General features: G+C 34.4%; 20 protein-coding genes across 38 annotated transcripts; 10 read left to right on the top strand and 10 right to left on the bottom strand.

The window, feature by feature from the left end:
* Window positions 1-268: 268 nt before the first annotated feature.
* LOC149424945 (uncharacterized) lies at window positions 269-10,821 on the bottom strand. Its single transcript, XM_089646944.1, has 5 exons — window positions 10,537-10,821; window positions 9,237-9,798; window positions 6,707-6,834; window positions 1,668-1,809; window positions 269-468 (listed from the first exon to the last, which is right to left on the bottom strand). The coding sequence occupies exons 1-5, from the start codon at window positions 10,819-10,821 to the stop codon at window positions 269-271; spliced, it is 1,317 nt and encodes a 438-aa protein (XP_089503070.1).
* Window positions 10,822-36,068: 25,247 nt separating this feature from the next.
* On the top strand, window positions 36,069-80,456 carry LOC149424946 (uncharacterized). The gene is made up of 3 exons (XM_089650867.1): window positions 36,069-36,097; window positions 66,989-67,186; window positions 79,207-80,456. The coding sequence occupies exons 1-3, from the start codon at window positions 36,086-36,088 to the stop codon at window positions 79,942-79,944; spliced, it is 948 nt and encodes a 315-aa protein (XP_089506993.1). The 5' UTR covers window positions 36,069-36,085; the 3' UTR covers window positions 79,945-80,456.
* Window positions 80,457-85,876: 5,420 nt separating this feature from the next.
* On the bottom strand, window positions 85,877-95,104 carry LOC149424947 (uncharacterized). The gene is made up of 4 exons (XM_089650868.1): window positions 94,816-95,104; window positions 92,299-92,391; window positions 87,882-88,018; window positions 85,877-86,541 (listed from the first exon to the last, which is right to left on the bottom strand). The coding sequence occupies exons 1-4, from the start codon at window positions 94,970-94,972 to the stop codon at window positions 86,224-86,226; spliced, it is 705 nt and encodes a 234-aa protein (XP_089506994.1). The 5' UTR covers window positions 94,973-95,104; the 3' UTR covers window positions 85,877-86,223.
* A 17,042-nt stretch (window positions 95,105-112,146) lies between these two features.
* On the top strand, window positions 112,147-303,130 carry LOC149424948 (cytosolic carboxypeptidase 1-like). Of its 4 annotated transcripts, XR_016304993.1 has the most exons (25): window positions 112,147-112,415; window positions 116,059-116,187; window positions 161,123-161,205; window positions 164,680-164,755; window positions 167,617-167,763; window positions 169,071-169,241; window positions 169,714-169,845; window positions 171,576-171,707; window positions 172,266-172,409; window positions 172,523-172,720; window positions 172,913-173,126; window positions 173,675-173,928; window positions 174,091-174,283; window positions 174,922-175,035; window positions 175,208-175,316; window positions 176,892-177,102; window positions 178,806-178,978; window positions 179,461-179,598; window positions 180,148-180,326; window positions 254,822-254,909; window positions 282,940-283,110; window positions 295,040-295,216; window positions 297,947-298,062; window positions 298,769-298,987; window positions 302,559-303,130. XR_016304993.1 is itself a non-coding variant. In XM_089648199.1 (24 exons), the coding sequence occupies exons 2-24, from the start codon at window positions 116,061-116,063 to the stop codon at window positions 302,629-302,631; spliced, it is 3,420 nt and encodes a 1,139-aa protein (XP_089504325.1). In that variant the 5' UTR covers window positions 112,147-112,415; window positions 116,059-116,060; the 3' UTR covers window positions 302,632-303,130. The 4 variants fall into 4 exon arrangements, 3 of the variants coding, with proteins under 3 accessions (XP_089504325.1, XP_089504349.1, XP_089504339.1); XM_089648199.1 differs by lacking the exon at window positions 298,769-298,987; XM_089648213.1 differs by lacking the exons at window positions 167,617-167,763; window positions 298,769-298,987 and having other exon boundaries at window positions 112,148-112,415.
* On the bottom strand, window positions 180,408-210,089 carry nw (narrow). 2 transcript variants are annotated; one of them, XM_089647973.1, is made up of 6 exons: window positions 209,931-210,089; window positions 193,544-193,649; window positions 189,475-189,551; window positions 183,147-183,378; window positions 182,286-182,444; window positions 180,408-181,618 (listed from the first exon to the last, which is right to left on the bottom strand). In XM_089647973.1, exons 1-6 carry the CDS (start codon window positions 209,983-209,985, stop codon window positions 181,060-181,062), a joined length of 1,188 nt encoding a protein of 395 aa, XP_089504099.1. In that variant the 5' UTR covers window positions 209,986-210,089; the 3' UTR covers window positions 180,408-181,059. The 2 variants fall into 2 exon arrangements, with proteins under 2 accessions (XP_089504099.1, XP_089504105.1); XM_089647979.1 differs by having other exon boundaries at window positions 181,481-181,618; window positions 182,270-182,444.
* A 2,824-nt stretch (window positions 303,131-305,954) lies between the features above and the next one.
* LOC149424950 (ARL14 effector protein-like) lies at window positions 305,955-308,899 on the top strand. The gene is made up of 3 exons (XM_089650870.1): window positions 305,955-306,274; window positions 307,197-307,340; window positions 308,747-308,899. Exons 1-3 carry the CDS (start codon window positions 306,177-306,179, stop codon window positions 308,823-308,825), a joined length of 321 nt encoding a protein of 106 aa, XP_089506996.1. The 5' UTR covers window positions 305,955-306,176; the 3' UTR covers window positions 308,826-308,899.
* A 13,574-nt stretch (window positions 308,900-322,473) lies between these two features.
* hook (hook microtubule tethering protein) lies at window positions 322,474-332,149 on the bottom strand. The gene is made up of 12 exons (XM_089647993.1): window positions 331,964-332,149; window positions 331,723-331,875; window positions 331,241-331,357; window positions 327,933-328,027; window positions 327,713-327,847; window positions 327,160-327,447; window positions 326,825-327,076; window positions 326,560-326,743; window positions 326,338-326,465; window positions 324,508-324,706; window positions 324,057-324,230; window positions 322,474-323,674 (listed from the first exon to the last, which is right to left on the bottom strand). The coding sequence occupies exons 1-12, from the start codon at window positions 332,049-332,051 to the stop codon at window positions 323,391-323,393; spliced, it is 2,097 nt and encodes a 698-aa protein (XP_089504119.1). The 5' UTR covers window positions 332,052-332,149; the 3' UTR covers window positions 322,474-323,390.
* Window positions 332,150-332,362: 213 nt separating this feature from the next.
* pps (protein partner of snf) lies at window positions 332,363-359,351 on the top strand. The gene is made up of 18 exons (XM_089648006.1): window positions 332,363-332,500; window positions 332,974-333,131; window positions 334,505-334,669; window positions 335,351-337,241; window positions 337,690-337,864; window positions 338,420-338,686; window positions 338,788-339,309; window positions 340,826-341,161; window positions 341,865-342,017; window positions 342,234-342,430; window positions 342,977-343,315; window positions 344,744-345,000; window positions 345,559-345,671; window positions 351,667-351,875; window positions 352,580-352,778; window positions 353,420-353,594; window positions 355,888-356,063; window positions 356,760-359,351. Exons 2-18 carry the CDS (start codon window positions 332,999-333,001, stop codon window positions 357,279-357,281), a joined length of 5,829 nt encoding a protein of 1,942 aa, XP_089504132.1. The 5' UTR covers window positions 332,363-332,500; window positions 332,974-332,998; the 3' UTR covers window positions 357,282-359,351.
* On the bottom strand, window positions 347,580-349,005 carry LOC149424953 (uncharacterized). Its single transcript, XM_089646608.1, has 4 exons — window positions 348,642-349,005; window positions 348,376-348,549; window positions 348,065-348,175; window positions 347,580-347,824 (listed from the first exon to the last, which is right to left on the bottom strand). Exons 1-4 carry the CDS (start codon window positions 348,781-348,783, stop codon window positions 347,580-347,582), a joined length of 672 nt encoding a protein of 223 aa, XP_089502734.1. The 5' UTR covers window positions 348,784-349,005.
* A 1,778-nt stretch (window positions 359,352-361,129) lies between the features above and the next one.
* Window positions 361,130-395,691, top strand: AGO1 (protein argonaute-1). Of its 5 annotated transcripts, XM_089648018.1 has the most exons (15): window positions 361,130-361,930; window positions 372,076-372,218; window positions 375,732-375,806; window positions 379,880-380,166; window positions 380,395-380,595; window positions 384,483-384,726; window positions 385,415-385,637; window positions 386,285-386,530; window positions 386,621-386,789; window positions 386,865-387,016; window positions 388,200-388,384; window positions 388,474-388,789; window positions 389,215-389,301; window positions 389,726-390,095; window positions 390,246-395,691. In XM_089648018.1, the coding sequence occupies exons 2-15, from the start codon at window positions 372,080-372,082 to the stop codon at window positions 390,552-390,554; spliced, it is 3,003 nt and encodes a 1,000-aa protein (XP_089504144.1). In that variant the 5' UTR covers window positions 361,130-361,930; window positions 372,076-372,079; the 3' UTR covers window positions 390,555-395,691. The 5 variants fall into 5 exon arrangements, with proteins under 5 accessions (XP_089504144.1, XP_089504160.1, XP_089504153.1 ...); XM_089648034.1 differs by lacking the exon at window positions 389,215-389,301; XM_089648027.1 differs by lacking the exon at window positions 375,732-375,806.
* LOC149424955 (uncharacterized) lies at window positions 369,953-370,690 on the bottom strand. Its single transcript, XM_089648078.1, has one exon. The coding sequence runs from the start codon at window positions 370,688-370,690 to the stop codon at window positions 370,511-370,513; it is 180 nt and encodes a 59-aa protein (XP_089504204.1). The 3' UTR covers window positions 369,953-370,510.
* On the bottom strand, window positions 370,707-372,560 carry mRpL53 (mitochondrial ribosomal protein L53). Its single transcript, XM_089648064.1, has 3 exons — window positions 372,291-372,560; window positions 371,472-371,599; window positions 370,707-370,870 (listed from the first exon to the last, which is right to left on the bottom strand). The coding sequence occupies exons 1-3, from the start codon at window positions 372,434-372,436 to the stop codon at window positions 370,707-370,709; spliced, it is 438 nt and encodes a 145-aa protein (XP_089504190.1). The 5' UTR covers window positions 372,437-372,560.
* A 3,500-nt stretch (window positions 395,692-399,191) lies between the features above and the next one.
* Window positions 399,192-415,736, bottom strand: LOC149424957 (uncharacterized). Of its 2 annotated transcripts, XM_089648091.1 has the most exons (5): window positions 414,878-415,734; window positions 413,206-413,467; window positions 410,246-410,305; window positions 408,059-408,221; window positions 399,192-401,792 (listed from the first exon to the last, which is right to left on the bottom strand). In XM_089648091.1, the coding sequence occupies exons 1-5, from the start codon at window positions 415,356-415,358 to the stop codon at window positions 401,673-401,675; spliced, it is 1,086 nt and encodes a 361-aa protein (XP_089504217.1). In that variant the 5' UTR covers window positions 415,359-415,734; the 3' UTR covers window positions 399,192-401,672. The 2 variants fall into 2 exon arrangements, with proteins under 2 accessions (XP_089504217.1, XP_089504227.1); XM_089648101.1 differs by lacking the exon at window positions 410,246-410,305 and having other exon boundaries at window positions 414,878-415,736.
* Window positions 415,737-426,844: 11,108 nt separating this feature from the next.
* On the top strand, window positions 426,845-430,984 carry Rpn13 (regulatory particle non-ATPase 13). Of its 2 annotated transcripts, none has more exons than XM_089650871.1 (6): window positions 426,845-426,966; window positions 427,104-427,438; window positions 427,667-427,881; window positions 428,842-429,035; window positions 429,471-429,727; window positions 430,587-430,984. In XM_089650871.1, exons 2-6 carry the CDS (start codon window positions 427,109-427,111, stop codon window positions 430,800-430,802), a joined length of 1,212 nt encoding a protein of 403 aa, XP_089506997.1. In that variant the 5' UTR covers window positions 426,845-426,966; window positions 427,104-427,108; the 3' UTR covers window positions 430,803-430,984. The 2 variants fall into 2 exon arrangements, with proteins under 2 accessions (XP_089506997.1, XP_089506998.1); XM_089650872.1 differs by having other exon boundaries at window positions 428,845-429,035.
* A 4,331-nt stretch (window positions 430,985-435,315) lies between these two features.
* shn (zinc finger protein schnurri) lies at window positions 435,316-497,561 on the top strand. 3 transcript variants are annotated; one of them, XM_089648120.1, is made up of 7 exons: window positions 435,316-435,719; window positions 467,236-467,310; window positions 490,665-494,227; window positions 494,342-494,506; window positions 494,815-495,077; window positions 495,495-495,697; window positions 495,787-497,561. In XM_089648120.1, exons 1-7 carry the CDS (start codon window positions 435,677-435,679, stop codon window positions 497,559-497,561), a joined length of 6,087 nt encoding a protein of 2,028 aa, XP_089504246.1. In that variant the 5' UTR covers window positions 435,316-435,676. The 3 variants fall into 3 exon arrangements, with proteins under 3 accessions (XP_089504246.1, XP_089504239.1, XP_089504256.1); XM_089648113.1 differs by lacking the exon at window positions 435,316-435,719 and adding an exon at window positions 456,281-456,494; XM_089648130.1 differs by lacking the exons at window positions 435,316-435,719; window positions 467,236-467,310 and adding an exon at window positions 490,392-490,517.
* Window positions 497,562-498,158: 597 nt separating this feature from the next.
* Polr2K (DNA-directed RNA polymerases I, II, and III subunit Rpb12) lies at window positions 498,159-500,478 on the bottom strand. Its single transcript, XM_089648144.1, has 3 exons — window positions 500,312-500,478; window positions 499,697-499,789; window positions 498,159-498,291 (listed from the first exon to the last, which is right to left on the bottom strand). Exons 1-3 carry the CDS (start codon window positions 500,373-500,375, stop codon window positions 498,269-498,271), a joined length of 180 nt encoding a protein of 59 aa, XP_089504270.1. The 5' UTR covers window positions 500,376-500,478; the 3' UTR covers window positions 498,159-498,268.
* Window positions 500,479-501,192: 714 nt separating this feature from the next.
* On the top strand, window positions 501,193-506,975 carry LOC149424961 (uncharacterized). Its single transcript, XM_089650873.1, has 9 exons — window positions 501,193-502,363; window positions 502,469-502,648; window positions 503,483-503,693; window positions 504,273-504,446; window positions 504,544-504,753; window positions 505,553-505,723; window positions 505,812-506,001; window positions 506,109-506,262; window positions 506,808-506,975. The coding sequence occupies exons 1-9, from the start codon at window positions 501,682-501,684 to the stop codon at window positions 506,921-506,923; spliced, it is 2,088 nt and encodes a 695-aa protein (XP_089506999.1). The 5' UTR covers window positions 501,193-501,681; the 3' UTR covers window positions 506,924-506,975.
* A 10,741-nt stretch (window positions 506,976-517,716) lies between these two features.
* Window positions 517,717-526,429, top strand: LOC149424962 (zinc finger Y-chromosomal protein 1-like). 3 transcript variants are annotated; one of them, XM_089648171.1, is made up of 8 exons: window positions 517,717-517,952; window positions 518,024-518,424; window positions 520,266-520,439; window positions 520,837-521,037; window positions 521,148-521,318; window positions 522,517-522,706; window positions 523,046-523,199; window positions 523,360-526,429. In XM_089648171.1, exons 1-8 carry the CDS (start codon window positions 517,782-517,784, stop codon window positions 523,419-523,421), a joined length of 1,524 nt encoding a protein of 507 aa, XP_089504297.1. In that variant the 5' UTR covers window positions 517,717-517,781; the 3' UTR covers window positions 523,422-526,429. The 3 variants fall into 3 exon arrangements, with proteins under 3 accessions (XP_089504297.1, XP_089504314.1, XP_089504306.1); XM_089648188.1 differs by having other exon boundaries at window positions 518,024-518,176; XM_089648180.1 differs by having other exon boundaries at window positions 517,717-518,424.
* A 9-nt stretch (window positions 526,430-526,438) lies between these two features.
* On the bottom strand, window positions 526,439-533,822 carry LOC149424963 (uncharacterized). Its single transcript, XM_089648158.1, has 9 exons — window positions 533,338-533,822; window positions 532,971-533,232; window positions 532,183-532,390; window positions 531,905-532,078; window positions 531,479-531,685; window positions 530,578-530,748; window positions 530,033-530,222; window positions 529,066-529,219; window positions 526,439-528,639 (listed from the first exon to the last, which is right to left on the bottom strand). Exons 1-9 carry the CDS (start codon window positions 533,470-533,472, stop codon window positions 528,506-528,508), a joined length of 1,635 nt encoding a protein of 544 aa, XP_089504284.1. The 5' UTR covers window positions 533,473-533,822; the 3' UTR covers window positions 526,439-528,505.
* Window positions 533,823-534,380: 558 nt separating this feature from the next.
* Window positions 534,381-543,924, top strand: LOC149424964 (uncharacterized). Of its 5 annotated transcripts, none has more exons than XR_016305656.1 (9): window positions 534,381-534,637; window positions 535,111-535,399; window positions 535,507-535,684; window positions 536,381-536,569; window positions 538,843-539,056; window positions 540,186-540,356; window positions 540,665-540,857; window positions 543,213-543,363; window positions 543,444-543,924. XR_016305656.1 is itself a non-coding variant. In XM_089650874.1 (9 exons), the coding sequence occupies exons 1-9, from the start codon at window positions 534,497-534,499 to the stop codon at window positions 543,539-543,541; spliced, it is 1,620 nt and encodes a 539-aa protein (XP_089507000.1). In that variant the 5' UTR covers window positions 534,381-534,496; the 3' UTR covers window positions 543,542-543,924. The 5 variants fall into 5 exon arrangements, 2 of the variants coding, with proteins under 2 accessions (XP_089507000.1, XP_089507001.1); XM_089650874.1 differs by having other exon boundaries at window positions 538,843-539,052; XM_089650875.1 differs by having other exon boundaries at window positions 538,843-539,052; window positions 543,213-543,342.
* The last annotated feature ends 1,227 nt before the right edge of the window (window positions 543,925-545,151 follow it).

A 545,151-nucleotide genomic window follows, 5' to 3' on the forward strand; every position in this document is an offset into this window, starting at 1 on the left:
AAGACTAATAAGTGAAACAAAGTTATAAAGCATGTTAAAAATATACATACTTCACAGCTTTTGATTAAGTGCAATGCCTATTAAGACAACATTTTTTTTAGATAAAAAAAAATATTTTCGATGTCTCTAAATAAATTCCAAAAATGTGTATCATGAAAACCATTTAAAAATAATTTTACCACCCCTTGAAAAAGAATTTCATCGATAATTCCAACAAAGAATTCAGATGATCCAGATCAGTTGATTGAGCAAAGCACCCCGGATTTTTTTAATCTTCAGCCACGCGAGGCGGGTAGTGACCGGGCTCATGTTCTGGGTTTAGGGGGCTGTACTCCCAGATTAGGTACTCAGGATCGTGCAGGTAGAGCTTCGGAATGAAGGCATCGTCCTGCAGGATGTCGACGCCGATGAATTGCTTGTTTCGCTCGAGCAGGCGCCGGATTTCCAAACAGCCCTCTTCAGAGATTTCTGAAAGCACGACAAAACAAATAACGTCTAAATACATGGCCAGCAATGGGGCACAATTGACAGCCTGGCAGGATAGATAGAGTTTACGGTTGACATCATCTCTCGGCCACTTTCATCTTCCCCTTGCAACTGTAAAACTCCTTCAATCTCGCTGCTAGTTACGTACTATTTGTGCTACACTCTCAATTTATACGCAGATATTTACAAATTTACAGACAAATTGACAATCTCTTATCATCGAGCTAAATTTAGTGGCGCTACTTCATACTAATATCTCGTCAAAACTTGTTCCACTATTAGAATGCGATAAGCGGTGCACGTGGTTTTAGGTCGAGCATTAGGAGAGTTGGAGGTCAAAAAGCGGAACCTATTTTTTTTATTCATGTCTCATCTAAAAATAATACATCAATGTCTCCTACATATTTTGGGTTTTATTTGTAGAATCGCTTATTAAATTTTCTAATCCTACATTAATTCAACGACATTAAATATTACACTATGAAAATTTTCCATTCGTACAAGTAAAAATAAATTAAAATTTCAATTGTAATAGTCTCACCCTTTAGCAAAAAAAGTAGTTAGCAAAAATATAGATGAAAAAAAAGTTTTATAGGGGAGCATCTAGCGAGCCAAATTAACTAAGAAGGAATTAAGAAGAATAATTAAGAAGGAATATAATATAATAACAATATAATATAATAATAGTTCGGTTTTATAGTTACTTTGTAACCTATTTAACTAATTTTTGTTGAATCACTTTTCATGACTTTATATAACTTTTTGTAGGTGTGTTGAACTGTCATTTTGATGAGATACCCGGTCAACGTTTGTAACGCAGGCGTCGCGTCGTGCGTCGTGGTTTCAAATCATTTACTGGCTAACCCTCCATCTTTACACAAGGAACATCTTCCGCTTAGTGTTAACAGAATTATTACACTTTAACAAAAAAATTTCAAAACTGAAAATGTTTTCTTTTCTTTATATAGTTACAACTCAAAGTTGACAATTGACCAAATGAATCATTTCAAAGGTTAAAAAAATAACACAAAAAAAAATACTATTTACCCTCCACCCCATCTACCCCTAATTTACCTCCGCTTCTCTCATAATAAACTTGACTTTAAAAGTTGAAACTATAAATAAGCGATTTATCAATATAAATTACTGCAAAGCATAAAGTATTTATCTGAGGTATTTACCACTATTTCTTGTATCTATTTCCAACAAACGTCTGTTTTTGATAAGAGAATCCATAAATTTAGCCTCCGCCTCCCCTCCGAAGTCATTTGCCGTGATATCCAACTTTACGATGCTTCTATTCAAAGCGAGCATTCCTGAAAACTGAAAATATTTTCCCCAGAATTTTAATAAGATTTATAAGATTTTTTCGAGGTGGGCACACATACTTTACTCAACTGCTGTATAATTCTACTCTCGTAATAAGATTTTTATTTCATTATATTCTACCAGCTGAAGTCCGCGGTGCTGTCTGGGTTTAAATACAGGTTTTTTTTTAAATCAGACGCAGACATTTATTAAATTAATCATAATCATTTTCTTCTTATTTTGAACGTCATGTGTGCAAAATTTCGTCAAGAAGTATCAAAATTCTGATTTAACGGGTGGGAAAAGGAGTTGGGATGGTTTTTCGGAGACAGTTATGGTCCTCATTTTTTGGATTTGATAAATATCATAGTAAAACTTTAGATTTGTGTAATATACACATATCACAAGATGCGACTACTGGTTAGATCCCAAAAATTTAAGCAGAAGTTTTTTTGTTAAATATTCAAAAATAAGTAATTTAAAAAATTTAGCCAAAACAGGACGAGGTGAAATTGTGTAGCCAACGTTTATGTGTTATTTTCGATTAACAGAGAATTTTTATCTGCATTATACTAACCACTGCCTTCGACGAGCCATCTCAAGTTGTTAAGTGTTATACATTTGCATGTAAATAATTTATCCATTATTAATTAAAATTATGGAAACTTTATATTCTAGCCTATTATTGAAGACCATTCAAAATCACCTCAAGGGCGTTGTATAAATATATAGTACAGGGTTTTCCAATAAGAGGTGTTATTTTGATATTCAATCGTAAAAGATCAATGGTTTCGTTGCTTGTGTAGCACGTAGTGCCATCTTGTTGAAAGTAAACTTTGTCCAGATCAATACCATCCAATTCCGGCCATAAAAAATCATTAATCATCTCTCGATAGCGCAACCCATTCACCGTAACTGTTGCTCCAGCCTCATTTTCGAAAAAGTAAGGTCCAATGACTCCGCCGGACCATAAACCGCACCAAACATTCACACGTTGAGGATAAAGAGGCTTTTCAACAATAACTCTTGGGTTTTCCGAGCTCCAGACGCGACAATTTTGCTTGTTGACGAAGCCACCGAGGTGGAAATGGGCCTCATCACTCAAGATGATTTGCATTTGATTCACTCAAGCGAATTTTAATAATTTCAATGCGTTGTTGAAGCGTGTATCGTTCCATTTTTATTAATGGCGTAGTTTCTAATTGTCAAATGTCAAAAAATGACAGCTTTAAAAGTAACATCTACCGAAATAGCGGGCTATTTAAAATAACACTTCTTATTGGAAAACCTGTACATGTCTACAGTGATCTTTCTAATTACTAACAGTCGAATTATTACCAACTTATGGCTAACAGATTGCACCGGTTCGTTAATCACTAAAACTATATATGCCATGCATTTGAATAACGAACGTGATACTGCCTAAACATGTACATATTTTATTGGTAAATATTTATATTTTGTACAGCCAGTAATATACAGGAGCATAGGTACTCACTTAAGATTAACACTGTGTATTGTTTATTAGAGAAACTTAAATACAGTTCGCACTCAAAGAACATAATTGGAACAAATGTAATTTTAAATGCCATTATTAATTAGGGTATTTATTTTAATATTTTGTATTTGTGTTCTTTAATTTTATATTCGGCGGTACAGCAGTACAAGGATTTGATAAGAATTTATCATCCTAAATGTGATTCGTTCCTCGGCGTGAGACAGATTTTTAATAATTTAAATACTACAAGAAAAGTGTGATGAGGATGTATTATAAGCAATAAAATAATGTTACTCTAAGGCAGATATATTTAATTTAAGGGCAACCTAAAAATGTATGTTTTTGGTTTGGATATGAATTCTGTTGGGCTTGTTGTGCACCTTAGTTCCGGGGGCAGCTTATTCCAAGCCTTCGGCCTAGATACTCCGAAATCGCGATCTCCAAACCTAGTATTCGGCTTCAAATACTAAAACGCTGCTGCAGGAATGTTGCGCTACTATGAATGTGCTGTGCTGATAAGAGCCCTTTGCAGTTTAGGTACTTTATATTTTTGTTTCCTCAAAACTATAAAAAAAGGGATTTTTTGAAATTTATTTATTCACGCCTTGAAGGATTTTACATGTATACATGGTTGTAGGTAAGTTGTTCAGGAGTACAATATTACGTGTATTGTACATAACATACATAATAAACTGAGTATGAAAGATATAAGCGGGTACAGTACACCTTATCATAGAGAGTTCTGTTGCACAAAAACGTTCAATAATTGTTTACAATAAAAATGAAATAAAATAAGTACTTAAGGTACTACGAAAGTAGTTACAGAGCAATGTGTTTTTGTTGAAATTTATAAAAATAAAAGTTTTTTGTAAAGCATTTATCACGCCAAATTAGGTGTTTTAACAAAACATAGCAAAATTAATAAAGCGATAAAAGGTGAACATGAAGTAGTATGAAAGATGTATCGAAAGTTGTGCAATGGAGTTTGAAATGTACTATAGTTGTATAATAAAGTAATTGAAATTAAAATTGTGATCAAGCTACGATTTTTGTATACTTATGAAGGGAAATAATTATACCGAGTCAGTGGACATCTTTAATATATCAATTAACTAATACAATAAATTGTTACTGACACAGTTCAGTCGTGTATAATAAAAATGTACTGTAAATTTATAATTTTTACTATACATATGTAAAAGCCCCTAAAACGGGCGTTAATAAATTAATAAATAAATACTAAATACGTTTGAATATATTCACGAAACGATGTAGCCAAATTAACTTCAAATGCTCTGTCTCTAAAACAAAGATCAGGGATCACTTCGATTCCGAAATATATATTTAAATAAATCACCATACAGTTGGTTGCGATTTGAAGAACTGACCATCAGAGGGCGGTGTGCGTGTGTCATGTCGGCGGACGGCCCCAACTCAAGAATAACGACCGGACGTCAAAATCCTCGTGACCTATTCATTTTATATTACTGTCATGATATTAGATTACTTACTTCGGTGTGTTGCCGTCAGCTCAATGATGATGTATGGCAGTAAAAATAAATACACATCAAAGGTTCGCGCGTGTATATTATTATTGTTAAACGATAAATACTATACACCAATAAGCATAAAACCGGTACACCAATTATTTATGAAGGAACAATTTCCGCACAGTATTTTTATCAAATAATAATCATTGTAAATATGAGTGATACCTTATTATATTGCTCACGGTAAAATGAAATTACCACAATATTAGTTTCAGATCTTCAGCGGGTATATATTATTGTATCATTGAGGAGAAAGATAAAACCAATAAATATAAACGAAACGCGAAATAGAACAAGACACTGAAAAATAAAAAAGTTAATGGTCACAACTAGGAATCGAACCCAGGATCTCTGACCTTTAATAGGAAACCCATATGAATAAAAATTGGATATGTTTATCCGAGACACTTTCTAAGTTAAAAACCAATTTCATCGGAACCTTTGTAATCACTTAAAAGATAGCTGCCCAAATTTAGGGAAAAATTGGTCAATAATCTATGATATTGTTAATTCTGAATTGGAATTGAACATGACGTTTAATAAATAGGTCCAAATGGTCAAGTGGTTTAAAGCGCCTGTCCTGGTAAGACAGATCGTGGTTTTTATTCCTAGTTATATATATATATTTTATTTTATCTATTTGTTTTATACTTTCACAGGTGTTGAAAATGATGTGACCTTAGTGGGGTACCCCGTTCTAAGGTCACAGTTGTAACTATTTCATGTTTCTTTTAGATTTATTAGTATTATCTTCTTCTTTAATGATTATTTTTACATTGATGGGTATAACCTTAAAAAAAGTTAAAAGAAAAGGGTTTTCCAAAATAATAACACTGATTTTTTTTTTAATCAATTATCCAATCGATATATAATGAAAACTGAAATATTTGATGTCAAATCAAATCGCTTGTAAAAAACATTAGACGTAATCAGTGAATAGAGAATCCACACTAGAAATGATTTTAATAATTATTTTATGTGAATACTGCACAAGAATCCCAACCGTCTGGAGCCAGTGGGACTGTGGCATCCCCGAATGGGGTATGTTGTGAGGCTGAAGGTAGTGGGTAGGGTAAGTATGAGGAAGACGAAGGTGGGAGATACCTGGCTATTCAGATCCGGTCACCAAACATGGCTAAAGCCATTTCAAGCAACGTTTTAATTCTGAATGGTGGTCTTACACCAGGGCGATACTAAGAGTATCTTCCGCTCTGGAACGTTTCGCAAGTATGCTTATACCATATATTGGAATGGAAACCAATGCTAATTTGTTCTTCTCTATTACACAGACACAATGCTGTACTTACATAAATTTTACGATCATAATAATACTAAAAATAATAATGCTTTCACTGTGTTAATGTTATTTAAGGCGATGCACTACGTCGTGTAATATTTTAAATTGAGCTGCTATCAATAACAAACCTTACGTAGATGGCGATAAGGTTTTAATTCCCGCTTAACACCATCCGCCTGTTTTGATTTATACAAGAAAAAAAACATGGCCAAAAAGTGCCTTTTATTTTATTTTGTGGATGTTCAGGAGTAAATATTTAATTTTTTTTCGATCATTTTATAAAAAACTTAATTTTCCACACTATACAATAAAATCATAACCGAAAATGGGTTCGTAAGTAGGAGATTTTGAACATTAAAGCAATTTTCATAGGCCTTTACATTATTTTTTTCTGGGCTTATAAAAAGACTTATCTAAAAAATACTCGATTATTTCACAGGCCAAGATGTATTCTACTCGCAGTATTTTATTAAAGCATCTGAAACATTTCTAGGCGACCAAATTTTCAAACCAAAAACACATGATTTTGCATTACTACGTATGGCATCGCCTTAAGCAAGTTTTTACCATCAAGGCCGAGTGATCCTTGAACCCGCAGCAAGATACGACAAGTTCGGCTGGTTTTGTTCTGCATCGAATAAGAGCCGCCGATAAGGAATGTGCTCCCTCTTCTGATAAAAAGTTCATTCCTATATCTGAAATAAACAAACTATATATTTATATCCCGTGTTATTCTATTCGAGTATTTCACCATCCTCCCGATAAATATCCATTATAATAAATAAATAAATACTTGCAGGACGCACAAAAATCGGCCAACTTACTATCTCGTCGAATTTAATGTTTCAAAGACCCAATCCAGTCTGATTACGTCTAAAAGGGATCCAAATGATAATCTAGTCTCCTTCAACGGAAGCAATCTTCCGAACAGGCCTTCCATTGATATGCTTGGTGTAACTATAAGTGACCAGCTCAGGTACGGGGGCTCCATCGAAGCCAGAGTAAAGTTGGCCTCTCAGAAGCTGGGCGTACTGTACAGGGCCCGCAGATACTTTAATAGTACACAACTGCTCACCCTGTACAAATCGCAAGTGCGCCCTACTGTCGAATTTGGCAGCCATCTCTGGTCTGGAGCCCCAAAATACCTGAAAAAACCCTTGACTCTGTGCAGAAACGGGCGGTCCGTTTGATAGATTCCCCAATCTTAACAAACGGACTGCAATCTTTAGAGCACAGCCGTCAGGTAGGTATACTGTCCTTGTTCTATCGGTATTACAATGGAAGATGCTCTGAGGAACTAGCGTCATTGATCCCTTCGGCACCGGTGCGTAGTCGGGATACACGCCAAACGCGCGCCCAACATTTGTACACAGTTGACACTTGTCACATGAGAACGGGTCGCTTCTACGATTCGTTCTTAAGTTCAACAGCTCGGCTGTGGAACGAACTGCCGGCCTCTGTGTTTCCTCCCTCCTACAACATGGGACTCTTCAAGACCCATGTTCACTCCTTCCTCTCCACAAAAAGACCCTCCACACAGCATCCCCAAAGATGACATAGGCCCTGAGGGAAATTATTTTCTTCAGGGCTTCCTGTGTGGAGTAAATTAAAAAAAAAAAAATTATTATTATTGTAAAAAGCAATTTTTTATTTTTTTTTATTTGGTTCTTACAATATTTTTTTTACATTTCAAAGTTTTCCAGTAATGTTGGCCTCACTGGGTGGCCTGCCCGTGCTGAGGCCTTCATTTTATAATATGAAAATATAATCTAAATACAATCTACAATATAAGATAAAATAATACATTTAATATATAATCTTGTGTGTTTGTGAGTGATGTGTGTTTATATTGGTTTTGTGTGTTACGTGTAGGTTTTATTTTTATTTTATGCTATGACATTTTGGTAATATTGTCTTTTTTGTTCTTTAATCCATTTTGTAATTGTGTGTGAATTTATTTTTATTTTCCTCAATTTTAATTTCAAGTTTTACACTGTTGAAAGCATTTATAGAATGGTATTGGTAGTGTCTTTGTCCAAAACTTGAATTTGCTGTCGGAGTTTTTATGTTTTCTTTGTACGCTTGTCTAACTGGTCTGTTAGTGTTATTTTGTGTATGTTGAAATTTATTTTTTTTGTCAAAAATGTAATTACTTTGTGGTTTGACATATTTAATAAAATACTAAATAAAAAAATATATATAGTAATAATTTGTATAATATAGTAATAATTTGAGTTAAGCCAAACCAGTCGGTTCTAAAAATTATTAAAAACTCGTGGTTTTAAAACAAAAAGTATTTTATTTTATTTTATTATATAGTTATTTATTGATTTATTCATGTTCTCCATAAAACTGCTAAGCACCAATATATTAGAAGAAGTTTACAAATTTGACGTACATTTAAATATAAAAGGTCACGGGGGAAATTTTACTATTTTGTGACATGCGTCAAAGAATAGTTGCTGAATTTTCTGTAAGCGATGTTTAAAATGTCAATGGCCAATGCAGAATTCGCTTTGTTGATTGGCGCGTTCTGATAGGCAGAAGTCCTCACTTTCGGAGCATAAAAAAGGGCTTAGGATCTTCTACAAGTACACATGTTAGGCACACATAATATAACTTCTTTCAACATAGGTGGTTTAAGTAGAGATCCAGAGATTAAATTTAAAAATACGCCTTTGGCGGACTTCTAAGGTGTTTAAATCGAGCATTCCTCTTAAAAACAAGAATAGATACATTGGCCGATGTGTGAAGCCCCTATTCATAAGTTCGAGTAACGAATAGTAAACATGGACTTTATCAATAAATAAATCTTTAAATCGTAAATCGAAGAAAATACGCTATCTTATAGATAATGCTTATCGAGGGATGGTGAAAAATCATCTATAACAAATATTTCGATTCAATATTTTATTTTTTGGTAAAAAGCAGTCACTTTGTGGTTTGACATATTACCCATTGTATTATGATTAGTTAAATTTTGAAACCTGAAGATGCTTCTACGATGCAAAACCGGTCGGTATTAATAAAATTTACAACTTTTCGTGATTTTTAAACAAAGTATTTTATTTTTATTTAATCAATATTTTATATTTACCAAGAGTGTCAAGAGGCCCAGCTGGACCTTTACTCAATGAATTTGCTAATCCTTCAATTCCTCGATCTCCAAAGCTATTGTTCCTCATCCTAACAACCTTCAGGTTGGTATGTTCCATCAGCAGTCCTCCAACAGCAATCATTCCTTCATCTCCAATATAACAGTTGGAGAAATCAATTTCTTCTATGCTTAGCTTTTCCCCAACGAACCTTAGGAATATCTTAGCGCGAACATCGTCCAACTCGCATTTATTTATGCACAGAACCTTTAAGTCGGGGACTGACCTAAGTCCTTCGCAAATCAAATCGCAATCAGTCAGTGAAAACTTAAATACTCTCCAGTCAAAATTTTCTTTCATTGGTTTGACGCAAAACACCAATCGAATCTTGGTCATGTTTTTCAAATTGCTGAATGGTCTACTGAGTGGTATATGGTCCAGTGGGATATCTAAATCTGGTCTAATGCATTCGTCTCTTATCATCCCATCTTTGCAATTTGGCCATGGGGGACATTTTGTCGGCTGTAATTGCTTTATATTCAACACAGTGATGAACTCACAAAGCTATAAAAAGATAATTATCAGTCAATGAATGTACCCACACACAAAACTTGAACTTTGGATATCTTATAATTCGAAATGTTTTTACCAATTTTGCAAGCTCTTCAGAATGTTCGACATCATATTTCTCCGGTAGTGATTTTTCGAAATATTCTTCTAAGTACAATGTCAGATAATGTTTTTTCCAAAAACCAACATTTGGTCGCTTTATGAAAATCATACCTGGCCATCGTCCTCTGCAGCACCGTTCCCAGTAGATTTCATACTGAAATAGAGGAATAAACAATAACATTGTAAAAATACAAGACGCGTTATATTCGTACTTATCAAACAAAAATGTAGCACTGTTTTTGAAAAACATGATTTTTCAAGGAATATGTGTATACAAATAAAATAACTATATGAACGCCCGTTAAAGTATTTCCATTGGACCTAGTTATTCCAGAGAAGTATCTTCACTCTAATAATTCATCTTAGGGAATAAATCGAATTTAGGAACACATCAACAATCTGGACATTCCGCTTCGCCGGATGTAGACGGTAAAATTTGGCATTAGCTTATTTCGGTCAACTTATTTCCGGCAAGGAATCATCAATCATGATACAACACAATTCAACGACGTTTAAGTTGTGGAGACTTGACAGGATCGTAGAATAGAAAAGGCAGGCACAGTCGAAAAATAATTCCGGTGGATTCTCGCATTTCTCATCACTCAAGTATGAATAAGAAATATAAACTACATCAATCAAAGGGACCGTCAATTTCAAGTCGACATCAATCGGCAAAATTTCCACCAGCGTGTTCACGTCTTGTTGCAGAACTCCAGTCAGCGGTTGAACCACCTCAAACATCGTTGAAAGTTGTTGAAGGCACAAATCTCTGAGCTTCGGTATGATCGCCAGATCCCATTCAAAATTGGCTGCGGGATTCTTCACTATATCTCCTTCATCCATCACTAACAGTTCTTCAGGAGTCGGCTCATAAGCCTGCATGATATCGAGAGGCACAACGTGAGGGACTCTCATGATAAATCTACTTTAAAACGATAAATTTCTTTGTGAACTATTCTGTCAAAATATTGCAATAAAATTTAAAACGATTGAAAGCGGCAAACAAAAATAACAAGCGGTTTGTTTCGAATCAAATTCAAATATTTTATATCTGTCGTAAAATTGTGGGGCAATAATGAAGTTTTTTATACGATTCCACCTTTTTTATTTATGGATGAATTTGGATTTTTATGTTATTTCCACAAATCTTAGGGGATAAAGAAAATCCTTAACAAGATCGATAAAGGTCTCAAATAAGTTATATTCCTTTAAAAATAAATTGTCTAAACGTGGAATTTTTGAAATTTCAATCAAAACGTGAAGCACGACCCGCTTATCAAGGCGTTTCTGAATTACAACTTACCACCAGTTATTATTTAATATCCTTGTTTCTTCTAACAATGGAGGCAATAAAACGATAACTTTGAGTCAGACAGTTTATTGAAGCTTTATTGGTACCTCTCTACTGAAATTATCAAATTGTATGCATCTCGTCGACCTTGTTAGACAAGGAACAATTTAAATAATATTTTAATCGTGTTTTCTACGGTTGTTGCTGATTCTGATAAAAGATAATGTATAATGCCGTTCAGCTTCCTTCAACGTGATTATATACCTCGTTCAGTAATTTCAAAACAAATTAAGAGTCAATACTGACTCACAATACATAAGTTTCACTGATAGAAGAAATATTCACCATTATACTGTGGTATAATCTCGCTGTAATTATCTGCCAATTATACTGGGTATTGCCGATAGGTCCCGACGATTGACTTCGGGGTTTTGTGTCACCGATATTATTTTTAAAATACGGCGTCGTGGGCGAAAGGTTGTGGGCCTACAAAAATCTTCAAAACACTTTGCGAGCAGATAAAACTTTAAATGTTATTTAATTTCAATGTCCCAGAAGGCATTGTATCACAGATGGCAAATCACTGAAACCGTGATAGAAAGAAACCTGAAGCAAGGAAAAACCTTTTCAGGCCATCAAGAAACTGATTTAAAAAATGTAAAAAACACAAACATACCGACAATTTTCGTGTAATTTAGTGTCTTTCAGAATAAATAATGGAATTAAATTATCTTTGAAATGCAATCGGACGGATTTAGAGACTGGAAAAATTGCCCAGCAGCATGGGATAGACTAGAAGGATGCGTGGTACTCGCTCCTTTTTTAAAACTTTTTTTAAATGTCACCGGACAACAAAGTGTTTTAACATCATCATGTTTTACTTCAAAAAAGATTCCTGGCTGGTTAAAGTCTGTCGGATACACCCTGATACATGCTGTATACGATGTCATAGGTATTGATAAGCACATGCGCTTATCAATACCTAGGAATGGGTTTGTGATGTCACAAGGCTTTTTATCCAACTCCGTGGACCTGAAGGATCTGCAGTTTTTGTGGGCCATGAAAGTTATCGGAAATTATCTTGTCAGGACACCTCTTTGGTCTGCAGTTAGAGCCCACACAGGCAAAGATGAAAGAACCCGGGGGTGGTAAATTTACAACATTGTTAGATCCCTTATGGATAATCCATTAAGGCGAAGCTTAGTGCCAAATCACTATTATGATTAATCTTTATAACGAATTGGTGTACATTATAAATGCTTTAGATAAATCGAAGGTTTTCCTATCGTTTCGCTTGAGTAGAATACGAATAAAGAAAATCAATATATATGTGTGAAAGCATAAAGAAAACAACTTTTAAAAAATACAGTATAATAGCCAAGATTATCTGTGACAGTTTCACTTGATTAACTTTTTTGCTTTCTTGTAAATTTATTTACAAAATAAATAAAAACCAGTTTTGTGATTGAAATCGAACGTTTCTGGACTCCGTTTGTCAAGCGATTTTAAATCCTATTTCCTACAATATACGGTATATCAGGAATATACAAATTTTTGGCTTGTAGCTTACTCTCAAGGTTAGACAGCATTTACTACGGGCCAGAGGAAACTTACAGTAGGTACTCATTATACAAACGTAATTCGTGTAATTTATAACGGACCGACGGAAGAATTTGGTGACTATCATTGATTTTGTGTGGAGATTTTCTTGTCACTGCTATATGTATACTGTTTGAGAATTTGACAAAAAGATGTATAATATTATGAATTCAAAAATGGGAATGCTTTTTTCGTACTGTACGATCTCGTCAATTTTAAATCGTGCTAAATGTCCTCAAGTATCTACATCACTAAGACAAAAACATAGCTTTGAATGTCAATTGGGCAAATATTAATTCAGTTAACCTGTATTACATCAAAAACTACCACAGATTACCATGGTACGTATATCAATAGAGAGTGGCCTTTAAAATTAGTCTTTTACCCATGGAAATCGTTCAAAGGCAGATCATTATAATTACAAAGGGGAGTTACCAAGGATTACTCAACATATTTCGTTTTCGAAGAATTCTATTTTCTTAGAATCTCAGAATTAACTCTATTCAAAATTCAGCTTTTCAATAATTTAATGAAAAAGATAATTACGAATTCATATCCGAAAATCGTACCAAAAGCAGATAATATTTCATGCCAAAAATTTAGTATTTCGTTAGCGCTAAAGCAATTATTTTTTAAAAATGTCTATTAAGGTAAGCATTTGATTTCATATATTTTATGTTTTAGTCTTACAAAAGTGTGAAATTCTTTAGAATTCACAGTAATTAAGTAATATTGTAAGAAACATAAAATACATACAACGAAAAACACGTTTGAAGAATACGCTGATGACACCAGATGATAATAATAATATAACGGAATTTTACAACACTTCACTTTTTAATTCTAATTCTTATTAAAAATTATGAATTTTTATATTTATTAGCTATTTTAAAATAAGTGGCACTATTACGACTTCTATGGTGGCACTTTTTCTGCTCCTATTTTACAGACCTGTAATTAATTCTTTGTGTATTACTTTTTTTTCCAACTGTTGTCATTGTTTTAATTAACCTAATACAATAGTTGGTTTATAATGTCTACAAATATTGTTTGACGCAAAATTTTGAGCAAGGTTCCAAAAAATCATTATAAAAACAAATAGTATTAAGTACATTCTGATTCCTACATTCCATAAAGTACGAGTATAAGTATAAGGAATTTGATTTGATTTTAGCTGCGCATGTTAGGACCACACTTCTTGCCGTGATGGATACAAACTCCTGTATTGCGATGGATTTTCTTTTTAAATTTTCATTTCTTGTTTAAGGATTTGTTTTATTTGGTTATGTTTTACGCCCAGCTTGCACTAACATGGATTATAAGAACAGAATATAACTAGTGAGCTATTGAAATTTATACACAAAGTTTTTGAAGCATCACATAAAATTAAACTTAATAAATACGAAACAATATTAGTTAAACATGTAACAGTAACATTACATAAAATAGAAACTAAAACAATAAATCATGAAATTTTTTGTTTGGTGATTTTAAATTTACTTTACAATTAAAACGGGAATGTCCGTACCCTAAGCACTTGTAACAAACATTATTATATTTAGCAATTTCCCATCTTTGCGTTATTGGGACATTTTTAAATTTCTCACATTGCCAAATCTGGTGTTCTCCTTTGCAAACACAGCAGGGTGGTTGAGTGGAGTGGCCCTTGAGGTGATTTTTCACAAAAACGGCGTTCTACAAATTATCCAATTATTATTATTATTATTATTATTACATACAAGACAAATCACTAAAACAACATTAACAACGATACTATAATTTGTAGGATCCAATGCTGGTATAGATTACGCTTAATTAATTAATTCTATAAATGGAGTCAGTAAATATATCAATAGTACCCTTAAACTTGTTGCACAGATCATGTATTCTATTGATTAGTGAGTGTGTCTGATAGTTGATTGTATATGTCTCACAGAAGCATGTAATTTTTTTTATTTTGTTCCTAGTCGGTATTGTGGAATTTAATAGTGGTTAAAGATGTTAATGACTGTATGATACAACCAGGTCTGACATAACAATTCTCCTTTCAGACAGCATTATTAGATGAAATTGAATCATCAAAATATGATTATCTATCCACTTGGAATTCCGAGCTTAACATTTATGTGTTCTATGTTGTTAGAGTGAATTTTATACAAAGGGGAGTAAATGGGTAAATTATATTCCATGTTATGATTATTAAGACTGATGATGTATAATCAGTACAATCAATTAATGACATTGAAGCAAGAATCAAAACGAGAGGCCGTAGGCGTAGAGGCAGAAAATACAACAAAAGGAGGCTAATCTTCCACATTATCAGATTATCAAAATATATCTGCTAAAGTGTCTGCATACAGAAGAGTATGTATGTGTACATCTATGAAAGTGAACGATGTAATAATTGTTTGCCAAAACAGAATTATGTGGCGGTCATCCTCTATGCCTATCCTTTCTATAAAAAGCGAGGTATTCAGATATATAGATAGAATAAGAGATGAAAACAAATTAATTTTATAAAAGAACTTCCTCACGTGTTTTCAGAAACGTTTTAATAGACTATGAGTTGTCATAAGGTTAAAGAAAGAGGGGTTCTTCTTAAATTCACAAATATACGAAATTAATGAACTTAGGAACTTTTTAAATCATTAGTCAAATGGCTTTAAAAAAATTAAACGAATATGATGAAGAATTAAATTATCTTCTCTGCACAATTTGGTACTAATATCAGTAAAATTTTGTTATATGTTTTCAAATTGTTACTAAAGTCGTCTGACCCTCTTAATATGATTCCGTGGAACGTTTTATTTGTGTGTTTTATCCGGTCAATTTGGTGAACAACCATAAAAATTCACATTATTTCTGAAGCCGTCTGATACCATAAAACTTTATTTCTTCTTCATGAGCCAAGCTTTGGATATTAGGTCACTCAAATGTGTCAAGTTTTGTCAACTCTTTGCGGCTTTTCATCTATCCGAAGCCAGCAGTATTTTTTAAGTTTGTTAAATCATCATTTCTACTTATCTTTCCAAAAAAGCAATAGATCAAATCTAGGATCAATTTTTTATAACAGCCCATTTTTGCAGTAACGCTAGGTAAAGCTTGTTTGGAATCAAATGAAGGAACTGAAGAAATCAACTAGATTTTTTTTTGTTATTTGAATGCAGACTATCCAAAGCATTCCAGTATGTAAATGTGTTTAAGGTGATAAAGATCGTTAGGAGTTTCAAATTATTTTGTGGTAAAATAAGTAGGTATCATGTTAACATGCTCAATATTTCAGTCTTTATGTACGAGCGGTACGAACTAACAGATTAGGCACAAATAACATCCACTGCACTATTCCCAAATTATGCACAGCCACGACAAAGGTAAACCTGAAGACTGTAGTTTAAGGCTGGGATGGGTGATGAAGATAAGTTAAGTGGGTTTGAGGAGGGGTCGTGAAGGATTAGCAGGGAAGGAGAAAGCCCGACCGCTGTTTATTATCAAAAGCACAACATGGATTTGGATCAGGGCTATCAAACGAGAATTATCGATAATAATAAATATAACTGTAAAAGTAATAAATTAACTTAAATAGTTTTCTTTAATAAAAAAAACGGCGGTAAAACTTGGGCGATGCCGGATAGTAAAAGAGTCAATTTTTCTATTCAGTTTTTTAAATCGGCGTTTATTGAAAAATTATAACAAATTAAAATATATATTCATTCAACTACAAAACATTTATTCGTACCATAATTAATTTGCTATATAATTTAATAATTGTTCGCTTTACATAAACTACCTCACCGAGTGTAACTTGTTTACCTGACGTAAACCGCCCTGTGTTCCCTTTCAAACCCCTTCTCCAAAGCTTCGGATTTAGTACTAAAATTTAACGTTTATTTTTACATAATATATAGCTAGGTTATTAGTTTAATAAGGTTCTTCCGAAACCAGTCAACAACTTAAATATAACCACTCATTGAAACAAAGCATTTATCGAAATGTATTACATTGCATCATTATTGACAACAACAACAAAACTTAAACATTTTTTTTTACAATTATATATCTATTTTTAAAACTTGATAATAAATTTTTCGACTGAGGAGTGTACCTTCCTTCCCCGGGAGTGGAGTCGACAACTACCTACCTCGCCAAATGCTGATCGGGTAGGTCTTACATTTATTTAATGTTTTAACAGCTGTAATGTAATCCAATTTCTGAAAAATGCGTACATGTCCCAGTGTGTATGCGTGATTACTACCAAAAGTTGATAGAGTGCATTGTCATCGAGTCTATTAGCTGAGTTTCTGCTCGATAGGATCTCGGATAAGGGTTAATTTTCGCTTCCAAGATTTGCATTCACTCATTACCAAAAAACAAAACCGAAATTTAACAAATTAACTAAGGCCCACGAGTCAAGAAGTTCCACATACAAAAATGTTCAGGGTTCAAAATACTAAGTTTTAACTAAAAATAGATTTGGCTAAAAATAGATTTGGCTAAATATGGATTAGACTAAACCACGGCTTTGAGACGAACAAACAGGATATTCCTAATGATAATATTAATCAGTTATTGTTGTATTTTCTCACGTCATTCATTCTCCATACTATATAACATGAATCACGGCTCAATTTCAAAACAGATAATTTCACCGTTCTGAGATTAATCACATAATTCAAATAATCTAATAACGGTTAAAATTATTGATATTGATAGAGGCAAAATACTGAAAATAGATACTAATAATAATACAACTAAGCCCTGCTTAGATTTACTAAATGCAGCATCAGGTGAGAAGGAGGGACTATATACTAAAATATAGACGATATAACTCAGTAGAATTCTGGTAGAACACCTGGCATTAACATCTCTAGGTGAACCCTTCATCACTATGCCAACCATTTGAATAATTACGTAATAGGGTACTTTCACTATTCAACCCTCGAAAAAAATTACGTTGATGAAGGTATTTTAACTTTATTTTTATGCTAAGGAATAAGTTTGCCATATCGATTTAAAATGTACCATTGTTGATTTGCCGCCAAAACGACATATTCGTTTTTATTCGTGAATATGGCAGCGTTGCAGGGCAAGGTTGGTGACTAACCTTCCAGTGGCGTATTCTGCGTCATAATTACGTTGTAGTTGTTATCCTTTAAGAGTGTGCGGTTTTAGAGCGTTTTTGATAACAATGATCACTTTAATTCAATTTAATTAATTAATAAATTACATATTTTTAGTACATTTTTAACGGTATTCGTGGTTTTGAAAATACCCCATTAGCCAAACTATATTGCATTGTGCATATAGTAAATAATATGTCTAACAGAAGTTCAAATAATGTAACATTGTCATCAAATGACCAATTAGCGCCATTTTTTTATATATTTAGAAAGTCCCTGATAAACGCCATTTTATGTCAGTTTCAACTCAGAAAATATTGATCATGAGTTATGCCAATAAAAACGTTATTTAATATCATCTCTTCAGCGGAATCAAAGGGGCTAATAATGTAATATTTTTTTTATTAAAACGGGTATTCAGTGTAGCGTATCTAAAGACATTCCAAAATACATCAAAGCAAAGCTGTTATTTGTGGATTTAAAAGATCAAACAAATAATTCCGATTTTAAAAATATACCTAAATCAGCTGATACCAAATTGGCCAATGGAAAACATCAAAGTAATGGGATTGCAGAAACTTGTTAGAAGGGCTGATGTTTTACATGAACACGTGGTTGAAAACCACGTGACCTCTTTACGGTTTTTTGCTGATAAATGTCATTTTATGATTTCCACGAGATTACGTACAGGATTTTTTCACTTTTCATATTTGTATTGACAGTGTAAACACAATTAGTTTTTTAATCCAATAATATCATCGATTTACGTTTGCGGGCAAAATTGTAATTAAATATTTAAATTACCGAAAGAGCGCCATTCATTCGAACACAGAGAATGGGAAGTAAATTTAATTAGAAGAGCTTTTTTGGGATGGAACCGATAGGCGTATTAGGTGACTTGATTACGTTTATATTATTGCTAGCAAAATAATACTTGTGCATACCCAAAATAAAAATAAAAATCTGTCAGTTATTAAAAATATAAAAGAAATTTTCCTTGATATATCTACTATTGACGACTTTGATAGCAGCGCAGATCATTTTCATTTCAGAAAAATACCTTTTCGATGAAAATTTAGTATCAAGCCAGAAGACTACCATTCAGAGAGATAAAAATGTCAAAATAACTAATATGAACTTCATAAAGTTCCTCTACCCCATGATCTGTCTGCAATTTCCTTCAGACTTTAAACATTCCAGGATAGTGTCCCATAAGATATATTAAATCCGGTAAACGGTATTCTTGTGCTGTAGCCTTCTGTTAAACCTTTCATCTTTCGCTATGCGCAATGTGTTTTATTGCAATGTGTGTTTATAAAGGTGATAAATTGAATACGTAATTTTGATCGCAAAGGCCCGTCTCTTAAATTTAAACCTATGGCACCTGGCCATAGTTCCCACTAACCCGTATTATAGCGCCTCCGGACATTTCCTAGAAGCGTTATTCAAAGTGCTTTGCAATTTTGAACGCATAATTAATAAATAATGCACAGACTTATTGAATTTCGTGATCGTAGAATGACCATCTTTCAAAAGACATTGAAAATATGATATCCAATGCCACAGATTAGTCAATATTTTCTGTACCCGTCTTAGTTACTACTCTCAATTAAAAATTAAAAGATCGTGTTTATTGCTGAACTCAACTCGGTTAAGTTTTCTATAAATAGTCACCAATCGTGTGTTTGTGGCTAAGCAGCTGACATTTAAGGATAAAAAAAATAAAACAAAACTTTTCCACCTAAAAGTGTCTACCTTTATTATTTATTGTCTGATTGACTGATTAAATATCCACTTTCTTGTTATGTTCGATTTTTATGTCTACTTCGGGATAACATCCGACTATTTCCAGAGTCTGTACCTACGCAGTGTATGTGTCTATATTTGCAAGAATATCTGACTATTTCCATTATCTTATTACAGTATATTGCTTGTGTTTCCATTGTTTCATTATGTGCTTATTTTCGCGTATTCCTCTAATGAGTGTGTATGTTTGCTTGGTCATAATTTCTGCTTATTTTCAATGTATTCCTCTATTTGGTAACTGCTTTTTAGAAGTGTTTACAAATAGAGGAATACAATTATCTATTTGAAGTATTTTCGTCTACCTATTGAAAGTAAGCTTCAACATCGACATGTCTTCTATTCAATGTTGCAATACCTGCCTCTTTGCAGTTTCACCCTCAAATCGCTGGGTTAAAATTTACTAGCAGTCTTCAATCTTTTCTTTTTTTTTTAACAAAAATTCATTAATTTTCATAACTTATACTGTTCTTAGTTTTCTGAAAACAAGTTTTCAATCTAATATTTGCCTTCCTTATAGTATGCCCGACCCACAAACCTCCAAACAATTAAACCAGTTTGTTTTTTGGTCTCTTATGTAAAACCTAACCTATGCTAATATTGATAGATAGTAGAATGGTCCATGGATTATTTTACATTCAAGCTACTTGATGACTTCTTTTGATTTGCATTGTGATTCATAAAACATGCGGTCTCATAGGAATTGTTTCATTCCGAGAATTCTTTTGTCAATGATTACTATGCAAGGAACGGACGTAAGAGCCTCTAACATGGATTCAATATTTACTCTGAATGAACTATCTGTTGAAAAGAAAAAATTCGTTGATAGAAAACATGAAGTCTAATCTTTAGGTGGGAACGCTCAGATTTATTCCTTAAAGTGATCGTAATAACCTTCTAGGTAAAAGATCTATTTTCTCACTAGAAGGGAAGATCGACGCGTAGTGTGATGGAATACTACGACAAATAGACAGTACAAAAATAAGGTGACTCGACAGTTGATCACCCTGACAGTTGATCTCCCTGACAGTTGACCCCCCAATGTTTATTTCTGCTGTACGTTGGTGATGTTAGTATGCAGAGAGGATATACGGCCGTATAACAAAGGTCGATGTAATTTATGATTTGCCAACAATAAGTAAATTAATCTACGAAATTTTCAACACTTACAGGCATTTCAGAATCTATCTTTTGACGCATATCACAAACTAGTAGAACTGCCTCATTTTTTTTTAGATGTACGTGTACCTCAAATTTGTAATCTTCTCCTTAATATACTAATGGGTAAATAACTATTTATGGAGAACACGAAGACATAAATAAATATGCACACCGACTTTGTTCAAACGACCGTATATTCTATCTGCATTTGCCTTTGGGAACATTTAGTTATATTTTATGCAAGTATGTTTCTATAGCGAATTTTTCCTAAGCCAATTCCATAGATAAGTATGTTGACTGTTATAAATTTGACGGCCGTATATTATCTCCGCATACTTACTGTATGGAAGCGAACGTAGGTACAGCAGAAATAATTCTTGGGGGATCAATTATTTAAGAGATCAACTGGCAGAGGATCAACTGTCGGAGGGATCAACAATCTGGGGGATCAATTGGCGGGGGATGACTGTCAGGGGGTTAAATGTCATGTAATCAAAAATAGGTATAAAACATCGGTACATAAGAATATTAAAAGGCATATCATATGACTCTATCCATTGTATTTCATATCCTTGCTCGGAGCTCAATACCAACAAAGCCATAATCATCGAAATAAAAAATATGTCTGGTTATGATATATTATTTAGTAAAACACATTCAATATGAATCTATTTGGCCGGAGTTCCTAGGTCATAAAGTAAAAGTAAATGAAAAACAGTCTCTTTTATTTGTGGAAGTGACCTTAAGTTATGACAGGTCATTGATGAAAACATGCGAACACGAGTCATACGCTTCCTTGTTACTGTTACGGTGTAGGAAGTTGAGTATTATAAAACCGGTTTGATGAAATTCTCCATCCAAATATATGATTCAATTTACACTTCGACAAATCATAAATATATTTCGATTATTTTTCAACTAAACTAGAACTTACTACGGTAACTCGACAGTGTTTACTATACAGATAAAGATTTGTTTGGCGAGATTTGTACAAAAGTTAAGTACAATACATTTATTGTTTTATTAAAAAACATCTCTATGAAAAAGTGTGTATTCTTTAAAAAGTGGTAAAATCCATAAATTTTTCTCCAAAAACGGGATAAAACTATCACATCAAATGCATTTTTGAATATCCTCGCATTTTGTGGGATGGATTTGATAAAAAATTATTCTAATAAAGAGATAGAACTAACTAACATTGAAATGTCATTTTTCATATCATAAGTAGAATAAAAGGAAATTTGGACCAAAAAACAAGGAAATTGGTTTACAACACTACTTTGGTATCACTAATTCAGAATAGAGGCATGAGGTCTATATTGTACTGTGACAGATTTACTAAGATAAAAACCATGCAACGCCAACTTAACATTCTAAGTATGTGGCAATGTTTAGTCTAAAATACCCTGCTGTTTATTTGAAAGTAAATAAAATCAAATTAAATTTCTGTGGGGTTTATTTTAATTATTTCTGATGAACGTATTACTAAAATCTCAATTTTTTATAAAGGGATCCCTCGGGAAATAACTAATTCATAGTCTAAAAGCATAAAACCTGGTGCTTACAGCTAATTTTATAGCTGAAAAACGTTTTATAAAATTTTCAAACCGTTTTACACAAAATAGTTTAATGATAAAGTCCTGTTTTTATTAACCTTATATATAAATTAATTACATCCGTAGGGATCCCTCTAGATATATTTGAGATTTTAGTAACACGTTCATAAGAAATAATTAAAACGTGATTAGATTAGAGCCAATTGTACATTCTGTGATCTATATGTGGGAAAATTAGATCACATGTTTTTTGGTTGTCCCTCTCTAAAAAAATTTCCTCTCTTCTATCAAGCCTTTTCTCTTCTCTTATAAGTTTGAACTCGACTCCAATCTTCCATATAATTTTGAAATTCGCCCATTCAAATAAAATAAATATGCAGAGGCAGCTTCATACTTTAAAATTGATTCACTGAGTGTACGGAGGCATCATAAAGATGCACTATTCCTTTACAAAGTAGTTAACAATAATATTCAATGCCCAGAGTTGCTAAATAAGATTCCATTCAATGTACTTGCGCGTTCAACACGCTCTTGTGTCCTGTTCAAGGTTGATCAAAGCAAAACGAACTCTAAGTAGAGTTCTAGCCTGAACAGTAACAGAATTACAATAGCGTATTATCTAAGGTTGATATTTTCAATTGCGAACTTACCAAATTCAAGAGTTCTATAAAAGAATATTTCTGCGATGGTTTGTGAATAATGTTTATGTCTCTATTGTTTATATCTCTATTATGATTAGATTTATATCTACAACCTCTCTCCATGGCTATAAATGTATTGTTTTGTAAATTTTTTGTTTTGTATAATTTTTTTAATTTATATTCCTTTCTCACAAATTTAATTTACTTATTCCATATTATGCTGTCTCAGTAGAGGTAAAGTCACAAGGAGGAAATCCATAATCAGTTTTATTTTACTATTATAATACTTTGATTAAATGTAAACTGTCGATTTCCCGAAAATGAATAAATAAATAAAAAAATATATAAACTCATCTTCCTTCTATCTAAAATTTGAAATGATGGCCTAGAACACCCTTGAAGGGTGAAAGCCAGAAACATTTGAAAATAAAACAACCGCAAGTTGTATAAAGTAATATCAAATTATTTTCAATGCAATGATTTATTACTTACTGTGAATAGTTACGAGAGTTCAGCTCTAAGCACTAAGATATTATTTAACGATAACAAATTTTTAGCAGGTAGAAATGTTCATTTTGACATTGATTGAAGCATAAGTCAAATTAAACATGAATTTAAATGAGAATAGGGTACTCGTTCTGATTTTATCGGCAATATCCAAACCTTTACGACTACGGCGAGTGGCATTGTTAATTCTACAGCGTAACGGTTTAACTTGAGTGATATAATAACGTCTTGGCCTGGCATTACTGGTTGGGCAAATAATATAATAATTGTGATTTGTTTGAAAGGGTTTTAGTATCTTTTGAGCTCTTACCTTTAGTTTAAGTATAGTGTTCGAGACAGATAATAAATGTAAAACCACCGTTTGGTCATAAAAGACAAATTCATTTTAAACATTTATTGTAAACACACCCTTTAGGGTTTGACATTAGAACTTAAATCACAATGTTAAAGCATAAAAATAATATAAGTTTCCAACAATAAAGGTTTAATAAAATGGCAACATCGATATAATTGATCGACGATTGGCACGTAAGAATCTAATCTATCTATGTAGGTAAATAAAGAAATGTGTCCCAGTGGAGCTGAGTCGGTTTGGTTTTTAAACAAATTATAGTTTTATTAAATAAAATAAATAAATAAATGATCCTTAGATTGATGAAATTTGCCACACGTAAATTTCAAAGCAGAGGGAAGTTCAATGTCTAAATGATAATTTTAAAAACCACTCCACCCCTCTATTCCCACCCTTTAAGCAGTTTTAATACTGCTTGAAAAAATTTTGCACAGCGTTTTAGGGTCATATTTGACCGGGCGTCCATATTGTTTTAAGTTTTTTTTATTTTATTCTATCATGCGGAAGTACATAATTTTATTGACGATAAAAAGAAAAATAATAATTCTTTCCAATTTGTTTCAAATATTTATACTGGAATCCATTAATAACATCCTAAAATAGCCAAAATGAATACTTATTATTTTGCGCTGCTATTTTAATAATCGGCTTAACTTTACAAATTATATCATATTTTTATTATCTGAAGGAGTTAAAAGTGAAGATACACTTTTCTGCCAAATTCCCCAAACAAAACGTATTTGTTTTCGAAATATCGAGTTCTCTCAATATTTCTATGATTGGAGTAAAAACTGAAGTAAAAATGTGGTTAGTGTTTTTGACAACATTTTTCACATTTGTTATTAAAATTTATTATTCAGAAATAGAAATTTGTAATTCAAATGCGTGCACCGGAAAGATAATTTAATCTTGTTTCTAAAACAGTATATTTTACGGAAAATTAAAAAATATAGCGTATTTAAAATTCACAGGAAACACTGCAAACTGGACAAATGTAATGAAAGTAAAAACAAGAGGTAAATTAGTGTCTACATCTGCTTTCGGAAATCTTCGCATAAAGTCCAGGGAACTCCTGTGACTTCAGATAGTAAGCATATAATTGTTTTATGTAAATACCGCAAAAGACTCCCAATTGCTTCCAAACGTCAACATGAGAAAAATAAGACTAAAGAAGCTCCCCTTCAGAAAAAAAACTTCTTAATGTACGAAGATATTTGGCGAATCAACAGACGAAATAAAATTAGAAGAAAACTTAAATTACCAAAATATGTGAAAGATTCACTTAAAAAAAAAGGTTTTTGTACCTATTCAAAATACTGTAAGTAAATTACCAAATAAATAAATCCCCAAGTGGAGTACATTGTAAGACTTAACGTATTGTGGAGGGGAAGATGTTGTAGAGAAAGGTGGGGAAACACCCGGCTATTCATATCTGTTCACCAAATTCAGCTAAAGCCATTTCAAGCAACTTTTCAATTCTGAATGTTGGTCTTTACAATTACAATACTTTGAGTAAACTAGTATAATACTATAAAGAGGTATGTTACGTCTAATTTTTAAAAGAAGCGAATGAAAGCATTGAACTTGAAACAAAATAAAATATGCGGCGTCAATAAATTATTCCTTGAGAAGTTGAATCACTTCGGTGTTCAGCGGGTCTTGTCAGCAACAGAAAATATGTTATTTTTAAAGTCACGTCGCTCATAGAGACGTGACTTTCTCACAAATGGATTTTTTTTATCGAATCGTCAGTCCGAAGTTTTTCGATGGGGAGATTGATTCAATTACAGAACATTAAGATTTGTGTTACGTACGCAATAAGACTAACATATTTTAACTATGATTTTTTTAAACTTATGCTACCCGACTTCAGCCGAATCTTAATAAATATTTTTCTTGTTCAATAATTTAATGTGGTCAGAAAAAAAAAGTTACAGTAATTATTATTGGACAGCAATACGTGAATCTTTATGTGAAACTACTTGATGTCTGTTATATCTCTGCTTACTAGCAGATTTCTGTGTGTTGGGAACTCTTCATAAAGTAAAAGGTTCTTTACAATAATTACGTTTATTTACGTTACAATAAATAAAGTCTGGATTTATCTATACTGTTCATTACCCTATGGTTTGTAATTCTCTGTTTCTAGAAGCTTGAAGTCTGACAAGGATACCCCACAGGGTATACAATTGATACACTCTAGCGACATCTGTCGGACTCATGAGTAAGCTTTCTGACTAGTGCCATCTATCGCTTGAATACCCAACTTATTACCATACATCACATTTTATCACAAAACAGCGCTAAATGTTGCAATGTTGACCATAATAATCTTAAAGTTCCATAGCATGGAAATATCAATCAGAGCTGAAAAAATCTATGTCGACCTGCAAATTTCAGAGAGAAAAGCTTTGCAAATTTCACGACGTCGGGCATCAATCACTGTTTGAAAGTTTTTGCTGCTTCAGATTTCAGATTTGCCGCTACTTAGTTAAGTTTTCGCAGAAGTTTAGTAATAATATTGTTGGTTTTAGCCACAAGCTACTTAAGCCTCAAACTGTCACCAAAATTGGGTGATCGATGTATATTTTATGCAAATCTATATCTTCTGTAATGAAATTAGCCATAACAATAAACCAGTAACAAACTATGACGTTATGTTCTCTCTGTATATATTTGGAACACAATACAACGCACACTAAAATTCCTAAATCCCAATAAACGTAATAATACCCGTCCATCGCTTTTAAAGGCTATTCAGTTAAGCTCACAAAAGCTTCGGCATTGAACGTTTTACATTCAAATACATTAATTTCCCGAGTCAACAAATTTCAATTTGTCCATTGTAACGCGTCTATAGCTTCGTACATGAAAATATCATCAATGTAAAAATGCTAGTTTACTTTTCGATCATCTTCAAAAGAAATGCGTAATAATATTATGATTGAAAGTCGAATCCACAAGAATTCTAACGTTATTAAACCATTTTCAAAAACACAAACATATCCCATTTTGTCTGCCTCAATATGACCATGAAGAATTTTTTTTACTCTCGATTAAGCACACTATTACTTAAAAATAACAAAAATGATTGCTCAATAAAGTGAACAAATACGTTGACTTAAGTGATTTATTTTGGGGTACTATGCCATATTGCGCTACCTTCCTTTTTAGCCAACAACGTTTAGGACAGCGTTACAGTATTCATCATTAAGGCAGATGTTTCATCTGTTTCATGAATGAACGAAAAACTTGGAAGCGGAAATTAATCCACTTTACTACATCCGATCCAGCTGAAACTCAGTATATGGAATCATTTTTTTTTCAATTCAATTTTTTTTTCAATTCAATTTGTTTATTCCTTTAAAAACATTACAAAATTACATTTTATTTCGTTTTTAAGTATATTTGTAAAATGGTATTACATAATAGTTAGCGGTGTATAAACTATACCAGCATCAATAGAGCTTGCCTTTTAAAGGCAGCTTCACCGATGCTAAATATGTCGATATCCGAATTAATTCTGTTCAACAGAAAGACTGCTCTCCCCACCGGCATGACCATTGGCAAGTTAGTCCTGCAGGCCGGGAGATAAAACAGTCTATGCTGTCGGTGACGGAGATAACCATCAGGAACATAGAGACTAATACTCTCCATGATAGTCGGATTTACTAACCATCCATTGATGACAATGCATTCTATCATATTTTGGTGGCACCCGCGCACCACACATCTGCCCTGATGATGGACACTCAAATGCTGTCCGAAACATTGGTTAAAGAAGGGGTTTGCGGAACACGGCATAATACTTCAAAAATAAATCACTTTAACACTTTTTGCCGTAAAAATCTTAAATCATATCTAAATATGTTGACGTTCCAAATGTTGATCGATGAATTTAATAATACTTTATTGCTTTTTCAAATCAAAAACTGTATTTGGTTTTAACATTTTCAACGTCAATAACATAATGTTGGTTGACTTCCTTCTTCTTCTGGAGTCTTTGGGGAGGAATAACGCAGATCAACATCCCAAAAATAAAAAGTTTCGTTCAGACACTCCACACGACGCACGTGAGCTATTCCCAACAAGCAAGTAAGTTAATAAATGCTAAACCATGGTGGAAAGTTTTACTTTCACATATTCAATAATTATTTTTATTTTCTACTTAATACAAAGTAAGGTGGTTTATTTAAGGGGCGGAATTTAGGTTGTTGTATGGTTGCTAAATTATGTCTTCATATATGTTCATTTCAACAAAATAAAAAATCTTCATGTTTGTTGACTGTAAGTTGTGTTGATGTTACTTCATAATTTAATGATTTCCTCATCTTCATGTCTGTTAAATGTAAGTTGTGTTGATGTTACTTCATAATTTAATGATTTCCTCATCTTCATGTCTGTTAAATGTGAGTTGGGTTGATGTTACTTCATAATTTAATGATTTCCTCATCTTCATGTCTGTTAAATGTGAGTTGGGTTGATGTTACTTCATAATTTAATGATTTCTTCATCTTCATGTCTGTTAAATGTGAGTTGGGTTGATGTTACTTCATAATTTTAATGATTTCCTCATCTTCATATTAAAATAGCCATATTTTGATGTCGTATTTAAACTTTTTTTATCTCAACGAGATTTTTAATTTCGTTGGAAGGGCATTATATAGTTGTGTGGCATGGATATTATAGTTATAATATCCAAAACCAATTATTTATAAACAAGTTCTGCTGTGTAATTATTATTACACGTGACTATAATTATAAAACTTGTTTATAAATTAACTGTATAATGTTACGCGTATGGTAAATAATTATTAGGCGAGACAGCTGTTTCGCCTTCTGAAGGCATTATCAAACTGTAATAATTGTACAGGTAGTACTTGTTTATAAATAAACTCTCTTTTTAAATGAATAATAATGTTATTGAATTTTATAATAGAAACTTTAAATTAAATTGTGTTCTACAAATTAAACTTGACAACATTAGATAAATTGATGGAAAGGCTCGAATGGATTTTGGCAGTCACAATTTATTTCATACTCTTTATTTTGCCCTTTTGACTTCTTCATTACTTATTTGTCGTACTCTATGATACCGCCTTCTCCGATTTTTTTCGACTACCCAAATGTAGACGTGTCATAGAACTACTAGTTCCAGGCAGTAGTATTTTTCGTAAATATTTTGAAAATGTTAGGTATGATTAACTGTAAATGTATTGGTGTATTTATAATTCGACTGTATGATTCTTCCAATAGAGCTATTATCATAAAGATATTTCAGATAATACCAAGTAACGATGACTGTATAACTCAAACACACTTTTAAAAAGTGGTATAAAGTCATGGAAATAGAAGAAACAAAAACTAGATTAAAATAATTAGGTTTACTAGTTAGGTTTTTTTCAACGTTTTTAATGACTTTCTATCACTTTTTAAAATAGTATGTGTTGAGTTATCGTTAAACCGTAAGTGACATGTCAGTTAACGTAAAATGTCCTGGTTTAAAAATCATTTTTCTCCACCCTAAACATTTTTATGATTGACACTGCAAAATTATCATAAACGTTAGCATAATAATAATGTTTTGACTTTTCTGCAGTCTAGACTTGCAGAAAAGTCAATAGATGTCGCACTTTTAAAATAAAAATAAGATAGGTTTGTCTAAAAGACGTTGTCTTGATTGCATTTAGTTCGGGTTGAATCTTGCGATCATACATAAAGATAGTTGCCAATAAAAAAAATAAAAAAATGAAGACAATTTTGGTAGTTCTTCCCATTAGCTCAGTGGTAGAGCGGTGCCCCGGCAAGACAAGGGTCCTGGGTTCGAGTCCTAGATGTGACCGTATCATTTTCTTATTTTTCTGTTTCAGATTTTAGTTTAGAAATTGCTAATATTGTCTTCGATAATTATATAATAATGTTTGTTTATTTCAGATGAACAGAGCGGTGAGTGCAATACTCTGTCTGTCATGAAGAAGATGGAAGCGAAATATGTATCGAAACCCCAAAAGGATGAGAATTCATCATGAGGATGCTGACTAACGCCTTTTGGCACACAGTGATAATGTATTCTGAGCGTTGGATGTTAACATAGTGTAAAAAATAATTGATTGATTTCTGTCCGCAAACGTAAAATCAAAACTATGACAAATGGATTCGGCAAACATCCGCTCGCGCACAGTGGATTATGTCCGCCCATTATGGTCCCACCAGTCGAGTCTACACTCTACAGTCCACAGAGATCCACACGGAAGTAAACTGTCACTACAGAGTACAGGTACAGACTACAACAGGCTATGCCCACTATAGGACTATCACTTCTTACTTCACCTTGAAACTACAAGAGACACGTAACGCTGCGGTGGACCAAATTATATTATCTGCTCTCATAAAATATACCCAATCGGCTACTCTTGTCAACAGAAATTAATCGTCGTTCATGCTACCGTAGTTTTTCGTGTCAGTATTTTTACTACTGAGTTTAAAAAAATAAGAAACTGTTCAAAAAAACTAATTATCATTTTATTGATTAACGATAAGTTACTACCTACCCATTGTCAGTTCAAGTTTTAATAGCTCTCATTAAAAAAAAAAATTATGAGAATGCTTATATATATTTATTTGAATACCGCACAAGAGTCCCAACTTCTCTCAACCGTCTGGATCCAGTGAGATTATGGCATACCCAATCAGGGTATGTTGTGAGGCTGAAGGTTATGGTGAGGAGAAGGAGATGGGAAAGAGTAAGGTGGGGGCGTACCTGCATATTCAGGTCTGGTAACCACACATGGTTAAAGCCATTTCAAGAAACGTTTCAATTCTGAATGATGGTCTTACACCAAGGCGATACTGAAAGTATCTTTCACTCTGGAACGTGCCGCAATTATTAATGTATTTATTTATTTAGAATTTACGGCACAAGTGCCATTTACATGCAAAGTTTTTATTATATTTTTTTACGTATACATAGTGCAGTATTAAATTTAGATGAGAAAAATTAATGAATTAAATTTAGTTAAAACATAACAAATAAAATAACAGTAAAGAAATAAGCAATAACATAAGCCTGTTATGTAGTGACCTCATTAAAATAAGTGGCGTTAAAATGTGTTATTAGTGCAGCTTTATACTTTACAAGGGGAATATTAAAAGTGTCTGCGATTTTAGCATAAAAGTTCCCAAGTGAGTGCAATCTATTTATAACTGAGTTATATCCTGAGATTGTGGTATAATTGTCACAATAATACATACTAGAGGACCTTGATCTAATGGAAGGTACATGAAATTGAATCAACATTAATATGTCATGGCTTTATATTAAATGAATAATTTGTGAAATAACACAAATTTATCCAATAAAATTAATTTGCCCATGACAGGATTTAATCCCGCGACCTTCGGTTTGCTAGTCGAGAGCTAGTCTATCATACCTCTCGATCGACCACGGAGGCGGTGTAATGTGGTAAAATAAGAAAATATCTCTAAATCGCACCATACCAAGACATATATTTTTTGTTAAAGATATAAGTTTTTGTAATTTTTTAGTTAAATGTAGTTTATCGCATTCAGTACCTGTGCTCTAAGCCTAAGCCATTATTAACATTCAAATGTTTTTGCCGAGACAAACAAAGATTCTGATTTAGAATTAAGATTTAACTTGTTTTTAATGCGTGATAGATCGTAATATGAAAGTAATTAACGCACAAAACTTATCTTATATTTCATCTGAAGAGAATGTGTATTTCGAAGGTAAATTTAATTAAATTAACTTGAGCTAATTTATTGTTATGTTTCTCGCTTAATTGAAATAAGCGATGCTATAAAAATTATCAGCTTGTAATTGCTGGCAAACAATTTGCTTTAGTTAATAGCAAAACTCGCGTTTCGCCTTCAACAAAGTTCATAAGGCGGCAAACTACTTTTACTGTGATAAAGTAATAATATTTATAAGTTCAGAAATATAAGTTCAATGTAATTACAAAACCTTCTTTACCTGCCTATAGTTCTCAAACTCACTTCGGCATGTAATAAATGATTTTTTTTTCCTGTTTAAAATTATTATCATCTATAGCTTCTAGGTTTTGCATTTGGTAATTTTGCATTAGAGCTGTTTGAAGTTTTTTTTCCACATTTTGATTGCTTTGAGAACTAAAGAAATATAACAAATTAATATCATGAAACATCGTAGAAATTGAAGAAAATTCCAGAGATAATATAAATACCGCCGGCGGGAATTGAACCCGCAGACTTCTGATTGCCGGTCAACTGCTCTATCCATTTAGCTACGTCGGTTTATTCCAAACACGCCAAAGTAATTCAATACGTACTACTATTTTTCATTCAACAATCATTGCTTATTAAATTTTTTTATAATATTTATTGCTTCTTTTTATATGTTATCCTTAGTGCTGTGCATAAAATCCTTGTCTTATAAACATAAGTTTATAGTTTTAAAAAAAATATATATATATTATTATTATTATTTTTCTAGAATACGTTTATATGAAACATTCGACAAATTTCGTTCGTAGAAGGCGCATAACGAATAATTTTTGTTCGCTCATGGAAAATAGAGCCCCGTGTTAATTTCGAATTACTCGACATCTTTTTGAAATTTTAGGTTAGGTGAGGTTAGAATAGGTTAATTATCTTTTTAGTCGGAATTTTGTCAATGAAGATATCAACCTTTTTTAACCACGAATACCTTGTAATAGTGATAGTGATCGTGATATAATCATCCGATATGTATTCATAATAATCGAATAATGGAAAATACCTACTCCTTCGCAAACAAATAATTACGCATATTAATACACTGCAATCAGGTACCTTATCATGCAGGGTGATGGTGCAACCCACCTTTGCAGTCTGTACTCATTGTGCTATGACAGTAGATACGTTGGTCAATCCACAGGCAAACATACACTTTGATTAGCAGAGTCCCACATCGCAATAGAAACTGCAGCTTTCTTGATTTACTGCGCCTAACCTATACCATACCTACATACCTGTAGTGTACCTGTGCTAACAGTGTCTTGCCCTGTGACTTACTGAGACTGTGATGCTGGCATCTAGTATCTCTGCATGGGTATACCATGCAGAGATATGTACTCGTTGAATTTATTTATGAATACACGGACTAATATTCCCATCGGTAAATTTAGTACGTATCTAGGGCTCGATTTCCAAGAGGCATTTCTTTGTTTTCGTGATATCGCACAAGTATTCCCAATGCCCGGAGACAGTGGAATTACGGTATCCCTATTTGGGGAATGTGAAGTGAAGAGAAGATGAAGGTTTGGACATAATCATATTACGTAAACATTTGGACAATTTGATTTGGGTAAACATACAGCTTTCAAATGGCGGTCGGTCACTAGGGAGATTCTGACTCTAACTTCCCATCTGGAACCAAGTCCAAATACATTTTTTTAATCAATTAATTTTTTAGCACTCGCACTGGAATAAGATTTTCAAAATGTTATCGTATTTCTATTTTTTTTTCTTACATTTTATATACACGGAGAAAATGATCCTGTTAAAAAAGTGATAACATGCCAATTTCCTAATCAAATATTAGTCATTCGGAATATATCGAAAACACGTGTTGTTTTCCTAGTAAATATCATGACGGAATGCAACAATATCAGTATATTTGTATAAATACGTGTTCCGCCGTCCTCACAAAACATTAGTTTTTAACTTATACTTTTGTTGGGAACTCTGTCAATTCATTCGTTAAAGGCCTACAGTCCCGCTTTTAACAGGAAAATGAATAATTTGTCCAGATTTTAAATAAATTAACAGTGTTTTATATCAATAAGTTTTCTCCTTGTACCCACCTACCATGGAATACATTAAATCCCTTTGTTAGAACTCATTGGCAGTACCTACCATATTGAGTTACAAAATAATTATCTCTCAATAATATATAACAATATTAGTTAAATAAATAAAATAAACATGTGTTTGTACTTGCTAGGTTAGTCTTGTGATACCTAGAAACTAATAGATCAATCAAATGCATCGCAAATAAAACTGTTTAAATTTTCCGTAATTTAAATTTAGGATGCAACAAGTTCTATAAATATTGTAAAGATTCTGTATTGAAAAGTGACGTGTTTGAACGCGACAGCTATGATGTTTTTTTGATGGATTAACATTCAGTGCTACCAATATATTATGCAGAACACGACATTTCGTTGACGGCAATTTAAAGTTATAAATGGACAATCTATTCACTATCGGCGTCGTTTCTTAGGAACATAAAGATGGATATCTCACAATTTCGTAAAACGAGCAGCTTCGTAGTTTGCATATTTCGAGCAATGTACATTATCTTCATCACAAAACAATTTTATGAAGCTAAATTTTACAGTCTAACATGAGTTCACGATAATTCACATTTGTTTAAGTATTTTTTTTAATTTAAAAAACTCATGTATGATGAGATTTACATCGTGTTCCGGCCAAAATATAAACCCTTCCGAACCATTTACGTAAAAAAATATTTTTGACCTACACACGTAAAACCTAATCGATATGAGTTCGTGATTATTACCACGGTATATATTGTGGTTATCTTTGCAAAATAAATTTGTACGTTCATAAAATAGAGAATATTTTTTTGGCTGGCTGAACAAATAAGTTCATAAATTTGTAGGTTACAAGTTTTGCATAATTTTCGAAAAACAATTTGGAAACTTTTTTCTCATACACCAGCGAGACCCGTGTGGCAAGTCGTTTTTCAGAGAAAAATAACAAAAATCCTTTTTATATTTAAACTAGCGCAGATCCGTGAATAAATATGGAATATTATTATTTATTGTAATATTTGTGAAGCCGAAAGTAGTTGAAAAAATATGTATTTGCCTCAGGATACCACATTTATGTCTATTTTTTATGATATAATTAATTTTTGTTAACTAATATTTTTTCTTAGTCGACTAGAATTACTTTTCGAATTAACACCATAAGTAAACTCTCAAACATATAAACAAAAGAAAAACACTTTTCAAATGAAAATTAATAATTAAAAAAAATGTTGGTACCACCCTACTTTGTAGCTTGTCTGAAATGATTTATGTTATTTCAAATTTAGATAATTAAAAGTTCGCTGAACTTGAATAATTTTCGGATTATGCAGGATTACAATTTCAAATCGCGCGTGCACCCCATGGCCGGCCCTATGCCTGCGTAACTGGAGCAGTCTGCTCCGGGCGCCAAATTGCCAAGGCGCCAAGGTGCTGATAATACCCAACACCTAACAGTCCTAACACATCGCCTTTTAGATTATTTTTCAAATCATCAGAATATTATTGGTAACAGTGATCAGTTAACGGTGGGCGCCAAAATTTTATTTGCGCCGGGCGCTGTTTGGCTCAGGGCCGTCCCAGCGTACAACCATGCACCGACAAACCAAATTAGTATGTTTAATGGTATATTATATTTATAAAAAGCTTGACAAAAGACGGACAAACGAATTTTTAAATTTAATGCTTTTTAAAAACAGATGATATAATATATTATTATGAAATAGTTTTTAGAATGAAACTGCCTCCATTATTTATTATTTATTATTATTTATTTATTATTATTACACGCCCTAATGGGCTTTTACACACTACAAAGTTTAATAGTAGAGTATCACAGTTATTGATTCTACAAAATTAAAACAATAAAGGAAACATAATACAACGAAAAAAGAAAAAATATTAAATGTTACAACAAAAGCATATAATAAAATAAGATACATTAGTAAAAATGATAAGAAGTCTCACATAAATAGATATTCAAAATAAAAATAAAAATATATATATTGCGGAAATTATAGATGTCTATTTGTGTCTCATCTATAAAAGAATTGAAATAAACAATATTTATATTGATCATTTTTAAGATGAAATATATTATATATTGGATCAGGTGCATGCGAGTTGAGAACGTATGTAGCTTTCCTTTCAGTACCTTAAGACATTTGAGTCAGTGATTGGAGGTATTTCCTTGCCTTCTCATCGACTGAGAGACAGAAGCCTTGGGCCCCCTCCCACCTGCCCACCACCCCCTCTGCTCAGCCAGAGTTCAGCCACTGGCCCAACTTAGTTAAACCTGCACAGGCCAGTTAGTGCTCAACTCGATACCGCGGAACAAGGATGGCGACTAAGGTAGGACTTTATTATATCATTCAATAACCATCTTAATAATTTACAAATCCATGCATATTGACTGTAAATAACTCAAACACTTTAAGCCACAACTTTTCTGAATATTCTGCTTTTAAAGCCATTCATAGAACAAGTCACTCTAAAGACACAACTGTTATCATTTATTCTAAAGACAATAATAATAATAGAAAATGGTTTATTTTATTAATGACAATGAGGCATTTACATAGGTCTAACTAACTGTGTTTGCTGTAACTTTTTTGAAGTGTTTTTTTATCAGCTTTTATGCTGTTTTATCTGTTTATCTATGGAACTGACTACACGTGATTCCGTCAACACAGCGCGTTGATGTTGTTTTTATGCAAACCTTAAATGGTTTAATTTAATTATATCATTCAATCACATTCCTGGCTTACTAGTCCATATATATCGACTGTAAAAAACCCAAACACTTTAAGCCACAATTTTTTTATGAATATTATAACTTTTAAAGCCTTTCTTAAAACACGTCATTCTTAACGCGTCAACTGTATCATTAAAGGCCCATGTATACATAATAACTACTGCTTTCAGACAATAATAATAATGGGATAAGGTCTATTTTATATTGCGGTGTTTAGTGATCTCTAAGCGTGCTTTACACAGTTCATTGAATACTGTAACTTTTTTTAAATAAATATAGTTTTAAACTTTTTCTGTTTATCTATGAAACTGTCATTAGGTGTAGGTAACATGACTACGAACGATTCTGTCAATACTCGATATTGGTACAACATGTCACTCCTAAGGAAAACTTTACTGTAACATTAATTTTTGGCATATAATATGTACCCAATAAGACTGTTTTCACACACAGATTAAATCATGAAGCTCTCTTTACACAAGTCATTGTATGTGTACTGGATTTTTTTGGAAATAAACGTTGTTTAATATGTTATCTATAAAACTGTCACTATGACAAAAAATGATTCGGTCAACTCTCAAAAAGCGCGTTTTTTTAATTGCGTTTACGCACACCTTAAATGGTTTCATACACGTGAAGTAAGTTAACACTCATCTCACGCAAATATTTATGAAATTGTATTTTTTTTATTAATTATGTTATGTATTTCACTGCACAACCCCTGCATTTGTTGTGAAAAAAATATAATAACTATTTTTTTTTATGATAACAGAAAACAAAACATTTTCACCGCGTTGATTAAATGGTTCAATCGTTTGAGAAGTCGTAATATATTTATATTAAACTTCTCTTTTAACCGATCCATATTGCGATTAATTGAATATTACCAATTTGCAGTTGTTGTATAAACATATAAACCATTCGAATGTATACTATTAGTTACCGTTACAGTGACAGGATATAAAAATCAACGATCTAGTTTAAATACGATAATTCTGCAATAAAGCTGGGATTGTATGTACCAGTAACATGGTTTTGATACAGTTAATTGATCCTTGCAGTTAATTAAACCCGATTCATTATCATGCAATGAATTATGCTGCGTATATTGTGTGCATTTAAAAGCCATTAACGAATGCCTCGGGTATTATTGAACTAGGTCATTTTCAAAGGATTTAAATCTCAATAAAGGGCACAAATGTTAAGTCAACAAAATATAGGATTAAAACATAACAAAAATAGAAGTTAATTATAATATTAATTTGGTCCTTGAGTATATTTTAAGCTTCCCTGAAATGTGTACTTCCTTAATCGTGCTGTTTTAATAGCTTTTACCTTTTCCCCGTTTAAATTTGTACGTAGTATGTTCTTAATTTGCTTTTATTGTTGTGTTTCAAGTGTATTGTGATCTGATAACACATACGTATGTGTTTGAATATTAGGTTATCAAAATTAATTGAGTTGTATAAATGTTATCTACATATAATCAAGCGAATCGTAAATAGTTCATTATTTGCATGTCAAATTTGAACATGTCATATTGTTAAAAAGTTTGTTAAGTTTAATATAGAAAATCATAAATTGTTTTCAACAAACTGCATTTTTCAATGTAATTTTGTTGTTAAGATTGAGTTTTAAGTGAACAAAAATATTTTTATTTAAATCGCATAGATGGACTGTTTCATAAACTAATTTCGTACTTAAATGTACGAATTTTGTTATTAGTTAATTATGTACGAATGTGAATGTGGCAAGGAATGTGTAACAACACTGAGTTATGTGGCGTTTCATCCTCTCGGCTTACCTTTGCGTAAACGGTATGATCCGGTTGGCTAGATTCCACTTGTTTTTTCTTAAATTGTTTAATCTTGCAAAATGGAATCTTCAGTGAATTCCGGTGCGTATCATTAAAATATTAACCTAACATAACGGGTGCAACTTGACTTGCATACTTCCACTTAATATATTAGACCAAATTGGTATCTAAAATAACACGTATCTACTTAATTGCTTGTATGGATTTGAAGAGATTTTTTTAAATTCGTTTACTTCCTCAAAACTTCGGTTGTATAAAATTATAGAGCAAAACCGTGAAAAATCAAGAATATTATAATTGTAGAATTTGTAAATCTTTCGAAAACAACAATCGACAATTTTCTTTATAATACAGGATGTCCGGGTGTAAGTGCATAAGTGCATTTTACATGATGGTATAAGTAAAAAAAAAGGATTTTTTTTAGAAATTCCATTGTTTTTTTACCATACATACATTTACATATTTTCCGAAGCAGAATATTTATTTTTCCAATACAAGTGTTTATTTGAAACTTTATGAAACAAATACAAGGTATTAATAATTAATAAAACAATGTTGGTAACTACTTTATCGCTTGTCTGATGTGATTTGTACTTATCAGTTCCGATTTTCAAAATTAAAAGTTCATTGAACTTGAATAATTTAACGCATTTTGCTAATATGCAATTTCAAATCACACTTTCACCCATGCACCAACAACCTAACTTAGTGGGTTTTATAATTTATTTAAAACTCGCAGATCGAAGACTTATATCCGACTTGATGTTCAAAATTGTAAATTGTAGTATAGAAAACACTGATTTTCTTAACCTCATTGAATTTCATATACCTACGAGAGCTACTTCTTACAAAATCCCGTTTAATTGAAACAATACCATGATTGAGCATTTCAAAGACTTGCTTATACCTAGAAGACACGAAGACAGATACGCAGAAGTGACGGATCTATTTAACTGCCCGGAAAGTAGGTACGTGTGGCTCCGCCATCGTTGCCACTATTAAATTCCGTGTACTGACTAGGAACACAAGACAAAATGTAAAATTTTTCTGCAATATATACACAAACAAATATCAGACACACACACTAACTAATGGGATGCATGATCTTGGCAACGAGTTTGGGAGTACTATTGACATATTTACTCACTCCATTTATAGAATTAATCTATACCACACACTGTTGAATCCTACAAATTATAGTAGCGTTGGTAATGTAGTTTTAGTGTATTTATCTTGTATTTATTGTTGTTCTTCTTTCTACATTATTTTATGTATTTGTTACATGTTTTACTAATATTATTTCATCCTTTAAAAACTTTATGTATAATATTCGATAGCTCACGAGGTGTATTCGGTTCTTATAATCCACGTGAAAGCCCGACAAGGCCTAAAACAAATAAAATATTTTGATGGCCTCCTAAGGGCAAGTCTCTCGACTAGCAATCCGAAGGTCGCAGGATCAAATCCCGGCGTGCGCAAGTAATTATTTATTTGATCTATTTGTGTTATTTCACAATTTAATCATTAAAAATAATATTAAGGGTATTTGCGGCATGCTCCAGAGGAGGAAAATATTATCAGTATCGACCACCATTCAGAATTGAAACGTTGCTTGAAACGCCTTTAGCCGTATTTGATGACCAGATTTGAATAGCTAGGTATTTCCCCACGTTCATCTTCGCCATCTCCTCCCCCTCCCCACTACCTTCAGCCTCATAACGTACCCCAATTGGGGATGCCATAGTACCATTGTCTACAGACGGTCGGGAATTTAATGTAAATACCATAAAAATATTGAAAGGTCATTTTCAAAACCGCAAAAAACAAACTGATATTTATTAACATCAACCTAGCTTTTGCCAACTTCAAAGAACTTGTAGTCCTACACTAGATACTTGACTCTAGTTTACTTTTGCAGTAATAACACTACTCTGCATTGTAAAGCCTAACATAACCTAGTTTCTCTGGCACAGATACCTACATAAGAATGAATTGATACCAATAATAATGAGAATGTTATTTCGCGATGACTGTTCAATGTTCAGCCATCTCCTGTCTCTCTGACAATCAACCCAATGTCGATTGCCGATGGATAGTGACGTTAATGATAAATAATTCGCCGATATAATTGGCGTAAATCGACAGCACGCACAGATGATCTACTTTTCATTTTTTGCATAGAGTATAATAATAATAAATGTAGTTCATTGGATTATATCGTGTAAGTATAAATAGGTATGCCTATATAAAGCAACCTACAAACATTTTCGTGGTACCTACCTACTCTGCAGACAATGATACATTCACGTTTGGAAACTTTGAGCGAAGTTTTTGAATAGTTTTTGCATTAAGGATATTCAGGTGAGTAAATAAATCAATTTTCAAAATATTTTCACACATCTGATATAAATTCAACTCGGCAGACATATTGGACAGTGAATAATAAATCGACAAAAAAAATTGTTATTGGTTTTTGGGGTGATATGCCGTGTTGCGCTAACTCCTTCTTTAGCCAATGTGCCAATCTGCCCTGATGATGGACACTGCAATGCTGTCCGAAACGTTAGCTAAAGAAAGAGTTAGCGCAACACGGCATAACACCTCAAAAACAAATAAAAAAAATACTTTTGGCCGTGAACATCTTATATCATATTCGACAAAAAAATGTGAAATTTCCTTAATTCTGCTGAATTTAATCAAACATTTTAAAACACTGAATTTCTTTTTTGAACAGAAGGTCAATTTTATTTCACTATCTGGGGTCAAAGTATTGAAAGGTTTTACTTAAACTTGCGATATCAGTTTTCTTTAAAATCGATATATTTTAGACTTCTTGCGATTATCTGTCCAGTGGCAGATTTGTAACTGGATAAATCATAACAGTGCCAAAACAGAAATAATATATTGGGTAAGGTTAGGTTTGATATGTTTTTTTATAACTTTTCTACGATGATCTGTTTTGTCGCTGTTTATTCACTGATCACTTTTTTCTCTGTTCTGTTTTATCACTGTTCCCTTTCGTCACTGTTCCCTTCTGTCGTTGTTCTGTTTTATCACTGTTCACTGTTTTGTCGTGGAACAACTGTTAAGAGATCTCCGGGGTTTTCCGTAGTTATTAACATCACTGTTTGTATTCGATTCACAGCTTCCGTCATTGTGTCAGCTGCGATCTCGTTTTTTTCCATTCCGATTTTTCTATTTTTTTCGAGAAATGTCACTTTGTCAACGAAACATTGATGATGTACGAATTTGCATATTCTATTTAAGTTATTCGTGGCAATGTTGTAATGATTGGACTATTAGTGACAGACAGTCAATTTCACATACTTACAACATAGCGAAGGTTGATTCAGAGCATCGTCTTCAAATACCTTACTAAGTTATTTACTTGGAAACGAACAAAAAAAAACTTTATATAGTATCATGATTTACTTACAATTAATTAATGTAGCCAATTTTATAATTACTCACAACTAAAATTGTGAAAGCAGTGTGGAGTTGATTGCTTCAATACCTTATTTAAATGTCCATTAGCCCAAATAAAAAATACTTACCATTTTTTTCAATCTCACTTTACGCCAAACATGTTCTTTCATATGGTGCAAATATTCAAAATTTAAAAAGGTTGATACTTCATCCCGCAATCCCCACCGATCCAATCCAATCCAAATTTGTTTTTAAATTTTAATGTCATTTTACTAATTTTAAATTGATTTAATTTTACAATGATAATCTTATGAAAATATACTTTTTTTTACTGAGTTTTCTTCTTCTTCTTCTTTCGTATGGTGGGGGATCAGAGGGGGGACATCTAGGTCTGTGAGCCATTCTAGGACCTCAGGTGTCGCCATGTGAACCTCATCAATCCCGCTGGGGAACGAGTGTAGCGGGCATTCGTTGACCACATGTTCGGTGGTCTGCACTGCACCACATTCACACATCGCTGATTCTTTAAGGCAACATCTGTGCATCATGTGGGCACATCGGCTATGGGAGCACCTTAACTTATTTATGGCGGACCAGGTTTTGAGAGGCAATTAGAACCCAGGCTGTCTCTCAGTAAAAGATTAACAGATTTTTCCTCATTTATTAAAATAAAAGCTAAAAAATAAAGTTTTCAAAGTAATTTAGTGAAAGAAAGAAAAAACAGTACGACTTATGACAAACAGTACATATACAAAAGTATTTCTTTAAAGAGAGAATTTTAAAGGGTATTTTCACTTCTTTTAGTCTCAAAAAGAAAATTCAAGTTGATTAAGGTATTTTTATGTTGACGAATAAATTTTCTATAACGATTCAAAATTATCAATTTTGGATTTTTTGATTTGCCGCCAAAACAACATGTTCGTTTTGATTCGTGAATTCGGCGGGGTTGACGTCACGCCGAGCGACGTTGGTGACAGCCGTCTTACCAGATATGGGCGGTTTCTATGGCATAATGTTGTAGCCAGTTAGAACCGTTTTCACAATTATAAAAATAAACTTTAAGTCTTCCAGACATTTTTAACGGTATTCCTAGTATTTGAAAATACCCCATTATGCATCAACAACCACAAAGTAGATATTTGAATATCGAAAGCAATCGGTACTAATGTAGATTTTTTTATTGAAATTATCAAGCAAATAAGATAACGATGAAATTATAAATTATAAATGATCAGAATCAGATTTATTGTGGATAGACTGTCCCCTTAATGCGTTGCAGAATAACCGTTTTCAAACGGTAATTAATTTTAAACTAATTGATACCACTCTGAAGGCTTTTAAAAAACATCAGCCATGCAACTAAATATTTATCCGTTTTCTATGCCGCGAGTTGGGAAAGAATGAATTCATAAACATTTGACTGCCATTAATAGCATACTCAATTTTATAACTTTATCTTGCATAAAATTATGCATATTTATTTGCAAAGTAAATTTTAAAAATTATGTATCAAAATTAATATTTCGCTATTTTTTCATTTCTCGCCTGAATGATAGATTACGGTAACAAAATATGGCACGTTTTTGCGAATGAACTTTAATTAATCAACCAATACATTTTTTTTCTTCGTGGTCAAGAAGCAAGGCTCTTGACTAGCAATCCGAAGGTCGCGGGTTCAAATCCCAGCATATGCAAGTAAATTTTATTGATTGATTTATATTATTTCATAATTTATTACTTTTAAATACCATGCAGTATATTTCTGGCACGTTCCAGAGAGGAAGGTACTATCAGCATCATCCTGGTGTAATATCGCCATTTAGAATTGAAACGTGGCTTGAAATGGCTTTGGCCGTGTTTGATGACCATATCTGAATAGCCAAGTACTTCCCTGTCTTTCTCCTCTCCACCTCTCCTCTACCTTCTGCCTCATAACAAACCTCAATTGGGGATGTCATAGTTTCATTGGCTCCAGACGGTTGTGAGCAGTTGGGACTCTTCTTCGGTATTTACCTGACTCTATCGACCCATTGAAATGGATTCATACGTCTGTTACTAGTAGACATACAAATTCCTTTAAAAGACCCTTCACGCAGCATCCCCAAAAATGACATAGGTCTTGAGCGAAATCATTTTTGTAGGGCCTCCTGTTTACAAAAATAACTATTTAACGTCGATAAATTTAACTCTCCGACTATCAAACCTTAGCTTGAAGAAAAATATAAAATTGAGTAAAATAGCAGTTATGACAATTATGTTTTGTGAAAATATCGCATGTGTTTACGCTATATGTGTAAAGTTCAGAGAAATGAATGGAAGGAAGTATCTACATGTATTACGGTTTTTTCCCACATTTTGGAATTTTATATAAAATGCCTACTTAGCATTGTGGTTTGCGTGAGTAAGTAATAGGTTGGTAGGTGTTTTAAATGATATTATTTAGTAGATTCCTACTGTGGGACAAGAATGTGTTTTACTTTGTCAGTGTAGAGTGAGACAGATATAATATTATAGTTGTACAAAACCCCTAATGCCAAATCACTATATTGATTAATATTTATAACAAATTGGTGTACATTATAAAAACTAAAAAATATGCTTTAGATAAATTGAAGGTTTTCCTATCGCTTTGCTTGATTAGAATACAAATAAAAAAATAGATTACTCAATAAAAAATATAAATGTAAACTACTAAAAAAATATTTTTCAATATTTTGAACGCATAAAGGAACTTTTAAGAAATACCGTATTATAGCAAAGATTACCTGTGACAGATTCACTTGATTAACTTTTTTGCTTTCTTATAAAATTATTTACAAAATATATAAAATCAGTTTTTTGCTTGAAATCGAACGTTTCTAGACTCCGTTTGTCAAGCAATTTTAATGCCTATTACTTACGATATAAGGTATACCAAAAACAGACACATTTTTGGCCTGTAGCTTCCTCTTAATCTCACACATATCCCAGCTCATAACTAGATAGCACGCATTTGTTATCTTTGTGCTCGGTTAAACAATAAACTAAAGTAATCACAACTAATATTATCATTATATTAATATTCCCGATACATTATTATAATAGTTACACAGCAATTATATTAACAGTAAGAATAACACTTTCAGTCTAACATCTGAATTAACTAACCGGGATGTGGAAGGACACGATCAATTTCAGATAGTGTGAATTTTATGATTATTTCAAAAAAATGTTTTCATTTGCCGAATAAATGTTTTTGTGTTATGACTTACAACACAAAAAAACAAATTACAATGATATTTTTTTTAAATCAAATTAGTTTCAAAATGAGTTTAAAACTTCCATCGTCATCCATTTATTTTTAAAATTCAGTATTGTATGTAAAACAAACCCTGAACATAAATCTTTTTATTGTTTTGGCTTATTTATTATGATAATTGAAGAGGCATACAAATCGTTTTGCAATGTGTTTGATTTTATTTTTGTATCTGGAAGTAATAAAAGCAAACATCATAATTCATTTAACCTCAGCCTTGTAGAGTCTACTCTCTGCCGAACGGTGTTCGCTCTTCGTGTACATTGTTGTGGTACACTGGAAATGGTTTGACAGTACAAAGATTGTTGAACTGCTGACCCGCGAGTAATGTTCGAGTGGGCACAGCTTGCACGATGGATTGTGGAGCCGAAGAGTACGAAAATGAAAGTAAACGAATCTTTGAATTGTTCAGTTAATTAATTGTCATTGTTTGGTATGTCGATAGCCGAAAGATTTTTTAATAATCTTTTCAAATATGCACCTTGTGACTTTTTCCGCGTATTTTCGTGCAAATGTCGTAAAAAATCAAGTCCAAAAACAACTTCTACAAGTAATGTTTACATATTATCGAAGAGCCAAAAAGCTAGTAGTTCATTGATCACATAAAATTACAGTATATTTTTATTTTAACTCCACACAGGTGGCCCTGAGGAAAAAAACCCTTAGGGCCTATGTCATCTTTGAGGATGCTGTGTAGATTGTCTTTTTAGAGAAATGAAGATGAGGAAAAATGTATGAGTGTTGGGTAGGAATCTGGGGGTCAGTGTGACAGACGTATGAATCCATTCCTCCTACTGCGGTACAAGGTGATGGGTCGAGATGGGAGAGATCAAAAGGTCTCCCTTAACCAGTCTCTCATCCGCCGCCAAGGCCTAGACAAACCTTTCCCCAGGAACCCGAGCACCCCTGCTAAGTCACCAAACGTAGCGAATCACTTTAGGTGACTTACTATTATATAATACGCGACTGGCTATTTGTATGTGCTTGCTTCTAAAAACAATTAAAATGAAGTGTGATAACTTCTATCTTTAACCTTCTATCTGACATCACTCAAGAATCTCACTGCCCTCCCAAAGCCATGGCTATGGCAACTATTTTAAATAAAGTAGAAGGACATGGGGAATCTGGATGAAAAGGGAAAGGCTGAACTTAAATTAACAATATACTTCACGCAATAAGTCGGCTTTTTTACGTGTGACTCCAAGGCACGAAGACTCTGAAGAATACATAGAAACAGATGTAATTCAATTTCTCTCCAACCGTCAGATAATGTCCAATATATGATCTTTTGTTTGTTCTGATTCTTACAATAAAATTCTTTTATTCTAGTCTAGTAGCGTGATAAACTACCAGTTTCTCTATGATCAACGTAACAAACTGATTCTCCTAAGATCTTTCACCGTCAGTACGCGATGAATGTCGTGAGAACCAACTTCCTCCAATCCAAGGCACTGAATGTATGCAGCTGAAGATGATATCACTCCCCGTACCAGCCTTGCAATTGAGATGCTAATAAATTGTTTTCAAAATCGCAGCCAGTTTTAGAAGCGCACAAATCCAGCAATCTCTCTTTCATACCACAATAAATCGCGCTATTTGCCAGCATAAATACTATGACAGATTTCAATTCAATTGATACAAAACGCTCAATGAATGCAATTTCATTTTGTTCTGAAATGGATTTAAAAGATCTTAAAGAATCAGTTTTTGTCAATATCTCTATCTTGACATAGAGATGTTCAAGGGTATTAGTAGCATCCATCTTTTACTAAAATCACAATTTTCTTCTGCAAACCTGTCGTTCAGTATAACTTGTTTTGGTCTTAAGGTCGATTTTCTTGATTAAATAAATCGTTATGATATGAATTTTGTTTCAATTTTCTTTGTTTGTTTGTGATATTAAGTTTGGTAACGACATGAGTTTTATTATTTTCCGTTTATTCGTTTATGTCGAATAAATAAACTGCTAACATGACTCCAGCAGTAGAAGAGAGAGATAGAAAGAGTTCAAAATATATAAGATAATTGTATTTGTTAATCTCGCTCTCTCATCCCAACTCTAAACTAGAATAGATGCTGGTCACAGTCGCATCATGTTAACAAAGCTTTTGTGAACCTACCGTTTAACACAGAAGAAAGAAGAAGTTGTTTAAATTTTTTATTCGTTTATGGTGTATTAAATGTAAATTGTGAAACAAGAATCAATCATTTCGACTTTCTGCCAGTACTCATTGAAAATATATTACAAAGTTATATTTGGGGTCAACGGCAGAAAAAAAGGGTTCTATATCACCATCAATATCATTAATATGAAGTTAGACAAATTATAATATGAATTTAGACAAATTATAATGTGAACTTAGACAAATTATAATTGTTGCCATTAAACTTTTATTTTCGATACATTAACATACTACGGCAGGGTAAAATAAATCAAGTATATTTTACTGATATGCTCGCGACGAAGTTATTTGACATTATTTAAATGCTATTTACGAAAATTATGCAAAAATGTTTTTAGCGTCTATGGTTATCTGTATCATTCCTCGAGATAATTTATCCACGCGACTGAGTTACGTCGTAGTTTTGTTTTGTTAACAGATTTTTTTTAAATTTTAAGTTAGTCTTTATTTCCTATATCGTGAGCGTACTAGGAAAAGTGACCAAGTCCAATTCTCTATTTGTTGGCAAATTAAGATTGAATCTTTTGCATAGATTCAAACTCATAGCAAGCGAGGATATTTTTAATTAAAAATTCTCTTTTGCTTGAATAACACATTACTGACTAGGCCAGTTTTCGCTGTTATTAAAATTCAAGTTTATCAGAAAATTGAAATGATCACTATTTTTCTGAAATAAGTTTTTTTTTTAGTTTTTTGTGAATAATCGCCCTCTTATTATTTGCGGTATGAGCGTGGATCACAGTTTTTCAAAAAATTTTGAATGTTCTTACATGTTCATTTATTTATTGACCGTTACATGTTTCTGCTTATCACGGCCATCTTCAGACTGGTACGATTTGTCCTTTGATTAGGCTATATATAGCCACTTTTTGGGTGGGGGCATCGAGGGGGGTAAACATTTTATTTACATATTGTTAGTTTTACACGTAATGAAAGGTTACATTATGTAAAATCGGGATGAAAGTTACTAATTAATATAATTCAAATCATTATTTACCATCCCTAATATCAATTTAATTACCTAATAATAATTTGCATAAAATATCTATATTCCTAAAATTGAATCCGTTGGTTAGGGTTAAGGCTTTCGACTAACAATCAGGAGATCGTGGGTTCAAATTCCGGCGTGTTTAACTAAATTTTATTCGATTAATTTGTGTTGTTCAACAATTTATTTATTTAACAAATATATAATATGTTTGTGGCATGTTCCAGAATGGAAGATACTTTCAGTATCACCCTGGTATAAGACCGCAATTCAGACTTTAGCCGTGTTTGGTGACTAGATCTAAATATCCAGGTACACATATCCTCCCCTTTCCCACTACCTATAGCCTAACAATATACCCCAATTGGGGTGCCATATTCTCACTGGCTCTAGACGATTGGGAGCAGTTGGACCTGTTGTGCTGTATTCACATAAAAAAATATTTAAATCTGAATCACTAATAATTTTTAAAGTTTACTAACGGTGTTCAATCACTCGAAGGGAAATTATGGTATCTCCCTAAATTATTTGTCATCAAAATAATACAATTATCTATTAATAAAATTGTTTTTTTTGATAGGCAACTATCCTGAGATAAAATTTTGTTTAATCAATATTTCAGCTTCACTAATTCTATTATAAATCAAAATGGTCCTTGATTTTTCACGTTTAGATATAAAATTGAAAATCTTTGGTTTTCTCAATTACTATTGTAAATATTTAATTTAATTATGTACTAAAGTTATCCTGGTGTACTAGAAAAAGTTTCTAAATTCTTGTTTGAAAAGTCATTTAACCTACAAATTTATGAACTTATTTCTTTAAACTGCGAATCTCCTTTCGTCCCCATTACCCTCAGCCTTACAAAATACCCCAATTGGGGATGCCATAGTCTCCCTGGCTCCAAATAAATGGGATCAGTTAAGACTCTTGTGCGGTTATTGTGTCACATTTAAAAAAAAAACACAAAAATAATTGGCATGGAAAGATCAACCTTCAAATTTAAAACAAAATCGACGCTGATTGGCCATTTGATAACAGCGTTAATTGTGAATGTCTGTATAACACCAACCTAATCCAACCTGTGTATATTCAAATAAATTAAATAGTTTTCCACTCTTCCCATGAACTTCGCATTCCAAAACTACGCACATTTCAGTCACGAAGCCAGTGATCTATATCTCTCCCGTTTGTTCCCAAACATGGTTCGCAACAAGACATGCCTTGTTTCCAATATTAGATCCCCTCGGATAAGGGAACAGGCGTGAGATCAAATTACCCCCATTTACGTTTTTCCGATACCTATTCCCATTCATGTTGTTTCTGTGTGAACGGAATTTAATGGCAACCACGGTTAACAGTAGTTTTTGTGTGGCTAGTGAAGAAACATGCAAAGATATTGCACAATATTCCAAGTTTTCCGCAAGATAGATGTGACAGAATTTAAAATTATTTTCAAACTTCTACGGTGACGTGGTAAAAACATATTTACATACCTAGAATTAAACTAGGGTCACCTTGGATAATAAATACGTTTTTTATTCTAAATTTTCTTTATAATGTCTTAATTTTCAATCCTGATTGCACGCCTCAGGGCATATAACAATTTTCCATTACTAGAATGTTGAAATATTTTCAGTAATAATGTACCACATTACTGCAAATATGAACACTTTTTAGAATCGGTATAAAAAATCCAATATTGTTATCTTTCAAATGTGGTCTACCTGACCATCTGAGATCATATGACGTACGTCTTGAATACATCAAGATTAATACACTTAAATTTAGAAGGCAATTGACTGATATTTACATGAAATAATTCTCGGTCGTTTTTATACTACACTGTCTTAGTAATATTGAAATAAATGTTCCCAATCCCCATTGTTTAAGAAGCCATGGCGTGTTTCACCTGAATATATTTTAAAAATAATTCGCCTATTTGAGCTCTCTAACCCAAATATGTCGACTATATAATAAAATAAAGTGTGCTGAAGTAGATATTTTCGCCCATAATTTTTACGGAATCAGAAAAAATGTTCTGCTGTTGCTAAAACATATGTTGCGCTAATTTGTATTACATATTACATGTGTATATATTTATGTATTTTGTTTCTCTTTGTATTATTTGTCATCTGGGTGACCTTATATTTAATTTTATATATTTTTTTTGTCTCTATTTAGATGTATTCAAAATACTGTGTCCTATGTCCGAGAATATTTTTGTAATTGAATGTACCTGTTTGTGTATTATCTGAGAATATCTGTAAATATTCAGCGTAAATAAATAAACACTGTCACCCTATTTAATTTTAAAAACGTCGATGATGTAATTTTTGAAACCATTAAAAACCAAATATCACCTTAATCTAACAAGAGTTCTGATACTTTAAGATATTGTGTTATTTTAGTTTTTTGAGGAAATGGATGTGGTCGATAAGCGTGATTCTGAGTAAACATCGAAAACGCTTGAATTATTCGCAGTCACAGACCCTTAGTACTCGTTTTTATTAAGTTTAATATTTAAAAAAGAATAGGTTCATAATATAAAGCTTGATTGGAAACGATTATTAGATGCCATTTCTTAAGCTCAGTGTGTCTTTAACATTTGCTTTCAGGCAACAATAAATTTATTCATATAACTACATATGGGTATCTTTAAGTGGATAAGAAAATCATTTAAAATATAATATGTAACATGAATCTCAAGACAACCTACCTACAAAGTACACCTTAAAAATCATAGGGGTTTATTGCTCCCCGTGAGTCACGTATCCTCTTTCCCCTATCTCTATATTTTATGTTCGTACCTGAACATTCTGACACGCGATATGCCTGTATTACTAAACAACCACCAATAATAATACCCGGATTGCCTCCCTTGACCTTCCCATTGTAATACCTAATGGCGTATCCCTTTTCCCTATCAGTCTGCCCTTTTTCGACTTGAATGAATCCGCCATTTTATCTTTTTTTAAGCTCGTAACATAATGTAAGGAAATCGGTCTTTGTAATCTATGATGGACGATGATAGGTAGTTGTTAACGATGGTTACTTTTTTCATCCCACAAGTTCAGTTCTTTTCGAAAGATTTTTTTACCTTAGCCTCTGACATGTTAAAGGTCGTCAGCAAAGGAATCAGTCTTCTTATTCCAAATTTATTTTGTTTTTTTAAAACGACCTTTTTGGCAAACGGTTAGCTTCTGTTCTCTGAGCCTAACTGTCTTGGTTTTAAAACACGGTTTAGGCAAAAGAGAAAGGCAAAGAGTTCCAACTTCTCCCTGGTAACCGGATCCAGTAATGGCATCCACAATTGGGGATATGTTATTTGACTGAAGAGTGCAGGGAGGGAAAGAAGATCAGGACGAGGAAGGTGATAAAATACCTGGCTATTCAGATCTATTTAACAAACACGAGTAAAGTCTTTTCAAGCAACGTTTCAAATCTTAATTATGATCTTTCATCAGGGCGATACTGAGAGTATCTACCGCTCTGGGACGTGCTGCAAGTAAACTGTGTATTAATGAGATAAAAAAAAGTATAAATCCATCTACAAAAAATATATTTAAAGAAATTTAGAATCTGGTTTTCCCAAAAAGGTGATATGTAATGTTTGTTTACCAATATAAATGTAATTATTTTCTACAAGGATATAGTCAAAACAGTGAAATATCAAAGCAAGGATATTCGTAACACGAATGACACCATAATAGTATGTAGAGATGAAGTGCGATATGTAGAAGCTGATTCTCACTTGGCCATTTTCCAACATCATAAGATAAACATAATTCAGTAAAATGGGCCTACTGAGAATTACTTCCATAGTATTATTATGTTTACGTCTACAATTTTTCATAAAATTTGTACTGAAAATGCAATTCCGCATAAAATGACTAATCATGGCGATAATAGAATGGGTTATTTTGTAAACCGTTCTTATTGATGCATAAATTAATGATACTTGATTGTAATAGATTAACCTTCGGTTGTAATGTGCGGACACTGTACATTATTGTGTAGTACCAGCCTGACATTACCAGACGGTTGTATTTATTAACAATTGTAATGTGTGGACACTGTACATTATTGTATAGTACCAGCCTGACATTACCAGACGGTTGTATTTATTAACAATTGTAATGTATGGACACTGTACATTATTGTATAGTACCAGCCTGACATTACCAGACAGTTGTATTTATTAACAATTGTAATGTGTGGACACTGTACATTATTGTATAGTACCAGCCTGACATTACCAGACGGTTGTATTTTAAACAATTGTAATGTGTGGACACTGTACATTATTGTATAGTACCAGCCTGACATTACCAGACAGTTGTATTTATTAACAATTGTAATATGTGGACACTGTACATTATTGTATAGTACCAGCCTGACATTACCAGACAGTTGTATTTATTAACAATTGTAATGTGTGGACACTGTACATTATTGTATAGTACCAGCCTGACATTACCAGACAGTTGTATTTATTAACAATTGTAATGTGTGGACACTGTACATTATTGTATAGTACCAGCCTGACATTACCAGACAGTTGTATTTATTAACAATTGTAATGTGCGGACACTGTACATTATTGTTTAGTACCAGCCTGACATTACCAGACGGTTGTATTTATTAAGAATACAAAGCTCTACCAAATAACCTTTAAAAACTATTGGTAATTTATTAAGAATCTTTTCAAAATATAATATTGTAGGCCATTGACGAATGAGTATAATACCAATATTTTGTCACGATGTGACAAAAGTATTCATAAAAATCATTTGAACATTGTTTGAATTTCTTGATATTTATTAATCACAATCATCATCACAATGATAATTCATCACATCTTTAAAAAGTTATATAAAGTCATGGAAAGTGATGAAACAAAAACTTTATTATCTGGGTTAAGTAAGTTAGGTTAGGTTAGGTTAATTTTTTTTTTCATCGCTTCTAATGACTTTATATCACTTTTTAAAAGTGTTTTGAATTGTCACTGTGTTGAGTTATCATGGAACCATTATTAAGACATATTATTGTGCAGGTGGATGAACACGTTCCGATATTATTATGAATTTACTCACACTGTATCAGGAAGCGGCTTGCAGTCTCGTTTTTAAATGATTACCAATAATTTGAAGAATTTAATTTTTAATAGATTAACATTCCTCTCCGTGCACGAATATTTGTATCAGATAGTTTTACTGTGAAGTCATTTTCAAGGGAGGGTATTTAACGGTAGCGTCGAATTATTTAAAATTAATTAGCTTATTATCGGAACTGGTATTTTATAACCCAACAATAGCTCGTGATATAAATGGAAATTCGAGTTGAAAGCATTTACTGTTGACCGGGGAATTCCAGACGGAAACTGTTGAAAAATTTACGACTTGTAGTTCTTTGAAAATTCTGCTACTTCAGACAACAGATTATCTGCTTTTAATGTAAGATTCAGTGGTAGAACCAAATGCATCTAACCATGTTTTGATAGTAAATAAATCTGCCAAGAACCTTCGCAGTGCCAAAATAATATTAGAACTGCATCTTAGTAGAATGAACACTTGAAGGTATATGCAGGCGTAAAGTATTAAAATTCCCACGAAGGATATTGTAATGCTTTGAGGCCTACGGTAATATTGATATTATCTTACGCAATACTGCAGGCTGCAGGGTGTGGAGGTAGTGTTTGGCTTGTGTTCCATGACTGGGCAAAATTCTCACAGCTCGTGAGGGCACAGCTCAAGGGCGATGGAAACCTTAACTCACCAGAAACTCACAGAAACCGTTGAAATAGCACTTTTAACGTGTTTACAATCAATTAGCTCGTTCTTGGAGAGCATGTTTCATAATGATAGCATGAAGGTTTGAGAGTTGTTCGAGCTTCAAACTCTTGAATGTGGGTGTACTTGTAAAATTTTAATTCACCAGGCAACCAGAAACTCACAGATAGCTTTGAAATAACATGTTTACAATCAACTTGTTCGTCCTAGAAGAGTGTTTCTCAAACTGACAACACGAGGGGTTGAGCGTGTTTTGAGCATTAAACTCAAAAGCCGCTCAATTTGGTGAGCGTGCCAAGCAAAAACACACAGGACAACAATTAAAACAGGCAACGTGTTTTCAATCAACTGGTTTGTTCTAGAGATGTGTTATTCAAGCTAAAAAAAGTCTGTAATCCTTTTAAATACGCATTATAGTGCTGATTTTGGTGGAGTCTACGTTGAGATTCATGGTGATTTTAGCCAAACTTGAACATCTCTCAATTTGATTGATGAATATGCAAAACCTTTATTCACCAGGCGACCAGAAGTTCGCACAGACAATGGATGAAGTAGTATAACAGGCAACACCTTTACAATCAAGTGGCTCGTTCTAGAATGGTGTTTCTCGAACTGACAACTTTTCTGTAGTACTCCATAAAAACGAATCACCACGTTGGAACTCAGAGATTGTGAATGTACCAAATTTACATCACTCAACTTGATCATCAAAATGCTTAAGCTGTATTTAGTGAGTTGATCAAAATAGTCAGGTGTTTCTCTTAATCCACCTTCTTTCCTCCTGCCACATTTTTTTATGTAGATCCCAACGTTTCAATAGGTCCGTGCAGTTGGAAAAAAACTCAGTGTTCCCCCACAAGATGACTGCTATGAATATTTTTGTATTCTGTATAACAGACAGCTTCAATTTACTATACTTCCACATATGTTATTGAATTACAGTAATGTTATTTGGACATTGAAGTTAACCTAACTGGTGTATTGTGTTGTAAATATATAAATTTCCTAAGCCTAAAAACATAAAACATGGGACATTTACTGTTACTGTTCAAATGCATTGTGAATTTCGTACCCACAAAATACACGAAAAGTAAACAGCTACATTGCCGTGGTAAGTAAAAACACAGTAATTTCCAAAATTAGTTGAATATTGGAAGTTATTGAGAATCTACCGAATTTCTTTTGTTTTATGTTAAACGTAATTTAAAATTACTCGTTTATCGTATTAAAAAAATATGGTACGGTTTTTGATGTTGTCGCAATTTCACCGCTGTTGGTAAGTTAAAAAACAGTGTTTATTTCTGTAAGTAAAAACACAGTAACTTCGTTGAAAGTACTGCGTTTATACTTTAATATTTACGAACTTGCAATATTTTTAGCAACCATCTTATACACAAGTAGTGTATGTTAGTATAATGTATGAACAATGGGAATCAATACATTTCATAAAACCCCAGGCGTTTATGTCACTGCCATACTTTTCAGAAAGAACAGATTTATAGGATCCAGTAAGAATGCACTTGTGTGTCGAGTCGTGTGCACGAATTTGTCTGCGGAATTGTCGGTGGTCGCATGTCGCATTGTGCTGTGGGAAATGCCCGTAGCCGTTCCGTGTCCTCGCCGGATATTATTGGAAGGTGAAGGCGACTGTCGGACGATGACTTACATAAATAATACTAACAATGCATTCACGAAGCAATAAAAACTCCTTCCCAGTATACACTACTTACTTACATATATTTTTGTCTCTTTTTAAAGCGTTTTTTGTGTATTTTCGTGAATCATTTGGGAACGTTTTAGTTGCTTTTTTTCATTAACTTCACACAGGAGGCCCAGAGGAAAATAATTTCCTTCAGGGCCTATGTAATCTTTGGGAATGCAGTGTGGAGGATCTTTTTGAGGAGAACATGGGTCTTGAAGGGAAGAAATCTAGAGGCTGGCAAATCGTTCCACAACCGAGCTATTCAACTCCAGAACGAGTCATAGGAGCGACCCGTTTTCATTCGACAATTGTCAATCGTGTACATATGTTGTACGTCTTTAGCGTGTTACACAACTATGCTCTGGTGTCAAAAGGATGAATGATGCTAGCTCCTTCGAGAATCTTCCATTGTAATACTGGTAGTACCAGGACAACATACTTACCTGACGCCTGTGCTCTAAGGAATCTGTTTCTGTACAGAGTCAAGAGTTTTTTCTGGTATTTTGGGGCTTCAGACTAGAGGTGGCTGCTAAATTCAACCGTGGGGCGCACTTGCAATTTGTACAGGGTCAGCAGTTGTGTACTATTAAAGTAACTGCGGTCCCCGTACAATGCGCTCAGCTTGTAAGAGGCCAATTTTACTATGTCGATGGAGCCACCGTGCCTAAGCTGGTCACTTAAAATTGCCTTAGTTTTTAGGTTGCGTTAGGTTAGGTTAGTTTTAGAATAGGTTAGCTTAGGTTTAGTAATTTAAACACCCGTCACACGTTGACGGTCTCCGTAGTCGAGGGGGTAAGGCTCTCCAATATCTTCGGCCCCTTTCAGAGTTGAAGATTCTCAGTACCACCCTGGTGGAAGTCGTGTGGAAACGTATGCCTTAGTCTCACTGGCTCCAGACGGTTGGGTGGGACAGTTGGGAATATCTAAAAAGAAAAAGAAATACTTTTTAACATTTTCATCAAATTTTACCGTTCTGCCTAGGTTTGATCATTTTTTATGGCCGTCAAACGGTTGATCCTATAACTCTACTTATAATATATAACCAAACGCTAACAGGCCGAGAATTAGCTAATATCAGTCCATTAGAAATTTCCGAAATGGCATCAACGGTTGATGTGTTCACCATGTCAAACGTGACCGGGACTCAAACAACTTTATCTTTTGATAAGTTCGATTAAGTTTGGTTAGATTAGGTTGGGTATGTATAAATTAGACAAGATTGAGGAGTAAATACATTACGTATCGCCCTTAAATATTTTGAAAACCTTTCCTAAGCTTTTCAAAATAACTCCGAATAATACGTAACTAGAAACCGTTTGCTTCAACGTTAAAATACAACGAATGACTTAATTCTTTAATCTCTTTGGTTTAATTCAAAAGCCACTAGGCATGTATGCTGGGAAACTCAAGTTTTGCTCTCTGACGCAGAGTGTTGCAATTATTATAATTTGCCTTCCATTGGAGAGTTTCTTCTTTTTTACTCTGTAAAAAGTCCGGTGACACAGATCATAACCTTTTGTTTGCCAATCCGCTTAAAGCAAGGAACTATTTCTTATTTGTCAGTGTATTCTACCCAATTATTGTCAGTTCTACGTTCTACTATTTATGTTCTGATTCTCATTGTTCGTGATATTTGTCAATACGTGCTGCCAATACAATGAAAATTGCTTTCCCACAGTATTAAATCGATTTTCATGTGTAGAGTACTGTGTCAAAATATTTCTAGCTATGATATAAACGATCCGAATATTTATGTTAACAGCTAAATGGTTAAATTAATACGTGATGAATTATTCGTGTGCGTACGAGCGTGACATTTTCAAAATTGGATCTGATATATGTATTAAGATTGTTAATATTATTATAAAAAGAGTAGTGCAGAGACGTGAAAGATCACGGATTGATGTATTGCATGTCAGCTAAAAATCGCAGACCATGGAAATTCAGAAAATCTGACTATACTTGTCAAGATTAACCGTAAGAAATTTAAACAAAACATAAACACATTTCAAATATAGAATTAAAATATTTTATTCTAGGTGGGGTACTGTATCGCTTGTTTGAATTCTTGACAAATCAGTTTCACTTTTCACAATGTCAGATAAAACAATTTTCTGTTAAAATTTGATTTCAAAATAAATTCCAAATTCATTCAATCAGAGTTACTATCACAGACAGACCCACAACCGAAATAAGCATCTTCTTAATTTTTTTCAATTAAAGACAAGCAATAAATAAAAATTAAAAGTGTAAGAAGTAAATAATCCCTTGGTATAATATGTTTTACAAGTAGAATATTTTGTCTGCATTTAAAACTAGCGCGTTGTTGTGGCTTATACGTCCAACAAATAACGATTTTTTCTAAAAAAAAAAAAAAAATGGTAAAATTTTTATTTATTTAGATTTTTAGTATTTTTACGGTAACAGTATTATAATGTACTGTTAGGGCACTGCAGATTTATTCTTACTTTTAAATGTATACCTACGTCCTGCCCCACCACCATTCCTATCCCTTTGTCACTGGGAGAAGTAATATTGCCAGTAATTAGTACAATCTCAACCGTTCAACGAGCAAGTTAAGAGAGACAAGTTCAACGCCGCATTATGCGCAAACGGAAGCAATCCATATACGCTGTGGGGTTTTAGTGCATTTGATGGAACAAAAGGTTATCCACTACAAAGTTGGCCGAATTCAAGGTTCTGGAGGCATTTTTCCATCTCTACCAATTCACTTCTTTCCGTTCCTAAAAACCATTTCATACTTCTATCATTTGATTACCGAAATCAAATTTCAGTTTAAAACAGCTATCGAAACATTTACTAAGTTGAGTTGGTTTATAAATATTTTTGTTTTGGTTTATGAGTCGCACAGTTAGTCTACTCGCATTCCTATCACGTTCTCTATTGTAATTAACTTTCATTTGATATATTTTTTAACACACGTCAAACAATAATTTGTCGAACATCGAAATGATTTGCAGTAATTTGTGTTTTTTTATGTGCAGATTGTGAATTACATTTTGTCGTTTCTCAAAGTGACATCTATTAAATTTAGTAGTAATTTAAAAAACTGTAAATAATATAGGATAGTTTTTAGAATGGTCCAAATAAACTTCATTATATCTCGGCGGGGTTAATTAGCTGTTAAATTCAACAGATGACCATTGTCAACATCAACGGCGTTGAAGTTTTTTTATAATTAGCGTCAACGTCCAGAACTAGTGGAAAGGTAGATATGCAGTTGGCGGCGACACCGTGGGACATTAATATTCGCCTCATAAGATCATTGTTTGTAGCTTTAAATTACGTTAAATATCCGTGAAGTATGAGCACGTCTGCCTGCGGTTGGGCAAACTTGTCTGTGTCTCCTTCTCTCCCGCGGCTGCCTTAATATGGAAATAAATTATGACAATACTACACATTAATGCAAAAATCACGTACGCGGGAGGTTTAGTTGGTCTGTACGTCGCGCCCGTAAATACCTGTCAGGTGCTAGACACTACCGGACTCGGTACGAATTCTTTTTCGAAACGAGTTTGGCAATTTATGACATGTGTCTTACAAAGGTTCTGAATTATTTACAAAAATGTTTGTCCACCGCTTGCCCTCCCCTCACAAGTTTGTTGAACAAAGAAAAATATAAGTTTTGTGTAAAAATTAAAAACTAACAATATTCCAGTTGTCCAGAAACCCCACATTCAAAATAGAAACGTTATATGAAATGGATTTTCATAATTTAAGTAAATATAACTCAATAGCCCTGTGTCTCCCGACGTTTTTAAATTCACAACTTTCCCCAAAATGGCAAATTCACATACCCAATGTCTACGCGTCTTGTAAACTTATTTTTGAAGTGTTAATTTGATATTTAATTGTATTACGTAGTATTATTACAATTTGATAAATAGAATCTAAAACTTTGAACCAACTCAACTTAGTAGATGTTTCGATAGCCCTTGTAAACTGCATTCAGGCCGCGAAGTTAATTTGATTTCGGTAACCAAATTATGGAAGGATATTTAGGAACGGAAAGGATGGAGAAGGACAGCTGAGAAGATACCACCAGCACATTGAAATAAGCCTAACTTGTTGTGGATATCCACTTGTTCCCTCATATGCACTAAGAGTAATAATCCATGATAACAATTTTTTTGAACGGTCGGTGTGCACGTGCGATTTGTTTTCTTCATCTATATTACTACAGACACATACCTCTGTCAGTGGTTAGCTAGACAAGGTTTAGAGATAAAAAATTGACATAGTACAGTAAAACCTCTGTAAGCGGAACAACTTCATTATCAGCTGTATCCATTATTGTGCATAACTCTTAGTTCGGAAGCAGAGCGTTTCTGAAGGTAATTGCTGGAATTGGAACCTGTAAACCACGGAAGTTTATCCATATATTTATTTCTAAGAAATCACATCGCTGCTTTTTTTAAAAACAGATTGTATTAATACTATTTTCCAATTTAACTGGGGGTTTTATGTGAGCATTTTATCTGTTGAGAATAACTGCGTCAATTACCTACACTCACTTACGTATTTGCTGATGCAATGTGCAAAGAACCTTTTCTTGTTGGAAATGAGAAATATGAGGAAATAGACATTGAGTGCAGAAGCACACAACATCTTATTGTTTCCTAGAAATGGAAGAACATAATATTATTATGTCGGAATACACAGCTGAGTTATGTTGGGAATCTACTATTTATTACTGACGTAATAAAATGTGCACTTTCGCAATATTTTATTAAATTTATTTAAAAACGTGTAATTGCCATTATGTTGTTTTTTTTAATTGCTTCAAAATAATTAAATAACTTAACGAAACATTATTAAAATAGCAAGATTAAAATGTTATATTTGGCCTTTGTTATAAGTCAACTTCAGTGCAAATCTCTGAAAACCACATTATAATATTCTTTTCTTAGGCTATTGAAAGAAAACAAAATAAATTCTTACGTTTTCTGATGGAAATTTCAGAATTTTTTTTGAACTGCAACACTCTTTTAACTGATATAAAAATGCTTAAATTGTCAAATCGAAGGATTTTCAATGACTTGATATTTCTAGATAAAATTCTAAATGATGCGAGTGGTAGCTCGGAATTGCTTGCATTGATAAGCTTTCGGATTCCACAATGTAATATTAGAAGTCGGGATTTCTTCTGGGACTAACTACCATATATATTCCTCTCTGCCCAAAATACTAAAGTAGAGAAATAATTATAAGAAGAATATCGGCATTTACTATTTACTACAAAACAAATACAAACAGTTGTTACTGAAGTAGTTTAGTTCAAGAACGTGTAAAAAATATTAACTATGTATAAATATTTACTATGTTTATTATAATCTTCAATAACTATTTATAAATAAATAAATAAACTTGCAACCTACCACAATTGTAATATAATGACTGTACAGAGTGTATCAGGCCGAAAGACTTTAACAAGCGCTTCCTGAACATATTCAGAGTAAAAATTAAGATTTCAGTTTGCCGTCCGATAACATTTTTTCATTTAAAAAAGAAAAAATACGTATCTGTCACACGTCGCCACTGGGCACACAGTACAGACGAGACAGGGCGCGTATCACGTGATCCGTTGCAACATGTAACAGTGTGATCAGTGGAGACGTGTGGCAGATTCTAATAAAAAATATTAAAAAATACACCATCAGACAGCCAAATTACTTTTGCATTTTTCAATCCAAAAATGCTCAGAAATTCCTGGAAGCCTTAAGGTCTGAAACAACCCGTTAATTGGAAAATGTAGGTAACCATATTATAATCAAATCAATTTCGTTGGTTAATTGACGTATAGTATACCTGATAGAAAATGCCAGGCATTAAAGCTTAACTAAAATCCGTGAAAAGGTGATTAATCTTTTTTTGTATCGTGTTATGTAGATAAAATAAGTGATTTTTAACAGGTTTTTGAAATATATTTTAGAAATAATTCCATTGATTGTAGCATAGACATATGAATTTAATTCCTATGTCTGTGGATTGTAGTGATTCTATACATTATACCGTGCGGTTTTTAGTAAATAGTTTGGATACATCTTCATAGATACAGAAAATAACCGCTTTCATCCACTTAACACCTTTGTTGGAAATTAATAAAACGAAAACTATTGAAAATGTTCCAATTTCAAACCTTTGAGATACGAGTTTAATTGGTACATATCCTTTTATTTTCAATCATATTAAGCTTTTTACTTTTGTTTCCTTGGACGTTTTTGTAACAGATTCTATAAAAAAATACTATTTTGTAGCAATATTTTGATGAGTTATGCGCTAGTTATGAAGTCTATTGAAAACTTTTCTTCAAATTATTGTATTACGAATCTTTCAAAGTGTTGGTAGAAAGGTATAATATTACCGTTTGATGAAAACAAATACTTTTTTCTTCCACTTTCTTCCACCTATATCTTCAGTTGCACGTTGTAGGTTCGTAACTCTTGATATTGACAACTGAATACAATTGTTCGTGCTGAAAAGTACTGGAACCTTGTGACTTTTCTTTTTGTTTTGACAAATATTATAAAATCACTATGGTAGAATAATACTTATAGGAGCTTTGTGTGTATTTACAAAGTTATTCAAGTAGATCCTCCACGTAGTGTATGCGGCAAGGATCTTCTTGAGAGTTAATCCAGCGATTTATGTGGGGCAACGTTTAGTTCTGATCTGACTTGTCTTTCCCTAAACATTTATACTTGCGTAGTATTTTCCAAGTTTATTGGCCTGGGGAAGAATAATTTTGAAAGTGAATACGTAAAAAAATCGCAATTGGTATAACCAGCCAATAATACCGCAGGCTAAATTGTTGCGTTCCTTTAACATATATTATTTTTATTTATTTTACATCTGATCGTATTTATACTGTCCCTTCGAATTCCATTCGCCCAGCGGCTGTCCAGGGTAGACATGTTCTCATGCTGTTACTCCACAACTGCATTCACCTTTTTGCAGACCTGAAACAACAGGTAGCCCTACAAAAGTAAAAAAAAACTTATATTTTAACGAATAACTTTTTCATGTTATGTATTCATTCGTCTGAAAATTACTAATTTATTTATTGATTACTGAGAAAAACAGTGATTCCAATAACATCTCACAAAATTAACAATTAATAAAATTTTGAATTCAATGAGGTTTGACTGAAAAATGTCCATCTCAAAATAAAGGTGGTTAATAGCGTAGTCATTCTCCACAGAGTCATTTTCATTGGCAGGTTGATACCGCCTCATGGAAATATAAAAAGCCTTTGCTGTCAGCTCTGGAGAAGTTATCGGGAACATGAAATGTAATACATTCCAGAACATCAGGATTGCGAATGTATTAATAAGTGTTACTAACACCATTGCAATTGTTCTCCTTAAGTTTAAACTTAGACGATTTAGTCATATCATTCCAGCGAAAGTCAGAGGGTACAACAGATGATAGTACCCAAATTCTCACATGTGAAGGTATCGCATGAACTTTTTTTGAACGTTTTCTATATCATTTATATGGGGCATATTTAGTATGGGGCATCTTTGGGTCTCCATATTACTAAGCCACTCTAGAATGCTGCTAACCAGAGTTAAGGCGAAGCTTAATGCCAAATCACTATTTTGATTAATCTTTATAAGAATAGATACATTATGAATACAAAAAAATATGCTTTAGATAAATTGAAGGTTTTCCTATCGCTTCGCTTGAGTATAATACAAATAAATATATAAATTACTCAATAAAAAATATAAATGCAAACTACTTAAAAAAATATTTCAATTGAAATGTATGAACGCATAAAGTAAACAACATTTAAAAAATACATTTTTGTAGCTAAGATTATCTGTGACAGTTGCACTCGATTAACTTTTTTGCTTTCTTATAAAATTATTTACAAAATCAATAAAAAACAGTTTTTTGCTTGAAATCGAACGTTTTTAGACTCCGTTTGTCAATCAATTTTGATGCCTATTACCTACGATATAAGGTATACCAAGAATGGTTCCATGATAACTCAACACAGTGACAATTCAACGCACTTTTAAAAAGTAATATAAAGTCATTAGAAACAATGGAAATTTTTTTAAAACCTAACCTAACCTTACCTACTTAACCCAGTTAATAAAGTTTTTGTTTCATCACTTTCCATGACTTTATATAACTTTTTAAAGATGTGATGAATTATCATTGTGCTGATTTATCCGGTCACCACCAAGAATATACACATTTTTGGCTTGTAGCTTCCTCTTAAATAAAGCATTTTTTTATGACTGCCGTATTAAAAAATATTTTGAATTGCACGTGACAAAACGCATGGATGAATATACCGAATCGATATGAGAAGGAAATATTAGGCGCGTGTCAAAAGAGATTCCTAAATCCATCGTTTTTTTTTTTTTTCGATGTCAACTTTTTTTAATTCTCCTTTCGGCCTAACATATTAAAAAGTTCGTTAGTCTTTTCTTTGGAAATCTGAGGCAACGCTGCGCTAGGCCTGGTGCCAGCCGCTGGTCAGTCGTAATTTAATAATGTCTGCCTACTAGGAAAATTAGGGAAAATTGGCTATTATTACGTCTCAGCCTGTGTTTATTGCAGCTGCAGTTGACCGCTTAAATAATACGAACCTTGAAGGATAATAAAATGAACTAACCGCCTTACTTATTACCTTGCAGAAATGCACGAATATTCCACCTGGTTACTTTCAAGAATAATATTAACTTACGTGCTTCGTTAAAGACTCAATCGCCATAGATTATTTTCTATTTGCTGGTGTATGGGTGACGTTATACTACAGATCAGACACAAGAGTCTTAACTGCTCCCAAGCGTCCGGAGCGAGTGTGACTATGGCATCCACTATGGCTCTACTATGTTATATTTGGCCAATGAAGGAAATTTGAACAAACTATATGTTATACAGAATAGAGCTATGAGATGTATACTGGGAAAAGGAAAATACGCAATCATTAATCAAATGAGAGAGCAGCAAAATTGGATTCCAATAAAAAAGAGACTCTTATTTAATATGTTAATTTTTGTGCATAAAGTCATGAACAACCAAATGCCAAAATATTTTAGGGATGAAATCGTTTTTAATAGAAATGTTCATAATTACGAAACCAGAAATATAAATTGAATTAGATTGCCACTTATAAAGAAATCAAAATCACAGAACTGCCTAATGTACAAAGGACTAAAGATTTATGATGAAATGCCCGAAAGTCTGAAGAATGAAGGATGAATGAATGTATTTAAAAATAAATGTTATGTTAACAAAATGAAATATTATCTTGTTTATATTAGTTTATATTCAAATGTTGTATAAAATAAACTAACTCAATAAATAATAAAAAATAAATCCTCAAATGGGGTAAGAAAAGGCTGAAGGTAGTGGGGAGGGGAAGGAGATGGGGAAGAGGAAGGTGAGAGAGTACTTGGCAATTCAGATCTGATCACCAAACACGGGTAAATCCATTTCATGCAACTTATCAATTCTAAATGGTGGGCTTACACCAGGGCGATACTGAGAGTATCTTCCACTCTGGAACGTGCCGCAAGTATACTTAGATACTTACACTATATATTAGAATGGAAACCAATGTTGTGCCGCAAGTATATAATATATTATTTTGAATCAATAAATTGTGACTTAACATAAATCCATCAAATGAAATTTACTTGCGCACGCTGGGATTTGAACCCACGACCTACGGATTGCTAGTCGGAGGTAGTCAAACAAACAACAATATTAAAACAATACTTAAATTCAGAAGTCTGTGTTAATTTTTCGAAGGCTGTCAATGCAACAATGCCTTAAAAAATTATATATCAATAAACAGTAAACCATAAATATTTCATTCCCCTATACCTTACACTGTGGGGACCGCAGCATCCATAGATCATACGGTGCAAATACATATACTCGGTCGGTTTTTCAAAAGAGGGTTACCTCAGAAACATAATAATAATAATATTCGGATGATTTACAAAGCGCCGTTTTTTGATCAAAATCACCTCAAGGGCACTGTACAAGTATATAATACACTTCTACAACGATCTAGTAGCTATATATGGAGATAATATATAGTAACATACTCATCTGGTAGGTCACTTGAGATTAACACTTAATTAACATTGACTAAATGTTTATTAAAGAAATTTAGATACAGGATTTAGGACATAATTGTAAAAATGGATATAATTGGACTTTTTTCTCAGGAATGGTATATTTAATTTAAGGATATGACAGCTTAAAAAGGTATGTTTTTATAAACATCATTATATGATTCCACTTCATAATAACGTCGCCCACAACACAAAACAACAGGCTTATCTCATATTTGTAATTTTTTTAGGAAAGAAAAAACTGTGTTTTTTGCATTGGTGTATTATATTTAGATGAGACATGAAGCGAAAAACTAGGTTCCGCTTTTTGACGTCTAACTGATCTCCAACTCTCCCAACGCTCTAACTAAAGCTACAGATTTCGGTCTACTTCGAACAAGTTAAGACGAGATATTAGTATGCAGTAGCACCTCTAATTATATCTATAATTATATTTTTACCGGATTCTTATACATTTTATTAAATTTTTCGCTATTAGGGTATATACGTAATTATGGCTCTCACCAAAAAAACAATTTATTTATTTATTATATTCTTATTCTTAATTTATAAACGCCCTTTTTAGGGGCTTTAAAATGTAAATATTTATTTTTTAAATAACCCAAAATAGGCAAATGCCCGTATCATCGTGGTAACATAGAACAAATAAGAAGATATAACATATACAACCATACAATGATATGCATATATGTAGTAAAACTAATAATATATAAACAATAATAATACAAAAACAAAATTAATAGGTATTAAAAAAAATAAAATAACAGATTTGGGTGCCTCCGGAGGTGTCATGATTTATAACAGCAGACTCTAAACCATAGTAACAATTACATATTTATACAGTACAAATTTATTATACATAACTGCCTCAGTAACAAGAAAATAAAGATATCCACTTACTCGGTATTGTTATTTCCCTCAATGAGTATTCTGGGCAATGAGGAATACATGCGGAAGTTAGTCCCAAAATTTTTGCACTGAAATAAATCCCGACTTCTAGTATTACGTAGTTGAATTCAAAAGCTTATCAATGCAAGCAATTCAGGACTGTGGTGAATATGGTTATAAATGGTTAATGCGATCGTTTGATTTTTAAATGTTTCGATGATTTCCCATGTCACTGCAGTGACTCTTTTCTAATGATGTATTTCTATTCTAGATGCTGTTGGGTTTGTCTGTAATCCTCTGTGTGGCCAGCGCATGCAGTGCCGGTCTGCTGCGAGTGCCCAAGGTTTATAACGCCATCATCAGCTCGAGCGACAACCTGACCCCGAGCAGAGCCTTCCCGCTCATTCAGCCCGTGGTCCATGAAACGGCCCTTGGATACGGCCCGCTTGGACCTATTGTCTACCATCAGGTAAACAAACCTTCACTGTGATCCACTCTTAATGACATCGAGCAAAAATATATATACATACATCCAAAAATGTATTGTCATGTTTGAAGTTATATTGCCTACTTTTAACATTCATGTAGGTATCGATTTTTTTAACACCTCGGGGCTAGAAAAAATAATATTATCATGTCATCGAATATTCCCGCTTGTCATTCAATTTTAAATAGAATCGCTGTTTTGAAAGTAATCCAAAATGAAATACAGTTTTTAAAAGCAAATGAAAAAAGAATTCAGATTTAATTATTATGCATTTAATCAAAAGCTCTTAAATGACACTTTCTCGGCAGCTTTATTAACCAGTGACCGGGCATTGACAAAATCTTCCTTTTGAACTCTAACTTCTGTATAACTTTCTTGTATTTGTGAAATATTTTCAACTAACTGTACTAATCTATCCACACTTTTCATTGAACTCCCTTTTAAAACGTATTTTCATAAAAAATAATATCCTTTTAATCGAATAATGTTGTCTTCTATTGTGATTATTTTATAATATATAATCGCTTAAAAAAACTGTGTTTTCGCTTTATTCTAAAAAACAGATTTAAAAAATTATTAAAGATTTTGTAAAAATTTATATTTTTTGATTGCGAAACATGACCGGATGAACAGTTAGGCCGTTTTCTGTTTTATAGATTTTTTGTAATTATATGGGAGCTTCTTCAGTAAACTTTTAAACGTAAAGATATAGCTTAGTGTTCTCTCTTTCAAATCTGTTTATGTTATATGTCTGACCATTCTATCAAACTTATTATTAAAAGCGTATGATATCGTTGAAATAAGTGTATGAGCTCACTCATATATGGCACTAGTTTAGTCCATAAGGTAACCCATATATGGCGTTAGCTGTCGAGTATTGTAGAAACTGATGGGATAATAAATTAGGTGGGAACCTCAAGGTCGGGGTACGTACTATCACCGCCTGCTAAGATATCAGAGTCCAATGTCGATCATCACATTAAAAGTTTATTACATTGAAGATGGAGTTTTATTTAAAAAGAGAGTTAGTGAGAAAAACCGCATATACAATACAAATAATAAAAGAAAAAGAAATAGAACAAGTATTATGAGGACATGTCATTTGGTGACAGATATAGCACTACGTGGCCCGAGTGGTTGATCTCTTAAGACCCCGCATCCCGAATTTCGACCGAACTACGACATAGTTATTCAGCGAACGCTTTAAATTTTTGTGCTCTTAACTATCCCGCAGTCAATTGGGGGAGTATCAAAATTACTATCCTCCTTATATTAGCTTAAATACTTGACATATTATTTTAATGTTTTACGTATTCCTGCGTAAATAAATATTATGTATTAACTTACCATTAATAATTGTCTGAATAATTGGGATTTCTATAGTTTAAAACCTTATAAGACAGAAAAATCATGGGGTCGTCGGAAGACCCATTTGGTTACAGAAGTTTTGTTTGGCATCTGGGCCTGTCAAGAGTTAAATTTTTTTTTCTAGGATAATAGCTTATATATTTCGCTTTATTTTTAATATGTCATACTTTACTAAATATTTTCGCTTACACCTATTCAGTATAATCATTTTTTATTATTATTATTGGAGCGCTCCCCCTAACATTTGTTTTTACATATCTATCTCCCTTTCAAACGACCTTTTTCTTTTTATTTATTTTTGGAATAACTTTATTGAGTAAAACCTCAAATTGTAATATTTCATTATTGAAGACAATATTAGCGATTTCTAAACGAAAATCTGAAACAGAAAAATCAGAAAAGTATTCGGTCACATCTAGGACTCGAACCCAGGACTCTTGCCTTGACGGGGCACCGCTCTGATCTTTTTCTTCTTTATATGGAGCCTTAAAAAGAAAGTCCACAATCCAATCACAATTTGGGAGGCAGATTTGGGTACCGCTGCCCCGAGAACCATTTATTGGATAACCCCCAAGTGGTTCACGTTTGGCGACTTAGCAGGGGTTACCGGGTTCATCAGTGAGGGGTGTTCAAGATGCGCCTACACACTAGCTACGTGGCGTGCCGGATCGGGAGAGGTTGGTTTGGGGAGACCCTTTGACCTCTTGAACTGATCTCTCTTAACCCAACGCCTTGCACTGCAGCGGAAAGGATAGATCATACGTCCGTCACTCCTAAATTAACTCCTAGATTCTTACCTAACCCTCATGCATTTTTCCTTCCGGGACTTCCTCTCCTTCCCTTCCGTAAAAAATAAACCCTCCACGCAGCATGCCTAAAGATGACAGATTCACTTGGGGGAAATTATTTTTATCAGTGTGGGGTTAGTGAAAAAAAAATTCCAAGCTTTTTATTTCCATAGTTTTGTGAAAACCGAACTTATACAACCATTACTTGTCGCATAGAACTTTCAACCCTTGGAAATCTGCTAAGTCTAAAGTTATTTTTTTGGTTTGTTCTGCCTATCAGGTTCAATGTGCATATATATCCTACGTGACCCAATCATCTCGGAAGGCTGCCTCTCAAAGGACGAAATTTCGTGCTCATACGATTAACAATTATAATAATAGGGCCCAGCGGTCTCACGTTTTGTCACCGCACAGTAGCGCCATTATTTTAAATAAATATCACCGTCGCATTTCTTAATATGAGAATCGCTACATGCTGTTGTTAAGGCTACGTCATGTAATATTTTAAATTGGGCCGCTATCAATAACAACCCTTACGTAGATGGCGATAAGGTTTAAATTCGCGCTTAACACCATCCGCCTGTTTTGATTTATGCAAGAAAAAAACATGGCCAAAAAGTGCCTTTTATTTTATTTTGTGGATGTTCAGGCATAAATATTTAATTTTTACTCGATCTTTTTCTAAATAACTTAATTTGCCGCATTATACAATAAAATCATAACCGAAAATGGGTTCGTGAGTAGGAGATTTTGAACTTTACATTATTTTTTCTTGGCTTATAAAAAGACTAATATAAAAAATACTCGATCGTTTCCAAGGCCAAGATGTATTCTACTCTCAGTATTTAATTAAAGCATCTGAAACATTTCTAGGAGACCAAATTTTCAAACCAAAAACACATGATTTTGCATTACTACCTATGGCATCGCCTTAAGAAGGGTCTTAAATATAACCTTAGTAAAATGTATTTATTTACTCTGGTAATATCTTCTTAGTTACACCTTTGGTCGTTATTCAAATTGCTTTGTGTATTTTATATCTTTAAAGTGTTGATTTTATGCAATAAAAAACCATATCACTAACTGTCGGATATCGTATCGTATTTACAGATACGTTTAACGCCCACACAGTTTTAAATATCTTGTAATTAATTCAATTGCAGTTAGACCTCCCAACGTGTTAATATATATCAATATATAAACGGTTTATATTTTATTTGAACACCATTTGGTATTTTTTAAATTCGTTAATTTAGTGGAGTGCAAAATTTTAAAAAGTAAAATTTCACTTAGGGGTATTTTATATTTACTTCTGAGTAATGGATTATTGGTATATTTGAGAAAAGATTGCAAGTTACAGGTTACAATTAGGGCGTTATTGGATTTAAATAAGGATTTGGATCTTGTATGTCAACTTTTCATACACTTGTAAAAATATTACGCCTTTAGTGATTTATTTTTGGAGTATTATATTGTTTTACGTTACCTCCTTCCTTAGCCAACTTTTCGGACACCATTATAGTGTCCATCATCAGGGCAGATATGTAATAATTATATTATTTTAATATTTATAATTATCATTTTTTTTTACAGATTTTCGATGTTAGTCTCGCTAGGATAAACCTGTGTCGAGACAGACGTATAACATACATAAATTAGTGTTTTCATATTATTTGATACATATAATATTTCATTACATTAAATTACAATGTGAAAATGATAAAAAAAAATAATAATAAATGATAAATTGGTTGATCAGCATCTAGTACATACTTATAAGGGGATTTTTATAAAATTTTTGATCTTGGATCTGTCTTGGCTGATGATCCAAGACTTGATGTCTGTTTTGTATTTCAAAAAAGATTCGTTCAGTCTAATGGCTAGTGGTTGCAAAATATCTAAAATTTCTCTGGCCAAAAGTTGTTTTAGCGAAAGGGATTTGTAAGAGATTATATCCTTTGGTTATAGTATCACGAGCAGTTTGGACATTTTCAAAAGTAGTTTTGTGTTTGAAGAGGTATGCTAGTATGTTTTTGGCATAAAGTTGTCTAATGTCCATAATACAGATTTTCCTGAAGATTTCATCCGAGTTGCTTGTGATTGGTAGTTTGAGGATAATCTTTATTATAAGTTTCTGAGCTTTAGATTCAATTAGGATCAATGGCGGCAGCGTTTGCTCCTCCCCATGCTTTGATACAATACTATATCAAAGATTGACAAAGTGCATAGTAGATTGTTAATTAATAAATAAAATTATTATTTACATATAACGGCAGACCTATATTATGACACTATCTAGGTTACAAACCAATTTCATTAGTAATTAATTGAAAAAGGTAGCTGCCAAAAATATGGGAAAAATTAATTGCATTATGATATTGCTATTTCTAAATTTAAAAAAATATTTAGTTAATAGGTCTCAATAATCGAGTGGTTTACAACGCCTGTCCCAGTAAGAAAAGAGATCCTGGGTTCGATTGCTAGTTGTCTTTTTATTTGCTGTTTTTTTTATTTCATTTTTCGTTTAGGATTATTAGCATTATCTTTTTCTTTAATGATATGTTACATTGATGGGTATAACCATTTAAAATAATTTAAAAGAAAAAGTTGTTCCTGAAATTATTTAGCTCACTGATACAAATTTCTACTAGCAAAACTGCAATTACTGCATGAATATACGGGAAGATTATTTATATTGTAGACCCATAGTCACGTAAATTGGATGACACTGCTGTACACAGAAAATAAAATACCATTTATGAAAGACAGAAAACATAAATTGTTAGATAGTAAAAAAAAAACGACACGAAACTTTGTCGCTGGAAATTATTTTTTTCAATTCACGAGTAAAATAATATTTGAGCTAGCGTGCAGTTTGTTGGAAAAGGTCCACGGAAATGTGGAATTTTCCCTGGCGACAAAATTACGTACGCCACGCTGCCATACGGTGTTGCCACGCCGCCGTGCTTTTGTGAACGGTGACCCAAAATCATTCGCTGCATTAGTTTCTAGCCGTGGCGTGCATTGTATTGCATTACACTTGGCTCATATTTTTCAATTAATTACTGGACTGCGGGATATTTTCCGACAACCACACTTACAACGAAAACACTGGCTAAGAGGGGATTAAGCTTTAGTTTAACCCAATCCCGTCTAAATTCTCCAATAGAAATATAAACCGTCTAATTTATATAATAAAAATATGGGGAAATACATAAATCACTTATTCAAAACGACTATATAAAATATCACAACTACTTGGACACTACACAACACAAAATAATAAATTATACACAAATTCAGTTAAGACTGACAGTGGTAAAATAAATATAAATATAATAGAAATATATACAATCTCCTTCCCGATAGTCTGAAAATAGAATACACACATTTAACCCTTTCAGAACTGAATTAAAACTGGCAGTTTATTGTTTTTTAACATTGAATAATTGTTTCAATTATAATGGAAAGGACAAAACTGTGTTGAGGTTAATAATTTTATCAAATATGAGTAATCAAAATAATACAAAAACTGTATTAGGCCAGCTAGTAGGTCATATTTGATGTTTGATAACAATTGGAAGTTTTTGAAAAAAAAATTGTTCTGAAATAACGTAAAGTTTTTAAAGGGCGTAAAATACACATTTTTTAACAAGGTTTGAAAGGGTTAAGAAAAAACTGGTTAATCTAAAGATTAAAATTAATGATTAAATTATTAGTCTTGTGGTACGTTATATTAATACATGGACAGTGCAAGCTATGTTATCCAGAGATAAACACTTATTTATATATTGATTTTTTGTAAAATTTGTTATTGGAGGTGTTTGGGATTTTGAAATCTACGCCATGGGCACATACTCTTTTTGTTGCAGTAGATACCTACCTATTATCAACATTTTTTTATTAAATAATAAATGTTGCGAATAACTGACAACGCATTTTTAATTCCAACGAAAAAAAAATGTTTTTCATAACTGGTCAACATTCGCAAAGCATAGTAGGTAAGGTAACAAGCATTATCAAAATTCTTTATTTTATGTAATTAACAATATTTTTATATGATAATAATGACAATAAGTGCATAGGTACTAATAATACTGTAATGCAATCTTTATAGTTTCCCAATGTTAGTTAATACCTCCCTAGTTGAGAAATTGTGGAAACAAAACTTATTTATGGCATATGTTAACTTTCAAAGCAGCAAATCTTTCGAAAGTAAAGTCAATAAGACATTTTCTCATGATTGTTTGTCTGAAGTTTACAGGTCGATGCAAAGTCATTTCCGTAGCGGCTCTTTAAAAAACCCATTAAATTCCAAGATAGTATTCAAGTTATGTAAAAGTTTTTATTTTAAATAATATATTTTATTTAGCCATCAAATTTCACAATTTTATTTCTAGTTTTTTCTTTTATATCTAACTATTCTAAAACTACTACAATAATATTCTATTACCTACGTACCATTATTTGGACTTCACAACATCGAGACATAATGCACGAAAATCTATTAAAGACTTTCAGCTTCCTAGACATTAACGGGGAGTTCAATAAACATTTTAAAACCTTTATAATAAATATAGTTTTGTCTTGCCGATAAATTTGTCTTAGGAAACATAAAATTTTTGCAGCTTCTCGTAGGATAGCCATGAACTGTACTATTTATACTAACACTTTTTTATCAGGTAAAATTTTATTTTTTAACCTATACATAAATACTAGGATGTTATAGAACAAAACTTATTATTAGTTAATACTCAACTACTGTGAAAAAACTAGTTCATAGTGGAATAATAAGGGAACTTAAATAAAACTCACAGAACCAGAATATTTACTTTTAAATTCACGAATTTTTCAAATTCCGTGAAACAACTGACCCTTTTATTTAGTTGTATAGCTTTATAAAACGCCCTTGATACAATATTTCACAAAAACATCAACATAAAATCAGTATAACCTTTTCAATTAATTTCATGTTTCTTTTTGTACAACTTAATCGTGCCGTTAATATTGTTTTAAAAAACAAAGGACTTGAAAATAATCTTTTTTCAATCTGCCAATTTATCATTTGACACATTTTAAGAATGTAGCAGCGCTAAGGGGATTTATTTTTAATTTAATTACATCTAATGTAAGCTAATGAATGTTGCTTTCATATTTTTCCTATTGTGAAAATTGAGTTTTAATTAACATTGCTCCAAACAAAAGACTACAAGTGAAGATTTTAAGTGTTCAATTCCAGCTACAGTGCAAAAATAAACTGGAATTGATTTGAATAAAACTGGAAACCTTTTTCGCTTGAGGTTTCGCAAAGAAAGATGCTGAAAGCATTTAGGACGACACAAAACCATAAAATAAAGTAGGAATCATAACGACGTAAGTGAAGAAGGCGTGTATAAAAATATTCAGCACGCGGCCCGGCTTATTGGAAGGACCTACGGTCGAATTTTCCCTATCAGGCAAAGAAAATTGATCTTTTTATTATAAAATATAACTAAAATCACAGATTTTTGTTGTTTGTTTGTTTTTGGGGTGTTATGCCGTGTTGCGCTAACTCCTTCTTTAAAGAAGGAGTTAGCGCAACACGGCATAACACCCCAAAAACAAACAACAAAAATGCTTTTGGCCCTGAGAATCTAAAAACTTACCAAAATCACAGATGTTTTACTCTGAATACCTCGGGAAGTCATTGGTTCATGGACTAGAAAATAATTATTAATTCTCTAATAGTTGAAAATCGTTTTATCAATTTTATTTTACCTAAAGCATTTTGATGTTATGGTACTATTTTTACTAACCTTAAATATAAATATCTTAAATCCGTCGGTACAGGTTTGAACAAAAGACATTATAGTTATGAATTTGTCGGAATATATTAAAATGTGAGCCTTGAGCAAAACCCCGTTATTAGTGTCTTGTGTCGCCTTAAATACAATATTTTTGTAATATAGGATTCATATTTCCCAGAAGATTTAAACAAATTGGTCGTGTCTGGCATCACCTTGAACACTATTTTATTAATGTCTATTTAATTAACGCCGTATAACTGCTAAATCTTAAACACAACATTATTATTAGCTTCACGAATAAAAACATTATAATGGCTGTTAACCTGTCCCTATTATTAGCTAATAAAGCAATAAAAATAACGAATGTTAGTACTACGCCTCGTGCCACACAACTAGTAGAGGCGTATCACGCAGCGAACTACCTAATGATTATTTCAAATATAATATGAAAAATGTATCGGACAGGGCAAAGCACAAATTAATAATATTTACAGTTATTCATCTCTTTACGATGACCGACAAGACGTATTGATAAGATTCTTTAAAAATACTAAAGCATTTCATTGTTGTAAACAATATAATTTCGGTTGCTAAATTATTTATTTATTTATTTAGAATTAACGGTAGAAGTGCCAATTACAGACATTTTCAATATGAAAGCCTTTTACACAAAGAAGCGAACATTGAGAAACACCAAACATTGCTCTATGAAATAGACATTTTCAATAACATATTTAAACAGTTTAAAAATGTCTTACCATTAATCATATCAATCTGATATTATGAAGAGGCATTTTATTCAAAGAACTTCCTATCCTTCTTTCCTAAAAATACCATCCACACAGCATCCCTAAAGATTACATAGGCCTGAGGTGAATTATTTCCCTCAGGACATCCTATGTGGAGCTAAGGTTACTAGTCATTGACATGTCTTGTGTAAATTAGCTACATCAGTTTTATTTCAAATCGATGTCAGATCTCACTTCTAAGGGTTATCTCTTCAGTGGTCAGAATCAACAAAATATATTATTAAATATTTATAATGTACATTCAAAATATAATTCACTCTAGTAACAATAATTGTAAGAAAGTGTAAATCTTACATGAATAATGTAAGATCACCAATAAAAACATCATAAATATACTATTACAGATGGTGACCGGATAAATCATCAAAATGATAATTCATCACATCTTTAAAGTCATGGAAAGTGATGAAAAAAAACTTTGTTAACTGGGTTAAGTAGGTTAGGTTAGGTTAGGTTTAAAATTTTTTTTCATCGTTTCTAATGACAATGACTTTATATCACTTTTTAAAAGTGTGTTGAATTGTCACTGTGTTGAGTTCAGTGTCTCATCAGCACAAGTCAGAATAATAAATTGTGTTTGGACATACAGGGTATCCGGGGGAAAAGTGCACTAACTTCGGGAGTATGGTGTTAGAAGTAAAAAAGAAAAATAACTTTTTTCGAAATTACAACTTTTTTTGTACAGAAATATTTTTCCATAGAAGAAATTTTATTTTTTCACACAAATAATTCAACTTTTTTACCTAAAAACTACCTTAAAACGTTTAATTTTCTTAAAAGTCATTTCATTTTCACTTGTACTATCGTGTGGATCACCCTTCGAAGTTAGCTTTAGCGTATTTAGCTAATTATTTTTGTTATTGTTATCATATTCGTTATTACTATTTATTGAAATAACCATCTATTTAATTTATTGAGTATCATGCCTGTTTTATCTACTTAAATAAAACAAAGTTATTGAAAGCCGTAAAGAAGACAAAAAAAAACAAAAACAAAAAACCTGTTTTGCAGTGACCTCGTTAAAATACGTACTGCTAAAGTGTTTAATTAATACAGATTTGTACTTCTGTCTTTTGTAATCTATTTATATCACAATTTTAGCCTGAGACCGTGGAATAATTGTCACAATAATACTCGTACACACTAGGGAACCTTGATATATGGTAGGAACATGAAAGTGAATCAACATTAATATATCAGGGCTGTCCAACTGATAATTTACAATTTTATATAAAAATGATAGATCAAAAAAATTTCACTTAACTCGTCTGGTTCAATTTCAACAATTTCAATGAATCTAATAAAATAATCATAATATATTGATTCTAAGTATGAAATAAATACAAAATTTGCGTTGGATTTTTAATGATCTTAGTGTGATTATTAAAGAAATTTGAATCTGTGAATATTTATTTTAATCGTTGGAAATCCTTACTATAAAACCTAAAATTTTCATAGCCCTGTTAGAGATAAAAGTTATATGATAGTCAAAAATCATGCTTAGGTCAAGTATAATAACGGTCGCCGCTGCTACGATAGTGGTGGTACATGGAGAAAAATGATTGTGTTAAAAAAATGATAGCATACCAATTTCCTGTTCAAATATTAGTCATTCAGAACATATGGAGAATACGTGTCCTTTTCTGTTAGGAACAGACAAACAGATTTCTTTTTTGTTGTTTGTTTTTGGGGTGTTATGCCGTGTTGCGCTAACTCCTTCTTTAGCCGACGTTTCGGACAGCGTTGCAGTGTCCATCATCAGGGCAGATCCGGTAGATCCAAAGATGAAAAACAAACAACAAAAATGCTTTTGGCCGTGATAATCTAAAAACTTACCAAACAGATTTCTGTTTTATAGATTAGATATTGTTATATTTGTTCATTATGTATTTTCTCCGTCACTATTAAGTGCCAATGATGAATAATAATTATTGATTAAATTACGTTTCTCGACCGGTCGTGGTAGTTTCAATAATTGATAGTGGTTCTTGTAATAAGAAATAAGTCAAGGTGGAGCAGGTACGAGGTAACCCCAGCGGATATTGTGGGCAGGACAAGCAGTTCCCATGTCTATCTACGTCCATCCATTTCTGCCCATGCCTGCCCATGTCTGTTCAAGTCGGACCATGTCTCCAAGCAGCTCTATATCTGTCAAGTATCGGAGACAAATCACTCTCGGTCCTAATCCTCAACGAGACAAGATTTCAATGTCAAGCGACTCGCGTAGGCACTCTGGAGTTGGACAGGATAAGTAATTACTATTTGCCAATTTACAGACAAATACAACAGAACGTCTTAATTACAAAGTCTACAAGTCTTAACCTGTTTGAAATGGCTTCATTTAGGCACTGAAACCTGAAATTCCGTCGTGGTAGTATTTACCCACAAAGGATGGAGCATAATTATTATTTCACCTCCTGAAAACTAAATTATATTCAACTTATGCAAAAAAAAAAGATTTCTTGAGATAACCGTATTTACAGAACGGAATATGAATATTTCGACATAGGACGGATTGTTTCATAGAATTAAAACAATTCATCATATTTCAAAGTTAAAATTCAAGTTCTGTGAAAATTCTACTCAAGTTCTGTTACTATCCAAGTATTTTAAAACAACCGGTCCATGATGATATAATTACCTACAGAACTTAAATTTTTACTTTGATATTTTGATAAATTTATCAAATTCTGTGAAACCCGTCCTATAAGTTGTTTTTAATATGTAAATAGCTACCAGAGTCTTTAACATGAACATTCGTGTTTTACTTAAAATACTGAATTATTTAAAGTTATATAGATAAAATAGCAATACAACATTTATTTGTTAATAAATCACTAACTAATTAGCTAATCACGTACTAATATTTGTTTTGACAATATCGACAAAAATTGCCATGACAAATAGTTTCAGCAGTGCCTCAAATATAATATAAATATATTTGTAGGTACATAATAAATAAATAATTGGAATAAAATATAAATTCCATAATAAAAATCAAATTAAACCACGTTAATTTCAAATTAAAAACAAAGTTTACGCTGTTACACTTTCATTATCATAGACATATGGTAAATTTATTATATGTGTAATTTATATTATGCAATCGACAGTTTATAATATAAAGTTAGGAACACAACTGCATTCATAAAATAATCTGTCCATTGCTTTTGGGTAAAGATATGAAGATACTTGTAGAGTAATCAGGAAATGTTAGAGAAAATTATGTTGACATTTTTTTTCTGTTTCAGCCTACTTCAATTGGACAAACTCTGGAAGCAGGTGGATATGGACCAAATAGCCAAGAAAAAGACTTCAGACAGGAACCATCGCCGAAAAACATAGAAACACCTAAAGCCGACGTGTCTCCCCCCAACAAAGATGTAAAAGTTGGTGAAGGCTCCCCCGCTAACTCCCCGGCGTCGGAGAATCCATTGAAACTGAATGAACACGGCCTTCCCCCCAGTCTGGTCCCCGTGCAGAAGTACACTCCACCTAAAGTGACATATCAGTTTGATCCTTACAGCCCTTATAATCCGTACTACTCAGACCCTTACGGTGGAGTACTTCTCCCCTACGGCAGCCCTTATGGAAATCCGTATAGCCCTTACTACCAGCCAGCGTTCGCCCCCAATCTGTACAACCCTTACCTGCTTCCCTCCCCGTTCTACAACAACTTCCCCACGAGTGGAGAGCAATCGGGACCGCAGTGGTCCGGGCCGGAACAGCCTTGGGGGGGGCCTCTTCAAGGCATGCCCCAGCTGCCTCCTCTGGGTCCTGAGCCCGCGCCGGCAGATCAAGACCCGAGCCAAGCACAGAATCCTTCTCCTCCGAAGGAACAGACTCAGAGACCAGCAGATCAGCAACAGCCGCCTCCGGAGCTGAACATCAAGAACAACGCCAACAAGAATTCTGCCATTCCAGACGTGCCCCCGCCCCCACTGCCCGTGGGCGGATTAAAATACGACAGTGATAAGAAGTCCAGTTAACGTGTCGTATTTTCACTATCGGTTTTGCAACTGCTGCAAGTATTAAATTGAGATTGTGAAATAGTGATCTGATTATTGGATAAAATCAAATATGGCTGAAGTTATTGGATTACGCAATTATTATTTATCGCTGATAGCTTAGTACCACAAGTTTACATCTTGTTAGCCTCGAGGACTCAAGAATGCAAGTGAAGTCAGTGCATTTAGTCAAATACCTTCATGTACTTCATGTAATCCGCTTGCCTACGCCCTTCTCTCATATAGAAGAACAACTTCTAAATTACTCTTACAAACCAGAATAATTAATTTTATGAACCATTAAAATACCCGCAACATATTTATTAGTTAAGGTATTCAGTAAATAATAATTACATCGACATTAATAAAGAACTATTATTATCCATTTGAAATTGATCTTAAGGTGCCTATTTAAGATAGATTATTCAATGTATTTGTATTATTTCGATTAAATTTCATGCGTGTGATGAAAGAATATTTGTACAAATTATTTATAAAATATACAAAAAAAAAAATTATCATGTTTTTAGTTATCATGTATACATCAATATGGTTTTTCCACAGCTTGCCATAATAAAACATTACCATGCACATTACACAACATTTGGCATTGACAAATTAATTCAAGTTCAATAGCATGAAAGAGTTTACGATTCAAATTACATTTTAGTTTCAAGAGCACGACATGATGAAACATATTCCAATGTTTAATAAAAAACATTATGTTGCAACATGAGCTCGACTTGAAGAATAAAGTGCATGGATAACATGGACTTAAGCCATACATAATTATTACAAAAAATATTTTTTACATTAGACTATTTTTCTTTAGAGGACGTTGCAATTCTGTATGGTGGTCTTACACCAGGGTGATGCTGAGAGTATATTCCACTCTGGAACCTGGACAAGTATATTAAATATTATTTTTTAATTTAATAAATTGTGACATACCACAAATTCATGAAATAAAATGTTCTTGCCCACGCCGGAATTCGAACCTGCGACCTTCGGCTTGCTAGTCGAGAGCCTTACCCCTCGACCACGGAGGCCGTCGATATTTGCATAATTATCAAAAATACTATTTTTTTGTTTTTTAATCTTTATTTAGATGTATGCAACATTCTTTTTTCATACACCTAGTAGGAAAAACACATAATGTACAAAACTTCAACGCAGTTTATGAAATTCACTTAAATTGGTATTAAAGTAAGTACAATATATATTTATACAAATCGTATTTTTTTCCCAGATATCCTACTCTAATTCTGATTCAATGAACTCTAGAAGAACTCTATTTAAGTGGCATTTTTAAAACTGATTGTTGACTGACATATAATCAAAAAATTATATCACGAGTATTATATATGGAATCCTCAATATAAGGTATACATAGATTTAGTAGAAAGTATACAGAATAAATTTTCAAAACATTTACTCAAGAAATACAACAATACTACAAATGATATGTTAACTTTACAAAAAAGACGCACATTGTCAGACCTGTTGTTTCTACATAATCTGCTAAATAATAAAATAGATAGTCCTGAATTGCTATCCGTCATTGGTTTAAATGTTCCAACGAGGCGTACCAGGCACACTACACTATTTCATATTGAAGCCAACAATACCAATGCAGCAAACAATTCAGTTATTACTCGCGCAATCACAACATACACCCATTACGAAAAATTACTACATTTAGACATCTTTCATGATTCCTTTCTAACATACAAAACTAACTTATTAAATTTCTTAGCATGACATATTTCAAAAATATTTTTACATCATTTTTCAAAACTCCTATTTATTAACAGTCAATTACAATTCGTGAACTTATTATAATTCTTGTTTTCAATTCATTTATTATTTATTATTTTTATTATTATCCACACACTTCCTTCCTTTTATAAAATCTCAGGCGAAATTACGTAATGATATTTTATGGACATACGTAATAGGTACTACAACTATGTAATAACTAAAAATATCTAATTATATCTAATTGTACTGTGTATGTCTTAACAAATAAATAAATAAAAAATAAATAAATATTAATTTCATTCTGTATTTGAAATTTTTGTTTAAATTTCTGACAGATTTTGGAATGTTTGTAGGTTAAAATGTAGAAGTTATAATAAGTACCTACATTACATGAAATATCTACTGATGGTGTTCATTCGAAAGGTATATTTCGGACGTCTATCAACGAAAGATAAAATTTGGCAACAAATGATCTTGAGGTGAATACTTTATAAATAATACTTTTAGTTTCACAAAACCTACAATCATAATATCCTTTGATTTCGCGCTACTCTATTACGTAAAAACTGAGAGTTGAAATGCATCCGTCTCGTCTGTTCCAAGTGGCTTCCATAATGTAGTGATCTACGCAAATAGCTTTGAACCTGGTGGTTGCGGGTTCAATTCCTGTAATTCACACGTGCGTCACTCCTGGACACACTGACCCTCTGCAAAGCATTCGATATAGTCTGGTACAAAGGTCTCATTTATAAAATGTTCCTCCTCGGTATCCTTTTCTCAACGACTCAACTCATAGCTAATTTTATTAAAGACCGTAAATCTAGAATCAAACTAGATGGAAGTTTCTCCACCGTGAGATCGCTAAGAGCCGGTGTCCCTGAAGGAAGTCTCGCGGAAACATTTCCACCCATCAGAACTCGTCTAATAATTGCCTTTCCAGGTAGGTACGATGAAAACGTATGTACCAAACATAAGAAACCCAAACAGATCCTTAGTAAAGATAAATCTCCCCATATGTTTCCTTTCAAATAATTCTCAAAATCAAACCTAAATTACATATTTTTCTACCAACCGTTATTATAATTCATTATGAAAGAGAAAGGGGCCTTTTTGAGAAAGGCCGGAGCTCTGAATGCCAATATAATATTTCAAAAGTCAAAAGAACCCCCAGATTCCTACTCACCCCTCATATATGTTTCCTTCCCAAGGCCTCCTGTGTGAAACTAATGTCAAAAATTAATTAAAATGAAAAAGGGAGTAAGAACGAAAATATACCCAAGGTGGATATGGGTAAAGAAAATTTGTCATTGTGTTATTTTACTTACCTACCTTTTACGTAGTTACATACATACTAAAGGGTTTTCCAATAAGAGGTATTATTTTGATATTCAATCGTAAAAGATCAATGGTTTCTTTGCTTGTGTGGCACGTAGCGCCGTCTTGTTGAAAGTAAACGTTGTCCAGATCAATACCATCCAATTCCGGCCATAAAAAAACATTAATCACCGAGGTGGAAATGGGCCTCATCACTCAAGATGATTTTTCGATGGAATTCCGGATCATTTTCACGCATTTCAAGGACCCAATCGAAGCGTGTATCGTTCCATTTTTTAATGGCGTAGTTTTTACTTGTCAAATGTCAAAAAATGACAGCTTCAAAAGTAACATCTACTGAAATAGCGGGCTATTGAAAATAACACCTTTTATTGGAAAACCCTGTATAATATTTCTGATAGGTATTTGTACAAGAATTCAAACCTGTGATTCTTGAGATTATTTGATTATATTTTGGTATCTGGTCGTTTATTTTTGACCTGAAAACATTGGATACCTGCCATCGATATATACCATCGATTATATCCGCCTTTGGGCAGTTAGGGTCGGGGTGGGGTGTTGCGTGGTTACCAGGCTTAATGACCACTGACGAAATGTGAAAGTTTTTTATTTGGATTCTTTTTTATATCTTATAAACCAAATTAAAACCACCGGAAGTCAAAATATCATTTAGGTAAAAGTTTTACTACAAATAAGTAAAGGAATGGCTCGTTTAAAGTTCGTCGGGTACGTCCCTCAGCATCCTGTATAATATTGTTATAGTATCTATCTTTTCTGTCAATTTTCTCCAATTTTTTATCAATAGTGCCTAGTAAAATTTACTACTTTAATATGACAATATTAATAGGTTTTTTTTAATATGAACACCAAACAAATATTTTTCTAGAGTTGTAGTGACATCTATGTTTCGTATTTCAAATAAATTATGGTGGTTTGGTTTGATTGAAATTGAATATAACATGGACCTAAATAGCTCGAATATAATAAGACACAACAGTAGCGGGATAGGTATTCAAGTCATTTCACAAGCAAGCATTGAAACCAACGAGAACTTTTTTCGATAGATGGCAGTAGTTTCGCTATATTCGGTAGCTTTCATGAAAATCGCCTAGTAATGTTTTTTGAATAAAATTTCTCTCGTATATTTTTAGACATAGTTTCTTTTTATTACTAATATTGAAAAATGGTAACTATTTGTGTACAGAATGATACAAAAGCATTAACTTATCCTTGAAATGCATAAATACTATGAGTTTATGCCTTCCTGAACGTAAAATCTAAATTTTATTCACAAAACAGAAAGAAAAATCATAAAATCATTTAGACACCGGTCTTACTAAAAATCGTGGCGAATATTTTATCCAACTAATAAACGACCGCGCATGTGAAAACCTTACTAATTGAAACGTAAAATAGTTCATAGAAATATATATAGGTACGTTGCTTATCCATTCAATGGGGGTTGTTTATCTGTTGTATAAACTTGAAATAATAATAATTTCCCACTAAAATTCATAACTTTTCCAAGCTATTTTAAATATTTTATATTTTTCTTCATTTTGAAGGTGTCGTAAAAATAAAAAATAAATAAGAAACTAAATAAAATTACGTTTCAGTTTTTTGTGATCGAAATATATTTTCATATTTAAAAAGTGCAATATTTTATGAATTTTCTTTTAATTTTTTTTTCATACATAAGCAGAAATCATTTATTTTATTAAGAAACATCACCATCATGGAAGACTTATTAAATTCACACGATAAAAATTATATGTACGAAATAACCTCTCTTTTCAGGCAACATGAAACTACAAACAAACTGTGACATTAATAATGGATTAAAACAGACGAAAAATAACACCTATAATAGCAAATATAATGATTGATACTAATATAATAGGGGATTTGTCATTATAATAGAAATTATTAATAAAAACATTCGGATGGCACATCACACGCACGCGTGAGTCTGCCAAAGGGCTACGTGATCAGATCTCATGCAGCCAGTTAAATTTTTTAATAGTAATAAGTCGAATTATAAATTGTACAGTGTTTAATACAAACACCGTTTAACAGTTGTTAGTATTTTTTTTATTAGCAAGGCATTATCAATTTTGTTTTCTTTGGCAAAAATATTTGTCGTTGAGTGAACGTTTAGGTAAAAATGATCATATTTATCGATAATTTCCACAATTCTTATGATCGTAGTAAAATTATTGAAAATTATGTAGTCTTTACAAACCTATTCTTCTGTTCAATAAACATGTAAAAATTCATTCAAATACTACACAAATGATTAATCCCTTGACACGTTTTTTTCTTTACTCACACTTTTTATATATTTTATTTTGTTATGAAATTAACATTTTTAATTTAGTATTAAACATTTTCTCAACCTACTATAACAAAATTATAATATTACCTATTTACTAAAATTTAGACTTCCCAACAGTGAGAAAAATTGTTAGACTTTTAGCTTCCTTTATATTTAAAGTTTTAGGGAACATTTTTAAACCTTTACGGGAAATAAATATTATTTTGTGTTCCCGATAAATTTGTTTTCGGAAGCCTAAAATCGTCGCCACTTCTCGTAAGATAGCCATTTTGGAAATATTTTGGAAACATTCGATTCTAAATTACAGATGTGAGTAATTCTTCTCCTCAGTTATGATTATTTGTGAAAATAGTCGCCATAACACGTAATGTTTTGAGGTATTCAAAATTTAAAAAAATAAATTATTTCAAGCCCTAAACCACTTGAAATTAAAAATATAACTGAAACGTCGATCCATTAATTAGTATCTACAAGGCCGACTACAGTACAGACCTTGGCGTGTGACGAATTTCCAATTGTCATGTGATCAAGTCAGTGCCTTCGAGCAATGACAGTTTGCAAATGCCGACGATTGTTTTTATTGATACTCGTTGTTACAGCTGATTTGGGTGTTATTTTACCGCAAGCATATTAAATAAACAGAGTTATTAGACTATTTTAAACAGTGAAGTATACTTTGTTACAGCACTGACCAGGCCTGTACTCTAAACCTCGAATATCTATCAATTGTTATATCTCTTTACACCAGTTCAATTGAATTATTACAGTCCAGCAGTCATGAAATTAGAAATGGGAGAAGGTCCATTTCCATCTAGAACTCGATCAATTCATTAATAAAATCCTTTAACACTTCTTCGAACATCTCCTTTCACTGCGACCGTTGTATTATTTGCGTCTGTTGCACTTATTGCACTTGCTGGTTCAGTAGCGTTGGTACGACTGGTGACGCTTATTACATCCGTTGCCTGAAGGTTGTAGCTGCCAAACAACTTGACGGTGAAGTCAAAGCCATTACCGTAGCTTGGTTTGACCCCAACTTCTACGAAGTTACTTCCTACTCCACCGCTCAGGATCTTCGGGCGAACCTCATCAACGCTTTTGCTGATCACGGTGACGCAAGTGATGTTTGGACTTCCAGATATTCCGATCTGAAAAGATGTAAATTAATACTGATTTCTTGATAACATGACTAAATTCGACCATAAATAAATGACCATAAAAGAAATTTAAAAAAAGAACAAAAAATCATCAATACTTAGACTTTTAGGACGAGTTTTTTAGGAGAATTTGAACAATTCATCAAATTTAAACGTTCATTTTCAAGTTCTGTGAAAGTCCTATTCAAGTTCAGTTATTATATCATTATAGGCTAGTTGCTTGACAGAAGTGAACTAAAAACAGAACTTGAAAAGGTCTTTGACAGAGCTTGAAAGTGGATATTGAAATTTGATGAATTGTTCAAGTTCTCCGAAACAACCCGTCCTAAAATGCTGTGGTAGAACTTCAAAACACCACTATAGTCCGGAAGGTAGCGTTGCAAATGAAAAAGTCAGAGTAAGTGGCTGATTTCGGTATCGATTGTTGATCCCGTAGGTACTACTTACTAATCAGAGAATTGACCGTCAGCTGCACAAGTAGCGTTGAGTGTGGGTTTGGGAGGTTGCGAAAGTGATACCAAAATTAAATTTTTAAATTTAACTTTTAATAAATAGTTGACATCATAATGAGTTGAAAAAAATATCGTCAGCTGCTTCGTGGGTGGGAGATTATGCGTTAGATGTTCGCATGCACTTGTTAAATACATTTTTTTTGGATTTTAATACAAATATTAGAGACAAACTGTAAGGAATTATTATTTTTCTTTCTAAAGTCAAAAAAAGAAGTATTTCCGCACGATAGAAAAAAGATAAAAATACTTTTATAAAATATAGACGCCTTTTTTTATATTAACTCCACACAGGAGGCCCTGAAGAAAATAATTTCCCTCAGGGCCTATGTCATCTTTGGGGATGCTGTGTGGAGGGTCTTTTTGTGGAGAGGAAGGAGTGAACATGGGTCTTGAAGAGTCCCATGTTGTAGGAGGGAAGAAACACAGAGGCCGGCAGTTCGTTCCACAGCCGAGCTGTTGAACTTAAGAACGAATCGTAGAAGCGACCCGTTCTCATGTGACAAATGTCAACCCTGGTCATATATAACCCTCAAACGCTGGAGGGGTTTAACAATTTGATAAACTTACGCTAATATTCATCACAAAATACTTTTAACTTTTCGGAATGAATTTGAAAAACTATTAAAATATATATTATTAATTAAGGTAATTTGAATTTACAACTTTACTTATGATATCATTATAAAATATAGAAAACAGAGAAATTCACACGAAACAGAGGTAGGTAAGAATATTTTTATGAAATCAATATAATTTTTTGTGGAAATAAGTGACGTGCTGGTAATAAAACCATACATTATTAATGAATGGTATTCTTACCGTCATAGTAGCTAATACTTGTGACTTTTTATCATTTTCCAGAATAAAGTTTTCAGTGTAGATAAGCGGCCTTCGAGTGATTCCGCAGACTCCTTGAGAAACAACTACCGGTGGTAGATTACTTCTTGGAATATTGCCTGAAATAATTAATACTTACTATTATTATGTTGATAGATTATTTTCAATTAATTTGTCTTGTATAATAAAAATTATATATTCTCCATAATCACTACTTCGCAGGGGCCGCGATTTGATATACCTACAGCATGTAATACAAGATGTACAAGGACGTATATTTTTTCAGCAACGTATCCAGATAAAAATTGTCTCATTGTTGTTTTAAATTAAAAAATTCTACACTAGGCAATATTTTTCATATGTGGTCACATTTAATCTATGAATAACACAGATTTCAAGGAAAAATCAGGTTCCTGTCTATTGGACTGGTGATATTCTATATTTAAAATATTGCATTTGATATTGTGAAATTTCATAAATTTATACTTTTTCCCAAAATAAATTTACAACTTTTGACAGCATGCCAAGTTCTATTGTGATCTTTTTTGGTAATTCTACCACACATGTCACAACAAGATTATAAATAAAATTAAATCACAACAATGTGCCGCGTTTAGTAAGTTTGGATAAAATAATCAAATAATCTTCCCATTCCAATAACTATTAATATTTAACACTATACATATGCACCACAAGTCTCTGACATAATATTTAAAATTAAATCCCTAGATAGTTTCATATCAGTGGAACCGAATAATATCCCAACAGCATTTATCAAATAATGTAACAAAGGGTGTTTCGAAACCATTGACTTTGTGAATTATTAAAGGAATTTTAGTTATTTGATTCAAAGTTTTTAATAAAAGTGATGTTTGTAATAACAGATCAATTTTATTTTTAATCCACTTTACACCATACCTTAACTCTTTGAAAGCCTAATACTGAGCAAACTCTAAATGCAAATAATCCATAATATCACCTTGATGTACTCTTTACAACTTATTTATGAAAATTTTATAACCAATACTTTTAAAGAATCTTACCGGTAGACAAAAAAATTGTTAAAATAATTCCTCTAAATGGAATTCCAAAGGGTTCACACCTTGGACCAATCTTGTTCAAAATATTTTTCTTTTCTAATTATACAAAAAAAATATTTTTGTAATATTCTTCAAGATGATATCAAGAACTGTTGTTAATTTGGTGCAATGAAAGAAAACTTTACTTAAATATCTCATAATGTCAAATAGTCAGATTTTCCCGAATAAATAACCAGTGGTCTTTAATTACAACATTGATAACAATGTTCTGAAGACATTAACATAAATGAAATAATTAGGTATCTCTTTTCTATCAAACCCTTTTATTAACCACACAACGGAAAACCCTAAAAAGTGCGAAAATGACATGTGTTGGGATTTATAACTAGGTTAACTATAATTTTCAATAAAATTAAATCTGAAGCAAAACAAGGGTAATTTTGCGAGTTGCAACTGTTCTAAGTCGCGTAATTTACGCTGCATTCGGTTTCATATAAAAGTCCGGTTTGTGCAATGAACCGAACGTAGTGTAAATAACGCGACCCACAACAGTTGTAATTCACAAAATTACGCTCTATTGGACTTAGCCTTAGTGTTTTAAACTGTTATATTTTGCCTTTGTTAGAAGTCAACTTGATAACAATTTTCCCGTCTAGAACCACTTTACAGTGTTCATGTACAAGCTATCGAAAGAAAACGAAATAAATTCTTACGCTTTCTAAGTTTTAAAATGGGTATTTCAGCAATTTTGTTGAACTCCAACACTTTTTTAAATAATGTGAATAAGCTAAAATTTTTCGACATAAAATTTTTCACTAACTTTTTATTTCTCTATAATATTCTAAATAATGCAATTGATTGTCCAGAATCTCGTGCATTTATAAGTATTCGGATTCCACCATGTTATATACAGGGTGTATCGGCACGTACCCGACAAACTTTAACCAGCTATTCCTTGGCACATTTGGAGTAAAAAATGTTATGGGCACTTTGCTGTCTGGTAACTTTTTTTTTTAATAAAAAATTTATTATTCATATTTTCTCCACATATCACCAATGTTTTATCCTTTGTCAAAGTTTGAAAACCCGTCTGGCAATATTTTGTTCGAGTTTCGTTGAATAATGTACGTACGTACCTACGTTGGCGCGCTTTCACAATCACAACTAAATGGAACGGCACCATTCGTCTCATTTTTAACTATTATTATTTAGTGTGTACGAAAGAGCGAGGACACTTTTTGACACACTTGCTAATAACAGCTGTTGAACACGAGAAACAATGCAAATGACAGTGACAGAGTGTGGATTTTTTATTTATTTTTTGTTTTTAATGGAAAAAAAATGTTACCGGACAGCAAAGTGCCCATAACATTTTTTACTCCAAATGTGCTAAGGAATACCTGGTTAAAGTTTTTCGGGTACTTGCCGATACACCCTGTATACTAGAAGGCGGAATTTATTTCAGTGTAGAAATTCTGGGGCTCACTACCAAATCTATTCCTCTTTGTTCAGAATACTAATGGAGGGAAATAATTATGCCGAGTCAGTTGTTTTTTGTGTGTATTATCAAATTGGAAGGGGGTTCTGATTTTACCACGATGCACCACTGCCTGTGTTTCCCTTTTAACTAAACATGTACGTACATTTGAGTGAATCGAAAGGTAACGTAACGTGATAATAATTATGGTGTTTGTATTATTATGTATGTAATCAAGAGCTGTTGTTACATTGATAGGTACATTCTACCGCGAAAACAATTTCATAATATAATTAAATGCTAATTAATATAATAATATCAGTGGATCTACGATAAACATATAACAAGACCAACAGATGACCGTTGGAATAATTTCAATGTCATTGTATGCAATCCTTGGCTGTGAAAAAGAGTCAGGGGTCCCCCACCGAAGAGATTAACTGAAGATTTAAAGAGGAGGGCCGGCTTCAAATGGGTAAGACCACAAACGCTAAAAAACAAGGTAGATGGGCCATGAACCATTTATGAAACCGCCTGCATAAAAATGTCGCTAACCATTATAGGAAAGTACCTATTACTTCAAATCGCATCTACGCATGCTTTCATGCCATATCTCCCATCGTTTATTTGTTATACTTCTAGCTGTACCCCGCCACGAGTTACTGTGGCTCATTCTGTCTATGAAGATGGAGAAACAATAGAGCGTTTTGCTTTTACGTCCAATAGATGCCACAGTTAAAAAAAAAAAACAAAAATTCATATCACAGGTAACATCTATTCAATATAGGTATATAAAAACACACACATATAAAATTTCAAAGCAATTGGTGAAGAACTTTTGTAGATTTAAGATTTTGAACAAACGAACATTAACATTTTTATTTATATAGACTATCTATGAGTAAGAGCAGCCAAGATTCATTTAAAAAATATATATCGAGAAGCCTGTGTTCAAAACTAGAACATAAAATATCCATACTCCACTTACTTCAAAATATACTCCACTTAATTTGTACAAGAGACAACTATTTACATCAGGGGAGATTCCGCTTCAATCTAAATATGCACAAATTATTACTTTAAATAAACCAAACTAGTAACCTGAAAAACAAAATCCTTAATATTTATTGGGTTCTTAGTTTAGGTTGGTATAATTTAATTTTATTATACATATTAATATTTAATTGTATTTGCATTGATTTTCTACTGTCATACCCGGAGAAAGCTTACTAATATAAAATACTGCTAAACTTATTAAAAATCTAGTCAAACTATTCGTATTCCTGTTTAAAACGGGACTACAGTCCTGTAATGAATCAATTGACAGATTTCCTAACAAACTATTAATAAAACGCAAATGCGTTGAAGTTCAAATACTGTCGCATTTCGTCATTATATTTATCAGGAAAAGTGCAGCAGCATGAACATGTGTTCTAATAATAATTGGACTAATATTTTATTAGAATATCTCACCATCACGTTTTTAACAGGATTTTAATAAATCAGCCATACTCATTTTTCTCCGTGTACGGTAATGAAAACATGGCGTTGGAACACGGGATACATCGCCTAGATGTATTCATTTTAACTACATAAATGGAAACTCTAAATTTTTTTTCCATATCGTAAATAGTTGTTTCTTGTAGTAGTTAAGTAGAAACATTGTATTATTTAAATAATTCATATACATTAAAAGGTAAGCGGAATTCGTAAATTTTTAACAAAATTAATTATGAAGGTGCCACTAAAAGTTCCGTTCCAACCTCTCTTTTCGATGCATGAAATTATTATGATAATGAGGGAGAGGTCAGAACAAATATCAATATAATGCCTTTACCTTGTAGTAAAATCAATAACAAATCTGTAGTACAAGTATTCATACCTTCAGATGTATTTTCTTCTGCTTTCGGGGTGCTATTTTCTGATGTATTGTTGGTAGGAAATTTAAAACCAGATCTGTTTAAATTCGCGATCACTAAAATCAAACGTAAGAGAAACATTAATATAAACACACATAAGCAAAACATCATTGTTTTATGGAAAATTTATTACGGAGGTGGACACCAGAAAGAGTACGAGGAATAATTATACAATTTACAAACAAAAATAATGACTCAAAATTGAATTACAGTCCTACCACCGAAAGTTCATTTTTTTTAATTATAGCCTCTATTTCTGTTTTATACATTGCTAAATTAGCAATGCTTGGCAATGCTATGAGAAAATAACAAATCAAATTAGCAATGATCATTAAATGAGAAATAAGAATTCAAATTAGCAATGCTCATTAAATGAGAAAAGAAGAAATCAAATTAGCAATGCTTATTAAATGAGAAATAAGAAATCAAATTAGCAACGCTCATTAAATACGAAATAAGTTATCAAATTAGCAATGCTTATTAAATGAGAAATAAGAAATCAAATTAGCAACGCTCATTAAATAAGAAATAAGTAATCAAATTAGCAATGCTCATTAAATAAAATGAGATATAATATTAGCAATCCTCATTAAATGCGAAATAAGAAATCAATTTAGCAATGCTCATTAAATGAGAAATAAGAAATCAAATTAGAAATTCTCATTAAATGATAAAATAAGAAATCAAATTAGTAATCCTCATTAAATGAGAAAGAGAGAGAGGTTACAAGTAATCTATTAGCATTTAGAACAGTATTGTAGACAGTTATGAAGAAATAGCACACACAGTTTATTTAAAGATGGACATAACCTGCCGCACTTGGACTAGGCAAACCTGAATTGAGGCAGAACTTTTAACAAATTAATTAATTACGACCTTACTGTATTGAACAGTTGTGTAAACTTTAAAACACGTCTATTAGTGAGGCCCATAGCACATAAATTTAATTAATAAGTAACATATACTTTATCTCCTATATCAGTATTTACGTAATAAGTATTTATATGCTTCGTAGTATTTACATACTGCAAAGTTAATTATGTATTCCTTAATATATTTTGCACAAATTAATGTACGAGTACTATTTTCCACAGTATCCTTACTGGGAACTTTAAAAATGGGGCGTTGTTTTGCATTAACCCCACACAAGCAATCGTTGAAGAACTTTCGTAGATTTAAGATTTTGAACAATCGAACATTTACATTTTTATTTATATACTAGCTGCACCCGCAACACGTTGCTATGTCACCTTTTTTATGCTTTGTTGAGGGTCTTTTTTAATGGAAGCAAAGAGGGAAGTTCTGGGAAGGTAAAGGGTTTGAAGGTTTGGTAGGAATCTAGGGATTAGTGTGTCTAAGAGTGACGGACAGATATATCCCTCTCACTGCGACGTAAGGTAATGGGACGAGAGACCAGTAGGATCAGCCAGTAAGACCAGTAAGACCAGCCTCTCCCGATCTGGCACGCAGCCGGTTGGCAGGCGAAACCTAAACACACCTCACCCGATGAACCCGGGCACCCCTGCTAACCAAAGGTAGTGACCTATGAGGTGACCCATGGCAGAGGTGTCCCTAAAACCCGCGATCACTGAAATTACACATAACATAAACAATCTCGATCTCGAGTATATTATGTTAAAACTGGATGCCATTAGGCATAATATGAACGGCAAATAATTTCACTGTCACTACGAATTCCATTCCAACATATCTATGTTACATGCGTCATTTATGGGAAAGAGGGCGAAGTTATAACACATGATTATTTTGTAAAAATTACATTTCAATCCCTTATGATACCAAGATTCCATCTGAAACAACATTGGTATAATAAAATTTTAAAATCAGTTTTTTCTTTCAAGAATGTGCGGAGGTTGGTGCAATCACACGCGTCCCAAGTGATAAAATAGTAGTCATTCAGAATATATCGAGAAAACTTGTTCATTCCCAATAGATACCATGACGAAATGCTACAATATCAGTATGTCAGTATCAATATCAGTATTTGTATGAACACGTGTTCCGCCGTCCTCACAAAAAATTGATTTTGACTCATTATTATTTGATAGGAATTTTTCAATTCATTGGTTGTAGGCCCGCGTCCCATTTTTAACAGGAGAAGGAATAATTTTTGTCCAAGATTTGTAATAAATTAACAATATTTTATATCAGAAAGTTTTCTTCTTGTAGTATGTATTAATACTATGATGTGATAAACACATTAAATAGGCACAATTGAGACGCTTTTGAGGTGATTTTACACAAAAAAGGAGCCATATAAATTTATCAAATATAATTTATTTTAAAAAAATTAAAAAGGTCGAGTAATAAAAACAAATTTATAAATACAATTAAATAAATTTAAGCGATAATTAATTTTAAAGTAGCTCTTGGTAGATCCCATTATCGCATGCTATTGACGTGTCAGATGAAACCTTCTCACTTTGGCAGGTCGAATTGTCTATTAGAAAAATACATACCTTTAGGTGTAATTTCTGCGGCTTTGAGTGTGCTATTTTTGAACGTTTTATTTGTAGGAACTTTAAAACTTGTGTGTTTTTCAACAGTAACAGGTGTTCCTAAAACCGCGATCACTAAAATCACACACGATACAAACAATATCTTCAGCACTGCCATGATTTTGTGGTTATTTTTATGTATTAATATTATAACATTTTCTGTCTATAACTTCGCTCTCATAATAACGCAACATAACGCCGTGGGTTACTTAAACTGAATACGGTTTCCATATTATGAACGTCCTTGTCATTTACACAACATACTAGAACGAGTTGTTCAGATTAAAGATCTGTAGAGAAACATTTTAATTAATTATTATTATTATAAAAATATTTGCCAATAACAAGAAGGCGACGTTTTTTATTGAAAGTTTAATACATTGTACAAAAAATCCACAGTGGCAAAGTCTGTGCGTGGGTATTTAGCAATTATTTTCACATTCCTTTGAAATTTATTTTATTTAATTTATTATGACTTAACGGTTTCGCATAGTATAAGCTTCTTCAAGGTAAAAAAAAACTTTTTTATTATTTTTTTTTTTATTATTTTTTATATATTCAATAATATTGTTCAATAATAATATTCAATAATATTATTGAATATATAAAAAACAAAAATAATAAAATGGAGTTCTACAAATTAAACTTAATAACAATAAATAACAAAATCAAACAATTACATTTTTAACTTGAAAGACGCTTGTGCTTTTAGAATTATATTTTAAAGTTATAAACAAAGATAATAAATAATGATTATCATTATTTGTTGAAATAAATATTTTTATATACTTATATATTACGTACCCTCGTACGCTTTTTTATAATTGTCATTTTTTTTATTTTAATGCATTGCTTCCCATAAGTATGGTGTATGTATGGTGTTCAATTTAATGTTCTCACGTAAAGTGTGTATGTTGTGATCTTTGACGTTTTTATGAATCCTGCGCTTGTATTTTATTTTATTTATTTAGTGATAATACATTACAAAATAATATAATAATATTGATTGACCGCTGTAATATAGTACCATATTATGAATACGAACCAAAATCATATTTAGAAAATGAATTTAAAAAAATATATTATGATAAAACTATACTAACAGACCAAACGATTAGGCATAATATACCCGATATAGATTTACATGACAAAATTTAAAAAAAACTTTCATCATTGATGTCGCTATTCCAAATTCCTGTAATATTCAAAAATCTGTTTCTGAAAAAATCAGAAAATACACAGATGTGAGATTAAAAGAATTTGGCTCAGATTATAAAAATATTATTTTTTATTTTTTTATTTAATATTTGTATGTTTTTTACAATAAATATACAATTATACATATTATACAGTGCTATCAAGGTAAATAATAATAGCTTTTCCTCACCATAAAGAGACAAGGCTCTTGTGTTTGGTGAGTGAATCCTAGCTCAATTATATGGAATCATGTAAGTAAGTAAATAATATATTTGCAAAACCAAAGGGATAAGTAAGAAATAGGCAAGATTTATCAATAATACAGTTTCAAGATTTGAAGGAAATAATAATAAGAGTAAGATATGGACTTTTATAGTAGTTTTAGGTAATTTTTTAATTTTATTTAAAGACTATAATAATATAGACTATCTATGAGTAAGAGCAGCCAAGATTCATTTAAAAAATATATATCGAGAAGCCTGTGTTCAAAACTAGAACATAAAATATCCATACTCCACTTACTTCAAAATATACTCCACTTAATTTGTACAAGAGACAACTATTTACATCAGGGGAGATTCCGCTTCAATCTAAATATGCACAAATTATTACTTTAAATAAACCAAACTAGTAACCTGAAAAACAAAATCCTTAATATTTATTGGGTTCTTAGTTTAGGTTGGTATAATTTAATTTTATTATACATATTAATATTTAATTGTATTTGCATTGATTTTCTACTGTCATACCCGGAGAAAGCTTACTAATATAAAATACTGCTAAACTTATTAAAAATCTAGTCAAACTATTCGTATTCCTGTTTAAAACGGGACTACAGTCCTGTAATGAATCAATTGACAGATTTCCTAACAAACTATTAATAAAACGCAAATGCGTTGAAGTTCAAATACTGTCGCATTTCGTCATTATATTTATCAGGAAAAGTGCAGCAGCATGAACATGTGTTCTAATAATAATTGGACTAATATTTTATTAGAATATCTCACCATCACGTTTTTAACAGGATTTTAATAAATCAGCCATACTCATTTTTCTCCGTGTACGGTAATGAAAACATGGCGTTGGAACACGGGATACATCGCCTAGATGTATTCATTTTAACTACATAAATGGAAACTCTAAATTTTTTTTCCATATCGTAAATAGTTGTTTCTTGTAGTAGTTAAGTAGAAACATTGTATTATTTAAATAATTCATATACATTAAAAGGTAAGCGGAATTCGTAAATTTTTAACAAAATTAATTATGAAGGTGCCACTAAAAGTTCCGTTCCAACCTCTCTTTTCGATGCATGAAATTATTATGATAATGAGGGAGAGGTCAGAACAAATATCAATATAATGCCTTTACCTTGTAGTAAAATCAATAACAAATCTGTAGTACAAGTATTCATACCTTCAGATGTATTTTCTTCTGCTTTCGGGGTGCTATTTTCTGATGTATTGTTGGTAGGAAATTTAAAACCAGATCTGTTTAAATTCGCGATCACTAAAATCAAACGTAAGAGAAACATTAATATAAACACACATAAGCAAAACATCATTGTTTTATGGAAAATTTATTACGGAGGTGGACACCAGAAAGAGTACGAGGAATAATTATACAATTTACAAACAAAAATAATGACTCAAAATTGAATTACAGTCCTACCACCGAAAGTTCATTTTTTTTAATTATAGCCTCTATTTCTGTTTTATACATTGCTAAATTAGCAATGCTTGGCAATGCTATGAGAAAATAACAAATCAAATTAGCAATGATCATTAAATGAGATATAAGAATTCAAATTAGCAATGCTCATTAAATGAGAAAAGAAGAAATCAAATTAGCAATGCTTATTAAATGAGAAATAAGAAATCAAATTAGCAACGCTCATTAAATACGAAATAAGTTATCAAATTAGCAATGCTTATTAAATGAGAAATAAGAAATCAAATTAGCAACGCTCATTAAATAAGAAATAAGTAATCAAATTAGCAATGCTCATTAAATAAAATGAGATATAATATTAGCAATCCTCATTAAATGCGAAATAAGAAATCAATTTAGCAATGCTCATTAAATGAGAAATAAGAAATCAAATTAGAAATTCTCATTAAATGATAAAATAAGAAATCAAATTAGTAATCCTCATTAAATGAGAAAGAGAGAGAGGTTACAAGTAATCTATTAGCATTTAGAACAGTATTGTAGACAGTTATGAAGAAATAGCACACACAGTTTATTTAAAGATGGACATAACCTGCCGCACTTGGACTAGGCAAACCTGAATTGAGGCAGAACTTTTAACAAATTAATTAATTACGACCTTACTGTATTGAACAGTTGTGTAAACTTTAAAACACGTCTATTAGTGAGGCCCATAGCACATAAATTTAATTAATAAGTAACATATACTTTATCTCCTATATCAGTATTTACGTAATAAGTATTTATATGCTTCGTAGTATTTACATACTGCAAAGTTAATTATGTATTCCTTAATATATTTTGCACAAATTAATGTACGAGTACTATTTTCCACAGTATCCTTACTGGGAACTTTAAAAATGGGGCGTTGTTTTGCATTAACCCCACACAAGCAATCGTTGAAGAACTTTCGTAGATTTAAGATTTTGAACAATCGAACATTTACATTTTTATTTATATACTAGCTGCACCCGCAACACGTTGCTATGTCACCTTTTTTATGCTTTGTTGAGGGTCTTTTTTAATGGAAGCAAAGAGGGAAGTTCTGGGAAGGTAAAGGGTTTGAAGGTTTGGTAGGAATCTAGGGATTAGTGTGTCTAAGAGTGACGGACAGATATATCCCTCTCACTGCGACGTAAGGTAATGGGACGAGAGACCAGTAGGATCAGCCAGTAAGACCAGTAAGACCAGCCTCTCCCGATCTGGCACGCAGCCGGTTGGCAGGCGAAACCTAAACACACCTCACCCGATGAACCCGGGCACCCCTGCTAACCAAAGGTAGTGACCTATGAGGTGACCCATGGCAGAGGTGTCCCTAAAACCCGCGATCACTGAAATTACACATAACATAAACAATCTCGATCTCGAGTATATTATGTTAAAACTGGATGCCATTAGGCATAATATGAACGGCAAATAATTTCACTGTCACTACGAATTCCATTCCAACATATCTATGTTACATGCGTCATTTATGGGAAAGAGGGCGAAGTTATAACACATGATTATTTTGTAAAAATTACATTTCAATCCCTTATGATACCAAGATTCCATCTGAAACAACATTGGTATAATAAAATTTTAAAATCAGTTTTTTCTTTCAAGAATGTGCGGAGGTTGGTGCAATCACACGCGTCCCAAGTGATAAAATAGTAGTCATTCAGAATATATCGAGAAAACTTGTTCATTCCCAATAGATACCATGACGAAATGCTACAATATCAGTATGTCAGTATCAATATCAGTATTTGTATGAACACGTGTTCCGCCGTCCTCACAAAAAATTGATTTTGACTCATTATTATTTGATAGGAATTTTTCAATTCATTGGTTGTAGGCCCGCGTCCCATTTTTAACAGGAGAAGGAATAATTTTTGTCCAAGATTTGTAATAAATTAACAATATTTTATATCAGAAAGTTTTCTTCTTGTAGTATGTATTAATACTATGATGTGATAAACACATTAAATAGGCACAATTGAGACGCTTTTGAGGTGATTTTACACAAAAAAGGAGCCATATAAATTTATCAAATATAATTTATTTTAAAAAAATTAAAAAGGTCGAGTAATAAAAACAAATTTATAAATACAATTAAATAAATTTAAGCGATAATTAATTTTAAAGTAGCTCTTGGTAGATCCCATTATCGCATGCTATTGACGTGTCAGATGAAACCTTCTCACTTTGGCAGGTCGAATTGTCTATTAGAAAAATACATACCTTTAGGTGTAATTTCTGCGGCTTTGAGTGTGCTATTTTTGAACGTTTTATTTGTAGGAACTTTAAAACTTGTGTGTTTTTCAACAGTAACAGGTGTTCCTAAAACCGCGATCACTAAAATCACACACGATACAAACAATATCTTCAGCACTGCCATGATTTTGTGGTTATTTTTATGTATTAATATTATAACATTTTCTGTCTATAACTTCGCTCTCATAATAACGCAACATAACGCCGTGGGTTACTTAAACTGAATACGGTTTCCATATTATGAACGTCCTTGTCATTTACACAACATACTAGAACGAGTTGTTCAGATTAAAGATCTGTAGAGAAACATTTTAATTAATTATTATTATTATAAAAATATTTGCCAATAACAAGAAGGCGACGTTTTTTATTGAAAGTTTAATACATTGTACAAAAAATCCACAGTGGCAAAGTCTGTGCGTGGGTATTTAGCAATTATTTTCACATTCCTTTGAAATTTATTTTATTTAATTTATTATGACTTAACGGTTTCGCATAGTATAAGCTTCTTCAAGGTAAAAAAAAACTTTTTTATTATTTTTTTTTTTATTATTTTTTATATATTCAATAATATTGTTCAATAATAATATTCAATAATATTATTGAATATATAAAAAACAAAAATAATAAAATGGAGTTCTACAAATTAAACTTAATAACAATAAATAACAAAATCAAACAATTACATTTTTAACTTGAAAGACGCTTGTGCTTTTAGAATTATATTTTAAAGTTATAAACAAAGATAATAAATAATGATTATCATTATTTGTTGAAATAAATATTTTTATATACTTATATATTACGTACCCTCGTACGCTTTTTTATAATTGTCATTTTTTTTATTTTAATGCATTGCTTCCCATAAGTATGGTGTATGTATGGTGTTCAATTTAATGTTCTCACGTAAAGTGTGTATGTTGTGATCTTTGACGTTTTTATGAATCCTGCGCTTGTATTTTATTTTATTTATTTAGTGATAATACATTACAAAATAATATAATAATATTGATTGACCGCTGTAATATAGTACCATATTATGAATACGAACCAAAATCATATTTAGAAAATGAATTTAAAAAAATATATTATGATAAAACTATACTAACAGACCAAACGATTAGGCATAATATACCCGATATAGATTTACATGACAAAATTTAAAAAAAACTTTCATCATTGATGTCGCTATTCCAAATTCCTGTAATATTCAAAAATCTGTTTCTGAAAAAATCAGAAAATACACAGATGTGAGATTAAAAGAATTTGGCTCAGATTATAAAAATATTATTTTTTATTTTTTTATTTAATATTTGTATGTTTTTTACAATAAATATACAATTATACATATTATACAGTGCTATCAAGGTAAATAATAATAGCTTTTCCTCACCATAAAGAGACAAGGCTCTTGTGTTTGGTGAGTGAATCCTAGCTCAATTATATGGAATCATGTAAGTAAGTAAATAATATATTTGCAAAACCAAAGGGATAAGTAAGAAATAGGCAAGATTTATCAATAATACAGTTTCAAGATTTGAAGGAAATAATAATAAGAGTAAGATATGGACTTTTATAGTAGTTTTAGGTAATTTTTTAATTTTATTTTAAATTCCTGAATATCTTCAATATTTTTTAGATATAATGGAAGGATGTTAAAATATGTTATACCCAGATAGAGATAGGTATTTTGTGTGTGCTTTGTATTAAGTTTTGGGATTTTGATAGTTTTTTGATATCTTACTGATGAATTGAATTGTAAGTTATTTAACTGTATTTCTTTATAAATTTGTAGAATTGAATATTTTTTATATATATTGTCTATTGTGGGTACATTGAATATTGAAAAGAGAATCTCAGTAGAAAATTTGGATGGTTTTTTCAATATTACTTTGATTATCAATCTTTGAACTATTTTAAGTGGATTTAATATATTGTTATAAGTTCCTCCCCAGCCAATAATACCATATTGTAATATAGATTGTACAATTGCATAGTACACTCTTTTTAGGTTTTCTAGTCTAAGAATATTTCTAAGTCTTATAAATATATAAATACATTTTCTAATTCTTTTGACAAGTTCACAAATTTGTTTTTTCCATTTAAAATGTTGATCTATATATATACCAAGATATTTAATTTCAGAAGTTAGGCTAAGTATAGAACATTCTTGATTGCAATTAGTTCTGTTACATTTAAGTTGATGTATTATAATTTTTAATTCTGGTATTGATTTAAATTTGTTGATAGAGAATGGGATACATTTTGTTTTTTCAGTATTTAATGAGAGGAGGTTTTTATCGAACCAATTTTTCAGTATATTAATATCAGTATTTGCTAAGTTATTAACATTATTCCAATCTGTACCTTCAATTATTATGACAGTGTCATCAGCATAAGATATTATTTTTTCCATTTAATCTTTGATTGAATATGTCATTTACATAAATGATAAACAGTAACGGTCCCAGGACTGTACCTTGAGGTATGCCGAAGTGACTTGTTTTTTGTTGACTAAGAACATCGTTGATTTTTACGACTTGAGGGCGTTTGAAAAGGTAGCTTTTTATCCATTCTATAGCTGTACCACTTAATCCAATGTTTCTTAATTTACTTATAAGTTTGTCGTGTGATATGCTATCAAAAGCTTTTTTAAGATCTATGAAAATTCCAATGCATTTTAATGATTTATCTAATGAATTATGAACAAGACTAGTTAATTTTGCAATTGCATCCTGAGTGCTTCTACCTTCCATAAAACCGAACTGATTTTCATTAATTAATTTATTACATTTTACAAATTGGTTTATCCTTTTTTTAACTATCTTTTCAAAAATTTTTGCTATGTTCGAGATTACTGATATGGGTCGGTAATTGCTAACTTCTTCTGGGTTACCAGATTTAAATATTGGAGTAATGGTAGTTTGTTTGTAGATTGATGGAAACACTCCGCTTTGGAAACTTACATTTATTATGTGTTTTAACGGTTTAGAAATTTGATTTTTAATATTTTTTAAAACATTAACTGTTATTCCATCAAAACCCGGGGCAGAACCTCCTTGCATACCGTTTATAATTGATATTATTTCGTTCTCTGTGGTGACTTGGAATGTTGCTATATTATTGTCAGTATCAATACTACAGTCTGGAAATGTTATATTTGGGTCAGTATGAATGAGATTGGCAAGATTTTCCCCTACATTCGCAAAGAAGGTGTTAAATATGTTTGCAGCTTTTGAGGGATTTTCTTTACAACATGTTTTCATGTTGTCATGAAATATAGTAGCGATGTCGTTATTCTTGTTTTTTTTCTTGTCAATTATTTCATTTATAACTGTCCACACTCTTTTACTATCATTTTCAGCCTGATTCAACTTTTGTTTATAATACTTTTGTTTTGTGTTTTTTATAATATATGAAAGTTTGTTTTTATATGCTTTAAAATGATTTAGTAAATTTTTATTATTTGGTTGTTGAGTAGTTAATTTGTAAAGAGCTTGCTTATGTCGTACAGATACTACTAAACCATGAGTAATCCATGGTTTTATAGGTTTCAAGTTCGACACTTTGGATTTGGTTATTATATTATTATTTGTCGAGTCATTTATGCATTTAGATATTTTTTATTAAAACATTTTACAACATATATTGACATCATTACATTGTAATAATTTATTCCAATTTTCTGATTCTAATTGGTGTTTTAATGTATCCATATTAAGTACTTTTTTTGAGTAATTATTTTGTTTAAATAATGGCAAAGTTGGATTGCTTAATTTATAGTTAAAAATACATGAATAATGATCAGTGATAGATGTATGAATGACAGCTGATTTTATATTTTTGATATCAGGAATATTTGTAAAAATGTGATCTAAGCATGAGGGGCGTTGACCTTTAACATTTCTAGTATAAGAATTTATGCACGATAAATAATTGAGTTCTGCTAACATATTTAGATATGTGTCTTTATCTTTACTAGAATAGTCATTTGCGATATTTAAATTCATATCTCCAACAATAATGGTATTTTTATTTCTAAAATTTAACAAAATATTTTTTAATTCATCTATGAATTGAGGTACTATCGATGTATGCGTGCGATAAATAGCAATAATGTTGTAATATTTATTTACGTCTTTAAATTCTATATTTAATATGTTAACATTACTAACATTAATTATTTCTTTAATATTGAGAACATTATACTGGTTAGAAATAAATAATCCGATACCTGAGTTTTTGTTTATTTTGTTTATTGTCGCATGGTATGTGTAGCCTGGAATAGTGTAATTGATTTCGCCTGCAGAGTGTGTCTCTGTTAAGACAATCAGGCCCGGGAAAAAATTTAATTCTTTTAATGTTATAATTAATTCATCCATATTTCGTTCTAAACTTCTAATATTTATATGAAATAGGGTAAATCCTTTTTCAGTGCAAATTAAGTTAAAATCTTTCATAGATTGACATAAATTTTCTTCAATATACATTTTTTTATCTAATGCGTTACATAAAAAATCATTCATTTTTAAAGTTTTAGATTAGAGTTTAAAGAAATGAAATTTACCGTATTATTCATAGTCGATGCGCTCTCTAGCTAGTTGAAGCATTTTTTGCCGATAGAGACATTTCATGCTATCAACTCTGTGTTCTGTAGAATAATTCATATTAAACCTTTTGTTTTGAACACAGCAATTGTTGCATGTTGGAGGTTGTTCTTTGTTTTCACATTTAGACAGAATGTGCTCCTTTGTGCAGTGAGGGCAAATGGGGGGCTGCGTCCTGGCGAGACATCTTTGCGCTGTGTGGCCGAACTTAAGGCAGTGGTAGCATTGAGTAAGCGGGTTACAGTCTTCTATGTATACTCTTTGGAATTTGATGTTTATTTTGTTTTTTTCTAGTAGCGTTTTTCTTAATTTACCGGTTGTTTCAATAATGTAGTTAGTGGTGTCGTTTTCTTTTCCTTCATTGTATTTGTTTTTTAATTCTTTGATAAGCTTGATGTTGTTTTTGTCTTCCAGGGTTAATCCTTCATTTTGTTGTACAATCCCATCTATTATTTCCTCTTCAGTCAATTGGCATTGCAGTCTTTTCAACATTAAACACGGTTTCTTTTTTTTAATTTCTTCGGCCAATATTTCTTTTCCAATTACCTTATTAATTTCTTCGGTTAACTTTTCTGCATCTTCTTTTTTTTGACATGAAATCAGTAATTTTTGTTCTCCGATTTTTTTTACTCCATTTACTCCAACTTTTATTTTAGTTAAATTAATGTTTTTTTGAATTTTTATTTTTATATCTTCGGCCTTCAAGGTGTTTTTAGATGTAATTATGATGGCGTGCTTCTGTTCTGGGATGTGTGCACTTGTATTCACGAAGTTTTTATTGTCACCTAATACATTTGCATATGTCCTTTTGTTATTATTATGAATTTCTTCTAGTTTCTGTGCGTAGTGATGATTGTTTTTAATATTAGTTTCTTGTAATTCTATAATCTTTTTTTGTAGATTTATTAGTTCATGTTGAATTTTTTCTTCCAGTGATATAATGTTCTGTTCCAGTGTTAATTTTATTTTTGAGTCCTTCACTGAAGTGATCTTGTTTATTAAATCTTTAATGTTTTTAATAATTTCTTGAGTTTCCATATTGGATGGAATGGAGCGCCCAGGTGGGCGAGTTATTAATGTAAACTATATTATTTGATTTACTTGTTACAAAATTACGCGACTGTACTCCTTCGATGCTCCGCATCGAAGGAGTACAGTCGCGTTTACCATTACCATTTGTTATTTCGGCTACTAGTATTATACCTAGCTCTTTCATTAAAAATTTAGGCGTATTAGATCTGTCAAAGAATTTATATATAAAAATGCAAAATCAGTCATTTTAAATACATGGAGGATTTCGAAAGATTTTTTAAAATATTTATACGGAGGGATCAGCAGGAATGATAGGTTCAGTTAGAAGTTCTACCGAGCCGAACCCTCTGATATGAAAATATCTGGAGTCGGTAAATTATTTTCCCAATTTATCTCTGGTGGGTTGACGTGTTGTACTTGTACTGTTTTGTATTTATTATGCTTATATAATGCACTTGCATATTATGGATTGACTAGATGATCATTTGTGGAAAAGTGTGTGGAAGGGTTTAGTTATTCCTGTGAGTTTTCTTTCAAATCAATCATTACCAGGTATTAAGTCAAATAACTTAACATGGCACGCGAAACGTTTCGATTCTGAATGGTATAGTTTTCTGCACTTTGAAATTAGGTACAAATACATTATTATATACTATTCAAATTCAATTATAATTTTTTTTAATGCTAAAGAACGCACTTTTCCTCTATAGTTCTTTAGTTTTTGGTTAACTGAGTATCACGCGGAGTGAGGTACCATTTACTTGGTATGTCTTGATGCGTACCTATCTATATTTTTTTTAATAATATTATCGCAGAAGCTGTGTATATATTATTAAATTGAATGAATACTATTATTTCGTTCGTGTCATATCAACTGATCATTGACCTCTGCGATGATAAATTTTCAACATTTTCAATAATATTTGACTAGCTTTTATCAAAATTAAAGTAGTTACTTTACTAGGTAGTAAGTCTATATTAATATTTTAGATTTTATACCGCCGAAGTTTAAATGGTATAAATGATCGTAATAATCAAAAGATCTTATCATTTGATTGTAAATTACCATTTGATTGTATTATTTGCTTACAATCATGTGCTTATTATTTGCGTACGATCATTTTGCTTTCGATCATTTGAGAGATACGATCGTTTGATTACAATCATTTGATTACGATCATTTTATTTACGATCATTTTACTTATAATTTATAACTTTTATTAAAATTCTACAATTTTTAGAAATGCTTATTACATGGTGTCCGGACACTAGTAGTACAAGCGGAAAACTTGTGAATCTACATCACATTTAGAGTCGATTTTTTCCGAATAACTTTGTTCATTTGAACGTTCGTTTCGATTAATCGATTTGGAAATTGGTGGAGATTGGAATATTTAGGTTTTTTTGTTTATTTGGTTGCTACGGGGTTAACATCTGACGTTTATTGTATTTTTAAATGCGCAATACCCGGCTCCAAATGTTTCCTTACCCCAAAGATAAAAAAGTTTTAAAAAATTTCAATATTCTTACCTAGTTTTTTAATTCTCTTTATTTAGATTCCCCAATTTTCCGCCTGCACCACTATTTTTCGAACATCGTGCAATTGGCGTTTGCTGACCTTATACAACATTGACGGACTGTTTTGGATTTTTTTTTAATATAAACGTTGAGTTATGACATTTTTCCTGACCAAGTCGATTTGTCAGATTCGCAAGTCAATACCTCATATTTTGCTTAAATCGGTGTTGCTATGCTAATAAAAACCAAATATATTTTATTAAATTTCCAGACTTTGTTCACAGGCTGTATATATGTAGGCATTCGTACTAAAGTTTTATTCGGTTTTCAGGCGAAACGTTGTTTATTTTTTGGCAACATTATTATAATTTTATAAATCGCTTTTTTTCGCAATAAAAATATTATTTGTCTTAGATAATTACGCATATGTTGGCAACAATATGCTTATCAATCATGACCTCGCTTAGATTTAAAAACAATGTGAGAAAACCCACAAGTTCTAGATTATGAGTATTTGTTTTTAAAATTGCAGTTGTCTTGTTTTGACAGATGATGTTAATCGTAAACGATGGATATTCCGGTTAAAACTTATACGTGTTTAGCGTACATTCTGTAAATGTGTCAGTTTTCAGGGAAATCTACGCAATATACTTTATTTATTTTAGCCTACTTAGTATACTTTTAGCTTATGTATTTAGTCGATGGAGCCAAACAATGCAATGTACAATTATTAAAAAAACATACAAAATTAAGTATACTACTATGTTCCTTTCCCCTAATTTGTGGCTGGGCTCGCGTTTCGGTTCGCAAATGTATACGTACCATTACATTACAGCTTTTGAAAACAATAAAAACCAATAATTAATGATATTCAGTTAGGGGTATTAAATGTCATGATTAAGATGCATATTCGTACGGTTAAAGTATATATTATGTTTCATAAACTTACTTATTTACACTCTTAAAATACACTTGATCTACTAACGAACATACCTAACAAAATCATTAGATCTTTCAATCAAAAATACATCCAACCAGCAAAAACAAAAGCATTTTATTTACTACGATATAAAACTTTACAACAAATTACCCCTCTCCTACAAAAACAAACAAATGTCAATATATTCAAAGCAAACATAAAAAAATGGATATGGGACACAGGGTAGATAGATTTCATTAGATTAGATTAAATTTAATTTTAATAAAATACTGAAAATGTATAATAGTAGGTAGTAACAGTAGGAAAAAAATTATGAAATACAATTATTAAAAAACCTTTAAAGTTTTTCATTTCTTCTCGTATAACCCCTACCCTCCTCCCACCTCTATGCCTACCTCGCTCTGATGTTCAGTCCCCCTCTAACGTATTCTCTTTCTCTTATTATCCCTAAATCTTTAGTACAGGTTTTAAAAAGTGCAGAGATAATGCGTTAAGTCTTCCTCGGTCGTCCGTGACTTTTTCCACCATTAATTACCACACTTTACTGATAAAAAATATCATTTTAACGACTTTAATTCGACTCTTGTGTACAAAGATAAGTGCGAGGAAGTGACTTAGAATTACCAAAAATAATAATATATACCTAGTAAAACGTGAAAGAGATCATTCCTTTCGGACTCCAACTGGACTCCGAGCTACGTCACGAGCTTGCCAGAAGCGTTTTTTTTTCGAAAAGTACCTGTATGAGCCAACCTTTTTAAATACATTTTCTACGAGCCTTGGTAGGAACCTACAAATTATATAACTACTTGTGACTGATGCATCGATCACAAATATCGTTCGAAATTTTAACCAATAACAAACAAAACTCATCCATTTGACAAGCAAAGGAACAAAAAGTCAAATTCCATTAAAAAGGTATGTTTCCTTAAAATGACATTTGTAAAGGAATGCGAATAATTTGAAAGCTGGCAAACAGAGTGAATCGTCAAAGTGAAAACATAAATTTAGAATGATTTACGTAAGGATTGAAGAATTTATATAAAACTTTGTGCTCGAAGCTTTTTTGTCGCTGCCTTAGCCTTCTGGACAGACTTAGCCAAAGTTTTTTGCAGAACAATATGTCGGACAATTTGGTATAGGCGCTGTCACTCTGGAAAGTATTTTGTAAGAAAATTAAATTATTATTATTTATTTAAATCCAAATAGCACAACATTAACATAAATATAAAGGTTAAAAGAATAAGGTTTCAAAGATAAACTTGTCGAATTAACGCACGCTTAGTACGCAAAAAATGTATAAATAGCACTTGGTTTCAACATAATTACTACAAGAAATAACTATTTATGTCAGGGGAGATGGTAAAAAATGCATTTAAGTTCAGTTTTTTCTCAAACAAAGTTAAACTGTCAGATTATGAAAAAATCAAAATTTTAAAATAACCCAAACTAAACCCTAAAAATCTTTTTGTGCATGAGCGACTTAAAACCCCGACTACACTTGAAAATCATTAGACGGAGATGTTATGAGTATAGAGTATGGAGTATAGGGAGTGTGGAGTGTGGAGTGTGGAGTGTGGAGTGTGGAGTGTGGAGGGTGGAGGGTGGAGGGTGGAGGGTGGAGGGTGGAGGGTGGAGGGTGGAGGGTGGAGGGTGGAGGGTGGAGGGTGGAGGGTGGAGGGTTAAGGGTGGAGGGTGGAGGGTGGGGGGTGGGGGGTGGAGGGTGGAGGGTAGAGTTTAGAGTGTAGAGTGTAGAGTGTAGAGTGTAGAGTGTAGAGTGTAGAGTGTAGAGTGTAGAGTGTAGAGTGTAGAGTGTAGAGTGTAGAGTGTAGAGTGTAGAGTGTAGAGTGTATAGTGTATAGTGTAGAGTGTAGAGTATAGAGTATAGAGTATAGAGTATAGAGTATAGAGTATAGAGTATAGAGTATAGAGTATAGAGTATAGAGTATAGAGTATAGAGTATAGATTATAGAGCATAGAGAGTATAAAGCATACAGTATGAAGGTTAAAGTTTAAGTACAAAAGGTAAGAAAACTAACCATCAATAATGACGTATTAATGAATTTAAAGAATTATTTGTAAACGATGCCAATCTGTTGAAACCATAAATAACCTAAATAATTATCAAATTACAGGTGACTTAAATAACGTAGCTATCTTATCCGTGTGTGTAAAATCGAAAGTCTGTTAGTATAATAATTACTTAAATTCCATCTGAATACCATACAATGAACAGTTATTTTCTTTTTTATTTCAATTACTGAACGACAGATTAATCATCTATTTACGGTACAGGATTTTTTATTATAACATTCCTAACATTTGGGAAATAAGGTTTTTCAAAAATTTGGGAAGATGTGTATAAAAAATATATTTACTGTTTCACAAATTTTATTCACCAATGCTAGAACATCTGTTCAGCCGTGTGGTTTTTTGAACAGTTTGGGGTGACATTATTAATTACTACTTCCTAAATTGTATTTCACAGTGGTATTTACAACGCCTATTTTTCTTTAACTTCGGCACCTCCGCAATAGAGTTATTGACAGTTTAAATTAAATTAATCACAATAAAAATAACATGTTTCAAAACCAATGGTTCAAACCTTTTTCATGATAAACATATGTAAAGTATAAATTAATTAGAAAAGACAAATAAGCACTTAAAAGGACGAGTTGTTTCAATTTAAACAATTCATCAGATTTCAAGTTAAAATTCAAGATCTATGAAGCGTCTATTCAAGTTTTGCTATTGTGGGCTAGTCGGATAAATTTGATCTGAGTATGGCTGATTTATTATTTCAATATATTGGCTATCCGGTGAAAGTTAGGACTGCAGGCCGCTTCCTTATAAACTTTTAATAAATTCGTTATAATATGGGAACACGTCTTCATGCACCTGCATTTTTCTCAGTAATATATAATGACGAAATGCGACAATGTTAGGATTTTTAGGAACTCGTGTTCCTACATCATGGCAATTCATTGGTACCTATTTTACTGAGAGTTTATCAGGAAACCTTTCAATTCATTTTTTGAGGTTTGAGGAATACCGTTTTTAATCGAATGACGAATATTTATGTGTGAAGAGATCTTAACAAATTTGCAATTCTTTTATCAGTAAGTTTTCTCCGTGTAGTTGTTTGCCAGAACTGAAATTTTTTATTTTTTTTTTATTGAATAAATAGTTAATACATATCAACAAACAAGTCCTGCTAAGCTAATTGAATTGGCTTGTCAACAGGTGCTTAAAGTTTAGTTACATATACATTTTTATAAATTATAAAACAACTTGAATAGAACTTTTACAGAAACTAAAAATGTACTTCAAAATTATGAAGAATTTTTCAAATTATTTGAAACAGTTCGTCTTTATATTTTTTTCTGTCTGGAAATGTACCAACAAACAGAAATTAAAATTTCCAGTTCTGTAAAAATTCTATTAATGTTCTGTTTTTTTTTTTAAATTCAGTACTGTGAAGCAACTGGCCCATATAATAACAGAACTTGAATAGAACTTTCACAGAAAATGAAAATTATATTTGAAATATTTTTTTATTGTAATATAAGGAGTATAGATACATAAATATTTTACAATATTACATTTTAGATCATCATTGGTTATGTATATCTTATCAGAAAATAAAATATATTGTTGAACTTAGCAAAACAACCCGTCCTTTGTTTGGGGTAAATTAAATCAATGTTTTTACATGTCATAAAACAACGCACGTGCATCGTGCTTTATATCAACACAGTATTATCGACGCGCGCGTCCAGACCGCATTCTACTTGCATTGTGCATAATCTATCGCCCGCGTCGTTCGGCGTCCCCGACAACTCAAGTCTCTTATACACGGGCAGCTGCCCGGCGCCGCCGCAGTAAGCGTCCGTCGTCCGTCGGCGCTAGAGTAACGCAGACGTCGCGTCGCTTCTCCCCTGAACGCCGAATTATTTGACGTTTCTTAGTAAACAACACACCACCCGCTAGACAACATTCAGTGAACATCATTCTTTAATTTTCAACACAGAAACAATTTCTAACTTTATTTCTTCGATGTTTTAATATTTTACAATGCATTTGCACACGTTACACCGTTTAGTCAACGCCAGAGACATAACATATCGCCGTGTCAGTTTGAATTGAGCAATTTTGTTGGAATAAGTAGAAATTCTGTCCGCAGTTTTGTTTACAAAATCGTAGTCGGTTAAAATAACATCTGACTTGTGTCAATTTATTCATATATTATTGAATTGTTTGACGTTTGTGACAGGACAGCTGTATTGTTACATTGAATTAAGGTTTGTGAATTATGTCAAATACTTTTTTTGTGGAAAACAGTCAATTTACCGGCCTCTTAAATGAAGTGTAGCGTAATGTTGTCAAATCTTATTTTTACACATCAAAGGGCGAAAATTTATGTGATGTGAATATCATTAAACATACTAAATTCGGTTGTGTGTCTGTCCTGCGTAAATCTGGTTCAATGAACTCAAATTTACTATGGCTGTATGTGTCATTTTCAATACCAAAATAGGAATTGGTTATGTGAAGAATTCAGACAAGCAATAAAATACCTACATATTATTTAATATTTTTATCAGAAAAATATTTTCACTGTAATGGTAAAATTGGAACTGATTTGTCAAGAATTCGAACTATTCAGTAATTTTTCACGGGTTTACGCTAGTTTTTCCTAACGAAGTTCTAATCGTTTATTTGATACATTATTGACTGCTTTTTTCTACATTATAGTCCGAGTATTTGTATAGTCTCTTTTCAGTCGACAGAAAGTGATGATGTAGTGCAATTGTTCTCCATTTTTAAGTAAATAAGTACGAAATTGTAATTCCCCATTTCGTCTAAGACTGACAAAATATATCTCTCATTTCATAAACAAGTACTGCTTCTGTATTATATTCTGCTTTACTCAATGTGAACTGTTAGTGCATAACCTCATAACACTAATGGCTACCCCATAAGTATTCAAAACTAAAACAAAAATCTTTAGAGTAAAGACACCTTATTTTTTGGTAATTATTATTTTAGCACAATCAGTAAATCAAAACATAACATAATTCTACATGCCAAGGAATCAAAGAAAAACTTGTTCAAACATCATATTTTATGTCTTGTTTAGTAAATATTGTGGTCGATAAATTTTGAGAGCTTGCATGTTGTTACGATTAACAAGAAATTATGATTTTCTGGACTCATATGTTATAGTGTTTTTTTATGAATACAGTTTGAAGTATTTCCATGAAAGGGTTGGTCATTAATTGAGAGGGTGCGGTCAGACATTATTTTTAGTTGTTAAAATAAATGCGGTAGATGCGCTTGTGTTTTAGGTGTTCGGAGTCTTTTTAAAATAGATTTTATTTGAATAGATACATCTTTACTATTACACAGCATAATTTTCTTACAACCAACACGAGGTTAAGCAGACCCTACAGCATTTTGATTCTAGAAACTAAACGGTAAATTCCCATTTAGAGCACGGTAGATATTAAACACATGGACATTATTCTTAAAGTAGCTATGTAAACGTTCATTCCCAATCATAACATCGTCACCTCTTAAATTCTGTGAAATCATGCATGCTGTTGAAATTTAGTGCAACAATATGTCTGAGAACAAGATGGAATATTTGTATTTAATAAATTTAGACTAGTCAGAATATCACGAGGATATGTGTATGACGATGTATGAATGTGAATATAGCAAGAAGTGTGTGCCAAAACCGAGTTGCCTCTCCTCCAACCCCTGCGGACAAATGTCGTGATAGTTATTTAGTTAAATTTATCGTTGTATATTAGCATCTCGTTCCTTAGTATCGATTCTCCAATCCAGGCCACTCGCAATCTTCATTCCACTCGAATAACGAGTAGGTCAAACCACTCGTTGTTCATCGAAGCCTCGATTCTCGACAAATTATGACTTTTGATCTATATAAATAAAAATGAAAATATTCGTTTGTTCAAAGTCTTAAATCTCCGAAAGTTCTTTGCCGATTGCTTCGAAATTTTCTCTGACACCACGTTGCATTCAAATACGCTTGTGTTTTTATATACCTTTATTATATAGATGTCACCTGTGACAGGAAAAACATACTTAAAAAAAACAGCTCCATGTATTGTATGCAAGAGCAAAACGCGCTATTGTTTCTCTATCTGCACAGACAGACTAAGCCATAGCAACGCGTGTCGGGGAACAGCTAGTTAAAAATAAGAACTTCGACCAATTTATGTATTTTCGACGGCCATTGCGAGCGGCCTGGATTGAAGAATCGATACCCAGAAAGGAACAATGTTTACAAATTCACTACGCCTTTGACAAGGGTGGTATGTGTGACTTGTTTCATATGAGAAATTAGTACTTTGTATATGTATCCAACTCACCGTTGTCCTATTTTCCCCTCGAGTATGCAGAGGTAATGGAGCAACACAGTCCTCTACCCTGGCATAATACAATAACGTGGTTAATTCACTTTCGTACATCTGTTCATGCCATAGAATAAGAAGTAAAATAGAATTGCCTTCTATATAAATTTGAGTGGAAATAAATATGCCACTAACTTAGTAACCTTAGCAATGGTTCTAGACTTTTTTTCCCGCGGTCTATCTTTCTTATGATTGCCTGAAGTTGTACATCGCCATCCCATTTGAATTTCTTAGTGGTGGTGAAGCACAGTTTTGTATGGAAATACTGGCCTAAATTCGGCTAATATTTGGATGACGAAATACGTTCACTTCGCGGGTTATTCTTTATTTTATAGTTTATTTTATTTATTACAAGATAGGTAATACATTACAAAATGATAACAAATTTATAATGTATTATTCCCAGTGAGTTTATAAAACTCTTTTCGTATGTACACATGTACTGTGAAAATTTTTCATTAGAAAAAAAAACGTCGAAAATGTATAATTATTTTCAAATCTTATAGCATGACTCTCAGAGAAGGGATGTAATTATTAAAATCCGGTTTGACGTTACTTACGTGGGTCCACAATTAAAACACGTAACTTCACAAAACTTTTCAGGACATCGCCAAAACTTTGACTTGAGTGTAGTTACAAACAACGGTTTCGAAGGTACTTAATTTTAGAGTAAGAAAGGCTTTGGTTTGAAGTGAGAATTTCTATTTTTTTAAGAATCTCTTCAAATTATTAATTAATTAGGTTAAGAGGGGAATTGCAGGCCGCTTCCTGATAAACTTTTATTAAATTTCTAATATATCGGAACACGTGTTCGTGCAGCTACCTTTGCCTTGATAATACGATTAAATGCAAAAATATTAGGATTTTTTATGAATATGTGTTCTGACATCGTTATAATATAATCGTATTTTACTAAAAGTTTCACATGAAATCTATTAATTCTTTGGTTAAGGGCTTGTTATCCCATTTTCAACCGAATTACCAATAATTTTAAGAGATTCTTAATAAATTAAAAATACCTACTCATCAACATGTTTCAAAATCAAAGGTTTCTTAATTAGGATTATAGGTTTACTTTTCATCTGAATGAAGAAACAAAAAAAAAACATTATTATTTTAAAACTATAAATTAATCATTTTGAATTTTTGAATCAAGTGCTTCAAAAAAAACTTTTTTTTTTCATTTGAGTTTACAGTATAATTTTTCAAAATCAATTGTAAAAAACTAATCTCTTTCAATTTTCGGCCATTTTGTTTTTCAAATTTCAAAGAAATAAATGATTTTCTCCCTAGGGACTGAAGTCAACCGCTCTAACAACCGTGCCAAATCGCATTTGGGTAGGGCCGACATTTATGTCGCATATTAACTGCTGTAATGTCATCCAATTTTAGAAAAATGCGCATATGTCCGCTTGTGTATGGGTGATTGCTACCAAAAAGAGTGCACTATTATCGACAACGAGTCTATCTGCCGAGTGTCAGCTCATTCATCATTCTCTTCCAGTAATGGCAGAGGACACAATAACGGATGGTCAACTGGAGAGGATCCAACTTCTTTCTGGAAAGCCTGGAGAGAATTCGGAACTCATCCGAGCCATCACCGCTAAACTACTGCTGAAAGCGACCAGTCAAGGTAACAATACTCTCTAAATACTTATCCTCGTGAACAACCATTATCTTTCCTCATCTCCAAAGCAGTCTACCAAAGCTCCCCTGCTCTTGTCACGAGATTGATTTGTAGCTTAGTTAAAAATCTTAAGTATTTTAACGAGTTCTATGTTGTTTATCTTCTGCTCATAAAACAACCTTTAATTCTCGAGAAAGATATTAACTCTTCAGACGGCCTCCGTGGTCGAAGGGTAAAGGCTCTCGACTAGCAAGCCGAAGGTCGCGGGTTCAAATCCTGGCGTGCGCAAGTAAATTTTATTTGATTAATTTGTGTTATTTCACAATTTATTAATTAAAAATAATATAAAGTGTATTTGCGGCACGTTCCAGAGTGAAAAATTCTCTCAGTGTCGCCCTGGTGTAAGACCACCATTCAGAATTAACCGTGTTTGGTGACCAAATCTGAATAGCCAGGTACTCCCCCACCCTCTCCACTATTTTCAGCCTCATATTCATTTAAAATATCACTTGTTTAATATTGTCCTGAAAAGAAATGTTTTCCAACATATTTCCCATCAAAATAACAAACAAAAGAAGTAGCCTTAATCATCAAACATCACAGTAATTATGGCATTTTGGTGGGTTATGTTTTGCACACTCCAGTACCTACTCTACGCAACTGTGTGAAAAAATTGTAATAATATTTATTTATTAATTTTCGGGAAGTCGACAGTTTACATTTATTTCAGTTTGTACATAAGTATTATATAGCCAAAATAAAACCAATTATGGATTTCCTCCTTGTGACTTTACCTCTACTGAGACATATAGAGCATAATAAGGAATAAGTAAATTAAATTTGTAAGAAAAAAATATGAATTCAAAAATTTATACAAAACAAAAGATTATGTATAACGAAAAATTACAAAACAAAACATTTACCACTACATTTATAGCCATGTAGAAATAAATCAAATCATAATAGAAATATAAACAATAGAGACATAACATTATTCACAAACCATCAGAGAAATATTATTTTATGTACCTCTTGAATTTGGTAAGTTGGCAATTGAAAATATCCACCTTGGATAATACGCTATTTTAATTATTGCATAGTCTGTTCAGGCAATAATTCTGCTTAGAGTTCGTTTTGCATTGATCCAACCTGAACAGGACAGAAGAGCGTGTTGAACGCGCAGGTACATTGAATTTAAAATTATTTAGCAACTCTGGCCATTGAATATAATTCCTAACTACTTTATACAGGAATAGTGCATCCTTATGATGCCTCCGTACACTCAGTGAATCAATTTAAAAGAATAGGTACCTACTTATAAGGTTGTTACTAAACACTAGTTAATGTTATTATTTAAATGATCTACTTTCGTGAATTGTTTATTTTTGATTATTTTCTTCGACTCCTTGATCAGGGCCGGCCCTGATCCAAACGGCGCCTGGCGCAGGTAAGATTTTGGCTCCCCCTGTCAAAATTAGTTTTCACCAAAAATTTTCAAAAACCTTTTCTCTTTTTTAAAAATAACAACGAACCAAAAATGGGATTAATATTTATATCTAGTTTTCTTTCAAAATAGTTGTCGGTGCTGTGTTCAGTTAGTTCAAATTTGCTTTAAATTTAAGTGTTATTTTGAAATTTGAAGAACGGTGATCGATAGCTCGATGGGTACAACGCGACGCCTCGATTAACAATTGGACGAATCGATTTGATGGCCACGGCGGGTAGCTACTTAGCTATTCACTTTTTTACTGGAGTTTTGCTTTGTGAAAAGGTATGTTCTATAAATTTTAATGTTTATTGCATTTTAGCATAAAATATGACATTTTATGACCACTTAAAAACTAATGGAATTTCAAAAGATTACAAGAATTTAAGTGGAAGATATGGATCAGTGCCCTTGAGGTGATTTTTCACGAAATCAGCGCTATATAAATTAGCCAAATATCATTACTATTATAGCTACTAGTAGTACATTTTACTTACAATATTTTTTTCCTACTTCTCTTGATTCTATATGTATATCTAAAATAATATAATGTACACTCCTCTTCCAACCACAAGCTAATCCTTCTCTGGAAGAGTAGTAGTAAATATTGTCACTGTAAATTGTAAGCCTTATTACTTACATGTACTTTTTCCTTTAATAAATAAAAAAGGGTCAATTGAAATAAGTAGGAACTGATTCGGTAGAGATGAAGACATTAAGCAATCCAAGCGAAATATTTTAAGGTGTTAGAGACAGTTAGTTAAGACCCCTAACAAATGCAATTTTTTTTTCAATATCCTTTTGAGTAAAACCTTAAAGTGTAATATTTATTAATTGAAGATAAAATTGGCGACATACATAAATATAGCAGCCAATAAAAATGTGCGTTAAGAAATTGAAGATAATGTTGGTAGTTCTTAGTTATTATAAAGTTAAATATGATCGAAGGGGATAGGGTCAAATTAGCTCAGTGGTAGAGCAAAGCCCCAGCAAGGTAAGGGTCCTGGGTTCAATCCCTAGATGCAACCGAATTTTTTATGATTTTTCTTTTTCAAATTTCGGTTTTATAATCTCCAATCAAATATTGTCTTCAATTCTTAAAGATGCGATAAACTTTATTCAACTAAATGAGTTTCCATTGAACACATATTAATAATAATTATTATTATTGGATTATTTGTATAGCGCCGTTTCCGTGAGAAAATCACCTCAAGGGTTTAGGTATTTTTTTATTCAACAAATTTTTACGTTTTATAAATTTTAAAATAGGTATTCCAGCAATTATGTTGAACTACAACACTCTGTTGAATTATATGAATATGCTCAAATTGTCAGACAGAAGAATTTTCACTGATTTCGTATTTCTTATATAATATTCTAAATGATTTAGTTGATGTTCCGGTATTGCGAGAATTGATAAGCTTCCGGATTTTACAACGTAATACAAGAAGTCAGGATTTATTTTAGTGCGAAAATTCTGGGTCTATTCATATGTATTCCTCTTTGCCCAGAATACTAATGGAGGGAAATATAAAATCTTGTTAATGCAGCAATTAAGTTATGTACAATAAATAATGTATATTTCTTAATATTCATATGTAAAAGCCCCGAAAAAGGGCGTTAATTAATAAATAAATATAAACTGTTCGATATTATGGATTTTCTTACTGTGAGTTATCAATCAATATAGCTTTCTACAGTATAGATGCACGGAAACAACTTTCTGTGATTTATAAATTAATATAGCTTTCTACAGCATAAATGCTCGCAAACAACTTTCTGTGGATCATAAATCAATATTGCTTTGTACAGCATAAATGCCCGCAAACAACTTTATGTGGGTTATAAATCAATATAGCTTTTTACAGCATAAATGCTCGCAAACAACTTCCCGTGGATTATAAATCAATATAGCTTTCTACAGCATAAATGCTCGCAAACAACTTTCTGTGGATCATAAATCAATATTGCTTTGTACAGCATAAATGCTCGCAAACAACTTTATGTGGGTTATAAATCAATATATCTTTCTACAGCATAAACGCTCGCAAACAACTTTCAGTGGATTATAAATCAATGTAGCTTTCTACAGTATAAATACACTCAAATAACTTTGCAAACAAACTGTTTTCAAACAATTTTATAAACTCGCTGCACATTATCTGCAGAGTGGATATTGTACGGGACGTGTTAGCCTGCACAAGAGAAAACTGTAAAATATAAGCACCGGCACACATTTACCTTTGTCCTGTGTAATGATTCAAATAAAGCACTTGAGGTATTTCATTTGAACCATTACAGAGTTATTTAAAATATCATAAAAATGCAGGGAATATCGACTATTGTAATATGTTTGCCTCAATGAATGCGTCTTGAGAAAGACGATATATTCGAAATTTGTAATTTGCTTTTGAAAAGAACGCCTTTATAAAGGCGGTTGTTTTTATTGCGGATAAAACTCCTTGTATTCGTCCAAGGTCAGTCAGTAACGGCTCTGTGACATCGGGGCCAGTGAGCAGGACCGCACGCTGGAGGGAAGGCTCTCCGGGACTGGCTGGCAGGCGGGCTGGCAGGCGGGCTGGCTCAGTCGGCAACGTTCAGTCCCCTCGATCCAGGGAATATCGACTCTTGTATGTTTGCATAAATGAATGCGTCTTGAGAAAGACGATATATTCGACATTTGTAATTTGCATATTGAAAAGAACGCTTTTATAAAAGCGGTTGGTTTTTATTGCGGGTGCAACTTCTTGTAATATGATATTTTGTCTTATTTTTTGATATTACTAATATATTTTTTTATAACTCCATAACTCTTTATATAAATAAGTTTGCGAGCTGAATACTACTGCGTTATTCTAGGAAGTTTATTAAAAAGAAACTGTGCGAATTTCTGAACGCCGGAACTCACCAATCACGCGTTTTTACGAACATCGGAACAAAAGCAAAATTGATTATACGTAAATATCGCCCAACAAACCATAAAATAATAATTGACAGATTGAAATTGTGTTATCGGTTAACGAATTGTTTTAAAATTCCGATAATGCATTTATTTCCCAAACAACCTTTCTGGATAAGGTTGTTTAAATGGATAGGTACCTACGCTATTATTGAACCCAAGGCAAATTGAAAACTTATTACAAAAGCCTTCGAAAACTTTTATACTGCCGATGTATTCAGTTTTCCACATGTGAAGTTTCTTGCGGAATAAAATAATTCCCTACCATGACAATAAAACATAAATTATCGACAGGCTTGCACGTGATCCGAGGAGTACTTGCGTGTTACATGTTAGCTGAACTTTACTGACACACTCTCTTATTAAAACTATTTTAAGTATATTTGGCATTCGACAATAATGTTAAGAACGTTCATATTATAATGTGCAATGCTTAGAAATTGCGACACTTTTGATGCACACTTTAATGATTTGCTTAATCTTCAATGAAAATGATTTTTCACGTCATGAGCGGTCACATAATCCTTGCTGTATTTTATTAATATGGTATTAAGAGACGTACTTGACTCACTTTGACCACTGATTCCCTTGAAATTTTTGGAGTAAATAATGTCTAAACGAAATTTTGGCCTCCTGTGACATTCTTGCTTTTTGGTGTATGACAGTTAGGGTTGGGGTGGGGGGTTATGAGGTTACTCGGCTTAGTTACCAGTGACGAAAAAAAAAATTGCGTTTATAAAAGGGAAAAAAAATAAAACATTAAAAGTGTCACCGGAGACCAAAATTTCATTTGCATTTTTTACTCCAAATAATGTCAGGATTCACTGGTTAAAGTAAGTCATGTACCTACATCTTTGAACACCCTATATATTTTGAGTCTCAATCCCAAATTTTAAAATGTTTCCCTATCGGAATTTAGAGAGAATCATTTTACAAAAACTTGAAAAACTTCTTAAACAAAGAAATCTGAAGTCCTGAAAATTTATGCATTTTCTAGGCTTTTTTTAAATATTTGCATATCAAAATATTCACGCAATGATTAAATATATTGGACCAAGTTATCATTTCGGATTTTTTTAAATCGTGAATATGAAATTCATTAAAAATGATGAGGTTCGTGATTTTTAAGTTAAAAAAACGAAAATTATTATTTTGAAGTTCGACCAAAAAATCGTATTAATGATTTGAAAAAAAAATGATTTTTAGGTTTTTTTGTATCAAAAATCACGATTTGCGTGATTTCAAAGTTTACTAACAAATCTGTCGCCTTAAGTAATAATATGAATCTTTTAGAAGTCTGAAAGAGGGTCCTGTCGCTGAATTACGGTTGAAACATTTGAAAATACACCTCGCCATGTTTGCGTGACGCGATGTGTCATATTGCTTGATAAAAGTAATATTGCGTGCTAGCTTCTATCCCCTGTCCTAATCCGCAAACTTACTCTAGAACTTTTACAACCAATCTCATTTCCGGCCAAAGTATTTGCTGCCTTGATAGATATTTCATATATACTATTTTGTGCCTATTTTTTATGCTTCCATCAATCAATATATTAATAATATCCTGGTTTTTATTGAAATCTAAAAAAAGAATCACGATTTATGTGACTGCCGTCGAATTGATCTTTTAGATAGTTGGTCTCGAATAATAAAAAAAAATAAGAAGTAATGTGTTAAGCAGAAGACAGGGTTGAATTCTAAAAAGCAAAGAATACACTTTTATTTATTTATCTATTTGTCTTTTTAACCACTCGAGCTATTAGTTTCATATATAAATATATATATATACATTTACAATATTATTTAACTAATACCATTCCTCAACATATTAACATGAAAACATATGAAACTGCTTACTGCGATTTAAAGCCAATGAATCCACCTACATTTCACCGTCTATCCCAAATATTAAGTTCTATAAATTTGGTATATTATGACTAGAGACCGGATTATATGCAACAAAAATAGCCCAAAATATGCATGCAAATATGCAATAAAAATAGCTAAAATATGCACGAAAATCCATAAAAAGGGTCAAAATATGCAACATGAAATAATAAAGGAAGTCGTATTTTTTATTATTTTTTTTTATTTTAGTAAGCTATTAGTTCTTAAGGATAACAATTATATTTTCGAAAATATCAATTATAAAATGTATTTAAAAATAAAATTTAGAATTTACCTTTAAAAACGTATATGACTAAGTATATGACTAAGACTAGGATTACATGGAGATAAATGATGGACTTGCCAAACGTCACAGCGGTGCTGCCAGGGTCTCTTATCTATGTGAGGTGTCAGCGCTTTATTAGCAGCAGATACATACCTGGACGCTGTTGTTGGACACGGTGGACTCTCTTACTGCAGCAGCTGGTCCAGTTCCTTCACCACTTAGGATTCTTGCTGCAGAGTCTCCATCTTCTATCTTCGTAGAACGTCACAGCGGTGCTGCCAAGGTCTGGTATCTGTGAGAGGATAGTGTGTCAGCGCTTTATTAGCAGCAGACACATACCTGGACGGATGACGAACCTCGTGCTGGCACTGTTGGTGGACGCGGTGGACTCTTTCGCTGCAGCAGCTGGACCAGTTTCTTCACCACCTGGGATTCTTGCTGCAGAGTCTCCATCTTCTATTTTCGTGTCACCTGTTCCTTTACTACATTTTACTTAACTTAACTTCACTCTATTTTTGTAATATTTATATTTTCTGTAATATCTGCATCAACTGTAAAGCGCCCCTGAGGTGATATCTCACAAAAGCGGCGCTATACAAATTATCCAATAATAAATAAATAAATACTGTTCTAAATTTTCTGTAGACAAATTGTGTCTTCGATCGCTTAATATATTTTTGTAAGCGGAAAAGGAACGTTCTACGTCTACTGATGTGGCTGGACAGAATTTAAATTTGGGTGCGATTTTTGAACTTATTGTTCCGGGCAAAATTTCACCTGCCCCGTTGATGAAGTTATCAATTTGGCACAAAGGTTCAAACCCTGGGTTATTCAGTATGTTTTCAAATTTTTCTTTGAGTTTACTCGGGAATAGCTTTGGCAACGAGGAATTCATAAGGCGAATTTCCTTCACAACCTGAATAGATGCATTCAACGCCAATCCATGAGTTTCAAGCATTTTTATACTTGCAGGTATATAAGCAAAATGAGTGGTAATTAGATTGTTTTTTTTAATACTGGCGTCGTCAAACGATTCTTTGCACTGGAAAACTGCAAAAGCCTCTGCACTATCGAAGTCATTGATAACACCCTTGATGGCTTCAAAATGTCCATGGTAAAACATCGCAGCTTCGATCCATGTACTCCAACGTGTTATTACTGGCTCAAGAGGTTGTTCTAAGAACGAACAGGGGTTGGAATAGCCGCACTTTAAAGGGCTATTCCACACAGATAAAGTATAAATGAATTATATGGCTTGTGACAGGCGATGCAAAAACACAATACATAACGTTAATTCACAATCAACTTACCGGTGAAATGATGGTGAAATCTGCATAAGCCTCATCTGTCAACACTGGAACGGGATTGTCGTTCGTTATCACTCGTTATTTTAGACTAAATTGCGATAAAAAATACGTATTACGATTATTCCGATAACACAACCGGGGATCGATATTGACAGGACGAACCGTTTTTGTGCAACTGGCTCGGCTCACGGCTATCCGTCGTTTTAGCTGACTTGTGCGAATTTAAACTACACAGTTCAAATTCTGACGATACGATTGGTTAGTACACGGCCTGTCAAAAGCAATTGGCGTTACGGAACAGGAGGTAAATGGATATTTGGCAGTTTTTCTTTGTAGGCCTTTATACGAGCAGGCGCCTTAAAAAACACTTTCTTTGCTGATGAAATCAGGTTATTTACATTCGCAAACGTGGATCTCACTTCTTCGGCGAGTCTGTGAATTCCGTGAGCAAAACACGTCACATGAATCAAATTGGGATAAAATACTTGGAGGGCTTTGCCTGCTTTGATCATATAGGGGGCAGCATCTGAGAGCAACACATACACATTTTCATCCGCAGAAGATTCAGGAAATATTTTTTTTATACCCTCATTCACAAATCTGGCGATCGTAGAATGATTTGCCTTTTCAGGTTCTCTGCAGGCCACCAAATAAGAAGGTGAAGGTTCAAGTTTTAATGCACCAACAATCAAATTTGCAATATAACAGCCGCAAGTGTCGGTGGTTTCGTCAGCTGAAATCCATATGATGTTATCCTTGAGTTCATTGCGTATTTCTTCCAGCACATGTAGATAAATTGATGGAATGTAATTTTTACGTAAAGTAGATTCATCCGGTATATTTTGATTTATGCAATATTTTCTGAGAAAATCCTTCAAGGCAGGATTTGTCAGTTTGTATAGAGGGATATTGCTTGCAAGAAATGCTTCACATAGATCCATGCAAAAGTGATTTTGTTGTTTACCTTTGGAGGTTACTTCACTGTTACTGCTACTTACCACTGTAAAAACTTGTTGTCGTGGGCCCTTCTTCTGCACTCCTGTGATATGAACACTGGTTTTGACATGCTAGTCTATTTGGAACTTTTTTGTGCTAGAAATGTTTTTCTCGCAAACTCGGCAGTATAAAACTTTTCCGTCGTATGTAAATATTCCAGGATATTCAGCTATCCACGTATGTGCACTTTTTTTATACTCTCATACGAATGAATGAATTGTTTTCGGCAATTAGCCGAATTAAGCCGAGTAGGCGCGAGCGCAGGCGAAGATGAGAGAGGTTCCCCCCCGCTCCGGCCGCCGGCCGTAGCGATCAGTAAGATCAGTTATCAGTTCTTCGCTCAGCTTTGCTGGCCGCGCGCCTTGCTATCTGACGTCTATAGTGTCGCTATGTGAGGCATCTGAACGAATTCAAGCGTAAATATGCAAGATCTCAAATTATTTGCTAAAATATGCAACTACCGCTGAAAAGGGTCTAAATATGCATTTGCATATGCAAATATGCAAATGCATATAATCCGGTCTCTAATTATGACAGAAGGCATGTTTAAATTCTTAACCCTTCGGGTCTCGGTAGGAGATTACTAGCCACAAACATCATATTCCATTAGAACCTCTGAATGACAGGGGGTCGTCCATACATTATAAAAGTATTTTAATCTTTTTTTCTATGATGCGTAAAGAGGTGATTTATTCACCATTGGTAAGATAAATATTTTTTTTAAGTTTGTAGGTATCAAATATTTTTACCGAATTACATGAATAAAATATGTCAAAGTGCGTGATTAGTGAATCAGCAGGATTTTTTCATTGACAGTTGAAAGTTAAAAAAATTTTTGGTATAAACTGCATAAAAAGTGAAGTGACAGTTTTCTTACTAATTACCCACACAAAAGAAATGTGTTCTATAATTATTGAATTCTTACAAAATAGTATTTCTTTTAACGAGAACTTCAAAAATAAGAAATATATAACATATTTTAGATACCTTGGAAGCATTCCGAAATTCTGTGAAATTTCACCATGTCGTGGGGACTTGTTGGTAAAATTATATTCAAACCTGAAAGGTTAAAAGGCAAAGATTATACTTTTATTTATTTATCTATTTGGCCTGTTTATTTGACTTATTAGCTGGGTTATTCTGTCAAAAACGCATATTCTTAAAATATTGAATAGTTGTTACCATCATCATAACTTGAATGTTAAAGGCCTTACACACCTCCCTGCAATCGGAGGCAATATCGAGGTAGAGGTGAGGAACACCCTAGATTGCTTCGTTGATCACCGCGTGAGTAGGCAAATTGGCCCTCACTCTGAAATCGGGACCGGCGATCCCACGACATCGGGTCGGCTCGCGTTGAGTCACCTAATGTGTAGTAAAATTCTATTGATTTTAATGTGTTACGTTGCGGCAGGGACAGATGTGTAGAGAAGACGCCAATTTTACCCCCCACCACCACTCTCCATAAATGGCCTCCGATTGCATGGAGGTGTGTAAGGCCTTTTAGATTGATATAATATTTTCATTTTAATAATGGCCTAGAAAGTAAACTATAAGCATACATATTTAGAATCTTTAATCTCTCAATAGTATAAAATAAAGTCGCTATCCGCGTCTGTCTATTTATACGCTTAGTTCTTCGATAGGGTTTTCTTTTTAATTTAGAGAACGTTTATACATAAAATAAAAGCATTATATATTATCACGCTTTATCCATTGATGTATTAAATTTAGATGAGACATGAAGTAAAAAATGGCTTCCGCTTTTTTGCCTCCAACTAAACTCTCCCAACGCTCGAACTAAAACTTCCGAATTCTACGAAAAACTACGCGCACCGCTGATCGAGTTTTAATAGTGGAGCAAGTATCGACTAGATATTAGTAGGCAGTAGCGCCTCTAATTTTACCTCTATGGCTTTATCACAAAATTATTAGAAAAGAATATGAAAATGATTAACAAATAAAGCAATATTTTTTGTTGGAATACTGCAATAGACTTTTGAGCTGGCCCAGTTTGTTAGATACCTTCATAAGTCAAAAATATATTTTTTAAATCCCGTCATTATCGACGATCTTTCAATTGATATTATCGTTATTTTTCTGTCTGCCTGTCATATTTTATATAAGCAGACCTTTTGATTTTATAGAAATCTTTCCAAACTTTAGATAAATTTAAATGTTGAATATTTTGACAACTAATAAATGTCGAATAATCTCTTGCAATTTTGGAACAAAAATAAGTTTTATGGCAAATAAATATTGTTTACAAAAGTTTTAATGATTATTTCACTGTAATATAGAAGTATTTATACATATATGTAGTTTTTTTATGGAAAAACGTAGTAATTATAGTTGATTATAAACGGTGAATCCTGGAGCAATTGAGTTATTATGGACTCTCAGGAAGAAACAAGAGGTAAGATTCGAGAACGCAGATAAGGAACGTTGGAAATTCTATTAATGAGTAACTTAGTGCAGTAGTCGTGAATAAAAAAAATTATTGAAAGAAGCGATGCTTTCAGTCCACCGCGGAGTTATGGTACTAATCCTGATGAGGCATTTGACTTAAGGATGGGAATTAGGCAACTGACTGAACACATTAGAAATTAAATTTATAAGCCGTTTACCAAACCAAATAATGAAGGAGGTATGAATACGATGCAATGCAGTAATAAACATGTACAGGAAATGAACAGAGAAAGGGTGTCAATAGAATGTAACACGTCGAGCAAGTGAAGAAGTCAAGGAGAAAAGAGTTGCCGTCGTTCCAGGAAAAAAGTGCATACAAGAAGTTAAGTAACTTTACTTATTGTGTTGTGTCTCCCTGGTCGAGGGGTGAGGCTCTCGACTAGCAAGCCGGAGGTCGCGGGTTCAAATTCCGGAGTGCGCAAGTAAATTTCATTTGATTAATTAATGTAATTTCACAATTCACTCATTTAAAATAATTTATACTATATTTGCAACAGGACCCACGGTGTAAGATACTCTCCGTGAAAGACCACCATTCAGAATTTAAACGTTGCTTGAAATGGCTTTGGCCGTCTTTGGTGACCATATCTGAACAGCCGGGTATTTCTCCGCCTTCCTCTTCCCCATCTTCTCCCCACTACCTTCAGCCGCATAATGTACCCCGTTTTGGAATGCCATAGTATCACTGGCTCCAGAGGGATGGGAGCAGTTGGGATTCTTATGCGGTTTCACATAAAAAACAAAAATAAATTAAATGTCAACAGTCGGCAGTTATTTCAATTTTACCTATTACAAGTAGGTTCTACAAAACACCTTTAATGAATTCAAAATTTAAAAATATATATGTAATTCTATTTATTTATGTTAATTTATAAGTGAAATTATGTACATATATTATTTCAGTGGAACAGTAATCAAAAGTACAATTTATTTTAAAATTATATATGAAAACCCATGCAGGAGAAAAGCATCATGCTAACCTTAATTGTTAATATTACTGAAATACGTTATTATAGCCTTCTTGTAACTATATTCCATCTAGTTGAAATAAACTAATATAGGTACAAGTGGGTACCTAAATAACTTCGGAATTTATTCGTATCGGCTACCTGTATCCAAATATCTGCAATGCAGGCAATGATTGTGTGGTGCATATTAAGTGATGTTGCGCCTGTACAATATAATGCTGTGGAGATATATCAGCCGAACTGCGATTTTTGGCCATTTGAACGTTTATGTTATTGCTCACGAACGTTCCCTAATAGTCCTTGACTCAAATGGCCAATTCCCCCAAAATTCAAAAGTAACGGGGCGTATTATTCATGTTCATTACTTTCTTCGGCTACATTAAACAAAACTTCGTGTTGAAAGACAACTTCACTGAAAAAAAACTCATCGCGTGATGCTATCACCCACGGGTTTACACTCAAAAATATACTTACAAAATATATAAATGAATAACTTCATGGTTTTGCCAAATAGTAGATACATAATATTCTAGTTGGTGCATGAAACTTTGATTTAGTTTTTAATTGTCTCTGCTTTATGATATAAGTTTTCACAATAATCGTAAAAGCTTACACCGGTGACATTCTGTTGGTTATTTTAATGATAGAACTTTGTGATGAAAATCATAAAAAATACATTTACAAAACGATTTTCTGGAATAATATCGGTTGTGAAAAGGCAAAATGGATTACTAGTATCATGGCAGGTGAATAAGTTATTTATATTTGATTTCTATTTGTAATTGATTTGAATGAGAATGTAACGAAGTTTTAGAAATCTGGATATTCAGAGTTGATAAGTTAACACTATGGTATTCAAATTTATTGGTATTACTATTTAATTGTATTAGTATTTAATGTTATTACTATTTAATGGTATTAATGGTGTTACTTATAAAATAAATTAACTATAATGAGATATTTTAACGTAGTTTTGTAATTGAAACCTAGTATTCCAAACAAAAGGTGTTTAGTTAAAAAAGAAAACTCCCATTTTTTTTTTATAATTCATATTTTTATATCATTTATTTGTTCGCTAGCTATACCTTGTGTGCAGATAGAAATACAACAGCGCCTGTTGCTTTTACGTCCAATAGATGGCGCTGATTTTTTTTTTTTTTTTCAAAAAAACATGATTTTGTGTTTTTTTTTTACCTGTCACGGGTGACATCTATATAATATATGTATAAAAAAAGACACATATTCGAATGCCACGTTGTCTCAAAATTCCAAAGCAATCGGTGTGGACCTTTCTTAGATTTACGATTTTGAACAAACGAACATTTACATAATAAAATAAAATAATTTTTGTTTTAATACCACGGGTTTTTAATAATTTTTAGAACCGACCGGTTTCGCTTTACTCAAGCATCTTCAGGGTACAAATTACGGTCAGTTCTAAAAATTATTAAAAACTCGTGGTTTTAAAACAAAAAGTATTTTATTTTATTAAATATGTCAAACCACAAAGTGATTGCTTTCTACAAGAACATTTACATTTTTATTTATATAGATAGATGAATGTGGTTAGATTTATATTGTTACAATATAAGGTTGACAGGTAAAATATCTACCTCAATAAATCATGATCCGTGTCGAGGAGCAATAAGTAAAAGTATTTGACGAATACTTGAGAAATTCGACTTATTCCCCTCCGCCTTGACAGAATAAACATAAATCATAAATCATAAATCGTCATAAATCATAAATCATACGTGTTTTTTTTCTTAGCTCATTTTTCTTCGCCTTTAAAAATGAATTCTGTAAGCTCAACACCTTCTGCATTGTAGCGACTCTTTATTGGTTTTGAATAAAAAGTCATAAACATTTTGTTATTTTACGAATCAGATGATCCGAAAAGAATACAATACCGAAGATGTGAGGGTTATTAATTCATTTAATTTTATAGGTAAACTCATTTATATTATATATATCGCTAGGTTATTCCCATGGTATTATGTAAGAACCTACTGAAAGTAAAGAATTGAAATAGAGAGGAATGGAAGAAAAAGTCTCAGGAGAATAAATGACGCAAGTCAATAAAGAGGTCGGATACGTCCCAGGACGATACAGCACGATTAATTTAATCAAATACACGAAGAAACCTTTCTGATATAAAATATTATTATTTTACTAAAAATGTGGTAAAATTATTCGTTTTCCTGTTAAAAATGGGATCGGAGGTCTATAACGAATGATTGGAGGACAAATTTCATAAAAAAACTATCAGTAAAGCACGAATATGTTATGGGGAAGTCGAAACACATCATCTTGAAAATTATGATATTTTTGCATCTCGTCCACTATATTTATTCGGACAAGGCCACGTGCGTGAACACGTGTTCAAATATTTGACTAGGAAATGGTCGCGCAGTCACATTTTTAATAAAAAGCTGTACTCATTTTTCAAAATAATATAAGTCAAAACAAAAGTTTCAATAGGTATTTCGTTGTTTGGAAGAACAGATATTTTACTCAAAATAACAGAAATTTATATTTTTTTTTCCTCTAGGTACATTTTATTTTTACATTTTATAATTATCTTTTGAATAGTGTGATCCAGAGTCGCAACTACTCTCAACCGTTTGGAGCCAGTGAGACTATAGCATCCCCTATTAGGGTATGTTGTGAGGCTGAATGTAGCAGGGAAGGGAAAGAGATGGGTAAGAGGGAGGTGGGAAAGTACCTGGCTGTTCCGATCTGGTCACGGCCAAAGCCGTGTTTAGCACAAAATAATCAAATAAAATGTTTTTTCTTACGCCGGGATTTAGGCAAAGAAAAATCGAAAACCAAATAAATGTAGTTAAAAAAATTCAAGGTTATTTTCCCTTGTTTACGTTTCCTCATTTTAATTTGATATTTAAATAGATTTCTTAGTTCAATTATAATCCTCGAAGAGAATTTAATTGGAGTTATTCACATATGAATCGTTCATCTCCTTATCGCGCTCGATTCTGCCAAGATTTGTTGGCAGCTGGCTGGGAGACATATATGGGTCATTGCTATGGCCGCTGTGTGCCGATAGGGATCCACTGGGATGCTGCGAACAGTGGGAACTGTTTTGGATTCCACCGAGTCACGGCCAGCGTCCGACCAGATCAAGGGCGGGATATAATGTAATTGTGTGATGACTGATTGTGAATTGTTTCACTTGTATGAAACGGTTCTCTTTGTCTGAATGTGGTTTTAACTGCTTTTTAAAATCAACCAAATACAACGAATTGCTTATATAATGTAATCATGTCGGTAAGATAGGTATTAAGTGTTTGTTGGTAATAATATACAGCAGTTACCGATTGTTAATTTTGACTGCACGAATATGACGTGGTTCCCTTTGTCAGGACGTCCATTAAGGACGGGTTGTTGCATAGAATTTAAAATTAACATAAAATTTCAATGTTTATTTGCAAGTTCTGTGAATGTCCTATTCAATTTTTATTATTATATCACTATAGGCCAGTTACTTGACAGAACTGAAATAATAACGGATTTCGAAAAGAACTTTCACAGAACTTGAAAATTAACTTCGAAATTTGAACAATTGTTCAAATTCTCAGAAACAACCCTTCCTAAGTAATTTAATTTGTGGGAATTAAATCAATTCATAAAAATGATATGCATAGTATTCATTTTGGGGCTCAGTATAGAGCAGATAAATTGTGGGTTACCTTCAAACTTTCACTTTTACCATAGACATATGAATATTAGTAGACCTGCCCTAAGTGATTAAAAGCGTATTATTCCCCACTCCCCATACCGGTTCCATTGGAGCCGGCTGGGCTCGCGTATGGCTTCCCGTGAATCTTGAGAATGTGACGTCATCATTCTTGTTCGAACTAGCGTCGAGCTATGGTCGAGGCATTTTATGAAATAACACGGCAAAATAGTGGCTTGTGATATGAAAACTTGTAAAAATAGATGTGAAAAAGAGAATAAACCCAATTGTCGTATTACATTCCATATGTAAGCATCATTTTAAGCTTATTCACGTCGTATAATATGAATCAGTTGTAGAAACATATACTATCACATCGAGCCAACATTGGTCGAATGTAGCGATTCTCAAGTTTGCGCATCGTTGTTACTAGGAAGTAAATTATGAACACTTATAAAAGTGTCTTAACTAAATACGTAAACAAAATATTCGACTCTGAAAATAGAAGAAATTTTTTTTTGCCGAATTTGGACTTCGCAAATTTGTTCATAACGTGGCGAGTAATTTGCGCTCCCATGTAAAAATGTCTATTCATTCAAAAGCAGATTTTACTTTTAAGAACTAAATGGTGATATTATAATGCGAGATGCCTATATACTGTCAGATTGATTTATTGACGAATCACAGTCAGCTTTACCCCCTTCGTTCTTCAACAGTTGATTTTACCCCTCACCTTTAATTTCTAGTCTATATATTCATATGTCTGTGACTTTTACCTTCAGATATTTCACAAATTACATGTGGAAATTTCATAATATTTTTTTTTTCACAAATATTTATTTATTTATTTATTGACGCCCTATTGGGCTTTTAAGTACATAAAAATTACAAATTTCATTTTTAACAACAGTATAAAACAAACAATAGAAAATCGAAATAAAATATAATGATTTCTCATACATTATTTACATTTAAAAAGTGGTGGACTAATTTGGCTTTAAATGTATTGAAGTTTAAATTAAATATGTCAGCGACATCACTTAGTTCATTGCCCAACCTATGTATTCTTTCTAACACAGAATTCGTAGCAAAGTTATTGTTGTAGAATAAAATATTCCGTCTAGTATATTTTGGAGGTATATGTAAAGATAGCAAGTTTATAGTGTCAGGGCAGTCTAACCTTGAATGAACAATTTTATATAATAAAAGGAGATCAAATATGTTTCGCCTTTCAGATAATTTCGATAATTTAAGTTTACTGCGTAAATTGACATAATTGATTTCAATAATAGGAATACCAATTTTGAAATTAATAAAACGTAAAAATTTATTTTGAATTTTTTTCAATTTGTAAACAATGAGAGTTGAAATGAGGACACCAAATGGTTGCATTCTATTCAACCTGACTTCTAACCAGAGACGTGTATAGTAATTATAATTATACGTGTATAGGAATTATAAGTATAATTAAAAATATATACTTATATTTCACAAACTCTTGTTATATTTAATAAAAATTTCGATAAATTTCAGAAAAAAATGTTATATTTCATTAAAATATATATATCACAAGCATTTTGTTATATTTCAAAGATTTATGTAGTATTTTATATAGTTTTCTATTTTTCCCAAATATTTTGTTTTATTTCATAAATATTTCACTAAAATTAAGTAAAAAATAAACATAAATTCTAAATTCTTTTAAATTTCAAAGACGTTGTGTTATAAATCAAAAATATTTCGTTGTATTTCACAAATATTTTGTTTTATTCTGCAAATATTTTGTTAATACATATTTAAACAAATGTTTTGCTATATTGTAATTTTGCCCACTAAATTTATTGAAACTGACATGGGAAGGAAACAATTCTGGAGTTACGGCCCTATTTCTCAGGGATACCAGTGCGGTATGTAGCGCTCATTGGAGGGTCTCTCACTTGAGAATGAATCGCAGAATGTCGCAACCAATAGCATCGAGGCGTGACAACTATCAAAATATATAGCGATATATGACGTTGTAAAATATGGCCCTAAAGAAAACCCCTTAATAATAATATGATCAATAATTAATCAATAATATGTTCTTAATTTCTATTCTTCTTCCCAGTGATCTACTGTTTCCCTAACACTACCTCTCATCTACCATTTCTTTATCATAGTTATTTCCCATCTAACACTAATATATTTATTTTATTAAACACTATTCTCTACCAGACCATCCAACTTTACTATTATTTTATATGTATATGTTTCTAAAATTGTGATAATAATTAAACACGACGATGTGAGCTAACTTAAGTTTAAATAACCGTTCCTCTTTGAATCTATTGGTTAACTTTTATTCTGAACTTTCTTTTATATTATAGGCATTTAAATTATATCGTTTATAGAGCTTTTAATTTAAATCTTTCTTTGAAGGGAAAAAAGAATTATTGCTACGTTGCATTGCAGTGATGTTACAGTTCTCTTAGAAATGAAATATTCATTGCTACATTGCATTGCAGTGAAGTTACAGTTTTCTTAGAAATAAAATAATCACTGTTACGTTCCATTGCGGTGAAGTTACAGTTTCTTTAGAGATTAAAGAATTATTTCTGCATTGCTATGCAGTGAAGTTACAGTTTCTTCAGAAATTAAAAAAATATCGCTATGTTGCATTGCAGTGAAGTTGCAGTTTCCTTAGAAATAAAATTTCATCGCTATCGACAAACAAATTCTTTGGAAACTTATAATTTTTTCAGCAATTCAAACTATTTGTTATTTATGATACAATGCTCATTGTTATGTTTCGACCAAAATACTGCCAGTTGTGTTTGAAGAATATTTTTCTCCGTAATTGTTCCGTGACATTGTTCACCTATCATAAATAAAGCAATGTAATTTTGGAACTGCGTAAAATAACATGTTTTTGTTAATTTGTCGAGTAGCGATAAAACACCGTAGCATTAAAGTACCTATTTATTAGCTTTCGCGATATGAGAACATACGGCTCGAATCCAAACATTGCACGGCCGATCAAGCGTGCTAATTTGCTATTTATTCCACCGACCATGGAGATTAGAATACGGGGAACAGCTGTTGAAAAATATTAATTATTTGTTTTCGCCAACCAAATCCATCATCTATTTTTATTAAAAGGAAATCTAGGCTACGCTCGCAGTTGGCAGGAACTAAACTCATTAGATCTGTTTGTCGTCTTCTTTTGTCCCACGTGTACTCAATTTAAAACAGTGTCGGCATGGTCAGAAAATGGTGTTGACATTGATAATACTCGTGAGGGATGGTAATTGTAGTTAACAATAATGGTGTTGGTCACCGGGCACGAGCCCTGATTTACGAGCTGCAAAATTTCAGCCAAATGACTTCGCGTTCCAATCGTGCCCGCTCTTTAATGGACTGAAGGAAACCACATAAAGAACGCGAAAAACTCGACGAGCGATCAACATGACTGCACTGCCAATAAATCAAATGATAAATATTGATCGAAAATTTTCTATATTATACAAGTTGTTGTACTTTTACATTTTATGCTTTTCTTTGAGTAGTTGTACATTTACATTTTATACTTTTCTTCTAGTTTTTGTACTATTACATTTCATACTTTCTTTCAGCTGTTGTACTTTTACATTTTATACTTTTTTTGAGTTGTTGTACTTTTACATTTTAAACTTTTTTTGAGTTGTTGTACTTTTACATTTTATACTTTTACTCTTATTTGTGTGGTGGAACTTTTACATTTGTTATTTTTTATATTTTGTTTGAGTTTTTGTACTTCCACTATTCTTACTTTTGTTGATGCCAACGTTATGCCGTATATATGAAAAAAAAAATAATAATCTTTTTGTGAGATTTGCAGGTTTTTCTTACTGATCAACCAAGGTTAGCAATAAACGTCAGCTTTATTTAATTTTCATTCTCTCAATTTAAGTGCTTACCTACTTAAAGTCGCTAAGATCGTAAAATGAGTGTTTTATTATATATCGCTTAACTCGCTGCGAGATTCTTTGATCATTCGCTTTAAATGAAATCGAAGCCAGTGAACTAAAACAAGACGTTCTAGAACTATCGCTCACTTCCTACTCCACATGTCTTGTCATCTGCAGCTTCCTTTCAGTTGTGCCTTGTGCCCGTAAATCTTTTCACTGGCGTGTCGTGTGTTTTCTCCGAGGTGACGTGAAACTCGTCGGTTTGCTGGCGCCGTGCCATGCTTTCAGATTTTAGGAGATCATTACGTAATGGACCTGTGATCGATTACTTATCTCTATCTCTCATCGACCGATGATAACCGCCAAGGCTGCAATTCAAAATATTTAAAACTTTCAATCGTGACTTTGATGGAGGATGTGTATTCCTTTAGTTGTTGTTCATGTCGCTGATGTCTAGCAATGCAGACTGCAAGTTTCCCTTTAGAATTGGTTATGAAATGGCATATGTATGCTGAAAGTGTGTCGGTTTAAGGGCCAGTTCTCTCAGTAGATTGCGCACGGGCCGTGGACCAGAAATGCAGCGGCCGTGTCGTTGATCTCCCAAAGTGGAATCAGTTGTATTTGTGTTGTTTACGTCTGTCTCTTAAGGCGCGTCTCCTGCGGCAATTTTTTTTTTCAAAATATTCGACAAATAAAATTTTTAAAACATTGGGTAGATCCACAATGTTTTTTGTTTTTGTCTGATGTTTTGAAAACATTTTGTCTCCAGAGACACGATATTAGGTAGACACATTATCTATCTTGCTTTCGGCTGACTGTCTCAAGTAAAATAAATTTTTAAAAATGGTTATAAAATAAATCGCTATTAATATTTTTTTTTTTATATATTTACTCCACACAGGAGGCCCTGAAGAAAATAATTTCCCTCAGGGCCTATGTCATCTTTGGGGATGCTGTGTGGAGGGTCTTTTTGTGGAGAGGAAGGAGTGAACATGGGTCTTGAAGAGTCCCATGTTGTAGGAGGGAGGAAACACAGAGGCCGGCAGTTCGTTCCACAGCCGAGCTGTTGAACTTAAGAACGAATCATAGAAGCGACCCGTTCTCATGTGACAAGTGTCAACTGTGTACAAATGTTGGGCGCGCGTTTGGCGTGTATCCCGACTACGCACCGGTGCCGAAGGGATCAATGACGCTAGTTCCTCAGAGCATCTTCCATTGTAATACCGATAGAACAAGGACAGCATACCTACCTGACGCCTGTGCTCTAAAGATTGCAGTCCGTTTGTTAAGATTGGGGAATCTATCAAACGGACCGCCCGTTTCTGCACAGAGTCAAGGGTTTTTTTCAGGTATTTTGGGGCTCCAGACCAGAGATGGCTGCCAAATTCGACAGTAGGGCGCACTTGCGATTTGTACAGGGTGAGCAGTTGTGTACTATTAAAGTATCTGCGGGCCCTGTACAGTACGCCCAGCTTCTGAGAGGCCAACTTTACTCTAGCTTCGATGGAGCCCCCGTACCTGAGCTGGTCACTTATAGTTACACCAAGCATATCAATGGAAGGCCTGTTCGGAAGATTGCTTCCGTTGAAGGAGACTAGATTATCATTTGGATCCCTTTTAGACGTAATCAGACAGGATTGGGTCTTTGAAACATTAAATTCGACGAGATTATTTTTACCCCAGGAGGAAATACTCTCGAGATAACCGTCCATTCTCTGCTTCAAAGCCCTCCGAGCCGTTGGAGTTTGGGGTTGAGGGGCCATCTGCACCAATTTTACTTGGAAATTGGTGCAGATGGCTGCTTTTACCATGTTACTACCGACATAATTTTACTAAAGCAAACCTTCAGAAAGTTACAATCTTAAAAAGATAAATAGAGAAATTTGATTGAAAGCGTTTTTTCGGCCCGGTTTGTAGAACCCAAGGACAGGTCATTGTATTTTTCATTTTCTCTGTTATGTAAACTTTAATGTTCAACTTCGCGTATTTCAATTTTTGTTTATTTTACAGTTTATCAAACATTTTACAGCCCGTGACATCTGTAAAAATTTCATATAAATGCTATTTATCGTTTATTTCATTAATCCTCGTTAAGTCTTGGTATGTATTTATGGGTTAAGTAAATTAAACTTAAGTTTAAGATATTTGTATGGCTTTATTTTTATTTACGTTTATTCTTTCATATGATATATCTTAAATAATAATAATAATAGGATTAATTGTATAGCGCCGCTTTAGTGGAAAATGACCTTAGTGGTGCTGTACAATATATTCGTATTAAAATGTGTACAAAGATTCCCGAAAAATTCATTATACATAAAGAGTTGCCATCGTTTTTAGGACGGCTTTACCACACCAACGGTGCACAGTGGACCGTCAAGGACAAACCATCTTGACAAAATTATTTTACAGTATATTATTTGGTCATTTATGAAGTTTCATCATTAAAAAGCATTTTAGCTAGTTTTTTTTAAATTTGTAGCGTTATGTATGGTTTTTGAAGGCACTGATATTTCAGTTGTGGTAGAATACATTGTCTGCTTGCATTTTGAATGAGAATTATTATTACTATCTAATGATTTCAAGTTGTAAATTTATCATCTAGATGATTATATCTACATGAATAGGCAGAGATTGATATTGAAAAAAAAAATTAACAACTTTAAAATCTTTCGTTAAAAAAAATTATAAATGAAATGAAAATATATTTGAAGTAACATGCATACGCACTACTTTACTTCATTTGTAACGATATCCAAATAAAATATTCAATATTAATTTATTATTATTGCACTGACAAATAAATAGTACTTAAAAATACAAATACCAATAATAGACTTCCACATTCAACATTTGCACATTATTCGGAAGTACTCAAAACATAAAAGAGCGGGAATAAGAACATTTCTAATTCTTATAAAATAAAATTAACTTTGCAAAACTTGTCTCTGATAAAAGAAAAAAGTTGTTCAGGGGTGCATTCGGGTGCAAGTCGCGGTATTTGAATTATAGTATTAAGATAAATAAAAAAACGCACAAGAGTCCCAACTGCTCCCAGCCGTCTGGAGCCAATGAGACTATGGCGTCCAAATTGGGGTACGTTGTGAAGCTGATGATAGTGGGGAGGGGAAGGAGATGTGAAAGTACACGACCAAAGCCATTTTAAGCAACATTCAATTTCTGAATGGTGGTCTTACGCCAGGGCGATACTAAGAGTATATTCCACTCTGGAACGTACCGCAAGTATACTATATATTATTTTAAACGAGTGATTTGTGAAATAACACTAAATGATCAAATAAAATTTACTTGCGCATGCCGGGATTTAAACTCACGACCTCCAGCTTGTTAGTCGAGAGCCTTACCCCTGGACCACGGATTAAATAAATTAAATAAATTTTGTGATTGCACATTTTATATAAGATTTCGCAAAAACGCAGACTATTGGATTTTAAATGAACATGTTCAATGAAGTTCTCATCGGGTCCTATTTTTCATAATTGTACTAGGTATAGCAAAATTTATTTCACGGATAATAATTGAATAATTTAACACTAAAGATTTAGATCCCCCAGGACCACTTTGCTTATTTGCATACCTATGTTTAAAAAATCTGTATTGGTATTTACTAACTGTATTACCAATGTATCAGTAGCGCATTACTGGTAAGGGATAATCAAAAACGAATGCATTCAACAACGAATGCACGGAAATATTTGATTTTTTAACAAAGGGTTTGCGCAAACCCCTAGAAATCCGCTGAATAACATCACAAGGCAAACGTTGGTATTGACCTGCGAGAACATATATGTACTGATATTTGACATTTGGTTAAAACTATTTTTTCTGATGGTTTACTTATTGGTATCTACTTTGTGAATCGTACATTAAATGTATGTTTATCGATCGTTGACAGGCATCAGACACTTGCAATGTGTTCATAATATGATAAACTTCTGCATTATAGTGTTGGTAAAATATTTTTTTGTTTGGCAAAGATTTTCGATACTACTTGAAAAAAGATTTTCAGAAAACAATGTCGGTACCCTACCTACCTACATATTTTGTTTTTGTAACTGTTTAATATTAAGTCACCTTCCCGCGAAGTTCATTTCGATTATTTAATTTGAATTATGTCTAAGCTATCCAGCTTTCAAGGCGATGCCTCAAGTTTTTGATTTGGAATCGGGCCGCTAGCAATAACACTTCTTATGTAGATGGCGATAAAGTTCAAATTCCCGCTTAAATCTTTGAAGATCATTTCATAAATAACTTAATTTGTCACATTATAAATGAAAACCATAACTGAAAATGGGTTCGTCAGTAGATGATTTTGAACATTAGAGCAGCTTTTATAGGCCCGATATTTTATTGTGTTCTATTGACAGTATTTAATTAAAGCATTCAAAATATCTCAAAGCGATCAAATATTCAAACCAAAACACTTGATTTTGCATTACTTCTTAGTGCTTTGCCTTAACCAGCATATTATACTGTATAAATACTTATGGGCTTTTTATCTTTAACTTTTCATTGATTACTTTCTTAAGTAAATTGGTACTGTTTGTTGAAATGATTAAATAGGTCAACAATAAAATGTACACATGTTTTATTGCAATTTGCGAGTTGTGTACGTGCCTTTTATCTTGGCCAAATCACAATGCCATGCTAATATTTGATAACATTGCAGAATGAATAATTAATCTTTCTTTCAGCTGTTAGATTCAAAAATATCATTTTGTTATGCTAAATATTGCACGACGATTCTAACAATTAAACTGCACTTCAGTGTTCTTGGACAAAGTTTCTCAATTTATGGTTCGCTTACTTATTTGGGGCGAATCGCCACGATCTTTTAGAAATGGGAAGTTTTTAAATGTTTATAAAATATTTTGTTTTCAGAGCAAGAAAGGGAACTGAATATATATATATATTATCTAGGCCAAAGCAGGGGCATGAACACGTGTTCCGATATATTGGGAATTTACTAATACGTGCATCATTACCTGATTTCCGATAATTTGAAGAGATTCTTAATAAATTAGCAATGCTCCTTTTTCCATGATACGTTATGTCAAATTAATAAAATAAAGTATAAAAAATATTTATGATCAATAATAATTTGGTCACGTTCGAAATAAAATGTTGCGTAACCAGCAGATTTATTTGCTAGAATGATCCTACTATATCTCTAAAGTGTATTTGAAGACACTACTATAATATATAGGTACATATAATCCCCTAATTACAAATTCATAACGTTAGAAATAAAAAAACTTTACTAATGAGAAACATGATAAATAATGGCAATCAAAAATCCTCATCTTGTTGTTTTCATTAAATTTTACTAATAATAATAAAATTATTTACGTGCAACGTGGGAGCTTTTCATCATTTTTCTTTTCCGTCCCTCGAATACAAAATTAATCATTTTGGGTGGTAGGCAGATTTCGCAAGTAATTAATTTATATATTCTTTTTTGGAACATCAGCCAAAATCAGATATGCTCTGTTTATTGTGTTTTGACAGTTTTGAATCAATTATTTAGATTTCATGTTCCTTTTCGTTGATTTTATTTATCTAACTTCGTCGGTTTTCTAAAATCCTTTTTTGTTATGATTCTACTTTGCTTATCTTCGGTAAGTTTAATATTCCAAATTTTATCAAGGATACTGCGTTAAAACTTTACAAAATAACCCACAACATGTAAAAACTCATTTAAATAAATACAATGTAAACCATCCTACCTAACATTTCTATAATGAGTTCTTTTGATGAAATTTATTAAGTTCTGTTTAAACGTAAACTTTGGATTCTTATCTCAAAAAGAACCTCGTGAAAAGGCACTGTTTCGTTTAAAATTATGGAAGTTCATTTGAAACTTTTCTATTGAAAAGTCAAGGAAATGAATTTCATCGTGTTTAATTTGATATTTCACGATAGAGTAGGCATGACACGTGGTTTTGTGCATACAGGAAGCTTTGTGTAAATGACTAATGATTTTGTTTATAGGTACGTTAAATGAATAGTTATGTTGCCAGTCTACACGTTTTGTTTGAACTCCTAACAGTTTGTTGGGTGAGACATCACCGATGCTAAATTGTACATTTCCTTATTTTAGAAGCACTTTCATCCTCAGCCGTCAAGTGATAATATTTCCGTATACTCTGGTGGTTTCAGACATCTTAATGAATTTTCTTATTACGTACAGCTGACAGAAACTGAGCTAGAAAACTACAAAAATAATGTGCTAAAAATACATTTAGACGAAATTAAGTCCCCACATGACCCTCATTTACGTGTTTGTTATTGTGGTAGGTAATTGTATATTGTTTTCTCATGTAATGGGTTGAAGGATATTTGTTTTGGGTATTAGCAGGGCATTATGTAACATTCATTAATAGTATATAAAATAAATCTAGCATCACAACAACGTTACGAAAAAATGCAAACTTTCGAATAATAATTTATGTGTTAGAAATTTACTGATTACCTTTAAATTTTAAAAAAGCTTGGCAAGCTTTCAGCGTGGTTTAAAAACACGCAATTTATTCGAAAAACATCGTGTAACTCATTGTTGAGTGAGTTATTTGTGTAAATTAATAAACAATGCATTATTTAATTGACAAATAAAAAATTCAAGATTTATTATTATTATTATTAATTTGTCTGTTTGAAAGACGGTTCTACTACCCGCCTTTGCCATTATTTTGCTCCAATGGATTTCCTCCATTTGGTATTCGTTGCATTTTACATTAAACCAGCTTTTAATGTTTATTATCAAATTTTCGTGACTAACAGCGATAAGTTATAAGTAAAAACATGGACATTAGTGCACGATATTAAGTGAACGACACAACAGAGAAAGCCGGCGATAGAGTAGTTTATAGAGCTGAATAAACAAGATGTTTATCGCGGCCCCGGATTTAAATGAACAATGCTTACATTTTCCCGATTTCGCTTTCCTTCGAGCCAACAGAACAGAAGTGGGATGGAAATGCTAATTTACATTCTAAGTTTTCTTGTAACTTTACGGAATGATGGCAAAAAGCCCATTCGATAGTAGATTGTATACTCCCTCGCTAAAGCTTAACCTGCTGCGGTGATAGCAAACCTTTTCTCTGTGGGTGCAACAAAGTTAATTAATGCCCCTTTTTAAATCTTCGTATAGTTTTTTTTGAACCATCGAACCCATTTAAAGAATTTCGTTTATTTTCTGTAGTTAATGAAATATATATTAATATTTTTTTTATCCACACTTAAATCTTTACCAAAGTTTATTTTCTTTGGTTTTCAATAAACTCTACTAGTTCTCTTATGAGTTTCATCTATATTAAAAGTTTTGATGTATCAGTTTTTCAAACAAGTCAAAAAGGGAGTAAAATAGCACCCAAAAGTCCTTGATGATAAAAAGACACGTTTTGCACTTTCCTCTCAATCCAAACAAGATATCATCAAGTGAATACATGACCACTACGATCTGTTCTTTAACTAATGGTAAAAAATATTGTAACAAAATTTACAATATTTTTTGAATTTTTGAAATTTTCACTAAATTTTACTAATAATATTGCTTTTACACAAATGTGTACTTTATTTGTGTATGTTGTTTTTAACATTTTAAAATGACCTGAATTGAGGTTTTGCTTTGTGTCGCTGCGTGTAACCAAAACTGGCCACGAATTGGAGCACGCGTGTCATAAGTTCGCCACCCCTAGGCTGGTGGAACGGACTCTATTGTTCGGACGAAGCTATCGTGAGGTACAGTAAAATCTGTTTTGGCAGTGCTCGATATCAAACAGCTAAAATAAAAATCTTTTATAACATTTTTAATTGCCGTCGTAATTCTTTCTGGGAAAAGTCGATATGGATATAATATATGTTGGTACCTGACCACTTTAGGCATGATTATTTTTTTTATATTTTGAGTAATATTGTTGTGAAATTTATTTGATAATTGAAGTCATCGCCAAAAACACTACTTCCCCGGTTTGGATTTGACCTCCTCCACAAAAATAATTTGTGATTGTTGAACATACTCACCAATATTATTTTAGTCACCTAGATATCTTATATAATGTAATTTTGTGTATTTATCTTTTTCTCTTAAAATGTAATTAAATGTTATTTTTTTTATATTTTCCTACTAGATGTATGAAAAAATTTGCGTACATCTAAATAAAGATTCAAAAACAAACAAACAAAACAAATGTTTTGCATATAATGTAGCGGGACGGATTTATAGAGATTGGCTGAGGAAGAATTTTTTACATCTCCAGCAGGACTCTCTCGACCCATCGCCTTGTACCGCATTGAGGGGGATGAATTCAAAAATCTTTCACCCCTGGACGCACTGACCCCTATATTCCTACCCACTCCTCATACCTTTTTCCTTCCCAGATTTTGCTCTTCTTCATTTCCTTAACAAAACTCTCCACACAGCATACCCAAAAATGTTTTTTTTACGTTGCTTCAAAGATTGCTGATTTAAATAGAAATTTAAATGAGTTTCTTTTTTGGCCAGAACTGGGATAATACTAAATAGCACGATTCAGTAACAAGCAGTTTTATTGGTTGTAGATTATTTCTACATGGGGAGAAGGTGTAATATAATTTCTCTAAATAACGTTTCATTTTATTTTAACTTCATCCCGTCAGAATAAACAATGTATACTTTTTTGCGTCATTGTCGATTTCTGATAGAGGTACCCCTGACGTATTTTTACTTTGGAACAACGGGTCATGATTTATTTTCAGCCCAAAAGCCAATAAACTCAGTTTTGCTGTCAACCCAAAAATAGCGCAGTAGTTGTTAAGTAGGTATTAATAGAAAAGTTATTAGGCCTTTCACGACCGCACGGAAAAAAATGAGTAATAACTAATTTTTTAAAAAACGGGATTGCAGACCGTTTCCGGATAAACTTTTAGTAAAATTATTTTTTCAAGATTAACTTATGTTTTCAAGAGTTTTTCAAGTTTTTTTTATGCAAAGCACAATTATTAGCCTGAAACACCCATACAAATTGAAAAAAACCTTCCGAGAAAAAATAACAATAATAATTTTGTGCTTTGAATTGCATTGTCCTGTAAACATAGTTTATTTAAAAATATATATTTCCAGGACAAAATATTCCACCATTAAATTAATAATATATATATCGACGCTGCCTAGTAGGAGATTTATTATTTAATAATTATTCCTTTCCTATAATTTTTTTTTTTTTTTTTTTAATAAAATACTAGTATTTTTTTTTATTTGGTGGTTTAAAAATAAGCCGACGTAGTGGCGTAGTGACGATAGTGGCCAATGCACCTGACCGACAATCAGATCTCTGCATTTATTTTTTCTCGGAAGATTTTTTTCAATTTAATCGTGTGTTTCAGGCTAAATGATCTATTATAATAATTTATTTTCCTTTTGGTAAATTCCTAATATGCCATCATTATTTATAATGACAAAATGTGAAAATATTAGGATTTTTATGAATACGTGTTCCGACATCGCGATAAAATATTTGTAGTTTAGTCAAAGTTTATCAGAAAACTTGTTAATTCATTCGTTAATGCCTGCAATCCCATATTTAACTAGATAACGATAATTTTGAAGAGATTCTTAATAAATTTGCAATATTCATTTCAGTCATTCCTAACACAAAGGAAAATGTCCATGTCCGATAATTTTGTTTAAAAAAATCAATCTAATTTTGCACAGTACGATGATTTTTTTGTATATTTGAAGACTTAATTAAAATATAATTAAAAACTATTTCGGTGGTGTGTCTATGTGTAACCCGGGTTCAATGAACTCTAGAACTTTGAACTAGAACTCTGGGATTTGCTTTGGTTTTCAAAATTGGAATTGACTGTGGGAACGATTCAGATAAGCGAAAAAGTGGGTACCAAAATTATTTAATTTTTAATTGATTGATTAATAATTCTATATTTGAATATGCTTGTGTTAAAATTTTTGACAGATGTCAATGTAATAAGTTTACTAACGGTGTGCATTCGAAAATCAAACTTCTTTATAAATACTTTCAGCTTCTCGAAAACCTAAGGTTAAAATATCCCGAGATTTTTCACGGGTCTGCAGTAATCTTAGATATACCGTGATATGTCTTAAAATATTACATAATGCTTGAACCACAATTAAATTGAAATTTTATTTCAAAACTCATCTAAATGTCAGGTTTTCTTTAAATTCCGTGCAATTTATTATGGTTTTAAGAAGTTTCAACATTTTCTTTTGAAAGAATAATTCTGGTAGTAAAAGGGTTAGAAGAGTGTTTTGACGAAAGTTTTGTTTACGTGCGTTTTCTTCTTAGGATCGGAGCGAAAATGTTATTGTTTGCCAAAATAAATAAGAATCATTACCCAGCGACAAATTAGCGTAAATTTTTTCCAAATAATCTCACGAACGACGTGAACGTTTTGATTGTGCTTGCAAAAGTCCTAATAAATTTTACATTTAACGTCCGCCATTCTTATTTTTGAATATTCGTGATATTCAATGGATGACCTATCACTTAAAGGGAAACATGCGTTGGTTTTTAAAAGCCGATATAATTAACTTATTGTATTTCTTAATGGGATTTGAGTTGATAGGATTGGATAAGCAATGATTTTTCCTGCGAAATCGCTAGACAAATTGAAACAACGGATTTTCTACATCTGTATTCCTGTGATTCCGTTTGTATACATTTTCTTCGCTACGTCTTTAACTATATTAAAGCATCGTGAAATATTTAGCGTATAAAATTAAATAAGTACCTATGTACAAGTCAAGGTGATGAATTTTACGCGTGCGAAGTAAAATTTATTTAGTCTTTCCTTTGTTCACTTTTCTTAAAGTACAAAACAACATACGATCTCTGATGGGATCGCCAATGTTCGTCAGTTCGCCATGACACGATCGTCATCTGTCAGAGTACGCGTGACGTCACACGTACCTCGGTTAATAGTAAGGTCGGCATGAAAACGAAAAACCCAATTTAAATATTTTGAAAATTTTCCAAAAAACATTAATGATTTTTACAAGACAGTACCGTTTTTGTTATTGTTACAAGACAGTACCTACCATATTATTGTAGCAATTTTATATCAACGTCCTAATATTACACTTATATGCGACGGATTCAACAGCTAGGAAACAAATACTGCTATGTTGTTGATATATTTAGTACATCAATTTCATTATATAAGCATACCTTATTGAAGTTTTTTTCATCAAGTAGGGGAATATTTCGATAAAGCTATTTAAATAGACAGTATTACAGTATTTTGCACGTTAACAATATTTTGTTGGCTGAAAGAAAAAAATTATTTTGGATTTTTGAAGTGAAACTTCTTTACGCGCGTTATGCATTTTCGAGGACCGGAGTAAAACCGACTCATGACCGTCACGAAAAACCGTGATCATTTCGCTATAGGAGCCTAGCTAATATTATTATATATTATTAGGGAGCTCGAAAACTCAAACATCAAACTACAGGCCTATTTCTGTCCTACCAATTCTATCAAAAATATACGAAAGAGTAATATACGATAGGCTAAACAACTTTCTGAAAAAAAAATCATTTCTATATGCCAAACAATACGGTTTCAGAAAAAAGTCTAACACGCTTTCTGCAACTAATGATCTTATAAATAAACTTAGAGCTAGCATAGATAATAGAAACTATGTCATAGCAATTCTTGTAGACCTTCAAAAAGCCTTTGACACCGTAAGTCATGAAATACTGATTAAAAAAATAGAAAAAACAGGAGTAACTGGTCCAGCTATCAAATTAATTAAATCATATCTATCAAACAGAAAACAATATGTTAGCATAGAAGATAATAACAGTCAGTTAGAGAGTATAAACTATGGAGTTCCGCAAGGATCTATACTGGGGCCCCTCCTATTCCAAATATATATAAATGACATCTGCCAGTTGAAACTACATGGTGAAATATTTCTATACGCAGATGACACTGCAATATTTTACTTCGGAAAAAACTTAGAAACTCTATTAGAACAATCTCAAGAGGATCTTAATATTCTAAACAGTTGGCTAATAAAAAATATATTAACAATAAATATTAATAAAACCGGCTACATGATCCTAAGCTCACCTAAAATAATAATACCGTCGCATAAACCTCTACAAATAGAAGAAAGGGACTTTCTTATTCTAGACAGCGAAAAATACCTTGGCTTACATATTGATAAACATCTGACATTTAAACAACACGTAGAAAAATTAAAAGCAAAAATCATCCCATTAATTGGTGTATTTGGTAGAATTGCCCATCTCCTACCAACGGTGGTAAAGAGGGGCTTATATTTTAGTTTAATCCAGTCCCATCTAAATTATTTAATAGAAATATGGGGAAACACATACATTACATACCTAAATGATTTACAAACAATACAGAACAAAGTTATTAAAAAACTCTTCAATTATAACCCGGACACTCCCACAAAAAAACTGTATCAGGAAATGAAACTTTTGAAAATAAGAAAATTGTACGAATACAACATATGCCTCCTAATCTACAAAATCCAAAATGGACTTATACACACAAACACAACATTTAAACAAACGTCACAAGTACACGAACATTATACTAGGCAACATAACAAATTGTGCACACATGCTGTAAGGACTGAAAGTGGCAAAAGAGGCGTTGGCCACGAGGGTGTACAAATATACAATCTCCTTCCAGATAAACTTAAAACGGAGAGTATAAATGTATTTAAAAAAAAACTTTTTAATCTTAAGTTATTAGAACAATATTAGAATACTATTTATTTAATGTTATATATTTAAGTTAAGAAAGTGAAATGTAAATTTCTTTTAACTTAATAAATAAAAAAAAATAAAAAAAATATACCTAGTTTAGGTCACTCTCCAAACTCAGCTTCACGGTCTAGAGGCAGAGCGCCCGACTCTCGTCGTGAAGAACCGAGGTTCGATCCACGCTTTAACTATTTTTTTTTTTTTGTGATTTTTTTTAATACGAGGAAAAGTTATAAAATGCTCTCGTGCTGCGACTTTATCAGGCATACATATAAAAAAATATCTACATTTTTTTTTTTAATTTTTTAAAAAATTACATAAATTTGTTAATTTTAACCGATAGTCTCCCGAAATGTCTAAATCCATATAGTGAGACTCTAGACCGGCAGGTGTTCACTCGAGTAATTGGCTAGAATTAACGTTCGGTACCTAAATGATATTTTTGTCGAAATATAGCTTACAAATCGAGCCGGTAGAGTCGCTCGGAATTTTGATTATTTATTTTTTATTTTAAATCATTAAAATTACTAATCAAGGCCGATAACGCGACTAATTATTCTCGCAGACGTGCGTGACAAGTTTTTTTAGTGAAAAACACACCCATTATTAATTAATATACGGACAAATATACGGAAATATTTTTAAAAACGACAGATATGACTTCACACTGCCTATATATCTTTTATTCGACCCTATATAAAGCGTTAACGAGACGTTATGTGATATTATTCATTTGCCGTGTTTGAAAACGAAAATATACACGTTAAAAGTCCTTTGAGGAGTACACGTTATACGCGGTTCTCGTCGCGCGAGATACCTCTCCTCGTGGTCTAGAGGCAGAGCGTTCGACACTCGTTATGCAGGACCCGGGTTCGAATCCCATATTTATATAACTTTTAATTTTTTTTTATCACATGCTACTTATAAATATGTCAATATTAGGAATCTAGTTAAACGTTCATTTGTTAACAACACGCCTATAAATAAATTTATGCTTTTTAAAACTACAATGTACAGCATTCTGAATAATAATAATATGAAATGAAAAGAGAGAGAGAAGAATACTAAAAGTTTCACTTCCGTCGTGCGTATGCTTGCCACACGCTGTATTTTTTTTATTTTTATATTTTGTACCTACATACTGTGTGCATCAAATTCAACAATATTTTCATTTATATATGTGTTTTAAAGAGTGTTTTCCTGCACTATTTACTAGTATATTTTTTAAATATTGTTAAATATGTATGTAAAAACTTTAATATGCGTAAAATAAATAAATAGATTTTGAAATAATTTGTAAAATGCAGTTATTTATTTATTTAAACGCCCATAGGGCTTTTACAGATAATAATGTACATTTTTATTTATTTATATATTTATATATTTTTTAATTATACAGATCTTGTGTGCGAGTATACGCAGTGCAACTAGATACAAAACAGTACACTTTCTTATTGCATGCGGCCGGTTTACCCGTGGGGTAGCGGTTTAAGTGCTGTCAGAACCCGCCAACCAATCACAGGGCGTTTGAGTGCGTCCACCATACGAAACTAGAAGAAAAATTCTGCGGAACTTATAAATGCTGCAAGATGCCCGTTGATTCAAACATTGTGGATAATCTTTCTCGGGCCGAAACTATTGGGTGCCTGCCAGGTTCCCGCATTTTCCACAAAATGTTGACATTTTTTACTTCCGACACAACTCTAAATCTCTAATACTCTATCTCTCTAATACGTACCGTCTATCGACAAATTGTAAAAACTATAATAAAACGGAACAAAAAATGTACATTAATTAACGCCGATTTTAGTAAGAATTGAAGTGAATTCAAACGTGGATTTATATTTGATTAAATCTTAAAAGACAAATCAAGAAAAAAATACAATTCAATTATTCTTAAGGTTTTATTTTAATGTAATAATAAATAAATTTATTTACGTAACATATCAAATTACTTATTTGGAATGTTATGAAAGTACATTTCAAAAATTAAATATAATAATTTCGTTTGTCTGTGATCTTACATTAACCCCACACTGGAGGCCATAAGGAAAATAATTTCCCTCAGGGCCTATTTCATCTTTGGGATGAAGTTCTGGGAAGGAAAAATGTATGAGGGGGGGTAGGAATCTAGGGATCAGTATAAATATATTCCTCCCGCTGCGGCGCAAGGCGATGGGTCGAGAGACCAGTTAGAGAGGTCAAAGGATCTCCCACAAACCAGCCTTTCGCGATCTGGCAAGCCACGCGCCCGGTAGGCAGGCGCATCCTTAACACACTCCCCCGATGAACCCGGGAACACTGCTAAATCACCAAACGTAGCGAACCACTTGGGGACCTATGGCAGAGGTGTTGGTTATCCAATAAATGGTTACCGGGGCGACGGTACCCTAACCCGCCTCCCAAATGGAAAAATAATGCTGTACATATACTTGCATAATAAACTCAAATTTGTTTGAAATTTTCATAATTGGAACTGGTGATTGTGCGAAGAAAAGCGATTAATTAGGTACCTACCTACCTATAATCAGAAATATATTTTACCTTTATTTCTTTACTAATAATTTTACTCTTGAAATGTGAACTTTTTTTTCAATATTCGAAAGTTCTGACGTATTTGTAATTTTTTTTTTAATTGATTATATTATGGAAAAATTGATCCTGCAGCAAATATTTTATAAATACTTTCAGCTTCACAAATCCTACAAATATAATATCCCTTATTTTGAAAGGCAATGTGATCTTGAAGCAAATATTTTATAAATACTTTCAGCTTCACAAATCCTACAAATATAATATCCCTTATTTTGAAAGGCAATGTGATCTCGAAGCAAATATTTTATAAATACTTTCAGCTTCTCAAATCCTACAAATATAATATCCCTTATTTTTAAAGGCAATGTGATCTTGAAGCAAATATTTTATAAATACTTTCAGCTTCACAAATCCTACAAATAAAATATTCCTTTTTTTAAAGGCAATGTGATCTTGAAGCAAATATTTTATAAATACCACAGACATAGGAATTAATAGACGAGAAGATAAAGGCGAGGGGTAAAATCAACTGTTGAAGAACGAAGGGAGTGAAGATGACTGTGATTCGTCAATAAATCAATCTGACAGTAAATAGGCATCTCGCATTATAATATCACCATTTACTTCTTAAAAGTAAAATCTGCTTTGAATGAATAGACATTTTTACATGGGAGCGCAAATTACTCGCCACGTTATGAACAAATTTGCGAAGTCCAAATTCGGCAAAGTAAGGCAGCTTCTATATTCAGAGTCGTAGTTAGTTTCAGAGTATTTAGTTAAGACACTTTTATAAATGTTCATAATTTACTTCCCAGCAACCAACCAGCTTTGTGTTTCGCGTCCAGACGTTTCTCGATGTGATAGTAACAACTGATTCATATTATACGATGTGAATATGCTTAAAATAAAATAAAATAATGCTTATATATGGAATGTAATACGACAATTGGGTTTATTCTCTTTTTTCGCATCTATTTTTACCAGTTTTCATAGTACAAGTAAACATTTTGCCGTGTTATTTCGTAAAATGAACCGATGATGCCTCGACCATAGTTCGCACAAGAATGATGACGTCACGTTTTCAAATATCACTTGAGGCCGTACGCGAGCCCAGCCGGCTCAATGGAACCGGTATGGGGAGTGGGGATAATACGCTTTTAATCACTTAGGGCAGGTCTACCTAATATTCATATGTCTATGATAAATACTTACAGCTCGACAAATCCTGTCTGCTCGTGCGCAGGGGGGTATAACTCCGCTTAAAAACGTCAACACAAATTATAGACATGGTAAAAATCTATGTTTGTGACGTAGGCGATGTGTATTTTTTTTGTTTCTCGCTCACTTTACCATAAGACTCGTGCGCCAGAAAGAGAGGGTTAGCAAACGGTGTAATGCGTGTTCTCGCCGCTAGGTAGCCGACTCATGCTTCCCGCCATTTCACTTCCTCTAAAAAACTGTAAGAAAAGTTTGACAGACGCCGTTGTGTCATCATAAAATTGTCAAATATCTGGTTGTGTGAAACAGTTGATTTATGTGTGATAAATAACATTTATGTGCCTACCGATAAAGTCCTTAAAACGTATTGTGTGAAAGGATGTACGGACAGAGACTATTCGACACAAGTTTCCAACCATAACCTCTGAGAGTTCATTTCGAGAATGGTGTTCAGCACGTATCATGACTACATCCTAAAAGGTATTCTATACTGCATCAGCCTATAATAATAATAATATGTTTTGTTAATTCGGATAATCTAATAATTATATTTATTTCAGAGCGTAACATCTCAACCAGCAGCGTACCCGTTGCTGCACAGGGGATGCTAGTAGAAAATGAAGGTACATATCTGTTTTATATTACTTAAAAGGGAATAGTTTTGTTCGTCTAATATGTCAATCTTTACTTCAATTTCTTCAAGAACTATGATATATTTTTTTCCAGAAATGAGTGCAGGACCCAGTCATGTCTTCTCTGCAACCAGCAGCGTTGCTCTTGCTGTACAGGGGATGGCAGAACATAGATGTAAAATATCTTGCATAGGTGACCCATATGATCCCACTAAGAAATTTGCTATCAACGCTCTTGAAATTCATTATGTCGTCGAGTATGTACTGAATTATAATTGCGAAAATTTATATCTTGTGCCTGTTATTGAAGAAACCATTGCCAAATATATATGTTTTGATTGGCTTAATTGTAACGAACATAAATTTTTTTTATTCAATTCATTATCAAAATTACTGTACCATTTATAATCAATGCATGGTGTACCGATGTCAATAGAAAATTAATTGGCAAGGATACAATACCATACAATGGACCTGACTCCATGAAGAAAATGGCAGTACTGCAACATTTAAAATATGCTAAATATAGGAAGAAATGGTTGTCATAACTAATTTATTTTAATAAGTTAAAACCAATAGGACCACAATTTGTTCCTATAAGCGTCTTTTAAATATCGTAGTACTGCCATGCTCCTCATTAAATCAGGTCCATTGTATGGTTGTGGTGTATCCTTGCCAATTCATTTTCTATTGACATCTCTATATGAGTAGTAGAATAATAACGAAAAAATAAATACATATACAAGTCAAATATTGTTATCGTTTGTAATTTTAAGCCAAATATTCTCTGATGCGGAGTTTACATTATTCAGTTTGGCTGTATTAGTCTGCAGCCCATTTTCAGTCACCGACTAGTGTTAATAAAAAAAAAGTCCAATTAGTTTATTTCATATGTCTAGTTTATATATAGTTCTACTTTTTTATTACATACTTGACATCATAATGAATATTCTCTCAACACCTTCTTTAAATTTTACTCTTGTATTTGGTGTTTTTATTTGTTATTATTATACCCTATTTATTTATCAGGTACCAATACCAATATGTATTGTTAAAACAATAACCTATTGTTAAATTTACTTTTCTGTTTACACTGTTACATTCTTTATGTTGTGTACTATTCCTAAGTTAAAAATATCTAAAAGGCATATAAAGTTTTTTAAACTAAAAAGTATTATATACTTACTATTTATATATGAAAGGTATAAATATTTAAGTAATAAGTAGGAGGGAAACAAAAATAATAATAATGTAATTAGACGCTAAAACAGTAGGTTGAATCGTTGACTGCCTTATTGACAATATTTTTTTCAATTGCCGTTGGATGTTGAAAGAAAATAACTATCATTTCCAACAGCTAGTTTTATATTGATACAGTAATTTCACCTTTTAAATGTGTTTTGTGCTTATATTATTGTATTTCATGTTTATATTTAAAAAATAAAATTATTGTACATGTAATTATGAGTTTGCTTTTCAGCTTCCTTCTGATAAAACGCTGTCCTGAGAAAATGAGCTGTAAAGGAAGTTACTTTAAAGGTCATTTCTTTCTTAGGACAGGGCTTTGTCAGATGGGACCTTGTGGTCTTGGGTGACATTTTACTTATGTTTTAGGCTAATGAATTGGGTTTTAGGTAGGTTCCGAAGCAGAATTAAATTGTCTATGGTTGCGCCTTTTTTTTAAATTTCCTCTATCCTTTGTCGATGGTGTGCTGTGACGTCGGCGATGTGTGGTGTATTCAAATTTGCCAGATCTATGGTTAAAACTTGACGAAAGCAAACGTATGGAAAGAGGGCGGAGTTATCAATCTATAGATAGTTGATTTATGCTCGTGCGCAGGATCGGAACTGCTCGTGCGCAGGATCGAATTGCATACGCTGCCGCCGTTTACGAAAACAATATGAATATTACGAAAAAAAGTGATAAATTAATTATTAATGAACTTCTAACGTTTCTTCAAAACAAAATCGATGTCTTAGACGAACTAACCGCGGTTCAAATATGCTCCAATCATTTCTCAGAAGACGAAGTGGAGGCTGCGAAAGACATTCTGTGCAGTGAAACAGTTGAACGCAGGATTATGAGGAAAGGCGAAGGTAGGAAGTCTAAGAATTTATATGATATCATTAAAATACTGAAGGAAACAGAGAATGAAGCTCTACCGACATTTGTCGCTCAGAATCTACACAAACTACCGCCTGTCAATTTCGATCACGTAGATGTCACTTGTCTCCTAAAAGATATCACGGCATTAAAGGGTGAATTAACCACAATTCAGTCACAAATGTCCAAACGAAGCGATCTGGAAGTATTACGCTCTGAAATGGCTCTCCTAAGGAATGAACTGAAAATAAATAAACATAACCGTATTCCAAATCAAAACGAAAACACATCGCCGTCCTTGAACACATTGAAGGTCACCATACCGGTAGCCATAGATAAGAACCGCTCAAACTCACGGTCGCCAACTAATGAAATACATTTGGACAACAATGCGCACTGCAGTAATGTGATAACCCCGCCCGCGCCCCTCACATTAGCTGCCCCACCTGTCATGCACTCTCCTCAATCATGGAATAAAGTAGCGGCGTCTAGCTCTCTCACACAACAGCAACAAGTCATAATTCAGACATCACAGGTACATCAACAGGGTATGGATGAATCAGCCAAAGTTGCACGCACACTATCTCACAAAAATACATTTAAACCAGAGACAACTAATTTTAATACGGATGGTTATAAAACCGTTACAAGAAAACTAAAGAGGTCGAGAAATATTATTGCAACTGGAATAGCGATGGAGAACTCCCTAAAAATAGCCGAGTTAAAAACAACGCTCTATGTGTCGAGGTTCGACAATAGTGTAACTGAGGACAATATTCGAAACTTTATCAATTGTAAAATAAAAGGAAGTAATATCCAAATAGAAAAAATAATACAACGAAATCCCACGCAGTTTGGATCTTTCAAGTTGACTATACCGAATACGGATTTCAAAACCTACATGAACAAAGAATTTTGGCCGACTGGTACTGTTTTCCGAAAATTTATTGAAAAAAAATACAATGGAAATGAACAAAATTAAGATAATCTCAATAAACTGCAAAAGTTTTAAACGAAACGTCAACTTCGTTATAGATATGTGCGATATCTACGATGTAATACTTTTGCAAGAAACGTGGTTATTACAAAACGAAACATCGAATCTATCCAAAATTCATCCGAACTTCCAGGGATGGGGTACCTCTGCTGTAGATTTATCAAACGGACCGCTACGAGGCCGACCCTACGGAGGAGTCGCAGTACTTTGGAGGAACGAGCTGCAAGCTTCAATAATACCGTGTGGAGATGACCGCATCGCTGGTATTCAGATAACCACCAACGGAGGGACGATAAGCATACTGACTGTCTACATGCCGGTATGTCACGCGGACAACCTTACCGACTTCACCAACTACCTTTCCAAAATACATACGATCATTCAAGATAACGAACACTCTGAAACCATTGTTATGGGAGATTTCAACGCTCACCCATCCTCCATATTCGGGAAAGAACTCTCTCATTTCTACACCGAAAATAACTACAATTGTATCGATATTGAAAGACTACCGAATGACACATATACATATATAAGCGATGCACACAATACCACTTCCTGGCTCGATCACTGTATATGCACCAATAATCTTAAGAACAAAATAGATAGTCTAAAAATACATTATGATACCGACTGGTCCGATCACAGGCCGACATCTTGCGTAATCGCTGCTGAAAAATTACCTGCAACTATTTTTAATATTCCACAACAGCCTAATAACATAATATGGAGAAGGAATAATAATAAGAAAATCAGTGAATATACGTCTGTAGCAGAAGCATTACTTAGTGTAATCTATCAAAGACACTCCAAATCCGTTTGTAATTCGGATTCTATATGTGACAGATGTGACCATATACAAAGCATGGAACATATATACACAGACATCGTTGAAGCTCTAAGTAAGGCTGCCAATACCGTATTTCATCGGGAGAACGATCAAAACAAACCAAAAACACATCGTGACATTGCTGGGTGGAATCAACAAGTTAAGGAACACTACGAAAATTCCAGATCGGCGTTGACGGAGTGGATTAAAAATGGGAGACCATTACATGGTCCCATTGCGGATGAAAGAAAACGAAAAAGGAAGGAGTTCAAAATAGCTCTTAAACACTGCCAAAGCTCCTCTGAACAAACAAAAATGGATGATATCGTAAAATCACTTGACACGAAGCAGTTTGCCCAGTTCTGGAAGAAAAGCAACAACCTGATCAAACCAAAAAATCGAATCGCCAGCCAAATTGATGGGTCTACAAACACGGAGGAAATTGCTAATACTTTTAGAAGAACCTTTGCAGATATTTCTGGAAATGAAATACCGTCTGTCCCTGATATTATGGAATTTGATGGACAAAACGTTTACCTCTCTGAAAGCATTATAATGAAGGCCATAACAGGCACTAAGGCTGGTAAGTCTCCGGGACATGATAACTTAAGTATTGAACACATAAAATACGGAGGTAGATACATACCCAAACTACTACACATACTGTTCAACGCAATACTTAAACACAACCATATACCGGGTGCAATGACGAAAACGATTATAACTCCAATCCTGAAATCGGGACAGCCTGACATGACTAACTCCAGCAATTACCGGCCAATATCTTTAGCAACTATAACTGCTAGATTATTTGAAAGGGTAATATTAAATGAGATAAATGATAAACTAATGTCTAAAGATAACCAGATGGGATTTAAATGTAGACTATCCACTAATATGGCAATATATACTGCAAAGCAAATAATAGAATTCTACAAGAAACGAAAAACTACCGTATACGGGTGCTTCTTAGATCTAAGTAAAGCCTTCGACAGGGTCTGTCATAAAACATTATGGGATAAATTGAAAGCTAGGAATATACCTACCTCATTTATAAACATACTATCCCGATGGCACTCCCAGCAAGAAAATGTTGTACGGTGGGCAAGTACATACTCCCAGCCGATATATTTGCGGTCAGGAGTAAGGCAAGGAGGGTGTATGTCCCCCATTCTATTTAATGTATACATGGACGAGTTGTCAAGTCGCCTGGACATCAGAACGGGCTGTCGTGTTAACAGTATATGTATGAATCATATAAGCTACGCGGACGACATGATCCTCCTAGCTCCGTCGATCAAGGGATTAAGATTACTCCTAAACATTTGTGAAGAATATGGAAAACAGCATAATATGATGTACAACCCGAAGAAGACGGAATTGATTGCGTTCCACCACGGAAAAAGTCAAGATACAAGTAATATGCTCCCCGTATACCTTAACGAGGCAAAAATAAATACATGTTCGAACGTGAAATACTTGGGGCACATTATTAATGAAAACCTATCGGATGATGGCGATATCGAACGACAAAGGAGAAGCCTTAGCATAGTTTCTAACATGATTGCCCGCAGATTTTGCAAATGCAGCAATACCGTTAAAAAAATACTGTTCAACGCATTCTGTACTGGCCTGTATACGTGTGAGACATGGTGTTACTACCGAACTTGCTCGATGGAACGACTCCGAATTCAATATAATGACGCCTGTAGAATAATATTTGGATACCGAAGATACAGCAGTGCATCGACAATGTTCACGGAACTAGGACTGAATGGATTTGCCGGCCTGATGAGACACCGGGTCACTGGAGCCAGGATGCGGCTAATGGCCTCCGCCAATACGTTGGTGACCGCAGCCTACCAGCACCAAGCGCCACTCCTGAGTGAGCGCTGGGCCCAAGCGCACTCAAGACCACACCCTGCATAGTTTTCCTTATTTGATAATTTATTATATCTATTGTATAAAAAAAAAATGTATATCTATATGGGACGTGTGGGATTGCACAAACCTCCCCACATCCTGGAATAAAATATTATTATTATTATTATTATTATTATTAAAGGCAATGTGATCTTGAAGCAAATATTTTATAAATACTTTCAGCTTCACAAATCCTACAAATATAATATCCCTTATTTTGAAAGGCAATGTGATCTTGAAGCAAAGATTTTATAAATACTTTCAGCTTCACAAATCCTACAAATATAATATCCCTTATTTTGAAAGGCAATGTGATCTCGAAGCAAATATTTTATAAATACTTTCAGCTTCTCAAATCCTACAAATATAATATCCCTTATTTTTAAAGGCAATGTGATCTTGAAGCAAATATTTTATAAATACTTACAGCTCGACAAATCCTACAAATATAATATCCCTTATTTTGAAAGGCAATGTGATCTCGAAGCAAATATTTTATAAATACTTTCAGCTTCTCAAATCCTACAAATATAATATCCCTTATTTTTAAAGGCAATGTGATCTTGAAGCAAATATTTTATAAATACTTACAGCTTCACAAATCCTACAAATAAAATATTCCTTTTTTTAAAGGCAATGTGATCTTGAAGCAAATATTTTATAAATACTTTCAGCTTCACAAATCCTACAAATATAATATCCCTTATTTTGAAAGGCAATGTGATCTTGAAGCAAATATTTTATAAATACTTTCAGCTTCACAAATCCTACAAATATAACATCCCGATCACAGATCGTTTCATTTTTATCCACTATTTGTTGACAGTCTGTATTTGTAATCTGTCTCATCTCGGGCTGCATGGGAGTTACCCTCCAAATGACTTATTAAAACTCTGGCGAGTGACGGACACCGGGTCCGTTACCTAGTCGCGGCGTTTATAAAAACATGTGTATTTTTTAATAGATGTTTTCCACTTATTACAATATTACACAACGTTGCCGTAGTACGCAAATTGATGTAAAAAAAACTGTCGTACATTTCAGCGGTGATCGGAATAAACACGTGCGCTTTTTAGGTGATTTATTGTTTTCATATATATCAAGAAATTCATTCGACAGCTTTCAGGAAATTACGTTTCTGAAAACAAGATTAATTAGATAATCGGGGGGTTTTGAAAGATTTTGCATAAACGTATTCGTGGTTTTAAGTGATGAAGTGCCTACCTATGATATTTTTTTAACTTATTTGAATCAATTTGTGAATTAATTATGATTATTAAAATTGGAATTAATATGTCAAGAATTCAGACTCCCGTGATTTTTCACTAAGCATACATGACTCATTTTGAAAATGAAGTATTTAATTCATTACCTACTTCAAAAATTGCAAAATTATTTTGTGGTACCATTTTTACTTATAATATGCATGTGGGTCTATGGAATCTTTGGGGTTGCTATGTGGAGGTTATTTTTAAGAAAGGAAGGAGAGGGAGTTCTGGGAAGAACAAGGTACGAGGGGTGTGTAGGAATATGGGGGTCACTGCGGTGCAAGTCAATGTTTCGAGAGAGTCCTGCTGGAGCGGTCGAAATGTCTCCCTCGACCAGTCTCTCCCGATCGGTCCTGCCACGCTGTTGGTGGGCAGACGCATCCGCCGCCAGGACCCGGACACACCTCACCCCATGAACCCGGGCACCCCTGCTAAGGCACCAAATGTAGCGAACCACTTGGGTCCGACCAATGGCAGAGGTGTTGGTTATCCATTAAATGGTTCCCGGGGCGGCGGTACTCCTACCCGCCTCCCAAATTTATGTTCATATTCATGATTCATGACCTTTTATGGATTTCGACCGTTGATGGTTGTATTTTGTAAATGATCCGACTGCCAACCCAATGTCGATTTTTAATTGATCTTAGATAATATACTCACTGTTTTTTTTTCTAGATGGCTGTATAAGGCAATCCACCCTGGAAAAACTATGGAGCAAGAATTCAGCAAACCTTGTCATCATGACTTCACTTTTGGAAGTAAGTATTTTTATAAATCCTGATGAAAAAACATTTGATTATATTTTATAAGAATAAATAGGTTATGTAGTTTGTAGAATAAGGGATAATGGAAACAAATGAGATGGGTCATAAACCATTATTAGAACGAAACAACGTGCACAAAAGTGTCGCTAACATCGTTCATCCAGAATACTATATATACTATACGAACAATCCCAAGCTTCATAGACTTGTAGATCTCAGTTACACAAGAAGACAAAGATCAGAACAAAGGATGATAGTGCCAAAAATGAATACATCGTTTGGACAACGTTTCCCTGTATTTCTTGCTCTTAAAGTGTATAATGGGTTCAAGCAACAATGCAGTAATGTTAAAACAGACCCTCTTCAAAAGCGAATTACCGTATAGCTAATAGAAAGTGACATAACAAAATCGGAAAGCTTCCTGAATGAAATTATTGTATGACTGAAGTGAAATCATTCCGAATTTATCCCTATTATCGTATAAATATTTATAATTTTTGTTTTTGTATTACCATATATGTACAACATTTATTATTGTTTTTATATGTTCTTATTTATGTTACCACCATAAAATAAGGGCATTTGCCTAGTTATAATAATAGTAATAATAAATAAATAAATACTACTAAAAATCTCACCCACGCACGGCGGCGCCCCACCTTTGTTTCTAGCTAAACACCAAACGAAGAACTTTAATTGCTTACCCGCTTTGATAGTTCGTGTAGTTTGATCGTAGCTCGGCGAAAGTTCTGACACATCCATGGCATATCTTCCAGTTTCTTTTATCCATGTTGATGTAAATCGAGAATAGAATAAAATGAACCCAAATCATCTCTATCTCTATTATTAGTCCAGTCAGTGGGGAGTTTTACCTTGCAAAAGGTTAGGTAGTAGCGATTTTGATATATGTTGTTAAGATTGGGACTCTAAGGAAAAAAAAAAGTTTTCGACCTTGGGAGGGTCGAGCTCGACCCGCCATCTTGGATTGAAGGTGCCAAAATTTTTTTTTTTCAAAATAATTGTGAAGTGGTCGTTTTTACAACCAAATTGCTGAAGGTAAACTTAAAGACAACTAAATTACCTACATTTTTTGTAGATGGTATTTTTTTGTAAGTCTAATAGGTAACGAGTTACAGTGGCGGAAATGTGAATATTTTTCTAAAAATGATGAAATTCCCAACTTTGTAATTTTTTCGGGTTATTCATTACATAATTATAATAATTTTGTAAACTCATTTCCACACCACCATGAGGTATAGAACATGGCGCATTTTTTTATTGTGGTATCTCCAGTAGGTCTACTCCACAGATATACCAGCGATGGTAGATTTCGAAATTATGTTACATTACTATGAATTATGTTACTATTTATAAATTATGTTACTATAAATTATGTTACTTAATAACAGTCTTCGTCACCAATGTCATCATCTAACTCATTGCCTGTGATACTGAGATTCTGGGCTTTCATTGACAAAATCTCTTCTTCTTCGTCCTCGACATCGATGTGAACCTCTAGCGAATTTCAGCATGTTTGACCATCACAGCACCCACATACAATAGAACACTTCAATCCAGCTTTCGTGCAGCTACATGCAACGCCGCATCCTTTTTTACAATTGCATGAAATAAATTTTAATAAAGTCTCGGGTGCTGGTTTCTTTGTCATTCTTACTGGAACAAGCCCGTTGGTGTCACGTTTCCAGCCCCAGTTTCTGGATTTTTTTGGATTCCATACCATTTTTGGACTTCATGGTACGTTCTAAATGCATGGTACTGTGCAGCGTCGTTCGTTGGTGGCAAAGAGGCAAGATTTAATTTGCTTTTTGTTGTCGACTTTGCGAAACGTTTGTAGCGGACTTCTTCCAAGGTTTCCTTATCCATGTCACCCCCGTATAAAGCAACAAGAAAGCGTGTTCTTGCAACTGCTATGTCTTCTGGTGTTGCATCATGTTGTTTGAAGATTCCTATCATGGCATTGAGTCTTGTGTCGTTTTGCACAAGCGAACAAAATTTTGTTTTTCCTTGGTTGAAGAAGGACGATGTTGTATCGCAGCCGCTAAATGCCTTAAATGCCATGAAGAAACAGAATATTCTCAGCCGCCTCTTTGTATTACACACTATTCGCGGAACACAGTCTTTCAAAAGTTTTGCCTCTCCCGGGTTTGCGAAGATATATACTACTTTTGGGTGGTGCTAATGCTGTCAGCAGAACTAGGAGATCAATGTCTTCGCCAATAATGAAAACAGTGTCATATGATGAACACAAGGAAATCGCAGTATTGACAATCAACTCATCAGCATCTTCTTCAGCCTGTTTAACTGTAAAATCATCCTGTATAAATTGCTTTGTTAGCATCGAAATCAGACGGACTTTGTTATTTTCATTGGCTAAAAATCGTTCTTGTGAAACTTGAACTGGCATTGTTTCATCGAAAAGAACATCTGCATCCAGGCAACGTCCTGTAACCAGGACTCAATCAGTGTTGCCAAGTCAGCTGTAGACTAGGATCCCACTATAACAAATCAACGTCATCGAGTACACGGATGATGCTATATAAGTATATTGTAACGTAGAAATACGTTAAAATGATATTGTGTAATATGTTCGTACAAAATTTATCAAGAAAACTGGAGTTTTACAATTTTTTGTCAAAATTTTCTTCTTTCAACCGCTGTAACTCGTTACCTATTAGACTTACAAAAAAAAACTTTTTACAAAAAATGTAGGTAATTTAGTTGTCTTTAAGTTTGCTTTCAACAATTTGGTTGTAAAATCAACCACTTCATAATTATTTTGAAAAAAACAAATTTTGGCACCTTCAATCCAAGATGGCGGATCGAGCTCGACCCCCCCAAGGTCGAAAACTTTTTTTTTTCTTTAGAGTCCCAATCTTAACAACATATGTGAAAATCGCTACTACCTAACCTTTTGCAAGGTGGAGCCCTTTTTTATCCCCCACTGACTGGACTATATCTTTAAACAGTATAAAACAATTCGCTATCTGCGTCTGTCTGCTTGTGCGCTAAGTTCTTCTAAACTACCCAACAGATTTCGACTGGGTTTTTTTTCTTTTATATTTTCTCCGGAAGGTTTATATGTGTAATGCGTGAATATTATTGGTATAGAAAGTAGAGAAAATGCGAACAACGGCGGGTGCAGGTAATTTATAACTAAACTATTTTACACAGAGTTTTATATAAATTAGACAGTAATTTTCCTTTATTTAGAAGTCAAGTGTGCAATTTCATCAAGAAATCATCGGCCAAATCTGAATAGCCAGATACATCCCCACCTTCCTCTTCCCATTATCCTTCCCCTCCTCACTACCTTCAGCCTCGCAACATAATTGGGAACAGTTCCTTGTGCGGTATTCACATTAAACATTAATTAAATCTCCACAAAAGAATAATTTATAACGATATCATTACATGAACTAATTTAAAAGTTTTTAATTTGACTTTCAGACAACGCGAGAATTAGCCACCTGTATCAACTTGGCAGCGCTCATCAGGGAAGCGGTTTGCCTCAAGCCAATCAAAAGTAAGCCAACACTATATTATTATTGGATTTATTAATTGCATATCCTGATGCACTTTCTAGACCTCAACACTTCAAACGCCACAGTAATCACTTTCCATTCATGTCTTATATGCTGCACATTTCTCCTTTTTTACTGTAGAAACCATATGTGTACGGAGTGGGCCAAAAGTCAAAATACTACTTTTTTAATAAGCAATTATTCATTATATTTATTTTTATCTCTTGCGTGTTATTCAACATTCAAAAACTTCCAGATCTGTCTGCGTATGTATAAAAAATATTACCTTATAAATGGGATCGTTTTTTTTTATTGTGTAATTTTTTTTAGGTTACAATGCCATGTTCCGCTTCCTCTTTCTTTAGCAAACGTTTCGGACAGCGTTACAGTGTCCATCATCAGGGCAGAAATAATGATGGACGCTTTAACACTGTCGAAACGTTGGCTAAAGAAGTAGGAAGCACAACACGGCATAATAACTCAAAAATTAATCACGACAAAAATCTGGAAAAAAGACCGTGAAAATTTTAAATCATATCTTGTAAGTGATCTCCATTACTTCTTGTTCACAAAATCTTGAGCTTTTCTACAATTACGCTTTAAATGACCACCAAAAAAATATCCATCAAGAGTCTCCATCTTTCGGATTTCTTCACGAATATTTTCTTCAGTTCATAACTTATTTTGAAAAGCAAAAATTCTTATCGTTATGAGCAATTCTTATTTCAACAAGCAAACGCTTTTTTAAACATCCCTAAAAATATATCTAGAGCCGTGAGATCAACTGATGGTAATCCAAGTTGCCCATTCTCTTAAAGCAGGAAACATAAAACATTTCAACATTCCGAGATATCTGTTGCCAGCGACCATTACTGCATTCCCACTGTCATCCAAAATCAGCCAATATCCCTATATTTCTCCTCCATCATTTTTTAAAAATTCATTAATTCTTTGATGTAAATGTAGCATAACAAAAACGAGCTATGCAAGATCAAATTGAAAAAAAAAATTCCGAATTAAAAAATATTCATTATTCTTTTTTGAGAATCTGAAAGAAAAATAAAATACTTAACTAGCATAAATATTTATTCAAGAAAAAAATATTTTTACAAATTCCTACAACATAAAAAAAATTTCGCAGTTATTTTTTTGAGAAACTAAAGAAAAATGAAATATTTACCTAACACAAAAAATTAAGTGCGCATTCATTAAAAAGTTATCAAAAAAATTATTCTGAACGCATGATTTTTTTTCGCAATGTATTATTTACAATAAACACAAAATTATTACACACTAGCTGACGTGTATCCGGTGTTCCTGGGGGCTGTGTTTAGGAAATAGACATATACCATCCCGGACTTTTTTGTAGGCCTTTTAAGATATTGTTCCCCAACTCATCGTGGAAGGAGATTCTGGCGACTACTGGCTACTAGCTGCCATCTTGCGGACTTCCACGCAAGCTCTATGCACTGCCCTCTATGAGTGCATCTGTGAAGCTATTACTTCCCAACAGATATATAATTCGGTAGTCCGAGATGTGCAAAATGGGTACCCAAAACCATTTGAAATGCAAAATGGAAATGGGTCAAAACTTTTCCATTTGAAAATGCAAAATGCAAAATGGTTTTTAGAAAAGCATTTCAAATGCAAAATTCAAAATACCTATTTTCAAAATGCATTGAAAATGCAAAATGGTTTCTTAGGTCAAACAATCAAAATAATTATAGAATTTTTAAACAATTTTGTCATTTAATAATGGACATCAATGTAGAACAAACATATTACATGATGGTAAATCCAAAAACACCACGACTACGGAATAATGTTACCAACGTAAAAACTATTTTCAAAATGCATTGAAAATGCAAAATGGTTTCTTAGGTCAAACAATCAAAATAATTATAGAATTTTTAAACAATTTTGTCATTTAATAATGGACATCAATGTAGAACAAACATATTACATGATGGTAAATCCAAAAACACCACGACTACGGAATAATGTTACCAACGTAAAAACATAGAAACTGCTATCTAACATTTAATATTACAGCGTCATGGCCCCATGTTCAGTATTTGAATCAGTATTTTTTGTAATGGTTTCACTCAATTGCCAGGGCTCCTACCAGGAAGCAACTTGACAAATGTAAATTATCTCTCATAGCGGGGTTGAGGACCGACTGATATTTGGGGCTTATGAAAAAAAGATGAGTGGAGATAGTAGGAAGAATGTTGCAAAAAAGCATTTAAAATGGAAAATGCACTGAGAAAAGCATTTAAAATGCAAAATGGTTTTTAGAAAAGCATTAAAAATGCATTATGGAAAATACCCATTTTGCATTTCCATTTGAAATGGATTTATTTGAAATAAAGCACATCTCTGTCGGTAGTACATAATTTTGATGTATCTCACAAGGTTTAGCCACCAGCAGTTTATTTTATACTACGAGTATTTAGTGATTACACTGTGGTAAATAAAAAAACTTTTTTCTCACCATAAAGAGTGAAGCCTCTTGTGTTTGGTGAGGGATTACTTAGAGTCATAAAAGTATTTAATTCATTAATTAATTTTAGATTAGTTATTTGTAAATTAAGTTTACAAATGATTACATAATTTACAAACTAATACATTCTCTCTTGTTTAATATAACATAATATTCATACATAATGTAAAATCGCCAAGTCGTCGCTTTCTATTAAAAGGTAATATAACTTTTGGCCCACACTGTATCATAACTTATTGATTGCAGTTTGTTCCCAGTTCCTGATTCATAATCTTTTTTATTCCGTTTATTATTTGTTACATTTCCAGTTATCTTTTAATCACACCATATCCCTTCATCCTTTTCACAAATCTGCCGTAGTCCGCAAGTCCGCCCAGAAGAAAGCGAGCCTCACCGACGTCAGCATCGGAAGCAACGATGATAGTCTCCGCAACATTGCCATAAATTCCACCAAGCAATCACACTCTTCCATAGATCTTACATCTAAAGATAGTGTCACTAAAAAGGGTATGTAATTACAAATAGACAAAGAATATATTTAGCAAGTAAACTAATTTGCAAAAGGCTTATACTAACAAATGATTTGTAAGATCCATTGGATTTCATATCACCAACATTCAACAATTATTGTAACAGTTTCATAATGCAAGAATAAAAAAACGTATAATGTTTAATGTTACCCCTTGATTTCCACCAAAAGATGATAGAATGCATTATTAACAACAACGAGTCTAATTGCCAAGTTTTAGCACAATCAAATGTCGGAAAGTGAGTTAATTTCCACATCCAAGATTCCACATCAGTTATACATTCATTCAAAGAAACAGAAGTGAAATTCAAATAATAATAATATTGTTGGTTCGCTGGAAACTTTTCTAACTAGTTGTTCTAATTGGTTGGCATAGTAGAATAATTTAATAAAATTGGTTAATAGTGTTACCAATCCAACTGAATGAGCGCTATGGCATCTTGCTTTAATCTAACAATAATTGACAATATTATTTATTTTTCAGTCGTTTTTTGAAGTAGTGTGAACACTAATATACCAAATAACCCAGTCTTTACTATTTTTTTTATTTATTTGGGAGTTCACTTACCATAAATTCCTTAATCCAAGCTAGAATTTAACATTCTTCTGTACATTGTATACTCTTATTCATATGTTTGCTTCGGTGACTTTCTGCATAATATCCTCAAGGAGTCGAGTTCTTTGATTGTAAAAGTTCACCAAGGTTGTCATTGGGGTTTGAAGATGTTAATTCTACAAAATGGCTCCCGAGGTACATCTGAACATACTTCCGAACAAACTGTGCCAATGGCACTAGAAATTTGTCAATACGTATTAATTTCTTCATCCTCTTTACATTTACATAACCATTACTATTATTGGTTTCACTCCCATCAGTTGCATTTATCTCCTGAGGTGGCAGTATCCTGAAATAGTTCTACTATGTAGTTCCCTCGGTGAGTTTCTATACACATTCAGTTAGTTGCCTGACTCCCTTGAAGTTTAGACCATCTATGGATGCTTTCTCCCATTCCTTCCAGTGCTGGGTTTAATAATTTTTATATCACTCACTTTTCAATAATATGGAGTTTAGTGTAGCAAGCCAACTTGCTTCCTCTGTTACTTTCCTTACTGGCTGATCAGCTTTCTCATTACTCGCAGTGTTTTTATCTCCTAGTACCCAGTTTGGGGTTTTCCTGTTGATGCTAGCTAGTTCTTGTGCAAAATCCTCTGTTCGTAATTTCCATAAGTGCGTTTATGACAATCTGTGACTTTTACTAATATATAAATATACCATATACTACAGGCAACAATACACCCCGTATGCAGGCAGTATCGAACATGGTGAAGCAGAACTCAACATCTGTAGTGATTCGATCCCTCCTCCAAATACATTCTCGAAGGGAGCCAAACAACGCCCATGTTGAAACATTGCTGTATGACACCTTGTGGATTTTAAGTCAGCTAGCCTTAAAAGGTATGTATTATCAAGAAAAAGTGAAATTTTAATGTATAATTTCCACTCAAAAATCCTACCTACCAATCTATTAAACACATACATACTATTTTTTTATATATTTTTTTATATTAATTCCACACAGGAGGCCCTGAAGAAAATAATTTCCCTCAGGGCCTATGTCATCTTTGGGGATGCTGTGTGGAGGGTCTTTTTGTGGAGAGGAAGGAGTGAACATGGGTCTTGAAGAGTCCCAAGTTGTAGGAGGGAGGAAACACAGAGGCCGGCAGTTCGTTCCACAGCCGAGCTGTTGAACCTAAGAACGAATCGTAGAAGCGACCCGTTCTCTTGTGACAAATGTTAAATGTGTACAAAATCCTATCTTCCAATCTATTAACCACTTATTTACTAAATCCTACCTACCAATCTATTAACCAACTACTTACTAAATCAAAGCAATAATTTTAAAAACTTCACATTATTATGCTTACAGATTCTAAATTTGCGCTCAAGCTGCGAACCTACGGTGGAGTGAAAGTACTTCACAATCTTATCCGCATTCATTATACCAACAACAAAGTTGTATTTCCTCTATTGAGTTTGATGAAACAACTGACAAAAAGCAGTAAGTAATAACTAGAGATTATATTAAAATATGTACTATTCAAATGGCGAAATTCGCATGGAAAATATGCACTATCAATCCCAAAATAAGCACTAACAATGCCCAAAATATGCACTAACCAGAGATGTGCAAAATGGGTACCCAAAACCATTTAAAATGCAAAATGGAAATGGGTCAAAACTTTTCCATTTGAAAATGCAAAATGCAAAATGGTTTTTAGAAAAGCATTTCAAATGCAAAATGCAAAATACCTATTTTCAAAATGCATTGAAAATGCAAAATGGTTTCTCAGGTCAAACAAGTAAAATAATTATAGAATTTTTAAACAATTTTGTCATTTAATAATGGACATCAATGTAGAACAAACATTATTCATGATGGTAAATCCAAAAACACCACGACTACAGATTATGAAAACACAAAAAATTTGCGCGGGACTAATGTTAACAACGTAAAAACATAGAAACTATATCTAACATTTAATATTACAGCGTCATGGCCCCATGTTCAGTATTTGAATTAGTATTTTTTGTAATGATATCACTCAATTGCCAGGGCTCCTACCAGGGAGCAACTTGACAAATGGAAATTATCTCTCATAGCGAGGTTGAGGACCGACTGATATTTGGGGCTTATGAAAAAAAGATGAATAGAGATAGTAGGAAGAATGTTGCAAAAAGCATTTAAAATGGAAAATGCATTGAGAAAAGCATTTAAAATGCAAAATGGTTTTTAGAAAAGCATTTAAAATGCAAAATGGAAAATACCCATTTTGCATTTTGCATTTCCATTTGAAATGGATTTAAGTATTTGAAATAAAGCACATCTCTGGCACTAACAATCCCAAAATATGCACCAACAAATCCCAAATGTGCCTTCCAATGCTGAAATATATACATAGATCAGGTTTAGGATAAAAACTGGAAACGGTCTGTTGGAATCGTATCCCAAGAATTTTTTTTTTATTTCATGGGGGAAAAGAAAAATCATAAATATTATCATTCTTATTTAATGATAAACTAATGTTTATAAGACAAGGTTTTTTATGCATAGCACAATGGATAACAAATTATTATAAGCAATGATAAGTCGCTTGAAAATTTCAATTTGTATAGATATTTAGCAATAACAAAGCCTTTCCTACAAAAATAAAGTTTGTCGTTTACAGGTGAAAATATATAATAAACAGTAATTGTTGATTGAAGTACTTTCACATATTGAATTATTTGACGTGTTGGAAATAAGCCGACATAGCTCAGTGCTCTCAGAGCACCTGACCGGACATCGGAAGGCGAGGATTCAATTCAAATTGGCGGCATTTATTTTTACTCTGGAGATATTTTCAATTTGTATGGATATTTCAAGCGACTAATTATTGCTTATAATAATTTGTTACTATCATTCTTTTCCGTTTAGATATAAAAATTTCGACTCCTAAAAAATTTCTAATTTAAACCGCTACAAAGGGCATTAGTGACTGAAAAGGGCTCAAATATGCACTAACCATGAAAAATAGACTCAAATAGGCACTAACGACCAAAAGGTTGAAACATACATTGTACTCTGGTATACAAATATTGAAATATATGTACATAATCCAATACTTAGTAATAACAATGTTGAAAATTCTTATGTCAAACGAGTGCCTCTATACTAAAATTCCGGTGAGGTAAATGTAATTTTAATAAGTTAATTAAAAATGTATTTAAAGTGTCTAATTTTAATTCCAGCATGCACTGTTACAATTCTCGTGCGAGATGATGTTGTGACAACTTATGAAAAAGTTTTAATGTCCCTGGGGCATGCACCGAACATTCGCTTGAGACTATGTCTAGATGGTCTCGACTACCTCAGCAGAAATAGTAAGAACCTATACCATAATAAGTAATCACACTAATCACCTAATACTGGTACCTTTCAGCACCAATAAAAAATCTACAGTTTTATTACGAAGTTGATGAAAATTTTCACACTTGACCTTTAAAACAATGGAAGGTCACTGTCTATATCTGATTATGAAAAACTCTGTGTGAAGCCTGAGCTAAGCCGGGGAGTTCAGCTAGTAAGACCATAGAGATACAGCTGGAGGCGCTACTACATACTAATATCTCGTCGAAACTTGTTCCACTATTAGAAAGCTATAAGCGGTGCACGTAGACCGGAATCGGTAGTTTTAGTTAGAGCGTTGGGAGAGTTGGAAAAACAGAACCAATTCATGTCATAAGTATGACTTAATATTATAACCTTTATAGTTTGTTGTATTGCTACAAAAAAATAGCCTTTTATGTGATAAAATAGTTTCATATTTATTTGATAGATGGCACTAGTGTTTAAATCTCTTCCTAGTGTTTTGTTTTTTCAGAAATTTGGTCACTTTTGTGCATCACTTCCTGACAAATTGTTTTATATTTTGTTTAAAGAGGCTTGCTGTGCACTAATAGTGAAAGCTGGTATTATCATATTATTGCTGCGTGTATTTGAACGATGGGAAAAATATGAGTCGAAGATAAGAATCAAAATATGCACTCGCATTCTACAAACATTGAAACACGTCTGCACCATAAGTATGATTTAATATCTATTTCTTTCTCATTTCATCACATATTTAAATATGTTTAAAAGAATTAGATTATCATGTATTATGTTTGGTTCATAAATGGTATGTTTTGTATTTTAGAGGCGGGACGTCGAATCGTGGCAACTAAGAAGCATATCCAAATCCTTTACAGGTTCTGTATGACCTGTCCCGATGAAGATATATATGATCGTCTGGTTACAAAAGTCAGCTCCGTAATATGTCACAGTTTGAACAATCGGTCCGTGCCAGTTCCCAGTAAGAACCCAGCAACATTTGACTTATCCAACATTATAAGTGGTAAGCATAAAAATTTTTATTATTTTTAACCTTAATTATTCCAACGAATTATTATTTTGTTTGTCGTGTGTTTATATGCGACATTTATGTCAACAACTGAACCGCAAGATGTGTTCATTACCAGTAGACATGCAACAACTTGTTGAACAGTATTGTCTCTGTTTTTTATGTAATTTTTTGTGTTGCAAATAGAATGGCCTCTCATAGAGCCAGATGAAGACTTTGAGTTCTTGGGAAGTAGCTCTGATGACGAAGCTCAAGAGGAAGATGAAATTTTGCTGCAGAAAAGCGACTCTGATGTGGAGAGCACGGAAAACCCTTTGAAGTTATCAGACGATACTTTATCCAGTCTCAATAACAGCTTTCTATTCCAATCTTCCGAGAGAGATATAGAAGATCTTAAAAGGTTTCATACATCATAATTATAATATGCATTAACAGCTTTATAATTTTATTCATTGTTATTTTACACCACGTGATGACAACAAAACTTATAAAGGCTTATCTTTTCAATGATGCTATGTAATATAATACCTAGCATAAATATCAACATCAAAAGTCAAATGGCTACCTACGCATATTGCATTTCGAGATATCAAACTCTTTCTTTGAAATAAAATAAATTTAATCTATGGTAATTTATTTTGTTACATCTATCTTTTTTATTTTTAAATGTTCGAAACCGGTTGGTTCTTATCTACATTCATATCATATTAATAAGTAGGTAACTACTTACATAATCATTTTTTTTTAATTTGTTTAATATTTTCACTAACATTGACAAAATTGCTAAAAAAAATAATTGCACAACATTGAGACATTCTTCTATGGGGTATGTTTCATTATTTCTTTACTTTCTATATTAAGTCCCAAGCAGATATAAACTTATTCACTCTTCTTTACAAAGTCGTCTTTTGGGAGTAGTAAATAACAAAGCATTGTGTAATCTTTCAGATATAACCAATTTTTCAAAGAGTTTTTGACTTTGCAAACGCAACTAAAGCTTACTAAAGGTGGCTCGAAAGAAAATCTACTGGATTCTTCATCAAACCCTCGAACGTTGTCAGATTTCTCCATCAATCAGACAAAGTACTCATTTTCTATGAAGAGTGCGATGGGAAGTTCTACACAGGGCCCATTATTTGACGTGAAGACTCAAATTCACCAGTTTAACCCGGATTTGAAATTGAAAAAGACTGATTCCATAGGTAATTATTTCACTAAACATACCTTGATGTGCTTACTACTTGGTAAAAACCACCAATTCTAGATATGATTTGATCTTGTTGAAAACCACCAACGTTATATATGATTTTATCTTGTGGAAAACCATCAACATCAGTTTTTGTCATATTGTTATGTTGTTGCAGGTAATTTGCAGTGTAATGTGAAAATTCTCGACGATCTAGATTCTTTTGTTTCTGTCGAAGAGGTCTACCTGAATATAGCATCTCGAGTGCGTAGTATTATACCTTTTGTGAAGGTGGCCTATCCTGATCTGCAGGGAGGAGATTCTTTAGGAATTCCTGAGTTTCAACATGACGTGGATAGGTTAACCTACAGGTATTTTTATTTATTTATTTATTTTATTTTTATCTTACGCCACACACAAAAGACTTGAAAGCCAGAATGTCATCCTTTATAAGAATGGGGAATGTTGTCATGTGAATAATGATTTCTCAGGATACAAAGAAATCCAAAGCTCTTACAACTAAAATAAGAATAGATAATATATTAATACTACTAAAATTACAGGATGTTATAATTGTAGGATTAATGAAGTTTGAATTTATAAAATATTTGCCTCAGTATCATTGCCTATCAAAAAAATAATCAGAGATGACCAGAAATTTAACATTCGAATGAACACCGTTAGTAAACTTTAAAAATCATTATTCAAATTTGGGTCTGCCAAGAATATAAACAAAAGAAATTAGCTCACCAATTATAGAATTATTATTATTGATTATTAAAATAAAATAATTTTGTTACCTACTTAATCTCTTCTCTGATTTGATCTAATAATTATCAGCTCCAACAATGCATGCACCAACAACCGAATTTAGTATGTTAATGTTGTTAATTTATCTGAATGATTTAAATCACATATTAGAATGCTTAGCACTCATCTAAACTTACTCGGTCTTCTAAGAAGAATAATTATGAGAACCCAACTATTTTCATTCTCTTATAATTTTCAGAAAGAAAGTTCTGGGCACGATAGAACGTGCCATTAACCCGGAGACCCTCATTAATGAAGTTGCGTACAGTTTAGATAATCTGAGAGCGCAGGAAGTCCCGGTGCTGACGGATAGGTAATTCTATAAACTTATTAATATTTACATCTTCCCTGATGATGGAAAGAAGGAGGAAGCGCAACACGTCACAATAGCCCAAAAATTTATCATAATAATACAAAACAATACATAATAAAGTAACATAATCATTGATAATATGGAAAATTAATGGTTGTATCTTTTTCTACAGGATGTTAACGAACACGGACAGTCAACGGGTATCTTTTAAACCATTCCCATCAAAAAGACTAGAATTTGAATCCCGCTTTGAATCAGGAAACTTAAGGAAGGCCGTGCAGGTATGTGGCAGTGTCGGTTCCTCTTTTCAGTTTGGGAAGGCTGTCTTTGCCATGCCTGTGCCAAAAATCTTCATACAAAAAATTTAAATTTAAAAAAATATATATATTGTTTTCAACTACAACAACATCAATAAGGTCGTATTTTTCAATCCTACTACTCTAGCTCACGTAATGTCTCGAACCGCCCCTGGTATTTGGATATTGTTTGTTTTCTCTTGAAATCCTAAAAATACTGTGTTGGTCGCAGATTTCCATTTGCTCCTAAAGTGTCAGCTACACTACTCGCTTCGACGCTTTGACGAAGTCCTCGACGAAGTTAGCCAAAGTTCGAAGTGCGTGCCCACACACTCGTGCAACTCCGCGAGTAACTCAGTCCAACCAGTCAGTGATTGGTTTATTTATGCCGTGACGCTTCGAGTCCTTTGACTCGGGCGCATTTACCGACAACAATCGGAAGTCGGGCGAAGCGAAGCGAAGTTGCCCGAAGTGAAGCTGCCCGTGTTCGTGCCCACACTATCGTATTCGGTCAACTTCGATCAACTTCGCGAGTAGTGTAGCTGGGCTATAACAATGTATTATAAATACTGTGTTGGTCGCAGATTTCCATTTGCTCCTAACAATGTATAACAAATACTGTGTTGGGCGCATATTTACATTTGCTCCTAACAATGTTTTATAAATAATGTGTTGGGCGGAGATTTCCATTTGCTGCCAACAATGTATTATAAATATTAGGCTAATTAGGTACATACAGATTATTTAAAAGAAAAGTACAGCGTAAAGTGTCGCAGGTAAAAGTTAATATATTTTTTTATATCTATTCATTTACAAATACAAAATTTATATTGGAAACAAGACATAAAAATGTTTATATGATATAAAAAATAAATATTGGGTGGATAAGAACAATCTTTATCCATTGTGCATTATTTATGAAGAAAAATTACACTTATAAATAACTATGAATGTATTTACACATAATATCATGAGCATAAAATGTAAAGTATTGTAGTTGACACAAGCTCACAGCTTTGCAAGTCAGAAGATGAAACAAAATACAATAAATATCCTATGTTACGAAACTATTAACCTGCATACTTGCCATGCAAATAAACTCAATCTCGATCTGCCAACGAACAGTGGTTTACTACAGGTATTTCAATGGAGCCTGCTATAAGGAGCTAGCAGCATGATTTCCTGTTCACCGGTGCACGTGCACAAGCTGGAGGCACACAAGCCAAACGCCCGTTCAGATTTGATGTTGGCTTCATGAGAATGTGTTGTTTCTTCGACTCATTTTGTCAGCTCGTGTGTGGAACAATCTACAGACACCTGTTGTTTCTCCTTCATATAATCCAGGTGTCTTCAAGACCAACTACTCACAATGCTGCCCGACTGGATGGTGATACAGTTCCCTTGCCTTTACACTGTACAAATAAAGGATAGATGTGAAGTGTCACATTGATGTGGTACTTTTTCATTGAATGCTTATATATTATACAATCATTCAATGAAAATATATCGATATGTATTACTATGTAGGTGCACTTAAAAATGAGTTCTGTTATTTTGCAGATAGGTGCACGAGAATATGATCTCATTTTGATGCCGGACGTGAATTCGAAGAAGCGCCATCTCTGGTTTTACTTTGAAGTTAGCAATATGGCCAACAGCGGGGGGGCCTACACATTCAATGTGGTAAACTGTGAGAAACCTGACAGTCAGTTTAACTTTGGGATGAAACCTGTTATGTATTCAGTTAAAGAATCTATTATGGGTAGACCAGGTAACTTCTATAAACTGACATAAAATTCATCTAAAAACTATGCACATATTTCTATTTACTTTAGCACACATGATCGTTAGTTGGGCATGTTACCAAAATGGATTTAATTAACTCAATGAAGTATTAGACAGTGAAAATAAAAAGATTACGGTCACGACTAGGACTCAAACTCAGATCCTCTAGTCTCACCGGGGCCAACACTTTACCAATTGAGCTACTGAGACCTAGGTATCAGGTCCGGATAAGTCTAGGTCTCAGAAGGTTTTTACCTAGGTCTCGGGTCTAGATCACGGACAGCCACCATGGTCGAGGAGTACGGCTCTCGACTGGCAATCTGTAGGTCGTGGGTTCAGATCCTTACGTGCGCAAGTAAATTTTATTTAATTTATTTGTTTTATTTCACAATTATTAATTTAAAACAATATGTTGTATATTTGCGGCATGTTTCAGAGTAAAAGACGCTCTCAGTATCGCCCTGGTGTAAGACCACTGAATTTCAGAATTTCCACATTACTTGAAATGGTTTTACTATGTTTCGTTACCAGATCTGAATAACCATCATCCTCTTTTCTCTCTCCTTCCCCTCCGTATTACCTTCAGCCTCACGACATACTCCAATTGGGGATGCCATAGTCTCATTGGCTCCAGACGGTTGGGGGCCGTTCAAGTATTATGTAAGCACTATAGGGGGGCAGGGGGGTCTTTGCTTTGCTTATTTTTGATGACATGGGGGGGTGGGGGGGTCGAGATAGTGATTACGTCAGCACTGCTCAGCAGTAGTTATTTTTTTTTTACACATTGGCAACCCACACATTGTCTATGTTTGAAGACCGAATACATATTCGGGGATTCCCACAAATAATTGATACGTTTAGGTACTCGCTTAGAAGCGAATGGGGGAATTACCGCGCGCTAATCACTTGTCAAAATTTCTTCCATCAATCTATTGTTTCGTTTCAGTACGATTGACGTGTTGTAAGCAAATCAAAGCAAGTTAATATTTGTGTTACCGTTGATCCTCTTTCGCCAAAGTTGAATTGTTTATAAAACAGAAAAATGCATATAGGTACCAATTTATACGTAAGCATGGGAGGGGGGGGGGGGAAGAGCTTTGCTTACTTTTGGTGACAAGGGGGAAGAGGGGGTAAATAATTGTAATAAATCTGCTTACGTAATACTTGAACGGCCCCTTGGGAGCAGTTGGGACTCGTTGGTATCAATCTAGATCAGTCAAGTCAGACCTAGGTCTCAGTTCTAAATCAGACTAGGTCCGACTAGATCAGACTAGGTCTGAGGTATAGATGGTCAGATTAGATCAAACTAGGTCTCAGGTCTAGATCAGTCAGGTCACAGTAGCTTAATTTGTAGAGTTTTGGATCCCAGTAAGACAAGGATCTTGGTTTTGTGTCCCAGTTGCGACCGTTGTCTTTTTAAATTTCTTTATCTTATTACTGAAGAATTTTTGATCCTAAAAATTGGTTTTTATGTAAAGTGGCGCAGCAGTCACCGGAGCAGTTGGCAAGTCACCGGGGGTCAAGTTATTAAAAATCATTGCCAATGACGTTTAGTATATATGTAATATTTGATCAATAGCATAAAATATTCATTTGTGGTATCTAAAAGTAATCTGTACTTGTTTTCACCATCATATAATTATATTTCCTTGATTTGATTGCATATAATCTTTTTGTCCAATCTTTTAGGGTGGTTAAGAGTCGGCTCTGACATATGTTACTACAGAAACAGTTATCCCTGTCAGAAAAGCAAAATCTTACTAAATTGTTTCCACACCGTGACATTTACTATTGACTTTCCGCATTCCAACGATGTGTGTTACATTGCCTACCATTATCCCTACACTTACACACAGATGATGGTTAGTTATAATTTATATTATTATAATAATTGATGGCATATTACTTCAAAAAACTAAAGAGTTTTAAGTGTAATTACGTGCATCATTTTAACCATTGTTTTCGATGGTTGTTTAATGTTAGAAAATACATCCCCGATCCCGCCAATACAAAATTATTTTACTTTTTAAATCTTAGATGACTGAAAATTTTTAATCAAAAACACTCATTTTGTTGAATGTCTGTCTGTAACTCTGGTTCAATGAACTCTATATCTTGATATTGCTTTGAATTTTTAAAAATTGTAAATGACTGTGTGAAAAATTCAGACAAGCGATAAAATAGGTAACTACCTATATTATAATGTTTCAATGTAAATTTATTGTAATTTTCTTTTTCAAAATTGGAATTATAACGTTCCGTGATTTTTCGTAGGTCTGCCATAATCTTATAATAAATATTACGGTGCCGATCTCTTGTAACATTCAAACATTTTTATTTTCAGACTAAAATATGGATATGGTCCCAAAACCTTCCACGTGGAATTTACTTCAGACTTGACACTCTGTGCAGTACCCTTAACAATAATGAAATACCTTTGGTGACAATAACATCTGAGAATTCCTCTTCAAACCCTATTCATGTATGTTACCATTTTTGTTAATTTCTGAATCCTAATAAATACACCTCTCAAAGAAAACTAGAGGCTAATTTGTCATTCAATGGTTTCTCCAGATCAACTGGATTTGTTTGTCTTTTCAATTATCGAATATTCTTCTTAAAATTTTCCAATAAAAATTGTATTTTAAAACGGAGAATGTTAAATTATTTGTGTGCAAATTGGCGCCATGAACATTTTTCTAATTTGTGTTGAAAAACAAAGTTTAAGGACGGGTTGTTTCGGAGAATTTGAACAATTCATCAAATTTCAACGTTCATTTACGGGTTCTGTGAAAGTCCTATTCAAATTCTGTTATTATATCATTATAGGCTAGTTGCTTGACAGAACTGAAATAAAAACAGAACTTAAAATTATCTTTCACAGAACTTGAAAATTAACTTTGAAATTTGAAGAATTGTTCAAGTTCTCCGAAACAACCCGTCCTTAGTATTCGAAGCTGGATTAATTTTAACACCAAATGGCATTTAAATCTAATTTTCGACTAGTCTATTATACTATATATTGTTTCAGAATAGAGAGATAGTCTTCCTGACAGCGCGAGTCCACCCGGGAGAGAGTAATGCTTCGTGGGTGATGGATGGAGCCCTCGGCAGTTTGCTGAACGAATCCTCTCTGTCCAAAAAACTGCGCTCACATTATGTCTTCAAGATCATCCCAATGCTGAATGTGGAGGGGGTTATCAATGGCTGGTAAGTGATAACACAGCTTTTTATATTCTCTCCAACCATATCACATAGTTCTTAAGCTCACAGGTGGAAATAAGTACAATGTTTAAAAAATATGCATTTAATAATTTCAGAATTATTAGCTCATTAAAGCTTACTTGTATAAACTTTACAATGAACGTGGTATTATCACTAAATATCATACTTCTTCAGGTGTAAAAAGTAAACCTAGGTACAGGTTGTCTTGCACCTGTTTAAAAATATCAACCTCGAACGAGGTTGCAAATACTTGAAGATTGAAAACAAAGCTATGTATCCCCTCTGACACCAAATATGTTAAGATCTTGGCAAGTAATCATTAATATCTAAGTCTATTAATTACTAATTATTCAATGACCGAAATTGCCAAAACCTTGTGCACTTTGCTTTCAACCTCTGGAATGATCATGTTTTAACTTATCGAAGCTGGCGTTATCTTGCAACATCAAACAATCATTTCTTTTTCAAATGATAGGTGAACCAACAATCAACTTTATTATCGATCACTGAGATTTACCTACCATCAAAAGTGCCAACTTACACAAACCTTATTCTGTAATTTCTAGGACAACTCATTTTATATCGGTTGAATTGGTCAAATTACACTTATCCGTATAATTTAATACTATTGAAAGAATTTTTTACGCCACAAATAACGTAAAAACACAGTCTCAATGTGGAACATTAAAGACATTCACAGCTGAATCGAAATCTCACTTTAGTAGGATGGAGCGGCCAGAACCTTGCCAGCGATCTTTTGCATGGTTTCTGATCGGTATGTTGTGATTACATCAGGCTCAATCGTGGAAATGTAGTCGTCTCCGTTGTTGTTAGATGCTGCAGCAGCATATGCATTAGGGTCATCTCCCATTTGTAGGTCTGAGCTGTGGTTGTAAGGTCCAAGAGTGGCGATTCCTTCCTCATCTACTGAATTGTCTGGTTCGTTAGGAAGTTGGGTCGGAGTATCATTGATATCCGTATCCCCATCATAAGTACTGGGTGCCGCAGTTGCCCCCTTTTCACCTTGTCCCTGGTTCTCTTGACGTTCGTGATGGTTGATGCCGGAGTAGTGTCCGTCGATCTGGGGGTTCTTGTGGGCGAGGGCCGAAGCTGCCTTCAAATGGGGAGACTGGAGTCCGTCAAGAGAGCTGGGGCGGAGCTTGCCGAGTAAGTCGTTGAGGGTGAAGTGTGTTGGCAGATGCTCCGAGCGAGGAGGGGCGGGGGACGAGCTGGTCAGAGGTGGGGCAGTCGTTGTAGTCGTCAAAGAAAGTGGCTTCCTGTATGAATAAACAAATTAATGTTATATTGCTCGTTACAAGACTAATAAGATTCTCAGCCTATAGGGATTCAGATAAATAGTTTATGGAACTTGAGAGTGTTGGTTGTGAGTGGTGTTTCTAGAGAGCTGTTAAGTAAATCCAAAAATGTATTGAATTACATTTCATTAAATGGAAATTTTTAGTAGAATTTGAGATTGGAAGGCTTTACGGAAATATTTGGCTGAGAATCTTTTTTCATGCAGTTAACGTGTCACGTGGCAAAATCATGATGAGATACCAAGCAAAGCTTTTTCCTCCCACCCACCAAGTGAATCTGCTGGTAAGATGTACGTTTCAAAATGATTTCAACGCAAAGTTTTGATCAGTTATTAAGTGTGACACGTTGTAACTGTACTGTTCACAATAGCAGTCTGGTGGGTGGATGGTTTCACTGTCATCAGGGCTAGATTCTTTGCCAGAGATTTTACAGAATTCATGACTTCAGTATTGATTCGACCTGCTTGATATCGAGCATATCATAAAGCCACATTGAATGAGAAAGGTTTATTTGCACAACTGTATCGGTGTACATTTGAATTGGAGCAATCAATTGAATCACTCTAGAGAATCTGGCCACTGGTAGTCAAGTTGCTTTGGCTGGGATCTCACCTGGAGCTGGCTTTACCCCTGGGCCGAAGAGACGGGAATGGATCCGTAGTTGTAGTAGTAGCAGCGGGTCTGCTCGCAGATGAAGTCCTTGATGTCCCCGCAGTGTTGGGGCTCCCAGTGGAAGGTGGGCGCCTTGAGGGCCACGCAGCCGTCGCTCAGCACATGCTCCGTACTTCTTCATGTTGCAACAAAACATTACTTATTTTAGAATGTGTGAATGTCTGTCGTTCAATAATGTCTATATTAGATTGCCAGAGAGTTTAATTATAGAAATATTTTTTTATTGTATCTTTCCAAATAGCTTTACATAAGAATATCTCTTTTAGGTTTTATACAAACAAGGTCCCGTTATATTAGTAACGCCAAAGAGAGATGTTTATTTACCTAAAGTTAGCAAAATATGTAGCTATATTTAAATATTTAATATTACTTTACTAGAATCCGTATCAAGAAGTGGACAATATTATGCATTTAATTTATTTATATTATTTGTAAGATCACAGAATTGACAGAATTGTCTTTGTCTTACATTATTTGACGTTGAGAAAATAATTGTTTCAGCAATTCTGTCATCATCTACTAAGTTTAGTGCATAATCTGAAGACTTTTTATCCTTCGCAACTTTACAGAACAGAACAGAACTATAATATTTCCATAATTTACCTTCTTATTATATCTATATATTTTATTACGGTCAACGAAATACGGTAAATATGGGAGATAGCACACTAGCCTGATGTTGGGACGCAATGGGTGAAGTTGGTTAGTCAGAATGTCTGAATGTTTATTTTCATTTATGTTGTCTTCAGATGCTATGATAGTCTTATATCAAAAGAGAAGGACTATGTATTAGAGTATATAAGTAGTCGAATCTTACCCATGCCTAGCGGTGCGTTGGGGCGCTGTGCTGCCCTGGGGCACGTCCAGTGGGTCCATGCTGTGCGAGGCGGCAGCCACAGGGGGCGCGGCCTCCGCTCCGGGAATGTTGAGCTCGCCGGCCCGCTTCATGTAGTTGAAGGTCGCATTGAAGGGCAGCCCCGTGCTCATCCACAGGAACATGTCCGTGCCCAGGTTGTTGCCCGATGTCCAGAAGTCGTACTTGTTGTAGCCTGGAATTAATTATACACCGATATAAAAAAGAGGAAAAAACAGGAGACCTAAAAGCATAGTTGTTGTCAGTGTCATCAAATCGGCAATCAGCGCCATTTTGTTTTTTTGACATTTGCTGTGCACTTCCTCAGATACTCAGATGTTGATGTCTTTCTTATTACTTAAATTTGGACTGTTATGCTTGTTAGCTAATCAAACAACCCAACTTACAATCGGCGGTTATACTTACATAGATAGGTACCGTAATATGGGGAGCGACTTACAATCGGCGGTTATACTTACATAGATAGGTACCGTAATATGGGGAGCGACTTACAGTCGGCGGTTATACTTACATAGATAGGTACCGTAATATGGGGAGCGACTTACAATCGGCGGTTATACTTACATAGATAGGTACCGTAATATGGGGAGCGACTTACAGTCGGCGGTTATACTTACATAGATAGGTACCGTAATATGGGGAGCGACTTACAATCGGCGGTTATACTTACATAGATAGGTACCGTAATATGGGGAGCGACTTACAGTCGGCGGTTATACTTACATAGATAGGTACCGTAATATGGGGAGCGACTTACAATCGGCGGTAATAGGTACTTACATATATAGGTACCGTAATATGGGGGACGACTTTGATCGTCGTGGATATCTACATAGTTCTCGCTACCACTTACCGGCAACGTGGATGCGTTTCGGAAATATATGTCAATTTAGTTGGTTTCTGGTTTTGATGTACTTATAGTTGTAATATCCTTGAATAAAAAATGGTAAATCGAAGTCGCTCCTCTCGGAAAGTAAACTTTGATCACCATTTTGTTTTTACTCCCCAAACAATTATTTTACATTATGTATCGATAGTTCTGTTTAAACATGTGCAATAAATATGACAGCAAATTTCAGACACAAATGATTCTATAAAAAAATATTTACTTTTAAATGTTGAAAATTTAAACTGTCACACTATTCTACTATATTTATCTATGCATCTAAAAACTCTATGTAGGTATGTAAGTCATATTTTACATGTTGTAATTACCTAAGTTATGATTGTTACCGTGAAAGTTCTAAAAATAAATTCATTTTTTTGTAATAACTTTTCTTTTAGGTAATAACTTTGGAGGTTATACCGTCAACTCAATATCATTGAAGAAAAAGATAATACTAATTAATCTAAACAAAAAATAACACAGAAAAATAAAAGATAACAGTCTCAACTGGGAATCGAACCCAAGATCTCTGTTTTACCGGGACAACGTCTCTAATTAATCGGCCATTGGATATTAGATCGACAAAATGACGTAAAATAATTAGGCCCCAATGGCCGAGTGGTTAGAGACTTGATTCCCAGTTGAAACCGTTACCTTTGTATATTTTTATATGTCTTGTTCTGTTTCATGTTTCGTTTAGATTTATTATTATTATATTCTTCTTCAATCACAATAAATTATTTAAGAGTTTTAATTCCGCTAAATAATGGTACACTTTGAATAAATAATACCAATTAGCATCGCCATACGCGCCGTTAAAAATGCACAAAGGAAACGAGAAATTATCGGAAAATACTTAATTACCGGTATTTGCAAGAGAGAGACACTTGAAATGTATTCACGGTTATTACCATAACGATTTGTGTTGTAACGTGGGAAAGCAATACAAAGGGTTACGGTGAATGCTGAAGGCAGTTACAGCGAAGGCATTTCAGACAGCCTTATCTTAGATCATCAGATCTATCACGGCTTGGGTATGAATTAGGAATCCACGGAGGACAAGTTCATTCCCGTAAAATCTAAATCACGTTACGGGTAAATCAAACAGAAGGTCGTTGGATCGTCATAATTGATTTCGATCATAATGCTTTTGACACGCAGCAATCACATTGGAAATGCAAAACCGTTACAGCACTGTACAACATTAGAATAATTGTTAAAAATCAATATGTAGGTAATTAATATTGTTGATTAACAGTTATTGATTGTTTTTTTGTACGGTTCATTCGGTGAATCACTCCAAATTATTATAAGTAAGAACAAGAATCGTTGCCGGTCAAATAGTACCTAATCACAAATTCTCTATAAAAGCTGCTCGTATTTCAGCGCTGTTATTATTTTTATTTTATAGTAAACTATGTTCTTTTAGGTGGGTCGGTATTACCTGATTTGAACCATTTTTTTGAGGAACTGATTTATTGAATTTATATAAATAAAATCTTAGGACGGGTTAGTTCACAGAATTTGAATAATTCATCTCATTTCGAAGTTCTTTTCGAGATCTGTTATTATTTCAGTTTTGTGAAACAGCTGACCAATAATGATAATAATGAATGAACAGCTGACCAATAATGACAATAATGATTCAGAACTTGAATAGAACCTTCACAGATAGTGAACATCAACTTTGATGAATTGTTCAAATTCTGTGATGTTTCTGCCCTTGAAATGATTGTTCTTGAAACGCCTGCCCGGCCAGCATAGTGTCACTAACTCTAGCGAATGCAAGGGGGTATTGTTATGGCGGTTTCGTGGATTGCATAACGAAGTCGTGAGAACATGACTCTGTTGCGAACACGCATGCATTCACCATTTGCCCACAGCACTGAACGGGAAATCTCACCAATAAATCTCCCGTCATAATAATAATGTAATATGGCTTATGATGGCACGGGCCCGAACCCAGGGAGACAGAAGCCGTGTGAGATGTGTGCGGTGCACACGGGCGGCCGAATCTAGTAGCGGCTTATTGAATTTACCTCATCACGTCACCACACCTCTCTTCACGACTAATGAATTCGTTATCGTCATTTCAAATATAATCTACAAGTGAGTACGCATTTAAAAGCGCTTGTCAAATCTTATTTTGTGTTTGTTGACTGTGAAAACCACAAAATATTCCTACTTCCCGAAGCCAGTAGGACTATGGCATCCCCAATTTAATAATTTTGGGAGGCTGAAGTAAATTACGCTAAGTGGTAATGGAGAAAGAGGAAGGATTGGTGCCTGGCTACTACAGGGTTTTCCAATAAGAGGTGTTATTTTGATATTCAATCGTAAAAGATCAATGGTTTCGTTGCTTGTGTGGTACGTAGCGCCGTCTTGTTGAAAGCAAACGTTGTCCAGATTAATACTATCCAATTCCGGCCATAAAAAATCATTCATCATCTCTCGATAGCGCAATCCATTCACCGTAACTGTTGCTCCAGCCTAATTTTCGAAAAAGTAAGGTTTAATGACTCCGCCGGACCATAAACCGCCCCAAACAGTCACACGTTGAGGAAAGAGAGGCTTTTCAATAATAACTCTTGGGTTTTCCGAGCCCCAGATGCGACAATTTTGCTTGTTGACAAAGCCACCGAGGTGGAAATGGGCCTCATCACTCAAGATGATTTGCATTTGATTCACTCAATTTTTAATAATTTCAATGCGTTGTTGAAGCGTGTATCGTTCCATTTTTATTAATGGCGTAGTTTTTACTTATCAAATGTCAAAAAATGACAGCTTCAAAAGTAACATCTACCGAAATAGCGGGCTATTCAAAATAACACCTCTTATTGGAAAACCCTGTACTTTAGAAATACGATATCGGAGTCGTAGGCCTGGAAACTATATATGACAAATATACGAATTACAATTGAGAATATCAGAGAATGTAAGGGACGCTCTAAGAATTTGTTGTTCAAATTTTATCCAAATTCACAATAATAATGTTATTACTCTCATAATAATATTAGTATCAACTCCTTTCACTTGAACACATTAAGCCTGCAAGACGTTTCACACGGTTGCAATGTGTCCGATGCCATATTTCTACATATTAATATAATATTTATCACTGAGGCCCGCGCGTTTTTTGTACAGCAGCGGCCCTGGGCCCCCGCTTTGTGTTGTGTCTGCACCGGTCGTTAGTATGCTGGGGCAATATGCCCGACCGTTTACAGACGGGGTCTGTTAGTGGGAGTGAAATCACTTATGGTATTACGGGATATGCACGGAAATACATGGGCCATCACTGGACTCATCTCCACGCTCACAACATGGGATCATTTATCTAGAGTCACTCATATCATAGCAGATTACCTTCGGTACGAAATCGTCCGAATGAATTATTACAACGGTAATCGAATCTTAAAGTTCGGCCAAATGTTAATATTTCTTTCTAAAGAATTTTACAATCTGAATGTTAACAAATCAATTAAAATTGATTAGTAATTGAAATAGGTTACTATTATGAGCATTGTGTAGCTGAAAAAATATGCGTGGACTAAAAAATTCCAGACAAAAGTCTGAAATTTTCATGACGACATTGTTTTTAGAAAATATCTCCTTTTCGGTGGACAAAAGTTCTTGTGACTTGTAAGATAGTGTATTCACGGGAAATTTATTTAGAAATTCGTCTAGGGTGTCACCACATTTCACTCTAGAAGTAGAAGAGAAGAGCAGGAACCCGTCCTGACACCGCGTCCAATCTCATAGGAATTGCCGTACCGTAATAATGATTGGCAAATAATAACGCTCTTCCTCGCGTATTATCGCATAATAACAACATGCATGCAGCGTGGATGCTCCGTGTACATACACAGCGTGTAATAATAGTACCTATCTTATAACATGAAAGGCTTGGTGTACAAGTAGTCATAGTCAGTAGGTAGGTGCCTACTCTCTCGTTGAGATGTTATAATGAAATAATTGTATTCCGCGGTGAATGTCCGATGTCCGATGACCGCGTGTGTAGAGGTTAAACTTTACCCATAACTTTATCTATAATATGTAAGATATCCAGTGAATGTCTATGGTAATCTTTTTTTTAGATACAAAATGCGCATGGACCTAAAAAGCCCTGGACGGAGCTATTCGAGAATAATTTGAAGCCGGGTGGTGAGGGGGAAGATGTATGGAAATGCCGAAACCTACTTAAATTTATAATGACGTTTCCCATTACTTGTCTCATCAAATACGCAAAAAATCATAAGCTGATATAACTGCAACTAACATGACAAAAATAAAATAATAATAACAATTATTTTACAAGCAATAATTATTCGCCTGAAACACTCATCCACTGTAAGTTCTAGTATTTCACCTAAAAATGTAGACAATTTGTCTCGACGCCATCTAGTGAGAGAGTTAGCACTTACAATGCCTTTCTCATATAAAATAAAGTTGGTTGTTTTCAGGGGAAAAAATGAAACAAGCAATAATTGTTGAATGAAACACTAGTATATATTGAATTATTTCGCGGATAAGAGATAAGCCGCCATAGCTCAGTGGTCAGAGCTGTCGACCGGAAATCGTAGGGACACGGGTTCGAGTCCCGTTGGCGTCATGTATCTTTTATCAGGAGATTTTTCAATGTGGATGAGTGTTTCAGGCGAATAATTATTGCTTGTAAAATAATTGTTACCCTTTGTGCTATGCATAAATAATCTTGTCTTAAACATTAGTTTACCAAAAAAAAATAATAATAAAATTATAATAGTTTATTATGAACCACCCTGCATACAAATCAGTTAAAAATTAGTCATACAAGATGGCTGCCAAGCAATTTCCACTCACGCTAGATTTGGCATTCATACAAAATCGCTCTATCCAGGGCTTTTTAGGTCCATGCATAATGCGTAATAATTACAAGAAATGAGTCTTCGAACATATTGGTTGAATGTTCAGTTTGCATTGATTCAATACCCACTATTACATATATCACTATCTCTACCATAACCATAGTATCATAACTTGAAAAAATCAGAACCTGGGACGGTTTAAAATTTTAATTTTCAAATTGACTCGATTAGGTGGATCTACTCATACTTTCATTATATTTTACTGTGCAATAAGAAGTTCGACATAACATAAAACTAATAATTCTTATTTTTTTATTAAAGATTGCAAGGGATCATAGAAAACATTTAAATTTACTCATTACTTATAATTTGATGACGCTGTTTATTTATTTGGTAATTCTTTTCTAGTCAAAATGTTATGTATATCCATTTGTCAATAAATTATTGTTGCGCTCTCAAGAGGTGTGATCACACCCCCGGTGCGGCTCTGTTCATTTGCACGATTGTACATTTTATTGAGAATTTTTGCTTTAAAACTTACCAGCATTTGTGAGATATGTTGTGATGGAATCAGCCTTCTCTTTGGTCTCAAATGACGCCAACTGGAGTCCCAACGATCTGGAAAATACATTTCACATTCGAATTAAATCGTAATAAATATAATATTGCTTTATATGCAGAAGCCTAATTTACAAAAGGAGTATTTGTTGCGAAGATTATCAATTAATAACTTAAGCGAAAACATAACAAACATTAGTAAATAAGGAAAATATATCTAAACATGTTACGGTATAAATTTCACGTGCATATGTGTATTTAAAATGTTTCAAATCCAAACGCAACAAGTCAAGGTTTGATGATTTTGTACGAATTTGTAAACCTGTTTTATTTCAACCACATAATTGGACAAATAAATTTATACAACATATTCGTAAACAATTTAAGCAAATACGTAGATGTACGCGTTTAATTAATGTGATGTATGGGTATTCAAGCGATAGATGGCACTAGTCATAAAGCTTACTCCAGAGTCCGACAGATGTCGCTAGAGTGTAGCAATTGCCTGTGGGGTATCCTTGTCAAACTTCAAGCTTCTAAAAACAGAGAAATACCAACCCTCGGGTAATGAACAGTGTAGATAAATCCAGACTTAATTTATTGTAACGTAAATAAACGTAATTATTTTGAAGAACCTTTTACTTTATCAAGAGTTCCCAACACACAGAAATCTGCTAGTAAGCAGAGATATAACAATTAATATATTACAAGAAAAAAAAACATAAATTGAAGAAGATAATACTACTAAATATGTATTAACGAAACATGACACAGAACAAGATACAGAAAAATAAAAATTTTACGGTCTTAACTGGGAATCGAATCCAAGATCTCTGTCTTACCGGGACAATGACTTTAACCACTCGACCATTGTAACCTAATTATTGTACGTCATTTTTGTCGATCTCGTATTTAAAATTCAAAATTTACAATATCACCTTGCAACTATTTTTTGAGGTACAATAATCAGGTCGCAATGGTCAAGTTCGTTAAAGACGTTGTCCCGGTAAGACAAGAGTTCTTGGGTTCGATTCCTAGTTGATACCTTCATTTGTTTTCTTTTTTCCGTGTCTTGTTCTGTTTCATGTTTCGTTTAGATTTATTAGTATTATCTTCTTCTTCAATGATATATTAAATTGAAGGGTATAATCAATGATTAAAAGTTTTTTTTAAGTTGTTCCAATAAAAACATAAATTATTATTTGTGGTTTTTCTTCATAATGAATACAAATGTGCATATTGAAACTGTACTACAAAATGTTTACAAAATCTTTATGTATTTTTGTTTGTATGGCTTTTGGGTTCCACGTCTAACTGAATATTCGCTGCTCGTTCTTACACCAAAAACCATGAATCAACGGTTATGAATTAGCAATTTTGTGCCACACTTTCAGGTTACTCATTGGTAACCTGCTGCTAAATTTGTTAAAAGTCGGACGGTTGACACTTCCAATTGAATATCTATTGATAGCTGATTGAAATATTAATTAATTCCCGCTGCAAAGCAATGGCTATGAACCAAGAGTGCAAACTAACGGTCTAACAGTAAAGTATACGGTTTGATTTTTTTTATTTATTTTATATAACTCGATGTCTTTTCATGGCCACGACTGAAGCTAAATGCAGCTGATGAAGCAAGATCATTATTTATTTGCTATGATTATCTACCGTTAACGGAAAGCCAATAATAGGCCTTTGTAGAGTTTTAATATCGTACAGATTTTTTTTATAGTAGCGTCTATTAAATACTACTAGTGCTTGCTTATAGTAATCTGTAATTGGAATTTGCTTTTGTATTTCCTCTTGTTTAATGTGTAAGTGTTCGTTTTTATTCTCCGAGTTTCAACACTGTTTTATTTTTACAAAATCCATAAGACGTCGTGATATACAGGGTTTTCCAATAAAAGTGTTATTTTGATATACAATCGTAAAAGATCAATGGTTTCGTTGCTTGTGTGGCACGTAGCGCCTTCTTGTTGAAAGTAAACGTTGTCCAGATCAATACCATCCAATTCCGGCCATAAAAAATCATTAATCATCTCTCGATAGCGCAATCCATTTACCGTAACTGTTGCTCCGCCGGACCATAAACCGCACCAAACAGTCAAACGTTGAGGATAGAGAGGCTTTTCAACAATAACTCTTGGGTTTTCCGAGCCCCAGATGCGAAAATTTTGCTTGTTGACGAAGCCACCGAGGTGGAAATGGGCCTCATCACTCAAGATGATTTGCATTTGATTCACTCAAGTGAATTTTAATAATTTCAATGCGTTGTTGAAGCGTGTATCATTTTTATTAATGGCGTAGTTTCAACTTGTCAAATTTTAAAAAATGACAGCTTCAAAAGTAACATCTACCGAAATAGCGAGCTATTCAAAATAACACATCTTATTGGAAAACCTGTAGTAAGCGCCCCTGAGGTGATAACTCACAAAAGCGGCGCTATAAAAATTGTCCAATATTATTATTATTTATTATTATTATTATTATAGATATGGCATGAGTAATTATTAGCTATATTTACAGTTATACGAATTTTTCAACTATCGATATCTCCAGTATTTTCTGTTATGTTGTCCCGAATGCGTTTATATACCATTCATCCTATTGTCCTAAAAATATGATAGTTTGTTCTTATTAGTGCCAGGAGTGTTTAGAGAGTTTGAACGATAGGGGACGCTCGAGACTTGTACGCCGCATACCCAATTTCTACAGATTTATAACAAGTTTCTTTAAGTTTTTAAGGTCCAAAAAGATAAATTTATATTTTTTTAAGATAATATCTATACATTTGTTATGCCGAAATGTTTTTTATATGAAAATTCCTCGATAGAAAAAAATCGCAAAGTAAGCTCCGAAAATTATTTAAAACGGGTTTTGTTCTGTTATTTAAAATATTATAGGCATGAAAAAATTCACAGTGTATCTTTAAACGCAACTAAATCATTTTTCGAGAGATTTTCGCTTTATTATTATCGTTTTTTTTTTAATATTAGCGTACTCCTTCTAACATTCGTATTTACATATCTCCCTTTCAAACCATCTTTGAAAGCTTACTACGGGGCCTTAATGCATTATCTCTGCATTGGAATGAGATACGAAGTGGATTTCAATTCGACATAATAGTTTATTAATGGTAATTATGAGGATTTCGTGAAAATACACGAAGTAAACAGTAAAATAAGTCGGTAGAAATCAAATAATTATTTGTGGTTTAAATGAAAGATGAAAGAGATATAAAGAGAATGCGTGACTTGGAAGTGAAAGGTTGAAAAATTCGAGGGCGCCCGAGGTGGCATGATCAAATGAAACACATACTAATTACAATAAAACAATATTTGTTCCACCCTCGAAATGCACTCAGTTGTCAGGAATTCACACACTCAAAACTATACTATACCTACTGTACACGTCAGCTAGTAAAAATATTCTATAGTATTGCCGAGTACACATCAGCTAGTAAAACTATACTATAGCATTGCCGAATACACGTCAGCTAGTAAAACTATACTATAGCATTGCCAAATACACGTCAGCTAGTAAAACTATACTATAGCATTGCCAAATACACGTCAGCTAGTAAAACTATACTATAGCATTGCCGAGTACACGTCAGCTAGTAAAACTATACTATAGCATTGCCGAGTACACGTCAGCTAGTAAAACTATACTATAGCATTGCCGAATACACGTCAGCTAGTAAAACTATACTATAGCATTGCCGAATACACGTCAGCTAGTAAAACTATAGTATAGCATTGCCGAATACACGTCAGCTAGTAAAACTATACTATAGCATTGCCGAGTACACGTCAGCTAGTAAAACTATACTATAACATTGCCGAATACACGTCAGCTAGTAAAACTATACTATAGCATTGCCAAATACACGTCAGCTAGAGATACGATATAAGTAATTATTATTAGCTTAGTTATTCCCAGTTAAATTATCGACAAACTATCGACAGCTCGTGATGAAAATAAACGATAATTTTCAATTACCTATCGTTAAAGATTGAGAATATGAATGAAAATTTCTTTTTTAATATTACCTGCAATATTGGTAGGCCAGGAAGTAGTTGAGTTCGGGACTGTACGGGTTCATCCTGGATACGAAGTATTGCACTCCATCAAGCTGGATAGTTGTTATCCTTTGTCCTGTAAAAATGGAAATGTCGTTTTATTAAAGTAAAAAAATACGTAATTAATTTTGATTAACACAACTAACGGGAAAGGTCACCTGGAATTGTAAAATTTTGTAATTTACAAAACAAATGCCGCATAATAATAATTCGCCAATTAACCGTGCTCTTCCTACATTTAATAATATTTGTGTAAACTCTTTTTTCGGAAAAAAATATTCAATGCGTATACGTATACACAAGCACTAAAACATACACCTATACACTACACACGTAACCGGGTAATTTCCAAATATTCATACCGTATACATATAAGACATCTTGAGATATTTAATATCTGTAATTTTCTTTTTGAAAGAAAGACAAACATTCCCGGGTAACGAATAACCTGACAATATTTGAAAATCTCCTACTACCACCGCAGTAAGTGGAAAATGTTGCTTGTGTTGTGATGGAAAACTTAGCCAACCGAGGAATTGAACACACTACACCTGGCTGGGACTCAAACGTGATGCCAACTCAACCACTGACCGGTCATTATTATTTCATCAATGTACCGTTTGTTTCTATAATATAAAATAGACTAATTAAATGTAGGTAGAGGTTACCAGCTTATATTATCAGGTGGGTGTATGTATTCTTGTAAATTCACACGCTTATTTTAACAAATCCCGTTTACGTATTTTAATTGGTAAATATATCATTCTGAAGATGTGAATTCGAGATTGCATAAAACATATTTAATACCCGCTTGGATCTTTGGGCGGAACCGTAATCTCATCGGGCGCGCGAATTTCTCACACTTCAAAATTCAAGTTCAATAACATCTTTATAATAATCGTAATTTTCCCCAGGCGGATTCAGGTCAGGTCATTAAAGTAATCACATCAATGTTGTTCTCAATTGAGATGAAAACATGCAACCCGTACGTATTCATAGTCTATTCCGGAGGTTTCCAACTTTTTGGACCCATTCTCTTTTTTAAAGTATATTCTTACTACTACCATAATACGGGCATGTGCCTAGTGTATGTACCATGTACAAAAACTCACATTAAACGGAGAGAAATCGATTTTCGCCCTCACGATAAATTAACAGGCCTTATTAATAAAACATTAATTTCAGAATGTTTTATCTATTTGCCTTGATAATAGATCATGAGGATACAAATAATGTTCGTTGTAATGCAAAAATAATAGGATTTTCATGAACACGTGTTACACAAATTCCTAATTTTCTAAAAGTTTATCAGGAAGCCTCTTAATTCATTCGTGAGGCCTGCAACTCGTTTTTATCGGAAGATATTTGAAGAGATTCTTAATAAATTAGTAGTTGCCATTTTTCTCCCTATATGAATAAGCAAAAAAATACTATTTCTATAGTTTAAACTGTTGTATTTAAAATTTTACCCTATTAAACGGAATTACTTAACAATATCAGTCATAGAGCGTACAAAGAAAGTACAGCATTCCAAAATTTTGCAATACCCAAGGAAAAATCAATAAATGCTTTAAAAACCTCTAATTTGCAAAAAAGCGCCGAATTATCTACTGTGAATTAAGTAAATGCACAAAGCATGCCTATCGCCCAAAACATACTAAAATCCACCCCCGAAGCACTTTTACTAAGATCAAGACCACCTATAGATTCATCATAAATCAGGTTGGGAATGACTGGTCTATTCGAAAGAAGAAGAAAAAACGAAATTCGAAACTACCTACAGGGGTGTTGGAAGGACTAAGCTCTATATTGCAAAAAACTATATTTTTCCTTATTTTGTAATAACGCTTTAGCAATTTTTTTAAGGTCAAAGCGTCACGTCGAAATTATACTTAATTGAAAGACACCTACCATATTGCAATTTTGACTGATGACAGAAAAATGATAATTGTTAAATTAATGTGTCCTTGGTTTTCTCCATCTGCATAAATTCATGCAATTGTCATGGCACCATTACCGCGACCCACAATATGATTAATAGAAATTACAGATGTAATATTTCTTTCTAAACACATGAATTAAACATAATTAGCAGTAGAATTTAATAAACTGCAAAAGTGCCGGATGAGCTCCGAAGGTTGGGTTTTTAAATAACCTCATGAATTAAAAGTATGTACCTAACTGGCAATAGAATTTATAGCTAATGCAACTTTACCGGATGATCTCCCGAGATTGTAGATGTTGCATCCTGTCCGCGAACCCCGGTTGGGAGTATCTAGATAGAATCTTGTTTTTCCCCCCATCTCTTATTTTGAATTTTAAATTTCGTTTTATTCCATTTTCACGACCGTGCCATCGGCTATTAAAAGAGTCGGTGATTACAGACTGTTTCATTATTTACTATTTTGAATCGTTCACAAGTTAAGATACGAATGCGAAGTAACACGATTTTTATCGGATATAAAAAGGTAATCATGACATAAATAATTGATGGCTACATCGGTAGCTCGCCTCTGATTGTAACTGCAGAATATGCTCTGCCCAGTGCCCAGTGCCCAGTGTCCAGAGGTCGTTGTTCGAAGACAACCGAGAACGCTGGCGCAATCAGTTATGGATTTGCCATCTACGTCTACAAAGCGAACTATTAAATCTCAATGAGGAGCAAGAGAAGCGTTTTCAGTTCTCACGGATCTGCTATAGGTACTATTGATTTTAAAAGCCTTCGTTCACAATTGGTATTCTTCTGGCATTTCTTAATCACATTAGTAATGTGTTTTTTTTAAGAGTCCCTTGTTATACGATGAAGGTATATATAGCGTGGTTCAAGAGCGCCATAATTCGCCACACGACGTGTTTAGTTGATGCTCTTGTCAGATTGATATCAATTTTAATGTGGGAATAGTGCACCGCGGGGCAAATGTGAACCCAGGGCAATCTGACCCCGGCGCGAAGCGTGAGGTCGTTCGGGGTCAACCCGGCCGGGGAACAAATGTGTTTATACCATTTCTGTGCCGATCTGGTATGAATCTGGCTGGAACGCTGAGGTAAACACGTTTCTGATGCCGATATATCAGTATTAGGTTTTGTTAAGGCCTCAGGTTTAATATAGAAAGCGATTAGAACGAAGCACACGATTGGAATAAATCGTCTTCCAGAAGGTACTCAAGTACAGCCAGTAGCTATTACGTTACCATTTCTTATGGCTTGTTGGTATCGCTAAAGAAGCCACTTTGTTGTTCGTATTTGTGCTTTGAAAACTCTCCAACGAACAATTGCTGTACATTTGTATTTATAATTTTGATTCCTTGCGATTCCTTACGATATATCCATGACGTTATTTTTTCCACCACATTAATACAATTGACTTCTTCGTTCTGCTATTGACATGCAGTGTACTGGTTCTTATTAAACTCACAGCATCACAGGCAAAATCATTGCATTATTAAAAAATATGAGTTTGTTTTTACATACATTATACATACTAAGCTTTGATGATTTTCGAGTGTTGAAACCTAAGCTGTGTAATAAAAGGCGTATGTATATCGGGAATATAATTATATTACACTACAACTACAAACCATTCCAAGAGGGTAGAATCAAGAGGGCTCTAAATAATTTTGATGATTTTTTACACCATTAGTACTAACTGTATTATCCAGGCATTAGCATGTTTTGTGTTAGACAAAATAAAGGCAATAATTCTACCGGTACCTTACTACCAGCATGCGTTATTGCAACAGATAAGGATGTACATAACCAGTTTTTGTTAATGTTATGTTTTCTACATTTGATGTTATTTCGTGGGGCCAAAAAGATTTTCTACCGTTATAAATATTAATTACTCCAAGAATATTTTAATAATCATTGTTACCATATTTAATTCTTCAGAGCTACTAAAATAAAATAATTTTAATAGCGAAATGTGTTTTTTATTTCGCAATAAACCTGAGAATTTCAGTGGCTACTCGGCAAAAAAGCCTCGAACTTGAACATTCGGCCGTTTGACCGGTATTATAAATGTAATAATTTGCGCTAAAACTAGTTTTGTAACATTACCCGTTACAATTCATTCACTCCTGAGGCTTGTAAATAATTAGAACTGTTATAGGCCAATTTAAAAACGGTTGATTGAATTAATGGGTATCGGTCACACTATAGTTTATTGACTCTTGGATTTATTGAACGTCACCTTTTTACAATGTTTAAAAAGTGTATTCGTTATGTTTTTGCAGAGCATTCAGTAAATAATGTATGACCACGATAACTCTATAATAATGATTATTGTATTCTCCGTATTTTCCTCCTGCGGCCATCGCTTCGCCTCGATCTGGCGGTAAAAAAGTGGAATGCGAATCATTGCAGTAATTTATCAATTTAAGTGTAAAATTTAATATTATTCGTCTTGGTGTATTGAATAAACTGGTAATGCTGATAATCCCCTTTAGGATTGCTGACCGTACTACCATTTTAAAATCGCGGAATTACACGTCTATGTTATATACTAGCTGAAGCCCCCGCATTCCGAATTTCTACCGATTTATAACATGTTTCTCTTTAAACATTTATATATATTTTTTAAATAATATCTTTACAATTTTAAAGCCGAAAGGGTCATTTTATAAAATTCCCTCAACAGAAAAACATCGCATAGTAAGCTCCGAAAATTATTAAAAACACGTTTTGTTCTGTTATTTAATATGTTATAGGCATGAAAAAAATCACACTGTATCATTAAATGCAACTTAAGCATTTGTCGAAAGATTTTTGGTCTACTTCAAACGAGTCGTCTTTTATTAAATATATCAACCATTTTCGTTTAATTATTATCGTTTTTAATATTAGCGCGCTCTAACATTCATATTTACAAATTTCCCTCAAAGCATCTTTGTTCGCTTACTACGGAGCCAAGCGGTGGAAAAAGGGATAAGGTGGTTTTGCAAAATCCTCTTGTTTTGAAAGGTTAGTTTTCAAAATTTAATTAATCTCGAAATAGAATAACTGTAGATTTGTATAAAAAACAAACACACAGATACTATTACTTATTTATAGTAAATGATTTTCCAATTAGAGGTGTTATTTTGAATAGCTCTCTATTTCGGTAGATGTTACTTTTAAAGTTGTCATTTTTTGACATTTGACAAGTAGAAACTACGTTATTAATAAAAATGGAACGATACACGCTTCAACAACGCACTGAAATTATTAAAATTCACTTGAGTGAATCAAATGCAAATCATCTTGAGTAATGAGGCCCATTTCCACCTCGGTGGCTTCGTCAACAAGCAAAATTGTCTCATCTGAGGCTCGGAAAACCCAAAAGTTATTGTTGAAAAGCCTCTCTTTCCTCAACGTGAGACTTTTTGGTGCGGTTTATGGTCCGCCGGAGTCATTGGACCTTACTTTTTCGAAAATGAGGCTGGAGCAACAATTACGGTGAATGGATTGCGCTATCGAGAGATGATTAATGATTTTTTTATGGCTGGACTTGGATGGTATTGATCTGGACAGCGTTTACTTTCAACAAAACGGCGCTACGTGCCACACATGTAACGAAACCATTGATCTTTTACGGGAAAAATATAAAAATAACACCTCTTATTGGAAAACCCTGTATTATACTAATGTAAATAATTCAGGAACTGTCAAATACCTAATACGTTTTTTTAAATTCATTATAACCTGAAATCTGAACTAATCTGAATCTACTGAAGGAAGCAGCAAAAACTATAGATAGTAAGCTCTGGCATAGTGAAATGAGCACAGCTTTCTTTATTTTCTTAGTCAACGAAACTATCTTCGCTCGCTACTCAGTTTCATGGAACTTTGAAATTTAGAACATTGTTCAATAAAACATAATTATTGAAAGCATATTTCATTTATAAAATATATGTTTAAATACACTGCATTATCTGAGAAGCACCATTCGTTGTTTTTCTTTATTGAAATCAACGCCAGCTCGTGATTTATCTTTTTTCCATTGAAAAACTTGTATCTTCTTTCATTACTAATTTACGTTGTCTAGATAAAATCAGATATCGTCTCGTAGTCGTGATTTATCGATTCGTTGACCTCAGGAATGTATTTTCCCAATCAGGAATTGAATGCTTTTTTGGTTCGGCGATTAACGGCAGTTTCGGTGCAAAGTAATTTAGTTGCTTACTTTTCTTAATGTGAATTCATTCCTTTATAAAAATCATATTTTTTGTCACCTAGAGCGATTCGAAAATCTCATAATCCTTTTTAAGTTTATTCATATGATTTTATCATTAATTGTCTCAATATTTATCTCAAACATGGTTTTCTATGCGTTTTTAAATCTTATTCCTGTTAAATAAAGTTTCACAAGATAATTATAAATAACTATGACAAGACGCTTGTTTAATTATCTATTAATTTTTTAATACTTAAAAAAGTTGAAATCTTTAAAGGCCTTTATTTTAATACTTTCTGTCGTGTACCCGGCTTTGCTCAGGTCTAAGAATTTTTTGAGTAAATTAAAAAAATATATATAATTCTACAATTTAAAGTCTATCCAGCATTAGCAATGTAAGCGCCCGAAAATATAATGTGCGTGTTTTATATATGTAAGCCTTCAGGAAAAAATGTTCTAAATGGTAGTGAAAAATGATTTAAAAAATATATTTATAAGATTTATAAAATTTATTTTGATTTAAAAAAAATATTATTCAGTTTGGTTGTGAATTTTGGTCTCGAAGTTTAATGAAGAAGGCCATGCAGCCGTTCCTAAATCTAAATATGTAGATATATATCGCCACAACAGAGCTTTAAAAACCTCGTACAATTTCTCAACAGTTTTAGTACTGATAAAATATAGCCCCCGGTGTGTCATGACGTCCTGTGCCCGTCACTTCCCCTTCCGATGGCCATTTCAGTAGCGGAGATACGTGACAAGATATTCAATCACGACCGTACCCGAGCTTCTGCCCGATGCACGGCCACTACGGGCACGTGCGCAACTCCAATTCAAATGAAATACTAAACACCTTCTTGCACTCGGTCGTGAATACATAAGAACGTGTTATAAAGTAATGTCTGGCGCCCTGTGCATTAATTCGACAGAGAATCCACGAAGCTTCGATTCGAGCTATACAAAATCTCAACCGGTGTATATTGTAGTTTATGTGCGTATAGAGTAATTCCCTCAATCCCTTGTTGCGTCAGTTGATTTCTTGATCAACCACAAGCCTGATGATCCAAGTCCCTGAAAGCCTCCAAGTCCCCTGTATCTCCCATGCTTCCTCGCTTCCACTAAATTCGCTTGGAGTTATTTGGACTCAATTATTGACGGCGTGACTCATGCCTGTATGAATACCAGTACTTACTATTCCAGCTTAGTATTCCACGACAGTGGATCATATCGGGTGTTTGTTTATCCTTTCGGATTTTCTTCGGGCGTGTATGGAATGCACGAACACCTCGATTCACATCGTTGTACAATTTATTGTTTCAACCGAGAACACCATCTCTCCGTCCATTATTGTTTACGATTTATGACTCATGGCAATGATCTTATTACAGGATACAGAATACATATTCTCCCCTGGTACAAGACACATTTACAGTAATCATTGCAATTCACAACACATTCAAATTTGAAGTTCATACTTAATTGAGAAACATGAACTTCAGACTAACAGTATTTTTAGTGTTGTTCATCTCAAGGAATATATTCACCTGACAGATAATAGAATCCTCTTCACGCCCGGTCTAATTGACAGTAAATAGTCAACACAATAGCGTTGGATAGATACCTACTACGGGGTAACGTAGTTACCTATCTACTCGTACTTAACAATGAAATATGTCAGGCAATTGATGTCGCTTCTATCTCTAGTGATATGTCCTTGTCTAGTTTGTAGTATGACTCTATTTATCCACAACCCACCAAATAATAAATAGTTCAACTTGTTCAACCATTCAAAGGACTTTAGATGGTAAACATGAATAAATGTACCAAAAATAAAAACAAATTCTATACGTCTTTTAAACGGAATTCAATATTGACTAAAAAATTAAGAAAAAAATTGAGCGTTCAAATATAAACCCAGACGAAAACATATCTAAGAATGCATAAACGCGCTAAGTCGTATTATAAATATTTGTGTTTGCATCGGACTATATGCATTTGACCACGACAAATGTTTGCCTGTTTGACGAAGGGAAGACAGCATCTGCTTGCATTAACGAAAACTTTTTAAAATATAAGACAAAAAATTCCAATTATCCCGGGAACCGTTTTTTACGTTTTCGCAACAAAGCATCTTTTCTCACCGTTAACAATTCCCTTGAACTAATGGCCCGCAACAGACCGGCCGCGGCTTAATTGCATATCTCCCGTTCGTTTCCCAATGTCAAAGAAGTCACTCGCGTAGGGCGTTTTGGTAAAAACAAGAAAGAACGAGGTGAATATGCACGTTTTTTTATCAGCAGACCATCTTCTTAACTTTAAAACACTCAGACGTCTCAGGATCCCAAACAAAGCAAAAACGGGAAACTGAGTTAAGTTCGCTTAGCGTTTGTTCCCTACCGCCATTTAGAACAAATCAAAATGATTCAGTCACTTCTTGCAGTTGTTTATTTTTGTCTCGCATATTTGCACGAGACCCTTTTTATTGTTTGCACAATAGGACACGTCAGTCGAAATGCCTCTACGAATCCTTCTGATATTGGATCTCATCTGCTACGTGGCCCTAAAACCAACATATCAAAGGTTAATTATTTTAGTTCGTTGTAACATCTGTATTAGATTCATTCATTTCATTCGTACCAATGTATTTAGAATCAGATAAGAATCTTGCTGCACCCTTTGTTATGTCATTGCTCTCTGACTTTTGTACTTAAGAGTACAAGTCGTTGTGCATGCACAATGCCGTCTGATCTTGTGACTTTTGATGCCGCTGAAAAGATAAAATCGATTGTCTATAATAACCTATCGCTGATTTTCAATGGCGTATCCTATGTACACAAACCAAGCTTAAATGCCTGCCAGGTTCCCTATAAGGATCGCCTGAATAGCTGGAAGAGATATATTAGCGTGATTATTCTTATTCGACCGTATAGTTAACCTTGTCCCTTCAAAACACAAAGGAGGACAAGACTTTACCTTTCAGAGCGGCAACATTGAAAACATTAGTGATTTTTTTACTCACCGAAAGAGATATTGTATGCAACTCTCGATGAAAATAAGAAAAACAGATCCTCTAATCTGACTGGTACTGGTGTCTCTACCAATTGAGCTGTTGAGACGTTATTAAATTCGGTCATTTTTTTGATCTCGTACTTCAATTTAAAATTTAAGAATTATTAACATTATTCCCGATTAATTAACTCCCCGTTTATGTTTATTTTCTGTGTCTTTTATTTAATTTTAGAGTTGTTGATATTATAGTTTTCAATGATTAAATATTACAATGATATTTATAATCTTCAATAAGTTATACCTAATGGACTTTTATAATGCCTTTTTTATAGATAGGTTATAAAATTATATTGACATACATGGCATAAAATAGGCACATAACACCTTTACCCACCCGAAACAGGTGTTTAAAAAATGTTAGTAACATTTCCACTAATAATAATGATTGGATTATTTGTATAGCGCCGTTTTCGTGAGAAAATCACCTCAAGGGCGCGTATCTTAAATAATAAATATCTGTTTAAAACATCAAAGTCCGTCACCATTTTAAGCTACATTATATGTGGAGGGCCCTCGTATCCTCTATTCCGGGGTTGTTTCCATTTAGTGGCTAAATTTGCAAAGGTTACTCAGAATTCGTCCGGATTGCAATTACTAGAGGTCCGGGTTCACGTCCCTGTGGAAACCGATATTTTACTTGGTTCATTTTTTTAAATATTTTTACTTGTGTTTTGTGATCATGCGTGATTGCGATTATTTTATTGTAATTGTAAAAGTTTTGAAATAGTGGCATTTTTAAAACTATTTACCGAATAATAAATGTATACCTTTAGTCTATCTGTCACGTTATTTGTATTGTATAATACCTAGGTTAAATAACTTTTTATCTTACGTTATATCACCTGGGAAAACATCGGTAGGAAATAACAAAGGGCATTACTCAGCGGTTGGAAACCAGTATTCTCATGGTATTTCACTCGGGATTGTATGTGTAGTTAGGTCATTCCGCTGGAGTCGGTTAATGCAGAGGCTAAAAATAGCCGTCGGGATCGGCTACTAGCGGACACAGCCTCCAGAAGAAACCTTTAGCTTCACTTATACATCACACATAGAGAGAACATTCTTCGCCTCATAACTTAGCGTACATATACCCTTAGGTGCATAAAGCTATAAGGCTATGATGCATCCTTTATGCAATAACTCGTTATTAGGGTTCTGTAGGCAAAGGACTTTGAATCCTAGTGTGTTATGTCATTTAACTGTTTATAAAATGATTATTTTTGTTCGAACCTTCATATCAAGGATTTAATTCCAGGTTTCAGACATTAAATGCATCTTTGTAATTTCTAATAAAGTGTTGGCTTGACTTGGCTTGCAATTGTTCATAATTGAAGTAACCCATGAAACGCAAGCTCGTAAATTGAAGTGAATCACAAAAAAATCTTCTGTTGTTTTTTGTCTCGCGTGAAAAATTTTAATGATTGCAAATTTATGTAATCGTCTTTAAAGTGTGCTTAAACAATGGGACTATGTGGGCAGGTACGTACTGCCAAATTTGTCCATCACTCTTTTAGTGTTAATTTTTTCCTGCTTTTATCGTTCAGAATTGTTCAACGAACCTTGTGTTATGCGGGTAATAATGCTATGTATTTAAATTATTGAAAATAAGTTAATGTGGTAAAATCTAAATGGGTGCCGTTAAAAACTTACTCTTGAACGGTGAGCTTTTGTATGGTAAAATGTGCATGTGCTTTTCTGTTCGGAATCTCTATTGCAACTATCCAGCCCGGAATTCATTAATTAAACTTTTCTTTAACAAGATTGGATGCCATATTTTGATCAATCGTTATAAAAAAACATGATTTTATAAAACAGCGCTGAGACTCGATCGTAGCTGCGAAGTAAAGCTAATGTAAGAATAAAGATGAAATATAAAACAGAAATGCATAACTGAAATGACTCCGGTATTTGCATCTTGTTCAAAGAACAAGCTTTTGTCCTGAGTCCAGACCACCCGACAGAGAGGCACGAAACATGGCCAGAGCTTTCGCATGCATCTAATAAGTCCACAGTCCACGATAAGCTCTCGGAACACTTGCATGCAGATGCAGTACCCAGAAACATGCATTTGCATAAACCGATCGGACAATGGGCGACTCTATTCCTTCCTTATCGATGACTCTTATTTTGCATGTTCTCCTGTTAGACGATAGTTGGCTCGCGATGATGCCGGCCGCCGGGAGGGCACCATTGTATTATGCCCTGTCCTCGCCGTGCCCGCTGTGTGCCCACGGCTGGAATTAACATTCCCTCCTTGTGCCCAGACAGATTAATAGACAACCTCTTCATCCATTGTTGACTTGTGGCAATGATGAAACTGACGCGCGGCACGGTGTGATAAGGACGTTCTGTGTGAGCGCCATTCTAAGTCGTAGGTTTAATGGAAGGGACATTATCGAACGTGACTCCGATTATCAGATTCGCCGATTTATATGGTGGTCTTCTGCTAGTATTATGTTGCTCGCTTGTAGTTTTTGCCCGTCTAAATCAAATGGAAGACATGCGTGAAACGTGAGGTGGATTTGACTGGACTTACGTGGAACTGCATACTTTAAAGCTTTTTGTAAAATGAAAAACCCCGAAGCGCTGTAAAAACCTGTTTCAAGTTTAGATATGAATTACTCTAGCGAGACATACAAATTAATTAAACTTAAACAACGCATTTTTTTTAATAAAATAGTTTTATTTTATGAGTTTTTATTTAGGTGGCCATTGTCTATTTTCTGCTTTCCATACAGCGTGTATTTTAATACAATTATCGAATATCAATCAATCATCCGAGCCGATAAACCTCCCACAGCAACAGATCTCTCTATGTATCTCTGATATGTTTTTCCAATCTGATATTTTAGGGTCAAGATAGTCCAAGGCACCTGTCAGTTGGATTGTCTGTCTAATAGGCACGACAGTATTGCATTGCGTTATTAATGTTCTAGTAAAGAATAAAGGATTCGGACGTGATGCCCCTGGGGCGAACCTCGCTTCAGAGTGTAAGAAGATGAAGGCACAAAGTAATAAAATATTTGTTTATCAGACGATTCTCAGATCTGTTAAGTTCTATGGCGCTATTATACATCGTGCCGACATCTGTGAACAATTCGCGGATCATCTTCTCGAGGAATTGAATAACATCTTCACAGCAGTGTAGTTACGCAATCGGCGAGTATCGAACACCCCATGAAATCTCGTACTTCCCCGCTGTGTTTAGGCAGTTGACTAATTTATATTTCCGGCCTTATGTATGTATCTGATTCTGTTCTGAACACTTTTTACTTGAATCACGTCATCAAGTGATGTGCCGGACTGTACCAGTATTGTTTATTTTTATATGGCAATTATGAACTACAATTAACGAATACAATTTTTAGGAGATGTGTTCCGTGATGAAGACACGCCACATTGAAAAAATTTTCTTGGTTCTTAAGTCGATATGCGTGAATAATATTTTACATAGGTACATTGCATTGAAAAAAAAAACATAAGTGCATGTCCAATGTTCGAAACAATTAAGATTAAGATGCACCAAGTTCTATGCTTAGTGATGACAACAAAGACTGTCGTGTTGGTAACATAATGTATCATTTGATGATTTTTTGTTATCACGCAATTTGCACGTCATTTTGTTGAATCTCCTTTCTAAATGATTCTTACCGTGACTAAATTCATCCACGATAATTTAATTATGTATACCTATCGTTCAATTACTTTCTTCTCACTTCGTGTTGCAAATGAAAGCAAAATTATTACTACATCTTAGTACCTAAGTAACTCTCTAAGCATGGCGTGTTTCTTAGTTTTTACTGACGATCTTTCCAATATTGAACACACAGAAATTTTCAATATCTCGTAATTATAAACTCCTTTGAAGTTATAGAATTTAAATCTTGCGTTTTTATAAATGAATTGTTATTTATTTAAATAATTTATAATGACATAAACCAAACGTATTTTAAGCCGTTGATTTCTAGAAAATAAAATAAATAATAAATTAGATTGATAAGAATATTTGCTATGTTAAAAATACCTGAGAGATTTAATTTAGATCATCATGCAAAGCTCACATACACAATCAAATATACGTAAATTGGTTATGAAGTAGACATAAAATGTCTTATATTTGCTTTTAAATTTAAAGCGTCATTTTGAAAATTTTAACTTTATTTATTTATTTATTTATTTACTTATTTAAAGATAAATACAAAAGAAAGTACAAATTACATATTAGGAAGCTGCCTGTCCAACTAGGAAATATTTCCTTAACTTATTGTGTAAAGAATAATTCAGAAAGCGATGAAGTAGGTAGGTAATTACTTATAATATATTATTTTAACAGAAAAAGAATCCAATGCAGCAGATACTTTGTGATGTGACATTAAAATTTGGAAGAAAACAATAACATAGTAAAGTTCACTTAATGTCAGTGGTATTTACTAAGTTGTTAATTTATTAAAAGTAAAAAAAGCTCTGTTAAGCTCTCTAAAAGAAAAAGCACCCGAAGAAAAATGATTTCGTTGAAATTAAGGATTCTTCATCTTTAATAATAAAAATAATAATAATTGGATGACTTGTATAGTGCGGTTTTGTGCAAAATCACCTCAAGGGCGCTGTACAAACTTATAATATATTTCTACAGTGATCTATGATATTACTTAACTATTTATGGAGATAATATACAGTACAATACTTACCTGGTAGGTCACTTGAGATTAACACTTAATTAATATTATCTAATTGTTTATTAGCAAAATTTAGATACAGGATTTAGGACATAATTGTAAATTTGAATATAACTGGACTTCTCTTAGGAATGGTATATTTAATTTAAGGGTACGACAGCTTAAAAAGGTAAGTTTTTTGTTTAGACGTGTATATATCTCGTCACGCGAACAAAAATTCCACGTGTTGGTTGATAGGAGGTAGATTCATTTATATTTTGGCAGCATTCGTTTAAAAATATCTCCAATATAAAGGATGTCTGATTATAATAATAAACAGGCGGTGATTTGTATTCGGCGCGCGACGATAGCGTGGGTGCCCCATCCGGGCGCGGAAGGAAGATGTTGAAGCGCCATAAGCGATGCAGGGGACATCGCTTCTCACGCCGGATGACGGTGCGTAACACCTCCTCGCTACCTCTGCAGCCCTACTCCTGGTCGCTACTCCTGGACGCTACTCCTGGACGGTGGAAGGCGGTCGCGGTGCATTTTAACTTTGCGTGTCATTGAAAATTCCATGACAGTTCTGTGACCAGTAAACGTAAGAGTATAAGATTTGTAAATAGGTATTTAAATACCTACCTACTTAATTACTAAACACGACGATTTCACAATTGAAAAAAGTATCTCTACTGATCCATTACCGACCGCCCGACGCGTGCGTGAGCGTCAGCTGATTCTATTTTTCATAATAACATACATACTTCTTTTTTTGCAAAATATTTATTTTTGTTAATTTTACCGTCTCACCCGACAATATTCTAAGTTTATAATCTATTTTATGTATTTACCCCAGAATAGCTACTCTAAATAAATAAAATAATTATAATTTTATATTCAGATAAAAAAAATGTCATCATGCCTATCGGTTACTGCGGCGCACGACATGTTAAAACGGCCACCATCTTGAAACCGGAACCGAAACATAACAAACCAATTTACAGACAGGTGAAATACCAAATGGTTGAGTTAAAAATAGGACATCGGTACGCTCAGTCAAATATATCATATAAAACATTGGATGCGGAAATTGACCCACTTCCCGACATCCGATCGAGCTGAAACCCGGCAGATATACTCGTTTACGATGGCAATGTATTCTTAACTTTGGTGGCAATCACGCACTCACACGCGAACACATACGCATCACTCTGAAATTGGATGACATTACAGTATTTAATCTACGAAATAAATCTCGGTCCATCCCGATCGGCATTTGGCGAGGTTTGTAGAGTTATCGACTCCAGTTACTGGGTAGGAAGATTCCATCCTCAGTCAAACCAAAATATATATGTACATAATATATATTTACATATTTTTTAAGTTGTAAAATTTCTTTTTTAAGTTCACAGCAGTTAAGAGCTAATCCCTGGGGAAGAAGGTTCAATCCTCAGCCAAAATATTGTAGTAAAGGTTTCTTTCTTTATTCCGGAAACGCGAATAACTTAACAGTTTCTGTAAACTGCAAGCCTCTGCTTCACCTGTCTGTATTTTATTTTTGATATGATAAAAGCGATTTTGAAAATTTATGTATTATAAGATAGACAAAGATATTAACCGTTTAACTATCGCACTTTCAAAATACTTGCAGATCTTAATTTATTTTTCAGCCAACAGCAGTCTAACAAGAGTCTAACTATTTTCAATGTACTTAATTCTTAAAATATGTTTTACCACCTAAGTGCATCGTTATAAACATTAAATGTGTGAAGAGAATGAATCTAAATATATCGCATTTCCAAGTGCAAGTATTGTGACGTACTACGTGACGTACTCGTGCCCGTGCGAGTAAAAAGAAAATCACACAAAGTTATTTGGAGAAGATATTACCGAGGAATCTTTTCAAGTGCCATTCACCTCGTTACATTTTAGGCAATCATATATACCACTTGTACACGCTCGTGCACAATGAGGGACGGTATGCAGCGGGTATTCATCTAGCCTCTATCCTCTATACAGTCACTTGAATAAACACTTTTTTTAAATTACAACCGTTAGGCATTGTTTGGAAAGAAATTTCAAATAAGTCGCCCATTGCATTTTGTGCTTATTGACTTTCAAAAGTTTGGTGTCAATTTCGTAACATTTGTAAACAATTATTTCGGCAGCTGAATAAATTAGGTTTCATGTCAGCACACTTGTTGGAATCTACACTAGTGTTTAGCTGCATTTTGCATCGCATCGCATTGCACAAGTACTAGGTATGACTTGAACAATTAAATACCGGGTCGGGATAAAGAAGATAGGTAATCCAGGTATGTGTGTATGTTGTGCGCAAACCGTCGAGCGGGCGCAATTAGCCCTAGTTGAGGTTATCGCTCCGTGAGATAATAGTGACTATAATGACGGGGAAGCAGGTGGATAGTGGATGGTAAAGGGTACAGTGTATGTGAACTAGTTTAGGACAGGACGTTGGACTAACCTGAGACAGCGGCGGCCAGTGCAAGCACCACACACGACAGCAGGGCGGCTCTCATCTTGTAACTTGCGAGGAGTAAACAGCGAAGACAAACTCTTTGAAGAGGTTGAGATTGATTCAAATGTACCGGCGACGTTCGTTCGTGTAGCGCGCGCGGCGTTTGTCAGAGTACACGCGGCCTGGCACATGCGCGGACCCTTTTATACCCTCTCCCGAACCTCCCGCGGGTACCGCCCCCCACCTCCCTCCTCCCGCCTCACGTGGCGCCCTCCAGAACTAAGCAGATATCTCAAAATGCACCTCGATTGGAATATGTACCATCTCATAGCTCATAGCTCAATCTATCATAGAATCTTACATGCCAAATCTTCATTAGCGCTGAAATAACATTACAAGATACCCATGCGGGTTATTTATTTGGGCTATTACCAATTTTCTTCGGAATATTAACAATGTTGTTTGTAAGCATCGTTTTCAAGTTTTTTGCAATTCTCTTTAACACACTGCTATACAACCTAGCTTTTTATTGTACTGGGAAGCAATTTCGTTATAAGAAATATAATTGCAAAAAACATTTGAAACAAACTGGACATTGAAATAAATACCGATTGTAATTGATTCAAATACCTTAGTGTACCCTCTGAAATAATGTATTTGCTAAGCAAGGAAAAGTTTTGGGAATTTGAGAAATAACATTCTGGAATTTGAAGAAATGACAGGAAAAAAAACAACCATATCTAAATAGGCTTACCTTTAAAATTAGTTTATACCATATTAAGTAGGTAAAGTCATATTATTACAAATCTTTAGCTTTTAGTGTTTAGTTTACGATTCACATTTAATTAAGAGAAGATAGATGATTTTCTTATAAATCTAAAATATTTAACAAAGAATATTGTCTGTGGTATTGTAGTTTTATTTTTTTACAAATCTTCAATTTCATTCCGAAGGTTGATAAAAATTTGCACACTTAATTTTCAAAACAGTAGGAAGGTGACTGCTTACATGAGATTTCAAAAATCCACCCCCATCCCGTTTTCCTATCCTTAAAGGTGGAAACACATTACTAAAACCCGACGCGACCCGATGAAACGCGATGCGTGTTGAGTCGAATCAAATGTATTGTTTTCTTATGACCAGAATCACACTATGAACATCCGACATGGCGTCGCGTCGGATGTTCATAGTGTGATTCTGGTCATAAGAAAACAATACATTTGATTCGACTCAACACGCATCGCGTTTCATCGGGTCGCGTCGGGTTTTAATAATGTGTTTCCACCTTAAATCAGAATGTTGATACTTTTGATGAAAATTTTTTGATGAAAACTCTGTGTAAAGCCCGGGTATTTCAGCTAGTCATTGATAAGGCTGAAACTCAACTACAAACTCAATCCTTAAGATAATTCATATATTCAATTACTTGGGCAGAGAGGATAGACCGCCACGCAACTCTGTCTCGGCAAACACTTCTTGCTTCATTCATATTATATTATTCTGTTATTCTTCCTAGGGCGTCCCTGACTTCTACAATTATCTTCCGCGCCGTATATTTACTTTACACTCCTTTCTTCATTCTATCCTCCCTACATGTCCCTTTCTTAATCTTAACTGATATGCTTACATCAATCAGCCTTGCATACTTTCAGAATCTCCACATTTTAAAGACGGTCATACAATGTTTTAACACACATACGCCTTAGAGATCTCTTTTCTACAGCATTCAGTTTACATATATTCTTCGTTTGTCATATTCATGATATTATTATATAATTCCATAATTTCTATTTTTATTTCTATCAAAAAATACTCCTTGAAAGCCGTTTAACCATTTACATCAAGACAACCATAATATATTGAGTTAAATGAAAAGTGCAAGTTAATATTATACACGGTGTCCGGAAACTCATAGTGCAAGTGGAAAGCAGGTGAATCATCAACTTTTATCGATATGAGTACCTATTTTTTTTTTTACTTTTTCCATTTCTCGACAACCTTTTGGAGTCTGGTCCTGCGCATCCAAGCAGCTTATATTAACCCAATAAGGACCGATTTCTTTTCAAATTTTACCCAAAAATTCAAATTTCGGATTCGATTTACTTGTAAACCAAAGTTCAAATTAAAAAATGAGCTATAAGTATCTCGAAATTGTCTCCAAATTTGATGTTTATTTACAGAATTTCTCTTGCCTTAAGTATTTCTCTATATGTCATAAAATAAATTATTTCTCCTATAGGCATAATAAATTGACTCTCTTCGTATACGGCTGTAAAATGAATATTTTCACAAACCATAAGTTCCGCCGACGTGACGTAAATTTCTGCATGATGTCTATTATCTAAGTTTCAGAAAATACTTACTCCTTGCGAGAAAAAAAGTTTCTTTGCCAGCCTGTTTGTTCCCTGCCTATTGCCTATTCCTGGAAAGGCGCCAGATACAAAGAGAGGATCCGGAGATTAATCATCGGCAGTCGTTGTGGCAGAGAGCGCCGATACCACCGCGCAAGATGAAAAACGGGAGGAGGCAGGGGAAGGAGGCATGTATGCAAAACATTCTGCATTGTGACCAAGCTAGCCTACCAAGCGTACCAACCAGCCAGGCAACCAACCTCTCCCTTCGTTAGGGAGGCGATTCCGAAACTAATCTCACTTCGATAGGTTCAGATCTACAACAGACTTAGATAGTTTAGGAGACAAACGACCTATGTGGAAGATCGAAGAACAAATTAGTCTATGGGTACATTCAAACATAAGTTACTTTAAATTATTATAAGCAATAATTAGTCGCCTGTAGTGTCAATACAAATTGAAAATATCTCCCGAGTAAAAATAAATGCCGCCGACAGGAATTGAACTGGTGCCTTCTGATGTCTGGCCAGACGCTCTGAACCACCGAGCCACGTCGGCTTATTTCCAACCCGCCAAATAATTCAATATCTACTATTACTTCAATCAACAATTACTGCGTCTTATATTTTATAATTTTTGTTTTTACTCGGGAGATATTTTAATTTTTTTGTTTTATATTACAGGCGACTAATTATTGTTTATAATAATTTAATATCCTTTGTGTTCTGCATAAAAACCTTATTTATATACCTAGTTTATCATTTAAAAATAATTTAAGTTTCTTTAGCTTCTCGTTATACCTGCACATTGTTCAGAAACAAGTTGTTATCACAAACAATCGAAGGTTTTTGGTTTCACAAGCCTTACTGCTTTTCGTGGGTTATGCCTTAATACTATAAAGATAAGTTTTAGTGTCCTTAATGTAATAGAAATAAGTTGTACTAAATATTCAAAAAATATTTTTTTTATAATTAAATAAAATCATACAAAAAAAACTCAGTGCGGTTTATTTGCTTTTATTCTCATTAAAATTGGCAATATATTTTAATAATAATAAAATTATTGCTTTATTATAAAAAATATGAAAGTTTGTGTACTTTCAAATTCACTTCCTTCAATAAAAATCAATACCGATGTTTGTTTCACGTCTGCCAGTCGTCCCATGACAGCCATTTTTAAATTTATTTTTAACGGTTAAAAGCCATTTGGAGCTGTTTATACGCTTCGAGGCATTTTAAAAGACACTAAACAGCTGATGATAACCCCCTAGCGAATGATTTGTTAAAAACTTGATTCGAAAACAAAATATCCAATCAAAAAAGTTATACCACAAAATCGGCTACCAGTTTACCGTTTGTACTTCGAATTTCCGGACACCATAGAATTTTTTTTCACTATATACCTAACCCCAGAGAGGGGCGACCATTAAGGATCAAACCTATTGCTGGATACGGCTTTCAATGGTTCAAACCAGAATTATTTAACATTTTTAACTTTTTTTAAATAACGTGAGTACGGAAATATTGCCAACCGTCTGGAACCAGTGAGACTATGGCATCCCAATTGGGGTATCTTGTGAGGCCGAAGGTAGTGAGGAGAGGAAGGAGATGAGGGACAGAAAGGTGGAAAAATACCTGTCTATTCAGACGAGGTCAACATCTCGACAAGCCATTTCAAGCAATCTTTCAATTCTGAATGTTGGTCTTTCATCAAGGTATATGATAGTATCTTCCACTCTGGAACATGGCACAATTAGGCATATATTATTTTTAATGAATTAATTATAAAATAACACAAATTAATTAAATAAAATTGACTTTGCCCACGCCGAGATTTGAACCCGCGACCTTCAGATTGCTAGTTGAGGGCCTTACCCTCATTATGAATGTCAAATATCGATCAGAAGTAATTTTCTTTTTTATCTTCTTATTGAATGCACATCTTTTATGAGACATTAACCCCTTTTGAATAATCAGGTACTTCGCAACCTTCCCATACTCATCTCCTTCTCAAATTAGAGATTCCATAGTTCCACTGCCTCTGGGACATAATTGAACTAAAACTTATTGTTTTAGTAAAAGAACCCTTTCATTCTAACATGGAGAAACGAAATTGATTAAATTTACAGTATTTCTATAGCTATTTCCCACGAAATATTCGTTTCATAAAAGAGTCTGGTTTTTCCGCTGAACAAATATAATTTATTTTTTAATTTTTTGCTGTTTGTTTTTGGGGTGTTATGCCGTGTTGCGCTAACTCCTTCTTTAGCCGACGTTTCGGACAGCGTTGCAGTGTCCATCATCAGGGCAGATCCGGTAGATCCGAAGATACCGGATCTGCCCTGATGATGGACACTGCAACGCTGTCCGAAACGTCGGCTAAAGAAGGAGTTAGCGCAACACGGCATAACACCCCAAAAACAAACAACAAAAATGCTTTTGGCCGTGAGAATCTAAAAACTTACCTATTTTTTAATTATTTTAATATTATCCAATTTTTAATATTATCAGAAATTCCGTTCATAATCTCGAATGTAATGAATTTCTGTATTATGGTGGTTGTTTTAGAACCAAAAATTTGAAAATAGGTTATTAACACTGTCTTTTTTACTCTAAAAAAATATGATAATGAAAACCTTTTTATTTTATTTTTATGTTGACGGATAAATTTAAAATGTGTTTTTTGATTTGCCGCCGAAACGACATTTGGTTCGTGAATATAGCTTTGTTGATGTCACACCGGCAAACTGCGGTAATAGCCTTCTTACCAGCTAATAGCGTTTTCTACGTCATAATGACGTTGTAGCCAGTTTATCAGTTACGTGAAATTAAAAAAAAACTTTTATTAGTCATGCTGTAAGTATGCAAGACATTATTAGAAATATAATTAATAATATTCCTTTTATTCCTCTATGAATCACCTCCCTGGCGCCTGACACCGCATCCCGGGAACTCGGGAAGACCTGGCGGCAACCAAACGTGACACGGCTGACGTAAAAATAATTGAACGCTCCTTACAATTGCTTCAATCCCCGCTATCCCGGGATGCCGTGGGTGTATCATAGGAATTGTCTATTATTTATCGACTGTCATTTGTTGCCAAGTTGCAGATTTGCATGGGGGTAACTCCATTCAAACACTGGGAATTCAATGAGTGAAGAGTGAAGCAACGGCCTTTAGAAAATGCGACCTCAGACCGAGGTGGATACGGACGTTCAGACAATGGACATCGCTTTGTCTTTTACTGCGATGGCGTTTTAACTCGTGGAAAACTATATTATTGATTATATTATACTGACGGAGATAAAATTTGGTGTTATTGTTCCACTATTGGAACTTATTATTATTATTTATGGATTTAGTTACTATGCAATTAGGTTATGGCTGGCATAATTTTAAGAAATCAGCGGAAAACAAAACTATTAGCGCATCCTCAAATTTATCTGGACACAAAATAAAGGTGACTAATATAGAGGGTTTCATCAAATAGTAACATTTTTAGAAAATAATATTATATCCTGGGTTTAATAAACAAATTGCAATACGAAAGGGCATCAGTAGTAGAAGAAAAACGAGCTTGTCATTTTTATGTAGTGTGAAACAAAATTAGTACTGAATTATTAAATTTTATGTTTTATCAAATATTTTTATCTGATTAAAGCCATGCGGCGTATGAATGAATTTATTATGTAAAATTGATTACAGAATAAATAAAATTTAACATATTTAGCACCTGTACTACAGTGGCTTGAAGGAAATTCTTCAAATATGATGAAGGGGCGTGCCCTGCCACTGTGCGACGGCCTGGACGAGAGTGTTTTCCGATTTGTCGACGCTGCCTCAACCGGCTACTCTCGGCGCATCAAAGCAGCAACCCATGCTCCCTTCACCCTCTGCGAACATGTGCGAGGCGCTGCATCGCCAGAACATGACTATTTTATTTTAATAAACACTTCCTGTGATATCTGTCTTAAACATAATTAAATAAATATATAATAAGAACAATAAAATCGAATTTAAAAATAATTAACTAACTAAAAACCAAACGGAAACATCTAGAACACTGTAGTGGTTAAACAAGACAAGACAAAAGCAAAACAGGTTACAAAAGAGTTTTTTATCAAGAAAACCATCTTTGGTCACATAATTCAAGACCTACAACGATGGAATCGTCCAAGCTCCTATTCAAAGAAAATGATTCAGGGAGAAGAGCAAAATGAATACCGAAAAGGATAGCTTTTTGATGGGTTTAGAATCCACTCAAAAAATGAAGTACAAATTCGAAACGGACCGCGAGGAAAAACATTCAAGTAGCCCAATTCCCAACGCCAGGAAAGATGTATGTATCTATTCAAGTAAACCAATTCTTAACTACATAAAGTTTATATTGATAAAGGAGAAGCCACAATGATGTTGTTAATGATTTGCAACCACCATGGAATTTTTAACTCTGCGTACGTACGAGTAATACTTGATTATTGATTGTGAAAAATTATTTTATTACACAACTTCCACGAGAACTTGCGCTCTTAAACGTATTATAATCATGCATCTATACAAGCATGCTCATAAGGCATTCCATTAATAACGAAATTACCACCTCTCTAATTAAATAACGCGTAAATGCGCATGAAATAGCAATACAAAATGTTTTATCATTTGTATGAAATTTTAAATTTCTTAGGCTAAAATACAGTTAAGATCTTTGATAATGCTAATTATATGAAATGAACATTGCTCATTTAATGCAACGTCATTTTGGAATGAAATAGCATTTACGCAGTTGTTACCTTTGCAGTGGGGTACCACTGTGAATAAAGGCTTGCATTTAATTAATCTTTATTTAATAAAGTTTGATCATTTTCAGCTGAGTCATCCTATCTTATAATGTAAGTAGTTTCAAGTCTACTATATTTAGGAGTTTAAAAGATTCCGAAAAATAAATCTTTGCACTTCTCTTAAATATGATGTGTTCACTGAGAAAAATGAGTATTGCTAATTTATTAAGAATCTCTTCAAATTATTGGTAATTCGGTTAAAAACGGAATTGCAGGCTGTTTCTTGATAAACTCTTAGTAAATTCCTAATATATCGGAACACGTGTTCATGCACGTGCATTTTTCCTTGACAATATATAATGACAAAATGCGAAATTATTAGGATTTTCATGAACACGTGTTCCGACATCGAGATGATATATATATATTCGTATTTTGCTCAAATTTTATCAGGAAACTGTTAATTCATTCGTCAAGGGCCTGCAATCCCGTTTTTAAGCACACCCAACAATAATAATTGTAGACGTTACCATCCGGAATAAGAACGTGTCGTTTTTACTCAATCTTTAAAAAATCTCCCATGTGGCTCATGGCCTATGTCGTATTTGGGAATGGTGTGGCGTTGAGATGCCCGGCTATTGAAGAGTGGGAAACACAAAACTGGAAAATCATTCTACAACAGTGCTGTTGATATATATACCAAGCCCATATCGAAAGAATAGAAAGAATTAAAAAAAAATTTTAAACACATAAATTATAAACTAAACTTACACTTCTCAAATTATATCGAATCCATTAAATTTCATAATTTTAACTCCCTCCAAACACGACGTCTAATTTTTGATCAAATCCTATTATTTAAAATCCTAAATAATGATCTGGACTCACCAGAACTTACCAATTTAATAAATTTTCATATTCCGTCTAGATCAACCCGACAATCTGATTTATTTTTTCTACCCTCGTGTAGAACAAACATTCGAAAAAATTCCCCGATTCCTCGCATATGTGCACAATATAATAAAAAATTTTACAGCATTGACATTTTTGGTAATAACCTAAAGAAATATCGATATGAAGTAATGCGTACGATCGATTATTAATATGAGAGTATGGAATGTATCGGCAGCATCTCCTATCCTCTTCCTATTTTCCTCTTCCTCTTCCCTTCCTTTAACACCAAATTAATTTTAAGAAACTAAAACTACATTTCTAATGCACTTTAACATAAGAAACTTATGTGGCTTGACTACAATTAACTTGTATATTTATATCTATCACTGCATATTATATTATATAAAAGCTTTTTGTTTCTTACAAAATAAATAAATATATTACAAACACATATTTGAACAGCACTGTTGTAAAATGATTTTACATTTTTTGTTTTTCCTCCCTCATACAAATCTGGTATCTTCAAGAGTAGTTCACACAGTATCCCCAAATATGACATAGGCCATGAGCCATTAGGGAGATTTTTTAAATAATTAATTAAAAATTTGAGCGGCACACCACCCCACAAAATCCTCCATAGAAATTAAGTAACAAGAAACCTGTGGATCAACAGTGGAATATAGATATAGATAGTATTTATAGCAGATAACAAAAGAAAAAGTACAATACAGTCCAATTAATTTCACGTTTTATACTCCCATCTTTATCCGCTTGATTAAATCACTTCATACGTCATCAACCGCATCTTTTAAATCAGTGTTTCCCAACCCAGGCAATACCTATAACCTAGCAACGAGCGATTTTTTAACACTTCAAGCAGGAGGCCCTGAGGAAGAAATTTGCCCTCGGGGCCAGTGTCATCTTTGAAGATGCAGTGGAGAGAGTCTTTTAAATTAAAGGATCGAGGAAGTTCCTGCTTCCAAGGCGATGGGTCGAAAGAGTCCGGCTGGAGAGGTCAAATGGTCTCCCTTAACCGGCCTCTCCCGATCCAGCCCGCCACGCAGTGATGGTAGTATATGCTTCCACTGCCTATATCTGATCAAACCTGACCCCGTGAACCCGAACACCCCTGCCAAGTCACCAAACGTAGCTTTATTAATTTGTGTCGCTTGTGGGGCGATCAAGAGTTAAAAAGTGCTTTAGTGGGCAATTATATAATTTTGAGCGATAGGCGCACTTATTTTATTATAAACAATGCAGATAGTTCAGCGATTTCTTGCCGCGATACAAGTTTGATTCCATTTAAAGGTTTCCCTTTCATATGTTTCCAAAAGATTCCGTGAGAGCCAAACTTCTTTGAAATATTACTTTCCGAAAGATAAGAATCGACAGCATATATTGATTTGTCCCTGTCCTATTTTTCTATAGTAAAATGTAGCACTTTCTTTGTCTATTTTGTTACTTTGAGAGGGGGCGTTGAAAAAAATTATTCTTGAAAAATTGGCTCAAAAGGTTGGAAAACTCTCTTTTAAATAATAAGCGTACTATAAATCTGTTTACAGTTAAGAATGATACTGATATTGCAATAAATAATAAATTAGTGCGAAAAATACGTTCATAACTCTGGGATTTGGATGGTCGTTAGTTACAATAATCCGTATACATCAGGTTTGGGATATTATTTTTTACCTGCTGTTGTGAAAATCGATTTTGTTTTATTTTTGGGTTAGTTTAGTTACAATTTATTCATTATTTAACCGCCAAAATTAAATCAATTTGCTGTATAATCTCATCATCTCCATTCACACCTAATATATACGATTTTAAAAAAAAGACTAAAAAGTGGAAAATCCGTTTGTATCATCAAATAATGTCCATTCAGAAATAGGCCTTAACGAATGAATTATTAGGTTTCGTGATAAACTTTTAGTAAATTACTTATATATTATAACGATATCGGAACACTTATTCTTGAAAAACCGAAAATTGTGGTGATATTTATATTATTTATCAAGGCAAATGCACGTGCACTTGATAATATATCACGATATTCAGTTTTTCATGAAGAACAAGGTGATAATATACTCGTAATTTACTAAAAGTTAATTTAATATACTCTTAATTTACTAAAAGTTTATTTAATATACTCTTAAGTTTATCAGGAAACCTGATCATTCAATCGTTAAGGATTGCCCATAATTTGAAGAGATTCTTAGGACGGGTTGTTTCGGAGAATTTGAACAATTCTTCAAATTTTAAAGTTAATTTTCAGGTTCTGTGAAAGATTTTTTCAAGTTCTGTTTTTATTTGAGTTCTGTCAAGCAACTACCCTATGCTGATATAATAACAGAACTTAAATAGGACTTTCACAGAACCCGGAAATCAACATTGAAATTTGATGAATTGTTCAAATCCTCCGAAACAACCCGTTCTTAATATAAGCAATAGTTTCTCATTTTTCTCCGTGTTGCCAAAAAGAGAACGAGCGAAAATTCAAACTACCGTTGTTTTACATCCGTAGATTTATTGGGGTTCCAAATTAAAATCTACACCAGCGACGTCACCGAATGCACGTTTAATTGTGTCAACTGTACGTGCTGTGTCATAGATTCTTTTAATATTGTTAATAAACACCTAAAGTGTAAAGAATTTCCGATGTTTGCGCCTACTTTACCAGTTATGTAATAGTGCATACATCTACCTGCTATCGAAACAGAGTGCACTATTCATGTACGAAGCCACCTTATTCGTTTGTTTTTACCTACACTCTTTTTTACACCTTTTGGAGAAATTAAGTTGGAACTTCTTTTAGTATTACTTATTTACTCTTTTACACGCCAATGAAGTTTTTAAATGAGTACAAATGGTTACATTTTTTTTTACCCAAGTGTTATTAATTATAATTGTCTTTTTTATATCGTTTACACTTTGATAAAAATTAAAAAAATATATATTTAATAATTTAAACATTTTAAGAAACAATATTTTGACATTTAAGATTTGTTTAGGTGTGTTTGAAGCATTTTCGAGAATTTGTTATTTTAAAAATGTCGATATTATTTGTATACTCGTTTGCTAAAGTATATAGGCGCGGAATTGGCCAGTTTGCTACATAATTTTTTTATGAACAGTGACAATTAAATAGGTTCCTATGCCTACTATGTTGATTAGGTACTCTTATATTTACTAGTCTCAGGAAAGCGCAACAGTCAAGCTTCAAATTAACTATTTAAAAAAGAAGCATTAGTTATTAATCGATCCTCAAGATTTGTTTTTAGAGAATATTAAATAAATATATAAAGTACTCAATATAAAATCCCTTTACATCAAACACTTATCATCCTACTACAAATTCAATCATACGAAAAAAAACATTTTTGAATCAACCTATAACACAAGCAGTGTTGCCAAGTTAGCATATTATATGCAAAATTTGGCATAATTACTCCATGTTTAGCATAACTATTATGCTTTTAGCATATAGCATATTTATTTGGCTTATTTTTACAGAAACATGAAAAAAATAAAAAACAATTTTTTAACTAACAAAAATGATATCGATTGAAATACTGGTGTCTCAATGGAGAAACATAGTTCACATTAAATGGGAATCCTTGACTTCCACTGTACAGTTTTGGAATGAAGTCATGCAATATAAAGATTCAGCTAATAATAACCCCTTCGGTGATTTATGTCAGTTTGCAATGTCTATTTTAACATTGCCCCATTCAAATGCGGACATTGAACGTGTATTTATCCAAATGAGTCTGGTCAAAACAAAACTCCGAAATCGTTTGGCGGTGAGAACCCTGAATGCCATTTTGTACGTGAGATTTGGCCTAAAGAGAGCAGGAAAGTGCTGTTATTCTTACACTGTTCCTGACGAAGTACTACGCTGCATTGGGACCAAAGAAAGTTACGACTCCGTCTCTCAGCCTTCCACATCAGCTGCTGTTAATGAAGAAGAAGAAGATGAAGATATTGATATTTTATTTCACTGATTTTATTTCTAAGTTAAATTTATGTTAGCTTTTTTTGGCATTTTTTAAATTTGCTGGCATATTTTTCCCATCACTCTATTTCTCAACAAATACTAAGTTAAATTTATGTTGGCTTTTTTTGGCATTTTTTAAAGGAATTTAGCATATTTCTGGCATATTTTTCCCATCACTCTAGCATATTTTGAAGTAGTTGAGTTGGCAACACTGAACACAAGATATTCTAACCAATCCAACTATACTATTCCAGCAACAAGAACCTCAATGGCGCAGTCACAATTTCATTTTCTTGCTCCTAAAATCTTCAACAATTTACCAATAGAAATAAAGTCAATTGCCAAATACGACAGTTTCAGGAAGGCGCTGGGGATTTCTTGATGAGTGAGTGAGATAGTGTCGGTAACCTACTTCTCGTACTCAGATAGAGGTGTATATATTGTTTACTTGTGTGAGGAATAAGATACATGTATGTAAGTATATGTATGTTGTGTATATGTATATGGATATAAGCATGTATGTATGTATATATATACTTGCGTGTGCATGTGTATGTATGTATGTACATATGTGTACTACTTTATATATTTGTGTTTATTTTATAGAAATCTTTGGCAATTTTTGCGAGTTATTGAAAACATTTTTTTACCAATTTTCAAAATTTTTTTATAATGCTACCAAAATATGTTTACACTAGACTTAAGTTTATACTAACCATTCCTCCATTTGGCACCATGATACAGGCAGCTGCCTAGTATGGTGCTCTAATGTATCTTCTCTAAATAAATGTATTAATCATGTAACATGTACTTATAAATAAATAAATATTACTAAATTCTATGCGAGGCTAATTTAAAAATAAGCATTGTTATCGTTTTGTATTTTTATACGTTTTTAAATAGAGACTGTCCCTATAATGTAGAATTTATTCTTGTCAATTCAACCATCAGAAGTTTTCTACGTAAATTATTACAGAATAAAGTAACATTATAGTTTTATTCTGCACCTCCCATTAATTATTTAAAGTAGTTTTACGTGGAGGCATACACACAATGCCTTGGGTCCACTTAAAAACTAGATGCATACATTTTAATAATAATAACAGGTCCAGCCATAGCTCCGTGACGTCGTCATAGTTGTACCATAATCCACAGTTACCTGACGACCATTCGTGTTGTTTATTTCAGCTACGTTATTAATTGTTTAATCCGGATTATTGACCCAAACATCATGTCTGTTCTACTTACACCACCTCAAGCCAGGCCAGGACACTAAATCAAGTCGGCCTCTTATTATAATAGATTCTCCTATGTAATTATGTAATGAGCCATTTTAAACTCATTTAAAAAAAAATTTAACTAAATAATATTATTTTTACGGATATGATGTGAGTACGTAACATTCTATAATTTAATAATACAAATTTCTTAAATGTTCAGTTCAGTGTATATATTATGTATACCTAATCAATTTATGCCGCCGTTCTTACAATAGTTGGTAATGTAATGGTCAGCATAATTGCCTTCTAACGCGCTCACCTTGCCTCGCTTTCCAACTCTGGAGTCCTGGAGAAAGGACTTGCGAATTAGGTACTACATAACCAACAATAATTTATTCAAGTCACAACTGGGCGATACGAGAGTATATAACAGAGGTCCCCAAGTTTTTTGTCCCGTAGACCACGATTTTTTTCTGTTCGGGTAGTACCTGCTTTTCTAATATTGATTTTTCAGACCAAAATTTCCCTAGATTTCAGAATGGGTTTGTGTGTATGAGGTATTCTCGATTGCTCAGTACTGGATTCCCCACAATATTTTCGAATCCACTAAACCCCCACGCAATATATTCAAATCCGTACGGGTAGTGGGGGTGGCTAGAGAATTTTAAAAAGACACTAATTCTCCAATTCCCCACAATATTTTCATATCCACGCAGGGGGTGGCTAGAGACTTTCGAAAAACAGACATTTCCCAAACTCCCCACAATATTTTCGGGAGGGAGGTTACTACGAAATTTGGAAATAAATAATTCCCCCTAATTTTTTTTTTCTTTGACAAAATTTTCGCCCAAAAATTTGAATGTGCCCAGATTTTAAATAGTTTTTTTTTTTGATTTCCCGGAATTAGACCTCTTCGTTAACATTTCAGAATTTCCATAGATATCATATCACCATTGTACTTAGAACACTATTAAAAAAGTGACATTCCCCAAAATAAGACCGATAGCTTTCGAACTCCAGTCCCAAAACAACTTTCTGATTGTTTAGAATCCAGCTTCTTCCCTTATTTACGTATTTTATTTTACATTTCAATTTTATTTTATACGTAATCTCGTTAAAAATAACGGCTAGTAAACGTGAGTTTACTAATATTATTGATTATACAACGATAATTACAAATATATATTTTTTATGGGAATACGACACAAGAGTTCTAACTACTCCCAAACGCCTAGAGCCAGCGGAACTATGGCGTCCCCAATAATTGGGGTATATTATTTATTTATTTATTTATCAACGCCCTACTGGGCTTTTACATAAAGATCACACAAAGACAACATAAATTCAAAACCACAATTAAACACAAATAATAAATCATAAAAAACAGTAAACTTAAATGAAGTTATTATCACAATTTACTTTAAAAGAAACTCTTTCAATTTATATACCTGTAATACAAAACAAAAATAAATTATAAAAGATTTTATGCATATTTAAATAAGCATATTATGATTACCTTCTTCGTTATTTACATGATCCAAAAATTGCTGAAGTGATTTGGATTTGTACGGGTCTAGAATTAGAACAAAATATCAGTGACATCCATAAACTCGTTGCCCAGCCTATGTACCCTCTCGATAACTGAATTGAATACAAAATTATTGTTGTAAAATAAAATATATGAGACTGGACGTAGCGCGGAGGTGAAGGAGATGTTCAGATCTGGTCACCAAATACGGTTTAAGGCAAGGCTGCCCAACCCCAGGCCCGCGGGCCACAATGTGGCCCGCGAACGAATTATAAGTGGCCCGCGTGAACCATTTTCAAAAAACCCGCCAATTTGAAAAAGTGTCGCGGGCCCGCGGTAAAACAAAAATTGCAGCTTGCGCGCGGTCACCAGTGTTGCCAACGAAGGCGATTTTTATCGCTATTTAGGCTACTCGGAACGAGAATCAGCGACGAAAAAATCCAACCTGTTGAACTTACTTTTTAAACAAAAATACACCGGTTTTTGATATAATATTTTTTGCGTCCGAAATGGAATCTTGTAGCCACCCCCCCTCCCCATGGAATTCGAAAAACTGTTGTGGGGAATCACATATGATGTTTTTGGGTGCGCGGAATTTTTTTTCAGCGAAGTTGCGTAACAACCCCCCCCCCCCCATGGATTTCAAATATTTTGTGGGGAGCACTCATTTTGAATTTTTTTTATAGAAAAAAAGGGGAATTATGTTTTATAGAAATTCTCTAACAACCCCTCCCCCCACATGGAAATAGGAACCGTCAGGTATTCAGTGGCCCGCCAGTGATTCAAAATCGTCAATTTGGCCCAACTGTTAAAAAGGTTGGGCAGCCTTGGTTTAAGGCATTTCATGCTATGTTTCGATTCTCGTGGTCTTTCACCTGGGCGATACTGAAAATATAATATAACACCTTGAAATTAATATAAACCTTTATCTGGGACGAAATTTTGACGGAATAATAAAAGTAATGTATTTGACATATCTTTGAAGGAAACTTTAATATCCAAATTTTCACTGGTCGTTATTGAAGGTTTTCGAAATGCATATCCATCAAAGGCATCGTAATAACAGTATTTACTGTTCCATCACTACTATATGATTGATTTAAATTCACTTAACTTCTAATTCTATGAAAATTACATCACTCCTGCAGAAAATAAATCTTAGGTAGAATTTACGTCCAAATTGCATTGTAACGCGCTGTTTCAATTATTCAACAACCTAAAGTCCATAATGCTATCAATGGAAGAAGATCTGTACTTCCATTGCTGAAGTCTAACGGTTAATAACGATTCATTGTAAGTAATTCAATTGTAATTACGATTAACTTTGAGTTGGTAATGAGATGGCGGGTTATGAACTCGGATCCATATTACTGTAATTACTTATAACTTCTTCATCTGACAGCCGTTACTTCAAACATTTCTTTCGTTTCTTTGAATGATTATAATTTACGAATCACTTGTGTGAATATGATATTATTTAATTTATTATTATTTTAACTTCTGTTTAAATGATAGCAGTAATTTGATCTACAACAGCTGAAAGATGCTTTCGTAAGCCATTTTCAAAAAACATATTGTTTCACAGGGTGACCGGATAAATCATCACAATGATAATTCATCACATCTTTAAAAAAGTTATATAAAGTTATGGAAAGTGATGAAACAAAAACTTTATTAACTGGGTTAAGTAGGTGAGGTTAGGTTAGGTTAGGTTAGGTTAAAAAAAAAACATTTTTTTCATCGTTTCTAATGGCTTTATATCACTTTTTAAAAGTGTGTTGAATTGTCTCTGTGTTAAGTTATCATGGAACCGTTTCACAGGTAGCAATCATTTTGTAGATAGACATGATTGTAATTTTTAAATTTAAAAAATACTGTGTTTTTATTAAAAACTAGCTAACGTGAACCCAGCGGTGCTCGAGGTTATGAATGGTTGGAGTAAAGTTTTGAAGTTTTGAATTCTATTGTACCTTTTAAAGAAAAATTAATAGCATTCCACGTTGCATACTCAATCCAGTGCAGAGATAAAGCGTTGAATCTTCCACCGACGCGCGACGTCCCATATACCATTTACACCATTGGCTGTGTACAACATTGTTACTATCAAAAAACATTATATCGATTTTAATCTGTATATCATTCCAGCGCAGAGATAATGTTTTCCTCGGGGGTCCCCGACTTATTCTACCATTCAAATCTCTAAACACTCCTCACACTAATGAGAACAACATTTGAAATTTTCAGTGAAATTGTTCAACTAGTTTTTGAGTTTGTAGGGGACAAACAAAGAAAAAATCATTTTTATATATACAGCTATTGATAAAAATTGAGTTTTGGGTGTTCTAGAGTGCTAATATTATCTACAAACTTTCTTTTTTTTTTTCGAAAATCACCTTTTTTTTTCGAAAATTCGATTTTTTGTATGAATATTTTCAGGAAATCCGTACGGCCAATCTGAAATTTCCTGAAAATCTTCATACAAAAAACTATTTTTCGAAAAAAATAAAATATAATTTTCTGCTACAAGAACATCAATAATTTCAACTTTTGTAATATTAGCACTCTAGATCACCCAAAAGTCACGAGCCGCACTATGGCAGATATGGCAGATGGAACAGCTAATATAATTTTAAAGAGAACACGTTTGAATGCACCATAATTAGATTAGAAGACCCGCTCACAGTCCCTCAAAGCTCAAATGGTGGTAAGAAGTCGGGAACGCTCCAGAATTACACGAAACAATTAATCCAAGCCTCCGTGGTCCAGGAGTAAGGCTGTCGACTAGCAATTCGAAGTTCGCGAGTTCAAATCCCGGCGTGCGCAAGTAAATTTTGTTTGTGTCATTTCACAATTTATTAGTTAAAAATAATATGTTGTATTTGCGGCACGTTCCAGAATGGAAGATACTCTCAGTATCGCCATGGTATAAGACCACCATTCAGAATTGAAACATTGCTTGAAACGGCTTTACCCATGTTGGGATTAACAGATCAGAATAGATAATAAATCAGGTACTTCCTCTTCCCCATCTCCTTCCCCTCCCTACTACCTTTAGCCTGACAACATACCCCAACTGGGGTATGTTGTCACCATTTTCTCACTGGCTGGGAGCAGTTGGGACTCTTGTGCGGTATTCACATAAGTTATTTCATGGTTCAAAAACTTTGTGTATAATATTCTGTTCTTAAAATCCATATAAAATTCCGACTGGACTAAAAACAAAATAAAATAATTAAATCAAGTTTTCGATCAATTCAAGGTTTTATACGAGCATGACAAAATTGAATTACGTTTTATCCTCTCTGCGGAGATATAGCATGATTACTTCATTTGACTGCAGTAGAATTAGAAATTTTACTTTGAACTCAAATAAGGCGGTATAAACTATTATGTCAGCTATTAATAATTACTTCATTTAGTTATTTAAATTATAATATAAAAAATATTCCGTTATCTAATTACTTTTATTGAATAACCAGCAGTTACCTGAGCTAAATAATTTGATTATTGTTGTCGGATGACATAATCTTGGTCGTTTTTCGTTTACGATTTCCTATTGGTAAACATTAATAGAGCTTTTAACATAAATTAAATGTTTGCATAAAACGTCCAGCCATTCCGGTTATAACGGTCCCGTATCAAGTTTGCATATTTCCATCATTGCAACTTGAAACCACCAATAAATCAACCACATTTTTTATGCATAGAAAGATAAAAATTTTATTCATTTATGTTTTATAAACAATACTTCTTTACAAAGTATGAAAAAAATTGAAATTGAACCGTTTGCGCAGAATTTTTAATTAATTATTTACGAGCCAGTTAAGAATTATTATTGTACTGGCGCAGAACCTTGAAAAATCACGGGATATTATAATTTTTGTTAATGTAAAGAACACGTCCAGAACAAGGACAACTGCTGCAAAATTATTTAGAAAATATGTTCACGAAAATTTACTTATTTGTTGGTAGGTACTTTAACGCTTGCCTAAATTCTTCACACAATCAGTTCCAATTTTGAAAATGACACTTAAATTCAAAGAAATTGGATTTCATTAAACCCAATTTACGCAGGACACGCTGGCAATCGAAATTAGTATATTTTATGATTGATGAAGATCACCAAATTGAAGATTTCCTCACAACGTAGATTCTGCATAAAGAATGCATCCGGACGAACCAAGCAGAATTTAACCGCATTTTTTTTAAATATAAACTAAATCAATATTTTTCTTCCACAAGCTAACGAATCACGTGGTATGCGTCCCATCTCGTTCCAGCAACACCGCCCAGATGAGACGGAGCCCATACCTTGTAATCCAGTAGCGACGAGTGGTAGAAAAATATTTATTTGTTTTTCTTTTTTTAAACGTCATCGGACATCAAAATGACGTCTACATGTTTTACTCTAAATAAACATAGAATTTTTGTTGAAATATATACATACACATAATATTTTATCAAGGTTGCATGTAAATAATATCCCATAAACACTAACTTTAGTATTTACTTAATATTATAATATTTAAAAATTGTTACTAATTTTTTTTATTTATACTTTCTTTTTATTTTATTTTTTCACTCTTATATTGTTTACAAAAAACAGTTTTTTATCTTTATATTAACGAGTACTCATTTCCTAAACACAAGGACCAGCTTATATTAGGAAATGATTGCACCAAACTGTAAACTACAAAATCTACACCATATAAAATTATTTTAGAAAAAAATACTACCTAATAAAAAATAAATTGCTTTTTAAAGTCTGCCGGGTATCTACAATCTTAGCACTCTAACTTTTTTATGATATTCACGATTTTATTGGTATAACATTTTTGTTGTTGTTTATATCTTATAAATTAAGTGGTTTATTTTTTATATACAGAATATGTAAACATCTATCTAACGAATCGGTGGCATTGATTTGCTTTAGGATTCCGCTACGCAATACTGGCAGAAATTCTTGGACTAACTACCATATGTATTCCTCATTGCCCAGAATACTTACTTTAATTAGGCAGTTTAATTATAATAAATACTGCATCTTTTTACTATTCATATGCAAATTCCCTAGAAAGTGCTTGATATAATAGATAAATTAATAACTCACGACACTGTAAGTTTAGATATTGGTGCTGTAGGTATGGGAACCTAGCTTTGTGAGGTTGCACGTATTGAAATGCTTAATTAAAGTATATTTACAATACTCGTATACCTCTCCTAAGATTCACAACATATGCTTGTATATTAGTGTTATATTAATAAGATTTGGAATTTGGTTAAAATAATATATACAGAATGCAGTTAGATTTTGACCGTTTTATATGTTTGCGATTATACCCATTGTTTTCAAAACATTTCGCACTTCTTTACGGTTATGTAAATGGTGAATTTCCGCTTGTGATTATTACAGGACTGGCTCTGCTAATTGGAAATTATTTAATTTACCACTGCATTCATTAAAACGGATCTAATTTATTCAATCCGCGGTGAAATTCAGGTTGTATCTCAAGAATTTTTAATAACAAGATAATTAATAATATCCTGCTTGTCTTTAGCAATCTTAAGCAGGTCAAAAGTTTGGCTATAAAAGCTCGTGGAGCAAAAAACAATTTTTTCCCGTTTTTTTTATCTGTAAGTACGACTTGTATTTTTTTCTTATTTTTATAATAGTGTTGCTTAGATAAATCTACAATCCTATCTTAGTAATAACCTAATAAGTAAATAAATTTTAATTATTCGCTGTCTTCCTAGAGAACTGGAATCGCATTTAGTTAGTGAAAAAGTCATTCATTCTTAGGTTAAAAACAATTCCTAATCCTTACTTAGTAGAAACGAAATTGCCCCTTGTTAACTATAAAGTCATTCATTTTAAGGTTAAGGTTAATTCCTTATCTTTAAATAGAACAAGAATCGCCCACTAGTTAATGATAATGTCGTTCATTTTAAGGTTATGAACAATTCCTTACCCTTAAGTTGAACCAGAATCGCCCCTCTGGACAGACCACGTGACTAATGTAATTAATCAGGGAGCAATATTACAATAAGTATCATAAAAAACATATTTTCATGGATTACTAAATCTGCAACCACTATCAGGACAAAAAGCCATTATCAATTCATTTAAGTGTCTCCAGAAATAGTTTTTTACTAACCCTTCAAAATGAAGCACGACTATAATTAAACGTTGAAAAATCTAAAAAAATATATTCATTCGATGGATAGATCTTCTTGTTGAAGAGAACTATTACTACAAACTTTTTATTCTAATTAAATAGTCCGCCGCGTTTTATTTACCAGTAATACGACCCCACGTAACCTGCTAAAGCAATTAAAAGCTGTATACTTTCAATGTTACTACGCTGCAAATTTGCGGAAGATTTATTGGTACTTTGTGGCGATTTACCAGTGAAGTAGACCATGATTTATTGGTTTTTTCATAGCCATAATAAGTATTAGCTACATTGTTCACAGGTTGGTATAGTGTACCAAAAAATTATACTATTCAAAATATAAATCAGATGTCAGCACCTGCGGTTTACGTCTGTCATAACTTGTCTCTTTGGACATCCCTTCAGTTTCAGCTGTTACAAATATATCCACTTTTTTTCCTCTTGTGGCGGTATTTTTTACGCTATAAGATTCACGAAGAACAAAAATGAGATAAGATATAATTGACTGTGATTCTCCTTGCGCAATCGCATAGTCCGTTGACTCATATGTCACTCGGTTTTGTGCAAGGGAGTCATGTATTTTTATTTACTCAAGCTTTATCCCTTATAATATAGCAGCTAAATTATCTATGTATCTTTTTACATAATATGTAATGTATAAAGAAAAGTATCTGTGGGTTTATGTTTTATTAAAATCTATTTTTTGGGAAATCAACAGTTACAATATGGTTGGTTTATACATTTTCTGTTGACGCAACTATTAATCTTCCTTCAACATTGTCCTTGCATTTTTCCTATCCTATTTTTACCTACCTATCATTATCTGATTATACCCACGTGTTTGTGTGACATTTTACAATAATAAAAGTGACTGTCAAACCAGTTTTATGGATGGACCCTGTTTGATGAACATCTATTGTTATCAGTGCTGTTATTAATATCGACTCAGGGTAGAAGGCCTATGCAGTGAACATATTCGGTTCCCTCAGTGTGTTTCGTATCCAACCTGGATGTTATGGAAGCATATATATATATGTCATTACATAATATATCATTTCTTTTATACATTTTCAATAGTGTTTTTTATATTATTTGTTATTGCAATGGAAGATATATACATTAGAAAGAATTTTATTAAAACTTTAACACAGTCTTCTTAAGGCAAGCATTTTCGTTTGAATTAGTTTTAAATTGTTTTTCATTACTACGTTTAATTGTTTTACATTTTACGAGCTTATGTGACATGTAAGTACTTTCAAATCAATTTTGTTAAATATATCCGCAAAGTCATAAATTTTGATTCCTATTTTATATAGCAACATCGCATCTAAATAATGTCTACGTACACTCAATGCATCAATTTTGAAAAATACAGTTGCATTCAGATAATAATTAAATCGATTGTGCGATTTGTAAAAAATGTATTTAGTGATTTTTTTCTGAATTGATTTAATTTTGTTTATATGTATATCATGAAATGGAGACGTTGTTGACGCAAACTCTAGATGGCTTCTTATGCAGGGTATAGTTAATGGATAATGAGAATGTTTGTGAATTCTTTTGTATTTCTTATTACGAAACCGAGCATTTAAGCTGTTTTGTTTGTGATTTGATTAATATGACTTTTATATTGTAACTTACTATAGAGAATCATACCTAGATCGCTTATATTGGAACTGGTTACAATTTTATTTTCATTAACAGTAGTTGTACCCCGCCATGCGTTGCTGTGGTTCAGTCTGTCTGTGCAAATAGATAAACAATAGCGCGTATTGCTTTTAGGAGATTTTATGATTTTAAAAGGAACATTATTTTTTTATTTATACACATATATTGATGTACAATTTTTTTGTCATTTCTTGTAAAAAAATCATTTAATTTATTTTGAGTTTGTACAGTTTGGCATCATCGGCAAATAATTCTACTTGGGAGTGTTTTACGACATTGATATAAAAAATAAAAATAATAACAAACCTAGATGAGACCCTTGTTGGATGCCAGAGGAGAAAATCAAATTTAAATCCCATTATTGCTACCGCTTGTGATCTATTAAGTATATATGAAGTTATCCAATGATACAAGTTAGCACATATACCAATAGACTAAAGTTTTTTATTAATATTTTTTGATTGATTTTATTGAGTGCTTTCGAGAAATCAGGAGTATACAGAGCGTCTACCTGAGTGCAGTTGTCCATGTGATTAACAATAAAATTGGTAAATAAACATTATTGCTTTCTATACTTCGGCCCTTTATGAAACTATGCTGTTTTTCTTATTATAATATGATTCAGTTGTGAACTTCACCATTGGCAGACTATTTTTTCCTATAATTTACTGAAAATCGATAATTTAAAAACGGGTCGATAGTTTTTAACATTACTTTTATCGGCTTTTTTATGGGTTGGAGTTACATAGGCTTTTCCGTATATCTAGTATAATATCTTCGTGCATTGATTTATTATACATAATACAGAGAGGTTTAGCTTCAGCGCAATTTACAATTAAGTATGATGGAATATCATCACATCCCGGGCTCGTGTTTACGTCAAGTGCCTTTATTTCTAGCAATACAATTTATTTTGTAAATTTAATTGAAGTGACGTGTATGTGTTGTTTCGTGTATCTGGTATTTCTGATGCTGGCAAATTGTTTTCAGGGATATATATAGATTGGAAATATTTCACGAACAAGTTAAAGATATCTTGGCCATTTTTGGCTTGTTTACCTTCAAGGTGCATTATACTAGGAAATGACCATCTGCTTTTTATAGGTTATTTATTTTATAGTTTTGGGTTAATATGCATGTTTTTTTCAGTATTATGAAAATAGTTAATAGAGAGATTTCGAGATGAAATTTTGCACACTTAAAAAATAACAATAGAATTAGTGTCTTCAACCTCAACGCCGGGGACTTCATCTAGTACGAAAATAAACTTAAGGCAGTGTAATTAATTTATTTGTGAATGAAATTGAATTAACAGTTCCGAACATTAAAAAAATAAATACCTACCTGCCGGGAGAATATTCACATCATTAATGAATTTTTTAAACCTATTTGAATGCAATATTAAAAATTAGAGAACAAATTCTTAGAGAACATTCACATCATCAATGAATTTTCTAAACCTATTTGAATGCAATATAACTACCTTCTTAGAGAACATTCATATAGTCAATGAATTTTCTAAACCTATTTGAATCCTTTATAAATGTTATCCTTTTTCTGTTTTATTCATATTTTCTTTTATTATTTTACTTATTCCTGTAGCTGCGTACTTGGTGATTTTTTACAAAAACCACGATACGCAAACTAACCAATTATTACTATTAAACATCTGCATATCAATTTGTCCATGGTGGTTTTATTTTAAATAAATATGGCCTCATGATATTGTAGTACGCATTTTAAATCATAGATTGTTACAGAAAATAATATATTATTCAAATAAAATAGTGATTCAAACTGGATTCCTATCCCATCTGCCGCCAGAGGCATTGTCAGTGTCCGGGCATTTATGTGGGGAGGTTTTGGTTGTTCCTCTGTGGGCCGGCGCGGCGGACGTACGCGTACGGGTCGTGCAATCCCTTGATCCTGCAATTCTGCGATCTCGCCATCCTTATGTTCCGCCGGCCGCGGCCTCTACCGGCTAATGACTGCTCTTACCTTACCTACAATGAGACTGGCCATAACTCATTGTTCGCACTCGGCACTCAGTCTCTTCTTCGAGGAGGAATGTCGAAATCTCATGGTCCCACGACCTCCCGCCCCCTCCCGACTCCGTGTCACGGCTAATCCGCAGTCGGCGAGACGCTGGACCACGGAAATTAATCCTAAATAAACTAATCAAAAGGGTGCTTAATCACCAAAAACCCTTGGCAAATCATTTTTCTGGAGAATTTTATCGTAGACATTTAAGAAAAGGGAAAAGAAAATTTAGCCCAACCTCGTGAATACTAAAGTAATACAAAAAAACTGGAAGTTGCTACTTAGTGCCCAAAACCTGAATTGTGAAGTTTCTTCGTTGAAGGCTTAGAGAAACCTTTGTGTACAACATGTGCAGAGTAATATCAATGCTGTAAGTAAAAAAAGTGAGGCAATAATATGAAGTTGAAATAGTTTTTGGCAAATGGTATAAACTTTTTGTTCGAGTAGTACAAGTTTCTTTGTCAGTTAACATTGACCGTGAATGCAGCATCTTCAAGACGCACAGTCAATTCTGTTTGGCCTCCGCTTATGCAATGTGTACACATATAAATTACACACTCGGATAACACTTTCCCTCGACGGTCACGTCCATTGTTCCAGACTGTGCTGTAGGTCGGTCTATCGTCCGCGTCTGCAGTCCGCGGGGTCCCTCCTTTTGCGGTGACATTTTAAGAGTGTAGAAACTAGAGACTAGAGACTACAGAATACCAGCTACTCTACAGGCCTACAGGGTCTCAGCCCCTTCTTTTCAGATAGCAGATCTCTGTGAAATAATTCATCCGTACAATGCCTTCAATGGCCCTTTATAAATACTGCGTGTTATTACGCCGGCGCGGCGCATCTACTTGATGTTTTCGCGCTCCTGAACCATTATTGAGCTCGGCTTTCTATTTTTGTCCGACAATAGATCCAGTTTAATGTTGCCTCGCGCTTCTCTGAATTCTGCAAATTCCGTTTGAGTATTTGCATTAACTGGCGTACCTATCTTGTTATTATTTATTTTTACTCTCCGCAATTTCTGCCCGAGGTAATTTGCAAGTCAAGTATTATTATTTTACATCTCGGATGGTGTGTTCTTATTCTTTTAATCTTATTTGTAAAAAAATAAAGCTTTGTTGTACAGACCTTTTCACTGGGCATAAAATTGAAAGTGGAGAATATCTGTAATCTGTGTAAGCTGTTGAATCGAACTCGATCTCGCCTCGATCCCTGCAATCCTTTAATATTTAATTTCTTAAGAATCTTGTAGCTATGTCGTGTTTGTTTCGCGTAGTGGAAGCACATAGATATTTTTATGTAACTACTTTCAATAATACCGCATTTTACTATCCATTAGTCTGACATAACAATCCTTCATCGACGAAACAGCGTTGTCATTATTAACAATATTGTTTATGATGTAAGAAGTACTTTTCACAAACGGTTTTAGGGTAACACTTTTCTACATTGGAGATCGGAGTCGCGATCCCTATAAAGTTTGTTATTCCCAGTGTCCCGAGAATTGAGGAGTTACGTATGCCTTGGCGTTTATGGAGGTCATCAGACCCTCAAGGCGGTCCAATCAACTCATCTGCAGGTGGCAGGAATCAGGAGCTAGGAGCTGAGTTCCTTCGTGCTAGTACCGAGACAAAACTGGCTAAATATTATTTTGCAGCTCTCTTGCGATCGGTATTGTTTTGCTCTTAACCTTTCCATACCCAGGATGGAAATTAACCTACGTTACCTAGCTTCCGAATCACTGAACATAAGGTAATAGAAACTATCGACGAACTACGACCATACTTAACACATCCATTCTCAAAAAATATTATAAAATCATTAATAATAAATATACTATTAAATCGGCGAAGCCAAATATATTAGAAGAACGAGATGTGCTATGAGCAGTTCATACTGTGTGGAATTGTTTTGCCGAGTGTCGCCGGTTTTGTTCACCAATACTACTGCAAACCTTCGCTTACCCTAAAGTATCCGCACTAATACATAGAACAGATTTCTGTACGTACACGTCCCGATACCGTTCAAAGTACCCTAATTAGGTAGTACTTCGGCTACGGTCCGGCGGCCAGCATAGCATATCTCGTTCTTCTAATATCTTTGGGCGAAGCCAATGAAAATTTGAGGTCGTTGTGCGTAGATGTAATAAGTAGTATGGTTGAAAGACGTTGGCGACATTTTTGGGCGCGCTTTTTCATACTAATAGTTAATTTGATTAATTAAATAATTTTATCAATTCTTCATTATATGGGTAATGCATACGTGTCATTTTGGGATAGGAATAACTTTTTAACCTGATAACGGGAAGGTTAAAGCGGAATGGCTGCATATATGTTCATGTGAAGTTGAAATTATAGTATTATCTGTGTGGGTGTTGGTGAGGGTGAGTATGTGTGTGTGTGTGTGTGTGTGTGTTTGTATATATATAAATATATATGTATGTATGTGTGTGCTCACGAAGCGCCAGCGGTCCTGCGCCGAAGGTAAATCAACCCTCGGAACGTCTAAGTTCTCCGCAACATATTACATAAGAGGCTAGTAGGTAAAAGTCGTGAAGGATACTTCTGCCTTCGTGCAGCGGGCAGCCTCCTTGGGTACTCCTTGCATGCCTTTACCTTTGGCTGCTGGCTTCCATCCTAGTATAACTCCTAGCCTGTCTAGCCGCTGTCATCTGATCTTCGAATTTGTCCACGCTTTAGGTCTGTACGAAAAGATAAATTTTCACTTCTTTGACATATTTTTTGGTAAAAAGTAGTAGTCTATGCTATGAATCTGAAATTAGCAAATATATTTCCCATTGAACCCGTAATAAATCCGTAAAATGCTTTTTATTGATGATTTAATCTCATTAAAAGTACATCAAAGGTAGACTGATTATGGTGTCATCCTTACCCTATACAAAGGATCAAAACAACAAAAAATGCTTCCATTCGCAGGTGTGTAATATCGACAAGCTCTCAGAAGCCCAAGCGAATTTTCCATAGAAGTTGTACAATCTCTGTTCGCGTACTCTATTACCATCGAAAACATTAAATTGTATACACCCTTTTAGACCTTGAAGGGATAATGTGCTTACATCCATATCGTCATTGTTTATGGCCGTAAAATAATATAACATTTTGTTCACGCGCCGCGGCGGCAGCTGGGAGATAAATAAATCGTAGAAGCTCCGAGCACGGAATGCTTCGATGTCTGAATCATAATCATAAGGCCTGTTCAGTGTTCATCATTATGCATTCAATTTCCTTCGAAGGATAGCGCTCCGGGAATCCATTTAGATCTTACGTAACCCCTGCCCCAGGCCAGCCGGAGTGGCAGTGCCCAGTGGCCAGGGACTCGATTCTCCAATCCAGGCCGCTCGCAATCGCTGTCGAAACTACATACATTGGTCAACTTTCTTATTCTCAAGTCTCGTCAAAGGTACGTCATTAGAAGCCAAACGTCAAAAGGCATTCCACTCGGACAACGAATGGGTTGAACCAGTCCACACCGACTTCTCTTCGACGACTCTCAAAATCTAGTTTATTGTAACCGAACCTAAGATCGTCTCTGACGCTGTCTTCGAAGGACAAGCATCGTATATTTTTACAAAGTTGCCGAGTTGGCGATGTTGGCTGTAATACATAATGCAGAGCAATCTCAAGCGACTGCTCTCAGACTAACAAGAAAGTTCCGCCAGATGCTCGATTATTTGGCTAATTTGACAGACGATGACTTCGGCAGGAATTTCAGGTTTAACAAAGCCTTAGTATATCAGCTTGTAGTCACTGTGTCTCCGTCCATTCCGTTCTTCAGCTCTAGATATCGATTAAGGTGAGTACAAAAATGAGGAGGTGACGTTTTGTTTTGACATTTCAAACTATCACCATGGAAACATCAAAAACATCAGAAACATAGGCAATATTCACGATGCCAAAATAATCATCTCTTCAACCCTTCGATATTCAATAATACGTATGAATGAAACATTCGACGAAGTTCAGCAAGACGATGAGAAATTTTTCGTTCGTAGATGGCGCACAACAAATAACTCTTGATCACTATCGGAGAATCGAGCCACAGGGCTCGCCCTATGCTGGAACGGTTAGCTTTGCTCTTGGTCATACTATAATAATTAATATTCGCATTAATATTCCTTTAAGGGATACCTATCCAAAGGGGTTCGGGATGCTTCCACGTATTTCGTCGATCCTAAAAGCTCGCTCGTGTTATAGAGTAGATAATAACAGGTCTCGTTATTTATTCAATATTTTTAAGGCATTCTTCTTTTGGGCCTGGCCTGATATACCCAGTGAAGGTTGGCTGTTGGCTGTCGTAATATGGATATTTTTTAACGCCTCATTATCGTATTACGATGCTTGACAGGTAAGCAAGGAAGTTCTTAGTGTGAGAAACATAATATTTAGTATTTTCGTAGAAAGCAATCACTTTGTGGTTTAACATTTTAATGAAATAAAACAATATTTTTTGTTTAAAACCACGAATTTTTATTAATTTTAAGACCGACCGGTTTCGCTTCACTCGAGCATCGTCAAGGTACAAAATTAAACTATTCAATAATACAAAATGTGTCATTATATATACATACAGAGGTAGAGAGAAAGTAAAACCAAAATGAAACAATATATTAAAAGAAAACGATTAGTGTATATAAATATTATAATAATAGAGAATAGGCATTAATAATTGTAAGGTGATTAAGGGACACTGGGAATTGTACAGTTTACAGGGAATATTCCCAGTATTGGGCTTTTTGACAAATCTAATTGATTATTCAGAATTAGACTTTTGGTTTTAGTGGCTTTCTTTATTTCTAGTGCTTCTAGGTTATTCAATTTGTTACTATGGTCTTTTTTATTGAGAATCTTAGCACCGGTGCTTTAATTGAAGGTATGATCTTTTTCAATAAGATGATTGGCAAACTCTGAAAAGCCATTGCTATTCAGGCATCTAAGATGTTCTTCAATCCTAATGTTGACATTGTGCGTTGTCTTCCCGATATAAAACGCTGGACAATTATTACAATTTAATTTATAAATTCCTGCATGACTAAGTTTGTCATCTTTATCTTTAGAATTGACTAAAATTTACCTAAATTGTTGTTGGTATAAAACGCCGGTTTGACTTAAAGACATAAAGAAATAGAAACACTAGAAATAAAGAAAGCCATTAAAACCAAAAGTTTAATTCTGAATAATCAATTAGATTTGTCAAAAAGCCTAATACTGGGAATATTCCCTGTAAACTGTAAAATTCCCAGTATCCCTTAATCACCTTACAATTATTAATGCCTATTCTCTATTATTATAATATTTATATACACTAATCGTTTTCTTTTAATATATTGTTGTTTCATTTTGGTTTTACTTTCTCTCTCCCTCTGTATGTATATATAATGACACATTTTGTATTATTGATTAGTTTAATTTTGTACCCTGACGATGCTCGAGTGAAGCGAAACCGGTCGGTCTTAAAATTAATAAAAATTCGTGGTTTTAAACAAAAAATATTTTTTTTATTTCATTATACTATTTAGTCGTTACAGGATATTAGAGATTCTCACGCAAATTTTGATTCTAGAATATATAACACTATATACTCGTACTTGCTAGCGGATTGTATCGTCTGTTACAAATTACAACAAAGGGACACCGGAAGACCTACTGGGTTATTCACCAAAGGATATCATGTCATCCGAAGTATCACGATTAAAATGAGAATGTAAAGTCATATTACGCCATAACGTGATGCAGCGAATCGACGTAATCATGCTGGCTGTCCCGGTCATTGCCATTTATCTGAGCTGACATTGATCTTGCCTTCTTGCGCTAGCTTAGCTTGTTGAAACTTTACCAAGGTTTCCAAAGAATAAAGTTGGAATTTTATATTAACGATAAATTACTATTTCCAGCAATTAACAATTGAGTGCACGCTTTAAACATACAATTCATTATTGATGCTAAAACAAAATATGTTTTTATTATCTGTTGGTTGTTATATTTGTATTGAGATAATCTGTCTCTGCTTTATAATAACGCTGTTACATAAACTATTTTTTGAATACTTAAACTGCCTTGAGTTGCTCTTTACCTCAGAATAACCCTATTGCAATAAACTGGAGAGATTTAAGCGAATTTAATGTAAAATAATATCATGTATAATGCTCCTAATAGAACCAACAATGTATTGCCGACAACAGATTCAACGCGATAATTGCTTCGTTACTCTTATTATGGTCCTTTGTGTTTTAATTTGGCAATTTATCTTTTTAGCGGCGCGATGAGCCGGGCTACGCAATTATCCCACCAACATAAAAATGTAATAATAGACAATACTGCCGGTATGTTGGGGTTTAATTCCTCTCCCATGGCGGAGGATTTGATCGCATCGCGGGCTGACTTTAGTACTGGCACCTTGTACGTAGTAAGAGACTCTAGGTAGAGCACTGAACACAGTAGAGATAGAGTGAGTAGTTCCGAGCTCTGTGCTCTCCTGAGGACTGTGAGCAGCCGGCGCCGGGGCTCGTGATGCTCAAGCGTGTCAATGAACCATTTTAACTGTAAAGCTGAGGAACGAACGGAGATGGCGACTTATCTGAATATCGTGAGATTCTGGCGAGATGAGCGGGACTATTTGGCACTTTGACTACATTTTCCGAATGATCCAGTCTTCCCTGAACCGTTACGATGAACTTGATATACTTACCCTTGCCTCTTGACTCGTCATTGTTTTCAACCACTCTCCCATATTCACTATCCGGCCTGTCCGCTGCCGCTTCCTATTCGCCCACGGCTTATGCTTTGTCTGATTAATTATCACTGCTTTCACAACAATGAAAACTTGGTGAGTTGCTCAATGCTCATATTGCATCACCGTCACATATATTTTTTTACGTAATAGCTAACCTAATCTCTTACCTATAGTAAAAATAAAACAAACGTGACTCTTTGGATCGTACATTTTTTACAAAATCTGTATTGTTGTGTTACGTAATAGCCCAAAAAAAGTCAGGCCAAAAATGACCGAAATAATTTTACAATTTTTAAACTCTCTTTTACTTTTTGCTAAACTTACAAATATAAAGTTTGTATTAGTTAACCTGTAAACATGTCAATTACGAGGTGCCAAAATAAGGAATACTTATTAATTATTTTTGATTGACGAGGATGAAATCGCGTCTCGATAATAATATTATTTTCCCATTTGCAAAACTCTGCAAAAAGTTCGCTACAAAAAATCGTCGGTCCCTTCTGCTGATTGTATTTTGCTGGGGATATATTGACCTTGAAATAATAAGCGCCTTTTGTTGTTCTTTTTTTCCTCATCCCGTCAAACATTTCTCAGAAGAAGAAGCCTTAAACAGATTTATAAGGCTGTAAAATTGTTTAGCACCGCTCGCGCTCCGCTCGGGGCTCCTACGACTCATGGCAAACGCGGTTTCATGCATTGATTTGCTTGGACATAGCACGCCAAAAGCTTTATTCACCTAAAATACACTAAAGTCAGATGAGATGGGTCCTACGGACCCCCGCCGACTTTGATTAAACCATCAAAAAATGCAACTATAGACGCGTTGTACAGATCCCAAAAGTGGCAATCGAAAGAGACGGTAATTGTAGTACTTTCGATTTAGTGGTTATACTAAACTCACTAAACGCGTCGCGTGAGGTCGTGTGCTATCTATAACCAAATTGCGTAAATTAGTGGCACAATGGCTGAGTGGTTTGTCTCTGATGAGAAGGTGTTTCCGTTCCATGGCAATCACTAGTTAAGTAAAGTTCACACACCCATATTATTTGAATGTCTATCCTTGTCGTACATGAACATCGTTTAAAATGAGAATTTACAGGAAACGTTAGCCTTTTTTTGTAACTTGCCACATTTTCTGTCAATTTTGTGAGACAATAACGGGCCTAGATGTATTATAATGCCATTGGCAACCACCAAATAACTTAGATTTATTGTGATTTTTTCCACCGGTCTTGCGTGATATATATCTCACTTGGTTCAAATGGTTTTCAGGTCCGTTGCAAAAACCCTTTTACATTTACTCGTATATAAATATCGAGGTATTGGGTCAATAAGCAATTAAAGTCAATATTTTAATTTGTTTTAGAAATATTCACCTTCTAACTCAAATACAAGTTGTTTCCCCCAAATATCGATTTCACATTAAAAATCATTTCCAAAGTTCGCTTTTTTCAAAGCCCGCCAAAACGATCGAAATCTGGTGAGGTATACATGACGTCATACGTACCTCAGTTTTGTTAATGTTTAGCATAATTTAAAAATAAACTATAACAAAAATGAATTCTTTTGGAATAATTTGTGTACCGCAACGGTGAACCGTGTGTTCCGAATTCACGCGGCCGCCGACCCATGAGGTAGCTGTGTAAGTTCTGTCAGAACCCGCCAACCAATCATAGGGCATTTACTACTCTTACTGTTCTAATATTTTTTATATAAATCACTAATATCACTTTTACACCTATTGGCACATGTTGTGCCGTGTCCTTTTAAATAAATAATACAACTTATAAAATATTCAGATTCAGCGTGTGTTGATCTATATGAGTATATGGTTTTAAATCGATAATATTTTTCACTCATGTTCCTTACTGTGCATTCCCCTGAAGAATAATACTTTAGGACTTGTGTTGGCTGAGTCAGTTGGCTTTTTTCGCCGGTCAAGTCTGTCTCAAGGTCGGTGTCTATTGTAAAACCATTCACGTGCCATCTTTAATGTACGTACATCCCCTGTCACTGTCACTGTCGCCGATCGGAAGCTTTGATACTTCACATCCACAATCATTAAATACCTGATTCATACACGCATCATTTCACAACATTGAACAAAACCTGCGTAAACTGGTAGAATAATTATTCTTTGATTGGAAACCGATTAAAATGTTTATTCATGCACTATATGTATGTGCGAACCATCATTATCCACTTCTTTGACTTCAGTATTACTTTATATATGTAAAAATGTATACAATGTGTATCAATCGGTTCCATGATAACTCAATACAGTGACAAATCAACACACTTTTAAAAAGTGCTATAAAGTCATTAGAAACGATGAAAAAAAAATTAAACCTAACCTACTTAACCCAGTTAATAAAGTTTTTGTTTCATCACTTTCCATGACTTTGTTTATTTTTTTGAAGATGTGATGAATTATCCGGTCACCGTATCAATCACATGTTCTTTGAAAGCGGTTATACTACTTGAAATGAAAAAAATAATATATTTTTTGGTTTAACTATTATATTTATTTGAACTGAAGACCGGTTTCAAAACAATCCTTCCTAAGTCAAGACAAATTCTAAAAAAGAAGTTGGTGGTGTACTGGTCAGAGTAGTTGATCGGAGATCGATTCTCGGCCGTGGCAACCTTTTTTGAATACATTTATTTTTTTGAATGATTTATTCCCTGAATTGTTAACGTGACTCCGCTAGTTCATTCTAATTGTGGTAAGCCATAATGTATTTTCTCCGTACGGAATTAATGAATCTAAGGCACGATGTTTGTAAAATGGGAATTTATAGAATGGGAAAATGTGTTAAATTAAATTAAATATATCTTATGATGAGGATCTCCAATATGTGGTTTTAGTAAATAATACAGGGTTTTCCAATAAGAGGTGTTATTTTGAATAGCCCGCTATTTCGGTAGATTTTACTTTTGAAGCTGTCATTTTTTGACATTTGACAAGGATTGTCACGCCATTGATAAAAATGGAGCGATATACGCTTTAACAACGCATTGAAATTATTAAAATTCACTTGAGTGAATCAAATGCAAATCATCTTGAGTGATGAGCCCATTTCCACCTCGGTGGCTTCGTCAACAAGCAAAATTGTCGCATCTGGGGCTCGGAAAACCCAAGAGTTATTGTTGAAAAGCCTCTTAATCTTTAAGGTGTGACTGTTTGGTGCGGTTTATGGTCCGGCGGAGTCATTGGACCTTACTTTTTTGAAAATGAGGCTGGAGCAACAGTTACGGTGAATGGATTGCGCTATCGAGAGATGATTAATGATTTTTTATGGCCGGAATTGGATAGTATTGATCTGGACAGCGTTTACTTTCAACAAGACGGCGCTACGTGCCACACAAGCAACGAAACCATTGATCTTTTACGATTGAATATCAAAATAACACCTCTTATTGGAAAACCCGTATTACTAATAAAGACGTTTCAGTTTGATTCTCTCAACGACGTATTAGTGGTGGTAACCGACGTTTTGATCGTAAGCAAAAACATCGTAAAAGATCGTATGTAAAAATATCGTTATTATCATTTGATCGTAAGCTCATTTAATCATAAATGATTGTAAATTACCTTTAATTATTTGATCGTAAACTGTGAATTATCTCATAAAATAAATGATTACACGTAAATTGTGTGCAACACGTAAAACTGTGCAAAACAAGGCTTGCGCAAAGACATGCTTATTTTATTACACCAAAAATTTATAATGCACTCTATACCAATACAGAAATCAAATGTGAAAATATATCATCCTACAGGAAACATAAAAATGTAATAAAGTCTTGGATAAATACCATAGATATTAATATTTACCTGCTGTAACATCTGATCTTAATCTCTATTAACTTTTAACAAATCCTTATTAACTTTTATTTTTCATATTTAATCCCGTAAATACAGTAAATAATGATTTTACTATAAATATTCTCATTCTTTTCTTTTCAATTTTCTACAAAGATAAAATATGTATTTTTAGAGTAATTTTAACTGAACTGCCTTAAAGAAACACAAGTATACCCACGAACTGGCGATGCCTATGTGGGATTTTTTTGCTATCATACATTTATGCATATTATTATTTTTTATGTATATGCTGTTTATGAACTCGTGTGTGTGTACGTGTATTGTGTGTGTATGTTATGTATGGTGTGTAATACACTATATATGTATACATATGTGCATGTGTACATATACTTTTCTGTAATTCGCATTGTTTCTTTCTTTTTTTAATATGTATGTAAAAAACATAATTTGTATTTTAAAACCATGTATGTAACAAAAAAATAAAAAAAATTATATAAAATCTTTTTACTTTAACATGACTCGCACACGATTATTTGCGTACAGTCATTTGCTTTTTATTTGCCTACGAAAAGTTTGTTTACGATTGTTTTATATTTTACCATTAGTGGTAATATTATACTTTAATTATGACTAATATCTATTTAATAGCCCATCTAAATTCAGAAGTAATCAACATATAAATAGGCACAATAAGTACCCTCTACTATATGTTCTCGTAGTAGCTCCAATTTGTAGGTACCTGTATTATGAGTCATACAACTAGAGTTGAGACCACCAACGCGTGCTTGGGATTGTGTGTTTTGGTGCATTTGTATAAACTGATGTATAAACAGCGATGTCCTTGCGAAAAGTCACCGAGAAACAGCCTTCTCTTGTTTACTCTTACTTATTTTAGCTAAAAAGTGTATTCTTATGTATTTGTATTTTGAATCAAAATATTTTTAACATTTTTCTAGAACATTCCATTTGTGACGGTAATTAATGAAATTAACCCACTTCTCGACATCCGATCGAGCTGTAACTCTGCAGATAGATTTGTTGTCGACGACATTGTATTCTATCAAATGGTGGCAATCACTTATACATACGGACGAATATGTATTTTTCTAAAATTCGATGACAGTTAATATACGAAATAAATGTCAGTCCTATCCGATCGGCATTTGGCGAGATTGGTAGAGTTGTCGACTTCATATCCTAGGTAGGAAGGTTCAAACTTCAGTCAAACAATTTTCATAGTCTTAAAAGACATTTTAAAATATATATTATGGTAATGTACAAATGGTTTAATGTACATATTATGGAAAGAAAATATTTTATTTTGGCTTTTTTGACGGGTTGTTTTTTTTTACTTTTCAAAAGTGTTATTATTTTTATGTATTACTTCAAACCGAGAAGACTTTTACTTTCATGGCAATGATTTTTTTTTTCGCCCTATTTTCTTATCTGAAATCGAATAACAAGTTTGAAACATTCTGTATGCAAGCTACGCATTTGTTTGAGTACCTACTATGTTCGGCCCAATCTGGTTGCGATAAATAATATTGGCATATGTTAAGGCGAAGCTTAATGCACTTAATAAGCCTAAATCACTATTTTTATTAATCTTTATAACGAATTGGTGAACATTATGAATACCAAAAATATGCCTTAGATAAATTGAAGGTTTTCCTATTGTTTCGCTTGATAAGAATACAAATAAAAAATAAATTACTCAATAAAAAATATAAATGTAAACTACTAAAAACAATTTTTTCAATAGAAATATATGAAGCTAAGATTATCTGTGACAGTTTCACTTGATTAACTTTTTTGCTTTCTTATAAAATTATTTACAAAATAAATAAAAACCAGTTTTGTGCTTGAAATCGAACGTATCTAGACTCCGTTTGTCAAGCGATTGTAATGCCTATTACCTACAATATAAGGTACACCAAGAATATACATATTTTTGGCTTGCAGCTTATTAATAATTCATTCGCCCCTTCGCCCGTGCAACCAATATGCACTTAAGGGCTGGAATTCCGAATTTCTACCGATTTATAACATATTTTCCTTGAATACTATAAGTTTCAGAGTTCTTAAAAAAATGTTATTTTTCAAGACAATATCTAAAGATTTGTAGGACCGAAACGTTAATTACATAAAATTCCCTAGATAGAAAAAAATTGCAAAGTATGCTCCAAGAAATATTATTTACACGTTTTTTTCTGTTATATTATTTGTTATAAGTATAAGAAAATTCACATTTCTTCTTTAAATACTACTTAAGGTATTTGTAAAGAAATTTTTGCTCTTTTGTAAATAAGTCGTGTTTAATTAAATATTTTCACAACTGTCGCTTACACCTATTGCTTTTAAATCATATTAATTACAGCGCGCTCGCTCCCACTTGAATATTTACCTATCTCTAGCGCATGTGCATTATTTCATTGATAAAAATAATCACGTCGGGAGATCTTCGGAAGTTGTGTATATTCTGATTATTACACCGAAACGGTGGCTATGGAAAATTATATCTAAGTACTAGGTGTGTGTGTGTGTGTGTGTTTCTTGCCTCCGAGGGAACTCGAACCGGACGAAAGCTTCCTGCAATATAGTAATATCTACCTGCCGAGTAACCGAATTAACCTGTTAGTATGGCATGTTATATGGCGGCTTGTGATGATCTTGTAATGACTGTAAATACATATTTACTTTCAATTATGTTTGATCGTTTTGGGTGAAAGTGAAAGTGGTTCTATGATTACTCAACGCAATGACAATTCAATACAACTTTGAAGGGTTATATAAAGACATTAAAGTGATGAAAAATACTAACCTATAAACCTAACATACGTAACCTATTTAACCTAGTTTTTGTTTCATCACTTTTCATATCTTTAAATCACTTTTTGAAGGTAACCCATAAACCTAACCCAGTCTCCTCTGAAGAGATAATACCAAATACCCTGTAATATTAATAGTGCGTCGAACTAAAATATTTCCAATATGAACAACTTTGGCCACTAGAGGCGCTAGTGTAGCATATTGACGTTGACATTCCTTTCAATGGCGAATGGTGGCAAATTGAATTTATTTAGTACTTAGTATTGATTTTTTTTAAAAGCATGCACAAAAGTTCCCAAAAAGTAGATTATTTGTGTGCAGTTTACGGATGTGATAATTACAAACAACGAAAACACATCGTTTTACAGGATGCCAAAAGTCGTTGACAGATTAGTTGGTTAAATATAGCACGAGTTAAATCCTAGCAAATAAAATGTTCATGATTACATGAAAATTGGATTATACCACGAAAAGACCAACTATACATTTCTTAAGATTGATTCAGAAAAGGTGTTAGTTCGGTGCAGCATTCTGTTAATGTTGAAATTATAAATCATCGTCAATGTAGATGTTCAAAACATATTTCTGTAAAATATGTTTTGAATTATTAAATTTATCTTGTATATCGGTTTATAATACATAGCCGCTTTATTATTTTTTATGTATGAACAAAATAAAACAGTAAGTTCAGATAAAGGTTACCTTATTTTTATTGATTTTTATATTTCTATAATTTATTAGGATAAAATAAAGAGTAAATTTTACGTAAAATCCATTAAAATGTATAAAGAAAACCAACTCACGCTGCTAGGAATCGCTAGTGTAGCATGTCGCCATCAGAATGTATAGGAAATGCCAGAAGTTGGAGGTATTATTAATATTATAGGGTATTCGATAACGCACAGGGACTCGAACCGGACGAAGGCTTCCTGCAATATAGAACCTAATAATATAATATCTACCTGCCGAGTAACCGAACAAGCCCATTAGTATGGCGATATTGTAGATATAAATGGGATGAATAATGAGTATGAGTCTGATCATGGGAAAGGATGCTGCACCGCCATGGAGAAGTTGACGATTTTTTAATAGCTAATTATGTGATTTTTTTACGGATATCCTTAATTTAACTTTTTTCCCGTAAATTGTCTTATCTGTATTGCTAAAATTGTGTTTACATTAAACATGCTTCTTCTCTTCCTGTTGACATTTCGTTGCATTGTATATTTTGATATCATATATTTTTATGTATTCTTATATAGTATAATTATGAGATTTTGAGGTCTTGTACAATAAATAATTCTTAATTAATATTCTTGCACAGGTAATATTATTATTATTATATTCTGGCTTATAAATATGATCAGCCTAACTAAAAAAAATACTTGACAACAGTTAAACGGTGTTTTTGTTACACATTGTACAAAGACCATACAATTACTATTTCGAATTAGTACTAGTAAAAAATTTCTCGCAACATTGCATTTTAGCAAACTGGCCCATGCGCAGACTATCGCATTTTCATGGCTTTATGAGTAATTGGACAGTTTTGATTTGTGGTTTGAGATATATGTATGTTTCAAATCATGTATTTGTTCGTAATTTGGATTGTAATGACTAATGCACTATTGATGAGAATAATTCAATATCATTTGCGTTTTTTTTGTTTTCAGTTTTAATCAATTGATAACGTCATTTTGTAAATTTTGTTTCATGATATCGGAAAAAGGTAGATTATTTTAGTTTATAGTTTTAATTAACTGTTACCGCCTGAATTTTATAAGAATTTAACGAGTGTGGTATTTTTTTTAATAACATAAATGCCTTATTCGAATGTTTGTAAATAAAAATTCTAAAAATCTTCTTTTATGTTGTGCCAAAACGAATCCATTATTATAATTTTTAATTGTATAAACGACATAAAAAGTTAAGTGACAATTTTCTTGCAAATTTGTTAAATGAAAGGATTTTTTTTAAATATTGATTTCTCTGAAATTTTGCGACGTTTTGATTAAAAATGTTTATGGTAAGCTTTTTTTACCTTTTTTGTTTTTAAAATGGAAATATTGCACTTTTTAATAAAAACATATGTTTCAAATACAAAATGTAAAAGATAATTTTATCTACTTTCAAAAATGATATTTTTTTCACGACATTTTCAAAATGAAGAAATATATAGAACATTTAAAATACCTTGGAAGAAGAATTCATGAAAAATTATTATTATTTCAAGTTTGTACAACAGAAAAACAACCCGCGTTATATAAACAGTATCCCCGCATTTTTTAGTAAGACTGTACATATATAATGAATACATACATGCCTAATAAATATTATAGCTAACCGATGATAATATTTTTACCCCCTTACTAATAAACTTGTTTTAAATACTACACAACTGATTAACAACTATGTACTTGTGTCGTAAACGCTTGTGTATCGGCGGTTGTGGAAAATTTAAAACACGTTTATTAGTAAGGGGTTTATTATGTAGACTGACGTGTACTTACATAGGGAGTTAAAGGATGTACTTGATTTACTTTAACCACCGATTTTTTACATTATTTTGAGTAAATTAAATTTTGCAATCCGGTGACTTTTTGATTATTGTTTTTCAAAAGCATACAAAAAAAAATCTTCCACGTGTTGTCACTAGTCACTTAGCCTAATAGCCGCCGAACCCCCCACTCCGGCCCTTACTGTCCAATACCTATGTATGATTTAAGTTTAAAAAAAAAAACAACAACAACAAAAAACAACATAAAAATGTCACCAGAGACCAAGATTTTATTTACACATTTCACTCCAAATAATGTCAATATCACTGGAAAAAGTAAGCCAAGTTCGTCCCTTAGCATCCTGTAAAACATTGAAGGGCAGTTCAATGGGGCCGTAAACACTATTAATTATGCATCTAAAAGAGTAATAAAATGAGCAGTTTATTTCGCTTTTCTTACAGCTTGCAAAGATAGCACAGTAATGGATACCGCACAACTTTATGGCGTCTGTATGGACTGTACGTCCATAGCTTTCATTATTGTGTTGTTTTATTATTATAAAATCTTCTACGTGTATATTTGTATCCACTTCTTACTGTGATGTTTTTTTTTTACCCATCACTAACATATCACAATATTGCTCCTCCTATTTAAGGATTAGTTCAGTGCGGAAGTTTTCGGAGAGGGTATATACGAATAACAGTACTATTGAGAGCGCGCTATATTTTCGTGACCTAACCTATTTCAGCGTATCGCTTGCCATATATTCCTATTGGTAGTGTATGGCGATTGATGTACTAAAATAGACCAAGCCATGATGTCTATGGCGTAATGTGTCGCCTACCTAAACATCATGCCCACTACACAACTCTCTTCTAAAACAATACTCCTTTAAATTCATAAAAAACAAGAAATAACAACTAACATATTAATATTAACCATATTAGAAACACTAAATCACAGGGTCAAAAACATATCCTACAAGCAACTACAAATACAAAATTTGGGAAAAAAACTTCCTATACTATGGTATTAATCTCCAGAACAAAATCTCACTCTCATCCCAATCCCATTCTCTTCAAAACTCGCAAAAATATTATAATATATAAATATAAACTTAAAAGATAGATACAAAACATAAAAAGATCAGAAATAGATAATATATTGACACCAAATACAGACTGAAACCGAAACCACTAACTGTACTAAAAACACCATGATTTGTAATTATTTCAGAAAAAACACTAAATGATATATTTTTAATTACTTCATATTATCCATCCACAACATTTATTAATAGGTAAATGAGATCCTCGGCACGAGAAATCACAATGAGAATATCACTATCTCTATTTGTTACAAAAAATAATAAAATAAAACATCTGATAGTATTATTACGCCAGCGTCTGGACGATCTAGGCCCTCTGATTGGTCGAATTAAAATTGTCTGTTTCGGGTAAATTCAGCTAACTTGAAAAACTTGAAAACACGATTTCATACTAAAATAGGATCGCCTCATAATAATACGAGATTTCTTCAAAAGCATCGTTTCTGTTCATATAATTTTTGGATAATATCGAAGAAAATATGTTTTAGAAAGTTCATAATCCATTGGATTAATTACATTACAATGAAAATTATCCACAGTTACGTGATTATGTTTGACGTTTATAAAAAATCACGCGTTCCTTATTCAATATGGCGGATACGCACGACTATAGATGGCCGACAGAGCGCGCCTCTTGCGGTTTAAAAACGAACCAAATGAATGGCGCGAATATTTAAATATGCAGCTCACAATATTTGACTACTTACGATTAACAAGCATCTAATAAGAAGATTTCTTCTGGAAGCTTATCACTTTGTAATGGCATTTTTCATTATTATTTATATTTTTTTTGCTTATTAATTATATCTGATTTTATATTGACATGTTTTCTAATTTGTAAAATTTCAAAATTATTTATTTGCGATGCTTTATATCCTGAGTGAAGTATTTTAAGACCTGAATTTTTATCGAAAGTGTGATCATTATTCAAAAGATGATTTAGAGCCCTGCGATATTCTTTAGTTCTGACTTCAAAGTTTCTATTTTTTTTTTTTTTACTTTATATATTTTCATTTCTTTACACATATTATACATATTAATAGATAGTATAAAATAACATAATATATAATACCAAATAGTTTACAAAAGAAATGAAAACCCACTAAGGCACTGACTGCCTGAGTGTGGGTAATATAAAACGATTACTATATTTCAAGTACCTAAAGTATAATATACATTAGTAGAAAAAGTTTTTTTTTGTTTATAGTTATTATAAAAAGTAAAGAGAAAAACATTATGCACAATAATTTATAAAGTTTCAGCAAGTGAGTTGTAGAAAGGATAAATAAATTTATAGTAAAAGCGTTTCAATATCTGCGTCAATCAGCCATAATTTTACCTCTTTAATATATTCTATCTTTTTATTTATCATTTGAGTTTGTAGTGGTAGAAGGTTAAATGTACGAGGACCAATGAAACTGCTATGCGTCTGCATTAATTTAGTATTGGTTTGGGGGGTGTATTGGTTCTACCTTTGTAAAAGAAATTACAATCATCCCAATTGAGTTTTTAAACTCCTGATTTTTTTGTTTGAATTTTGCTATCTTTATTATTAAGAATATATTTCTTCATTGTTATTAGTGTAAAACGCCAGTTGAATAGTACCAGAATTGTTTTTATATATAATTTTAGAAGTATCGTTATCCACAAGCAGAATTCTACGCCATTGTTTATTTCTATCTTTAGGAAGACCGTTTGAAGAGAATATGTTTAATTATTTTTATTTAGTATTTCAACTATCAATTTATTAGAATAACCGTTATTAAATTCTATTTGTCTTATGAATATATTGTTTTATGGTTATATTCTATTTGTTTTTTTCAGGTCTTAAAATACTTCACTATAAATAATATTGAAATTTTAGAAATGAGGAAACATGTTAATATAAAAGCAGATATAATTAACAAATATTTTTTTATAAACTCTCTTTTAAATATTTTCCCACTTAATTGGTCTTTCCCGTCTAACGATATTGTAATTCCTAATTATTAAAAACCCAGCCTACTCTTACCCCTCCCCCCTCCTTCCACTTCTTCTTTCCCTATTGCAATCTATATTTAATTTTTGACTTCGGTGTATACAAAATAAAACGTAAAAATTATATTTATTTATTTATTGGACAATTTGCATAGCGCCGCTTTTGTGAGATATCACCTCAGGGGCGCTATATTGTAATAATCTACCTTTATATGTAGATTTTTACTCTCCTGATGAAGCTGTATATATAATCTAACTTTAAACTTTATTAGATACAGTAAAAGTTGTAGGTAAAGAATTACCAAATGATTACCCTCCTTTTATTCATAAACACGGGTACAATTAATCAATATGTAATAATCTATTATTTAAGTCAACTTTGTTATAACTATCTTTAATTGTGAAAAACTAAACGATATTGATTGAACTTATAGACATTGACGGTTGTAACACATATTTAAGCACTGCAAGTCTCCTATGAGCTAATTATATTAGGTACGATAACAGTTAATATCAGTTGTAGACATGTAGTCAATAATAGTGTTTCATTTGAAATAATCCATCACAAATACGTAAAATTTCATTTATTCAAACAACTGTCATTCTTATTATGCGTAAATTTAGCATGTTATTATTAATTAACTCCTTCCTGTTCCGTGTTTTAACAATATATACTCACCCTCTCTCTGTGAATGTCCTAATATCTATCTATTAAATGTAACTGTTGTTAATATCACTTAAAATGGGCGAAGCCCAACCAAGAACCGCCCGCAGGGCCTAGCAGAAAAAAACCCGCGGAGCGGGTTTTTAACTGCTAGTTTATTATTATTATGTATCTAGTTGTTTAGGCCTCGTTACTAAACATGACTAAAGTTATAACAAAGTGTGTTTATTTCATCCATTGAAATATAAATCATTTTTAATTGAAATTCCTATTCAAGTTATTATATCATTATAGGCTAGTTGCTTGACAGAACTGAAATAATAACAGAACATGAAAATTAACTTTTTGAAATTTGAAGAATTCTTATTAGTTCTTCTTCTCCGAAATAACCCGTCTTAATAGTTGCACCTTAAAAATCGTGTTCTATTCTTGAGGCAATAGCCGACCGAACGGTGCTTTAAAAAGCAACCGGGATTGACTGAGGAGTCCTGGCCGTGGCAAATTCTCAAATGAAATATGATTTACCATAGCAATCGGCGGATAGAAGTATCCGGGGCGCATGAGGTATGGGGCGGTGTTTAATGGCTCGCTTGTTTACAGTTACCGCTGCGGCCTGACTAATGAGGATCTGAACAGGCGCTGGAGCAAGCCGAGTCCTGTTCTCCACCCTGGCATCTTCCACACAAAGGTATGAGACGATAATATAGATAGATTCATCGTGTTCTGATTGATTATGTAATAATCGCCAAGCACAGTTTTTCAGTTGCCACATTATTTTAATTTTTTTTAATTTATTTATTTAACGCCCAGAGGGCTTTTACATGGTTGGTAGTATAATTTTAATTTGACAAATACTTTCAAACATAAAAAATAAGAATAAAATTACATTTGATAAAAGCTATGCAACAAGTCATACAAACACAAGAAACAAAAACAGAAAATTACAGCTATTTGTTGGTTTACATGATGTGTTTAGGAGTATTGTTGAAATAAATGTTTTAAATGATCCACAAAACTTGCCAAGTTGGTATTGAATATGTCAAGCTCACCCAAGTAATGATTTCCCATGGTGTGAAGTCGTTGTATCGGAGAGTGGGCAATGTAGTTACGCTTATGTGTGCTGCTGTAGAATATTGTATTTTGTCGTGTTGTTACTGTGGATGTATGTATGTTTATAAGTTGCAGGAGTTCACAACAGTCGAATTTAGAGTTAAGTATTTTGAATAAGAACGTTAAATCGTTTATTTTACGTCTATCTTCTAATGTATGTATTTTTAGAGTATTTAATAAGAAATTGTATTTTAAGTCTTCGACAGGGATATTTAATTTAAAATTTATAAAACGTAGAATTTTTTTTTGTATTCGCTCAATGTTGTTAATGTGAATTTTATAAGATGGAGACCAAACTACTGAGTTATATTCAATTAGACTTCTTACTAGAGATACGTATAATAGTTTAATGGCTTGTAAAGAATTAAAGTTTTTAGTTGTTCTTAATACGAAGCCTAGTGTTTTCATACCTTTGTTCACAATTTGATGGATATGATTGGTGAAACTTAGTTTTTCGTCCAAAATAATTCCAAGATCTCTCATTTCCGTGACTCTTTCTAAAGCTATGTTATTGATGGAATATTCGAATAAAACAGGATTTTTGTTTCTGAAGAAAGTCAAGGTTTTGCACTTTACTACATTTAAAAATAAATTATTTTGAACGCACCAATCTCTAAACTTACTAATATTTGACTGTAGTATATGGCAATGATTTATATCAGTTATTTTCTTGTATAGTTTGACGTCATCTGCAAAGAGCAATACCTCGACATCGTTGAAGCAATTGGTTATATCATTGATGAAAATGAGGAACAAAACCGGGCCAAGGTGACTACCTTGCGGTAGGCCACTGGTAGCCCGGAAAGCTTTCGACATCCAAGATTTTATTTTAACGAACAGTTTACAATTTGACAAATAGCTACTAAACCATTTTAGCATGTTATCCCTTATTCCTAGAGCAAATAGTTTTTGGATTAGTAGTTTATGGGATACTTTGTCGAATGCCTTCGAAAAGTCTGTATATATACAGTCGACTTGTTTATTTTCTGCAAATGATTGTATAATGAAGTTTTGAAATACCGTTAAGTTAGTTGCGGTGGATCTTCCTTTGATAAAACCGTGCTGTTTTTGATTAATTAATTTTATTCATTTGGGATAGATTTCATCAAGGACCAATGATTCAAAAAGCTTTGGCAGTACTGACTGTATACAAATGGGGCGATAATTAGCTATGTCAGTATCGTCTCTTTTTTTGTAGATCGGTGTAATGAAGCTAGTTTTCCAGCGGTCTGGAAAATGTCCAAGGGACAAGAGACGGTTAAATAGTAATGTAAGTGGTTTAGATAATGTATTAGAGCATGTTTTGAGGAATATTGGTGGAATGTTGTCTGGGCCAGCGGATTTGTCAGTGTCTAAGGAAAGTAATTTTTGTTCGCAACACTTTTGTGTGATTTGGCAGTTTGTTAAGTTTGTGGTCATATTAAATTTGTATTCGGGTATTTTATCATCTGGAGTGTCTTCATCATATACATTTTTGAAGAAGTCCGAAAAAAGGTTTACAATATCCTGTGTATTGTTTGCACTGATTCCATTCATTTGCATTATTGGCGGGTAGTCTGTGTCTTCATTGTTCATTTTTTTTAAGAAATTTCCAAAGGTTTTTGGATTTAAAGACAGTGTCCTCGACAGAGGTTATGTACATTTTGTAACATTGTTTGGAAAGATCTTTACATTTTTTCCTAATTTCGCTAAAGATTATATAATCATTTATGGATTTACTTTGTTTGAATTTTTTGTGTTGACTCTTTTTTTGCTGAAGAGAGGCTGTAAGCTCTGATGAAAACCAAACCGGGTAGGTATAGCTTCTTGGTGTGTAAAAAGGTACATAGGATTCAATAGTATTAGAAAAATATAAATAAAGTTTATCTAACGATTCATCAACGCTTTCATCGGATAAAAAAGACCAGTCTGTATTTGAGAAATGGGAGTTAATTGAGTCGAAGTCGGCTCGTTTAAAGTTTAGGACGCTTTGTGAAGGTTTCCTTTCATTATCACATGTCATATTTAATTTAATGTATAGGGGAGGATGATGATTATCTATAGGTAGAAGTGGATCATTTGAGAGTTCAACAGACATTTTAGGATAGTTAGATAAAGCTAAGTCTAATAAGCGATTGTTACTGTTATATATAAAATTATGTTGATGAAAGTTTGGAAAGTTTACCATGTCCAAAATTTCACGTGCACGATCGTTTTCACTTTCGTTCATGATGAGACCACAGTTATTTGCTTTCCATATTAAGTTTGGTAAGTTATAATCCCCAAGAATAACAATTTTCGAGTGAGGATATTTTGATGAAATTGTTTCGATGTCTTGACAGTGGTTTCTATATGACTGAGGGTCAGAAAGTGGTGGTAGATAGGCCGTTCCAAATATAATTTTCTCGAGAGGAGTCGTTATTTGCACAAAAATATGTTCGATGTTATTGTGTTTCGTGGTTAATTTTCTTGCTGACAACTTCTGTTTTATTGCAATTAAAACTCCTCCACCTCTTGACTTGGAACTTGATCTGACGTTTCTGTCACAACGAAATACTTTGTAGTTAGTAAGACCGAGTTCAGTCGATTTGATTTCCGAGTTTAGCCAGGTTTCCGTAAGTATGATGATGTCATGATGATGAGAAGGTAGAGCTGCTTGTAGGTCATCGAGTTTTGATCGCAGTCCGCGGATGTTTTGATAATAGATTTTTATGGTTCTGGTTCGGTTAGGTGGGATTTCTTGAATATTTTTGTAACTTCCTAGTTTTTTGGTCGATTCGGCACGATTTGGGGGGTGGAGTTAATGTATTTTATGGTGACATCTTCACCATTTTCTTTCCTTTTTTCCAGCTGAACCCTCAGATCGCTCAGAAATTTTTGTTGCGCCGGTGTTGAGTCGGGGTAAATTCTGACATTGTTCTTGAGAAGACTTCGTTTGCTTAGAATATTTCTGGATTGTGTTGAATTTTGTAGTTCTATTTCTATTGGTCTCGGCTTGTCATTTAATAATTTTCCAACCCTATAAAATTTAGAAATATTTTCATTTGCTGAATTGTCGATTACATCGATTATACTGGTGACAGCTGCCTGGTCATCCGAGATCCTGCCAGCTTCTGTCGCTTTAATGCTTTCGGGCACATTGCAAATAATAATATTTTTAGATCGCACTTGTTGTTCATTCATTTCCGAAATTGCCTCGCAAATGTTAAAGTTGTTTTGCGAAAGATTTGCTCTAATATCCTTGTATGCGCAGTTCACCTTCTAAATTAGCAGTTTTGGATGCTACAGCTGAAGACATGGTACTTATGGCACTTAAAATTTCACATGCAATTGGGGAAATTTTAGAGATTAGATCCTTGTTAAATTTGTTGGCCGGATCAAAAAGTACTTTATTTGAGGCATTGACAGCTATTTCTGCTTTGGAGATGAAATTTTGCACATCCATTGTGAAACGTTTAAAAATTCACTATTCACTGCTTATCACTGTTGGGAGTCGATGATTTATTTTTGCTTTTGTTGACACAGTACACAAGTTCTTCCAATGCTAAATACTGCTATGTTAGTAAATAAGTGCTGCTTGTTAATATTCAATAATATTTATGTGTAATAATTCACAATTATGAAAACATTTATTTTTTATTTTTTATTCTTCATACTATTTCTATTTTGAAAACTCTTTTTTGAAGAGTTTTCCTCCAACTAACCCTTATTACCCTCACCCAACCCTCAGGGGACCCTCGGGTTACCCTAGGGTTACCCTCAGGTTATCCTCGGCTACCCTCAGGTTACCCTCGGGATAACCTCAGGTTACGATCTGGTTACCCTCAGCTTACCCTCATATTACCCTCGAGTTAACCTAAGGGTACCTTCGGGTTACACTCAGGTTACCTTCGGGCTATCCTTAAGTTACCCACAGGTAATCCTCGGGCTATCCTCAGATTACCCTCGGATTACCCTCAGTTTACGATCAGATTACCTTCAGATTACCCTAAGGTTACCCTCGGGCCATCCACAGGTTACCCCCATAGTTAACTTCAGGGTACCTTCGGGTTACACTCAGATTACCCTTGTTTAACCTTAAGTTAATCTCAGGATATGATCAGGTTACCCTTAGGTCTCCCTCTGATTACCTTCAGATAACCTTCCGGTTAAACTTTGTCTACACTCAGCTTAGCAGCCGGTTATCCTCAGGTTACCTTCAGGCTACCCTCCGGTTTACATCAGTTTACCCTCAGGTTACTCTCAAATGGACGGCACCGCCACGGCCCTAAGGTTTACCTCAAGTTACTCTCAGCTTACCCTCAGGTTTCCTCCAGGTTACCCTCAGGTTACCCTCCATTCATCGAAAGACCCAAGTTGTATGAAGTGAGCACTAAAGCCGGGAAGTCGTTCCACAGCCGAGCAGAACAAAATCGATTCCTATAAACGTGACAAGTCGTAAAACGATTCCTATAAACGTGACAAGTCGTAAAACGATTCCTATCAATATGTACTTAGTTATTCTTCTATTCACTATGTTTCGTCTTGAAAGTCGAACGCCGATTTTCAAATTTATTTATACTTTTGGAGGAGACCGAGAAGTAGATAAGTTATGTTTCGTAAGTTCATAAGTCATTGAAAACCAATGATTTCGGCGAACTTTTCTAAGCTTCAGCGCACATTTTTTGCAGATTTTCACTATCCATCATTTCACTTTCTTTACGAGGTAATAGGTAATTATATAGCTGTCTACGTCTTTCTCAGTAAAATTTGTAATGTTTGTTTATTTTTTTTATTTTTTATTAACCAATATACTGTTACATTAGAGCTTATTAACGTAACTTATAGTTATAAGTTGTTACATTAGCATTCCAGCCAAGTAATATGCTATATATGAGTGAGTACACAAGCTGAGCTTGTACTCCAATCTTCAGGGTGTGGATTTATATATAGTCAATTTCCCAAATGAAACAAGTCTCTTGATATGAGTTTTTATTGTACAGGTAATACAGGTAATACAGGTTATCAAACAGATCTACAAAAGGTACATAGCTCTTTAAGGCCTGACTTGTTTCTAGCAATCTATTGACTCTAAGGGCTCTGATTGACAAAGGTATAATATTAGCTCACGTGTACTTTACGGTGGATGCGGTGAGACGGTCAGCAGGTGCCATAGGCAGGGGCCTAGGCAGGGTGCAGGACGGAAGCCGAAGGACTGCCACCGGGGCACGCCACGCTGGACGACAAAGGACGCCAGAGCGGCGGCTGGAGGCGCAGAGACGATGGAGCAGGGCGGGGGCACTGGTTGGAGGGCCAAGGGGCTCCACACAAACAGGCTGGAGCGGCAGACGCCCAGGACTGAGGCAGGGGTCTATGAGTTCACTGTTCTCAGCCTGGCGTGGACGGTAGGAAGGGCGGCCGGCATCAACAGGCGAGGAAGAGCTGGAGCACGGGTCGGTTCGCCAAGGGGTTCTTCACGACCCGGCTGTGGTGAGCAGAGGTGTCTGGGCCGTAGACAGCATGTGGCCCGGACGGAGGAGACATGACCCAATTATATAATGTTACGTGCTGGTGGGCCTCAGGCAGAGGGAGACATGACACAGCTCTACAATGTAATGGTGCTGGTGATTCGGGGGATCCCTTTGAAGTGGAGAACTGGTACTCGAGAGGCGACACGCAAGGTGAAACAATTCCGCCGGTCCATTTTTACGGCGTCACAGATTTGAGCGGCAAAAGTTAACTCGGAACCAACACAGCATGTTGCAATCCGCGCGCTTCCCAGGGAACTGAGGCGTGGGTAGCTGGCCGCGAGTACTTGACCTGCTTTGGTCGCTCGCGGGGGGGGCTTGTCCCACTCTTTGGCGCGTGCCCCATGCCCTTATAAGGACACGTTTTGCATCTTAGCCATATGATTGGTTGTAGGTACTTATAGGCCTACGTGACCAATATCAGGTCGGAGACATCGCGGATGTACGTGTATGTATTGGTGTTCACCCGATTGTAGACATGCCGAGATGCGTATATACTAGTGTGTTTACACGCTCTGGGTGTATGATCGAATTCCGGCAACGCGAGAGCATATACTTAACTTTGCAGTTAGCTCTTGCAAGCTTTGTGCAAACATAACACTACCCTCCTTGTCGATGAAACAAGATCCCAGGCAACGTGGCTGAAGCAGGGCAACGTCCTCTTGTTTGCCGTACGAGAGGTACAAAGCTACCTCATTTCACAAAGATTTAAACACTCCCTAACGAGCCAAAACAAAAATTTAACTACCTGAGAGCCAAGTTGAACAATCCTAACAAGTACACTGAACAAGGGTTGCCAAACCTCTTTCAAAAATAATTGCAGAAATGATCTCCAAGGCGCGATACAAAACACGCTATGATTTACATACACAACTTTTTTCCAAACAAAAGAAAACACATGGCCTTCTTCCCAAACAGAAAAGAATACATACGATTTTTCCAAACAGAAAAGACTACACATCACCTTCTTTCCAAACAAAAAGAATACACCTGGCTTCCTTTTTTTTTTCTTAAAAAAAAAAGACAATACCAAAACAACAAATGTAGCATACAACGTGGTATTACCGAATGGATGTACACAATTTACCACCAGGCCTACACTTTCCATCAAACCACAAAAGAAGAACAATTAACAATGTTCACAATTGTACAATGTTATACAAAATGATATTCTGGTTAGAGAATATTATACGCTTATGCGATTGACCAAAATCAACCCATATTTCGCGTTTTTTACAATAAAATTCTTAAACTAGACATGGTTTTTTTTATATACACAATATTCCTGTTATGGAATGTGTACGCTGATTATATCATGCGATTGATCGAAATCAACCCATTTTTGCGTCTTTAACAATGAAATTCTTGACACTATACAACACAAGTATCAATACACATGTTATGTTATTTCTTATTATCCATTGATAATTTTGAAAAACGGAAAACAACAAAAATTCTACTCAAGATTTTAACAATATATTCTCATTTAGTCATGGTTTGTCTGGTTGCTAATAATTCTTAGGCATATAGACCAATCCTCTCGTATCGCATATTGATTATACAGGTCAACGCTACCAAGACCTACCATGTAATTAATTATAAGGCTAATATTATCCTATGACATTTAACGATTTATTTCCTATAAACCGTACAGCGCTGTACCAGGTGTTAACAAGAAACACCAGCACGTCGTAACGAAAACGTTCGACAAAATTTTCAGAACACTCATAAAGTGTTCTCACCAAATGACCAGACAAAACCCAAAATGACCTTAAGTGCAATTATTAACCCAATTCATTGGTTAAGATTCAATAATGTCCCAAAATGACATAAATATGCAACCACCATTTGTCCTTAATGACCAACAATTTTAGATTTCCAAATCTAAGACATAATTACGTTATCTTTACAAAAACTATTTCTTCTTACCGGGTATATATTATAATTCATCTTCCTATGAGAACATACACACCGCACTTGACATGGCGTAACACATATTACAATTACACAATTTTATTTCGTCTCAACTTTATGAAGGACTTTACACGCTGGTTTTTTTTATTGATACCGAGGCAATCAAATACGTGTTTACAATTAAAAAAAATTTACACCATAATTGACATGGCATAACATATAATACAAAAACACAATTTTATTTTGTCTCAACTTTATGAAGGACTTTACACGCTGGTTTTTTACCATATTGATACCGAGGCAATCAATTACGTGTTTACAAGAAATTACAATACACAACCCATAACTAATTAATAATTAGTTAGGGAACAATTACACAATTTTAATTTACAAACATATTACATACCACTCAACAACTACTGTGTGTGATAATTCAATTTCTGTTATATAAGACTTATTCGAGTCTTTTTAATTTAAAAATCGAGAACTACATAATCCGATTTCTAGAGATTGACTTCCTTAAAAATAACGACACGTATTCACTGCGCAAGAAGGAGAAAAGAAAAAAAATTCCAGAAAAAAAAACAAATAATTGGTATGTAACCAATTAAATACAAAAACATTTGACATAATTTTCTATATAAGAGAATGTCTGAACAAAAACCACATACGGGGTTTCTCATTTGAACTATACAATTTATAACACAAGATATTTGAGTTATATTTACAAAATGGGTTCCTAATCTACCACTGATAACTTTAAGTGATGAAGAACGAAATCATCACTTCAAAAGTACAGGACATTTCTTACGCCGTTTCCTGTCAACGAAAAGAAGATTATATATACAAATATAACCTTAATTTGTACTAAAAATTGGTATATATTCTTAGTACAATAATTCCACGAAATATAAATTAAGTTTATTTTTCGGTCCCGGGCAGGATATTGAATGCTTAAGGCGGTTTTTTCCTTACTATAATAAAAAAAATTCCACTAAAACTTAAGGTTCTTGAATTTAACCCTCAATCAATGTAACGTGTCGTGTTTCGTAACGAAATATATACAAAAATGTATATTTTTAAATATAATTTTATATAACTTATGTAGTTATCTCATAACTACAACTTATATCTTCTATATCACATAAAAGTGTCTGAGTTTTGATTTATTGTTATTATTACTTTAAAACGAGTTATAGTTATGGAAGAGATAGGTGAAAAGAGAGAGAGAAAAAAAAAAAAAAAATTATATTGTATTTCTATAAGATGTCTGCTAGCTAGTCAGAATCTCACAGAAACATAATAAAATAAACAGAGTGGCTACTATGTCAGCCAAAATAAATGTACTCAAAGATTCATGACGTCTTTGAGTTATAAACATTGAATGACACATAGCCCCTTGTTTATTCAAATAATATTATTAAAAATGCACGAAATATGTATTATAGTTTACATAATATATCGCATTAAACTGGGTGCGAGAATGAAATATACGTATCAACATGAAAGCGGCGACCTTTGACGAATTCATATTTATTATTATTATGCGTAAATATTGTCTGTTGCGACGCGGGAATGGATCCTTTGTCGGTATTTTAATAGTCGTGAATTATTAAGATATATCAAGTTACTGCTCGTAGCGTGTTTTATTTTTGACCAAACATTTATTTTCTGTGTAATATTTTTCTGTTGCGAGTTTTTATTCTGATCAATGATTTTATTTTCTGTAATATAACAACAAATTCAGCCCGATTAGTGACACGTATTAAGTGACATTGTTACCTAGTTTTATTATGTCTTTAATGTGAAACCTTCCTACAGTTTTTCCGTTTAAATCTTCTAGCTGGTACACCGTGCTAGAGATTTTTTGTTTCACCCGATTTTCTACAAAACGAGGCGCTAGTTTATTTGAGAAATACGTCCCAGCTTTCGATTGTGCAAAGTTACGTCTCCATACGATGTCACCAATTCCGTGAGAAGCCAACTTGTGTCTTGTATTGTACCGAGCGGCACTCTGTTTATATGCTTCCGCCATAGAATCACTCACTTTGTCATAAATAGCTATTAGTTCTTGTAATTTTTCCGCGTATTCTGCTACTGTATCTGGTTGTTCGTCATTTCGACTACCAGACGAGATACGCCAATGTGAAGTTCCGTGTACTGTCTTCTCGAACCCGTGCATAAGAAAAAATGGGGTGAAACCAGTCGTAAGATTGACAGTATTGTTTATCGCCGCTTGAACCGTTTTGACGTGTTTTGACCACTGACGGTGATCATTGCCTACTAGAATAGCCAATGTAGTACCGATTGTTTGGTTATAGCGTTCCACTACATTATTCATAGGCGTATAGAATGTGTTGTAATAAATATCTGGGACGCCGTACTGAGATAAGAAGGCTTTAAAGGTGTTTGATATGAACTGTCGACCGTTGTCCATTATCAGTGTTCTAGGGACAGAGATTGGTAAGAAAATATTATATTCTAAAACTTCTATTATGGCTTTAGCCGTAGCATGGCGTAGTGGGAATAACCAACAGTATTTAGTGAAAACGTCTACCACACTTAGAATGTGAAAGTTACCGTCATAACCCTTCGGGTATGGACCTATCAAATCTATGCTTAAACTCTGCATTGGTCGGTCGACGTTCTTGGGATGCGACATGTACCCTAAAGCTGGTTTCGTTGAATGTTTATAAGCCTTACAAGTATTACAACGAGACACTAACTTCTTCACATCATTATACATACCGGGCCAAAAATTTCTTAATGATAATTTTTTAAAGGTTTTAAACACGCCTGGATGTATTGACGTGGAAGAATCATGACAATCCGATATTATAGCTTGCCGGTCTTCTACAGGGGACACTAATTTCCATTCGTAATCTTCTTGTAAAGAAAAATCAGCTTTGCAATGTTTAAACAACTTATTTTCTTGTATCAGGAAGTTAGGACAATTTTGTGGGGTATCAACGCATTTTTTATAAAGTTCTGTGTACCATTTGTCTTTAGTATTAGGCGCGCTTAATAATGAGTCTAGCTGAGTAATTTCTATACGTGAAAGTGCGTCCGGTACTATATGCAGAGAACCTTTACGGTGAATAATATTAAAATCGAATTGAGACAAACGAGTTGCCCATCTGGCAAGTCTTCCTGAAGGATTTTCTAGTGACATCAACCACCTTAAACTCGAGTGGTCTGTGACTACTGTGAACTTCGACCCTTCGACGTATGAACGAAAGTTGTACACGGCGTCAAGAATGGCTAATAATTCGCGCTCTGTGGTGCTATAATTTTTTTCCGCTTTTGATAATACTCTCGAGTAATATGCTACAGGGTGTTCTGCGTCTTCGAACTGTTGAGAGAGACATGCTCCGATTGCAAAATTTGAGCTATCGCATTGTATTATAAAAGGTAATTTAAAATCAGGACAACTTAATACCGGTGCCGAGATCAATGCATTCTTCAAAGTGGTAAATGACTTTTCTACTTCATCATTCCATGTATAATTAGGTAGGTTCTTCTTACCCCCAGTTATATGAGTTAAAGGTGCGGCAATGTTTGAAAAATTGTCAATAAAACGTCTGTAATAACTACATAAACCTAAGAATGATTTCACCTGTTTTGTATTCTGAGGACGGGGAAAATTCTTAATAGTTTCAATTTTCGCCGGGTCTGTGCGGAGACCTTCCCTGTCTATAACAAAACCTAAGTATTTTAGTCTTGATTTACAAAATTCAGATTTCTCTATATTTAATGTTAATCCCGCATTCTTAAGTATACCACATACTTTTTTAAGAAGTTCAATGTGTTCTTCAAAAGTTTGCGAAATAATAATTAAGTCATCTAAATATGCAAAAAGGTTTGGTTCAAATTCTGGACCGAAAAGAGTGTCTACCAGACGTTGTAACTCACTTGGAGCATTTCGTAAACCAAAAGGAAGTCTTACAAACATAAATGTACCTCTACCTGGTACTACAAAACTGGTTTTTTCGCGTGACGACATGTGTAATGGAATCTGCCAGAAGGCTTTAAGTAAGTCTAGCGATGTTATGAAATTTGCATGACGAAGATTGTCCAAAATACGATGCACATTTGCAAGTGGGTAAACCTGGGCTTTGGTAGCCATATTAAGTCGTCTACTATCAAGGCAAAACCTTGCAGTTCCATCCTTCTTGGGTACCAGTATCACTGGATTTGACCAAGGAGATTTACTTTTTACGATCACGCCTAATTCTAACATTTTGTCAACTTCGTTTTCTAGCTGCTTCAACCTCACAGGAGATAAGGGGTAATAGCGTTGTTTAATTGGTAAACCTTCGGTTTCAATAACATGTTCGATTAAATTCGTTTTACCCAAACCGCGTTTAGCAAAAGATATGGATTGAAATTCCCCCATTACATCACTAAGTGATTTCATTTGTTCCGGTGTAAGATCGTTTTTAGATTTTACAACATTAACCTCTGAGATAGAAGTGTACGAAATATTTTGTTCCGACGTGAATAAATTCGGAGCAATGTTAAATTTCTTCCAGAAATCGATACCTAAAATGATTTTTTGACCCAGTGAGGGAATTATTACGAACTCTATAGTTTGTGATATACCATTATAAGTTATTGGAAGTGATATTTTTCCCAACACTTCCTGTCTCTTGTTATCTGCCGTTGTAATTAACAAGTTGCAGGGTGACAACGTATAAGAAGAGAAATGTTTGTGTAAATCGCCTCCAATACAAGACAAAGATGCTCCCGAATCTAATAAACCTGATAACATTCGATTTTTGACATAAAATGTTACATGCGGGCGACCATCACCGCTGCAAGTTACATTCCAAGCTTCTAGGGAATCAGTATACGAAAATAATTTTACATAATTTAGCCAGTCATTCCATTCTTTTTTCCTAGTGTTTAAAGATGGCTTTGAATTAGAATGACCGTCTACCAGTTTTTTTGATTCCTATTACATTGAAACGGGGGTGGTTTTGACAAATCCGGCATAACATTTGCTCTGTTGTCATCCGGCTTTTTCCATCGCGGGCTACGGCGCGGGACACTACTATTGCTAACTGCATTACAATATTTTGCAAAATGGCCATTTTGATTGCATCTGAAACAAGCACGGTTAGCTAAGTCAGTCGACCTTTGTGTAATCATTGCTAACTGAGAGTTTTTATTCTGGCCAAACAATCTATTTTTGTTACGTAGTTGAGAATTATCATGATGAGTTTCATCCATGAGCTCACAACTTTTAACTAAATCGTTACAAGAGCTAGGTGCATTGTACGAGAAAAGTTTATTATATTTGTGTAATAAACCATTTTTAACTGTTAAAGCCAAGTCTTCCTCGGACAATGGAGATGTTAATTTATTATTCAAAGACGACATTAAATTTACATATTGTCTAACAGATACATTATATAACTGTTTGTAATGGTGTAATTTAGATTTAATTCTGGAATCACCTTCGAGAATTTTAGAGCCCGAGGCAGTATCGGTCTCAACATAACTCGAGACGGAATTGAATTTAATCTTGTCCATCTCGTCACATAACGACTGCAATTCCGTAACATTAGAGATTTCACGACCGATTTTTAATTGCGCATATACCGGCAGGAGACCTTTTGTGATTAATGATAGAAGTTCCGATTCCGGAAGAGGTATATTTAGTTTAGAATTTATCGCTAATGCCTCCAGAATGTAGTCTGACGCCCTCTCATGAACTTTCTGACTTAAATTAAATAACTTCGACTTCTCAGTTATTTGGAATGACGGGTTTTCAAATCTTTTTAAAAAAGCTATCTTAATTTCTTCCCATTTCAGGTTAGTCTTAAAAATTTTCCTGTAAAATAATAAAGCGGAACCGGTCAGCAAGTCAATGAACCCTCTAGCTAGGTCTTCCCAATCCACGCCTCTGGCATATTGTAACTCAGTAACTCTATCCAAAAAAACACGAACGTCCGTATTGCCATCAAAGGAAATTTTCCAATTATTTAAATTAACGATTTTCTTTTCGACGTATCTTAAATTGGTTCTATCAACGTTATGGTGCACCACAATCGGGTTTATCACATCGTGGGAACCGGAACTGCTTGTTTTAGGTGTCGTACTAACTTCTGGCGAACTTAAGGAAATAATTGGAGTTTCTGTGTTCAAATTAAGAGATGCATTATATGCCACACATTGTTCTCTTAGAGATGACACGGCTCTTTTTGGAACAATCCCTCTTTCTATTAACCATTTTTTAATTGATGACGCCGTCGCTTTTTCAAAATTTAAAATTCTACCAATATTGTGAGGATCCATGGTTTAATAATGGGAACGACCGGTAAAGTCTATGGATCTTAATTTAAAAACAACCAATACGATATTTATTAAAGAATGTGAATTAAAATAACTGAATTTAATCCTATCGCAAATTGACACTTGGAAGTTCTTTATAGTATTTGAATTATTTCAACTTATTATAATGAAACAGATAAGCAAAGCTTAACCTGACAAAAAGAATCATTTCTATATGAAACAATTAAATTGCATTTCAAAATTGAAATAACACCTCTATCTCTTGGAAACAACCACATTTAATGTTTATTACGCCGTAATTTCTCGTTGGTTTATTGCGTATTTAGAAATTGGAACTGCGCATTACGACTACCGACGGCACCTATATACTGCGTACGTGTACCGGGCGACGGAACAAACACTCCCGGATCAGAAATGAATTATAACACACAGCTGTGGATAAAAACATTAATACACAAGAATATTACAGTAACACATAACAAGAAAAGACACATTCCATCGGGTAATTGACTATCCAGGTTGGGCGTCCAGTGTTACATTAGAGCTTATTAACGTAACTTATAGTTATAAGTTGTTACATTAGCATTCCAGCCAAGTAATATGCTATATATGAGTGAGTACACAAGCTGAGCTTGTACTCCAATCTTCAGGGTGTGGATTTATATATAGTCAATTTCCCAAATGAAACAAGTCTCTTGATATGAGTTTTTATTGTACAGGTAATACAGGTAATACAGGTTATCAAACAGATCTACAAAAGGTACATAGCTCTTTAAGGCCTGACTTGTTTCTAGCAATCTATTGACTCTAAGGGCTCTGATTGACAAAGGTATAATATTAGCTCACGTGTACTTTACGGTGGATGCGGTGAGACGGTCAGCAGGTGCCATAGGCAGGGGCCTAGGCAGGGTGCAGGACGGAAGCCGAAGGACTGCCACCGGGGCACGCCACGCTGGACGACAAAGGACGCCAGAGCGGCGGCTGGAGGCGCAGAGACGATGGAGCAGGGCGGGGGCACTGGTTGGAGGGCCAAGGGGCTCCACACAAACAGGCTGGAGCGGCAGACGCCCAGGACTGAGGCAGGGGTCTATGAGTTCACTGTTCTCAGCCTGGCGTGGACGGTAGGAAGGGCGGCCGGCATCAACAGGCGAGGAAGAGCTGGAGCACGGGTCGGTTCGCCAAGGGGTTCTTCACGACCCGGCTGTGGTGAGCAGAGGTGTCTGGGCCGTAGACAGCATGTGGCCCGGACGGAGGAGACATGACCCAATTATATAATGTTACGTGCTGGTGGGCCTCAGGCAGAGGGAGACATGACACAGCTCTACAATGTAATGGTGCTGGTGATTCGGGGGATCCCTTTGAAGTGGAGAACTGGTACTCGAGAGGCGACACGCAAGGTGAAACAATTCCGCCGGTCCATTTTTACGGCGTCACAGATTTGAGCGGCAAAAGTTAACTCGGAACCAACACAGCATGTTGCAATCCGCGCGCTTCCCAGGGAACTGAGGCGTGGGTAGCTGGCCGCGAGTACTTGACCTGCTTTGGTCGCTCGCGGGGGGGGCTTGTCCCACTCTTTGGCGCGTGCCCCATGCCCTTATAAGGACACGTTTTGCATCTTAGCCATATGATTGGTTGTAGGTACTTATAGGCCTACGTGACCAATATCAGGTCGGAGACATCGCGGATGTACGTGTATGTATTGGTGTTCACCCGATTGTAGACATGCCGAGATGCGTATATACTAGTGTGTTTACACGCTCTGGGTGTATGATCGAATTCCGGCAACGCGAGAGCATATACTTAACTTTGCAGTTAGCTCTTGCAAGCTTTGTGCAAACATAACAATACATATAATACGTAATTAAACAATATATATAATATTAGTGGTAACAATACCTCCCTAATTGAGAAATTCTCGTGTTTAGGGAGGGAGCACTATCAAATTGACAGTACTATACATACTTATTAGTTGTTACAATTTGGATGCATGAAGGACTACTTTTTTATATATAATAAAAATATAAGTTGGAATTTGTTTTGTACATAATGGAAATATAGGTTGGCACATCGTAACACATACTTAAAAATTATTTTAAAGTAAAATGTTTTTTGAGTTTATGTTTAAAAATTTCATAATTCCTCTCGGATTGTATTTCTATAGGGAGTTCGTTAAAGCATTTTATTGCTGAGTATGTGTAATGATGTTGGGCTGTTGTAGTATTAAGTTTAGGGATTATTATTTGTCCTAAGGTTCTCGGTCTGGTGCTAAATGACTTTATTATTAGTTTCTCTTTATGGATTTGTAGTAATGCGTTTTTTTGATAAATTTTATTTATTGGTAATACTTTGAATTCATCGAATAATTTTTGGGTTGAATAGTCTAATTGTTTCTTTAGAATTATTTTGATGAGTCTTCTATGTACTATTTCAAGTGGGGTTAAGTTGGTTTTATACGCTCCTCCCCATCCTATTATTCCGTATTTGCAGAACTGATTGGGCTAATGCATAGTAAACCTTTAGTAGCAAAGATTTATGTAATATATTTCTTAGTTTGAGGAATACGTAATAAAGTTTACGTATTCTATTTACAGTTTGCGCAATATGTTCAGTCCATTTAATATGTTGGTCTATAATTATGCCTAAATATTTAATATTACTTTTTTTGAGATTTTTGAGCATTTAAGTGAATTGCAGTTGTCAGTATAATTATTACAAGAGTTATGGATAATTATATTGGAATTTATTGTTGGGTGCATTTTGTCTGATAATGTGAAAGTCATGAAATAGGTTTTGTCAGAGTTTAAGGAGAGGTAGTTGTCATCCAACCATTGTTTTAAGTTGCTTATTTCTACGTTCGCAGTTTGATAGGCTTCTTCCCAAGTTTTTTTTTCTATGATTAAAACTGTGTCGTCGACGAAAGATATGATTTTTCCATTTTTTGGTACTGTAAGCATTTCATTCACGTAAATGATAAACAATATTGGGCCTAGAACTGTCCCTTGAGGAATTCCAAATTCAGAATAGGTTGGTTCACTCAATATATTGTTAATTTTTACGTGTTGGTGTCTTTTATGAAGATAATTTTTAAACCATTCTTTAACTGTTCCTTGAATAAATTATTGTATCCTGCCATCAACCGCCTATCTTATCCTATCCTATTTATTGCGGATAAAGATAATTCGACCATTGAAATACTTTTTTATTTATTTTCGCCCTTAAGGCGATGCCGGTAAGGTATAAATTCCCGCCTAAATCATCATCATCTCCAAAAATTGTGTTTTATTTTATTTTGTGATATTCATGCACAAATATTTAAATGTTTTACGATAATTTTCTAAAGTACTTAATTTGCCACGTTATGCAATAAAAGTGTAATTAAGAGATTTCGAACTTTAAAGTAGTTTGTATAAACCTGATAAAAAAATATCTCGGATTATAAAAAAACTCTGAAAACATTCTAGATTATTTCAAAGGACAAAAGTGGTGACCGTTTCTGAAACTAAATCGTTTAGGGTGATATTTACATAAATGATATAGGTAGGTACTACAGTGAGTGCCGATTTACCAAAATTTACTTAGAATGTAGCTGATCGTCTACATCAGCAATGAAGGGTTAAATTTTATTGGTTATTGATGACACTGTAATATTTATTTAATTAAGACGGTAAAATAATTTATTTGTTTGTAACAACTTTGAAACCTGATGTTATATATTCAAATCGGTAGTTACCTGGTAACACTGAAGACATAAACTGATAAAAGTACATTATAGCTGGTCCATTATGAAGGAAGTGAGTTATAATTTATCTTGTTTCAGGGGAAATGAATCAAACATTTTCAAGCAAGTATAGAAATTCTTTCTTATAATCGGAATCAGGAGTCAAAAGATCTCTTAAATGATGATACGGTAAACGGAAGTATACAATTTTGATTCCGTGTTGGAGTTATCGCAATAATACGGTAGATATTGATTGTAAATAAATAAATGGATATGGAAATAAATCTGGGTGCAGACGTAATACTTACTCTCTGAATTCAACTTTTTTTTATTCTTCATTACAAGCACCCGCTAAACTGCCAAAGCAGTCACAATATTAATATAAATCACACATAAAAATAGAAGCCAAAATATAGAAAATGGAAAAAGAAGAATAACATAAATCGAATCCATTATTTCAGGACTGCATTATTATTGCGTACGGCGCTCTTGCACTCAATCTTGTTAGCAATTTGTCGCTGGTAAAAGCTAACACAAGTTACCGGTACTTACCTGTACTAACAAGCGATTACCTCCACACGCCTTGCGAGGTGTAAGAAATATAAATTATTTGATAATGATGTCATTTTTCAACCCGGATGTTCCTTCACACCGAATGATGCGCGATGGGGGATTGGAATAGATAATTCTGATTGAAGTCGTTGTAAATCAGATACTTCAAAATGAGGATAATTGGGGCGGTACCCGCCATTTTATTGGGTTTTTTATGGCATGTCTAAAATGTTATTATTGTTATATGATTATTCATTACTTTCAGACAAGCGTGTTAAATTTCTGTTTTTCTGATAGTCAAAAATGATTCTTCTCAGAAACTGATATTATTTGAGTTCCTACTGTCTATTATTATTCATTAATATTATGAACTTTGTGGACACATGAAGTCAGTGCCTACCTAGATATACACGGTGTCCGGAAACTAGTAGAGAAACTGGAGAATCTAAAACACACAGAAAAACGCCCGCCTAACATATGTACACGGTGGACATTTGTCATATGAGAACGGGTCGCTTCTACGACTCGTTCTTGAGTTCAACAGCTCGACTGTGGAACGATTTGCCGGCTCCTGTGTTTCCTACCTTGTACAACATGTGCCTCTTCAAGACCCTTCACACAGCATCCCCGGAGATGACACAGGCCTTGAGGCTTTTTTTTCTTAAGGGCCGCCTGTTTTGGATTTTTGTTTTTTAAAAGTTATCTAAGTTTTTTCTATTTTTACTAATATTATTTCCTCAAATAAAAGATTTAAAAAAATTTCACGACGAATTTTTTTTGACGTGTTTTAAAAGATATTAAATTTTCAACATCGAACTCGATTTACTCGAAAGCAAAATCTCCAAAAAGCAAAATCTCAAAAAGTTATACCACAAAATTGACTCCAAATGTGATGAAGATACACGAGCTTCCCGCTTTAATGCGAGTTTCCGGACACCGTGTAAATAGGTTGATAGTTCTTTTTTATTATATGGTAGGTTACTACATCGACATATTATCTCAAAAATAATTACAAATTTACTTGAAAGGTTACCATTCTTTAAAATTTTCCTGTGAATTCTCCCCATTTTGATCCTGTGAACTCTGGGTCCTAGAGTTAAGGAGCTTACTGCTCTACCACGTAGGTCACCTTTGTTTTTTTTTAATTCAGCAGAAAATGCATTCGCGTAGTATTAAGAAAATCTTGAATTTTAAAGCTTCCATTAAATGAATTAATTTCATTAAGTCCTTCATCATGTTCTGTAATAATAATTACTAGCTGCACGTAGAAAAATTCGTATCGCTAATTTATTGAAAATCTCTTCAAACTCTTAAGTCAATATGTTTCCAGATGAACTTTCAGTAAAATACTAATATAATATAACATCACGATGTCGGAACACGTGTTCATAAAAATCCTAATATTGTCGCTTTTCATCATTATATATTAACAAGGCAAATGCAGGTGCATGAACACATGTTTCAATATATTAGGAATTTACTTAAATTTTTCAAGGAAACGGTCTACGATCACATTTTTAACCGGATTACCAATAATTTGAAGAGATTTTTAATTAATTAGTAGTACCTACTCATTTTCTAGGTGTAATTTTTGCACCGTTTTGTTTCTCATAAATATCCATAGAATGTGAATTTTTTTTAAATTCAATTCGGTCCTCAAATTGTGATATCATGTATCCATTCATTCAAATCATTTCCTTGTCTGTGCGTCCTGCGTAGCCAGTGTGTTAAATTCCTCGGCTGGCTAAGTCCTCCATCACAACACAAGCAAAATTTTCAGCTTACTGTGGTGGTAGTAGGAGATTTTCAAATATTGTCAGGTTATTCGTAACCCGGGAATATTTGTCTTTCCTTTAAAAAAAAACAAAAAAATAGACACTGTTCGTCTGAAGCATTCTGACAAGCGATGAAGTTGGTACCTACCTATTGTTAATGTTTTAACAGAAAATTATTTTAATTTTGTAATGTTCGCTAACTTCGCTAATTCTTTACTAAAAACGGATAAAATAGAAAAATTCATCAAAGCTCTCGCAATTGATTTTATGTGTATATTTTTGTGCTACAAGTTAATATCTCCGTAAGGCAATGGTTTAAAATAGAAGAGACAACACAGATGTAAGTAAGTACCCATTTATAATTCTGTATAATCATGTTATCTCATTCATACGCGAATGTCATTTTCATACCTTTAGACACACGTTCCTTACAATTTCTCATAAAGATAAATGCATGCAAAATATTATGAGAATTCAAATTTAATAAAAGCGTTATAAATCGAATGTCTAAAAGCGGTGTTATTCCAACCTACGTGATATAATAACATGTAATCAGGATTTATCATGACCCGCTTGCACATGCGTAAATTAATTCTAAATTACAGTGCAGCTTGCGGAATTCTGACACCACCGTGCTATCTTCTTATCGCGCTGTCTGGAATAAGAACTCTGGATATATTTAGTTTAATTTGTTGAAACTCGTTAGTTAATCACCCGCTTGTATGATCAATCCGTCGAGTTATATCAATTCGCGCTGGTTCAGTGTATTTATCTTTCAGATATTCAATTTATACGTCAATGCGTCTTAGTTCCTTGCGAACACAACCATCTCACCATTGGCATTCCACGTAGATTACAAAGTATGAAGGATATGTTGTGTTATATCTCTGCTTACTATGCAGATTTCCGTGTGTTGGGAACTCTTGATAAAGTAAAAGTTTCTTTACAATAATTGCGTGTATTTACGTTACAATAAATAAGTCTGGATTTAGCTACACTGTTCATTACCCGAGGGTTGGTAATTCTCTGTTTCTAGAAGCTTGAAGTCTGACAAGGATACCCCACAGGCAATTGCTACACTCTAGCGGCATCTGTCCGACTATGGAGTAAGCTTTCTGACTAGTGCCGTCTATCGCTTGAATACCCAACTTATTACCGTACATCACATGTTGTGATGTTTTATAGGGATGCTGTATCGCCGAACATCTAGTTTTGAGATAAATTACTTTAAAATTTATTGACAATTTGTTACTTTCCTCGCAAATTAAGAATAGTAAAAACTTCAAATTTTATGAAAGATAGATTAACCCTTCATTAAATATGTTGAAAAAAAAAACAAATATATCATGTATTTTGAAATTCATGATAAATTTTATTTCTTTCTAAAGAAAATTATATTTTGTAACATTTCAAAATAAATTCTTAATCTCATACCTTTCACCAAATTTTAAATTGTTACTACTATTTTAGTTTGCGTGGAAAATTACAAAATGTAAAAAAAGTCATTTATCTCAAAATTTGCTTAGTAGAGATACAGTATATTGACACATCACGCGACGCGCACGTGCCACGGATAGCTGCCGATATGTGAGGCAAATACGGCAACGGCGTGGTATTGCCAAAAGAGTTTATTTGCGGGGTTGTCCTGGCAGATATTTGTATTTTAAGATGTTATACTCTGTCGTTAAAGAAGTGTTTTTTTTTGCAGTAGCAGCATTGTTCCATTGTCAATTCCTTGGGATGTAATCACAATAAATAAATAAAAGTAAGTTCATACGATGTAACTCGACTGATGGAGTGCTGTAAAGCCAAAATTCTGTATCTATAGATACGGTATATTGCCATAACACGGGCGTATCCGTCTTACCTATTAGATTTTTATTTTGGAAATACATCTTTATAACTGATACTCCGAACGTGTAATAGTTCTAACTACCTGAAGTACGACTTCCAAAGCAATACGGTTATGTTTTAAAATGTCTATTTGTTTAGGACATGTAATTTCGCAATATGGATTTTATGGTAGGCACTAATCCTTTTAGCGATCAAAGTTATTTTATTCATCTTACATAAGCCTATTTAAAAAACATTTAAAAAATTCAACAAATTCAAATAATTATGAGGAGGCCCTAATGTCATATTATGTCATGTCATATTTTGGGATGCTGTGTAGAGGGTCTTTTTAAGAAGAGGAAGTTCTGGTAAGGTAAAAGTTGCGATGGGTGGTTAGGAATCTATGGATCAGTGTGTCCAGGAGTGACGGACATATGAATATATCCCTCCCACTGCGGAGCAAGGCGATGGGTGGAGAGATCAGTTGAAGAGGACAAAGGGTCTCCCTATACTAATCTCTCCCGATCTGGCACGCCACGCAGCTGGTGGGCAGGCGCATCCTGAACACACCTCACCTACGAACCCGGGCACTCCTGCTAAATCACCAAACTTAGCTAACTAAGTTTCAAGGTATGCTGGATGGTATGTAAGTCACTTAACGGAATGGCTCCGGCTTACTTATCAGAATTGTGTATTCCAGAAGATTCCAATTCCCGACAGTCAACCCTTAGGTCAGCAACGTCATCAGCTATCGGAAGGTTGAAGGAACCAAAGCGCACACCAGATACTAAGTTCGGTGAGCGTGCTTTCGCCGTGTCAAGACCTAAAGCCTGGAATGGACTGCCGCATGATTTGAGAATGATCGCAGACTCGACAGAATTTAGGTCTAAACTTAAAACGCACCTTTTCAGACAGTCGTATCCATAATTTCAGAAACCTCCACTTTCACAGTCGACGGCAATTTAAATTAACAAAATGTAAAAAAAAAATAAAAAAAAATACTAAAAATAAAATAAAAAAAATAACAATTAAAAATATATAAATAAAAATGATAATAACTAACAATTTGTAGGCTTTTTGAGACAGTTAAATTAAAATAAAAACTATAGCAGACTTAAGGTCATACGATGACCAGTGTTTTTTGATATAGTGTCCTCTGCGTGCAGTTTTATCTTCTATAAGCATAAACTTTTTAATATAAGTGTGTTTGTCGGAAGTGACTTGCCAGGTTAGTATGTTTTGGTATCTTTTCTAAATAACAAATGTAGATCCTAGGAAATAAATTGTACAGCGCCCTTGAGGTGATTTTTCACAAAAACGGCGCTCTACAAATTATCCAATTATTATTATTATTATTACTTGAGGTGACCTATGACAGAGCTGTTGGTTATCCAATAATTGGTACCCGTGGAGGCGGTACCAAACCCGCCTAATAAATATTAAAAATCTTGTCAAATTATTTGTTTTTCTCTAAAAAAACGGGTCTGCAAACCTTTGATGAATGAATTGACAGAATAATAAAATAAGACATCTGCCCTGATGATGGACACTGCAATGCTGTCCGAAACGTTGGCTAAAGAAGGAGTTAGCGCAACACGGCATAATACCCCAAAAACAAATAACAAAAATACTTTTGGCCGTGAAAATCTTAAATCATATTTGAATTGACAGAGTTTCTAAAATGGTATCAGTTAAAAACAAATGTTCTATGAGTACGGCGGAACACGTGTTCATGCTAATATTGATTTTGATATATTGATACTGTCGCATTCCGTCATGACATTTATTAGGATTGACATTTTTTGACGGCCGGCATAGTCCAGTGGTAACGCATAGGACTGCCATTCCGAAGGTCGCGGGTTCGAACCCGGCGTGCGCAAATAAATTTTATTTGATTAATTTGTGTTATTTCACAATTAATTAATTAAAATAATATATAGTATATTTGCGGCAATACCGGCCCTTAGCCATTCAGCTACTGTGGCTATTTCAACCGTAATTTATATACGAGCACATGTCTCTGAGATAAGGTAATGTAATTTCATATTTTCGCTGCATCCAGCATCTAGTCTGAACACGTAATAATATCTCGTCATTCGTATGGCCGCGAGCCCAAGCTGGAATTGCTGACCAGATTATCCTGCCTACTGATTGAGTGCCATTCACATCTGCTCGGGCAGATAGTCTGTTGGCCTTGCAGCGAGCAGCATCGCCATCTAGCGTATAATCTCCAACAAATGCAGCAGGAGGAAAGACCCATTTTCCTCCATGATGCATTCAGTCATTGCGTTTATATGGTGCTCGGCGTTTATCTGTAAATACAGCGGGGACTTTGTACAATTTCTTTGCCGCCGTGACTTATCGATCGTAAATTTTCTACTTTCATTATATTATGTAATACCTCCAAAGACATAAAATTTTCACTGCCTGAAAACGTTTCTTTCATAATATGTTATTTCTCGCATCTATTTGAGAAAATCAACCCGATGCCGATTGGCACATAGCGTGGAGTAAATCACAGAATAATGGTAGAAGAATTCGGCGACAGCTGACTAAGACATTGGTCAATCTAGTGAATCAAATTGGGCCTTGTCAAGATTCAGAATAGTCTGAATAACAGAAGAGTACTTATGAGACGATTTGAGATGATGATGAGAATGAAGCAAGAAGTGTGTGCCAAAACTGAGTTGTTTGACGGTCCATCCTCTCTATAAAGGAATGTTGGAACAGTTTTTTTTATTTAAATATTTTTAAGCCATATACAGGAAATCTTACAACAGAAAATTCCAGGTGATGAAGACAACTAATGCTTTTCTTTTCTTTGTTTAGCTTTAAATATATTAATTTTTAATACGAAAAACAGGGCCGTCAACTCCAATCTATATATTATAAATATCTGAAGATTTTGGATTCTCTAGGACGAAATTGGGCAAAACAGTTTTTTTAAAACCCCAGGAACAAAAATGTGTGTTGGCCAGTTTAATAGACTAGGTTTATAGTAATGCACAAGAGAATGAATAATGTCTTCCACACTTTGTGTTCACCTAAGTTGTGGAGTGTGCACATTGGATTTCAGTAATCCTGACTTAAAAATATCCACAGAGCAATATGTAGGTATTACCAAGAACCAGTGGAGGCAAAGTACGACATATAGTTCTTCTTCGTGAAATTAAATATATTTTTTTAAATTTATATTCCTACTTGACTCTTTCTGTTAACGAAGTATCACATGCTTCCTTTAAAAATTTTAGCTTACCTGATTTTATAAGTTTTTGTTAAAACCTGGATCCGTTATCTTAAAAAAGGGTAAAAGTCTCATCACACAAAATAATTTGAACCGAAATGTTGTGATCGTGAGATAATTGCTTCTTATTTAAACCCATGGGAGTTTCCCATGAAAGGTACAAAAATAAACGCACTTAACTCATCACTGAATAACTGTAGGCGTTGAGATTATGCGGAAATAAAAATAGACAACGGGAAAAAAATAGTTGTGCGCATATTACGACGCTAAGTAGATACGCACATTGATGGAAATAAGCAGGAAACTGCGGAGACACTCCTTCTTCCTGGTGCGTTGTCCATCGGCGCCATCAGGCAACAACTAACCACAACTATCAACAAAACTTGCAGCAACTAGCAACTAGATCAAGGATCCAGGCACCTGATAGCAACGGGTCAACCTTGCCTGCATTCTAGGCCTAAGCTGAATCAATGTTCATCCATCCCGCAACTAGACGGCTTTATTTTACAGTGTAATCTTGCTTGTGTTACGTGGCCAGGGTTTTATTTACGGGTGATGTTATTAACTGAACAGAACGTAGCCGGCTTTGCCTGACACTCGCCTAATGAACGTGAACTTGCAGATATAAGTTTAGTATACAATATACTTACAACATAGGTCTAGATTGCGATGAATCAACTCGGCTCGGAAATGACTGTGGACTTTATTGTTAATGCTTTGTTCTTGTTGTTGTTGCTCAACAACGCACGTAATGGGTGTTATTACATAAACTAAGTGTGGTACATATATTCTGAAGATCGATTTTAACACATTGCAACGGTAGTGTTTTTTTTTAAATTTAATATCTTCACTTTAAAACAGGAAACCTGAACTTTTTTCTCATTAAAAACCTTCTAACAGTGAGAACTTTCGTCATGAAATTTGCGTAATTCTTCTGAATTTCTAGATCAACGCAATTACTTTCAGTTCACAAAGCTGTTACGAGTTTGGCCAATAGAGCTTTAAAATATTTAATTTTCAAAAAAGTTTAAGCCCTTATATTGTTGGTCCCATTGTTCCAATAAAAATAAAAAAAGTTGAAACTTGGGCGAAGCCGGTTAGAGTAGAACTACGAGTATTATATAAAAATTATAAAATTAACACATCGCAATAATAACTTTAGTGCCTTTTCAGATCTGCTCTGGCTATGAGAAATGAAATTATTTTCCATTTTGTTTCTTTTCCCGTCTAGACGTAATTCTATTACAGTGCCAGTAAACGTTGTGCTCGAAATTTTTGAAAACTAATTTCCGTTTCAAATCATCTGTACATGAAAATAACCTTGAGCGAATTCCTACGAAGGAGGCATTGTTTGCTACCATTTATTACCATAGACCGCGCGCTCGTTCATAGAGCTAATAAAAACTTCGATGTTTTTTTAATTTATTTTTTATGCTAACTTTCTATACTGCAGGATTATTATCATTTAGCTAGCGGCTCCGCGCAGGCTATTTCTTAGGCCTATTTTAGTGAGTTTATTTTCTTTGCCAAGCGCTGCTTGTAAGCACTTGGATTGCTATCCCATTTGGTTGGAGTCTCACTTGGTTAGAGCTAAACATATCTGATCATAACTGGAATATATTTTCTTTAAGACGTTTTATTTCATATCTCTATCTTTGTACCAAGACTGTATAATATAATGTGCCACGAAACATGTATAATTCTCACGCAACACAACTTATATAGTTTAGCTTTTTAAATAGCGAAACTTTTAAATATTACAATCTAAAAATATATTAAAGAATTATTATATTTTTTTTATTAAAAGTAAACATTTGTTTACATTACAAGGTCTTATGCAAAGTACAAAGGATAACAAATTATTACAAGCAATCATTCCGGCGGCTTTAATTTTTTTTCGGAAGATTTTTTCAATTTATATTTGTGTTTCAGGCTAATAATTATTATTGCTTAAAATTATTTTACAATAACACCGCCATTACCGGTAAATCAGCCAGTGAGACCTGCAATATTATATTTATTTACATTTAACTTTGGATTTCGGCAATTATGTGTCTAACTTTTTCCACAATTTCTAGCTTCATTTATGGATGTAGTGTATTGTTACGTTTTCACAGGAAATTATGATGTCCGAAAATTAATGAATGTGTTTTTTTGATATACCTAAATGGTTTCTTCGTTATGTGATTTTTAACAACACTGTCACTGAGCAATAAATGTTTATAATAATAATAAAACGAAATACCCTATCATATTTCTGTGCTCCTGGTATTTTGTTCTTATTGGAGATTCACTTTTTGAAATCTCTTAGCAAACGCTTCCTATTTTGAACATGGCACATGGAGAAAAATTAGTATTGCTAATTTATTAAAAATCTCTTCAAATCATTGGTAATCGTATTAAAAACAGGATTGCAGGGCGTTTCCTGATAAACACGTGATATGCCTTGATAATACACAGTGATGAAATGAGGCAATATTATGATTTTTCTGAATACGTGTTCCGACATCGTGATATCGAAGTTTCACAAAAATTTTATTAGGAAACCTATCAATTCTTTCGTTAAGGTCCTGTAATCTCGTTTTTAACCAAAAAATATTATTATTATTCATAATATATTAATGAATAATCAATATTTTTTAACAGTATTTTTTCTCTGTGGCACTTCATGGTTAAATTCAGCTCAAATCCGAGTTCTAGAGTTTACTGAACCAGAGTTACAGATAGAGAGACGGAATCACAACCGAAATCAGTATTTTGAATAATGTATGTTTTGTACGTGTTCCCAGGGCTTGCTGGAGTACATGAACCACGGGCTGCGGAAGCCTGCCACCGTGTACTGTGACTTCCACGGACACTCGCGCAAAAAGAACGTGTTCTTCTACGGCTGTTCCAACAAGGAGAGCTGGTGCAAGACGGACAGGGACAAGGCTTCTGACGAAGAAAAATACAAGTTCATGGTGAGTCATCAACGTAGATGTGCCTTTTTTTCTGTTACCTTTGTGTATCGTTTGTGAGAAAGAGTAAGCACTAACTACGGAGCTCTTAGTGGCAGGACCATACCATATTCCATGGCAAAACAGAACACTGAAAAAAAATGCAATTTGACCAATTATTTAAGCTTGTTCTGTTTTATCTGGTCACCATTTTTTACCTTTGGTGAGTTTTTGATTTTTCCGACACCCAAAAGTTCTAACTGCCCGGAGTCTACAACTATACAATTCTCAATTGAAAAAAATTGTGACGCTAAAAGATGCGGGGTAGGGTAAGGTTGGGTTTGTAAGTTCCTCGTCAATCATTTCTGGTTACTAAAGGAAGTTCAAGCGATATTAAGTAACTTTTAGCCTTCGAATGTGAATGAACAATCAATGATATAATTACGGTTATTTTTGCGTGAAATGTTAGTTATTACAGCGTTACATTTTTTGCCTGTAATGAACTTAATTTGTGTAGAATTTAAGGGTCATTTTTTTTTAAATTGGTACTGTTCGTTTAAGCAAGCGATAGCGTAGATATATGCCAACCTATGATAAGAAAATTATTTAATTTTTTTCTATGCTTGTAAATGTTTCCCAGAATTCATGTTTTTTAATGTTTACTAACGGCGTTTATTCGAAAAGTTAATATTTGATCGTTTCTCTAATTTTTCCAAAAAATATTCCTTATAATTATTCTATAAATAAAATTTGACAACATTTGTTTTACTGTCTAATATTTTATAAATACTTCCGCTTCACAAATCCTACGAAGTAAACTTAACCCCTTAGGCAATTCGGAAGATATTCTTCAAAGACAACGAATACATACAGAATATTTTTGTGAGATACATATCCCAGCCTGACACGGTCTCATAAAATGTATGCTCTCTCACTTTGTATTACAGTGAGAATTTGATTTAAATAACTTAAGAAAGAGATAATACCGTGATTTCAGTTTGCATTAAAAAATACCTTCCTGGAAAAATAAAAATTTTCCATTTTGAAAATATTGTTATGTGAAAGGAAAAAAAATTAAAAGTTTTATAATATCTGTGGCACTTTGAATATATTTTTAGTATCGTATAAAATAGTAATTACAGTAAACTCGACAAAAACGGTAACCAATTTTAAAACCTTTATTTTGTTTTCGTTCAAAATTTTATATTTGTAATTACATACTTCTATTTGTAATACTAAAATTTTAATATTTCTAATTACAACCGTCTATTTGCAGTACTAAAATTTTAATATTTCTAATTACATACATCTATTTGTAATTACATTCGTCTAATTTGAATTCTAAAATTATAAAATTTCTAATTACATATGTCTATTTGTAATTATATCTATATGTCTAATTTAATAACGAATAATTTAATATTTCTAATTACATACGTATACTTTTAATTACTTATGTCTAATTTTAATTGTACTCTTATACGTCTATTTGCAATACTAAAATCTGAATAAATAATAAATAATAACAATACTAAAGTCTTTCATTTGCTTTCAAATAAGTATTTTATTTTGAAATCGAATTTATCTGAAATCGAACGTAATGTGAAGCTTTAGGGGTTAAATATATTAACTTAAATAAAATATAGTGCCTGATGTTTCCTGTAATACGCAGCAATATAAGTGAGACAGGTTTCACGGTGACAGCCGGCGCTTCTCGGGTGACAAATGTTTCTAATGATGATAACCAAGAACACATCAAGCTTCCACATTTTGCATTTGTCTATTCACGTATTCAGCGTTGTCATCTGATTGGTATGACATTCACCTTTGTGTTTCCTGTGTGTAGAAACTTAGCATGGATAGAGCCTTCTAGCTTTTGATGAGATAGCCTTCGCACCTATCCACAACTACTGTGAAAAATGTATCAACGCACGAGCATTACTGAAACCCGGATTTTCTTCTAGTGATTATTAGAATCACAAAACTTATTCGTTTGCTCTGTTTAATTCTTCGTAAATTAAATATTAATGATTATTATTATTTGTGGCTGTCGTAAATTATTTGTGGAAGGGATATTATTAGATATCTTTACTGTCGTAAGGTACCACTTCCATAGGCTGACCAATCAAATGTAATTTTAAAGGCAACAAAACTCCTGGCAACGAATGTGTTAAGTTTTTCTGCTCATACAGAGTTGTTTTTTTTCACACAGGACTCGCTGAAGAAAATTATTTCTCTATATTATGTAATCTTTGAGATTGCTGTGTGGAGGGTCTTTTCAAGGAAAGGTAGGGGAGGTAGTTCAGGGAAGGAGAAAGGTATAAGTGGTGGGTAGGAAGCTGGGAGTCAGTGTGTTCAAGAGTAACGGGCGTATGAATCCATCTCTCCCACTGTGGTGCAAAGCGATGGGTCGAGAAAGTTCTTCTGGAGAGGTCAAATGGTCTCCATCAACCAGCCTTTCACGATCCGGCCCGCCACGCAGTAAGTGGGCAGACGCATCCGCCGCCAAGTCCTAGAAAACCTCACCCCATTGTAGCAGTATATCCTTTCTTCTTACCCCTGCAATTAACCATCGTGATTTTTACTCAGTTCAATGATTTTCATTTGTTATTTTCGAAACTTATTTGCGAAATTTATGGTATTGGATAGCTTTATTTGCTTAAGTTAATGGGTAATGTCGAAGTGTTTGCATGCATATTTCATACATACGTGCGTTGGTATTGTTTTCTTTTGTTAAGCCTTTATCTTCGCTATGTTGATTCTCTGCACAACGCGCCGTACTAAATATTGCAAAAAACCGTCTCGGCAAAAGCATGTTTACTGTTTAACCGCACGCTAACAATATTTTCATAGTAACACAAAATAATCTCGGAACGCCTTAAGGGGAGAATCTTCCAACAGAAACCTTTCACATTTTTCAATTCATCTATTTCAAATCCACTTTTGTTTTCGGTTCCCGATCAAGCAGAAACTCAACAGAGACTCGTCATCGATGACAATGCATTCTATTAGCTTTTGGTGGCAATCACGCATGCACACGCGGACATATACCTACGCATTTCTCTGAAATTCGATGTCATTACAGCAGTTAATATACGCAATAAATGTTGTTTTATTCAATTGTGATTTGGTTCGGTAGGTAGAGTTGTCGACTCCAGCTCCTGGGTAGGAAGGTTCAATCCTCAGTCAAACCAAAAAAAAAGAATAAATAAATAATTTTTTTGAATATTTAAAAATAGACGTTTTATTGTATTGTAGCAAAATGGTAAAGTTTTGTACTGTAGTAAAAAAACATATTTTAACGGCTTGTTTTTTTTTCGTTTTTAACACCGTACAAAGAGTTCAAAGTGGGAATATAACATCTCTAAATTTTGGGGAAGTTGTAAGCGGTGAAGGAGATTAGAAATAGAAACAACAACAAAAACTAAAAAAAAATAAATAAAAAAAAACCACGTAAAAGATACCTTTATGTTCTAATCTTTATCATTATGTGTATATATGTAGGTATCTACCTAGTACTTTTAAATTAGAATGCTACCCAAGCAGCAGTTAATCTTATCTTTAATTGGATATTTTATTTTATTCCATTTCTTCTCTTTGTTATTCATATTTATACAAAATATGTTAGTAGGCTAAGGCACCAATTAATAGTACATATACCTATTATTTTATTATTATTTTAATACTATACTTATCAAACAACTTATCAAAATGTTAGTACTCATCCTAACAACACAGGTGAACTCCTAGCGTGGAGGACAATATACTATACCATTGTTTAACAAATATATTAAAGCATAAATAAAAATAAAATAAAATTTGACTGTCCTAAAACGGGAATCCTCCTAGTTGGGCAGTCAACATATTTCTTAAATAATGTACATAAATGTATCATCTTTTACTAAATAAATATAAAAAAAAATAACTATTAAGAAATACCTGGCTATGGTATTAGCATGGTTAAGAATTTTGAAGAAACGATTCATTTCTAAACAGTTCTTTCCTTTCTCAATACTTTCAAGCAATATTTTTGTATCGTTTTCGGTTTAGTAAAAAAATACTATTGAAAATTTGTCTAAACAAAACGTGTGTTCTTCGTGACAAAGATTTTGTTTTAGTAATCTCAAGTTAATTTACAATGTTTTAACTGAACGGTTAATTTTTATGCCTTTTAGAAGAAAAATATTATTTTTTTTTTTCATTTATAGAAAACTATCTGAAGCCCCCGGCGTTATCCGGAATTTACGAAAAGTTTTTGAAAATCAGATGTAGACAGTAACTTTCATCTAATTTTGTCAAGGATATGAAATTCTGCTTCCAGTTTTGGAAAAAGAGGATTAGGGACGGTTTACCAAATTCTCGTGTAAACAGTGACCTTCCTCTTGTTTTGAAGGTAACGTGTCAAAAATTTCATCAATCTCGGAATAAAACCGTAGAATTGTGTGAAAAACAACCCAATCGGGACACAACTTTTTTTATGTAAATTAATTTTACTTATGTGATTGATTTCTACTGAAATTTTAATATAAATTTACATGTAGATGAGTGATTTTTAAATGTCTATTTTTTTGTCTTGTCGCTGTTTACAAATGTGATTCAAAATATAATGGATATTAAATTCCATTGGCATTATATAAATTGTAATTAATGATTTCCCTAACTATCTATGAAATTGAATTCTCTAGGTCTAGGATAACTTGAAACCTGTAAATTTGACTGTCCTAAAACGTAAATCCTTCCTAGTTGGACAGTCAAAAGCATAAAATGAAATCAATATTATAAAAAAAATTAACTCTCCAAAAAATTTAATTATATTAAATATCGGAACACGAGTTCATAAAAATTATATTAATCAGGATAAGGACACCTAAATGAACACGTGTTCCGATATATTCTGAATAGACTTTTTTTATTAAGAAATGGATTGCAATCAGCCATACTCATTTTTCTCTGTGCACTTTATGCCTGTGTTATGAGAGCGCTCTGTTTTATATATTGTTTCTATTGGCGCCCGTACTCGAGTCGGTGCGGCACGGGAGCGGTATTGCGTGCTTCCGTTATCTGCATTCCTACTGCACCCACTTTATGTAGATTCCATTTCGATCCGTAGTGTAGCGGGTTGAATTGCACAATTTGGATCGTTAATTTTAATCAGCACTTAAAACAATCATGATTTAGTACCAATCACTTAGATACACGATGATATAACAACCTAAGAAAGGGCGTTTTACGCGAAGAGTGCCCCCTTAAGGTGCACGCTTGAAATGGTATTGTCTCATTACCCGGTCGCCTATCTCACCAGCTGCTGGTAGTAAGTACTACAGGGATGGGCCAGTCATGTAGCCAGCCATTGGACCAGCTATAGGGCCAGGCTGGGTTGGGTTTATGGCTCACTCCTCAACATTGCCGATCCTGCGCACGATACGCCTCTGTATTGTGTAAAGTGACCATATAATGTCCTGCCTGGGATCTTTATATTTATGTCTATTCAGAATTCACCGGCCCTGCTACAGGGGCGGATTTGGAATCAAATTAGGCCCCGAGCATTTTTGAAAACAACACGTCTAATATTCTCTATCTTTCGGATGGTTCAGGGAATTTTATATGCAGCACAGGCGAAAATTTTTAGCTACTGAGAACCTGATAACCTATTTTGTCTCTCGGGATGCTGTGCAGGCAATTTTTCGGAGAGGGTGGTGTGTTATACTCGGCTTAGAAGTTAGAGTCCCATGTTATAAGAGGTAGAAATACATTCTTAATCCAGTGCGAAGGAGTTAAGTATTCATATATTGAACTGTGACCGTGACACCGGGGCTGAAGCTGATCGTATCAATGGCACTTTATTCCAAGTGTGCCTTTATTTCATCAAAATACTGATATAATGTTTAAACATTCACTTGTTGTAACGAAATACCTGCCATTTGGGTTGTAACGATTTTAATTGATTGGGAGAGGATGTTAAGTCGATCACCCGTTTTTTTGCAGATTGTAGAATTTTTTCAAGTCCCTATATAGCTGCCAAACTGAGTGATGTAGAGCACTCTTGAGATTTCACTTACTTTTTATCCCGATTTTGAGCTGATGACTTACAGTTCTAGCAAAAACGATTATTCTCGAACATACACGAAGAAAATTAGTTTTGCTGACTGTACTAATAAAATATTAGTACATTCAGAACATATAATCCTAATAAATATAATGACGAAATGTCCTCGGTCAATATTGGCCCACCGCAAAATGGCCTCGCCCAGTATTGGCCCACCGCAAAATGAACTAATGCCTACTCAGTTCACCACTGTTACATTCTGTAATAGTTAATGCATACCTTTATTAATCCTCTGATGCTCAGTACTGTTGTAGATTGTATAATGTGGCCACAAACTAAACTACATACTTTGTACGGCAACTAAAACGGGGTGCTAAATTTACTAGAGAAAATCTACTGAAGTAATAATACCTGAATAAAATAATTACTCCTTCAAAGACCGGTGGAATGTTGAGGCTTGTATATTGTAACTATCAAATGGTCGTAATATGTATGACAAAGCATTTGAGGTTATAGAGAAAAGCTCTTTCCAATCTTCATGGGTCATAAATGATTTATATGTCGTACCTATTCAGTAGCCGTCGACTTAAATGTTACCGGTGTCCTGCGCGTGGTGAAGCGATCGTATTCCGTTTGACGAATCCAATTACGCTGGCTTTGTCCCGCTGCAGAAAGTCTCTCATTTTATTCCTCGTTTTATTTCCTTGCTCGATCGGGGAGATACTCGCCGATAGCCCCGTGTTCCGGGCGCGTGTGCCTCGAACGAGTTCTTCCTAAACATTATCCTCACTGCGTCTATAAATAATGCGCTACCTTCAAATAACATTTTGTAATATTCAATCATTGAAGACAACATTAGCGACTCTCAAACGAAAATTTGAAACAGAAATCAGAAAAGGATTTGGTCGCATCTAGTGAATTGAACCCAGGATCACAACCTTGCCAGATTTGGTATTCCAAAAATAAAAAAAATATTCATCCTAGACTTGTAGAAGAGTCAATAGATGTCACACATTAAAATAATAAATGTTTTTAATATCTAAGACACTATCTAGATTACATTAGTTCGGGAATAATCTTGCTTTGCTACATAAAAATATGCGTTGAAAATGAACATGATGTTGGTAGTTCTTAGTCATAGTATGATATAGTTAAACATGCCCGAAGGGAATAGGGTCGAATTAGCTCAGTGGTAGAGCAAAGCCCCGGTAAGGCTGAGGTCCTGGTTTCAATTCCTAGATTCAACCGAATCTCTTCCTAATTTTTCTGTTTCAAATTTTTGTTTGAGAGTTGCTAATACTGTCTTCAATGATTAAAAATATTATTTTTAAACAGTATGTGCAGAATTCTACTTATATATTTAACCGTTGGAACGCATGAAAAGTAGCGTAAAGACGACACGTGACTCTCAACGGTGGTTTTGCTCGAGGCTCACATTTTAATTAATTCAGACGAATTCGTAACACTAATATATATTTTAGTGCGATCCCTACGAATGTAAGTTATTTATATTTACGATTAATAAAAACAGTACCTTACCATTAAAATATTTGATGTAAAACGGTTTGAACATTTTATAAAACGTTTTTCAACTATAAAATTAGCGGTGAGGACCAGATTTTTCTAGACGATTAATTACTTCCCGAGGGATCCCTCTTGAAACATCAGAAACATAAGAAAATTAAAATAAACCCCACGGAAAAATCAATTTTCTAGGCCTGCTAGGGCAAATTCGACCAAAAGTCCATTCATTACGCCGGGCCGCACTCCAAACATTGTTTTTACACGACTTCATCACTTATGACATTATGATTCCCACTTTATTTTAGAGATTTTCAGGGGAAAATTCAACCGTAGCTCTCTCTCTCCAATACACATGGCCGAACGTCGAATATATTTGCGCATAGCTTCTTCACTTACGTCGTTTAGATTCCGACGTTACTTTAGGGTATTGTCTCGTCTTAAGGGGTCATGAGTCCCCGCTACGCAAGATGCTAATGCGCTATGGGGCGGCCGCCATCGCGCGGTTCTCTCACCCGCGCATTTCTTTGTGCTTTTTTGGTTTATTTTTGCTCGCGCCGTGTCTGTTGGCCGCGGCTTTTAATGGGAGGATCGTAAAGTGTTGTTCCTTTATTTATATTAAAAGGGACTCGCAAATAGGAAAGGACTGGGGTCAATAAGTCCCGGGACAGGCGGCTAGTCTATTTTTAGTACCAGCGTGCCTTTGTCGTTATTGCGTGTTCGTAGTTCATAGTGTCGTGATATCAATGGCATGTTCTGACTACATTAGACTCTTTAATAATTATCTAAGGCAATTATTTCTCTTCGTTTTTAGCAAGTGGTGTGTGAAGTTTTTACGAGAAGTAATTTCCATATTGGGTTTCCAAAGAAATCATTTTCTGGATTAATCAGTTATTTAAGAAAACCTAATTGATATAAATTATATTTAAAAAAAAATTGTCGTAGCCTGACACGAACAATACATATATATTTTTTTTAAATATGGTACCTCTATGGGTAGGTGCCTAGGTACTCAATATCAGTCCTGTGAAAGACCGTCAGAACTCAAATTACCTACCTTTTCCATTGGCAAAACGTTACTAAATGGCTTATTGACCTGAAAAGAAAGCAGTCCGATAACCTGTTCAAAAACATAACTTAATATGAAGTACAATTTAAGAACCCACTGAACAATAAACAAAATTAAATAATTATTTTTATTAAAATAAGGCACGTTACAAGTTACAATAATACCACAATATTTTGATTCCCACCACATAATAATTAATTCCTTATAACAGGCAATATATGTCTAGTTAGGAATTAGCCTGCAGACCTATAAACTAGCCGACGTAGGTACTACCTGGCGTTGCTGGGGCTTATCCTTGGGAGATAAACATATACCATCGCGGACTTTTCTGTAGGCCTTTTTAAGATATACCATTCTATTGTACATTATTTTTATGTATCTCATTAAGTTTAGCCAGCGTTAGCAGAAAACATTTTTTCCACTTGATTACAAAACATCGACTTTTCTATAATTTCTATAAATAAAATATGCTTGCAGTGAAAACCCTATCGAAATCCGTTGCGTAGTTTGAAAGAACTACGCGCTCAGACAGACGTGGATAAGGATTTTGTTTAATACTATTTAAAGATAAAGATTAATTAAGTATTATATTTGCTTACTATACAAAAATGTAATGTCGATAAAATAATGAATACAATAAATGACTTTAGCTCTGTTTAGTGACCAGATATGAACCGGATTCTTCTTACCATTTTCTTTCCTTAACCCAGTCCTCTCGAGATTACCGTCCCCCTCTCAAAGGATCACATAAGCAATCGCTCAAGCATCTTTTAGCACGAGAGTATAAACAGCGATTACATGATAAGACTACAGACCATATAAAATGAATTTTTTATATTACATATTTACAGAAATAATAGACAGTTCAATAAATTTGAACAAATTGATTCCTGGAGAATACCTGATAATTTAACATTATTTCATTACTTTTTATGATTTTATATCACTTTTTAAATGTGTTGAATTGTCACTTTGATGAATTCAAATTAGTTCCGATCACCCTTCAAAGCACAATAGTCCAAGTGAAATTCTTACGGTGTTAAATAAATTAGAACAAATTCCTGAAAGGATATGACCCTTCATCAAATTCTAAAGAAATTTAATATTTTTTTTTATTTTTAACTTGTTTAAACACTTAAACGAGATAATTGTCTTTTTAAAATATATCTACAAAAATTTTACTTTTGTTTTTGTTAATGAATGAATGCAAATCATGGAAGTGGAAATTAACCCACTTCCCGACATCTGATCAAAATGAAACTTGGCACAGTCGGCAGATATGTAGAATCGCTGTCAATGGCAATTCATTCTATGAACTTTAATCAATCACGTAGGGGGAGGTCCTCTAGTACCGTCACCTTAAGGATTATTTGTAATGAAATAAAAATCCTTTCGCTTATGTGCAAAATACCTAGTGAAATGTGTAAAGGAACTCTTTTACTATAAATAGAAATAATAAAATATCGATATATTTAGAAACAGTCAACTTTATTAATAAAATTGTAAGAACATGAAAAAACGACATTTAAAAAATTGGCCTCCAGTACCGGCCAGCTAAAAATTCAATATTTATCCAAGGTAATAATCGCTAAACATAAAAAATAATAGCAAAAAAATGAAACATTAAATTTATCCAAGACAATAATCGCAAATATATATAGCTGATGTCTCTGAAACGTTGGCGCAGGCCTCGTGTATCCAGATCTTACAATTTCCGCATTGAATCCAGTCTTCGTCATGAGACTCTAGACACAATGGGCAGACTGTATCTTCTTGAGTTGGTGTATTGGGAGACTGTTGACAATTTTTTTGTTTTTTGTACTATTTTTGGCAACATCTTTTCCTGAAAGCAAACGCTTGCCTCGCTTAACTGATTCAGCACACATTTTATCTGCCTTTTTCTGTTCCAGCATATTCATTTACTCAGCACCTTTTCCACGGCTTTTCGCAAATTGTTAGGATCCCAGGTCCCCTTTTTCTTCTTCGTCTGACTAATATCTTCCTGGTCTGGCATCTTTGTGTACCTCAAAGTAAAATTAATCACACAAACATTAATTTAAATAGTGGCCAGTACTGGAGGACAATTTTGTGGCCGGTACTGCAGGAAACGGAGTAAAATATTATTTCGACATAGCGTGACACTGTGCGAATAAAGATTTATTTTAAATGTATTTTATAAAAGCTATATAAACACTCAATACATACCAAGTTTGACTTCTTTAGAAGTCGTCCTCAAAACTATAGAAATAACACACCGAACTTTAATCGTGCGGCGAACGTCCGCTCCTCCCAACAGATATCTTAACACTGACTGACTGACACGAAGCTAGTTGAAACTTGTCGCCGCCGAGCGGGGCATCTTCATGGGATACCATACTGCGTGTATTGCATGAACTGTCTCAGAGCCATCTGTTGTAGAATCTCGGAAATTGTAACTGGCTGGTACTAGAGGCCGGCCGGTACTGTAGGACCTCCCCCTATACAGTATACACACTCGCACTAAGGTAATCACGCATTTAGATGTCATTACAGCAGTTAATATAAAAAATAAATGCCGATCCTACCCAATCGGGTTTTGGTGCAGTTGTTAGCGCGGTTGGCTATAGTCCTTGGGGAGTAAGGATAAATATTCAAACCAAAAAAAATTATATTGGTTACTAGCCGACCAATTGACCCAGAAAACGGAGTGTTGATTTTTTAAAAGTAAATATTATCAATTTTCCTTTTTATAAGATATTAAATGAAAATAAAACTATACTGAAGAAAAACGCACTTTTAGCATTTTTTTTAAATTCTACATAAAAGTTTTGTCATTTTTCCAGTCCAGACCAATGTGTTAGATTCGGAAGACAAAAATAACCCCTTTTTTAATCTATTATATTTCGTTCTAAAATCGGTTTTACCATGAAAATTTTTAGATCCATTTTATTACATTTCTAGATTTTTTGACCGAATTAAATAGGCGTGAATTTCACTTACATACCAATATTACACTGCCAGAATTACACATGGACCAAACTACACATGAAGAGAATTACGCTTACTTAAACTTCCCCTACTGTAATTATACGTAACGTTAAAAAACCTAACCCACCCAACTTCTGTTTTTTTTTTAATAAAAATTTTATTTGTCACACACACTCAAAAAATCTGTTTTTTATAGGTTTAAATTTTAGTGTTTAAATAAAACAAATAATAAAATGTAATGTATATAAAACAAATTTAGGTTAGGTTACGTTTTTATTTGTGAATTTCGTCATACCACCGTTTACAGAGTGTATTTTTGATAATATTATATTTTTTATTGTGTCTGGTAGGACCTGCCGGTGCTGATGCACAGGTTCTGCAGCAGCTTTTCGCTGGACAGCTGCAGTTTCCGGGTGGAGCGGGAGAGGGAGGCCACCGCGCGCGTCACAGTCTGGCGACAGCTGCGCATCCCCCGCTCTTACACCCTGGAGGCCACCTTCTGCGGCTTCGACCAGGGACCCTTCAAGGTCACTCTACTTGCTTTACTACTAAACTTATGTCGATTAGGTATGCAAGCCAGTCTAGGGCCTCGGGCATCGTCGCTATGTGGACCTAATCAATCCAGCCAGGGAATGAACAGAGCAATCAACGGGCGTTCGGTCGCCACATGTGTGGTGGCCTGCGCAGCACCGCATTCACACATTGCCTACTCTTTAATGCCTATGCGTCATGTAGGCACAACGGCTGTGGGAGCACCTTATTCTATTGATGGAGGACCAGAGTTTGCGTGGTAGTGAGATCCCAGGCTGTCTCTCAGTGGGATCGTGCCCGAGATGGGCATTTCTCTTGTCTGCCAAATAAGTTCCAAGTTCCTCAAGTTTCCACCTATCTTCTGGAGTGTTAGTTCTGCAGGCTGAGAGACATCATCGTGCAAAAGCTATTGTGTTGTTTTTTTGGCGCCAACCAACCCTGATGTTCGTAAGTTAGGCATGGAACTGTAAGAGGAAGAACGAAAGTAGACTGATTGATGTAGAACTAAGACCCCTGAGGCGTTTGTGTGGTAAAAACATGTGTGTTAAAACCATGCGTGGCCGTGTTAAAAATGTGGTGATTCGAAAATAATGCAAGGCTGATGTAAGTGTAATGAGTAAGATTAAGAATTGATTGCTTATAAGTTTTTGGCTTAGGTATAGAGCAGATGAACGAAGAAAGGTGTGAAGAATATTTGACGCGAATGTGAATGGTAGGAGAATTCGGGGACAATCAATCATTTTTTTAAAGCAACATCGCGTTCATTGGTCAAAGGTAAGTGTATTTTAAAATTATTGATCGTTGACCTGGTGTGGAGTGGATGCAGTCTGTTAACCATAATTTCTTACATTATATTATCTGTGTATATTCGTACAGCGCCCTTCGGTTGAGTTTTCACTAAAGCGGCGCTGTAATAATAATATTTGGATCATTTGTATTATTGTAAGATATTATATATAATATCTAATATGAAAACTGATCACCAAGTACAGAACGCGACTAGTCACGGGCGAAAACGCTCTTGCTATGGCAGCACCGGACTTCTGGCAAGGTCTCATTTCCAAGCGATGAAATCTTTTACTGATCTCATAGATGTCTAAATGTTTAACTTATTTTTAATTTCTTTTCCGATTTTATGTCCGGGTTAAATCTTCCCCATAGGAAAAACTAAACCCTTCCACGCACTTTTCCACAAATGATCATCTAGTCAATCAACATTGTGCACGTGCATTATATAAGCAAAATAAATACAAAACAATACAAGAACAACACGTCAAATCACCAGAGATCAAATGGGAAAATAATTCATCGACTCCAGATATTTTCATATCAGAGGGTTCGGCTCGGCAGAACTCCTAACAGGGCCTATAAATCCTACTGATCCCTCAACATAAATATTTAAAAAATCTTTCGTTATCCTACATGTATTTAAAATGACTGATTTTGCATTTTTATATATAAATTTTTTGATAGATCTAATACGCCTAAATTTTTAATGAGAGAGCTAGGTATAATGCCAGTAGCCGAAATAACGAATGGTAATATTTTTATAGTCTGAGAATGCCAAATTCTTTTTATCTCATTTCCTAAATCTGTGTATTTTCTTATTTTTTCATTAACAGATTTTTTAATATTACAGGAATTTGGAATAGCGACATCAATGATATAAGTTATTTTTTTAATTTTGTCATGTCTATATCGGGTCTATTATGACTAATCGTTCGGTCTGTTAGTATAGTTTTATCATAATATATTTTATAAAATTCGTTTTCTAAAAATGAATTTGGTTCGTATGGAATTATATGGAATTCGTGGAATTGCACCACCCTCACTGAGATCTGGGATAAACAAGAACAAATGAATTTATTAAGTGTATCAAATGCCCCGGGTCGAGTCGGGATATGTCAAGAGTCAAGAATAACAGAGTGGTATTTATGAGACGATGTATGAATGTGAATGAAGCAAGGAGTGTGTGCCAAGACCTAGTTGTTTGGCGGTCCATCCTCTCTGCCTGCTCCTTCGGGGAATCGGCGTCATGCTAAGTTAGTTATTGGTTTTAATTAAAACCCCTCAGCCTTTGGCAAATCTGTGGCTCCGACGTAAACTACCGCATGTCCACATTATTCAGGTATTTCGACTTTTTGGTGTATTCCGAATCGGAATATTTATTTTGCACATTATACATTATCAATGGAAAAGGGAATAACCGTTTGTATTATCACGTGTTCGCTTTCAGTTTGGGGGCATTAAATTATTTCTGCTTTTCTGTAACATTTCGCAAATGCAATAGCTTACATTTGAGCCCTTGAAATCTTGCAGTTAGTGGCGGTTAGTTTTTAATAGAACCTATTTTAGCAATAATTCGTATGTGGTTTGGCTAAAAACTATCAGTCAATTGTTTTTAATATAACCCCTTGACCAGTTTTGCTGGTTCGACTTGAAATTTAAAAAACCTTTCTACTCTTGCTAATCTTAATTATGAGAAAAACCGTACACGTTTTCATTTACAAAACGTATGATATAATAATATTATGTTCAGCATATGAACGAGATGAAATGCAAATACCTTAATGTTTCATCTCGCTCAAACTGATCAAAATAAACGATGTTTTAATTGCACGAGAGTATTTATGCACAAAACGTGCTTTGCCCATCAGTCTCGTGAATAGATTTATTTAATTGGGTATTTAACGCTTTGCAATTTCTTGTGAAACAATAATTGACAGGGCTTGCAAGTAAACACCCAGCACCTGCAGAAGGTGGGACATGACTTGTGCGCCTCTCTAGACGCTCTCACCGAAGACATTCCGGCAGACCTTCGGCTCCTCATCGAACAGGGCGGGTTAGTTACCTAACATATTACCTTTCACCTATTCTAACATATTACTTTTTCTCATTCTAACATATTATTTTTTACCTATTTTAACATATTACATTTTACCTATTCTAAACATATATCTAGTCAAGTGACCACTCTCTCATCTCTAGTACCTTGTTAAGATTTCACCTACTGTGTTTTCTATTTGTCTGTATTCTCCTGTTTAGAAGCAGATTGTACTTTAGTTATCTACCTTTAGGACTTCTTTGATGACACTAAAAATTCTAGTACTTTACCTACTGTGCTTTCTATTTGTTTGTATTCTCCCATTTTATACATTTGCCTAAGCGGGCTGTGTTATTATAGGAATTGATTATGTTAACAAGTGTTAGATTACAACCTCCGGTGCTTTATTTAATTACTGTTTAGTCATTAGAATCTAGGTAGTTTTCATAATACCTAGTGCCTTGTCTAATGTGCTTTATATGTGTCTGTATTATCACATTTTAGACATTTGCCTAAGCGGGCTTTGCTAATGTACGAATTCATAGATGATGTTAACAAGAGTGTTAGAGTACAACCTCTGGTGCTTTCTTTCAGTAGTGTTTAGTCCCTAGAATCTAGGCAGATTTGCATAATATCTAGTACCTTGTCTAATAAATGTGCTTTCTATTTGTCTGTATTCTCCAATTTTAGAAGTTTGCTTAAGCAGGTTGTGCTTTAATTATAGGACCTCTCTGATGACGCTAACAAGGGTTAGATTCCAACCTCCGGTGCTTTACTTCGTTAAGAACGCATGATAGGCCATCCTGCTGCAAAAGAGAACATTTAACACTAAATTACCTTTCGGAGAATCCGTGCCTTTTTGTATTTTCATCCTTCTGTTTAGTACAAAATTTAATAATCACTTAAAGGCAAATGTTCCCGCTCTAACTTACACCGACTTGTAGTATGTATCTTTATATTTTATGACTATAGGTATTGCGATAATACTACTACTAGTACTACTGCAGATTGAGACTAACACAATACAAGGCAAGACATTAATTATGTACAGAGCAAGAACAGTTTTTTAGTGTGAGTTTGCTTTCTGACATTCCTTAAATGGAAACACATTCAATCACAAATTGTGTTTTGGTGCTGTTATTGTGTACATGTTTTTTTTGTGTTAACTCTAAACTTTTCAGAACACTAGACACTCAACAAACTAGGTATCTACATCACACTTCCAAACGCTGATACCCAAAACACTTGTAATTAATATATTTTTTTAAATGTACAACTCTTCTCTACTTCTAAAAAATATAAAAAACATTGAGAAAAATCAGTATTGCTAATTAATCAAGAATCTCTTGTAATTATTCGGTTAAATTCCTTAACGAATGAATTAACAGGTTTCGTGATAAACTTTTTGTAAATTACGAATATATTATACGATGTCAGAACACAGTGAATATTTGAATATTTTCGCATTTCGTTATGATGTATTATTCCGACATCGGAACACGTTTACCGATAATTTGTAGAGATTCATGAATTAGCAATATTCATTTTTCTACGAGTAGAATCATTGATTTTCATCCCTTTCCCAAATATTATTAAAATGTATTTTATCCTAAATTCTTAAATTTTTCATTTTTGGGTGAAACAGGACCAGTCTAAAATAATAGGAAAAAAGTTGTAACTGACATTAATTGCAGTATGGCAAATTAATTCCCACCACGAATCAACAGTTTAATAACTCGTCGTCTTGTTATATTATGAATGATCGTTGATTTGATCTGCGTTCGTGATAACTATACAACACACCTACGCCATAGTATAAAATTCAAACAAACCATGGTGAGATGTTTTGTTAACTGGATGATAGTGTATTTCATCACTTCTAAAAATAAGAGTGGGAGATTCACCCGTCGGATATCTCCAGTCATCCAACTCGGCCAGCGGCTGTCTGGCTTACGTAGTACATACGAATAGGCATATTTTTCTAGATTTATATCCCATTGTGGGTGTTTCAGTCTCCGATTAATATTCCGCGGGGAGTCCGGCTTCCGGCGGGGTTTGTCAATCAACTGACTCTTCTCAGAAACCACTGCCAACACCCAACTCCTCCAACAAACACCTCGCAGCTGTAACCCCGGGTTTCCGGTCTCAACAACGCTTTATTAGCATTGTTTATTATAATTACATTTTATTCCAGAGAGACCCGTATTTATTTGCCATAACACCTTGCTGATCCTTTTATGGATAAATGTTTGACCCAGTAAAATCTCTTCGTCACGATGCTGCCAATATCGAAAAACCTTCTAGCGAATAAATTATGCATTTCAGTTTTACAATTTTGGTTGAATGGCGACATTATGCCCATTCTAATTTTCTAATTTTTGTTTAAAATGAGAACCAATATCGTCAATGTCAATCAAAAAAACGCAACAAGAAAGCTTAAAATACAGAGTTATTTTCTTCCATGACTGGCAGAACCATTGTGACCTCTCATAAGAATCTAGCAAGAAACCCGTTTTTTCTGATAAGAACTAATCATGACGCGTCTTAGAAAACCGTTTTTATGAAGGACGCTTTTATGAAAATCACTATATTCTACTAAACTTCTCCGATTTGATCAGATGGCTAAATTACATGTACCAATAGAATCATAGTGAGCTTTTGTTATGACGGATGTTTCACAAAATTTGAACAATTCATCAAAGTTAAAATTCCAATTTCTGTGGGTGCCAGTTTTCTCGGAGTTCTTGGATAGTAACACAACTTAAATAGGACTTTGACAGAACTTGATTAATTTTTAAATTTGATGAATTGTTTAAATTCTGTGAAACAACCCGTCAACCCGGTAGAGTCTCTTAAGAAATTTATTTCATTTTCATATTTCAAATTGGTTTCAAAACAAGTGCCATGTTGAGTTCTTTTATAGAGTGATAGACTCTTACCAGAAAGCACCCTGATTCCACCTAAGCCACGAAAGAATGATGTAAATACTACCTACACACTTACAATAGACACATGGATGCACAGTTTGTCAATAATTCATGTGTGGCATACAATGCACAATGCACATACCTAATGACTAATCACCTGACACTGCAACCTAAACGGAGTGTTTAAAAATGTGTTCATAAAGCTACTGCTAGAGATTGCAAGAATGTTACTTGGTTCTCGTACAGATTCAGTGTGTGGTTTGGTTTCGGATTTCCAAATAAAGTTTGCAAGTACCTTCTAGATCGTGTTTATTTTTATAAAATATTAATGTTTCTATACATATATCTTTAGGCGCTGGTATTATTTTTTAACACAAAGCGAATATTTGTGATGAGCATAATGCAGTATATTCATTTATTAGATTGTTACGCGTCGGTTCATCGTTGGAATAATTAAGTCGGCCCTACGCCCAGTTTTTCACTATTCCGACATAACGCGCCGCCTAACATTTACATAGGTTAAACATTACACTATGTCACTCGTACGCAATAAAATTCGATGACATCGTCTTGCAAAGTTTTAGTGCAAACATATTGTTTATAAAACATCAGAAATACCCTTTCAATTATCATTATGAAGGCTGTTGTTTAAATGTTTGACCTGCCCTTAATAGTTTTCAGAATTCATCTTTATTCCTTCGTGTAATCCCTTCTTTTAGCCCCCTCCTTGATATAATTTTCCACCAATTGCGTAATTTCATAAAACCCACGAACATAATTGAACGTGCTTTATATTATTTTTAGTCTAGCGATGAGTCGTTCACGTGTGAAGGGCTTCTTGCAGTCACGCAACTCTACTTCACAGTTCATTCCTTGGAGAAATACTTCACTCCGACTCTTGCGAGTTAATGTTTCATATTTTCTACGTGTTCTAATAAATTAGCCTTTATTCATATTATTCGTGTAGAAGTCATAATTGAAAAGTAATATTTTTTCACAATCTTTAACTGTGGTCACCGAAATCATGCCATAACTTTTAACAGCACATCTTACAAGTTCATCATCTTATTTACAGGAAACATAATACTTGTAATACATGAATGCCATGTTTAATGTACGGGTGTTAAGAGACGTACTTGGCTTAATTTAATAAGTGAGTCCTGATATTATTTGGAGTAAAAAATGAAAATGAAATTTTGGTCTCCGGCGACTGTTATGTTGTTTTTTTTAATTCTTCCACAAGTCGTCACCGGCAATTCAGCCGATTAACCGTCAAATCCCTCGTATCATCCCTAGATACCCAATTCCTACCGATATTATATGTTTTTTTTTTTAAAAAAACAAAAACAAAAAACCTCAAAAAAATATCACCGTAGACCAAAATTTAATTTACATTTTTTACTCCAAATAATGTCAGGAATCAGTGTTTAAAGTAAGTCAAGAACGTTCCTTTACTCTGTATTGTATATAATATGTGATAATATTATAATCACTGTTTCATTTCGATGTATATTGTTGTGTATTTGAACTAAACCGTGTGGATAAGTTTATTATTTCAATGTTTTAATAAACCTGCTTGTCGTTTAGGGGCAAATACGAGTCCAGCGAGGGGTCGAGTGGAGAGAGCCCCCTGTCGGATTCAGAGGAGGACTTTGTTTAAACAGGTCCTTCAAACAAACCTGTCAGGGCAGATCCTTCAAAACTAAACCCGTTCTTCTAGGACATCGACTAAAACAGTATTAATATTGTACATAGAAAATTCTGTCAATTAGACATTCGTAGTGAACTAATATTTTAATGCATAATAATTTAGGAATTTATCATGTTGCTAAAGCCTCTAGAAAAAAAAGTTTTGGAAAGAATATATAACCAATAAAAAATAAATAAACCTGTTTCTAAATTGCGCTTCTCATTGAACTTTATATTCCAAATGATTATAAATTGCTTAAATAAATTTCTATTAAATCACTAGATCTGGGTTCTCATCAACTTTTAAAACTACCTAACAATTAATAAAATATACATTTAATAATAATATTGATGTCCCTTTAATGTTGATGCTCCGTGATCCCTGTCCTTCCATAATGAAATTGATGAATTCCATACTTATGTTATATTACGTGTTGTGAATGAATGTAATTGTCTATTTAATAATTTATTTTATTTTTGAGTATTTTCTTGTGATGAAATTGACTTTTTTCAATAAAGATGTGTTCACTTTATGCAATGTTTCATTTTAAACTGTACCTATCTTTAAGGATATATTACAACACAAGAGTAGGTGTGTTTCTTTCAAATAAGTTTAAAACCGATCGATATATTTGTCTATGCAGTCGGGGGAGTCACTTTGTGTATTGGAAAAAGTTCTCCTTTATTTGGCATCCAGCACAGATAACTTTTTAGATCTTAAATTCTATTATTACCACTGAATTGTAGCTGTATTTATAATACCTTCCTTTATTATCTGAATATTGTAATAAATTTTCTTCACCCCGGACATCTGTGTAAAATTGTTGCTTTCTTATCTTCATTGTACAATACAGTTCCAGACATGTGAAAGTTTACTCGTTTCACCAATAGGTGGCGGTATCATCTCGTCCGTTAAGCTGGCTCTACATTCGCGCGCGAAGTCGCGCCGTGAATTCACGCCGTGAATATACGCCGCGATCCGCGCGTGAACTGTGTCCATCCACACTCGCAAAGCTTCAGTCTTGTTCGCCGCAAACCCTTTGTCGCGGGCCAAAAACCCGACAAAAATCGGGGAATGGCGCGAAGCGCGAATGCGAAGATTGCGAAGGCGTGAACAAGATCCACACTCGTGTTTCGCGGCCATCGCGGCCGTTCGCGCCGCGAGTGTAGAGCGCGCTTTAGATTTGGTATATTATATTGATATTTTATTATTATTTGAAAGAATATAATGGTACAGATACAATCTCTAGAATACATAGATTCTCATAAAAATATGTTAACATAGGTAGGTACCTATTTAAGATCACAGCCTCAGTGGTAGGTACCTACTTAAGCCTGTATCAGACGAGGCTATTTTGTCGCTGCTACGTTACCGAGGCGAGCCATCGCTACTTTTTTTGTAGTCGCTAGTAGAGAGCCATAGCCTTACATAGCTACTAAAACTACGAGTAGGAAGTAGCGAGTGAAATGCCCTAATGACCTGATAAATGCCCTATCGAAAAATACATTAAACAACCAACTGATTCGAAAAAAATAACTTGAGAAAGCGACCAGCGATTTGAGATGTCTGACGAAGCGACAGTGGCGCTGTGTTGGAGCGAATAGGTCACGTGACCGGCAATGGAACATGTTCTAATTGAGTCTCCGCACACAAGGACGGCCAAAGGAAATTATGGCGCCAAAAATAGGTAAAAGAATTATCTTCAAACTAATTATAAATAAATTCCCTAAAACTAATATTAAAGGGTATTTGTTATAAATACCTATACAACGTTCTCTATAATCCAACCGAAAACGTCGTATGTGAGCCAGAAAATGGATTATAAGGTGAAACGAATTGGGATAAACTACATTGAGAGAGATGACGTTAGAAGATGCCGAAGGCTATCGCAACTATTTGCGAATTTCGAAAGAACAATTTGATGTTCTTCCGATAACGGTGTCCTGTCCTAAAATAGCACACCGATGCGCGTGGCTGTCCTGGCAAAACCCAAATTATCCCAAGATACCTGGCAACGGGGGATTCTTTTTCAAGTCTTGCTAATATGTACAGAGTTCCAAAAAATACGATATCATTTTTTATAAAAGGTTTGTTGCAATAGTTGATGCCCTAAAATTGGTTATGAAGGTAAAAAAAGATTTTTTTATTATTATTTTTAGACGTGCTATTTAATAATAATAACTACTAAGTGACAGTAACATATAAAATTATTAATTGAAGACACGATCACGGGTTTCCTATTTTTGTAACTTCTTTCTTCTGATCCCAAAGACAGGGATGGCTTTGGTATAGATCCATAAATTTAAACATCATATTATGATCCGACCACTTAAGGCGATGCACTACGTCGTGTAATATTTTGAATCGAGCCGCCGCCGTCAATAACACTCCTTACGTAGATGGTGATAAGGCTTAAATTCCCGCTTAACACCATCCAGCTGTTTTGATTTAGACAAGAAAAAAACATGGCAAAAAAGTTCCTTTTATTTTATTTTGTGGATGTTCAGGCATAAATATTTAAATTTTATCCGATAATTTTATAAATAAGTTAATTCGCCACATTACATATTAAAATCATAACCGAAAATGGGTTCGTAAGTAGGAAATATCGAACTTTAAAGCAGTTTTCACAGGCCTTATAAATCATTTTTTCTGGGCTTATAAAAAGTCTTATGTAAAAAATACTCGATTATTTCAAAGGCCAAGATGTATTATACTCGCGGTATTTATTTAAAGCATCTGAAACATTTCTAGGCGACCAAATGTTCAAACCAAAAACACATGATTTTGCATTACTACGTAGTTCATCGCCTTAATACATGTTTTCATTGAAGTAGTTGCCATGATGGTACTACTCATGACCACTCATGACACTCAGCTGAGGCAAAAAAATACATGATGACGTCAGTTGACGTGATAAAATATGACGTAGAAAATAGGAACACGTTTAATACGCACTTTTATTAAAAAACACTTCGTGGTGGTTAGATAATAAGTATGTATTTAAGTTTTCAGAATATGAACCAATAATCATAAAATAGTTTTTTGGTTCTTAGTTTGGGTTTAGTTAAAAAATAAATAAATGAAAAAACTAGCTTAAGAACTATTTTAAAATTACAGTAAATTTAAGAAAAGACATTAAATTATTCAGGTTTTTAACCAAATTATTACTAAAATCCATTGTTTCCTTGCGGAAACTGAAAATATTCGAGGAAGGTACGTACTTACTTAATATTGGGTAAAATACAACCGCAATTTTTCAAGTACTAGTAACACTCAATGTATCTGTCATTTTTGTCGTTATTGTCATTGTTGTCTTTCGTTGTCATTTTACAATCTACGAATGTGAGTTGCTTATTTATGCTAATAATTGTCTATCGGTATATCGTGAGTGGTTTATTTATGGGTATATCTATGCAATCTACGTTATATCCATTATAGTTTTTATTTATAATATACAATTGAAAGTAATAACGACACCTGTTTGCCAATAATTTATACCCTCAAATATTATTATGCCGAACCTCAAAGCGCTAAATAATAAATTTTTGGACGACTTTGACCCAGAAACTTCAGCCAGAGAAAAGCGCAAGACTTCTAGAAAGTTTTACAGGTTTGTTATTGTTTTTTGTTGTTGTCAGGAACATCCTCAGCGATACTTTTCCATGCATGCATTACTCTACAATCGACGGTAATTATTTACCTACGACTACCGTTTGAGAAAATATTCCGTACATGTTAGGTTAGGTTGGATTAGGTAGAATTAAATCACAAACCAGTCTATACAAACCTAGCGTAGCCCACAAACTACTTGAAAACTGGGATATAACTCTAAAGGGGACGCGAGCAGGCGTTATTAAAGGGGCAATTTTTTGTAGTAGTAAAAACGGTAGTCGTAGGTAAATATTTACCCAATCGACAAATAACTTTAAAACCGCTTTTGTTAGCGTGCCTTTCTGGACTAGAAAAACCTAAAAAAATCATTAATCTTTGTGGAATTATCTTCTACCATTCTTAACCTAATAATAATAATAATAATACTTGGATGACTTGTATAGCGCCGTTTTTGTGCAAAAACACCTGAAGGGCGCTAACCATCACGCCGTTTCTCTGAAAGGGAATCCAGAGAGGATGGACCGCCAAACTTGTATTTGCACACACTCCTTGCTTCAATCACATTCATACATCGTCTCTTGCACACTTTTCTGTTGTTCTGACTCTTGACATGGCCTTACTCACTTGATTATGCCGTCACTTCCTCAGGCATCCCTGACTTCTACCATAAACATTCACGTCATAAATTCTCCTTGCACTTTTTTCTTCATTTTATCTGCTCCACATTTTGTAAATTAAAATTCATCAATAATCTTAGAGTTGTTATATTATAATATAATAATTATGTTCAAAATAGCAACTGATATAGTTTCATATTGTGTATTATTTCTAATCAAAAAATTTCCTTGTAATTAAATCACCTGCACTCTTCTAGTATCTGGAATATTATATTCTGTTACACATTACTTTTGAAATTTCAGTGGTAAGACACAGAACCTGTATGACGATCGCGGGCGTCTTTCTGCCACGGGCGAGGATGTGTGCGACTGCCTGGACAATACGTGTCCGGGATGTCACTTCCCGTGTCCCAAGTGCCGCTCTAACAAGTGTGGACACGAGTGCCGGTGAGTTTCCTTACTATTGTTTTCAGTAGTGAAAGTCGGGTTGTTTCACAGAAATTGTATAATTCTTCAAATTTTATGTTCTGTTATTATTTCAGTTCTGTGAAGCAACTGGCTCATAATGATATAATAACAAAACTTAATAGAACTTTCACAGAAGCTGAAAATTAATGTTGTGAATTGTTCAGATTCTGTGAAACAACCTGTCCTTAGACTTAATGAATAAAACCGTTATTATTAAAGTAATGAACACTTTTATTATCACCCTTAACCCGGCGTGAATGAGATAAGAAATTGTTACACCAGCTATGAGGTGGGTAGGATATAACCGAAACTTTGATGCTGACTTTTTGATACTATAAAAATAAAAAATATATACACAATTAAGTTTTTTTTAACTTGGGATAAATAATAGTATCCATTCAACAAGATGAGCAAATAAAATACTATCTTTAAGTGTCTATATTTTCTTTGAAAATGTACAAGTTTTGGTAGTTATTTTACATTTTTCATATAAAATTCTAACAAAATTACAACTTCTTTGGTTAATCGACTTAACTAAAGTTTCTTCAAATTATAAAAATGGAAATAAAAAATATATTAAAGAATAATAATAATATACTATAAATAACTATATCTATAAAAAATATGACACAGACTACGAGGTCGGGTATGACGTACCCCAGCCACCTTTGTGCACATGTATCTCTCGCTGACGCCGGCGCAACACTAAACTCAACACTGCACCTCCCTCCCACTTATTAACATTAAAAAACTTCCCGGGTATGACATACCCGACCTCACTCATGCCGGGATAAATAGACATTTAAAATTATAACCACAAAACACCCATTATCTCATCTATGAATCTCAAAACTGCCAATTTGTTAGTTAGTGACTTTTCCACGGTGACAATAAATTTTTTAGAAAGCTTAGTCCAAACTCCAAGAGGCGTGCAACGAATGAGCTAGAGAAGCGCGGACAGGCGTCATGCAATAGTTAAATATTGATAAACGGCCAGAATATATTATTATGGTCACAATTCCTGATTTCATGCACTTTCGAATGCAAAAAAAATTATCATTGATTGCAAACTCCCTCGAATGCCAGGAGTGCTGTGTGAACAAGGTTATTATGTTGCAATATAAAGTATTTATTATAGAATTTTTTTAAATAATAATGTTAATTAGAAATAAAATTAATGGCTTTAATCCTGGGGGGAGGAAGTCATAATAGCTCTGAATTTACCAGGTTCCTCGTAATATTTTTTAGCATTTTAATGTTTTTGTTGATAGAAATGAAATGCATAATAGGGAAACCGATTTTGCTTTACACATTTAAATAAACTTTAATCTACTTATTTAAAAAAAAAAAATTTTTCAATTAAATGTATTTTGTTTTCTTTTCAGAATCAACCGTAAATGGATGTATGATAAAATAGAGATTGAAGGAAATGATTTCCACGTCAAAAATAAGAATAAGCCGTAGAAGAATCAATTGTTTTAAGGAATTAGAGATCTAGCATTATGAATATGTAATTGTTGTTTTTTTGGAATAAAATAAAATAAAAAAAATTGATTTTTACTTTGTTTTATTAGATTAAAAATGCCTTTTTAGGTACGAGGGTGGGTCAATAAGTCCTTGGAAAGGCCGACAGGTGGCGCGACTAGTACTGTAAGCGGTTTGTTTTCATGCAGCGGCACTACCGATTCAGTATGCTGCGAAGTTTCAAGCAGATTGGTCGGGTTGTTGTGTGTTTCTCGTACATTTAAAAAAAAAAAATTTGCTTGTTTACAAAAATGGAGTATAGAGCTGTTATTAAACATTTTAATATAAAAGGGTTAACAGCAAAGGAAATAAAAAATGAGTTGGATTTAGTTCACGGCACATCTGCTCCTTCACTTGCAACTATTTATAACTGGTTAAATGAATTTAAACGTGGTCGTACATCAACAAAGGATGAACCACGCTCAGGACGTCCTGTAGAGGTGACTACACCAGAAATGATCAATAAAATCCACGATATGGTGTTAAGTGACCGAAGATTAAAGTTGAGTGAGATAATTGAGGTTACAGGGATCTCAAAAGGTAGCGTCATTTCTATTTTGCATGAAAAAAATTTCTGCAAGATGGGTGCCGCGTTTGCTCACAGTCGACAATAAACGCAATAGGGTGGTGGCCTCTAAAGCCCTGTTGTCGCTCATGCAACGCAATCCGGATGAATTTTTTCGTCGCTTTGTGACTGTAGATGAAACATGGATACACCACTATACTCCCGAGACGAAAGAACAGTCAAAGCAGTGGATTGCGAAAGGCGAACCATGTCCAAAGAAGGCGAAAACCGTAAAATCAGCTGGTAAGGTTATGGCTACTGTATTTTGGGATGCACGTGGAATTATTTTCGTTGACTATTTGGAAAAGGGAAAAACAATAACAGGGGATTATTATGCATCTTTATTGGACCAGCTAAAAAACAAAATTGAAGAAAAACGGCCTCATTTAAACAGGAAAAAAATCCTCTTTCATCAGGACAATGCCCGTGTTCACACATGTTTACGATCAATGGCTAAAATTGAAGAATCGAAGTTCGAATTGGTCGACCACCCACCGTATTCGCCAGATTTAGCCCCCAGTGACTTTTTCCTTTTCCCAAACTTAAAAAAAATGGCTAAGTGGACAACGTTTTTTTTCAAATGAAGAAGTCATCGATCGGACAAATGCTTATTTTGAGGACCTTCCGAAAACTTATTTTTCTGACGGTTTAAAAAAAATTGAGAAACGTCTAACCAAGTGTATTGAGCTCCAAGGAGATTATGTTGAGAAATAAAAAAAAAAATACAAAAATACAAACTGTTTTAATGCTTTTTTCTAAGGACTTATTGACCCACCCTCGTACAAACTGAAAAGAAGTAACTGCAAGGTAATTTAAATTGTCAGGCCAACTGTCCAGAGTCAGTGGAACTATGTCCCCAATTGGAGATGGTTTGAGGCTGAAGTGAGTGGGGAGCAAAGATATTAGAAGAACGAGATGTGCTATGAGCAGTTCATACTGTGTGGAATTGTTTTGCCCAGTGTCGCCGGTTTTGTTCACCAATACTACTGCACACCTTCGCTTACGCTAAGGTATCCGCACTAATACATAGAACAGATTTCTGTGCGTACACGTCCCGATAGTATTCAAAGTACCCTAATTAGGTAGTACTCCGCCTACGGTCCGGCGGCCAACATAGCATATCTCGTTCTTCTAATATCTTTGGTGGGGAGGGAAAAGAGATGTGAGAGGAGCTGGATTCATATTTTTATGGCACTACCTGTGTAAGATTGTCGGCTATGTGAACCATTGCTATCTATCGGACACAATGTAAAATCTGCGAAATTTGAGCTTTACAAATTTGTTTCCTTTTTACGCCTTCTTTCGTATTACAACTCATCGTTAATTTTGTTTTAAAAACCAATGTTTATGAAGGTACCTAGTTACGAGTACCTACACCTCTGCACGGGGTATATTTATGATAGTGATGCACAACTTTTTCAGCAGAGGGGCAGCTTTGCCTATTTTTCAAACAGGCCGCATCCTACAAGCGGAATTTTTTTTGTTTTCGTTGAAGGGGAGGGGGATGACAGCGAAATTCAAAATTTAAGGCTTCTGTTGATTTTTTGAATTTCGTGTTATGCAAACCAGTTCTTCAAATTTGATTCCATTTAGGAAATGCAGCGTAAATTAACCAAAATTCTATAAAAATGTTCTCAGCCAGGGTTTTCATGAATTACCGCAAGCATTTAGATTTTCCTGTATAGCCAAGTGGGCCGTATGATATTTACATGCAGGCCACACGAACGGGGCCGCGGGTTGTGCAGCACTGGTTTGTGACAAGTAAAATTTTACAGCATAAAACCAAAACAATTACGCAAGCTAGTTATTTATGACAAGTGCGATTTTACAGTACGCACAAGGTAGTGATAATCAGAGATGTGCTTTATTTCAAATAAATCCATTTCAAATGGAAATGCAAAATGGGTATTTTGCATTTTAAATGCTTTTCTCAATGCATTTTCCATTTTAAATGCTTTTTTGCAACATTCTTCCTACTATCTCCACTCATCTTTTTTTCATAAGCGCCAAATATCAGTCGGTCCTCAACCTCGCTATGAGAGATAATTTACATTTGTCAATTGAGTGATACCATTACAAAAAATACTGATTCAAATACTGAACATGGCCATGACACTGTAATATTAAATGTTAGATAGCAGTTTCTATGTTTTTACGTTGGCAACATTAGTCCCGCGCAAATTTTTTGTGGTTTCATAATCTGTAGTTGTGGTGTTTTTGGATTTACCCTGTTACGTAATACAGTCTCCCTATTAAATTAAATAAGGCGTAGTTACCCCAACTTCCCCTCACAGCTAGTTGCGGCGTATTCAACACACGCGGCCAGATGGTCAAAATACGTGATCGGCACGGACCACCCAGGCTGCTAGAGTCAACACGGGCCGGCCCTAAGCGCGCTTCGCCAGTGCAGAACCGACCTTGGTCTAAACAACACTGTCGCTCGCGAAGGCGAAAAACTACTCGCGAACATGACTTGCATAATTACGCGATAACAAACGCGATCTCGTTCCAGTTTTCTAACTAGATGCATTTCGCTATCAATTACCAATCATGATTATTATCTCGGCTCAAACTAAACTCAATGGAGTCCCGTTCCCGTGTAAAATCTCGAGTGCATATCACCACATCAACAGTACCGCTGCTTTTGAGCGCGGGAAACCTGAGTCAACATGATGTACCGCATCTCAAGGCGAATCGTAAGCTTTCAACCTATCCCCTTTCTTGTGTTCAATTCTTGTAACTTCATGTAGAATCCACGCTTCATCCGGTCGTCGTCAATTTAGAGGAGAGAGTAGAAAGATCTATGTCACCCCTGTATTTCTCGAGATGATTAATATACCTTGTGCCTTTCTACCCATTGTATTATTATTGTGTGTTAACCTTTTCCAACCTCCTAACCGATGGACGAGCTAATGATTAAAGGAACTGCCTACCCCTGATAGTACACGAGTCTCATCTGCCTACCTTTTTACTGAGCTTAGCCAACTAATTACCTGGTTCGATTCCGGTTTAACCAACACTTAGCAACCCTCATGTAATATGTTTGTTCTACATTGATGTCCATTATTAACCCTCCGTCGGGAGCAGCCGGCCTCAGAGGCCAACAAAAGACATTTTTTCCCTCTCCAATTCTCAAAGGCGGCCCCCCGCCCCTTCCCTCATTTTACTCGCCTAACTTTAGGAACTTTACATGGCGCCCGTCTTCAGTCAGTCGTCGGTCTTTACGCAGCTCACTTACACCTTACACTCAGCTTCACAGGCCGCCTGCGCCCGATTGCATCACAATTTTGAAGGTGACCTTTTTCAGGATATTTTTATTTTTATTTTTTATTATTATTATTTTTTTTTTTTTTTTTTTTTTTTTTTTAATAAATTTAATTTAGATTAAATTTGATAATATTATTATTAAGTTCTGCAAGTGTTTTAGTTTTTTATTATTGTGACAGCTGTTTCGGCAATAATAAACATACCTTTGAAATATTTAGAAAACCAACTTTTACAGATACAACAATAAATTCAAATTCAAATCATCCTTGGTCTCATAAATTATCAGCGTACCATTCAATGGTACATAGACTCATTAACATTCCCTTAGACAATAAAGCTTATGTAAAAGAAAAGGAAACGATAAAAACGATCGCGATTAATAACGGCTATGAGGCAAATAACATTGAAAAAATAATAAAAAATAAGAAATATAAAAATAAAATCAATTTAATATATCCGGTAAATAACAAAAATATAGAAAAATTTGCATGTCTCGAATTCCTCGGCCCAATATCTGAAAAAATTGCAAAAGAAATTAAAAAATGTGGTTTAAATATAGCTTTTCGAACAAACAATAATTTAGGAACAAGCCTTAAAAACTCTAAAAGTAAAATCCCTATACTCAATAACATTGGCATATATGAATTAAAATGTGACCACGCCGATTGTAACGCCACTTACATCGGACAAACGGGGAGGGCATTCTCAACTAGATTCCAAGAACATATACGATGTTATAATAATAAAAACACATCCTCAAAATTCGCAGAACATCTCTTGGTGAATAATCATACCCCACTTAACAACAAGGGTCCTAAACCATTGCATATAGAAAAAAAGGGCATTAGATTAAATTTACTTGAACAATTAGAAATCAATAAACGAACGAATGACCCAAATTTAACACTAATTAATAAAGTACGGAAAATAATTTACTCACCACTTCTTAGTATTTTCACAAAACCCAAGCAGTATAATGCACCCAAATAATTCATAGCAATAAAGTCATTAGTAAATAATTAAGAACCTATTACCATTTACTGAGGGGAAAACATAGATTGGTTTAACCAACAATAGATCATGTCATCGGTGTAACCAGTAATAAATCAATGTATGCACCTTCAAAATTTACATTTGAAATAGTATAAAAATAGTATATAAACGTCGTCTCAATGTGGACTAACCACAGTTTGAAAATGGCCTTGTAAGCCGAAACAGCTGTCACAATAATAAAAAACTAAAACACTTGCAGAACTTAATAATAATATTATCAAATTTAATCTAAATTAAATTTATAAAAAAATTAAATGGAGTTCTACGAATTAAACACAAAAACAATAAATAAAATATATTTTTATTTGCTGTTTTTTTTATTTTTATTTAAGTACATAAAACAGGCATGGTGCCCAAGAATCAGTTGTTCATTATACTCAATTATGCCTGTTCTGTATGAAGTTTATCAGTATCTTGAGAAATAAGTTCTGTATTGGACCCTGACCTTTCAGGCAGAGTGCGCCCGATTGAATTATAATTTCAGTTTTAGGCAATTTATATACATATGTTTCTGCCGAAATTTCTAGAAAAGATGATCTCTCTCAACGCAATGATGCTGATGATATAGTGACGTTTCTTCTCGATGATGATGCTTCTGAAGATCCAGCTTTTGTTGAAGATTTAGGCGATGAGAGCGACATCGGACAACTAGCTCGGCGAAGTCTGAATACAAGTGGAAAGCCGATTCAGTTGCAAACTCGCTTCCAATAAAACACATCCCCTACAACACCTCAAAAAAGGCAAAAGTGTGGAATATGCGTGTTTGAATCAGGATTTAGGAGGATGACGAATTACGAATGTTTAGGTTGTCATCAACTGATCTGTTTACTCCACGTAAACGCGCTGTGCCAAACTTGTTTTTCGGCTGCTGATTTGGGAATCTCATCGTCCATATCTGGCTACGGCTGCAGTCATTAGAGACTACCACCTACCTTACCTTTAAATTTTTATTACTCTAAAACTTTTATTACTTTTATGGAGCTCGGTTTGACCAATTATTTTGATCACTGTTATTGGAAAATTGTTTATTTTAGTTTATGGTTGGTCAGTGGCGGTTTTCTCTAAAGTGCGTTTGTGCGGCGAACCCCCATTAAAAAGATGAGAAAATAAAACAAACTTGTTTTATAATAATATAAGCACATTATAGATAGCACGCATAGACATAGCATTAAAATTTCGCCTTCAAAACCCGCGCCACCGAAAAATACGATACATATTCCAAGTTTGTGCGAGTTGAAATCCGCGCCAAACTCTTCATACAAAAGAATTTTAGCCGGTACAGACCCTATGACGGTGACATATACAAAATTTGGTCTTTCTTTGCAAAATTAAGGCAAATTGTGTGCGTCGAACACGCGTTGTGATATCACGTGACCTCCGAACATTGACGAATGTAACCGAAGAAACCCGAGCACTTCGCGGACTGACTGGCCGACGTTTGACCTTTGAACCATGGGGAAGTAAGTGTTATTTTTTATGTAATTGTAAAAAGCATTCACTTTGTGGCTCATCATAATTTATAATAAAAACACATAAATTTGTTTTTGACCACGATAGTTTTATTTTCACTCTACCGGTTTCGGAAGATCCCTTCCTTCGTCAGGAGAATATTTAAAACTAATCTACTAACTATCGTGGTCAAAAACAAATTTATGTGTTTTTGTTATTTTTTATGTTATATTATGGTATTTAACTTTGTAGTCATTTTTGTACATATTTTTGTTTTCTTGTTTCTGCATTTCTCCAACCGTTTGCTTATGGCATTTGTAAATCTACTACCTATTGAAGTAGACCGATTTTATTTCTGTTTTCGTATTATTTTTTAGATAAGTCGTTATATTCCTTAATTATATTTGCGAAAGTTTCGGCAAACGCCCCATTGTCGTCGCTAGTTATGCAATTTTGTGTTTTGTCTTCTCCAGTTCAGTTCCCCATCTCCACTATCTCCAGTATTCTTTCGGATTTCAAATTGAAAGCGTTTGCGTATATATTTATTTATGCGTTTGCGTTTATTGATTGTCGCGAATATTTTGTCATAATTTTTTTATACAATGGCGGAATACAGTGTTGTCTATATAAAAAAATAACGCCAATACTTATGAAAAAAGGTTGGAAATTAAAAATAAAGGGCCTCCGCGTCCTGACCTCTCATTAAATCAGGTTTGTGCCGCGAAAACCGAGAAATTCACTCGAGTTTTTAAACGTGAGTGGTACGCGAGGTGTACTTGGTTATGTGGTTGCGAGGAAACCAATCGGTTATTTTGCTTCCCCTATTTAGTTTTTGGAGGCGACCCATCGTGGTGTAAAATTGGAGTAAACGATCTTTCCTTTATTAATAATTATAAATATAATTTAATTCCTTTAAAACTTTTCTCATTATCTAATAATTGTGTCTAGTGTAAAGTGATTTAAAAACAATAATATGTAGGTACCCCTCCCACTAACTTTATTTAAGTTGTGTGACTGCTGCCGTATTCGACTATTTGACGAAGGACAACAGTAAGTAAATTTTAATTAGATATGTTTATCTTCTCTTGAATTACTGAACCCCCTGTTAAAAAGACCACGAACCGCCACTGTGGTTGGTAATGTTTAATAAACTGGTTATTTTGTGTTATATTTGGTTTAATTCCTTTCTATAGATCCTAGTAAAGACTACCCGACAAGTATTTTATATTAGAATTAATATAGTGGAAGGTGGGGGCTAAAAATATATTGATGGCCTCTCAGGCCAAGTGCGCCCGATTTCGGTTCGCCCATAGGTGTGTCTGACGGAGGGTTAAATGACAAAATTGTTTAAAAATTCTATAATTATTTTAATTGTTTGATCTGAGAAACCATTTTGCATTTTCAATGCATTTTGAAAATAGGTATTTTGCATTTTGCATTTGAAATGCTTTTCTAAAAACCATTTTGCATTTTGCATTTTCAAATGGAAAAATTTTGACCCATTTCCATTTTGCATTTCAAATGGTTTTGGGTACCCATTTTGCACATCTCTGGTGATAATAAGGTAGACAACTTAGTGATATTTTTCTTGGAAACCTTGAACCAGGTGATGATAGTTATAATGCGTCGATTGTTTTGAAGAGGAAATTGAGAAATATGAAAGCGAAATCTTTAAAACAAACATTGATAATAAATTTGAGTAATGGAAGTGTATTTTTCTAATTATAAATTTTCTCACTCGTATTTTGAAAACATGCTGTACTTTTGCTATTAGAGGGAAATATACAGAAATTATGAAATACGTCCCTGGGAATGACTTCCATGTAGATTTGAATGGAATTTTTTGATTCTAGCCCATTTAGCATTTGTTTTATGTGAATACTGCACAAGAGTCTCAACTGCTTCTATCCGTCTGGAGCCAGTGAGACTATGGCATCCCCAATTGGGGTATGTTGTGAGGCTGAAGGTAGTGGGGAGAGTAAGGAGATGGGAAAGTACTTGTCTATTAGAATGTAAGGAGATGGAAAGAGGAGTACCTGGCTAATCAGATCTGGTCACCAAACATGGCTAAAGCCATTTCAAGCAACGTTTCAATTCTGAATGGGGTGTTACACCAGGGCGATGATAGTATCTTCCACTCTGGAGTACGCGCTCTGTATCTCTTTCACTTGCTCCACAATGTATATCTTAATGATGATGAAACACAGTGCTGTATTTAAAATATAACCTCTCAGTTGTTATTTTTTTTGTTTTTACATTAGCTCCACACAGGAGACCCTGAGCAAAAAATAATCCCTCAGGGCCTATGTCATATTTGGGGATGCTGTTCGGTGGGTATTTTTAGGGAAAGGAATGAGAGAAAGTTCTGGTAAGTACGACGAGTGGGTAGGAATCCGGGGTTCACAATGAAAGGCGATGGGTCGAGAGAGAGGTCTAAAGGTCTCCCTCAACTGGTCTCTCCTGATCTGACCCTCCATGCAGTAGGTCGCCAAGACCTAGACACACCTCGCCCCATGAACCCGGGCACCCCTACTAAGTCACCAAACGTATCAAACCACTTGGGGTAACCTATGGCGGGTATGTTGGTCAATAAACAATTCGACCTTCTGACAGAATATGCCAGAGGCCTGAGGAGTTAAGGCCCGATTCGCCAGACTTTTAGATCATCAAACACGTCCACGTTGCATTTCTTGAGTTCTTTATTCTATGGCGGCAACCAATAATGACAAAGTGGCTATGCTAAAATATAAAGTTCTTTATTCATATTAAATTCAAAATACAATATTCTTTACATAGTTGGTTATTTATAAGTAACATCAAACTAAATATTGCACATTTTAGGATGTGTTGTTTCACTGAATTTGAACAATTCGTCAAATTTCAAAGTTAATATTCAAATTCTGTTACTATCCAAGTACTGTGAATCAACCGGCTCATAATGAAATAATAACAGAATGTAAATGGAACTTTCACAAAACTTGAATTATAACTTCAAATTCTGTGAAACAACCCTTCCTTAGTGAACCAAGCAAGTGCTACCTTTTTTTCCGTGATTCAAAATAATATTACGTAAGTATGTATTTGTTTTTACATTTTGTTTTACAAACTTAAACAGGAATTTATTAAATTCAATACACACTGAAAAAATTATTATTCTGCATATTTGATAGCTGATTTAGTTAGTGGTATCAAAAGTAGTTTTATGAACCAATATTCATAATGTTGTATTTTCTCTCAAATTATAACGAAATGTTAGTTAAATTTAATAACAAAGTAAATGTTAAAATTGACAGTGTAAGCTTTTATTTTTTAGATTTTAAATTATGTAAGTTGAACCTATGTTGTTAAATACTAAATAATACATTGACCCAAGACAAGGGACATTATTTAGGAACTATGTATTATATTCTGATAATTTATATAAATATATAGTGCTATTATTTTATAATATTTTAGCGGCTGGTTTTTGAAGGATCCCTTATTTTTATCACTATTCTTACAAATACTTATGGTGGAAATATTTTTTTTACTTTTTAGTTAATAACTAAGGTAAAAGAATGGCGAAGGTATTGTACACAAAACTTGAGATAGAGCTGTTGCATGGTTTAAAAATCTGGCAACAGTGTAATACGTGCATTCAAACAGATATGTTGAGAAACCTTATCAACTGAATTATAACATTTGCCAGTAAAGTAACACGTTACAACTAACTACGAGAATGAGTACGAGACGAACGTTCGCCACTAGCACCGCATTACCCACTAGATTTTTTCACAAATATCTTTAACCCTTTCGGACCTTGTGTACATTTGAAAATATATAGATTTCAGAATTTTTTCCTCGCTATCTAGAGTATTCCAAAGCTAATAAAAATTGACAGATTTCGTTTTCCAATTGCTGGTGTAACTGACTTTGCACTCTATCTTTTTTGTTGGATTTCAGCTACTGGTTCAGGCGGTAGCCATTTTTATATTTTGAAATGTAATTTTTGTGCGTAATCTCAACCAATTTTTTTTAAATGTAGGTTTCGAAGGTATTATTATTACATATAAACAACGCTGAATTTTTACGTTGTTTATTAAAATTTTATAAAATGTTATATTTTTGGTAAACAGTGTACAATTTGTCATTTTATGTGAAACACGCCCTCTGAGACCTAAAATTTTCTTTGAAATAAAAGTAACAATAACTTCTATACCTAAGGAAAAAAAAATTAGCACTAAAAAGTTAAAAATAATTCCACTAATAATTGTTATCATGCATCAAATATGTTCTAACACTGCAAGTTTTAATTCAGGTCTGAAAGGGTTAATTGTAGCAAAACAAGATATAACAATAAAAAATGGAGTGGTGTCAAACCAAGCAATTTAAACGAGCGTTTGTGGTAACCTAACAAAGGGTTATAATGTAACAAACTCGCATGATAAGTTACAAGTCTGAATCAGCGTAATAAAAGAAAATAATATGATATTGACAGTTTTAGTAAACGAAAATTCATATATGTACTATATTATTATGTACGTGTATTAATGTTGGTGTGTTCAATATTATTGGTCTTTCACATGAAGACATGGTCTGCAATTTGTTTAATTGCATTGTTGCCAGGTCTCAACAGCTGCTTCACTCTTGTAAGTATACAATACCATGACCAAAACGATGAAAAGTATGTAAGTGGGTAAGGATGTTTGAGGGTAATGGTGAGATATATTAACCTTTTTTTCCGCTGACCGCATCATAATATGATGTATACAAATAATCCGTGTCTACAGCGCTTTTTTGTTTGTTTTTTTCTAAAAAAATGTATGTCAAATAATGTCACGCACAGCGTTTTTCTATGTAAAACAGGAGTGCGATAAGTTTAAAAAAAAAAAATTCAATTCTTAACGATAGAAAGAGACACTTTGCTCGGTTCTGACGAACGTTACTCACAAGTGCTCAGTTATTCTTAATAAAACATCACTTTTACAATAAAAGCACTCCACACAGCAGTCAACCTATAATATAAATAAATCATAATATCTGCTTACTTCAATATATTAGTCAACCTAAATCGTACCAAACTCAAAAATAAATCACATTTTTACAATAATTTATAGTCCGAGAATGTTTTGTGGTAAAATTAAAAACACCATGCCAATTTTACAATGGATCTGCAAAATGCACATTATGAAATAGACAAAACAATGTTTATTTTAGCGATTAATAAAATACATGTCTTCTTCCTTTGCTTATTATATTTAGTTTACATTTTAGAAGACTATTGTCAAAAAAGACACATTTTTGGTATCACGATCCTTCCTTTTTTTATATTATGTGATGTCAAACAACACAAAATAAAGAAAATAATATTATGTACACAATTAACTTCAAAGGATATTACCAACATTATGTTGACTATACACAGGATGAGACAAATAGAACACTACTACAAAATGACAGGATTCAATACATTATACATACCTAATATTGTTTTTAAAAATACATAATAATATATCAAATAAAGGTAACACCTATAAAATTATAAATTTTCAACAATGTCTAAATCAGTGGTTCGGAGATAACTTTGGATTTATCGAATATATTTTATATTTACGAATCCAATAAATCTGGTGGTTTTATCCTTTGTTTGAATAAATTAAAAGTTTACAAAACGATCACAATAATAAATCAAGACAGAAACATAAAACACAGAACTAAACTAATTTTGTTCTCAATTTGGATAGTATAAAAATATTTCTGATATATATTATTATGAAATCAAAAAATTAGGCATAAATCTGAGTCTTCTACCCACAAAACGTTTGTGAATGCACACGTGTTGTGGGTGGTTAGTAACTCTGGATTAGTTAGTTACGTACATTTTTTTTTTGCTTCGTGGCCGATGGAAAACTAAAAGATAATACGAGAAGGGAGTTTGTCCTTAAAAAAATCCTGACATTAAACAAATTTGTTTTTAGGAATGAAATCGGTGGGATGGAACGTGCGGGAGTTACTTACGTAGGATACTTTCAAGTAATAAGTCTCCCAGCCTTGTGGATCATAACTAAGAGCTTTACAACTTTGCAAGTTTTTTGGACAATTCTCAATGATTTATTATGATTTTTATGAAATATATACGCCTTTTCTTAAAGAATATTGGCCGCCCTCTTATGTAGAAACATCCGGCCCTTATAACTTCAGAACTGGAAGGTTTACTATACTCCATGTGCCGTAATGATATTTTTCAAATGCTAAAATATGAAGGGAAGGTATTTTAAGCAAAAATCATAAAATTTACCTGTACAGAATATTTTAGATAGATTGAAGATTAAATGCAATTAATGATTAATTTTAATCTAAATAAACTATAATGTGAATTGTATTTAATGGTTTTGAATGAGAATAACATTATGGAATATGTTAATTATCCAATTTAATTTATCTAATCACCATTCTGTTCCTAAACATAATTTAGATTACATAATCAATTATTGAGCTCAGAAGACTGGAAGAGTTTTTTTTAATACAAAAATGTTGATACCGTCCACCATTTTTAAATATCAACATTTACGAGGGCAAACCAAGAAGAGGAAAAATCATTATTATAAATGTCAATTTATAAGCTTAATCTTATATGTATCTTCTTACATAAATTAACAGTTATTCAAAAGGTAAAAAGCATTTAAACCATGAATATGAATGCTATAATATAATTTGGATACAGGATGGGAAAATCATTTCTTTTCCATCACATGTTTGAAAACGCCAAAAATAATTATGACGGGTTGTTACACGGAATTTGAACAATTCATCAAATTACAAAGTTAATACATATTCAAGTTTTGTTATTATCAAAGTATTGTGAAACAACCGGCCATAATGAAATAATATCAAAACTTTCACAGAACTTAAATTTTAACTTCGAAATTAGATAAATATAATTCTGTGAAACAACCCATTCTTAGAGTGAAAGAATGTAGTTGTACTTTAAAAAAGTGTGTTATTATTAAATTATTATTTTTCTTATTATTTATCCATGATATTAAAATATAAACCTAATAAAATAATGATTACGTAATTTGTTTGGGAAGCTGAAATGATGTTAGGGTAATAATAATAATTTATTTGACAGCAGAGACATTCTTAGGCAGCAAAGAAATCATCACATTGTTGGAAAGCTGAATTGATATTCTCGCGTAGAAACAGTATATGTAGTTATAAATTTCATTAAAAAAAACAACTTTTTAGTGACAAATAAGTGGTGTTTTGGTGATCAATAAGACGGTTAACTCTTTGCACGCGGCCGTATCAACTGTTGTTACGGCAAAAAGTCTATACTCACACGCGGCTGTATCAACAGTTGATACGGAAACTTTGACGGCCGATATTCCAGCGCTCTTACGTCATTAATGTATTTCTTGCTCACTTGGACATTCGTAGAACTATCACGATGCGGACATCTACAAGAATTTCTCAAAAATAAAATTGTATTTCATAAAAAAAGATCTATAATCAAGTGCGGCTCTTCGCGCCTTTTAGTCCTTTAGTTTACATTTTTGTCAACGGATGGCGTTAGTACTAGTATGTCATTCACAACTTTTCATAACTAAAAATGATAAGTGATCATGGTGTCCCACTTGTGTCTATCAACGCAGTGCCCTAAGTACACACACGCTGAGAATGGTTTATTTATGACGTCGAGTGAATGGCGGGACCACATTCAAAAGATACGGTACGTCTTTGTGTGAAATTTTATGTTTTTGTTTTTATAAACATCTAAGAGTGTTGACACACGAGGATTTGTTTTCATATTGTGGAGAATAATCTTTTCTGTCTATATAGTCCAATAAATCATGCCAGAATGCTAAAATTTGACATTTAATTGCGTGCATAGGTATTTGAAAATATGTACCGCGTACGGATATAGATAAAACGGAAAAAATTAACGCGTTCAAAAGGTTAAGCAAGTTTTTAAAGAAATTACAAGAACTGACCAACTCCATACATTCACATCAATACGATCTAGCTAAATGATGAGTTAATTAAAACTGAGGATGAAAACAGGCTACATGTCATTAAAAAGTTTTTTCTTTTTGCTTTCATACCCATATTATGGAACCTGGTAAAAAAAAAAGATTCTCAGATAGAAAAGAAATCGCGCGCTTGATCAAAAAGCCGAGATTTCCTCAGATTTACTTTGTTCTGAAGGAGTGTAGGGGTTTGCGGGGTGCGGCCTGACGCTGCCTGGCGAGGAAGCTCTGCCCGGCGCTGAGGAGGGCGAAGCGCTGGTCCACGGCATCCCGATGGCACGCCACCCCCAGCTTGAAGAAGGCAGACGTGATAAGCTTCTCCTCCCCCTCCTTCATGGTGTCCTGCGAGGGTTGGAGGGGGCGCACTGTACCCACATTGATGCCGCCACCAGCCTTCTCGCTCAGCCGACTGTTTAGCAGGGTCATGTCGGTGAGAGACTGCTGCCCTGGAATCACATGTCTTACATTGCAGTATATTTCCAAGTATAAGAGGTATGCCCATATGAAGACATCAAATCGTTGTCAACCATATTAGTAATTAATTCAAAACTATATTCGATTGTAGATGGATATTTCGATTGTGCCTATCACTAAAACGATACGGCCTATCTGCAACGTTGCAGGAATGAACTTATTTAAAATTTATTCAAATATTTAAAAAATCATGTTTGATCCTGGAAAGTTGCAAGTTTACAGAGGAGTAGGAAATGGCAAAATGTAATAATGAGGAATAGTGATATGTAATTGTGTATTTTAGTTCTAACTTGCAATCATTATCATAATTACACTTGTGCTTTAAAGTAGAATAACTTATAGTTAATTACATACCTGTAGTCCTAGGGTCCAGTGTTTTAATGACTTCTTTAGCTTTGTCTATACATTTTCTATATCTTTCTTCAGTTGCCAACAACTCTGTGTCTTTTTGATTAACATTTTCTTGCAGACCTTTGGATTTTTGTTTCTCTAATTGCAGGGCCGCCAAAAGTTCTTCAATTTGCAAAGCTGAAATAGAAAATCAATTATAACAATTTTATTATTAATCATTGCCTAGCCTTAATTTGGGCCAGTCTAACACAATGACTTCACTACACAATCAGATACATCATACAATTCATAGCTCAATTAGATAAACAATGATAAATCATTATCAAATTCCATGTTTTGTTCATATGATAATAATACTGGTTAAAAAAACAATTAATCACTTTCGAAAAATATAGAAATATATAATAAAAATATCATTAAGCATTCCTTAAATTTAGAGTTAAGTTAGACCCACTTTTTCTTTGGTTTTCTTCCACAGTCTGCAGAATCTTCATTTCCATCTGCACCTGTTGTCCCTTCTGGTTTCCGTCTCCCGCTGCCGCCGCACTCTTGACTTCCTCCAGGGAAGCTTCCATCTGCATTATCTTCTGATTAGCTTCTCTGTTGATAGTTCTTTGCTTCTCCAACCGCTGGGCATAGTCTTCTAAAAGGGCCTACAGTAAAACATGGATTATTTAGTGTGCCTTTGGTGTGGTGAATGCTGCAAGATTTAATCCGATGAGCGCTTTTAATATTTCCACGGCAACAGCACAAAAAAGGATAAAACATTAATTATTTTTTGGACACTCATACATATATAATAATACACCCTTAGCACTGGGGGTATAAATTTTTTGTTTATTATGATGGACGCATAACTATGTATGGGTTAACACATTGTCGTCGGGACACGGCATTTGCCGTTTTTCGCAGACTGTCGGTCAACTGCGGGACATGGCAAATGCCGTTTTTGTTGAATGTCGGTTTTTGGCGGGAAACTGCATTATATGGGTTTGTTATCAGCGTGAAATAAAACACCTTGAAGGGTAATTTGCTACCTGGGTGCTAGGCGACACTCTGTCGACGTTATTTGAGGTGCTTTGTCCGGATTGGCTAGTGTGCCACTTGTAAAGGCGTCGCCAGAAATCTACAGTTTTTATGCGATCTCAATCTCAAGTTTAGTTTGAGTCATTTCACATATTGGACTATTTTTCATACCGCTCGCACTGTTTTGTTTACTGTTTAGTATTTTATTATTTGAATATATTATCATTGTATAGGACTTTATCCCTACAGAAATGTCTTTACAAGCCAATGATACATGCACTTATGGTGTGTGATGGATTATCAACATATGAAGTGTACTGATTCCTTGAAAGAATAAATACTATCATTCATAAGTGGAATAGGCTCTTCAATTAGACAAGGCAACTGCAAAAGACTCTTTTTTGACAAGAAGCAATTAAACTTATGAGTTATTGAGTGTTCGCCTTCGGCCTTAGGCGACACTGTTCAATATTTACGCGATCAGATTTCACACATCCAGCGATTGTAAAATTGCGGGCATGGCAAATATATATTATTATTTATTATATAACTATATGATATAAATAAACATGTTATCTTTTACATGGAATTTTCAAATATTGGATGCTATTTACTGAATTAATATCAGATTTTTATATTCAGCTTTGAAATGTGGTGAAATTATGATGTAATCAAAGCAATCATAATTTATTTTTAATGCTCAAATGTCATATATGATTTCTTTGAAAATTTCAATCGAAAATATTAATTGGTTTAGAAATTGTATCAATTTTAAGAAAGCGATATATTTTTGCGCTAATCGCGAAAAACACCTGCTATAGGCTAGAGTCTATTGTTTGAAGCGCCCGACTACAATGTGTTAATATATAAAAACACCCGCTATAGGCTAGAGTCTATTGTTTGAAGCGCCCGACTACAATGTGTTAATATATAAAAACACCCGCTATAGGCTAGAGTCTATTGTTTGAAGCGCCCGACTACAATGTGTTAATATATAAAAACACCCGCTATAGGCTAGAGTCTATTGTTTGAAGCGCCCGACTACAATGTGTTAATATATAAAAACACCCGCTATAGGCTAGAGTCTATTGTTTGAAGCGCCCGACTACAATGTGTTAATATATAAAAACACCCGCTATAGGCTAGAGTCTATTGTTTGAAGCGCCCGACTACAATGTGTTAATATATAAAAACACCCGCTATAGGCTAGAGTCTATTGTTTGAAGCGCCCGGCTACAATGTGTTAAATAATAATTACCTGAACTGAAGCCTGATCTCCTTGTGACCCTTGATTTTGTCTTAGCAACTTATTTTCGTGCTCTAGTCTTATAAGACGCTCCTTCACATCTGTTGGCATCATCTCTCGGGAAACACTGTCATGGTTTCCTGCAAATGATTTTTAACATTTATAATAATGTAGTTTGAATATAATAAAAATGTTTATCAAGTTTGCAAGAATAATAGTTAATTTGATAATTACCACTGGTTTGAAGATTTGAACATCTAAGTTCTTCGCAAGCCTCTTTCAGTGTGTCTCTTTCCTGAAGTAAATTGTCTTTCTCCCTTTGCAGAGAGAGTAATTTGGTACCAATTTTTTTATTTTCAATCTCCAACTTATCGGCTTTAGCTATTTCTGAGTCCCACTTTTCGTGTAAATCTGTCACCTATGAAGCATTATTTACAAATTTAGATAAAAATAAAATAATAGTGTTTATTTAGTAGAATTAAAATAAATTAATGTTCACCTGTTTTTTGTATATTTCCAATTGACTTTTGAGCACGGTAAGTTTTTTAGAATCCTCTTCGTGTTCGATGCTTCTCTGAACATACTCGACATTCTTTTCTTCGAGTAACTTAACTTGGCGTTTAAGGTCCACAAATTCTTCCATTCTTTTCTTGTAAGATTCAATAGTTGCTTCGTAATTGGACACTCGGTCGGCGGATTCCCGAAGAGCATCAACCTCGTCCTTTAGCTGAGCTGCCTCCGAAGCTGTGACCTATGTATACAAGTTAAACCAGTGATTAGTGATTAGGAGGGTTACATTAAGATTAGACGATTGCTAACAAAACTTCAACTTACTTGGAGATCTTCCAAACGAGCATGTAACATGACCAGTTCCTTTTCTTGAATAGTGGTTTTAGCCTTGTAGTCGTCTCTGGTGGTTTCAGCCTTGAATAGTTCGTCCTTCAGAAGATCCACTTGCCTCCTCATGTCGTTGTAACGTACCGTACCGGAGAGAGCGGGCCCGATGGATTCACCGCAGTCATCGACCAGCTCCGAGATGTTGCCCGTGCCCTCTTGCAACTTGCTATGCAGCTTTTGGTTTTCGCCCAACAGAGTCATCTTTTCCTCCGTCAAGACTTTAACCTACATTATATATTTATTTAATAAATAACAAGTTATAGAATTTACAAATATGAGCACATATATTAAAATCCAACTCATGAAGGGGTAGAAGATGGAAAGGTCTTCCCACCGTAGAAAGGACCTCCGATCTGAACTTCAGCTCTTTCATTTCCTGCTTGTGCCACCCTCTATGTTTCTTTCCATACCGTGCAAGTAAAGTAGAAGAACCAAACTAAGGAGTCTCATAAATTAGCAACTATGAAGCCGAGTATATGAAGTTTATAACCTGTATGTCCAGTTCGTGACATCGCTGGGCGAGGGCATCTCTAGCTTCCAGATCAGATTGGAAACGAGCCACGTTTCCTCCCATCTCGAAGCTCAGACTCGATCTGTTGCGGTTGTGGATGCAGCTTTCTAATTCCTACAAAGCAAATTATTATTGTATTGTCTCTTAGTTTCGTGATATGGAACGAGTGGTTTAACTGTACGTGTTTTCCATTCCTTACCTGGATAGCCTGCATGATGGATCTCTGACAAGAAACTTCCATCTCCATTATTCTTGTGATATATTCCTGCTTTTGTTCGCAGTTCACTGCACAACCTAGATACATAAAAAAACGCATGAATATTATAAACATACTTTAAATCTTAAAAATTCAGTACTCTCACTAATCCGCCACACCAAAAACCAGGCAAGTATCCAATTAGTGAAAGCGGCGGATTATAGTGCATACATACAAAATATGCTAAAAATTAAAACAAACACCTCTTTCGTAAAAGTTAAGGTGTCATGTTTAGGCTTGCAAAAAGACTCCATTTTGTAAACTTATTTAAGCAAAAAATGTGGCAGGACGAAATTAACAGAAACACATTGCCAAGACAGAGGGCTAACCAAACATCCTAAAATAACAATAATTAACAGAAACACATTGCCAAGACAGAGAGCTAACCAAACATCCTAAAATAACAATAATTAACAGAAACACATTGCCAAGACAGAGGGCTAACCAAACATCCTAAAATAACAATAATTAACAGAAACACATTGCCAAGACAGAGGGCTAACCAAACATCCTAAAATAACAATAATTAACCTTGGTGACTGGTAAAATGGTCAGTATGAGCAAACTTGACAACGTTATAGTATAGGAGTAAGATAACAAGTCGGTGTACCAAGTTTGGCACTTGATTGTAGGGACGCCTCGGGCTACTGGATATTCGACATACGAATAGCGGCAAATCATAGAGCTTGATTTTGGACTTTCAACTAGTAAAAACAACGACTGATGAACGGCGGCACATAGTTGAAGATTAATCGAGCAGCGATTGAGAAAGTACCGTATTGCTTAATTACAATTTGGGAAGCGGGTATGGGTACCGCCGACATTTATTGTATAACCAACACCCCTGCCATAGGTCACTCGAAGTGGTTCACTACGTTTGGTGACTTAGCAGGGGTGCCCAGGTTCATGGGGTGTGGTTTATGCGGGTCTTGACGGCGAATGCGTCTATCCACCAACTGCGTGGCAGGCCGAATCGGGAGAGACTGGTTGAGGGAAACCTTTTGACCTCTCCAGCAGGACTCTCTCGGAACATAGCCTTTCACCGCAGCGGGAGGGATGGATTCATACATCCGTCACTCCTGGACTCACTAACCTTCAGATTTCTACCACCCCTCGTACCTTTTTCCTTCCCAGAACTTGCCATCCATCCATCACACAGCATCGCCAAATATGACATAGGCCGTGAGGGGAATTATTTTCCTCAGGGCCGATCCCCTTCATCTCAGTACAAATTTTGCAGTAATGTAATAATTATTAATCTATTTATATAAATGAGAGGGTGTGCCCTGTGGCGGGCGGGCGTGAGACCGCGTGGTAGACACGTGGGCGGGCGGTATGCATTTGATTTGTATGCAAATCTAGTTTTATTCCGAGATTGATGAAATTTTGTACACTTGACCTTCAAAACAAGGGGAAGGTCACTGTTGACATTCAAATTTAGAAAAACTATGCAAAAAGCATGGGCAACGCTGGGCACTTCAGCTAATATTTTAAGAAATTTCACTATTTGTTGAAGAAGTTTTTAATTTTTTAAATTGGATTCTGTATATGTATTTATTTAGTTGTATCATTAACACCTTTTTTACATAATATAACTTGTAGTATATGAGCGTGTAACACAGCACAGGATAGTAAATAGAAGTTAAGAACATGTGTAAATAACATAGCAAAATGAGATCATGTTTAAGTAATACAATATTGGGAGGTCAAAAATATAAACATATCTTAAGTTATAAATATATTTATATAAACATATAAATATATTTATAACTTAAGATAAACATGAGATATGTACACAAAAACCGCTTATGAGTAGGTACTGATAAAGACAATACATGTTATCACTATTCTTCGGTAGTACATACATAAAAATATTATTTGAGATAGTTTTAAAGATATTTAAAATACACATAACATAATATTCAAAATGGATACATAATAAATATAATTTCCTTACATGTATATTAAATATTATCCATCAGACCATCTAACTGGAGACTTGGGAACAAGTAATTAAACAAGATACATAATTCATCTGTTTCGCGACTCATAATATTAAAACAGACGTATGAAGAGAATGCAAGTGTTGATTTGTTATGCTTTATTACAATGTTAATATTATGCGGAAGCGAGAAAAGTAATGTGCAATAACTTTCTTTTGATATTTCATCCCAAGTTGCCTGAAGGCAGTCAAATTCAGCCAATGTGATATTATCATTGAACCACTTTCTGTTCACTTCTCCTAAACTCCATTGAAAGCATTCTGTGATAAGTTTTAGGGACGCAATGAATTAATTTTGAAATATTACTTCTTTTTAATTTTTCTAATTATAATACAATTATTCCCAAATTACTCATATTACTGATTAAAAACTCCAACTACCATCATATTTTAAGTGGAAAATGTTGCTTATGCAATGATGAAGGACTTGGCTAAGAGATAAATTGAACCCACAACGCCTGGGTGGGAACCAGATGCATTTGTCCACTCAGCCACCAACCGGTCAAAATTGATTCATATATGTCACGAAATTGAATTACTTTATTTGATTTATGCAATCAAAATACTACACTTATGAATAATAGAGATTATTTCAATAAACAAATAAAATTGCATTTCCTAGGTAAATAATAGGATAGTGTATTTTTAATAACATTTCTGGGTGATTTTATTATACAGGGTGTCCAAGGGTAATGTGTTCTAACTTTGGGAAGTAATTCCAATGAAATTTAAAAAATAAACAACTTCTTTAAACATTCCATTGATTTTTGTTTACATATGTAAACATAATATCTGATGGAGATATTAAGTTAAAATCAAATTTAAGTTCGGGGTTTATGTCGCTCATGCACAAAATAGGTATTTAGGGTTTAGTTTGGGTTATTCTAATAATTTTTGCATAGTTCCTAACCTTCAAACACAACTTTGATTGAAAAAAAGCGAACTTTAATGCATCTTTTACCATCTCCCACCACATAAATAGTTATTTCTTGTAGTAATTAAGTTGAAACCAAGTGCTATTTATAAATATTTTGCCTATTAAGCGTGCAGCAGAATTTGACAAGTTTATCAAATATTTTTGCACAAAATTTTTTTTTCCCATACCAACTTTTTTTGTCTGAAAACTACCAAACAATGTAAATTCTTAAAAAGTTATTTATCTTTTACTTGTACTATCATGTAGAATCACCTACCTAAGTTAGTTTACTTTACACCGGACACCTTGTATAAAGAATACATATTTCTTTACCTAGGATCAGCTGCAATAGACGTCCCAACTCATTGAGATCACCTTTTTCCGCAATCCTGACGACATCTGGTTTTGGAAATTCTATTAAACTTACGTTTAATACATCCTGGTAGTAATCTGAAAATGAATTAATATCAAAGATTGTATTTTTGAAGAAGGGATAATCAATTCTGACTAACTTTCTCTGTTATAAAATCTGGGTAATAATCAAGGCCAAAGAAGATGTAGACAAAACAACAAATTAACTATAAAATATCAGTTCCCATCTCGTAAACATAAGCTGTTGAAATAACACAAGAATTATTACGAAGCAATTAATTTATTGAATAAATTGCATAATATTAAAAGAAGGAATGTACCTACTGCTTTAGATATGCATTCACTAAATAAGAACAGTATCGGAATGTGTAATATGGCGGTAAGAGGGTTATCTAAATGTGCAATGAGGAGCACTGCTCAAGCATGAATGAAAGTTGAATTACCTATGATGCGTTCTACTATTTTCTTAAGGTTGCTGACTTTGAGTCGCCAGTTACTCCCAACATCTGTCTTGATTTTAGAATTCCAATTGGTGGTAAAAAAATCTGGCGCGATCTGCGTCAGGGCTTCTGCCATCAACACTCCATCGAAGATTTCTACAAAACAATAGTTGAGATACATAAATAATTATAAACGACACAAAAGATAACATTCCGATTGAAAACATTCACTATCACTTTTTACCATTTGTAGTGTTGTACGCAGTCCCAAGATTCAGGGTCCTGAGCCATTCTACCAAATTATCACACAAAGCTGAGTGATTAATTTCCATAATATTATCGAGAAGATGGCGATTCTGAAATCTACATAAATATTAATTTATTACTAAATCAATTGACTAATTTGCCAACAACCACAAATGACAGCCATCAAAATATCCATAGAACATGACGAAAATGTCATGGTTGTCAGAATAGATAGATAAGGCTGTGCATGTAATCGGTATATTTCTTCATTTAAATATTGGGATAGATAATGCTTGACAAAATGTGGATGAACCATTTCACATTATATCCTTTTAAGTTGGTCATGCTGATTCCGCCATTTTCTATTTTACTCTATTATTGTTTGCGTAATCTATGATCTCGCTCTAGCGTGTTTTTTTCAGGCGGATAAGTCCATTAAATAGCCGAAATACCACTGCGTTTGAGGCAGAATTACAAATATATACGCAAATGCATGAACGCAATCATTTGAATCATTTTCACCCAGCAAATGCAGGTATGTCGGCCGTTAAACGGCGTTTTTATTCTCGTTTTACTACTTCACGCATTTCAAAATGGCGGCACATCATAAGAATTATTGAGGAAATTCGCTATCGCCCTAAAATAAGTGACTTTATTTAATTAAAACATTATTTCGTTGAAATGTACTATTTACTTACACTTATAGAGTTTTTGCAATCACCATTATTATGTTACCATTAAATTTGACATAACATTATACCTTATTTCCGCGCTTTTTTTAAATAGTCTGCATAATCTTACGCATCGATAAAAAAATACAGCTTCCAGTTAACCCTAATTTTAAATGCAATGTAAATGCTCGCTGTGCCCCTTAATGCCCGGTATACTTCTTGACAGTGAAAGTGTATTACTCGTGGGCTGTAAAGAAATGTTTCCACAACAGATTTGACAGTTATAGGAAGTAACTTCTAACTGAAAATAATAATAATAAATTTGTTTTATTTTCAGGTTTTGGTCTCCACTGGGTATAACAATGTCTAACACAGTAATCACCAATTACTCTGACATAAGTGGGAACATTTCCAAACCTGGTAAACAATTGGTAGTTCTCGTGAATAAGGATGGTACAGTCTCCTTTGAAAAAAGTGTATTCCAATCATTGCTTGGTAAGTTAAAAACATCTATTATTTAACAGTTTCGTAGGGATATCGGTAAATATCATAAATATAAAATAGAATTACTGGATGGGTTAATAAGCACAAATTATTTTGAAAACGCTTTGTATCTGTTTAACAACAATGAGAAACAACCATTTCAGTCACCGGAAATAATCAGTTTTAATAATTTCCGGGTACAGAAATAGTTGTTTCTCGTTGCTATTAAACTGATGCAAAGAGTTTTAAAAACAATTTGTGCGTATTAATCGTGTCCATTAATTCTGGATACTTACCATGATGTCTAAGTAAAATGGTGTGGGACAGGTTCGTGTTTTACCAATCATTAATTTCTTGCCTTCATGTGTGTTAATAATTAGATAAAGTCATACTTGTAAGCGCCCTTGAAGTGATTTTTCCGAAAAACGGTATTATACAAATTATCCAATTATTATATCTCACTCTGAAGAATATGATTTCTGAAGCAAAGGTCATTGCGTTTGACCTCATTAAAAATTTATTGATGCTTTTGTATTTTGCCATCAAACACAAACGGCTCATTACTAATGACCATGTAAACAACTCTTTCATGGTCACATTAAATATTGTCCTTGATAGAGTTGTTTTTCACTATCACTATAGAGTTGTTTTATATTTTGTATCTCGGATAATATTTGAATAAAAAAATCATTCATTTTCTATTATTCAACAAAATAAAAAGATTTTATGTATGGTTTCTTGTTTAATTTGTATAATGTCATTATTTTTTGTAAATTTTAATGTACAATGTACAATTTGATTAATGCCTTTGTAGTGTCAATTGTTCAACTGGCACTAAAAATACCATAAAACATATTAGGTAAAATAGTTGTATTGATTTGGATTCAGATAACTGCCAAACAATAAATTTGTATAATAAAGTCAATCAACAATAAAAGTAACCAGTGGCCACCTATTCACTGCCATAGTCTATGAAAATGTAATTTAAATAGCCAGGGAGAGCCAAACCTTGCTTTTCCCCATCTCCTTCCCCTCCCCATTTCCATCAGGCCCAACTTCACTTAATAGAGTATTTTCACTTTTATGTTTATTCTCGAAAAAATTTCGATAATAATGTAGTCGAATAAATCCTCTATGATTTAAAATGTGCCATTTTCGATTAGCCATCAAAATGACATGTTCGTTTTTATTTGTGTCTATGGCGGCATTGACGTCGAGCCGAGCAATGTCGTTGCCAGCTATTTTACCAGCCAGTGGCGTTTTCTACGTCATAATGTAGCCAGTCGGAACCGTTTCCTCTTCCACACATTTTGAACAGTATTCATAGATTTTGAAAATACCCCATTCAGGAAGTCATACGTGTAATTATTATTTAACTGTTTCAGATGAAAAAGGCGGGGAGAACACATCGGTCAGTTTGGTGCACATCAATGAAGATGGCAAGCCGGCCGATGCCAGCGACGACAGCTCAGATGATGAGAATGTTCCCCACGTGAACTTGACGGTTAACGCTTTCTACGATCCCGAAACATGCGATGCATTCGAGAAAGGTAACTTTTGACGCCATCACCACACTATCCAATTGACCATTTGAAAACAGCCCTGAATGATTTGTGTGGAATGATTTGCTCTTATTTCTCTCTTACATCTCCAAAGTTTGAAAATGAAGATCAGTACTGTATTCTTTAGATTCTTTAGTAAGTAATGCTACGTTTCTTTTAACGCTTGGCTACGTTGCTACTTTGGCGACAGAGTTCCCTGAGTTTATATGGAAGCAACAGCAGACGTACACCAAGCAGACGTACACCAAGCTTTAAATAAAAGCTTGGATACGTGTCTATGCAGCAGTGCTTCAGTGGACAGTAGGCCTTAGTAAAAATGTTCTAGCAATTAACCCTTTTTTTTTTAAATGATAATTTCACGTGTGCATAATATTTATAAAGTTGTGATTCCAGATTTTGCTTACTCGGGGGCTAGGATCTTATTGCTAAACCACTGCTCCTTGTAAATCGTTTAGTTTAGACAGTTAAAACATTTGACAAATGCATTCTTTATTTGTTTTCTAACTGAGTGTCCACATTATCGAACGATAGTAGCAAATTTGAAGTACATATATATCTGATTCATTTAAAACTTTTTGATGCTTACTTGATGTTTGTACTTTTCTGTTAACTTACTATTTATTATATGTAATATAATATGAGATTCTTACATTATGTTCCAATTTCCAGGTACCCTAGATGAGTCATATATTTTGGACTCCAGGGACTATTTCATGATTGGTTTCCAAAATGATCACTGCTACACTCCTCACACCTCCCCGGATAACTGTCGGGAACTCATCAAGGAACACAAAGCAGAAATACCTTCCTCTAAGAAAATTACCATCATAGAAAATAAAATCATACCCAAGGATAAGAAATTCATCAATCTCAACACTGCCGATGCCCAAATAATACTAAGAAGGACGGATATTCTGAAGAAGATGGTGGACTCCCAAAAGGGCAACCATAATCTGCTCAATTTAAACAACAAAACAGTCGTCAGCGTTTTGGGGCCTGAGCATGCTGATAAGCTCAAGCAGGAAGTTAAAATAAAGAGCATAATTGAAAAGACGTCGGAAAGCTCCAGTGAAAGTTTGCACGATGACCGGGACTCTGATTCCGACTATCACAGTCGCTCTAGGAAAACACCGCTAAAACCCAATAAACCAAAAACCATTAATAAAACTGTCAAAAACCTATTGACTAAAAAAATTGAAACAAAAAGAAATATTCCTCAAATTCATCATAATGAAGTCCCTCCGCAGTATAAGCACGCTAAAACCTACAAAGTTAAAAGTTTCTCTAAAACAAACAATATCCGCCATATTGTGACCAAGAAGTTAAAGAAAACTATTTCCCCTAAGAATGATGCCAATAGAGCCACTCACCCATACAGCGACGGAAAGGTTCTGGCTGAAGGAGAAGTGAAAGAACCGCAAAAACCTGAACTACCAAAGCTTGTCAAGATTGTTCCTAAAAAAGAAAAGAAACCACCAGCGCACATGACCGCTTTGTTAAATGATATGACCTCTCTGTTCTCCACCCCTGATATAATCCGTAGAATCTCTACAGATGCCAAACAGTCTCCCAAGGCCCCCGACACCCCTACCAATATTGTCATTAAAAAGTCAAACAAAGATTTCTTCGCTGCTTCTCCGGCTATTTCCGCCACACCTGATAAAATTAGTGATTTCTCAAAAAATAAAATGATGAAGTCGGAAACCAAAACTTATTCAAATAAGACAATCAATAAAAACTTAAGAGACATTAATCAACATCTAGCCAACAAATCTAGCGTAGATTCTAGCGACATGGGCCCACTGGGGGATGCCAACTTGGCACATCTCTATCAAGAGAAACATTTAGGAATATTACCTTCTAACATGGGTGACCTAGGCTCTATGACAGGGAAACACGAACCTCTCGGCACCAACAACATACTGATGGATCCCACGTCCCTCAGCAGTTCCCACCTTGGTGCCCCCCTGTCTCCGAGCCTGGACCTCCTGGGGGGCATTCATCCGGAAGAAGAAGAGGGGCTCACGGAAGATCTCTTGATGCACGTTGCTCAGCTGGTGGAGAGCTCTGAAAACTTGCAGGAGGTGATCGATAAACAAGTTTTGGGAAAAGTCAACCAAGTATCCCCCAAAGAAATGCACTTGGTCAACTTACTAAGCCAAAACCTTCCCAAAATGGAGAATCTTAATCATAGCATGATGCATCTTGCAGAAAAGCAAACTGTTTCTACCCCACCGCCAAAGCCAATTCAAATAGTAAGAAGTAACGGGCGGGTTATCACATTGCCTCCCATCGAGGCGCCAGCCACACGCTCCTCCAAAAGAAAAAGCTTACTCAATGCGGTGGTGGATTCCATTCCTGTAGCCGTTCCTCCCCCGGTTGTCAAAGTCCCAACTCCCGCAGTGCAGTCCCCCGTGCCCAAGGCACCCACTCCAAGCAACAAGAAGGTTATCCACAAGGCCCCGGAACAGCCCACTATCCCTCCCAAGAAACCTGATGGTGATGATGATGAAAATGCCGAATCTGACGAAAGCTGGAATTCAGAGGATGATCCAGACAGGTGTGTATTCTAATGACACTAATTTATTCACTATTTTGGTCCGAAATTGGCACCAATTTCAATAATGAATACATGTTTTTAAGATTTATCAGACTGTACGTAAATGTCGGAATTGGACTAGCTGTTATTTTAGTTATCTTATTTGATCAGGCGAATTTCAGATTTTAAAAAAATCTGTATCCCTGACGTACTTATGGAAATTAATTTATTTCTCTAGCAAATGAAATTATAGGTGGCCTTAATTTATTTCAAATTAAAAATAACAAATGGATGATATAATATAATTCTAAATGCTTTTAAAATAATGAATTAGTTCTAGAATCACACTAGACACTAGCTTGTAGTTTGTAATGACTCCCTTATTGAATGAATAAGATACACTAGTATTTGGTAATTACCCATCTGCATCTATTACTTTGAATTAAGTGTATTGGTTACTCCCTGTCAGGCTATGGTGCATTTGCAAGCAGCCTCACAACAACCGCTTCATGATCTGCTGCGACCTGTGCGAGGACTGGTTCCACGGCAAGTGTGTCAACATCACCAAGGTCATGGGGCAGGAGATGGAAGAAAAGGGGGTGGAATGGCGCTGCCCCAACTGTTTAAAAAAGAAATCTATGAAGGTGTGTATTGTATACAAAACCGATACAATCCTTTTTACCGTTATGATTTATATTTGTGTTTTAATAAAATTGTTTTTGAAACTAATTCGTTTTTTTACTGTCCATCAATACCTCTCTTGGAAAATACAAATATTTTAATAAGGTTTCATGGATGCTTATTTATTCTCTGAATGTTTTATTTTATTTTTTGTTCCAAAAGTAAAATTGAAATATAATAATAAAAAAATTATTATCTTCTTGTAACGAGTTGAGATAATGATATCCTCACTGGGATCTCCCATGCTGAGGATTTCGTTTGGAACTGATATTAAAGGCATTTAATCAATATCGCCTTATGATTAGATCCACATTTGAGTATGCATACAAGAATAAAGTCAGATAATAATAAGATTCTGCGTACATTATTTTTTCCTATAAATTTATAAAATTGAGACGAGGATTAATAGAATAGCACTTGCATTAAGGCAATTGTCCTGTACGACGTACATATAAATATACTGAAATAAAAATGACAAGATAACATTGTACTAAGGTTTGTTTTTCTTTCCACTCCAGCCGAATTCACCACGAATGTCAACAGACAATAAATTTGAAGCTACGGACAATGAAACATATTTACATTTACCGAGCATGGCTAATAAGCAGGCAGGCAACAACTGCATAGTGTGTAAGAAGGCTGCCAGGGCTAGCAGTATCTACTGCAGCGACGCCTGCATCTTAAAGCACGCACAGGAATCTTTCAATGTTACCAACCAGCCCCCCGCACTTAAAGCCCACCCTGTTAAAAACTTGCCTTTAAAAAACAATCCCGATACAACAAGGGTTAGTTAAACTTTAAGTTATTTTACTTTCAACATTTTATTTTTATTTATACCTAAAATTAATTTTTTGACATCTGCTTATAATTATTTGTCACATTTCAGGTAATTGTGTATGAAAGAGAAACAGGAAGATGTCTTGCAGGCCCGAGTGCTCCCACCGCTGCCAATCTAAAAGTGTGGCTGCAGGATAATCCCACTTTTGAAGTTGTTCAACCTGGAACCATGAACAGACCGTCCATAAACATAAACAAAGAACGCACTAAAATAAACACTCAAAAGGTGCAGTCCGTTTTAAAGGTCAATCAGGACAAGCAAATCATATTGATGCAACCGCCCAAAGGGAACCCGGCCAATAGAAACCAAGCTCAGACCAACAAACCTTTGACCCCTAAGACGCCTACCCTCAAAGTTGTCCCTGCAAAGCCCATTACCCCCAAAACGCTCACACTGAAGATCACTTCTCCTAAGGAGCAGGTCACACCCAAACCAACTACGCCCAAACCAAGTACCCCCAAACCAACTACCCCTAAACCACCCACCCCCAAACTGCAGATTCCAAAGCAGCTAACTGTAAAGCCTGGACTTAAATCTCCCCCGACACCCAAAACTCCAACACCGCAAAAGGTAATCATTTCATCATTGTCTTCACTATTTATGATTTAAGGACGGATTGTTTCGCAGAATTTGAACAATTCATAAAATTTCAAAGTTGATTTTCAAGTTCTGTGAAGGTTCTATTCAAGTTCTGTTATTATATCATTACTGGCCAGTTGTTTCAAAAAACTGAAATGATGAAAGAATTTGAATAGAACTTCACAGAACTTGAAAATCAACTTTGAAATTTGATGAATTGTTCAAATTCTGTGAAACAACCCATCCTGAGTTTGCTTCCAAACTCCATTTTAAAGAAGCTTGACCAATTTTCTTTTACTTATAATTCTGTTGCATAAATATTGTTGGCCTATATAAATATGGTCCCTTTGAATACATTTACTCAGACTTATCTTGAAACCTTTTATTTTCCCTCCATAATTCATCTGTCAAAATATAATTTTTTCCAAGGCTAGCTTTACACTCGTAAGTAAAATTTTAGGCTTACATAAGTTTTTGAGAAATACTTACAAGTGCATTTACATATTACAACTTATGGTAATTAATGCTCACGTAAGTTGTTTAGAAATTTAACTTATGTAAGTGCTCACAGCAACTGACACTTGTAAGTTTATTTATGATAAGATGTCCTCCCGTACAACGAGCTGGAGCTGTCATAATTTACACAATTTTGTCAAAAAAGGTGAAATGGCTCAAATAAAGTGTTGGTTTAGAAGTTGGCTTTAGAGAAAAAATTCTCCAGGCGCTTTCGTCCCGTTAACAGCAGAATTAAGAACAGGGAACCAATAACAGTTCTTTAAATCTATCAAGCACAAGCAACTTTCAATATGACAGCAAGCGACTTTGAATATGTCGTATTAGAAACATTGAAGTTAAAAAGAATATAAACGCTAATCAAAACAAGGATACTCATTTTCAAAAGCTTTTTAACCACCTGTAAGATAAAATGATATCTCTTCGATTTTTAGCATCAGATAATTTTCTTTCTGTTTACATTCGTTTTCATAGTAATTATGTGTATTTTGTGTAATGTTATTTTTTATCAGGAGAAAATTACGTGTCCTTCTTTAAGTGGTCGATCTCCGATTATAGTTTATAATATAACGGTTTTTCAAGAAAAAAAATTTCTATAAAATCCTGCCATCTAATTTTTTGCATCAACGCTTTTAGTTGTCATTGCGAAATTACGGCAAGCATTTCAACTAATTTCATAATCTATGATGAGAAGGCTGTAAGTTCGCACAGACACGATTAGATCTTTTAAAAACTCACCCCGCTAACGAGATCTGTAAGTTGCTATAAATTAAGATAGGTAACATACAATGTTGTTTACATTGGTAATTTTACCGTAAGCTACTTACGCAAGTCACTTACGAGTGTAAGCGGCCGCCTAAAATTTCTTTCAAAATTGATTTTAACATGGAGAATACATAATACCAATACGAATGAAGTCACAAAGTTAACTCTTACCTTAAGTTTAATATAACATTTGAATAAATGAATATTTATGATGAATTATCTTCCATAGCAACCTTCGCTGAAATCTCCCACCACCCCTACTTATCATAAGCGAGAGGAAGGTAGACCAAGACTGAACAGCATAGAACCTATAAGAGAAAACGTGAGGAAAACTCTCCAAGAACAACTTAGCCTGAGAATGTCTGAAAGCAAAGATGTGAAATTCACTTCGAGTGAGATACACAAATTTGCCGTAGACACTGAACTTGAGCTGCACGATCTCTTCAGGGACGTTGGCATCAAATACAAGGCTAAATACCGTTCGCTAATGTTTAATCTGAAAGACAGGAAAAACCTTTCTCTTTGGGAGAAGATCTGTAACCATTCTATCACCCCCAAACAATTGGTAAGTTATCATACTAATTATTTAAATTACTATCGCAGATCTGTTAAAATCACAGGATATTATAATTGTAGGATTTGTGAAGCTGAAACTATGTTTGTATTTATAAAATATATGCCTCAGGATCAGATTGCCTTTTAAAACACGGGATTTACAATTGTATTATTTGCAGAAGCTGAGAGTATTTATACAATATTTTCCCACGCACTATCTCACACTTCTCGTCTTTGCTTCGATCTTTCAAAAACCAATGTGTATTGCCAATTTTCTTTTTAACGTAATTATATTTTTTTGTCGACAAATTAGGGAGATGTCAGAAATTTACCTTTTGGGTGAACACTTATAAAAATCGTCTGTCAAAAATTTAAACAAAGGCAATATACTTTTCAAATATAGAAACATTGATTAATTTCCCGATTTAGGAAAGGTACCTACTTCATCGCTTGTCTTCACACAATCTTCAGTTCCAATTTTGAAAATTTCCCAGTAAATTTAGAAGGAATATTCATATCACGGACAACCGAAATTGGTATATTTTATTATTTAACTTTTCAAAACCAATTGTTATATAAAAGTCAATGATAGATTGTTCAAAAAATTATTCTTCCACAGATTCATAATTGGTTTTAAAATTGTCAGATAGTAGTCCAAAATTATTGTTAAATGTCCAAAATAGAAAGTAAATGATTGTGTTGTTTGTTTCTAGGTCCGTTTATCAGCTGAGGAGTTGGCTAGCCAGGAGTTGGCTCAGTGGCGAGACCAGGAAGTGAAGCACCAGCTAGAACTTATCAAGAAATCAGAACTGGATCTTCTCTCTTGCAGTAAGACATATGTTCTCAAGACACACAAGGGAGAAGAGGTAACTTTTCTTTAACAGTAGCCTTGTTTGGTGACTAGATCTGAATATTCAGGTATTTGCCCACCTTCCTCTTTCCCACCTCCTTCCCTCCCCACTCCTTTCAGCCCCATAACATATATGAATTGGGGATGCCATAGTCTCACTAGTAAAATGAATTGTATTTATGCTGCAGTGCTTATGCAAATATGTCTTTAACAACTAACTCCTTTATTTTAGGTAATCGAGAGTAGAACCACTGACACAACGGAATTGGACCCGAACGTGGCTCTGGAAGACATAGTGACGGCCCTGAACCACGTGCCCGGGGAGGATGACAACTCGGACGAGAAGGACAAGGACAGCCGCTCCCCCTCGCCCCTCCACCACCGCCACCATATGCACCCCTCACACCTCTCGCACCACAAACATTCCAAGTAAGCATCATGTATCTCTGTTCCATATACAATCAATTCTGAAGATATCCACTATCTACCATATGAAATTAATTCAGTTTACCTCATTCTCTGTGGCTGTTAATTTATCACATTTCGTAAAGTGGTATTTGTAGAAATTTGTAACGTATTGCATCCAAAACTTGTGATGGTTTTTCTGGAAACAGATAATTCTGCAAACTAAAACTAGTATCCAACACAGCGGACGAGGTTTATTTTTATTTATTTAAGGAGAAAACACAGAAACAGACAGTAATTAAAAGATAATTTTGTAAAACAATAACTTGAGAATTCGCCTGTATCCTAACTATTTCTCACAGATTGACTGGTAGATAACAATTTTAAATATTTTTTTACATGTAAATAAGGAAAAAGTATACAAGAAAATTATTTTGTAAATAGATAATGCTCAGTGTCAAATAAAAGTGTACAAATATTTTTTATACAAGTTTGGTTGAGGTTGGTTTGAATATAGTAATGATAAATTCTATGTAATTCGCACTACTGATACACTATTTTTTTTTCCAGGCACAAGAGCAGATCTCATAGTAAATCCTCAAAAAGTTCAAGTAAAAAGGATCATTCCTCTGAGAGGAGCAAGGTATCTTCTGACAAGCACGAGTCTTCGAGGGACAGCAAGTCCAGCAGCAACCGCAGTCGCCACAAGAGCTCGAGGGACATGGGGAAGAGCCGCGGAAGCAGTAAGCACCGCGAGCGCTCGCGAAAGTCGTCCCACTCTTCAAAGTCGAAGGGAGACCACAAAACTAGTCCCGATATAAAGCAGCGGAAACGGTCTCACTCGAGAGACGCTTCAAAAGAACCGGAGAAACGGCGCTCATCTTCCTCCTCCAAAGATGCGCTTAAAAGGTAAGGCGATCCGTTACTAAACGTTTCTCTGCAGAGCAGGCAGAGAGGATACACAACCACATAACTCTGTCTCGGCACGCACTCCTTGCTCTACATACTCATTCCTCTGTTATTCTGGCTCTTGACATGACTATCTATTATTACAGTAAAACCCCGATAATTCGAAAAAAACGCGTAATTCGAAATTTTCGACAAAAAAATATTTTATTTTATTCGAAATTCGTAATTCGAAATTTATTTTTGTCCACGCACGAAAATTTGTTCATGTAATTCGAAAAAATTCAATTTTTACGAAAATAAATCATAAAATTTCGTAAATCTGAATCTAAAAGTCAGCCGTGGGGCGGTAAAACGGCAAAAAATTTATTTTTTTGTGGTTATGCATTGTCCCAATTAGTATTATTATTTTGTAAATCTGAATCGATTTACACTGGAATGTTATATTTTTTCCAATTTATTTCGAATATCCGAGTTTGAAGGGCCGACAAAACGTTTTATGCGGAAATAGTTTTACGAATGTAGTTTTATGAATTTACACCAAATATCTCAGGTGTCGGCCGTGACGAAACTCGGCCGCGAAGTTTCAATTTACCTGTAAATAAAGATTTAAAAAAAAATTTACGAATTCATTTTGAATATCGGAAGAGCCGGTCGCGACTGATCTGGCCGCGAAATTTCAATTTACCCGGGAAATAAAGGGCCGGCGGCGACTGTAATCCGCCCCGAAAATAAAGGAATAATTCGTATTAATATGAATTTACTTCTAAGATATTTACCCGGATTTGAAAGGGCGACCGAGAAACTCGATTTTTGGCATCTTTTTTTATTCCTAAAATGTCGAAATTTAATTTTTGATGTCCTGTGGATTTCGAATTAACGAGGTTCCACTGTATACAACTAATCATATAACTCAAACTTATAAGGATACTCTAGAGAAGGCTGCTTTTTGAAGTTTTGACAATGCAATAAAGTTCTTTCATTAATTTACTTTAAACTTTTTGATTATTTAATCATTTATATATGTAGCACCGTTTTCATGGGAAAATCACCTCAGCACCCTTAAGGTGATTTTCCACCAAAACGCTGCCATATAAACCAGCCAAATATTATTGAATATTAAGGGCGCTTGTTAGAATTAATGTTTGAAAGTACACAAATTGTTGAAAATCTAATAACATTTGCATTATATTATGTTTCTTGATTTCATCCATTGCATTATTTTTTTATTTATCTTAAAATATATATTTTTTTAAATACGTATTTGAACTGATGATATCAAATTTCTATTCATTTTAAAATAATATCAGGGGGCCTCAGCGCGGGTAAAGCATCCAGTAGTGAGACCCACATTTCAAATAATGTTTTAAAATATGTAATGTTAGGTGTCAATGAAAAAATAAAAATATGTCCTCTTTTATTCTTTTCCAGGTCATTATCTAAAGAAAGTGATAACAAACATAGTACAAAAAAGAGTAGGATAGATGAAACCAAAGATGATCTTTCACTGAATATAATTGACCCAATCACTTCTATCACTCCAATTGATGACAAATCAAAGCCTGCGGAACCCGACGCCATATCCAAGGAACTTTTGAATGATGGAGATATTTTAATGCCTCAAGATAGCACCAATATTGACAGCCCTCCAACTCCTGGCACTCCAGACATACTTGATAATCAACTAGGTAAGCTTTACTTTCTGACATTAGTGGCCGAGTGGTCCAAAGCATCAGGTTCTCACCGTAACATTGAACTATACAAGTAGAGGCGCTATTGCGTACTAATAACGCATTGAAACATGCTCAACTATTGGAACGCGATAATCGGTGCGGGTAGATTTAATTTTTTAGTTTCCAGTACGTTTGATGTTAGAGCGTTGGAGATCAAATCGGACTAATTGGATTACAAAAGGGGAACCTATACTTTGCGCTTCGTGTCTCATTTAAATCAAATGGTCAACCATTGCCATTTTTGTTTTTTGACATTTGAAATGTCCCTGTCCCTGATTCTAGATCTGTTACAGCTTTCTATCAAATTGCGATCATCAGAAATCTCTACTGCAACATTGTTATGCTTGTCAGCTGATCACAATTATTGTTCATAAGCTTAAATGGACCAAGAATTGGCGTTTAAGGCGAGTCCTTTCAAATATCACAAAACTAATTGATCACGGGCCAAACAAACAAAACTTAATCCAGGATTGGTAACAATAAAGTTGGAATGTATAAATTTATGCATTTTAGGAGCCGACAGTGACCAGGAGCCCAGCAGTACCGTGGATTCAACCCTCTCCTCATTGTGGTCTGGATCCGTTAGCATGATAGATGTGGCCAAATTCAATGTCACTGCATTTGAGGTATGTTATATTATAATGACACTCTTGGTTTATTAATTACGCAATACAATGAATATGGATATTACTGATACTAGCTTATACAGGTTGTCCGGGGGCAAAGTGCACTAACTTCGGTAGGTGCCAAAATTCCAACTTTTTTCCCATAAAAAAAGACATACCTACTAAAAACCCTTAGTGTGAGGTACAAACTTACCCGATAAATTCGCTGTGAGCTTGCCAAGAATGAGGTGGCAACGTTGTGATCAGCCCGTATCCATTGAAACCACATGTAAACGATAACATTAGGTGGTGAGTTCGACGTTTACAATTATGCTACAATTCATATGTTTTAAACCAAATTCAAAAAGAGAACTGTACTAAAATTAAGACAATATAGTTACACTTTTACATTCAAATTATTTACTATTAATCACTTAGGGCGGCTTGCACCATAAGTTAAATTTGATTTAAATATAATTTTAAACACATTATTTGATTTAAGTCGACTTGGCGTCTTGCACCACAAAATTTAAGTCGTGCGTTTAAGTTATGCGTTTAAAGAACTGTCAAAGTTAAATACCCAAAATGGGCTGTTTAACCGAGTTAAACGCGTTTAGCCCTACTCATAAAGCAGTACTGTCAAAAATTGTTTAGGTTATCCCTTAGATTTCTGATTGTGGTTAAAATCTATATAATTTTAATTTGTATTCACAATGAACATTTGGGATTTGTATTCTGACGATGATGAAGAAATTGTAGATTTTATAAGTAGACCGTTTATAGTCAGAGAAGTGAACACAAGAACAAATTTATTTGAAACACTCAGTGCCAAGAAGTTTCAAAGAAGATTTCGTCTCAGTAAAGAAACGACATCATTATTAGTGCGAGAGATTGAACCTCATTTAAAATTCAACACCAATAAAAACAATGCTGTGACTCCTATGAATCAGGTATTATGCACATTAAGATTTTATGCAACAGGGAGTCAAATAATTACTTGTGGCGATGTGATTGGAGTTGACGAGTCCACAGCTTGTCGTATAGTGCACCGTGTTACCCATGCCATCGCTTCTTTGTATAAAAAATATATCAAAATGCCTAATAATTCTCAGGAGCAGCAGAGAATTGCATCAGAATTTTACAGGGTAGCGAAATTTCCTCGAGTGTGTGGCGCCATTGATGGCACACACGTGCGCTTATTGTCTCCTGGCGGAGCTATGGCAGAGATTTATAGGAATAGAAAAGGGTACTTCTCTATTAATACGCAGTGTGTAGCTGCAGCTGATCTACAATTCCTTGATGTTGTGGCGCGGTGGCATGGGTCAGCCCATGATTCTAACATATGGGACAATTCTGCCCTGAAAAGAAATTTTCTTCAGAGAAAATTTGACAATAAAGTATTGTTAGGTGACAGTGGTTATGCTCAAACCAATTATATGATGACACCCCTTACAGAAGGTACTATACAAACGAGAGGACAAGCATTGTACCAAGAGTCACAAATAAAGACAAGAAATGTTGTTGAAAGAGCTTTTGGAATATGGAAAAGGAGATTTCCAATATTATCTAGGGGGATAAGCCTAAAACTATGTAGAGTACCAGGCATTATTGTGGCTACAGCTGTACTTCATAACATAGCCATTCAACAAAAAGATAATGCCCCAGAAGAGGATCCTGAATACCCAGTGCTTGAAGAAGATAGGATTGCTGAACCTTCAACATCAGCACAACAACATCAGCGAGGTGCTCGTAACTTGGAGCGAACACTCCTTATCGAGGAGTACTTTGCAAGGTTGTAAACTTCTCATCATACCTACAGCATGCTTATAATACTTAAAAACAATATAAAATGTAAAAGAAATAAAAAAACAAAATTACTCGGATAATTGTTTCATTTTTAATTCCAACAAAAGAAATAAAAAAACAAAATTACTCGGATAATTGTTTTATTTTTAATTCCAACAACAGAAGCTCTTTTTGTCTCACTTCATCATTATGTCTATTGGCTTTAACTTTTTCTTCTAATTCTAGAAGATTCATTTTTTTTTTGTGCTCAATTTCTATTTCAAGCGATTCTTTTTGTAGCTGAACCAACTCCAGCTTCGCCTCAGAAAGGTCTGTGAAACTTTCTTTGACATTTTTCTTCATCTTCTTCGGACTTCCTTCAGTCTTATCTGGAAATAAAAGAGTATATAATTAAGATTTTAGTGCTATCTCACACAAGAAAGCGGTATCACTATTCTGCAGAGGCCGAGGGAGTAGGAAATTCTACGAAACAACCCGTCCATTTCTTTTTACTCACTTTTAACAAAAAACTATACATTAGTGCACTACCAAAAATGGATATTTTTATTTGTCCGGAATAAATTTTTTTATTTATTAACAGATTGTCAGGGACCCGCTTTTATAATTACCATTGCAAATGAGGGCAGATGATTTTTTCTTCTTCAATATTTCGGTCCTATTAAGAAGTGGCCTCAATTCACCACATCTTTTTGGCGTGTCTTGGTGTATGTCCAATATGCCTGCAAATATTGAATACTGTAAATATAAGATTGAACACCATCAGATATTAAAAATATGAGTGCGTTAGTGCGTCACTTGCAAGAAGTGACTTCTGTACTTTTTTCTCTTTCTGATGACCTCAATTTCTTCTTCCACTGCTACCAATACAAATGATAATAATATATATTTAAACATTCATCACAAATTATAATATAATTACCAAAGTTATTTTCAATTGGCATAATCCTGTCTTTGTCGGGAATGCTTTCTTGATATTGCTGCATTAAGGCAGCATCGCCATCATAAACGGTGTACAAACCATCCACTTGGGGTTCAATTAATTTTTTTAATTGATCTAATGGATCATTTTCGTCAGAAGGAGGGGGACCACCACCTGAAATAATGCATATATATATTAATTACCATATATTTAGTTTCAAATAAACTACCTAAACTACGATATAAACTAACATGGATTGTACTAACCTGTACCCATAATTACTTTTTTATGTGCAACATCTTTCTTCTTAACTTCTTTTACTAACTCTTCAAATTGTTTTTTACATAGTTCCGCTGGCTGGTCAGTGTATTCTGACACCGCATCCCAGTCTCTTCCATTTTCTCCCATGGCATCGATAAAATTTTGTTTTTGGCTTGAATCTAAAACGTAAAATCGACACGATTATATTATTATGTATGCTATCACAGACAGAAACGAATATTGAACCATTTATCAGCCTTTAACTCTGTCGGGAATCAAACCCAGATCCGCTTTGTATGGCACACGATGTAACCATTGCAATTTAGCAATGTATTTCAAAAATTCAAAGGGACCATGGCCGTCTTGATAGTACTAACCTGCTAAGACCATTTTCGCATCTGAATGTTGTTTTTTTATTTTACTTTTCATGTTTCGGTAGCAGCTTATAAGGTTTTCTGTAGATCTATGAATATTATTGTTAGCGTTAAATGTATCTGTAATTTTCGCCCAAATTTCCTGCTTCACAACTGTTTTTACTGCATCCGTTTTCTTGCTTTCAACAATATGATTGTGTGACTCCATTACTTTTAAAAACAAAAATTGTTCTTCCTTCGAAAAATTAGGAGCTCTAGCACGGGACTTTATTTTTTGGGCACTCATTTTATGAATTTAAATAAACGCACACACTACGCAACCACAACAATCACAAAATATTTTGACACTTCAAGTAAAATAAAACATCGTAGCTGTTTTATCGACGCGTTAATGGCGGAAACCACGCGGTAACTGTTTTACCGACGCGTTAAACACGTTTAACTAAAATTGCCACCGAACTGCGTGGTGCAGGACACAACTAAACGCATTTAAGTTAAATGTATTTAGGGTCTTAAATACGTTTAGTTAAATACAATTTAAGATAAAATTTGCGATAGTTGGTGCAAGTCGCCCTTAACTAATGTCTTTGCTTTTATCTAATTAATGAATTTTCAAAATGTCCACTTTCCATTTGTATTTACATCATGTAACCCGTAAACCTAATAAATGTCTGTCCATTCTTTGTGGGTGAACCCAGACATTGTCACGGTAATTAAAACTACGGACAAATAAACACAATTTTAAAAGTAAGTCTTTGGAGGAAACACGCACGGAATATAGATGTTCTTTCAAGTAAGCCAAGTAAAATACAGACTACTTTAACAATTTTTGATTAAACAAGTTTTTAAAATTAAACATTGCTAGATACATTAAATTATCAGATCCTTTGCGAATAATATAAAAGTTATTGACACGAAGTGTGGCAATTAAATAGATCGACGGAACGGCAGCGTTTGGGCGAGGGACGGTAGATTTCGCAATAGCTCAAAATAATAATGTCAGACCCACACGGCAGACCACTTTTACATTTTTACCTGAAAGGTACCCCTAAAAGTTGGAATTTCGAAAAAGTCATTTATTTTTTTTACTTGTACTATCACCTAGAATCACCTAATATAGTGCAACTACATATTAGTGTTCCCTCGTTCGTTAATATTTCTTAATTTTTATGTATGTATGCAAATATTATTACATATGTACTACGCATCCTCCCACTTTTTATGTGTACATACTTCTGTTTTCTACACTCTGCACATGCCTGATGATGGACTTTGCGAGGCTATTGGAAAGCTGGCTCAAACAGGAGGAAGCTCAACAAAATCAACACCCTATAGCTAAATATGTACATTTTATAGAATTTTCTAATCAATTGATTATTTTTGCATTGGATCGGGTAGTCATTGCACTCAATCCTCTCCCAGCTGAGTACTCCATCAATGCACAAATTATTTTTTCCCGTAACACTGACAGAAGCAAGAGAATTTCAAATTAATTTTGTCAGATTATTCGTAAACCTAGGAATTTTACTCTCTTGAAATATTGCTAGAAGCAGAAAAAAAAATTGAGAAGTTTTGTATTATTCCCTCCCAGGTACTACTCCTAGGTAAATGAAGCACTATCCTTCAATAGGGTACGGCACTAAAGGCAAAGGATCATTTGTTTTTTAATGTGTTTTTCCTTATAGCATTTTGCTACCACTTATTTAAGTGGTAGCAAAATACAATACATATATAGATGCGTTGTAGAACTCTCCAAGTGGCAAGCAAAGGAAACGTTATTTGTCGTGCTTTTGATTTTGTAGTTTTATTACTAAACTGTCACGCCTCACGATCGTGTGCTACCTATACTAAATTGCATAAAAAGTGCCAAAATGCCCTCCAAGTGTGATGAGAAGGTGTTTGCATTACACAGTGTAAAAGTCAAGAGATAACATTTCATTTGAACAAAACTATGTAGAATGTAATATTATTTTTAAATTATTAAAAAAAAAAAATTATATTGCATGATATATATTCATAATTAAATTCATTTGTAGCTTTGATGTAATATTAATTTTCTTATAATTAAATTATACATAATATGTAAATGTAATCCTCAGCACGGGAGATCCCAGTGAGGATATCATTATATCTATTTGTTACACAAAAACAAAGATAATAAAACACTTATTATTATTATAATATTCAATGCAACTTTTTAATTCGAAAACACCGCCCGGTCATATACGCACATGTTCTTTGAATGTCTATCTTTGTCATACATGAACAACTTTTAAATTTAGAATTTTGTGATATAATGACATGTCTAGATGTATATTATATATAAGGTCATTGATTTTGCTATTTTAGAACAGGCTCTGTCTAGTGAGGCAGGTAAATAAGTAAGTAAGTAAAAAGTAAGATACTAAATGCCCGGGTTGCTAACAAAGATATTATTAAATAATAAAGGAATATTATCTACCAATAAAATTCATATTTTGTTTACATCGATGCCTGGAATCCATTATGAGAGTTGCTCTTTCGCCCTATTTTTTACTCTGCGTGTGTTTATTCCCTACATTTGCCCTTTTTTACAGCTTGCAACACTTTCTCTCTCTAGTGGCAACACTGTAGTGATGTGACAATGGAATGAAATAACAATTTTTTTGTGATTCAGGTTTCAGGCCACTGCGATTACATCACCAAGGACCTGGAATCTGAGCTGGAAATAGTGGGACGGATATCTCCTGAGATAGTCTGGGAATACATCAACAAAATGAAAAAGCAGGGAAATAAGGACATCATGGTCATCAAACTAATGCCACCTAATGAGGAAGAGAAAATTCAATACAATGTTTTCTTTAGCTATTTGAATTCTAGAAACAGGTAACTAATATTATATAAATAAGTGAAATTAGCTAATATTATTATTTACACATGTATTCATGTACTACATCTAATGCCGTGGATGCATCTGAGTGACATAGATCTCTCAATGAGTGATGAAAGCAGATGATGCGGCGACCACCTTGAAGCAAGCTTCATTAATTTCGTGTTAACTTGTGTAATATGGCAGATTGAGTATTGCACCATCCATCCAGTCCTGTTGGAATTAAAACTTAAATAAAAATAAATGAATATGCAGTATAAACTGTATATTCAAACCCACTACAATCTGAACCACCAAATGAAGGTTGGAAAACACGAGACCTTGATTGGGGATTTTAAAAGTTCCAATGTGAGAACAGTTTGTTTTTAAAGGTTAGTTCGTCATAATTTCATGAATTGTGTACTGACTCCTGCAAAACAAATACATACTATTTACATCTATAGTTTTTTTTTTTTTTTATGTGAAACCTCACAAGAGCGTCCCTGCCTCGTATAGAGCACCATGTTGATTGAAGTGGAAAACTTTATCAAAAATCAACTCCTAAATTAAACTGCATTTGTAGACATTTTGAAACATCGCAATAACAGTTTGGTTTTAAAAATAAAAAAGAAACACATTCCTCTATTAAAATCAAGTAAATTAAAAAAATGTAAAGTATTTTAAATGTCAAATTTGATAATGTATTTTTATTTTTTATCAGATTGGGAGTGGTTCGAGCCCACGGGGGCATCAAGGACTTCTACATTCTGCCCCTGACCTCGCACGCCCCCCTGCCCTCAGTACTTCTGCCCCTCAACGGGCCCGGCTTTGAGGACAACAGGCCTCAGTTGCTGCTTGGTATCATTGTGGGACAGAAGAAGAAACGTTCTGCCGGCCACCTTTCTTCCATTCCAACAAAGGTACGGTAAAACCCACTAATTAAATTCCCACAAATACCTTTTTTTTCAGTCCTTTGAAAATGTTTCTTTTTTTAAATTGCCTAATTTATCCAAGATTAATATCCCATTTGTTTATGTATATGTTGAATTCAAAATAATAATCACTTTTATTGTCTAGATACAACCAACATGTTTCGGATATTGTCTAGATACAACCAACATGCTTTGTATATACTACATACTTAAAACTTTAAACCCTGATGAGGTGAGCTTTGCTCACAACAATAAAAGTGTTTAAAACTAAGTGATTATTATTTTTAATTAAAATGATGCCACTAAAGAGGTATGCTGTTTGAAGAGGTACATAATAAGTTTTGTAACTCCAAGTTTGTCCCACAAACTATTTAAATAAAAACTCCAGGGTCAACAAGACACTTGGGACTTTATTGTGATAGATAACAATGAGCTCTGATAGCTTCTTTAGCAGGCAGTAGGAATTATTATGGGCCGTGAGGTTGCAATAGTATTTGTTATAATCTCAATCTCTGCATTATCGACAGCTATGTGTCATCTACAGGTGACTCTTAAACTTCTATCTGGTGCCATCTATGAGTAACCTCTTAAACTACTGGAATATCACGATATGTTTGTTTGTTTTCCAGATTGCCAAGCTGAAAGAGACAGCCGAGCGCTCTTATACCCCTCCTCCCACCTCCTCATACACCCCGCCCAGCAGCCCCCGGCGCACCTCCACCTCGGCCCTGTCCTCCATGCCGCTGCCTGCTTTCCATCCCACTCTCTCTTCCACTGTTAAAAGCAAGATTGCCGCCTCCTTGGGTAAGTCATTCAAGTTACAGACATTTTTTTAAATATACTTGGCCCATGGACCAATCAGGGAAAGGGGACAAACCAAGTTGCGTGGGAGGCGGCGTGACCGTCTCCCTTTCTGTGATTTGTCAATAAATTAATCTGTTTGCCTGTACAAAGCACCTCACATTGTAATATAACCATTATAATATAAAATTAGTATGCGAAAATAAAATCTGCTTACGAATTACTAGTCCTTTTTACAATGGCGTGCAAATTTCTGGCTGCGTAAAAAACTTCTACAAATCCCAAATCGGGTGAATAAAAGTTCGGGCTTGTTTCCAAAACTGAATATTTTATTACAATCTGTTATAATTTACCAACCTCACTCATTTTTAGCGTCGCTACGCCAGGCGGTTTGTTTAAAAACTAATATTCAGATCCTGTGTAGACAGTCCCACAATGTAATGCCCCGCAAACCTTTGTCTTACTTTAGCTCACTTTACTTTTCTGCGCAGGGTCTGGTTATTTCAATGTGCGCCTTTCGGCAGTCAATATACAATGTCGTTGTTTCTTCAAAGCATTCTCGAACCCTCCTGGTGCCAAAAAAGGTCACATGGTTTGCCATGATACCCAAGTTACATGTTGGGGCAAGTCTGTGATTTGACCGCTCACTCTTTTTTTTTTAAAGATATCTTACTACTCAAAATTTTTCTTTATACGGTAGGTATACCAGCTACTCCATAGAGTTTAATGTAAAAATATGAGGAAAAATTATGATATTTTTAGAAAATTAGAAAAATATATTTTTTGGTGAGGCAGTAAATAAAAAGATGTAGTTATGTTAAGAAATATATATTTATTATCATATAAAATTGTTAACAAAAGATAAATTTGCATAATTTTTTAACGTGTGGTATTTTAGAAAGCAGTCGCCCAAATGCATATGTGGCTTGTTAGGACACGTGTCACAGTACTTACTTGTTTACCGTCTGCCACCTTTTTCTTCCCTTTTCGAGCAGACCACACAGTTTTCATTGAGCCTGGTCTCTGATGGAGTGGAAGTAGATGGTCTACTTCGAGGCTTTTTGTATTCACCCACTAATTGATCTCCTAAAATTCTGATAAATTTCAAATGGCTCAATGGTTTTTCATTGTTATTTTTTTTATAAATTTATATAGAATGTACGAGTTAATGGAACATATCTCCATCCCTCAAAAAAAAAGTTTACTCCACCATTTCAGCGATTTTCTCAATATGACGATGCATACTGATCAGCACGATCAACCCCACCCATGGATTGAGTATAATCGATGATAACATTCGGTTTATCCTTAATTACTATCTATCGAAGTTTCATCGGTAAAGTCACTTTGCACTTGGAAAACAAACTTGTCTTCACTACCACTGAATTCAAATTCTCCTCCGTATTTATTGTGCAGTAAAAATTATTTATATATATTGTTATAAATGAAAAACAGAGCAAAAATCACAACCTATCGCCAGTGGTTACTGTATACAACTGAATAGAACACGTGTATACCTGTAAAAGGACCCTTTTATTTTTTAAACAATTAAATGTATACCTATTGTTTACGTTGCCGCTGCTGCGCCATCGGAGTTGTTACAATGTTTTCTATTATGCGACAACGGAGTACAAAAGGTTAACCAATTAGTGATAAGATTACCATTGTACATTTTTTCACAAATTGAGATTTGAATGCCACCTTTGAAAAATTATAAAATACAAATTACTACGAAAACCTCGTATCTGTAAAATAATAATAAGTTAACAAAATCGAATCAAGTATAATGTAAAAATTATATTAATTAATTAACCCATCCCATCCAGAGTTATTTTGACTTCTACTGAATTGATTTTTGTGCAAAATTGTCCTGAATTTTATTTATGTAGTAAAAATGCCACAATTTTTTTTGTATATTTGTTTAAATTTTTTGTGTTATATCGACATTGAATCACTCTAGGTACTTAAAAACATACGTAAAAATAAACATTTACAAGAGTTCAATAAATAAATAGTCTCGATTTATTTAGGTGTATAAATTATTCACCACCACCCAGAGGAACGGCCTTAAAAGATAGGCGCCATTAATTGTGCCCATTCTTAGGGAATAGGTTAAATAATAAAATTGAAAAAATTTATTAATTTGATAAAAATATTAATGTTTGGCAGCCGGTGAAACGATTATATCCCTACTTATGCACCTCTGCCCACAGTTGAAGCAGGAAGAGGGAGAAATGTTCCCTGGCACTGTTTACAATATTGAAATATGATATTCAACTTCACCCTTTATTTCCAGCAAGTGCAGATGACGAGCCCTACAGCCCGGGCGGCAGTGACAGCGTATCGCGGTCTCCCCCGCCCCCACCCGTTGGATCTACCGACTTGCAGAGGAAGATGGAGGAACTAAACAGGAAGATCGAGGAGCAGAAGAAGCAGATTGAAAATATGACTGCCAATTCTAACGAGTCTTTGGTAAGAATTTTAACTTTGCCGTATTCCATCACCACTGACGATTTGTTAAACCTTAGCCTGTCGTCCCATGAATTGGTAAAGGTAAGAAAAGGGTAAAAAATCGACATAAACCGCAGAAAAGTCCCACAATGGCTGCGATGAAGACTGTAGCAAACTTTTCTGCGCAGGGTCTTACACCACTCGGTTTATGTCGATTTCTTACCGGACCGTAGGACAGCAGGGCTTACTTGTTCCAAAATGATTATATTTTCTGTAAATTAAGCTCATCTTTTATTATCTTCAGTTTATCACTCGTACACAATCTCATCAAAGTTATGTACTTTCATCAAATGGATACGTTTAGGTATTGAAACATTTCAATTGTATTCTGATATGTTGGTGCATTAAATTGGTAAACTGTCTACTTACCTTCAAATAAAAGTTTTATTTGTCTTGAAGATTCCCTTTAAAAGTTTTTAAATTGTGACAAGACGAGTACAAAATTAAAATTAGAGATTTGACCATGAAAGAATTTCTTATTTTTTTCTACACAGCTTAAACCTAAAAATATTTAACCTTAAATACGTTTGAATGTATGTAATTACATGCATAAATATTTACCTGTAAACCTCATTATTTATTTATTTTTTATAAGAATTGTCAATATGTATACACATTAGCCATCTTTGTAATAATTGAAATTGAATTATTTTCCAGGATGAACCTTATTCCCCATCCAGGCCAATGTCCCCAGAGGCACCTCTAACCTCCATAAACGACATATCCCTGCCATCCAATCTTCAAGAAATACTGGCGAGCATCAACAAGATAACCAAACCACCAGGTACAGAGGACACATTGCAGGAATCCTACGTCCCCACTGCCATCAGCATCAACATGAGTTCTACCACCACCACGTACTACCAAGCCAGACCCACCAGCGATGTGGATATGAGAGTACCTGGTTCCTTGTCCTTCACACTGCCTCCACCGGGAACAACGGGTTATATTCCCGACTCCAAACCCAAGAGCCCTAGTAAGCTGGCCTCCCTCAGTGAAGCGGAACTTCTCAGTATGGTGCCTGATAATGAGGTGTTCCCCCCGCTTCCCTCCCTCCCTGTTGCGCCCCCACCCTTGCCCGGGACGGACATGTCAGTCCCCCCACCTCCCTACATGAAGCATCCTTCCATAGATATGGACCAGCCCCCCCCGCCTGGACTTGAAGGTGATGAAAACTAATAAATTAATGTCTCCATAATCAAAATTACTAATGCACGAATTTTTTTATTTTTCGACATGATTCTTTTAATTTGAAATGTTGGACTGCAATATATTTATATAACAAACGTTTTTTTTTTGTTATTTACTTTGTTTATTTTCATTTATATAACATTCCCGTGTGAATCTTCTGTTACCGTGTGTATAATAACACTGGCCAATGAAAAAATTTTACTTTTGCCTCTGTGGAAATAAGATCGGATCATTGTATTTATTTGGAACATTGAATCCAAAAATTATATATATCGGATTTTTCGTGTTTGCTCTATTTTTGGTTGTATAATGTCCACTCAAGCGATTTTTGGCATATTACGGCTAGATTGCGAAAATGTTTTGAGCGATCGCTTGCCATAATGTGTCAAATTTATAGAACCTAAAAATATTGTGGATTCGTTGGCTTTATACCACAGTAAGCAGTTTCATGTTTCCATATTAATATTTTGAGGAATGGTATTAATTAAATAATAAGGTAAATTAATATATATGATACCAATCGCTCTAGTGGATATAATTGGCGTGTTAATGGTATTATGGAAAGAAATCAATTTGTTCTTACTGAATGACATAATAATCACCCGACTCTCCTCATTCATCCGCCCTTGCGTTGTGTGAGCGAGACAGTGACTTAACTTGCCCTCCTATGTGGCTGGGGGAGAAAAAATCATTCTGCTTAAAAGTAATTCATGCTTCGTATTTCTGGAAAAATTTCCTGGATTAAGGAAAGAATAAAATATTAAAACACAGAATTTAGCGGTCTTGAAGGCATCTCCTGTGGCAAAATGTTTTCAAAACATCCAACAAAAATAAAAACATTGGGGCGGGGCCGTAATGTTTTTATTTTTTATTATTTTAAGTTGTGGCCTCGACCCAATGTTTTTGTTGGAAATTCTGAAAACATTTTGTTGCTGGAGACCTGACTTGAGATAGAGGGAATGGCCCATAGACATCCAAATTGATTTACTACTCCATCAGAGAAAGGAGAAAAAACGAGGAGCGCGGAGAGGGCATACCGTCTCCCTTTCTGTAATTTATCAATAAATGAAATTGACGACTCGCATTGTAATAATTCTTCCACATGGATACACAAGTATCCGATACTCGACGATTCACGTATCTTGGCGAATAACGCCATCTGCGTGGACTTTAGTACGCAGACACACATTGCCGATATCTGCCGGGCGATTGTTGGTGATTTCATAATTATACTTGGCTTATTTTTGTGAAATATCTATCACCTTATGGGACATGTAAAATTAAATTAAATCAGCAATCGGTATCGGGAATAGGTCAAACTTTTTCGTTACTTACGTATCAAAATTTACTTGGCCGGTGATAATTTTTTATACTACATTAAAAAAAATTCTTTGATGTTAAGTTAGATATGGTTCTTATTCAGTGCATTTATATCACATAATGTTTAGTCCCTCACTACATTAAGTGCGTGCTCTTCTTTATCTGAAAATGTTGGAAATTTGTATATAATATAAAGGAGGACTATACGTTTGACCCTGTAGCGGGGAATTATAGAAGTAAATAAGATATAACTTACTTTGAATTAATCAAAACCCTGTACAGATGGCAGTTTGTCCAAAATTACTTTATAACAGGAACAAACAGCCAAACTTGCTGTAAACTAGTAATAGTAATAGGTCATGTCACGCATATTGAATTGTAAGTTATATGCATTATAAGAGTTGTATAATTGTTTTCATAAAACATTTACTAATATTTGCATTGTAAATAGCTTGTATAATAGGGTGTAAGTTAGTGATTCTTTATATTAAGATTTTTGCAAAAGATATTATGAATATTTAGGCTTAATGTGATTAAAACTAAATTTAAGTGTCACATATATAGTTATAAAAATTATCATGTAATAAAATTATTGATTTAAACACAGTGTTATTTTCTTCTTCGGCTTCTGATGTCTTTTATCGGAGGTTGGTTATCTTAACCCTTCAGAAAAACTCAGTGGAACTGCACTTGTACCAGTCATGTAAGGTTTAAAAGCCATGAGTTGTGGTGTCTTCCATCAATCTTTCCCTGGACCACATTGGACGTGTTGTTCAACAAAGTTCAAATTCAAGTTAAGTGAATGTTCTATTATTATTTTATCATGGGCCGGTTTTTTCACAGTACTTGGATAATAACAGAGCTTGAATATTAAATTTGATGAATTATTCGGAGTAATTTTTTAAATTCTATTATTATAACACTAGCTGACGTGTACCCAGCGTTGTTTGGAGTTATCCTCAGGAGATAGACATACACCATCGCAGACTTTTCTGTAGGCCTTTTTAAGATATATGATTCTGTAGTACATTACTTGGATGTATATCATAAGGTTTAGCCAGCGTTAGCAATGTAAGTACCCGAAAATATTTTTTTTAACCTCATAACAAAACACTTTTTTCTACTTTCTATAAGTATAATATGCAAGTATTATATATATATAAATAAATCTTCCAGAAGAAATATCCTAAATGATAGTAAAAACTCTATCAAAATCCGTCACATAGTTTAGAAAATAATAACAGATCTTGAAAATTAACTTTGAAGTTTTAGGGATTGTTCAAACAACTGGCCAATGCAAGAATGAAACTTTTTGTTTTCTTATTATACACAAATAACACACAAATTTGTTTAACTTTTAATACAGATTTTTGGACCTGTAGAGATGCTGGTTTATTTATGATAAAGCTCCTTTGGCATTGAATAAATCGCTGGAAAACTAAGCTGTAACGTACTCCCTTTTATGTGAATTTGCAAGAACTAACGTTAGACCAGAGAACACCAAAAAGCAGTTTATTTTAAAATCAATATTATATCGCGGAGTAATTAATACAACTAGGCAACTCCGAATCAGCATTTTCAAGTTACACACAAAAACCATACTTTTATTTCCTCGCCCATGTCAGTCACAAACACATAATAATGCGTGTCTATAATAAACATGTGCGCCACAAACACAATGTGTTAGGTGTTGGTTGATTTATGCAGACATTGAGGTTATTTTACACAAAAATGGCACTTTATAAATTATCCAATTATTATTATTGACATTTATGCTGATTTTGTAATTCTCGAGTTTTAGTGACTACCCCTCGACATATAAATTAAAGGTTTTAAAATGAACCAAACCTTAATTAAGACCTAGATTTAAAAATCATTTTCGGAGGTGGGTATGGGTACCGCCGCCCTGGAAACCATTTATTGGATAACCAACACCCCTGCCATAGGTCACCCCAAGTGGTTCACTACGTTTGGTGACTTAGCAGGGGTGCCCAGGTTCATGGCGTGAGGTTTGTCTAGGTCTTGGCGGCGGATGTGTGGCAGGTCGGATTGGGAGAGACTGGTTGAGGGAGACCTTTTGACCTCTCCAGACTGGACAGTGAGAGGGATGGATTCATACGTCCGTCACTCCTGGACACATTGACCCCCCAGATTCCTTCCCAGAACTTTCTCTCTTTCCTTTCCCTATAAAGACCCTCCATACAACATCTCCAAAGATAACAGGTCCTAAGGGATTTTTTTTCCTCAGGGCCTCCCCTGTGTGGAGCTAATGTTAAAAAAATATCCTGAACTTATTACAAGTAGTTGTTCGACTTCAAAAGGGTTAAATATTAACGAAAGGAATTTAATTAAATTTTATTTAGTTACAGTTAAAAAAAAAAAAACAATAATTATTGTGTGGATCTCCTAAATGTTTAATCGTTTGTATTATATTTTTTGTGATCCATGATTATTGGAGAAATATCTAAGAATTTAGAGTATATTGGAGGTACCTACGTACATTATTGACACCCAAATCAGCACCGGCCGGAAAAAAAACCGGCTGCAGTCTGCCAGCGCGCTTAGCGTAAATATGTTATGGCTAAAAAAAAATTTATTTCTAGTAATTAAAAAATAATAGTAGTTAAAAAAATTCTAGTAATTAAAAAAATACTTTCTAGTTAGTAGTAGATACCACGATCGAGCATGTTGGAAGAGAAATAAATAAACAAACATGGCCGTGAAAACCGGCGATTATTACCCTGTTTGCGCATGTCAGGGTGCCAAAGTACCTCAAATAATCGAACTAAAATTATGGGCGCGTAATTCAAAGTTCGATAATTGCATATATTTTAATATAAAAGATCTCAAATTATACACAAAACTTGTATTTATGAACAATTTATGAAAAGTGTACGATTATAATGAACGTTGTATTAAATCGCAGTAAAGGGTTATTCGAATTTATTGTTTCTCTTGATAATATTTTTGATAAACTACGGACCGCCTGCGAAATCCCGCTACTCGCAATCTAGTTCCTAGTGTTACGAAGATTATTTATTTAACATTAGTCAGTTATGTTTTATTATGATGCAGGAAATCATTGTGGTTTAGCAACTCAATGATAATAATATTTCTTGAAATGTCGTGATTTATAGCGTATCCCGACGCGACGGCGCAACTGCATCAAATAGGTACCGGATAAAGGATATCTGTGCGCAGTTAGTGTTTACAAGGTCATGTTTATGAATACACGGGAGTCGCTTTTTGTGTCATCTTGGAATTATATATCAACAAAAGGACGCCATCAGTTTTCTTGCGGATTTATACAACTAATGGTAAGATAACCAACAATAATGCCTAATAGATTTCACTTATAATTCACGATTGACAACTTTCGGCCTTTATATGCCGGAAAGTATGGTCGCCTAAAAAAATAAGTCGGAATGGAAAATACTAGTCCATATATTATTAAAAAAAAACTTGTCGTTATAATAGTTTTATTAACGCCCATTCAACGTGACACTATTATGGTAATGTATTGACAAATTATTATGTACAGTTTGCCGGTATTGCGTTTCTAGTTTCTAAACTTTACCTTCGCACAAAGGAAAATATTCCCGTTGTTTTGGATTATATTATTATACTATTTCCATTATTATAACAAACGTGGATAGTTTCTAAGTAGTTGAATGTTGATTACCTAATCTTCGCGTGACTGTAACGTAAACATGGAAGCATTCCTGACCTATTTTACTTTATTTTCGCAGTGATAATAGGATATTGCGAATGCATTCATACTTCATACCGATTCGAGGCTGGAGCAAGACATCCATAGTAAATGTCAAGCTGGAAAGAGATAGAACAATAATAAGTGCACCTTCCTCCCACAACCGGCGCGACACGCCATGCGCAGATCGCCGAGTGGGTAATTTAGGCGTAGGTATCATCTGCGTCACAATAATATACCTATCCTATTATACCCTCAATTAATTATTATAAATGCTACGTTGGTGGTGACTATCGATTATAAGCGAAATGGTACCTGCCTGATGGTCGTTACAAAGTACACTTTCTTCATATTTACTTACATGTAATTATTTACGTGGTATAATACACACCTATTAATAATAACGAAACATGCAAAAAATACACGCGATGTACTACACGTAGGCACGTCGCAGTCACAAAACGTAATGCTACGTATACACACGCGAGCCGAACTGCCGAGCTAAACCTCAACTAATAGGAAAGAATCGAAGCAAACGCAAATGGCGCGAATCGCCGCTTGCAGTTGCTTCGTTCCTCAAGGTTCGCAAATGTAAAATACGTACCATAACACTGAATCCCATTCACGAATCATCGGTGATTTACTCGATCTTTTTGACCAGCGAAATATTTCGATTCATTGTCATGGACAAATCGATTCTGTCAAAAATCACTCGAAATCACAGTCCGAGACAATTGTTTTGAAACGTCATCGAACAACGAATTGATTCTGTCAAAAACCATTCGAAACCTAAGTCCGACACAATCGTTTCGAAACGTCACTGAACAGGGAATCGGTTACAAAGCAGTCACTTCATTGGTCCGAATTAATCGATATCAAAGCAGTCACGTCATTGGTCAGAATTCATTCGAAAACCTAAATCGATTCCCAATTCCGAGAAACGTCAAAAAATATCTCGGATTGCTTGACAAACGAGATAGTATGCCCGTGGGTACGTTGTGTTACGTACTACCTAATATGATATGCATTTGGATTTCTAAATTATTCTTTGCTAATCGTCATATTTTGGAATGTTAGGTTATTAGCTGTCTATTTAGAATATTATCTACCAACTGAAGAAGCTACGAGTATGTGAACAATTAATTCATATTTTAGGTTGGGATTTACTCCGCCCGTACATTGTAGTAAAAATCAGTAAAAATCGCATTCTGACTTATAATAAAAAAATTATATTTTTTATGGCGCCGTTTTTGTGAAAAATCACCTCGAGGGCGCTCAATGAATTATGTAAGGTTGAATGTATTTATACTAATCATCTAAATATTATTATTATCCTGATTTCTTATAGAATTTGGAGGAGTTTTCAACATAGTCCGATGCGCTCCTTTTCTTTTTCGTAGAAAATCACTGGTGACAAATTTATTTTGTTTTACTTTGTGTGAATGAGCCGTGACTGCTTTTTTATCCATTGAGGGGGAGAATTAAGATGAATAATAATAAATTTAAATGAAATAATATATTGATTATGTATAATATTTATGAGCATTAATTACTCATTTAATTGAAGAAAAAATTCGGTGACATTTTTTTAAGGATATCAAGAACATTTATGTTTTGGATTATTTTCCATAAACTATCATGGAACTATTATTACACTCGTACAGATAGGCCCAACTACAAAATCGAATTTAAGTGCTTTTCTTGCAAATTTTATACATATACACGGTGTCCGGAAACTCGTAGTACAAGCGGGAAACTGGAGAATCTACACCACATGGGGAACCCAAAAAAACATAAAGTTTTTTGATTTGAGCATTTTCAAAAAAAAAAAAAAAACAAAAAAAATATTTTTCGGCTATTTTAGGGTTAAAGTTTTTTCTGGTGTTTAGGGTTGAATAACAGATGTTTTAACCCTGCAGAGCAGAAATATTTTATGATTACACCGGGTTAAATGAAGGGTGATTTCAAAATAATGCTTCAAATCCGAGTTTCTTCATTTGTTTTACTTTCAAATAGTTTTAATTAGTTGGGTACTTTGATCTTCAGTAATAATTTATAAGAATTTGATAAAAAAAAAAAAAAAAATCAACTTCAAACTCGATTTACTCGATAACGAAAGCTCAAATAAAAAAAAATATTTACCACAAAATCGACTCCAAATGTGATGTAGATTCACCAGTTTCCCGCTTGTACTACGAGTTTCCGGACACCCTGTATTTAATTTTAAATATGATTTTGTGTGTTATATATATTCTTCTAAGGCGGGGGTGGATAATCCGTGTCTTTTAACTTAAAAAACAACTTTTTTTGTAATACAAACCTTCTTAGTTTTTTTTTTCATGTTCCTCTCAATTGCGCGAAATGCCACTTGCGGTTGCTTCGTTCCATTCTCATAATTGGAGGCTCAGCTAGCAAATGTATAGGCAGCATAAAATGATTAGTTTGCCACTTTTGGAAGGGCGTGACAGATCATGCTATACGTTCAAAGCGTTTTATGTAACTCCATATTGCTCGCCATACAATCCCATACAGAACTGTCACACCTAAAAATATGATGTGTTATAAGTGTGGTCGTGGCGACGACATGCGCCGTGATCGGCTAGCCAGGCTGTATTTGAAAATTACGTTTATGGCAGGAGAGGGGGTCAGAACAATTTACGGAGCGCCGTAATTACACTGCTGTCATCTGACAAAGTGACAGATCCAATACAAAGAAATGATATTCCGCGGCAGTTCCCCAATTGATCTGGCCCTCTCATGGAGAAGATTATAGCGTAGTGTGTCACCCCAGCAAATAATGCGTATATGCCACGCCCAAAGACAGCATCATAGTGGGAAAGGGCGGATGAATTTCTGTATCATTCTGTATGTGCCGAAATGAAATAAAATGAACGTACACTCGAGTGAACATTCACCCGAGTGAACCGTCTGACTCCCGCTTTAGTCAACCAGTGTGAGTGGTATATCTATGCAGCCAGTGCTTGAAGTAAAGTGAGGTTGTTTTTGCTCATGTGCAGTCAGGTGGTTTTTTAGTTCTTATATTATTGAAAATGGCTCCTACTACGTCGAAACGTGCCGTTTGGTCGTCTGGAAAGAGAAGCAGAGCTGTTACGCTTTGTGACGAAGGCTACACATACGAAGAAGTTGTTAAAATATTGGATAGAGGAGCTACTAAGTCTGGTCTGGTTGTCGAGAAAGGTTTGCCAACGCTACAAGGAAACCAAAAACTACAATAACTGTCCCAAAATCCGACCGAAAGCCGAAGGTAACGCCACAAGATGAAAGAATAATTTGGCGATTTGCCCTGCAGGACCGCCTTCAAACATCCAGACATTCACAAAGTCCTTAAAGCTGACTATATACATGTACGAGGCGTATCCAGAAAGTAAGTGTACTGAATTTTTGTAGGTTACAAATCTTTTTGTTGAAACAAAAAAATTACATGGTTACCGTAGTACCTACATATGTAAGCTATTTTTCGACATAGTCGCCATTCCTCTCAATGCAGGTGGTGAAGCGGGGGATCAACTTTTTGATGCCTTCCTCGAAGTAGTTTCCCGCCAACACCTTCGTCCACTTTTCCACCTCCTCCTTTACCTCCTCGTCCGTTAAAAACCTTTTTCCACCCATGTACAGCTTCAGGGAGGTAAAGAGATAATAATCTGAAGGTGCTAGGTTAAGGGAATGCGCGGGGTGGTTCAGGATATCACATTTAAACGAAGCAAGCAGTTCCTTCGTGGCGTTGGCCGTGTGTGGTCTGGCATTGTCGTGCAGCAGGCTGACTCCCTTTGTCAGCATACCTCTCCTCTTGTTATGAATCGCCTTCCGCAATTTTTTTAGGGTCTCACAGTATCTTGCAGAGTTGATGGTCTCCACTTGAGGCAGATATTCAATCAAAATTATGCCTTGACAGTCCCAAAACACGGATGCCACGATTTTCTTGGCTGAAATTGTGGTTTTGAACTTTTTGGTGGAGGGTGAAGAGGTGAGAACCGTTTTTAAACTCGCGATACCACTTGTACAATTCATAGCTTTATCACCATATGCAGTTTTAACCTCATTATAAACCTCAAACGGAGGTTTTTCCTTCCAAACGAGATAACGGATGACGCCGCGTATTTCGCATTTGGCGGGAGATTGGATTGACATTTTTAACGAAACGTGTTGTCGCGTTGACGCTTCTCAAAGTACTGACCTTGAACAGGTCTCGTTGCGGAGGGGAAGAGTCAGGCTACACGTAAGTGTAGCCAACATATCGAAAATAAAATTCATTCGGTCGTGAGAGCCTCAGTACACTTACTTTCTGGATATGCCTCGTATACTACTGAGAGAACAGTTGGGAAGAAATTATGCAAGAATGTTTTATGAGCAAGAATACCTCGAAAAAAGCCTTACCTTAATATGAAACGGCCAAAAACGACTGAAATGGGCTGCAACACATAAAGAATGGATCTCAGAAGACTGGGGTAATGGTGAAATGGAGTGATGAGACCAAAATTTCAATTTTTGGGACTGATGGAAGCCGATTTGTTCGTCGTCGTCAAGGTGAAGACATGCTACCCGAATGCACCACTGCGACAATGAAACATCTGTGATTTTAATGGTGTGGGCTTGCATGACAAGAGCTGGTGTTGGACGACTGGGAGTGGTAGAAAGTACAATTACGGCTAAAATGATTTGTTCGAGGGTGACCGTGGTAGAGACATATTCCAGCAGGATAGAGCCCCATGCCACACAGCCAAAACGAGCATGAAATGTTTACAGGACCACCATATTGATGTTCTGCCTTGGCCAGGGAACAATCCGTATCCGAATCCTATTAAAAATCTCTGATCAAAGCTGAAAACACTGGTTTCTCGTCGGAAGCCCAGCAATAAAAGAGAATTAATTGAAGCTATCATTCGAGTTCCATGTCATCACACCTGAAGATTTGTGACGTTTGGTGGACTCCATGCCTTGAAGGATTGAGCAAGTTATTAAACTAAAAGGATTTCCAACAAAATAATAAAGTTTGATTTAATTTTAAATATTTTGCAAAATTTTTGTAATTAATAAATAATTTGTATTTTACCATGTTGTTATTTTATATAGCATTTTTAAAAATAAAAATATATTAATAAATACAAAGTATAACAGTACAACATGATTTGAAAAAGGATGAATGAATATCGAATACAAGCAATTTATAAACAGTGTCCACACTTAATCCACTAGTGTATATGCTACAAAGTTTTAATTAAAGTTGGGGACTTGCGCAATGCACAAGGATTCACTCTTGAATTAAAACCAGTTGTGTTCAGAATGTAAACATAAAATTACAGTTGTGAATACTGTAACACCATAACACGGGCATGTGCCTAGCTTGGTGGTTTTAACACACCTAAAAACTGTAAAACCAATAAAAACACTGAAGAAAAAAAAAAAACAAAAATCCAACTGCAGACGCATTTCGAAGGAAACCATTCTCGTGTTTCAGGTGCAACTATTAAATTCTAGTTGCAGACTATGTGCTACAAAAATCGAAGGAAACCATTTTCGTTTTCTGGGTGTAGTTTTAATTAAATTTGGTAACTTGCACGAAGATTAACTCTTAAGTTAAAACCAGTTTTGTGTTCAGAATGTAACGATAAAATTGCAGTTGAAGATTCATCTGCAGACGCATTTCTAAGGAAACAGTTCACATTTCAGCATGGTGTTTAAATTTTAGTTTCATACCATGTGCTGCAAAATTCCAAAGAAATTCATTTACTTGTTCCACGTGAAAAGATTGTTTAATCTCGTGGACTCTTATGCAGAATTACTCTTAAGTTTTAACTAGTCGTGGTTTTTAACGCAAGTAAAATTCGATTTACGGACTGATCTGTAGTGCAACCCAAGGGAAACCATTCTCGTGTTCCAAGTGCAGTTATAAATTTCTAATAGTAGACTCATTTTGTGGACATGACATTTGGTCATGATTTTCCTTTTTTGTATTTTCATCAGGTGTGATACACTAAAACAAGCAAGACACTATTTCAACAGCTTACCAAATTAAACTGGCGATGGGTGCGCATTTTAGGGCGTTTTTATGTAGAATAATACTGATAATGGTGACTCGCTTGAAGCTTGTCTGATTATATTAATTTTTACCTCAAATTGTGGATAAATATTTTGTAAACTAAATATCTATGGATAATAATAAGGAAGTTGAGTCCATTTTTTTTATTTTTTTTTATCAATGTTCGCATTCAAACTTAAATACTGGTATTTTTTTTTTTTTTTTTAAAGTTTGTTTTCATAGTTAAATTAATTCTCAAAGTTTAAATTTTATTAAGCCCGCCAAAACGAGCGGAATCCGAGCGGTAACAGGCGGGGTGTAGTGTGACGTCATTAGAACTGTGAAAACCACGTCGCTTAAGCATTATGTATGGAAAAAAAATTAATTCTTCAACAAGGAATTCCAGTAATTTTTTTACCAATGTTAACCGTCTATTATAATTGATGTTATTAAAAAAAAAAGAAAATTGATTAAGATTTCATAGTTAAATTAATATTTTAAGTTAGAATATTTGCTTTTCACGCCCGATACGGTACTTGTACGGTATCGCCGTCGCTACTTGTTGACGTTCCCCGCGCGAATTCAGGACCACCGCGCAGAAAAGTAAAGACCAAAAGTAAAATAACGGTTTACAGCCCAGTTCACTGTGAGACTTTTCTGAGCGGCCGGCGGCCTGAAGTGTATCACATGCTTTGTGACATGTATAATAATAAAAACATCTAAGTTATGCAATAAACAACATTTTATTATAAAGCACTATACGAATATGTATCTTTAGAAATCCATTTCATATAATAATAATAACAAATACGTACATATATTTGACAAACCCAAATAAACCTTTGGCCTATACACCTCTCTCATCTAAATCGACCATCTCTCATGTAATAGAAAGAGATGCACCATAGGTGTTCCGTTGTACGTACAAGTCACGACACATGTGACGACAGAATTCTTTCGACCAATCGTGGAGCGTATACAGTATATTGCTATTGAATGCTTTTTCAAGAACGTTTAACTAATTGTAAGAATAATAATATAGAAATATATTTATATATTTAGAATCGATATTTTTTGATCTACATGAACATATTTTTTATAAGTCAAAATATTTTTCACTCAACTTCCTTATTGGCTGAGGTTGATTTAACTCGACCGTTTTACATTGTCTGCCTGTTAATTTGTTTGTACATTCCGTTTCAGGATGGTAGTTTGGTTCAGCAAAGATTTTTTTTCAAATCTGAAATGATTATTAATTGAGTTAGTATTTTAAAAATATTATGGTTCCTACCTGCCTGAAGAAAGTTTAAAAAATAATCGTCATCTTATCTAAATAAATAAACTTAAATAGCTGGGTAAGAACCTACTTTCAAATCTTATGATTTCCGAGGAACTTTTGGTTTAGAAAATTAGAAACATACTTTTTTGGATTACTACACAGTTATTTTTATAAAAACTGACCCCAAAGAGGTCCACATGTTAAATTTCATTCACTATCCTAATCATTCCTTTGCATAGTTTTTTAACTTAGGCAACCCACAAAATTTCATTGTTTATAGGTACATATATTACCTCCAAATAAAACAAGGAAAGTAGAGATTTAAAAATATATTTGCCAAATAAACCATATTAGTTAGTACGATACTATATAAACAATATATATATTTTAGAATTCATCATAAGTAAGGCTTTACAGAAACGTAGTTATCTTTCAATATAATTCTGCATATACACATACAAAAATATGCACAGCGCCAAACGCCACTTCCAGTTCCTTCCCCATAATTTGTGGCTCGGCTAGCGCTTTTTTCGTATGTGTTTACATAGCATTACATCCAAATAGACACAAAAATGTTATGTTACTTCATCTCTTATCAAAACATTCTTTTTAAAACTCATTTTATCATGGCAACAAAAGAGATTATAAACAGAAATACATATTATATTTTTGGCATAAATATTATTTTAAAAAAATCGTAGGTACTACAGCGAAGGCTATTAATCTATCTATACAACATCTATACACGGTCAAAATATAATGCAATGAAAGAAACAAAATACATCATACAAACCAAAGGGACTAGGAACAAACAAAAGATACTTCTGTTTCATCATATCGTGACACAAACAATCAAGTAAAAGCCCAAAAATCTACTCCACTGGTTTTATTTTGATGAATCTTGACAAAACCGCCACAACGACGATGGTTGTCACAACGAAGCATCCCACGAAAACATAGAAGGTATCTTCTGTGAAGACATCGGTGAAGGCCGGGATCTGGTCGTAGAGTGAGTCGATCACCTGCAAATTACCTTTCTTGTTCCGAGTCATACTGGTGTTCGTTATGTTAACGCTTTCCGCCGGCTTTTTTCTTTTCTGATTTTGTGGCCAACACGGATACTTTTTGTTCTTTCGGTGCCAGTGGGGTTATGTGCTTGTTAATGACTTGTAATATTTCCAGGACAGTTAAATTCGAACTCTTCACGGTAACTTTGTTTGTACCCGCTAGTTCTGAAAAATAAAAATTATTATTAATCAAAGATATTAGAAGAACGAGATATGCTATGTTGGCCGCCGGACCGTAGCCGGAGTACTACCTAATTAGGGTACTTTGAACGGTATCGGGACGTGTACGCACAGAAATCTGTTCTATGTATTAGTGCGGATACCTTAGCGCAAGCGAAGGTGTGCAGTAGTATTGGTGAACAAAACCGGCGACACTCGGCAAAACAATTCCACTCAGTACGAACTGCACATAGCACATCTCGTTCTTCTAATATCTTTGTTATTAATAGACGATCATTATTATAATTAGAAGCAATAGGTTTTGTAATTTTAATGAAAAAAATTGGATGGCTACCCAAATTAAGGTACGTGATTTTTATGAATAATAAATTTAACGATTTAAAAAAAATATATTATAAAACCTACAAATACGGGATAAACAGTGAGATGTGGGTGGATTCATTGGCTTTAAACTGCAGTTCATGTTTTCGTATTAATATTTGGAGGTATATATTAATTAAATTGAATGGCGGAATCGAAAATCGAACAGCGGAAATCTCGAATCGCTCGGGAGGCTAACAAAAAAAAATAATTTGGGCAAAGTTACCTGCTACTTCAGGTATTAGTTTGAAAGTAACAGATGGATCCTGTCGGTCACAAACAACATCAGTCCTTATGGAGCAATTCGGTGATTGCAGAGCTATTTTAGGTGATGAAATGTAGTAGAGGAAGTTTCTGAAACAAAACAAAGTTGCTATTGTTCATGTTGATCACTGGTAAACTAAATACCGTTTTATTTTTTACAAATTGTATCCAATATGGTGTGATAGGTACTTCAGCCCATCTCAAGTCTAATGCATTTTTTAAATAATGGCCTTGATTTTATATTGACTGCACGCTTCGTGTTTTATTATTACAGTGTGTTAGAGCCGTTTAATACCCGACACCACGTTAGGGCGACAGCCAATATTGTGCATATATTTGTAAATGAGGCAGGCCCACACCATGATTCTAGCCCCCTGATTGGGTATATTGGACAATAATAAAGTTTAATGAAAATGCTCTAAAAGGGGTGGAAGGCGATAGAATTAATCATTTTTACAATAATAATTGATCTGCCGATGAAAGTAGTGTTATTTGTCCCTAAAAACGCCCTCGTCACAATATTAGACGTTTATTTTTATATTGATGTTGAAAAAATTTATTGACAGGAAGATGTCCACTGAAATAGAACTCCCCCCTGCGGGTCCGGGACCCCTGATACAATTGTCACTGCCAAGTATCGCTTCGTTGGGGTTGAATGCTGCAGTCAGCATCTTGGGGAAAGCGTATGGTTGCGGACAATGCAGCAATGGTAAGCAAATCAATCACAAATTTTCTCGACTGAAATCGAATTAGGTACTTCAGCGCTGTCATCGTAACCTACCTCGTAGAAGCGACTTGTTCGTGGAATGGGTCGAATTTCACCGTTATCCTCTGGACACCTCGGAGGTTTACGGATTTCAAATGTTTTGAAATTGCGGAAGCTACTCCGATTCCGAGATTTTTCGAGCCGCTAAAAGGTATAGACATTATCAGATATTTTCGCGCATGTGAATTTTAGAATTAGTTTCTAGTGTTGCCAGTTCGTGTATTTGATTACACATTTATCTCTAAATGTTCCCATTCACGAAAACATTTATTACCTTTATTGCAATGTTATTGATAAAATGAGGTATTTATTTCAAATAAATTTGGTTATTCTTTTTTCGCATGGGTGTGTATATATTATTACTGATAGTGCAGAGTATCGTTGCGATATTTTTCTATATAACTAGATTGGTTTGTCATTTATAACCAATTATCATTAAATATTATATTTATTGTACTGATTTGTTATAATCATTGGTTAAAATATTTCGATCATCTCAATGGTTCATAAAAATAGTCTTACGAAGCAAACTGTTTTTGCCACGAAGATAGCTATTCCACCGTCGGAGCGGTTTTAAATAATATAGCATATATTATTTAAGTGATATTGAATTATTAACCCCAGCTAATAAAATAGTATGGCTCTAAATATGTTGCGCACAATATTTTTCCATTAAATCAATCTATGCTACTAGTCCAGATGCACAAGAGCAACTTTAGTTACGGTGACGATTGGAGACAAAATCCTAATAAAATGACGATATATTTCATATGTTGGTATGCTGTTCGTAACATTTTTGATAAATTATTTGTCGGTTTAAAATTGACAAGTCAAAAGTGATACGAGCCTTCTTGTTTTTCATTTCAACTGGGATCAAGTACTTTTGTTTTTGCCGACATCTGGCAACATCGCGATGACGTTGCATATGGCGTCCGAGAAATGGCGTGTGTGTTTTCTTGTCTGTTTTCCGACGTTTATGTTTAAAGTTGATTTTCATAAGTGCCTCTTTATTTAATTGTTAAATTTTACACTTAAAATGTATCCTGTAGGGCAACGTAAGTATATTATACTTATTAATGTACTTTAATGTGTTATAATTTTCAATAATATGTTTGGCAATATACGACAAAATAGGTAGTACATGCTTGCAACGCCCTTTGTTTGAAACACTAGCTATATTATTAGGCAATCATAGGCTTTTCTTGGATTTAAATAAGTTTAGCAGTTATTAACATCACTTCGATCTGTTTTTAATTATATGAATTGAGTTTTGAGCTTACTGGGGGGTGTAAAACATGAACTTATTCCGCGAAAATTTGCAATCAAATTAATGCTATTATTATTTTTAAGGTTATCAATAGGCAGTAGAAGTCAGTAACCTACATTATTTAGATATTGTATTTGGTGATACTATCGATTCGCTAACTACCTCCGAATATGTTAAATGGTGATTTAATTATATTTACATTCTTTCATTAACATTTTTCTTTCGATTTTCACCAAAATTTCATATTTATCGCGTGAACATTTTTACAGCCGTTGTGTCTCAATTTTTTGTGATCAATATTGATCACTTGGTTGTAATAACCAACCTTTTGATATCCCCTATTATCCGATTGTAGTGATTGTTTATAACGTTAAATAAAATCATTTTTTATTTTCAATCAAAGGTTATTGTAATGTTTACGAAATGGCCATCTTGCGATTTTTTCCTCCAAAATAATAATCATGTTTAGGTGCTTTGGGAAAGTAACCTTTTTGTAAAATTAATCTGTCCTACAAATTATTAAATACATATTATTCAGACAGCCCGCATGTTCACAAAGTTGTCGTTTTGCATTTGTAGACATAACCTGGATTGAAAGTTGATTTATAATGTGCATGATTTACAACCTCAAATAATTGGAATCAGTTGTTTTAACCATTTTATTGTAATAAAATATTATAATTTCATTGTTTATTTTTACATGGTAAGATTTAGTATGATTAATCTAAAAATTCTTTAATTATTGTGAAGTATTTGATTTTTGCAACGTGTTGGAAACCATTCATTACCAATCTTAGGCTGCTCCCTCGTGGGCCGATAAGGAATCCACATAAATCCAGTGCAGTAAAAATGCGTGTAATGTTGCGCGTTGTCTATGTACATGAACTCGCACACGGATCTGCAGATGTCGGGAAACCATTCATTACCAATCTTAGGCTGCTCCCTCTTGGGCCGATAAGAAACCCACATAAACCCGGTGCAGTAAAAATGTGTCTAATGTTGCGCATTGTCTTTGTACATGAACTTGCACACGGGTCAGATGTCAGTATAATATGTCAATTTGTAGTTACTAATAAGATTCTTACACACCGGTTCAATGTTGAGCCTGGTTTAAGACCATTTTAACCAAACAAACGCCATGGTTAAAAGTCTTCACTGTTCTGAACATACCGCGTTTATAAGTAAGGGGGCGTAAATAGAACTACATGTATGCATATTGCATTCTTTCAGCACTCGGCTTATGTTGATTCTTACTGGCCTATGAGGGAGCCGCCTAACTTTAATCTTAGGTCATGTAATTTTAGTTTTATTTATTTCAACGTTTAATGAAGGAACAGATGTGTTCCCCAATGCAGTAACTTTTTATATATAATGTCTTAAGAAATATTTATGATCAATGGAGTTCATATTATTTAAATATTGAAGACAATATTAGTGATTTCTAAACGAAAAATCTGAAACAGAAAAATCGGAAAAGGATACGGTCACATCTAGGACTCGAATCCAGGACCCTTGTCTTTCCGGGACACTGCTCTACCAACTGAGCTAATGGGACCCTATCCCCCTCGGTCACTTTTAACTGTATCATACTTCGAATAAGAACTACCAACATTGTTTGTGTCCCGGAAAGACAAGGGTCCTGGGTTCGAGTCCTAGATGTGACCGTATCCTTTTCTGATTTTTCTGTTTCAGATTTTTCGTTTAGAAATCACTAATATTGTCTTCAATATTTAAATATTACAATTTGAGGTTTTACTCAATAAAGTTATTCCGAAAAATAAATATTCATATTATTTTACTGTATCTTATTGAATAGTGACAATGGCCTTAAATTTAACGAGGTTTAGACTTTTGTAGTTAATCAATTACATTTTTTAATATATAACGAGTGCTAAGAATGTGGGCACAATTATTACAAAATGGCAATGAAGCTTATTGTATCTAAATGGTTAAAGATAATCATTACAGAATCGCTCAAGTAAAATCACATTGAAGGTGTTGTCACTAAAAATCATTTAGTTTTAGAACAATGTGTGCGCAAGTAGAAAATTAGTGCGTGTTTTTAGTGGCCATATGTAGTTTACCGCCAGTAGCATGCTTCAGCGTAGTGTGTGCGAGTGTGTGGGTGCAACTATAAGCGGTGGTGGTGACCTGTGAGTGTTGCCCTCTCACCTTGTGTGTTGTTATAGAGTCTTCCTGGACCTCGTCACCGCCGCGCCCCCCGAGCCCCTCTCAACCTCAGACGAGCTTCGAACAACTCTCACGTAATAAACACTATTATTTTATTCAATGTGGCTCCGATTATGTTGTCCAGTGCGTGGTTCACGTGGTAAGGTGATACTCATTCGCCATCTAAAGGTAAATTGTGTGGTGTCCAGTCCGGTTGTGTTATTTGTGAGTGTTTTTTGTTTTTTTTACAACATTTCCATGTATTATTGTGAATGTATTTTTTTATGAAATGTCTTTATCATTCTTTTATATTTCATAAAAAATTAGACACGTTAAAGAAAAAAATTGTTCCTCCATCTTTTTCGCAACACTAATATTACTACGCAACACTAATACTAATTAATATTACTACGCAACACTAATACTAATCTTAGGCATTGGGCTATATTAATAGCGCCCTTGAGGTAAATATTCAGAAAAATTGTGCTATTCAAATCATCCAATTATATCATACAAGTTCATGTATTTTCATATTGAAAGGGAAATAAAATATTGCAACTTTAATGAATTTACATTGTCGGGTTAAATGAGACATCTGATTGTCTCTGTGGCTGCCTGAGACTTCTTTAAACAGATAAATAAAACAAATTCAAAACAGATAATAGCAATCTTGTCCATAAAAGCCCTGTTGAAATCTGAATATGTTGGAAAAGCATTTAGAATTCAAGCAATTGCTTGAAAATATTCAGTAATGTAAAGCCAAAAGACATAAATAAATGATTATTCTTAGAATAAATACCTTGTTGAAATTTCTGTAATATATTATCTTGAACTTGAAAGACACGAGGCTGTGTCATTTAAATACAAGATGGAGATATAATTTTCACTTGTTTATATATCTTACAAATACTTATCAGTTTTACGTTTACCCTATCACTAGAGATGGCAAAATTTAGCATTAATTTTCAGATTTTTTAGCATTAAAAATTGGAAATTTAGCGTTTTATAGCATTTTGAGGCATAATTTAGCGTTTTGTAGCAAAATAGAAAAAAATATATTTCCTGAATGTTTTTAGCGCGTATTTTAAGTATTTTTGGTAAAATATATGTTTAACCTTTATTTGCAAGTATTTCCATGTGAAAGATTATAAATAATTAATTTTAATATTAAATTAATAAGGAAGGAAACTCTAGGTACGGGTCGAACACAAACACAACAAATGCAGATTGCGATTAACATCAATAGGCGTCATTTATTTTGCACAATTTGTGTAATGTCAAAAAGCAATTTTAGCCTACAGTACAAAAATATTAAATATTTACAAATAAAATTGTAACAAAATTATAAAAAATCGTAATGTAAATTTCGATTTTTTGAAATTCTCACATATTATTTTAATACCCGGTATTTTCGGGAAATTCGCGCCTATTTCGCTAAATAGAATACTTTAGCTGAAATACGGCCAAAATCACATTTTTCGCGTTAATTCGCGAAATAGAAATCACTGGAAACACTTTCAAATGCCTTGAAACGCAAAGAAAACTTATAAATGCCCTATTTTCGAAACATAAATATTTTTTCGCGTTTTTAGTTAAAACGAAATTTTGCCATCTCTACCTATCACTAATTAATGTTAGATATCTTCTATAAATATAAATAAATAAAATAAATCTCCAAAAGTTCTTCACCCATTTGCTTCGAAATTTTGACACAACGTTGATCTTCTATAAATATAAATAAATAAAATAAATCTCCAAAAGTTCTTCACCCATTTGCTTCGAAATTTTGACACAACGTTGCATGTGTTTTTATATACCTATATTATATATATATATATCACCTGTGACAGGTAAGAACTTGCTGTTTGTTGAAAAACAGCGCCATCTGTGGGACATAAAATCAACATGCACTATTGTTTCTCTATCTACACAGAGCCACAGCTATGCATGGCGGGATACAGTTAGTAAAGAAATGATTACGGACTTTGTTCTTCCTAAACTAATTCCGTCTCACTCATAATAGATAATACAGAGGGATAAGAACAGGTTAGTAGAAAACGTTACTCATAATCACGTGCATACGTACTGCGTATCAGAGGAATCAATCAATTCTAAAGTAACCTTTTATAATTGACGCCCTTAAAATTGTTAAACCTCTTAGTCGAGAAGACATGCAAATGATCTATACCTCCAGCCCTGAAGTGTACAACTTGTCAAAAAGGGGTGCCTGTGAAGGCTCTATTTGTTCATTATTACCTATTTAAATTAAAGATTATAACTGGCATTAGGGTGAAATTTAAAAAAAATACCAAAATAGCTATTTATTTTTTTTATTAGTGTCTATTTAATAAGGTTTGATGAGAGTTACATTATACAAAAATCTATAATATTTATTTATATGTTTCTTTAATCCGTGACTTACAATAGTTAAAAAAATATCAACAGTTTGGTGTTGATAATAGAACTATTTTATAAATGGAAGAACTTGGATAAAGGTAAAAGTGAAAATCGTTTTATATTGTGATTCATGTTTTTGTGTGTTTCCATGTTCTCGAACTGGATAGGTTTTATGCCCTTTATTCATGGTGTCCTGTTGCACGAAATACAATATAATCCAGCTAATTGCTTTCTTGATATGTCTTTGACTGCGCTTTTTCGCATCACAGAAATAAAGCTTCCGATGCATAGATCAACAATTTATTGTAATATGCATCTAGCAATAAGTTTTTTAAAATTTTTATTACAATACATACCATGATTTTTTTTTCATTCTGTTAACACTGTTTTTTAGGTAAACTAATACGCTCTCGCACTAATCCGCCACCCCGAAAACCGAGCAAGTGTCCAATTAGTGAAAGCGGTGAATTACAGTGCGTACATACAATAATTTTAAAAAAAATGTAAAACAAAAAACACTGTTATCGATCTTTTGTAAAATTTTCAAATTTTGGTTTAAAGTTAGGGTTTTATTATAGTGATATATTTTGGGAGTATTATGCTGTGGTGCGCTATCCCCTTCTTTTCAACCTAACGCTTCAGACAGCAATACAGTGTCCATCATCAGGAAAGAGTTATGATACAATAATAATACTGTAACTCTCCCTGTTTTATTTGTTTGGTTTATTAATTGTACGTAATGTAATTTGTAGATTTTTGTCTGTAACTTAACTGAGTTTTTGCAACTGGATAGTTCTCACATAAGTGAGAACATCTGTAAAAACCCACTATAAATAAATAAATAATTATATGTACTATAATGCTGTCCTAAACGTTACTAAAGAAGGAGGTAGCGGAATACGGCAAAATATCACAAAATAAATCTATAAATCCCTATTTGTCCGTGAAAAACATCTCAACTTATATCTTGGGGTGATATGTTTATGCTTGCGAGAAGACTCTTACCACCAAATAATGCTCGCTGCAGACTACTGAATTTGACATATTTATGAATAGCGATGAATTATAGAGCTTGATATTGTGAATTTAATTAGTAAAAATAACGGTGGATTAAAGTAGTTGTCGGATAATGGAGCGGCGGATTATTGAGAAAGTTCTGTACTCAGATTTATTCCCAACAACTTGGCAATATGTATTTATTCTGTAAATCGAACTGTCATCAGAATAAACAATTTTACTTTGACGTAAGCAGTTAATCAGCATTTATTTTTACTACTAACAAAAGAATATTATTGATTGGTATGTATACACTGTGTTACATTTCTTGTACAATACTGATGATGTCATTTCTCAGAAGAAACAAATACAAATGTGCATCTAAGCAACTTTTAACAAATCCATATACTGCATGAGAGCACTACTCGACTAGTCAAAATTATATTTCTCCACTCTTGGAACGTGTCAAAATGTGGAAAATAGATCAAGTGTCTGTCTTCTTCATAGGTCGATACATTCGACACCTGCGTATGTATTTAGGTTTTCTCATACTGCAAGCGTAAATAATCTAAAACAGTGTTCTTAACGAGCTGTCTAACAATGGGTTGATAACATTCAATTGTATTGGGTTATAGTCGCAATTCTTTCAGTCCCTGCTAAATATAATCAAGTTGAACTGTGATGTGATGAAACCAATATTATAATCATTTCCTTATCCTGACAATGTGCATGTTTGATTTGGGTACCATAATTGAATAATTATTTTAATGTGTAGCTCCACCGGCGAGCGGCAGCGTCGGATCCAATGCCAGCGGTGTCACGGGCGTGTCAGGCGGCAGCGGGAGCGCAGGGGGTGGTGGAGGAGGAGGCGGGGGCTCCCTGGGGCTGGTCACCCCTGCAGCGCCCCCGGACTTGCCCGTGTTCTCGTGCCCCCGCCGCCCCAACCTGGGGAGGGAGGGCCGCCCCATAGGCCTACGCGCCAATCACTTCCAGATCTCCATGCCGAGGGGCTTTGTTCACCACTATGATATTAATATTCAACCAGACAAGTGCCCGAGGAAGGTTAGTACATCTAATCAATTATTTTAACTCCCCGATATTTAAGGGTGCCATGCAATAGGTTTTCTATTCTAAATTCATTGCTATTATCTCAGGAACAGGGCTTCAAAATGTATATTTTTAATTTGATTCCTCGTAATATGGATACTCCCACATTTTCATCCGGGTATGTCAGTTTCAGTCTCACAATATTCATAACTTATAAATTTAAAATGCTCTTTATCTTTTCAGGTTAACAGAGAAATTATCGAGACTATGGTTCACGCTTACAGCAAAATTTTTGGAGCTCTGAAGCCCGTGTTTGACGGGAGAAACAATTTATACACACGTGACCCGCTGCCCATTGGCAACGACCGAGTAGAGCTGGAGGTCACACTACCCGGAGAAGGCAAGGACCGTGTCTTCAGAGTCACCATCAAGTGGGTTGCACAGGTAGGAACATTCAATTTATACACACGTGACCCGCTGCCCATTGGCAACGACCGAGTAGAGCTGGAGGTCACACTGCCCAGAGAAGGCAAGGACCGTGTCTTCAGAGTCACCATCAAGTGGGTTGCACAGGTAGGAACATTCAATTTATACACACGTGACCCGCTGCCCATTGGCAACGACCGAGTAGAGCTGGAGGTCACACTGCCCGGAGAAGGCAAGGACCGTGTCTTCAGAGTCACCATCAAGTGGGTTGCACAGGTAGGAACATTCAAATCACCGTTTGAAACCCGGAACATTGTTCTACTGCTGGCTGAACATGGAAAGGAAATAGAACCCATATTCCACACTAGAGAATGAAGCATATTTTTGAAGTAAAACTCCGCCCTCTACTATCTGTTCTCATGGTAATACGGTAAGTAGGCACAGGGCCACATTGGGGATTTATGTTAACACATTTCTGGCGAGTATTTTTTGCGCTGGCGCTACGCTGTCCTAGGGCAATAATAAAGTTCCTGCGTGAATTTCTTTAATTTGTTCTAAATCGCTATAATTAAAATATTTTAATAAGAATTTCTACTTAGTAACTCAGCATACCCAAGCTATAAAAGTACAGTAGAACCTCGTTAATTCGAAATCCAGCGGACATCAAAAATCAAATTTCGAATTAACGAATTCCCACGTAATTCGAAATTTTATGTAAAAAAAAAAAAAAAAATACGCCGAAAATCGATTTTCTCGGACGCCTCTTCAAATCCGGGTGGTATTTTAGTTGTAAATTCGTATTAATACCAATTATTTCTTTATTTTCGCGGTCGATTACCGTAGCGGCCGGCCTTGTAAATTCAGATATTCGCAATAAATTCGTAAAAATGCTATATATTTACGCGTAAATCGAGATTTTGCTGCCGATTTCGGTCGCGGCCTACCCTTTGAATTGAGATATTCGTAAAAATACGATATATTTCCGCGTAAATCGAGATTTCGCGGTAATTTTCCGTCGCAGCCGGCCCTTTATTTCAAATATCTGAATTTGAATTCGTAAAAATACGATATATTTCCGCGTAAAACGAGGATTCGCGGCCGTATTCCGTCGCGGCCGGCTCTTCTAATTCAGATATTCGAAATAAATTCGTAAAAATATGATATATTTCCACGTAAATCGAATTTTGTCGGCAGTTTTTCGTCGCGGCCGGCCTTTTAAGTTCAGATATTTGAAGTAAATTCGTAAAAATATGTCATATTTCGGCATGGATCGAAATTTTTCGGCCGATTCGTCGCGCCATATTTTTTCAACGCGGATATTCGAAGTAAAGTTATTTACGCGTAAATCGAATTACGCGGTCGAGTTTCGTCGCGGCCGACCCTTTAAATGCAGATATTTGGCGTAAACTCGTAAAACTACGACATATATCCGCGAAAAATATATCGGATATTCGAAATAAATTTGAAAAAATACGACAGTAAATCGATTCAGATTTACAAAATAATAATACTAATTAGGACGATGTATAATCACGTAAAAATACATTTTTTGGCGTTTTACCGCCACGGCTGACTTTTAGATTCAGATTTACGAAATATTTTGATTTATTTTCGCAAAAATCAAATTTTTTCGAATTACACGAACAAATTTTCGTGCGCGGACAAAAATAAATTTCGAATTACGAATTAACGAATTTCGAATTACGAATTAACGAATTTCGAATTAAAAAAAATTTTGTATGAAAAAATTTTTCAGCGGAAATTTTTTTTGCGAAAATTTCGAATTACGCGTTTTTTCGAATTATCGGGGTTCGAATTAACGGGGTTCTACTGTACTATTAACCTTGTAATATGTTTATTACGGTCTGCCTATAGGTATTTGCACATACCTGCTTTCTTTAAATACGCCCAACATCTCTCGCTCGCTTGCACATAGGAGTTTAGTGGGGCGGAACAGAGAAAAAGATTCGAATCGGGTTTCATGGTCATAAAAACCCTCATTCCAGGAATTGAATTATTACAATTACAAATGATATACTATCCTTTTTTGAAATACCGATGTAAACAAAAGGCACAAAAATAAATATAAAACGAAGACTTATTACGATTCGATAATTACAAACATATAGTTGGAACCTTTACAAAGAGATTGGTATATATATTTTTTTTTAATAACTTAATGAGTAAAATCTCAAATCGTAATATTTAATTATTGAAGACAATATTAGCAACTCCTAAACGAAAATTAGAAACAGAAAAATCAATAATACATACGGTCACGTCTAGGATTCGAACCCAGGACCCTTGCCTTGCCGGGGCACCGCTCTACCAACTGAGCTAATGGGACCCTATCTCCTTCGGTCATATTTGACTGTATCGTACTTCGAATAAGAACTACCAACATTGTCTTCATTTTTTCTCACCGCACATTTTATTATCTTTATGTATGGTCACACGATTCAACCCGAACTAAATGTAATCTAGACAGCGTCTTTTAGATAAATAAATTTTAATTTGCGACATCTATTGACTTTTTCTGCAAGTCTAGGGTGAATATTTTATTGTTTGGAATAACTGAATGAGTAAAACCTCAAATCGCAATATTTAATTATTGAAGACAATATTACCGATTCTTAATGAAAATTTTAAACAGAAAAATCAGAAAAAGATACAGTCGGTTCAGTACAATATATATAAAAATTTAAAAGCTAATTTTAACTTATTCGACTCTGGGCACCTTCAATTAAATACAGGTAAACTTAAAAAGAGATTAACATTGTATTAAAGCTGCTTCGCATACTTTCCATACGGATTGCCATTCCCGAGGTTCTTACTTCCATTTGACAGAAGTTTCCATTACAGTAATCAGACAGCCAACAAATGACATAATAACCTTAATTAGGATACTGCAGTTCTCCTGCTGGACCATACTTAAAAAAAAAACAATTGTAAAAATAGTCTACCTTTTATTATCCACAGTCATAAAATTAAAAATGGGAAAGGCTGATGATGGAACAGCCAGTGATGGGTGTAAAGCTAGCAAGAACCCTCTTGCAACATGCTCATCAATTGCCCTTCAAATGTTCGCTAGTTTAAATTGACAAAAGTCAAACCTATCTAAATGTATATACATACTTACAACAATGAAATGGGTGTAAAGCTAGCAAGAACCCTCTTGAAACATGCTCATCAATTGCCCTCCAAATGTTCGCTAGTTTACATTGACAAAAGTCAAACCTATCTAATTGTATATACTTACAACCATGAACCAATCCCATAAAAGAAAGAATGTTCTTACCTTGCCACTAGAAGCGGAGAAGTTAACCATGCACATTTTAATCAAGTGATGCTTTGATACTATCGAGTTGATTGTTATTTCTTTGAAGGAATGTATGTGACTCTTAACTATACCAAACTTGTGTACAAGGAAGGTGAGAATCGTATTTCAAGTAACTAATGTCCACATCAAAGGTAATGCGACAGTTGCAAGAATAATACTAATGAATCGTTCATATTCAACACGCTTTAAATTCCATTATCAAAATACACATTACAACCCATGCACGGGGATGCAAGTTATGAAGGACCTTTCGACAGATAATAATAATAATGTTTGAATCATTTCTATAGCGCAGTTTTCGTGAGTAAATCTCCTTAAGTGCGCTTAACAACAATTTATACATTTAACCTATACCCTATCACTTCTTATAACTAAGATTAATAGCTAGTGATTTTAAAGGATACATGTTTTCATTGCCACAATAAAGCCATATGAATATGATTTAAAACTAGAGATTTGTGAGTAATATACTTGTTTACATTTATAAAAACATATTGTTATGATTACTGCCCATGCTGTCAGTTGAGAGAGTATATATGTATTGAACCATTGTTGTTGTGTGCAGGTGTCTCTGTTTGCTCTGGAAGAGGCCCTAGAAGGACGCACACGCCAGATCCCGTACGACGCCATCCTGGCCCTAGACGTGGTGATGCGCCACCTGCCCTCCATGACCTACACGCCTGTGGGCCGCAGTTTCTTCTCCTCCCCCGACGGTTACTACCACCCGCTGGGGGGCGGCCGCGAGGTCTGGTTTGGTTTCCACCAGTCCGTCAGACCCAGCCAGTGGAAGATGATGCTGAACATTGACGGTGAGATTATTATGTAATGAGCAAGCTGCATTCTGCTGATGCACTCATATCTGATTTCAAAATTAATTTAACAGTAATTGAGTTGTTTTAAATTTAAAATAAGTTAATCCTTTCTTCTCTCCAAATAAGAATCCAATTGAGGTTTATATTAGTAGAATCGATGACATGTTGTAGAAGTTTGTTCCATGCATCCACTACTCTACTTGCAAGGAAGTGTTTCCTATGTCTTAATACGAAAGGTGTTTTATTAATTCGTTACTTACATACGAGCTCTCCTTGAGACTATTATAGATATAACATGTGATTTTATATACATATAAGGAAGAGTGACTAATTCATTCACATCTCCATGAACCGCACACTATTCCACTGGCCTCTCATCGAACCACGACATATGCTAAGCTACGTTCCTACTCTTCCCGTTCACAATATCAATTTTCAAGTTTATCTGAAGGTAAATTTTACCTGTCTATCTGAACATGGACTCTCTCCGCTCTGAATTGTTGAGAGAACCTTTGAAATCATCCACAAATTCCATATGCATATTCCGAGAAGGTGCCCACTAACTGTTGTTTTTCTGTGTTTTGATTTCACTTCTAATAGTTTATAAACGTACCCCCCATTCATATACCTTCTTTTCCATATTAATTCAGTATCAACTAATAATGGCTGTATTTTCTTGTTTCAGTTTCCGCCACCGCATTTTACAAAGCTCAACCTGTGATTGATTTTATGTGTGAAGTTCTGGATATACGAGATATCAATGAGCAGAGAAAGCCACTCACAGATTCTCAAAGAGTCAAATTTACCAAAGAAATCAAAGGACTAAAAATAGAAATTACACATTGCGGCACAATGAAACGAAAATACAGAGTGTGTAATGTTACAAGGAGACCAGCGCAAATGCAATCGTAAGTATTCCATGTACACACAACTTTATAAAATGTAATAAATCAATCACCATTTGAACGGAGTAGCAAATATATACTCTCAATAACGGTCTGGTGAAAGTCACACCATTCAAAATGGAAACGCTTCTTAAAGATCTATTCACATCTACCAGCACGTAGTGTACCATTAGTTTCATCCATTATCTATGAAGACGTTCCCATCATAGTGTAGCAGCCATCACTGACAGTAGAATATTTTGTCGGTACCGCCGCATATCTGTCAGTTCAGTACAAAATGGCGCCGCATTCACAGCTGATTTGCAACACTGCGATTTAAATTAGTTTAAAATAGAATTAACTTTAATTTGAAATGGAAGAAATATAAATATAAAGGGTTGACTGTCGGGTTCGCCCACATAATCATTTGCACCGTCTCATAATCAGCTGTTGATCCACCTCAATTGTACTCATTGTCCCCATTATGCCATTTTTCCAATCACGGTATATTGTTCCCTTGGAATGACAAAGTTTTTCAGCCATTTTGAGGTTTCAAAGTTTGAATCCTGAATATTTACACTTGAAATTGGACTAATTTAAGTTTTATGAATACGCTACGTGTCTGTGAATATGAATACACCTTTAATCGATGGCATTATTTTAAAATGTAGTTTCCCCCTGCAACTGGAGAACGGGCAGACAGTGGAGTGCACGGTGGCTAAATATTTCCTGGACAAGTACAAGATGAAGCTGCGCTACCCGCACCTGCCCTGCCTGCAAGTGGGCCAGGAGCACAAGCACACCTACCTGCCCCTGGAGGTGTGCAACATCGTGCCCGGCCAGCGCTGCATCAAGAAGCTCACGGACATGCAGACCTCCACCATGATCAAGGCCACGGCTCGCAGTGCTCCCGATAGGTAACCATCCAACCTGCCTACACTTAATCTATTTGCAACTCAAAATTTAGGATACAATGGCTATATTGCAATATCATTGTTTCATTACAGGGAGCGTGAAATTAATAATCTCGTGAGAAGGGCTGACTTCAACAACGATTCTTACGTCCAAGAGTTTGGGCTCACCATCAGCAACAGCATGATGGAAGTGCGTGGCAGAGTTCTGCCTCCACCCAAACTGCAGTACGGAGGTCGGATTTCATCATCGCTTGGCGGACAAGTAAGCCTTTATCAGCCAGTTTCACTCGACCTTTCATTTTGCTTTTGCTATGTTAACCTTTCCCTTGTTGTGTAGATGGTGGCATGTTCGCAGAGCAAGCAGCAAGCCATGCCCAACCAGGGCGTGTGGGACATGCGCGGCAAACAGTTCTTTATGGGCGTGGAGATACGCGTGTGGGCCATTGCCTGTTTCGCCCCGCAGCGCACTGTCAGGGAGGACGCACTCAAGTTAGTACATACAGTACACCCACTCAAAGCGTGTTTATTATATGAACACCAATGAGATGCCAACTCAAATTCGATTGACATAAATGTTTTTAAAGTCTTGGTAATATATATTACAGTAGAACCCCGTTAATTCGAATCCCGATGATTCGAAAAAATGCGTAATTCAAAATTTTCACCAAAAAATATCCACAGAAAAAATTTTCTTACAAAATGGTTTTTAATTTGAAATTCGTAATTCGAAATTTATTTTTGTCCGCTCACGAAAATTTGTATGTGTGATTCGAAAAAAATTTTGCGTATATAAATCATAAAATTTCGTAAATCTGAATATAAAAGACAGCCGTGGCGGTAAACGCTGAAAAATGTATTTTTACGTGGTTATACATCGTCCTAATTAGTATTATTATTTGTAAATCTGAATCATTTACACTGGTATGTCGTATTTACTATTACAAGTTTGAAGGGCCGAGAAAATACGTTTTACGCGGAAGTATGTCGTAGTTTTATGAATTTACACCAAATATCTGAATTTAAAGGGTTGGCCGTGAAAATATATTGTATTTTTACAAATTTATTTTAAATATCTGAATTTTAACGGCCAGCCGTGACGGAAATCGTCTGCGAAATCTCGATTTACGTCGGAAATATATCATATTTTTACGAATTTACATTCAGATATTCGAAATAAAGGGCCGGCCGCGAAAGCTCGATTTACGCGGTAATATATCATATCTTTACGAATATCTTAATTTAAATGGTAGGCTGTGACCGAAATCAGCTTTACGCGTAAATATATCGCACATTTACAAATTTATTTCGAATATCTGAATTTAAAAGGCCGGCTGCGACGGTATTCGGCCGCGAACATAAATGAATAATTCGTATTAATACGAATTTACTCCCAAGATATACCCGGAATTGAAGGGGCGACCGAGAAACTCGATTTTCGGTGTCTTTTTTTAAATTTTCTTCATTCATAAAATTTCGAATTATGTTGGAATTCGTTAATTTGATTTTTGATGTCCCGTGGATTTCGAATTAATGAGGTTCTACTGTAATATGATTAATTTTACGGCACTCTTACGTAATGTTTTTATATTTTAATTATGATATGAGCAATATTTAGGTAATGAAATTATTGTTATTGTTCAATAATTTAATTGGTTTATCTTTTGTTTTGCAGAAATTTCACACAACAGCTACAAAAGATTTCCAACGATGCCGGCATGCCAATAATCGGACAGCCGTGCTTCTGTAAATATGCCACCGGCCCAGATCAGGTGGAGCCGATGTTTAAATATCTTAAGTCCACTTTTGTAGCCCTGCAGCTGGTCGTGGTTGTGTTGCCAGGCAAAACCCCAGTATATGGTGAGTGTTATTGTTAAATAATATAGAAGTTGTAAATATTTATTAGGTGAATTGAATAGAATTAAATAGAAATACTTTCTGTTTTACAGCCGAAGTGAAACGAGTGGGCGACACTGTATTGGGAATGGCAACGCAGTGCGTTCAAGCAAAGAACGTCAACAAGACATCACCACAGACCCTAAGCAACCTTTGCTTGAAGATTAATGTTAAGTTGGGAGGAATCAACTCTATTTTAGTTCCATCGTTGCGTCCCAAAGTGTTCAATGAGCCCGTTATATTCCTGGGAGCTGATGTAACCCATCCTCCCGCGGGAGATAACAAGAAACCGTCCATCGCGGCGGTGGTGGGCTCCATGGATGCCCATCCCTCCCGATATGCCGCCACAGTGAGAGTTCAGCAACACAGGTAACAGCCTCCATTCTCATTCTGATGTATTCCTTAACTTTCTCGCAATATACCAGACAGAGTGCATTGCCACTATTCTTTGTGTTCTTTTAAGTTTGTTTGATTAAATCAAAGGCACTTTGGGAGAAAAACTCTGGACCCGATGAATAAAGCAGTTTTAACCCGGGTGCCTATTTTGCATTACAAAAGTGTCCTTAATCATTTATGAGTGTCTTTGTGAAGTTAAAACTTTGTATCATTTTCTAATCCTAAAATGTATATTATGTTTGTTGCCCATTCAAATATTTTAGAAGTAAGCGATCCTCCGGGGTTGTTTGTTTGTTTGTCTGTCTGTCTGTTGGACTGAAATGGGTGGTAAATAGACTGATGTAATGAAATGTACTGTGTTAAGGATAAATTGATAGAAACAATGTGTTGGTATTCAGGGGCCAGCAGTTCCTGCGGAACGCCACACTTTCCGATCCTGACACACCACCCTCGCCTCCCCGCGAGACTTCACTCTTCTGGCACAGGCACGTGTGCATTCCTTCTACTCTTATTCCTTCAGGGTGCTCTCTCCCCTCCCTCCCGCCCCTCCCGCCACTCCCCTCCGCACAATCCTCACTCCAATTCTCCTGTTTTGTTTTATTTTATTTTGGTTTCTCCATTTCGTCCCTCTCACATTTTATACTCAAGACACTCAGTGGGCTATTTAATAATAATTATAATTAGATACTCTTATATCTCTTCATATCTACCCTCAAACTAGAAAATAATAAGTTCCTTCATACCAGAAATGTTTTCTTCACTTTTAATTTTCCTAAGTTGCAAACCTTTATTTTGTTTGAGAAAAGATTATCATTTGGATTCTTTAAATGAAATAATAATAGTTCATAGTTAGTTGCAGATTTGCGCGTGTTCAAACACTAATTTGACTATCATATTGTATGTTTTCAGGCAAGAAATTATCCAGGAAATGAGTAGTATGGTGCGCGAGCTCCTGATCATGTTCTATAAGAGCACGGGCGGCTACAAGCCTCACCGCATCATCATGTACAGAGACGGGGTGTCGGAGGGACAGTTTATCCATGTCCTGCAGCACGAGCTGACGGCCGTGAGGGAGGCTTGCATCAAGCTGGAGGCAGATTACAAGCCTGGCATCACCTTCATTGTCGTACAGAAACGCCATCACACTCGACTGTTCTGTGCCGACAAGAAGGAACAGTCCGGAAAGTCGGGTAACATCCCCGCCGGAACCACTGTAGATGTTGGCATCACACATCCCACTGAATTCGATTTCTACCTATGCAGTCATCAGGGTATTCAGGTGTGTTTATTTATCAATTCCTTCCTTCCTTATAGCATTAAGTCAAATGTGTATACAAACTATTATGTGATGGATATACTCTTTCTTAAAAGACTAGTTTCATTTGCAAAAGATCTGTATTGATATTAATATATTGATTAAATATGACAGGGAACAAGTCGGCCCTCTCATTATCACGTGCTCTGGGACGACAACCACTTTGACTCGGACGAGCTGCAGTGCCTCACGTACCAGCTGTGCCATACGTACGTGCGCTGCACTCGCTCTGTCAGCATCCCCGCCCCCGCCTACTACGCCCACCTGGTTGCCTTCCGGGCGCGCTACCACCTGGTGGAGAAAGAGCACGACTCGGGCGAGGGCAGCCACCAGTCGGGCTGCTCCGAGGACCGTACGCCCGGCGCCATGGCACGCGCCATCACGGTGCACAATGAGACCAAGAAGGTTATGTACTTCGCTTAATCTGCCAAAAACACCAGGTAACTACCAAATCTGCTACAAGAGGGATATTCACAGCTCGGGACTCCTGACCCTAAACTTGTATAGAATAGGACATCCTAGTGTATAAGATAGTTTAAGAGCGCTTATTGTCAACAGTGTCGTGTGACATTATCTCAAATATCACTTTCTTTTCATAATACCTTAGTAACTCATCCTTGCAGACCGGCTTTTAGTTTTAGACCTATACACTATTTTGATGAACCGAAGTATATTTCTGAAATATATTCGACATTCTTTCTCCCAGGGTAAAATCTTGATATATAGTATGAGTAAAATAATACATATTGTTAGGTTTGCTGCATTATCAAATTAGTTGAGGCTGGCATATCTTTTGCCAGGTATTTTATCTGTTCAACAAAATGAAATTCTAGAAGCTTTTATGATTTTAGAATTCAGATCTCTTAGCCAAAATGACATGACAACCTCACATTGTGTGAATCTGATCTCTTCATCCATAGGTTCCGACAATCATCCCAATATATTCCCTCTTGTTAAATGTTTCTATCTGAGGAATACATTGTATTATTAAACTCACTTTGCAGAAAATCTTCAAACACAATACTGAGACTTGAATTATTTTAATTGTTTGTTTCTATTTTTATAAACTTTATGGGTTTAGAACTCATGTAATTACACAACGTTCATAGTGTTAATAATATCACTAATTAGCCATTATCAGAACATCCTTAAGAAGATCATCAATAAATATAAATATATTATTTTCTACTGTAATAGGTACGGAGTAAAAAATGCCCACAACTCAACATTTGAATGAAGTATTTATAGATAATTTTTGTGGATTAATACTGTGAAGTGTTTTTATTCTAATGTCTAATAGGAAAACATTTATCTTTATACATAATAATACGAATGTATGTTTTGAATAATGAAAAGAGAAACAAGTTCTGGAATGAAAATCTGTTTTGTCCATCAGCATTTCTCGTTTGTCCTCTTTTTTGTTCACTAAAACCTTTGTTGTTGTTTCTGAAATGTGATTGTTTTGGTAACCTCAAAAGGCTGAACATAATTTAGCAGCTACCAACGCTAATAGGAACCAGTGCTATGTGGGACTGCCTTTTAATTAATTATTAGTTGATAGAATGAATAGATCTTAGTGCAACCGATCCTTCAGTCAACACTTAATGGTAACTTGTCCTCGATAAATGTACACAAGCTTAAATGGTGATATCTGAAGTAACAATTGTGGTCAGCTTCCCGCTCGTACTTGTTTATTTCCAAGGTAGACTCCTTTAAAGTACAAAAAATACAGCACTCAAGAAAACTTTTTTTTAATAATTATTGTTCTTAACATAAGGCAAAATATTACAATGAATTTGTCATTTCTAATACAGAAATGACAAGGTTTAGTAATAAATGCCAATGTTTAAAAAAAATTACTAATGTTATTTCTTTGAGTTAATGCAACACTGAATCTTTTTCTTTCTTAATGGTGAACTTTTGTAGCACTTATCCAAATTTCCTAAAAATCTTACCACAGAAACTGGTAGCGATGGAATATGGGTTAATCTGTACAGTGGGTAATCTGTGTAGCTACCATAATAAAAATACTGGTGTACAGATTTTGTTCATATATTGTAGTCTGTTGAATGTAAGTATTTTGGGCTTTACAATGTGTTTGATAACTGTGAAATCTTAAGACATGAAGCTTGTTGAATTTTTTAATCGTCCTTTATATCTTAAGCAATGTTGTTATTGCATTTTTTATAATTTTGAAAGTTCCGCGCCCCAGTTGAATGTGTTTTAATAGTTTGTTGTGGTGACAGAAATGCAGTGATAGTGATGAGTACAGCGTGTGGGGTGTTGTGTAACACATGTAATATGTATTAAGGATTGGAGCTGAGCCTGCTCTGTGTTCAACTGTCAGAATTGGAAGGGAACAGTAGTTAGTGGCCTGTTTGACTGTTTGGTTGGCACTAATCCCTCCGTTGTGAATAAATGGTGATAGGATATTTGGCAAGCATGCCAAGACACGAGAGCTGCGTGATGTAATCCTTTATCCTATGTGTAGAGCGCAAGTCTCTGTTAAATAATATATCTAATTTATGAATAATTGACCAAGAGCAAGAGGTGTGCCGGGAATTAAGTATAAGAAAGAAGTTAGGAAGATGCCAATTATAAATACGTTTGTATATTTCTCATTGCCACAAAGATCTAAATGTATGGGAATTAGTTTTAAGTTAAAATTCAAAATATTATTAATGAACAATTATACAAGGGAAAATAATTATGCTCTTAAGCATTTTAATTAGAATAAGTTAGGAAAAGTGTTTTTAATTAATTTTTATATTTTTCACAAAAATTAATTTGCCATAGCTCATTTCCAAAGCATTTTCACAAGTATTTTATTTGATAAGTTTTTTTGTCTTGTCGATTCTTTTTTCGTTGGTGTTATTATCATGTTAAGGAAAAATAAATCTGGATACACTCATTCTTTTCCAATCACTCTATTATCTGTTTTCATAAATACTACATAAATGCTAAACTGAAATACTGAAAATGTTCCACGGGGCTCTCATACTGTGTTTTTACTTACCACGGCAGAATATACCGAGGAACAGGAACCAATTTTACATAAATCATATATTTTTTATGTATATTTTATTTTCAATATTGATCACTATTTATTTCTATTTAATCAGTAATTTGCAGCTTTAACCTAAGTTTTTCAACTTTTGGCATAATCATTTTGATTACATTACTGATTTACCTTAGGTTCTTAAAGAAATTACATATTTAAATAGGTGTAATAATTTAAGCTATCGATAATTTGTTTATGACCAGTGTCATCTTTTGATGTGACGGGAACATATTTTGGTTTATTATCACAAAACATACAATATGTGCCCTTCTATAGCTGATAAAGTACAATGATATCCATATCATAAAGAAAAACATTTGTGAAAATACTAATTTGAATTGCAAAAATAATAATTTAGGATTGAATATTTTTTGTAGAAAAAAAGATGTAGGTATTGTATTATGTTAAAAAACAATGTGAGGCACGCAATAAAATAAACAAGGTGGATTAAAGAAAATAAATTTACACACACCTGCATAATTTCCATGTAATAATGTGCTATAAGCATGTGTTAGTAGTGTAACCAACTAATCATTTCGGCAGTCAATAAAAGTTTGAGAAATGTCATATTTTGCATTTAAAACCCACTGTTTTGCATTGTATTCATATTTTACTCGAGATGTCTAAAAATATATAAATGGGCTATGATATTTTATCTTATTATCTATAATTCATACAGTAGAATGCTGATTATCCAGATGGAAGTCCCGAATTCCCCATGTGCCTGGTGTTAAATTTATACACTGACAATGACTTGAGGAACGGCAGCACAGCCATTTTGCATACAAAACTTAAATTTGGATTTTGAGAACAAAATATCTAACCAAACTGAATATTTATTTGGGTTTTAATTTATGATACATGACCATTCAGAAATGCAATTTTTCATTATTTTAGAATCATCTTCGGGATTTTTTGTGAGTAAATTGTAATAATTAAAAAATAAACTATAGGAACTACTAAGTTCTATCCAGGTTCTGTTATCATTTCAGTTTTGTGAAGCAACTAGCCTAGCCCATAGTGATATAATAACATAACTTGAAAATTAACTTTGAAATTTGATGAATTAATCAGCTGACCATTCTGATGAGGAACTGTTAGGACGGGTTGTTTCGGAGAATCTGAACAATTCATCAAATTTCAACGTTCATTTTCAAGTTCTGTGAAAGACTTATTCAAGTTCTGTTTTTATATCATTGTAGGCTAGTTGCTTGACAAAACTGAAATAAAAACAGAACTTGAAAAAGTCTTTCACAGAACTTGAAAATGAACGTTGAAATTTGATGAATTGTTCAGATTCTCCGAAACAACCCGTCCTTAGAATTGTTCCTCATCAGAATGCCTGGAATCTGCGAATAAAAGAACAAGAAAAAGACTGGGTCAGAATTAGAGGGTTTGCAGACTTAAAATAGTATTGCACAAAAAAGATTAATAAATGATTCCTTTTTGATATACATATTTACATTTTACATAATACCGACCAGTCTGGCTCGATTCAAATAATCTGCATTTCACTGTAGCCTTCATCATCAATCTATTGTGTTGTGTGTTTTAAGACAATGTTATTTTGAAGATTGCTTGGGACTCGCATGGGTACTGCTATAGCATTGTTGAGATGTGATACAGCCGCAAGTATAATGAGTATTGATTTAATCCAACCATTTAACAAATATGTATTTGTGGCATCTAAAAAAAAACCTCTGAAACCATAAAACTGTTATTTTTCCTGCAACTTTTCATATCTTTCTTCAGTGCTATCAATATTATATTTTTATTATTGTATATTTTGGAAATGTATGTAACAAATTTGTAAGTCTTTTTAAACCTGCAAATGTTTATGGGGATATTATGTGTAGTTTAAACTGGTTCACTTTTGCAATTATTATTATTGTTAACTAATTAGTGTGATTTCAATATCTTAGAAACTGGAAGTTCATTCTCTTATGTACCATAATGTAGATTTAAACAATGTGATCTGTCTCTTTCGCGGGCAAGTCAAATATAATTTATCCTTTCTGTTCAGTTTGCAATACAGATTTTCCATTGTTATTCGGGGAGTATTATGTTTATTTAGTTGTTTTGTCAATATTCCTTTGCAACCTATTGACGATTTAAAGATTTGATTGAATCGGACCCAGATTTATTTATATAATCCTAAAGTATTAGTATGAAGTCTTCGTGCAGGGTAAGAAGTAACACACATTATTTGGTATGCAGTCAGCATTGTGCCTCTTAATACATTACTTGTGTATTGACAGAAAGCTCTCATTAATTGCAATATTAAAAGTTGATTATTTGTGAAATTCTTTTTTTTATGTATCAATAATATTATTATGCAACTTGTTGTTTTCCTCTATTGGTAGGAAAATATTAAGAAAAAAAATTGATTGATTGTTAGATAATATCTGTGTGATTTTGTTCTGATTGTATAATTTATATTGCCTAGTAATTCACTTGTGTTTTCTAAGCACTTTAACGGTGTAATAAATTTAATTATCGAACCTGATATTTACTTTTTTATTTTTCAACTTAACCAAAAACGCTACAGACGACATGGCGCGTTATTTTCCTGCATCAGCTACGATTTGCTGGATATACTATTCATCTTCAGCCACATCAAGTAGAAGTAATTATTATTTTTTTAATGATAACTAATGTGTCGACACCATCTAGTGGGAAATTCAGCACTAACAAAGCATTTCCTACAAAAATAAATTTGATTGTTTACAGGTGAAAAAAATGTAATGAGCAGTAATTGAAGTACTTGTACATATTGAATTATTTGGCGGGTTGGAAATAAGCCGACGTAGCTCAGTGGTCCTGAGCACCTGACCGATCATCAGAAGGTGCGGGTTCAATTCCTGTCGGTGGCATTTATTTTTATTGGGAGATTATTTCAATTTGTATGGCGAGTAATCTCAATGCTTATAAGGGTCATTCCGCCGTTTCGTTCAAATCGCATGTTCTTGCAAAAAAGTCATATGAAAAATAATGTTTTTCAAGAAAGTTTTATTGGAAAATGTAGTTATTTAAAAAAGGAAAAAGTAGTATTTACCGGATTAGGCATTTGTCACTTAATAACTTTATGGTATACAAAAAACATGCTAAAATCTCATTACCTTCCCCGTGTAAATGAGGGACCGGTAAATTGATCAATAAATAAGAACATTTTACACTAGTAAAATCACTACATTCATTAATCGACCTGAATGTACAACTAATTTTGCATATTTATTGGTGTTTAATTTATTTTTAAAGTTACTGTATCATAGAAAGAATTGAGATTTTGTTTTTGTCCAGAAAAAATCGCTGTCGTCTTCCGCCAAAGCGGTAATTAAAATTGTGACCGTGTTTGTCACTGTTCGTCAGCTGTACCCCACCCCGCGCCTCCGTTACTAATCAATGTACCGCTATATCTGGACGGGGGAGGACGTGCGTCGCTGAATAAAGAAATATCTGCGATCTCCGTGCTCGAAAACGACTTTGTCACCGACCAGGCATCATTACCTTCCAGCATTTTTTAAAGTAAGTACATATTTTAAAAATTCGAAACATGAACCTATAAACTATAATTAGTCGGACTATTTTTTATTGAAACATAAAGATTTGTAATGTCATTATTAAGCGAGTTATTAAGGAAAGATTGTCAAAACCTCATTACCCTCCGTCTCATTACCTTCCGTATCGTAAAATTTTTTGCCGGATGGTAATTTAGAGGTGTGGAGGGTAATGATAAATTTGTAAGGGTTATTTTTACGTGCATCTGGGACCATGTTTGGGGGTTCATAAAAGTTAATATTATCAATAAAAGCAGTTTCTTGCGTTCTAGCGTCGGACAATTTCAGTTTTGGTGAAATACATATTTTCGTTTTATCTATTTACTGATATGGAAAAACAATCTGTTAAAATTTACCCTGCGAATTTTTATTTGAAAATCGATTTTTTTATTCAATGATATAATTACGGAGAATTTAATAACAGCACAAACATTAACTACAATGAGTGGACAATAGAAAAACAAACCTACAGGGGAAAGGATGGAATCCAGAAAATGAAAACCATAACAACTAAAAAGAAGCTCGAGGACAACCCTCGTAAAATAATCGAAAAGTTAGATGCCACCATGGATGTTTTCTTAAAACACACACGAAACATCGTAATGCAGTACTCCGCTATCAGAGAATTGAAAGATAATCTGACAGACACGGAGGTTCTCATACATGATGATTTTAGCGAGAACTATTGGTTGAAATACCATGAAGAAATTCAGTCCTTTCATTTTGGTGGCAGCCGAGGACAAGTCTCTATTCATACAGGAGTACTTTACTATGTAGACAGCCAGACGGGTAGATATCACAGTTGACATGAATATTGAAAACTTAAGCCTACAAATTGACTCGCCTACTATTTTCAATAATATTGATGACAATATGCTATTGAGCGAATTCGACGGCTCCATGTTTTTGGACGATACTATTGCTTCAACGCCAGAGCCTGCTAAAACTATAGAAAAGAAATGTAAAGTGAAAATACTCTCAAACGTCCCGTTCGACTATCAGCATTATTCCCTTTATAAAAATAGTACGCAAGAATTCAATCCTTTCGATCAATGTGAGTTCGAGAAGTTCATCCGATCCCTAAGAGTAGAATATCCTGATTTCGATGAATCAAAACAGCAGTCCCCCAAAACTGTGGAACTCCCACACATGGACATTGACGAGGAAACCAACAAAGAGGATAAGGAGGCGCCATTCAAATACTACTTAGATGACTGGATAATGGTTCAATATAAAATAACTAACACGACACATCATTTCATTGGGAAAATTATTGGAAAACATGAGTACACACTAGAGTACAAAGTAATTTTTTTGAAAAAAGCTCAAGGGAATTCCAAAAAATTTGTCTGGCCAACAATTAGTGACGACGATTTCATTTTGGAATCACAAATTCTTCAGCGCTTGCAAGATCCAGATGAGAATGAAAGAGGACAATTCACTTTCAAAAATTTGCCGAACTTTGATTTGAAATAGTTTTCCAGCAAAAACTTTCACAAGAATGATCTCAAGTTCCTTAAATATTATGTTCCTATTTAGATGTAAGACCTTTATCTTGTACTTATTAGTTACATATGTTGTGTTTGTTTTAAGTATCTCTGATTTTATTTTAAACTGCATTTCAATTGACTTCTGATTTTTTCTTATTTTTAATTATTATTTTTATTATTTCTATTTTTCAAATATTACAATGTTTGCTTAGGAATGTGAAAATTTTGTATTTCTTGTGTACAAACCTACTTATAAAACGTAATTATAAAGAATTTGACTATTCCTTATAATTTCTGGGTAAGTAGTATAATAGGAAAATTTTAGTTGTGTTGGGTTTGATGTTCCAGCTGCCTTTTCTTAATTTGTATTTTGATATTTTTTTCCATTATTTTTTAACAATTCATACAGATATTGCAAAAGCATAAGTAAGCAGAACTGATTACGTATGAAAAAATGTATTTCTTGTCTCCAATGTTCAAAAGTCTGAATAAAGCATTTAGTTTTTCACTATAATAGGTTTTTCTTCTTTTTCCTAATCCGCTCACCACGTCAAATGATACTTAGCATGATTTGAAATCTATTTTATTATTCAATTTCTATTCAAATTTCATTATTCACAGACATTTTAAGAACCTTAAACATGTTCACTACCATCTATTAATATTTCATTACCAAACTTCATTACCATCCAAATGTTTAAATTACCATCCAACAGTTTTTCATTACCATCCACACCTTCATTACCTTCCATCAATTTTCTTCGAATCCAAGTGTCGCACAAAGGTGCCCTTTTCACTTTTATACATCTGATAGGTACGGGAACCCATTTCTATAAAAATATATAGTAAAAAGGCAAAAAAAAAAAAATCCGCGGAAACAGGCAAATTTGAACGAAACGGCGGAATGACCCATAAATAATTTGTGTTGAAGTAAAAACAAGGTTTGTAGGTGATATAATGATTTATTAGCAGATGGTTTGAGACCACTGCAGGCTTGTTGTTTGCACATTAATTATAAAATTTCAACAATCATTAATAATATAAACTTATAATTTTTTTTTGTGGGTTAGAACAGTTTTTATATCTTACGTAAAAAACAGATTTTAATTACAATGGAATTTATTTTTAATAATGAGAAATATAATAATGCATGTTTATCAACTTTTGAAAATCGTTTGTGTCTGGACTCTATTATTTATTATAAGAGAGTACACCAAGGATTATTTCAGATTCAAGTTTCTTACATTATATTAAGTTTTCCAGGTTTTCAGTAACTTTATGATACTGATTTCTGGCTTCTTCGGTATGCACAAACCTAGTAAAACAATAACAAAAAGCCATTCTAATTTGCTAATGTAATTGTAATCATTAGATATGTTATACTTAATTTCGTCAAGTATAAAAATATTGGGCAAGGTCATTCCTAAAATTCCAATAATAAGAACCATATTATGTTTACTCTTTCTTTTATCGAGTTTTAAATATTTAAGTTGTAAACTATATGAAGGAATAGCACAGTAATCCTCCAAAGAATTCGATTTATTAATGATTATCGCTAAAATATTATACATTTTAAATATATATTATAAGCCCATTGCATTAAAATAATTGAAGCGCGACAGCGCATGAATATAAAAAAGCAAAGATAAGAATAAGCAAAAAAAAAAAAAAAAAAACACCTTTTAGGAATGTAGCATGTTTGCACATTGGAGGACTACCGCGATTTATCTTAAAAGATTAGGAAATAAAGAAAACAAGAATGCCTTTAAAAGATATATTAAACATCTAATTATTCTGGTATGTAAAATAAATAACAGAACATAATTATTAATTAGTGCACCACTGGAACCATAATGAAATAAGTTTCATGAACATCACATACCAGCATTCATCGCAAGTATACATTTTGTGCCAGCAGCAAATGTGTTTGAGATGATAATATCAAAACTACTGGTGTGGTGCCACAATTTTAACAAGTCTTAAATTTTGCATCCCAGCTAATGTGGATAGCGTAATAAATAAAGGAAAGAACAGTCAACACTGACAAGTCCGTAGGTCTGATAATGATATGAAATTTTACATTGAGAATCTTCATGCAGTTTTTTAAACTTCATAAAATTTACAAAAGACAAACTCACATAAAATTAAGAAAGTTTCCCATCACATCCTAGTCTAGTCCAGATTCCATGACAAGAATGGCAAATGACGGCTTGCATTCTGTAATAATGCAGAGTGTATTTTCAGCCAGTTTTAGGGGGTTTTGGAATATTCAGTTCTGGTTTGGGGTCCTAAAGAGACCACTAAAGTGTGCCCAAGAAAATTTCACATCTAACAAAATAAAGTAAAATGTTAATTCATTAAAATTTTTAAATATATTCTATTTGCCTTTTGATGTTATACAGTACTCTCTCAGATATTCCCTGGTAGTCAAATTCAGTCTAGACTCGGAACACCAAGCTAAGACAGGTTGAGTTATCGTATTCTGACACTCAGTTGCGTACTGTACGTCTAACATGCTGGAGCTGACCATTTTTACCAGTCACTAGGCTTCATCATTAATTGTTGTTTTAGGACATTTCTATTAGTCCTCTGTGTATTCTAGCAACAACTGTTGCATGCGATTATGTTCATTTCATTCTTTCACGTTTTTGGTTTGAATGACTTTTCAAAATGCAGTTTATTCACAAGCGTAAACATAACACCTTAACAAATTTCTTTTACGCAATACATGTTTTAACATCTACCACTTTCACTTATTGGATACTTGCCTGGTTTTGGGACGGCAGATTACCGAGAGAGTACTGTGAGAGTACTAAGAAGAATGCTGTCGTAAAAACAAGGTGCTAACAGCACCTCAACTAGTGAGACATGAGATGTCTCTCTAAAGCAACTTATGTAACACACCTTTCCCATACATTTATAATTTTTTTTTTAAGTTTAATTTATTTAACAATTTATATTTAGTGGACAGCAGAGTCAATAGAGGCAGAATCATATCAAGTACAGTAGAATCATTTTAAAGAGATTCTTGCTTGCGTAGTGGTGTATTGTATCGTAAGACTACTTGAGGGGTATGAAGAGACTGAGGGCGGAAGTTTCAAACTAATTTGAACCACTATCAGTGTACACAAAGACATTCAAACGTGAGCTCTTCAAAATGATTTGACTGTAGCTAATTATTGTTTCCCAAATCAAGCCCAGGCAATAAGGACAAAAAATGTAAATAATTCAATCGCTTCTTACATTATGTACACGGGCTAAAATAGTTGGTGTAAACACTGGCTTATGTTAATTAACATTTTACAATATTAATAATTCAAGCAAAAATATGTTATTTTTTATATTGATATTCTCTCGTAAAAATACATATTCTTAACAGCTTAAAAGTGAAAATCTTTGAAGCTCGTATGTGTAAGTCTCGTTTGTGATAGTTTTACTGTAGCAGCTTGTCTTCGGGAATGATGGGCGACTGGGCCGGCGTGGGGCGGTTGGATTCCCTCAAGCCTCCCTCGTCGAAGCTGTGCATAGAATTGGATCGAGATGCTACTTTTCCCTGAAAGAAAACAGAACTTGTGAGATTTCTATATTCATTTGATCAAGGAATAAATCACACTCGTGTAATAGTGGAACTCTCTTGGTTTTTCAAGAGACTAAAAGGTCTTAGGTTCCCAAACAGTTGATCCCAATAATTACGATTGAGAACTTTGAAAGTACAAGGTAACGAAAAAATCCTCACTCAATTTCCTAAGGCAGTAACTTCTGTAAATAAAAAGTTTTTTTTTTTTTTTTTTTTTTTTTAAAGAAAGACAAACATTCCCGGGTTACGAATAACCCAACAATGTTTGAAAATCTCCTACTACCACCACAGAAAGCCGAAAATGTTGCTTGTGTTGTGATGGAGGACTTAGCCAGCCGAGGAATCGAACACGCGACGCTCGGGTGAGACCCAAGCGCTATGCCCACTCAACCACTGACCGGTCATATACGTATTATTATAATACAATTATTCCTCGTTCTTGAGGAGTATATCGATACATGGTTTGCTTCTTATTCTTAACTTCACAAAAGTGATGATGACACAAGACGTCATTTGCAAAAATGAGAGCATCTTCTGTTTATGTTATGACTTGTACCACCTTGTACATACTATTTTTAATTTACAGCCTTGGATGAAAAATTACATCCTGGTCGTAGGACAAATTGGTTTTGCTGGATTATTAAATATTGCTGTTAATATTTTAAAGAACTAAACAAATATTACAGAAAATATTCTTGTAAGATTCTTTTGTTAGAAGTCTATCCCAGTGAAAAACTTTAAAAAAGTTGGGAATCCAACAGGGATTTATTTATGGTGAGATTCATCAGTCAAACATTACCTAAACTTCTGACACATAAAATAAACAAAGCGCATTTATTACAAGCTCTTAGCGTAGGGAGTGTGGCGAACCCATCGCTCAGGGAGTGGAAACACGACCTGCAATAGCCATCCCAAGCTAAGGTGTGAGATACCGTGCTCAGGGCTGAATGACACTGGGGAACAGTGCCACGAACGGTTCCTCCTAGACACAAGGTCGCATCTCGGAGTATACAGACCTTACCCCAGCATTCGGGGCTCTGCTGGGGTGGACCTTTTATTTCCCTAGATACTCGTGGGACCAAATATGGACTGTAAAAACAAAAACCAAAACAACACTGACGAGGGACCTTTAAGGAACCTAGGGGGAGTGGAAGGAGGAGTTGAGGCCGCCTCGGTGGACTCATCCCTCTTGGGGCCTTTGAGGAACCAAGAGGAAGTGGAGAGGAGAGATGGGACCACCCTGGTGGACTCTTCCCTTGAGGGGCCCTCTGGGAACCATAAAGAAGGACCTCCGACGGACGCAACACGGCGGGATCCCCCAGGGGATCCAGACGTGGAAATGCAGGGACCATCAGGGGACCTGGAAAATAACTTCTTTAAGAACCCCCGACTCCAACTGGGGCCCTCGGGGAACCAGCGGAGAGGGGGGGACTTAAAGAAGAGACTCACTCCAACAACCACCGCTGAGGAAGACAAGGTAAAGTCCCTGTCAGACGATGTGAAAAAAATTCACATCAGTGGGAAGAAACTCAGTGGGGCTGCGAGGAGAAAACTCAAAAGAGAGAAGCAGGGGCGGCAGGAAGGAAACCGGGAACAACCAGGGACTGTAAAAGTCCGCTGGGGACAACCAGGGACCTCGAAGGCCGGAACCAGGCAAGGCAAACCAGGGACAGACCGGAAGCTAATGGGGACCGCAGAAGGTAACCGGGAGCAACCTGGAACGCCCGGGGAAAAGAAGGCTGGGAAGAGGAGAAGAACCTCACCAGAACCTAAACCCTTGGGGCTTTCACCGGGAAATTCCAGGAAAAAGCCCCGAGGAATTCTCACCTCTGCTACCTATGCGGAAGCCGCTGGAAATAAAATTCGAGTGGCTGTAGTACATAGGAACAGAGAGGAAGAATTTACAAAAGAGCAGGAGGCCCTCGTGAGTGAGGCGGCCGCGGATCTGATTTTGAGCATCCCAAAGGGGCAGTTCAAACCCAGATTCGACGAATGCTTCACTCAGAGGGGCGTCCTGAAAATGACCTGCTCCGACAAGGAGTCAGAGACATGGCTGAGGGAGATGGTGCCGACCATACGGAAATGGCAGAAAGGAATGGGTTGCAGGAACTGCCAAAGTACGTAAAGGTTATGGCAGTAATCCCCGAAAATGGAGCAGTAAGCACCGAGAGGTTGCTACAACTGCTGGAGAACCAGACTCCCCGGCTACACACAAAAAAATGGATCGTCCACGACTCGATCAGGGATAAGAACATGTATCGCCTGATCATGAGTGTGGACGAGGAAAGTGTGAAGGTGCTGAGGGAGATGGGGATGACGGCGCATGTCGGGATAAGGAAGGCCACTTTCACGGTGCGCTCTCCTAACACCGAGGAGCGTAAATAGGAGGAATGACTTAAGGATTAGGCAGTAATGGCTAAAAACTTACAGTTCATTCAAATAAACTTGCACCGCAGTCCGGCAGCGACTGCAGTGCTTAGCAGTAGAGTCACTCGGGACAGTGTGGACGTCGCGCTGATCCAAGAACCCTGGACTTATAGGGGGAAGGTCAGAGGACTAAACATGAACCAAGGTCTAATCTATTATAACGAGTCGGGGGACAGACCCAGGGCCTGTATTCTCATCAGAGGGATACCTGGCACACTGCTACCCGAACACTGCAGTAGGGACTTAGTGGCTGTGAAGCTACAGGTCACGCTGGACCAAAGAAGCAGGGAAGTAGTTGTGGCATCAGCATACATGCCCTATGACTCTGTGGAACCACCACCCTCAAGGGAAATAACGAGACTCGTCCAAGACTGCAGGGAGAAGGGTAGGGAACTGATACTCGGAGCAGATGCTAACTCGCACCACACTGTGTGGGGGAGTACGGACATCAACAAACGAGGACAGGACCTCCTGGAATACCTGATGACAGTGAACCTTGAGATTCTTAATAGAGGTAGGGAACCCACCTTCGTTATAAGTAACAGACAGGAGGTGATAGACCTGACCCTAGGAACATTAAGAGTCTCAGGATGGAGAGTATCGGACGAACCATCCCTGTCGGACCACCGACACATAGAATTTAAACTAGAGGGAGAAACAAGCAAAACGGGGACCGATACATATAGGAACCCAAAAGCAACTGACTGGACTAGATACTCGGAGGAACTAAATATAGGAACTAAATATAAGATTCCCAGCTAAATACGGCTGCCCCGAAGAAATTGAGGACGCAGTAGAAGTACTGAGGGACTCAATGATAAGGGCATACGAAAATAGCTGCCCTCTGAAGACAAGTACCAGGGACAAAACACCGTGGTGGAGCAGAAGACTGCAGGAGCTACGGAAAATAGTAAGGCAAGCTTTCAACAAGGCCAAAAAGTCAGGAAACTGGGATGCCCACAAGCAATACCAGAAAGAGTACAAGGTGGCAATCCAGAAAGCCAAAACATGCTCCTGGGAGAAATACTGTGGGGAGGTGGAAACCATCCCACAGACTGCAAGAATCCAAAAAATTCTTGCAAAAGACCCAGGGGCAGCAAAAGGCCCATTCAAAAAAGCTGATGGAGGATATACCAACAGTTGGGAGGAGGAGTTGGAGGTACTGCTGGGGAAACATTTTCCCGGCTACAAAAAGTTAGAAGCAGATGATACCGGTCCACCACCAGCCCGAGTTACACGGGAAGGTAAGGACTGGGACACTGCGGCTAAAATAGTTACTCCCTCCAGAGTTAAATGGGCAATCAGAGGGTTTGACCCTTTTAAAAGCGCAGGAGAGGATGGAATCTTTCCGGCACTTCTACAGAGGGGCCTAGATACAATCCTACTTCCGGTGACGAAGATCCTGAGGGCATGCTGTGCCCTCGGATACATCCCCATACCATGGCGGAAGACAAGGGTAGTGTTCATACCCAAACCGGGGAGAGCTGACTACGACCAACCAGGTGCATTCCGCCCAATTAGCCTCACCTCATTTCTTCTGAAGACAATGGAGAGGCTAATGGACAGGCACATAAGGGACGGGGCACTGAAAGAGAAGCCCCTCCACGAGTTACAGTTTGTTTACCAAGCAGGTAAGTCAGTCGACGCGGCACTGCACAGGTTGGTGTACAAACTGGAGCAGGCACAAGCGACTGGGGAACTGGCGGTAGGGCTATTCCTGGATATAGAGGGAGCATTTAACTGCACCACTATTAAATCCATTGATGAAGCGGCAGAAAGACATGGACTCGACAAAACCACCAGAAGGTGGCTGAGGAACATGCTCTCAGGCCGGATACTTACGGTGACAAGGGGTGAGGTAAGCATCAAAGTGCTGGTGACACGAGGGTGTCCACAGGGAGGGGTCTTATCACCCTTGCTGTGGAGCCTGGTGGTGGACAACCTCATCCGGAAACTCAACAACAGGGGCCTATATACGCAAGGGTATGCGGATGACATTGCAACCATAATAAGGTGTTGGGATGCAGACACAACCCGAGGCCTTATACAGTCAACACTGGCAACAGTGGAAGAATGGTGTGAAGAAACAGGACTGTCAGTCAACCCAGACAAGACAGAACTAGTAATCTTTACGCGTAAAAGGAAACTAGAAGGATGGAGCAATCCAACCTTCTATGGAAAGGAATTAGAACCCTCTGACACGGTTAAGTACCTCGGAGTCATCATAGATGCCAAACTGAGCTGGAAAAACCAGGTGGAAACTGTAGGCAGAAAGGCCTGTGCTCTGATGTGGGCAACTAGGCGAATCTGCGGCAGAACGTGGGGTCTCAAACCTAAAATGATGCAATGGCTTTACACAGCCGTTGTAAAACCAAGGATCATGCACGCAGCCCTGGTCTGGTGGAGGAGAACAACACTGAAAACAGTGATGGTCACACTCAATCACATACAGGGACTTGCATGCAGAAGCATCACAGGAGCCATGAGAACCACTCCAATACTAGCCATGGGAGTGCTGCTGAACCTACCCCCACTAAACATAGAAATAGAGGGGGCGGCGATGGCGGCAGCCTACAGGTTACATTGCAATGGCCAATGGAGAGGAGAGTTGCCCAGAAACAGTCACACGGAGATAGGAATAAGACTGAGGGCAATTAGTCCGACGGCTGGGATGAAGCAGGACGGCAAACAAGCCGAATACTTCTTCGGACAGCTGTTTAAAGTGACGTACCCCACAAGGGAGGAATGGGACACGGTCCCAGGTCCAAACTCCAAACAGGAACTAATCTGGTTCACAGACGGGTCCAAGATGGAGGAAGGAACAGGGGCCGGGGTCTGTCTACAGGGATCTAAGAGGGAACTCAGTATACCTCTAGGAATGCACTGCACTGTGTTTCAAGCTGAGATGAAAGCCATCTTAGTCTGCGCACAGGAGAATATGAGTATCGGGTACAGAAATAAGAACATAAACATATGTTCTGATAGCCAGGCGGCCTTAATGGCACTGGAAAGTAACCGATGCAACTCCAGACTGGTGATGGAATGCAGGACTATCCTAATAGAACTGGCGACCATCAATAAAGTAACCCTGCTCTGGGTACCAGGACATAAAGGTATTGAGGGCAACGAGCGGGCTGACGAACTAGCAAGGAAAGGGGCGAAAGCACCACTTGTGGGATCTGAACCGGCCGTAGGAGTAGCAGCTTGCCACACCAAACTACATATCAAGAGGTGGGTCAAATCCCAACACTGGAAGGAATGGAAGAAGGCACCCGGAATGAGGCAATCTAAAGTACTCATAAACGGACCGGACCCTAACCGAACCAGGCAACTACTCGATATGGACAGAAACTCACTGAGGGAACTGGTAGGACTATTAACGGGACACTGCCATCTCAGGAGACACATGCAACTGTTGGGAGTGGAAAACACCAACATCTGTAGGAAATGTGAAGAGGAGGAAGAGACTCCAATTCACCTATGGTGCCAATGCCCCGCTCTGCTGGGAATAAGGCTCAGATACCTGGGAAGACACAGTGTGGAACCAGAAGACATCGCCACATATCCAATGACAGCCCTGGTGAACTTCATAAAAGGGACCGGGTTACTGGCAAGGGAATGAGGTAAAATGGGAGATAGTACAATGGGCCTATGGCCTAAGTGCTCGCGGGGAACGTAAGTAAACCGCCTCCGACTATAAAAAAAAAAAAAAAAAAAAAATATTACAAGCTCTGAATGGAAACTCTGTTATGATGGAAAAACTTAACTTTTAACTAAATGTTAATTATTATATAATATAATGTAACTGTTCCTACCTTGACATTTTCATAAGCACTGCCCATCCTCTCTTCAATGGAACGAAAAGATTCAGAATTTCTCATTTGTCCTAGTTTTGAAGAGATTCCTCCGGTTAATCCTCCTATGATTGAGGTAGTTTTTTCAGCTGTTGATTTAATAACCGATTCGGTCTTTTGGTACCTAAAACACAAACAAATATTTTTGATTTACCAAATAGCAATAAATACAAATTGAAAAATAGAATAAATTGGTTAGTATGTTATGGCAAATGAAATTAGAAAATGGTACCCAATATCCACCACCTTTGTATGCCTCAATTGAATTCAGACATTATTCATGTATAATTCTTCATGCGTTGTGAATTGAATAGTATCTACCAGCTTCTATAACTTTTATCAACTCAAGTAATAGCATATTTAAAAAAACCACCTTGAGCGATACAAATTTCCTCTTTTAGATTCGGCCGCACTCATTCCAAAAATCATACCTCCAAATATTAACACGGAAACATATAAACTTCTTACTGTTGCATTTTAAAGCCAATGAAGCACCACCGTTTACCTCGTATCTCTAAATAGTATAAAACAAAGTGGCTATCCGCATCTGTTTGTGCGCTTAGTTCTTCTAAACTATGCAACGGATTTTGATAGGGTTTTCTCTAACATTCAGAGAATTCCTTCCGGAAGGTTTATATATATGTATTCGTATTTTTTATGAAATAAAATAGAAAACATGCTATTTTTTTTTATGAATTACCTATGTAATACAATAAAACAATGCATCATTCGATAAAATAGGTACAATAAAAAAATTGTAGAAGCAACACATAATACAAACATACATAAAATAAATTTACTAAAAAAATAATATGGTTAATAATGAATTATAAATAATACACAAAACAAACATCACAAAAAAGGCAGAATATCAAGAAAATTGTGAAAAAAGTGAGCGCTTGTGAAAACAATAACAAAAAAATATGGAAGAATAGTGAACGTAATATTGATATACATTTTCCCAAACAAAAATTATATTTGTAAACTATATTTACAAATATTATAATACGGTAGATGAAAACACCGAAAATATTGATGTATTATTGCGAAAACAGTTTGCTCCCATTAAATTACTAACCTGAAGTTTTAGTTAGGTTTTTCTTCTATACATTCAATAATATTATTATTCAATTTATAAAAAAACTGTTTGTTTATAAAGCTGTCACGCGTAATAATAAATACACGGCAGTACTTGCTTATGAACACACTTTGTCCGGGAAGGGTAGTTCTACCTTTTACGCCGGTCCTGCTTGAATGGCGGAAAAGGCATTGCTTATACCAATCTCTTTGTGCGCGTCCCAAATATATGTATATGTATTTAAAAATGTGAACCAAGTGTTCCCATATCTTTAAATCCTCGTCTTTTGTATGGAAGAATATTTTATCAAAAGTAAACTATATTTAAACCCGTAGAACGGGTAATACATCCTTCCACTTATTGCAACGGAAAAACCAAATTTTTCATTTTTTTTTGTAATGATTTGAGTAAAAAAAAAAATAATAATTTGTAACGTAATAAAAAATATTTATATTTTAACATCACTAAATGGCCCAATACTGACTTCAACTTCAGATTATGGAGTCGTATTACAAAAGTAGGCTTAATTTCAGACAACAATTTTATAGTTGGGGTGTGGTAAGTACTATGTAAAAAATTTCATTTCAATATAATATGTATTATTTTCAAAGAAATAGCTATTTAAAAACTAAATCCATTCTCTTGAATGGGACCCTTGTTTTCGCCAGAATAAAGTGTGTTAATAAACTGTTTTTTTGGTTTATAAATTGAATAATAATTATGGAATATATTTAAGTAAAACTTTAAATTGAAGTTAAATTGTACAAAATAAACTCGATAACAATAAATTAACTATGTTGATGCTTTTTGGCAAGCATTTGTTTCATATACATTTAATAAAATGACATTATGTGAATTTTGTCAATGAATATGCCACATTTTACTGTGATTTGTATTTGTATTCTATGTGGTTTGCTGTACGATACGAAGCTAGAGAATTTCAACTTTAACAGCTTTTATTTAAGTTCCGGAGGTTATTAGTGGTTTGCGCTATCTGGTGATCTTTAATTTGTTGTCGTTAAATGGTTGAATGAAATGAAAGAACATTCTCTAAATGGGATTTTACTTACACCGGTGCATCGGTCACGGCCTTATGAATTTGTCCAACACAATTTTCCACATTATGATAACTGTAGTCAGCAAAGTAATCCATCGCCCCAAAATAATAATAAAACAATAATATAAAGCCACAGGATAAAAGAAAACAAGCTATGAAACAAACATATTATGCAATCACTTCTATAAAGACGACAATGTTCAAGTAATTTTCAAACTCTTTTCAGCAATCTCCGTCAAGGAAAGGAGTGACGTCAATAGAACACGCCAACATACAATTCAAAAGGGAATGTCAATTGTTCAAAGAAACCATAAAGAGTACAGCAAAACTCTTTCAAACAATAATGCTTGCATTGTGACTTTGAGCAACAATGAAACACGGGACTTTCAGATATTTCGTCCACTCCAGACATTCTACTTCTCTAACAGACTCTGACCTTTTATATCTTTTTCAAAAAAATTATTACACATTATTTAAAAAATTTGAGTACTTAGGATGAGTTGTTTCATAAAATTTTAACAATTCATCTAATTTCAAAGATAATTTTCAAGTTGTGTTTTATTTCAGTTCTGTGGAACAACTGGCCCATATATCTATATAAATAAAAATGTTTGCTTATTCAAAATCTTAAATATCCGAAAGTTCTTCTCCGATTGCTTTGAAATTTTGACACAACGTTGCATTTGAATACTTGTGTGTTTTCATATACTTATATTTTACAGATGTCACCTGTGACAGGTAAAAACATGTTTTTTTTTTAACCTATCACAGGTAAAAACGTGCTTTTTTTAAAATCAGCGCCATCTGTTGGACGTAAAGCAAGCAACATGTTTTAGTCTGTCATTGTTTCTCTATCTGCACAGACAGACTGAGCCACAGCAACACATGGGGGGTACAGCTAGTAATTAATTAATAGCAGAACTTTAAAATTTGACTTGAAATTTGATGAATTATTCAAATTCTTGAAATCCTTAGATAATGTGCTATATCTGGCCTCGACTACTTGTTACTGAGAATGCTTCCTATAAAAATTATAAATGAAAAGACTTCAGATACACTTTTGACTGGTCGCCTAGCGACAGACATAGGATTTAGATTGACAAATTTCCTCTGACAGCTATTAATTTATTTATTATACATTGGACGGAGTGACAAAAATGTCCGGAACAGATATTATACACTTTTGTTTCAATGGACAGTGGAGAGGTCTGTTCAGCACTGAAGAGACATGGTACTTCATAAATTTGCTGACCGAGCTGGTAAATAGGTTAATTATTTCCAAGGATGCTCGAGGTTAAAATGTATTTGGTAAAAGTGAAAGGCATGTTAGATTTAACTATTATTAAGCATATTTTTAGTATGCAAATATTTCTTTGAGCAGTACAAGTAAGTTTATTAATAATAATTTATGTTAAGTTATTTAATGTGCACTGTTATCACAATAAGAATAAATAAATTATAAGTAATAAGTGAGAACAAAAAAAATTGTAAAGGCTATTGAAATTGTACCAAATAAACTTGATAACAATAAATAAATTAACTATGCTGATGCTTTTTGGCAAGCATTTGTTTCATATACATTCAATAAAATTACATAATGTGAATTTCGTCAATGAATATGCCCCATTTTACTGTGTTTTGTATTTTTATTCTATGTGGTTTGCTGTACGATACGAAGCTAGAGAATTTTAACTCTAACAGCTTAAACTTTAAAAAAATTTAAAAGGCTCCGCTGTAAACTCTTTCTTGTGAATATAAAGCATCTAATTCTGCGTATAAACAGGAGAAAAAATGCACAAGCCGTACCATGAATTATGAGAAAGGAACAATGCAACGGCAAAAGGCAAATTTCTTGCCGTTTTTTCCCATAATTCTTAGATCAACACGCGCATTTTTCTCCTGTTTATATGCAGCCTAATAGAGAAGCTGATACCAACGGGACTGTAGATGGCAGAACCTTATATTCCAGAGCTTAGTAAAATTTCACACATCAATAACATTACAATTCAATAACAGAACAAAAAAAATCTACCCAATTAATTTTTTAGACCTCTTACTGACATACACAATTACGCTTACAATATTTTTAACAAGAACGATGTTTTAAGACAAATTAAAAGTTAACATTACCCCCTTACTAATAAACGTGATTAAAATTTTACACAACGGATAAACAAGCATTTACTATACATTAATAATTGTTTTATCAGTTGTGTAAAATTTAAAACATGTTTATTAGCACAGTTTTGATTGACAGTCCACAAAATGTAACGGAAGTATCCATTTTTATTAGAAATCTCCCCATTTTCCAATACTCATTGTACTGATTTTTTTTTACTCAATATTCTGTGGAATGTCCTGTGTAAAACCAGATTAAGTTTATGATAGAAATCCAAATTGATAGACTTGCCCTAACATGAAATCTGGGTATTATTTCGACGAGCTGGAGGCAAACTACATGACCATATTTTTAAAACCAGGAGGGTTCGAGAATGCTTTGAATAAACTACAACCGCCTGGCGTAGCGACACTAAAAAAGAGTGAGGTGGGTAAATTATAACACATTCGTAAAAGTGTCCAACTAAATAGTGTAACAAAATATGCAATTTTGGAAACAAGCCCAAACTTTTATTTACCCGATTTGGGATTTGTAGTAAATTTTTTACGTAGCCAGCAATTTGAGCACAATTGTAAAAAGGACTAATAATTCATAAGCAGATTTTATTTTCGAGGTCTGAATAGTGATATTACAATGTGAGTTGCCCGTGTACTGCCAGATTCATTTATTGACAAATCCCAGAAATAGATGGTCACGCTTCCTCCCGCGCTCCGCGTAACTTGGTTTGTTCCCCTTTCCCCGATTGGCTGGTCTATCAATATGAAGGTTTATGGTATGTATGTATATTTAAAGACAAACTGAAACATTTATTAATAAGAGTAGAAGTAGGTGCAATAAGGAGATAAGATACATACACTTGACTTTCCTTGACATTCTTGATGCCCTGGTTCACATCGTCGGTGATCTCCTTCCACACGGAGATACCCAGCTTCCTCTTGAGCTCAGAGCTGAGGCGCACCTTGCTGGCTAGCACCACCCGCAGCGTGGCGATCTCGTCCTCCACGCGCGCCAGCTCCTGGCTCCACTCCGCCTTCTGCGTCTCCACCTCCTCGGGCGTCAGGCCCACTAGCTCAGGCACCGCCTCCGTGCTCGGGGACACGTGGGAGCCATCGTCGGCTGCAACAAAATATTACTCATTAGCACAAACTCCCAGGGTTTTCTCTACATCGGAAGACGTGAGCTTCACTAAACTGTATCCGATGCAGTCACAGTGGCAAATGGGGCTTTAATGATTGTGTGAATACGTTTCTCAGAAGAATGTATGCTCCACCAGTTTCCTGGAGACATTTGTGCTGAACCACAAGTAATGGTAAATATACAGAAAAGCTGAACACGGTTAACACTAAATTATGTTTTTTTACGCCAAATTTAAAAAAAAATAAATTATTAAACACAAACTAAGAACCTGTTTCAGGTTTGGGTTAAATAAGAGAAGGAAAACTAATCTTAAAACTTTCACATCAATAACAATGGTGTCAAGTGAGCAACCGATATTAAACCTGAAACAGGTTCTTAGTTTGTGTTTAATTATTAAACACAAACTAAGGACCTGTTTCAGGTTTGGGTTAAATAAGAGAAGGAAAAACTAATCTTAAAACTTTCACATCAATAACAATGGTGTCAAGTGAACAACCGATTTTAAAATAAATAACTATAAAAAAGCATTAATATCCATTTCCGTTTACTGAAAAGTTGTTTCTCATTGTTATCTAACTGAAACAAGGTGTTTTAAAGTTAAAATATGTCTATTAACTGTGTCCCACTTTTCTGTGGCATACAGGGAGGGTGCCAGGGGGTAAAGTGCACAAACTTCGGGATGTGATTCTACATGAAGGTAGAAGTAAAAAAGATGAAAAACTTTTTCAAATTCCATTGATTTTTTAAACCACAAAAAATATTTTTCTGTACAAAAAATTCATCTTTTTACTTGAACTTTTTACTACTTTAAAACGTTGGAATTTCGAAAAAAGTTATTATTTTTTTACTTCTATCACCATGCATCACCTCACAAGTTTGTGCACTTTACCCCCGAACACTGTATTTATTTACAATTTCCGATGCTGTCCACTGACGGAATAACCTCAGCATCTCATGACCTGAACCAACTCTCCCTTCATCATACGAAAAAGATGTTTTTTGATTAAACTTTTTTAAATATAATTATTCTTCTTATTCTAATATCCACTTTTTTCAAATTAAGTAGTAAGGGGTTATATTTTTCCAAAAATGGCGTGTAAAGGGGAAACTAATAGTGTTGTTCTCAACTGGAACAATTCCTTTGAACAACACGTCATGTTAAATTAGAGATAATGGATAACTGATGTATTTAACCTTTCAATAAGCAAATTTAATCCGTTAATTAAAAACACATTATCAAGTTTTAATCCGTTTCTAAACAAATAAAAATAATCTATAAATTTAACCCATTATGAATAAATAGAAATTTCGAATGCGTAATATTTTCATTAGTAAAAAGTTTTTACTGATGAAAATATTAATAATTTTTACTAAAAACAATATCAACACCTCCATTCCCGAGGCCGAGAAACTTTTTGTAATTGTTTTGGCTGGAAATCTTCACGAGGTACGGCTTGGACAGGTCCTGGAAGTGAACTCTGACATCCCTCATTTTCTTTTTAAAAATGCGAAGTCTTCTCTTCCGGTTGTCCATGATGAATTCCGTCTCAATGCACAACATGGAATCCTCGATGGTGTCTATGTCCAGGGGGAGATCCCTCTCCATGTCCAGAGAGTTGAGAGCCGCCCAACACTCTTCTTCCCCACCCCCGTCCTCATCCTCGGGAGGGTCCAGGCTGGGAGTAGCGCCAGACTCTAGTTGGATGAAATAAGGATCTTCCATGTACTCCAAACTCTGAGGTTCCTCATTTTCCGTCAGCGAATACATAGTGTTGTCATCTTCGTCCGGTGCCGCCATCCTGAAAGAGTATTTTTCCTGACCAAAAGTTTCTGTTTCGGGTTCCATTTTCGAGTCGGTTTCGTCTGGCATTTCGCTATGATTTTAATACAAGAAGCGAGCGGCGGCTGTCATCTCGCGGTGGCAATCTGTCGTCTCGGTCCGCCAGCTGCCAGCGCGTATTGGACGGGTCAGTGTCGCCAGTCGCGAGTCGCCACAGAAGAGAGTACGCGGAACACACGGCGGATTAACTTCCCGGTGGTATGCACACGGTGTGCTGTCGATGCTCCATGCGCTAGAGGAGGCAAGACAGGTACGCAGATCTGGAGGAAGTGGAAATATAGTAAAGGTGCCACGTCCGCGAGGCGCAAGGCTAGGCGCTAGGCTACCACTGCCGCTGGCCGCTGACTGCAGCCGCCGCCGCCGCCGTTCTTTCTCTTCACGGTGTAACGGTGCTTGTATCACGCTGTTCTTCATTTTCGGAAAGTATATCGTTAGTCATCGCTGGGATATGTACTATGTACCAACTGTACCAACTGTACCTACTCGACGTCGGGCTACATAAATCAGCTCGCCGTGATGGATGTGCCCCGAGGCCCGTTTAGCACACTGGTCAATGGTCACTGCCTAACGTATTAACACGCAAAAATATTACAAACAATTCAACTTTTTTTTTGAATAAACAAAACTCCTAATTAGGAGTTTTGTAAATAGGGATACAATATATTATATTGCCAACAGCGTAGGTTCTAACCCATAACACTTGAAATAATATTTACAAACAATATTATCACGAATGATTTGAGTCTTGTCAACATTTCCAATCATAATAAAGTCAAATAGAGCGTTTAATATCAATGGGCGCCAATAAAATTGTGATAAATTGATAAATTATCTTCGCGATATTCTGTTCGCAATATCGGTAACTTTACATTTGGTAACACCACTTCCCCAGTATCAAGGCGGGTCTCCGGCGACAATATTATCACAAACAACCAAATGTTTGTAAAATGAAACATTGGGGCAGGGCCACAATGTTTTGTTTTCGTGTCCGATGGAAAACAAAATCGCTGTGGCCCCAATGTTTTTGTCCGGTGTTTCGAAAACATTTGGTCGCTGGAGACGCGACATATACTCGTAATATTATTGTAATTAATTCAGGGGTCTACATAACTATTGTGGAGATTCCCACGTAGGTACATAAGTAAAAGTGTAAAGAGATGTTATTGTAATAATTATCGCCTGTTAAGATGATTACAATATAATTTTTTTTAATTTCCATTTGATAAATTCAACATTAAAAACATCGTTTTTATGATCCATTTATATTATCTGGTATTTCAAAATATTATTGATAAAACGCTACCTACTGTGTTTTCATTCCAAACTAAATCACTAACATTGTTATTATTACATACTACTATTACGTGGTATTTACCTAATATACATAATTAATAAATCCCATGGTCATGGGTCATGATTTTGATTTCACCAGATGAGATGAGGGGGGGATAGCGTGTTGTGATCGAGATCGTTCCGAACAAACCACATAATAGTGATAAACAGTTACTGTAACGTCCGTAACTCACATTAATTTTTAACGGAAAATACAAAAATTGTGGATGTAACTTTAATTAAAGTACCTATAATAATATTATCAAGAGCGGAAGAGTACTACTACCTACTCGTAAAATTAACCATAATACCTAATTGGAACAAACAAGTTTGTTTTCCACCAACGAAACAAAAAAATATATAGTGTTTGTGAGTCATAAGCTTTAGTATGACGTAATTCTTTAGCGAAGTTCTGTTTCAACTCGACCACTTTGTATTTCGTCTGTCTGTAAATTTGTTTCCGAGTTCCGGGTCCGGTCAAACCTGTCAATATGGTAGCCGTTTTTGATATTATATTTTTATCCCGTCAGAGCAATCGAAACAGTAAACACTACGCGATGTCTACAACTGTTCGCAGTTGTAGTTTATTCTACGATATTTCGTGATTAGGTAGGTACCTATTTCAAAACCTTGCGAAAAATAGGGTTGCATTCTGAGAAATCGTAAATTTCTCAGTAAAAGAATAAACAGTCCCTATAGTCCGTAGTGATGTTATCTATTGCGGAAATGTTAGCACAGTTCACATGAAATATTCAATAATAATAAACGATGAATAATAATTCTTTCTACACGATTATGTGACTGTGACTAGAATAAAATATGTATGATGTTTTTGGTGTCATTTACTTTCGAGGCGCCTCCACGTCTCACCTTTCGGGGTGTTGGGGACTTAGAGTAATATTACTCTAAGGTTGGGGATCTAAAAGTGACAATTCTAATTTACGTTTATATAATATACATGTACCTGGTGTTGCTGGAGGTTATCCTCAGGAGATAGACATAAACCATCACGGACTTTACTGTAGGCACAGACATAGGAATTAATAGACGAGAAGATAAAGGCGAGGGGTAAAATCAACTGTTGAAGAACGAAGGGAGTGAAGATGACTGTGATTCGTCAATAAATCAATCTGACAGTAAATAGGCATCTCGCATTATAATATCACCATTTACTTCTTAAAAGTAAAATCTGCTTTGAATGAATAGACATTTTTACATGGGAGCGCAAATTACTCGCCACGTTATGAACAAATTTGCGAAGTCCAAATTCGGCAAAGTAAGGCAGCTTCTATATTCAGAGTCGTAGTTAGTTTCAGAGTATTTAGTTAAGACACTTTTGTAAATGTTCATAATTTACTTCCCAGCAACCAACCAGCTTTGTGTTTCGCGTCCAGACGTTTCTCGATGTGATAGTAACAACTGATTCATATTATACGATGTGAATATGCTTAAAATAAAATAAAATAATGCTTATATATGGAATGTAATACGACAATTGGGTTTATTCTCTTTTTTCGCATCTATTTTTACCAGTTTTCATAGTACAAGTAAACATTTTGCCGTGTTATTTCGTAAAATGAACCGATGATACCTCGACCATAGTTCGCACAAGAATGATGACGTCACGTTTTCAAATATCACTTGAGGCCGTACGCGAGCCCAGCCGGCTCAATGGAACCGGTATGGGGAGTGGGGATAATACGCTTTTAATCACTTAGGGCAGGTCTACTAATATTCATATGTCTATGACTGTAGGCCTTTTTAAGATATACAATTCCGTAGTACATTATTTTGATGTATCTCACAAGGTTTAGCCAGCGTTCAATGTGGTGCCCGAAAATATATTTTTACGACTAGGTTATAAAACATCGACTTTTCTCTACTTTCTATAAATATAATACGCATGTATTATATTTGTAAGCCTTCCGGAAGAAAATCTCTAAATGATAGTGAAAACCCTATCAAAATCCGTTCCGTAGTTTAGAAGAACTAAGCGCACACAAAGACAGACGCGGATAGCGACTTTATTTTATACTATTTAGAGATTACAGATGCGATTTTTCCTAGAAATCAGACTACATAAATAAAATCCAAAACAAAACGGTTTAAAATTGCTGTTTATTGTATAAAGCGATTTTTAGAAAAAAATCACACTTCGAATCATCATAACAACAGAAAAGAGAAAATAATGAAATATAAACCACAATAATTATTACGTTCCACGAGCAGCGGCCATTTTCATTAAAAACGTGATTTGTTTATCAAAATAATTATATTTAAACATAAAACGTAATATAATTTTACAGAAAATTTGCTAGAATATAATACCTATCTCTGTAGATTTCCGCTGACTTCATTTACGAGGAAAAAAACGCGCTAAAAAAACATCAATTCTCGTATCTCTCCTATTGCAATGACAATCAGTTCTGCTTTCTCCTTATTTATTTTGAGGTTTTCCGAAAATTGTGTAGTTTTATCTGTTAGTAGGTAGTAGCCATGCAACTGAACGAAGCTGAACCGGAGACGTAGAGAAATTTATCTGATTATCAAATAAAAATGACCAGTAAATTTACCGATTGCATTCGCTTTCATATCACATTATTAATATGTTTTAGATAAGATACGTAATTTACGAATCGTTTTAATTAGATACAATTCATTTGGATACACCAAGGATAATAGTGACTAATAATAAATAATGATTATGCTAATTCAATTATAACAAATAAATCTTTCAAAATCCATGGGAATGAATTAATTAAATAATATAATTTAGGTTGTGATGTGATACTTACGCAACATTAATAAATAATTCTTACTTTTTTCAGTACACATAACGAATTTATTTCGCCGTTCTTAAAATTAAATTAAAAATAGTTGATGGTGTAATAAAATTGATCAGCATAGTTGCCTTCCAACTAGTTGATCGGGGTTCGATTCTTTCACATTTTACTTTTAGTTGCCTTCCAACTAGTTGATCGGGGTTCGATTCTTTCACATTTTACTTTTAGTTGCCTTCCAACTAGTTGATCGGGGTTCGATTCTTTCACATTTTACTTTTAGTTGCCTTCCAACTAGTTGATCGGGGTTAGATTTTTTCACGTTTTACTTTTAGTTGCCTTTCAACCAGTTGATAGGTTCGATTCTTTTACGTTTTACTTTTAGTTGCCTTCCAACCAGTTGATCAGGGTGCGATTCTTATACGTTTTACTTTTAGTTACCTTCCAACCAGTTTATCAGGGTGCGATTCTTATACGTTTTACTTTTAGTTGCCTTCCAACCAGGGTGCGATTCTTATACGTTTTACTTTTAGTTGCCTTCCAACCAGTTTATCAGGGTGCGATTCTTATACGTTTTACTTTTAGTTGCCTTCCAACCAGTTTATCAGGGTGTGATTCTTATACGTTTTACTTTTAGTTGCCTTCCAACCAGTTGATCAGGGTGCGATTCTTATACGTTTTACTTTTAGTTGCCTTCCAACCAGTTTATCAGGGTGCGATTCTTATACGTTTTACTTTTAGTTGCCTTCCAAACAGTTGATCGGGGTTCGATTCTTTTATGTTTTACTTTTATTTAAAATGTACTTTTATGATTTTTTTGTATTTTATATTACGTGTTTTACACGGGTCTGCGATAATCATAAAAAACATCTTCTTTGTAAAAAATATTAGTCACTCGTTCTAAATTCAAAAACACAGAGAATTGGGCACTCATCGTCACGTAAAAAAAGGAAATTATTTTCCCTAAAATAATTACCTTCCAGGATTTGGTGGGAAATTCACATAATTATTTTCCATTGTTTACCTTGCACTGTTGTGTAGTACGGCGCGTGTAGCCAGGGCCGGCCCTGAGCCAAACGGTGCCTGGCGCGAGTGTAATTTTGGCGCCCCTTGTAAAAACTAGTAGAAGCCTTGGTAGGTGATTACTGTTATCAATGATATTAGGATTGTATTTTTAAAAGAAAAATTATTTCAAGAGCGATGTGTAAGGACTGTTAGTTGTTAAGACCACGTAGTGAGGGTTCAAAGGTGGTTTGAAAGGGAGATATGTAAATACGAATGTTAGAGGGAGCGCGCTAATATTAAAAAAAAACGATAATAATTAAGCGAAAATATGTAATAACACACGACTCGTTTAAAATTGACCAAAAATCTCTTGACATGTGCTTTAGTTGCATTTAAAGATACACTGGTAATTTTTCATGCCTATAACATATCGGAGCTTACGTTGCTTTTTATTTATATCAAGGGAATGTCATAATTAACGTTTCGGCTTAACAAATGTATAGATATTATCATCAAAATAGCGTCTATTTTTTGGAACTTAAAACATAAAAGAGTTAAAGAGAAACTTGTTATAAATCGGTAGAAATATGGAATGCGGGGGCTAATTATTGGAAGCAGATGGGGCTTTGGGAGTAGTTGGGACTCTTGTGTGGTATTCACATAAAAAAGCGCCTTAGCAGTTCGGCGCCCGGAGCGGACTGCTCCAATTGTGCCTGCGTAGGGCCGGTCCACAGTGGGCTGAAAATCGCCTTTCATAGACATAGAGACTTGAATTTTCAAGGGTATTTTTTTGGCTAGAAATAGATTCTGCTGATCATTACTATGCTATAAAATGTCGTACGAAGCAATTGCGTGTACAAATGAAGGAGTTATCATTTTTTTAAGAAAAATTTGTATGGCGCTGACATTAAAAATGAGGCTATCTCTGGAATCATAAGGTTGGCCGTTCTATCCTTACACACAGATAATACTACTGTTTATTTGTATTTTTTTGACATACTTCATATTGTGGCGCAAGGTGCGATTTTTTTTTTTAAATCCTAAATTGGAAAAAAAAACTTTTTTTTTTGATGATTCATTTTAATGCTTAAATGCTTTTAGGCTTGCAGTGTAAATAAAATATTTTAAACTAGACAAAGCATACTAATATGAAAAGCATTTAAGCATTAAAATGAATCTTCAACATAAAAAAGTTTTTTTTTCAACTTTGAGGATTTAAAAAAAAAAAAAATCACAAGTTTCGCCACAATACGAAGTATGTCAAAAAATACAAATAAATAGTAGTATATTTTTGTGTAAGGATATAATGGTCAACCTTATGATTCCAGAGATAGCCTCATTTTTAATGTCAGCGCCATACAAATTTTTCTTAAAAAAATGATAACTCCTTCATTTGTACACGCAATTGCTTCGTACGACATTTTATAGCATAGTAATGATCAGCAGAATCTATTTCTAGCCAAAAAAAATACCCTTGAAAATTCAAGTCTCTATGTCTATGAAAGGCGATTTTCAGCCCACTGTGCGGCCCTGCGGGTAGCAAAGGCGACAAAATAACAGTTGCATCGTTGCATAACAAATTAAGACTAAAATTACGAATGGCAAACAACAATTATTGTGTTGATGAAATGAGATAATCATACATTCTAAAATTCCGGTGACTGAAATGTTTTCTTTGCAGTTTCAAAGTCGAACGAATGTTTGGTGTGATAACTGAATGAGTTAGGTTTGAAATTGGGACAAACCTGACCGGTGAACAAAACGGTAGACTCTTCTTGAGTGGAATTTTCAACATAAATAATTATGTAGCCACATTTAGACGGGATTAAATAATAGTGCCCCCGCTAATGTCGCGGCAACAGTGGCGAGTGACGACCAAGGACCAATACGCGCAGTCAACGAGTGGAAAAAACTTTACTTACAATCCGAATAGCCTCTCTTATACTATTCAATTTATACATATGGAAAATGCTATTTTTTTGTATTATTTCAAGTGTTATTATACATAATTTTTAGGGACGTACTTGACTTAATTTAACTATTCGGCAGCCAAGTGGGGGAGCAGGTAGTACCCAAAATTACTATCCTCCTTATATTAGCTTAAATACTCGTACTTGACATATCATTTTAGTATTTCTGGGCAAATACAAGTCACCATTAATAATTGAATGAATAATTGGGATTTCTATAGTTTAAAAGCCCATAAGACAGAAAAATGCATGGGGTCGTCGGAAGAACCACTTGGTTACAGACGTTTTGTTTGGCATCTTGGCCTGTCAAGAGTTAACCAGTGATTTCTGACATTATTTGGAGGGAAAATTTTGGTCTGTGGCGACTTTTAACATTTTTTTTTAATTCTTCACAAGTCGTCACTAGTCAATCAGCCTAGAAAGAAACCACCCAACCCCTCACTAGATGTCCAATACATACAGATTTTCTATATTAATTGAAAAAAAACACAAAAACTACACCGGAGAACAAAATTTCATTTTCGTTTTTTACTCCAAATAATGCCAGGATTCACTGGTTAAATAAAGTAAGTCAAGTACGTCCCCTAACATCCTGTATAGCAATCGAGCAATGCCGATGAGTTATTACTATTAGAACTCATATACCCATAAGATGACAGCAATGTTTTTTTTTTAATTTTATTTAATCGAATTTTTAAATTATTTATTTATTATTAAAAGTATACCAAACTAGGCAAATGCCCTTATTATGGTAGTAACATAATGCAAATAAGAATTAAATAATAATAGTAATACAATTACATAGTAGAAACAAACAAATGCCCTAGAATATATAACTATTCTACAGTATTTATATACCTACCCTAGAATATATAACTATTCTAAGGTATTTAAATGCCCTAGAATATATAACTATTCTACAGTATTTAATTGGGTATTACCCCAGAATCTATAACTATTCTACAGTATTTGTTCGAACTAAAAATAATATAACAAAATAATTATTATTCGGTGTCTCCATTATTTGGGCAGCTGTACATTTATTGGTAATAATTGCTATTTAATTTAATTGGAAAATCGTTTTTTAACAGTGGGTTATTATTATTATTATTTATTTATTGTTAGTAATTAGTGGTTACTATAAATTTATCGATTCAGTGTTTATTTTATGCATTTCCTCGCCACGTGTATAGTTTCAAGAAAGATGAAATTGTTCTCAGAATTATTGAACATTAAAAATAAAACAAATGACCAACGGTCCAAACTCGAATCAGATATTTAAAAAATAGGTAGACTTCAATTAACAAGATAAGATATACCTATACCTTATATATACCTTATAATCAAAAGATATGACATGTCTCGATGTATTTATTCTGACATTTAGTGATTCATATTAAAAAAATATATCCCCCATAATCTCAAAAATCACCAAAAATCTATAGGTCTAATAAATAAATCCCTGGTGATAACCACGTCCAGGTTCCCCTTACCAAAGAAATGTTTTGCCGCCCTGTTTATAAATAATATCAATTATAATGTTGTGTTGTATGCAATTAAACATTCCACACAATTTTGAAATATCTGCTTACATTAAGGCGATGCCATACGTAGTAATTCAAAATCATGTGTTTTTGGTTTGAAAATTTGGTCGCCTAGAAATGTTTCAGATGCTTTAATTAAATACTGCGAGTAGAATACATCTTGGCCTTTAAAATAATCGAGTATTTTTTAGATAAGTCTTTTTATAAGCCCAGAAAAAAATAATTTAAAGGCCTATGAAAACTGCTTTAAAGTTCAAAATCTCCTACTTACGAACTCATTTTCGGTTATGATTTTATTGTATAATGTGGCAAATTAAGTTATTTATAAAATGATCTAAAAAAATATATTTATGCCTGAACATCCACAAAATAAAATAAAAGGCACTTTTTGGCCATGTTTTTTTCTTGCATAAATCAAAACAGGTGTTAAGCGGGAATTTAAACCTTATCGTTATCTACGTAAGGGTTGTTATTGATAGCGGCTCAATTTAAAATATTACACAACGTAGTGCATCGCCTTAACTTATAATATATTTTTTATTTTTTTATTTCTTGCTAGAGCAATCTCGATGAGTTACAAAACTCATTGTAGGACGAGAGTACCTATAATATAAGTCAATAAATAATATGAGTCTTCACAATGCAATGTGATCGATTTGGAAATGATATCACCAACAAAAATATTATAAACAACAAATCATCAGATTAAAAATTCCGTAATGCAAAGATGGCACACCTAACAGAAATTGACAATACGATTTTAGACTCGTGCAACAGAAACGTACATCGGTTGTCAAAAATGAAAAGACAGTAGCGATATGGTAGCCATACTAGCGACTAGCGAACAAGAGTGAAATTATTTAAAAAAAAAAAAAAAAACAAACAAACAACTCACGCTTAACACGAAAAAGTATAAATAGCACTTGGTTTCAACTTAATTACTATAACAAATAATTATTTATGTCAATGGATATGGTAAAAGATGCATTAAAGTTCTTTTTTTTTCTCTAAATCAAGTTTGAAGGTTAGGAAATACAGATAGATTATTAAAAAATAACCCATACTAACACCCTAAAAACCTATTTTGTGCAAGTTTACTAAAACCCCCGACTTAAATAGTCGTCTTCATTATACATTTAAGTTGAAATAAAGTGTTGTTTTTTTAAAGAGCCTTTGCATTCAGCGGAATTCCACAAATTTACCACAATTTTATTTCGTTAAAATTCTAAGAATCCATATTTTATATAAAAGATTATTTTAGAATTACGAATCCATTTTTTACCATTATTTATATAACTGCCAGTGCGAAGTAAGATGGTCGTATTATAAATTAAAATATACCAGCAACATGTAAAGTTGTCAAGCATGAAGAGGTACTTATAACCATTGAATAGCTTATAAACTTATAATGAACGCCCTTAGCACTCCATGATCAAAGTCAGACAAATTAGACGACTAGACATGAATCATGATGAAAGGGAAAAATGTGTTAAATTCACAGAAGATAACAACAGGTAAATGTCACTTCAAATATTTTCATTCCAGTTAGAATATTTATGTAATAGAATAACGACAATTTTTAGTGGTAAAATTTCAGTCAACAATCAATATTATTACGTCGAACCGGCTTGAACTCGATGCACAGTGTAGTTAGTAATCGCATTATTTTAAAGGGATTTCAAATTTGACTTACCGTCACCAGCAGGCCACGTTGGGGAACTCATGTCTTTAGATTATTTCGGGAGAGAGTGATATATGGTTCACAACCACTTGATGCAATAATTGTGCAAAAGTGTATAGCGATTGCCAATTACAGCAAATTACAAAATGGATTTCAACTCGGAACGAAATTGCAAAAATACACAAATGTGACGTGTAGAAGCATAGACAAAAGTGGGAACCGTGGGAACAAAGTGGGGTGGGAAGTGTAGTGGAAAGTTGGAAGGTGACTCACAATAGGGTTGTGAAAATAATTATAATCGAGACTTTCATTTCAAAGATTATTTCAAATTGAAACAATATTTTTCCAAAAAAAACATTAAAAACATCTTTTTTTTTTGTAAGAACCAAAACTTCTGGCGTCGTCGTTTGTAGTCAAATTCGATAGAGTTCGATGAATCGGATAGAGTAATAATTATATTTTTAGTTTTCACCTGACACGCAACTATTTTTCTTGAAGTGGTCGTACTTTGCAAGCTTTCGTCATGTTATTGTTTAAAAATATTTACCGCATCATGCTTGTGGAAATGAAATATTGTGGTTTTTCCATTTATTTATCATTAACATTCAACTATAAAATAGTTTTCCTAAAAAATTATCAGATAAAGGTATTACGATAGAATCCTCTATCTATTAAGAAAAAACATCTTGTAATAAAGCAAGTAATTAAAAATTCTTAATTTTATAACATTTTCCTCTTGTATAAAAGTGGGGACCCATCATTTGGATGAAGATGAGGCATGGTCAAATTGCCAAACGAAGTAATAGGCGAGTTCAAAGTACCTCCTAGAGTTTTACGCAATTTATTGATAATATTTTCACCATTAGAACGAACCGACAGTATTTTTCGCAAAAGCCCTGGCTTATTGATTTTAAATATTATATTTGGTGATATCTCTCAAAAGTTAGTTTACGTATGCCGTGGACAAAAAAGGGATAGGATAAGGGATCAGTTTTGACAACGTGTTGTGGGTGGGGCTTGACTGAAGAAACCTACAAAGTTAAAAGAAATATATTGTACAAATAGAAATATGTTTAAAAATGCATAAACAGAAAACACTTTGCTAATTTACACTATACCTTAGGAAATAATATTATGTAACTAATACAAAATTACTTAGGTACTTCTTAATTTTGTAGGTAGGTACCTATAAAGTAAGGAAAATATTTTTTTGACAGTGCGTCAGTCCGCCATGAACTTGTAGTTTTCACTTTACTATTATCATTGTTTGTGGTTAAGCTATATCTCTAATTTTTTTAAACTTTCAAGTAAGCTTAGTGAACTCAGGTAAGAATATTGTATTTTGAAAACAAGATTAATAATTGCATCTGACGTATTAAAAGACTCCGTCAAAAACTCATGTCATCGTTTTTGACCCATTCGCCGAAAGCAACTGACAAGTAGTGTTTTTGACATATTTCCAGAAATCATGCCTTCTGGAGCCTTATTTGGAAGCAGTAGTGCCCTGGGTGGCGGATCTGGGGGATCCAAACATCTGGTGGAATTCAGAGCAGGTAGAATGAACCTGAAAGATCGTATGATGCACCCTGATAATCGCAAAGGTTTCCTCTACGTTTATCAAAGTGACGACTCACTAATGCATTTTTGCTGGAAAGATCGTACTTCTGGGGCTATCGAAGATGACCTTATAATATTCCCCGATGATTGTGAATTCATGAGGGTGTCTCAGTGCACAACGGGACGAGTATTTGTACTTAAATTCAAATCTTCTTCAAGAAAACTATTCTTCTGGATGCAGGTGATTATCAAATACTTATATAAATATAATAGTTTAGGTTTGTTCAGTAACCACATCTGCATTTTCAAAATCTTCTCAACTTTCCCTTTCACATTCCCCTACCCCATTTTCTTCTGCCTCACAACATTATCCAATGTTGGGAATGCTTTCATCCCTCTTGCTCCGTGCACTCCTGTACTAATAGTTTTGTAACCATTTGCGCAATATATCTTATTTGGGATGTTTTAGGAACCTAAAACTGATAAGGACGACGAATGGTGTCGCCGCATCAATGAAGTCCTCAACAATCCCCCGGCGGTGGGAAGTGGCCGAGGAGGGAGTGGAGGTGCCCCGGACGGAGAATTGCAGAATATACTTAATAATATGTCCCAGCAACAATTGATGCAACTTTTCGGAGGAGTAGGTCAAATTGGAGGACTTTCATCATTATTAGGAACCATGAGGTATACTTTATTTCCCTATAGTTGACTTTATATTTTTATAATATCATCAATAAAACCATTCTTCTGTAAAAGTTGTGAATCATATTTGAAATCGGGCAAAATACTTTCAGAATTTATAAAAATAAAAATAAATATTTTCGAAGGACCGTGGAACACATTTAGATTGTTGCAGAAAAGAATCCTGTGAAATAAAGTATACAAGCGTTTGAGAAGTGTTCATTGGCAGAAAAATACAATATTATGTAATAAAATTATTATAATCTTTCAATTTCAATTAATATACTGGACAATTTGTATAGCGCCGTTGCTTTGGTTGAGTAAAAACCATGTTTCTTGTATATTCCATTTTGTGTTTTCAATAAAAGATACTGCATTGTCACTATCACTTGACTGATAATAATGTGGCCACATACAAAAATTATTGCCATTGCAAAATCTCTAAATAGTATAAAATGAAGTAGCTATCCGCGTTTGTGCTATGCGATGGATTTTGATAGGGTTTTCACTATAATTTAGAGAATTTCTTCCGGAAGGTTTATATATGCTTATTGTATTTGTAGAAAGTAGAGATAAGTCGATGTTAATCCTAGAATTCATTTCCTCAAAATTTTTTCTCCAAATCATTCACAACCCCGAGAAACGCCGGGTACACCTCAGCTAGTTATTTATAAATTTAAATTGAGTAGGAGCAATTATAATATTTATTGCATTTATCTCACTGTAAACTATCTCTGGGTGGATTTATTTATTCTGGGTACTTGCTTACCTTTTCACACGATTCCTGAAGCAATCCTTGACCTCAGGCATCGCCCCCGTGGAACTCATTAATTTTGCCTCGGAATGCTTGAAGTATGCATTCATTGACTATGTGCTCGGTCCACACCACACCCTAATCACACATTAACTCCTGTATCTATGTCTTTTGAATTATGATTGATTATTAGCATACAAAACTTCTAGCAGGTCCTCCACTGGCCAAAGCTCCCGCTCCAGCAGCTCCACCCCCACGGCCAGTCGTCCCCCGTCGGAAGCCCCCCGCGCCCCCGCCCGGCCTCCCCGCCAGGCGCCCCAGGAGCCCCTCGCCCCCCTCACACCCAGCACCCCCAGCACCACACAGGCATCCTCTGCATCCGGCCAGCCTCCTACCACTAGAGGTAATATATTAATGTACCAAAGACAGCTCTTTTTGATCTCTTTCATATCTTATGAGCTATTCCATAGTGCTATACAACATTCTCAAAATACAGATTTCCCATAATCTATAAAATTAATTTAATAGTTTATGGTATGTTTGCTAATAATTTGTAAAGGTTTGTGTAGTCAACTTTATGTAATTTTTCTAGTGATTGCTGTTTATGTTTTGCAATGAGAATGGGTTAGTTTGGTTTGTAACCCCATTTAAATTCATATCTAGCACAACAGCAAAAATTTTTTTCAATCACACTGGAATTAATGAATTATGTTCATTATCAATCCATGTATTCATAAGAATGTTAATTATTCTTAGAAAGTGTAACAAGTCAACTACTGAAAAACCATCTTTGGAACATATCATTCACCAATTTAAATAACCTGTTATTTCCTTTCAGCTGGCCAAGCAATCCACCTTTCCGATCTTCAGAAGTACTTGTCCACCTTAACGGCTCCCCCAGAAGAAGGGGGTCCGTCAGCCGGTTCCGCCGGGGGTGCTGAGAATGTGGATCTAGCCTCCGTGATCTCCGGCGTAGACGTGATTGCCACCGCGAAGCCCCACGCGGCGGACCTCAGGGAGCACCTGCCCCAGCCTGCGCCGGATCAGCAACAAGATGATATTGAGACTACACTGCTGTCGCCACAGTTCTCTCAGGTGACTAATAATGTGAAATTAAAATGGTCTGTGAAGAAGATGCATGCAATAATAAGCTGATTCGAACACCGTGTATGACAAGCATGTACATATTTGGATTGGGGTGAAGTGAGAGTTGCTTGTCCGAAAAAAACATTTTGTCAATTTCCTGTGAAAAGAGTCAAATAAGCCCTTTTGTATATCCTTTTTGATCCCACTTTAAGTTGGTGTTTCATATTTTTACTGCTTCTGATATTACACAAGCTTTGTTAAAATATTTTTAAATGCCAGTCTCACCGAATAAATGATTTTGTAGTGTTTCACAGCAGGCTAAAGATGAAAAAAATATGGACATTCTTTTACAGTAATTTATATTCAACATGTATGCAATGCTTCCAGATGCTAATGAATCTTCGAGTGTTCTCTGTTGTCGTATTGCGGGGTAATTGCTACAACAAGGTAATTCCAAAATCAGCAATTTCGAGTTACACACAAAACCATAACATTATTTCCTCACCCATGTATGCCACTGCTATGTATGGACTGACAGAGTGGAAGGCAGGAGAAGCAGAGAAAGGTCACTAATGTGCTCGAGTGACCAAGTGTCACTGGCGTCTGGTATTTCGTTTTCTGCAGCTCTCCATGCGGCGCAGAACCGCGAAGAGCGGTCCACCCAGCAATGAGGAACCGACTTAGGAAGAAAAAGTATGCCACAAACACGTAATATGTTGTATGCATTGGCGAGGAAATAAAGTTATGGTTTTGTGTGTAACTAAAAAAGTTGATTGGGAGTTACCTAGTTGTAGTAATTACCCTGCGATACAGCACTGCAAAATATCTAGTAGCACCCGTTTGCTAATAAGTTTATTTTGTCTTCCAGGCAATGTCATTATTCTCCAATGCCATTTCTTCGGGCCAGCTGGGTCCGATCATCTCCCAGTTTGGTTTGGGGAGTGAAGCCGTGGCGGCCGCACAGAAGGGAGACATGAAGGCCTTCATCAAGGCGTTAGAAAACGAAGAGAAGAAAACTCAAACGCAAGATAAGTCAAAACCAAAAGAAAGAGATGATGATGAGGACAGTATGGCTTTGGATTAGAGGTATCTCTATTGATGATGTACATCACATAATAAATACAACAACATATATTTATTCGCATGTTTTTGCCAATAGATATCAATATGTACCACCTTATATGCTTTTTATTTTTAATTTTGTGTTATGATAAAATGTCTAGTAAAAAAATGTTATTCAAATAAATCTTTTCACTAAATACACAACTTGGCAATTATTTAAAATAAATTATTCCACTTTTATTTTATTTATATTAAATCTCCTTACGCAGGTAAAATATTGGTAAAACAAGGTTAGCTCATCAATGGGGTAGAGCCGTGATTGGTTAGAAAGTCGTGATGTAGCTAGAAGTCCATTTTCCACTGGGAGACTTGAATTTACTGCAATACAACTGGAGTCAAGCCACTCTGAATGCATGTGCAATGATTTATTTATAGTACGTTGGTAATATTATACTAATTATTAAATTAAAATTGTTTGGAATAAGGGAAAAATCTCAGGAATATTTGCATTTTTACTTGTGTATTGATGATGTAGAATCGAGGTTATTAGCACCTTGTACATACTGCCTTTGAAGATATTCAAATTGAAAGTCTCATTTAGCAACTATCATGACAAGGGTATCGATATGACAGTGAAAGTGTTGAGAATAATTGTATTCATACAAAGAGTCGCACACGGTGGTAGATACTCTCACCATTGCCTTGGTGAAAGTCATGAAAGACCACTATTCGGAATCGAAGCATTGCTTGAAATAGCTTTAGCCGTATTTGGTGACTCTTCCCAATTTCCCTCCCCTCCCCATACCGAAATAGCCCAGGCTCTTCATCGCAGCTAAACGGAATAATACATTTTATTTGTAATGCAACATAATTATATCAAAATAAGCCAAATTTCAACAAATATTTTTTTAACTACAACTCCACACAGGAGGCCCCGAGGAAAAAAAAATTCCTCAGGGCCTGTCATCTTTGGGGATGCTGTGCAGAAGATCTTTTTGAGAAGACGAGGTTATGAATGTGGGTTTTGAAGAGACTCATATTGTAGGAGGGAGGAAACATGATAATCTTTCTGCAATCCGTTTGTTAAGACGGGAATCTATCAAACGGACCGCCCGTTTCTGCACTGAGTTATTCGATTTTTTAAGTGTTTTGGGGCTCTAGACCTGAGGTGGCTGTCAAATTCAACAGTGGTTTAAACTATGTACAAACCTGCATAAGTGGTCTTGGGGTCGCGAATGGTTTGGAGTAATTTAGTGTACCTAAAAACTGGTTTTATGGTGGAAATAGATATTATTATTGTTAAGAATTGAAAAAGTATTTTTTAATTCTTACACTTGATCGCGCCATGCCTATCTCGGGCTTCCTGGATGTCTTTAATCATTAACTTCCATGTCCATGTCGTACACAAGCTGTAACTGTTCAAGGGTTTTGCTCTAGTTTCGTGCCCGTAACCTCAGGAGTACCCCAGGGATCTCACCCTGGCCCCCTTTTATTTAATATTTTTATGAATGACGTTAGCAAAATTATCCGTAATTCTCAGCTATACTTATATGCTGATGACAAAAAGATAGTCAAAATCATAAAGTCTGAGATGGATTGCATAGAACTCCAGCATGACCTTGACTCTCTGGTGAATGAATATTGTTTAAAAAATCACCTTCTTTTGAATGCAGACAAATGCAGCGTCATATCTTACTCTCGAAAGAAACACACAATATTATATCCCTACAAAATTAAAAACAAACTCTTAAACAGGGTAAATGTGATTACAGATCTTGGAGTCCTAATGGACAGTAAGCTTCTTTTTCAATCTCATATCGAGCATATCACGTCGAAAGCTTTGAAAATGCTGGTATTTATACTTAGAGTATGTTCAGTTTTCAAAAATCCACAAACATTTAAGATTCTCTACATATCTTACGTCAGAAGCCACCTAGAGTATGCATCAACAGTGTGGAACCCTCATAGTTCTACATATAAATCAAACATAGAAAGAGTTCAGAAAAAGTTTTTGAAATATGTGTCTTATCGCATGCGAAATGATGAAAACAATGTGTCCATGAACCTTAAAACTCTTGATCAACGCCGAGATATCAGAGACCTAGTAATGCTATATAAGATAATCCACTATTTTATTGATAGCCCATACCTTTTACAAAATATTCATTTCAGATGTCCATTAAGAGTAACTCGATCTCCGGACACATTTTATATTCCTAAGAGCAATACTAATTATCTTGAAAATGTATTTATAAGAAGAAGCTGTAGCACCTTTAATAGATTATGCCCAAATATCGATGTGTTCAGTACGTGCCTCGCAGGATTCATAGCATTCCTAAGAGAGTAGCGTTCAATCGTTGCGGGAAACTTAGAAGTGTTAGTGTGTGTATTGTTTTTGTATGGGTTGAATCTGTAGTCTTTTTTATTTTTATTTTTTTGGAGATTTTCCTTTTCTACTAGTTAGTATTTATATTGTATTGTATTATTTATATTCATATGATTTTCTACCTATATTTAAAATGAATCTTCTGTGGAAACTTTACTGGTTTATGCAACTTGGTAAAAATGATTTGTATTAAAATATATTTGTATAACTGTTTGTTTCCCAAATAAAATAAAATAAAGTACATTCTCCTTACACCCCTTACTTCGTTCATTATTTTGTGCCATATTTTACCATACATAAGTATTTGTTTCATTTGATCGCGCCACATCTTCCTCAGGAGTCCCCGACTTTTTCTACCTTTCGGCTACAGTACACCATATTTTTACTATTAAAAAAATTTACATTAGATCGACATTAATTCAATCACTCCAGTGCAGAGATAAAGCGTTGAGTCTTTCATGGGCGTCACCGACTTTTTATACCATTCACTACTGTATACCACATTGTTATCTACTGTTAAAAAAGATAACATTGTATTGTCTTTAATTTGACTATGTATATCATTCTAGTGTGGAGATAAAGCGTTAAGTCTTCCTCGGGCGTCCCCGAATTTTTATATTGTTCACTACCATATACTATTATGTACTGTTAAAATCAATCGACTTGAATTCGACTCATATGTACAAACATATGTGAGGAAATTAACTTAGATTTACCAAAAAATAATATTATATACATAGTGAAAAGTAAAAGAGATTGTTCCTTTCGGACTCCAAATGGATTTTAAGCTATGTTGCGAGCGGCCCAATGCATTTTTTTCCGAAAAGCGCCTTTACGAGCCAAAGTTATTAAATACATTTTCTATGAACTTTGGGTTTTGGTGTGTTTTCTATAAGGATCTTCCGATATATCCGATATTCGACAATTCAAGTAGCTTGGTGATTACCGCCATATATCCGCACAGAGGTTCGTACACACGCACACATTCTACACTAAAATATGGCGCTGGTCAGTCCTGTGGTAGCCGCCTACTAATGGGTAATAATGTGCTTATAATGGGCTTGGTCCTGGGGTGTGAGTTCGCTGTTTCGATCAGGTAACCAAGGGCTAGAGATATCGGGGTCCGAGGAAGTCCAGAATCAAACAAGATCAAGGGTAGAAACAGGCAGAAACCAGTCGGGCAGGGTGTGGAATCGAGAAGAGAGCACTTGGCGAGAGATGTAACGAGAGTGGAGAGTGTGTCTGACGGACTCTCCGAGATTGGAGTGTGACTGCGAGTGGAGTCCGAGACTGAGTAGTTTGTAAAGGGCTGCGCATCTGTATATATTGAGTGTGAAAGCGTGACCCTGTTTCGTTGTGTGCCAATGTTTCGCGTGTCTGATCGTTATCCACGATCGCATAAGCCCATGATACAATTATTCATTAAATGCTCCTCTTCACGATTCTCGCTCGACACTACTTTCTTCCCGCTTGTTTATTAAAATAAGGAAAAAAGATACAAAAATATGTATAGCAAATAAGGAGTAAAGTTATTGTTTTTGACTTCTACTGTTTATACTAGCATAATAGAAATATTTAATTATCACTTCAAATTTATCATAACCAAATAATATTAGCAATGGTCATACTTAATCGGAAATGTATCGAATATATTGCTTGAACCCTCAGACCACCATTTTGTTAATTCGCATTCGCTGCACTGGGAAATCGAGTAATATGTTTAAATTATTACATATGAAAAAAAAAAGTTTTAAAAGATTATTTACCAAAATCGAATAGTTGGAATGCATTTTTATATTATTGGATTCGAAATTTCGAAATTTTAGAATGATAGCCAACCTCCGATATGAGATGGCACCAGCAGTTAAAGAAGATTTTTGAAATCGAGATTGTTCGTTTATTCTTAATAATTGATCATTTTATGCCTGTCCCATAGACTAAATACGGTCTGTCCTCATATTTTTAATTTTTTTCAAATTATTAATATTCGAATTTCGCGCAATTATCATTTTTAAAAGGTGCCTACTTTACCATTTGCAAGAACGAGAACTTTTAGTTACTGGCAGCACCAAATAACTGAGTTCCGAAGGAGAACGAAGATGCACGATCACGATCGTTTTACGTTGTACTGTACTACGGAATGGAGGGGATCAGGGGAATGAGGTGGGGAGCGAGGACCTTTGTGTGATTGTTGTGTCCGTGCGTTAATATCATTTCACATCGTATCAAATGTAACCCGCACGCGCGTTTATAAGTGTATTTTTTGTTTATCATACAAATTTTTAGGCAACAGTGCTTTTGTGATGAGTATCTTTACATGTTGATTTATCAAATCTGTTGACATAATAATATAACAATGTCACTGTGTAGTGAGGAGAATGGAGTAGTTGTGTGTACGTACTTATCACTATTTCGCAAGATGTATGAATAACGGATTGAGGGTATCCCTCTTGGCGACAGAGAGGTACGGTAACAAGTGCACTGTGCGGGAAAGGGAGAGATAGCTGGACATGGCTCGCAGAAAAGGAATTTCCTCCAATACAAATAAATCCAGTAAGTGTTTTACCTGCAATATGCAAACATATTACCTATGTTAGTGTGTTGATTAATATTATAAGTTTTTATCTGATTTTGTTTCCTTATTGTAATCATTTAGATTGGCTAGCCATATACCTGTTTTCGTACCTTAAAGCAGGTGTTTTTGGTGAACGGACCTCTTACTTTCAGGTAGGTATTTATCTCGTTAGGTCATAATAAAATACCACCCATTCAGAGGGTACCGATGATTATATTATGCACATAATATGTATAATGTTATATTATCTAAGTATGTAGTTTTGTATGCTTCGTTTCGGTTTTACCATGCGAAAAACCACCGATTTTTTCAATATTCCTGCTCAGTTTCAAATAACTTCAATAGGTATGTAATTTGTAATAAAAATATTGTAACTACTTGTAAAATGATAAATTGTAGAACAATTAGATAAATTCGTTTTAAACTATGGAAATGAATGTAAAATAGATTTCATTCGTAATAATATTTAGTCGAATTTTAATGCAAAGGTACTTCCAGCTACTAATCGAAAATTGATAAAAGAAAGTGTAATCCCAATTAGCTGATTATGAAAGTAGCGAAGTCGTAACGAAAAATAATTCAAATGCACCCAACAAAGCGCAGAGCACCCTGCATCACAACGGCAACACGTAAAATCACTCCATTAAATCATTTATGTACCGAATGTTAAATTGATCAACAGCGTCTGTACTCTGTAACTTTATATCAGATAGAAAAAATAATGATTACCATGGCAGGGGGGTATTGGGTGGGTGGGAGGAAGGGGTGTTGGATTGACACTGCGAGGTGGGTGGAGGGAGGGGACAGAGAAGATGGCCGGGGAGGGGGTATCAGTAAACTTTGCCCAACATACCTCGTGCGTCATCCCGATTCAAGAAAGTTAACCCGCTGTTCGCCGCCGCGCGAATTACGTCACCAAAAGTGTTCAGCGAATTTAGTCCGTCTCTCCCGTCCTTGCCTTTTTTGCTGTTTACATTTTTTAACGAGAAAGTCGGATTATTATGTATATGTAGATTATTTAATTTCATGTTATTTTGCACTTCGTCGCGTCAAAACATCCATTTTGGTGACAACCTTTTCGTTTGAGTCTATTACAAATAATAATGTGTTTGCTTTTCTGTAATGGGAATATTATAATGTGGTTCGTTCGCCGTGGATACAGAGAATCACATAATAACAGGGCCTTCCTCGAAGTATCATTGCAGTCCCTGTAATTTAACCCTTGCCAATCTGCTGCTCGACTTTGTGGTATTCAAAAGCCAATTGATCAATCCGTTGTCCTGTACCCTTACTCTTTGGTTAAGCCAACCATAAAACCATAAAAAGGTTTGATAAGCTAGGAAAAGGTTACCCCTTTGTCGGGAAAAGTAAATAGATAATGGAGTTATAATGTTCGCATCTCATTAATAGTTTTTTTTCTTTTGGTTATAATAACAGTTTTATTTTAACTCGACTAATTGAAAATATTATACTTCTTGCACTAAATAATCGATAAACCAAAACGTTTCACGCGTAAAAGAGTTAGTTTTTTTGCTGTATTTATAAAGAAGTTTCATTGATGCGAAAAAGATTGTGCCAATGAATGCCCTGTTTTGGATAAACGCTTTCGGGGAATTGTTTTGCGACCTACTAAAAATTTTCCACCTGGTAAATAGTAAAAGCTTGTCAAAATCTAATGGACCAGATGAACCCGGTACGATCGATCCTTGTGCAAGATATGAACCGTTTCTGGAACATGCCAATAACATTTTCAGACTCAAAACGAACAACTTTGTAGATACTTTTGGTATTTCCCTGGTGAAAGACCACCATTAAGAACGGAATGTTGATTGAAATGGCTTTAGCCTTGTTTGGTTACCGGCTCTGAATATCGAGGCACTTCCCACATTCCTCTCCCCCTCCCTTCCTTTCCCCTTACTCTTAGCTTCACAACATACTCCAATTGTGGGTGCCGTGGTCTCACTGTCTACGGTTAGCAGCTAATAGTTGGGATTTTTGTGTGGTGTTCACATAAAATACAATAAATTTGATATAGGTACCTGAGGTTTTTTGGGCACTGTCAACTTCATCCTAATTGGTCGTGAATCACATCCTGGGTAGATGAAGTACACAGAGTTACGATTTTCAAAAAACTGGTCAACGCTATATAAAGCAATTATTCACAAATTTAGATGCGATTGAACGTACTTTCCAAACAAGTGATCGCAGGGGTCCAAGAGAGCTGGTGAGATTTGAAAAGAAAGGTACTTTTAGTGGTAGTAGAAAAAAAGAAAGGCAGTGGTGATCTCGTACAGATTTTGGTAGTTATTATTGTTTTACACAAACAAAACTCGAGTAGGTATTTTCAATATTACACCATTGTGTGTTTGTCTGGTTTAACGCCTATGTTTCTTTTCGTCTACGTACATAATATTTGCACAAGTTTTGTAACGATTTTAAATGCACCTTAAAAAGTGTAGTTGTTCTAATTATTATTTATTAACTGTGATAAACGACTATCGGCTAGGTTAAACCTTTGCGAGTTACCGTCCAACATCACAAACTCTTGATGAAAGAGCCACCTGTCGACAACAATATAATTATACTCTGAACTGATGAAATATACATTTTTTAATCTACCTAGGTACCTAGGTACATAAATAAACACAAATTCTGATCAAATTGTTTTCTTTTTGTTTCTCAACGTTATCGCATCTGCGTATTGTTTAACGTTTCGCTGTAAAAACCGGAACATTATTTGACGTAGAAAAATGTATACCATTATATTTTTTATTCTTTCGACCCTGTCGGCGATAACTTAATTATACATATTATTTGCGGCGCCATTTTACATGTTGTGTAAGATTGTTTTAATTTGCGAAACTCACTGATAACACAGTGCATGATATTATTATCTAATCATACGAGTTAAAGCCAAGTACCTACCGTCATTATTTAAAACTTTATCTACAATAATTTGCTCGGACTACAACCTCGTCCGCCAACTTTCACGATACGTGAAGATGAATAGGTAGTTGTTGAAATATATTCACTATTTGTCTATTGATTGCATAATTACCCAACTCTTACGTATCGTTGTGACCAAAGATATTAGAGTTCTTCTAATATCTTTGGTTGTGACTGTTAAGGGGGGAGGGGGGTTCATTCTATTCGCAGTTTCCAATAATAATCCCTTTCCGTTAACATGTCTTCTAAGGTCAGACTCTCTTAACTTTTATATTTTTATTTCTTCTCCTATCTCGCGATTCCATTTGCTTATTGTTTTATTTTGCCAATATTTAACATTTATTAATTGATGAGTCATTCATTACTGATATGAGAAATCTACGCACGTCATTCGTTTTAGCCGTTTTACATAATATTATGTCTTCTCGCAATTATGTTATTATGTGTCATTATTTCTTATCACAAGTTGGAAATAAACCAGAATCTTATTATTTATTTTGTAGCTAGCGATGAAATGTAATATAAAAACGTACTATAAATAATACGTAACCCATAATAAATAATTTCGTCGATGATGGTCACTGTAATGCTGCTCGAAACGTTGGCTAAAGACGAAGGTAGGAAGACGAACTATAAGATGCAATACATATTTGTAACAAGTAATAATTAACATCGCCTAAGTACATTAATTCGGCGTTCTTAACGATTTCTATGTTCCAAGTATGGCTTACATGAAAATAATGTAGAATTTAGATTAGCTTTTTTAAGACAAATGTTTCAAAAAATAAAAATGAACAACCTGCCCGCTGACAGAAAACAAGCAACCTACGCCCGTATTCTCCGAATCTGATTATGTTTACAGATTTTGTTTGTCTCTGGGATACCTCGTCAAACTTGAAAACGTTCTCTTTTCGAATATGTAATTCCTCCTGGCGACACAGTGTCGCGCCGTCCTCTCGGCTCTCGGCTCCCGCCCAGCCGAGTCGACTGCACCGTCCGCGTCCGTTGGGCGCTCAAGAGCTCGGGCCAGGTCGGCCAGGCGTCAGGCCACACCGGGCGGAGTTATTTCGGCTGATGCTGCGGCCTGCGACACGACAAGGCTGCTCGCGGTGCGGGGCGGGTGAAGGGGGGCGAGCTGGGGAATCCTTCTGGCGCCAGACCGCCGCCCGGTGTCTGAGTGCTCTGTCTCCCTCCCGCCCGCAACCGACTCCACCTCGCTCTGTCCCGTTCGCACCGGCCTACGGATTCGCGCGGCCAAATGCCAGACGAAACGGCTGGCGAGACCGACCCATTAATAGCGAGCGCCGAGCGGCATGTCTCCGTGCGCGCCGTTTGCCAAGGCTGGAAATAACCTTTTTGCTAAATTCTTTCTTCTCTTGTGATAATTCTATCACGCCTGGACTGTGCTACGAGATCAGAATTGAGCCGACAAAGCACGGGGTATGCGGTTAGTAAAATAATACCAACGAGTAACAAAGAACTGATCATTATCACTTTTAAGTTTTAGATAGACGATTTTGAAGGGTTCATTTTGAGTATGCACAGAGCTGCAAATATGATTAGCGCGGCGGGGATTGGCCTTATTGCCGTATCGAAGCGCAATATTCCGGGTCGTATTCTAGAGTGGAATGAATGAGCGAAGGATATTATTTGTTTATCGATTCCGTCTTGATAATACGAAGTTAATGAAATCATCATAATTGAGTAGGGGTCAACATCATAAAACCCTGTGCATACAATAATAATATCAAATCTTTGTAAACAATTTCTAAACCCGAATAAATTGAACTGCACAGGAAATAATGCCCCTTGCGTAATTTTATTTGGGTCAAACGTTAACTGTCGTTTAACGACTGAGTATGTACTTAGTTAAAACAAACCAACAGGCATTATTAACATAATAATTATTTTATTTAATCTGTGTGGAGTTTTCTAATGAACGCACTCCGAACAGATTATCTAAGTAAAGGATGAAATATCACTATAATTATTACTAGGATGCCATAAACCCATTGGTTGGGTAAATTTAGGCCTTTTATAAGGTGATTACGATTACACATTAACAAAAACCTTGGTCCTCTAAATTCAGTTTAGGTAGGTTCAACATACCTATCATAACCTATTTTAATGTGTAGGTACCTACATACTCGCAGTAAGTTATTTCAATGATAAACATTTGAAACTCACGACCCCGTTTGCAATTCTCAAAACCTCGTGTGAAGGAATATTAATAATTAATAATAAAAATATTAGGATTGTTTGTACAGTGTCGTTTTTGTGAAAAATCACCACAAGGGCGCTGTACAAATATATAATATATTTCTACAATGATCTAACCTATTACCAACCATAGACTAGACAAACTACTATCAACAGATTGCATCCATCGGTTCGTCGATCACTAATACAATACAATGCATTTGATCTACGAACGTGATGCTGCTAATGGACATATAGGGTGAATGTCCCAAAGGTCAGCCTCTTAAGATTTTTACTTGATTTATTACACTTTAAAAAGTAGTAAATAGCGTTTAAGTTTCTAACAATTACACCTTATTATAGTTCAAAGAACAGACTATTCACTTATCATTATTGGAAATGTATTTGTTTCAATGAAAATGATTTAAAGGCCTTTCAAAAATTAAATGCCAAAATCACCCAAAGTCAGCCACCATGTGCCTATCTCCAGCCTTTCGAGTTCCTAAAGTCAGCCTAGTCGACGGCTGAGGGTTTTAAATTATTACATATGACGTGAAATTAAAAAAATAGGTATTCAATAATAGCAATTTTATTTATATCTACATAGTAAGCAGACAAATATGGCAAGTAAATTGTTTAGAAGCAACTTCCGCATAAGGTATACCCCGTTTTTGGGTACACTTGAGGTGATACCATCTTGGACAGATGTCACAACCAACAGTTTTCAGATCATCGTCTTCTACATCACTGATTAATTCTTCTTCACATCCAGTGCATGAAATTTTAGATTTTTTCAGATCATCATCTACTACAGCACTGTGTAATTCTTCTTCACATCCAGTGCTTGAAATTTTAGATTGAGTAGATGTTACATTTAATTTCTTATTGGTTTCTCCAGTCTTTCGTCCTAGGTTCTTGTATTTGTCAGTGTTTGCTTTTCGTTTCATTTGTTCTTCCCTTCTTTTCGTTCGTTCTTCTATTTTTGTAGCCTGTTCTTCTTTTCTTTTTTTTTTATTGCTTCTTGCCTTTCAATCCTCTTTTTTACTAGTGCCTGTTTTATATCTTCTTTTTTGGCAATGTAATTCTTCCAAGCATCAGACGAAATTGTCATCGGCATCGGTTCTCCTGGTTTCAATTTTCTTTTTCCAAGACAAGACTGAATTATAATTTTCCGAATTCCCTTGCCATTCTCTAATAGTTTTTCGCCATTCGACTTTAAGAGGCCGGAAAACGCTGACGTCAGCTGGTTGCATCAAGTGAGTCGTGTTTGGGGGTAATGAATAGAGAATTATTTGATTATCATTGCAGAATTTGCTCAGCTCAAGAGTAAGGTGGAATTTATGACTATAACTTTTCCAGTTTTAGGGCAAACACTAAAACTGGTTTCATCGCCATTAAGTATTCTTCTCGGGTCTTCCAAAAGATCTATAGCATTGATGTCACTTAAATACTTTTTGAGATCATTAAACCATTTGCGTATGTACTCTTCAGTAACAACCGCTCTACCCTTACTTATACCTTCCGGGACACGCTCATTCAAGATTGGATGTCTCTTAATAAATAGGTCGTACCATTTTCTTCCCGGTCTATCATTTGTGAAGGGGTTTGGGCGTTTGTCATCCTTCATAATTTTTTGAACTGTGTTTAAAAGATCATCCTTCTTTCTTGAAAATCCACATTTGGCCAATTCGGATAACCATTGCACAAAGACTCTTCTTCCTCTTTAGTTAATGTGGTATCTCTACCCATATTTGTTTTATCAGGAACTCTGCCGTGGAGACGATCTTGTAGAGTTCCCCTGGGAACTCCATATTTTCTGCTGGCTTCTCTGATGCTAATTTGATCTCCCCTTATTGCTCGGAGAGCATCTTCAATTTTGCTTCGGTCGTATTGTAGAAGGGGTTTTTTATATCCCTTTGGTTTGACGATCTTCTCTTTCGGCATGTTGAATTTCGTTTTTATGAATACCTACCTAGAATTCAAATACAACATTAAATCATTCACCATGCCATAAAGTGTATTAGCACGTTGATGGCTGACATTTGGATCATTAAGTTCCTAAAGTCAGCCACGTCTACCCCAAAACAAAATGAGGCGGCTGACCTTTGGTGTTTTTATTTTAATGCATTTATTTGTGTATGTAAGACCACATTGTAAATATAGAGAACACTACTGCACACTTAGATTCCATATTTGAAATAACCTACACATGGCCTAAGGACAGCCCCCCCGGCTGACTTTAGGATGCTCTAACAAAATTTGTTCCTAAAGTCAACCACCACAACATTGCAAAAATCAAACATCATAAACATAATTTGAATGCTTGAAAACAAGGCAAAATAATCACAGAAACATAAAATAACACTTAACTCAACAATATTAGTAAAATTCAGGGTTTTTAAACTTACTTTGAAACCGTGGTCAACTGCAAATTTATTATGGCGCGCGGGAGAATGTCTGACAGGTCTTCACTTGTTTGAAAGCAACGGTCGAATATAGGGACAGAAAATAAGTTAGAGCCGCCATTTTGAAACCATGTTTGGTTCATTAGTTACTAGTGCGTGAACATTCTCATAGATGGTGATAGAGTGCACATTTTTCTTATTATTTCACGAAATTATGAAAGAGGCTGACAATAGGCACAGGCTGACTATAGGAGCGTTCACCCTATGTATTACAATTTATTTACATTCTGTACGGGCAGATAATATACATACTGGACCATACTTACCTGGAAGGTCACTTCAGTAATAATAATAATAATAACATAACATTTATATAGCGCAGTTTTGTGTTGTTTCACTTCAAGTGCGCTTAACTATAATAAACTTAAAATAAAATTTCGTATTGTGTTCCTTTAAAAAAAATTAATTACATAATATGAAATAAAGAATAAACGGTTTACACAAAAGCAGAGAATAAAATTTAACAATAACAGTGCTATTTTAGTAGAGGACAACAATAAAAGACAGTGACAGTGCACGAAAAAAACTTTAAAATTAAAATATTATATAAAACAGGAAAACATTAAAATATTATATAATAGGTGTGCATTAAACATAAAAGTACAATAAGGAGGAAACCGAAACCAAACAATTACCGGGAAACTTCAAAACCTGGCTTTTTATAGTATATTAAAAAAGAAGCTTAGATTCATGAGAATATAAATGATTTTAAATTATTAAATATGATTTTTTGAACAATTTTGTTTTTAAAACCCGTTTAAATTCAGCCAAATTTTGTATATTGGTAAGGGCTGGGGGAAGTTTATTCCAAATGAGTGGGCCAGCTACACGAAAAGAGCGATCATAGTAAACAGCTCGATTTGACCGAGAAAGTTCGATTAAACGATTGGTAACATCTATATCTGCTGACCTCAGAGTAAGCTGTCTATCGCTTAGGTTTTGTCGGACACATAATTCCGATATATAGGCTGGCGCCATTCCCTGCAATGCTTTGAAGGTCATTAAGCAGATCTTGAACTCTATTCTTTCAGGGCATCGAAGCCAATGAAGACGATCCCTTAGAAGCGGGGTTATACGACAATGCTTAGATTCACCAAAAATCATTCTCGCCGCAGCATTGAAAACGGACTGGATTCTGTTGAATTGTTTTTTAGGTAGGCCAGCATATGCACTATTACAATAGTCCATACGTGAGACAACGAACGAATTTATGAGTGATTTTGCTCCATCAAAGGGAAGGCATCTCCTAATTGATTTTATCTGCCTTAGATGGAAAAAGCCAGCACTTACAGTTTTTGAAATTTGCGATTCAAGAGAAAGACAATTGTCTAAAGTGAAACCTAGAAATTTTATTTCCGTAGAAGGGATTATATTTGTATTCTGAATACGGATTGGACTGGAGTCGATGAGGGCTTGTCTTCCAGGAGAAGCTATCCAAATAAATTCCGTCTTTGTCGGATTAAGTTTGAGTTTATTAACAGACATCCAACTTGAAACCGTGTCAATGAAACTAACCACCTCGTTTTTAAGGACGTCTTTTTCATCCGGGGAGCAAAACTTGAAAATCAAACGATCATCCGCGTAGCCTTGTGATTCAAAGCCAGCTGAGTGAATGAGTCGTTCGAGACGATTAGTATATAGAATGAAGAGAATGGGACCCAGTACAGAACCCTGGGGAACTCCAAATTCGATGGGAGTTTCAGGTGATGTATATTTATTGAAAGTTACTGAAGCTACTGGTCCAGACAGGTACGATGACATCCTTTGGAGTACATCACCTCGAACGCCAAATTCGGTTTCAAGCACATTTAATAAAATACTATGATCTACAGTGTCAAATGCCGCACTCATATCAAGAACAGATACCAAACCCAACTTACCTGCTTCCATCCCGATGATCAAATCTGAAATTACCCGCAAAAGGACAGTTTCCGTTGAATGAAACTGTCGATAAGCAGATTGATTTTTGGCCAATAGACCGGCCGAGTTCAAGTACCCCACCAATTGTTTGGCAACGATTTTCTCAAGCAGTTTTGACAGAAATGGTAGGTTAGATATTGGCCTGTAATTATCCGTATTGTCTGTATCAAGATTTTGTTTTTTTAGAATCGGAGTTATAATTGATTTTTTGAGTGTTCCCGGTACAAGTGAATTTACTAGTGACTTCTGGATAATTGCGGTAATTATAGGCGTTATATCCGGAAGACATTTCTTTAAGAGCCAGGTAGGTATGGGGTCTTGTGTGCATTGTTTATTAGGACAAGACATCACAGCACGCGTGACATCTTCTTCCGTTACAGCTGCGAAAGTAGTGAAGTCACCAGAGAGCGGACTTGGTGCTGCGACAGAAGGCGATCCTACTACACTGAGGGCCCGAATGTTTTCAACCTTATTTCTGAAGTGTGTTGCGAGGCTGTTTGCTTCAAGGGAGGAATCAACCTTGATGTTGCTCTCTCCAGACAGAGTCTTTATGTTTTGCCAGAGCTTTCGAGGGTCCTTTTCTGACTCAATTTGGTCACACCAAAAGTTTGATTTTTTCTTCGTCACTTCTTCCTTATACACTTTTTGCTTTGCAATCCAAAGCTGCCGATTGCTGAGAGTTGGGTTCCGTCTGTAAGCCCTCTCCAATTTACGCATTTCCCTTTTCCTTTGAAGACATTCTACATCGAACCATTTACTGCAATTTCTAATGCGGCAGATCTTTTCTGTGAAAGGAGCATTTTTATCAATTAATGCCAGTAGCGTAGAATTATAGAGAGTAACTAACTCTTCTACCTGCATTTCGCAATACTTTTCCTTATCACAGAGAGGCGAGGTTCAGATTATCGATTAGCACTTATTCTTATCACAATCCCCTGAATCATTTGTGAAAATGCATTATCATTATAATATTGTGTGTTGACGACTATCGCACAGTGTGTAGTGGATAATAACAATACTTACTAATACGACGAGCATATGTTGCTGTTTCCACTGTATACAACACACGTTAAGAAACAGGGGATGGCTGTTCAGTGTTATATGGTATGTATACATTTGCGAACAGAAACGCTAGCTGAGCCACGAAATACGGGAAAGGAACTAATCAACTGCAAGCGGCGTTTCGCACCATTTGCGGTTGTTTCGTTTCTTTCCCATAAGTTGAGGTTCAGATCGGCGGTTCAGCTCGCGTATGTAAAGGTAGCATTGGAATACAACTTGGGAGTATTGTTATACAACATAATGCAGTGTTGTTTGTGTCGTTAGCCAGTAGCTAGGTTTCTGTTGACTATCTATTCACGTAGCAACAACAAGTAACGAGTCTTCGCCTTGCCTTGCTTTACTGTTCGCCGCGACCATTTAGCACACGTAGGTAGTAGGTACCTTCTCGTATGTACCAGGACAAGTGGCTACCTAAGAGCGTGATACGTTTGTTATTTGCCACGATCCATGTCCATAGTAACCAAGTAGCTAATAGCTAATAGCTCTTACTAAACTTATACCCAGCTAGGTATAGTATAGCATATAGCCTAGTGGATAGTTACGATGACAGAAGTGCTACTTCCGCCTGTAGAATTCCCAGTTTTTTCCGTCGATTTGCGCGAACTTGTCATGACACAATAATTTATAGACGCTCAATTATAATGCAATCACTATTTTATCAATTATCTTCACTACGCATCGGCTAGGAATGTGCCGATATTAAGCCAATGCGCACTGACCCAAGATCCAAATGTGTCACCATGACTCATTTTATCAGAGCTACTTTATTATTTTACCAAATCTTTCTTGGTTATCTCTCTCTGCTGTAATATACAGGGTGTATGGGCACGTACCCGACAAACTTTAACCAGCTTTTCCTTAGCACATTTGGAGTAAAAAATGTTATGGGCACTTTGCTGTCCGGTAACATTTTTTTTCAATTAAAAACAAAAAATTATAAAAAAATCCACACTCCGTCACTGTCATTGGCATTGTTTCTTGTGTTCAACAGCTGTTATTAGCAAGTGTGTCAAAAAGCGTCTTCGTTCTTTCATACACACTAAATAATAATAGTTAAAAATGAGACGAATGGTGCCATGCCATTTCGTTGTGATTGTAAAAGCGCGCCAATGTAGGTACGTACGTAAATTATTCAACGAAACTGGAATAAAATATTGCCAGATGGGTTTTCAAACTGTGACAAAGGATAAAACAGTGGTGACATGTGGTGAAAATATGAATGGTAAATTTTTTATTTAAAAAAAAATGTTACCGGACAGCAAAGTGCCCATAACATTTTTTCCTCCAAATGTGCTAAGGAATAGCTGGTTAAAGTTTGTCGGGTACGTGCCGATACACCCTGTATAATGATTAAAAACGTACGATGGCCTCTTCATTCTCAAAATAAATTACACTTGTATTCCCTTCATAGGATAATAATAATAATGTAATAATAATTGAATGATTTGTATAGCGCCGTTTTTGTGCAAAATCACCTCAAGGGCGCTGTACAAATACATAAAACATTTCTACAATGATCTATGTTATTACTAACTATATACATATATGGAGATAATATACATTACAATCTGTTTGGGTTCCACAATTTTAAATAGTCTTTGAAAATTTCTAAATAATTATAAACCAGTAGGTAAAAATTACCAACACTATCGCAGGAAAATGAGAATAATTAATGAGCACTAACTTACTTCGATAAGTTTTATCTTGTTGTTATTACACAAATAACGAATGATACATGTGATATAAATTTTTAAAAAAGCAAGATATTTCAATAGATAACGCGATATGAGCAATTTTGGTTTTTTTGGGATTCCTTCATTAGCTCGTCTTATGAACTGGTAAAGTACCTAATAATACCCAGTAATTGTGCGAATCGGTAATTCTGAAACTATTAATTACTCTGCTACAACTCCCCAGCAAACTTAGCTAATGATCGCAGATCAAAGAGCTGAAAGTTATTGAATCCAGTAGATAGGTACCTTCGAGCAACCTTACCTTTTACCTTGATTAAAATTTAACTTAGTTGGTTTGTATTTGCTCCTCCATTACGGAAACCGCCTTCCCTACATTTTGTGCGTATAACAATATTACATATCCCAAATCAACATCAGACCTGGATTAGAATTATTACATTACAATTTGAAACCGTAAAATTCCCAGTATCGATCAGGCTCCCAGTCCCGGTAAATTAATTCCAGTTTCCAGGAATGGACGACTTTGAAACACAGATACATGTAGTATTAGCAAGGCCGTAGTATGGCAGCCTTCTGGGAATAATCCCTAGGCTATTGTTAGTCCCGACGCGCGTGCCTTCATTTCGCCCTTCCCGGAAAAGGGACTATTGTAGAGACTTCCCTAGATTCTAGCTTCTAAGGTTTTAACAGCTAGCTAGTCGATCTAAAGTTCAAAACAACTAAAGAATAGAGGTACCTACACTAAACCTTTCAATATTAAATTCACTCAATCCTCTTCAGGATTTTTCTAGGGTCGGTTTATATTATGTTTTATGCCCGTGGATACAATAAGGCCGTACATAAATAAATGCGAACGTATTGCTTAGCCACCCACATCTTAATTTCAGTCAAGGCTTTTCTTTGTTTCAACGAGTATAGGAACTCTCTAAAACCTTAAAGGTTGTATATTTGTTCATTATTATTCAAAAAGGTTGGCCGTCAGTTAAAAGTTCAAACCCTCGTTTCGTAAAGTAGGTACCCACTGTGCCCAGTGCATAGTGCCCAGTGCCTACCTACTCGCGAAGTGAACTTATTATTTATATTACAGGTAGTGGACTTCGACCTATAATAGAAGGCATATATTTACTATTGTGTTTCGAATAATAGATTCCTAATAATTATACTTTCATTGTATTTACCAAAGTATCTGCGCATTATACACGTTTTCGTGCTTCAATGATAGTTCCCATGATTTAGGGGTTGTTATATAAGTTATCTATACTGAAAGAATAGACAACTTATATAACTTGTATACAGAAACTTATATACTGAATCGCATTTTACAATCTATCTGGATGACACTTGACACCGAGGGATGCCCCAGGACTTAGAGTAGAGACAACAGCAGACGTATGACGGAAACGATAAACAATGCTGCAAACGATAATAATGTTTCTTTCTCCCTTAGGCTGGAGTATAATGCTAAAGGTGTCCATAGTTTAAACGCAGAGGGCACAGGTATAGGTATCCCTCCGATGTCGAGCGCATTGTTTGCCACAATAATACAGTCTGTCGAGCAGCCGAATTCACCTGGCCGCGGTAACAGGTGGGCGAACAAAGGAAGGAACCGTTTCTGCGACACAACTTTTTACAGGTGCTCCCACGGACCAGCTCTTGCTGCGGATGACTTCAATCCCCTCGGACGTATTCAACAATATTGATGCGTGTGGGCTGTTCTGTTATTAACACAAGTTATTAGCCAATAGTTATAATCGTGCACCAGTCATTCTAATAAATAGTTACCCTCTTATTGGTCCCATGGTAATTCTGATAAATTCAGCATAATATACCACAGCGTTGATAACATCTCATTTTTGATTTTATGAGTAGGTACGAAGTTTTGTAATAAAAATTTCGATTGATAAGATATGATTGATAACTTAATCTTTTCCACGAAATTGATATGAAATCAATAATACGTGTTACTATTACACGAACCCTCCGAGTCTACACTTGCCGATGACATCGGAGTATAGGACACAGTCTTCCTTTTTGTATTTTTTATTGCGCTGGTAATCGATCCGTATAAATATTTGTTTAAATATTTACATTTATTTCAGTGTTGTCCCCGATGCTTGCTTTTTGGATGCATACCAAGTGTTGGGAAAATCCCGTTTATAAAAGCTTGCAATTATTGTATCTAAATACAGCGTACGTGAGTAAATAACATTTCCAGAACGCAAACTGTGCTAAAATAGCTCCCGATGCGTGGGGGAGAAATGTTCTGCCAGTATCTCGTGACGTCCGAGAACATTGTTGTAGGCACCGACCAACCAACCAATCTATCTACCTAACACAACACTTCAAGCTCCTTCATACTTCCAAATGTACCGAATTCCCCAATCCAAATTAACTCGAGAGCTTTTATTATTCTACGCAATCCACCAATTATCCCACTTTGACTTCTGGACTTATCTCCCAAACGAAAATCCTATTTTTGGATCCTGACAAATGAAACACCCACCCTACGTTTGTGTTCATTATATTTTCAAATTTAGATGTCCCAATCGCTTTCAAATAACAAGTATTGGAAACTAAACGTTGTTATAAAACTTTATATTTATAAATAATATTTTTTTGTTTATGACGTACGGGGTTCCTATACCATTCACGTATTAAACCCTTTTTTGGGTTTGGGTACCGCCGCCCCGGGAACCATTTATTGGATAACCAACAACTTATTTTTTATTTTTATATGTTCTTTATTCAGTAAGGTTTATACATTACAGTAAACGGGTAAATTTTTGGCCACCACACTAGGCACATGCCCGTGTTGTAGTGGTCAATTCTGCCATAAGAGGTGTTATTTTGATATTCAATCGTAAAAGATCAATGGTTTCGTTGCTTGTGTGGCACGTAGCGCAGTCTTGTTGAAATTAAACGTTGTCCAGATCAATACCATCCAATTCCGGCCATAAAATATCATTAATCATCTCGATAGCGCAATCCATTCACCGTAACTGTTGCTCCAGCCTCATTTTCAAAAAAGAAAGGTCCAATGACTTCGCTGGACCATAAACCGCACCAAACAGTCACACGTTGAGGATAGATAGGCTTTTCAACAATAATTCTTCGGTTTTTCGAGCCCCAGATGCGACAATTTTGCTTGTTGACGAAGCCACCGAGGTGGAAATGGGCCTCATCACTCAAGATGATTTGCATTTGATTCACTCAAGTGAATTTTAATAATTTCAATGCGTTGTTGAAGCATATATTGTTCCATTTTTATTAATGACGTAGTTTCTACTTGTCAAATGTCAAAAATGACAGCTTCAAAAGTAACATCTACCGAAATAGCGCGCTATTCAAAATAACACCTCTTATTGGAAAACCCTATACATAAATACATGTAAATTATATTTATAGAAAGTAGAGAAAAGTCGATGTTTTGTAATCAAGTCGTAAAAAAATATTTTCTTATATGCGCTTACATTGGCCAAACCTTATAAGATACATCAAAATAATGTACTACGGAATTGTATATCTTGAACAGGCCTACAGAAAAGTCTGTAATGGTATATGTCTATCTCCTAAGGATAACCTCGTGTAGACGTCAGCTAATGCTGAAATAAAGTACGCAACATAACTTAATTTGTTTCACAATATTTTATTCGGTGTGATGATATCGAAAGGTTGTTGACTTCTAATGACTCGTATCATTTAGATAACAACAGGTTCAACTTATCAATGTTCTTTCATTGTCTTATTTTAAAATTTATTATTTAAGCTTTCAACACTTATCCGAGTTAAGGCGATGCACTACGTCGTGAAATATTTTAAATTGAGCCGCTATCAATAACAACCCTTGCGTAGATGGCGATAAGTTTTAAATTCCCGCTTAACACCATCCGCCTGTTTTGATTTGTGCAAGAAAAAAACATGGCCAAAAAGGGCCTTTTATTTTATTTTGTGGATGTTCAGGCATAAATATTTAATATTTTTTCGATCATTTTATAGATAACTTAATTTGCCACATTATTAAAATCGTAACCGAAAATGGGTTCGTAAGTAGGAGATTTTTAACTTAAAAGCAGTTTTCATAGGCCTTTACATTATTTTTTTCTGGGCTTATATAAAGACTTATCTAAAAAATACTCGATTATTTCAAAGGCCAAGATATATTCTACTCGCAGTATTTAATTAAAGCATCTGAATCATTTCTAGGCGACCAAATTTACAAACCCAAAAACACATGATTTTGCATTACTTCGTATGGCATCGCCTCAATCTGTTTGCATAACAATAAAATTATTTCCCTTGGAAGTTTCTCATGACCATTGCCAAGGATTCAACATTGTTTATCGTGTAATCTTTATAAATAAACTGCTATTACATTATGCCGCCCCGACACGAGGCTTTGCGACTGAACTATTCAAAGCAGACGTCTATCAAAAGGCATAACCAGGTGCGTGTGGAAAATGTTTGATGACATGTTGAATTATCAAATCAAAGTTGCGGTACATTTTTAAATGTAGGCTGCACTTTGTTTAGGTCAGACAAATCTAAAACAAATACTAATTTTAATTACATATTAAAGCGATAAATATTTGATTTGTGTTCTGCTTCAAGGTCGGGGATTAAATTCCAACGCTGAGTAAGAATTATAGATAATAATAATATGTATGTATATTTTCTTGTTAGGGTGGGCCGTCAAAAGAATATCGTTTTTTTTTGTTTCGAATTTGAATACATAAAAATTGGGAATTCGAATAATGATAACGTAAAAAAAATTCTATGCTTCTAACCAGATGCCACACAATTTTTAGATTTGTTTCTCTACTCATTCCCCAAATTCAATAATATTATTCACGAAGACAATCTAGATTAATACAATATATAATACACGGAGAAAAATGATCCTGTTAAAAAAGTGATAACATGTCAATTTTCTGATAAAACATGAATTATTCAGAATATATGGAATGCGACAATATCAGTATGTCAATTTCAATATTTGTATGAACACGTATTCTACCGTCCTCACAATACATTCGCTTTTGACTGATACATTGTTTGGAACTCTGTCAATTCATTCGTTAAATGCCTGCAATCCCGTTTTTAACGGGAAAACGAATAACTTTAGTAATACTGTATATCTATAACTTATAAATTAGCAGTACGTTTTCTCTGTGTATAATGCTATACAGGTAACAGCTGGCAATTAGAGAACCGTAGAAAATAATGTGGAAAAGCTATTGTTTGTCGAAAGCTGCAACTTGTGTAAAAAGTGTTAATAATAAACAGTTTCTTTGCAAAATCAATCTAAATTTTTATATTATGTTCACGCCTCGACAGAACTTCAACAACACTATTGAATCGCAAAAAATAAAAATGAAGTAGGTATCTAAATTGTCGGATGCGAAGTTTGAGATCTTGAGAAGACAGACGATCTCAAGAAAAAATCCTTCACACATTGACTGCCCGCCCTAACTTACGTGTCTCTATTTGTCTCATAACAATTTGAAAGGAATGATATGATTCATAACACTGTTGACTTTTTGTATTAGTTAGTAGCTATGTATTCCGATGACGGAGACAAAGAGACAATAATAATTGCGCACGTTCTCTTGTTGCACATTCATCGTTTGTTTTGTCTTATCATAATACAAACCGATTATTTTCCATTGTCTGCTGCGTCTCTACTAAAATCACACTTTAGAAACTAAAATCTTTGACGTTACACGTCTGTGAACGTGAATAGTGTGAACTGTACGTACACAGTAGGTACACACCGAGTACAGCAACGACTTGACACAATTTGGCTAACTTTGCGTAAGGAGATGCACGAAAGTTGAAATACTAGGCCATGCAATGAGTCCGAATATTCAGCTTCAAACTACATTATGTTTATCTGATTTTACAAATTAAACTATCGAATATATTATCTCATCACGTGAGATCACTTTTATTTTGAAACTCTAACTAATATCTTGCTAAGTAGCTTATAATAATTAAAGATTGTTTATTAGTTTGTTAATTATAATAACTAATAAATAATATGACAGTCTTGACATTTCGTTTTAACACCAATTAGTAATACAACTTGACTGTGCATTAATTTCCGGCATCTAATTTTCCTCCCTTCTGCAACGTGGGACTTTTCAGGTGGCCGGTTCAATAAGTTCTCTCTTCACACAGCATCCCCGAAGACGACACAGGATTCGAGGGACAAGGATTTCCTGTATCGTAAAACGTAAAAATTAAAAATCGCGACTCTAATGTAAAATCTTCGTGTTTATTTGGACTTTCTTTTTTGCATTTTTTTCAATATTATGGTACCTACCTGCCTGAAAAAAGAATTTTCATTGAGTTAGTGACGTTCTGTGAACAAATCTCTATAAAATAAAGTCGCTATCCGCGTCTGTCTGTTTAGTTGCTTAGTTCTTCTAAACCACGCAACGGATTTTGATAAGGTTTTCATCTTCATTTATAAAATTTCTTCCGGAAGGTTTGTGCATATAATATTTATAGAAAGTAGAGAAAAGTCAGCTAGTGTATAATAATTCCTTATTTGAAATATTTTAAATGTTACATTAAATATATCATATATAATTAAGTAGGGAGGTATTTAAGTACCTACTCACAAATCTTATGATTTCTGAGGAAATGTTTGCTTAGATTTATTAAATAAGAGAAAATTAGAAATATTCTTTAATGGACTCGAGTTCTTCTGTTCACAGAACTACTAGTAATTAATCCTATTGTAAGACTAGTAATTATTATTACTAGGGTTACCCTCTCCCTAAGAAACAAGAACCTGTGAATAATAACTTTATCGTATTTATATCACAAAGGAGAATAACAATTCATTCGTAGAATTTGAACAATTCATTAAATTTCAAAGTTAATTTCTGTTCTGTGAAAGTTTTGTCATTACTTCAGTTTTGGGAAACAACTGTTCAATAATGATATAATAACAGAACTTGAAAAAAGTTCCAAAATTAACATTGAATTTTAATGAATCCTTCAAATTCTATGAAACAAGCCGTCTTAAAATTTCGCTCGCACAGTTTTCCTTCAAATATGCTTACGAAGAAACACTATACTTTGTTGGGAAGCTACAACCTGACCTGGTAGTTGGCAATTTATTAATTAACTAATTAGGGCTCCCCGATTCATTTACGAGTACACATACATATTTATTTACCAGATGATGACGTCTACTACAGAATATTTCGACTTCATTCGCGCCAATAGTTCCGAGTTGCGATTGCTTACATTTTTTTGTCATCACACTTGGTGATAATTATTTTTCCCAACAATTTGAGCGGATTTCTAAGAATCGATAGCGTCATTATTATAGAAGCTCACTGCACACTCGAACTCGAGATTATTATAATGATAGTGTTGAAAACATTAATATCCATACTGGTTTGTTTGTACGTCTGGCGAGTAAATACCTACAGAGTACTATATAGGTAGAGCGGTGGTGACGTAGGTAGAAGCAACAGGCCTTACGAGAATCGTGCAGAAGTCAGTCACAGTATGTTTTGCTCCGTTTCCACGAACGGGCTGTAGAATGTGACGTAACCTCCCACTCCCTGGACTTACTTACCTGTGCGGTGTCCCAATCCCAACTCCCAACAACCGACTTCTCCGTGTTCGCTGCTGCTTAGCGCCTGTTCGCCGCGCCTTACTTTTACTCTAGCAAATTCTTCAGCACTCAATAATATCGGGTGGGAATTATTAACCAGGGCAATGACCTATCATTTAAACCAATCCGCTCCAGTAATAGTACCTGCCTAATCGAGCCTGTGTGAACAGCAAATTGGCCGCACATTATTTTGTCTCCTCGTTTTCCCCTTTTTTCCGCAGCGGGTTGGTAGGTTGTCTGCCGAGATTTGACCTTTTCGCCTCGTTCGAGTGTCTCGTTTATTTTAATACGTTGCCTTCGAACCAATATAATTTTAGCCGGAAGACTCCTATTTACCGCGACACAAGGTGTATTTCGAGAGGTGAAGCCTCAAAATAATGTTATTCGCGGCAGTTCCGGAATTTGCACCGCGACACTCGAACAGAAGAATCCTCTCCACACCAGCACGCAGCATAACCAGACAGTAGAGTATGATACTTTCCGAGTGTTGGCAATGTTTTGCTTGTCGCATTGTTAGGTTAGTGTAATGTTGGCGCCCGGGCCTTGGGGAAAGCTTGCTAGTGCGGTGCGGTGCGATGCGGTGCGGTGCGGTACGGTGACGTGTTGTCGGTGTTTTGCGCGGGAGATGTCTGTCTGTATGTGTGTGGTTGGGTGTTGTGTTGTGTTGGCTCGGTTGACCGCTGTGAGGCGTGCGGACTGGTGATGCGGCGAGGGAGGAAGGGGGGACGGGTTCCCCGGCGGAGCGCGGATCGCAGGTGACGCCTGACGCCCGAGACGGCGCGATGGACGCGGATGGTGACCACGCAGCCACTAATAATAATAATGCTATTTTTGGTGATGCTCAATTATTATTTTGTTGTGGTTTGGTATGCATCAAATACAAAAACAGAAAATGTGAAGTTTTGTAGAACTGAAGTTAATCGCACACCTCCGCGGCAGAGAGAAAAGCTTCTCGGTTCAGGGCCCAGGTCATAGGTTCAAAACCCCGCCGAGGAAAATACAAAAAAAAATTGTGCGTTTATTTTGCTAATTTCTTTGGATTTGTTTTTGACCAGACCTGACTAACCATGCAATTCCTCACAACGTTACCTAATTAGGTGATACTTTATTACTATTAAAGTTCCCCTGGCTCCGGAAAGTTGGGATCCAATAGTCCAAAAGTCGCATGAAATGAAAGATACTGAACTTACCCTTTGTCCTACAAAAGAAAGGCTCTCGGGAAAATTATCTTAAAAACAGCTATTTATATCCAAGTCGTAATAATATGTTATTTGTATATTACATTATTTCTGCATTATGCCTCTCCCCCTTCTAACATCCTATTTTTCCTCATGCACAAGGCGTATTATAACATCAAGATAAGTTACATCGGAGCTCTTGGCGGCAGGACCATATTAGTCTTCCCGGTAGATCCATGATGGCATATTAATAATCAAAATGACGAACGCAAATAATCGCCACTGGGTTCACCGGATGGCGCACGCCAATCGATCATAGAACCGTGAGGTCATCACAAGACGATCCTTTCCACTGACGGCATTATTAATAGAATACTAATTCTTAATCCGGATGCAGAATCGAATAGATATCTACATTTAAAAAGCGTGTTTTCATCCGGCTATGTTGGTTTCCGGAGATTCCCGAACACAGACACAGATCTGAGATCCAACGCGACGGAATCCACCCACTGACGAGTCAAATGACGTCACGCGGTCAAACTAATTAACTATGTGGCAACTGGCAACACCTCGTATGTACACAATCTCTGCGTCTATTACGCTTTATTACTTCTTACCTTGAAAAATAATTTACTTAATGGTATTGTCATTTTATTATTTAATATACCTACCTATTCGATATTCGTGTTCCGCCCATTTAAAGAATCATGAATCATGATATACATCTGAAAATGTTAAATCTTACAGGAACACAATCCTATTACGAAGTAATTTTTTCGTGGTTATGTCATAAATTATGCGAAATAAACTATAACGTCAAAGTTTCATGTAAAGATACAGATTTGCAGATAAAGTGAGTACGGTATGAAGGAAGTTCGTCGTGTTTAATACCTAGGACGTTATTTTTTACTGCTCTTCAGGTGATATTTCAAGAAAATGGCGTTACCTGTCTCTGCGATTTCACTAGAAAAATAGCCTGCCACTTATGTTCGAGAAGCAGAATTCAAATAGAAGTAAAAAATCACCGGTTATCTTTTTGTAGCCATGACAGATGCGGAAAATTGACGCTATGGCAAAAATTGTGACCATTTTAGTGACTCTTATTGGGGAGAAAAAGACTGCACTAATGGCTTCGATTTCACGCATCGTTGGATTTTCACAATCTTCAATTGGTGTTTCAAGATGACTTATTCAGTGGTGGATTCGCAGTATTTATAAATGAAAAGGCTTCTTACTCGGCGAATCTTTATGCAAGGGGTTAAGATTTGGTGCGAAATTTTTAATGATTTTTATTAAAATATCGAATTTTTGCCCATTCAAATCAAAGCGTTGTATTGGCTATTAGTTGACCATTTTATTTGCATTAATTAAGTCTACGTTGCTAGTTAAGGATCAGCGAGTTCAATCAATGAAATAATAATAAAATTGAATCACAAATGAGAAGACGATTTGCGTCATGAGAATAACGTCATCGGGGCTATTAAAAATTATGTTTGTTAGACGAATCATTGATAAAGCCAGCGCTAAAGAGAATTGCATTAGACATTAGAGAATTTATTATTATTTTATGGTATTGCTGCTGTGATCTCCGTTCTAACCTCTCATTCTGTTACATAGATTGTTTATGAACAAGAGGGAGAGGTTATAACGGAGGTATCAGCGGTAGACCTTTACCTAATGTCTGGTAATAATAATATGCATGACATGGAATTAATCACGCTTATTCCATGTATTGTTTTTATTGTATTTCTCGGTGTTTTTCCTAGGCCCAAATGACGTATGCCGGGACATACGTACATAAATTAAGCTTTTCTTTCGTAACAATCAAAACACACGCTTAATGGCGTGTTTTAGATTTAGATCAACAACAATCACGGAACAATATATTATGTATTATATTATTAAAATCGGGCAATCGTCATAATTTAAGAATAAATTAACTGAGAATCCACACCCGTTTGTGTTGAATCCAGATATATAGAATCCAGTTGTGTGGGATGCTCGTGTGTACATCTTTGGTGTGTTTTATTTGACCAAATAAAATAATGTATGACATCATTTACCAGGTAGGCAAAACTGCTCTTTGTATGGGTGCTGGAATTCCGCGGGTACGCGTGCACTGGAGGTTGTTGATTTTATTTTAATTTTGTTCCACATCATGTTCTTGAAAGATTATTTGATTTGTTCATCTATGTATTTTTTTATTAATAAAACTTTTGTACATAACAATAATTGTTTTGCAATGCGTTATTTCGTATCTTATGTTTTATACTGCTCTTCCATGAGTGTACATTTGGTAAAAATATATTATAGCACAATCATAGTAAAATAGTTCTGATAATATTGATTATTTTTTTAATATATTATGTGAATGACGCTGCATGTAGTAATTAAGTCAGGGATGCCCAAGGAAAACATGGAACGGTAAAGGGAATCAAATTGCAAGAGTCAAGAGTTCATATAAAAGAAGAGTATAAAACTATTTTTTTAATGTTATTAGGAGTGTGTGCCAAAAGTTGTATGGTATCGCATTATTTTATATCTGGAATATTGTGTAATTGTTCCTGCTACAAACATAGCCTTTTGTTCCTGCTACAAACTATTTTATGATGATGACCATATTATAAACCACTTAATCCGATTTTGTCATGAATATTTCGATGTGGAAACATTTCTGTTAGTGACCTAAAGACTTTATTTTTTTAATGCTAATCTAATGTTTATAAGACAAGGTTTTTATGCACAGCAAAAGATATTACAGGCGACTAATTATTGCTTATAATAATTTATTAACATAAAGACTTGTTTATGGAATATTAATTTGCGAAAATGGTTTCCTTATTCTCTTAATAATATATCCAATTTTGTCTCTTTTAAATTTTGCATTTGGTCTGCACATCGCTGGCGACTGGGTAAGAAGTATAATAATAATATTATAAATGGTCGCTTGGTTTTATTAGGAGATAGTCCAGTAATAGGTACATCTACCGTGAAATGAACGCGTAGGCACGTCGTAATAACTTGTTCATCGTCTGACACCGTTAGCCCCGGGCAACACTCTGCCCACAGACACTCTACTGACTCTACCAGCCAACACCGATACCGTCTAAAGCCCGTATCAACACACCCGGTTCTCCTCTACTGCTTATTGTACTTACGTAGACCAATCTGGTGATCTTGATGACTGCACTACTTGTAAGTTAGCCCGAAATCTAATAATAAACGTCCAATATGTTGTTCGATGATTAATTCCACTAAAAATATAAGGTTTAAAAAATGAATGTATCTTAAGGCGATGCCATACGTAGTAATGTAAAATTATGTGTTTTTGGTTTGAAAATTTGGTCGCCTAGAAATGTTTCAGATGCTTTAATTAAATACTGCGAGTAGAATACATCTTAACCTTTGAAATAATCGAGTATTTTTTAGATAAAGTCTTTTTAAAAGCCCAGAAAAAAATTATGTATAAGTCCTATGAAAACTGCTTTAAAGTTCAAAATCTCCTACTTACGAACCCATTTTCCGTTATGATTTTATTGTATAGTGTGGCAAATAAAGTTATCTATAAAATGATCGAAAAAAAATTAAATATTTATGCCTGAACATTCACAAAATAAAATAAAAGACACTTTTTGGCCATGTTTTTTTCTTGCATAAATCAAAACAGGCGGATTGTGTTAAGAGGGAATTTAAACCTTATCACCATCTACGTAAGGGTTGTTATTGATGCAGCTCAATTTAAAATATTTCACGACGTAGTGCATCGCCTTAAGTTTCATTGTACACATGTGGTTTTTTTTGTACGTATAATTAATAAATCGATTTTGAAAAATTATTTTAAAAAAAACAGATCTGATCATTACGGCTCGAATTTAATCTGACGTCATAATAACCGCCCTAGGCGCCACCGCGCACGTGATTGACATATTGTCGTATAATGCAAAATCTCGTGGCTCCGTGCCTCTTAACTCAAAACATTGGGGTAAATTGGAAGGTGAATAATTCAAAAATAGACTGGTATTCCTGGTTTACAAATACATTATTATTGACATAAATCCCAGCGCGCGGTGAACAAAGTTCCTAGAAATCTTAGTAAAGGATTCCTCGATTCCTAATGATTCTCCGAATATGCACGGCCTTCGCTCTCTTGGTTGTTATGAGGTGTAATTTAGATTACTTCCACGGCGTTGTGTACAATGTGTACCCTTAATAGGAGATTATTATTCATCGTTTCGGATTATTAATATTCCATAAGTTATCTTGTTACATCTGAACGTATTACTTGACTCATTGCTGTTCGTTAATGAGTTGATTAATTAAAATGATACTGTCGTACCTGACTGGCACTTGGGCATTGGGCATTCGGGCAAATGGCATGCTTGTTGCGCCTGTCTGGGATAACTGTTTGACATTTCACTGGTAGCCCCCTCCGAATTCTATTTCGGGAGATGCGCGCACATCTCTAATGGTTTAAATAAATTGTCAGTTTCCTTTGAATATTTGAATTACCTTAATGGTTTTGTTACTACCCGGTTTCGTCTGATTTTTAATACATTTTTTTTCAAAATATTTGTAAGTACTTTATTAAATAAAAATACATTAAAAATAATACGGCGCCTTGTCTTATTGACAGCTGTATTGATGTGTAAAAGTTCCTTAGCGCATGTTGAAAAAGTCTTTGAGAGCTAAAAATAGTTAATAATATTATAATATTTGACCTAAAAATTGCGAATTAAAAAAGGAGTGCAAATTTAATGACGCCACAGTTCATCTTTCGAAAGTTTTTGGATGTGTAATGGATTGTGTAGTTAAGTTTTGATAAAATTTAAGGTATAAATAATTCTATTAGTATGGTCTTAAGATTCCTTTTTGAATTGTATCCAGGTTATGTTTATAATTCCGTATTCAATTCGAGAATGACATAAAGCGTAGTTATTGCTAGTTGCCAGCGGATTCGTGGAGTTCCCTACTCCCAACCAACAAATCAATCGCCCTTCACATTATTATCTATTCTCAGAATTAGTCAATTCATTCAGATAAACTTATCTCAAAATATACTCATTTTAACAATAGGTACGAAGTATGAACTACTTTATGTCTTATAATAATCTCTTGTTAGGTTTACATGATTGATTCGAAAATGCATAGGTACATAATAATATTTAATATTATCTAGTCGTACTTAATATAGATAAGCGCGTATATAAAGAGAACTGAATCAATCGGTGAAATATGTAATTCTTATCTAGCATGTTTACGAGCATAGTTTATAATGCAGCATTTAAATTCACGCAGAGGTATTGCATGTATCATATTATTGTATATTAAATAACGGAAATCTCTCACGAGGGCTTATAAATGTTGGGATTTATAAGTAAGTTAACTAGAAATTTCAACAATATTAAGTGCATTAAAATGTTATATTTTGCCTTTGTTAAAAGTCACATTGAGTAAAATTCTCCCATCTAGAACCCATATTATAAAATTCATGTACAAGATATTGAAAGAATAAATAAAAAATACGTTTCCTGCAAATTTGGTAAACTATAACAATCTTTTAAATTATATGAAAATGCTTAAATTGTCAGACAGATTTTCACTGACTTTCGGATTCCAATAGGTAATACTAGAAGTGGGGTTTTATTTCAGTGCGGAAATTCTCTTACTAACTACCATATGTATTCCCCTCCGTCCAGAACACTAATGGAGGGAAATCATTATACCAAGTCGGTGGACATTTTCAATTTATCACTAAACAAATACAAAATGTTTTTACTCAAGCAGTTTATAATTTACTACGTACAATTAATTAAATTACTATTCATGTGAAAAAAAAAACAGAAAGGGTTAGTAAATAAATAAACAAAAAAAAACACCTCTTGATTCTGTGCAGAAACGGGCAATCCTTTCGATAGATATACCCCTAACAAGACGAATGTATTTCCGACTTTAGAACATGGTCGTCAGTCGTCAGGTGGGAATGTTGTACTTGTTATAAAGAAATTTCAGTGGAAGGAACTCCGAAAACTAGATTAATTGAACCCTTGGGTGTCCGAGAAAAACTCTAAACGCGTGTCCAATATTTGCAGATGGTTCACATTATTTTATTTGTCACTTGAGAACGTGTAGTTCTCTACTTTATTACGTTTTTTTATTCGGCTGTGAGATTATTTGTTGCTTCTACATTTCATACTTGGGTTTCTTCAAGACACATGTAGGTACGCCTTCTTTTCGCAAAAATGACCCTCCACGCAGCATCCTCAGAGAGACATTTCTTGTGTGGAATTAACATAAACAAAACAAAAAATAAACATTAATTATAATTATTTGTATGATTAATTCAAGTTATGATTTGATTTCACGATAACGACCATAGAGCTGTACAATTAGAGGCGCTATTGCGTACTAATATCTCGTCGAAACGTGTACCACTATTAGAACACGAAAAGCGGTGCGCGTAGACCGGATTCGATAGTTTTAGTTAGAGCGTTGGAGGTAAATTGGAGGTTAAAAAGTGGAACCTATTTTTCGCTCCATGTCTCATCTAAATATAATGCATCAATGATACTCCACATTTTCCACCAATTTGCCGTGGACTTGGAGGATTTGATTCTTGAGATAATTTCATACAATATGCTTCAGTTTTACTTATATACATTCCGTGGGGGGCACCCAGCAAACACCCACTCGTAGTCCACACTTCCACGCCAATCTCATTTCGCCAACGTAATAAGTCCCAACTACCGGCCACCATCTCACTCTTCTCAGCAAGACTATATTTCTTATTTCTTGCTTCGTACTAATAAATAAGACGCGAAATTTATTGCTATGATTTATTATATTTACTCTAGTTACTGCGTAATGGTTACAGTACATATTAGCATCTCTCGCACGAAAAGCTGAATACATAATGCGAAATAATAATGCATCAAAATTATCACTGTTTCTTTAGAAAGCTGGTGCGACAAGCACGCGAATCGCTCCTTGCAATATTCTAACGTATTATGTAAAATAATTGTATTATATATTCATAATGCCAAAACCGCAAAAGACAATATTATTTTGCTAGGAATGCAGTGAGTAGCGTATTCTGCGAGCAATCTAAGTACATAATAAATTACATTATCTATCAATTATCTCTCTATATTTACAGGGTTTTCTAATAAGAGGTGTTATTTTGATATTCAATCGTAAAACATCAATGGTTTCGTTGCTTGTGTGGCACGTAGCGCCGTCTTGTTGAAAGTAAACGTTGTCCAGATCAATACCATCCAATTCCGGCCATAAAACATCATTAATCATCTCTCGATAGCGCAATCCATTCACCGTAACTATTGTTCCAGCCTCATTTTCGAAAAAGTAAGGTCCAATGACTCCGCCGGACCATAAACCGCACCAAACAGTCACACGTTGAGGATAGAGAGGCTTTTCAAAAATAACTCTTGGGTTTTCCGAGCCCCAGATGCGACAATTTTGCTTGTTGACGAAGCCACCGAGGTGGAAATGGGCCTCATCACTCAAGATGATTTGCATTTGATTCACTCAAGTAAATTTTAATAATTTCAATGCGTTGTTGAAGCGTGTCCATTTTTATTAATAGCGTAGTTTCTACTTGTCAAATGTCAAAAAATGACAGCTTCAAAAGTAACATCTACCGAAATATCGGGCTATTCAAAATAACACCTCTTATTGGAAAACCCTGTATATAAAGAATATTGTCTGCGGAGGGCGGCATGGCTTTGACATATATAAATCTACAGTTCAGAGATTGATGAAATTTCGCACACCTTGAACTTCGAAACAAGAGGAAGGTCACTGTCTACATAAGATTTTGAAACCATCCCCAAACCCTTTTCCTACCCCTTGGAGTAGAATAAAGTCGGGTAATGCTGGAAATCTTTGTGGCATCACAGAATTAGCATTTATTTTTCTGGTTGGAATTGGAATCAACGCAAATATTTTAGCTAAAATCACTTGCTTTGAAATTTCAATGAATTATGACAATAAATATTCAATTTGGGAGGAGGGTGTGGGTACCGCCGCTCCGGGAACCATGTATCGGACAACCACCACCACTGCCATAGGTCACCCCAAGTGGTTCGCTACGTTTGGTGACTTGACGGGGTGAGGTTTGTCTAGGTCTTGTGGTCTAGTGGCGGGTCGGATCGGGAGAGACTGGTTGAGGGAGAACTTTTGAACTCTCCAGCCGGACTCTCTCAACCCATTGCCTGGCACCGCAGTAGGACGGATGGATTCATACGTCACTCCTGGACACATTGATCCTCAGATTCCCACCCACCCCTCCGAAAACCAAATATGTGCACCTTTATCAATACATTGATAAGGAAATACAACAAAAAGTGAGGTGATAAAGAAATTCGAGCGAAGCCGCATTATAAAGCTGGTGATATAATGATATCGATTATTTATCGATGGTGCAGCTTTTAACATGCACAGCATTTAGAAACACAGCCTTCTCATCTTGTCTATTCTCGACATAAGATCGCTATGCAAATTTGAGTTCGATAGTGGAGAACACCGATCAAGATCTCGCTTGATCGAGAAGCAGCGCGATCGCAAATCGCAAGCGGGGAAGTAGTGCCAGATGAGGTCATCATAATCACAAGTGCGCAATGCGAGATGAGGTGGTTGCCGTTCGTTACCGGTGACGGTGACGGTCTGAGGATATCTGAGTCACGGATCCTCTCACCGCGTGCCCCTGGACCCGGACTTGCCGCGGAGACTCGGATTCACTTTTTTATTTTCATTTATTCACCTTTACTCTTTTACGTTTGCTTCCAAGTAGGTTGCGTCATGGGCGAACAATAAACCGCAGAATCGAGCAGGTATTTCAGCGATTAATGTTTGTATTATGCAGTTTACTACTGATTTCGATGTTGTTTTGTTTCTATGTCCTTCAGAGGTAGCGTAAATACTTGCATACTGTCAACTGAATTATCACTGCATGTAAGTGTGATCTTTTCCATTTCAGTCTGAATAAGAGTTAATTTATTAAATTACTAATGTAAACAAAATTAAATTAAATTTCTCATCTTCAGTTCATTATCTTTCATTTTGATAAAAATCATCCAGCTTGTTATCAAAATGAAAGATAATAGTACGCGGTGGACTCTTTCGCTGCAGCAGCTGGACCAGTTTCTTCACCACCTGGGATTCTTGCTGCAGAGTCTCCATCTTCTATTTTCGTGTCACCTGTTCCTTTACTACATTTTACTTAACTTAACTTCACTCTATTTTTGTAATATTTATATTTTCTGTAATACCTGCATCAACTGTAAAGCGCCCCTGAGGTGATATCTCACAAAAGCGGCGCTATACAAATTATCCAATAATAAATAAATAAATAAATAAATACCTACAGATAACTTTGTATATCTTTAGTTTTATTTTACACCGATAATAATAATTATGTTCATATTTTTAATACGCCCTGATGAGACGTGAGTCAGCAAAACTCAGTCGGCATCAAAAATATTTATAAATAATGTATAAATAAGTTATTTTGTTTTATTTTATTTATAAGTAGTGTCTAACCACAAATTGTACAATTTAAACGGAAATTTCACTATAACCAATTGAAATTATCAAGACAGAAGATGCTACAACGATGACGTCACTACAATTTGCCCTCTTAGGGTATTTTATTTAGTCATTGCTTCTTGGCTTCTCCAAATAATAAAAATAATTTGTAAAATACATAAAACATTATTTGGTAATGTAAGCCTCTCTGCAATAATAATTTCGGTGGTGTTTCTCTGTCTATGGGTCTATGTGTAACTCGGGTTCAATGTTCTCTAGAACAGGAATTTGTGTTTAGTTTAAAAATTGGAATTGATTGTGGGAACGATTCTGATACGCGATAAAGTATTTAGCACCAACATTATTTTATTTTACTTAATTAGTAAATTAAAATTTACACGAATGAAATGTGTATTTCTTTTGTTTAAATTTTTGACAGATGTCGTAATTTTGTTAATTCTAAAGGTCTGATCGTCTTTTGAAAGGCAACGATCCTGAAGCAAATTTTTTTATACATACTTTCAGTTTCACAAATCCTACAATAATTATAATATTCTGTGGTGTTCACGGATCTGCGCTAGTAGTGAATAATATCCGAAACCATTTGAGATTCCAATCATCCGAACGCTTACAAGTTGCCCGAAGGCTTTCTTTCCCCATTTGCGTTAATTTGGGACACGCAATACAACATCCTAACGCGAGATGTTGAGCATTCTGTGTTCATCCCTTGCGGATGAGACATGTGAGACGTGTGAGACGTGTGATGCCAAGTAATGTAAACAGTGAGAGAGTGGAGTCAGGAGTCAGTAAGAGTGTCACATAAGGTTGTCTGACGGAAGTTTCCTCGCTTGTTTCAGGGGGCGGACTGGCGTTGGCACTAGGGGCGCAGCAGACGCCGGTGAGGGACGTCGGGACGCTACCCGCATCCAACGGTAAGTTTATCAAACGTTATCACACTTTATAATTACCAATACCATATATCTATGAAAATGTTAAATGTTACCAATAATATATATCTATGAAAATAATAATAGTAAATACGTTTTTTAGATTTTGCAGTACTAACTACACTATATAGATGTACCAGTGGTGGTCCGTGACTTTTCAGTGAGCTAGAATGGAAAGATTGAAAAAATATAACATTATTATTTTTTGAAACATCAATAATGCCGTATTTTTATCTTACTTCTCTAGCTCACAGAAAAGTCACGGACCGCCAGAGATAGTATCTTCTTCTTCTTCTTCTTCCTAGCACTATCCCAACTCATTGCCTAGGTAGGCTGTTGGGGTCGGCTCTTCTCGTTCTCAGGTTATAGCTTCTTCGGTTCTGAGTGTCGCTTTCATCTAGGCCGTTTCTTTGTAGGATTTTGGAGCATTGGGTCATCCAGGAGTTCTTTGGTCTACCTCTGGATGACTGTCTTTGAAGCTCTATAGACATTGCCTGCTTCACTGTGTGGTCTGGTGGTCTCCGTCTTATGTGCCCATACCATCTTAACTGTCGTTCCTCTAGCTTACTGTTTATGTCAGTGACACCCAGGCTACCACGAATGCGTGAGCTTTTAATTTTATCTTTTAATGATACTCCTGCCGTCCATCTAAGCATTCGCATTTCTGCTGATTCGAGTTGCCTAGAGTAGGAGTTGTACATAGTCCAGCATTCGGAGCCATACATTATCGCGGGTCTAACAATAGTCTGGTATGTCTTCCCTTTAAGTTGCCAGAGATAGTATACTTACCGGTATTGTTTTATAGTAATTTTGGGTACACAAAATTGATTATTTTTTACTACGGATACACGGGACTACGTTAATTGACAAATTTTATGTTAAAAAGAGACTTTGCACAAGACAGTTAGATAACGATGAGAAAGTATGTCAGAAATCGAAAATTGAAAATAATGCACTAGTTATTCCTTAAAATTAAAATTTATTGGTTGTTCACTAGGTGGCCATTGTTATTGATGTGTAAGTTTTATTACTCTTATTTAACCAAACTATGAACCTAAGAAACTAAAATGTGTTTTTAGTTTGAATTCAATTTTAAAAAAATCAATCCGTAAAAAATGATAAAAAATTATTTTATAATATATCAATAAATAATATTTTGAAATAAACAAAAAAAAAATTGACTGAGGATTGAACCTTCCTACCAAGGAAATAGAATGGAGAACTTTACCAACCGAACCATTGGATAAGACATTTATTGCGTATATTAACAGTGTTTATATATTTTTAAAGTTTTTATTAATATTTATTGCTTTAAGTATATAAAAAAATACTAAATTATATAGAATTTTATTATAGCTATGATTCAATCGATTTTCCTCGTGATACGGACAAAATATTGAGTATACTCAGTTCATTAGAGCTTATTCGATTTCTTCCTTTTCACGCAGCTATGAGAAAGCCACTATATAAACAACAAAAAACGAAATTCCTTTGAATTCAAATGTGTCATTTTATAATTTTCCTTACTTACGCAATGTACACGCGTAGTGACTCCATAATCTGTAATTAATTTATCCGCCTTTATGCATGTTGTTAACATTACGAATTTTCCAACGTTAATTTATTGATGTTGATGATAAGCCTAGATAATAATAACAATGTCCAATAAGTTCAGACCAGTCCATTTGTCAATTGACCTTCTTACTTAAATACCGGCACATAATATTAAATATGTATATTTATTTCTTTAAATTAGTTTTCTAGGCTCGCCAAAACGCTCCGAATCTGTGATGTATCGAGTGTGACATCTTGGCGAATGAATTTTGTCATTTGATTGATACACTTGTTACTGGATTTTGTATGCCAAAGTCGAGATTTTTTTATGTGAATACTGAACAAGGGTCCCAATTGCATGAAACCGTCTGGAACCAGTGAGACTATGGCATCCCCAATTGGGGTATGTTGTGAGGCTGTAGGTATTGGGGAGGGGAAGAGATGGGAAGATCAAGATGGGGAAATACCTGGCTATCACATAACACTTTATCGACATTTCAAAGCTCTGTGATGATAAGAGCTGAAAATGGTTGCGTTGTCACAAATCTCATGCGAATAGTATAGCTTGTTTGATCTAAATATTATCTAAATAACAATGGAAAGAGTGAGATAGATTATAATAAATTGTTATTATTAATTACGAAAATATGAACTTTTCTGACTAGCGCGAGTAGGTACTTACATAGAGATCAATAGATAAGTAATTATTCCAATCCTTTTATAAATTCTTGTCACTCGATTGCATATTATGGCCATATCCCACTTCCTGTTGTTTCCTTATTTTCAATGTGGTTTTCATACATCTGATGAAATGAATGGATATTTTATAATAATGTAACTACACCAAAAGGCGTAGAATGCCACATGTGTGCCTTTGCCCTCGTAAAAAATGGATTAATGTAATATTATTAAATTTATTTATGAATAACCGTTGACTTCGCAGACGTTGAATGGTTGTGAATAACGTTCCTCTGCGGTGTAAATAATGATACAGGAGGCATTTGATTTTTCTTTATCTCTCACCACTTCCTCGTTACTTCAAATGAAAAATAAATAAAAAAGTTCTTGTTCGTAATGATAACAAATGCTGTTATAAACGTATCAATATACAATACACTCATCGTATTGGAAATTTTAATTTATCAGTGTGATCACTTAATAAATACAAAAGATGGGGCAGTTCAGCTATGTACAAGTTTTACTGTTCATATTTAAATATTAATTAGAAAAAATAAATAATATACATATTGAAGCTATTGTTTCCATAATGTACATGGTTTCCGGAAACTAGTTGTACAAACGGGAAACTGATAAATCTATAATTATTTATTGTATGCGCAAATAATATACAGCATTAAAATATTTTTTAACTATCGATCAACCGATAAATACGATAAAAAATTACGTCTGTTCCAGATGGAAGGAAGTAGCCTTGTAATAACAAAATAACTTGCGATTGACAATGCTGACAATAGTTGCGCTGACCTACCGATTCCAGACAAATAAAGCTATTCAAATTTCATGACGTCGGAGCTCACAGTTGGAGTTTATTCTTCTCCTGCACAATTTACACAATCTATACATGCTTTATAGTAAACACGGAATAAATTAATTAAATACCGATTATTGGATTATTGTACCCATTCTAATTCTCTGGAAGAAGTATCAGTTATAGGTACATCAAACAAATTTAAGACAAATTCTCTGGAAGAGAATCATTTATATATCAAACAAAGTTAAGATAAATTCTCTGGAAGAGTATCATTTATACATCAGACTTCTCTGGAAGAGTATTGAATATACAAAACAAAGAAATCTAAGACTCTGGTGGTCGAAAGAACCATAATAATTTCCCATTTCCGTACGTTAGTAGTCAAGGTTTATGCAAATGGAGGAATGCCGATATTGTCCTATTTAACATTATTGAGTTTGTAAATTTGATTTTAACATTGAATGAAGAAAGGAATTACCCAAATAAATAATTCACGATGGCTACGAAATTTTATGGAATTAATTAAAATTGTTTTTTTTTTAAATTTCGCACTTTGTCCTTAGATACGTACTTGATTTTGGAAGTTTGCTGGTTCGATTCCCACCGCAGCGCAAGTACCTATATAAGCGAGGATTTCGTGTATCTCCTGTATATGCTATGAAACTTTAATGTAGGTATATTATTTATTAAACTGTTACCTATGGTGCGTTACATATATTTAATTACGTAAAGAGTGAAGAGTAATTAATACTCATTTATAAATTCTCAATTTGTTATTTAAGTAGTGTTTTCACGTTCATTAAGGCGACACAAGACTCTAATAACGGGGGTTGTAAACATGTAAACAGTTTGAAAATTTTATAAAAGGTTTTTCAACCATAAAATTAGCCGTAAGCACCAGATTTTATTTTTCTAGACGATTAATTAATAACTTTCTAAGGGATCCCTCTAGAAACATTTGAGATTTTAGTAATAAGTTCATCTAAAATAAATCAAATAAACCCCACGGAAAGACCGATTTTCAAGGCCTGCTAGAGCAAAGTCGACCGTAGGTCCGTCCAATACGCCGAGCCGCCCGCCGAATAATGTTTTTACAAGACTTAATCACTTACGTCGTTAAGATTTCCACTTTATTTTAGAGATTTTACATTCTAACATCACGTTCATCAATCAAATACATTGTACATATCGCTCTGTATTAGTGATCGACAAACCGGTGGATGCCATCTGTTAGCCATACATTGATGATAGTTTGACTATTCTTTGCACAGCGCCCTTGAGGAGATTTTGCACGAAAACGGCGCTATACAAATCATCCAAATATTATTATTTTATAGGGCAAATTAACCGCAGGTCTATACAGCAGGGCCGCGTGTCGCATGTGTCGCATGTTTTTGTGCGTGGCTGCTTCACTTAAGACTGGCTATATTTTAAAGTCTCATCTCCTCTTAAATATTTAACATACGCTAGAGCAGACCCGTGAAAAGTCACGGTATAGTCTGAATTCGCGGCGAATCAGTTCCAATTTTGAAAATTATGACTAAAATAACTTTTTGTTGGAAATATTAAATTATAGGTATGTAGGCTCATGATTATCGATTTGTCAATTAACGATTAAAATCAGTTTCAATTTTGAAAATGACAGGCAAATCCGAGTTCTAGAGTTCATACCACCAGAGTTACAGACAGACACACAACCAAAATTAATATTTTGTTGATAATATTATAGTATACCTATGTATGTTATAATAATTATTGTACATTTGAAAAGTATTTTTAAAAATTATCTTCTTAAATAAAGATCTAGCTCTAACTGAAAGAGAACATATAGGTATAGGTACCTACATATCATTTTGTTTTATAAAACCGTGCATTACACTGCTGTAAATATTAATAATTTGTTACAGATAACCTATCTTTTCAATGCGCCGCGCGCGCCGTGATGTCGACTTTTCCCAGCCGATGTTATTCAACTAGGGTTGCCATCCGTCCGGGTTTCCCCGGATTTGTCCTAGTTTAGAAGGCGTCCGGGGAGCGTCCGGGCGGGGTTTCATTTGTAGTCCGGGTTTAAAATTTTAAAGTCTTGGGCCGCCCGCCGCACACGGACTGTGGATATTTTATGTTTTAAAAAATTAATAATGTAACTTACATTCCAGTAAGTCTAAACTTGAAAAAATTGTCAGTTTTGTTGCTTAAGATTTAAGAAGACTGAATTTAGTTCATATTATATTAAGAGGTATTTTGTTGTGTAAATGGCTGCTGATACAAATTTAAAGATAATAATTATTATTCAGTTTAAAGAGTTACCTCAAAAATTGTAAGACTGAATACTAAAATGGTCCCAGTATTTTTAAAATTTTTGTAAACTTTTAATTGAATTTTGTTAAGTTTAATACTTTAATAAGGTTTAGTTTTCATAACAGAGTATATTAATAATTTATGTTTTATTTTAAGGCTAGCTTTAGACTTGTAAGTTTTTTCGTAAATTTACGACTTCTAGCCAATGGGCATATTGGATTTTCAAAATGCAATATGCCCATTGGCTAGAAGTCGTAAATTTACGAAAAAGCTTACAAGTCTAAAGCTAGCCTAAGAATGAAAAAAATTCTAACTGATTATGAAAACAATGTGTAACAAACTGTAATAAGATTTTGTTTTGTTGGGTACATTTAAAATGATGATAAAAGATGACACAATTTAATTTTAAGGTCTGAAAATAAATAAAAAGTTGATATATGACATTTTAAATTGTTTTTATTACACTGACTGTGTTTAAAAAAACCTGTTGACATGTCCGGGTTATGGGCTCTAAAATCCGGGGTTTTCACGCCTCTTGTCCTGGTTGCCAAATTTTAGAGATGGCAACCCTATATTCAACCAGTTACTTAAATTTAGTGCAATAAACCAGCGTTTTATTACATTTTTATTTACTTCCATCGTGGTACCGATTTATTATCTTTTTTTATATCACCGAGGTATGAGTGTATGTATGTAACTCACACGAGGCGGATATGTGGGCATTCTCGCCAAAGTTTGTCCATTTTTTTATTCTTTTTTATGCTTTCCATTCCGTTACCTGTTTTAACGTTTTATTTCTAACTTTCCACCAATATCACATTTTTAGAATTCCGATTGTTTTTTCAGTTGAGAAATTATGGGACTAATTACCATATGTATTTATGTCCAGGATAGATAGGGTTATAATGTGGATTGTTCAGTGAACATTTTTAATTTCTATAATAATGTCATATTTATCATTAAAGAAAAAGATAATACCAATAAATCTAAACGAAACATGAAACAGAACAAGAACAAGAACAAGAAAGATCTCATATTTCAAATATTATCTTCAATAACAATATTATCTTCAAATATTTTTTTTCACGTTGGTTGATGTGTTGTCCCGGTAAGACAGATCCTGGGATCGATTCCCAGTTAGGAACATAGTTTGGTTTAGATATTTTAGTATTGTATTATTCAATGAGTTACAAAATATTGTTTTTAACAAATAAAGAAAACTGTGCAATAGCAAGCCCTTAAAAAGGGCGTGAAAATTAAATAAACGTGGTCACTGGATGGAACTGACAGATTCTATATCATAAATGTTGAACGTGATTTTTTTCAATGTTGATCGAAATTTACATAAAAACTGAATATTATATAAATATTTTGCTATTTAAGAATACACCAAATCAATCTTACACACCTAAAATTAAGTACTTACGAATTAAGACTTTTGTTTAATTTAATGTAGAAATGGGACATTGTAAAAAGACACAAACTACCCTTTGATCTAAAAAATTGATTAAAAATATATAAAGGTTCGACAGTTGTATTCAACTGACTAAATAAATTAAACTAATAAATTTTCATATTAAAAATATATAATTTTCCAATATTCCATTATAAGTAACGATGAAAAATCCAATCAAAATCGTGGGACAACAAAAACGCAATGTACAAAATTTGGCGAAAATGCCCATCTAGCATAACAACAAGTATTCAATTTTCATAACACGTGGGTACAAGGTTTTAACCAAATAATTAAAAGTGACGAGGCAAACGAGGTAATGACCAATTATAAATGTGTACCTGCGGTTATATATTGCATAAGTGCTATAAATACAAACCGGTAAATTCCTGAGTTAAGTTTTCACCGATGGCGCCTTGTCTCCTTTCAATTGTTATTCACGACTTAAGAAATTAAGAACAGAAAGAATTTGTCATAAATGAACGTTTTTCACGAGAGCCTATTTTTCTAAATTAAAATAGGAAAAATTTGTAAATTCCACAGCGAAGCCAAATTCATGAAATGCAACAAAGACTAAATTGTTTACACAAATAACAATGACTTTTCTGAAACACCTGTATTGGGACAAAGCTCATATTGATCAAGTTTGGAGTATGCACTGTAATCTACAAGCAAGCCTTTAACATAATCCAAATATCAATTTTGATTTCATCGACTCATTTTCTTTCGTATGACTAAACGATAGTTCGTAGTCGATTAAAATCGATTGCTGTCTATTAAACAGTATGACGGTTTCTGATGTGCTGTTACTGTGGTTATTTACCGAGAAAAAATAATATTTCAACTATGTACTATCAAAATGTTTCGTTAAATCCCATCACTATTATTCAATGAAATTAAATAAAAAAAATATATTATGCGTGTGATTCACTATCTATGATGAAAAATAATTCTAAATTATGTTGGCGGAACAGCATCGGTTCTTACAATTTCTAAAGAATATTATCATCATATTAAATGGCGCGTAATCTTTTACATTAATTAGTGTAACTAGATCTACGTTGCGAATGTCCTTGCAGTGGCCATATACGCCATTACGCGGGATTCGATAAAATATTATCTTTTACAAGATATTCTCCTCATTAGCTAACTATCAATTAAAAAGCCAAGCGTAGCTGTTAAACACTCATATTTACACATTAACATTTATTTTATCATCACATTAACTACTGCTTATTTAGGATAGGATTTCACATGAGTTTTCAGTACTAATAATAATAGTGGTGCTTACAAACTACCTACCGTATTTACCCATGCTAACTGAAGCCACCGCTTCTAAAGGATCGGCCTTTTAAAAGTCATAGGTCGAAACCTTCCCACGTGTTTTCTTAAAAACGTATGGAGACGGCCATGTTATAATATAGGGGTATTTAAACAAAGTTATTATAGTAAATTAATATGGTATACTATACAACAGGGATGGCCAACAGGTCGACCGCGGTCTACCGGTCGACCGCGAAGCTGATTTAGGTAGCCCGCGAGATTAAAATCAAGTGAATACGAAAATATGACAAAATAACATTATTTTGAGATGTATTCTATACTATACTATACTGAATAAGGTACCTACTCACACGCTTCGGTCGCATCGCAACAACGCAATGGCAGTATCGTTGCGTGCATGTGCGTGAGTCAAGCAACTAAATGCGGCTCGCCTCGCTACGCGCGTTTCCATTAAAAGATTCCATGCCTAAGTAAGGTAGCTTTATATTTGACGTCGTTCGTTTTTCGGTTCTACCTATCTTTCCAAATCAACATTTTCAACGATGAATGCTATACAAACCAAACATCGTTCCCGCATAACAGATGCCCACTTAACTTCGTGTTTGCGAATCGCAGTTACTTCGTATACTCCCCAATATGATAAGCTTGTAGAGAATATGCAGTGTCAAACATCCACCCTAAAACGTAAAGCTGAATGAATTTTTTTTATATGTTATATTGCATTAATAAATTCTTACAAATTTATCACAAAAAAAAATTATTTTGTCACTTTTAAACTCTACCTTGCAGTCGACCGCGAGAAATATTTTTTAACGCATGTAGACCGAACAGGTCAAAAGTTTGGCCACCCCTGCTATACAACAATAAAAAAATGGGTATATCTGAGAAAAGCTTTGATTGTTTCCAATAATGATTCAATACTGTTGTCATGACTATTTCGACCCAATCATATACAAGGTGTTAAGAGACCTGCTTGACTTACTTTAACCAGTGATTCCTGACATTATTTTTAGTAAAAAATGTTAATGAAATTTTGGAAACTGATTTTTGATGCTTTTTTTTTTTTTAAAACCCTAAAAAACTTCCACGTGTCGTCACTTGTCACTTAGCCCAGTAACCGACCAATCCCTCACCCCGATCCTAAATGCCCAATACCTACTGTTTCTTTATGTTTTAATTTGAACAAAAGAAACACCAAAAATGCGCAAGGTAATTATAAACCCGTGCATGATTGAAGGATGAGCCCCTTGAATTGATCACGAGTTTAGAAAGAGAATTAGCGTAGCAAACCCGTGCGTATTTCAAGGCAGTACTGTATTCTATTGAACCAAAACCTCCTAGATTCCAAGGCTGGGACACTCATTCAAAGCAGCCTCCTAACTTGAATGAGATTTAAAAAAAAATGTTTAATTTTTTTTTTCAATTTATTCTTATTTTATAAAACATCTTAAAATGTTTCAGTTAATTTAAAAAATAAATAAAAATACATTTTTGGAGGTTCCCATACAAGTTAGTAGGCTGATTTGATTCAGTGTCCCGGCCTTATGATCTAGGAGGTTTTGATTGAACGTGAAAAAGCAAATCCCCTCCCCCCTGGGGATCCGCGGCTGTCTCCCAAGGGCGCCGCGTTATATTTTAATTGTATTGCAATTACATAGTTGAATCCTCTCATTTTCATTTAGTTTAACACCTAACTGTTATTGACATTAAAGTTTTGGACTATACCAAAATATTAAAGTTTTGCATCTTCACTATTATATTATAGATATGTAATAAATTTATTATTACACCTCGCCTGTGTGCCTCGTTTTTTCTTTCTCTTACCATTATTATTACATTATAATATTTTATAATGTTATACATTTAATTTTAATCTGTAATAGCGCTACTGTCAAACATAAACGCGAGAATGGATTTATATTTTCCCTTTCTTAATCCGTCCCATAAATCCGTTACCTTTAAATCGGCCTTATATTAATTCCTGATCTCCACATTATTAACACTGCATCGATCTGATTTCTACACCGTTCAAACTCAAACTACTGCCAGTTTCATGTCTCATTGTCATCATAAATCAAAGTTGGTATCAGCACTCCATTGTGGACCGCTAGCTTCTCTTCGTTGACCATGTTTTATTAGCGCCTTTTTTCCTTCGATATAAATACGATGATATTGAATATAGGTAGTTATGTGGGTTATACTCGGTGCCCTGCGATAAAAGTATCGCGCTGATACGTTATCTTTCAGTCGCCTGATTTATTTACGTCACCCGTGTTTATACTGTTTATTGTTATAGTGTAGGTACACAAGTCCACCACTAAACAAAACTGACTAAGCAAGCAGCGCGATGGTATTTACTTAGGTTGTGAGTACACATTCAGTCTATTGTACAGGTGCATAGAAGATAGCCAATGCAATAGTGTACGTAGAAATAAGTACTTACACGTAAATATTTTTATATATAGATAAAAAAAAACTTTTTTTGTTTTTTTTTTTTGTTGACAATATCTATACAGTTATTAGTCGGGCTAGTTTTGTAATGCCATGTTTACATCCGCGAGTCGAACTGCCGAACTGAACCTCAACTTATGGGAAAGGAACGAAGCAACCACATATGAAGCGAAACGCTGCTTGTAGTTGCTTCGTTTTTTTTCCGTAATTCGTGGCTCCGTTCGCTTTTCGGTTCGCAAATGTGTACTTACCCTAAGGTGCTCTCCAACCTGGCATATTGTAGGGTAGACTGTAATGTGTAATGCTTAAATAAGTTCATTTTATAAATCTTCGTTGTCAGCTACAGAGTGGTTATAAAGTAAGTAGAAATCACCCAGCCTGGCTGCACATTAATATTAAAATCCATGTCAAACTATATTTGCGCTGAGACCTGCGCCAGGAATTGAACCAGTAACCGTCTTTAACCGTGTTTAAATTATTATTTACCACCAATATATAATTTCAATATATTGAACGTTTTACCTATCTAACTGAGGTATCATTATCTTCAACAGGCGACCTGATAAATCATCACAATGATAATTCATCACATCTTTAAAAAGTCATGGAAAATGACGAAATAAAAACTTTATTAACTGGGTTAAGTAGGTTAGGTTAGGTTAGAAAAATAAATTTTTTCGTCGTTTCTAATGATTTTATATCACTTTTTAAAAGTGTGTTGAATTGTCACTGTGTTGAATTATCATGGAACCCTTCAACAGATAGCATAAATTCAAGATCAATACATCTGTTTGTACGACCGACTAAAAACCCTCGAGCGGTGTGTTCTGTGCATTATGTTTTTTTTCTGTGTGGTGTTTCTAGGCAATTTTATTCAGCATACAACGTCATTTCCATCGTGAGCTATGTAGCTTTGAAATTGAACGGGAAGTCGTATTGATTTTTTTAAGATTAGTGAAATATGATTCACTTGTTTACATATGAAAAGTGATGAAACAAAAACTAGGTTAAATAGGTTACGTAAGTAACCTAGTTTTTGTTTTTTTTTTAACTTTTAATGACTCTATATCACTTTTAAAGGTGTGTTTAATTGTCATTTTGATGAAATATTATGGAACCGTTTATCTTTTATCCTACACTTGGGCAGTTTGTATTGATTCCAACAATACTATCTGTCGTTCAAGAATTTGAATAATGGTAAAGGTCGTATTTTCAGTGACCCGCGCGTCCGATGGGTGTATATGGAATAGTGTTATGCAAAATTGCCTTTTTGTTGGTATCCGTGGCGATACGAATAATTTACACAATTTAAGAAAGTTGATATTGTTATCGTTTTTAAGCGATTATTCGTAAAATGTTGAATACCTATGCATTATTTATGTATAATATAAAAGACCCATTGCCGTATTTAGGATCTATAGACCCCTCGTCGGAATTCATTATAAATTTGTATGATGTGCTCAAATAATGAATTGAGGCGTTGGGGTGTCTAGAAAATTTCCACAGATTCACAGATAACAAAATGTGAAAAGTCAAAAAGTTTAATACATCATCTATACCTATTATCGGGATAGTCTGATAGATAATTCTAGACAAAAAAGTTCTAATTTTGAAATTGGCTATAAACAATTTTCTGTTAAAAATATTAAAGTTAGGTACCTACCTAATTTATCGCTTGACTGCATTCTTCAAATAATGAGTTCCAATTTTGAAAATGACACGTAAATTCAAATCAATTTTGAACTCATTGAACCACAGGAATAATTACAAGCAAGAATAACTAACACATGTTATGTGATTATGTTTCGAAATTATAAAACTATGTGTGAAGGATGTCAAAAATTATAACTAAAAATTCAATCAAACGTGTGTGTATTTTTATGTACATTCGATATGGCGCCATAATAATAATTAAACAATGTGAAATAACTAATTTATTTATTTGTTCAATAGTTGCAAAATTACTTTGTGGGGTCATTTTAATTATATGATAATGAAATAACACCACTTTTAACTAATAATATTATACATGTTTCAAAGCTGTGAAACATGTCATTATATATATACTAGCTGACGTGCACCCTATCAAAGTCCGTTACATAATTTAGAAGAACTAAGCGCAAACAGACAGACGCGGATAGTGATTTTGTTTTATACTATTTAGAGATGTAGTTATTTTATAATTTAATGTTGTGAATAATTTATTAGCTTGGTTGATTAAATTTTTACGCGGGACGTTCGTTTCGCCTTTCTTGTTTTGTAATGTAATGTCTATGATAATGTATTATTTGTCATTCTGAAAGCCTCCGTAGCATAATGTTCTTGTATTGGACATTGGAAGGACACGTGTTTTTCCGCAGCGTATTGTTTTTCATTATATGGGTGCTGCATATCTGATAGTGTTGTGTTTTATTATTGTTAGATATACTATTTTGAAATATGACATCGATTTTGTCTTCTGTGTTTGTGGATTTGTGATTCTACAGCAGAAAAGATAATTTATTCCCAATCGTCACGTGGTCTATAAAGGGAGCTTTGTCAATTTCTAAAGTTTTATAAAGATTCCAGACTTTGTGTACATTATCAAATTCTGTTAATAACCCCGAAAACATAATAAAAGGCTCTAGACCATGTGACGTGCGGCCAAAATACGGCGGTGCGTGGCGTCGTCCCCTTCTTGCTTTTCCGTGGGGGGTTTAGTTAGTTTGGTGGCAGGAGTCCCGTGCGGTATGAGGGGAACGGGGGGGGAGGAGAACCAGTTGGCGCCGCCATAGCTAGGTCTTCCATTGAGTACACTGGCGCGCAACAAGTGCCCCCCTCGCCCCTTCCCACACCCCACGACCTCAGCCCGACATTGCTCGCCACTCTGGCACCAGACATTTCTTCATCCTCTTTGAGGGGTTTTGCGCGCCACGGAACTTACTTCGCAGCTGCTCTGAAATTGCTAATGATCTGCTCTCTCTCTCTCTCCTGTCCACGTATCCTAGCAGACGCAGGTCACTTGCTTGGATAAAAAAATAATAAATTATTGTTTTGCGTTTACTTTTTCTTTTGCACGTGAAGAATCAGATAAGTAGATAAACTTTTATGATATTGTGAAAGAAAAAAAAAATAGCACAGAGGGTCGATACTAGTACCTAACTAGTTGCTTTAGATGCATTTTCATCGGATATGTTCGCCCGTCAGTGGGCCATTTTAGCCCCTTTTCCCCTACTTATCGACGAACAAACTAGCGAGCAGAGTAGTAGAATACGACGTGCTGTCACTAGGTTGTCCTTCATGCACTAGTAAAGTATGTCCACTGGACCTAGTTCAGTGAAACCACGCGCTAATCAGCTATTTTAATTAATCTAAGATTTTCATGCCTATTTTTCCCACTCCATATTTTTGTGTTGTTACGGTGTGCAGGGGCAAAATATAACAGCGGTATTGGCATTTGACGTGTATTATGCCTGGATCTCGAAGGAATCTCTCGACTTGTGATGATTGATGATGCTTACTTAGTAGGTAACCTAGCGTGACTACTGACTAAACCAACCTACTCCCAGTAGTATACACTTTGCATGTCATCGTAAATAACTACTAGTTCCGTCGCTGTTGTAACCTTACTTGCAATGCGCAAATGTACGAACGTTGTGTTCACCGCGATCTCTGTTTTACTTCAATATCAGTTGACATCAAATATAATTAAATAATTTATTGTAAATAAGCAAGTTTTCGCAGTCATGGTAATCCTGATATTCGAAAGCTCGACCCTTCGGCTTCTCACCGATACGACATTGTAAAATACAAGTTGCGTTCATTCTTGACGTTCTTCATTCATCCTTGAAATGAGGTTTTCGAAATCCATAACATCGATGTGTACCATAAATAAAGTATCGAGTACCGAGATTGCAGAATGCTGGTTAAAGTACTCGCGCGACGTCCGCTATATTGAAGGTAGCGAAGGTAGGCGCTGAAGCAGCAAGCAAGTTAGTAAAGGTAGCCACTCCATCTACCACCGGCACACTGTGTAACTGGTTCCACGGTCCGTATTGTATTGCCACTACAACGGGTATACATATAACCTTAAGCTATATACGCACGCTCGTTCATGCTCGATGGTTTTACCCTCAATTCAAACATGTCTCAACCAACGTTCCCTCAAAATTTTCATAGTGTGTGCGGTTAATTAATTAATTTATTGGACAATTTGTATAGCGCCGCTTTTGTGAGATATCACCTCAGGGGCGCTTTACAGTTGATGCAGGTATTACGAAAGTGAAGTAAAGTTAAGTAAAATGAAGAACAGGAACAGGTGACACGAAGATAGAAGATGGAGACTCTGCAGGTTCATCAACTTATCTGTATAACATAACCTAAACACGAGTTATTCTCAATTAGGTAGGTATTAATTAGCCGCTTGGTACATATGATATATACTTACTCTTATGCAGATCATTTGAAATAACATACTGTCGTAAACCGTTGGTAATATACTTTGTAATTTTCTTAACATTAAACCCTCTGTCTGCTGTACACTTACTGATATTCTTACTTACTTATATCAATATGTATTATTTGTTACTTCTCTGTTAATAAAAAAATTTAAAAAAAACATATTAAAGGAAGAAAGAGGCTAGTGCGCAAATACGCACATTCGTTCATGCGTAGATAAAATTAAGTAATCAAGTAAATGATATAATAAATTACATTAAAAAATATGTAGTTTATAAAAAAAAACTATTTATCCGATAAAATGTTCCTTCTTATTGGAGTCCAATAGGTTGATAGTTGGTGACACATTTATACTAGTTAACAAGCTATAGCTACTATTATATAATACATTTATTTATTTATTCAGGCTTGTGTCGATTCCTTATTGGCCCATAAGGGAGAGGGGAAGGCTAACAAACTAAAGACTGACGATATTTAAAAAAAAAATGTATCGCCTCGGAAGCATATTGTGCATTGCTTCTCAGGTAGGTACTTAACAATGAAACAGTCAAATAGAGATAGTACAAGTACCGCTGTTTATAATTCTACTATACAAGAAAAACAAATAACACGAAGACCTTCAAACAATGGATGGATGATTCATAATAAGTGTTAGTTCAAAATACGCAACATATGCGAACTCTATCATAAAATAAAATATCGGTGTGTTCTTCTCGCTCGATGCTTTTTTTCGATATATAGCGAACGGCTCGATCCGAAAAAGATTGACAGAAATTTAAGTTTTGACTGAGCGTCTTGGTGTCTTGTGTCGAGCCTCACGCGTGTGGACGCAACGAGCCAAACCGTCGAGCATGAATATACGTGTGTATTTAGTTTTAGCTCGTCGAGGAAGCAGTAACGACATACGACTCAATGTATTCGTTCTTGGACTGTTTTTTTCTCCCGCCGAGAAGTACCTACCTCATTTCAACTCTTCTTTCCCGTCAATCCTGTCTTTTATTTTTCTGCTTCGTTACTTGTCGCGTCCACTGAATGACTGATAATGATGGTCCCGGATCGATTATTGGAATGGCTAAGAACTCGTACGCCGTGAATGTTAATAAAAAGTTGTTGTAGAGCGTTGCCGCCTTTTTCTCGGTAGGTACAACATTAATTTAATGCTGTATCATTGTCGTACTACTCGAGCCAATCATAAATACCTTCTCAAGTATTGCGAGCACACCAGCACAGGCCACAGACCAAAGAAAGGACTTTGCTATGTGATTGCGCGCCTCTGATGCATATGGCGATATTTCTTTTATCTTACGATAAACCTTGTTTGATTTTGCGAAACAGCGTATCGGCGCATGATGTTATTGATTGATTATGATTACATTCAGTTTGGTATTTGGTTTCATTTGTTTGGTACTTACCTAGTATTTAGGTAGCACCACCAACGGCAAGCAGAAAATACCTACGTGAATGTTTGCGAGTTAGTTACGTTTGTAATATTGCCTCTATCAACCCACGCAATACATTGACTAATACTTGCCAAGTGTGCTTTTGTCATTTATCTTTGCAAATAAAATTTAAAAAAAAATTAGGGTGGATGACAAATAATTGAAATAATATATACCTACGGGGCGTGTCCTTGAAAAATTGAAGTGGTGAAGGAAAATATCGAACAGGTGGTATTGTATGTATGGCCGTGTTTGCTTTAATTTATTTATTTATTATTTGTTTTAGAATAAAAGTATGCCAATAATTACGTTTCCACATTTCATGGCGCGCATTCGGGTGGGCACTGTGGGCAGGTGAATCACTGAAACAATAATAATAATACAGTACACGGGACTATTTTCAAAAGAAAACTAAAGGGAAGAGTATCAATCTGAAAGTAAACATTTTTAATGTTGATCCGAGATTGTTGATGGCTAGTGCTTGAAAAAGGATTTAAACTTTTTAATCCATTAAAATAAATCATTATTTTGTACCTCTTTGGATAAATTCGCGATTGCGCCGTTACAATAATTATTTGATCGCTCTATTGTTACAAATGTCTGGCATCGAGAATACGTATTGTTATGTTAACAGGTGTACGGCCATCAAGTAACATGAAAACATTTGTTTAATATTATAATTTTCAGTGCCTGCACAGATAAACTAGTGAATCATATTCGAATTTTATAATTTATACCTGCAGCATATTAAATTATATCAATTGGATTCGTTAAATCATGAAATAGTTCATGGTCCTTTAATATATTCCAATAAAGTATTACAATATGGAATATTATATGTATATTAGTATAGTAACGGTTTCAACGTCTCATGATGGGATACCGTGTACCAGTAAATTATAAGTCAGTGGGGAAGCAGCAATCTATGTAGGTAAAACCACAATATCTATAACACGTTTAATTGAATCATCGCTGCTGACGTTTGTTCGCTAAGTGCATTATCACCTCAAATCGCGGCACTCCCTACCTTACCTGCTCCACTGATGTATCGGCGCGGCGCCCGTTGGGCCGGCGAGTGTTGTGATCGTGTGGCGGTGGAGGGGGGGCGGTGGGGGGCGGGGCGGGGCAGTGGCACTTCTCGGAAAACATGACTCGTTCTAGGAAATGAAAGCCCCGCTGGGCGCCCCCCTCGCTCCGCCATCTCTGCGCGCTCCGACTAGCGGTGCGCGAATTCAAACTTACCTAAATTAATTCACGTAATACTGCTTCGTCTACTTTTATTACGTCCCCAGCCCAATGGCTAGACGCACACACATAAGCGGATTGGTTGACTTATTCTTAGTGCATCGTAACATTGGACAACGAGGGGTTTGCTCAGAAAGTACGTACTAATACGTATTAATATATGTTAGTAATATCCCGCCTGGCCGTAAAATCAAATGATTTTTTATTGCACTTAACATTAAAAAAATATGAGTTGTAGTAAAAAATTTAATCGAAATTTTTACTCCGGTAACATTTATTTTTATTCACTATTAATTTTTTTTAACCACCTACGCGGCTAAGAAACCCCCCAACCCCTCACGTCGACCCTAGCTGTCCAATGCCTTCTGATTTTCTATGTTTTTAGTTGAAAAAAAATGTCACCGGAGACCTAAATTTCATTTACATTGTTTACTCCAAATAATGTCAGTAATCACTGGTTAAAGTAAGTCAAGTACGACCCTTAAAACCCTGTATATTTATATTTTACATCATATTATATGTACTTAAGAGCATTATTGGTCATTTATACCTTTTCAGAAAATAGAAGCTCTTGATGATAAGGGAGCCACGATTCAAAACGTTTATTAGATCTTTAAAACAACTCAAATGCAAAACCATTATATTTACCAAGCCTTAAAAAACTACAATAATCTCCCTTCCGAATTGCGCTGTATTACGAACCAACAAGAACAAATAAATAAAACCAAACTTTTTTTCCAAAAAAACTTATAGTGAAAAAAATAAAGATATATTATTATATATAGTTTACACATAACATAATATTATAACATAGAATCTAAGTAAGAATCTAGGTCCCCTATCAAGCACAAGAGCTCCTCTTTTCTGATAAGGTATACATGACCAATTTTATGAACCTAAATATTATATTTTGCAAAATATGTATGTATTAATGTAACCCATATGATCTATACTAAAATAATAATAAAAAATAAAAAATTAGATTATTACACGTCCGTTCAACGTTGGTGTGGTAAAGCCATGAACCTGGTATAAAACTGTTTTAACCAAACAAAGGCCATGATTTTTCACTGTTCTGACCTTAATTTTTTTCACCGCGTTTTTTAGTAAGTCTAAAAATGTTTAATTTATTTTTACAAAGTGCAAACATCTAAATTAATTCACTTAATATTATTTCGTCTACTTTCATTACGTCTCCAGTCCAAGACACGAACATATAAACACATATTGAATTGTTATTATTACATCGTAACATTGAACAGTGAGGAGTTTGCTCAGAAAGGATGCACCGTGTACCATCCTTTCATTATAGACCTAACAGTTAGCAGCGGTGCGCGAATTTTATCGACACACCGAAATACATTATCTCACATAATGCCATTTCGTCTAATTTCATCACGTCTTCAGTCCAATGGGTAGACAATATGCATGCACTACATTCATGCACTACATTCATGCCACTTACACGGATATTTAAATCAGTTGACTGGTTCTTATTGCATCGGAACATTCGACAATGAGTAATTTGCTCAGAGAGGCTTACCTAAATTTAGCGTTTTTGTTAAAAACCGTGAATTAAATATATACCTACCTAAATTATTTCACTACTTTCTATTTCTAACCCCAGCCCAACAAGTATATGAACACACTTACTCAAATGATTGAATTACTTTTTCTTATTGCATCGTAACATTGGACAATGCGGGATTTGCTCAAAAAGGCTGTACTTACCTATAAATTATAACATGTTTCTTATAAAAAGCTCCAACGGGTAGACTAATTAAGTATATCCGCTCTTATTTACGAATGTTCGCTGCAACGTTCACCTGTTTGCTTTTTTATCCGCGAGGGACGCAACAACATTAATCTCTAAATAGTATAAAACAAAGTCGCTATCCGCGTTTGTCTGTTTGTGCGCTTAGTTCTTCTAAACTACGCAACTAATTTTGATAGGGTTTTAACCATCATTTAGAGATTTTCTTCCGGAAGGCTTACAAATATAATACATGCATATTATATTTATAGAAAGTAGAGAAAAGTCGATGTTTTATAACCTAGTCGTAAAAATATATTTTCGGGCACCACATTGAACGCTGGCCTTTTGAGATACATCACAATGAAATTGAATATGTTAAAAAGGCCTACAGAAAAGTCCTTTATGGCGTATGTCTATCTCCTAAGGATAACCCCCAGCAACGCCGGGTATACATACTGCAATAAACATTGTGATTAATACATGGAAGAAAGAAACAGATAATAAAAAAATCACCATTGCAACATTCTTAGATTTTAAAAGAGCATTTGAAACGATAGAAAGGAAAAAAACTTTTGGAAAAATTAGAAGATATAGGTCTTTCTGAAGTAGCTCTAAATCTTTTCAAAGAATATCTCCATGAAAGAAAACAGGTAACAAAAGTGGAAAGCTCAGAATCAGAACCGATAGAAAACAACCTCGGTGTTCCACAAGGGTCGGTATTAGGTCCAATTCTATTCATTATTTACATTAATGATATAATTAAAAAATAATAATAAATAAATAATGTAAAAAAACTTTATATTGATAAAAAAAAAAAAATTAAAACCATAAAACATTGCAAAATTAGATTATTTGCAGACGATACATTAATCTATATTTCATGTGAAGAGTACATAGATGCAATCAATAAATTAAATGAAGACCTACAAAATATAGCGAAATGGCTGAAATTAAACAAATTAAAATTGAATGTCAACAAAACAAAATATATGGAAATAGGCAACAAAACGCATAACACCGAGTTAAAATTGACAATTAATGGCGAAAAAATTGAAAAAGTAAATGAAATTAAGTACCTGGGTGTGATACTAGATTCAAAACTAACTTTCGCAGCAAATTTTGAATAGGTATGTGCTAAAGAAGGTATCTAAAAAAGTCAATTTTCTTAGAAGATTAAGAAATAAACTAAATGGAAACACTACAGAGCTGATTTATAAAACTATAGTTGCTCCACATTTAGATTATTGCTCTACTATGTTGTATTTGGCCAATGAAGGAAACTTGAACAAGCTAGATGTTATACAGAATAGAGCTATGAGATGTATACTAGGAAAAGGAAAATACGCAAGCATAGATCAAATGAGAGAACAGCTAAATTGGATTTCTATAAAAAAGAGACTATTATTTAATGTGTTAATTTTTGTACATAAAATCATGAACAACCAAATGCCAAAATATTTTAAGGATGAAATTGTTTTTAATAGAGATGTTCATAATTACGAAACCAGAAATGTAAATAGGATTAGATTGCCACATATGAAAAAAACAAAATCACAGAACTGCCTAATGTACAAAGGACTAAAAATGTATGATGAAATGCCTGAAAGTCTGAAGAATGAAGGAAGAATGAATGTATTTAAAAATAAATGTTATATTTATTGTAAAAATATGTAAAATTACAAAATGAAATATGATCTTGTTTATATTAGTTTATATTCAAATGTATAAACTAACTCAATAAATAATAAAAAAAAATACGTCAGCTAGTATTGTTTATTTTTTGGCTGTCGGTTGGCGCTCGATGTATTGTTTTTGCACTTGTGCGATGATGGTTGGCGCTCGCTGATAGATGTTGTCGACCTCTGATCTATGGTATTGTTTCCAAGTACCTAATAATATTATTCTGTATTGTGTCTCTAAACAATCATATTTTAGTCATCTGATCGTGTTAGATAGTAGTTACCGTACAGTAGTAGTTAGTCGTTAGACACGCTGTAAGTAAGTATTACGATAATGTAAAGATATTTGTATCATGTGATGTGTTTGTTTTTGAAATTGATATCAAGTTTCTTATTGAGATTTTGGCAATCTTGCAAATTATTCGGTGATATTTATCTCAATTAGTTTCGCGTGTTTAAGATAGTCATGCCAATTGTTATAGATAATATATCAGAAGCTACTTATACGCATACGTCATATAAAGGTCTGACTAGAATTTAACCGATGTGTGTACCTACATTCTAATGAGTTCTTGAATGTAAAGCCAACAACACTTTTTGCAGTGTCATAAAGCAGCGCAGGTATAGCTTTAATTTTTAGTGTCCTTTTTATTTATACCTTTATCAGTTTACTGCTATATCATGATATTGTATATTATCTGCCTGTACAAAATATAAATAAATAAGAATAGTAACATATGTAGTACATTCTAGCATAACGTTCATCAATCAAATGCATTGTTAATATAGCTTTGTGTTAGTGATCGACTAACCGGTGGATGCAATCGGTTAGACATAAATTGATAATAGTTAGTAATAAAATAGATCATTATGGAAATGTATTATATATTTGTACAGCGCCTTTGAGGTGATTTTGCACAAAAACCGGCGCTATACAAATCATCCAAATATTATTTTTTTTATCATGCTTTCATTTTTTGTATAATTTTCGATAGCCCACTTAGGTATATTCTGTTTTTAAAATCCACGTGTAAGTCCGACTGGGCGTAAAACCAATAGTAGGTACCTATACGCCTAAAAAGACTTTTTACATAAAAGTGATACATGTTGGTTGCAATGTACATAGGAGAATATCTGTATTATATAGGAAATTATAACAGTATTTAGATGTAATCCATTATAAAGTGACTACAAAATAGATCTATGAATACACAAATATAACACTGTGATTACAAGTCTAATGAGAATACAATGAAAATAATAATAATACAAATAAATATGAACCAATATTAGTAAAACGTAACAGTAACATAAAATAAAATAGAAACTAGAATAATATTAAATATAAGACAAATCACCAAAACTAGGATTCAATGGTTGTCAAGTGTGTCGTTAAATGGTCTCACTAAATATATCAATAACACCCCCAAACTTGTTGTGTATATATTACAGAGGAATGTTATATTTTGTCTTGTGTTCCTAGTCGGTACGTGAAATTTTATAGTGGCGACGATGGCAGAGCTGTCAATTAAGTTATTAATGAATCTGTGTAATACAACCAGGTCTGACATAATTTTTTTATTGCCATTCATCTTCTTTCACCCTCTGTATTATGTTGTTTTGATAAAGTATGTGGTGGCTTCCTATCAGGCCATCAGATAAGAGACAGAACATGCAGATATGTACATTACAAATGTAGCAAATCGGCAGCGGCGATGACACAAGAAGCGAGGCGAGCAAAGCAAAGCAACAGTCTGTTGGCGATGTTCCGATGTTCGGGAAAACGGCACGATATTCCCTGAATTGATAAGTTAATGCGCGCCGCCCGCGCCCACGTCACCACTATTATTATACGACCGTAATATACAACACACAGTATCAATACCTATTATATATAATATTGTACAAAATACAGACTCAGTCGGGTCTCCCGCCGCCCGCCGCCCGCCTCTGTCGCCTCCATCTGGTGTGTGAGTGTTAGTGAGTGTGTATGGTGCCTACCGCCTTCTGCCAGTGTTTTCTTTTACCAGCTTCACTGCTCGCTCAGAGTTACAAATTGGTGCTCGTCATACGTAGTCGCGTTGCGCGCCGTTTCCTTTAAAACGTTTGTTTTTATTTTTTATCTTATTTTTAATTCTTTATCTGATAATTTTTTTTGCTCTTTGAACTTGTGGAAATAAATACATTGTAGCATCTGGATATCAAAGTTAATTGTGTAAAAATTCTTAATTATTATTTTTTTTCTTTTCAGAAAACATGAAGCCCAATCCAAGTTCCGTGCTCCTGGAAAAGCCGAGGGAAGAATTCCACAGTTTGAACAACAATGACAGCAGATATTTACACAAGAAGTTCAAGAAGATGGCCACTGTGGTGCAGCCAGTCATCCTCCAAGTGGATGCTGATCTCGGTAGAACGTTCATCCAGAATGCTTCCAACCATCAAAGTACATCTCATCTATCTTCCTTGCAAGAAGCTCCTTCGGGCAGGAGACCCGCCGAAGTGGACAGCCTCTACCAATATCCTCCAACTGTGTTTGTGGCAAATACTACTAAATTAAGCATCTCACGGAATGACTCCCAAAACAATGTACAAATTAATATTAGGGACTTTAGTGATAAACAAAGTGCAGCCAGGGATGGAAAAGCTGACTGCTTCAATCATGAGGTGGCGGTCAGCAACTCCAACTCGATGGAGAGCAAAATGTTGGGAACGGGAGAGTTCCAGGAGTCGTGCGACATCAGTATGAAAGACGCGTCGAGCGGGGCTGGAAACGGCCGCCACGTGTGTCCCTACTGCAAGTTGAGTTGTGCCAAACCGTCAGTTCTGCAGAAACATATCCGTGCTCATACCAATGAGCGTCCTTATCCTTGTGTTCCTTGCGGCTTTGCTTTTAAGACTAAATCCAACCTCTACAAACACCATCGATCAAGATCTCACGCATTACGACTCCAAGGGTCTGAAGATACGCCTAGCATAGAGGAGGACTGGTCTCTGGGCTCTGAAACTGATATAGCCAATGGGAACCATACACCCAGATTGGATTCCGCCTCCTGGACTTCAGACAAGCCCGCTGTTGGTGATGGTTCAGGATTAAATGAAAACTGTTTTTCCGAAACATCGGCTCCCGAATGTGTGTCCCCCCCGAGCAACGCCGGATCGCAGACTGATTCAAGACCAAAAACAATATACAAGCCAAAATTTCATAAAGCTACTTTTTATCAAGAAGATGAGGAAACGCCTAGGAGTGCTTTGGCAGCAAGCACAGAATTATTAAATAGACATATCTCAAAAATTATATCAGATAATGAAGCCATAGTTGATACCTTAGATTCTCCTTTACATAGAAAGTATATTAACAGTATTAGTCAAAAAACGATTTCTAACGAAGTTGCCGCAAATTCTATAGAATCTTTGAAAAGTGATAATCAACCGCTTAATCTTACAAAGAACTCTGAAAGTGTGGAGGCCGCTCATAGGAAAAGATGTTACTCAGAAAGTTTTGCTCAGCCAGATGTATTATCTTCTAAGGCAAACCAACATCCCTTAAATCCAGAGGGCTCCATCATCAAGGATCTCTTGCTCAAAGCTCGAGCTCAAGCAACGGGTCTGATGCCTGTGACCAGTGAAACATATGACGCTTCCGAAACCTTGTACATATGCCCATTATGCCAGATTCCATACAGGAGTGCTGACAATTTGGAAATCCATAGACTTTATTATTGCAAAGGTCAATCATTCAAGCTGAAACCTGAGCACAGTTATATGAGAAGCAATTCCATTCATGTGACTTTACCAGAAACCTACAACCCTAATACACTAGCCAAGCTCGCCAGTTCCACACTGAAGACTCCGACAAGAAGCTTACACAAACCAGAAAACCTTGTTATATTCAAAACAGATAGCAACGAGATATCTGCACCCCTGCCTTCACCGGGCCCACTGCTCGGAAATACTCGTCTCATTGATACTCAAAGAAACTCTGATATTCCTAGATCATCTTTCTTCTTAACAGATAATATTAAATCCAACAATTTCAGAAGGAGAGAAGAATCCAGCTCTGCTGAGAGTTTATGTTCGGTATCGAAAAGTGAAGAAAGCTTAGAAAGATCAGATTTGTATAGTCCGCCTGCTAAAATTCGTTGTACAGAAACTCCAACAACGTTGAGATCTCTCGAAGAATTATCTTTGTCACCGATGCGTCAAAATTCGACATCGTTGCAGATGTTTGGAGGAGAGGTGAAAATAGTGGATAATACAGGAGGGTCTACTACCATGAGAATAGAGCCATCAACATCCCAACAATCTCCAACCATGATATCTCAAAGTAAAGCATCTCCAAAACCACAAGGACCAGAAACTAGCAGCATCGTTGTGAGATCCGGCTTGCACTCCGGTGGAACTATTGTTCACAATCCTCCCACCCCTAAAGAACCTCTTCCTTCGCCACATCCTCAAACACCTAGAATGTTGGTATCCATTGCTCCGAATATTTCTACTCCTAACTTGAGTGTAGCCGGTATTCCAGCTCCTAATATGTCTAAATTCCAGTTTCCTCCTATCGGTCCCATCTCGGGATACAATCCTCTAACATTACCCCCTCTCAGTCCCGCTGCCTCTCCTAGTGGAGCCTCCACCATACTCCACGGTGGAAAGCTTATTCCATACGTCCCGGGCATGCCGGGCCCCAATTCTCTCTACGTACCTTCTCAGAAGATGTCCTTCAGCATGGCCAAGTCCATCCAAGCTCTAAATAGTGGCCAAGAACTTTCTCCCAGAAGCGAAAATAGTTTTAATGAAAAATCAAAAATGAGCAAGTACTCGAGCTCGGAATCAGAATTCAATTTAAAATTAATGCCGTCACCGAAATATAAAACCTCTAATAATAATGTACCGCATAGTCCCAGTTCTGACGGTAAAGATTTACCCTGGAAACCAATCAGTTCAACGGGACTAACTAGTGCTATATCTAAATTGTCCATACCAACAATTAAAATTATTTGTGAAGCTTCCTCTCCCACAAATATGAAATACACAAAGACTGAAGAACCTGTATTTCCAAAAGTAAATTCCACACAAAATAAAATTGATGAATTACTAAGAAGAAATACAGAAATATTGCAGAAAAGTTCACCGGGTTTTTGTGAATCACCGAGAGACAATAAGGATTTATTAATAAACAACATTTCAAAGCCTGTTGCCTTCGGTCAAATAATTGGTAAAACTAAACCGAAGGATGTATACAATTTAGAACTGAATCAAAAAGAAAACTTTGTAAAATTGATTGAGAAAGATAAGAAAACTCCCGTCAAAGCTGAAACAAGTAAACAGTTTAATTTTGAAAATTTAATTTCCAAATGTGAAATATTAAACAAGTCTCTGGATGTGTGCGTTTCGGATGGAATTAAGCTCGGTGGTGGGAGGTCATTGAAGGCAGACGACATGTCTACGTGCACAAAGACATCGGAGAGATCTGAAACATCTTATTTTAAGAAAAGTGAAACTGCTGCTGTGGGAGGTTCAAGAATACCAAGTGAGAGACCCAAATTCTTGAGACCTTCTTCCTTACCATTGAAACCTGGTACATTCACTCCTAAGAGGCACCATGGTATTACTCCAAATGCCAACACTTTGCCTCTGATATCACCAGAAACTCCTCGCCCTGCCAAAGCCTATGGGCAGCTGTACTTGAATGGACATGCCTACACATATCTAGGACTGAAGTGCTCCACCAAAGTATATTACTGCACGCTGAACAGGCCTCAACCCACCTATGTCCAAAATCAACATTCTCTCTCAATGTACAGCAATTGGCAGGTGAGATATCCATAAAACACCTGTCTTATTAGTTAATAGTAAAAGTTCAATCCATGGCTTTCAGAACTCTTGAGGTGACATTTCACATAAATACTAATAACAATTTATTTTTAGGTGTGTTCAGAATCAACGCCGAATCCTTTAGGCCTCGCACCCGGGAAGGCTATGTCTTTCTACGACTCTCGCCACCGCCCGCAGACTACCAGTGTCGCCAATATCAAACAAGATCATTTGATGACTCATTCTTCCCAATGGAGTGTCACAGTAGCCAAACAACTGGTAACAGCTTTAGATTGTTTTACAAATCAGTACGCAGTTTGTACTTAGACAGGCTAAAAATACATTGTTATTCAAGATTTACAATGTACAGATTCAGATTTTTAATCACAGAGCTTAATTTAGTACATTTTTGGAATTATAAGAGGAAAAATAAACATTTCTTTTATCAAAGCAGCATCATTTAATATAGCTCTTTGAGTATTTAATAGATCTTATAGCTCTTAGAATATTTAATAGATTTAATTGCAGAAATAATATTAACTTGGCATAATCATTGCTTGAATGTATTGCTATAAATCATTTTTCAGGAACCTACCAACTCTGAAACAGATGGCACTGACGAAGCAAAAACAATAAATGGTGACATGACTGTAATTAGTAACAAGACTGTCAAAAGTCTTAAAGGCGGCTTTGAAAGCAACGAGGAGTATACTTATGTACGGGGACGAGGACGGGGGCGCTACGTTTGCTCCGAGTGTGGAATCCGCTGCAAGAAACCATCCATGCTCAAAAAACACATCAGGACTCACACCGATGTGAGACCGTTCACATGCAAACATTGTGCTTTCAGGTATGCTTTAAGAAAACACTTATAGTAGAATAGAATGTTGTGTGAAGCATGAAGATTGTAGTATACTGTAATGTTTGTTTATTTCTGAATAACAAAACATCACTAATGGGATTGCATACAGTTATAAAATCAATATGGTATGAATCCAATGATATAATCACCAAAGGTCAATTCTATATTTAGCAGGAGTTTCCAGATTCAAACTATCTTAAAAAACTTCAATTTATGCAAGAAAAACGAAGTGATATATTATTACATAATATTATTATTGTCAAAGAGGTGAATTTAATTTTTTTTTATTTATTACCCGTTATCACTTTCTTTTTTTTCCGTTACTGTGCCGTATCTGCACAACAGATCAGCTTTCACAAAATCTTCCTGCTTGATATTTAATAATGAATTATTTTGTACTTATAGTTTCAAGACAAAAGGGAATCTAACTAAACACATGAAGAGTAAGGCCCATTACAAGAAATGTGTGGAGCTGGGCATCAGTCCCCTGGAGGACGCAGAGGGGAGCGAGGCAGGAGACGGTGGAGATGGTTCCCAGGGGATGGGAGAAACAGACGAGGATTCTGATTCAGAGGATGATGGAAACGAAGGAGAAACTGAATCCAGTGGTGAGTGAAATCACTTCATATTAACATATGCATAAAGTTTTAGTAATTGATTGTATGCTTATATTATATATCATCTTCTTCTTTATCAGATACTGATTCATGGAAGTCCCGCCTGGAGCACGAGGCCGCCCACTGCCTGCTTTCGCTGTGGGGAGGACAGCCGGCCCCCGGGCTCTTGTCCACAGCCCGCCCCACTACCTACCCCTATACCCCTAACCACAGCCACAGTCAAACACCTTCATCTCCACCAGAGCACACTACAACGGCAGAATCTCCTCTTCCATCCAATCTATCAGTCATCCGAAGGCAGACTTCTATTCAAGCAACGCCTTTCAAAGTGGAAAAGCCTCCTAGAAATGGCAGACAAACTAACCAACTGTGGCATCCCATAGATTTGAGTGAACCGATGGATCTCAGTAAAAGCGATACAAAGGAACCCGAGAGAATGGATTGGAGTCCCCGGTATCCCGCTGCCGATATCCTAACTCCTGTAGGAGAGCGAGACTTGTTAGCATCGCTGGTTCAAAGCTCAGCCAAAACTCCGCAGCGCAATAATGAATGGAGAGATGATGATGAACCCATGCTGCAGGCTTACCTAACAGAGAAAGCTTTACAGGACTCAAAAATGAAACAAAGCCAATATACAATTACACAGACCCGACAGGTTGAAGTCAATAGTGTCAAAAGTGATGTTAAAACTATAATGCCGAAAGATAATTCTAGCCAGGGCCTGATCTCAAAAACAAATCTTGTTAAAGAAAGTAGCCCAATCATAATCAATACACCCTCTCAAGTTTCACCAAATAATAACTCGGGTGTGCAAATTTTAGTTCAAGTTGCGACAGCCCCAAGACCTACAAGCCCTTCAAATCCAGTTTCTGAGATTTCCACTAGTACGGAAAATGCTAAATTTGTAGCTTCCGAATATTTAAAAGTAGTGAGTGGTAAAACGAATGACATCCCTGAAACCCAAATGAATAAAGCTATTTCTGAAAACAGATCAGAAAAGAGCAATGGGGAAATCGGTTCAGTGATTGTGAGCACAGATGAAGTCAATGCAAATGAAAAGGATTCCGAAGTGGCAAAGATTTCTTCAGACCATATTGGTGTAGCTAGAAAAGTTGTGGTGGAAGCAGGAGGTGTAGGATTCAAATTGACCAATCCATCAGAGTGTTCGTCAGTGGCCGCTTTCGCTAAAGGTCATCTGACAGAAGATGGAAGATCAGTTTGTGTTGTGTGCAATAAAACATTCTCCAAGCCATCGCAACTACGTCTGCATATCAACATTCATTATATGGAACGGCCATTCCGCTGTAGTGCGTGTGCAGTTAGTTTTCGGACTCGTGGACATTTACAAAAGCATGAACGATCTGGTTCACATCACAATAAAGTATCCATGACTTCCACATTTGGGGCAGCAACGACTACCAACCCCAGGCCCTTTAAGTGTTCCGATTGTAAAATAGCATTTAGAATCCACGGCCATTTAGCTAAACACCTTAGGAGTAAGATGCACGTCATGAGACTGGAGTGTTTGGGGAAGCTGCCTTTTGGCACGTTTGCGGAGATCGAGAGGGCTGGGGTCAGCTTAACGGATATTGATACGACGGATTGTGACAATTCTTTAGCCAGTTTGCAAATTCTGGCTCAGAAACTTCACGAGAAAGACCCCACCAAGCTGGAGAAATGGGACCCGGTGACTATGGCCCCTCCGCTGCTCCCTCCCGGCGCCGACTCCTCAGATGAAGATGAACCGTCTAGTCCGCAATCCGTGCACGTCTCCATGGACTGTGAAAGTAAAACTGTTAATGATAGTGATAGTACTGATGAAACAAATGTTAAATATAGTGCCACAGATACTTAGTGCCAAAATTAAGTTAAGTAGTCTTATAGAATGTGCAATCATGTCACTGAACAAAAGATACCAAATTGTACCTAATGGCTAAGTAGCCTGTTTGGCTACCACATTCATTCTGGTCTTTTCTCAAGGTGGACATATTATTTATGTTTAAATGTGTACAAACCATACTTTTGTTGATATCTATAAATTGTAAGTTATATTATTTGTATAATAAATATATAATGTTTGTTGTAAGGCTAAGGTGTTTGTTGCCAAAAGCGGTGATGTGCAAGCGATGCTTCCATAATGCTTCCAGGCTACCGCGGGGCAAGTGTTACGGTCACTGGTATATCGCACCCATGAAATATCACGCTAACATATTCAGAATAGCATAGTTGTTATATGATGTTCTTCTTATTTGAATGATACCATTGAAAGTGTATTTTTTATAAGCATATTCTTTGACAAGTAATGCTGATGCAGTGAATATTGGCATATCAGATTTCCAATGATTAGTTTGAACGGTGACATTTACAACCTTAAAGTGTGCGAGTCTTCCATATCACGTAGATAACTTGAAATAATAAATGTTTTGTTTTATAAGACATGAAAAGTCGCAGGTTTTACTTATACTTATTTATTGGTTAAATGTATTCATATTTTATAAGATTACAAAATAAAAGACTAATTTGATAAAATGATTTTTTTTTCTTCTTTCTGGAACGTCCTGATTATCTGGCATCAAACACAACCACTGTAATTCTGTGTTAAGGAAACAATTATTATAAAGTGTTTTGCATGCAAGCATGGTTAACAAATAATATAGAATAACAAAATTAGCTAAGTGTTCAATGTTGACATATCATGACCTTTTTTATGTTTGCAAAATATTTAATTTTACGTCCCAACTGCTCCCGATACGGTATCCCCAATCGGGGTATGTTGTGAGGGCCCAGGGGAAGGAGATGATGATAGGGAAGATGGCTAGTCACCAGGGTGATACTGAGAGTTCCTACCACGGAGTATATTTTAAATTAATGGCATTTTTGGTATTCTAACAATCATTTTCCTTTGTAAGAACAGAATTAAATTAAGTGAGGTTAATTTATCACAGCACATGCTGTTTCTTCAGCTGAAGGCAAAGGATATAGAATGCTTCAAACTTTTACTTTTTAAGAGTTATGCTTATGTGCTCAAACACTTTGCCACTATTACCAATCAAAACTTTGCGGCGGCTAAGTTAACATAACAAAAATTTGCTGAAATTCAAACATAACCGAAGCAAATAAACGTTTGTTGTTTTGATTGGTAATATACAGGAAAAGATTAAACAGAATTAAGACCCGTTTATAATAGGAATAAGCAGTAAGAATAGGCCGTAAAGCCCTAATTTATAGAAATTGGTCTGCGACATTCTTGTATATTTCTTGAATTGATCGATGTCTACTGCCACCATGTCTTTAAACAAATTATGGAAATATCCTGTTTTCTTCCTTTTATGATTAATTGGACGCACACTCCAACGTCGTTTTTTCCTAATTTTGTCAACTGTGCATCTCCTATTGCAGTGTGTGCAAGCCCAAGAATTGACAAAAACATTCCACATGCAACAATTTCTGATGAATCCATCGTTTCAATATTTATTTATATAAAACAATATGACTTTTATAAGATGGAGGAAGAATATACTCTCGGTTGACATAGACAAGTGACAGCAGCATAGCAGTCACTTCTAAGGGCGTATTCTATTCTATTCCTATTCCAATTATAAATGAAAATCTAAAATATTACGGATTTTACAGCCTATTCTTACCGCTTATTCCTTTTATAAATGGGCCTTTAGGACTTATAATGCCTCCATTCGTCAAATTCATTGATCTGATAAACAAATAAAACGGCATAACCGTGTTTAATTGTTGTATATTTACTAGAATTTAGTTAACTTATAGTATAAGTAAAGATGTTTGTCTCATATCTATCATGTGTTCAAGTATAAAACAGTTGATAGAATTGCGCAGATAGCCAAAGTAATGATTTAAGAAAACAAAATTTTATAACGACAAACACATTGAGTACCAGCCATTCTTTCATAAAACTTACTGCCAGACTTGTAGATGTGAAGCTAACAATAACCATAATTTAAATATTGTAAAGGATACGTCGCTTTGTTCTCTTCTTGTACATGATTCTGTAGCCACATTCTCTGCAACGGATTGGGTCTCTGGGTTTTATTTCATTTTCTCTGTGACACTCTGAAACAAGCAACAATAGTTCAAATCTAAACTAAAAATTCCAGTAAATATTTACCTAACCGCCGCACTTTTAATAAATTACACTTAGTTTCAAATTAATTATTACAAGAAACAACTGATTATGTGTGGAGAGATGGTAAAAGATATATTAAAATTCCATTTTAAACAAAGTTCAAAATATGATTTAAGATTTTCACGGCCATTAAAGTATTTTTGTTATTTGTTTTTGGGGTGTTATGCCGTGTTGCGCTAACTCCTTCTTTAGCCAACGTTTCGGACAGCATTGTAGTGTCCATCATCAGGGCAGATGTGTTATTACCTTAAGTAATTTCATCGACATGCAGTTTAGACTGGGTCTGGAGCTGAAGTGAAGAAACCTAACTAAAATTCAACATTCACAATAAGAAAGACATGACACGTTTAGCACCGTAATATGTATTCAGTATTATTAATTATCATCATCACTCAAATGACTTAAGAAAAGTAAGTGACCAACTGTTATTTACAATGAAATATTTTTACCTCCACACACGTATACCATTGGCGTCTTCATCGCTACCGGTTCTTTACCACCAGGTTCAGACATTTTTAAACAAAATTATTAGTTGTATTGAGAAGACGACTATCACTATTTTCAATTTAAAACGACAGATATGCCAAAAATGTGCCAAACGAAACGAACTCACAATGTCACAATAGACAACAAAAAAACCATAAACAAACCGAGGTTATTTTTAACATAGACAATCGCAATATTCACTAGAGATCAGAGTCAGAGACAACAGGGTGACAACCATGAACCTAAAAGGGCCTTTTAGGTTCATACGGACAACCAAACTCATACAAGATGCGTACAACAAGCACAAAAATAACGAAAGTATCACTACGTAATGTAGCTATTTTATTGAAATATTTTAAAGTGTGTATACCCACCCATTCTAATGAGCATATTTATATAAATATAACAGATTCATATTTTAACGTACTTAACTTTAATTACTACCTTACGATTACGATTAACGAATATATTAATATCAATAAATTCTATTGCATCAATTGAATAATAGTAAGATGGCGAGATTATGGATGGTTTCAAAATATTAATCTAGTATTCCAGAATTTCCAGAAAGCTAGGAACAAGGAGGCCAAGGAGGTAACTGCTTAATTAACCGGGAAGATTTTTCAATGGAGTTTCGAAAAATATTGTTGTTTTTCAATCAAGAACTTTGAAATGGTATAACATAATTTATTTGGATATATTTTATAGAAAACTTTGTGAGTTATTGAAAACATTTTTTTACCAATTTTTCAATTTTTTTTTTATAATTCTACCAAAATATGTTTACACAGACAAATTCAAACTTCAAACTAACCATTCATAACCATTCCTCCATTGTTCACCATGAAACAGGCAGCTGCCTAGTATGGTGTTCTAATGTATCTTCTCTAAATAAATTTATTAATCATGTAACATGTACTTATAAATAAATAAATAAATAATACGACACCATAAATAAATCACTCACTAATGCGGACGACACTAATTTTGTTCACAAATCTGTGGAAACGACAAAACAACAAAATATCTACCATTACCAACATTATCAACCGCTGTCAGCTGTCATCAGAGTCATCAAGTGTCATCGTTTGTTAGAAAATCGAAATTAGTTATCACATTTTGATTTTACATTAAATTTATGCATTGGGATGCAACATTATCATCAATAAATATTTAGTTACACATCTAATCAAATCACAACTTTCGTGTAAATTTATTTTATCGTGTGACTATTTTGAACATGTTTGAGGGGATATATTATTGTCCAGTGTTATTTTGTTGGTGTAGTTTACGTTTATTATAATAGTATTACAAATCTGTTAAATAGTTTACTATGTTGAAAAGAAAAAGGGTAGTTCTTTCTATTGAACAAAAACTTGAAATTGTACAAAAATCCGAAAACGGCACTAACGTTAAGACGTTAGTGAAAGAGTACAATGTTGGTGATTCGACTGTTCGAGACATAATAAAGAACGGTCCCAAATTTATAGAATTTTCGGACGTTAAAGAGGGTGGGAAAAGTTATATGTCAAGTCGAAAAACAATGAAAACATCCACATATGATGATTTGGATAAGGCAATGCTTACGTGGTATAGCCAACAGAAAGCTCGAGGGAGCGCAGTGTCAGACGCCGTGAGTGTGGCGAAGGCCAAGTATTTCTTCGATACTTTGAAGTTAAAGGGTGACTTTAATGCATCCTCCGGCTGGTTGAGGAGATTCAAACACCGCCATGGCATCGATCAGATGCCTATAAAAGATGAAAAATCAACCTTTACTGATTCCGCCGCAGATGAATGTAGTGATCAATTCGACCTATCACTAGGAACTGAAGATTTGACACCGGGCATAGTAAAGCTCGCTGTGGATACTATCAAAAGTGAGAATCTTAGCGATAATGAGTTTATCGCTGAATACCGGATGCCGAAAGAGTTCATTGCACAATTTCAGATGATATTTAAACTTAAAGAATATGTCCCAAAGGCCGGAATCCCCGCTATTGTATATTTAAGAGATGGTATGCTATTTAAAATTGAAAATTATTTAAAAAAAAAAAAATTATTGTACATATTTGATTTTCAGTGAAATTTTAGGTAACTCACAATATTTACTTATATTTTAGGTAAGAAATACGCCGGCATAGAATTGGTAAATGTTTCAGAGCCCGTGAATGAGGTGTTTGAATACAAACTAGATATTTTGGGCGACCATATCAAGTCTGAAAACTGCCATGTTTTGTCTAATAAATCAACAGATGATAAATACTTCTGCGATGATGATGGTGATTTTTATTTATCTGATGGTAAGCTATATTTTCAACAAAGTGCAAAGATAACATTCAATGTTAAAATTTTACGACAAATCATAGGTTTCCGCTGAAGATTATTAGCATGCATATACATATGTTATGGTCAGTGGCGGTTCATGGTAATTTTCAATGGGGGTTCAATCAAATTTTAGAAAGAAATAAATTAATATAAATCTCTGTTCCTCTGCTAAAAATATTTTGACTCTATTAGCAAATGTATCAAATATTTGTAAAAATATAGAAAAAATAAATAAAAACCCCAACAGTATTTTTTTATTAAACAATGCAAAAAAATGTTTTGTGCATTCAATAATAATTTCTTATTCGCAGCATTTTGCTTTCACCCGAGGCGCACACAATTCGAAAGTGACATCTGGAAAATTTTATAAAAGCTCAGATGCCTCTTGCTCAATGTATGGTAAATACTAGTGTTAGGTACTCCGTAACAAATTCAAATATTTTTATATTAGATATTATTTTATACATATGGGGCCGGCCTCGTGCAGGGGCAATTGGAGCAGTCTGCTCCAGGCGCCGACTTGCCAAGGAGCTAAGTCGCTGATAATACCTAACACCTGACACAGCCCCCTTGAGGTTTTTAATGGCGCCAGTCTCCGTTTGGCTTAGGGCCTACCCTGGGTACATACCTCTCACTGTACGAGACAGAATAATTGTTGGTATGAAATATTCCATAGGTACATTCTGAATTCTGCTCCTATGAATGGAAATGTAGTAATATTATAAATCTTGTTTATCTTTGCTACTGTTTGGAAATTCACCTTAAATAAAGGCGCCACTGGTAATGGTAATATTTAACTTTGTCTCTAGATTCTTCTAACGGAACAACACGACCAGGGGACACCATCAAGCTTCAAAGATTATTCAAAATTTTACCCAAGAAGAAAAAAAAGATTAAAGGAAGGATTCATTCTAAAACAAAAGATGAAAATAGTAAAAAAGTACCAAAGTTGAAAATAAAATGCAACTCTTCAAAAAAGAAATACGATCGTAGTTTAAAAATTAATAATTCGTTTATTGAGTAAGTAAATTATTAATTTCTCCTTTATTCCAGTTAAATAATAATCCAGTTTTATATCATAGACTCATGGGATTGTAGGTAGCTAGATCTAATCTAGTTCTGTTTTTATTGTAAAACTAGCTGACGTGCACCCGGCGTTGCTCGGGGACTTGTATAGATGGTTTATATGGATGTTATAGATGGTTTCTGATGAAGTTTTGATGTTGCGAGACCTTTTAAAGATATACAATTCCGTAGTACGTTATTTTGATGTATCTCATAAGGTTTATCAGCGTTACCAATGCAAGCGCCTGAAATTGTTTTTTATCACTTGATTACAAAACATCTATATTTCTCTACTTTTTATAAATATAATACGCCTGTATTATATTTATAAACCTTCCAGAAGAAATTCTCTAAATGATAGTGAAAACCCTATCAAAATCCGTTGCGTAGTTTAGAAGAACTAAGTGCACAATTAGACAGACGCGGATAGCAACTTTAGAGATTATGTACTTTCAATTTACTTGCACACATTAGTCAAATATCTTGATAATAAAATATTAGAGATATTATGCCAATGGTATTTTCTTCTTAAAGGTTTAATTGCCATCTGTGTTCTGAAGAGTTCAATATTTGGGAGACTTTAGAGAGACACACCCAGGAGATTCACTCAACTAAACCCAAGATATCTTGCTTATGCGATAAGTTCTTAAGATCAAAGAAAACGGTCTATTCCCATATCCTTAAACACGATAAAACTATAGTGCGACAGTAAGTACACACATATTACAGCAATTTTTATTATCAGATTTTTAAATAATAATTTTATTTGAAGTAATCTAGTAATAATGTAATCATTTTATTTTAGTAAATGTGAGTTTTGCAAAACAAAGTTTGTAAGTGAAAAAAATTACAAACAACATATACTATCTTTTCATACGTCGGATAAGAATAATCCAAGTCTGTGCGATAAATGTGATATGAGCTTTGAAAATTTATATTTATTAAAGTTACATTCAAAGCAACATCATTTACAAGAAGAGAAGACAATATTTTCCTGCGACATCTGCGGTGATAAGTAAGATATATTATGTAATATACAAGTGTTCGGGGCTAAGGTGCACTAGCGGAGGTGATTTTACACAATAGTACAAGTGCAGTAACTGCGGGAGGTGATTTTGCATGATAGAACAAGTAAAAAAGCTTAATAATTTTTTTTCAAGATTACAATGTTTAAAAGGAGTTTTCAGTTAAAAATGTTCAATTGTTTGTACAGAAAAACAAATCTTCTATGGAAAAATATTTTTGTATAGGAAAAAAACAATAGAATTTTAAAGAAAGTTATTTTTCTTTTTTACTTGCACTTACTGTCATTTAGAATCGCCTATCGAAGTTAGTGCACTTTACTTGTACTATCATGTAGAATCACCTCCCAAAGTTATTACACTTTACTTGTACTACCATGTATAATCACCTCTCAAAATTAGTGCACTTTACCTGTACTATCATGTCGAATCACTTCCTGAAGTTAGTGCACTTTACTTAAACTATCATGTAGAAGTTACTATACTTTACTTGTACTATCGTGTAGAATTATTTCCTGAAGTTCGTACACTTTACTTAAACTATCATGATGAATCACCTCCCGAAGTTACTATACTTTACTTGTACTATCATGTAGAATTACTTCCTGAAGTTAGTACACTTTACTTGTACTATCATGTGGAATCAATCACCTGCCAAAAGTTACTGCATTTTACTTATCGCCTAGAATCACCATCCAAAGTTAGTGCACTTTATTGATTATAAAATTCGATTGTTAATGATTTGTTCGATCTTAATGATTATACAAATATTTTAAATTATACAAATTTCAGGTTCTCTGCAAAGGGTTCGGTTCAAAGACACATCAAAATTGTCCATGAGAAAGAAAAGAACCAAATATGCCATGTTTGTGGAAAATCTTACCATGACAAAGGAGATCTAGTTGACCACTTGACCAAACACACCAACATTAGGGCTTTCCAGTGTCCGCACTGTCCAAAAAAGTAACCTTTTTTATCCATTAACAAGCTGAAGTTTGCTATATACAATGGATTATAATGAAATACTTGGTACATTAATTTTTTTTTCCAGTTATAAAACTAGATCATCATACAAGAAGCATTTTGACAGTCATAACGGTATTAAGCACAAGTGTGACAAGTGCCCCGCTGAGTTTAACCTGCGGAGCACCCTCCGCCAGCACAAGTACGTCCACGATGATGTGTGCCGATTTGTTTGCAGTGTATGCGATAAAGGTTTTAAATGGCGAAGATCTTTTAAGGTAGGTTTCATTATATAATGTTCTCAAGCAATAGTTAAACCTTTGCCCTGAATAATTGAATAATGGTGTTTCTAGCAACTAAGAAAAGAAGTAATGTTGCGTTTCAGACTCACATGAATACCCACACTGGTGACAAACCATTTTCGTGTCCTTGGTGTCCAAAAAAATTTGCCGATGGTCCAAACTGCAGAATCCATAAAAAAAGAAATCACCCCATGGAATTGGCAGAGTATGAAGCTCAACATGGAATAACTAGTAGAAGTAAACAAATTTATAGTTCTTATTGTGTCATTTATTGAAATCCCAAATTTTAAAAATCAAACCGTAAAAAAGTTTTTAATACTATAATACATCTATTTTTATTAATAGATGTTTTTAAAAATATGCACTTTTTTGTCTTGAATGAGGATTGAACCTTCCTCCCCAGGGACTGGCTCTTAACTGCTGTGAACTTTTAAAATGTCTTTTAAAATAAAATTTTAAAAAAATAATTTGTTTTTTGGACTGACTAATATGAGTGAACTGCGCTATCACTTAAGCCAAATACTAATTTAATGGTACCGAGACTAATTTTGTATAAATGTTGATAGAATGCATTGCCATTTATAACAAATCCATCTGCCAAGTTTCAGCTTGATCGAATTTCAAGAAGTGGGTTATTTTCGACTTCCAAGATTCCACTTCATTAATTCATTCAAGAAATCAAAATTGATGTTCAAATAGATGCATTTAAAATTACCTGTATACTATAATTTAATACATTTTGTTACCAATGATTTATAAAGAATTAATTCTGTTATTTGCAGAAGGCATTGAAATCATCAATATGCCAGAGCCTAAGAGGGAGAATGGAGAACACCTGGAAACAAATTATATGAAAATGAACAAAAGATGTACAGCAATTGTACAGCCTATCCATTAAGCTACGTACTTGTTAGCTCTTTTTTTTTAAATTATTTTTAAGTTCACTTCAATAAAGTAATAAAATGTATGTATTATTATTTCAGATATTTACCCCTTATTCCTCTTCTGTCCCCTGATTGAATTATGGGAAGGATAAAGTCTGTTCATTTTTATTATAGCTGATATATGATAAAATATAACTTTTACGTGACGTATGACCTGCAAAAACATTTTATACACAGGGTTCCTAATCGGTTGATCATGACACAAAATTTGTCTGAGCCAATTACAATTGGAAACTTTGAAAATAATACTTAGTAATAATGTATTCCACATTTCCATGTGTCGATGGTTTAGAGCTAAAATATTGTATCTTCATTAAACATAATATTAAATAAACTGAGTTTGAAGGTTTGCAAATGTAGAAACATTAGGTTTTGTGATAGAAAAATAAGTTTTTAGTTCCATATTATAGTATCTGAATCTTACTAAATACAATATTTTGGCATGGACTTTCATTTAGCATAAAGATACATGTTATTATTAAGGTGATACAATATCTTTACTCTTAAAAACATTATCTGGTGGATTTGCAATATATTTTAATATGTTTATCTTTGGGATGGTAGGATTCGGAGATACAATATTTGAACCCATAAAAGATAGGCTATTTAAAAAAAATTATTAATACATTAGAATATTTCATTTATAAAATATGATATGGTAATTTGTGCCTCACCGGTTGTTTTATTTTGCATATTTGGTACGTTTCAGTACTAAACTCATTGTCTACGAAATTGGAGATACAATGTGTTAACTCTAAGGGCCCGTTCCCACTTCCCGTTTTGAAAACGGACCATATTCTACGAAAAAAAATAATTGTCGATTCAACAAAAACATGTTATTTGCTCATTCTTCAGTAATGGTGCGAAATGAACGACGATGAAGCTCTTGTTGTCATGTGGTACTTATTAAAAAGAAGGAAAAAAGTGAAAAGAAAATTTTGGGTACACCCAATCATAGCCGAAGTGTTAATTGGTGAGTTGAGAAGTGATGAACTAAAGTTCTTTAATTATTTTAGAATAATAATGATTGGATTATTTATATAGCGCCGTTTTCACCATGAAAAATCACCTCAAGGGCGCTTAATGGCTTAAGAGAATGTCTATCACTTCCTTTAACCATCTACTGGAATGAGTTTCAGAGAGCTTAACATATCAAAATACAAAATTGAGAAAGTGCATTTGTCCTGAAGAAAGGCTATCGATATGTTAAAGTAAGAAAACAATTACAACTCAAATATTTTTTATTATGTGTTTATTTAACTAATACGCTCTTCCGTGCATCTCATTAAAGCTTTAAAATTTTAAAAAAGTAAACTTAAAAAAATAAAAATAAAAATTTTGATGTACAAAAGTTGTGTACACCAAGTGTTTTGTTTTTATTTAGTTAAAGATAAAATATTACCATACTCTTTCTTCGACCAGTGGTATTAAATTTTCGGGATTTATTTCCTTATCCATTATTGTAGTTTTGATTTATGTACTTAACAAAATAACCAAATACAAGCACACAGCGTGCCTGCTTCCTTGCGACAGGGAGCGGGCGGGGAGGGGTCGGGGTTTGGCGGGGACTCTGCCGGAACGACTGGACGACAAGTGTGAACAGCTCCATACAACACTATGAGCGAGCGTGTTCCGACACGATTTGAAAACGGACGCGCTGCGTAGGCGAGCCATCCGACAAAAAATGTCGGATCCGTTTTCAAATCGTGTCGGACAAGTGTGAACAGCTCCATACATCCACTACAGCCACTAGGGCATCCGTTTTTAAAACGGGACCCGCCTCCGATTTGAAAACGGAAGTGGGAACGGGCCCTAAGCCATCGATGTACGTATACCTTTATTATTACGAAAATATTAAATTATGTATTTGGTTTTTGTAGATATTTTGTGTTTGAAAATGAAGAACGAAGAAACGAAAAAAAAAAACAAAACTTCTAATAAGATTCGTATTTGATATTAATCACAGCGATAAAAAGGTTGGGAACCCTTTTTTTAAGGAGGGGGGCATATTTTCTGTCTACAGACTTCTCCCCGAGACCAGCTATGGAGATGGTCGGAGCAGTGATGCCATACCTACTGAAATTTCGGTAAATCTACCGATTTCGGCAAAAATCAACAGAAATATTCTAAATTTTTTTTAAATCTACCGAATGCAGTTAATATCTACAGAAAATGCATCAATGTTTTTGAATTCTGGACAATTTTTCTCTAAAATTCTTTTCGATTAGCTCTAGCTAAGCACGGATTTGAAAAATGTGGGGAATTATTCTTTTAAAAATATTGTGGGGAATTAATCGTCTCTCCCGAAATCTAACACCTATAAATATTTTGATGACCTACTGATTTTTGTCTCTAATCTGCTGATATTTTTCACTCAAATCTACCGATTTTCATTATCGCGGTATGACATCACTGGGTGTAGAGTCAAAAGCGAGTAGATGCGAGTGTTTTTGCCAAACACATAATTTTATTAAAGTTATTTAATGTAAAAGTCTAGAACATCTATTTCTTTACCTTATTGTGAAGATTAAACCGCGATTTGTTTATTTGTGATTAAACCCATCAATGTAATATATCATTGAAGAAAAAGTATTATCTTCTTCAACGATAAAAGTAGTATATTCACTCAAAAACATAATACTGTGAAATGTACGAAAAAAGGTGAGCGTATGTGCTACGTGATATTTTGTTCTATCCAAATTATGGGCTTGGAAGTAATTTTCGACTAAAGTAAACGAGAAAAGTAAAGTCACTACGGTTTGCCGAGCAGTCATTGTGGAATTTTCTACGCAGGGTCGCCGGTTTTTGTGGATTTCGTACCGTTACCAAGCCAGTGGGACGACGGACGGGCTAAGCAGCATAGACGACGTAATAATATACAGGATGCCCACCGGTGCCCAGTAACATGTTAATTTTGTGTGTAATTTTCCTCTCTTTCCAAGCGTATTATGTCCAGAAATGGGCATTACCGCATTAGTTTAAAATTTCAACTAAACTAGAGGTGAGGCGTATTTATCGTACCCAGTAAAAGTACCGGGTATTTTCATGCGATACTTTGTACTTGTGACAAATCTCCGAAATACCTGGTTCCAAAATACTCACGAGTATATTATACTTTTTTTTTTATTTTTTTTTTTTTTATTTAAAGAAAGCAAGACAAAAATATATATTACAGTAAATAATAAAATAAAATACAGAAAAAAAAACAGAAAAGTTCCTATAAACTACTTTTCAGTAGTTTGTCGATGGCAACTTTTCACATAAAAAATATTAAAAAAAGATAAAACTTATTTTAATAAATGACAACAGTGATAACAATAAAAAATAACAATTTGTTTTAAAAATATAAAAACATTTGACTAAACACTGGGACTAAATATTTTTAATAGGTACTTATACCAGATACAAAAATTACTGTGGGGAATCACATATGTATTTTTTTTGTGGGGAATTACGTTTCACAGAAATTCTCTAACAACCCCCCCCTCCCCATGGAATTCGAGGTAGAATTTATGTGAATTAGTTGAGCAATTACTTATTCTTAACCAATTTTCAGGTCGGTATTAAATACTTAAGTATTTTGTCACCCGTATTTTTTTGTACCTGTACTCATACTCATTGTACCCAGTAACGAAAAGTACTCACAGGACCCACCTCTAAACTAAAGAATTTTTTATTTTTTTATGTTTCTTTATTCATTGAATAGTTTGTTACATGCATTGAGGATTTTTCGACCACCATGCTAGGCACATGCCCGTGTTATGGTGGTCGATTTTCTATACATTAGCATAAAGAATGTGAGAGAATATAAAATAACATATTATTAACCTTCCAGCGGGCACGCTGTCGTAAAATTTACGACAAATGCCCCTTATCGCTTCCCTCACTCTTGCGACTTAGTTGTAAGCATCAAGCTTCGAGCTATGCTAGAGTCAAATCAAATGTCAAACATTTACCGCAAAATATAAATGCTTTTCTCAAAGTGAATTACGGTAGGGCAGTTGAACCGATAATAGAAGAATAAAACAGAAGCTTTCCAAAATGCGGTGTTTGTCGGTTATGTGCACTGGATAAGAAAAGATCCTCAGCATCAATGAAGTGTTACCGTTGCCAGTCCTTTACATGCAAGAACCATTCTTCAGTTGAGGTGGTTTGTAACAATTGTAAGGATGAGAATATTGATTCTGACTAAATAGGTCGATAAAATATTTTATTTTGAAATATTAACATGTTTAGAGTGTTGCTTCATTTTTTTTAAGAAAGTCAAATATATATTTTTAAAGTACTGCCTATTATGATTTTTCATATCCTTAAAGAAATTTCCTAACGTTTGTATAAAGAAAACACCACTTACATGGAGAAAACTTGATGACGTAAAATTTACGACAAGCGCCCGCTCAAGGGAAATTTCTCAACGCGCCCGCTGGAAGGTTAAAGAATATTTAAGAACATAAAATAACGTAAATGACTATATAGTAATATAAGGAAGTATGGAAGAATACAGTAGAATATAAAAATAGTATGAAAGTATAGAACATAAATAACGTTTGTTATAATAGCATAATATTTTTAGTTGTTGTAAGTAAAGTGTTTACATTTTTAGATACATAATACAGTAGTATATTGAGGAAATCTGTAATTGGTTTCTCAGTTAGGTAAATTATGCATGTATTAATGAACCACATTGTAAACTGTTGATTTCCCTAAAGTAAAATAGATACATAAAAAAGAATATAAAAAGTATGTAGTTATAAAATATATAAAATCAAACATAGTACTATAGAGTAAGCAAATAAGAAAGGATTATTTTTATTATGGAAATCTATATGTGCGTGATTACATTGGTAGGTACATTATTTTGCAGCAATTTTGAACAAATAAATCGAAGTTAGAATTCATGTTTCAAGTCCGGCAAATTGCACTGAACACTGGAGTCAATATTATTATTGTTACGGTGGTTTACTCAGCTGGTAGCTAAGGTAGCCCAGTAGGTACATGGAACTTGTATGCCGTACAGTGGTGCCAAACAGTTTTAAGTAATTTATGTAAAAAGTTTTTAAACTTTCGGCTATTAATATTATAGTAATTATATATAGTTCCTTACAAACAAAAACTTTTATTGGTGGTATAACCTACGTTCTTTAAAGAAATACCTCAAAGAAATTCTTTAAAGAAATTTCGACCCTTTCCGGATATCCATTTTTGGACACCGGTTGCAAAGTGAGTAAGTGTACTGGATCTTTTGGTGTCGTTATTTAGTGCATTGTATATTTTTGGTGCGATGTATGTGTATCGTCTTTGTGAGAAAGTGATTTTTGTTATGGGGATTGTGCATTTTCCATGCGTTGAGTAGCGTGTATGTATATCTTTTTGCATAGAATTTATCAAACCATTTTTCCAGATATGGATGAGAACTATCTTAATATATGGTTGGCGAATGTCCAGGACTGCTAGTTTATTGAAGAGTGGCTCTGATGGGTAAGAACGGGAACATTTGAAGATGATCCTTAACAAAAGTTTTTGAACCGTCACTAGAGGGTAGAGAATGGATGCAGCACAACCTCCCCATCCTATAATGCCGTACCTAGCTATAGATTGGAATAGAGCAAAATAAACACTTTTGAGTGTTTTTATATCAAGGATTGATCGAAGAGAATAAAAAATATAGCATAACTTACGGAGTCTTTTTTTTATGGAGTTGATTTGGGCCTCCCAGCGTAAATGGTTATCTATAATGACACCTAGGTATTTTATTTCAGTTGACGGTTTAATAATTGGGCATGAACAGCTTGTAGTAAGAGATAGTGGGGGAGTGTCTAGATTTTGTGGGCAAGTGTGAATAATTAGTTTTGGAAGGTTTTCTGAGAGAGTTAATTTTCGGATTGAAAAATGTATACATTGTGTTTTTTTAATATTTAGGGTGAGGAGGTTGGAGTCTAGCCATTTTTTAATTTTGTTCAGTCCAGAATTTGCCTTCTCAATTGTTGTTCTCCACATTTTACTCGTAAATATGATAACCGTGTCATCAGCGAAAGATATTATATTACCTTCAATATCCAAATTCAACAAGGAGTTCATATATATGAGAAATAAGAGCGGGCCTAGAACACTTCCTTGGGGTACGCCGTAGGAGATGGGTAAACATTTACTCCTGTATTCTTGATCGGAGTGGATGACGGTGGTTTGTGATCTCTGCATGAGGTAGTTTTTAAACCATTTCAGGGCAGTACCTTCTATCCCAATCTGTTGCAGTTTTTTTAGAAGAATGTGGTGTCGAAGGCTTTTGACAAATCTAGAAAGACAGCAAGAGGTTTATTGCCTTTATCGAGGTTATCTGATATCATTTTGGTAAAGGTTGCAATTGCTTCAGCAGTACTACAATCTTTGCGAAAACCGTATTGGCTTTAGGAAAGGATTTTATTGTCCTCAAGGAATTTTGAGTCTTATTTTTACTACTTTTTCAATGATTTTGGATATAGTGCTCAATAGCGATATAGGCATAAATGATATAGGCCTGTAACTATTTAGGGAAGATCTGTCACCTGATTTGAAAATAGGGATGATAGAGGCATGTTTAAGTGATTTTGGGAATATACCGGATTGGAGGCTTAAGTTAATAACATGTTTGAGAGGGCTGGCAATAAGGGTTTTTAAATGTTTAGTGAGTTTAGTAGACATTTTATCTATTCCTGTTGAGTGACTATTTTTTAATGTTGAGATGATTTCTGTAATTTCCAATTCTGTGGTAGGTTTGAAAATAAATTGAGTATAACTGAGATGAGCCAGGGTTATTTCGTTTGCAAGGTCATGTTCCGAAACATTATTTCTAGTAGAATATTATTGAAAAGGTTAGATCCGACTGAGGTGAAAAATTCATTAAAATGGTCTGCGATTTTTACGGAATCATTACGTGTATTTGTTAATGATCGGCTTTCAATTTTAATCTTATTGATGGGTGTAGTCGTTTGTCTAGTGTGGGATATGTCCTTAACACATTGTTTGCGGGAGACGCTTAAAAGCGTCTTTTGCGTACTGTTGGTAGAGAGCTGGAGACGCTTAAAAGCGTTTTTCGTATTTGTACACTATTGGTAAAGCGCGGGAGACGCCAAAATGCGTTGTAGGTACACTTAGAGTAACAATATATTACGAGTAACCGCGAGTAACGTATGATGTTGGTTACTCTGTGAAGTAAAAAATATGCGTCAGCTCTCGTGACACGTGTACTAGGTACCTGGCAATTCGTGGAATTGGGTCGGGTAGCCGGCCGACTGTGGTCATAAAACATGCACTTGAAATAAAATAACTGTGAGATAAATGTTTCGTTTTTTTTTAATCTTTATATTTCTTCAGTGTCAAAGCGATATTGTTTCGTTCAAGACGTTCTATATTTTCTTTTCTGTCTACATTCCGCTTTAAAAATTTCGTACAAAGTTTTTGTGTGCTGTGCTCGAAAATTTATTTGTTACATAATAAAGGGATATTTTTACATAAAAAAATACCCTATAAAATGGACTACGGTAATGATAATCGATTACAATAAATATATGAAAAGCATTGACCTAGCAGACCAATATCTTTCGTATTATTCTATTTTACGAAAAACCACTAAATGGACAAAAAGGCTAGCGATGTATATAATAAATTGTGCATTATTCAACTCATTTGTTGTGTACAACTCCGTAAAAGAAAGGAAAATAAAATATAAACAATTTTTTAAGGAAATATCAGAGCACTGGGTGGCTGATCAGATTTCGTCAGATAATAGTCAAGACCCGGAACCAACACCATCAACATCTGGTATCCGAAAAAAATCTTAAAAATCTGATACTCCAGGAAGACTATCGATAGATATGAGAAAACATATATTGGAAAAGATTGAAGGCCCTGGTAAAAATAAGAATCTGCGAAAGCGATGTCGTGTGTGCCGGTACATGTGTAAATTCTATGATGTACCTTTACATGAAGGGAATTGTTTCCAACGATTTCATACTTTCAAACAATATTAGTGTTTAGTGGTGTGTATTTAAAAAAATATATACACTTTGTTGAATGTTCATAAAATGACTAAATAGACAATACGACAAAAGTGCAGTTTTTTCAATTTTTTTTAATTTAAACTTATATATCGTAATTGTTTCTTCAAAAATATAAAAATTTGTGACCAGATCATAATAAAAAATTTCGAATAAGGTAAAATACTGAAAATTTTATTTAAATTTGATCAATAGTTCAGAAGTTATAGCTATTTTACATGAAACGGAATTTTGCGCGCGAACATGATAAAAATTGCCCGCCTTACGGCGTAGATTGATTAAAAAACCCCCCGCAAACATTGTGTTAATAATACTTCATATTTTTTTCTTGTCATTTTAGGCGTTTTTGATTTGTTTTTTATAGTAATCTTCTCTGGCCTTTGATGTAATTTTTTTGCAAACATTTCTGTATTTCTTGCAAAATATGTAATAATATAATCAAATTAAAGTAATGTTTTTAAAAAAAGCCCCGTAAAGCTACTAGTATATGTTGGGCCAATGTTGGCTTCAAGGTTTGAACGCTGTTGGCAGGTTGGCGCCAAGATCCTTTAATGTGTGTACTAAAAATCGATAATAATTGGGTTTGCACGCCAACGTTGGCGGCCAATGCGTGCAATGGACAATATACGCCAAGTGATCCTTTCCACGTTGCGCCTAGTAGTTGCAAATTACACTTGAACGTTGCGTGCGTTTAATCCGATTATTGTTGGTTTTCGTGCACGCATCAAAGGATCTTGGTGCCAACAGCATTCACACTTTGGTCCCATCTTCAGTTCGCAAAACGCGTTCAGCGGAGACAGTAGTGTTTTTATTTATTTCATTTTATTTATTTAGGAAAACCAACAGATTTGTTTACATCTTTAAATAATAAACTTTTATACAATACAAATAAAATCTAATGACAGGTTTTCACGTTAAAATAAAATTATAATAAAGAACTAAGAGTCCAATACCCAAGGGCTAAAAATATTTACAAAATTTTAATATTAAATAAAATAAAAATAACATAGGATAAAAGAACACAAATGAATTACAATATATCAAATTTATCCAAACTGACAAATAATCACTAATATATGTAGATACCTACAACTAAACTGAACAAATGTTTATAAAATGGACAGGGTTCATATCAACAACATGATAACTTGCAGTATGTTTTAATAATTATTTAATAATAGCTGAGGTAATTTTTTTAAATGTTCCTAAACTACTTGAAAATATGTCAATATCATAAAGACTCTTATTATATAAGTTACACGCTCTGAATATAAAATCGTTTTGACTGAGATTAGTAGAACATTTTTTAAATGAAAAAGTGATTTGTCTCTAGTTCTAAAGCTTGGGACTCTAAAATTAATCTCAGACAAAAGGGGCGAACAATCAATAAGGCCATTGATAATTTTATGGAGATATATTATATCTGCGTAGTCTCTTTTAGTTTTTAATAGCTTCCGTCCATAATATTCCATCGAACTGTTAATGTCATGGTTACCAATATTCATCGTAAAATTTAAATGATTGAAAATTTTTTTGATGGCTTCAATGCCATACGGGAGAAGCAAATTCAAGATGACTGCGAACATAAGAAAAATACAATATTTTAAGTGTTTGAATATTATTGATTTCTTTTCCAATACGGAATAAGAATCCTAACATTCTAAGGGCTTTCTTCACAATCATATCAACATGCGCCTCAACATGAATTTGTGTAAGTACTGGGCTGGCTATGTGAAAGTTATGTTCTAATTTTATTTTGTTTCTAGTGAAGGTAATAACATAAGATTTTGAGGTTTTTTTGCTATTTGTTTTTGGGGTGTTATGCCGTGTTGCGCTAACTCCTTCTTTAGCCAACGTTTCGGACAGCATTGCAGTGTCCATCATCAGGGCAGATGTGTTATTAATAACACATCTGCCCTGATGATGGACACTGCAATGCTGTCCGAAACGTTGGCTAAAGAAGGAGTTAGCGCAACACGGCATAACACCCCAAAAACAAATAACAAAAATACTTTTGGCCGTGAAAATCTTAAATCATATTAGATTTTGAGGTGTTCATGTTGAGATGATCGATAATACAATAGTCATCAAGTCTATATAGATCTCCTTGTAATTTATAGTAGTAATAAAATAATTAATATGAAGGAATGTTTTCATATGGTTGGCAAAGAGTAGAATATTTGCATAATTAAAGCATTTTATATTATATTATTCCTTGGGGCATACCTGAAGGTATATTTACAATCTCAGATATGAAGCCATTAATAGTTACTCCTTGAGTGCGCCCATTAAATAAGAGACCAACCATTGATACAAATTGACTGTTCTAAAACGGGAAACCTTCCTAGTTGGACAGTCTTTGAAAAGCTTCCTTGCATAAAATGTAATGAATATTATAAAAATAAATCCCCGTGAATTACGACGAATAATTTAAAACGTGCCATTTTCGATTTACAGCACAAACGACATGATGGTTTTTATTCGTTAATTGGCCAAGGGCATTGGTCCCCACGTTGGCCCAGTGCATTGGGCCAACGTGTACTAGGAGCACATCGGTACTTGGAGAATTATAATAAATCATAATTCGATTATTTAGATCGTGATTGCATATTTTGATTATTAAAATGTATCGATTCAGCTCTTGGCCCATCACTAGACCAATCATATTGCCTTTCAATAAATCTATGGAATATTCTCGACAGCCGGATAAAAACAATATCACACAATATCCGATAATACGTCAAATGTCACAAACTTGTGTTATGAATATAATTAAATTATGTACAATACGTCTGTGATGGCAATGCAGAATATGCCTTCAAAAGATAGGCGATGTTTAGAAAGTCCGTGTCGGTTGTGTGCTGATTTATGCAATCGAGATATAGATCAAATATTCTCTAATGACCATAAATGTTTGGTGGATTTAATCGAGAAATATTTGTCAATAAAGGTGAGAGTTTAACCCGACTGATACTGTATACTGCGAAAAATGATTATTTAATATGTGTATCTATATTTTAGATTGCTATGGACGACACCTTGCCAATTCAAGTTTGTGAGCCATGCAGAATGAAAGTTATTTCTTTTGATGAATATGCACTCAAATGTTCCACCACACAGATAATATTAACATCTCAAGAAAATGCCGACATCGTCAATGCATTATTGGATAAGGTGAAAATAGAATGTATTCCAGATATCAAAGATGAAATAGAATGTATTCCAGATATCAAAGATGAATCTTCTTTGGAATCTGATGATGATCCCATTGAGAACTACAGAATGAAATGCAATTTGAGAGTAAAAAAGAAACGCGGTGAATCAATATCTCACAAAAAGAAAAATAAAACTGAACTCAATGAAAAAATTAATACCCTAACAAAGCAAAAACGTTGTTCTGTTATAAATAAATCTTTTGTGAAGTAAGTTATGTACATCCGTACTTTAAAAATTGGGTAAATATATAGAAAAGTGGGATACGGTTAATACACACATTTTAATTTTTAAAACTTTGCATCTAAAAAATATGTTTTTATGCTGTAACATGCTCCCTATACGTAGGGTAAATTACCAATTAACCCAGAATGAATTATGAAGCACAGAATTTAAAAAAATAACATGTAAGCTGCAGCGATCCTACTTGGCATTGATAAATCGCAAAATGCATAATGAAATTAAATAAAAAATTGAAGAAAAAGGCATAAAATTCCTGAAAAATTTAAAGTTATAAAAAGGAAACCTCTGTAGAGCATGAAAACAAATAGTTTTTTGTTTCTAATAATTTTTACAATTGTTGAAAAGAATGTGACCTTACTGGGGTACCCCGTTCTAAGGTCACATTCTATTTGGTTATTTGTGTGAATTATAAATCTGGTCAAGTTTTTGTAGAATATTAATTTTTCTTTTAAGTAAGGTTTTGTAAGCATATCACAATATTTACAAGAGGTAAATTATAAAGTGAAATAATAGAAGAAAAACGTAACATTATACAAGAAAATATATAGTGGAGAAAGATAACATAATGTTAATCTTTGTTAGGTTACAACATTTTATCTATATTCTTCCTTCCCGTATCCATAATACATATCTTAATACTTCTTTCGAAGTTGGTTATTTTTTTAATGTTTTTTTTATTTGCAAGAGGTGGGATATTAAATGGTTTTATAGAGAAATACTGCAAATTTCTTTTGCCTAAAAGTAATTTTAGTTGTAGGTTGGTGAAATTTATGTTGTAATGAGGATCTTGTGAATCCACTCGAGTTTGTGTGTACAAAGTTATCCTGGTTTTTAAATTCATAAATATAATATTATGAAATATGGATAAGTACAAACTGTTGAAAATAGTCGTTAGAAATGCAACCTAATTTGAATATACTACAATATGCATAATTTAAATTCTTGGTTGCTAGAAATGAACCTAATTTTAATATCTTACTACAATATGTATTAAGGAAAACATTAAATATAAGTATTAGAAACAAAACTCACTGAATACCTATTGTAAAATAAGAGAGATTTCTTAAAAATTAAACTGAAAACTAGTCAGTTTTGTAACGAACATAAAAAAATAGCAACTAAATAAATATATTTATATACAAAAAAATCAGTGAAAGTTTTAAATTTAGTTTGTTCAACCCAAACTATGATAGAATAGGTTCTTATCTTGGGTTTAGTTAAAAAAATTAAGAAAAAGTTCGACTACGAAACCTATTTCAGTATTAACCGTGCCCCGCTTTCTGCATATTTGCCAAAAATTATCTAGGTATACTTTGTTATTTTTTACATTAACCCCTCTCTGGGCCGATGTCATCTTTTGGGATACTGTGTGGAGGGTCTTTTTTAAGGAAGGAAGTAGAGGAAAGTAGGTAAGGTTGGGTAGGAATCTAGGGATCACTGTGTCTAGGAGTGACGGACATATGAACATATCTCCCACTGCGGCACAAGGCGATGGGTCGAGAGACCAGTTGGAGAAGTCAAAGGGTCTCCCTAAACCAGCCTCTTTGGTTATCCAATAAATGGTTCCCGGGCCGGAGGTATCCAAACCCGCCTCCGAAATTAAAAATAACTTCAACATAATATTAAAATACTATAAAACATGAAGGTCCATACAGACGTTTGCAGGTTTACTTGTGACTTCTTCAATAACAGATTTCTTAGAATCAAACTGATTGCCCAGTTTTGTGTAAAATACAATATTGTACAAAAAACAACTGAATAAACATATTTAAAAAATAAAAATAACTTTCCACAATATTTTTTACAGTTTTGACTGTCATCTGTGCAGTGAAGAATTTTTGCAATGGAACACTCTGGAGAAACATACAAAGCTAAAACATAAAGTAAAACCCAAGGTTTTGTGTTTGTGTGGTAAATACCTTAGTTGTAACAAGACTTTGTATAACCACATAAAAGTACACAACAGTAGTTCCTTCCACAAGTAAGTCAATTTCTGATATAAATAAACCATTTTTAAAACTTCTCTTAGCCCAGAGTTGGTAAAAGGCTGTTTTGCCGGTAGTTTTTCAGTTTCCGGAAATTGAAAATAATGCATTTTAATAGTTATTTCGTCCAAATTAAAATCGACTTTTCACTTGGTGGCCATCGTTATTGATGTGAAAGTTAGTTTTGTTCTTCTCTTATTTCTAAAAAAATATGTCAAATTATCCGGCGTTTTAAACAAAATAGGTATTAAAGTGCATTATTTTCATTTACTGAAAAGGTTGTTTCTCGTTGTTGTCTAACTGATACAAAGTGTTTTTAAAATAAAATGTGCCAAACAATGTCCCACTTTTCTGTATATTTTACCGGTGGCTAAATTATCGCTTTTTTTTCAGATGTACCCAGTGCAAAAATTCTTTCTTAACGGAAGAAAATTTAGAGAAACATATTCTGTCAGCGCATTCAAACATAACTGAACATAAATGTAACCAGTGTCAAAAGACTTTTACTAAAGCATTTATATTGAGAAAACATGCCAAGACTCACGTGCCTAAAGATATGAGGTATAAATTAATGTGCGACATCTGTGGAGCAAAGTACGTATAATAATAATTTTTTGTCTTTTAAAATATTTGTTTTGGAGCGAACCTTCACTCCTCATTTAATGATTTTTCTGTGAATGTAATCATAAACCATTCATACATAGATTTGGATCTAAATATGCTGTGCGAATCCATATCTCAACTATTCACAATAAAGAAAGACCCTTTGTTTGTGATATTTGCGGTCATACATCGGCCACAAAAGGAAATATGAAAACTCACAGATTTCTCCACGGCAGTGAAAGACCGCATCATTGTCCGCATTGTCCCAAAACGTAAGTAGACCAAAATATATAAGGATAAATTTAAAATTATTTGTAAACTGCTCATTCATAGATGGAGCTAATTATTTTAGGAAATAAAATCTTTTTTGCAAGTTACGCTTCAAAATATTAACACATTGTAGTCGGGCGCTTCAAACAATAGAATCTAGCCTATAGCGGGTGTTTTTCGCGATTAGCGCATAAATATATCGCTTTCCTAAAATTGACACAATTTCTAAACCAAATAATATTTTCAATTGAAATTTTCAAAGAAATCATATATGACATTTGATCATCAACAATAAATTATAATTGCTTTGATTACATCATAATTTCACCACATTTAAAAGCTGAATATAAAAACCTGATATTAATTCAGTAAATAGCATTCAATATTCAATATTTGAAAATTCCAAGTAAAAGATAACATGTTTATTCATATCATATAGTTATATAATAAATAATAATATATATTTGCCATGCCCGCAATTTTACAATCGCTGGATGTGTGAAATCTGATCGCGTAAATTGAACAGTGTCGTCTAAGGTCGAAGGCGCACACTCAATAACTCATATGTTTAATTGCTTCTTGTCAAAAAAGAGTCTTTTGCGGTTGTCTCGCCTAAATGAAGAGCCCATTCCACTTATGAATCATAGTATTTCACGCTGATAACAAACCGTATAATGTCGTTTCCCGCCAAAAACCGACAGTTGACAAAAACGGCATTTGCCGTGTCCCGCAGTTGACCGACAGTCCGCGAAAAACGGCAAAGGCCGTGTCCCGACGACAATGTGTTAAGATGAATTATTTGTTTTCTCCTGTACATGCGATATATGAATATGAAAAAATAGTTTTGTCCGTATATTATTTCAAGAAAGGTATACAAATACAGTATTGTATCGGTGATTCAATCCAATATTGTATTTGTACGCCTTTCTTGAAGTAATTGAGTTTGTATATGAAAAAAAAAACATTTATTCATATTGCGTGTGTACGGGCGCAAACAAATAATTCATCTTAATATAATGTCCATGAAATTATGAATTCCTTACAGTAGTAAAAGTCAAGTTGTACGTTGATAGGATTTTGATTTGCCATCTTCATACATCCCTATGAAGTTCTGCAGACTCTGTTTAATTTTATAAAAAAATCATGGATCGAACTTCCATATCTTTTCAGCATTGTAAAAGTGCACTATATTTATTTTAGGTTTAAACAAAATAAGCAACTGAAGTTGCACATTGATGTCCACAATGGAGTAACTTATCAGTGTTCGAAGTGTCCTTCATCGTTCTCATCAGCCAAAACTCTACGTGAACACATGAATGTCCATACAGATGTTTGCAGGTTTACCTGTGGCTTCTGCAATAAAGGATTTAAATGGAGACGGTCAATTGAGGTACCTATGTTTCTTATTTAATGTTACCTATGAGTATATAATATATTCTCAAGAATTAAGATGGCTGTCGTTTGACCGTTTTTGCATCATTTTTAGTAATACCATTGCAATGTTTTAGCTGATAATTCATAATTATCCCAAAAGTAAATATTAATTTTAAAAACTATAATTTGTTCCTCTGTAAGATAGCTGAAATGATGGGTGCTGTGCATTTCCCATTTGAGACTGAACTCACTATAAACAATCCTTTTTTTAAAACCACTATATGGTGAAAAGTGTAGTGAAGTACAGGTGAAATGCCGGTGAAGTTCTTCATGTTAATAATTTGCTATTTTACAGTCTCACTTAAATCTTCACACTGGAAAGACTCCATTTTCTTGTCCTTGGTGCCCCAAAACCTTTGCAGACAGGTCCAATTGCAGGATTCACAAAAGAAGAATGCATCCCGCTGAGGTTGCTGAAAGTGAAGCTACCACAGGAAAAAGAACCAGAAGTATGTTTTATTTTTATGATTATGTATACTGTAAGTTAATGGGTTATAAGTCATTTCAAAATTCTACTTAATTATTCCAATTTATATATTATCTACCCACTATTTCAGGTGTGCTCTAGCGTTTATAATATGTATTGTATGTCTGTTTTTATTATTTCAGAAAACATTAAGATTATTGTTCCTGCTGAAGATTCGTCCATTCAAATGCTAACTATAATATGAAACCATAAATAAACCACTCACTAGATCGATATCTTCGGGCTTTTTGTATGAAACAAATTGGTCCTCTATTTAACCATTGATATGCCAATATTATAGAGAGTACAATTCTCATCAATTCGGAGCCTATTTTAGGACTTATTAGCCTAAAATATTTTTTAAATAGAAATGTTTGAAATGTCAAAATATTACCTCACGACAGGAAGCGTTGGCAACGTGTAATTTTATAATGAACCACTCCGCCTTTTGGTTCCGATTGAGAAATGAGAGTCACAAACTGACAAACATCTCGCTAATATTGGATAAACAATATATTCAAATCTGTCAAAACTACACGACAACGGCGTAGTTCGAGATCAATATATCAAACAACACTCACTAAGTGGAACATTTATGGTTGGTACACTACCTTTCAGTGAGTGCTGGCTGAGTGTCAGAGTTTTTCATTGGTGGAATAGTTAGGCAACAATATGACGTCACAATATTCACGGTTCCAATTTTCGATTGAAGTTATACCCCCCTGTCTGAAACCTTCTTAACTGTAAATTTTTATTGCTATTGGCAATGTTAAATACTTTCTTTTCGTGGGATTTTGTACCTTAAGAATTTCTCCTAGCATACTAAAATATATTTTATTCGCCTGGCATGGAAATGATATATCCTAATATTTTTCTGTCCTGTCGTTTTGACTTGCCAACATATTTATTTTACTTCTTCAAAGACTTAACAAACTTATTTTGAGGCACCATTTTAATAATAAAAAAACACATTGTTTTAACCATTTTTTTTTGTTTAAATCAGGCATGGACAACCTTTCCTAGGTTTGGGGCCAAATTATCATTCTGTCTCAGAGTCAAGGGCCGGACCAAATTATTAAACATAATGAAGTAATATTAAATTCAATAAAACACATTGCTACTTATATATTTTTTTATTTATATAATGAACGACATAATATTAATATTATATACTGATTACAAAATTTAGTGTGAAGATTGGCCATGTACTCGAATTATGAGACTATCAATATTGGCGTTGCTATTAATTTATAATTAATTATTGCTTAATAGAATTTTCGAGATTTTCATCTGTTATCCTCGTTCGAATTTTTGATTAAGTGTGTTTCATCCTCGAAATAAACTGTTCACACGCTGCCTAAAACACTAATGATTTTTCTTGCAAAGGCGCGTAAATTTGTAAATCTGGAATGTTGTGGAATGCTCTCGAATGTTCTGGACTGTTCTAGAAATTTCTAGAGGGCGAAACTTCCAGCCCTTCACCTTCAAAAGCACGCCCTTCAGGTAAAAACGGAAACCTTCTTCATGGATGGGGGCTAGAGGGCACCACACCATATAACTAACTCCCTTGATCGTACCGGGACTCGTTTCCGAGTTTTAGCGGCACGCACATTGTACACTTACTTTTGTAATATATATTGATTAATAAATATAGTATTTTTAAATCTTGCTATGCATCCAGTATCTTGTGGCATTTGCAGGGTAAGAGGGGACTGCGGGCCAGTGTTCCTCGATTCAAAAACTTTATTGAAACTTTCGATTCTGTTGGTGTGCTCAAATACATTCAAATGTGTCCTCTTTAAAATGATTTGCCTGTACCTATATAATATATCGTCGCATTAATTCATAGAATACGTAACTCCCAAATGTAAAATTTTACTGGAGGCACAAAAAACCTGAAAAAAAAAGTGAAAAAAAATGAAAGACGGCTTATTCTTTTTATTTATGTTTCGAACATATAATATATTTGGAAATTTATTTTCAATCATTAAACTTTTGTAAGTTAAGGCTTTCTATTTCAAATCAGAGTTAGGAAGTTTACGTAAAAACCGAGAATGGAGATACGCATTTTACAAAAGATACATACTTTTCTGCGAACAGTTTTATGAACAACCTAGCGGAAAATTTGGGTGATAGGAATTTTACATTTACAAAATAAAACACAACAATGTATGTGTATGTCGAGGCAGTCTATTTAGATGCATTTTAATGATTTTAATGATGCGGAAGGTTATCGTTAAAGGAGTGGTAATCCTTTTCTAACGTCTGTTTTAAGTCTTGTAAATGCTGGTACTTTTCCTTCCTTAAGGGATTAAATCTGACTCTCAAGTGAAATCTTCAAACTCTGGAGATCATTACAGATTCGGAGACGGTTTTGTGCTGGGTGAGATCTACCCTGACCGGGAGTAGTCGTGTCAGAGATGATCGTTAAGTGACGCTTGGAGTTGATGAAGGAGATTGTAGAAGAATTTGATCTGACATTGTCGATCACCCTTGTTGTCCTGTAGAAATAAAACTGATGTACTTACTAGGGTTTGCAAGACCCGGGCAAAGAGTAGCCATGACAGGAAACGTTGTGAAAGAGACTCCTCAGAGTGTGAAGATAGGTGGGAGAGACTTGAAAGTGGAACTGGTGAGCAAACATGTGCTTTAAGCGTAGAAACTCTTCATGCTCAGCATCACTTTGGAGTAAAGTGAACGCTTCATCTTGCCCGGCTGGTCGATCCCGAGGCGAGAAGAAAGGACGTCGATAGATGCTTGCGTTCCTGCGTACAATGCAGGACAATTGACCCTCCACCATCATCCCATGAAGCGGGTAATCTTAATGTTGTGACAACCTGGAGTCACTTGGCAGTTGATGTTACTCATTTCGGTAGGAAATGTTTACTCACATTTGATTGCGGTCCAAGTAGATTTGCCGTGTGGCGGGAAATCGAGTCAGATAATGCAGCTTCGATTATCAGACATTTGGAAGAAGTGTTTCGGGAAAGAGGCCCGCCCAAAGTAGTTCTCATGGACAATGGTAATGCATTTTGTTCCTACAGTGTTACAGATAAGTGTAAGAGATGGAATGTTCGTCAAAGATTTTGCGCGGCATACCGACCAGCTGGAAACGGTATAGTTGAACGACATCATCAAACAATAAAGAGAACTGCAGCCAGAAGTGGAAGCGATCCCCTGCAAGCAGTGTTTCAGTACAATCTTTGGCTGCAAAAAGTCAGGATGATCGAGGTATTGCGCTGTCTAGTATAGTTCACACTTCACACTCGTGGAGACACCCTTCTGCGCAAGTGAATATAGAAGAGGAAGTATTGACTGAGCTCTAAGTGGGCGATCTTCTTGTGGTTAAACCAGTAGATGGGAGATGCACATCGTGCATGGAAGGGTGACAGGACTTACTTCAGTCAACAACATCGAAGTAGATGGCATACCAAGACATGTGCTTGACCCGCGGAAGATGCCTGACAGAGAACGGACTGTGTCTGAGGAGAGACGAGATGAAATTGCCGCACGTTCCACCGTAAATATTTTGAGTTTGTTTGAAGAGGACAGTGAAGAACCGGATCCGGATATGCATCAGGAGGAGATCCACTTGCAAAGAGATGGTGACCTTGAAGAAGAGATAATCACAGAACAAGGACCTATTAGGTATTTACGAAACCGCAGAGGCACATAAAACAAGAGAGCTACGGCAGAGCGTCGCACGGTGCAGAAGACGTCGGTTTAGACTACAGATACAAAACACTATTCGTGACTTCACAATTAAAATTAAGGTTATAAAATGTTCAAAATTGATTAATCAACTTATCTCAGTTAATTTCACGGTAAAACTATTACACCATAAATAAATTTCCTCAGTCAAAAACACAACAAGCGTGCACGGCTCACCGGCCAATACTGAATTAAGGAGTTACGAAGTATTCGCGAGTAAAAATGGCACCATAATTTTACGCAGTTTTCTAATTTGTGTTTATCTAAAAGGTTAATTTTTTTTTAAATTTTCGAGTTTTACTAGTCGATGCGGGTCTAATTTTAACACCAGATGGCATTAAAAACGTATTTTCGAAAAATTTGGAGTTACGCAGTCTACGAATTAATGCGACGATATATTATGTTCTGCTCTTATAATATAAATATTTATATTACCTATTTAATTAAATTTTTATAGATTTTATACGGGCGGGGGTATATTGTTGTATAGTTTTCAAAATATATTTGACCATGTTTAGCAAATAATGTTGAGTTGTTAGCATTCTATTTATCATATACTGCAAAGGAAAAACGGGACTGTGGTTTATTAGGTTTGTCTATGAGCAGAGTTTCACACAATAACACATTTCTGGTAATGCACCAACATTTAACCCTTAGCACTCGAGTGCCGCCATAGGGGTGGCATGCATGGTTTACCGTATTACTTGAGTGCCGCTGCTATGGCAGCAAGAAAATAAAGTCTTATTTCTCAATATTTTTAATATATTAGTTTTTTTACTTTTCAATATAATTTAACCAGAATCATATTACTACATTTAAATAGTAATAAGTTAAGGAATTCGATTTTGCCAAAACAAATAAAAATTTTAAAGAAAAAGTTTATATATTTCAATTTACCGGTTACCACTTTAAACGGTTTGAGTTGGCGGTATGTAGATACCAAAAAACTTTCGAGTGCGAAGGGTCAAACATATTTTTTAGATTAGATAATCTGAAATTGTTGAGATGAAGGAAAAGTTTGGATTGCATGTTTGCGTAATGGTTATGTATTTATGTTAAGTAGGTATAATCTTATAATAATACAAACATTACATTATCTTTACAAACAAAGAAATATTTTTGTGGGAGACTTTTTCTAAACAAGAGCGAAATAATATTGTCTGTCCTACCCAAAGATATTAGAAGAACGAGATATGCTATGTTGGCCGCCGGACCGTAGCCGGAGTACTACCTAATTAGGGTACTTTGAACGGTATCGGGACGTGTACGCACAGAAATCTGTTCTATGTATTAGTGCGGATACCTTAGCGCAAGCGAAGGTGTGCAGTAGTATTGGTGAACAAAACCGGCGACACTCGGCAAAACAATTCCACTCAGTACGAACTGCGCATAGCACATCTCGTTCTTCTAATATCTTTGGTCCTACCTAATGAATAATCAAAAGTATATTTTGTGAACAAGATGCATATAATGTTTTAGACGTAAATAATAATTTGTTATAATTTAAAAAAAAATATATATATATTTATGAATTCGTTATTGTCATTTCCTTTTTTGTATCTTCTGAGTAAAATTGGTTCACTCTGAATCAGCGCCCGATTTGACAGGATTTAAATTGTCAATTTTTGGAAACACCTGAGGTTGGATGACATCATCGAACTGAATACTTCGAGGGGCAATTTCTTCATTATTTCCAATTCGTTTTATTTTTCCTGAAAAATAAACAAATATTATTATTATTTAAACATAACATTATTATTATTTGTATTTCGAGATCACATTATTATTATATTTTTTTTTAAAAAGAAAGACAAACATTCCCGGGTTACGAATAACCTGACAATATTTAAAAAATCTTCTACTACCACCACAGTAAGCGGAACATGTTGCTTGTGTTGTGATGGAGGACTTAGCCAGTCAGAACACACTACGCCGGAGTGGTACCCAAACGCGATGTCCACTCAACCATCGACCAGTAGAACTATATACATATCTCATCAAATGTTGAAGTATGTGTGCTTATGAGGATATGATTACTTGAATATCACTACTGTGGATATGTATTATAAGAAGACCTTTGTAAGAAAGCAGCAGACTGCCCAGTCAAGATAACAGGGAATATAAGTGCACAAACTTACGAATGTTATTTATTCCATTTTTAGCTTCATGCTCCGCCAGTTCCACAGGATGCTTTCTCCTTTTGTGAATTCGGCAATTCGAACCGTCTGCAAATGTTTTGGGACACCACGGACAAGAAAATGGCGTTTTGCCTGTGTGATTATTTAAATGGGACTGAAATAAAATTCATTTTACATATTATAAAACATTATAAACACCGTAATGCGGTTATTACACAATTTTTTTATTTTGATGAAAATGTATCATGTTTAAAGAATTAGTTTTTTGATATCTCTAAACCAGTTCCATGATAACTCAACACAATGACAATTCAACACATTTTTAAAAAAGTGATATAAAGTCATTCAAAGTGATATAAAGAAACTAACTATCTATTACAGTGTGTTAAATTGTCATTTTTATGAGTTATCCGGTCACCCTCCAAAACTGATGATGTTATGAACTTGGGTAAAAGGTATGCAATGGTGTTTCGTGACGTCACACGTGACACGATTTAGTACAATTGATAATACGAATGACAGTGCTGCAGTACCGCCGTGCATGTGCCGTGATGTCACACACTTTTTGGCCAGCCGTAAATATCAATATTTTGTCGGCTTATATGTTCGGTATTTTCCAAAAAGTTTAAAATTTCTGTTCTCAGCATGCTCTAATTAATATGATGCATTTGTAAAAAACCTGAAATTTCATTGTAGGGGACAACCTCATACTGCGAGGGGGTGATATTCATAATCTAATTTTAAAAGGGTGTTGGGTAGGTTTGTGGAGAAAGATAAAACAGGTTTCTTGGGAATTGCTAGTTATCAACAATATTTCTCTGTGATTGATGTTGATAGAGTTGCGTAATACAGAGATATGTCCATAACTCCCGGGTGAAATATGTCCATAGACATTTGCCCAACAAATAAACTATATTATATTTCCCAACCCCACCCCATACTTTAAAAAAAATAATTCCAACGTTACCTCAAAGGACCTCCTCCATTTAAACCCTTTATTGCAGAAGCCACAAACAAATCTGCAAGTGTCTATATGAAGGTGCATATGCTCACGCAGGGTTTTTTCATACGAAAATTGAGATGGACATTTGGTACATTTATATATTACACCGTCGTGGACATCTGTATGTCGCTTCAGAGCCTTGGTTGTCTTGTAGCTACAACAAAATATGCACTTATGTAGAATGCCATAAAATAAACAATACATCAAAATAATAAAACCCTCAAGGATGTTGTATTAAGTGTTATCAGCGTCTGGGCTCCTTGACTTCATGGCAAATCGGTGCCCGAAGCAGACTGCTCCAATTGCACAGGGCCAGCCCTACATTGACAGTAGATCTTTTACAAATAATCTAGTTACCATACCAAAAATCACAACACCAAGCCTTTTACTTTTACATAGCACAGACATACCGTACAGTTAAGTATTGAGCAAGTAAATAGTTTTTAGAAGTACCAAATGGTAGTTTTGACTGGTCTGTAATAATGGGTTTATGCTTATTTAATACTCACGTCAAGGGGCAGTGGGGGCAAGTAAACGGTCTCTCTCCGCTGTGGAAGAATCTGTGGGCTTTTAAAGTTCCTTTTGATGTGAATGCTCTTCCACAGATATCACAGACGTAAGGTTTTTCTTTATAGTGGACGGCTTTGATATGAACTTGCACAGCATTCTTTGATGCAAACCTATAACGAAAAAAATATGTTTTAAGTGGAAATAATAAATTAATACCTATTAACCAGCGCATTGTCGATGGGTCTCAGGAGAACATGCAACCATTTTAATATTATCCTTGTTAGAATAACTTGCGATGCGATTTGACCTTAACCTTTCCGGAAGTATGGACGCGAATGAACGACGGTACACACTTTCGCCAAAGGAGTATGGACGACAGGGGTCGCATATTCATATTCGATGCATATTCTGTAAATATGCATCGTATTGCCATCTATGGGCATATTCCTGTGACTTTACACCAATTTTAAACATTTTACATCATTATCGACAGAGATATCGGCTGTTATTTATTTTGCATACTATGATAAAATTTAATCAAAAAAATATATATCTTTATTTATGTAAAAAAAACTCACTCCCCAGAGCACAGCCAGAATTACGTAACTTACTCCCGGAAAGGTTAATGCTTCGAAAAATGTATGAAAAACAAAATCAGCATTGATAGGCTAATAAAACTTTAGGTTCCACTTTTGATTTTTATGAAGGCTCTCTGAAGACTGAAAAAATATTTTTCTATTGTATGCTCTGGCCTTCAAAATGAATAATGAAAGTTGAAAAGCTGTACACACTCGCCGAGACAGCGAGTGTGTACAGAGGGTATGACAGCTTTTCATGGAGAACTTTCGCTTTGGGCCTCTCGCGATCTCGGCGAGTGTGTACAGCAGGAATTATACTTACATTGCTCCACAAATTTCGCAGGAATTTATGTACCTCACTTCTTTAGGGATGTGTTTTTTTTCATGGATATTCAACAGAAATTTCTTATCAAAAACTTGGTCGCACTGTTGGCATTTATGTTCAGTGACAGTATTGTTGGTATGTTCTGCCAGGTGGTGCTTTTTCAAATTTTTCTCTTCAAAAAAAGATTTATCGCATATTGTGCAACTGAAAATAAGCAAAGATTCATTTTTATGTGAGTACCGCATAAGAGTCCCAACTACTTCCAACCACCTGTAGCCAGTGAGACTCAATTGGGGTATGTTGTGAGGTAGTGGGTAGGGGAAGAATGTGGGGAAGTACCTGGCTATTCAGACTTGGTCAAAAGTTACAAATTACGTAATTTCAACTATAATAAATAATCCATTAATAATTAAAAAAACTTACTTGTGGATGATGTTAGTGTCATGTTTCTTTATGTGTTTGTAAACAGTTTGTTTACATGTGAGGTATTTATCACATAAACACAAAATCTTTGGTTTAACTTTATGAATTTGTTTTGTATGTTTTTCTAAGGCAAACCATTGCAAAAACTCTTCATTGCACATGTGGCAAACGAAACTGAAATTAAAAAAAATCATCTTGAAGCTTAGAGAATTGCGTTTAAGAATTATTATTGTCAACCCAAACCCAGAAAGGAACTTAATTTATAAAACTCAACTTACTTGATGAAAGAACGATTTATAGCCGATATTCTCTTTCCTTTTATTGGTACATCAATGATCTCATCAGGTTCAAGTTTTATTTCACTTAAACCAATGTCAGAAAACACGGGTTTTACTGTTTTGTTTTCCCCTCTCAGAGAATATTTCTTTGATTTTATCTTTTTGTCCTTAGTTTTAAGGGTTTTTCTTTTGGATTTTCTTTTAGAACCTAAAAACAAATCAAATTGGTTCATTTATTTATTACTAGCTGAATTCCAGAGTTTTTCGGAATTTTAAATGCAACTCAATTAACCTTGTAATGTGTTTATTACGGTCCGCCTATCAGTATTTGCTCATACCTGCTTTCTTTAAATACTCCCGACATCTGTCGCTCGCTTGCACATAGGAGTCGAGTGAGCGGAACAGAGTTAGAGATTCGAATCGGGTTTCATGGTCATAAAAACACTCATTCCAGGAATTGAATTATTACAATAAAAAATAATATTTTGTTGAAATACCGATGTAAACGAAAGGCACTAAGATAAATATAAAAAGAAGACTTGCATTACGATTCGATAATTATGTACATATAGTTGGGACCTTTACAAAGAGATTGGTATATAATATTTATATAAAAACATTGAATAATTCCGTCTCTCTGCCATTGAAATGAGGCCGGCGCAAAAGGTAGAACTACCCTTCCCAGTGTTAAGCATCAATCGACCGAACAGGTAGAACTACCTTTCCCGGCTGAAGTGTGTTAATAATATTATATCAGACATAAAAAAATATTCAACTAAGTTTCTTACTTTTGGGAGTAGTGTAAGGTTCATCGCTGTAATTATCAACTTCATTTTCAGATTTGATAGAATAATCGTCCACAATTTCATGTTTAATATCTGTGTTGCACTCTGCTACCGAATCCAATAACATAGATATTTTCGTTTCTTGAGATATGGACGTTAAAGCTATCTGTGTAGTGGAACATTTGAGGGCATATTCATTGAAAGACGTCACTTTAAGTCTACATGACTCACAAACTTGGACCGGCAGGGTGTCATCCATTACAATCTAAATTTAACATAAAAATAATAATGGTTAATATTCTTTTTGAAGTGACATCTATGTCTTGTAGTAAATAGTATAATTTAATAGATTGTAATCATGGGTACTCACAATGATTGATAAATATTTTTCAATTAAATCCACCAAAAACATATTGTCACTGGAGAATATATGATCTTTACCACCATTGCATAAATCAGCACACAGACGACAAGAGTTTTCTAAACAGACGTTTTTTTGAGACATTTAGAAAATATTTTGAAATCCCTTTTGACCCAGGTAAAAATTTGCAGTTCAGAAAGAAAAAATAAATTGTGCCCTGATAAAATTCATAAAGCACGAATAGCTTGAAAAATATTAATTTTCATATTAAGATATACATATAATATATTATTTGTCTTTTTTAAATCAAGTGAACTAAACTGACAAGTAGTCTTAGTTTTGATTTTTGTTCCTTCTATTTGACAATCTGACACTTCTGACAGCAGTATTAGCATTATCTATGGCTGGCTTAAAATTAGTGACGTTCATAATCGGTACATTTTGAATCGAAAAAATTATAAAGGTAGGCACACACTGAATTTAACATTTTTAAGAAATAGTCCGATTAGAAATAGTAAAATTGAAACCCACTATTTGACCATTTTTCTTTTCAAAGTGGGGGTCGCGAGTTGATCAATAAATAAACTTAGAAAAATATCTTTTAAAACTTTACTAAACAAGCAAACCGTGGTTATAATTTTACAGAAGTATGTCACTAACAGATTTAAAAATTGTTACCCAAAAAGTAATTCGATGGGTGTGCTGATTTTTCTTTTACTAATTTACCGAACCTTGCTTTGTGTTCGAATACACAAGAGTATGATATTTTTTTCTAATTTTAGTTTGTTTCTATATTTCGTTTTTATCACAACTAGGAAGAAAATATGGGCTGTCATAGATTTATTAGGCATGTTTTTTTAAAACTAAATAATAAATATCCCAAAAAACCATGCAAACGTGGTAGAAATGGGCTTTTTAGGCTCATGCTAGAAACCATGCATCTGGCGGCACTGTTATGGCATATTAAAATATTTTCACCGTAGACGGCGTAGACCACCATAGACTATAGATAGAAATTACAGGATGAGTGGTTTATTTATGATTACATGATCTGTCACAATCTGTCATTCCGAATTATTAATCAAACTTGTAATGATATAATTTGTTATTATATTTTCTGATGCGTATTTGCAGCTTTAGAATCGTATAATAATATTAAAGGAAACAAATGTCTTCAATAAATAGTTGCAGTTTGACAAGACTATGCCGTCTGTGTGCCGACTTTTGCAATCAAGATACAGACCATGATATTTTCTCAGATGCTAATAAATGTTTGGTGAATTTTATCGAAAAATATTTGTCAATAAAAGTAAGTATCATTGAACAATCATTCTCATATATAATATGTTGATTGATTTAAATATTAGCCAACGCCTTCCAGTTTCTTTTAAATTTGTACATTCACGTCCAGCAATGGTAACGAAACTGGGTACTGTCGTTCACCTGTCGGCAGTTCGTATCAAAAAATTCTTATGCTGTGATCATTATATTGCATGTAGTATCAAATAAGCGTTAATTTTTGTATTAAAAACTTCCCAGCGTAAACTAGTGTTTCGAGAGAGGTCAGCTTGAAGTTATAGTTCAGTTTGTCTTTTCACTCCTTCATGTGTTTTATTTTCATACCTGCCTTATTTATAATTTATAGTTTTTGCATCAATAAGAAACAATGTGCCAACAGAAAACTAAAATATTGACCAGTCCCATGAAAATTGGTATAATTAAGTTATTCATTTATATAATTTTGTTGTTTACGATCTCTAATCACACTTTGGTTTTATTTAGGTCACTGTAGACGACATTTTGCCAGTTCAAATTTGCGAGGATTGTAGAATGAAAATGGTATCCTTTGATGAATATGCAATAAAATGTACTGAGACACAGAATAAATTGTCAGACTTATTTCGAAACAGTACAGAAAATCATAACATTGATCCATTTTTGGAAACAGTACAAATAGACTGCAAAATAGAAAATATTAAATGCGAATTTATGGTCCAAAGTGAAATTGAAAATATCAAATCTGAAGATTACTCTGATAGTCTCAGTGATGATGCTGCACCTATTTGCAAAAGTAAGAAATCTTATTAATGGTACTTAATTGGTTTAATGTGCTACTGCTAATGTTCAATTTATTTTACTAACCTAATGTGAAGCTGAAAAGAAAATTTTACATTTTAGGCATCGTTAGTAATAATAGAAAAGTACGTAATAAAATTAAGAATGCAAGTGAGAGAGAGCAGACCATTCAATTGGTGTCTCCCAATTCAAACACTAACTTGGCTAATTTCATAGAATTTGATAAAAGTTTTGACAAACCAACCAAAAAAGCGCGGAGCTCGAATTGTACATTCATCAAGTAAGTTCATTAAATTATTAAATATTTTTATTTATTATACCTTGGTTAGTCTGTCGTAAGAGATTGGACGGCTAGAGTGTGCGTTATTATTTTTTATTGCAGTGAAGAGCAAAATCTTATACCTATATAAATATATGTTATATATAAATAGAGTCTACATTCATTGCAAAATCAGTGTGAAATAAAGTTCTTTTGCGGGAAGTAGGAAGGGGGGTGTGGCGGCCGTCGATGTCACCCGAATCCTTCTGATTGCGAATAAACCTAACGAACGAGTTGAACCGGCGGCGGCGCTCAAATGCTCCCCGAGTTTTTAACATAAATTAGGCAATTTACACAACTACCGATTATGGTAGAACCCTACGTACCGATGAAAGGTTATACCATTGCTTTCCCTATATTTTTTTAATACGACTTGTACAATATCTCAGCGTGCATGTCATCATTTTGATGTTATCGCCGGAGACCTGTGCCCGGCAAGCGCTTGCAACCGATTGATGCCTTTGATTTCTCACATCGGACAATGATCCGATATATGTGGCCCATACATCGAACGCCAAAGCTGGCTCTATTTATATACCTCAATTCGCCTATCAAAATTGTTCAACATAACTGTAATAAATGCTATTGGTGGGATGAATAATGAGTATGTCTTTCAGTATTTAAATTATATTTTTGTGTTTATTTTCTTCCTTTCAGTTTAAGTTGTCATATCTGCAATGAAGAATTTTCGATTTGGGAAAAACTACAGAACCATACAAAGGAGATGCATCAAGTGAAACCAAAGGTTTTGTGTGTATGCAACCAGTACCTTGGCAATAAACAAAAATTTTACCAACACATCAAAATGCACGACAGTAAATCACCGGACAGGAAATTTGCTCACAGGTAGATTGATAAGTAGTAGGAACTGTCATTTTAAACTGAAATACAAAATAATTTTGGTAAAATTTTATCTACCATTATTAAAATGCATACTTTTTAACCTGTTGAAGGCCAGAGCAGAAACACAGAAAAATATTAGTGAAACCAAATGTTTTACTAGCTCAAGCGATGCTGATTTTGTTCTTCATACATTTTTCAAAGCATTTTATTTTAATAATGATCATATTAGAATGCTCGTATGTTCTCCAGAGACCCATCTGCGTCCCACTGGTTAAAACAACACTTTGATTCCACTTAATTATAATAAAAAACAACTATTTCAGTTGTGGGTGTTGGAAAATAGTGCAATTTAATAGCTGTTGTTAAAATCAATATTAATATTTTACGTCTTTAGTATGGCTAAAGTATTAATTTTCTATGTTGATAGAACAACTGTAACCTGTAATTAATACAGTCGAACTTGGTTATAAAGATCACGGCAATAGCGAGTTCACGTCTAAAATGAGCAATTAAAAACCATATTTTAGTTCAGGCTTATCTTCATATAATTGTTGACTGTTATAACGAGATTTCCCTGATATACCGAGCAAATAATTTGGTCAACACAATTTCTGAATACATGAATGGGTCGCTGGGTCTGAAAAGTAGTTGGAAATTATTCAAGAATTATTCTCAAAGTAAGTAGTAACAAACAAAGGGGCGGGAATATCCTACCCCGTTAGGGACGGATTCATATTTCTTATAGCACTACCTGTGTAAAATTGTCGGCTATGTAAATCAATTGCCATCCATCGGGCACAATGTAAAAATGAAATCTGCGAAATTTGAGTTTCAAAAATTTATTTCCTTTTTACATCTTCTTTAGTATTACAACTCATCGTCAATTTTGTTTTAAAAACCAATAGATATGTTTATGAAGTGGCCTAGTTACGAGTACCTACATCTCTGCACGGGGTAAATTTATGCCAGTGATGCACAACTTTTTGAGCACATGGGCCGCTTTACCTATTTTTCAAACAGGTTGCGACTAAGTTTCTTAACTCGCATTAAGGTTTCTTTTGAATTTTGTGTTATACAAACCGGTTCTTCAAATTTGGTTCCATTTAGAAAATGTAGCGTAAATTAACTAAAACTCTAAAAAATGTTCTCAGCTAGGGCTTTCAAGAATTACCCCAAACATTTAGATTTTTCTCTAAAGCCAAGTGGGCTGTATGAAATTGACATGCGGGCCGCAAGAATGGGGCCGCGGGTTGTGCATCACTGGTTTATGACAAATAAATTTTTACATCCGAAAACCAAAACAATCCCGCATTTATGATAAGTGCGATTTTAGTGATAATAAGATAGAAAATTTAGTGATATTTTTCTTAGAAGCCTTGAACCAGGTGATGATAGTTATAATGCGTTGATTGTTTTGAAGAGGAAATTGAGAAACATGAAAGCAAAATCTTAAAAAAATTTGAGTAATACAAGTGTATTTTTCAAATTTATTTTGTTAATGTAATACCTTCTCGTATTTTGAAAATATACTGCATATTTGCGAATATATTGATAGTCGAGGCATTTAGGTAGGTACATACGACTTTTAAAAAACCGATTTGGATGTAACGATTAACGGCTATAAGGAGAAAATTTAGTTGGTCCCCTCGTTATAACCAAGTTTGACTGCAATAAAATAGGTTTTTAGGTTATTTAATTTATTATTTTATAATTTAAGTTTATTTTGTGTGGTAGCCGTAAAAAAAATTTAACCTTTATTTTTTAAGAATGGCATAGTTACTTAATAAGTAGATTGAATGCTGTTGAAATGAGATCTCTGAGGCGTATGTGTGGTAAAACCATGTTTGATCGTGTGAGGAATGTGGAGATCCGCAAAGAGTGCAAGGCTGATGTAAGCGTAATGAGTAAGATTAAGAAAGGGACGCTTAGATGGTTTGGGCATGTAGAGCGAATGAGCGAAGATAGGAGTGTAAGGAGGATATATGATGCAAATGCGAATGGTAGCAGAAGTCGGGGACGCCCGAGGAAGACATGGCACGATCAAGTGAATCAGATACTAGAGTCGGGCCATGTCAAGAGTCAGAATAATAGAAGAGTATGTATGAGACGATGTATGAATGTGAATGAGGCAAGAAGTGTGTGCCAAGACCGAGTTGTTTGGCGGTCCGTCCTCTCTGCCTACCCCTGCGGGGAAACGGCGTGATGGTTAGTTAGTTAGTTAGTTAGCATAGTTACTTACTTTTTTTGTACAACATACAATCTGTATTTCATTTCAGGTGCACCAAATGTGATTGCTCTTTTAACACACCAAAAAATTTGGAGAAACACAATTTATTGTTACATCCAAATAGTATTACAACGCCTGAATTCAAATGTGAACATTGCGAGAAAACTTTTACTCAGATTCATTTGTTGAAAAGTCACGAAGTAAAACATTTACCTGCCGAAGTAAAGAAGATTCACCCGTGCCAACTTTGCGAATTAAAGTATGTAAGATTACCATTCAATTATTTAATTATTGTTAATATTGTTGATCTTGCAAAAACTGATTATGGAAAAATATAATACATACTGATTTAACTTTAATTGTACCTAAACTTTTACCAATTTATAGTTTTTATTATTATTTTAGATTTTTGCATAGACATTTATATTGATAGACCAGTCAATAAACTGAAGGTTGTTGAAATACTTTATTCCTATTAGTTGTTTTGCATTAGTTTGGTATTCAATTTTGGTATTTTGATGTTGTATTGATATCTTTTTGATAGGTGGGTTTCAAAGTTTTTGATGATATTATCTTTGTAAATTCGGATAATTGCATTTTTCTTGAAGATATCCTCTACTCGAGGCACCTGAAATCAGAGAATATCGTTTCTTTAATATTAATTTAATGATTAGCTTCTGGAACACTTTATTACAATATTGTTGTGTGACCCCCCCATTCAATGATTGGTTGGGAGGTGATATTTTTATTAGTAAGGTTGTATGTCACTATACCACCGTTTAGCTTGCTCTCGCTGACCACTTGTAGTCACCAGGGTTAATTATTAATAAATTGTCATTTTGGACTGTTTTTTGTTTGAATAAATTTACCAAATGGAGTATTCTCGCAAGTGTAAAATTGACATCTTAACTTTAACCTGTTGAAGGTCGGAGCATAAAATAGAAAAATATTTTTTAAGCCTTCAGAGAGGCGCCATTCATAAAATTTAAAACTGGAATCTAAAGTTTTATTAGCCTAAGCGATGCAGATTTTGTTGCCGTACATTTTTCGAAGCATTAAGGCTCGCATGTTCTCCAGACACCCATCGGCATTCCACTGGTCCAAAAATGATTATTTTATGAAAGATCGATAGTGGTGTTCGTTTTTCAAATTTGCTTTAGTTTTTAGATCATTTTGTGTGTATGCACTATAATCCGCCGCTTTCACTAATTGGACACTTGCTGCGTTTTTTGGGTTGCGGATTAGTGAGAGAGTATGAAAAATCCCTATTGAGCGTTAATAAAATAAAGTAAATTAATTACCATTTTTTCAATAATTGCGAATTCACTTTGTAGCATTGTTTTAAATAAAATTTCATGTAATTAAATTATCATTTCATAATATTTTTTCCAGGTTTATAACAAAACAGGCCGTAGTGGCTCATGTCAAAGGTGTACACCATAAAGAGAGGCCCTTTATCTGCGATATTTGTGGAATAACTTCAGCTTCAAAATATAATTTACTCTTTCACAAAGTGACTCATACCAATGAGAAACCGTTTGCTTGCCAACTTTGTCCCAAAACGTGAGTGGTCAAATTGACTATATAATCAAACTTTCAAGTTTGTAAGCAACAATAGTGTCTCATATAGAGCACACGTTAATGAATTCATTTCTTAATTAATTCAATTAGGAAAATGATATTTATTACATATTGTGATGTTAATAATTATTCAATAAGATTACGTAATATTCAATGAATAAAAGGTTGCTTTGTGACTGAGACTCCAACTTAATTTATTTTTTATTAATTTTTGTACTCTTTTTTCCTCGAGCTATGAATGAATTTATATTTCATTGGAGTTATCAGAATTATTTGTATTTTTATTGTAGGTTTAAATTGAATGCAACCCTGAAAAAACACATAAACATTCACTATGGTAAATTAAACTTTAAATGCTCAAAGTGCCCATCAATGTTTAATGCCCATAGCTCCCTAAAAGAGCACATGCATGTTCATGTAGACACTTGCAGATTTGTTTGCGGTTTCTGCAATAAAGGGTTTAAATGGAGAAGGTCATTTCAGGTGAGAATTAATTTAATGGATAACTGGCTGTACACTCACCGCCTTACTTATTATAAATGTGGAGTAAATTTTATACACTTGATAAACAACATATACTTTATTAACAGCTATAAAATATTTCATGGAAAGATATATAGACATTGTTTATACAGCTAAAGAAGGTTGTTTATCTGTTGTATAAACTTTAAATTTCGGAATATTTCCAAGGTTTTTTAAATGTGTTATGTATATACTTCTTCGTTTTGAGGATGTAACAAATACCATTTTAAAAAGTATATAATATAACCTTTTAAATTATTGTATTTGGAGCATACTTTAATATTGATAAATTGGAATATTATAATTTCATAGATAAAAATAGTTGAAAACAAAAAAAAAATTACACATATTTTGTAATTTGAAAAAATGGCATTTTGGATTGGTTGATTGCGCAATACAAGCATTGATGTCTTTTAATTTTATTGATATTCACTTGTGTAAGACATTTATGTCATTAAAAAACATCATGGAATTCTTATAAAATTCAAGCGGAAACATTAATCAAAAAAATAAAATGTCAGAAATAACCTAACTTTTTAAGATGAGAATATCATGTGTCAGTCTGCACAAATTGCGATGTTGCCAGGTCTTTCGCAAACCAGTAGAAGACATTTTTTATTCGTAAGAACTCAAATCTGTGCTGGTAAACCAGTTGGGAAGGTTTTTTTTTATTATTAAGGCCGCTATTGTTTAGTAAGTGTTTTACTTATTTTCACACATTTTTCAAGGCACCTAAAATATGTAATCAATCCTTTTTCCTTTTATTTTAGATTTCAGGTTGTTTTATGTCATTACAAATGGTGTCCGGAAACTAGTGGTACTTTTGGAAAACAGGTGAATCTACATCACATTTGAAGTCGATTTTATAGTGTAACTTGTTTTATTAGAGCTTTAATTTTCGAGTAAATTAATTCCGAAGTTAGAATTTTTTAGATCAAATTTGAAGAAAAATCGATCACTATGGAGTTAATATCAGCTGCCCGGCTCCAACAGTTTTTATCCTCTTAGACATAATAAAAAATAACTTTATTATTACCTACTATTATATCTGTCTGGCAAAGGACTTGCATAGGTAAAATAAAGGTGTGATACCAGTTCGTTCTTGATTCGAAGTAGTAGATTCCGGTTCTTCACAGCAACTGTCCCAGTTTATATTTTATCCAAAAAATAATGCTGTAGTCCATTGCAAAATAGCATCGCGCTGCTGGTCTCCAAAAGGGTCCCTCTTAACCAATCAGGATCGGCAGATGTCATACGATTCAATCAATCGAATAGCCAATGCTCCATACGCAAAAGCTGATGCTCACAAAATTGGCGAATATGTTCGTCGAACCTCAGCCAAGAGGAATGCCCGCTGCTCTGGGCTGGTGATCAAAGAATGCCACTGCTTCCAATGCAAATCACCGATTTTAGCTCCCTCAGGTTTGGCAACTCTCCAAGTCAAAATTCCAGGGCTGTCAATTTGACCAATAGCAAAATGACAATGTGTAGGTACTTAAAGGTCCCACACGCCAAGACCATAGATGCGATGTAAGTAAAGTGATGCACACACCTTGTTACAAATCTTATATGTAACAAATGCTCAAATTGTTTTTATTTATGGTTTCTCTATGTGATGTGGATTCACCGGTTTCCCGCTTGTATCACTAATTTCCGTACACCGTATATTTGTATGTTTAAATGGTTTACATCCCTAAACATGAGAAGTTCTCAATTACAGAGGTATTAATTAAGATATAGGAACCTTGTCTATTTTTTTATTTTTTTTTTATTTTTTTTTATTGGTTTTCAAGCTACAATCCCGTTAAACTTCAATAAAGCAGTTTGTCAACAGGATGTTAATGATCAATTACATACATACAAAAATAATATTATTAGTATAACTATACAATTAACACACCTAAATTAATATAAACTATCTCTATTTAGTAACCATTGTTTCAGCATATATCTCTATCTATTTGTGGAATCGCAATTTTTTATATTAATGGGTAACATATTAAGCATTTTTGGCACGTTAAATTCTAGGGTTCGCCGTCCGTATTTATTATTATATTTTGGAACAAGCATTCCTTCATTCTTTGTAAACCTTGTATTATATTCATGTTCCACTTTCCTTTTATAATCAGACTCAGATATATGTTGAATCAATATTTTGTACCATAATAAGGCCTGCACCGGTAATATTGTTAAATTCCGATACAACAATGATATGTTTCGTCTCTGTGAAAAAATATGTTTTTGAGCTAATAACTTAACCATAGAATTTTGTACTGATTGCAGGTGGTTTATTGCATAAAATAATTTTTATTTCAGTCTCATTTAAATAATCACACTGGTGAAACACCATTTGCTTGTCCGTGGTGTCCCAAAACATTTGCTGACGGATCAAACTGCAGAATTCACAAAAAAAGAAAGCATCCTAAAGAGCTAGCAGAACACGACAGTAAGAATATAACCAATAATTGTAAGTTTCTTTAATTTCCCACAAGTTTATATTATTGGGCTTGTTTTTCATTCATTATTCAAATATTTTTTTTCTTCCAGACAAAGCAGTAAAACGAATAGCTTCAAATGAAAAGCCTGTCATTCGATGTATTCAGTTTGATGATAATGTGAAACCTCAGGTATTTTTGAAAAATTGATAAATGAATCCCACTAAATCAGACATTGATGCAGAATTCAATTTATATTCATTTAATGGAGCACAACTCAACCATTATACTCTGTGAGGCTCTCATTGGCTAGTAAAAGATGCCAGGAGGTTTTTGAAAATTTTAGTATTTTTTGGTACTTTTGGTCGAACATCACAAGCCGCATTGATTGGTGCTTTCAAATTTTGAAATTGACCAATGAAACATCCCTTGTACCTGAGCAAGGTAGAGCATATATAGTTTTTTCTCCCTCTTCAACATTATTGCAAATGGTTTTTCGACAGTATTGGACTTACACCGACGAAAGGAATTATCATTGTACATACATTCGAGAATTTGGAAAAACGTTGGTAATCGATATTCAAAAATATTTATTATCATTAGAATTTTTATTATTTCTGCAAAGAAAAAATGTTTAGTAAATGTCTTGTGTCGAATTAAAACTAGCTGAATTCTAACCTTAGTTTTTCATTTTTCCTTCCTTTCTCTCACTGCATTTCCCCCACAATGTTTTCAAATGCTGAAAGTTTCATTGTTCAATTATTGTTGGGAAGGAATAGTCCAATATTCAGCACCAGAAAAGTACATAATATTTTTTCCAGGTTTATAACAAAACAGGCCGTAGTGGCTCATGTCAAAGGTGTACACCATAAAGAGAGGCCCTTTTTCTGCGATATTTGTGGAATAACTTCAGCTTCAAAATATAATTTACTCTTTCACAAAGTGACTCATACCAATGAGAAACCGTTTGCTTGCCAACTTTGTCCCAAAACGTGAGTGGTCAAATTGACTATATAATCAAACTTTCAAGTTTGTAAGCAACAATAGTGTCTCATATAGAGCACACGTTAATGAATTCATTTCTTAATTAATTCAATTAGTAAAATGATATTTATTACATATTGTGATAAATACTTCCTTTCTCTCACTGCATTTCCCCCACAATGTTTTCAAATGCTGAAAGTTTCATTGTTCAATTATTGTTGGGAAGGAATAGTCCAATATTCAGCACCAGAAAAGTACATAATATGCATATAATTTATGAAAAACGTTGATGTGAAAAATAATCATCTGGACCAAAGATATTAGAAGAACGAGATATGCTATGTTGGCCGCCGGACCGTAGCCGGAGTACTACCTAATTATGGTACTTTGAACGGTATCGGGACGTGTACGCACAGAAATCTGTTCTATGTATTAGTGCGGATACCTTAGCGCAAGCGAAGGTGTGCAGTAGTATTGGTGAACAAAACCGGCGACACTCGGCAAAACAATTCCATTCAGTACGAACTGCGCATAGCACATCTCGTTCTTCTAATATCTTTGATCTGGACTGTGCTTTTTTTAAAGTTCCTTCTTTTTCCTTTGAACTGTCCTGGTGTTTTCATATAAAATCAGGTAAACAATCGCAGTGCCCTCCATTTATAATAGCACTTTCTTGACAGATTGTACCTGTCCAAAACAACAAAGTATGGAAGGTTACACGTTTCACCATTAGATGGCGTTATCTACATTTTTCAAAAAAAAATTATTTATAAAATATATACCTATTATGTTAAAAAAAATATGATATTGGTGACTTAGTATTTTTATGGCAGTAG

The sequence above is a fragment of the Hesperophylax consimilis genome, chromosome 3 (genome assembly GCF_061612785.1).
Source record: "Hesperophylax consimilis isolate HC1 chromosome 3, BYU_Hcon_1.0, whole genome shotgun sequence".
Lineage (NCBI taxonomy): Eukaryota > Metazoa > Arthropoda > Insecta > Trichoptera > Limnephilidae > Hesperophylax > Hesperophylax consimilis.

Bases quoted from the DNA above. Each gene is read 5' to 3' on its own strand.
- LOC149424963 (XM_089648158.1), bottom strand. From the start codon at position 533,472: ATGTCTCAAAAAAACGTCTGTTTAGAAAACTCTTGTCGTCTGTGTGCT. The intron at 532,391-532,970 runs GTAAGAAACTTA...ATTTGTTTTTAG, and splicing joins ACCTTACACTACTCCCAAAA to GTTCTAAAAGAAAATCCAAA. The intron at 531,686-531,904 runs GTAAGTTTTTTT...GCTTATTTTCAG, and splicing joins GACACTAACATCATCCACAA to TTGCACAATATGCGATAAAT.
- shn (XM_089648113.1), top strand. From the start codon at position 456,443: ATGGACGCGGATGGTGACCACGCAGCCACTAATAATAATAATGCTATT. The intron at 467,311-490,664 runs GTAAGTTTATCA...TTTTCTTTTCAG, and splicing joins GACGCTACCCGCATCCAACG to AAAACATGAAGCCCAATCCA. The intron at 495,078-495,494 runs GTATGCTTTAAG...TTGTACTTATAG, and splicing joins TGCAAACATTGTGCTTTCAG to TTTCAAGACAAAAGGGAATC.
- hook (XM_089647993.1), bottom strand. From the start codon at position 332,051: ATGGAAATTAATCACTCAGCTTTGTGTGATAATTTGGTAGAATGGCTC. The intron at 331,876-331,963 runs GTAAAAAGTGAT...ATTGTTTTGTAG, and splicing joins TGCGTACAACACTACAAATG to AAATCTTCGATGGAGTGTTG. The intron at 323,675-324,056 runs GTATGTAATTAA...ATGTGATTCCAG, and splicing joins ACTGGACCCTAGGACTACAG to GGCAGCAGTCTCTCACCGAC.
- LOC149424953 (XM_089646608.1), bottom strand. From the start codon at position 348,783: ATGGGAGAAAATGGAAGAGACTGGGATGCGGTGTCAGAATACACTGAC. The intron at 348,176-348,375 runs GTAATTATATTA...CAATATTTGCAG, and splicing joins GCCAATTGAAAATAACTTTG to GCATATTGGACATACACCAA. The intron at 347,825-348,064 runs GTAATTATAAAA...TTTTATTTCCAG, and splicing joins ATCTGCCCTCATTTGCAATG to ATAAGACTGAAGGAAGTCCG.
- LOC149424945 (XM_089646944.1), bottom strand. From the start codon at position 10,821: ATGAGAGTCCCTCACGTTGTGCCTCTCGATATCATGCAGGCTTATGAG. The intron at 9,799-10,536 runs GTAGTTTATATT...ATCTTTTTATAG, and splicing joins TGACGGTCCCTTTGATTGAT to CTTTGTGAGTTCATCACTGT. The intron at 6,835-9,236 runs GTAAATATAAAA...TGTTTATTTCAG, and splicing joins TGGGCCTCTTGACACTCTTG to ATATAGGAATGAACTTTTTA.
- Polr2K (XM_089648144.1), bottom strand. From the start codon at position 500,375: ATGTCTGAACCTGGTGGTAAAGAACCGGTAGCGATGAAGACGCCAATG. The intron at 499,790-500,311 runs GTAAAAATATTT...TGCTTGTTTCAG, and splicing joins AATGGTATACGTGTGTGGAG to AGTGTCACAGAGAAAATGAA. The intron at 498,292-499,696 runs GTATCCTTTACA...ACAGAATTACAG, and splicing joins CAAGAAGAGAACAAAGCGAC to TGGTTGTGTTTGATGCCAGA.
- pps (XM_089648006.1), top strand. From the start codon at position 332,999: ATGTCTAACACAGTAATCACCAATTACTCTGACATAAGTGGGAACATT. The intron at 337,242-337,689 runs GTGTGTATTCTA...ACTCCCTGTCAG, and splicing joins TCAGAGGATGATCCAGACAG to GCTATGGTGCATTTGCAAGC. The intron at 353,595-355,887 runs GTAAGTCATTCA...CTTTATTTCCAG, and splicing joins CAAGATTGCCGCCTCCTTGG to CAAGTGCAGATGACGAGCCC.
- LOC149424962 (XM_089648171.1), top strand. From the start codon at position 517,782: ATGTACAATACGTCTGTGATGGCAATGCAGAATATGCCTTCAAAAGAT. The intron at 520,440-520,836 runs GTAAGTCAATTT...CTTTTTTTTCAG, and splicing joins AACAGTAGTTCCTTCCACAA to ATGTACCCAGTGCAAAAATT. The intron at 523,200-523,359 runs GTATGTTTTATT...TTATTATTTCAG, and splicing joins CACAGGAAAAAGAACCAGAA to AAAACATTAAGATTATTGTT.
- LOC149424955 (XM_089648078.1), bottom strand. From the start codon at position 370,690: ATGACTCGGAACAAGAAAGGTAATTTGCAGGTGATCGACTCACTCTAC.
- AGO1 (XM_089648018.1), top strand. From the start codon at position 372,080: ATGTCCACTGAAATAGAACTCCCCCCTGCGGGTCCGGGACCCCTGATA. The intron at 385,638-386,284 runs GTAAGTATTCCA...TTTAAAATGTAG, and splicing joins AGACCAGCGCAAATGCAATC to TTTCCCCCTGCAACTGGAGA. The intron at 390,096-390,245 runs GTGTGTTTATTT...TAAATATGACAG, and splicing joins GCAGTCATCAGGGTATTCAG to GGAACAAGTCGGCCCTCTCA.
- LOC149424957 (XM_089648091.1), bottom strand. From the start codon at position 415,358: ATGCCAGACGAAACCGACTCGAAAATGGAACCCGAAACAGAAACTTTT. The intron at 408,222-410,245 runs GTAAGTAAAATC...TTTGTGTTTTAG, and splicing joins GCCGTGACCGATGCACCGGT to GTACCAAAAGACCGAATCGG. The intron at 401,793-408,058 runs GTAGGAACAGTT...GTTTTCTTTCAG, and splicing joins GTGCTTATGAAAATGTCAAG to GGAAAAGTAGCATCTCGATC.
- nw (XM_089647973.1), bottom strand. From the start codon at position 209,985: ATGAGAGCCGCCCTGCTGTCGTGTGTGGTGCTTGCACTGGCCGCCGCT. The intron at 182,445-183,146 runs GTAAGATTCGAC...TGCAACATGAAG, and splicing joins CAACGCACCGCTAGGCATGG to AAGTACGGAGCATGTGCTGA. The intron at 181,619-182,285 runs GTAAAGCCAGCT...TTATTCATACAG, and splicing joins CCCGTCTCTTCGGCCCAGGG to GAAGCCACTTTCTTTGACGA.
- LOC149424946 (XM_089650867.1), top strand. The intron at 67,187-79,206 runs GTAAACAAACCT...TTTCTGTTTCAG, and splicing joins GACCTATTGTCTACCATCAG to CCTACTTCAATTGGACAAAC.
- LOC149424964 (XM_089650874.1), top strand. From the start codon at position 534,497: ATGTCTTCAATAAATAGTTGCAGTTTGACAAGACTATGCCGTCTGTGT. The intron at 535,400-535,506 runs GTAAGAAATCTT...TTTACATTTTAG, and splicing joins TGCTGCACCTATTTGCAAAA to GCATCGTTAGTAATAATAGA. The intron at 540,357-540,664 runs GTGAGTGGTCAA...TTTTTATTGTAG, and splicing joins TGCCAACTTTGTCCCAAAAC to GTTTAAATTGAATGCAACCC.
- LOC149424950 (XM_089650870.1), top strand. From the start codon at position 306,177: ATGCCGAACCTCAAAGCGCTAAATAATAAATTTTTGGACGACTTTGAC. The intron at 306,275-307,196 runs GTTTGTTATTGT...TTGAAATTTCAG, and splicing joins ACTTCTAGAAAGTTTTACAG to TGGTAAGACACAGAACCTGT. The intron at 307,341-308,746 runs GTGAGTTTCCTT...TTTTCTTTTCAG, and splicing joins AAGTGTGGACACGAGTGCCG to AATCAACCGTAAATGGATGT.
- LOC149424961 (XM_089650873.1), top strand. From the start codon at position 501,682: ATGTTGAAAAGAAAAAGGGTAGTTCTTTCTATTGAACAAAAACTTGAA. The intron at 502,364-502,468 runs GTATGCTATTTA...CTTATATTTTAG, and splicing joins TATTGTATATTTAAGAGATG to GTAAGAAATACGCCGGCATA. The intron at 503,694-504,272 runs GTAAGTAAATTA...TTCTTCTTAAAG, and splicing joins ATTAATAATTCGTTTATTGA to GTTTAATTGCCATCTGTGTT.
- LOC149424947 (XM_089650868.1), bottom strand. From the start codon at position 94,972: ATGGCAGTGCTGAAGATATTGTTTGTATCGTGTGTGATTTTAGTGATC. The intron at 88,019-92,298 runs GTATGAATACTT...TAATTATTTCAG, and splicing joins AGAAGAAAATACATCTGAAG to GCAATATTCCAAGAAGTAAT. The intron at 86,542-87,881 runs GTAAGAATACCA...ACATCTTTTCAG, and splicing joins AAGTATTAGCTACTATGACG to ATCGGAATATCTGGAAGTCC.
- LOC149424948 (XM_089648199.1), top strand. From the start codon at position 116,061: ATGGCAGAGGACACAATAACGGATGGTCAACTGGAGAGGATCCAACTT. The intron at 164,756-167,616 runs GTAAGCCAACAC...AATCTGCCGTAG, and splicing joins TTGCCTCAAGCCAATCAAAA to TCCGCAAGTCCGCCCAGAAG. The intron at 173,929-174,090 runs GTAATTATTTCA...ATGTTGTTGCAG, and splicing joins GAAAAAGACTGATTCCATAG to GTAATTTGCAGTGTAATGTG.
- Rpn13 (XM_089650871.1), top strand. From the start codon at position 427,109: ATGCCTTCTGGAGCCTTATTTGGAAGCAGTAGTGCCCTGGGTGGCGGA. The intron at 427,882-428,841 runs GTATACTTTATT...CAAAACTTCTAG, and splicing joins TCATTATTAGGAACCATGAG to CAGGTCCTCCACTGGCCAAA. The intron at 429,728-430,586 runs GTGACTAATAAT...TTTGTCTTCCAG, and splicing joins TGTCGCCACAGTTCTCTCAG to GCAATGTCATTATTCTCCAA.
- mRpL53 (XM_089648064.1), bottom strand. From the start codon at position 372,436: ATGTCTATACCTTTTAGCGGCTCGAAAAATCTCGGAATCGGAGTAGCT. The intron at 371,600-372,290 runs GTAGGTTACGAT...GTTTTGTTTCAG, and splicing joins GAACAAGTCGCTTCTACGAG to AAACTTCCTCTACTACATTT. The intron at 370,871-371,471 runs GTAACTTTGCCC...TTTATTTTTCAG, and splicing joins ACTAATACCTGAAGTAGCAG to AACTAGCGGGTACAAACAAA.